This window comes from Plectrocnemia conspersa, unplaced genomic scaffold, assembly GCF_051122295.1.
Source record: "Plectrocnemia conspersa isolate PC_06_02 unplaced genomic scaffold, ASM5112229v1 ptg000009l, whole genome shotgun sequence".
Lineage (NCBI taxonomy): Eukaryota > Metazoa > Arthropoda > Insecta > Trichoptera > Polycentropodidae > Plectrocnemia > Plectrocnemia conspersa.
The window spans coordinates 6,543,234-7,030,820 of NW_028277173.1; the positions used below are offsets into that span (position 1 = coordinate 6,543,234).

Consider the following 487,587-nt stretch of genomic DNA (forward strand, 5'->3'; position numbering starts at 1 on the left):
GTCGTAGAGGGCTTCGTTGTCGATGCAGTAGGTTTCGTCAGTGTTTTCTACTAGCTGGTGGACCGAGAGGGTGGCGTTGTAGGGTTCGACGACGGTGTCGGACACTTTGGGCGAGGGCACGACGGAGTACGTGTTCATGATTCTATCGGGGTATTCCTCTCGGATTTTACTGATGAGGAGGGTGCCCATTCCTGATCCGGTGCCGCCGCCGAGGGAGTGGGTGAGCTGGAATCCCTGCAGACAGTCGCAGGACTCGGCTTCTTTGCGCACTACGTCGAGGACCGAATCCACGAGCTCGGCTCCTTCGGTGTAGTGACCCTTGGCCCAGTTGTTTCCGGCTCCGGACTGTCCGAACACGAAGTTGTCGGGTCTGAAGATCTGTCCGAAGGGTCCCGATCGTACGGAGTCCATGGTGCCGGGCTCCAGATCGACGAGGATTGCGCGGGGTACGTATTTGCCGCCGCTGGCTTCATTATAGTAGACGTTGATGCGCTCCAACTGAAGCTCAGAGTCGCCATGGTAAGCTCCGGTGGGGTCGATGCCGTGCTCGTCGGAGATGATCTCCCAGAACTGCGAACGAAAAATTAATTCGCGTTATTATAAAAAGATTATTATTATCGCCGCTTCTAAAAAACATTCGTATCTACATATTATTCTCAATCGAATTTTTTAAATGAAGACAAAACCTTATTTTAATAAAATTATCAATTAAACTTGTAAATATCGTCACCCGGCTGATACGCCATCTGTTCACAAAATGGCGGCTATTCAAAAAATAAAATAAAAATGTAACTTTCCTAATAAAATTACTCGAGTTCAAACAGGATAATACGCCATTTTGAGACCATTTCTAGAAGTCTAATCATAAGCCTTTAAAGTTAAGGCGCGGCGCCGATCGAAAAACGGCGATGACGTCACGCGGCATGGCGACGGAAGCCGCGGCGGTGCATCTAGATTCTACAATTAACGCTCCTTTTCCTTCGGCGTCGTCTAATTCTAATAATACATCGTCGCGAGCGAGGAACGAAAAAGTGAAACGCATAGGGCGAGTTTTAAATAGGCGTTTCCGGCGATTCGAACAAAAGGCATTTTCTCTATAAAAAATAACGGTTTTTGACAACGTTCGACGTGCGTCGAAATCGGCGTTAAACGCCGGCCGTTCGCCGGTAACGCGGCGACGGACGCGCGTACAACGTTACTGTAACGGTCGCTTTTGAACGGCGGTCGTTAGCTCGCAAAAGCCGGTCGGCTGAAAAATCGATATCGCTCGTATGATTCGAATATTAGTGCAATATTTGCGACGGAGTTATGCGTTCGTCGCGTTAGATCAAAGAGGCGGACGCGAGCGACGCGGCACAATGGCGGCCGACGCAAGATGGCCGATCGCAATCGACTCGGACGCGAAACGCCGGAAGAGAAGCGAAGGCGTACCTTAGCTCCGATCTGGTTGCCGCATTGGCCTGCTTGGATGTGCACGATTTCCCTCATGACTGCCTGGGTTGCTGACTGAACTGGACGAACACGAAACACACGCTTTGCCGACGAGTTGCCCCGGGCGAATGGAGGAAGGAGCGGAGCGGGGGCAATATATAGGCTCGCGCGCCGGCTCTCCCACCCCCGCGTCGGAGCTGCGCGCGCACGCACCGGCAGAGAAATAACGAACGTACAGCGTTTGAGTTTTTTCGCATGCGATCTCCGTCCACGATGCGACCGTAAAACATCTCGGCTCGACGAATCGATCCATGCATATTCATGTCCGTTCGAATTAGTATGAAAATTATTCTCGGCGATCGCGCGATTTTGAGCGTAAAATAATATGCTCCGTTAAAAATTAATTAAGACCGCGCGACCGTATTTAAAAAATAAACAGGTTCAAATCCGCTCGTGCGTGAAATTAGGGTTGTTACGAATTTTATCGGTTCGTGAGTCATCCTCACGTCACCTCCCTTATTTCGAAACGACGGAAACGTCGAAATATAATATCGTCAGGTTCGATCAAATATCGTGCAAAAAAACTGCAAAGATGTGCAAATTGAAATTATTGTTACGCATAATTGCCATTCTTATAAAAAAAACGCAAGCTAGTCTCAAGGTCAGAGTATATTTGGAAATGAACAAAAAATGTAAATTTGAAAAATCAATAAAGAATGAGCGAGGCATAAAAAAACATGTTCTAAATTCGTGTATGCATTCAAATTTGTTACTATCGTAAAATAGTTAAGAATGATTAAAAATATAATAAAGCGTACATAGGGGAAGGTGTTCTAAATTATTGTTTCATTTGTGAAGCTGTCAACAATTTTAGTGTAATGATTAAACATATAGATTTATATACTCGCTAGCGCTGGGGAACGCATATATGCGTCATTTGGCGCTAAGTAATGCGAATCTGAAAAAAGATAAATAAAAAATAGAGACACTTTATGTGTAGGATAAATAAATATATAATATAAAATTTACAATAAATTGATAAAGACACACAGTAATGTTTTTTCAAAATTTCTAATAAATATGACTATTTTCTAAAATCATAGAAAATTTGTACCACCGATGTTTTTATTGTTATTAAATCTATAGATTAATTTTAAAAAAATCTAAAAATATTAAATATGCACATCTTGATATTCTCTATGAGCTGAAATTGCTTATTATTAGAAAAAATATATACTTAATATCTACGACCTAGCTCGATTTGAATTATTGATATTAATTCATCGGATTAAAAATAATCTAGAAAAACCTAATCTATGATAATCGATCTCCTAGAAACTCCAGAATAGATATCCTATAATTATCCTATAATAATCACTAAATCCGATCTTCTCGAAACGATAAAAATTGAAAAAGACAAAGTGTGATATGGGATTTGAAGCCAGGTTTTTCGGGTATAAGTCATTGATTATACCACTGGACTATCGTGCCGGTAATTATAATATTAGGAGCCAAATCCCAACTCGGCAATTCTTTGTGGCGCTCTAGAGCTTTCTTTTTATGATATACGCATCCTCTTTAAAGCGAACAACCTTTCACGACTGTGTAATGATTTTTTGTTCTCAATATAAAACATAAACATATATTAAGTATTTTATGCTATTATATTGCCTCGTTTCTTAAAACTTTCAATGTCCGTTAGCTCCAGTTGTGCTCCTATTGGTAAAGCTCTGTGTGTATTTTTTTACTATTCGGAAAACAATGTATACAAGTTACAGTTTATTTATTTAAGTCAATGCATGCATTGATTGGAAGCTTTAGTTAAAGCTTATATTGTAATAAACCACTTTTACTTTAAATATGACAATGCACGAGTTCACTAGTATATAAACGTATGTATATGACGAGCATAGGTTAGTTAAACAGCAAATAAAGCATTCATCAATAATTTTGGTGTCTGGCAACACCGAACTGTCACTATTATATGCGAAAAGACAGGATCAAAATTGACATCCAAAAAAATAAAAAGTCTATCTAATAAATATCTATCTAAATCTACCTAAAATCCACAATGGAATCAAGTGGGCAAAAAATCTGATGACTAATTACTTTCAAAATCAAGTAATATTAAAAAAATTCTTAAGATTATGACATAATATATATATATTTAACGTTGAAGAGAACCACAACATGTTTAAATAAGAAATGCTTGACATATAAACAATACCAGATATGTATAATAAAAATACTTTAGTAGCACATCGTATAATTACTTAGATTTATAAGTTTGATTGAATTGATTTTATTATGACATAAGTATCTGTTTAGTTAAAATTATTTTAAAGAAATAAAATCCCATTTTCTTTAACAATACTATTAATGCTTGGAAAATTTGATCATCTTAATTTAGAGTTTAGTAAAAAATTGTTTCCAACTTCGACTTCATGATTCTGTTTCTTTAATAAAACAATTAATTCTTCTCAATCATTTTAAAGTAATTACCAAGAATTAATCAGCTTAAATATTAAAAATGCAATAAAAACAATACATACAAAAATGTATAATAATTATATATTATGTATTATATAAAACACCGATCATCTTACTCGAAAAAAAATATTTTCAACACTAATTCTAGTGTAAAGCAAATGAGTTCTTTGAGGATCTAAATTGATATGAATATTATTTATATTATATTATATATAAATGATTTCAAATGATTTGTGGACGATATACTGATACAGTGTGTAAGACTGTAAGTGATGAAATAAGTCATTCGATGATAATTTGAGCAACATTGAAAATAAGTTAAATATTTATAAATATAAGTTAAACGTGCATAAAACGAAAATAATGAAGATGAACCATAAATCTGTATTTTAAGTAGATTGAAAAAATAAGAAGTTACCACAAAACCATCACATATTGTATTGTATGTGAAAGCTGCAGAACAGAAGTTCGAAATAAAAATGAATATACAAATATAAGAAACATGAAAGATAAATTAGGGTAGATGTGTGATATATGCAAGTACAACACTAGAAAGAAAGATGATCTACGAACGGAAATGAAATAAAACATATTAGAAACTGTCTAGGCTAGAGTCTCCAATTACTCGAACCATCAACTACTCGAGTATCGAATATTAAAATTTTAAAATACTCGAGTACTCGAGTACTTTCGAGTATTTACTAAATGTACCAAAATAGCTATTATTCAAATTTGTGCACATATAAATAAATAAATAAAATACTTAGTATGTTAATTTTTACAATTATTTTAACTTCACGAACATACTTTTTAAAAACAATAAAGCAAAAAGTGTCTCGAATTTAATATTACTGCTAACCTTTGGTTTTATTATTCCCGTTATGGAAAAAACCCTTTCCGTTGCTGTTGATGTTGGTCTTATTGTCATTAACGCGTTGGATAAGGCTTCTAATTTATATCTGTTCGCTTTTTATAGATATAAAATTTTTTGAACTCTCTTTTTATGTTCTCTTCTTTCATTCCCTTCTCTGCTTTTCTCTTATTTCCTTCGACTATTAACAAAATAGTATTTTGTAATTCTTCTTGAATAGATTTTTTTTCTTAACAATATACAATATTCTACTCCTTCTGATTATTGCGAAGAATTTAAATCTATATCCTTCGAAGATGTATTTGGGTGAATCCCTTTCACTCTAGAGCTAAACGGTTCGCAAAGAACTAACTTTACTTTAAATGCCTTTAAAACACACAATTGTTTTGATTTATATTTTAAGCTGAGGGATCAGTATAAACAATTGACAACACTTTACGCTACAACTGCATAGTCATAAAACCTAAAATTTTTTTTTGTTGATATTTCATATTGTTCATTGCCATAAATTAGATAAGTCGGGACTGTCGAACAGAAAACACAAAAGAAATTTCTCCGTCGTACCCACTAACATAGCCGACGACCGGAACTATGCAACTATGGAACTATGAAAAAATTATACCTGATAGTAACCGCTCTAACTCGGGACTTCGGGCATAAACGCCAAATAAAAGCAAGACATTAACCTTTACCGGACCGAGTTAAAGTTATTTTTGTTTCTGAAATATTTCAATTTTTTTTAATTTCGAGTATTAATCGAGTAATTTTCAAAATACTCGATTATCAAGTACTTGAAAAATAGACAAGTATACTCGAGTATCGAGTACTCGATTACTAGAATTGGAGACTCTAGTCTAGGCCTAATTTATTTGAGTAACTGTTATTTGTTTCAAATAAGCGGCAAGGTTTAATATTTAAATTTATATTTCCATTAGTGCCGAAACGCATTTAGCATAACAGCGTAAATTTTACTTATAAATTGTGTTAAATTAGCTGCGCAGTGGGAAATTTTGTAGATTTCTCATTAATTAAAATTGAATGTTTTGGTGTACAAACGTTTATTATACCTATCTGATTTTTTTCGATAATAATTATAATTAAAAAACATATTTTCATTTATTGAATATGTTTTGTTTTTGTGTTTTAACAGAGTTACATTTTTTAATAGATAAATAATAATAACCACTACTGTATTGTCGGGACCACCAGTAATCGTTGCGATAAAAGTCGCGAAAGCTTGCTAAAAATATATCATACTAATTGATTTGTGTTCTTTGGATCTTCTGGTAAACGATTTTTTTTTCTAACGGGTATCAAAAGAGGACTAGATTTTGATTCTCGAAGACATTCCGGAACCCAAAATCAATGAAAATTGTTTAATTGTCAACAGAACCCTTCAGCAGTTTGAATAAATCTGGAAGAAATCAGCGAATCGTATCCCAACAATCCTAAATGAAAGGCGCTATGATACAAGAACGGATAATAACCAAATATCCTCTTATTAAGGTATTTTATGAACCTTTTCTTTACTTTTTCGATTAAGACGGAGTATTCGGAGACTCCATTTAAGAATGCTGTGAACTAAAGTGTCATTGAGGACGAATAATCGACGCAATGAATTGCGTTCCTCATAACAAAGTCGAGTCTGCGTATTTATAGTATAAATCTGAAATATTAAAAGAACCCTATCCCCCATCGAGCGATGAAACTACAATCATATACATACACACTCTCATATCTGCCGCGTCTCGAGTTCCTGAGTCCCGGGGGCTTTTTCATACATCCGCGATTCATATATACAGCATGCTCAGACTGGGGTGGGACGTAGCAGCCAGACTGTTGGCTGAGGTCCAGTTCACAAGGCCGAAATTATCGATTTCCCCAACACACTGTATATATACATATATAGTACATGGCACGCACACACCCCGCCACAGCAGGTACCACGCCTTTTCTCTGCGGAAAATCGCTTTTCCATACACAAGCGCACACACACACATGCAAACTAACACACTCGAAATTCCCTCTCGGGTAATTCCGTGTTCCACATCGAATTCAATTTACATGTTATGTCACAAGCCGCATTGGGGTGCGACGACCCCGTCTACGGCAACAGTCTATAAATTAAAAAAGTTCCATTAGGCAACCTGTGCCTGAAAATTAATTTTGCCTGAATTTATGTGCACTTTTTCAGTCTGAGGGTGTGGCGTGTCTGGCTTATTTATGGGAACGCCCTTCCGTCTAATCGATCCTTCAGGAAGTAGACAGCGCAGTCTAGGATATAGTTGTTGCTCAACCGTTTTGATATTTGAGTTTCCATGGGAAATTCATTAGCACTTTTACAACAGTCACGATTTAATGAAATGTTATATAAAGTTTATTATATATTAATCATTATCAAATTGTATAATGGATAATCAAAATATTTTATCAATTGCAGCTTATATTTTATCAATAGCAATATCATCGACTCAGTAATAATATCTTATTATATATATTTATATATTTACTAGCTTTTGAAATATTTTATTGACCAATTGAGCAACCGCCCTTTTGACTTATTTATTGTAATGGAATAGGTAAAGTTATAAAATATAAATCAATGGAATTTTGGTCAGGAGCATTGCAATAGTTATGTGTTCGCAGCCACAGTTTTGATGAATTCAAATTCCTTAATAGCATAATAGAGCTGCAAACTTTGAGCTGTTGCCATATTTAATTCTGTGATAAATGATTTTTATTTATTTTTTACTTATTCATCAAGATTTTTTGCGTTTAATATTACATATTGTAGTATAATTGATGCGCGTTATTTAAAAACATATACGATACAACAGTTTATAGTCCAGTCATAAAATCTTAGTCGTTTTGAGCTCAAGATAATTAATAGCGATTTAAATAGCAGCTTCACTGGAAAAGAGTGCTTCAATGTTTTCGGCCTGAAGTTATAGGCTCGTACTGTGTCGATTTTCTGAGAGCTCCACTGGTGATGAGCTCAGATCATTTATTTTTTTTCTCAAGTTAGTAAGAAGTAACTTTTTCATGACGGTGTTACGACTTTTATTGAGAAGAAAAAAAAACAAAAAATCTCAACAATTTAGAGATTCTATAAAAAAAACTATGACCATTCTCATTTACGCCCATTGCAATATTTCGTTCATTTTTAACTGTTTTTTTTTATTGCACGAATTTTTCTATTCAATAAAAAGCTACATAATTTCATAGTAAATTAAAATATTGATATTTTTCAAATTATGATTTTAGGGGCACCAGAATTCCATTAAATGCTGTTTTAAAATCGTTTTTTTACCTGCTTAATAGAACGGTTTTTACTGGCTTTCTTGTACTTTGGTAAAAAAAGTCACTTATTTTTACACTTGTAATTAGCCAATGATACAATAACACATTTTACCATTGGTTAAAATTCACACGAACACTAGTATTGTTTTTAATTATCGTATCTAGTAGATCGGAATAAATAGTAATTATATTATTTCACAATGTTTTCCTAGATTTTACTGAGGAATACTGTGATGAGTAATTTAAAAAAAGAAGTCATGCATAATGACAATAAATTCATTACATTTTAAAAGCATTAATTGCGACGGAATAAAATTTTTAGCGTCATATCGCGTTGATTGTACTCAAAAATTTAAATATTTTTTATGACTTGTACAGTTTAATTACAGCTTGACTATTATTTGCGACATTTGGATAAAAACGGTTGAAAACCACTACGTTTTTAAACTTATTCTGTAATTTGTACTAAAAAGTTGACTGGACTATTAAGAAGAAAAACGTATCTGTTTCAAATACAAAAATCTAGCATATATGACTATCAATTACAAGATAATATTAACAATTATAAATAGAATTTAGTAATAGAAATATTATTCTATTACATATTTATTTAATTGTTATTTTATTTTAATTTTAATCAATTTTAGTATTAAAGCATTCACAATTCCCACCACTGGTGTACTGATAACAATTACTGCTATATAATGCTGATAATTTTAGTTCAGTTGTGAATGGACCACTGGGCCTGAAACCGTTTTTGATTAATAAAAATTATTGACTACTTACAAGAATATTATTTTATTTATTGTAATAATTATTTTAGCTAATATATGTAGCTATACAATTATACACTAAACAAATATACACTAAACAAAAAACACATATACTACTTTTATAATAATATCTAACATATCTTTATAAATTAAAGTATATTATTTTATTAATTTATTTAGTGTAATAGCTATTTTTTATTATTTAAGTTATCTACAACTTCTTTAACATTATCATCTATGCAATAAATTGTCGTCTGCAAACAGATCTATTTTACATTTTCCTATATTAATAATTGTATCATTAATTTATATTATAAATAACAATGGTCCTAATTTTGGACCCCTGTGGTACTCCGTGAGATATTATTTTATCTTTATAATCTAATAAAATTCTCTGCGACTTACTGGCTGTAAAAAACACGCCCTTTAGGGTTACTAAATCCCGAAATTATAAATTAAAACAAAAAATGCAATTATAGCTACCTAATTTTATGTCTAATTAAAACTTTATAAAGTATCATAGACATATTCATGAAATTAGATGTTTTGCTATTTTTATATTATGTGAACGTATGTCACAAAAGTTAAATATCTATTAATATCTGAAAATACATATTAAATATTTTCCAATGTGAAAGATAGCTTGATGTGATTCAGTCACATCGAACCATATTTGTGCGAAAAGGCAAACGCCCATTTTCATGTCCTTTTGAGACCATTCTCCCAACGCCCCACGTTTTAAAATGGCGATTCTCAATCGCCCACTCATCCAGGTATGCAAATCGTTTTGTCGTTAGTTACCAGATATACTTCGTCGATGTGTCTCTTTGCCTTATTATGATAAACAAGCTCGATATAATGACTATCATAGGCGATACTCGCTGTGGATGACTCACTTTGCACTGTGAACACAAACATAAACATACAATACATAAATCTGATGTCTAGTCATATGTATGCAGATGTGTACCTACATAGCAGAATGTGTCATATATTATTTTCTTTATCACCATAATATAATCGAGATATTAAATGATTGGTTTTCAAAAGATAAGCCTTTACAAAACAACTAATTTTAATTATGTTATTCTTTATAACATTATATTATTTTTTACGGTGTATTAAATACAATAACTTACTAATAATGATTTAATCTTGCTAATTATTATTTTAAATAATATACTGTCCTTCATATTGTACTAAAAAATCAAAATAATTATTCAACTTTACATTCTAAATTTTGATGTATTAACAGAATTCGTAATGTAGTTAATTTATTTACTGGTATTTGTTCAGGCGTTAATGTTTATATTTATAAATATTTTAATCATTTAAGATAAATATGTATATTGAAAAAAAATTTTTTTTAATTATTATTATCATTGAAAAATATTTGAGTCTTCATTATTTTATTTCTTAAGTCTCTATGATCTTTACTAATCATTTGCCAAATTTCTACTATTTCTTATGCTTCGTCTTTTGGTTTACTTAGAAAGTTGGCTTATTATTTACATCTCTACTGTAATATATTTATGCTGAAACAAATCGTCTGCATATAATTGTATGCATTTATATTTGCATTTTTCAATCACGATTCACCTAAAACATGCAATTCGACTGAAAAGTAAAGGCAACCATATCGATTATTACTTGCAGTCTGCAGATAAATTAGCACGATTCTAAAAATTGTTATCAGTTCCATTTTTATCACATTGATAATATATATATAAAATACCAGATAGCATGTAACAGAAAAAAAGTAAATTAACTTCAGTGGTGCGGAAATGAACATATTTAATATTGAAGATTAAAGTAGCGTTTATGAAATATTTGCTTCGTTATAATGGACAAGTGTTATGCTGCTCTCTGATTCAGTACGTGCATCATTTTCCGTTTAGCTTCTCTTGCTGTAGCGGTGGCTTTGACAATTATTATACAATCTAGCTATGAAATTCAAGGGCAATTCTAGATGAAGCAAGGAACGCCCACAATTGACACTTTGGCAATGGTTTTATTGAATGAGTTTAAGGTCATTTTTTAAACTCAAATCTGTTAAATTATTAATTTTTACTAAGCTAGTCTTCTAAAAATACAGAATAATATGAGTAATTCATAATGAACTGTGTAACTAGTGAGCAGTAACTTTTAGCATGTTTCTCTAGTGGGCCAAGTGATGCAGCCGACTCATTTTTAATATAAAAAAGTCTACAAATGCTAGCACAGTTACCTGTACACGATGAAATAAAAATATCTTATTTTTCACAAAGTTTTTACAAGGTATGCTGGGATATAAATCCCTCAATTCGCGTCGACGAGTGTACTTGGGAAAGAACTTGGCAAGGAATGTGTGTGCCACCTAATTATCAACGCTTGCGTCCATGCATGTATTAGACAACTCCCCATTTAACACAGCCATCAGACTTTTCAAACCATTGATTTGTTCTCATCCAGCTACTCGCAGTTGATAGACGCATTGTGATTATTATGTAAATATTGTATACGTTTTTTTTATGTACAGAGTGCATTGGCGTAAAATAATTATGTTCTGCGCATGTATGCAGGCCCGGTGTTAGGGCAAATACTTTTTTTAATTGTATTCTGAAAATAAAACGCGTCAATCGATTTTCTCAATAAAAAAACTCGTAACGCCCATCTAAGCGCACCCCGCCTGAATATAATAGGGTGCCTATTATATTCCCAATCAATTTTTATTTCTTGGGATTTTGTAGAAGCAGTTATTGCTATTGTTTATGTATCGGTTGTCAGTAGCATAGATTTTTATATAGTGTCTATTATTTTTTACGCCAGTTCCTTTGCATATGCCAACTACCTAACTATTATTTTTCTAATTCTAAGTTTTTTTAAAAGGCAAAAAAAACTTGGACACCATAATTTTAGTTTATTTTATTTAGTTAATAAATTTTAATTAACGGGTTAAAATGATTTTTATTCCCTTCGCAGTATTTACTTATGGTAATCGGATGGTGCGGATGGCAATTAGATACATATTGAAGATAAAACAAGCTTTTCACTTCGATCAAACCTAACTTCAAAAACTTACGCGATATACTTTGAACATGGAGGCTGAGAAGAGTCACCGAGTAACTCCTCAAAACTTTAACAAGAGCAGGATTTATCAACGGTACGTAAAATAACAACTACAAATTTATAACATTATACCTTGAACTTCATATGTATTTATAAACATAAATTCATAAGGACTTTGCGTTCATTTACATATATGACTCATTTTTAAATGATTGAATGTTACCGTAATCACATGGGAAATCGTTTAGTAAAAGTAGTGTCGCGTGCTATTCATGCTCTACTACGACAACATCGTAGGGGTCCTGCGTAGTAATGAGTCACCCCTTTTTTGTTTACAACTTTTAACATTCATCATGTTTATGTTGTGAGTTTATACGTATCTCTCGTTGTCATGTCACGGCTAAGGTACAAACTTTTTTTCGTAACCAGCTCTGCCACCCAACGAATCCCAGTTAACCTATGACCCCGCCCCTAAATCCCAAATGAGCACGAACAATTCAAGGTGAGCCCATTTTGGCGAGGCATTAAAATTTATCGCATGCATATTAATTCGACTTGCCGACCACTTTTCAGGATGACATCACCGTTTGGTCTTATGCAGGCGTAGTTAGTACCCGATACCTACATAATCTGCAGGCCGAACCAAGGCTGCGATCGTGATTTTAAAATAATGTGCCCGAAAAGGACCGTAAAATCGTGTCATGACCCGTATCGAAATCAATGACCCAATTTACATGTCATCGGAGCAGGAAGCGTCTTTTGGCCTGGTCATTGGACCAAGAAGGAATTCACCATTCAATGCTAAACTAAAACAGCTTCCTGGGCATGTCTGTTAAAATCAAAAAGATGCGGGCTTTTCTCTTATTTAAAGGTATTAATTAATCCAATAAAAATACCTTCAGATAACACTTTAAATTGAGACGATATTGTATTATATAAATTGTCGTGTTTTATGTTATGCATAAAAACTTCGGTGTTATCTGAGAAGGGTCTGAATTCTTACAAGTAAAAAAGCCATTTGATTTCAAATTCAGGTAAACGTTGTAAAGGTTCAAGGTTTCGCGAGTGTTCGTTGTAAAACCGAGCAGCTGATATGATTATTTTGTATAACAGCTGTTTTTGACGCATAATGTGAACAGCAGGTGTGCACCTTTTATTTCAAATGCAATTACGAAACCCTAAAAATTTGTACCTGAGGTGATGGGTTTTTTAAAAATATAATTTATTTATCATTGTAATCAGTTAATACAATGATATTAGCTATCCTATAGCAAAGGATCTGAACTATTGGGAGCCCCTCAATTCTTAATACAACATAATACAATAACGTTTTATTTACACTGCAATGTATTTCCTGTTATATTTTTTTATCGATGGAGAAACTATATGATAGGGCAGGGCCGGCCCTAGGTTACTTGGCGCCCCAGGCAAAAACTAAATTTGCGCCCCCCCCCCCCTATCAATACTTTAATAACTCATTACATGAGCGCAAAAATATAATTCAAATTAAAGTAATTTAATATTATATTTGACACCATATTATTTTTTGCGATTGTGGGTATTTAAGAATTTGTAGTTTTATTTTCGTCGCGATTTTTACGCATGAAATAATCTAAAGAGTGCACAGTAGTGTATACAAAAAAATAATACCTAGCAAATTATATTCTTTAACAATATTGTTTGATAATTTTAAGTGAATGTTGCGCCTTTATTTGGTATCACAGCGCCCCACAAGATCTAGCGCCCCAGGCGATCGCCTGTACTGCCTGCCCCTCGGGCCGGCCCTGTGATAGGGTATAGAGCTCTGAAATTTGAAATGCAAATACATATTCTATACTTTTATATGAAGTTCAACTCACATTGTTGACACTTATCATATGCAGACTTCACAAATCTTATCACATTATAGCATGCATATGCTGAAGCAGACGCAGATTATGCCCGCATGCATGCTTCCTGATTTATTATTCAACCAGTCTTTAATATCAAGTATGTCTGTTCTTTAGTATCGCAACGCCTTCAGTTGTTCTGAAATTTCTGGATGGATTTAATATGTATTTAGCCTCGCACATCCACAAAACTGGGTATTATATGTTCATGTTACTTTAAATTGTTAATAAATCATAAGTTTAGTATATATTGACAATTATGAGAATCCAGTAATCCAGTAAAATTGCTGAAGTGATAGTTTAGTTTTCGCGCATTCGCTCCATCGCAGCTTCGTGTCTGAAGTCCTGCAAAATTACTTTGCAATATTGGCAAATTGTAAAATTTATATGCTAAAATTTATTCTAATTCATCTGTATCTTCCAAGTCAAAAATTCATATTTCTTGAGATTTTTGATTTGTGCATCAAAAAGATGGGTTCGTGCCAGAAGTTTAAAAATAAGTATTGGAATGCATAAAATTGTATAATATTTTCTTTAGTAATCTAAGAACTACATTACCAATCAAATAATAAAAAAAATCAGCAGATTGTAAAAATGTATGAGGGCTTTCCACGGAGTTACGCCAAAAAATTTGAATGTCAGCGAACATTTTCTTGTTTTATATCTTTATCTTGTTGCAAATTGAAAGCTGTAAAGTAACAACAGACAATTGACAATTTTCTCTACGATTCAGATATTAATATATGAGACCGAAATTACTTCTTAACTCGAAGCTCTGTACAATCAATCGAAGTAAATCAATCCGTTCTGGTCCTTCGATTATTCGCGTCCATTATAACAAATCATCATCCAATTGAAGTTTATACACTTCAACGATCATCCAGTTCTCCATTCGTTAATAATATATAGATATTTACAATATTATACTATATTATTTTATTCACGGAATATATATTCAATTTTTTTATTTATCAAAAATTTTTGAAAAAATCCAGAAGTGAAATTAAGAATTCTTATTTCTCGAGAAATGAAAAACATCGAGAAACTAGAATATACGGGCTTAACGACAACCGACATATTGTTAACGATTAAACGTTAACGCGACATAACCCTCACCGACAAAATGTTAACACAATATAATGTTGATATTTATACATATAAAAATTAATGTTATTTATTAAATAATTAATTAATATCGTATTATATTATAACAAATTAATATGTATTCTATATTATTATAAAATAGTATATGTACTAGGTATTGCTTAGTTCCGAAACGAGTGAAAATTTTTGAAACAAATTTAGAACTTTATTTTCAATAAAAGTTATATTTCACAAAAAGTTTATAATAAACATAAGTAAAAATAAATATTGCAAATTTTTTGACTTCAAATAGGTTTCAATCTTTGTATTTTATTTATTATTGTTTTGTTTTCTACTAACAACGCTTATTTAAAACCAAAAGATTTGAAATTTTGACTTTTAATTATTTTCATTAGAAACTTTTTGTGAAATACAGCACTTATTAAATATAAAATTCGAAGTTACTTACAAAAATTTTGACTTGTTTCGAAGGTAAAAAATACATTTACTTTATAAATATTATATTTTATAATATTATAGAATATATATTCATTTATATTATATATAAATGTTAACATTATGTCGTGTTAACATTTTGTGCGGGAGCGCTATGTCGCGTTAACGTTTAGTTGTTAACATTATGTCGGTTAGCGTTTTGTCGTTACTGAATCTCAGGATATTGCAATCTTAGAAAAGATTTCGATGTGTCTAAAGTATCTTTCCATTATAATACTGTACTAATACTATGTGGTCTTAATTGAAATTTTATTGTTTTGAATTATATATTACCTTAACGACGTTTTGGACACAACAGCTAGACGATATTTTAACTATTGGCTACCAAACTTTGATTTTCTATATATCAAACTAAATCTAAAAGACGAAAAAACAGCACGATAATGCCTCTATAATTTAATACTATTATAGAATAATAAATAAGGCAATCCATAGTCGATTACTTTTTTTTATATTTACACGTAAAATGAACAATTTTTTTCATTGCGAAACCTATTTAACCTCAGTTTTATTTAAACTTAATTACAAAAAAAAACCGCTGCGCAGCTAAATGCATTTTGTTCACTTTAAAATAATAACATTCAATATTATGTAAAATATTAAGCAAAAGAAGCAACGGAGCAAAATTTAACCAAGAAACATAGAGTGCAGCAAATAAGATTTCTCAAAAAGAGGCTCCCACAATAAATGGAAAAATACATATGTATGTACATATGCGCAATAATGATATACATTCAACCTAATTATTAAACACAATTAGAATCTGGAACTACCGCCACAGTCCACCGAAACTGACGTGCTCTGTTACAATATTATTGGAATCCATTACTATTTGCCTCTCAACTATACCACGTGAGAGTCTTACAAGATAAATAATTTGCGAAAAAACATCTTCAGCGGCTGTGTTAGACCTTACATTTATATGATACAATATGTCAATTATAGATTTTATATTTAATTAATATAAATAACGGTTTGTAAATAAAATATCAGAAAAAAATACGCTTACGAAATTTTCTTTCAAACATATGTATGTAAAGTTTACAAACACATACACACATCTAGACGATAATTATTTTGTTAATGATAGCAAAAACGATGGGCTTCCTGATATTCCCCCCCCCCCCTCATTGATTAACACAAAATTGTATATTTTATACAAACATGACGAAATTACTAGGGGTATTCTGAATCTTTTATTCAATATAATAATCGTGGATCTCAGTATATTATAAAAGGAAGTTCATGCAAGTCTCACGCCTACTTTTTTCATCGGCTATAGCTTTTTTCATAAATAATAATTCTGGACACTTTGATGAAGTTTATTACTCGTTAAAAGTATAAATATATTTTTCTTTCATTCATTGAATGAATTCATCAGTGACAATGGATGGCCTTCCACTATTTTTTTCAACATGCACTTTGTACCTTAAATTCACATTTCCAAAAACAAAAGTTGACGATGTATTTTAAAAGCGATGTATTTTTGCCGCACTGATGAAATAGCAAAATATTTATCTTTATAATTATATAATACATTTACTCTCAGAATATCCCTCATTTAGTGATTTTGGCGACGTGGTGGAACGCTACAGAGCTATGCAATAAATTCACTGCAAAAATGATCACATTATATTTAGATTGATAACATCAACTAAGAACGCGATTTTCTCTGAAAAGGGGAGCGCGGTGCGGAAAATGACATTTCTGAATCATTTCCGTAAACATCTAATGAGAAACGTGATTTTCAGACTTTGTCATTAAGCCACGTGCCATTTTTAAACATGCTAAAATAATGATGCACAGGTACGAGCGATCGATCGTATATCTGATAGCTAGCGAAAGGTTTAAAACATATTATATAGATTATATAAAAAGGATATAATGAAAAGCATTTTTTTAATTTTATTCAATAATGTAAAATACTTTTGGCCGCTCCTAAAATCGGTCGCCCGCGTGCCCTGCACGCGCTGCACGCTAGTTAGGTGCGGCCTTTCGTGATTATATTTATATACTTTATATGTATTATATTTTACATAATTTTACACCAGCGGAATTATTTCTCACGCTTTCTGTTTTAAATAGCATTAAAACATAAAAACTTCATTCTAATATTATTGCTTTTTGATGTTTTTATTAGGCTAATATTTTTACAGTAATGTATGTACATAGTATATGGCCGGCTCGCACAGCGGCTTTGACCATCAATTTGATTTGTCATTTCGTGAGATTTATGTATTTAAAATTTAGTGTTGCGAGTAGGAAAATATTGACTAATTTTATTCAGTATTCCTATGCAGTTATGATATCGTGGAACATGCTGTATTTTAATTTTTCACTGCGTGTAATTGCATCCTTCAATTCGAATCATGCTCGAAATGTGGTCGTTTGATTGTGGGCGAGATCAAGATCAGCCCATGATCGTTAGGTTTTTTTCATGAATGTGGGACGTAAATAATATAGTTTGGGCTGACAATGAGACTGCAGCAGATAATAATCGCAAACACACCACGCATGTTTCGACTTTGGCCATAACATAGCGAATTTTCGACTTTGGCCATAACGCGACAAAATGTCGCTATAAATCGCGAGGACACAAAGGTAATAATATTTTACAGCGACAACTAATCAAAAAAATAATAACTTTGAAATCATTAGATTAGCGCACGCGAAATCCCCAATTAGGCCAAAATACCGCACAAAACGTCGCCGTTAATCGACATAACAAAATAAATTAATTTAAAATACATTTATCCCGTCTTAAAATGGCGTATAAATTTAATAGACGTCACAGACCAAACTTTGCCGGTTTTAATCAATAATTGATTAATCGATTTACGACTAAGTCTTCCTACTAGATAAAAAAATTAATTTATTGTATACCACATGTTTGTCTGGTTCATATTTATGTAATTTTGACTTGATTATTATAAAATTAATTTCATAACAGAATGACTTACAAGTACATATTCGATATTGTATGTAAAATAAAAATGGATGTAAAATAAAATTTGATCTTCTTGAAAAATTTCGATTAAGCAATTAACGACAACTCAGCTATTAACATGCTAAGATTTAATGTTTTTGAAAATCATTGAAAGCTGTAAAAACGCACAATTAAAAATTCGTAATAAAGCTTTTAATGCTTATAATCTCCATATAGTAATGCTGTTGATAAAACAACTATTATTGAGGATCGTGTCCTCTTTGATGTCCGTACTAGCTGATTCACCTATGGTTGTCGCCATATAGATTCTTAAAATTCTGCCATTGCCCATTGAGGTATATAGTGTCAGCTATGAGGAGCTGGTCCAGTTTGTATCATTTCATTATAATATTTTATGATTTTTTCTTATTCTTGTATTACTATGTTTGGTGGTTATTGTATGCGCGATAGTCTTAATTTAAATAAATTAATAAAAACAACAGTAAAAACATTAATTTGGAAACCATAATTACATAAAAATATGTTACCTTCACCCATACTCAACGAATCGTTGAAGTACTTTACCGTAACTAAACCATCCGACGATGTTGTACTTAAAACAAATTTTGTTGTAAACGCTGTATACACAAGAAAAAAATATTGTACGCCTAATTATTTTATGCTAGAAATTTGCTCGTTTCTTTGGTCAGATTATTTCATGTAAAACATAATTATACTTGTACATAGTGACACAGTTCTTAAAAAAATAATTTGAATAATTCATAGGCGTATAAAATAAAATCATATGTAAATCATTCACTTGGCATAGGTTCTCCATACCTGGCTTATATAATTATCTTGACATTTTGTAGATATTATCTTCGAGTGCCTAAGTGAATCGATTATCTATAATGAGATTATTCAATCAGAAAATCTATGAATGAAAATAGTACACAAGAATATTTCGGGCAAAGCGAAAACTTATTTATGTACCAAACCAGATTACTTTTAACTTTCGCTCTCACCATTGTTATCAATGGCATGTTGTTTTTGAGACCACATACATATGTGCCCACGCACAAAAGACCTTTGGGTCAGATGATCTCATCGATCCTGCAGTTCTCCAAGATTTTAGACACAAGTCGAATAAAAATCGCGAACATATTCCACTAACCGCGATGTTCATCGCCAGCGAGACGCTGACGTCATTTTATTATGTCATGGTCGACATACAGCGATTCTCTATATTTGCCACCATATTTTCATTAGTTTTAATCAACGCCGAGGAAAAACTTCCTAATGCCTATAATTTCCAATGAACGGTAAATCGATTTGATCGACGCCGACGACCCACCGAGAGTGACTTCACCGAGCTGAATGACATTCTTGGACCATATGGTGTGCATTTTTCATCGCCACATAAGGAATCTTGCTTTGGGCTCGTGAAATTTCCAAACCTCTGACACTACATCCAATCGCTTGCCTTTCTGCAATTTCAATTTTGATCAGCATTTTATGCTCCTAATCCAATTATGAGCGCGGTTTTGGTATTACGTATATATTATATTATATATACGTTTATATAGATCAATTTGGGTGTATAGAGACCTGCCTTCGACACGAGCCATTAAATTCTATCGAATAAACTGCGTTTTAAAAGACAGAGTAGCTTAGCTACCAACGTGCGTGTTCTACGCCCAAGACGTCCCACTTTAGAGACAGTCTGTAGAGAATACGCCCAAGAGGCAATAATTTTCTGACAACCCGTATGAATTAACGAAGCGAGTTTCTACAATAATAAACGCTGCAGTTCTGAGTTCACAAACAGAAATGGTAAATTTTGTTCAGGGTTGGCATGTTGCCATTATTAATTCTACTCGCGATAAACTGGCTAATATAGTAATTGTATAACTGATACAAAAATATGGCATATATTAGATAACACCTTGATAAAACACCTTCCTTTTAATTGCTATCACTATCTATCTTAAATATTTAATGCCTGCTTATATTTTTGGGATTTCTGCGTTATGTGTACAACTGCAGAAATCCACCCGACTAAAAACTACATATGAAGATTCTGATCAATGTTGTCGTCCCATTAGCTATACCTTAATAAAATCTTATTGAATCTCTCAGTAGTTAATTTAATAAAAAAGAGAGTACTAAAAAAAATCATATATGATAATTTTCCTACCTATTATTTTAATATTTATTATAGAACATTTATTATTTTATGGTTTTTAACAGAGTAACAAATTTAGTATTTTTTTATAAAGCTATTAAAAAAAACATATTTTTTAAATTTTAAAATTATTTTAATTTCTAGGTATTTTGTCTTTTTACTTTTATCTATAAATATGCTTTTAGCGTATCTAAAACATATTTATAGATAACATTATGTTTATTTCTTAGAAAAAAAATTATGTCGATATGATTAAAAGTACAGCAGTTATAGAGTTTTCAAATTTTGTTATATTTATTTTTTATATAAATTAAATTAATACAATCGTAACCTAACAGGTTACCCCAATGCGTCACGGTGGTCGAAAATAATACATTTTATTATTACAGTATCCTAAAAATATATATAATTAAAATAATACATAGAATGAAGCAATATTTTTATTTAATTATGCGTTAATTTTTAACATTCAACACATAAACGTAATATAAAACTAATTCCCAGAATTGTCCGCTTAACCTCGCATTCTCCTCCTTATAAGCGTTTTATATATTTTCTCGATTGGCAACCCTGATTCGAGTGCATCGCATCAATGCAGCGGACGAATAATTGTGTAATCTGTTTTTTCTCAAATGCATGACATCACCGTATGAGGTCTTTTTATGAAACGCTAACCGCTATGTCCATGATAATTTGATTTTTGCACGTACAACAACGCGACAAACTGTTATCTTTACAAACGTGTTCACAAGATGAAAAACGAAGCGAAATTGAGGATGTGCACAATGTATCATACGTGTGTGTACATAGCGTTACGTAATAATATTTAATAAAGCTCAGGAGACCAAATATGGTTGGAAAACGAGGCGTAATGACACGACAATTTGAACACCAACGTTGCCGTATCACAAAAGGATATGCTTTTTTAATTGATTCGATTAAATATAACAATTAGTTTGCAAGGACAGATATTTTGTGTTAAACAATTTTGTTATCAATACAAGATATGCGTATGTCGTACTGGTAACAGTATAAATAAATAAATACTAAACTTACATATCTCAAAGACAATCAACATAATCTATAGATATTTGTGAGCGTAATTTATTTAGTTTTGATGCGGAGGAGCAACTTCCGGTTTTCCGGCGTTTGGTAATAAATTCAGGATTCATCACCAGTAACAATTCTTCCTAAGAAGCTATTATATTTTATTTCAGAGCGAGTGTGATTGACCTGTTAAGAAAAGTCTGCTAAACTACCTAAACTTAACTAAATCGCCCCAAACAAACTACCTACTATTCAGCAAAATATTGTAGCTTGTCTCTCGGATATAAGCGCATTATGTATATAAGATTTTCAGAACTTATCATCATACATAAATAATATTGTCAAACCATGTCAAATACTTTTTCAATATCCATCAGCAATAATCCAGTACTCTTATGATATTTTTTATTGATTAGCAAAACCAAAGCATTCGAATACCTCAGCAATTATTGTTTCGATATATTTAATTTCGACAATTTTACTATTAACGTATATTATTCTATTTTTAAATATAATAAACATTCAGGCCAAATTTCGACTTATATTACCGACATTTATGACCAATTATCTGTATTTCAAACAATAAGAAGCGTTTAAGCAATATTCCATACATTCAGGTACTTGTAAAAATACTTTATACGTTGATTTTATACTATTTTGTTGTCTACTAGTACCTATAAAAATCAATAAAATAATCTCAGCAGAAAACCATATAGGATATATCACGTTAAGCACTTGAGGGTGCTTTCCAGTAAAGTACTGATCGAATGCACAATATAGCACCTCATAAAAGGCCAAAAGAGCAGTAATATTTAAATTGTCTTATATAATTCAATAGATTATCAAATTTAAAATTCTAGAATTTAAAAAAAAATACAGTACGCTTAGCATGATGATAAATATGAGCTTGTATCTGCGATTTGAGAATTGTATTGCTATTAAATGGGCATGTAAGATCTGGCTTGTATTCAGCAGCAATAATCCAGTGCTCTTATATGTGTATAAATATAATATTTGTCGTAAAATTATTGTAAGGTAGTGTCTTATTTTTTTTTGTAAAATGCTAATAAGTTATGATGCTGTAATGAATTGGATTTTTAGAAATGAAACTAGATATGTAGTTTTTTTAATTACAATTCTTTAATATATTAAAGGTAAACCATTAATACATAATATATATTAATACACACTTGTAAACAAATTTATAGCTTTAGTGTACATTTATAAGCAAAATAAAACAGTGCTATCTCTAAAATATATTCAGAACCTAAGACCAAGCAAGTTTAATGCATTATTGAGGTAAAATATTATTTATTAAGTACATTTCCACCTTAATGTATACAATTTCTATAATGAATACTATTCAAAAATGAATGCACTTGTTGTTCCCTTAGTAACAAACAAACAAATAAGAAAAATATCAAACCCCAAGATCGAATCAATGACAACGCAACTGAAAAGTATGTGGCGGCTGAAATAAGATCCAAATTACGCCCAAGATGATGACCTCAACATCGGTGGTCGAAACGTCGGTAATACGGTGAGTGTTGTTTGTTGGATTTTTCATTAAAGCATTTTATCGCTGTTTTATTTTTCTTTGTACAATTCTACGGTTTGTCTGACCAATGTAAATTTTGCCACAAGTCATTAATTTTGTCTTTTCTAATCGGTAGAATGTTTCCTATTTTATTTTGAGATTTAAAAACTAATACTCCTAATACCGCCTTTAGAATGTACTTGCCCTATCTTTTCTAAAATCCTTCAAACATGATGTATGTGAAATACTTAGCAAATTTTAATAAATACTGTTTACAATATTTTTAGTCTTAACGCAATGCAGTAGCACTTAACTGGGTTTCAGCACATTGCTGTTCAGTTCAACTTAAAAATTTCAAATTAAAAGTTGAAAATAGCATAGTTGACCCGATAAAAATGGCAGAATACCATGTGCAAATGTCACGTCGTTACTGTTTTTGTTACGATTTTTGCGTTTTATAGTATAGATGTGAAATTTCAGTTATTTAAATTTTATAAACACCAAACTTTAAGGGTTAATTCACAAATAAACGCTTAAGAGATTATCATTTGTGACATGTAGTGTAATAAAAGTAATGTGTGAATTATTCAACATATTGCAATACATCGCAGATGTTGTATCACACGATAACATATTTTTATTAAAATAGCATAGCTTTATGTTCTTTAAGAATATCATTTATGCAATTTTACAATCGTATATATATTTTATACGATAAATGTATATATTTTTTTTAAGTGGAACATAATCTGATATGAATTTTTAAGATCAAAAGTTCCGTATAAATATATTATATTACTATGTGCTAAGAAGTATCAGAAAATCAAACAGATATTTGTTTGCAGTAGTACAATTAGGGCTTTCAATATCGGTATTACTTCTAGATAAATGTTTTGTTCCCAAACCAGCACTTTCATTAAAATTCGTTTCATTACCTTTCGACCAGACACACAAGGCAAACTTGGAAAATCGTCCAAGATCTATGACTGGCCCCAGAAAATAATCGACCCGAAAGTCAGTCGATATTAGGCCCTCTTCCGACCTGACCTGCCGAAACATAATTAACAGTCAACCTTCTTTTTCTTAATGTCGCGATTTATATACCTGTGAGACGAAGCTACCAGCAACAGAGATTCAATAAATATTTATAGCTCATTATGTAAAACTATCATTATCTACAATCAGGATTTTAATAGCGTTTAATTTCCAGTTAAACCAGTAGAAGTTCTCAAAACTATTCACCGCCGATGATTTTTAAAATACTAAATTACCAGCATTGAAAATATAATCTCACCTTTTTAAAAACATATGTAATTTCTAGATGCATGAATTTTAATATTCGATGCGGTGCTGCCATATGTAAATTTGAAAAAGCTAACACATATCGCATGTCAAATACATAAAAAAAATCTTTATCATCTGTGCGTATGCGGAATATTTTCAACAATAAGTGCGTTGCGTCATTTTTGAACGTGACCGCAAGATTAATTAAAAAAAATATAAATCCATGCTTTGGTTGTATCTCTATTTTTACACTTTATGTTTAATGGTTTGATTATTTTATGGTTGAGCATAAAAAGTAGCAACTCTTTTCAGATTTAACGAGGAAGTGTCATAGACCGGTGTTAATTGCGAAATTAAGTCGGCTGAACAACGAGGACAGTTAGGTTTATTGATTAAAACGCTACATATTTTCAAGGTCGTTCACACCGCGCAAATTGGGGTTGCCAGATGAAATTAATGAAAACAAAATACTTATTGTGTGGGTGAATTTCGAATCGATCGATCGATCAAACAAGATAACGCCGCTAATGCACTATGCGAAGAAAATACATATTTTATGTCTCGTTATAAATGTTATGGAAATATTACATGTGATAAAGCGTGACGACCTTCTTTCGTTAAATTGTTATTAATAAATCACATATTAATAAATATTATTTATAAAAAAATTAGTAACGAAAGTAGCTCACAATTATTGTCACATGTACAGTACATTTAATTACTTGTAATTAGATTTGATAATCATGGGTTCAATATAAACACGTGTGAATGTTGAGGAAGGTTTAAATTAAATAACATTAAAATAAACAATGACATCTATTTTGAAAAAAGATATTATGATAAATATTTTTAATTGGTTTAGTTCTGTGCTAAACCGTTTTATTTTTTATTTTGCATCAATAGATGTCCCTATTATAAAAAGTGCGCTTTATTCAAAAAACATCGAATAATCTATTTTAATAAAAAAAATATATATATGTACTACAAATTTATTATATATAATACAAGTCTTGAATAATAGTTTTTCTTTATTATCATTTATAAGTCATTGAAAATCTTCTTGTTAACAATTTGAGCAGTGAGTTAATTTATAAACATTTGTTAATTTGTTCGTATACATTCTCCCTATTTTTCCATAATCATTTTTGTAATTATTTATATATTTTTATTTTATATTGCATTCATAGTAAATTATAGAAAAAAATCACTGATTCTCAACAGTTTATTGTTTTGATTTTATTTTACTACTTTTTTGTATTAGTATGTTTTATTTTTTTTTCTAATATTAAATTTCGCTTATATATTTTACTTATTTTTTATATATTATTCGGCTTTTGCTGAATTATTTATAGCAATTCAGAGGCTCTCATTTTCATTAAATATTCTTTTCTTTAAATTTTTCGAACTTCTTATTATAATTTTTAACATTATTTATTTAATACATTTTGTGGATTGTTAGTGCAGGTAGGGCATTAAATATATCTTAGAAAGTTGAATTTATCACACGTGTTAATGCGTTTTAACGAGCTGAACGAACGTTCAGCATCAGCTGTAGACAAATTCATACCATTACTATTTCTACGAATTTTAAAACTGAGTTTCATAATTGAACATATGATTTTTCAATATTTTTAATTAGTGAAAATAAGTTTTCATTATCATACATAACATACGATAATTTCAGCTTTTTCCAGGGAGGAGGGGGGAGTCCAATTAGTGAGAATCGAGTGAAGCACATCTAAACCGAATTTTGACCAATAGAAGAGCTCAAGAAACAATTACCCCTTCTCAGAAGTCAAAAATCCACGTCAAATACAATAGGCGCCGTCGCAGTGGGAACGCTCGTTACCAAGCGTTGAATACATTTTGACCAATACTCTCATATCAGTAAGTAATATTTTTAAAACCAGTATAATATCGAATTGCAGACAAACTATGGAGCAATATGCGAGATGCGACATCTGCTTATTTTCTCATAAGAGTTGAATTGACATAGTTCTAAAACTATAATTAATTTCAGAACTTTCATTAGGTTAGGTTTGGGTTTGAACAGAAAATGTACGTTTCGCAACTGTAAAATCGACATCTTCGAACAGCATATAATTTCACTAGTGCCAATCATAAATATGTATCTATTGGTGAAAATGTAATTGGTCTTCACTAGGGAAAATATAGTTTCAGCGAAAAATACACATTAACAGCTTAACGACCGGTATTTATTTGCCGAACTTTGCTTGGTGGCCGGGCGATCTCACGGAAAAATGGCAAACAATTATCTTTTTCAGTAAATTCCCTATAACTTGTAAACTAATTAAGATATTGTATTCAAATTTAATATGTAGCTTTCTTATGATTTTTCGCATAAATACCTGTCAAGTACGTCATTTAACCAGTGTTTCTAAACCTGTGGGTCCGATTTGTTTGAAATAATAGTTTCAAAAACAAATTAATATCATTGGCAAACATCTTACAAATACAAAGTAAGTGAGACTCTTCAATAGATTAGTGTTAATTACCTGATTTTTTTCACTTTTTAAATTTAAAAATAAAAATTTTGATTTGTTATTTCTGGGCCACCATGTCTGACCATTTGTATGCCCATACTCACGAAATGAATTTACGGTACACTTCACTAAAAATATTTTGCTTATTGCACTTAAATAAATTAAAAGTAACATGTATGCTTTCAATATATTTTATATTCATCATTTTCATTCTTTCCATAATAATAATTTGGTATTATATAGGTGATATAAACAAAAAACCAAACATAAATTCTCAAAACAGTTTCTTTCTAATTATATTGTATGCTTTTAGAAAAGGCCAACACCCATTTCTAAAAGTTTCATTGTTGACAATTTACTACCTACCTGCACTTGCGATAGATAGATTGGCTCTAATCTTAGGAAAGATATTTTCTACTTAATTTTGTATTGGTTATTTACATGAAACACAAGTTAGATCAGCCCACAATATTCGCATACACTACAAGGTGTTTAGCAATTCACAAAAATATTATGATAATATTTTATTTAGGAAATTATTATTAAAAAAAATAGTTTACGAGTTTATCTAATGTTATTGTTAATTTATTATTCTTAATCTTATAACACATCTAAGCATTATATTTTTTACCAGCTTAACGCCCGGTGTTTTTTGCCGAACTTTCCTTGGCGGCCAGGAGATTTCGCGGAATAATAGCAAAAAATTACCTTTTTTAGTAAATTCCCTATAACTTGTAAACCAAATAATATATTTTATCAAAATTTAATTTGTAGCTTCCTTATGACTTTTTGCATAAATATATTGTAATTACGTCATTTAACCAGTGTTTCTAAATCTGTGGGCCGAATAATTAAGTGATATAACAAAAAAAAACTTGTTTACAAATATAATATTAAATATTTACTATAAATTACAATCAATGTTATTCTAAAAGGGTAAATCGCCACTACCTGTCCCGTCTTATCAGCTTACCTTGTGCATACCTTTTAAGAATTCATCTATAAGGGTATATGACACTTTTTTTATTGTGGAATTCCCAAATTCGGGAATTCCACACAGATAAAAAAATGCATTTTATAATCGAAGTAATGCAGTATATTTAGTCTCCTCTAAACTATCGGTCGAAACGTATCGCGAAAATAGCTCTTCTCTCTGTGATATTTTGTGATTGTGATTTTGATTTAAAATTTTTATTTTCAATCACGGCAAAATGGACGAAAGCCTTAAACCTTTTTGGAAAATTTTGATGACGCGTTGTCCAACGCCCCCAGTGATTGTGAACATTGTTATGTGTGCGAAAGTAATTCTAATTCAAGTGTACGTGAACATAGACCGCGTGTGACAAATTTGCACTCATCCAGTTTATTTTCTTCATAATGACAAATGTTTTTACACGTATCACTCAGTGTAATTATGAAAATAAATGTGTTCGAAACGGTTGTACGCAGAAAATGGACGCCAAAAAATGTAGTGAGTGCAAATTATTATTTATTATAAATGGATATTTATTATAAATCGTTATTAAAAAATTTTAGAAGCATTTAAACATACATGTTATTAATTTAATTATCACATTTTTAAGCTAATGTGGTGTTCAAAAAAAATCGTACACTAATCAACGTTGTCAAATTTTAAAAATTTCTTTAATGATTATTTAACTATTTTTGTAAATACGCAATTCGCTGTTTTTATTATTATTAACTAGCTTTTACTATAAATTATCACTTATTAATAACAACAACAATAAATAAAAATATAATATTCCACAATGCAAAAAATATGGTCACTGTAAGTGGGAGCGGCTTGGAGAACCGTTACCAAACAACACACTAGCCCAAAAATATTAGAATATAACAAACTAAAGTAGGCGACGACTCGTTGCATTGCGACGCAGTGGGATGAAACGACTCTTTTTACGAAAAATTAAAGTAAAATATAATCTATTTTATATTTTATATTAGGTAGATATAGTATACTACCATCTCGCATTATAATATAGGGGTAAACTGTATTGTATCATAGTGTATTTTTAATAAAAGAAGACGCATAACGCAGGACGCATGGGCGAGTCCTCGGCCGCTGCAAAAGGTTCTCTCAGGACTCGTGGGTGAGTCCTCGGTCGTTAAGCTGTTAAGTATAACATTTCTACATAGAGTGTAAATACATATTGATAAGTATGTAAATATATATATATATATATATATATATATATATATTGATTCGTATGGAAAAGTAAAATCATATAATTTTACTGACACAGTCAGTCACCAGTGATTTTTTTTGTACAAAGGAATTGGATTTTTATGAAGGAATTAGAATCAAACAAAGTACTTTTTTTAATTATAATACAATCTTTTATTAAATAAGTCATATATGTATCTTAACCCTTTGGACGCGATAGTCGACTACAGTCGCTCAATTGATTTTTTTATCTCTTTACGCAAAAATCAGTAAAAAAAAATGTTTTTAAGAAAAAACTTTTTTTTGTGAATAAACATAAAATATCATTTTAAATAAATAAAAATTAAAAAATCAGAACATTTAAACACAGAACCAAAGTAAAATTTGAATTTAAAAAAAAAAAAAATTATATTTATTTTTGATTAACGCGTCCAAAGGGTTAAAAGCAATCCATAGATAAATATTATATATTAATACACACTCGTACACAAAACTATATTTCTTGTGTATATTCTCAATATAAAGAAAACCGTGTTATCTCTAAAATATATTCAAAACACTAAGAACAAACAAGTTTAATACATTATGGAGTTAAAATATTATTTATTAAGTACCTTTTCATCTTAATGTATACAATTTCTATAATGAATACTATTATCGATATTAAATAGAAAAATGCCATAATATTATATATTTGAGCAAAAAACGTAATATCTAAATATTTTTTTTCAAGACTTTTTTTAATTTTAGATTTAGCATCGTTGTAATCGACAATCCACTTGTTTAAAATTCCATTTCCCATCAATCTCATGGTGGTTTCTGTTATTTTATTCATAATTAAGTCATCAGATGTGCTGTAAAATTGCACCGGATAAGAAGAGACGTATTCTGGCAAATAATAATAATCATCTATCACCAAATTATTGATCAGCATCCATGAAAGATCGTAATCGACCAAAACAGCTACGGAACTGTTAGATTCTACAGCATTCTGAACGTATTCCAAAAACGATAACTCGTAAAATTTGTCCTCTGCGTGTCCGAAAAATGAACTGTACTTTGGTTTTTGACCGGATTTCTCCACATTTCTGAAAGCGACATCTGCATAATCTTCAGAATATGTGATCAATAAAATATCTGACTGTATCAATTCATTTTGGTTGGTTAATTCTTCGGACCATGGAGAAGTCAGCGCCTTTAAGATAGAACAGTAATAGCACAGTGTTATAGTGGAAGATGCTATGACCCAAGACAATAATAAAATTCTTTTGAAGAAATGTACGGGTTGATTAGGTGCCGATACAGATAATAAAATCGACCATGCCAGCAGATACCCGTTTAAGATTGTATTTGATTTAATTTTGAATATTCTCTTGCCAATCTCTATAGTGATCGCAAATATTACTACAGCAATAATGAGTCTGAATAATGTTAAGACTTTCGAAATTACTTTTACTCGATTGTGGTTAATTACTAACCAAACTATTCTACTACTGGTTACATAGGTAAATAATCCAGTGTGAGCTTCTGAGTCTATAAATTCATCGTTTGCAAGCCAGTGGTGCATTTTGAAATAAAACCTGATGAAAAAATCACCGCTTGATTTTATTTGTTCAAAATACGAAGTATTTCCTTCGATAGTTAATCCCAAGTTCTTATCAGTTGTTATTACTTTTAAATCAAAATCCATTCTGTTTCCCACTTCTTTTATCAAATTGTAGACGTAATGTATCTTTATATAGTCTAATTTTTGAGACAAAGTGGCTTTGAAGTTGTTGTACAAGATAAACATTAAATAAAGAGTACACTTTTCGGTGTCTATCTTAGGATAATTTTTAGTAGTCGTTTGTCCTGATGATTTTAACTTAATATATTCAACTAGAGTAGTGTTGATGCAAAAAGAGTTTATCATGTGTTTATAAATAACGGCATTTGAATAGCTAAACATAATAACAGTGTTGCCACTTTGTTTAAAATTTATCTTAGATACTTTGCATACGATGAAAACAGTTTGGGCTGAGGACAGCAGTATTATATCTATTAGCCGGTCCGATTTGTGTGTATCAACGATTATTATTAAATCATAAAATCTCTTAATGCCAGCATCCATGATTAGATTTTTATATAAATCAACACTTGTCACAATGTAAACAGGTTTCAAGTTTGGTATCGATAGATCTTTCGTAAAAATAAAATTGTCCTTCTCGGTGCTATTGTTCGTAATGTACATTATGATTAAATAATCATTATTAAATTCATTCGCGACGACAGAGTTGATAATATACTGTTCTATGTTATAATTATCGCCATTTGGAATGATCAACGAATAGTTAGAATACACTTTTGTGAAATTATAAACGAAGAAAATCAGCAAAATGTATTTCATGACTGAAAAATATCAGTTGTTGCTCTTGAGGAAGCTAACAAATTATGAATAAAAGCGTGAATACAATTTCTTAAATACGAATCAACCATAAAGTGCGACTTGGGGTGAAAAAACATTTAATTTTATTTGTCTGATTATTATTGTCGAGCTTACTTATAATTATTAATTATATAAATCACGTTAAAGGAGCCATAACATTTAATGGAATTGTGCCTCTCTAATTTACTAAAAATCGGAGCGGCTTTTTGGCCCTGAATGAATGACAATATAAACGATTATGCATCTCTTTGGCAATTGCAATTAACGGGATCTATAGTGCCGACGCAAATAACGAAAGAATGTGCACCTACGCCGTTAAACGCGCACTCAAAATATCGTCCCGAAGCCAGCAGGTAATGAACATCAATGTTGAATTTTATCATTCCTGATACAGATACTGCTCTAAATTATTTGTATAGTAGTAACTCTCACCCTTTCCTCGATGGATATGAACTTTTTAAAAAGAGTTTTTAAAATATTGTGTAGAATCAGAATTTTGTGTTCGTTTTTATTGGAAAATGTAAAATTTATTTAATATTTTCTTAAAACTTTCTTAGTGTTAAGCTTGAAGGGTTAATTTATAAATAAATGCTAAAGAAATTATCATTTGTGGCATATAGTTATAAAAGTAATGTGTTCTTAGTGTCGCAGATGTTGTATCACACGATCATTTTTTTTAGTAAAATAATCTAGTTTTATGAGAATATAATGTATGCAATTTTATAGTAGTAGATACAATGTTATACAATTAATACAAATATAACTAATTATAGTTTTAGAACTTTTATTAGGTCCAAAATACAAACTAAGTCAACCTCTCAGGGAAAATAAGCGGAAGAATAAGTATAGATAGACATCGCATCTCACATATTGCTCCATAGTTTGTCTGCATTTAGATATTAAACTATGTTAAGCATATGTCAGCTATCCTTATATCACTTCTAATATAAAAGGCCTGATCAAAATATATTTAAACCAAATTTTGGTCAATAAGAGAGCGTAAAAAACAATTATCACTTCTCAGAAGTCAAAAATTCACGTCAAAAGCAATAAAATCGTGTCGGCGCCGTCGCAGTGGGAACGCTCGGTAACGAGCGTTCCCACTGCGACGGCGCCGACACGATTTTATTGCTTTTGACGTGAATTTTTGACTTCTGAGAAGTGATAATTGTTTTTTGCGCTCTCTTATAGGCCAAAATTCGGTTTATATGTGCATTATTCGATTCTCTGATAACCAATATTCTTAGAAAAAGTCTTAATATAAACACTTGATATTCGAGCGGTTTCACCGCCATGGCACGTTTTTATTACTTTTGACCTGGACTATAAATTCACTATATGGCAACACTGAGCAGCAAAAAAACACGACTAATTATCAAGTATTTTTTTTAACCTTTTAATTATGATCACCACTATTACACATCTCACAAATATTTGCGATGTTAATAATTACATAATTGTAAATCTTCACATAGTTATCCAGCTATTAAAGTAGTATCTAATTTTTTTACGATCGAAACACAAACGACCACATTGTTTGTATATAGGGGCGTATATGTTTGTTCAGTTTCTTGCTCGATCCGAAGAAAAATAAATATAGAGCAAACGATCTATGTCCCTTCGCAGGAGCCCTTCGCTGGCTTAGAATAGATCTGAGAGAAAATAAATTAAAAGGTCCGCAACTCAGTGGCTACCCATTTTTGTTTAATCATGTTGTCGCAGACGGTCGTTCATCTGTCTATATTTAGCCATTTTCTCACTCTCCTGTTTTGAGAACCCTTCATCTGAAATAGTTCCAGCGTGTGTCATTACACGGGCGGATACTGAATGCGTTGAACTTACTAAAATCTCTTCGGATTTTGCACTTACGCGAGAGAAATGCCCATGTGGCGCTAAGCAAAAATAAAGCATGAGGCGGCAAAGCTGAAAAAAGAATGCATCTCAAATGTATAATAGAATAAAGAAACATTTTTAGAGATCTTTCACTTTTTTCATGGGAAGGCAAATAATTTTGTCATTTATTGCTATTTGAAATTAATTACATTCATTAATCCCTAAGACTTACATATATTAACTTTAATCAATAGATTAACAATAGCAAAATAAATATATTATAAATGTATTTATGATCACTTGTAAATAACGTTTTTAATCCCTATTACGTTTGCACAATATTTAGCAAACTCAAATAAGACTTCTTTAACCATACGCGATTATCACGCGAAAACGCGTGTTCGGACGGTAAAGTGTCAATAACAAAAACTTATCTACATCATAAACTAAAAATATGATAAATTATACTTCTGTATATTATCTTCAATTATAAGTAAATCAAATGATACGGACTTAAATGATCGATGTACTTTGTCCGAATCTAATTAAAATGTACTTGTTTGATAAAAGTATAAATATATATTAAAATAAATCATCTGTAAAATTTTGTGATAAACGATTTTTATCCGGTAATTAATAATGATTCTGATTATTAAAATACCCGCAAATTTTACTGTTAATTTCTCTGTTTTGATTAGCATATTGCATCCATTAACTTTTACTGTAATTCAATATTCAACCATTTAATTGAAGGCAATTAATTTTAATTGAAGAGTTGACTTGTGAGAAGTTTATGATCTTGCAGAAGTGGAAAAGTGTTTTTTTTTTTAATAATGGCTTGATAGTATAAAAAAGTAATAATATCTACCAAGTCACATTATACACGTGGTGCAAAATAAATGTTTGTATTTATTATCTAGAGTTTTTATTTGAGTTCAACGAATTTCTGACTAGGGTTGTCAACAAATTTTTGATATTATATACTTAATCTATTAAAGAAAAGTATAAAATAGACATTAAATATAAATCGTTTTTCAGAAGTAAGTGTAAATTTTTATTATTTAAATGTATATAAGATTCACATTCAATTACAAGTTATACTCTTAAAAGTTCGTACCTTGGAAAGTCATACGTTTTTTTTAGTGTTCGTATTAGTACTAAAAGTTATTTCCTGTATGTTTAGTACCGAATTTTAAATTAGAAGAGAAGTTAAAAATCAGAGTTAGATTAGGTTTGAGCTATAGAGAAATTTTCCTTTATCATTTTTTTTAAATGAAAGTACTGTATGAGTAGGGGCGTTATCGTGGTGTAATACCTTTTTGAAGTCGTTCTAAAACATATTTTTAAAATAATTTATTGACTTTCTGTTAATTTTTTTTAGCACAATTAAAAGTCGTTAAAAAAGTAGCTAGCTTTCTTTGAATGAGAATAAATTTTCGTGTGCTGTTCCTCACATTAGCGTTTAGTCTTGAGATCGTAGTTAATTCCCATGATTCGTCTTATTTTACTAATCTATCAAAATAAATACTCCAACCTTTTCTTTTTTGGTTTACATATATGAAATTGTATACTAGTTTTGCATTGTTTTTACATGTTACAATTACATGAATTACATTTTTATCCAAGTCTATTTTGCAATCATATTAATCGTCACAGATCACGACGTTCGTCTTTATGTTAACTATATAGTTACTAAATAATAATAAATAGTAAGCTTTGATCAAAAACGGGAAAGGCGAAGGACCTCTCCTATTACTAAAGCATCAGGAACTTTCAGTTAAAGCCAACTTGACACTTCTGCCACTTCGCTCCCGACTTGGAATAAACAGGATTTCAGCTGAGTTCACACTAATCAAAGTTACGCCGAGTATCGATTGAGAAATTAGCCGCTTTTCACTTCCATGCCAAACTAAGAAGTCACCAAAATCAAAAAGTTCAACCAGAATTTTTAGTAATACATGATTACAAGAGTAAATTTTAAAACAAATAATTAAAACATATGAACTTTACATGTATACAAATAAACGCGCACACTGTAAGGTATAGAACAGATTGTAAATTTTAACTAAATAAATGTATTTTTCACAAATATACACGTTGACGCGACTCGAGTGAATCATATTCGAGCATACCCTGTAGGAATTTTGTTAGTGATATTTATATTCATTCATGTACAGGTATTTTAAAAACAATTTTTTAGCCTTTTCTGTAAAAAGTAAGTCGGTTGTATTAATATTTTCTATCCAATTATATTTATATCCAATAGTAAACGATAAAATATTTTAAAATTTCATTATATTCGTAAAATTATGCAGAATTAAAAATACAGTTTGAATAATGTGCTATAAAAAAAATCAGTAAAAATAATTAAGATTATTTAAACCAATCAATACGAAGTTTAATTTTAATTATACCTACTTCAAAAAAGACTATAACTTGATATACTCGAATTAATATCACTTTAACAAATCACTTTAGATAGACTTAAACATTTTTGTATTGATCTAAAAGATATAGAAAATTTAATACCGGCTATGCAAAAAGTCCACAGATGCACAATATTAACTTGTAAATATGAGTAATTTATGGAATTTCGACAGCTACAGCTACTGTTTTTTTCTTCATTATTTTGTTTTTCGGTTTATTGAGCTAAAAGATACCACAGAAAAATAATTCAGAATTATGTTATTATTTTTAGTTGTTTTTTTTGTAGAAATACTAAACGAATAATTAAAAAAATATGCGAATATATTATATGTATTTAAAGAGTCGCTATTTTCATTATTCAGTGTTTAGAAATCAAAAGCACTTAAGATACTAAAATAGACATAAAATATGTATTACAAATATAAGCACGACTTTAGGACTATATTATTTTTATGTGATAAATAATTATGCATAGCGTTAGCAGTTTTGCCAACCCTGTTAACCTTTTGTAATTATACATACGAACTGCAACACACGTTCAGTCATCGCCTTATCGTCTCGTGGCTTGGTCGCTGGTTAGGGTCTTAGAATTTCAGTTTTGAAAAAGTCTAACTGAAGGAGCACTTAAGATGAGGGAAATTGTTCATTTACAAGCCGGTCAATGCGGAAACCAAATTGGAGCAAAGGTGCAAAATATTTTTTTTTACAATATTTCACAAAATTTAATTTTAAAGTTTTATTTGTTTATATATTTTTTATGTAGTTGTAGGTATTTTTTTAATAGCTTTTGTGTATCAATAATAAATAGTGATTAGCGATGAACATATATACAACTTATTTAAATTACATACATATTTACATATTTCGTAAAAATATTGTTGTATAAAATTATTTGCATCGCAAACTTAAGATAGCTTATTTTAAACAATTAGTAAAATATTAGAGCAAGTTAAGCTGAATAAGTGATACAAATAAATAATAAAGAGATTTCCATATATTTTCTTTCCAAATAGTTGATAACTAAAATGTACTCTTATTTGCACTTCATTGAAATTTTACACCTGAGCGAATCGCGTGTATTAAATATTAATTAAAAATTAGGAAATGTGTTGAAACTATATAGAAGTAGCATAGGTTGATTCAGTATATCAAATTCCATACGAAACCACATAAAATGATTTGTATTGAATTGCACTTTGGTAACACGATCGCAGAAAAAGAAGGGTTTAGATGTGCAATTATAATTTAGAAACGCGATCGAGACCGAAAGGAAATGCGATATTGTATACTTCCTAGTCGTTGTTAGGTTTCAGAGATGACGACAGGATACTAATGCTAGATATGTATAATTTTTTAGCGTCATTATCATTAGACAGCTTCCTTTCTATTATGATAAGCTTGTTCTCCAAATAAAGTGATAAACGAATGATTATTTGTATCATCGGATAATTTTTCATTATGTCAAAGTACATTTTTGGAAATAGCATGAATATATTTTTATAATAAATTAATTTCAATCTCATAGAAGGTAGATCGTAAGAATATAATCATTATTAGTGATTTTAATCTGTCGTCAACAATAAATGGTACTTGGTACTTAATCGATTATGATTAATCGTTGATTAATTTAAAACAAATTAACGTCAGGGGATCGATATTGGACCGAGTGTACACAAATATGAGAGAAAATATAAACTTTATTATTAAAGAAGCAAACATCGAAATAACGTAGTCCGTATGATCTAGACTGGTAATCCAAAAGTCACCGGTTCGAACCACGGAAGCAGATTCGAATTTTTATTTATATAAATAAATGTAATATTATTAAAAACCATCCCCAGTTGTAAAGTTATGTTTGTTAAATATAAATTAAAATAGACGTAAAAAAAAATTTATTTATACAGATGTCACCGATTTCCAGACTGAAAAGTCTGCAACTATATTTAATTCATTATATATGATTGACTTACCCAGTTGTTACAGATTTACCCCGTTGTAAGGCATTGGGCTTACGCCTGTTAGGTTACAATAAAAGTTAAAAAAAGTACTATTCAGCATTATTTTTATCTGTTAATTTGAAAATGTATGGCAGACAGGTAGTTGGCTATATATGAAAAGGATAAAAACACAGAGACTAGGCATGGTTGTTTTTTTAATCCCCATAAGTTTAATGTGTTGGTTGGGGTGTTTTCAGTTCCTACTATTTATTAATGCTTCGATCAATGTTTTGTGCCTAATCATAAAAATGATCTGAAATGATTTTCTTAAATATTATACTATAAACTTTGGAAGACAACCAATTTGGATTATTACTACTTGGTGTTCGGCTCATTAGGAAAACAACAAAAATAATTATAAACATTGAGCTAAAAATAGAAAACGACTGAAAAGGGAATGATAGTGTATAAGAAAATGATGGGAAGATAGCTACTCAAAAATATATATCTTAAAAAATTATAGATTTGCGTGTTCTCATGAAGTGATTTTTTAATGATAAGTGTTACCGAGCATATCCGCTGCGACGGCGACGACGCGATTTTATTGCTTTTGACGTGAATTTTTGACTTCTGAGAAGTGACTGTTGCGCCCTTCTATTGACCAAAATTCGGTTTAAATATCCTTTGACCGATACTTTTATATCAGAAGTCCATTATATTCAAGTGCAGACAAACCATGGAGCAATATGCGAAATGTCTATACTTCTTCTTCAACTTATTTTCCCATGAGAGTTGAGTTGGCATAGTTTGTATTTTAGACTTGACCTAATGAAAGTTTTAAAACTATAATTCATTTTAGAACTTTCATTAGATTAGGTTTTGGTTTGAACAACAAATGTACGTTTCGCAACTAATTGAGCTTCATAGAACAGCAATATTTTAGTACAGCATATATTTTCACTAGCGCCCATCAGAAATGTATGTCTATTGGTAAAAATATATTTGTACTTCACTAGTGAAAATATAACTGCACTGTAAAAAAACACATTAATTTTAACATTTATACACAGCATGTAAATAAATAATGATAAGTATGTAAATGTACATATATATTAGTACATCTGGAATAGTTGAAATCATATAATCTTAGTAACACCTGCAGATAAATTATATTTTCACTGATAAAAATATATATTTACCGGTGATAATATGCTTTAACTGAAATAGCATATTTTAAAAAATATTTTTGGGATAGATTCGACTGTTTCTTTAGATTTTCTTTGCGGGATACCCGATAACTTCAGGTTTAGAAACAGGAACGCCATTTCAGTTTTTCTAGGGTGGGGGCAAACATTTTTAATATTTAAATTTCAATAAGACACATCGTATTCCATTAATCCTTTCAACGCCAAGCGCATGATATCATGCGCAAGTAAATCTACTGTCTAACGCCAAGCGCATGATATGATGCGCTCGTTGAAACCTTCGTTTTTTAAAGAAACGGAAAGGTAAAAGTTGGCAATATATGTTTTAAAAATCAGTTTGAGTTCCTAGTAAACGATTTCAGTGATTTTATTTATAGAATTTGCGATGAAACAGTGGTATATATAATTATAAAGTCACGCCTTAATTTTAGTCGTTTGTATTTCGCGCGTGGTTTCGATCGTGCTTATTTAGACCACTTTTAGGATTAGCACAAACGCATCGCGGAAATTCGTTTTTTTATACTTTAATTTATGAATCGAAATTAAATTATGTCATCAATATTTCAATGATAATTGTGATTTGTAAATACTTGTGAATATATTTATACGTTATTTCGACTGTTTTAATATTGTCAACTGTTTTTGTGATTGGTTTTTATTGTTTGTAATAATTAAATAATAATAATAATAATTACTATTAAATTCTTATTAATAAATATAAATAAGATATAATTAATAAAATATCAATATTAACTCTTAGTAAATATTAAATAATAATAATAATAATAACAAAAACGATTCCTTGTCGTAGAATCATTTTATTTTACTTGTTCTATTTATTTACATTAAATTAATACCATCGTGACCTAACAGGTTACCCCAATGCGTCACGATGGTCGAAAAGTTTATTATTTATTGTATATATATGTGTGTGTGTGTGTAATATATATTACATATTCCGCCTGGAGTGTAGATATGTTGCACTCTTGCCGGTCCCAAGCCCGGATAAAGGAGGAGGGTTTCTATCATGGAGCAAACCAACCAACGTGGATAAATCCAAATAGTTATGAAAAAATTACAAAGAAATAATAAATCCGCCCCGATTCATAATGACCTAGACGATCGAAATCTAGATAAACGATTGGACTTCAATTTTGGAAGCTGGAATGTGCAATATTACTACCAGGAAAAATACAAACAATATCGGAAGAAATACTAAAACTCAAGATATATCTAGAAGCCCTACAAGAAATTAGGTGGAAATGCCAAAACCGATCACCGGTTGTAGTGCCGTGGAAGAAGAAGAAGAAGAATATGTATATATTATAAATTATACATATAATTATATATAGTTAAATGTAACATCGTATCTTGCTATCAAGTTTTATTATTTATTATTTTTATATATAAAGAAATATGACAACCTTCAACAACAACCAATTGCAAACACCATTGATCAAAAACAAACGGTTAGGTTATTAGGGTTATTTTTGTGTACGATATATGTGATTTTGTATGCATCAAAGAAATCTTGTCGATTTGTAAATTTTTATAACAGGATGTAGTTCAGACGAAGAAAAAATGCGTTGCAGATTTATATATTAAAATTGTCTCAGTGTGAGCATGACCCTGCTTGTCGTTCGCTTGTATAGTGCCGCGCGCGTTCATGTGTGTGTAGGTGTGCGTACGCGAGCCAGCTCGCGGACCGACGAATAGATTTTTTTTTGTTCACTCCATATATCCAACAATACGACTAAAAATGTTTGTTTATTGATATAATTAGAATGTTTAAACCATGTTAATCATACATATATAATTTTAAAATATAAAAATTGAGTATTTTGCCTGTAATGATGTGTTAAACAGAGTAAGTAGCCAAAAAATTATATCGCTAAAAATGCATGGCGTACAGCGAGTAATTAACAATTTACCGGTCGGCGGTCTAAGGGTTATATGACACGCATGTATCCAAGGGGGGCAAATGTCCCCCCCCTTACTTACCCTAAATGATATCCCTGATAAATAGAAAATCATTGTTGAATATAATCAATAACTTTGATAAAAAAATAGAGTCTCTACAATAACTAGAAGAGACCAGAGACCAGAACAATATTTAATATGCTCTAAAATTGAGTTTGATCCTGAAAAAAATATGCTGACAGTATGGTGGTATTTTAAAGAAATTATTTTTCTGTCGTTTCTTAAACCAGATGAGACTATTACAGCAGCATCATATTGTAGTGAAATTAAAACCATGCATAGAAAATTTACAATAAAGCGTAAAAGATGTTAATTAATAGACTTATAATGCAAAAGATAATACTTCACTTGTAACTAATGCAAAATTAAACGAATTAGGATTATAAAGTTTGACTCATCCCCCATATTTCTCTGACCTTTACCATATAGATCAAAACAGTTTTACTTATTTATTCGAAATGCGAAATTTATTAAATTGAATGATATTATAAAAGCCTTTGACGACTGCATCACAAGATTTTTTTAAACAATAGATTTATTGATTGTTAAATAGTTGGATAATAACAACATAAAAATATAATTTTATTTAATATTATTATCATGTGTCTAAATCGATTAGGTGAATCTTACCTATCTCTTGTAAGGATAGTGTACCATAAACTTTAAAAATAGATTATGATCTGCCATAATAAGGTGGTTGTCTGATGATTTAGCTTCATCCAGTGAATTATCGAATTTGACAGTCATTGTCATGGTTCATTTAGCTTTGTCGTTCGCGACTTTATGACTCAATGGACATCACGTACCGACGACTTAAGTGGCTCAGTCGAGACGGGTCGTCATTAACTCGAAAATAATTTATTAATAAATTAATTTCAGTTTTGGGAGATCATCTCCGAAGAGCACGGAATAGGAGCAGATGGAACGTACATCGGCAATTCAGATCTGCAACTGGAGAGGATCGAAGTTTATTACAATGAGGCTATGAGTAATGAAAGCAATGATATATACCGTATTGTACTATTTTAATTATTTATTATTTATTTTTTAGGAGCTAGTTCTACGAACCCTGGAAAATATGTACCCAGAGCAGTTCTGCTGGATTTGGAACCGGGTACTATGGACGCTGTAAAGTCGGGAGTGCACGGAAAATTGTTTCGTCCCGATAATTATGTTTTTGGTCAGTCTGGCGCTGGTAATAATTGGGCCAAAGGTCACTACACAGAAGGCTCGGAATTGGTAGAAGCTGTGCTTGATGTTGTAAGGAAAGAATGCGAGAATTGTGATTGTTTGCAAGGATTTCAACTCACTCATTCTTTGGGTGGAGGCACAGGGTCCGGTTTAGGTACTTTATTGATCGGAAAAATTAGGGAAGAATATCCAGATAGGATCATGAACACATACTCAGTTGTTCCTTCGCCAAAAGTATCAGATACAGTTGTAGAACCTTACAACGCTACCTTATCCATACATCAATTGATTGAGAATACTGATGAGACCTATTGCATAGATAATGAAGCTTTATATGATATATGCTTCAGGACTCTGAAGCTGCCTAATCCCAGTTATGTAGATCTAAATCATTTGGTTTCACTGACCATGTCTGGGGTTACCACTTGCCTTCGTTTCCCTGGACAGTTGAACGCTGATCTGAGAAAATTAGCAGTTAACATGGTGCCGTTCCCTAGGTTGCACTTCTTCATGCCTGGTTTTGCACCTTTGACTGCAAGAAATAATCAGCAGTATAGAGCATTGACTGTCGCTGAGCTGACTCAACAGATGTTCGACAGCAAGAATATGATGGCTGCTTGTGATCCTCGGCATGGAAGATACCTGACCGTGGCGGCTATCTTCAGGGGTAGAATGTCCATGAAGGAGATCGACGAGCAGATGAACAACATGCAAAACAAGAACTCATCGTCATTCGTAGAGTGGATTCCAAATAATGTGAAGACTGCTGTCTGCGATATTCCACCGAGGGGATTGAAGATGGCGGCTACTTTCATAGGCAATACCACAGCCATTCAAGACTTATTCAAAAGGATAGCTGAACAGTTTGCATCCATGTTCAAGCGCAAAGCTTTCTTACATTGGTACACCGGGGAAGGCATGGACGCTTTAGAGTTCACAGAAGCAGAGAGCAATATGAACGATCTGGTTGCTGAATACCAGCAATATCAAGAAGCTGCTATCGAAGATGACTTGGATTTTCCCGAAGAAGAGGAAGTCGAAGCTGAATATGCTCACGATGATGAGTGTTAGTATAATTTGATACGTTTTAAAACTATAATATTTTTATATGTGAAAATATGTGCGTGTTTAGGTACATACATATGTATATCGAAAATGAAATATTTTGATTTTTATTATAAATAATGTAATTTTAACCAGTACTAGATTATATTATACAAAATAAAATAATTTTCATTATCAATGCATTTCAAACAAGCTACGTCTAACATCCGTTAAAATAAATTTGATAAATAACAAAATACATACAAAAATAAAAAAATTGCTCCATAGTTAGGGAATCTCGAAAAAATTGAATATCCATGAATCATGGAAATGATAAACTTTAATCAGATTATATTAAGTCATTAATGCCTAATAAGCACATTAAAGCAATTGCCCACTGCTTTTTTATATTTAAAAAAGGAGATTCTATTCTAATTAAAAATGAAGATTAAAGGTATCTGGATATTGTTATAAGCAGCTTAAAAATGAAAGAAAAAGGCAATGCAATTTTTTCCTGTATTCATACTAATAAATAACATGAATTAAATATGTTAAAGCTGCTGAATCAGTCACAAATTTTACTAATTATTTTGTCACAGACTTTTTTAGAATCTTCTAGCAGTAATTCGTCTACCGTGTTTTGCTTTTTTTACCTTTTTAAGGTAAAAAAAGCAGGATTAAATTTAGCGATGCGATTCCATTCGAGATTAAGAGTTGATTCAAATTTATTGAATGCTTCTATGATAATGATATTAATGCTTTTCTTTGATTGCAATGTGTTGGTACAGTTTCTTCTCGAGGGGAGAAATTAAGCATATGCTATTCGCCTTATCCTTCAATAATACTCATTTTTTAAAAACGTTTATAAATTAAAATTACGTGTACTTGAATTTATGCATTAGTGATCAAATTTCATTAACATTATTTATAGTTGAATTATGTACAGTAGGGGGAGAGGATACGGTATTAACATTTTTAAGCTTAACAAATTATAACACAAATAAATTTTGCTACTCTTCAAATTTGGGACACCCACCCTTCCCATTCCTTCCCCATTCCCATTCCTGTAAAAATTTAATCAACAACAGAAATACTGTATTCTGTTGTATGGGAAAGGTAATTTGGTACTTGTTAATTATATCAACGCACGCTCAAAAAAGCAGGGCTAATGTTCATAACAATATGGTTTTTGAGCATGGCGCCGATATAATTAACTAATATTGTTAATTTTGCGAATGTCCCAAAAGATTATAAGTTGCAAAAATAAAAATATTTTTAATTGCTATGGCCAAATTGCACGAAAAGAAATTTAATATTTTTGATATGTGGCAACATCGATGCGGTGACATCTGACAGCGGCGACATGGCGGATTTCGCTGCTGTTTACGATGACATGAAACTGTAAGTTTTGCAAGATATATTTGCAATCGATTTACGCCGCAAGAAGTGCAAACAATTTTCGCACAGTTACACATCTTATATCTCTCTCTAATCTAAAATTATAAAAATTACATCACTGTCATGTGTCAAAGTTTACACTAGAGCTTTTTATCTACGATTCAGTATAGATTATTTTATAATTTACACATTCTTATATACGTTACATTATTATGCATACTAGTCATGTTTTATTTCAGATACAATACGCCTGGATTTTTTTACATCGAATCAGCTGACGATCCAAAAGATGTACTCGTCATCAAAAAGGAAACGTCTGAACCATATGTTTTGCGTAATTTTTCTGCATTTTTTTAATTATTAGTAATGTATGACAACTCTTAATAATATATACATAATTGTAGATGTGAAAAATTTCGTCGATCCAAAGTACAAATTTGTACCGATATGTGGACTACTCGGCAACATTAAGCTTTTATCGGGAAATTGTTTAATTGTCGCCACTCACCGAATCAGAGTAAGAATATTGAATATAGTGTTTGTGAATTGATTCATATTAATAATAAAATATTTTTAGGTGGGTATGGTGAACGATCAAGATATATATCAATTAGCTGGTTACGATATATTACCATATTCTGAATCCACGTCCGCTTTAACGCCACAACAGGTAGCAATATTTCTGAATGCTTTTTAAAATATTTATATTAATACGATTATAAATTTCAGGTAGAAGATGACAAACAATACCTGAAAATGGTTAAGAGCGTCTTAGAGACGCCGTATTTATATTTTTCCTATGAATATGATCTCACGCATTCAATGCAAAGGCTTTATAATACATCTCCAGATTTTCTTAAGGTGTTATCAACAACATATTTCAAGTTTTAATTAGAGTTTTTAATTTATGTTTATTTTTTGCAGTCATCTATGTCCAAAAGAGCTGATCCACGCTTTCTGTGGAATATTAATCTATTAAAGGGTTTCAGCGATGATCAATTCAAAAAATTCGTGCTGCCTATTATGCATGGCTGTATCCTTTATTGTTTTATGTACATATATATGCGTCTATTTGTTTATTTTTTAATGATATTTTGCTCCTTAACAACAATTCAGTCATATCTATCAATCATTGCAAGATCAACGGTAAAATGTTCACCTGGACGCTTATATCAAGAAGATCCATCAATAGAGCAGGAACTAGATTGTTCATCAGAGGCATAGATGAACAAGTAAGATATTTTTCAATGAAGACATTGTATACTTTTATACATAATTTAATATGTTTATCTACAATTATTTAAGGGTAACGTTGCTAATTATGTGGAAACGGAGCAGATCGTCGAGTATAACGGAAGTAGATCTTCCTTTGTGCAAACTCGTGGCTCCATTCCATTGTTTTGGTCTCAGTTGCCAGACTTGAAGTATAAACCGAAGCCTCGTTTGCATCAGGACGAAGATCACTTGAATGCTTGTCGACTTCATTTTAACGATCAAGTTCGCATATACGGTCAACAAGTATTGATCAATTTGGTCAGTATATTATTAAAATACTACTATTAAATATACACTTTTTTAGGAACAAATGGATTTGAATAGTTGTGTTTCAAAGAACAACTTAATATAACAGATTTTGCAACTCTTATTTCACTACTAAGGTTCTCAATTATTCATAGTTTTCAACTATTAGAATTTTGAATAAAAAATGGATGAAGTACTCGAATATGTTCATAATTTTTTTTCAGTTTATGCCGATATTAATTTATTTAACCAATTAGTGTAAAAAATCAAATAATGGACGCTAAAATATTATTATATTAAGAAATAATTATTTTAATTATTCATTAATTACTTTCATAATCGTTGAACTTTCTGAAGCATTTTATTGGATTATAAATTTTTGAAGCATTTTATAGATCGGATCCGTATCTGTATTTTTTTATGTGGATATGCATATAAATTAAATAACTAGAAATAAATTAACTCAATCGAATTATTGAACTAATTAAAATAAAATATTTGCCTTTTGAAACAACAAATACAAAAACATAACACAAACTTTTCAAAAATTTACGACGCACATATATTCTTAAGATAAGCATTAAACAATAATAAATGGTGGGTCTTTCAACATTTTATTTCAATCAATGAACGAATTCTGCGAATCTCGGTCATAGTTGATACCGCTAATAAACATTCTATTCACAAATGTTTTTCGAAGACCTCAAAGATTTATTTTGTTGTAAAGAAACGTCTCATTGTCTCGTATTTTGAAACAAAATAAAGGACCATGGTATATTGACAGAAAAACGACTAACTGTGTTGCTCAAGCATGCAAATTGTTTCATTCTAAGATTTTTTCAAATTTCATTTAAGATCGTAAAAACAAATATTCATATAGTTTAAAATCGGATGAATAATTCGAATATTCGATTGAGAACCCTATTCACTACTTAATATACATATTTTACAGTGAACGTGTATTAAGAGTGAGCATATATTTTTACTGGAATTTCAGTGAATTCATATCGGAATACATTTTTACCGGTATTAGTAAAAAAATCTGACAGATCCTAGAGAAATTATATGCTGTTTTAAACTGTCATTAGAGAGTTTGATACATTTTTACTGGCCTAGATAGTGAAATTATATTTATACTAGTGAAAATATAACTTCACTATAAATACACATTCGTGCAACTGTTACACAGTTTCAATACGTCCGTTAAAAGTTGCGAAGCATCCATTTGCTGTCCAAACCCAAACCTAATAAAAGTTCTAAAATTAACAATACTTTTTTCTGAAACTAGATTAGGTTAGGTTTGGGTTTGAATAGCAAATAGACATTTCGCTACTGTCATATTGTTTTATATATATTTTAGAGTATCATATATTTTAAATTCCGCTTATCGTTAAATTATATTTGTGGTAGTAAAGATATAATTTCACTATCTAGACCAGTTAACCCTTTCGCGGCTGATATTTTTACGCGTCATTTCAAAATTTGTTAATATGTGAGGGGGCACCTATTCATGCCATATTTTTTTAAATAATTTAGTTTAGTAAATTCAAGTAATATACAGTTTAAAATTATACTAAATTTCGTAAAAGGTTTATGGCACCTTTTAGTGCCCAAGGGTACTAGCGATTTCCTTGAAGACTTCTATAGAAGCCATCTGCGGTGAAAGGGAAAATAAACATTTTGAAATACTGCTCTTAAGAAATGTATTAATTTTGTGTTGCAAAGTATTTTTCTAATCGAACAGTGGCTAATTTTGACTAGAATAATATATATTATTGTCTAAACCTCAAGCGGAAACTATTTAGCACAATAAAATAATACAATAGTTTTTTTAATCAAACCTTATGATTGTCACAACAAATTATGTTATATCCAATGATGGATTCATTATTTAGTTTACTTTTTAAAGATTGATCAAACTGGCAGTGAACAAGCATTGGAAATTGCTTACCGGAACGCAGTAGCCCAACTCAACGATCCGTCCATTCGCTACGAGAGCTTCGATTTTCATTCGGAATGTCGAAATTTGAAGTGGCACAGATTAGACATTCTCATCGATAGATTAGCTCATGAACAGGTAATTAAACGCTTGCTACAAATATAAAAAATAAATAATAACTAACGATGACAATTTTATAAATCAGGACGAGTTCTTGTACTTCTTATTGGGATGGAACGGGATGCTGGTGTCACAGCAATCGGGACTATTCCGTACTAATTGCATCGACTGCTTGGACAGAACGAACGTGGTCCAGTCCATGTTGGCTCGTAGATCATTGGACGCTGTTTTGAAACGATTTGAGATCCTCCGATCAACTAATGATCAAGTGAAAGATCACGATAACCTCGAGACGTTATTTAAAAATGTATTTGAATTTAATTTAATGTTTTACAATTAAATTTATATTATAATCACTTGTTTTTTTCTGTATTTAGGTTTGGGCTGACAACGCTGACTTTGTGTCTGTGCAATACAGCGGAACTGGAGCACTCAAAACTGACTTTACCAGAACTGGCAAAAGAACCAAGTTTGGTTTGTTGAAAGATGGATACAATTCTGCTCGTAGATATTACAAAAATAACTTCGCCGATGGATACAGACAAGTAAATGCGTAAAGATGATTGATATAATAATATTTGTATTCAAATTTTTTTGTGTTTGATAGGACTCAATAGATTTATTTTTGGGTCAGTACGTTGTAAAGGAAAGCGAAGGTCTTTCGACTACATGTCCTCTCAGGAAAAACAAAGATTGGAAATACATCACTGTAAGCATTTTCTTCAATGATAAAATGTTCTTTTAAGAGATATGTCTAGAATTGGATAATTTTCGATTTGGTTAATTTTGATACAAATTATTATATTTTCAGTTCCCATCTGTACTTTTGATCGCCATCGCTATGTTCTTCGCCAGCGTGATCTTCCCTGGCGAATATTCTACAGAAATATTGCTATACATGATGTTTTGGGTAGCTATGATCGTTTCTACGCTCGCAAACATCTTCAAGTTAGTATAGAACCACGCTCATTATTCTCACAACTTATATTTATAATCAATTTAATTTGATTGATTTCAGGTACGGCAAAGAGTTCGTCGATTATCCAAGATTGAGAAACTTGAATGCACCACCGCTTCAATTCGTTTCGCCACAGAATGGGTTTCCCTTTTGATATAATGATAGTGTAAATTAGCTAATTGTCCCTTGTACGTAGGAAAGTTGGATATGAAATGTCCGTAAATTGCCTTAACACGTGCATAACAATACAAGATCGGTTATTGACTTAAGATGTTCATTTCTTCACATATGAAATTTTTAGATAAAACATTAGACACCGTTTCTTTCTCGAGTACATATCAATAACGATTGCAATCATTATATGAATAATATTACACATATGGTGCAATTATTTTATGCCTAACACAGTACATAAAATAGTCACATTTTCACATTTACGACTTTTTTGTAAGATTAGATTAGTAAAAATGTCGTAAATTATGTCTACATTGTATTTGTAGATTATGTTCGACTTGAAGATTTAAATAATTATAATTAAATTTATAGAATTCCTTCGAATATGAAACATAGAGAGCTCATATATATATACGTATATAATATAACAATGTTCTTCCAATGTTATCATGACATTCTATATATTATTATTTATATATTTTTTTTTATTGCTAACATTCCTTGTTAATTATGTCACTACTTTATTGTCGGTGCTTGTTTATAAATATTATTACACTAATAACTGTAACATTTTATTAAATTATATGTTTTATGTTGTTAAATTATTATTGTAAATTGTACTATTTTCATTTTTAGCATTTGGTGTAATTGTTCGGTACAAGACGACACATTCGATTGTCGTTAGAAATGTCATAGTAATAAAATATTGTTGAAAAACGCTGGTTTAATTTAATGACCATCTAAGTTCAGATAGCAACAATGTAATATAAAAATAATACTTTTACGAGGTTTAATTCAAGTAATCATAAGATGATAAAATAATAAGCTTAATATAATATATTGCTTTTTCCAAATTCAATTTAATTACTTTCTTATCTCAGTATTGGATAATGTAAATATACTATTATTTTAAAAATTCATAGCAATTATGCAAGTTTTGAAGCATCCATTGCCTAGTTTATTTACAAATTTTGAGTAAAAATGACACATTTTGGAGTGTTTTATTTTAAATAGCGAATTGTGTGTAATGTGTATAAATACAAATGAGCTTAGCGAACGTGCAAAAAGTGAATCGGTAAATTTCGATCTGGTAATGAATTAGAAGTTTGAGAAAGGCCGAAAACGCTGGATGATTATATGAGATTTGTTGGATGTGAAGATGGCTTGCCTTTAATATAATAACGGAGACTTTGATTTAATTTTTTTCGGGCATATTATTACGAGATATGAGAATATACATTATTTATACGGACACCGTCAACTGAGTGACGGAAAAACGGGTGATATGATAATAATGCAATACAATTAAATATGTAAAGCAAATCTTGTTTTTATCATTTTATTTATTAATATGACTTATTTATTAAATAATCAATTTAAAGATAAAAACTTAAAACGGTCTAAACATTTGTGTATAATTAATCATAAAATATCACTTAAACTGTTTATTATTAAATAACTTCTGGGAGTTACTTGATATAGCATAAATCTTTTCGGTTTTAGCCGGTGATCTTAATATAGATACCTATCACTACATATAATTGTTTATTGTAGGTTTTGCCTTGATGCAAATTTTTTTTGCGCCTTAAAAATTATTGTGAGAACAAACTTTTGGAATTTTCAAAAATCGCATATTTTAAATTACATAGGGTAGTTCCAAAAACCCAGAGCTAGCGCTTAGTATATTTTTGAATATAGTCTGGAAACGTTCACAAAAAGTTTCGTTACATCTTTGAAAAGTATTTTTGTCATAGTTTTAAAAGACTTTGTCAGAGTCATTGTGTTTTTGTTGAAGAAAATTCAGTACGGTAAGAAAACAAATATGTATCTTTCTATGCACAAATGGGTTATGGTTTATGTGTTATTTATAGATCATTGTTGAGAAAGATTAATTTGAGTTACCCTAGTTTCCATTCTTCATAAATAGAAGATTCAAGGATAGTCAAAAATATAAGGGAAAATGTTCTTGGAAGGGATATCTTTATGTTAAAGACAAGATTAATAAAACAGTTTCGATTCAATGCTGGTGATATAAAAACAAAGGATATACAAGTAGGATCTGAACAACTGTTAGTGATGGATCATTCATTTCTGAAAGACATGAACACACATATAGTAGTTCTAGAAGTGCGGACAAAGTTAGTACAATACTAAAAAAATAGCAGATACGATAATGATCAATCCATCACAACAGTCTGCGCAGAAATATTAAAAGAAGATTTAAAAATTTGAGGCCACAATTAACTTTTATTCTAGTTCAAGTATGATTATTCCATTACAATCAAAACTTATTGTTTTAGATGGTTGTGGATCAGAACAAGTCAATCCAATGAGAATTTTAATTTTAGGTTGGGAAAGTCATGGCACATGAACCCAAATCATGAAAGAACTAGGTATTTATGTATGGCACATTTTACTGTTTCCCCTTTATTTTCTATTTTTGCGATTATGGCTAGAAAATATGGATGTTTTATTTTATTTTGTTTATTACATAATAAAACTCTTGAAACATACACAAACATTGCTCATCAAATTCATCAAGCTTTGCGTACGATATTACCGCAAGCTAATATAAATGGTTGTTTTTTCATCTAGTACTAACTCTTTGAAAGCATATTATAGTTTCAACTCCAAAAAATAATTGAGTAGTTTCTTTTACCATCACTAGGAGACTACAAATCCGCTCTTAGTAAAAATGTATATAAATATAATACCCTTATAAATATTTCGGTTAAGTTTATCAGGCAGTTTGACACGTCTAATGTAAGTAGCTATATCAATTATTTTGCATGAATTATTTTTACTCATCCTTATATTTTTTTTAATTTCTAATTTTGTGAGATTTCTTGAAAAATATATTAATTTGTTTAAAATTTAAGCATTGCAATTAATATATAAATAAAATATTCTTAACGTTACCGTTGTTAGGTAATAATTATAATTATATTTTTTAAATAAAAAAGTATGGTCGAAGATTTAAGTGTTATGCTTCCAGTCTATAAAAAAAGCATCTGTCAGCGTTTGCTCTCGAGCTAAGGAGGACGGTCGCTTTTGTTCTCGCTCAAAATCAAAATTTTAATATTTTTCTAAACAATGTGCACCAAATTATACAGAGTTAATTGTTGACTTTTGTGCAAATTGTCCATCTTCACAAAATCGTCAGACGGCAGCAGGTGAGTTAGATTTCAGTCAAAGACAAAATATCAATTTCACTTCCGATTGCACAACAAAACGTGTTTTTAAACACGAAAAAATCATCGAACCTAATACGCTTCACTGGATTTTATTACATAATTGTACCAAATACGTATACACGCTCATAATGCTTATAAAGCAAAATTGTATTTTTCACGAGCGCCATTTTGATATTGAAAAATAATCGATAGTCAGCCGTAATTCTTATCGACTTTGATATGGCCTCTAATTTGATCTTATCGATTATTTCAATGTTAACAGTTTGACAGTAAAATCGAGAAACGATTCCAATTTTCATTGTATCTTTTGCTTAGTGTCAACATTTTTAATATTGTATACTTATACATTTTTGTGTTTACAATGAAAGTGATTAGATTGAAATTTTATAAATATCAATTAATATTTTAATTTGTACAGAAATGTACGTTTATCTACTTTTTGTAAAATTGCATTACTTAGTTTCTATGTAATTGATTATAAATGTAAATTTTTCATGTTGTCATACAGGAAGCGTTTAGTTTAAACAGTCTACATGGCCGCTTCGCAGTTAGGATGTTACATTAGCCAAACAAACAGATAAGGATGAGATAAGCGGCAATAATACAAACACCACGTTACACATTATTCGGCTAACTAATTCGACATGTGCGACCATATTAACTGGGACGAGATACGCCCGGACGGGGGCCGCCCTTCCGGTTTGAGGTGTTCTACAGTCGGCCCCGCTTCGTTAGATCCCGGAGACGCAATGGACGCTCCGTTATTACACGACGTGAGTTTAATATATTGTTTCTGTTAAAACCTATTTTATTTTGCATAGCTCAATCAAATTCCCAATATAAATATTACAAAAATTATAACTTTCTGTGTAAATCCCAATAAAACAATACCATAATAGCTACTATGCATATCGAAACATGTGTTGGGATCTCCCAGATTATTACGACAAAATTAGTCACAAGGACTTGTTAAAAGCTTATAAAACTAATTGCTTTACATCTATGGCACTTTTGAAATCAATTTTTTTGTTCCTCGTTATGATAAAATCGTGCATGTTAATCATATATTTGAGTGAATCAGAAAGAACTTTGCAAATAAACCAGAATAAAGGATACAGTCGGTGCCAGTACAAAATCAAAGGGTTGGTGGATTGCACCCACAAGTATCTGGACCTGCTTTACATCATTGTGAAATCAAATAACACTTTGAGCGGTATCGCCGTACATGTATGATGGTCGATCTTTACTGTTTTCAGGTACTCCAGATAGTTATATATTTACATATATAACTAAAGAAATAATAAATGAAAAACATTATATTTAGGCTCATATTTTTTGGGTCAGAAAAATGTATTTAAAAAAATAAACAATAAAAAAGGATGTGAATATTTTTTTAATCTAGAAATTCCCGAACACTTGTTTGGAAAATAATAATCTCAAGTGTTAAATTAATCTGATCGAGCAAAATTAAGGGTGCCAAAAATTATTTTATAAAAATCTAGTTTAATTGAACTCCTGTTCGTTCCAAGTCGGAAGCGAAGTGGTGGTTCTGAGTGAAGTTCCTGAGAAAGGTTCAGTACAGCATTGTTTAATTAAACATAAATACCATTTGAGAATTGGGAGAAGTCCATCGCTCTAATAATTATCAAAAATTCAAAAATCGTTTAAAATTGGTAATGATGTAATTCTATGAAATACAGGTTTGAGAGGCACTTATTAAAGTTCTTTTAATCTGTATAATGAATGTCCACTCAAATGCGATTGTGTAGTGACAATAAAAAAAACTTCGTCCTTAGAAAGTCACGATTAAATCAATTAGCAACGATCGAGGGTAGTCCCGACACATTATATATTACACAGACATCACAATGGTCAAAAAAAAATGTGATTAAGCAATTTTATCGGTAAAAAAAATAAATATACATATATCTAAGTATTTATAAAATACTATATGTATAATTAATATTTAACAACACGTCTCTAATGAACTAAACTCCAAAGGAAAGGAAAAATAAATCATGAAAGTCAAAGTATTAATTATTATAAAGTAAGGTGACCAGATTTTGAAAATATCAAATGACAGTAAAAATAAAAATTCTATATCGGAAATTTTTATTCGGGAAAGAAAAAGAAGGACGAATTGCTGCAAAAGCTAAAAATAATATTAAATTTTTGTTCAATGGCCATCTCCGAAATATTTTTGAGGAGGAAAAATTGATACGGAAGCTCAATAAAAAGGGTATTTCAATAATTTTTCTTCAAGGAGAACAAAATTTTAATTAGGACAATCTTCAAAAGAAGGCGTCTGGTCACCTTAATTACAGAGACCCTTGTCAGAAAAAAAATCGTCTTTTTCATCATTCTTTCACTCTTTACACTAAATATGTGTTCCTGTTTATTTACAGCTGAAAGTAATTGACTTACAAAACAATGAAGCTACCATAATTTTATAATATAATTACCTTATTTTTTCTGGTCTAAATATATTAAAAAATACCGTAAAAATTAAAAATACTACACTATTGAAAGCCTCCAATCTTTGATAAAAAAAATACAGACACGTTCGATTTTGAAACATCGGAGCTTTTAACAAATTAACCATGATGTATTTTTCTTATTATTAATATGTATATTTTTTATAGGATGTATACACAGAGATTCCAATTCCGGATTCCAATTGCAACAGCGAGCTTTGGACCCATTGTCATTGGAGTCCGAGAGTCATCAGCAAAGCAGCTGGGCCGCAACTCTTGGCAGCTACCATCATGTGTGGTGTTTTTATGGTAATAATAAATTATGAATATCGGCATACAACCAAAACTATCGATGTTTTTGAATAGAGAAAACAATACATTTCAGTCATTTGATTTAATTAAATTAATTACAGAAAATATCGACTCGAGCATATGTGAAACAGAAAACTGTTAATATAGCCGTTACTTGATTTTTTTGAACAACTAGAAATCTCATCATATCCTCTTCTATGTTATTTTTAATTGCGTCTAATTTCTTGACTCAATCAATTTTTGTTTAGCTGAAATGTTTTATCTTTCTTTTTTTAATTCACACTGTCCGTTTGGCAATAGAGAGTTAATATGAGTGCGGTCAATTTAGAGTGATGACGTAATTGATAGATGGAGGCATGCGCTAAACGAGTATATGTTCTTAGATTGACCGGGGTATAATTATCATAAACAATTGTAATAGTCCATGAAATAAAATGGTACCAGTTGCAGCACATTCATTTTACTCAATAGCTAAGATAATAGACAAAGATCATGGCATCCAATTGAATTCTTAAATTCCCAGTAATGAGAAAGATTGGTAGTCCTATTATACTACTAAGGAATTTGGGTAATGAATGTGGTTGATTGAGGCAAAGTTCTTGATTGGCACATTTGTGTTGCACTTTGCCTTCATCGTGGCAAAAATATGTTACTAAGACAGTCTGGATTTTACTTAAGATACAATCATTGTTTCTGTTATCAGTTTGCTGTTAAAAATGCTTCTCTATTTTTTTAGGTTGGTGAATTAGTCGGAGGGTATTTAGCCGGTAGTTTAGCCATTATGTGCGATGCCGCACATCTACTGAGCGATTGCGCCGGATTTATGTTAGCCTTGTGCGCTTTGTTTTTGGCACGTCGTCCTCCGAGTTCAAGGATGTCTTACGGCTATCGCAGAGCTGGTAAGATAAACGACAAAACTCACAAGAAACGTTAAAACGGTTATATAGAATTAAATTTTTATATTTTGCAGAAGTGATTGGTGCTTTGCTTTCCATTCTATTAATATGGCTAGTCACTGGCATATTTGTATATTTGGCCGTTTTACGTTTGTACGATGGAAATTACGACATCCAAGTCGATGCCATGATGATCGTTTCTGGAGTCGGAATGGGTGTTAACGTTTTGTAAGTTTTATTTGTCTACTTAATGAACATCGAATTGATTAAATGTATGTTTAAATGAAATCTTGATTCAATAAATTACACAATATCAACGAGAGTGGCTGAATGGATGTATATTAGAAATAAGACTTCAATATTTTATTAAAATCACACTAAATCCAAATAAATTAATTTATTTTCAGAATGGCTTTGATTCTTCACGGCGCTTGTCCCGGAATAGCGCATGCCCATAGTCACGGCCATAATCATTCCAATGAACATGGCCACGGGCATACAAATGGCCATTTGAAGTACACGGATGTGCCAAAAACAAACGGTTATGTTAAGTCCATATATAAAGAGTCAAGAAACGGCTATAGGAACCTGTCGATGGATCCTCTGATGAACGATAGCAGTTCGATGGCTGAACTTACTCCCACCGCTGTTCCCACGCAAGGGATTATCGGCGGTCCAAGGAACATCAAGCATTCTCCGAGATCGAACCTTTTCAATTCAATCAATGGTGAATATTCGATGAAGGAGATTTCCTGCAACGATTCCAACAACGCTGTACCAGGTGCGTTAATCATAGTCGAAGACAATGTACCTCTTCATCTTTTATTTTTATAATTGCTTAATAATATTTTAGGATGTGAAGACGTCGAAATGCTGCAACCTGATGCGGCCGTCAAGTCTTTCACACACAGCCCAGAGGTTTCATCGGAGCAAAGTATCAATGTAAGAGCAGCTGCTATCCACGTACTTGGAGATTTGATCCAAAGCGCTGGTGTTTTTATTGCATCCGTTGTAATAAAAGTATATGTAAGTTCTTTACATCGATTTTTAACAATATTTAAAAGAACGCCAATGTATTTATTTAAAAATGGTACGACATTTCAGCCTCAAGCTAAGATTGTTGATCCTTTGTGCACGTTCGTTTTTTCCATAATCGTGATGTGCACTACTTTGAAAATCCTGCGTGAAGCGATAACAGTGTTGATGGAAGGAGTACCTTTTCACGTCAGGTATGTCTACTTCATAGAGTATTTAGTTTGTATATATTTTAATTAGATAAAATATAATTCAGAATAATAATATCTGATTGATTCACTTTTATATATTATACAACCAATGTTCTCTCTCTAAAACAAAATGGTCTCCGCGAAGAAAATCAAAAGGCTGAGCAGGCCAAACCACCAAATGCACATAATTTTCGAATTTAAACAAACTTCAATTTGTTATATACAATGGTGTGACAAAATAATTAGACCACTCCAACATTTCACATATTTTGATACTTTGCAAGCAACTAATATAGAAAATATATGTACACCCAAAAGGTTGGAGATATGATACAGTTACATACTGAACAAAGGAGACGGTATTCAGTGTGCAGCAATTTGTGGTTCTGTCAAAACATTCCGATAAAATAATAACGTTCTATTTTCTAATCTCTTTCTAAACTATCGCTTACATCATAAATGTTCGTAAATGGTAATTTGTAGATTAATTCGATAGTGTTTAATAATATTTTTTTGTGTAAAACGGTGATTTTTATAAAATAGTCCAAAGAAAAAAATACTTATGCTGAATTGAAAATTGCTATTTACTTGGTGAAGAAACTCATACTTAATTTTTTTTTGTTTGTTTTTCTGACGAGACAATCATGCGCACGTTCACCGAATAATGCAATTATGTGGATAGGCAACCTTCGGAGAAGTACAAGGAAAATTTTTTTAAGAGTCGTATATTATGGTCTATTACTAACGGCAAGGGTTCCAGTTCCCTTTATTTTGTTTGAGCAACGATGAATCAAGATCAATATAAAAACGTTTTGGCTAGATATTTTTACTTATATTTTATTGACAAAAACATGAAAAACAATAACTATATTTATACAAGATGCAGCTCCCTGCCACACAGTAAAATCAACAACAAGTTTTTTTTTTTATAAATCGAATTTCTATTCGATATAAATCGAATAGAAAATTGTTGAGTACTTCTTAAATCCATTGTATACAAGTGCTCAAATATTAATTTAGATATTTTGAAAAAAACACATTGGTAACGTGTGGCTTAAGGAACCAAAAATAAAAATAAGAATAGAGTATGCCTAGAAGAGTACTCGAAGTAATAAACGAGAATGATAGTGTTGGTAGATATTATTTTTTTAAATTAAAAATGTAAAAATATTGTTTTTACTTTATTAAATTACATAAAAGTGTGTAGAAACTACAAAAATTATATCTGGTCCAAATATTTTGTCACACTACTATATTATTTTTAATATGTATAATCAAATAGTTTTACTAGATGATATTATTTATTTATAAAATATATTTATATTATTAATATTCATATTTTTAGGTATGTATTAAAAATACAAATGATTTAAGATATGTAGTAATTCTCTGAAGTTAAAAATATGTGTCTAGGTTTTTACAATATAAAATTCGAAACATCGATTTAAAATATTTTTTTCAAATCCATAGATCCTGATTGTTGTTGTTTGAATTCTGACTAATTTTAAATTTATGCTCTTGATGAACAGCATCAAATTAAAAAATGTGGGTATTTTTGTCCCATGAGACAGTTTCTTAGTCATCAGCATATACTGCACAATAATTTGTAATGTATTATATCATAATACTAAAAACTAGTTGATAAAAACATCTTGAGAATCATTACTTTAGTTTATATTTAGTTTTAAAATACAAAGACTCAAAGGCAAAAACATGTTAACTAACCATAAACATAGTTTTTTTAATTTATAAATAAATATGACTGCAGTTGCCATTAGCTTAACCATTTAGTTTAACCTATTTTTATAAATTATATATTTGGCTCTCATAGAAAACTACACTTAACATGTTCTTTTCTCAATGATTCTAAATCTTCTAGCTGTTTTTGATCAATGAAAGAACAGACGAAATTTTGCCTAGTAAATATAGTAACTGATATTTGACAAAAAATTCAGTTAACATGTTCTTGCTCTAATATGAAATTCATATATTACATCAGGAAGATGAAAATTTGTATCCAATGGCACTTGCTACAATATCTTGTAAATTGACCTGCATATAGAAACTACATATGTTATAATTGAAGTATTTTTCACATTTTATCATCAAAATTTTACATCTTTAGATATGAAAGCGTTCTGGCTGCACTTCGAGGAATAGCCGGTGTGCGAGCTGTCCACAGTCTTCACATCTGGTCTCTCACTAACCAACACAATATCCTCACTGTTCACTTGGCTATAGGTATTTGAAAATATTTTTAAACTGTGTTCTTACTGCTTTATGATTAAAGTATTGTGGGCTTTAGAGCTAATAGTAGGGCAGTAAACCCAAATTTGCTATCTCATTCTCAATTATGAATAATGATGAAATGGATAGTTCTCGAACTGACTGTGTTAACGCAAATATGGTATGATTATTGATCTTCTTGAAGCAATGTATAAATGTTGCAACAATAATAACTTGACTGTTTTATATTTTATTTCATAAATATATTTGTTTATAATGGCGCAATGTAAGGAGTACAATTCCCACAATCGTTGCACATCCATATTGCTTGTATTACTGTGATTGATAATTTTATTATCTTAATTACGATCTCCTCAGATCAATACACCGACTCGGACAACACCCTGAAACAAGCATTGCTTATCATTCGCACCAAGTTCCGAATAGACTTGGCCACTGTTCAAGTGGAACGGTACAACGAGGAAGCCATGGCCGACTGCGTCCAGTGTTCGGCTAACACAGATACCTGATCTTTGTTTACAATCGGTTAAGGCCGATTAAGGAAAGCATCGAATGATCATCGCAAGTACATATTTACAACAGTACCAAAGAGAAAAATCGTCACAAATATTGCTTATGTAATAAACGAGTCATTTCCATTTATGTGTGTTATGTAATTATTGTATTAGGTAAATTTTTATTTTATCAATCGATATTGAATTTGTATGCTATGGGGCTGTGTGATTTTATATTTTTTTTAATCAAATGTATACGTGTTTAGTAATGGTTACAATTATTGCTATAATATGGGTTTTGATATCATTGAGAAAGTTTTAATAATAGAGATCTCAAATGTAATAATTTATTTTATATAGAAGTATAGTAAATGATACAGTTGTTGGCTTTTTAATTTTTACATTTTTTATTGGAACTTATCCAGAAATGTTAATGATTTTATATGGACACATATCACTTCTCCTAACACAGTTCTTAATGTGTGATACAATGAGCTTCTTGAACCACTAAGCTCGAAAAAATATGAGTTTGTTTACTCACGAGAAAAGATATATTGATTCATAATATAAAATATATACGGCTAATAACTGTATTTAGTAACTTTAGTACTGAATCTCTGTTAACAACGTTCTCAAACTTATAGAACAAATTTTATTGATTGATTTATTGACCAACGCATCATTTGGTGATATTTTTAAGTAAATAAAAAGTTATGCAATGTCTAAAAACATTGATTTTTATATATATAAAGGAATTATTGTCGTTGTGTATTTTTTTAATGTTCTAGGTTTATATTAGTACGAGTAGTTTAAGAAGCGTAACCGCTTCAATGTCCATAAAATTCAGATAGAATATATTATTAGATATAGAAGTTCACTGTGGATTTGATCAAATTGTAATTGACGGTAAACGATCAATGACTGAAATACGTCGCCGAAATATAACCTCAGAAAATTATTAAGGGCTAAGCCTTGATCATTAATTGTATGTATAAATTAAACCGATATTTAGTGAACAAAGATTTATATATACATATTATATGAAATGTAAATATTTTCTAAGTATTATGCGAGATTAATGTTTATATCTAAAAAAATAAAATAATAGTCAATCGTCGTAAGTGTTAGAAATGTTGTATTTGATTATACGAATTTGTATATGTAATCGTAATGTATTCGATGTTTTATAAATATGACTAAAGGAATGTGATATGTTCAGTCATTTTCATATACAAGGTAAAGTAATGAGGTTGTGGCTTCCTATATTTATTTTATTCTTAATTTATTTATTCAATGAGCTGTTGTGATTTTTTTATTTATCATTCATATGTGCTATTATCTAAACTGACAAAAGTAGAACTTGGCAATTAAAATACAGCTTTTTACATCTGGTTGAATTGAATGAAGTCAATTTTTTATATAGAGTACTATACAATTTTGTAGAAAAAATGTATGTAATATTAGACGACGAATAAAATTATATAATAAATATATCCATATATGACAAAATTGTAGTTAGTAATGTGTTTTGGATACATTGAAATTGTTCAGTGTTATATATTACGATATAGATGTTTGATAACATAGCTCTATAGGTCGACGACCGTAAAAACGATTTTATTATGCTTTTGTAATAATTTTGTTAAATAAACGGAATTTATATTAGGTTAATGTCCATATTAGATGGTTGATGATTTTTTAAATAAAAGTGGGAGTTGACTTAAGTCCAGGCGTAGGCAACCTGCCGGACATAACATTTTTTTGAAGACTACACAGATATATTTTTAACACTACTCTAATTGACTGGCATATTATACTTTTCCTAAGAATGGCTATTTATTATAAAAATCGAAAGGTTGCCCATTCCTGCTTTAGTCTGTAGAGCTTCCATTACCTTTTTCCATATTATTTATATTAATGAATCAATTGTATTTGCGTTATTATGTTATTAAAATAAAGGGTCCATGTTTTTGGCATATTATAAGACTTATTATTTTAGAGATTCTATTGATAAGATATTCAAGCCAGCAGTAATGTCAGTAAGTTTTTAATAACATTTAAGCGCTTGTCTTATTTTTTCACAAATGAAAAAATAAGACAAGGGTTGTCAGAACCAATTAGTTACTTCTTCTTTTAACTAGTCATCAGAATGACGTTTGGGTGAAGGGTCCGAAACACTGAAAATCGTCAACTAAGAAAGAGCAAGGTTGATGATATATGAGGGATGCTTGAGGACCATGTGAATTGTGCCAGTGCTTCTTTAGATCTAATCGCCAGAGAATCTGCATGTTGTCATGCTGTATTTGTGGGTTCCGGTTGTTTCTTTGAGTAAGTTTTTAATGATATTTCAATAAGAATTTGATGTTAGTGTCTCTGAGCAGGGCTTAATTTTTTTGAGCTGCTTGATAATGATACACTAATTAAAAGGCACATAAAATGACACTTGATGGTGCTGTCATACAGCAGTAATAACTTCTTAAAATAAATTTGTAGCTTACTAACTTTTCTTCGTATATTTATTTATTTATTTAGATTAAATTAAGACCATCGTAACAGGTTACCCCAGTGCATCACGATGGTCTCAAATAATAATTTTATTATTTCAATAAACAAATATATATACAGGGCTTTTTTCATGTAACATGGTGGAACGGCGTTTGACAATCTGCGTAACATTTTATTTCTTTATTTTTACGCAAAATTATTATTTTTATTTTATTTATATCTATGTGTAAAAAAAGTTTAACCTCAAGTTTAAAAATGTAAGAAAATTTCGGTTACATCTCAATCGCTGGTCCCACCTAAAAAGGACAAAAGCAATAACAGAAAATATGGAAATATCGGTATTATAAGAAGCTACATAAGGTATGGATGCAAAATATGAAAAGACAAGAAGCTACGATTTAATTTACGATTTTTTTACAATATTACGATTTTCAATGAGTGAGAATCAAATAAAAAACATCTAAATCGAATTTTGATCAATAGGAGAGCGCAAAAAAAATTATCCCTTCTCAGAAGTCAAAAATACACGTCAAAAGCAATAAAATCGTCTCGACGCTGTCGCAGTGGGAACGCTTTATTGCTTTTGACGTGAATTTTTAACTTTTGAGAAGTGATAATTGTTTTTGCGCCCTATAATAGACCAAAATTTGGATTGAATACACTTTGACCAATACTCTCATATCAATAAATTTTGAAATAAATAAATCTCTCATATAAATTTTGTTTAATTTTTTATGCGGTAAGTGGCATAGGAAAAGCTGCTTTAAATTTAATTTAAATGATATTTGAATATAATTTTCTTTAATAAAATGCTCGACAAAAAGTGAGTTGTTAAAAAACGCCCTGTATATAGTATTATACATATAAATATATAATTATAATAATACATAAAAATCATAAAATATCAAAATTAAATGATACGGACTGGACCAGCTCCTCGTAACTAACATTAAATAGGCCAATGGGTAATACCGGCGCATGGCCACAGCCATAGACGAGTCGGCAAGTACAGATGTCCTAGCCCCAACGGCCATCAAAAGAGGACGCGATCGTGATTCTCGAAAACGTTCTGAAATTGTTGACAGCACCCTTCAGTAGTTTGAAGAAATGCTTATCGACATACAACTTTCAGCGAATCCTATCCCAACCAGTGGTGTAATGATAAAAAATAAGTGCCGGAGTGCTGAATTTACACACCCCTTCCCCAATTTTATTTTGTCAACCTACTGTTTTGTATGCTCCATTGGTGATTTGAGAAACTGGCCATGAGAGAAGCATTCATCTTTCCAGTCAATTCCTGTGACATTGACTGATTATCATGGCGAATTAAAGCTGCTTAAAATTAAAATGCATATCAATAGGAAACAACACAATCTCACCTTTAAATGATCCTAATTCCTCAGCAACATGATAGGGCTAGAAACTTTAATGGTTGATTTGTACTGTGGAAACTGATTTTTGGTATGAAAATGAACATGTTGCAACTAGCATCACTTTTTGAAGACATAAATAAATTTGTCATATGCATTTATTATTTAAAAGCTCGAAAAATTATCGAAGACAAAATAACGGAAAAAGAGAGTTAGTATCAATTCACTGAAGCAATCAATCTACATTTTTATCATCATCATAGTCTGCAGTTGTATTTGTCACAAAGTAGGTACAAGATGAATTCGAAGATAAAAAATAATAAGGTATTCTTTGCTGTAATCAGTATTCGATCAGAACCTAAAAAATATATGCTCCACCAAAACCATTTATTGAAAAAAAAATAAAACATGATTTTTTTAAAAGCGTTTAATAAAAATAATAATACACTGGCCATCGAAGACCTCCTTCGCTTCGAAAAATCATAGCATGCAAACCGCTAACATAGTAATTGTGCATTATAGATCGATTGTGTGATCGTATATATTGCTTTATGTTTCAGTATAGGCTATTTCAAAATTACCACTCTCAAACACGATCAAACGGATCACAGTTGAATATTCTGTATATCTCGTATAATATATACACGTTATATTTATAGGTGCGAGTGTAATATTTTTCACCTTAACAATTGATATATAATAATAATAATATATTAAATCGATAAACCTAATACAATTCATTAAAATTTATCTAATACTATCAACGTATCACATGGAATAAAATATTCATCGTTACACAATCGAATCATTTTAAAATCAAAGCCTTCGCATTCAAATTTGTGGTTATGTTTTAAAATAAATAGCTGCAAAACAAAACAAAAAACAGCGCTACATATATATTTTAATATTTAGAATAAACTAATTTGTACTTGTTGTGAACGAAATATACATAAACGTGATTTACCATAACACACTGAATCGAAAAGTTTATATGTTGTTCTATAAAAAGATTATGCTATAAAGTCTAATACAATATCGTCCGTGACAGTTCCGTGTATTTTTACTAGCACCATCTCATTATAGTCATTACTTAATTAACACGCCGATTTAGATTTTGGTACCATAACACTTTGTTTGATCCGATAATCGTTCCATATTTTCCGGCAAATAATTTTGTATCTCTAATGATAATATACTACTATATAGATATAGTAAAATTTGATACTATGGAATGTCAATTGTAAATTATTTACAAAAGTACTATACATCGGTAATTAGCTATATGTTAATAGTCGTTTAAACAATCGAGTAAAATATTAAATTATAAAATCACCACAAATCAATTTGTACTACTGTTTTTTCTACGTATGGCAAGATTTTGTAAAATTGTTTGAACTTATAGTTAGATATATAACATTTTGAACTATATAAAAAGCAACATACTTTAGCGCTTCCCGAACTGTACAAACATTTTATTATATATAATTCAACTGTGAAGCGATAAATATACATATTAATTAATTAAATACTGAAAGTTCACTTCTTCTAAAAACGTGATATTTTTTCCAACACAAACAAGAAGTGAAGGCCTACTTTTTATATTATTGCAAAGGCCTCAATTTATTTTTTAAACATTTGGCTATATTTATACGCATAAGACGGCCTATAATAACTATTCGTTAAAAATTAATATTAATAACATATTTCACTTGAAAGTGTTACAAGTATTCAGTTGCAGATATGTTTCGAGTCGTTTCTATATGATAAATGCACAATATTAAAGTAAATAAATTTTAAAATCATAAGAAAAATGTCAAATAAATAAATAACAAATTAACAATAATCATAAGAGCAAATTTTAATCAATTGTTTTAAATTTAAAATATATATTAACCTTTGGATTATTATGAAACATAATTTCACAGGTACAAAAAATACATATCATATAAAGCCTATCAATAAATAGTAACGTAATAAAAAAAATACTTTAAATATGTGACAAGCGATCAAAATAACATAACGTTACTCTGGGATAATTTTACGGTACAATCTCTTCTAATTTTCCATTTCCGGGCATTCCTAATACTTGCTGACATGCAGCTTCGAGTTGTCCGTCTAACATCAACGAATGAATCTGATCATCAGTCAGCATTTCCACACTGAATCATAAAAAAAATATTATACTCAATTCCAAGAACTTTAAGAATAGGCTTTGTGTAATATACCTTGCTAAACTGTCTGTGTCGGAGCCGATATCGTCTGAATTATTAGATGCTGTACTGTTTTCGCTGCAAACGTTTAGATATGATAGAGTTTTGTCCAACGGAGATGGCATTTTCCTGATCGCCTTGCTAACGGTTCCCCTTGTTGACATATCGACTGAATTCTCCGGAACCTTTTGATTCGGCGACAACTTTTCAGTCTGCGGGACCTTCGGCTCCGAATTGCGTCTCTCCGTCAGAGATGATATGTGAAACATCATAAAGCCTAAAACAGACAATCGATCTATAAAATCGTTAATATAATAAACATCCCGTAACTTATGCCATTGAAATAATAAATATTTCCGTTGGTTAATATTTATATACCTTGGCTAAATATCTCTTTCATCTTTTCTCCCGTATCGTTCAAAATGACGTCGAAACTCTGCCGTCGCGTCGGACTGAATTGAAGATCTTCTTCGGCTTTAGCCGATGATCTCGTAATCCAATTGCTCAAATCCGGCTTCAACTTTGATTTTAAAGAGCTGCCTGTGTTTTGGTTGTTAATATCAGATTCATTATCGTTTGGATATGTCAACGAGTTCATCGGTAGAGACTTCTGCCCTATGAACTTATTCCTGATGATCCTCCTTGGCGAATCGGCGCTGACTTTCGAATTGGGTACGAATACATTATCTACAGGAATCTTTTCAAACTCGACCTTCTTAACTTTTTTATCGTCAGTCGGTGAAGTGTTTCTGCTCACGGAATCTTCTTGAGTGATTTCATCGACTGCCATTCTTTCATAGGGTATTTGCTTGTAGCAATCTAAAGAAGAGAAGTTTGAACATTTCTCGAAACTGATCTCCTCCGGACTAGAATATTCGAGATTGATCTCTATCCAATTATCAGATTCCGGGCCGTTTTTGCTTACAGTCGAAGGAGTGCTTTCGCTACCCTTATTGTTTTGTTGATTAGTGATCGATTTACTCGGTTGAAACGGAGTCAGAATATCACTGTATTTCTCGCTGAAGTCTTGCGGTAGGCTCTTCGGTCTAATTACGGGTAACTTTTTCAACTCGCCGTTTGCAGGCGGCGGCGGTGGCGGTACGGGATCTTCGCTAAAATCATTTATTGGACTCGTCGCCCCGTTCCTCTTGATCCATTCTCTGATCGATTCGCTCTTGGACATTTGCCCATTTTTGGCCTTGACGTTATCGCTTTTGTGATCGTTCGTAAGATTTTCTTTCGTAAGATTTGTACTGTCTTGAACACTATCATCTAATTGGGCACTTTTCGATGGTACATCTGAAAAAGATTTGTAATTAACCCTTTGCGATCGGATGCATCGTTTTTCTGTTGCGCTCGGAAGCCATTTCATATGTTCAGTTTTAAATTAATCATAAAAAAATATATTATTTGTATTAATCAATAACAAAAAGTAAATAATTACTATGATAATGGATGTGTTTATCTTTCAACGAATGGTGTTTATTTTATCAATGCCCAATTTACAACTGATATTTTAAGTCGTCATAATTATAATACTCTTGAAACAAGCGATAAAACAGTCTCTCATATCTAATCGACCGGTCGCCTACATGCGGATCTATTAATCAAGCGCGACCAAGAATTGGAGCAGCTTGCGAAACAGAGCAATAAACTTAAACGTCTTCCTGAATTAAATGAAATAAACTATTCTCAAACTGAAGCAAAATGGATAAGGATCATCCAACACAGCAGAAGACGAACCAAGACAGACCTTTTTAGAACGCGAGCCAAACAGCTGATAATTTGGTCTTATGGCACAACCCGTTAACTTCTCTAAAAAACTATGGACAATTTTTGAAATAATAAAACATTGTCACGTAATTATAAATAATATAAAATTTATAAACAAACATTTTATACCACAAGTAGCTAATAAAAACCTACAAGAGTATATTTTGATTCATTGACAAAGTATATTCAGTGGTTCTCAACTTTTTATTCTAAATTTTATATTTATGTCTCACTTTTATCAACTTATGATTATTTTATTAATGTATGTATTAGAGTAAATGTTGCTTTGACAAAAAAATTAGTGACTCTCAACATTTTATTATAATTTTTTTTTTGTGGATAATGACACAAAAGGGGTTTAGATTGTGTAAGTAATATACATCTATTATACGTATTTTTTACTAAAAACGAATGATATTCAAATATCATTAATAAACATATGTTCTGCTGATATAAATAAATATTTGATCGAAATTATAAGCATTAACTAAAAAATATAAATAAAATAGTGCATACGTAATATTCGCAATATTATGATTTTTTCTCCACTAAATACAAATAATATTTTAATGATCATTTCGAAATATTATTGATAATGATACGTATCATCGGGATAAATTATAAATAAATTGAATTTACAGAAATAAAATAAAAAAACGATCCATTGAGTGTTGCCGCATATGTGCGGCCATAACGCCCAAATTATATTCTCGAACTTTATAGATGTTAAGTGAATAATGTTAAATAAAAAAATTGTTTTTAAATCTAGTGGAATTTATACGTACTACTTCTAGTTCTCAAAAAAATACTAAAATAACATAAAAAACACGATTTTTTTTGTAATGATCTAAAATTGCTTCCGACTGGTTTGCACTGTATGGCGAAATTTTCCGATTGCAAAGGGTTAAGATATACATTTAAATATATGAAATTTATTATGTATGAGTTTGAGTCGAATGAAAACCTCAACATATGCATCATTTGCAATAAAGTATCGTTAGGAGCCGCTGACTCACTTATGCGTTATTCGTAATTTAAAATAAATTTTATGCTTATTTTATTTAACAAAACATAATATTTTCATCTGATTCATCCTCATATAACATACCTAGCGTCTGAGTGTTTTGGGAAACACAGCCTTGCACCGAAGTCTCGTTGGAAGAAGCCGAAGACGCATTTTGAGAGTGCTTGTTACGGTGTCTGTGAATCTCGTCGGATATCTTTTCGAGATTCCTGAGAGCCTGAGCGTATGTAAATTTTGCATTGCTCACTTCTTTTTCTAAGGTTTGAACCTTATTCTTTTGGTTATCGAGCAATGCATTATAACGAGCCTTTTCCTCAAAATACGGCCTGTAAAAACCGCAACAGCGTATGAGTAAATCAAAAAATTGCAATGGTTAATTCAATAAATGAAGTTACATACGTTAAGAGTATAATGTGCATTACATAAAGCCACTCATCAAAATAATAAAATCAGTGTGCAGGAAAGCTACAAAGCAAAATCAATCGGATACAATCTACTGAAAGATACATGATGAAGAAATAAATTAGCCATGCCATAAATATTCCATGCAAGTCGAGAGAGGAACAGTTGAAATGACCTAGATTTTCCAACGTGTCTTTTCAGAGAGTGCTGTAGGTTACGAGCGGCCGATAGCGCTACTCGGTGCTGATCGACCGTGATGCGATGTCGTGCACCTGCCGCCGCTCTATCGGCTTCGGCTTGATTTACTCGAGACGTGGCATGATTCAGCATTTCCTGCCAAGCGGGATCGAGTGGAACACCTCCAGCACCACCGACGTTACCTTCTTCGCACAACCTGCACAATCCTTGTTCTGCCAAATAGACCTAAAATGTATCAATCATTATTTATTCATTTGCAACAGTATTCATAACACAACCATGGCGAAAAATGAACCATTTCTCTGGCGGCCGAGTGAGCACTGTTCGCCTTTTCATATAACACTGCAGTAGCTCGCATTTCTTGCAATGCCTATAAATAATCAATCAAATGTAATATGTATTTTCTAGCTTAGTAATTAAATTGCAAGCGCTCACCTTATTAGCTTTAAATCTGGCTTCATAATAAGGTCTCGATTTATCGATGCAATTTCCGAGCTTCTTAGCGAGCGATTGTATTTTGAATGTGCTCTCGAATAAGAGCTGTCTGAAAACAAGCCTGGCTTCATCCAAGTCGACTTCTAACTTGTTGATGTCGTCGGTGGCGTTGTTGAGCCTCTCTAGTTCGATCTGCGTTTGTGTATCAGCATTTGCGTAAGATTTTAAGTGATAATTATTGATGTATTGTGTTGCATGACTTACTTGAACTCGCGGGTCGACGCCCTCCAGGCACTCCGGGGGCGCCGGGCTCGGTCCGGAAACGGGCGCTGAACCAGGACCGGGTCCTGAAGGCGGGCTGGGGCCTGGGCCCGGAACGGGGCCGCCATCCGCCATCGTTTTACGGCGGCCCCAGCTCCATCCCTACCCTACAATCTTCAGCTGTCAAATCAAGTTAATCAGCCATAATAGTGAAATCTTCGACCATTTCCTATAAATGTCAATTAATATTTTCATTGTCTGAAAAATAAAAATATATTTATTTACGTACAAATACAATTTTTGAAACAATTTGATACAGTTTTATATAAATTATCAAAATAAATTAAAACGTCAGCAATTTTAAGTATTGTATTTTCTATTATCGAGGATTGACATTAAAAAAATAGTGATTGGAGTAACAACGGTAGTGCCTAATAATTTATTTTCACACCATAATATAAATATATTTGCGAAGCAACGAAGACTGAAAAAAACATCTAAAATTGGAATATATGAAGAGAAAATGTTCAGTGAAAAGTTGATGCGCATCAATGCAGTAAATCCAGATCGAAGGATCAAATGTTTAACCAGTTTGCGTTCTTCCTGTTCACCTGCAATTACGTACATAACTAAACTTTAGCTATTGCAAATAAAATTAGCCAAGATCATACGAATATAAAGCACGGTCGAACACTTAAATACATACATAGTTTTATATGTAAAAGTTACAAATATTTGGTACGAATTCTATGAACATTTAGATCGAATACCTTTAGTTGCTTGTTTTGTGTGAAATTACGTGTTAGTGCTTGAAAATTCTGATTCTGATATTTTAAAACAGGAAATTGCCAAAAAGGGATTAAGCCTATTACGCCTTGAAGCGAATAGAAATGGGTTTTAACATAAAATATCATAAAACGGCTAGAAGTCGACGATTCACCGGATTCAGGCCATAAAGTGTTTTGAATTTCTGGATATGTATAAACATTAAAAATACATAACAAGCTAGCTCTTCGGGGGATGTATGATGTAAGACTTGACGCAAGACTGTATTTAATTTCTTCATTTTGTATGAATGGGTTGTTTTGAGTTGTTACTATATAGGTACATATTATGCGACCATTTTAGGGGGGGCCCGATCCCAAGGGCCCGCATGCACAGCCTGCCCCTGCGGCATAGAAATTACGCTACTGACGGCAGGAACGCAGCTTCACAATCAGTCGCTATGCATATTGGACGACGACTCTGATGCACGAGTCGCTGCTGGTTTGCCTCGGCTGTTGATATTTTTTTAAAAACATTTAATATTCCTTTGATCATAAAAATTATGTTAGCCGTATTCGAGGTAAACCAGAATAATAATATTGAATTAAGATTTCATTAAAAAAAATGTTTAAAATAGTTTTAAATTTTATTATCTGAATGAAATTTATTCAAACAAATTCCCTTTAGCACATGTGGTTCTTGGGGCTACGTAATTAAACGACCTTTTTTAGAGAGCTGACGAGGACCTGGGGTGTTAGACCGTTGTTATATGATGAGTGTGAAAAAAGAAAGGAATATATATTTTAACAAATAAAAATTAATTTAAAAAACACCCGCTTCACAAGTTGAGCGGTGGTGTGTCAACACTGAGAACCGCCACATTACTATCCATGAATTAAAAAGCTAGGAATTAAAAAAATATATTTTATGTATTTTACTTTTTCTTTTTAAAAACATTAAACGTGACCAAAATATTAAATGCAAATGTCTATCAATGCTGTACAATGAATATAAAATTATACATGTAAAGTGAATCTAAGGCAGCGGTTTCCAACCTTTTTGTTACTACGCCTCCCCAAAAAAAAAAAAATTTTTCGCGCCTCCCTTACCTTTTATTTTTTTAATAGATTAAATAATATAGACACGTTTTAAATAATAAAAACTTTATTACAAAAATAAACTGAAAACCACAATTAACAGAATAATAACAAGGTTTAGTTATAACATACACATACGTGTATATTTATTTTTATATATAAGTTTTTTTAAACAATTAAACCAACTACATCTATCGCATAAAAATTTAATGCGACGGTTGTTGTTGTTTATTAGCACAAAGCTTATCAAATCTTGGGGGCAATGTGGAGAGTGCCACTCGTATCTCTTTTTCGACTACTAACCTGTTGCGATATTTAGTTTTCATTGCAGCCAGTGCCGAAAAGCCCGTTTCGCATAAATACGACGTTACAAACGGTAGAAGCACTTGCATTGCTTTGCAATACAAAGATTCATACTCTCCTTTAAGATTCATCCAAAATTGAATTAAGGTTTCATTTTGAAACTTTTGTTTTAGTAGGCTATCGCATGATAATTCTATAAGTTTTTCCTTTTCAATGGTTGTCAGCTCAAATTTGTGGTTTTCATCGTCGATAAATGGATTCTGTACCCACAAAAACTTTGAGAAATCAAGGTCTTTAAAATAATTTGAAAAATGCAGCACTAGACCATCCAAGTGTTCAATAAAAAGATTCTTGCTTGTTTCAATATTGACTGTGGCCCAGAAATCTTTTGACAGTGAAAACATGTCCAACTCATTCTTTTGTAAATTTGACTTCCATAACTTCAACTTTTTAATGAAAGCTTTTACTTTGTCTTTTTGAACAAGTGGATGCATTTGTGATCCCTGCATTGATTTATTCAAACTGCTCAATTTTTCAAAAATTTCAACTAAATAGGCAAGTTTAACAAGGAAATTATCGTTCGTCCACAAATGTGCCTCTTCGTGGTGATTTTCTTCGAGAAAGGCTGCTATTTCTTCTTTGAGTTCAAATACCCTTTGAATCGCTTTTGCACGAGATAGCCAGCGAACTTCACAATAATACAGAAGTGAGGTATAATTAGCTTCCATATCTACACACAACTTTGCAAACAGCCTAGATCTCAAAGGACTGTTCTTAATGTAGTTTATAATTTTTATAATTTTTGTAAAAATGTTGTTAAGTTCCACGCTCATATTTTTTGACACTAGAGCTGCTCTGTGAAGCATACAGTGCGTCCAGATAGCATGTGGTGCTTTCTTTTTAACTAATGCTTGAAGACCTGCTTTGTGTCCGGACATTGAGTGAGCTCCGTCAGTACACAGTCCAATACAATTACTCCACGTTATGTCGTTTTCTTTAAAAAAACTGTCCATTATATTAAAAATTTCAATGGATGTGGTCTTTCCAGGAATGGGTTTGCAAAATAATATATCTTCTAATATATTATTTTCCACAACATATCGAACATATGCAATTAAATGGGCATCTTTAGCTATATCAGTTGCGTCATCTACTTGTATGGCGAATTTCCAAGTACGCAGCCGAGAAACTAATTGATCGCAAATATCTTCAGATATATCATTGATTCTTCTTCCGACTGTATTATCAGCAAGCGGAATTTGTTGCAACTGTTTTGCATATGATTCGCCGAACATTATTCGAACCATATCAATAGCTGCTGGTAAAATTAGAGTTTCTCCTATTGTATGTGGTTTCTTACATTTTGCGATTCGGTAAGAGACATGGTACGAAGCCAATAATGCATTTGGTGATACAGAAAGAATATTTTTGAACGTTTGCTTTTGATTATTAAGCTCATCCAATTTTCTTTCAAAATATTCTATGGACTTATTAACGTATTCAGAATGTAGAGTTTCATGGTGCCGTTTTAATTTGACTGGTCTCATACTATCTGAAGCCAAAACTTTCGAACACAACAAACACATTGGTTTTTCCAAGCCATCTATAATGACACTAGTGAATCCTAATGATAAATAGGATGAACTGTATTGTCTTTTCTTGGGAGCTTTACTTCCTTGTACTTTTTTGATTTTATTCCCACTAGTATCAGCATCAGTATCTTCATTATTGTTGACTTTTCTCTTGTAACCACTCAAAAATTTATCCATTCGTCTAAAAAATATGTTATTGATATAAATTAAAATCAATGATGATAAAAAAAAATGAAGTTTAAAATATACTAACGATTATTTTCAAGAAGAAATCACGTCAGAAACAATTAAAAAAAACAATATCACGCCCTGCCGACACGCTTCAGTTGACACGAGTAACATTTAAATTTGAGGTTATTGTTTTATGCAACTAGCGGTCGTTTTGTGTATTACCGAAACAGAGCGTTTGCAAACGCGCCATTTTTAAATTTCTCCGCTCCAGATATTTTTTTTAATAGGAATTAAATATATGTAACTGTAAAAAAATGAACATTCATGCACTGAATTTTCACTGTTACGTTAATATATCAAGTTTTATTAATTTGTATATATTATGGAATAAAAAATAATTCATTAAAAAATGTTGGCGCCTCCCCTGGCAATAGTCCGCGCCTCCCCTGGGAGGCGCGCCTCCCAGGTTGGAAACCGCTGATCTAAGGAGAAATGTTTAATCAATATGGAGTTTGTTTGGTTTCTAAGCATTCATAAAATATTACAAAAAATGACTCATAACACAGAATCATCATCGTTACATGTAAATTCAAAGAAAAAACCTTTGATAACACACGTTTATCACAATAATAAATATTTACGGGAAATTGTACAAATATTTTATATAAAATTAATATACAATATACTTGTAATACATAATTTCAGTTCATTTTATTTACAGCCGAAGAAACTAGAACATGAAAACGTCGTTGTGCTATATTTGCACAATAATGCAATAACCAAAATCGATCATTTGAATTCGTTGAAGAATCTGACTCATTTATATTTGCAATGGAACAAAATCAGGCAGATTGAAAATCTAAGCAGCTTGATTAATCTAAAAAAATTGTACTTGGGAAGTAATCAGATTAGTGTTATAGAAAAATTGGAAAGTTTAATTAATCTGAAAGAGTTGCATGTAGAAAAGCAACTGTTGGATTATGGAGAAGTTGTATGCTTTGATCCGAGGTGTATTTCAGCACTGGGGGTAAAATAGTTACATACTTATTAATTTATTATATATATTAATTCATTATATTATTAAATGTAATTTAGGATCGTCTGGAAGTGTTGAACATTTCTAATAACAAATTAATGGAATTGAAGGAAATAGCTCCATTGAAATGTCTGAAAATATTAATTGCAAGAAACAATAACTTTCAAGATCATAACAAAATATCAGAAGCAATGCAAATGTTGTATAATGTTAAAGAATTGGATTTTAAAGGAAATCCTATGTGCAAAAATCATAGATACAAGGAGAAAATCATCGCTTCTTGTGGTAAAATTGGTAAGTGATTAATATATATGCATATAATATAAGCTTTCAAATTATTAATATCTCGAATAACATTTCAGATACAATAGATGGACAGCCGGTATCGAATGAAACAAGAATATTCTTAAAACATTTTGATATCAAACAAAGAATGTTGAAAAATGGTACGACAACAGAAAAAAAGGTCCATGAAGAGGTATATAATATATTACATATATTTACAACATAAATGATATTCTAATTATTACAATTTATAGAAGAGTCAAAATAAGGTTTCAATGGCTGAAATGGCACATTATTCACCTGATAAGCAATTATCAATGTTGGAAGCTCAACGAATTGACGAACAATTGCAATTTCAAGCTAATAAACGTAAGTTATTTATTAATGTTTTTACAATAGATATTTAAATTATAATTGATAAATTTTATTATTTCTATAATAGAGAGATTAAAGGAGGCCTCTGGTAACAGTGTACCAAGATGCTTTTGGAGAAATAAAACTTGTAAAAAAGGTAAAGGGGCCGAAGACAGAATGAAGGCTTCATTTGACGATTTCTTTAAAATGAACTATTCAGATTGGATATAATGATTATTATGTAATGTGTGATGTAATAAATATATTATTCAGTGAGTTTAGTTTCATTTATTTTACCAGAAAATGTATTTACAGTGTATTTTTATCACACTCGATAGAGTTGGTTTGATTTATTTAGATACATAAGGGTTGGAATACTATAAGCAAAAATGTGCCTTATGTCAATGGACTTAAAGATGAAAATTGCATTTCGAGCACAATTGATCTTGTAGGGGTTGTTTTACGAGCGAGCGAAAATAGCCTTTAACTAAATGAACAAAAGATCCAATTTTGCGTGAAAGCATCGTAGAATTTTCCTTTTTCCCTGCAGTTTTCCATTTAAGGCTCTAGTTGACAGTGACCGTTCCCTTGTGGTTGTTTATTTTACCTATTTCAGTAAATAAGAGCTATTTATAATAACCCGTATGTGTAAATAATATATCATATAATCAGAATTGCCTTAAATATTTTCATGATTATGCATAACATGCTTAGTAAATCGATTGTTCAATAATTTGTTAATACACAACATTGAATATATATTTTATATTAATATAAATGTCAATGATAATATTATATTAATAAATAAATACGGCTACAATTTAACATGAATGTAATACTGATATACGTTTGAGGTTATATTAGGTTATACAATTCTCAATACACTATTATTAAAATTGTGTATAATTAGATTATAATCAATACATACATATAACATCATAAAACAATACTTTATTATGTAATGTTTCAAGGTCAAATCAACAATTTCTAAGATGGATATTGTATTCAAAGTATATTTTGTGCAATTGTGATGATTTAACGCTGAAATAATGCCACATAGAATAGGATTTCATGTCATATATGCGACTAGTAAGTAATGTTTAGGATCAGAAGTGGAATATGAGACATTTTTAAATGAACATATGTAATGTTTATGGTTGAAATAATAGGTGAGGTAGCAGATCATCCAGCTAGCGAGCTGGGATGGGCAGGTCCAGCCAGCCGAGGGTGGCGTTCTGCTCCGGGAGCGCGTGCTCCTCACGATTTGGTATTACAGCTGGCGAGCAGAGTTGCTATCACTAGGGTGCAACTCCTTGCTCATCATTATCTTATACGTATGTATCTGAATTATTATAAATGAGAAACGGAGATATACTTTTTATTGATATTTTATTACCAGTATGATAATTATGATATTGTCAATAATTGCTATGGTATATCTATGTTGTTAAATAGACAAGCAGATTAAATATTTATATAAATTCTATTCAGCAAAACGCATTGAGCTTCTGGTCCACGATTCAACCGGTGGTGAAGGAGTAGCTCGTACGCCAAGCAGTCCACAATATGAAGCCGTCGGTTGGGTTGGCTTATCCGAGGGAGAAGGGGGAGCCAGAGAATTGCGAACTGCATCTGTGCCCCCACGTCCGGCTGCGTATCTCCGTCTACGACTATCCGAACCTCATCAAAATGATAAAAACTCTTTTAATCAGGTGAGAATTTCATTTCATATGAATATTAATTACAAGTTTATTGTAATCAATCAATTGTTATATATTATAATAATTATAATAGGTTGCTTTGATGGGAGTCAATGTTTTTGGCGTTGAATTAGAAACTGATAAAAATGGTCTTGATGAATCACATTTAATTAACGACGTCGATGCCTATTCTCCATACGACGATCTATCGTTCATAATGTACGTCGATAACGAGATTGCCGATGTAATGAGACAGATTGAAGTTAAGAAACAGTCTGCTATTATTGGTATCGTATTTTTTAGAATTGTATATGAGAATATACGAAAGATTTGTAAATGATTGTTTGCATTTTAGCTGAACGGTTTGAATACGCTCGAAAGCTGAAAGTGGCTTGTGATATTCTCGGCTCCGGAGGTCGTGTGATCGGGAGTTGGCAATTACAGAAGCGTATTGCTGCAGCAGCCGAGCAATACGAACGTGCCACTAGGCGTAGGGACGCCATAACAATCGCTCGAGCTAGGCTCACCGAAGTTGTCAATCTTGATATTTTATTAGAAATGAATGGGGTATGTATTAATTGCTTATATTAATACTAGAAACATTTGGTCACATTTGGTATGTCTCTAAGTTTAGGAACAAAATGGTGATATTAGTGTTATTAAAAACATGATTTAGTATAAACTTCATGGACGTAGAGAGTAGTAAAATAACTAATTTGCAAAGCTCTTTTAATTGTTTTTATCAATGTTTAATCATTTTTATAAAATTAATTTTAGTTTGATTCGAGAAATGATGAATACAAAGGCGAGGAAAAGCAATTCTCAACAGAAATGTTGATTCTATCAACGGCACATTTGAGCCGCGACTCACCGTCGCCTCCTACAGTAATGCAACCACTATCGTCGAATCAAGACACCTGCCAAAAAATCGATCAAGGCAAACTGAAATCTCCTGCTACTCAACCGATTCATGATAATTTAATAGAGAAACGCCTTCCAAACGGCGAGGTCTTATCAGATAATGTCATATTTTACGAAGAACAGTTCAACAAAAAGAAGTCTTATGAACAAATCAACTGTGCCAATGTTGAAGTTGCATCGGAAGCTTCCCGTACAATCTCACCGTATCTTAACGACAACTCTTATATGGAGATCATGTCGGCTAATCAACAATATTTGATACAAAGTAACATTTCAAAGAGTCGTGAGAGTATAGACGAGCATACGACTACAACTACTCCGACTAACTTTAACACTATTGAAAAGAATAATAAGATATATTTCGAAGATCAACTGTCGCTCTCCACCGATATGTTGAACGAGAATTTCGATCAGATTAATAAGAAGAACATTCATCCGAGTGAAAGCTTTAACGGAAAAATGAAAAACGATCACAATCCCAACAGATTGTCGGGAGCCGAGAACAGTTACTTCAACAGTCCGGTGAACAGCGTCAGTCCTACGAATTTGCAATATAACAATGAAATGGCACGCAATGGTAGTAAATATACATAAATTATAATTAAATATTTAATTATAATGTAAGTAAATAAACAAAAAAACTTTAAGGTCAAAGTTCTCCAGCGGCTTCTTCGCGTTCAAGTGGACAGCAAAAAATGGTAAACGTTGCTAATACTGCAACAGCAGTTGTGAAAAGACGCAATAGAAGTGCGGGACCTCCGCCTCCAGCTCATCATCGTTCAAGTTACGAAGCTTATGAAGAACGTTTAGTCCCTACGTTAAGACAGTAAGCATTAAACAACACTTGCATAAACTTTATATATATTATATCATAGTTGCTGCTATTTTAAAAGCAGAGCCCCGCAATAGACGCCGCTTTTAATGGGCGCCATCATAGAAATTTGTACAAAAAATCTTATTTGTAAAAGGTATATGGTATTTATGTAGAAATGCCTTTAATAAAATTAAGCTATTATAAATATAAAGTTTAAAATTAAAAATTGCACAAAAAATATTTACATAATTTTTCTTGAAATTACAAAAACCTCAAGTTAGTTTTTAATCTTAGATTAAATTTTGTCTGAGTTGTTAAATATCGAAGTGGTAAATTTGGATTGTAGGAAAATATTTGCTGAATATTCAACTCTTTGGTTGCGAAGCATTTTTAGGTTTACTATCTAAATATTACATAAAACTATGGTAATATATACCGCTCCTGTGCAGCCCATTAAAATATATTCAATTAATTTCTTATAATGAGCAGAAGCCATTATATCAAATTTCAGAAACCAAAGGATTAAATATGCCTTAAGTAAATTTATTACAGGCATGTAACTTGGAAATAACACGACTATATTACATTAAAAATTTTGATATTTATAGTTCTCATACTAACGAATATTTGAGAAGTTATCAAATGGATCAAGCCGAACAACAAAGGCGTTCAAAACTAGGTGAAAAGGACAGAAAACAAGCCGCTCTACCTATACTCATATTTGGAGAAGAATTGGTAATTGAATTGATAGCCAATTAATTAAATAATTATTATAATATGTAAAACTTATTTTAGGTGGAAAAATTCTATTCAAAACACTTTGCTGAAAAGGAAGATGGATTGCAATGTCTTAAGGTATGTTTTAAGTAATATGCGTGTGTTTAGATATTTTATTGATTGACCAATTTATGGATATTCTTAAATCACGACTTGTTTCTTTTGCTCATTCAGCGCTTGGCATCTATTTTTCTACACAAATTTGCTGTCAATATATGTGTTTTGGGTGCTATATATTATTTAACATTCATTTTGTTTTTTTATACAGAATCAATTGCGTTCTTTCGATTCTAAACAGATGGGAGGCGTTCCTGGAGCTGCTGCTCTATCTCCGAATAAAGCTGCTCGTGCAGTAGCTCTGTTGCTACACAGAGCTTTGCGAGATCCTGTGTTTTCAGTTTATAGCTTAGCAGCCGAATTGACCAGAATATTCTTCACAGAGTTTATAACTGGAAGGTCTGATTATTATTCAATATAACTGATATACTTATATTACGTATAATTCCAATATGATAGTTAATTTATTTAGGGTAAATACAGCAGAAGTTAGTCGCAGCATCGAAAGGTTAGTTCCGGAACTGTTGGTTCGTGCTGGTGATCCGGCTCCTCGTATACACTCGCTAGCTATGCATACTTTGTTGACGATGGCTGATAGTCCACCCGTTAGGTATGTAAAAAATAGTTTATACGAATCATCAAATATACTAGCTAACTATGCTAATATTTTTTCAGAAGTCTCAATTTAATTCCTGCATACTTGGTGAGGCCTTTGACGGCAGGAACAGCTCCTCGTTTAGCACTTTCAAGATTATTGATGGTAGAACAACTACTGTTGAATCATGGAATTGATAAAAATAGGTAAATTATATTATATTAAATGTATTCCATTAAAAACCGTATATTGGGAAATATTCTTTGAAAATTTAGATGTGTATAGTAGGATAATGGAAGAACTTAATAAAATTATAACTAATGGACAATTATCTGAATAAATATATGTATAGTGCTTATAACACAGATTCTGATCAAATTATTCCTACTTTTGAATCATTGCTTTGATCAGTTTTATTTTTTGATATTTTCCTATTTTTTTTTAATTAAAAAATCTAGATTGTGAAAAATGTAAGTTAATTTTCCTGCCCTTTATTGTTTAAATGATAATCGTTACTTTACTTATGTATTTTCATTGGAAACCTTTTTACCACATAAATGCATCTACTTTTTGGGTCATTTTAAATACATGATATTTCCAAAAAAATATTATTTAATCCAAACTCTGAAACAACAGTTGGATGTTCATCACAAAACATTCTGTTTGTTAGGTTATCAATAACACAGGCCTGTGATGTAAAAAAAATCTTGAATGTAAATAGTGATTTAAATAATGAAAAAAAATCGATCACACAGTTTCTTCACAAATCATACTTCTAATTTTGATATTTCGTAGAATAAAATGTACAGTGGAACGGTTTTTATGTACAATATATAGATATTTATGGTATATTAAATAATTATTTTAGGTGTGTTAACAATTAAAAAGTGAGTACAAATCAGAATCAAAAGCATTTGCCCCCGAACTAGTTGAAACTAGCATAATTAAAACAATAAAACTAGTTAAAGCAAGTTTAAAACAGTTCACTAGCCTGTTAGCGCCTGTCTGTTTCCCCATCCCTCACACATTTTCCTTTCCATCTGAGCGTATTTCTGGTATATTGTACATACATATATTAAGTGTCAATATTTATAACATAAATGTCTTAAAATTGCATTTCGTGTCATTTTTTTATTATCTTTTTATGAAATAACCTTCCACGTTAAATTACATAAAAATACTAAAAATTACATAAAAATCAGTTAACAAAACTAAAACAGTTTTTTGCAGACCTGTGTATCTGTCCCTTTTATTTATCCTTCTTTATTATAAATACCATTTAAAATATCAGTAGCATAATGAATTTTTGTTAGTGTCTTCAGGGTTTTTAAATTCTTGAAAATTCTGAACTGATGCAATCAAAGTAAATCTTCATTTAAGATTGCATTTTTAATATGTCAAGAAACTTTTTTGCTAACAAGCTTTTAAAACATTACAAAATGAAACCTCATCTTAGTACCACTGCCAATTTTAGAGCACAAGTTAATTTTTTCTTGACAAAATTATCTGAACCGATATATTATCTGTCTTTTATGAAGTGATATTAATTTCTCTCAGAGATGATTGACACAATAAACGTAACATGATTCATATTTACAGTGGTTTAAAAACACGTGCTGTGGCTGAATTGGGAGCTGGTGGTCTAACGCACGGACAAGGAGCTGTCCGCCGAGCAGCCGAACGCCTCTTAATGGCAGCATATGAAAAAGCACCTAGATTAGTCCGTGGACAATTACCACCAGATGATCCAGTCACTAGACGTAATCTAATATATCGCCATCTCTTTGAAGGATTTGATAGAATCGATCGTAGAGTAAGTAAAATATTATAATACTAGTTGTAGCCAACGTTTGTCATCTCTTCTAATATTTCAACAGCATTTCTTCTATGGTATCTAAGAGTTATTTTATTCGTTTTAACTATTCAGATTTTTATAATTACCTAAATGATTTGTTTTCATATTTTTTTTATATCTGATTCTAAAAACACATTATTTTTCGAATCATTAACATGTGGAGATTAATTGTAGAATAAGATGGAGAATATATAATTTAGTAAAAGTATTACACTTTTTAATTTTTAACTCATTTAACCCACATCTTATAAAACGCAAAGACTTATGGAACAACCTGATATTTAGTTAAATAAGGCGTAGTTTATTAATCTGTGTTTCATGGTTGGTTTTAGTGAATCACTTTGGCTCAATTTTGTAGAGCTTAAATTCGTTTGTATTATATTATATCAGAAGACATGCTGAAAATATTTTGCTTAGATTATAATAAATAAAATGAAGCATACAACTACTAATATTGTAAAGAAGTGACCCAAACCTTTTAAAATAAGATTTCATATATTGTTTTAATGTTACAGAAACAAGAAAAAGCAATGGGAGTAAGTCAGTCTAATCAACAGCAGTTTGAAAATGAACCTCAAAGTTTAATGCTTGAATCGATGAGCATTTCTCAAATGACTCAATCGATGTCTTCATCCATGGGCAGTTCGATGACTAGTTCTTTATATCAACCCAAAAGTAGCATGAAGCGACAAATGTCTAAAAAATACAACACAAACGTGGGCTTCAATGGAGTAAAAGGTGATACTGAATATCCAGGTTATAATAAACTACGTCTCGATAGCGCCGTGAGTCCAAAACACCAGCCGAAGATAAACAAGATGGTTCAAAACCCTCGAAATTACGTTCTGGAAAAGAACTGGCAAAACAGCATTCAAAGCAACTATTGCGCGCAAATAGACTCAAACAAGAATCACGGAAACGATATACCGGAAGAGTGCGTGAAACAAGACATCATGTCTTACGATAAGAAAGTAGTTAATTCCGCTCATAATTTGACATCGACAAACTTTGGCAACCATAAGAGCAGTATAGTTGCTAGGAACTTACATTCGAGTATCGTTTTTGATAATAAGACGAGTTATAGCGATGGTGAGAATGTGCCAGCTATCGAGAACGGAGTCAAGCAGATGCAGATCGATAAGAAGACATCGTCGGATACAATCAAGACTAATTGTTACAATGGATCTTATGACACTCCAAATGGAACTTTGAAGAAGAATAAAAATGTTAAGAGTACTATATTCAGGAGCAAATCTGGTTCTAATGTCCCAACTTGTTTCAACGATAATAACTTCGATAGCTTTGATGATAGTCAGGTTGATCTATACGAGTATAGCAAAGGAAGCAGAGACGATTTGAAGTATATGGGTGAAAATATTAAAGAGAATTACAATAGCGGTACTAGTACGCCTGAAATTTGTGACAGGTATTATAGTACTTGTATATCACTATACAAAATTATAGTTTTTCATCTAAACTAATTCTCATTTATTTTATAGAAAAGAAAATGGTAATGATGATAGTCAATGTCCGTTCTGCTTGACCAAAGTAGTCGAAAATGCACTTGATGCACATTATTGGAAGATTTGTCCGTTGCTGTGCCGTTGCATGGCCTGCAGAGCACCTTTAGAAATCAGAGTGCTGAATCAACATTTAATAGGTAAGTTTATAAATAACTAGATTTCGTACCCGGCTTCGTTTGTATTATGTTTATAGTTACATCATATCCTTCATCAATTCACGCAAAGACTAATGAGATAACCTAATACAAAAATAAATGCTTTTGGTCAAAACTGTTCAGAAAATAAGCTACAATAAATACGACGCATGACAAGGTTTTGTTGGCATACGAAAAAAACACAAGTGTCCGATCACAATCAGACGCCAAAACATAAGTGTTTTAACAAAACCGTTTGCTTTGTCATCCTAAAGTAGTTATAGTTAGAACAAATGTTAAGAAGTATACTATAAATTAAAATCTTTTGTTGAACTGTTTCAGAGGATTGTCCACATAATAGTGAATATAAACAATGCAGCAAATGCATGGAGGCAATTGAGGTTGAAAACTATCAACGACATCTCGCCGATAATGATTGCATAGGTATCTAATCTGTGTATATAAATATAATAGATTTATGTATATATCAAAACATTCATTAAATTTACATAGAATCAACGGAAAACTTCTGGAAGTGTCCATTGTGCCATAGCAACATTCTCGGAGACGACGATAGCTGGAGGCTGCATTTATCGGGCAACGGAAGCGACTCGTGCATGATGAATCCACGTACATCAAAAAATAAACACTAGTAACATCATTAGTTTGTATACGATAGATTTTGTTCCTGATCGTATTTTGTAACTCGATTATCGTACATGGGTCAGATTTTGATTAACGGGAAGTGAGCAAATTTCGATTAGGTAATAAAAGAGTATGCCAGAAAAGTACAGGGTACCGTTAAACAATGTCTGACCGTAATAGAGATTCTTATAATCTTCGATTGCCAAAAAAAAAATGTTTGGTTTACGTATATTAAAAACTATTCATTCTCTGTGATATATCATATGCACATGTTTATTCAGAATGCATTAGTTTGTGCAATCAACTCCTTCCATTAAACTACAAATTAAAATGTATCATTTATTTATTTTTATCTATACATATTTTAGATCGGTGAAGGATTTTGTAACTGTCCCGTCCACGACGTTGATTATTCTCAACTAAAAACGGAACGAACACGTTAACTTTGGATTAGTCTTGTTTTAGATGGTATATAGAAAGTATCGTTTGACATTTTGTAACAACAATATCTATCGGTACATCTATATATTTAAATTAATTTCAGACAAAATCTCAATTAACATGTTTTTACCGCCGAGTCCTCAGAAAAATGTCCATTGAATTTATGTTCAGAATTTAACTTATTTTATGTATCTGTGATGTATTTGTTTAATGGAATTTATTAATGCTTTATATAATATTAATATTCAATATAATTGATTTAGTTAATTGATAGCGAATCGTGTTTAGGAAAAAAATCATACGTTATTGAAATTCCGAAAATTACGTCCATTTTACATTAGGCGCGTTTACAGAGTTTTCCTCTCAAGTTTGCAATCCTCTCCATCACATACAAATTGCAAAACAAAACGGCTTTATTAGAATACTATCTAACTATAATATCTTCAATTTGTAGCTAAATTATAATCAATCTCGATTTAATAAAAATATTTAAGCAATAAAAAAATATTTTATTTTATATATAAAACTCATTTATTCTATAAATCTTATTATTAACAACGATAAAATTATTTAGATTCATCTATCGACATATTTTCAACGTCTTCGTCCATATTAGAACTTTCGACTGGTTTATCTTCATCTGTCGGACTATTCTCAGATTTTTGCTTGAATTTGTTGACATCTAAATATTTATTATACATATTATTATACATATTTCTTAATAATAAATACGTTTAAAATATAAAATGTGTTACCAAATTTAGATGTGTCTTCCCCGAGCAGACGTAACATGTGTATCGTATCAGGTAAGGCTGTATAAGCGCGAAGGGACCTGACTCCTCTCCATCCGACCAATTGCAGAGACAAACCGTTCTCTTCGAACAATAAAACGCAGCTACCGCAAGCTGAAAGATTAACCGTATTTTTATACGAGGCTCCACCTTAAGATTTTATTCATACGTACGTAAATCTTTGATTTGTTCTTGAGTTTGTTCCGTCAGAGTGCTTATATCTGGAGGAGTATTCGGTGTATCGTTGAGTAATAATAAAACGAGATCTGTCCTAGGCAGGTACACTTTTCTATCCTTAGCTATGAAATACAAAATGCTCGGCAATCCCTCTTGAGATAATCTAAAAATAATATAAATCAATAACATTATTATATTCAATTAAAGGAATATTTAATTTTTTTACCTAAAAGCGCAGGACATATTTTTATTGTCGCATCTAACAAACGTCTTCACACCAGTATTGATGATTTTGATCTTTTCTTCATTCCGTTTTACCAAATCCCTAACGATCGGCGAAACTAGATAAATATTTTTCTTCTTGCCAATATGACAACGCGTCAACAAGCACTTGGGATCGAATTCGTCACTCAAATGATAGAACTCCTTGATAGAAGGAAAAACGCTCTCGTCTTCTCCCGAGAAGAACACAAACGGATCTTCGCGATAGCCGTCCATACGTCTCCGCTTCCGCTGAGGACCCCACGGACCTGACTTTGCTTCTTGACCGTTCCCACCATCAGCTTTACCACTTTCATCTTTTTCCTTATTCTCATCTGTCGTTTGAGTCTCTGCTGGAGCAATCTTTTCTTTCTTTTCGAACGGCAATGGGCTTACTTTCTCAAGCAATGCAACGAAGAATCCACCAGTGTCTTGGTGATGCGGCAATATTCTTATACTATTAAAATTTATATGATTAGTGATAATTTAACTAAATAACAATCTAATAAAAATAAAAATACCATCTATCAAGATGAAATTCTTCAATTTCTTCGGGAGTCGGAGGAAACATTTGGGGACGTACAACTGTCGTCCATTTCTCTGGCACGTCTTCATATTTATCGTAAAACACCAAATCTTTAGACGCCGGTTTCCAATAAGTCATTCCTAATAATTGTGAAAATGTTTTGGTTATATAAAATATATGAAAATCACATATGAAATAGAAAAAAAAAATACCTTTAGAATATTTCAAACCAGGGAGCATATCACTTATATCCACTAATTTGAGAGATCCTTTGGCTTCTCTAAGCAATCTAAGTATCACCGATTCGCACTCTAAAGGATTGAGTGAGCACGTCGAATATGCTAACTTACCGCCAATAGTGAGCATTTCAGAACCTCGATAAGCTATCCTATATTGTATCCTATAATATATAAAAACAATATTAGAATGTCATATAAGCGCTACAATTTACAATTAAATTTACCCATGCATATTATTTCCATTTCCAGGAGACCACTTGAGCCATATATCTGCATTTTTTCTTAGCGTTCCATCGCCTGAGCACGGAACATCGCATAATATTCGATCGAACTTTAAGGGCTTGGCTTTAGACTGTTCTGAATCTGATTTCAAAGGATTACCAGACACAAAGACATCTCCAATCATCAAATTAGGCATAAATGCAGCATCGTGATTTGTAATTACTATACAAGGCGAATTCAAACGCTTTGCTTGATGTACCAACATATAACACCGATTATTGTCAACGTCGTTTGCCATAACGAAGCCTAAAATTAATAACATATTATCAATAAAATGATACTGGTTAATATAATTTAGTAAATTACCTGTTGGCAGCTTTCCGTTCTCCTCGGAATGTAAGAACTCAATAAGCTGAGCAGTTTTGGAACCGGGTGAAGCGCACATATCTAAAACCTACATCATAATTATTAAATATAAGCCATAAAATAACACTTATAAATATTAAACGCAAACCTTATGATGCGATTTCACACCCAATACTATCGGCGGTATCATTGATACTGATTCTTGTCTCGATATATTTCCTGAATTAGTTTCGGCGATTAAAAAATTATGCAAACGATAATACGACTCATTCCGTCTAATATCTGTTCTCGTCAATTTCAACTGCCATGCAAGACCACCGGGGTACCTACAGAAAGATTGATTTAATGTCAAAGCAATAGGCGTGACAAATATAAATTATTATTCACTTACCACGGTAAGCATACCGGTTTCATGTCTTCTTCGTCCGTTGCTAAGTTTTCTGAATCTTCGTCAGTTGTTTTCGGCTCGAGCTTAGTATTCAATAATGTGTCGAAGAACTGACCTTTGACGATATTGAGAAGAGTGTCCGCTTCGCCTTTGGATCCTGTTATCCTGAAGGCAGTTGGTAAATTTTCTTTGATGCACTTCATGAAAGCGTCCCATTCTTCGGGAGGGCATATTTTTTGGGCCTTTATAAACCAATCGAAAGTGAGATAAAAAATAAAATGCTTATTATATTAAATACGAACCTTATAATACGTTTCAAATGCCTCATTTTCTCTGACAATTTCAGCGTAATGCTTCCTTCCATCGTCTTTAGGCGCTTCTTTAGGATTTTTGGCCTAAAATTGGCAAATATAAAGAGTTTTAGCAGAATAACATAAATTTGTTTATAATTAATTACAGTATCGTTTTTATGATTAATTTAATGAAATTTCGCGAAATAACTGACTAAAGGGGTAAATATGTGTACCAATTCCTTTTTGTCGCGTTTCCTTTGTGCGAATTTGTTGTACTTTCTGTTATTTCCCATCTTGAAGTGTCAACGAACTGTCAAGTTTCGAGACACGTGCAAAAGACAGGGATTCGTTTATATACTTAATAATATAACACCAGTTTTATTGGCCATTAAAAAATATTTGTAATATAACTTCTTTATTACATTTAATATTTAATTTAAATTGCTTTCTTTTTTTTATACATTTACAAAAACCTAAAAATAAAATAACACACAAAACTTTTTAAAAACCTAAGACATTTTTAATAAATTGTATTCGATATAAAATTGCTTTTAGTAACCTATTACATTGTATCGGCATATTTATATATGTATTTACTCATTCATTATAGCCAAAACTTGGCAGCATTCTGGTAACACTGGCGTAGCGGCGGCGGAGTTTGATGGACCTCGACAGAAGACAACGACTAGTGTGGTCTCGTTCATCGTTCACTTGCATATATATCAATTAAATAACATATAAACAATAAATACTACTGCTTCGGTTTAATCTGTGAGTAATTGCCACCCGTCACCATCCGTCCACCAAAATATTATAATATACTGATTTTACAAGTTTAAATAAATATAGCTATGGAAGTGAATTTAAATGTTAAATCTATAATTGTTTGGAAAAAAATATTATATATCTTTTTAAATGTTGATATTTTTTGACAATAACACCAGGTAACACTAGTTGCGGTTAAATATACGTTCAATATTTCATGCGTTCGTAAGCATTTTAGGATTTTTTAAAAACTGTAAATATTAGGAACTTGTTTGCTTTCTCAGTGCGAAAGCTTTTAACATATCTCGGCAGATGGATGGTGACGGGTATCAATTACACACAGATTGTGCCGCTGCAGTAGTATTTATTTGAAATGTAGGTGTAATTGACCGACGACTGAAGCACCGCCGGCTGTTATTTTTCCGTTAAGTTCCGCCAAAAGAAAATAAATAGTAAAATTCTCAATGGCATCTTTTTATAATTCCTTCATATTTAAAAAAATTAAAACCTCTATTTGAGTGCTTTTATTCTCAGAAATCAATGAACTTGATGTTTTAATTTCATTATACAAATCATTGTTATTTGTTTTCTTTATGTATATTTTTCAACACACTTTAAGATTATTTATTTCGGAAATATTTTTAAATCAAACAAATGGCTCCTTTTTTTGAAAATGCTCGTGTTGCTGAAAACGATTTTTTATCCCTATTTCTGGAATGATTTCTCAACCAAAAGATACCTAGAAATTCCATTCTATTGTTCTTTTCTTATACAAACTTTCATTACCGCATTGAACAGGGTCAGGTATCAATACACTTACTGGGTATAAGAAAAAAGTAATGGTTCTTTGCCTTGAAAATTACTTGTGTTTTCAATTCATCCTCTAATTTTACTTAAAATGAGGATGAGTAAATGGCGCTGCCTTCAAGGCTAGCGCTCCTCAGATCGGCCCAAATCTCAGGTAAAGTTTTAACTTTCCAATTTTAAACCACTCATTTTTAATGTACATCGTTGCAGTGTTTGGACTTTCCTACTACCATAATGGAAATGCTAGATCAAATGTTTTCAAATATTTGGCATAGTAGTTGCTTTATGGTTAGAATGAAAAAATCTTTCTAAGTGTACATACATTTTATTTACAAATTTTATAACAAAAGTATAAAGCTTCTTTCACAATTTATCACACATTCTATAGTATAAATAATTAATATTACTTAAACCTACTAGATTATATTTGGGAAAATCAACTAGATTATTTAGGTTATATTCATATTCATCTGGCTATGATATATTGCTACAAAATCATTTTTATTATAAATAATTATATTTTTTTAACTGGGACATAATCTGTGTGCATTTCTTGATCCTAGTGGAAAATCTTCCACTGAAGTTTTAATAAACTATAATATATTGTAAGTATGTATATATTAGTTGCGGTCGGTATTTAGCTGAGCATTTGTGAGCAATGTTAAAAATACATGAAAGCAAATGTCGGCATTTGAAAATGGACACAGATTTTCATATTCAGTTTAAACACAACTTAAAATATTGATTATATATTATTTGTTGTATTTAATTTACGATGCACTTATGAGTGAAACTACCGAACAGAGAAATTAGTGATTGAGTCCTTTGGGTAAGCATCGACCAGCTTTTAACTTCAATGAGAATACAATTCGATTTCAGTAAAAGTTGAAGTGACATTGTGTGGCATGACAAGAAAGGAAACCCATATTTAAGATGGTTATACAAAATTATATCCGTTGTTTAGATTTACTTTTGTGCATCTCCGTCATTGGGGTATTTTTTTTCAAATACAGTTTGCAAGTAATATTATATCTGAATGCTTTTCAATGTCATTGTGAGATTTCATGTGCTCTAAGTAGCTTTTTTTATATTTTAATGTTTTTCCACATTTTTCACATTTAAAGACTTGAACATCATTATGAGTTTTCATATGTTTTGAAAGTGATCTCATAGATTTGAAGGCTTTTCCACATCTTTCACATTCACAGTCATGAACATCGCTATGAGTTTGAATATGTTGCGAAAGATACTCTTTACATTTGAATGTTTTTAAACATTTATCACATTCAAATTCACAAACATTGCTATGAGTTTTTATATGTTTTGAAAGTGATTTTTTAGTTTTTAATGTTTTCCTACATTTTTCACATTCAAAATCACGAACATTGCCATGAGTTTTCATATGCCTTGAATAGCTTCTCTTATATTTAAATATTTTCCCGCATTTTTCACATTCAAAGTCTCGAACATCATTGTGAATTTTCATATGTTTTAAAATCGATATTTTATATTTGAATGCTTTTCCACATTTGTCGCATTCAAAGTCACGAACATCGCTATGAGTTTTCATATGCTCTGAAAGACTGGTTTTATATTTTAATGATTTTCCACATATATCACATCCGAAAGAACCACGAAAGTTCATTAGGTGGGAAAGGTTGCTCTCAAGTATATCGCTATGATTTTGCATATGTCGTGAAAGATACTCTTTACATTTGAAAGTTTTTACACACTTTTTACATTTAAATTCACAAACGTCGTTATGAGTTTTCGTATGTTTTGAAAGTGATTTTTTAGTTTTAAATGTTTTTCCACATTTTTCACATTCAAAGTCGCGAACGTTGCTATGACTTTTCATATGCTCTAAAAGGCTACTTTTATATTTTAACGCTTTTCCACATTTTTCGCATTCAAAATCACAAACATTGCAATGAGTTTGCATATGTTGCGACAGATACTCTTGTCGTTTGAATGCTTTTCCACATGTTTCACATTTAAAGTCACGAATATCGCTATGAGTTTTCATGTGATCTGAAAGGCTGCTTTTATATTTGAATGATTTTTCACATTTCTTGCATCCAAAAGCACCATGAGAGTTTAAATGGTATGAAAGTTTGCTTTCGATTTTAAGTGCATCGCTGTGAGTTTGCATATGTTGTTGAAAATATATTTTAGAATTGAATGTTTTTCCACATTTATCACACTCATTTATGTAAGAATTTTCATTTTTAAGTATATCTTTAACATCGTGCATTTCTGAAATCATATAATAATTAATAATTGAAATATATTAAAATGTAGCAGTACAATGTATCATTAACTTTGTCTAACCTATTTCGAACATGTCGTCTACGTCGCCTATATGGGTATCTTCGTTGCTGTCGTATTCGCATTTTACATTTGTGAACTTGAAAAAAAAACACTATATAAAATCACATGCATTAAAAAGTTTTACAAATTGCGTTTCATTACCTCCACTTTACATTTAATCTTTTCAAAAGGTGTAAGTGTTTCTTCATCGTTTTCTATGACAGCTTCTGCAAAGATGAAGTTTAATACAAATTAAAAAGAAGTAAAATGTATGACGTTGATGAAAATACAATAGGTTTAGTTAGTTACAATGAATTTCATGGAGAAGTAATATTTGCTGTCGAGTAAAACGCAATAATCTAATTGTTAATCACTATAAAAAATAATTACCGGTATTGATTAGCGCCATTGTTATCAGCGTCAACTTGACAGTTGACGTCAAAATTGTTCATAATCAAGGTTTGGTCCAAATACGACGAATAGTCAAGCATGGCTATAATAATAAATAAAACAGACTTTAATATTATTTTTATCACAAAATGTAAAATTACAATTCATATAAAGATATTTCATTCTCCTAAAAAACATAATGAAAGCAAAATTGAGCGAATTTTGTGGTTGGTTTTGCCGTTACATTGTGTATCTATGTTAAATTCGTATACCTAGACAGAACCGGCCTAGTGCTCTATCAAAACTCCATCGTCAACGGAGTCATTAAACCCTTCATGCAAAAAAAATAAAGGGCCAGAACAACTTGATTGTGTCGTTTCTATGAACCATTCCTTAATGTTTATCTTCGTCGCAATAAATCAAGAAAATATACAAAAAAATACTATAGCTTATTAGGATGCATATGTTCGATCTTCAATTAGTCCATGTTTCGAAAATAATATAGGTTTAAAATTTCAGCATACGTTGATTGTTAGTAATGACACGAAAACTTTTTTTGTCTACCCATTTTTAAAGTTAGCAACATTTTTAAATAAGAATAAATTTATTAAGATTCAATAATGTAACAATTCCTTAGTCGCTACATAATACTTTAATATTATAAACGATTTTATTGCAGTTTGTATAGTCTATTTACTTTGCATGATGTACGTGCATTTAATTTATAGTGGCAATCCATTTCTCTCCCGTTTTAATTCACTACTGTATTAATGTTTTTTTAACTATGTATTACTGAATTACTTATAAGCATTAAATAAAAATAATAATATTTTTGTTTATGCAATTGAATAATTAGCAATTATTTTTCATAAAATAGTATTAGCTTAACCAGCAATTAACCGAATTTAATTAATTAGTATTTTGCTGTATAAATAAATTTAATAATAACAAATATATTGTAGCTTATTAGGTAGTTATTATATTTTATTATTATAGCTTATTAGTAGTTATTATAAAAACACAAATCCTTGCAATTACATTTTATCATTCTTGCTTTATGTTGCCATGCGATTGTGACCTATACTGTTATATATGTACATATGTATATATAAACATGTTTGTTTTATACACTGAGTTTGACACATGTAGACAATAAAATGGGTCAATTGATAAGTTAAGAGTTTCTAGACTTTGATGGAAAAGGATGTAATTCGTAACACATTTTTTATTAATTTCATGCATTAAATATTTTAAATTAATTTTTAGGACTAATACATGATTTTATTATTAGATCAACCACTATACAATTTTATCTATAGATCTTAATAATAGTTCAAATTTGTTTTTATGTTATACAATCATGTACAAATGATATCTTATCAAAAAGTAAATAATAAGAATGAATTATAACACAAATGATTACTGGGTGTTTCTTTTGTATTTCAGTCACCGAGTAGAACGGACTTGCTCAATAACTCTTCAAAACTTATCTGAATACACAAAATGAGTGGAAAATTCCAATTTGCAATTGATAGAGGAGGTACCTTCACAGACGTCTTTGCGAGATGCCCTGACGGAGAGATAAAAACACTAAAATTGCTATCGGTAGACCCAGCTAATTATAGCGACGCTCCTCGTGAGGGAATCAGACGCATATTACAGCAGGTACTTATATTTCACATGCTTGAAATACATATCATATGAAATAATAATTAAATGTTTATAGGTGACCGGAAATGCTTTGGACGTTAACGGTAAAGTTGACTCTTCACTGATAGAATGGATCAGAATGGGCACTACGGTGGCCACGAACGCTCTTTTGGAGAGGAAGGGCGAAAGGATGGCTTTGGTGATAACGAAAGGATTCAAAGATCTCTTGTTCATAGGAAATCAAGCAAGGCCAAGTATCTTTCAATTAGTAAGTTTATGGTATAAGAGATACTTACAAAGTTCTAGGAATGTTTTAAAATTTTTACAAAATAAATACTATATTTTAAACTTAAAAAAGTGAACATGGAAAAAATTGTTTGTATACACATTCGTTCCAACTGAACATGCCAATTAACCCTTTGAGCGGTATCGCTGTATATGTAGTGGTCGATTTTTCACTGTTTTGAGGTACCCTAGATAATTTTATTGTAAATGATTTTTATAGAAATACTAATAAATTAAACAGTACTAAATAAATGAACATAACAAAAAATATTGAGAGCCTCTGAACTGATATAAAAAATCGACAAAAACTAAATAATATATAAAAAATATGTAAAATAAATTAACGAAATTTAATAATAGAATAGTGTTAAAATAAATTATTAAAACATACTAATACAAAAAAGTAGTAAAATAAATCACAGCAATAAAACGTTGAAAATCACTGATTTTTCCCCCTATAATTTAGTATTAATGCAATATAAAGTAATAATAAATAAATAACTACAGAAATAATTATGGAAAAATATGTAAAATGTATATGTACTAACAAATTAACAAATGTGTATAAATTTGCTCACTACTCAAAGGGTTCAACAGCAGAATAAAAATCCCTAAGCTTTGTTAACATCTCTAGTATATAATTTTGTTTTATTAGAAATCTAATATAGGGTTTTTATATTAGGCTATCAAAAAACCTGATGTTCTATATTCGGAGGTTATTGAAGTAGATTGTAGAGTTGTGCCTGCTTTGGAAGACATCTGCGAAATGCAAGGAGATATTTGCAAAGAAGATGGAGGATGTGGATGGAGATCGGTTATAGGTAAAGAAGAAAATAAATTTATTATAGCAAGTTTTGAAACTCATAATTGCGTTATATTTAAAGGAACTACCGGCGAAAAACTGTACGTTATTAAAGAACTTGACGAACAAGCTATCACACAAGAACTTTCAGAATTAAAACGAAGAACTGGAATAAGCAGCATAGCTGTGTTAATGGCCCACAGTTACACTTTTGCCGATCATGAACTGAAAATCGGCGAGATTGCAAAAGAACTCGGTAAGTTGCAAACTCATACGATAGTTAGAGGTCATTGTTTCAATGCTGCAATATGTTATTTTTAGGATTTACGCAAGTGTCGTTGTCTCACGAGATTATGCCGATGGTGAGAGCTGTCGCCAGAGGCTTTACAGCTTGCGTAGATGCATATCTGACGCCGCATATTCGCCGTTATCTATCAGGGTTTGCAGAAGGTTTTTCCGATAAATTGGAAAATACGAACGTGTTGTTCATGCAGTCTGATGGCGGATTGACTCCCATGAATAGGTATTATTAAACAATGCTTTGAATTTAAGGAACCTTTAATGCATTGTCGATTATTTATGATAGTTTCAATGGATCACGGGCAATTCTATCAGGACCAGCTGGTGGTGTAGTCGGCTATGCCAAGACTACATACAATAAAGAGACACTATTGCCTGTGATTGGATTCGATATGGGTGGCACTTCAACGGACGTGTCTCGTTATGCCGGTACTTTAGAACACGTCCATGAAGCAAGTACTGCCGGTGTTACAATTCAAGCTCCACAACTAGGTACATATAAACTGATTTATTTTATACAACCAAAACCTTATGTAGTACAACACAATAGAACTAGATTCTTTATCGTTATTCAGTAAATGCGATAATCACATTTATTTTTCTGACAACATTCGTGCCTCACCTATTGTTTATGCATTAGATGTGAATACGGTGGCTGCTGGCGGTGGCTCGATTCTATCGTTCCGATCCGGCTTGTTTTGCGCTGGACCTGAATCAGCAGGAGCCCATCCGGGACCAACTTGTTACCGTAAAGGAGGTCCTCTCACAGTCACCGACGCAAATTTGGTCCTTGGAAGATTGTTACCGGAGTATTTTCCGAAAATATTTGGACCGAACGAGAACGAAAGCTTGGACAAGGAGGCAACGTTACAAGAGTTTAAAATATTGACTAATTCAATCAATGTCTTTTTGAATGAAACTGGAGGCAAAGAGGTTTATATGAAATTTAATAAAATATCCTTATATATTTATTTATTTTATAATAACAATTTTTAGATGTCAGTCGAAGAAGTTGCTATGGGTTTTCTTGATGTGGCTAATGAGGCAATGTGCCGACCTATAAGGTAAAACTATGGAAGTTGTATTTATTTATTGTTGTCTTATTTGTTAAATAAAGAAGTTATTAATGTGTAAGCTGTAGTTGATGATTTAAACTTATCTAAATTTATTTATATATATATATTTTTTTTTACTTGCACTTAACTATTATATTAATATTGCTTAATTTCATTACAGGGCTTTGACTACAGCTCGTGGTTATGATACGTCTAGACATGCTCTAGCTAGTTTCGGTGGAGCTGGTTCTCAACATGCATGCGCCATAGCTCGATCATTAGGAATTCATACAGTATTCGTTCACAAATATGCTGGTATTTATTTAAATTCAAATAAATAAAATAAAAAATAAATCAAATCATAATAAAGTACAATTCATCAGGTATTTTATCAGCTTACGGTATGGCTCTGGCTGATGTTGTACACGAAGCTCAAACACCGTGCGCTTTAGAATACACTCAAGAGAATTTCGAGCAACTAGATGCTAGACTTTGTGAACTAGAAAGCAAGTGTTCGAGTAAACTTTTGTCTCAAGGTTTCGTAGAATTTCAGATATTTTTGGAGCCATATCTTCACATGCGTTATGAAGGAACTGATTGTGCACTGATGTGTTCTCCGCTTATAAATAATAATGGAAAGAGTCCCAAACACGGAGATTTTGTAGCAAATTTCTTAGAAAGGTATGCATGTTTGCTACAAATTGCAGTGTATGAATATTACTTTATAATATTTTTAGATATCAAAATGAGTTTGGATTTACCATTCCTGATCGTCGAATTCTTGTTGACGATGTGCGAGTGAGAGGTGTAGCTCGTACCCATTTAAATGATGAAAAAGAGATACCAATAACTGAAAATGAAACACCGCAACACGAAAAAGTATAATGTTATTTATATCATAATGATTACATACAATTTATAATAAATTTCATTGTTTCAGACCATTCAGGTATATTGTGACGGAAAATATTATAGTACTTGTGTGTATCAATTGAAAAATTTGACGCAAGGTCACACATTAAAAGGGCCGTCTATAATAATGGACAATCTATCCACAATTCTGGTCGAGCCTGGTATGATTTATATAATATCGAGATATGTTTAAATGTATGCATATATGAGATAAATATTTTTATCGATCAGATTGCAACGCAGTAATTACGAAGTATGGGGATATTAAAATAACTATCGGATCGGGTGTTCTTAAATTTATTAGTACATCATTAGATTCCATTCAATTAAGTATATTCTCTCATCGTTTCATGTCCATTGCCGAGCAGATGGGACGGTAGAATATTTTCATTTAAAACAATTTAAAATTCTTTGTTAGTTACTAATTATATACTTTTAATGTTGTAGAATTTTGCAAAGGACGTCAATATCGGTGAATATTAAGGAAAGACTAGATTTTTCTTGTGCTCTCTTTGGACCAGACGGTGGATTAGTATCAAACGCTCCTCATATACCAGTACATCTCGGCGCAATGCAAGAAACCGTGCAATATCAGGTATTTTATGTTGAATTATTTTCATCTACCAGATAAGATGCTCCGTTTGTGATAATAATACATAAAAATGTTCATGAGAATAGCATTCCTGTCACATTAAGCAATTATCTTAGCAATTAATTTATTTGAATTTAATAGTTGAGGGTACGTGGAGAATCTTTACAAGAAGGCGATGTTATTTTGAGCAATCATCCCAAAGCCGGAGGCTCCCACTTGCCGGATCTAACTGTCATCACTCCAGTGTTTCATAAGTCAGTATTTGCATTATTCAATTCATACCACTTCAAAATTATCACTTACGGAAATTGATTTTTTAGAGGTATTTCTCACCCCATATTCTTCGTTGCCTCTCGTGGTCACCACGCCGATATTGGAGGCATTACTCCCGGATCTATGCCTCCTCATTCAACGCACTTGAACCAAGAGGGTGCCACGTTTAAATCGTTCCTATTGGTATCACAAGGAATATTTATGGAAAAGGAATTGAAGCACGAGTTAAGAGAATCGAGAAATTTAGCTGATAATCTATCGGATTTGAAAGCTCAGATTGCTGCAAATCAAAGAGTATGAACATACACTCTATTCATTAAATGAGCTGTGAGCTATAATGATTCAATTTTCAGGGTATGTTACTGGTCGGAGAATTGATATCGTCGTATGGATTAGAAGTTGTGCAAGCTTATATGAAGTACATACAAACCAACGCTGAAGTTGCAGTCAGAGATATGCTAAAGGTTAAATTAATTGATTTAGATAAAGACATACATTGAATCTAAATCGATGTTTTTTATAGGATATTGCATTGAAGGCTATCGAGAAAACTGGTAAAAATATATTAGAAGCTGTTGATTATATGGACGACGGATCACCGATTTGTTTAAAAATTATATTGGATAAGAATAACGGAAGTGCAATTTGTGACTTCACGTATGTATTTAATCTTCTAGTATTAAGTGTTAAATTGTGATTAACACACGTGATGTGTTATAGCGGTACTGGACCAGAAGTTTGGGGTAATTGTAACGCCCCACGAGCGATCACACTCTCGGCTCTTATTTACTGCCTTAGATGTATGGTGGGGCATGATGTGCCCCTTAATCAGGTAATAAACTATTACTTATAGATGTGAAGTTTCGAGTATTGACTACATAGTGTAGCCAATAAGCATTACTAATGCATATGAATGTTTAAAAGTGAAATTAAATATTTATCAATGTTATTTTTTAAGGGTTGTTTGGCTCCGATCAAAACCATAATTCCAGCTGGTAGTATTCTAGATCCAAGTGAACAAGCAGCAGTAGTAGGTGGTAACGTTCTTACGTCTCAACGGATTGTCGACGTTGTATTTAAAGCTTTCCAGGTATGCCATACTATGTATACAGGTCATGCCATATTATGTATACTACAAAGATGCGATAAATATATTTTAATATTTCAGGTATGTGCCGCATCTCAAGGATGCATGAATAACATAACGCTGGGTGAAGAAAATTGGGGATATTATGAAACAGTCGCCGGTGGAAGTGGAGCTGTAAGAAATGAACAATGTTCAAAATATTGATTTTTAAATTATGCAGTAATTTAAAATTCAATATTTTAATTTAAGGGCCCTGGATGGAATGGATCTAGCGGCGTTCACACTCACATGACCAATACTCGAATCACCGATATGGAAATCATTGAGAGAAGATATCCTTTGTTGATGAATATGTTTAGTTTGAGACCAAACTCTGGAGGAAGAGGTTCGATTTTGTTTGATTATTTATATAAAAATATATACAATAATAATTTATATAGGAAAATGGTACGGTGGCGATGGAGTTCGACGAGAGATGATCTTCAGGAAAAAAATGAAACTATCAATTCTGACTGAAAGAAGAGCTCTTCAACCATACGGAATGAAAGGTGTGATAATGTAATAATAAAGAAAAATCTGTTAATAATATAATGTTTATTTATTAAGGAGGTGAGCCAGGATCGAGGGGTATAAATCGCCTTCTGCGTAAGGATGGTCGTCTTATAAGTCTTGGTGGTAAAACCTCAATAGACGTTGAACCTGGAGTAAATATTTTTTTTTTAATTTTACTATAATTATTACTTATAAATTTCATGTTTTTGTTGATGTTCATAGGATGTTTATATAATGCTTACGCCAGGTGGAGGTGGTTTTGGAACTTTAGAGGATGCCGATACTGGAGAGATGTTGTTAAATTCACATAATGTCTTTCTTCAAAGAGGAAGTATTTACGAGTACAAAATGGCTCAGGAATCTGTTTGATAATTATTAATAATTAAAGCACAATATTATATAAATATATTTTTATATATTTTATTTTGTTACATTTCATATCAAGTTTAATAATGTTGATATTTTTATATATGTATATTTGTATTATCAATGATTATATTAAATCAATTAATAATGGTTAAAAAAATTTAGTTTATTTAATTTTAACAAAATAAAAATATTGTGGAGTTATTAATATTTTAATTATTATTATTAAAATTATTTATTCCACTAAGGGTAGTATAAAATGCGGGAATATAGGGATTTAGCGTCCTTTATTGGTTTAAGTTGGCATCACTGCATTATTCACATACACGCACATTCGTAGTTTGAAGTTTAAACCGCTCCGGCCCAATTAAAAGTTAATTTTATTTTTAAGAGTGATTTAAATACGAAAGCGAACACAAACAATATCAGAAATATTAATTTATATATGATTACGCAATGTAATAAAACAATTATAACTAAAAAGTACAATAAACATTAATGGTTTATATTTTTCGTCGGCCTATTTCGTGAACTATTATTTTCGAATAATTTCACGAAATAGTGTGTTATAGCTGGCTTAATTTGTTTTATTTTAAATTTTCAAGATAAAATAGCTTTATATAATAATATTAATATTTTTTTTGGAAAAAATGTGGATAAAAGAGAAAGTTGAAGAGCCTATTTGGAACCAGCCGTGGACTTTTCACATCGTACTTGCATGATTTTGTATACAGAAATAATTATCGAAAGGAAGATATATTCAAAACATTTATACATTTTTTTAATACGTCATGGTCAAAAATATTTGTGCTTAGGTCCAAGCATTATACTTGTTGACATTTTTGACAAGTGCGCATTTTTTGCATACAAATCGAAATTGAGAAAGCGCGTATTTTGAAGTAATACTTTTTATTAAAATTTGTTGAAAATAATAGATTAACATAAAAAAATGTCTTGGAATGCAAACGACGTATTAAAGTTGATCGAAGTATTAAAGAAATATGAAATAGTATGGAAATGGAAAAAATACCTAGAGAGAGATTTTTACAAAATTATAGACGTAGTAACCGAGATATCTAGCTTAGTGAACAAAACCAATCAAGAGGTGTTACAGCAAGTTGAAATATTGTGGAAGCGTCTTTTGCAGGAATATATCGCTTACAACAATAAAGACAAGGATACGAATTACGTCCAGTGGAAATACACAAACGATTTTATGTTTATATTCAGAGACATTAACGATGCCTTACAGGTGAATAATCTATTTAAAAATATATGTAATATTAAGAAAAAATATATAACTATGATTTAAATAGGTCTGGAGAAAATTACACGTAGAAATGTTGAATTTTCCATCACTTTTTGATGAAAATTTTAAGGACGTTAAAGCTAGAACTAAAATATTCGCAACGATTGTAAACGAAGAAAAATATAAAACGTGAGAATTTTATTTATTTTTAATTAAAAAATATGACTAATAAGATATTATTACACTTTGCAGAAAATATTCTGGAGTTCTTAAACCAAACCAGCTCATTGCTTTGGTTACTTATTTTAAATACTCAGATTGTAAACAACCGTTTCCTAAACTTGAAAATTTTGATATCAAGAAATTTCCCAGAATATTTCACACTCCAAATGAACCCCGTTTTCAATTGGTAAGAGTTTTATTGTATAGCTTAAAAAATAATATTGATTTCTTCTTAAAAACTTTCAGCCGTTGTTCTATTTAAAACTTTGGGATCTGGTTGAAGAACGCAAAAGGAAAAAACCAATTTCATCTTTAGTAAACTGTGAAGTTGTTGATTACGATCCCGAAATACATCCGGATTTGAGTTCTATTGAAATAAACGGCTTATTAGCAAACATTGCAATAGTCGACAATAAAAGTATTTTATAACTTGTATAAATTTATATTGCTTTTATGTTAAATAATGTGTATAAAATATTTTTAGGAGACAAATACGACAATGAAAATATTTTTCAACTATTATTCCTATTCCTATCTTTTCATGCTGTCAATAACAATATATATAACTTCTTGGACGATAGTATAGAAGTGCAAAATATATGGAAAACAGTGGTTGAATCATTTGAAAATGCTGGATATCCTTTCAAAACTAAAGAATTAATAAATTTTTGGAAATACATAGTTGTCCGTGCAAGAAATAATGCAGAAAAATACAGACAGTAATTTATATTTTAATGTAATAATAATCACATCTAATGTAAATCATATTATTATAACTATTTTATATTTTCAGAGATCCGGATAGATATGCATTATCTAATCTAGATTTAGAAATTAATTATGTATTCCCTGAATCTAAGACTGAACACATAAGGAACATAACGGTATCATATATATATATATATATATATTTGTCCCAATCCATCTTAATAATTGTGGTTTTATATAATTTAAAGTTTTATATATAAATATATTTTTTAGAGAGGCGAATCCATTTGTATCGACAGTATTAATTATAAAGCATCGACGAGCTCTGAAACAAATGTTGCTAAATGTTCGAAAGAAGAGACTATCACTTCCGATGCTAACGAAATGCTAAGTAGGATAAGCAATAAAAGCACAAGAACTGATAAATGCGTCATAGATTTAACCGATATTGATAAACCTGAAGAAGAATCTCTATTGATTGAGGATTCATCAGATGATGATTGTAAAATATCAATTAACTGGAATAATTAAATATATTTTTATTATAATTATTTTATTTTTTTTAGAGATGGATGAGAGAATTGTACTTTCTTTTTTATTCATAAAAAGATTATTTACAATAGTTGTTCGATAACATCTCAGCATCGGCTTCAACAAATGTTAAAACTTGTACTAACATAATTAACTTATAGATCGATATTTATCGATATTTTTTTTAATGTGTACAAATATATGTATATATATATAATATATATATATATATATATATATATATATATATATATATATTTTTAAATAATAAGAAATACCAAAGAAAAACAAGTTTTATTATAAAAAATAAAAAATTCTCAGTAGGCATGTCAATCTGGCGAACCGATACTAATAATTCCATCTCTATGTTCGTACGCTAACAAACAATGAAACTCAATCAGAATACTAATGGCCGTCCCGCCATATCCAGACGATATCAGGTCCTTCAAAGTGATCCTAGTTGGATCTGCTGGTCGTATCATATCGAAGATTTCATCTTTGACGTCTTCAAAATTAATCGGATTAACATCCTGTTTGTGCAGTATCATCTGTTCTTGTATTGCCTATGAAATAAATGAAAAAACTTAACATTGACCAAATGCTTCAATATAATTACATATACGCACTTTAAAGAAGTAGTTTAATGTGAAACCATCCAAAAACCCTTGTCCATTGATGTCCAATATTCTGAATAAGTAGTTGATACTTTGCGGCTCTCTTCTGTTTTCCAAAGCTAGCACTAGCTCCATGTATGTTTTGTAATCGATTTTACCGTCATATGTCAAGCACTGTTGGAACACATGATTTAAAAACACGCGTGTTAATGTGCCAGTACCATAACTGAAAATTGTAATTGTAAATGATTATAATTAATATAAAATATATTATGGAGAAGGATTTTAGAGAAAGAACTTCTGTAGAATTTATACTAGGACTTGTCTAGTGTATCTCAGCTTAGCACAGGATTCATTGCGGTGTGATAATTGTATAAACTAAACGGATGTGTTCATAACATTGTATAATATTGCAATATATTATTATTATACCCATCAGTGATTAACTTAATAAATAGCTGTGTTATAGACCATATAACTATGATCAATAATACTGTTCTTACCCTTGCATTTCATCAATGTTAAGCATTCCATCTTGATCTCGATCGAGATTCAAATATTGTGCATAAACTCTTAGTGCCGATGGTGGAGAGAACCAATTTTTCTCCTGTGAATCCTTCATATCGTCCTCCCGTAGCTAAAACCATAAATAAACTTATTAGAATATAGACAGAACGAATATATAAAATTAAATATACTTCAAGTAGATCTTCCATGAAATTGGAAGCTAATATGTCTGTTATTTTGACGCGCCCCGTACGCAAAGGATCCAGAAAAAATAAAAACTTTCTGACTGCTGTGCAAACGTACAACTTTATAAAAGACATGTTCAACTCGTTTAAAGCAGGAAGCGATGGTACCAGATCAGAGATGTAATTTTCAAGATCCTGAAACAAGCTTTATGTTAACTAATATGCAAATATTGATTAGTTGTCTTATGTATGAGCGATGATTTTTTACAATTTCTCGCAAGTATCCTTGACCGGTTGGATCATGTAAAGAAAGTCGAATCCTCGCTTCGCATAACCACATTTTACGCATTACATAGTTGAAAAATGTAGTGACGTGGACTTTTCCATTTGGTTCGCCTCTTTGTAATTTAGCAAACACGATTGCGGTAAAAAATACCCTGGAACAATCACCATATGCCAGATGTTTATATATTAAATCGACGTTGTATATTAATTATGATTCACGTGACAAATGTATAAGCAACTGATATATTTTTTATGTAATAAAAAATATCGAAATGACTAAAAAAACTGAATGCAATGTTACACAAATTACCATTAAAATTTCATTGTGCTGTAGAGAATCTAATCAAATACATTATATAATAATACTCACTTATATTTTAAACCAGCTTTTTCTCCTACTTTTTTAAATTCAGTATAATTTAAGTATTCATTTTCGGGACTTGGAAATCGTTCGCCTTTGTTTAATGTCGTCATTAAGTGTTTCAATTCGGAGTCACTCAGCAATTGTTTTCCTTTTTTCTCCAAAAACAAACCTCTGGCTTCCTCTCGTAACTTATTAGCGAGCAAGTCATTAACATGTGGCAATTTATGATAGAACTTAGGTATTTCTTTATAGGATGTCTCGGGTCCGGCTAAGTCTGGTTTGTAATATTTTTTGAAATATTCACATTCAATGGCTTCCTGCTTACCGGGTGGCACATAATCTGGAGATGCTTAAAAATATGTAAAATTCTATAAATAAAGCATCACTATGTATAAATTACCAGTCGAATAATCATAACTTTATTCAGATTATCTATGGTAAAGTAAAGATTACTATTAATATAAAAACAAACAAATATATCACATGAAGAAAAAAACGTAAGTTGGCTATAAAAAAAATGAATTATTAATATGGGATTTTATTGTAGATATAACGAAAGTGACAGATTTTGAAAATTTCAAAGAACACTAAAAATAAAAACGCCATCTCAGAAAAAAAATTCAGGGACAGATAAATTGCTATGGGCCCTAAAAAAATCACTTTGATAATTTTTATTCAAGAAGAACGAAGATTTGTAAAATTTTTGAGGAGTACACTCCTCAAAGTAGAACGTCTGGTCATATTAATATAACACAACTTTGAATGTTGTTAAGCACGCATTTAATAAATTTCTAAGTTCACTCCAGTCAAGTGGTAGACTTTATTAAACTTAATATTTTAGTTACCTTCTATGTTTTTGATACAACTTCTTAGTTTTTCCTTTAAATCCATATGTGCATCGTATTCGTAAGTTAGTTCATAAACATTATACGTCAAACGTATAGTGTTGCCATAAAGAAAAATATTTTGACATATTCCTATTTTATAGTTAAGTTGAGATGTTTAATCCTTTCAACGCCAAGCGCATGATATCATGCGCAAGTAAATCTACTGTCTAACGCCAAGCGCATGATATGATGCGCTCGTTAAAACCTTCGTTTTTTAAAGAAACGGAAAGGTAAAAGTTGGCAATATATGTTTTAAAAATCAGTTTGAGTTCCTAGTAAACGATTTCAGTGATTTTATTTATAGAATTTGCGATGAAACAGTGGTATATATAATTATAAAGTCACGCCATAATTTTAGTCGTTTGTATTTCGCGCGCGGTTTCGATCGTGCTTCTTTAGGCCACTTTTAGGGTTAGCACAAACGCATCGCGGAAATTCGTTTTTTTATACTTTAATTTATGAATCGAAATTAAATTATGTCATCAATATTTCAATGATAATTGTGATTTGTAAATACTTGTGAATATATTTATACGTTATTTCGACTGTTTTAATATTGTCAACTGTTTTTGTGATTGGTTTTTATTGTTTGTAATAATTAAATAATAATAATAATAATTACTATTAAGTACTTATTATTAAATATAAATAAGATATAATTAATAAAATATCAATATTAACTCTTAGTAAATATTAAATAATAATAATAATAACAAAAACGATTCCTTGTCGTAGAATCATTTTATTTTACTTGTTCGATTATTTTATAATTTATTTGTAATATGTTTATTTATTTACATTAAATTAATACCATCGTGACCTAACAGGTTACCCCAATGCGTCACGATGGTCGAAAAGTTTATTATTTATTGTATTATATATATATGTATATATATATATATATATGTGTGTGTGTGTGTAATATATATTACATATTCCGCCTGGAGTGTAGATAGAGGAGGGTTTCTACCATGGAGCAAACCAACCAACGTGGATAAATCCAAATAGTTATGAAAAAATCACAAAGAAATAATAAATCTGCCCCGATTCATAATGACCTAGACCAGAGGTCGGCAAAGTGCGGCTCCGGAGCCGCATACGGCTCTTTGGCCCCTTAAGTGCGGCTCTAGCACAAATATCCACGGGCATTCGAACCAGATTTAAAAAACAAGGAAATATAGAGCTCTAAATTCGAACGTCCTTGTATTGATTTGGAAAATTATAATAAAGGTTTGCTAAATTAATAAATAGATTTGGCTCTCAATTTTTTTTTAATCGTTGTAATGTACATATTTGGCTCCTTGGCTAATAAGTTTGCTGACCACTGACCTAGACGATCGAAATCTAGATAAACGACTGGACTTCAATTTTGGAAGCTGGAATGTGCAATATTACAACCAGGAAAAATGCAAACAATAGCGGAAGAAATACTAAAACTCAAGATATATCTAGAAGCCCTACAAGAAATTAGGTGGAAAGGCCAAAACCGATCACCGGTTGTAGCGCCGTGGAAGAAGAAGAAGAATATGTATATATTATAAATGATACATTTAATTATATATAGTTGTAACATCGTATCTTGCTATCAAGTTTTATTATTTATTATTTTATATATAAAGAAATATGACAACCTTCAACAACAACCAATTGCAAACACCATTGATCAAAAACAAACGGTTTGGTTATTAGGGTTATTTTTGTGTACGATATATGTGATTTTGTATGCATCAAAGAAATCTTGTCGATTTGTAAATTTTTATAACAGGATGTAGGTCAGACGAAGAAAAAATGCGTTGCAGATTTATATAATAAAATTGTCTCAAAGTGAGCATGACCCTGTTTGTCGTTCGCTTGTATAGTGCCGCGCGCGTGCATGTGTGTGTAGGTGTGTGCACGTGAGCCAACACGCGGACCGACCAATTGATTTAGTTTTGTTCACTTAATAATTCCAACAATACGACTAAAAATGTTTGTTTATTGATATAATTAGAATGTTTAAATCATGTTAATCATACATATATAATTTTTAAATATAAAAATTGAGTATTTTGGCTGTAATGATGTGTTAAACAGAGTAAGTAGCCAAAAAATTATATCGCTAAAAACGCATGGCGTACAGCGAGTAATTAAGTAACTGATTAATTTACGATATGCAAGTAAATATAATTAGGATTCGATTTTTGGTAAAATTGAAATGTATTGTAATAAATATTTTTTAATATTAAATTTTGGCCATAACGATAAAATAAGTTACGCGTTTGACGTTTAGGTAAACAGATCGTCCCTTTGAAATGGGGGACGGATCTGATGATGATGAATGTTTGCGATACGGAACACCTCTGGATCCTTATGAAGAAGGTAATATCCACACACTAAAAGTATAGGTTATGTATTTTTACGCATTTTCTCATTGCAGATGAAGTACCGAAGAAAAAATCGGCCTTTCAAGATATTACCGAGCAATATGCTCTGGACTCGAACGGCAAGAGGAGATTCCACGGAGCGTTCACTGGTGGCTTCAGCGCCGGTCATTGGAACACGGTCGCTTTGCCCGAAGGATGGCAGCCGCAGACGTTCAAGAGTTCCAAATCGGACAGAATGCAGCTCAAGGTAGTTTGTCTTTAAATATATTGTCAACTTGAAAAGAGGCTCACAACATTAAATGATCTATCTCAAGCAAAAACCAGAAGACTTCATGGACGATGAAGATCGAAGCGAATTCGGCATAGCTCCTCGAGAGGTTCAAACTACAACCGAATTCAGTGGAAATAAGAGGCCCAAGCGTAAGACGTTTCAAGAAGGACCGATACCTGGTATGGTTTGATTTATTTTTGGAAAGTTGTGGTTATCTATATTCAACGCTAATATTTTATTACAGGTGTACCTGTTCTACAGAATATATTAGAACCTGTTCATGAAACGGCAGCTATTCGCATATTGAAAAGTATGGGATGGCGTCCTGGTAAAGGAGTCGGCGAGCAAATAACTCGGCGCGAAAAAAAAGCCAATAAGAAAGTTTATTCTTGTTTTGTACCTGAAGAGTTTAGAGTAAATATTAATTTTTATTCATATTCTACGGAGTAAGATTTCTAATGCATTTTTTTGTTTGTTTATAGAAAAACTTAGATAGTGATCAAAACAAGCTAGCAGATAGTGACGATAGTTCTGAGGATGAGAACGAATATTCTGAATTATTGTTTGAACCGGATGATTTTGAACCGTTTGTCATTAAACCAAAGGATAATGCATTCGGCTTAGGTTACGTTGGTTTGAGTCGTCACTCTGTTCTCGGAGCGTATCACAATGATAAAAGCGACGATTGGAGTGGCAGTCATCTTATGATGAATGATAAAGGTCGAAAAGTATGTTATTTATAGTGCAGAAACAATTCAACACTATCTAAATAAATCTAAATCTTACATGGAAATTAAATTTTAGGTATCTATAAGAGGTCAAGCGTTCGGAGTCGGCGCTCTGGAAGAAGAAGACGAAGATATCTATTCTAGAGAAGACTTATCTGGATATGATTTTGCTCTAGATAATCTACCGTCAACTGAGAAAAATAAAAAAGAAAAACCTGATCCTCAGAAATCATCTTTTAAATCAGTAATATCAGTAGTTGATTTACAATGATTTTTTATATGCTTAATGTGTCGATTAACTTTTTAGATTTTAGAAGGCTTCATATCATCTTCAGTCGAGTATAAACTAGCAAAAACATATCCTCCTCCGGCTTTACCTCAAAATTATGTCCCGAAATATGCTAAAGTAAAAAAATCTAGATTTAGTGACGCAGGAGAACCATCTAGCGTCCCGATTAGAGATCGAGGTATAATTAATAATTAAAATAAATTATTTCAAGATGAATAAATAACGAATTTTATATATATTTCAGGATTGGGTCGACACGAGTTATCTTCTAAAGATCGCGGAAACATTTTAGGTGAAAAAATCAGTCAAACAATTGAGCCAATCATTCAAGATAAACCCATTGTTCAAGATAAGCTGGTCATTCAAGATGAACCGAAGGTCATTAATGTAAATAAAACCTTAGCAGAAAAATTAGCCGCTATAACAAGTAGAAATATAAATTTTGTGAGCAATGATAATAATGAGAATGATTCTGAAAAAGTTGATATAGAATCTAAGAAAGAGGATCAGATTGAATCAATCAAAGACAGTTCAATAGAACCTATTAAGGACAAGAAGTTCAAACCTTTCATGGCGAATACAGCCAAACAGTCTAGATATGAAGAATTTGTGTCTAATAAAGAAAAAAATATTGTTGATTCAAATATACTGGGAAAAACGGACAGACTGTCCGAGTGGGAGAGAAGTAGAGAAATATACGAGTTTGAACAAGCATACAAGCTATATAAACCTTTATCTGGTACTATGGGTGAAAAGTAAGTAAACATTCAATTATAGATTGTATTGAATTATTATCGTTATACTTATAAACATCAATTTTAGGTTTGTTTCGGCAGAACATGACGAGAATACGCCATTGGAAATAACAAAAACTAGTATGCTATATGCTTCTAAACAAAAAATTGAAGCAGCGCGTTTAGGAAAGTTTGGAAGTTTAACTAGAGAGGTTTGTGAATGGGTTCCAGATTCATTGCTATGCAAAAGATTCAATATAGAAGCACCAAATAATGGAGGGTAAGTACTAATTATATATTTTATTTATATTATTATACTTAATAATCAATTATTTTAAAGGTATGTACAACAAAGTATCGAAAAGAAGAGTGCTAAATATTCAATCTTTGAGTATCTAGAATCGCCGATTCACAATAAGGCGAGCTACTTAAAAGAACAAACGTCTATAAAACTTCCGGAGAAAAGGCCTATAGAGACAGATGTTAAAATTAAAAAAGTAGAAGACACAATTAAAACTAAAGAAGTCGAACCAAAATTACCGACGAAGAAGAGATTAACAGTTGCAGAATTATTCTTACAAGAAAAAGAGAAAGAAATGACTAAATCGCCTCCAGATAAACCTGTAAAAGTATCAGAACCTGAAAAATTAGAAGATAAAGAAGACGATGTTCAAGAAACGATAAAGAACTTTAACAAGATTGATCTTTATAAAGCTGTGTTTCTCAGTGACAGTGATTCAGATTCGAGTGAAACTGAACAATCCAAAGTTGAAACTCCAAAAACTTTTGTTGATATACAACCGAAGAATATTCTACGTAATGAGTCTCCGCCTAAAGGAATATTTGCCAATCTGAACTTCGATAAGATGAACTCTTGGAGGATGCACCGTATGACGGACGAGTCTAAAATTGAAACTAAACCACATATATTCGTGAAAGATAAAGTGGAGAAGCCCAGAATTTTATCACCAGTTAGGAATGTCAAGAAGGACGATGCTGAAGAAACATACGGACCTCGCTTACCCGAAAAAATAATAACTGAAGTTGTAGATAAAAATGAAGTTATGGAAATCGATTCTTCTAGTGACAGTAGCGATTGGGTGGAGACGGATAAAGTTAAAAGTAAAAAGTCCAAACATAAGAAAGCGAAGAAGAGTAGTAAGAAGAAGAAACACAAGCACAAACATAAGAGCAAGCATAAGAAATGAAAATTTAATTTAAGATGTAATATTTACACTAAAAATACATTGGCTTAAATATTATAACTCATTTTCTTATTTATATAACCCTAACCACGTCTCTTCCATATATAATGAAGAGAAAGTTAAGCAGCTTCGGTTCTGATCCTAGTTACTTAAGAGGCTGCTGTTTGTATGTGAGCTATGATACTCGTCGCATTAGGGCCCATTGCTTTTTCTGCTCTGTATCAATGATATACATATTTACATCATTAATAATAATAATAATTTCATTCTTAAGAGCATGCGTTAAGTGTTCGATAATTTCCTGTCATCACCATTATTACAAAAGTTGTTAAAAACAAATAATTAATAATCCCAAAGAGTTTTGGAAATTCATTAACACTAAACGCACTACTCAGTTGATGCTGAAGTGATGAACTTTGATGATAAAACATTGGATGCTTCACAAAATATTGCTGATGATTTTCGTTCTGTTTCGAAGGCCTTCGACAGGTTTTGTTATGGGTTATTATTAAGAAAAATTGTCGAACCTTGGTTGCTCAGATGATTTAACTCGATTATTCTCGAGTTATGGCGGTCGATTGTCGAAAGAATATTTCACCCCTTTGGGGGTTCCTCAAGGGTCCAACCAGGGGTTATTTGGCGCCTCAGGCAAACACTAAATTTGCCCTTCCCCTATAGGGGGGGGCAAATTTTGTGTATTTTGTATTTTGTTTATTTATGTACATAGTAACCGTTTTCTAAGATCATGCGTCTCCAAGGAAATTTAAAATAAATAAATTCTTTTTTCTGATTGGTCGAAACCGTTGAGAACTATGGTTATGCAATAATAGGCTTTATGTATATGTAAATAGATACTATTATTCCATAGCAGATATTAACAATTAAATATAATAATAAATAAATTATTAGCTCCACTACCTCCTCATCTATTCTATACTCCTGGTAGATTATGACAAAAAACCCGTACAAAATCGGTAGTTTGAAGCATTTTTTCTTTCTGAATATGCTTTGACGCGACTCTTGAGGTGCATAATTTGAAATCCTAGCATAATTTGCAGAAATTAAAAAAAAATAGTTTTCCTAATAATTAAAATATTAAATTAATTATCAGCTACCTACTCACTCATATGCATTCCTGGTAGATTTTGACAAAAAACCCGTACAAAACCGTTTCGTGTGTCACAAAATCGTAGTTTAAGGAGATCATTTTTTAGCATATGCTTCGACGCTACTTTTGTGATTGCAGGAATTAAGAAAAAACTTTTTTGCAATAATTAAAGACCGACTAATGAGAAATCCGCTAAGGAACGTGTAACCATTCGCCGACGTCACGTCAGTGTTACCAGAGTGTCACCTAATTTTTGGCATAATGAATAAATAGGTCTTCACAATAAAATATTTAATTTATCATAAAATAAATTTAACCTAAATGTAATATTTTAAGTTGAAAGTTAAGTTAAACAACAACGTGCTACTGCAATAGGTGAAGACAAGAGACTAAAAATATTGTAATAACAGGATGAATAAGAGCAATTATAATGAATATATAATGAGTTTGGATCTATCATGAGCAGTGTTTTAGTGGTCTAAAACATTTTTTATGTCTATTACATATATTTAATTTACATTATTGCATAAAAAAAGTAGCGAGTTTAAAAATAATAAAACGTCTTTAATCAAATTATAAATGGTAGCGTTTCTCAGAAAAATCTCATAGTATTTTTATATTATTTTTTACTTTAACTGTATTTTGTATTTATTTCCGGATTTATACATAATTTATTCTCTTTGAGTAGTGTCAGCAAATAAATACTATTTCAGTCTAATAAAAAAATCAAATCGCAGACACTATCTCGTCGTACAAAAATATTGCTCTACAAAACACTGATTAGACCAATTCTGACTTACGATTCAGAGAGCTGGACACTTACCAGGGCCGACGAAAGGCTGCTTGACATATTCGAGAGAAAAGAGCTTCGCAGGATATGTGGCGGTATATACGAGAACAACGAGTGGTGTATACGAAACAATCGGGAGCTCTACAACCTCTTCCAAAAAGAGAGTGTCTCCACCTTCATCAGAATTGGAAGACACCAGGAAGAAAAATATTATTGTAGCCGGTGTATGTTCGGACTATATGCAGTTTAAAAAAAGGAATTGCGAACCTAACTTAACCGGCGAACGGTTGATGATGCTCGATTTATATTAAGTTAGAAAATATGGAACGGTATACCTAGCCAATCAATGACCGGTATATATGAAGTTTAGTCGTTTAATCGCCGTCGGTGTTCTCCTCTCCATATTGTTAATCTTTCAATATCCCGACTTCGCAGCTTCCACCCTCTTAAATTCGCATCAAATAAAAATAATATATGCATGTCTTTATTGCTTTACAGCGAATCGCTTAGGTCAGCGCATCAGCGCGACAAATAATATCAGATTATATTACTTAACAATATTGTTTGATAATTTTAAGTAAATACTATGCCTTTATTTGGTATCACTGCGCCCCACAAATCTAGCGCCCCAAGCGATCGCCTGTACTGCCTGCCCTTGAGCCAGCCCTGGGTCCAACCTAAGCTCTCTGCTCTTTATGTTATTTATTAATGACATAAATACGGCAGTTACAAATTCAACTTTTCTTCTGTATGCAGATGATTTAAAATTGTATAAATGCATTCGATCTGTTGCGGCTTTAGTGTTGGAAAGTGTCATATTGTGTCATTTTCTCGATTCCGTTCGCCACCAGTTTATTCCTACGATCTCAGTGGGAACATTTTGACTAGAGAAACTTCCACTAAAGACCTCAGAAACACTGTTGAGAGGAAGTGGAGGTTCTCTCCACATACACGACGTCTGTGATAAATCTTCCAAGGTGCTCGGCTTTGTTATGAGGAATGCCTTTCACTTTGACGATCCGTCAGTTAGTTCATTCTTGAATCAGGATCTATCGTTTGGAATCCCTGAATAACCAAATAGTCCCTTTTAGTGGAAAAAATTCAAAAAAGGTTTTTAACAAAAGGACGTTTGGTTTTTATCTGTTCTTATATCCCAGCGCCTTTCTTTTAGAAGCGTTGGGATATGATTCACTGAGTTCTCGTAGAAAGTTGTATGTCGCTGAGCATTTTTTTAAATTACTGAAGGGGGTTGTCAACAATCCAGCTTTTCTCGAGGAATTACAGTTTTGGGTTCCAGAACGTAGCTGGAATAAAATTATATTAAATGATGTTACATTTAGGAGTAGTTTTTATGTGTACTAAGGTGAGTAGATGTCCTCCTCGAACGAAAATAGCGACTGAGGTTTTTTAGTGTCCTCCTTTGATATTTTCAAAATCTGGTTACCTTAACATAGTGAACGAAGGGGTTAAATACGCTAATATTTGTTTTGGGTAATTTAAAAAATATATAATAAAACACTATTGGTTCCTGCTTTTTCAGTTATGATTTATTAAGTGTCTTGTTTATGACATTATATGGTGATGTACAAAATAGTTTTTTTTTTCTTAAATCACATGTATACATATATATTTTTTCAATTTGCTCTCTATAAACAGCGATCAATTTTTATATATATTTTATAACAAATCAAATTTGCTGAGATCATTTAACGCTTTGACTGAAACATTTGCAATTTCATACAACATTTTTTTTACTTTCCTACTAACATTAATCACACGTCTAACAGCAAAACATTTTCACTTATACACAAAATCCTGTGTTAAATCGGTACAAAGGCATGTTTTTAACTCGTTCAGTTATATTAAAAAAATAATATGACAGCACAGAGAGAGGCTTCAGATGTAAATTAAATTAAACGAGTTCTAATCGACAAACGGCACATATTTTGACTTAATAAATTTATCACAATAAATTCCTTTTTATGCTCTATATAAAAAACTTGGATACATTCACTGGCCATTGGGCAAACATCGGTCTGATTTGTATGTGATTCGTTATTTTGTACTCTAATCGAAAAATATATAAAATATGTTAATAAGTGTTCAATACACAAAACTTATAACTAACTTTAAAGATGTCTATTGATCTCATTATTGCTACTATAGCAAAGGCAATTAATTATATAATGAATTGTGCTAATCAATTTGGTCTATTTTGTGAAATGTTTTAATGAACCAACGAAAATATACATGAAGAATATTAAGTGTTGACCTTGCGTCAAAAATATTAAATAAATATCTGCAATAGCCCTTAACATAATTAATAAGGCCGATCATGCTCCACGCGAATCTATTGCTAAAATTTAAATCAATTGCAAACGGTAAACATAGATTATCTTTGATTATAATTTTAGTGATATAACTTAATAATAATTCATAAATTAATTAATTTCCAATTGCTACAATAAGATAAATCTTAAATATACTGATGGACCATCGTCAATTGCAAAATTGTCTGTGCGTGAATTATGACGAATCAAACTTTCGTTTTAACATATATTATTAATTTATGTGACCTAATGTTTATTAATAAATATATATATAAAATTGAAATGGTATTTTCATCAGTGTATAGACGCTGAGATCAGTATAAATAAAAAAAATAATATGACCAATATATAATAATAATAATAATAAAATTATCACTTATGTTTACATAAAAAACTTATTTATCACATTTTTTTATATCATTTAATAAATTATATAATTTTTTTTATAATTTCCCATATTATTCCTAAAGCGAAGCCGTAAACACACATATGTTGATTAAACAACTCGCCATATACGTATAAACATCCAAGTTTATACATTACGGACTAAAAAAAATCAAAAATAAAAGATACCGGTAACTTTTTGACGTGTTTCAAAAAAATAACCACGACTTAAATTAAATTAAAAATAAACTGGGTTAAAATTTTAGACTGAAAGAAATTAAACTAATTCCAAATTTTTTTTATATATATATACTAAATTATCAGAGAAACTACAGCTAAGAAAGTAGTACATATTATTATTAGCAATAAATTAAGAAAAGTCATTCCCATGATTTTCATTAAGTGAGATTACCTTTTTTATATAAAATAATATAACGGGGAATGCCAGTTTTAAATTACATATGTAAAGAATTTTTCTGTCGAAAAACATATTTACAATCGAGTATATAATATTTAAGTTATATATAATATGCGTATGAATAATATATTAGAGAAACAAGTATTTATATTTATACACGTAATTATACATTCAATATGCATTGAGTGATTGATACAGTTATCAGCAGTAAATGTTCTTATTTAGTATAAATTCACAAATTTTAAAAAGTAAGATAGATCTGAAATTGTTCGAAAAGGACGGTAGAAAATCAATGTTTAAATAGAATAACCATATCAATCGCCCCATGTAAATATAAATTAAATATTCATATACTCAAAACTTATAAAACTAAATGGAATTTTTTTATATATTTTTTTCTCCACTAATGGCAGCACAATTAATGATTTTATTTACTAAACATAGAGAAAACATATTGCATTAATAAATATAATATATATAATATGAACACACTTAACATTCAATATGTGCATAAAAGTCGAGGGGTATAGTCTTATTTCAACAAAATGGGGTATTTTTATTTTGACGGTGATATACCGACAAATTTAAAAAATTAAACAAACTATTCCTGCAACGGAATAAAAATGGCCTATTTATCATTAACTAATGAATATTAATAATAAAACACATGTGTAGTCGAAATCTGATATAAATTTAGAATTTAAGTTACCACAAAAAATAAAAAGAAATACAAGATATCGAAAAATACTTTTTTTTTTATATTTGTTTAATATACAAGATATACGTAAAACATTAATACTTATGAACACGAGCGAAACCTCGGATCAGTGATCGTGAAAGCTTTCGTTTATGAGGTGATTCGTATAAGTACACGATAAACACTCTTTTACTACGGATTATCACACTTTTGGCTTTAAATATAGATATATATTTAATGTAATAATGACAACGGTATTGTCGGCAACGAAATCAATACACACTATTGTATGTAAATATTAATTAGAACATTTATAATATAATTATAAATCAAGAGCCCATTTCTCAATACGAGCGGCGTAAAATTAAGTATTTTTTTTATTATTTTCAAATTATGTATTTGATTTTTTTTTGGTGTACGTAATATAATATTTATGCATAGATCCCACTAACATACTTTATAATATAGCGTATAATAGACATAATATAAAATACGTTGAGATTATACAAATATCCTTTATGATAGATATGTAAGGATTTTACACAAAAAATATCAATTATGTTGATAACATATATTTAAATATAAAGAACTTATAAGAGTTAGAAAAATTATGTTGGAATTGGCACATAGACTCACTAATTCAAGAGGTAAACACAAATAGATTTGAACTGCTCTGTCTAATGAATACTTTAATATTTAAGCACTAAATAAACATTTTTTTATGGAAAAGAATAATATTTTTTTTATTTTTTAACATTTTTAAATTTGAGTAAAAACTGTTACTTTGTAATAATTAAATGTATTTCACTCTCATATATTAAGAAATTACTATACATAATATTTTTCTTAGGAAAATCATATCATAAGACATATGAGTACATGAGGAAATTGTTTATATATAATACTATTTTGTGTGATAATCTTATCTTCTTAAAAAAAATGTAGAAATGACACTATTTTACTTTAGATAAATAAAATCGTTGATAATATTATAATAGTGGTAAGAACTCAGTATTTTTTTAATACATCCCTCTAGAAATATTCATTCTACGTTATGTCCAACAAACAGTAAAAATCCCAAAAAAAAAGTGCAGCGATTTATTATGAAAGATGTTATAATAACAATTAAACATATTGAGAGTGAAGTGGAAAATCAATTCTTGGCAAGCATTACGAGAAAATTCTCCGACCAATGATTTTCTACAGCTCAAACACGGAATTGCACAGATTGGCAGCTCCGTGCACCTATTGGCTCTTTTCCAAATTCAAAATGCTACTCAAAGCATCGCTGAGAAATCTGTAAACTAAGAAGAGGTTGTTTCTAGACTTTTTTTAGACCTAATGACATAATATTTATTATTCCTTTGAACTAATGACACAACATGAACATTCCAACATAACCATATCTCTTTATTATAAGACATTATCAATACGTAAGATGTTACGCGACAGCGAAAGAAAATATAAATTAATGACAACCGCGCTTTTTTTGAGAAAATTTCACTCCATTTTTTTTTAGATTAACATTTATATGCAATTTTGTGTGCTTGTCGCGTGCTCGTGATCAGACCGGTGACACCGCAAACGTTCCACTATCTAAACGGACGTTCAAAAGTGATCATCGATCGACAGGAGAGTCCGTCATTTGGCGGCGGGAGGTCTAAGACGGGGCGGAGGGGGAGGAGCTAGAGGCGCGGGGGCAGGGCCCGCCGCTCTCTGTCACGCTACGTCGCTCACGAGCCGCCTGCAGCCGACCTGTCCGCCCTGGAGTCCCTGATCTTCGTTCTCCCACTCGGGCGACTCCACGTGGTACAGCGTCACTGACGCAATATAGTTGTTGGGCATCACCTGAAAAATTGATACAATAATGGTATTAGGAAAGTATTATATATATACATAAAAATGGGAAAAAAGTTTGGTTTGCTGATTTCGTTAAATTCACAAAATACAATTGAAAGAACCTAACCTCAAATTTTGTATGAGTGGCTAGTCTATAACCTAGTATTCCTATAACAAAGTCCCATTCTCTATGCTATAGGGCAGGCATGGCGAACCTAGGGCACGCGTGCCCGAGGTGGCACGTTTGAGAATTTGGATTGCACGCGAACGATTTCCAAGTTCAAAAATATTTTTTAATTTGAAATTTAAAAATTAAAATCTTGATTAAATAACCCGTAAATTATTAATTTATTTCATTTTATTAATTATCAAATGTTTTCTAAGATAAACGACAATCGTTTTAAAAAAATAATTATTTATTTTTTCTATCTTGGTCATTTTTTTACTCCTTGGGCACGCCACACAATCGAGGAATAATATTTTTTTTTTTTGGAGGATTTTTGGCACGCGAACCCAAAAAGGTTCGCCATGCCTGCTATAGGGGGTCGACTGCATTATTTTATATTACAAATTTTTACATAATTTAAAAATTAAAATAGTTGAAAATAAAACACAGAAGTAACGAAAAATGCAATAAAAACTTTAAAAAATATAATAAAAAAAAGTACCAAATTTTATTTTATTTTTTTGTTACGAAAGCATGTTTTGTTTGTTTATCAAATGTAATACAGACAAGTCGAAACATGTTAATGTTACTCAAGTCGGTATGAAACAACACATGCGCGAGTTTATCTCGTTCAAAAGCAACTTATAACTGCCTAAATGCGGTTCATAAGCAATACTTCTAAAATTTAAATGTTAAACTTTGATCCATTGATTGAATAATTGATGTTATATTCATACGGAACGCATGTAACGCACGCCCTTATCTCTCACTCACTCTCGCCATTTAAAACGCGTGCGAGCGAAAGGGAATATATCTCACCGTACGCGCCTGGTTATATTGGGAGGAAGAAATAACTTTTCATGTTTTCATTATATTTACATGTTTTGACAGATCTGCATATTAAATTACTACCATATGCATCTTATTCGTCTGATTTAGAAAAAAGAAACAACCATCGTGAGGTAAATATTTTTAGCTTTTTAAGGAAGTGAAAATAAATTAGATTTTGCATAGATATTTTTAAATACTCACCGTTGATTTTTCAAAACAAAAAAAAAAATATTAGAGGACTGCTTTAACCCCTTGGACGGAGAAATCGACTAAAGTCGCCCATTTGATTTTTTTATCTCTATACCCAAAAATCAGTAAAAAAAAATTAACCGACGGGTCTTTTTTTTGCCGCGTGCGCCGTGACGACTGGCTGTTTTGCGAGAATTTCGCGCAACATAGAGTTAAATAAAAAAAGGGAATTAAAAAAACAAAATTTATCAAATGTTTTGAATTGTATCGGTAGATATGTTAAAATTATCTTATCAGTGATTTTCAATCTATGGGTCGCAAAAGATAATAATTATAATAATGCAATTGTTTTATTGTACTTTATGGTGGGTTCTAAAGGAAAAATATGAACACTTAAATTTAATATAATTAAATAATATTTTTATAATAAAAAATCTCACTCACCATAAATATCTTTGTCAAATTTAACAGCATTATGCTCATAAAATTGTTTATGTCCTTTTTTTGTACATATGTATGTATTTTATACAAATATCACTATTTAAATTTAAACAATTGCACGCAGTACTTTAAAAATCAGTATTTACAAATTTTACAATGTATTATTTAAATGAGTTTCTGTGTGGTATATATAAAAGCATTTACCCCTATGTAGGGGTACTTTACAAAATTTGCACATGTGGCAGGTTAAACTCTTAATTTTATTAACGAAACACACGCGACATTGTCTTTGGGGATATTTCTTTTTCCCTGTACGCGGAATAGTTTCTAATTGATGGTTACGTAGATCCATTGATAACCTGCCCTGTGGATCACAATTCGCTGTTGTTATTCTTGGCAGTACAGTGGATGGCCCCGGTTCTGCTGTATCCAAGGGGGTAGGCACGTCAGCTATCCATTTCTTAGCGACGAGTAATAGATATTTCTTATATCCAATTTTATTTGTATTTAATCTTTTATATACCCTAAAGCTATTAAATAGTGCACAATTTAACAGGTACATTGCTGCTCTTTTTGTCCATTTTTTAGTTTTATTAAAAATTGATAAATATTGATCGGCGCGGTCCACCCCTTTCATATATTTATTGTACTGAATTACCATCTCTGGTTTTATTATATTTTGGCGAGTGTGCCAGTCAATATTGTTGCTTACCAGCATTCGTGCAGAATGAATGTTCGAAATTAGTCGAACTTCCTTTTTCGACATCCATGTCTGAATAAGGGTATCCCCTTTTCTTCTGAATGCTGTTTGTCCGGCCTTTAACTTAGTTTTTTTTAGTGATTCAGGCACACCTCTATTTATTCGAATTGTCCCACACGTTCTGATTTTATTTTGTAGCAGAATATCAGTTATTTGAACACTATTGTAATAATTGTCCATATATACATGATGATTTTTATTTAAATATGGCTTTAACACAGTGCTTATTTTTTCTAATATTTTTTTTCCTCTTGCAGAAAATATTTCTAAATTACATATGTATCCAGTAGTTGCTTCGCATACCGTTCTTACGAGAATTCCATATTTAATAATTTTTGAGGAATTGTAAACTTTAAATGATAATCTCCCATGCCAAGGTATTATGCTTTCATCTAAAGAAAGTTCACGCTGGGGCTCGTAAACATTGTTAAATTTTGAAATGACATAATCTAAAATTGGCTGAATTTTGAGCAATCGGTCGGACTGCTGATTCAATTCTTCATTATTTGAAAAATGCCACCATTGCCATATTTGTTTAAATCTGTCCCGGCTCATCACTTTAGAAAAAATAGGTGTTTCAATTGTTGGATCCGTCGACCAGTAATCATACCTATCATCTTTCCGAACTTGACCCATTATTAGAATTAATCCTAACATTTTTTTTAATTCTATTATATTTACATCTTTCCACTTCAAAGATTTCTTTGGTTGTTTAAATCTATGTATATTTTGTGCATGATATCTGTTTGTTTCTTCCACCATCATTTGTAATACATCGTCTCCAATAAATAACGCTGTAACATCACTAACACTTTCACGATTATTTGGCATCACTTTTACGCCGGGATGCCCTAAAAAATCGTCTAAAACAGGTGGCCTATCTACTTCAGACCATTCTTGAATTTCATCTTCATCACTCGTTTCACTCAAGTCACTAACGAGAGGAAGCACTCCAGGTTTTCGTCGTCGAAAAATTTCACTATCACTATCACTGTCACTAGAAGCGTCATTATTTATTGTGTTCAAGTGTTCTAATTCCAAAATTTCCGTATCAGAACAGCGTGATAAATTGTCTACAAATACTTCATCGTCACTTTCCATGTCCGACATTTTGGGTAGGATTATTAAAGAAAGTATTTAAAATAAAATGTTATATTATATGTATTTATAGATATTTAAAAAGCTATTATTATTATTGTACAAATATATTTAAAAAAACTTATTATTATTTTACAAATAAATTTAAAAAAACTGTTATTATGCGCTCAGAAAAAGATGTGTATCGTACCAGAGTCGAATATAAACTAAAGTAAAATTCAACTTCAGTATAATATAAATACAGATTTACGATCGTGTTTTATTACTTTAGCTTGTTGATGCAAAGAGTTCTTTTATTGTCCCTCAATGTGGGGTAGAAACAACTGGACCATCCTTAAACGTCAGAAATCGTAAAAGGTAGTCGTAGGTAGTTATTACCCGTCCCCTCTGTTACAGTCAGTGGACGAAATCGGTAAATACTACCCCACCCGCCATGTTAACGTCGGGCAGTATTTACCGATTTCGTCCACTGATGGTAGCCGGCGGGACTGGTAATAACTACCTTTTATGATTTCTGACGTTTAACGACGGGTCCAGTTGTTTTTACCCACAAAAACTAAAATGTTTTGTGATGACATCTATGAATGAAGGTTTGTACTACAAGAAAAAAAATATTCCAAGGCAAAAATATTTTTATTGTCGCCACAACTTCACATGTGAGGGACAATCAAAGAACTCTTTGCATCAACAAGCTAAAGTAATAAAACACATCGTAAATTATTTTTAAAGCGTGACAAAGCTTGGCATAACAAATTTAACCCATAGAGACCGAAATATAATTTACATATGATAATTCACATAGTTCATTTTATTTACATAATTAATTATTATCTATTTTTTAAACTAGAGATATAATAAAGTAGAATAAAGCAAATTTTACGATATTAATTATTATTTTACGCAACCCACAGATTGAAAACCATTGATAAAATAATTTTAACATATGAACCAATACAATGCAGAACATTTGATAAATTTTTGTTTTTTAATTCCGTTTAATTCAAAAGTTATCATATATTTTTGTTATAAATCTGTGTTGCGCAAAGTTCTCGCGAAACAGCCCATTTTTGCAGATCATGCGGAAAAAAAAACGACCCGCCGGTTAAGTGTTAAGAAATTTTTTTTTTGTGAATTAACATAAAATATCATATCATTTTGAATAAATAAAAATTAAAAAATTAGAACATTTAAACACAGTATCAAGGTAAAATTTGCATTTAAAAATAAAAAAATATATATTTATTTTTGATTAACGCGTCCAAAGGGTTAAAGAGATGTAAAGGAAAGTTAGGGTAAACATTAACAAGTACCTCAAAAATGATGTCCTGGTAACCATAGCAGAAGGTCGATCCGAATGGATTCGTTGTGTTGGTCGATGAAGCCCGATTCAAAACGACAGGTCGCTCTGAAGGACGCAGTGCCCCTGCAATTTGCTCCCAACGACTGTACGCGGAAACAATCACCGGCGACGGACTAACGTCGATCAATTTATCCGAAGCGCTCCTGTAGTTAAAAATACGATATCACCATTAATGTTGCGTCACAAAGATTTACTGCATCGACAATTAGTCATCCGTAATAACAACTGTCACTTAAATCGTCAACGAGCAATTAATCAAGTGATATACGATAGTTATACAATTATAGATAAATTAATTTTACCTCTCCGGCGGAACTGGAAGTTGGAACTCGCATCGGTGGTACATGTTGAAGTTGTAGTGTCCTGGATAATTAGTGTGTAGGACCAACTTCTTGACTTTTTGGGTGCGAGCGTCAAACAGGACGTCCTGAATTAATAGAATAACAATTTAATAGTCCCATAAAGAAAGCACCTTACTCTCAATTCTTACATATTGTGATACTCACCAAACCTAAGGTGAAATAATTGAAGAAGTAATCGCTCTTTGCGGCATAATGTCTACGGCGCGCTTGAGGACTATGAATTCTCATTTTGTCTTCCGCTTTGTAGAAAACCCTAGAAGGAGCTCCGAGCGATCTGGCTACGTCTTGGCAACGTTCCCCGAATATAATACAACGAGTTAGACCTTTCCGAGCAGGCTCCAAGCTACGGGTAGCACCTAAAATAAATAGATAGTATATATGTATTTTTTATCATTATTTATGTTTTTGAGAAACTGTGAAATCTATAATGTGTCAGCCGATGCATTGTTACAGTGAAGCTAGAGACATCATATGATTATAAATCAATTTAAATACTAACCTTCCGTATATAAGTGTAAACGAACACCAGTGGTACGATGTCTATCTCTTAAAACTTCACAACGACTAAGATACAGATGACTATAATAACAACTAAGTGGAAGTTCGGGTGCCGTGACTCCAACGACGGCTCCGTCGCTACTATTGGTCTAAAATAAAAATGACACACATTCGATTAAGGCATTCAAAACGAGAGACACGTGTTATTGTACGTTACCTGTGAATGATGAGCTCCGTGATAAATGGTAGTTCTAGAAACTACCGGCGACGCTCCATTAGGAAATTGAAAAGATCCTAAACCGTGAGCGTAGCCCGGCTCAAATTTACTCTCGATCGGAAAGTAAAAGGATAGTCCTCTAAAATTGAGAGCGAACATCTGCCGCTCGGAATCGTAGAGGCCGGGATGCGTCGCTCCGAACGAGTGCTCGACTTGTTCGATCGACGGCGGCACTTCTGGAGAGTTAAACCAAGCACCGCTGAAATATGTAATGAACAGCATTAAAATCTATAAAAGACATTTTTTTGGAATGAATAAACAATGCAAAAATTGAATTGTTTTTTAATCAATATTTCATTTATTTATTTTAAATCTTCCATTGCAATATGGCAGGCGTTAGCCCAATGCATTACAATAGGGTAAACACAATCAACAACTACAAGTAAGTAGTGAGGCATTACACTGAAATCAAAGTCAGTAAATCAATGACATCTAGTTTCATTAATAATGTACTATTATTACAGTTTATAGATGTTATTATGTATTTTAATTATTTATCACAATATTCATCTGTGAGATCAGGAAAAATAATCTGTGATAATCGATCGGAATTATAATTATATAATAAACAAATAAATGAACATTGATTTGAATTCAGAAGCAGAAATAACTTCAGGCTTGTGTTATTTTTAATAAATTAAGATTATGCTGTACCAATATTTAAGCTTCACCAGCTTCATGTTGTAAACCTCGATAATCTTCAACCGCTGAGACACAGGGTCGAAAATGAGTCGTATGCCGTCTAACGGCATATTGATAACTAAGTCCACTGACAGCGGATTCTGTGAAAATAAAATAAGTTTATAAGAAACAAGCGAAGATCAGTACGGATCTAGATAGCAATCACTTACCACATCGCTGTATAGAACTTGGACTCCGCGTATAACTCCAACTTGTGACTGTATAATCGCAACCGATTGCGAAAAGTGCATTCCTGAAAAAAGTAAACGGTCAAGTTAGATTGCATTAGTAATCAAAAGTATCTATCTATTTTGACACACATATAACATAATAATAAAATGAAAACAAAAACAATCCGACAAATAGATTAAATATAGACAAACACAAATAAGTATTTGACTTACTACATAAATTTTTGTGTTTGTAGCATTTGTCATTAAATGTCATATGTATCATATAAGCTCAATATTAGTAGATAAATGAACAATAGTGCTCTTTGCTTGTTGATTAATGGTTTTTAAACGGTCATGCCACAAACAGACACTCATATAAGATTTTAACGCTACGTTCAATTAGGTACAGACAAAAACAATACCAAATTGTCTAAAACAAGATAACGGTTATTATTTTTAAAGTCATGGTCCGTTAATTGGTTAATTATTTGCTTATCTATTATTCATATGCATAGAGGAGACTGGAGGAAAATGTTGCATCGAGTAGTAAAATGAATATATTTTGTTGTAAGTAGTGGTATGGAGACATTTTAGAATGTGTCTCAGTTAAAGGCCGGTACACTGGTTCATTTAATATTTAAGACATGCTTTCCCTGACAACAGTTCTAGTGTAACAGGAAAAGCACACATTGTGCACTGCTATTTATAGTACTATTTCAAGTTGTTTTAGCTCTGTTTATATAAGAGAAACTTAGGATGGACAAACACAATAATTTATATATTTGTAGATAGCCTATTTAAAAGATAATTACTTCAGCTAAGAATTGTTAAATTGTACTTAAAACACATGTAACTAAAATAACAAGAACATGGAAATATAGCAAATGGTAAACGATTTATCCGAGCTCATCGAATTTTGGCAAGATATTAGGTTGTTCAATGAGTTTATGCATTTTTTCTTTTACATTACATCTTTTTTTTGTGTTCCAATGTGTTACAACAGAGTACAATTTACACTTAAAAAAAAATCGATTTGGTGCGAAAATTAAACTTACAGCTCTGGATTATTAGGCTTCAGTATTTCAGGCTTTTTTGGTACATTTACCTATCACAACAAAGAATTCAACACATTTTCTTTGACTATCACCAAGAGATTTAAAAACCACCCTCAGTCAAAAAGTATAACGGATTAAGTTTAGCCTTTCTTTTCCTGTGATGTACACCTAGTGTACATGAAATCTTATTTTGTGAATATCTCTTTAAATATGTTGAATAAAAACAAAATTATAATTTCAAAGTAAATTATCGAACGTGACAAAAGTAAACACCATGTCAAAAAATCTAGTTTCACTAATACAATTTTGCATGTGAATTTTTTTGCATTTTAAAGAAAATGTTGAAAATTATAAGCAGAGAATTTCTGTGTTTAAGATATTTATAAATAGAAGAAATAGTAGCGGATCAAGATCTGATCCTTGTGGTATTCTAGAGCAGTGTTTCCCAAAGCGTTAAATCAATCAAGCATTGTAAGATTTCTCGTTGAAGTATTGTTATGAATTATTTTCAAAGAAATTAAATTACCTTGTGCTAAAAACATGATATCCACCTGAGTTTTATTACACAAATTATTTTTTAAGCATATTGTATCATAAATTAACTACGAAAACAATTATACTCCTTGAGCTATGTATTTGAATGAATGCAATTTACCTAAATTAATGTAAAAATACAATTTGCCGTTCAGTATTATTGAGTATTTGTATCTATTCGGATCCCTTTCTTTTAACAAAAAATAAACCGTCTTTCTTAGAAACTTGATGGAAAAACAGCATAGTTAAACCCATATTTATGATATGACTCATTAATAATTCTTATATAAAAGTACATATATTGCCAACTCTACAATTCTGATAGTATTTGTGAAATTTCAATAGAAAAACGACTTGAAAGAAGTATATTTTTTTCTAATATACTACCAAAAAATGACACCAGTTCTGAATGATTATATGTGGGCTGGATATTAAATTTTGTATTAGCACATATGTACGGATGGCGCAGCAGCTATGACTGTGTGGCAGCAGAGTGATTACACAAATAAAAACGATAGCACCTGAATGCAAGTCAACACTTTGTTTCATTCATCGCGAAAGCCTTGCCACCAAGAAAATGTCAATATAACTAAACAATGTGCTCAGCGAAGTTATAAAAATTGTGAATTATGTAAAGGCAAATGCTATAAATTCAAGATTCCTAAAACTAATTATAGTTTTAGAACTAGTCCAAAATTCGAACTAAGCCAAATCATTTCTCAAGGGAAAATAAGCAGAAAAAGATGTTGCATCTCACATATTGCTCCATAGTTAGTCTGCACTTGGATATTACACTATGTTTTAAAAAGATGATAGCTATCTCTACCGATATTAATATGGACCTTTGATAGGAAAGTATCGGTCAAAGTTTATTCAAACCGAATTTTGGTCAATAGGAGGGCATAAAAACAATTATCACTTCTCATAAGTCAACAATTCATGTCAAAAGCAATAAAATCATGTCAGCGCTGTCGCAGTGGGAACGCTCGGTAACAAATGTTCCCACTGCGATGATGATGACACGATTTTATTGCTTTTAAAGTGGATTTTTGATTTCTGAGAAGTGATAATTGTTTTTTGCGCTCTCCTATTGGGCAAAACTCGGTTTATATGTTCCTTACTTAATTTGTAATATTATTGTAAGAGTCGTAGTATGAACGCTGGATTACCGAGCCTTCATTGAGATTTTATTGCTTTTGATGTACATTTTTGACTTCTGTAAAGGGATTATTGATTTTGTGCTCTTCTATTGGTCAAAATTAGGCTTAGATATGCTTATGATATAGATATAGTTTTAAACATCATTCTTGGGTGGCAATTTTAAATGTAGGGGTCCCAATATCTGGAACGGGTACAGGATTTACCCTAAATAGATGATAAATAAATAATATATAAGAAGGTTAATTTTTGTGTTTAAATAAATTGGATCACAGTGGATTATACAAGAAAAAGTTTGTGAAAATTAAAACAAAAAATTAAATCAAAAAAAATATTATTTTAATATAATGTTTTTAATTTATTATTTCTTTAGTTATATATGTAAATATATCTGGGGTACCTCAAAACTTGAACGCCGAAATTTACGGCGATACCACTAAAAAACTTGACAAGAAATTACAGAGACAATGAAAGATAAAGGGTATCATGATTTGTATTATGATGCACCACTGCATTGCAAATCATACACAATAAAATGTGGACGATTCTCCGACTATGAGTAGTTATTTTATATATATTTATAAAAATAATAAACATGGACCAACTCTCCCCAGTTTCCCCCCATATAAAAAATTGATTCGGAACAGTTATGTGCATGCATATTTTTTTGTACATTTTCATCAGACCGTGACATTTAACGGTGCAATTGCAATACAATTAAAAAAACAAACAAAATTAGAGCGTGTTTTTTATATTGTTTAAACATCATATTCCCCTCTCCCTCTCCCTCCACTCCTCCCCCGCGACGTGCGAGTGGGCTTTATTTATGCAGAGTTCGTTAGACGGGCGTCGGGGTGGGGCGGGGGGGGGGTTACGCGCGGGTCGAAGCACCCCTCAACTCGTCCTGTCGATGACCTCTGGGGGTCCGTCAATGCGCGGATCGAGAACAGCGGCCGCGCGAGAGACGAAACGCGACCGAGGGGGGGCGCAGGCCCTCGGATTAGTTGCGTAATGCGTATGAGGGGTATAAAGGGGGTCGCTGGCTCTGGTGCTTCAGGGGGCGCGGGGGGGTCCTCACCGAGTACGAACTCCCATTGATCGCATCCGAGCGAGCGCTCTGGCACCAGCTCGAGCTCCAGCATGACGACGCCGTCGAAATCGCGTCGCGCTTTGTTCGTCTCACTCTTGTCACTGCAACTGTCATTAAACAGCTGATCGCGCCAGTGGCGCAGTCGACACTGCGCGCGCACAACCACACCTTCCGCGCAAAACGTATCGTCACGCCGGGCGACGCTAGCGCCACCGGCGAACCGACGGCTGTCGAGCGCAAACGCTTTTCGATTCAAATACAACCATACTTCGCTTCCGTCAAAGGAATATGAAATTTAAACCAAATTACCTTATCATTTTTATAAGCTAGCTCAAGTCGTGGCCACAAACAATCTCTGGCTTCGTCTGAACTATATCTCAAATAGATTTAATATGTAGTATCAAAAAATACGCTTATTGGTGTATTAATTCTTCGTAGTAGTCAATCGTATTCAGCATAGTGTGATAAGTACCGAAAATCTTAATTGTTCGTTGGCCTTCAATCAATGAAAGATGTTCCTTGAGGACGTCTAGATAGGTGTATAGGAAGTTATCAGTGCAGTAGTGTAGTAATCAGGTAAGTTGGTAATTTTTATATCAGTGATCTGAGTGCTACACAAATTCAAGGATATTTCATTACCATTGACCTTCATCGCCGCCTGACCACAATGCACACCAGACACATTTTGGGCATATAATAGTCTCTCGTGATTCACATGAGTATCTTTCTCACCCATATGCGGCAATTTTGCTTATTAATATACCCAGAAAGGTGGTAATATGCCTCATCAGAGAAGATTTTCTTTAAAAAATCAGCATCAACACCCAATCTGGGTCAATTTTTCGCTGTCCATGGTCTCTGGGCTTCAGTTATTGTGTTATCTGAATATTATACGGGTGTAGGTGCAAGTCCAGATGCAAAATTACGAACTACGACCACATTAACTTCCAGTTGCAGTATTCTCAGCTAAACGGGCACTACGATGATGCACGGGCCTTACCATATCTTCAACGCTTCGAGTCTCTTCAATTTTTTTCACTACGTTGCGTATTGTTCGCTCAGTAAGACGATGAAATATCCGTAAATTTTGATACACAATTTTTACAGAATTGTTATTTCTGTAAAACAATTGAAAATCTGTTGTTGCAAACTAACACTTGACACAACATGCGTGATAATCGACAGATTTATACTTAATTTATAGAAAACTCAAATTAGATAACTTTGTTTGTTTAATTTGCTACTAATCAGGGCTGACTTATCTGTCGGGATTTAAGCATTTTTCCCGAGGCTCCGCTACTACCGTAAGGTTTCGTCTCTTCATACATATCATTAGGCCCGATGAGAGAGGGACTAGCTGATGTAAGTAACACTATAAAATGAATTTATTCGAAAGTCAGGCGATTGATCGATACATTTTTAATTTTCGTATGAATAAAATAAATAAGTATGAATTGTTTTGTTGCAGAGTTTGAATTTCCGAGAATCGGATCTCCATTCCTTTACCTATAAGTTTATGACTTTACAATTCTCCATGGGTCGCAGCAAGAAAAATATGAAATGCTTTTCATTTTCGTTTATACGAAAAAATGCGTAATTGTGAGACTTAAAATATTATATTTTAGATGTCACTTAAATGTTTAGGGAGCGAGGGAGCCGCAGAAACAATAAGCACCGGCACCCGATTTTTCTCTTGGCAGTCCTGCATATCATAATTTAACGGGTGCGTTCAGAGAACACAACAGTTGACAGTTAGCAAAAACACACGCATCGCATATTTTGTTTCGGGGGAGGGGGGCACAAAACCTCCAGCTGGCCCTGCTTATAATTAGTGTAATAAATAATGATACCGAACACGCTCTAATTTTATTAATACAAAGTTATTAAATATACTGAAATCATAATTTTGTGACTGTGACAAAGGTAGAAGATTTATTGTAAACAGTTGTCTATAATTCACATTTAAAAATATACTTGTGTAATGCTATGTTTTTAAGGTTTACGTCACATTTCGTAGCATTGTAACCGTCGTTATTTATAATTTATTATCAGTATGTAATTAAAATAATTATAACTTTTTTACGAGCAACATTCATTACGAGTACATATACAATAAAATACGTCATAAATTTACAATAACGTGCCCACTCTAAGATTAATGAAATACATTCCATTTACAATCACTAGATTATCTGAGTTTTTCATGCTAGACGAATGGAAAAAATAAACAACGTTCTTATCGAGTTGCCATATCAAATGTAACGCCTAACAGCAACCGTCGTTATTACTAATAAAATGTACATACCTGAAAAAATTATATTATTTGTAATTTACACTTTTTTATATTTGATTTTATTAATGTATTATATATTAGTTTAAAACCTCTAATAACAAATGAACATGTAAGCAAAGATTAACTATAAACTTTCACGGTCAATTGAGTTCTAATCGTATAACTGACAAGTATATGCGAATCTAAAAGAAAAAAAACCTCTTTGACCCCCTAGTCAACTGCTATGTTTGCTTAAGCAGAAATTCGCCATTGAGAACTTATCTTGTAATAATCTCGTAAAACTTTTGCGCTGCGTAAAATGTTCATTCTTTGTTTGAAATGAGGAATTGCTTTTTAAGTTAACTGTTCGTTGAAAAAGTAATCTGTATTGATCACATTTAATTCTTCTGTATTTTATGTCTTGTGTAATTTCGGAAAGAATCGCATATTTAACAACGAAAAACATTTAACTTATTTATCTTATTACTTGATCCTTTCAATCTTGCATCTCATTTTACTGCACAAAGATCTTCGTACAAATTATTATTAATGTGTGTTTTTTTTATGAATCAGGTATGCAAAGTTCATTTAATAAAATTAGTATGCTGAATACTTCAGACGGATCGGCGCCGACATACGATTTGCATAATTATGTTAAATAACACAATATTCGAGCGCCAACGATTGCAGTACACCACTGGTCCCGACTCGTTTGCGCATGCGCGTTTCGAATTAATCGCGCGATGGTCGCCGCGTTCCGTTCGAAGCCCGCGCGTCCTTTTCTAAAAACAAAGCGTACTTTTCACATCACCCAAGCGTCGAAAGCGCGTCGTCAGCTTCGAACGGACCTCGGTCGCCTTTACGATACACAGCTGCTGATGTTTTGACGCAAATGCGCGAATTGTTATTATTACACATCAACAACGCAATAAATGCGCGTTTCGACGCGGGGAAATGACGCCGCAGGCCAAACGGCCGCTCTTTACTCCGCGAAATGCTACCGCAGAGCGACGCCAGCGCCGAAAAGAGCCACCGGCGAGACAAAGGAACGGCGGGTCGATTCGAACGCACGTCTGAATACTTTTCTCCGCGATCGCGACCCACATTCGTTCAAGGATATTGATAAACATTGACTTACCGATCGCAATATCGATACGCCATCTTTAATCCGAAAAATACCTAAACACTCGACCTTCCGGCCATTGTTTATTAAAATACATTAAAAACAAAACGATTTATTAAATTATTATCTTCATATAAGGTTGGAGGTCTTTAGAAATTGAATCGAACTTATCGATACAATTAGTCATATTCATTATTTATTGTGCTGTATTTACACATCAAATAAAAGCGATATCATTACGTTTGAAGGGCAAATACATAATATAATAAAACGACACATTACAAAAAATATTTTATTGGACAAAATTTATTACATTGCCTAATTATATACATAAATAAAACATAATAACGTCACTTGTGCTGTTTGGGAAACGATATCAAATCGAAAGTCTTTTTGTGTCGATCTTACGACACCGCCCTTCTGGAATATAACCACTACATAATCATAATAATAATAAAACTCGTTAGACTATTCATTATTATTATTAATACCTTGTTTGCTTCATTCTCACTAACCGTAATCAACTAGCGAATCGTTTTAAAGCAACGTTAAAACAATTACATAAGACACGCCTCGTCATTCACCGATACACTATTCGCAGCCCTCGAACGAACCTACACCGATGGCACCACATACTTGGTAATAAAAAAATACGTTACAAAAACTTAAAGGGCAAGTTAATACTTACTAATAAAAGCACTGGGCAAAACGAAATTTAACAAGAGGTATTTGAGTCAATCATACGAAAAACCGTATAATCAGCATCCAGGAAGTTCTTCATTAATAAATAAAAAAAAAATACTATCAAAAATGTACACTAGTGTATATATAATACAGTTCGATCTGACTATTTTTTTATATATATGTATATAAACCCCGTCAACCCTGTTTTTATTTTAAATATTTGTTAATGCTTGAGTTAAACTTAAACTATATGTATTTTAATACTGCTTAAATCAAGTGGAACTTAATCGAGTTTTGTCAATAATAACAGCTGCCAGATATCATAATATACATACATTAAAATAATAATAATAAATGATGCAAAACCGGTATAAACACAACATACACATTAATTATTATATCGACAGCGGTAGACTAGGCACGCGTAAAAAATTAAACCTAATCAGGAAAACTATGGCGTAACGTATAAGTAATTACAAAAATACATATACGGTTTAAAATTACTTTGTACCTAAAATCGAAATCATATACGTATATAATCAATATAAAATTGAGTTGAAAATAACACAACCATAGTATAGTAACAATATAGAGACCATTTTTAATACATATACACATAGTCGATTTAAATTTTTATATATATAATAATAATAATATAAATATGCATGTTGTATTTATTTGCGAGTGTGAAATTCTTCGATGCAGAGCTTGCAAGACCATGACCCTTCGGGAGGAGTAGCCAGCGGTGGATCCAGACAGTACATATGGTAGCCGCGATCGCAATCGTCACAGAACAGCAATTGATCCTACATTATAATCAAATAAATTGAGTTTAGATTGCAAAATTAAAAATAAAATTGCCACTAAATACATAATAAACAGCTTAACTCAAATTTTAATTTAATAAGTCTCATCATTGATTTAAAGGTAAAACTGCCTCAGATCGCAGATTCTTAACTTAGTTGCAGAAGCAGTGGTGTGAGTCGATGATATGATAGTCGAATACATTTTACAGAAACAATTTCTATCCTATCTGGGAGGTCTGAAGCAATGATTATTATAATTAAAATTCCGATCAATTATCACAGGTAAAGTTTTTCTAATCTCACGGATAAATATTGTGATGCAAGGTGGTGCGCATATACAATATCAAAAATTATCGAATAAAGAGCTAATTCTAACCGAGTCAAAGCCTACATATATCTTCGTTCAAACGATATTTTTAATTATTGTTTTATCAGAATTTTACCTTTAAAGCAATGAATATAACTAGCAATAATATATCAAAAAGCATGGAACTGTTTGCATTCCTCTTAAGGCGACAAATCACTCATTTACTACAATGGCATAACTTAAAACATGCAATTTTTGAGTTATTTCAATAACATGTCAAGATATATATTTCATTATAAATATATCATTGCTACTTGTAATATCGAAAATGTGAAAGGCAATTATTTATTTTTAAATAGTTGCATCCGAGGATTCACTTTCTGTAGTAAACGAGCAATACGCATTAAGTGATTTAAAGACATTTTAGTTGAGTTGTACCATACTTATTGAACGGAAATAATAATGAGAAAAACATTTACGTCGTTGTCGCTGGTGCCGCAAACGGAACAACACTTGCACTCGATGCATTGCCAGCGATATTTACGCACGGAAACGATCATGTTGTCGGTGAACTGGAGGCAAGTTGGGTGACCTGACAATATCAAATACATATTATAAAACACGCTATCTAGAACCATAATACACCGACACTATAATCCATAAAACTGAGGCTCGGCGTAAAAATTCACTATTGTTGGCGAAAATATAATCTTTTTCAACATACCTTGGACAGTTCTGCAACAGTGTTAATTCCCGGGTTGAAGCAGCACAAGGAGATAGGTATTCAAATTGTGAAAAGGATTTTTGGGGAGTTTGCGGCTATTATTTATATATTATATATCACATACATAATAATCTTTTGAGACTTTAAAGGTATGCTGTGTGTATACGACAGTATATTTTTGTGACGAGCGTACCTTTAAAGCGATTCTATATGCTTTATTTAGGACATTTGAGTTGCGACCTTCGAAAAATACTGTTGCAATATCAAACATTACTAGATCACATACAATGTTAATTTTTGATAATATAATTTGGCCAATCGATTCCGGTAACAGAAAATCAATAATATAAAAAATTAAATCATAAGATAACTGAAAAATAAGCAATCATATGCAATCCAGTGTTTGATGTTGTTTTTGTATACTGAAATAATTCAATAGGATGAATGCGGAGGATTGGGAAAGATTAACCATCTGTCGAGAACAGCTGGTTTATATAAATATTTGTGCCAAACAATAGTGAATTATCATACCAATTGGGAGTTAATAATACTAAAAAAAATAAATAAAAAAAAATCAAAGCAAATTATTACCACACAAAACACGCGCGCGCACAAACATTTGACAAAGTTATAGTTATCAGAAAATGCTTTCGAGTGGAAGTGCATTCACTATTCTTCAGCACAAATTAGCTCGGAGACGGACAAAGAACAAAAACAATGAAAAGAAAAAAAAACTGCAGAGGCACTTCTTCTCGTTCGTATCAAAACTCACTTTATTAACGTACCACTCATAGATATAAAGTTTTGAACACAAACATAAAATCTTTCGTTTCAAATAAAGGAGAAATAAACTTAACAGTAAAAAATCAATCGGATTTATATTATTCAGAAAAAAACTGAACGATGTGTTATCATTGCAAGTTTATATGTTATACTGATTTAACGAAAGTCGTGATCGTGGATTGCACTTCCATAGTAAAACATTTTGTGATAATTTCAAAACTATTATAATATAAATGGCCAAATATTTCAAAGACTGGCAATAGAACATAGTGAGAAAACGCTAATAACATTTCACCATCTACACTTCGACTGTATATAAAATAGAGATCTTTCGTTACATTTTGAGAATGTAAAACAAATATAATGGCACACAAGTTTAAAACGTATGAAAATTTGGCACCTATTTAACAAACGGTCAAAAGGAAAACACATTTAAACCGCATCATGGTTAACAAATCGTGTCATTAAAACTAAACTACAGGTGAAATTTGTGACTAATAATATAATAAAATATATGGAGTAGACAATTTAAAAAAAATAAAAATAAACATAGAATTTGTCTACATAACACATTCGCTTAACATTTTGCTATCTCTTATGCAACAAATTAAATTTAAAACAACTATTTATTATATTAATAATGAAAAAACAACAAATTTGTAGTTGTTAAAAATAATGCATGATAGAAAATCACACATTATTTTATAATCATATAATATATTTTTATATATATATATAACACATCAGTATAATGTATTTGCAATATAAACGTATAGGAATAAAGTTTAAAACATTCATAAAATAAAACATACATTAAAAAGCTCTGAAAAAGAAATATATCATTTATAAAGTAAAATAAAATCATTACATATATTAAATTATATGTTTTGGAATGAATTTTGACTAGCCATGTGTGTAGTTAAATAAAATAAAACTCTGCATTTAAAATATACACAAACACATTTAAAATCTTTATATAATTATACAATTAAAAATAAAAAACTGTCGTAATTCATATTAATACATACGTGCAGATCTTTTTATTGGTAAACGTATGAGAACCATGTTAACCGTAAAAGTAATGTTATGAAAAAAATACATAAAAGGCACATTTAGATTTAATACAACTGTGTTCAAATTACTATTTTTGGTCCACTAGATTTTTCTCTTCAATATAAGGACACTTGCATATGATAAAATGCGTGTTTGTGTTAAAATTTCAACATTGAAACTAATAAAATAATAATTCATGCACACACATATTCAAAGATCCTTTTATATAATACATATGTAAATATTTATTACACCATCATAGCAACATCGTAATGCGAGAAGGATCACAGACTAAAATATACCTCGCACAATAAAGGAATGTGATAACATCGTTGACAACTTAGAACGCAAGTATAAAATAAAAATTAAAATATAATCAACTCAGCTTAACGTCAACTGCTCAGTAAAAATAAATATTCTTTGGTCATATATATATATATATTAAATTTTTTAAATTTTATATAGACTATGTAACATGCAGGCGTCGAAATTCATTGTTTAAAAAATGTAAACAAATCATGCATATTACAAGTTTTAATTATAAAACCCAACTGAAAGCACCTGCATTTTGATAAAATTCTGGATGCTATATATATATATATAAATATTTTAAACTAAAGGTTAAAATTATGGCAAATCTTTAACAAAATAAAAATATTTGTATAATTGGAACTACGTAACTCTCTCAATTGGTAACAATATTTCGTATATAATATAGTAATAATAAAATATATATAATATATAATGAACACCTTTGGAATTTACTCTTTGTACATAAATTTCTTTGTATGTTTGCAATATAATCAATTGTTCAAATAACAAATTAACCTTTAAGTTACCGACAATTGTATTGTATTACAAAAAAGTTATAAACAAAAATGTAACTAAAAGGTTAAATTAATAATATTGAACTTAATTTCTAGTGTCAATGTCACACGTGAAAAATGTGCAGTATCATTCGGCTCCCCGACGACGTACGCTCAGTACGCGATAGTAAAATCTTCTATTCAAAGCGCCATAAAAATGTGTTTAAAATTAGCTCATGTTTTCGATTCTTATAAAATATCGACCGATTTATGAAAATTAAAAGTATAATAAACTGTCCAGTCTTGTAATAAAACTTATTTTCTAAGCGAACCGACGATTTCAATTATTACATAGTACATAAATTAGTATTAGGATCGATATGAGATTTTTGGGAATAATTATTTTACACAACTTACTTTCTTAGGATATGCGATTCATGTGTAACGAATTGGGTGTAGTGGTTTCCCCATCACCTTCTACACGGAAATTTTTGAAAGGATAATTACAAGAAGGAAATTATTTTTAAAACTATAAGTATGATTTGGAAGAAGGTAGATGGTGACATCAGTAAAATATAAATTTCTATTGTAGTAATTGTAACTCGGTAAGAAAAGAAAAAAACATGAAAGATATATGTTTCGGAATAGGTCACACTTCTTCCACAATAAATTGCCTAAATTGTATCGCAAATATTACATTTTTATTTAGCACCTAAATAATGCCTTTTAGTTATATAATAAGTGTAAATGATTTATAGATGACATAAAATTTAGTTTAAATTCTTCCTATAATTTGAAATTTCTCTTCTAGTAATATCCAAGTTCATGACTATGCATTATCGTTATCAACAGTCCATTTTTTCGAAAAAAGAAAATACACACACTTCAGTCGGACTTTCGTTTGCGACCACGCTTCGCAGGAACTTTGACGATTTTACTATCAGGCACTGGAGCGGCGTCGGTACCGGACGACGGGCTCCGAGGCGGAGAATACACAAACGAGTCCAAGGACGACTGGTCGCCGTCACCATAACAGTATTCAGATCTCGATTTTTGCATTCGATAGTTGGCGACGAACGAATCGAAATCGGCCACCGAATAGCTCACGTTGGGGCGAACCCTATAAAAACCGTTTCTTGGGGAATCGGCTGCAAGTTTGTAGCCGTTTTTTTGTACCAGGGATATGTGCTTTTGTACAGTCTTATATTCGTAACCGAGAATTTGGTTGTTGTTCAACTTACCCGAGCGTCCACAATCCGAACAACTAACGAGCTCTTCGGGCACTCCGGTTTTCTTGTTTTCCCTTTGGTCACCGAGACAAAAATCACAATACGGAGATATGGGCGGTTTCGCAGATCCTGTGAGCGCGTGCGCCGCCGAAGGGCTGGGTAGGGGTTCGCTGGAACGGCTGGCATCGTCGTCCATCCTCAAGGGTGGAGACGCGGCCGGCGATGACGGATGACCGGAAATGGAATTTTCATCGTTACCGACGATCGCACCGGGAAGTCTTGAACGGCGCGGTACTCCTGTAAAAATCGAAACAATCAATAAGCACCGTTTTTATACATTATAAAGGATCAGCAATACGCAACTGTCTTGATATTCATTGAGAATTCCAGAGGCTGTGGCTGGTGGATCCGGAGGTGTTGCACCTGGAGGCACGACAGGACGGGCCGGACTATCGCGAGAATCTCCGTCACTTCCTGCTGAGCCTCCAGCGGCGTCCTTATGTGAATGGCTGTAGTGGTAAGTTAGGCCAGGGCGTGTCTTATATCTTGCTCCACATACTAAAAATATCAGTTCAATTATAATTACCATATATTATAAACGTAATAATTTTAAATATTAGTAATGCATTGAAATTTGATATCCAGCATAAGTAGTATATTTAACTACATACTATGTAATATTTTCAAAGATTATGGTAAAAATTTTAAAAAGTAGATTCCCATAAATCAATTTGGGTGATGTAATCAAAATAGTCTAAATTAAACGATGAGAAAACGACTTTACTTTCTATGGTGATGACTGAAATGCAGTTTATGAGAGCTACCAGCCAAGACTAAATATAATTTTTTTACATGAAAATATACATACTGAGAAAACACTTTAATAATTTATTATGTAATGATTACAACTATTGCCCTGCGTGAGCATTAGCAATTATGATAGAGAAATAAGATCAAAAGTAGAAAGAAAATAGACTCGAGTATTATACATCAAATATTCTAGAATATATTCAGATAAAGGATATTTGGCGACTAAATTACTGGCCACATCTACATCATTCAACAATCGTTGAAGAAAAGACACGAGAACGGCTGATTACACTGTTTATTAAGTCTAAAAAAATATATAGGAGCAAAGTGACAATGTATGACATAATTGAGAATCCCAAATCAGTATAATAGGTCCAAAATTGCAGTTTAAATCTAAGGCATTTTAACAAATCCCTTTGGGATTGATTATTGGGTAAGATAATAACTTTTTTTAGTCAAAGATCTGTCATTCCAATGAATTCCACATGTGCAATATATGTTTGAATATATATAATATATTATATAGTTTGCATTCAGTTTAATTCTGAAGTCGAAGAGTATTTTCACTGTTTACAATTTTAGAATTTATAAAAAAAACAATTACCAGAAGAGGAAGAAAGATAAAGGACCCAACGAAAAGTCGAATATTGATAGGCTAGCATTTTCCAACGAAGTACGAGGACAAAAAGTACCAACGCAATTATCAAGTGTACAGTATCATGCCCTCATCATGCAAGAAAAAGGGGAAAGGAATTTGCAGAAGGAGGCAGACTTTTAATTTTAAAAATAGATATTAATTTTTTTTTAATTTTGAAGGTAAATAAAGATGCATAAAGGAATAACTAGGTATATACAAATAAAAAAATCGTAATTAAAACTTAAACTGCATTTTTTATTGGATAATTGACTCATTTCGCGACTTTTTATGAAATTTAATTCCGCACGTAAAGGGCTAATCAAGAAAACCTTTATTAACACATTACAAGCCGTTCACGCGTGATAGCGAAATTTTTGTAGTCGATATTAAAAACAATGGCTCTCTATACTCTGTGAATATTTACAGAGTCAGAGCCTCAATAAAATGGACAACTTATCTGGGACTTGTGATCAGTTATAAGCATAACAAAACAAACAAATATAGATAACATGCAGTTTTACGATACGCAGTCATAAGAACATGCAGTGAGTTAAATTAAATTGATTATATAATTTTTGACTCACTCCAAAAGTTGACCATATCATTTTACCATCTTTATACATATGTCGAAGGGGGGGGGGGGGGGGTTAAATAGAGTTGTAATATTTATTTTTCATAATAAACATAATCATGGTCAAAAAAGGTAGATACTACCTGTTCCATGAATTACCATCAGTGAACTTAAAAGTAAGAACTACTTGACCATTTGCATAGTGTTACAGACATGTCGATCTTTGATCGCGGGATTCTTAAAACTATATTAGGTTCTATCGAGGAGATTGCTCTATTAATTATGGATTGCATTATAATTTTTTTAGTTGTATTATCCGCTCCGAGAATTCGCTTATGAACTAACATGAAAACATATAAATCACATAAACTTACATTCACAGCCAAACGGTTTATCTGCATCACCAGCTACCTCGTATGGTAAGGCGGCTTGTGGAGCCTTTTTTCGGCCTCTACCCTAAGAAATGATTTTGTTAAATAAATAAATAAATACATAATACCAAAACATATGTTTATTTGGTATCGAAACAATAACAGTGCATCTTTACTATACTCGTCGTATAAATATTTACTAAAATCGTCCATTTTGACATTAAATACGACCACTACTGACAAAAGTGCAACTGAGCGAAACAAAAAAAATTACCCCTCCGCCTCTCCCGCGCTTAGGGGCGGGACTATCGCCAGCGTCGTTGCCGCCTCCCGATCTCGACGTATCGCCGGCTCCGCCGCGCGACGATCGTTTCCCTTTAGCGCCTCCTCCGACACCGCTAGTTCCTCCGCTTCTACCGCCGCCACCTCCTCTCCTTCTTCGACTAGAATAGTTCTCATCGCAGTAATCTTCGTCCGATTCTGGTTCGGGCTCGTCGTACGCGTCCAGTTCCTCCAATGCCATTTCGTCATAAAACCATTCCTTTTAAAAAAACATATGAAATTAATATATATAAATCGATGGAATTGAATCGATTCAAAGTGAAATAATTACTTTTGGATCATCTTTGATCTGACCGTCGCGATGGCTGTCTTTGCTGTCGGTGTCGTGAGCGTCTAAAGACGTGCCATCGCCGGTGACTTCGATACCGGGTCCGTCCAAGCCGTCAGAGTTTCCGATGCCTAAATTAGAATTGCCCCAGATGTTTCCTCCCCACCTGCCTCTATTATAAGACAGGTACTGTCTTCGCGCTTTTCTCCACCTGGCAGCCGGATACGTATACAATTGTCCTTCTCTCACTCCTGGCATGCGTTGGTGTTTACTCATGAATAAACTGCAGTGATTTTGAGCAACTCCCGTTTGGGGATCTAAAAAGGGCATCCTCAGCCGCCTTTCGACGCATAATCTTGTGTTGAAATTGGCCGAATTCTCAATAGCTTCTCTGTATGCTGCATCATTGAAAAAACTGAAAGAATAAAAAACTCAATATTAAATATTTTCGGAACAAGAAAACTGTATTTTTGTTATTTTATATTCAAGTTCACTTGAGCACGGTACAGAAAGCTTGTGGATAGTCACTACGCCCTAACACAGATTTCAAAAAATGCACTGAGCTAAAAGAACCAATTAAAATGACGATAGCACAATGTGATTATGCAGGTAACCGGATTACAAATGGCTAGTGTTGCCAAATCTCCAGCTGTTGGAATAAGTCGTTATGCAAAAGAATGCTTATTAGAAAAGTGATGAACAATAACAGTATTTTTTCTGTCCCATAATTATCGCATCAGTCGATGGTAGGCTAAGAAAGTGAGAAGTATTTTCAAGAGTATATAAGCGCAAGCATAGTGTACTCATAACTTACGGAATATACTTCTGACTCTGGACAAATTCACACTAAGTTTTCGGAAAAAATAATTTACGAAATAATAATCATCAAAAATACTATTAAAAAAAAAAGTAGTGTGCGTAAAATCGATCGTCATTTTTGCACTTACGCCGCAATAAAAGGGTTAACTAGTGATAATAGGGTCTAACGAATAGTGCGCATGCGCACTGAACCGAACGCTCGCGCGATCGACCAGGCCAGCGACCTGAATTATCTATGCGTTCGCTTTTATAATACACGCGAAGTTCAATTTCCACATCAATATAGTACGAATCGGCGATAATCTAAGGTTATCGAGATCAAAATGACTCGACGCCCACGGATCGTTTTCCAGTGCGAAAAACAAGCCGCCATTGCCCTAGTTACATGATGGCGTTTTCTATGTGTAGTTACGATGGAAACAAACTATCGTTACGTAAACACCATAAAATAATAACAATAGAAGCGCAGTTTACGATTTATTGTTCTATATTGTAGTCCTCGTTGGATTAGGGGCGTGAAGCGAAAAATGCACATCGGCCGAATCGATTAGCAAATACAAGATGGCGCACGGCGTCAGGGGGGAAGGCCAGAAACGACGCCATGGGAGTGTCTCTCGAAATTGCGAACAACGGACGCGGCAGAAGAACGGTCGGGCATGCGGCAAAGACTTGACTTACCTCTCAATATTGCGTAGGTTACTCTGATTGACGACTTGGATTTGCAGCTCGGCCGCCGCCATGGCGGACCCGGCGTCTGAACGCGGGGTGCATTTAACACCGACTATTCCGACCATGCACCGTCGCGACGCGGAGCTAATCGATATATTACAAACTGCGGTGTGTTCGATTTATCCAAGAGAAAAGTAACTAAATATATTTTTTTTATTAAAAAAAAATACATCATATAACGAATATTTCCAAAATGTATCTGATACATATTGCTATTTTACTCAAACAATTAATAGTAAAGCGTTAACAAGGTTATAAATAGAATTTTATCTTTCATTTTGATTTGTCATCTTTAAAAATATTATGTTTTAGGTTTTAACTTTATATTATTATATTAGTAAGAAAAGGCATGCCATGTCTTATGTTATTTTCTGTATTTAGAATGAATTAGAAGTTTAAAAAATGTATATTTAGCCCAATTATTAGTTGATTTATACAAAGTTTGTTATCTTTATATTATAATTTTGAAGATGGTATACATTTTTAAGTCACGGTGTAACATTGAGTTGCAGATTAACCATCGAACATTTGCATATAAGATTTTGCTGCACATTAACTAATCTTATAATATATTTAGAAATGTGTAATTCAATTTTACTACATAGGATGATAGGTACATATCATATATATTATTAATTATAGTAATTAAAAAAAATTATATGCGATTTATGTAGAATCTAATCTAAAACCAAGATATTTTGCCAATTTAGAGTTTAGTGTACATTTTTATTATAAAGCATTTTTACGAGTAAATAGCACGGAAGTGTTTTAACAGAATTTGCAATAACTAGTCATTTGTCAAATTATTTTTCAATAATTTAATTCTGATTTTGATAGAAACATCGTCGACGAATAGAGCGGTGATATTGTTTATACGAGTTTTATATAGGATAAGACTCAGAAATGAGTTTATCAATGTAACTATGGTAACTCTAAATTTAAATTTAAATGTTATAAGTAAAGTGTTTATAAAATTGTAACTTGTACGCAGATCGAATGGTCGAATTTTTTTCGCTGGCAACTCCATTCGGTGCGAGCTGTGAGTGGCCCGTTCGGACGAATCAGGCGAGCTGGTTGCGGTGATTGGCGATTCTGCGACCGCATCTGATTGGTGGCCGTTTGAACTGGACGCGGCGACCCCGGCTATTCCAGACATGGCAGTCTGTTTTGTGGCGGCGTGAGTGCGCTTCGGCCGGAGCTTTTATCGCCGTTTGTTACGCGTCGCTTTGAGGCGAGTTTACCTCTCGACGGAGACGTCCGCCATTATGGATCGCTGTGACGGAAAATACTAGTCTGAGCGAAACGAATTGTTCGCCTCAATAGAGAAGGGCGCACTCCCGAAACGGAAATTTCATCCAGAACGTCAATTTTTTATCTGCGGCGCTTACGACATTTTGTTATTGAGCGCTCTTCACTTACGTTTCTTACTTCTTCACGGTTACTTGGAATTGAAAACATTGAAAACTATCCAGGATGTCTAAGTAAGCCATCAAAACATATACTACTACTATATTTAGACTTGTTACATTATTTTATTTTGAAGGAATGAATGTATTGGAAAAAGTTTTTGGCCATCCCAAAGTTATAACAAAAATAACTTTATTATTTGTAAATTAAGATACACTTTTACAGAGTATGTGATTTACTTCAAAAACACGAAAAACATAATAAATCATCGTTAGTTTCCCGGAAAGTACTAGTGGGTAAAATAATGAGCTACTTTCCTGTAGGGATCAAATTTATTTAAAAATAATATTTATTTATTTGTTTTATTTATATACAATATAAATGACATTTTTAAGTAGATTCGTTGCAGAGTCCTGCAACTCTGACCGACGTTCACATGCTGCCGCTCGTTTGCAACTAGTTTTTATGTAGCAAAATAACGCTTTGCGAGTGGCAGCAAGTGATGAGCGTTTGTGAGTACAGTAAACACTCCATGAATAACTGCAAGAAATTTATTAAAATATAATCAAAGAATACGTACAATAAATGTTGCTTTATATTCGGAAGATTAAAGTTTAAAAAAACTTAGCTGAGTGATTACTGTACTCTATATTTTAACGTTGATAAATGGTACAAAATATACAAAGAAATATGTTTGTGGATAATGGATAACTTTTTCGCTTTCAATGTTTCTAGAAAGTTGTGATAATCTTTTTTTAAACTGACCATATGTTACATCTATATAAATATATTGCAGTTATCAATGAAATTTATATATATTTAATTAAATAATTACATTTAGTATTAATATGGTCAACGTTGTAGTGACTCGATCTCTGCTGACGAGGCTGGCGATACACTGCAAATTGAAGACGACGGCCAGGAAAGTTTAGAAGCTAGTTATGCTCTTTCACAGTTTTGGGAAAAGGTCATGGAAGACATACGGAAGATAACAGCTGTTAGTCCCAATATATTTTCTATAACATAATGTTATAAATTTTATATTTAACAATTTTAAATAAATTTCAGGATGACTTTAGGCAGCAAATTTTACCACTGGCTCGTATTAAAAGAATAATGAAACTAGACGAAGAGGTCAAAATGATATCAGCCGAAGCACCGTTATTGTTCGCGAAAGCTGCTGAAATATTCATACACGAGCTCACTCTCAGAGCTTGGATTCACACTGAAGAAAATAAAAGAAGAACGCTTCAGGTAAAATGCATGTTTTTTCTATTAAATTAGTATGCTTATTAATTATTATTTTTATGTATAGAAAAACGATATCGGTTCCGCAGCTGGCAAGACTGATCAATACGACTTTCTTATCGATATTTTGCCTCCCGATGACTTCAAGCATAGCAAACCGAAAGAGGAACAACAGCAAAGAACCGCAGTATCTCCAGATCAAGTGCAATACTATTTTCAACTCGCTCAGCAACACCAGGCGGCTTTGCAACAGCCCCAAGTTACAGCACAACAAATTCAAACACAAACTACTCAACCGACGTCAGGCACTCCTCAGATATTGCAAGTGGCTACTGTGCCTCCTCAACAACAGCAACAACAACAGCAACAACAACAGCAACAACAACAGCAGCAACAACAGCAGCAGCAACAACAACAACAAACACAACAGCAACAACCCACTGTTCAGATTATACAACAAATTGTGACTCCCAACGGTGAAATACAGCACATACCTGTGAGTTTTACAATTTCTTCGATTCACAAATTAAATAGTTGCTTATAATGTGTGTTATTTCAGATTCAATTGAACCAGAATCAACTGAATCTTATTCGTATGCAAATGCAGAACGGCTCTACTCAACCGATTATCATTCAAACAAACCCTATAAATACTGCTCAACCGCAAATCATACAGGTTTATTTTTATAATAATATATTAAAAAGTTTTTTTTCATGTTTTTAACAATTTAATGGTTTTAGCTCAATCCTCAACAACAGCAGCCTCATCCTGTGTTTCTTACTCAAGTGACGGCAGTTCAAGAAGGTGAAATAATTACTTAATATGTTAAAATGAAAGACTGATGTATAAACTCGTTTCATGTGAATTAACATTATCGATATTTAGACTAATAATTACTTAGTGTATAAATTTTGTACGTAAATGTCATAGCTAAATTTAAAGAAATACATTTGTTGTTATATATTAATTGAGTTAATATAATATGGTATTTTATATCAAAATTTATCACTAATATGTTTATAAGTATTTAAGTGTGCAATCTATAGTTATCGTACTTTATTTATAATAACACCTCGTCTTATTTGAAATTGTTTTTAATTAACACTGACATTAAATTACTTGTAAACCATAGTAACGTTTTGTCTGTGAAGAAAGTGTGCTTTATATTAACTTCGTTTTAGGCGATGAGTGATTTGCTTAACACTGGGTGTGGGGTGCAACAGCAATGAAGTGTTATGTGTAAGTTAAGAAGTCGTATCCCTCTTTATCGGGGATCTTTACACACGATTAGGTAATAAAAATGTATTGAATAATGTATTTCACCAAAGATTTATTTTGTAACGGATCGCACATAGTGGATACATTAAATTTGGTTTTTTATTTGTTATAAATAATTATTAAAATAAAATTAAATTGTGAATATATGTGTAAGAGTTTCAATTATGTATTAAGTTCTACAAATTAATCATTCCAATGTGATATGCCATATTACAGCAAATCGCAACTTTCAGAAAAGGTTGTAACAGATTCGACATATTTTATTCGATACTCAGTTTTGTTTTCTTCTCTTTATCTTTCATGGCGAAAAGATTCTATTTTCTTTTTCATATTGTGCATATTACCTTTTAAAAGCTCACATATTTCCCTCAAAGCGTCTAATCTTTTTAATTTGTTGTTATGTTCAGTTTGTAGGGTCTCATAAACATTCCCGTTCATAATAAAAATTTATCAGTAATAATGCAGTCTCATTATTCTACTCCATATTCCAGCATTTTTCAACGTAAGAAGAAATTAATCAACGAACGTTGTTCGTTAGCCGAGATCTGCTTGTGTACGCACCTTAAAAAGCACATGTATTTATATGCTAGATAATATTATTATGGATATAATTGACAGATTTTCTGACCAATTAACAATTTTTTTTATATATAAATATTTTAATTCAGTGCGATTTAATACATGCTGCTGAAAAGATCTTAGACAAAAAATTAATTAAATTTTTACTGATTCTGCTAAAGTCATAAAAAAAGATAATATAAGTTTAAGATATAAGCACTGAAGCAGTCCATCCAATACAAATCTTGCCAACTATTCACAACTTGAAAAGAAATATTTAGCAATCTTGACGAGGATATTTATCCAATTATTTGTACTTTACTATCTATCATTTTTGCATTACCAGTTAGTGTAGCTTCAGCGGAGAGGAGTTTCTAAAGGTTAAAAAGGCTGAAGACTTATTTGAGGAATACAATGGGTCAAGAGAGACTATAGGGTTTAGCATTAATAAATATCTATTGAAATAAGTATATTTGCATATAATAGAAATATAAGATTAGATTTTCTATTAAAGTAAGAATTAATTTAATTTAAACCAAGTATGTTTTATCTTTAGTTGTTATTAGTATGTAACAAATTTGATTATTTATTAGTGTAATGGTTATTTTAAATAAATAAATATAATTGTACGTAGTTTATGTTGTTTTAAAAATGCCTTGTCTCCTTAAAAAAATTTGCATCCGTCACAGAAAGTATGATACTTTCTGATATCTAAATCTATCTAGTGGCCTAGATTTAATATACCAGTAATGAAAAAATATATAATATTCAATAAAAAATTTAAAAAAAATTACGTTTTAGTACTAAATTTTTTGATATAGTATTTTAAAAGTTTAATTATGTCGTTTATATATATTTAAATAAGTTTTTTTGAAATATTTTTTATGTAGTGCGTTTGCGAACGCGTTAGAAAATATGTCGGTTCACGTCGGGTGATGGCCGCGATCGGTTGTTGTTGCGCTCGAAACGTCAAAGGATCGCGCGGGGCGTCGGGGCCGTCTCCTGCATGGCCTGCCACCACGCCGACCTCCGACATCTCAGCAAGCGCACTCAGTCCGACCAGGTGACCGAAACTTGAATCCCGTTCGTCCTACCGCGACCCTTTTGTCCCGGATTGCACACTTGCACCCCCCGAACCTTGCAAAAACTTTCCTTCGCCGATCTGACGTCAGATTCGAAATCGCACGCTCGCATACGTGCCGGTCGTTCGCGTCCGTCGTCTGCTGTTCTTCGTAAATACGAAGCGACCTTTGATTTTTTCGTCAACATCACAAAATCATCTATCGCCTTAACTATTAATTTGACATTTTAAAATATCACATATATAATTATCAATTTACAATAATCTGCAATTACTCGTTTATCAATCTCCAGATGATATCACTGTCTTAGCTGTGATACGGTTTTAAAGTGATAACTTTTATATTATTATTAATATTTTAATAAATAATATATAAATAAAAAAGCTTTTATCATTAGAATTAAGAGTGCTAAACACGACAACATAAATCTGGACATATTGGAAAAAAACGAATAAAATTGTCTTCCTTAATAAAATTAAAGAAAAATAAACTGAGCTGAGATTCTCAGGTAGAAAAGGAAACGAAATTCGATTATTAATAAGGACATTTACACAATTTATTATGCTACTAAAATTTTGCGCTGTTGAAATGTACACCTTCAGCTTAGAGCTAAAATAGTGAGAAACAGATGGCGTATTTAGTTTATATACGTCCAAAGAGCTCCAAAATCACTAATTTTTATACATATGGGTTGTCGATAAATGGTTAACCCTTTGAGCTGTATCGCCGTACATGTACGGTGGTCGATCTTTCACTATTTTGAGGTATCCCAGATAGTCGCATTTACAGAAATAACTAAAAAAGTAAACATATTTATATAATATTTTTTAATTTGATTTAATGTAAACGATTTTTATACAAATTAATACCAATAAATTAAAGAGTACGAAATAAAAGAGCATAACACAAAATATTTTATAAAAAAATATTGAGAGCCTCTGAATTGATATAAAAAAAAGTCCAATTATATATAAAAAAAGATGTAAAATAAATTATAACGAAATTTACTGATATAAAAGTGTTGAAAAAATGTATTAAAACATACTAATACAAAAAAGTAGTAAAATAAATCAAAGCATTAAAACGTTGAGAATCACTGATTTTTTCCTTTAGTTTACTATAGAAGCAATATAAAAATTAATAAATAAATTACAACAAATAATTATGGAAAAATACGTAAAATGTGTACTAACGAATTAGCAAATGCTTATAAATTATTTCACTACTCAAAGGGTTAATCCTCTCGTCAACTTTTCTTTTGCGACAGTAGAAATTTTTCACTATCAGACCATAAATCCAAAACTTTGCACGATTGATATAATATTGTGATAGAATAAAATAAAATAAAATCAAAAAAAGTCGTGCATTTTAAAAGGAGACTGGTGAACACCTGTAAATAAGCATTATAAGCTAATACTGAGTTATTTAAAAAATACATACATATACAATCAAATACCTTTCATTAAATTGTTTTTGCTGCAGCAGTAATATGCGTTTTTTGCTTTATAAGTAAGTAAATGAAGCGTTGTTTGCTAAGAGCTAAACTTTTTAACGATACTTGAATTTTTAAATTTTTGGGTGGGCTATCAGATGTAAAATATGAGCTGATGAGCACTGATTTCAATTATTTTTTCTCACCAATTATTCTCATTTTGTTTCATTAGCAATTTTTCGGTGGTATCTATGTTTTTTTACATGTTTCATCTTTCTTAAAAATTACAATTTTAATATTAATACTTGAAAGTATATTTAAAATACCTCTGAAGCATTCAAAAGGTTATAAAAAACTATTGTTAATATTTTCTCCTATAAAACACAAAAAATAAAAGTAACAAACATTGGTTGCCGAAAAGCAACAGCCTTTTTATTTATTAATACTATTGATAAAGAAAACAACTCTCAGTAAAGTAAATTCATTGTAGTATATATTGCAAATTACACAATGTTATATCATAATTCTATCTTTGTTTGATTTGAAAGTATATATGATATACTATAGATATTTGTATTGCTTTCTTACGACATAACCTTACTTTTATGTCAATAATTAGAGAATAAAATTAAAGTATGATTATCTAAATTTTTGCCGATTCACAATGAAACAATGAAATTATATGCATCCTTTGTTAAGTCACTTATTAAATCAGTGCATTCGAGTCATCGACCCTGAATTAAATGCGTAAATATAGACTGCCAAGTTTCCATACGTATCATAATTTGCTTTTATGGTCTTGATCCTATAAAATATATTCTTTGTGTAAATTGCAAATATATATCACATATCAGGAAATAGATTTTCCTTTGTCCTTGATGCAACTTCAATAAACGCTCAACGCTCTAGGTTTATGACGTTTCTTATTCTCTGGCTTTGTCCTTAATTTTATTCGAAGGGTATTTGGTGTTATGAAACTATAACTCAACATTTTAATATTACAGGTTTTAAGATGCAGCGACTGTTCGGTCCAAGGCGCAGACCTTTGGATTTGCATGCATGAAGATTGCTCATACATAGGATGCACCGCTACCGATAACAACCACGGTTTCATACATTACGATGTGAGTTTTTTAACTTTAAACATGTTGATTGAATTTATGATAAAATGTAATTTCAACAGGATTATCCGACGCATTGTGTCCATGTGTGCGTGTCCAATAAAAACATACGTTGCTATGAGTGCGGTAGTGAATTCATAGGAAATCCTCCGAGTTTATCCGAGTCATCCTACAATCATAATCAAGTAATCTGTCACATTTTACATTTTTCAAAGACGACGTCTATTGATCGTGATCACTCATTTGCTGACATGCTCGTCATTAATATAATTTCAGATGGGAAACTTCGGCGTTTTAGCTGGGGGTTTAAAAGGCGCGGGTGATAAGATGCACACCATGAACGTCCTCGGTTTAGAGCGCGGACCCGGACTTAACGTCTCCGGTGCCGGAGACTCTCAAGATTCTAGCGACGCTGATGATGAGGATTCGTTAGAGAATAACTTCGACGGGAAACCGAGAGGTGTGTTTAAAAATTATTTATATCTGTGAATCTTATTACTAATATGTTATTCTGATCATTAGGCTTAGTCGGATTGCAAAACATCGGTAATACCTGCTATATGAATTCGGCGATTCAAGCTTTGAGCAATACTCCACCGTTGACTCAATACTTTCTGGATTGCTCAGCCGCCGTCGATTTCCTTAGTGATAATAAACAACCGGGTCTTAGTAGGTAAGACTAAGAGTTGTATAGGTTTGGTTTGGATTAATAAAAATTATATTTATATTATTTTTTAGATCATATCAAAAACTAGTCAGAGAAATTTGGAATAAAAAGGCTCGAGGATACGTCGTTCCTAATAATATATTATATGGAATAAGAAACGTTAGTATACATTACAATAGTGACTTATAAATTATTAGATTTTTAATTATCATTAATGTTTAGGTGCATCCGATGTTTAGAGGTTATCATCAGCACGATACGCAAGAGTTTTTGCGTTGTTTTATGGATCAGTTGCACGAAGAATTAAAAGAGCCCGTGAGGGAAGAAAAAAATAGGAAAAATAAACAATTAAAAACTGGATATATCACTAGGCAGCCATTGCAAAATAATTGTTTTATTCAGAGCGCTTCAGATTCAGGACGATCGACTGATACTTCCAATATGCATTGTATAAAAATATTAATAAACATGTAAGAATCGCTTCAAAATGCTTATGTTGCTTATTGTATATGAATATGATTTTAGATTCTAAAGGAAACGAAAGCAATAGCGATAGAGGAAAAGCAACTAATTACATTCAAAGGTCTCCCGCTAGATCTTACGATAACATTCCGTTAATGGCTGGTAATAGATGCAGGTAATATAAAATTGTAATTTTGACTTTGGATTTTTTTGAAGAAAAAAAGTTTTATGAATATGTTGTATTGAAGGGTATATACAGAGTCTGAAAATTTAGGAAATGGTTCAGAATTTTTCCCTAGACACCACCGATCAGCCAGCTATTGTGATCCTAGGGGTTATTCTCAGATACCGCAAGATTTTAAAGGTATGCCAATACATTTCATATATATGCATGTACACTCGAATTGTTCGGAAAGTTCTCAGAATCAAATGAGTTTGATGGGATATTGAAAACGGTGAAAATCGTAAACTTCTTCATCTGACCTTCGAAGTAAATCAAAAAAATTACACTTACTATTAAAAAATGCAATGCAAAATGATATTCTATTACAAAATTATTAAAACATGAATGCGCGTTGTGACTTGCTTAGATATTTTTTTAACCACTTATACGCCAGTTGCGTCATCAATTAATTATTTTTTTTACAAATTATTTTTTTAAAACAAGAATTACTTACAAATTATATTTTTTTAATTATTAAAGATTATTTTACTAGCTTCATTTATCAGTATACCAAGTATTATATATTTATTTTTAGAAAGATGCTGACCCATGAATAGAAGTAACAGGTGACTCACTAAAAAGTTGTTGGCGTTTAACCCTTTATGTGCGGAATTAAATTTCATAAAAAGTCGGGAAATGTTTCAATTATCAACTAAAAAAAAAAGATTTAATTGTGATTTTTTTTATATGTTTATATTCATTCTCTGCTGTGTCTTTATTCACAAGATGAGGGGGAAATTAAAAAAATATATAAATGTTTTTGACAGTCCAGGAAAAATCAGGAAAATAATGCAACAATTTTCCTAGTTTTATCTGGAAAAATACAAATAAAAAAAATAAAAACATAATATTAAAAATATTTTTTTTGTATGTACATGTATTATGATTTTTATAGTGTGGGATAAATCCGCATCCCGCACTCGAGATCCTTGCATGGTGATTCGAATTTATCCGCATCTCGCATCTAAAGGGTTAAAGAGTTAATGATAAGAGATGTCATTATTAGAATTTTAAAAATAGTAATAAAAAATATTAAATTTTCTACTATTTTTCCTTGATTTACTTTTGCAACTTTTTATTACCATTTATTGAGCAGTAAAAAGTGTAATATTATTTTTGGCCCTTGTCGACGAAAGGGATTTAAGAAAGGGTCTTTCTTATAATTTAATTTAATTTTTTTCAACAATATTTTTTTAATCAATTATTTAAATAAACTACGTAGAGTCCGTCCAAGATATGAACGCTCATCGTCACAGTATTAGTGAGAAAATATAATAGGGCGACCATGTAAAATTACAAGTGCAATTAATTTTTACTTTTTTAATTTAATTTGTTGAGGAAAGTGTAAAATATCACTTTCTAACTTATTTTGTTTATTTAAATACATATTTAACTCAAAAACATGATAGCAGTTTTAAAATCACTCTCCAGATTGAATATCTGTTTAATATAATATTTTAAAAAATACCAATAGAATATTACAGGAATTGTTTTAATGATTACAAAATTACACAACATGACAATAAATTGTAATAAAAACATAACACATTATAATTTTTAATTCAATTTCTAATGTATGGTCACCCTACCCTTAAAACAGCCCTGATTTAGTATTGGTAACGTTCTCCTATCGGTGTAAACAAATTCGCGGAAAACTATATGTATGCATGCATACGTACACGCACCCCTATTTCTAACACAATGATGATGAGCGCTAACATCTTGGATGGACTATACCTAACTAGCTGTCGGTCACTCACTGTCGCGAGATATCGTAGCTAGTTATACATCATTTTTTCTTTTTAATTCAAATTCAATTCCTTCGTACATCTTAGTCGACTATTTTGTTGAGGTCATATTCTCACAGACTTGATGCTAGTGATGCCCAACTCGTGGCCTGCAACTGTATTTTTTTATATAAATTATAAACAATATTTATGTATGAAAAGCTAGATTGATTTCCATTTTTGTAATTTGAAGCCAAAATAAGGCTAGTTCAAAAGGCGCCAAATTTTTTATGCAAACTTTTATTTATGTATTTATAATAAAAATGTAATTCACTACATCAGTGATGACGATTATATAAAATATATTAAGCAAATAAAAATACATTTGAGGTTAGGTTCTTCGAATTTTATTTTGTGAATTTATGTAATTTTTTAGGATTTTTGAAAGCATTTGTGTAATTTTTTAGGATTTTTGAAAGCATTTGTGTAATTTTTTAGGATTTTTGCTTCCGTTTGTTATCACATCAAATGAAAATTTATTTATTTTGCCCTTTAACATATTTTTAAACCTGAATGAAGATCCTCCTTAAAACTTTTGTTAGGTCTTTGATAATTAGTCTAAATGACACAACTTTGTGACATTTGTATCGTTCTTGAAGAAGCTTATATAGAAAAATAAAGGTTGTATCTTTAATTACTCAAATCTGCTATCTTTTTGAACAATGCTTGTGTAACAAATTAAGTACTCTTGTAATGAATATACGATAACTTTATTATATATTATTGAAGGTGAATCGTTTAGTTCATCTTCTCGGCCTTGCTCCCCCATGGAAGTCATGGACCAAGAGAGTTCTGATAAGGAATTCGAAGAGGAGGACGAGAATTATGAGACGTGCGACTCCGGCGGAAGTGATTGCGTTTCTTTGAACGGCGAAGACACTTGCACGGCTCAATCGAACGGCGGCTTCAAGAGAAAGTAAGGCAGCCGACCCGACTCTTCAATTATATTATCATCATGTGTGAATTGCCTTTTTATTTTAACAAAATGCTTATGTTAACAACAGAAGTGAATTGGAAAGTGTTGAACGGCAAGAAAGCGAAAACGATAGTTCAACATCTTCGGCGACTAAATTTAGAAGTGTCATATCTGACGTTTTCGATGGTCGGTTGCTTTCTTCTGTACAGTGTTTAACTTGTGATAGGGTTAGTTTTTATATATATATATATATTATAGTCGTATTCGTTTTCACATATTTTTTTTGGTAATTTACTTATTTGAAGTATGGAAGGTTTCGATTTGGTGCGTATTAATTTGAGCACTTTGATTAGGTGTCGACTAGGGTAGAGACGTTTCAAGATTTGTCGTTGCCAATTCCGTCGCGGGATCATGTGGCTGTGCTTCATAATGGGAATACGCCCACGACGAATGGAAACGGCGTAGGGCCTAACGGCTCGCCTAGCAGTGGCGGTCGTAACGCCGCATGTTCAGACGCAGTTTACTCTGCGGCATCTAGTCAGGAAGGATGGGTGATATGTCGTTTATTTAAGCTAATATCTATTCAAGGACACGTTTTCATTGAAATATCATTTTAGGTATGGTGGTTATTGGGTTGGATTAGATCTTGGTTGTACGGACCTGCAGTAACATTGCACGATTGTTTAGCAGCTTTCTTCAGCGCTGATGAACTCAAGGGTGATAACATGTATAGGTAATGAACGATAAAATATGACATAAGATACATATATGATTACTAATGTGCAATATATTCAATTCCAGCTGTGAAAAGTGTAACAAGCTGAGAAACGGTGTGAAATATTCAAAGGTTCTCGGTCTGCCGGAAGTTTTGTGTGTACACTTGAAAAGGTTTCGTCATGAGCTAATGTCCAGTACTAAAATCGGTGCCAAAGTCTCATTTCCATTAACGGGTCTCGACATGCGGCCGTATCTACATAAAGGTAAATTTAACAATCACAGTAGTTTTGCTTGATGATATTTTTTGGATGCTCTGCTCGAGATAATTTGACATTTAATTGATCACGAGAGAAACATTCAATTCCTGTTACTTTGAGCAACTGTTTTTATGACCTATTGTCGTGAAAAATTGAAGCTGTTTGATTCAAAATGGTAAATTTCTGTAGGACTCAATAGAATTCTGGGTATTGCTCGTTTTTGAAGCTTTGTTGTAGGTACTTATAAAGAGAATAAAAAATATTTATTATATTTATGTAATTTATATAATCATTGAAGTACTTACCTACTTGAAAAATACAGATACAAAGAAATAACCGAACTAGTCAATTTTTTCCGCATGCACCCTGACATAGAGCACTTTAACATGCTTAAGGCGCAGAAAGGGTTAACATATATTAGGTGTATATTTTTATTAACCCTTAACGCCAGCGACTTGTTAATGAGTCACCTGTTATTTTTCTTGACGGGTCAGTATCTCTTTATAAAAATTTAATTCTGTACTTATGCGACCCACAGAATAATCTTAACATGTACCAATGCAAGTCAAAACATTTGCTAAATTTTTGCATTTTAATTTAAAAGACCCATCAGTTGATTTAATGTTATGACGACTTTTGCGCATGCACCAAATTGCTTCATCATATATACGTGTTCCCTTTCTTTAGCCCAGATAAAATTGACAGTAACGAAATATCTGTTTAAAATAGGTAAAAGTACAGGTGTAATGAACACGCACAATACGTGATGATTTTTTGTAAATAAGAATTTAAAAAATATACAATGTTATTTCTTCAGATTGTACATCGACTGTGTCCACGTACGATCTGGTGGCTGTGATATGTCACGCTGGAACCGCTGGAGGCGGTCATTACACGTGCGTGGCTCGAAACCGTCACGCTGCGCGTTGGTTTGAATTTGACGATCAATGTGTAACTGGTCTCACGCCTGAACAGGTCGCAGCATGCGAAGCTTATGTATTATTTTACAAGTGAGTATTAATTTTTATTTTATTAAGTTGCTATAATGAAATCAATTTAAAAATATTTATGTATCTAGGAAAACTAATCCTCGCATGGCAGAATTGCGACAGAGAGCCATCGAGTTAATAGAAAGCTCTAACGAATTGAACGATATAAAATTTTATGTATCGAAGCAATGGTTCAACAGGTATTTACAATTAAAATATTACTCTCTTTTACAATTGTTATATAAATATATTTTTTATCGATAGATTTAATACTTATGCCGAACCGGGTCCGATTGACAATCACGATTTCCTCTGTCCGCATGGTGGAGTATCACCTGAGCGAATCTCTATCGTCGAAAGATTGACGGCGGTGGTATCGCAATCCTTGTGGGAATTTTTATATGATAAGTCAGTATTTTTTTTTTATTTGGTTTATATGTTTATGAATATATGTATTTATCTGTATTTATGTTATAGTTTCGGCGGTGGACCTGCTTGTAATCACTTGCATTCGTGTGTCATCTGTCGTTTAGAAATTGAAAAGTTACAGAGACGCCAAAGGTTGGAATTCCAGCACTTTAATATATTGCATCAGAATTTTTTGGTAATTATGCATAGATGTGTATTTTATAAATGATTTTTCGTATGTTGATATATTTTTTATGTCCGATAGGAACAAGAGGCTCTATCTTCCATTTACGCTATAAGTATGAATTGGTTCAGAATGTGGCAAGCGTTTGTTCACAACAAAACGCAACAACCTCCGCCGCCTGTTGATAATTCTGGCATAATTATGAAATCATCGCAGGTATATAGATATATAGATTTATTTTGATCCGCTGTTTTATTTGTCATATTTTTTAAAATACATTATTTTATTTATTTAGGATAATAAAACATCTCCATCCATCGCAATAAAACCGGATTCTGATTATGCCCAATTGAATGAGGAATTGTGGAGATTTTTCTTGGAGATTTATGGCGGTGGACCCGAGGTCAAACTTAAATCTGCGCCTACTATTCAAATACCAGATAGATCGGCAAGTCCTTATGCTCATTCGACAGGAAAATCCTCGAATTACAGCAGCAGTGTTGAGCACAATACCCCTTCTATTGTGTTATCGTCGCAGTATAAGAAACCATCAGATGTATCTAATTCTGAAAAAGCCAAAGAGGTAGTGAATAATGAAAAGCATTATAAGAAATCGTTATCGAACGCCGATCTTTTCAGTGTTGCTAATAAATATGAGAGTGCAATCACTAGTCCTTCGGTTAAAAGTACGCTATCGCTTCAAGACGTTTCTATGAAGAATAATAGATCACTAGAGCCACAGAATAGGATTGTAAATAAAGACGCAAAGAAAGTGATTAAAGTGAACGATAACGGCGGTGATTTCGTTTCCGGTAAAATAAGCAATGGTCCAGAGTTTGAATTTTGCAACGGGCAGGTGTCCGGTAAGGTTAGAGATGTTAGCAGTGATGATTCGGAGTATCAAATTAGTAAGAATAAACTTAAAAAGGCAGGGATACGTAGGACTCGCCGCGTTTCAGAAAAGCTGAGGAATTCTCTGAGCGCCGATAATTCGACTGAAGTGTATCATTCCGATAAGAAAAATCACAGCGGCACTGAAGGCGACGGCGATCAATTTGAAAATAAATCTTGCGAGGTTATGAATAGTGTTCAGATCAATGGCACACTTCACGATTCTCCGTCAGAGTTACACCAAGAGGTGCAGGTTAAGAAGCAGTCGAAGCAAAATTTGACCAAATCTGGAAGCGGAGAATCGAAGCGATCTAATCGCAAATCTAGAAAGTCACAGGCCACGGGTAAGAAGAACAACAGTGTCACGAGTCAGAGCCAGCCGGAGCCGGCGACCGTCAACGGAGGCGAGAAGATAGCCAAATGATTTTTTATCGCCATTAGGTTTATGAATAGACTATCGAAAATGGTGGCCACGAAACGCGGCTGGCAAGCGGAAAAATAATTGAATTGTATCTTTATATAATATGAAAATTGTGATATAGGTATATCCAATTGACTTGAATGGTGTTGCCGTTGATAAGATTGAGTCACTGTTGTTTTTTTTTTTATTGAGTTGTATGGTAAGATTCCTCTAACGATTTTGCTCAGATTTATATAAGTAAAGAGAATCTTTCATTAAATGTACCAGATATTTTTATGGGTTAAAGAATAGCAATCATGTGTTCTTCCGATATTTCATGAGAGTAACTGCAGTCATTTTAGTATTTGTCCTGAGTTAATACAACCCTGAATTAATTTAATATATTTTTTCCTATGAAAAAGTAACACATATAAGTAACCACTAATAAGTAGCAACATGACTAAAAGAAACTTTTCAGAAAATAAGGCCTGAATCGGATATTTTAAAGAAAATATTTGTGTTCTCTTGAGCCATCTTTTTCTACTTGGCTCCCATTCTATTATACTTCTAAATTAGTTAATTTTTATTTAGAGGAATTTCACCATTATCATTTTATTTAATAATTAAAAATATTGCATCATTATCATTTAAATAATAAAATTATAAGAACTATTTTTTTGACAATTTATGTACTTTGGTAACGATTACAGTTTACTTTTGTTGATGGTCGATAATAATTTGAATCAATACATTTACTGATTTTTCATACCATATTTTTATTGTTTGTACTAAGTATTTTATAACGACAGTTTGACGAAAGTGCTTTAAACTAAAGATTAATTATTTAATGATCAATTTTCTTTGTATTTTGCATTTATTTACCAATTTTCGCAAAAATATCCTTGGATTTTTAATTGTTTGTTTAAATATTTTATATATTCTATATATATATATTTGTAAGTAATATAATACTATTAATGAAAATAATTATGTAACAATCAAAAAGATGTTGGTATATATTTTTATTATGTTCGCCATCGTAACGTGTGCGTATATTTCGATCGGATTGAATGATGGAATCTGATGCAATTAAAAGACTGTTCAATTATCATTAAATGAGGGGATGTCAAAGAATTATTTAGACTAAAATAATATGTAAAATGTTGCAGAATGATCAAGTATGTGCTTATAAACGATAGTTTGTACCGTATCTTTTGGAGCTTTGTTACTTTTTTTTTGTATAGATTTTAGATTACAATAAGTATCCCGTCCAGGGAGCCGAGTTACCAAATAATTGTTTTTACCCATCGCTTTTCATTTAAACGTTAATATAATAATATCGGGTGATTGTGAATATAATGGAGGTAGATATTTTTTCCGTATTTTATTGGAAACTATTGTAAATTTAAAACATTGACCATTCGTTTATAAATTGTGACGTTTGTTTCTTGCATTCCATCTCCTTTGAATACGAGTTCACTAGATTGCCAAATTCTGCAAAGACGATAAAATAATTTGTGTATAGATTTAAAATTAATATATTATTGTGTAATTATTATTATTATTATATAAAAAATAATAATTATTGAATGATGAGTACATTATTTTATTTTTTCTTTATAAAATACTGTTTTTTAAGTTGTTATGTTTTTAAAACGTACCCAATCGATTTTTGAGCTTCGAATTTAATTTATTTCACGGTTTGTGTACGTGTTATTTTATTTTACGTTTATGTTAAATATGATATTATTGTTTTAAATAAATCTTTATTTAATTTGTGAAAAATTGTAAAGTTTGTTATTTTTGTTGTTAATAAACATACAAAAAATAGCTAGTTATTCTCTATCATTTATAACCAACCTGGAAATTAAACAACCACCAAATTGTATGGAGAGAAATGGAAACATTTTGGAAGCCTTAATTGGGTTTTAAATTTAGAAAGCATATCTATTTCTATTATTTTCGTTAAATTGATTTTATGATAAATTAAATATTTTATTGTGAAGACCTGCTTATTCATTATGCCAAAAATTAGGTGGCACTCTGGTAACACTAACGTGACGGCGGCGAATGGCAACACGTTCCTTAGCGTTCCGCAGGGATCAATTCTGGGTCCATTATTATTTACAATTTTTACTAGCGACTTTCCCTCCAAGCCATATAAAAAAGTAATTACTGCCCTATTCGCGGATGATACCGCCATTTTATGCTCTTATAAAAACCCCCATCGTGCAATAATTCATCTTCAAAACAAACTCAACACTATTCAAAAGTGGTTCGATAAGTGGCTAATAACAGCAAATCCCAACAAAAGCGTCGCTGTAATGTTTAATCGCCGGAGAAAACACGCTTATGCTAATAATAATCTCTCTAAATTAAAAATGTACGATAAAAGCCTCGAATGGCAAAATTCAGCCAAATACTTAGGATTAACTCTGGACTCCAAATTAACATGGAAATCCCATATAAATAACATAACTTCAAGAGTCAAAACAACTCGTGCTCGTCTATATCCATTATTAAACAGAAAGAGCAAACTAAATGTAAAAAACAAACTGCTCCTGTACAAATCGATCATCCGACCAGTTATTTCATATGCCTCCCCCGTCTGGGGAGGTATACTTAGTCGTAATTATTCGAAATCACTACAAACGCAACAAAATATTGCGCTAAGAATGGCGACAAATGCCCAATGGTTTGTCCGAAACTCAAATATATTTACCGATTTAATATAATTATTCGGAATGCAAATATACCAGGTACGTGTTAACCGTAAACATGTTATACATATTTAGTATTATGTACCAGGATTGAAAGTTAATGTGAATCAAACTACCTAAACGCTAATAAAACGTATTTTTTATCTTGTGATATTCTGGGATTTGTCATGACGATCGCGTAACAATGATTACGAAGCAGGCGGTTATTTAACTAAATACGTTTGGTTCCATTTCGGTGTAAAGTTGTCTTATTAATCGCTCATGGCTTCTGAACAATAATTATGAACAATAAAAACTATGCACAATTATTAGAATCTAAGCACAATATTCCCACAGAGAACTGATAATGATATGACATAATTTTAAAATCAATTTTATAGTCGTCCTAAAATATAAGTCGTGGGCGCTTGTCTTCTTTATTCTTACATTTATTGTGACATATAGTGATAATCAGTGACGGTTGGTGAAAATAGAAACGAACTAAACATAATATGTGTTATACATATAGGGATAAATTATAATAAGTTTTTAATAAAAACATATACTGGAAAAACAAAGACCAATAGAACAAATTATGTATGAATCCAGAAAAATATAAAACACATTTTAAAGACAAAAATAATAATAAAAAATAAATACTTTAACTCTTTAGTCGCAATGAGATTTTTCTGAGAAATGCTACTATTAATAATTTGGTTACAGACAATTTATTATTTTATATTTTTTATTCATAAATAAAGTATTGAGATACTTATGCAATAATGTAAATTAAATATAATGCATTATAAATGCTTTTATTCATCCTGTTTAAAATTTATTTTATTACTTGCTTGTATACAATATTTTTAGTCTCTTGTCTTGGTCGTAATCTGTCGTCAGCACGTCGCTGTTTAGTTTATCTTACAAGTTGAAAATAGCATAGTGTATATAAAAATGACATGTGCAAATGTCACGTCGCTACTGTACACTGCTTGGAAGTTCTTGTGACAGACACATGTATTTTCTGTTTTATAGAATAGATTCTGCTCTTCTATGTTTCATATGACAAAATGTTGGATTTATTGTAAATAATCCTTATGAATAAATAGTACGGCTAGAGAATTCAACCGATCTTGACCAGTCTAATTTCTTAAAAGTGTTTTTATACGTTTTAGAGTGTTACAGCGTTTGACATCAGCTGTAGATACAGGTGTCACTAAAATAATATTAATTAATTTTGCCACTTCGGAATAGGTACCAATTTATTGTTTTGTATAAGTTGGGATAGGCGTTGATGTTGGGTATATAACAAAAAGTTTAATTTTCATACATAACATTTAATTCGGATATCAAATTGTCTTTACTTAGCATTGTATAATTTCTTTTAATATTTTTTATGTGTTCTCTAAGAAAACGTTGTCTATTAAATTTTTTTTTTAGAGTTTACTGTATAAAATTATTTAATTTTACTAATTACTTTATCCCAGACATTTTTAGAATCTCTTCGCTATCATCTCAGGAATAATATCAGCCATGCGATTCTGCATGCTAGAGCCCCTGTCGTAGGCTTTGATAAATCATTTTGTGCTTTCACTTGGCATTTGGCATTTTTAGTCATGAGTTTCACCGAGGAGATCAGTTTTTTGATACATACTACTCTTTAGATTTTTTTCACGTGTAAAAAATCGCGACAAAAATACTACAAATTCTTAAATACACAACAATCGCAAAAAAGAGTATCATGTCAAATATAATATTAGATTACTTTAATTTGAATTATATTTTTGCGCTCATGTAATGAGTTATTAATATATTGATAGGGGGGAGTGGTGGCGCAAATTTAGTGTTTGCCTGGGGCGCCAAATAATCTAGAGCCGGCCCTGCCTAAAACTTATTATATGAAGTGATTTCTCCTGGTAGTTGACATATATAAGTTTATATTTTGCAATTATGATTTAGGAGCAAATTATTGTTATATGTATATGATACAAAGTCCATTTAAATTTTTAAAACTAGTTTAATACAGTAATGGTTTCAGCCGACTCGAGAGCAATATTGCAAATGATTTTCAGTAGAAGAAGGATAAAAATGTAGAAAATGAACATAATCAGTAAAATACAGTTAATATTTTTTCATTATTTATTTTGTCTTAAATTTCTTAATAAATATAATTCATATAGTTCAATACAACTTCAAAATTTTAATTTCTTTACAATTTTCAATTTTTTATAGTTCACCAAATATAAAAATCTTTTTTTTATATTTATAATATATATGTTTATAAATAATTTCGATTATATATATCATCGGATCGTTATAAATATACATAATAAGTACGTCGCAACGTCGATAACTTACACAGCACACACTTTGTATGTACAATAAGATGCGAAAAATTGTGCCAAATTAACACGTACCCCATGGCTTAACTTTAAAATACATATCCACATTTAGATCGTAATAAATTCGAAAAAAACCCAAATAGATCACATGCAAGCTGATCAAAGAATCAAAACGATTTGTATGTACAATTTCAATACATTAATTAAATAGATAGAAAATCTTTGGCTTTCGTATTCTGCAATTCTTGAGGAATGTCATACAATCATTTTTTAAAAACGTGAACATACATTTATGTACTTAAAAAAACATCTACGTCTACACGCTGACTAAAAGGAGTATTTTGTAAAAGTAAAATACTTAAAGGATTAAAAATTCGGCGGTAACAAGGCAATGTGAATAAATTACAAATTATATCTAAAAAAAACCTTATTCTATCCTACTATGAAAACGTCACGAAAATTCTAATTGAAACATCCATTACATTGAAACATACACATTTTGATTATTCGCTCTTTTTAATGCGTCAACGTTCTCGTATCAGGCAAACAAACACCGAGACATTTAAAAGTGAACGAATAATGAAAAAACGTCGACTATGGCCATACTTAACTAGTGCATATTAGTTGATTAACTCTAAGCTATTTACATCATTTACACGCTTCGTTTAAGAATAATTTTACATCATTATTAAAAAACACTATTTAACGATGGTAAAAAATTTCGTGAAAAACTTTCGCCTAAATTTTTTTTGACAAATTATGGTAACTGCATTACGATGACAATCATGCAACACATTAGGACTAAAATACAACTGATGTTTTTTTATATATATATATGTATATTTTAATAAAACTCTTAGTAATCAGTTTTAAAAATATAATAGAATCTATCGTGAAATTTAAATTATATATTTTTTGTACATTTCGGTCATGAGGTCCAATTAAATGTTTACAAAAATATTTATCATGAATTTTTTAGATTAACTTTTAAATGATATTAAAAAATGTGTATAAACATAAATAAAAATTGATGTTGTAAATTAAAAATTATTATGTTTTTTGTGGTGACCTTACTAGTCAAATAATTTTAATGGAACTTCATCGATAACAGATTGACGTCTAGAATCAATATCTATAAGACTAGTCTTTTAAAATCAAAAAAAGTCTAAATCCATACAAATATAAACAACCAATAAGTTTGGTTTTTTCTATATTGTCATTAGATTCTATGTTATTTAGAGCAAAATAAGATTTGTTTCCTTCTCAGATATATACGTATGTTAACATTAACTGAAGACTCGTCCTAAATTAAAATTTAAATAAATTGATTCTAGACGTTACAATTATAATAATAGCAAACACCAGTGATTTTCAGTATTATTGAAATAAATTTGAAGAGAAAAATTACACAGATATACAGAAAAATTATAAATATATCTATTTTAATATATTTTATTATATAAGCACGTTAAATTTTATTTATGAAATAAAATTTAACATGAAAATTTCGACAATAATTTGATCAACAACATTCAACACATCGCAACAATTTTAAATTCATTTCAAAGAGATTTTCACATCTATATATTTATATATTAATTTAAATCATTACTTTTTAATCTTTAGATATATCTATTTTTATATATTTCTTTCTCCCTCACGAGCTACATTTTACCCAACCCTGGGCCAGCACCTCTACGTTCCTTATCTGCTAAATTCAAGTGCAACACTATTCTTTAAACATAAATGCATTCATTAATCAACGTCGTGGAATCATTAACACTCCGTTATAACTTAAGTGTATCACCAAGATTCGAATTATGGTTCAAAACGTTCACAGTTTATATTTTTTTAAATTAGGGTCGCACATGGGCGTTTGAGCGACCCTCAAGGCTGCTGCAAGAGCAAAGTTTCTAGTTCGTCTGCCGATCTTAGCAGAAAGGCAGCCGATTCCCTGTAGCCGGTGATGAGTTGTCTCACAGCTGCCATCTCGGCAGTGTTCAGCTTGTGAGGCAAGAGGAGAGGTTTGGTTGAGCTCTGAGATCCGTGAGAAACTCCTACGGCAGACGAGTTGAGACCCAGTGCCGTTATGGCGTTGTTGTTGGTCAACGAGCTCGGGAAACTCGACGACGATAGATTGTGAGCTTGCGACGAATTCTTCATCGATAGATCGGTTGGACCTGAAACATAATATTGATGATTACTTTATTATTATTATTCAAAATTATTCAAAAAATAAATTATAATTTTTGTTTAGTGCATTGTTTTGATCTGTACCGTGTACCTTTCCACCACGTCAGTGCATCTACACTTATAGCTGATTTAATTATATATGATTGCTATAAAACTATTCTAAGGGATCTGAAACAACTCCAATTGAATGTTCATTAGCGAACAGTCGACTTAATTTATTTATTCATACTCAGACATTCGTTACTATATAACAAGTTTTCAAAACAGTACAAAATGGAACCCCACCTGGACAACCAATAGCCAGTTTTAAAGAACAAGTTATTTTTTAAAGTAATATTTGTGTATTGTTAGCATCTTTCACAATAGCTCTACAAGAAGTAATATGATATATAAATCCTTCAGAACAAATACCACTTTTTTCTTCTAATAACTATGTAAAAAAACCGTAGATAATAATATTCTCTATCTTTCTCGAGTGTTTTAAAGTGATTTAGGTCATCTTAAGATTCTCCAAAATTCTTGATCAAATGAATATTCTTGCTCTCCGAACATATTCCTATACAATTAAGGAAGATACATACTGATAGGAAGTTTATTATCTAATCTCTCATGATCGAATTTTGTACATCAAAACCATTATTAATCAATGATACAATAAAGAAAAGCATAGCTTTATATATGTGTAATAGTTGTAAATGAATACGGTATATACCATTGCCAGCCAAAGCTGCTACTCCAAGTCCTCCAAAGTTCAATCCTTGGGTGTGATGCGCTCCGGCGGCCATTGCAGCAGAAAACAAGGCGCTCTGGTATGCAGCCATGGCGGCCGGAGGCGGCGCTCCCAGCGATGACAGCAAAGCCCCAGCGCCTCCGACTAATCCTGAAGTCGGAGTCACTCCGCCAACCAGCGAGGCCGAAAAATCAGCTAGAGAACCCGGCACCGATGGCGTGGATGTGCGAGAACTGAAAAATACAAGTTATTTTTTAAAACATAATTATTTCATTTACACTATATTTAGTAATAGACTTTTCAAGCACATAATATATCTTTTTTGGAATGTAATGCTGATTATATAAATACCCACAATGAATGGCTACAAAAGCAAGCAATAAATGTAAATGTAGATGACATACATTTCTCGATTCAAGAGATAATGCCAGTTGCAGCACGCTAATTTACCTCAATGAATAAGAAAATGGTCAAAAAAGAATGTAGCAGTAATTCACTTAAGTACTTGAATTCCTCGAATTCAAAACAAGGTTCGTATTCCAGGATTTTAACGCAGTTGGTAGTAAAGACATTGATCACATACATATGTGATTGAGGTCACATTTAAAGCGATGTTATGTTTATTTCCAGAATCCTATCGATTCCTAACGAGTTGGCTTTTGCTTTAAGCTCATTTCACTCTGCTTTCGTTATGACAATTAATAAGTTACAAGACTCAATAATGCAAGGATTTGACTTAAAATTATGTCAATATCATAGTGAAACATTTGAGCATTAAAACATCTTTTAATAATTTTACAATTAAAACAAGCGTTTAAGGATATGATATAACTAGGCAAAAGAATCTATGATTTTAGCGATATATATTTAACTAAATTCATAAGAGCTGTGCCGTAAAAGGAAGATATGCAAATTACCTAGTGTTCTTTCCAGTGGTACTGCTTATGTCATTCTGACCTTTACTTATATTATTGTTATTTAAGCATATCCCATTATCTAACGAGTTTTGAATAGAAGCGCTTAATAGCGAAGGCAGACTAGAAGTGGCCTCTCCTTTTCCCTGAAGTCCCGGACTTCCTCTTTGCAACTGAGCCGCAGCTACCGAACTGTTGTACAGTCCCAACAAAGGATGGGTAACAGCAGCTGACGAGGCAGTAGTGTCTATCGCCTGTAAGGAGCAAAAAGAAGAAATGATTACAAATTCCACTTTGAATAGCAGAAGAAAGCGATATGTACAATATTAACCATTCCCGGAGTCGATGTGGGCATTGATTGACTTACGGGTTCTAGGCCTAATCTCATCCTTTTGGCGTTGTGACTTTCGTTTTCACAAGCCTGGGCCAGGATTTGCTCGGCTTGCACGGACGTCAGGTGCGCTGGAGTCGGTCGGATCTGAGAGTTAAGAATATGCGTAAGAAACTCTAGATTTTTGATTACGGCTCTTGGTTTGGTATGGTGCTTACCGTTGCGTCCCAGGATGGAGTTGTGGAATTACCCGACGGTAGTTCGCCGCGGACTTTCTTGTTCCTGCGACAGCTTTTCAGATAGGTCCTTATCCTTTTGCGAGCCCTTTCGGCAAACTCTGGAAACTGGCGCGTGCATGAGTCAATGATGGCTTGTATCTTCTCTTTGGGTTGTTTAGAAATCGGAACTATGCGGTCCAGGTTCTCATCGACGAAAAGACGCACGAACATCTGCAGAAAAGTTATGATTTTTAATTAATTTGATAAGTAACATATCAATTGACACAAAACAAAGAAAAAAAATTTTCAGTCATGATTGTTGGAAGTTGATCATCCTTTTAAAAGGCCCGTTGACGCTGTCACAACACAAAACGTTAAGGAAGTGGAAAAGTTGATACAAGAAGAATATACGACTACAATGATCATCGTTTCATAAAATTTTAGTTCATTCATAAACGGCGTCGTTACCGCTATGTAAGTCTTTGAGAACAGATCTAAATGACTGGCAAAAAGTTTAAGTTTGCTCCATTAGCTGAAAGGTTACTGCTTATATATTATAAAGAAACAAGTGTAACATAACTGAGAAGTGCAAATCATTAATCAAAGAATAATGCTATTAAAAATTCGGAAAGGTTCTGTTTACAAATGACAAAAATAGAGAGAAATTGCTGTTGTGATGCTATTTGGGTTTCATCTATTTTTTAGTACGCATTGAAGAAATCTGGTTTAGTAGATGGATTTATTTATTGTAAATCTTCCATTGCAACGTGACAGGCGTTAGTCCAATGCGTTACAACGGATACAACACAATCAACAACCTGCTGTGATATAATTCGAGTTTCATCTATTTTATAGTATGCATTAAAGTAAGCTCGTTGAGTAGCTGGATTTATATATTGTTAGTCTTCCATTGCAATATGACAGGCGCTAGCCCAATGCGTTACAACGGAGTCAACACAATCAACAACTACTAAATAGTAGTGAGACATCAGACTGAAATCAAAGTCTGTAAATATAGATGTCATTATGCACAATCTAGCTAGATTTTATTTTAATTATTCATCCGTGATATTAGAAAATCTAATCTGTGAAGCTTGATCGAAATTATAATTATAGAATCATTATTGATTCTGATTTTTCAAACACGATAGAAATTTAAAAACATGTTGGTTTGTATGAAATTTTAAAATTCATAAATTAAAATTGCAGAGCATCGATGGATTGTCGACACCACCCCTCAGCAACATCAAAATGTGCTTCATTGAATACATGCTACGTTGAGAATGCAATGAAGTGTGCCTGAACGGTCTCAGGAAAAAACACTAGGATACAAATCTCTCTTGAGAAATTTCCTCTGGATCATTTCTAACAACAAGAGTATTTCGTTTCGCTAAGGTTTCAGATGATGAAACTACAAGTTAGCGTCTGTATTTCTGCTTAAAACACCTCCGTCTAAACTGCAAAAGGGTGTGGAAAATGTGGCAGCATGACACTCTGTGAGGTCGATCGATCACCTCTCGATAAACTAAACTATTTTTGAAGAATTATTTGGTTATAATAAAAAAGTCGACAATTAAAACGAAAAGATCTAGAAAATTCCGAGGATATTATGATGAGAGGTAGTCAGCCGATTGTCTATCAGCCACCAACGCGATTTAATGTATTTTTGTAGACAGTGAAATCCAGATAATGGAGCTATAATTCGAGGGAGCTACGAAGTAACGTATCGTACAGAGAGGCGCGCTCCGCATAACGAAGTCGAGTATTCTCGACGCCGTATCGCACGTGTGAAGTGTATTATGAGTATTAAAGGAGAATGTATTAAACGATAAAAATAATTTGTTTCAATACACATCCCCCAAAAACTCATACAGTGAGCCTTTACACTGCCGTTCATAATTTTAGCTTCGGGAATAAATGAAAATATATTGCGTCTGTGAAAATTGTCTTATCAACCAGCTGCAGATAGGGAATATATGTATCTTCGAAACCATCAAGCAGTTCGTTGGCGAACCATATGCAATGTAGGGCTTAAAATACACTGAAGGTTGTTGGTTTCTGATTAAAGAAGACAGCTGGATATCCTTGAGAGGAATATATATATACACCAAGCTTTGTCGAACTATCGAGATTGCTGAGGGCAGAGTACCCCCGCCCCCATTAGGATGCAAAAATATCTGATTCTCAGTACGTTTTTTTAAAGTGTAAGTTGTTGTATGATATGGTAAATAGTTTTAGATTTAATATATGACTGCATTATCTTTTGCATTGAATGTTGCTATTATGATGTTGATAGTACATAAAACACTTACATTAAAAGCTTTGAGTCTCTCAGGATCGTGCTGCTGAGGATCCAGTCTATCATCACTCTCATCATCCGATCCAAGAGCATCATCATCATCTTTTCCATTTCCGGCTGAAGACGAAGTCTCGTCGTGGTTTCCTCCAGGCTCCGTATTAGCAGATCCCAGCATCACCGGACTCTAGATAAGCATAAAAACATCAATTACATATAATTTTGTGATACTATAAAAGTATTTTTGAATTATTCTTCAAAGTTTTCCTCTGTCATCTTCCAGATATAACCTTAAAACTCACCGGTTGATCCCTCATGGATCTGGTGGGAGGCCTGCTCCCAGCCAAGCCCAATGCGGAATGGTAAGAAGCCCACAAGTCCGCCATGTTGGTGTCTCCGCCGACCCCGTCCATGGTCTCTCCGTTGCGACCTTCGAAATTGAAGAAAAAACAGAACGATTAGCGTTGACAAATTTTGCGCCGGCTGAAGAAAAAGAATCGTTTCGAATAAATTACACGCCGCATAGGTGGTCATTATAATCGCATCAGTAGCGACTTCTGACATTTCTAAGTTCGTCCACCTGTACTGGCGGCAGAGGTACCCTTCGCATATTAAAAGGGACTACGGGGTATCGTTTGCTTAAAGTTGTGGTAATCGGTGGGAGTTGACCCTTTCGAAGAATGAATCGATGAGGTAGAAAGTGCGGGCTAACTACGTATGAATGTGAAAAGTAGCATATACTTAAGGAGTAAAATAAAAATACTGTTACTTTTAATGTTAAATTTAACACACATTTGCATTTTATTGCTTTAGTGTATGATAACTCATTGCTCTTAATTAAAATAATAAATATATCATAATCTGAATGCTTTAACTAAACAATGAATTTAACGAAGCATTACTTATTCCGAAAGACAGTGTTTATGATTATTTATTCAATTGAATCATTTCTTATGAAAAACTGGATATTAGAGTTTTCTAAACACTACAAAAAGTTCACAAGAAAACCTTCATTTTGAATCTAAAGCTACGATTATATTGTTGATGTGAGAAATATATTTTAAATATAATCTTATGCTGCATAGTATATAAATTTATTTACTGTACTTTTTTAGTGTATTCTATATTTAATATTACGATTAACGAATACTTGAAGAAATATAAGAACATAAACAGAATTGGATTTAATTGTCAATACATTGCCATTGTTTCTAAGACCGTATCTTAAGGATTAGATGACTTCTTAATAGCATAATAACGATTGTGAAAATAAATACATAATATGAATTATATATTACTCATATAAGAATTAGTTATTTCACTAGGGAAATAAGTCAAATTAAATTTCTTAACAGATAATTTATTGACTTTATTATTGATATTATGCATTTTTTGTCATGTATAAGATATATTAAATATGTTTTAACACGTAACGAGTATACAGTACTAAATGTAAACAAGAGTTCTAAGAACCTATTTGACCTTTAGCGACCCTCTTTCGATTCATTTCAACGGACGTATTTACGATTGCAAATTTTTTCGAAAACTGCAAGGGATCTAAAGGCCAAATGCATTAATTTTACATTAGTTTTGGCGAAAAACGAAGCAGATGCACCCAGCTCATTCGAGCGTATAATATTAACTTAAATCATTCCAAAAAAATACACCAACAAAGAATACTAAAAAATCTCGAAAGCCACAAAACAACGAACAAGTTGTAAGTAATGAGAAAATTCACATCAGTTTCACTCGATTCATATATTTTTTTCAATTGCAATGATGATAAATTATTTTTTTGTAATATGTGTGATACAATACCATAAAAATATAATAATTGTTAACCATTTCTGTAGCATGTATTATATAACAAAATTTATATAGCAAACAATACCGAAACCGTCACAAAGCATGCTAACAAAATAAAATAAAAATTTGCAAAATAAAAACGTGATTGATATAAAACGTGTAGGTATACAGATTCTATAACGTTTTGATATGATTGTGATGCTTTTTTGTTGTTTTTGTGTATTGCCATGTATTTTGTTATGTGGATGTCGAGTCCGACACATCGTCGCCTTCATGTGTGTGTGTGTGTGTGTATATATAATTTGATGCAAAAATCGTGTCACTTTATATCAAATTTGATTATGATTCTTAAAATGGTTTTTACACATTTATTATTTAACTTGAGATATCAGTGCAATATATTTATAATAATAAAAAAATATTAATGTTGTATTGTATAAAAGCAGACAGTGTGTTATTGAATATATTATCACAATAAAAACCATTTATATATATGTATAGTACATTTCAAAACAATTTTAAGTTAAAGTGACAAGATTTTAGCTTTGTATTTTTTTTTTGATGATGTGTTTGTGCGTGTTGAAAAAAAACCGACGAGCCAATTGAAACTTTGACATTGCAAGCCAATCAATAGTTATATAAAATTTCAAAAATTTTGTTCGAAATAGTGTGCCAGCATGTGTGTTTACCTCTGTTCTGGGTGTGTATGTTCCAAGCAAGAAGCATCAATTTCAGCTTGTCAGCGTCTTTCATGTGAATACCTGCCGAGGAAACAATACAAATAGCGCCCAATCACTCGTGTGCTCGATTAAAAAAAATAATCGCCAATAACAGAGATCGGTGATAATACAGTTAAATAAATAAATTAAAAATAAAATAAAATATCAATAATAACAATAAAAAACAGCCGAAATAAATAAGAAAAGTGACGGAGCAAAATAATACAGAATAGCAATAAGCAGAATTTTGGTAGCCCTGATTTATTTTTTCTATAGTTGAGTTTTGCTCAAAACTCGCATTTTTTTCTACAGTGAATTCAGTTAAATAACACGAAAAAGTTTTTCGCTATAAAACTCGAAATTTAGATATCATCGATTTTATTATTAAATAAACATTTTTACTTTTAGTATATTTAAAAAAAAATACGACTCGTAATAAAATACTATGTTATATAGTACACGTTTAATTTTGATTACAATTTTTTTCAATTGGAAAGAGTAGAAACATTTATTTCTCTTATTAGTGTATTCTAGCCATATACTCATCCCTCGATTAACGCGGTAGATACGTTCCAGGAAATATCGCGTAAATCGAAACAGCATAAAGACATATATAAAACAAAATTTCTAATAAGACAATTGAATAGTATTCATGTGCACTCTTTACGTTTTTTAACTTATAAATTAAACAAGCAAAATCTTTAGCGATACGCGTGCACTCACTGCATGGGCAGTGGGAGAGGTTCCAGATGTAGGTCAAGTGCAATGAGTACACACGCTATGCTTGTGGAAACAAATATATTTAATTTTGAGTATTCAAAAAAGCGTAAATAAGGTATAATTGTTATTATTTATTTTAGTTATAGGCGATTTTATAATATTAAAAAAAGTATTATTTCATAGGAATTGAACAAATATTCAATGTAAAGTTGTATCACATTTTTTTCTATAACGTGTATTTTTTTTGTAGGTACCAATTTTATTAGGTTGATTGAAAATCAGTAGAATTTTGTGATCAGTTTATATGTTTAAACAAATAAAGTTGAATATTGACAATGAGTAACATATTAAAAGATAAAAATGACTATTAAAAAAAAAATCGTAGATCTTGGAAAATAGATAGGCGAAAAGGTTGAAGATACAATAATTTCACAAGAAATGTCAGTATTTACGGTATTAAGAAAATATACAGAATATACTGAAAAAAAATCTCTAGTTATAATCTCTACAGTACTAAATAAATAAAAATAGGGTATTGTGTTTTTAGCATTTATTTTTCTAATGTAAGATTTTGACCTGGGGTGGAATCCTACATGAACACTAGTGTTTATCAATTTCTATCTTGTTTGGGGGATCGGAATTGCTGCTAATTATGTAATTATAATTCCCATCGATCAATACAGATTAAGTCTTACGGATGAATATCATAATGAATAATTAAAATAAAATGGAGCTGGAACGTGCATAATGTAAGCTGTATAATTAATGAAACTGGATGTCACTGATTTACTGACTTTGATTTCAGTCTGGTGTCTCACTACTTACTAAGTAGTTGTTAATTGTATTTACCACGTTATGACACAACGTGTGTAAAATTGCAACGAAACATTTACAATAATTAAAAATAGGATATTTTCAAACATTTTTGGATCAAATTTTCTGCACAGATATCCTCCCATGCCCATTTTTTATAAATACTATTTCTTTTATAAAATAAAAAGCATTTAATAGGGTGCGCAAATAAATGTATCAATAATATATATTTCCGATACCTACACCCGCCATCTAGCTGCGGTACCTCGCGTCAGTGAAAGACAAATATCTCTTTCTTATTTGCATTTTAAAAATACTAACAGCATCTGAACATAGTCTGAAGATCATTAAGGACTTATTAAGGTACTGTTCATCTATAAAAAATGCTAAATAAAATTGATCATGAGTGAAGCTTAAATCAATTCGTGTTTCATAAGATTTATTTATTGTCATAGCGAAGGCAATGCAAATTGAAAATATAATTCGATTATAGCCAAATAAAAATTCGCTGAAAATCAATATAATTCTGATAGCCATGGTCATGTTGCAATGCAAATTTTACAATAAATAAATATTATATTTGAAAATGGGAAGATTTCATATTTTCACCTTATAATTTTAATCTAATACACAAAATTCAGTATTAAATATTTATACTAATTACTTATAACTATACTTTGTCAAAGACAAATTTTCAAAATAAAATCGATGATATCTAAAAATCAGCGCATGTAGCAAAACTTTTGAAAAGCAAAGGAATATTCCCTAAATATATTTTATGGTTCCTTTTGTGAAACAGAATTTAAAAAATGTATACTAAAGCTATATTTGCATTTTTTTATCCATAAAAATAATAGTACTGAATTCGTTGATACTCTAAAATAAACTAGTACAATATTCTACGATTATTGGTGCTTTACTGTACACTAGAGAATGATATTATTACGCGTTACGGATATACTATATAATATAATATTAGCGTGTACCACATGTTTGACGTATCCGACACATGTAATTTACTCGTGTCGTTGAACAATAGCGAAAGCATATTACATTATTAATTTATATTATGTATTTTATACGAAATAATATAATAAAAATTATTAATTCACAAAGGGTTAATATGTATTATTTTTTTATTAAACAATTCTGCTTATGCGTTTTACGAGAACATTACTATATATATATAGTTATTACACAATAAATACAATTAAAATAATACCTGAGTAATGATCATCGTCTCTGTCGATATCAGAATGGTCTGGATTCAGCGTTTCCTGCAACAAAAAATCGTTTTATTTAATATTGTACTTCATAATTAATGTGTGTGTGTGTGTATATATATATATATATATATATATAGATTGTGTAAGTACTGAAAAGCGTTTTCAGCACGTGAAAAGTCGAGTGAAACCATGCAAGTTGAAGATTTGACTCAGGTTACTGTAATTTTAGTCACTTTAATGTTATGTAATGTAGTATTAGTGTATATATTATAGAGGTATATGAGTATTTTTAATAATTTGTGATATTTAAGTCGGTATATACACCCATACCTCGCTATACGGCCGCTCTTTATACGGCCTTTCGCTATAACGGCCCTCTTCAATTAAGGCACGTTTTCGATTTACGGCCTAAAATTTCGCTTTAACGGCAAAAAAACTTTTTTTCGATGTCGATTTTAAAAAAAATTTAAAAATAGATTTAATTTGCATAATTTTAAAATGAAAGGTGAAGCAGCTAGCGTCGATGAGGCCGCATCTAAGGAATATCCCAACATTTTAAAGGGAATTATTGAAAGAGGTGGTCATAAACCTGAACAAGTGTTTAACGTAGACGAAACAGGGCTTTATTGGAAGAGAATGCCTGATTGCACGTACATTTCAAAAACCGAAAAATCTGCGCCTGATTATAAGGTTTCTAAAGAACGATTAGCTTTGCTACTTGGTGCAAATGCCGCGGGTAATTTTGAGCTAAAACCACTTTTAATATATTTGTCCGAAAATCCAAGGCCTCTTAAAGGACTAAATAAAAATCAATTACCCGTCATATGGAGATCCAACAAGAAAGCTTGAATGACTAAAGCTACTTTAGAGGATTGGTTCAAAAATCACTTTTGCACAGAAGTGAAAAAATATTTGCGAGACAATAACTTAAGCAACAAGGCTTTGCTAATTTTGGGTAATGCACCAGGGCATCCTACTAATTTATCCGAACTATCTGAAGATGTCATAATTGAGTACCTTCTGAAAAATACAACAGCTCTGATCCAACCAATGGATCAGGGTGCAATAGCCACTTTTAAGGCATATTACCTACGCCGAACTTTCCGAAAACTTATAAGGGAAACCGATGGTATATCTTCAATTAAAACATTTTGGAAAAACTATAACATCAAGGATGCTGTTGACAGCATCAGTGAATCATAGAAGGAATTAAAATTAACAACAATGAACCATGTTTGGAAAAAAATATGGCCAGAATGTGTAAAAAGTACTGATGCAGAAGTTAATTGCCTTCCTGAAAGTATACAAAACATTTTGGACCTAGCACATGATCTCGGCTTTGAAGGTTTGAACGAACGTGATGTGCTTGATCTACTTGAAGCTGATAGGGAGCCCCTTTCATATAAGGAACTCATTCCGTTGCAAGCAGAACCAGCATTTGATGAAGAGACAGAGCCTGTTGTATTCAAACAGCTAACATCAAAAAAATTGTCAAAAGCTTTTTCCTATTTCGAACAAGGAATAAACATCTTCCTTGAAAACGATTCTGACGTCGAACGTAGCGCTAAAGTTTCTCGAGGAATTAACTCAGCCATTAGCTGTTATTAATCACTGAAGAACGAAAGAGACAAAAAGGCAAGACAAACAACGTTGGACAATTTTTTTAAGCCAGGCCCATCCTTACCAGCGAAAAATGAGAACGACAGTGATCTGCAGGTTACCATTTCTTCATCGTCTTCAGATTAAAGCAATTTAAAAAAAAAATATATATGTATTCATACACATATTTTATGTAACATGAAGTTGTTTCATTTTTGTTTATGGATTATTGTTGGTTTTAGGAGTCTGTTATTATTTTATGTTCAAATGCATGTACTTGTTATGTATGTATTTTTGATTTAAATGAAATAAAAAGATAAAATGCATTTTAAATGATAAACCATGTTACATATATAACAAATTTGGAACCGATCCCATTGAATTTGTATGAATTTGTATTAGAATAATTGATTCGTTATACGGCTTTTCGCTTTGCAGCCAAGTTTCGTGGAACGTATCTAGGCCGTAAAGCGAGGTATGGGTGTATTTGAAGCGCAAGTTTGTATTATATAAATCAAAAATTGACCGGTGTCTTTAGCCAACTGTTGAAAGTTAACTTCGATGCATATCTATCCATCTTGAAAAGGCCAACGAGCCGTCGCTAAATTGTCTGCAATTAAAAATTGCACCCGGGGCGAAGCAGAGTGCGAAAACGGGCCCGCCCACATCTAGTTCGTCCGGCCAATCGGGCGGTGGGAAAAAAATGAGGAGCATAATGCTAATTAACGAGTACATCATCGTCGACGCCAAATACGGAGTGAAAGAATTCATTATAACTATGCGCCCATTTTATGTGTAAAACACATGAAACTGGGAACCAATTGTGGAAACAAACGCATTGTGCGCATAAGTTTTCAATGGCGGGGGAGGAGGCGCATTGAAAAAATAAAGCTTGCGTGCGATTCTTTTAACGCGTGTGAAAAGTAGTAACACCGAACCGAACGTATCAATAGCGCAGACAAAATGACAATAAAAAATAGAATGTGTTTGTAGTTTAATAGCCTCTGTGGGAGGTCTTGCGATGCAGGACTTACAAGCTCAAAAAATCACCGTTTTATGGAACGTTTGAATGGTTTTATTATTTTCTTTAAGGCAAGAAATTATTTTGTTTTTATGAAATTTACAGAAAACAACAACAAGCTGGTTTTGATAGTTTTCTAGAAAACTGCATATTATTTAAAATGTATTTAGCTGCCCAAGGATTTTACCACTAGATTTCAGAATATAAGAAAAAATCAAGAAATATCTGTTGCTCGTAGAAAATCTTTGGTACTTTGAAACAGAAAATATTGAACACCCAGTCTTAGGATGTGATTATGCAACGATATTTGACGAATTCATTGAGCTTGAAAGTAATACGAATTTAAAAGCAAATTTTAAAGAAAAGAGCCTAAAAAATACAAGACTGCTCACCTACAACATAAGTATATTTGTGAATCATCTTATTTTAAAATGAAATATGCAAAGAACTTATTTATAAATTGACTTACTGATGATGTATAAAGAGCTGCCTGTACCAATCAAACACGAGAATTGTCTAAAATAGTTAAAAGTTTGTCACAACACCAGAAATCAAATTAATTTTGAAATAAATGAATAAATATATAAGTTTGAATATTTTTGATACATTTGTATTTTTTTTATTTATATTTATATATTTATTTCTCTTGTTGTCCATGAGCGACTTGATTTAAAAATGTAGAGCTGCACAGGTGTGTATACGTATGTACTTACATATATACATATACAATACGTACTATATGTGTGTGAAATAAAAATAAGATAAAATAAAGTAATATTTATTTGCGTCTTATTTTTATATCATTATATTATGCTGCGGCTAATCTGTATTTGTCTCGGAGAGAAAAATGGTTTAGTATGACTGCTTTAGAACACTGAAAGTCGCCGAGTATTGCCGGATTGTCGACACCACCCCTTAGAAACTTTAAAAAATGCTTCATTGAATAGACGTTAAGCCAATTTTGCAATGAATTTGCAAAAAAGGCACTAGAATAAAAATACGGATACGACCCTTGTAGAGATACCTCAAAAATTTGCAACTACATAGCAATGCGTTTTCCAAAATCGTCGGTTTGACGATTGCCAATTTCCATTCATTTTTTTGTAAATATCTGCATTTCATATACTTGATTTTTAAATATGATGGGTACACACTACCCAGTAGATATAGGTTATTTTCAATATTTAATTAAAAGTTGGGTAGTATATATGTATAGAATATATAGGCATATAAGCTTGTCCCACATTACACACTATATGTATGTGTGTAGCTAACCAAGCAGTCCATCACGGAAACAGGAACGCAGTTTGTGCCAGGTCCGGTCCGTCGGTGTGCAACGGCTGCATCCAGGACACCTAGCCGAGGGTGCAGCCACCGACCCCTCCGACCAGGGGGTGGCACACACATGTGTGTGTAGTACGTGCACAGGGTGGGTGCGTGCATTGCGTGGTGCTGCTGCCTATCGACCCGTTCGTTGTTGGTCGAGCCCAGTTCGACTGGCCGAATATGCGAGCCTCCGGGTGACCTCTGACCCCTTTGAGCAGCGTGGACCCTAGGCGCTTTAACCCGAATGCGAGATCCGGTGAAATATGACCCTGTGGGAAAATCCCTTCATAAGCCCCTTAATGCACACGCTCGCCTTGCTACGTACATATATGTGTGTATCAGTTCAAATCTTCATCAAAGAGGTAATTACTGTTAGTTTACCCTAAATATCGGTCACTATTTGGTCATACGAATCGAATCAACTAACTTAAAAGGATTCTTCATTGAATGATTTCTTTCATATCTGGTAACATGTGCATTTAAAAGGATTTGGCGATCAATGTCAATCGTGTCTAGAAGGTATTGTACTATATTATATGTAAGTTTAGATTATCATAATTTAAATGTAAAAAACTGAAACATAAGCAGCAAACTGCTTTGCTAAAAGTACTATTTATTAAGGATGATTTTATAAAAGGATAAATTAATTTTATTTACTAACAATCAACAAACAAAACATAGGTAAATAGATATTATGTTAAATTATATTGAATTTATTTGATTGAACAGCTTACAATCAATAGATTTTACTATGCAGCTGAGAGTCGGATTTAATATAATAAATAAAAATTCTAGTCCACTGTTCAAGATTTTTAGTCCACCACCTTACGGATTATTCTAACCTTAATATATTTAGCCAATTTATATAAAATTATTATAAAGGATAAAATATGTTTATATAGGCAATGCAAGTCTACTAAATATATTGTCATATCAGGTATTTTTCAAGGTTATAATTAAGGTTCATTAATATTTAACAAAAGTGGTAATTGATTTAAGTGTCCTATTTTAAACAGACTGCAGATTCCATCAACATATAGACAACATATGCAATAAAACCTCAAAAATGTTAGGTCCAAAAATGTTTTGTTTAAATAAATCTGTATATGAGGGATTATAATTATTTTAATAAATATTAACCACAAAATGTGTATAAAGAATGCTGGAATATGATTCTCTTGAGTCGCGTTGACGGATGAACTTGGGAAAGCACTTATTAACCCTTTGAATAGTGAGTTAATTTATAAACAATTGTTAATTTGTTAGTTTACACCTGGGAGTGAGTTAATTTTACGTATTTTTCCATAATTATTTTTGTTATTTATATATTATTCTTTAATATTGCATCTTTAGTAAATAATAAAAAACAAATTAGTAATTCTTAATGTCTTATTACTTTGATTTATTTTATTACTTTTTTGTATTAGTATGTTTTATTAAATTAGTTTAACACTTTTCTGTTATTAATTTATTTTACATATTTATTATATATTATTCAGATTTTGTGATTTTTTTTATATCACTAGAGGCTTTTAATATTTTTCATAAAATTAACATGTTGTGTTAATTTAATTTATTGGTATTATTTTCTGTAGAAATGATTTACAATTTTTAAAATTTTTTTTTTTTATATAATTATAATGTTTTTTCTTTATTATTTCTTTATTTATATACGTAAATATATAGCAATTATAATTTGTGTAAATATATAAATATCTAGGGTACCTCAAAACAGTGAAAAATCAACCGCCGTACATGTACGGCGATACTCTTCAAAGGGTTAAAGCAACTGGTAGAAACGTAATTTCTACAAAGCAATCAAAGTACTATTCCTCGGCCCAGACACCTCATTTCATTGAACGTTAGACGTCCATTGTAGGTTGAATAAACTTGCTTGTGAATGGCTTGAGCAGCTATTAAATTCACTATTTTTGTTACAACAGTAACATGAGTTTATTACTAATATATTATTACATGCATAAGGCTTTCGGCAATTTATTACAAGGTTAAGGTCTTTTCCTAGCTCTTTAATACATATCGGATGCTATACCATAATTAACAGAAGACCAGCATACAAAAATAATAAAGTCAACCATACTAAATTACTCGACCACAATATAGAGCAATCCATTTTAATCATTTTTCATCTATTAATCACGCCCGCAACCTGTTCCAGCGAATTGTCACTTAATTTGGTTAACCCTTCGCCCTACATTGTAGCAATTGGGGTGTTTCAAACCGCCGCTGGAGTGGGTATGAGTGTAGGTGCGCCCGGCCAAAGCACTAGTCACCTATGTGGGTAAACATGCATGCGTGTGTTGGGATGATGTGCTCGTGGGCCTACTTCCTACTTGTATTACTATAGGGCGCACCGCGGCTGCGACTGTACCTATCTATCTACCAATATACATAGAGGTATATATACTACATATATGCAAAACCGCATTGAGTGCAATCCTGCATTAGCTACTGCGCCGTTAGCCATATCGCCATCCCGCGGGACAAGGACGTAACCGGCTTGACAGTGACATGGACAAATCCCAGCACCCTAAATGGTGTTGGTCTTCAATGACGCAAACATTGGCGGTTAAGTCTATAAATTTAGACCCTTGTTTATATATGATTATTTAACCATTTTACAAAGAGTGTTTTGAAACTGTTTAAAGGATGTCGCTTAGATACGCAATCCTGTTTTTTACGCTGATGAGATATAAATCGTTTTTAGAAAGCATAACAGCTTTACACAAATGCACCCGTACAGAAAAAAATATTTACAATAATATCTTTAATGTCTAGACTACAATGCGCCCATCAACTGCGAGTATCTGGATGAAAATAAATCAATATGCAAATCCGATATTTGTTTTTGCATACGGTACTTCAACCAAAACGTTGGTAATTAAGTGGTCCACAAAAACGGAATTCTTCCAGAATCTCCGGATTGACCAAGTACATCCGTCGACGCGGCTCAAGAGAATCATATTCCAGCAAACATTGTAGAAATTTTGTTGGAAATAATATTTATATTTCCTCATATATGAGAAACATTTTTTTGGATAGATTCATGACAGCGCAATTAAAAAAAGAAGTAAGCGGATAGTCGCTTATAAATTAGGAACTATTAAGATAATAAATAATTTAAGTATAATAGTAATTGAACAAATTTACCCTTTGTGTACGTGTGACTTATTGGCGTTGTTTCCTTCACAACGAAAAGAGAAAATGGCGCTTGGCGGGCAATTTGCTGAGGTGCAACAATCTGCATAAGTGCGATAACGCGATAACAATTAAATTTGAACTTTTTAACTCGCCGCTACTGGGCGGGGATAATCGTGGGAATAACGCGCCATTAATGACTTGTGCATACATCTATATGCACATGGTGGTTCGCGGACTCGTTTGCCCGATAATTAGATCGAAGCCCGGAACGATCAAGATCACAGATGTTTCGTCCTACGGTTATAAATAATGCGATATTTATGCAATCGAGTATCTACTGATATTAGTTAACGCTCCATATTATTTTAACGTAGCAACTCTGGATAAGTCAGTGACTAATACATGTATTTGAATCCCATATGAACATCACAGTTTAGTATTTCATAGATTTTTCTAATCTCGCGGATGAATATTTAAGATGAAATCGCACTAGGTCGCCTAATTGATTGTAAGCTGCAATATTTATAATTAATAACATATATGTCATTGTCTGATTTACATACTTAAATGTGATGCCTCACTAATTAATGGTTGTTGATTGTGTTTACTTGGTTGTAACGCATGTAACAACGAAAGATTTACGATACATAGGATAAAGTGTGGGCAGTTAAATAGAAATAAAACTAAACGTATAATTAAATATTATACATATATGCAAAACAATATTTGTAAATAATTATACCATTCAAGTCGATAATAATTTACCATCCTTATAAATAATTTTCATAAAAAGTTACACAAAATACTAATTATACAGTATATCATATAAATACGCTATGAATAAATAATAAATAAATTTACCACTGAACAAATATAAATAATTAAATTGATGGTTAGTTTTGTATGAAGTGTCAATTTACTGCATTTACAAATGATTTTTGAAGGCGTAAAATTTAACTATTAATCTAAATGAATTAATAAAATAAATGATAAATAACGAGTAAAACCATTTTTTCTATTGAGAAGAAGTGACTTATTTCGAAACAAAATAAATGCGCATAAAGGACTATAGATTTTGGAGCGGTACTAGTCACTCGGGTATATTGAGAGAAACAACGGCTACCTGTGTTGCTCAAGTATACAAATTATTTCAATCTAAGATTTATTAAATTTAATTCGAGGCCGTATAAGTGAATATTTAACGAATATTCAAGCAATTATTGTCTTTTTATAAAGAACATACTACATAAATTTGATGTAACTGAATAGCTTGAATTTGGCTATTCCTAAAGAGGAATGATGACATAAAACAAAAATTGATTAAAAACCATGACGTATACATATTTTGCCACATTGGAATTAAAAATAAGCCACTCTTAGATATTTTGGTTATCGATTATTCCAGGTATGCAATCACATATTTATAATCATAGTAAAATGTCGTATATTAGATACCATCCAAGAAACTACACATGTATATTGCGAGTCGTCATTCGGAACGGAAAGATCTAGGTGATTTTTTTTGCTGCAATAATGGTTTTAATTTATTTTTCTGTAACCAAGCTTCTTCAGCGCAATAACCGACTGCATCACAATCATTGTCACGTGATCGTCGTAAAAGATAGTATCCCCAAATATCAATACAGGCGGCCCTCGACTTTCGAACGTTCGACTTTCGCACAATTCGCTATTTCGCACAATAAAAAAAATAAAAAAAAAAATTATGTTTTTTTAAAAAAAAAGTTCTGATAGCGGTGAATCTTTTGCTTCAATCGGACGTTCGTATGATACAAACAGATCTAGGATATGTTCAATTTTGCAAAAAAAAAAATATAATTAAAGAATACGTTCAAAATTGTGGAAAATAAAGATATATTTCCACAATCTTTAATGATATGTTTCCAAAAAAACACAGCAAAAAAAAACTTGGATGAAATGGAAAATCTTTGTCATCGTAGATCGATGACCAACATCAAAAAGATGTCCCTCTGAGTATTTCAATTAATCAAGCAAAAGCTCTTAGTTTGCACAAAGATTAGAAGAATAGATTAAAAAAATATTTTAACACGGTTTTTCAAGCAGGTAACGGTTGGTTTTACAATTTTAAAATGAGGTATTTTTTTCATAATATTAAATTTACTGGAGAATCGGCTGATGCGGATAAAGATGCTGCAAAAGAATTTATTTCCCAATTATCCAAAATTATTGAAGATGTAGAATATTCATCTAGCCAAATATTTAATGTAGATGAGACAGGTTTATTTTGGAAAACTCTTTAACAATAAAAAATATGAATTAAGCCTTCACGCACCTTGACAAATTTTTAAATCTTATGGAAGATTGTGATCCCAATGGAGAACGCATATCTCAAGTGCGTGGGGCGATCAATAAAAACATAGCATGTTATAAAATACTATATGAAGAAAAGAAAAAGAATAGTGGAAAACAGTTTATTCTTGATAACTTTTCAAAAGAAACACCTGCAAACCCCACTTAAACGCCTCTTAAACATATTATATTTACTTGATAAATAAATATTTTAAAATACACAAAATTTCATTTTTTTTTACTTCCCTCGACTTTCGTACATTCAACATTCGCACACATTTTCAGGAACCAATTATGTGCGAAAGTCGAGGGCCGCCTGTAGATAAAAAAATACGTTTTATTAGCATTTATATGGTTTGATCGACATTAACTTCAATCTTCATAAGTATATATTACATGTTCACGTTTAAAACGTACCTACATAGTTCAGTCAAATCTAATGTATATGTGCATTAAATCGAAAGCAATGATAATGTTTATGTATTAGCCCGTCGCCGGGAATTCAAAATTAGAAGATTTCATTACGAAGATTGTTTTATAATTGCTTATCTAATTTAATTAATGTATTCTTCTAATCCTCAACACATGTATATGTTTAATTTTCATAGTTATAACACACCTAGTTAATTAGCAATCCGATTATTTATATTCAGTCAAATGACGAATTAATGAAAATTATTGTCGCGTAGCAAAATTTTATTATTAAATAATAGTTATTTAAAACTGTTGTCATGGTACTGTCGGCCATCTTGTTTTATATTTGAACGCTTATTTTTCATTGGTCGAAACAACAGAATGCACTACCGGTGCCTCGGAAAGCGATGAAGCAAATTAAATTTTTATTATTATAATTAAATATATTTCTTTTGTTTACGTGTATTATTATACACCGATCATACAAAGCGATACTATTTACAGAGTAGAGAATTGATATAAGATTCATATACATAATTGAAAATCATGCGAATAAGTCAAATAATCGAATATTCGACTAAGATCAGTCTAGACTCTAGACTAGGGATTCCAATCCCGGGATCCCGAATCCCGGGATCCCGGGATCCCGAACGATTTTCAATACCCGATGAGTCCCGGGATTATAAAACATAATCCCGAATTTTTCTGATTGGTTGATTTATCAAGCACAATTGAATTATTATTGACAACATCGTTCAATTTCGTGTACAAACTTGCGCGAGTTGCACGTGTCATCTGTGAATCTTTGAGGCTGTGAGTCTGAACGTGCTTTTTCAGCAGCAGGCTGCTTAGGAACCAAAATCAGATCAAGGCTAAATGATAAAACACTTGATGCTTTGATGTTACTTCGTGAATTTTATTCAAAATAATGTTTTCAATTAATTGTGTCTATGAATGTACATAGGTATGTACATACATTGTCAAAAGTTCATTTTTTTCTTCTCAAATAAATATATAAGACCTTTCCTTTTTTATTTTTATTATATTATTTTCTATTTTAAGTCCAAGACTTAATTATACGTACTTTATACATTGTCCGTTATAAAAAACAGATATAAAAATATATTGTATTATTCATTTTAAATTATTTTTATCGATAAAATAACATGAAAATTATCCCGGGACTGGTCCCGGGATCCCGGGATCGACTAATTGCAATACCGAAATCCCGGGATCAAAATTTTGGCCCGGTATTGGAATCCCTACTCTAGACCTTATATTATATTATTTATTGTGTGGAGAAATTTTAGCAAACAGTAGTTTAAAGCAATAAAAAACGATGGCAAAATATGAAAAAATATGTCAGTTTTGTATCGTCAAAAAAAGCTACGATGATAATCAAAATTTCGATTTACTATTGCTAACTATATTGCTAAGTTATTTAAGTGGCTTTGATAGAAAAATAAAAGCGATTTCCTGCCGAATAATTTAATACATATTAGAACAGTCGATATATTTTATTATTTTGAAACAGGTCATTGACGAATTGCTAACTCCTTGTTGTAATTGTTTGCCATTTATATGCTGATGCAATCAAAAAATAATTATTATTTTGTCGGTCTCTTTCATAAATTACAAAAGCTTTCTGTCGCGTTTTAGAAAGAGTAAAATATTTTTTTAACTAATGGTACTTTTAATTGATAGAAAAATTTTTATTTGCAATAAATCTTATACAACAAATCTCTTGCAATATTTCAAAAATATTTTTTGCTAATAGTTGTAAAAATTATCTTGCTCTAAAACACTTTTCTCAATAATCGTTATAGATGCATCTGAAATAGTACAAGCTTTCTTGCCTATATTACCAATCCGGAAAAAGAGAGATCTGAAGACAGGTATTTTTTGGACAATTTCAAAACACTACCGAACTCATTTTAAATGGATTTATTTTTCTGTTATAAACTGCATCAAGACACTAATGTAAGCAAGGATCAATTGTGTTGTTCCATAAGAGTAGCATATCCTCATCTTGTGAAGCGAGTTATGACAGTTTTAATTCCATTAGCTACCACATATTTATGCGAATCAGGATTTTCAACAATTTGTGAAAACGCAGAATAAATACAGTGCTATACATATATAATATATTTGACAGTTCGAAAAAAAAAAATACAAAAAATAAACATCGGCAGTGTTCGGTCGCGGTAAAGATTCCGATCACGGCGCCGCCGGCGCTCATTTTCAATTCTTTCCGTCAACTTGCGAGTTTTCCGCTCCATTTTCCGCGACCAGACGGAAACTGCGCCAAGGCCACCTGTTGCCCAACTTGCCAAGTTTAAAATCAAAACTTATCCTCGCCGCCTCCCCCTCCCCCGTTCGGCACGGGAGATAAACAATCGCACCTCGCGAGCGGCTTTTCGTGGATTTTCCTGTTTGGTTTCGGGATGGGGCGAGAGTCGGGTATGGGGTTTTCCTCTTTTTTCCGTCGAAAGTGGTGATTTGTGCGCGACGGTATACAGCGATGATCACGCACTGTGCCGCACCTGCCACCCCCTAGGTCGGTCGACTACCCCGTGCCACCCGCAAACAGCCGCCCTGATGAGGGGCCCAACCAATTAGGCACGCCCAAAGCACTCCCCTTACCCAGCGCTACCCACTACCGCAACCTACCACTGTTCATTTCCCATCCCGTCGCTCTGGGGGTCGTTTTAACCCCCGAAACCCACCACCCCAGCGGCACCCGTTGTTCTTGGAATACCCCGAGATACGACCGCTCAAACTATACAATGGTGCAATCTATATACGGTAGATCCTGGTTAATCGAGGATAGGACACTACGGCTGCCCATTTTATTTAACTCTCCTTCCTTTTAATAAAGAATTGAACATAAAGAGAAGGCCAATAAAATATTAAAACATTCCTACGTATGAGAGAGCTTTACGAAGAGCTAGAAATTTGCCTGTATTTTTCACATTTATTCAGAATTATTAATACATTTTTCAACATGATCCCCATTAAAAACTCTGCAATTTTTCAAACAATAAACAATTCCCTCTTTAAAGATATTTATTAAGAGACTTAATATGCGATGTTTTAGTTTAGTAGTAATTCCCATCGCAGGTCCAGCTAATTGACCTGTTTGAAATGCAACAAAATTCCACCAATGATTATCTAAATATAGTTTTAATAGCGCTTAGCTCAATGAGCATAAACTTTATTTACTGCAGAAAAATCTCATTAGAGGCCTATCGAATGGAATTATCTTTGTTGATTGCAATATTTAGTCGACCGCTTCGATCATTTAACCTTTTGTAAATGGGTCGTTTGTAAGCCTTTATAAAATTTTATCCATAATCAAAATTAGTAAAACACATCAAGATCATTTACCTTTAAATAATAAAGAAAAAATTTTAAAACTATAAAAAAATAATAAAAAAGCACTCTCAAATATATACAATTTTTCTCTCAATCAAAAATTCTAAGCAACAAGGCCAAAAAACTATAATGAATTTTTTAATATACGATTAAAACGTAGAAAATATTTCATGTAAAAATTATTTTTTGTGGGGGTCGATTTAGTTGGCTACCCTGGAGCTACGCGGTACATTGACAACACCGCGTGTTAAAAATAGTTACTTGTTGGTCAATAAATCCTCTTAAGCGGCTAACACGTATTTTATTGCCAAAAGTTCTAATGACTACATTACGCTTATTATTGTTTAGATAAATTAGGAATAATAAAAAAAATACGGAAACTATAACATAGGTTAAAATCTCTTATACTACAAGTCTAGTTGGTTTTTGATATTTTTAAACATATAGTCGTAAATTTTAAAACATGGTGCAATTAGAGTCATGTATTAGGAAGAAAATAAGCAGTTGAAATACAATAATATAGCATAAGTAGTGTTCTGAATTTATTCTGATATACTATTAATTATTTTTTTTATTAAATCTTTAGTTGTAACCTGACAGGCGTAAGCCCAATGCGTTACAACGGGGTAAATCTGTACCAACTGAGTAAATCAATCAGATATAATGAATACCTACAATTAAGAATTAACTACCAGACTGAAAGTCTGAGAATTGGTGACATCTATATTAATAATTATTAATTATTATGTGTAATATAATTTATAATCAATAGATGTTTTTTTTTTAATAATAGCGTAATTTCATAAATAAAAATTCGAGTGCCGCAGCCGGGGCTCGAACTTGCAACCTCAAACTTACTTGTCTGTGACGTTACGGACTATTTTATCCTATAAATATAAAAAAGGATGTAGATTAAGAAGTGCCGTTCGTTTGCAATTGAGATGGTAATAAATCAAATACAAAGTATATATTAGTGGTATTAGTAGGGTTTAAGTACCCGATAGACCTGGGTTTAAATTCCATATGGACCATAATGTTTTAAAATTTATTAATGAGATCGGAATTAGTGATTATTATATAATTATAATCCGATCGATATTCACAGATTAGATTTTTGTAGATTTTCCTAAAATCACCCATAAACAATATTAATAAAATACAGCTAGGTCGTGCATAAAAAAATGGATTGCTTATTAGCTGTAAAATAGTTATAATTAATAAGACTTGTGTGTCTCAGTTATTTAACTACTTAAACGCCAGAGACTCACAGGTGAGTCACTTATTAATTATTTTTTTAAAACAAGTTTATGAATTATTTATATATTTTTTAATTATTGAAGGTTGTATTAGTTTTCTTTATAAGTAAATAAAGTATTTTAAATTTATTTGAAATAAGAGGCGACTCACTAAAAAGTCCTGGCGTTTAAAGGGTTAATAGTTTTTGATTGTGTTTACTCCGTTGGAACATGTTAGGCTAATGCCTGTCATGTTGCAACGTAAGATTAACAATATGCAGGGCTTTTTTGTCATATAACGCGGTGGAACGGCGTTCCGGCACATTTTATACACTCTGCGTAACATTTAAATATTACGTAAATATGACGTCAGTATTTTCATTTTATTTATTTTTAAGTGTAAAAGTTAAACCCCAAGATCAAAAAAATGGAAATTTCGGTTATTTCTCAATCGCCAATCCCACTAAAAAAGGACCAAAACAATAACAGAAACGACGACAGAAAATATGGAAATATTGGTATGATAAGAACCTATGTATGGATACAAAGTATGTAAAGATGAGAAGCTACACTTATATTTATGACTTTTTTTACAATATTACAATTATAAGTTAGTAAGAATAGAACGAAGAACATCTAAATCGAATTTTGACTAATAGGAGAGCGCAAAAAACAATTATCCCTTCTCAGAAGTCAAAAATCCACGTCAAAAGCAATAAAATCGTGTCGGCGCCGTCGCAGTGGGAACGCTCGGCAACGAGCGTTCCCACTGCGACGTTGCTTTTGACGTGAATTTTTGACTTCTGAGAAGTGATAATTGTTTTTTGCGCCCTCCTATTGCCCAAAATTCGATTTAAATACACGTTGATCAATACTCTCATATCAATAAATTTTGAAATAAATAAATCTGCCATATACATACATATGCGCATTGCCTTCACCATTATAATAAGTCATAAGGGCTCAATGTCAATTACAAAAAATATGTTTGATGAAAATATTGCAACTGGTTTGAGATAAGCTATCGTTGCAGACAAAAGTTATATTTGCTTTCTTCACCTAGATGTCGAATGGAGTACGACAGCGCGCCCTTCTCGCGTTTAATGGGGTGGGCGAGTTGGATGGTGGATAACGATAAAGCCGTCCCTTGTACAACACCCCCAACTACTCCCAAATGCGCTCGCAGCCGACCTCAAAGTGTGCTGCCGAGAGGCGCCCAAGACGATTTCTCATCGTAGCCAATTTTCTTTCAGTTACCGCAGTGTCTAGTATTATAATACATGTACCAGAGTTATACAATTTATGTGAAGTATATTGAAGTATGACGTTTCTCTATATTACGCAAGTTTGAAGCGAAACGTCCTTAGATTTCTTCATAAATTTGATTAGAAAATATGGTAAACAAAAGGCAGTTTAACTTACGACCATGGTTAGGAAAACAATGGTTATGCTGAGTTATATATTGTTCCATATGTGATATGTTATCAAGTAGGAAAAAATATAGTATTCATTTAAAAGTAATGGAAATACATCAAACTCAGTTTATTCTATCATATATATTAATATAATACTGTCATATGATATCAACAAGGTATTTTTGAAGCGTCCAATTGAACTTCGACACGCATCTATCAACATTTAAGGGTAAAGGGTTCTCGTAATAATTTTCTCCGGGCGCGTTATAACTCGATACATACGCGGACTTAATGTTGTTTTGTAAAGACCCGGGTCCAGGGCCAGGTCGAGCGTTTACAGCGCCCTGGGCGAAATTAAATTCAACCCTAATCTGCTCTCAGAGCAAATATACAGGTTGGCAAAGAAAATAATTTTGAAGTTGATATGTTGCTGTGTCTAAAAAACGCTTTTCTAACATTAAACTCATAAGCATTTAGAAAATAAAATGTATGTAATAAATTTAAAGAGCTCGAGGAAGTTTTGTATTCTGTATAGTCACACAGTATTACAAACTATTTTATGATACAGTTTTTTAAAGAAAAGCTTTAAATGAGCTTTATTTTGGTATTAGCATTAACGGTTCATTAGATATCAGCTTTTAAAAAGATCGTTTGATTTTTTGGGTTGACTTGAAAGCTAAATTTAGAACAGTAGTAAAGGTCATTGTTTATCAATAGTTTCTCTCCTTGCGCTCAGATCTCCTTCCGTTCAGTCGCTTCCTTTTTTTTGTACATGGTCTTCAGTATTAAGCATCAAGAAAGCTGAGCGCTCAGATTTAATATAAATAAATAAAATTGTATGTGTTACTTGTGGTTGATAAGCGTTCGTGCGTACCACCGCTCGTCGTCGTTCAACAACAGTGTTTAATTATATTTACACTTTGAACGTCAATCCAGATCATAGGAGTACTGAATATTATTATTATTATTCGATACAGTCACAGTTTGAGGGCCACCGTTCACCACAAAGGGTGACACACACACGAAGGTACCTACTCCTAGCAAACATTCAACGTCACGTGGGTACACGGCACACGTGCGGTGATTGTGTGTAATCAGCAACGTTGTGCACACAAAATTACGCACAAACTTAAAAACTATGGGCGTGTACGGTTTTGCTAAAATTTTTGAACGTTAAACAAACCGTGGTTTCCAAATATTATAGTAATTAAAATAGTTCGCCTGTAGTGTGTATTTAACCGGCTGGGTGAATTATTAAAATGAGTGTTAAATCGTCCGGTCAATGTATATATATATACATATATGTAATATTGGCTAGGTCTATAGAACTGAATCAGTCTGGTGTATTCTACGGTTTTAGTTATCTGTTCAAATCCTTTGTGTTTCTGCATTCATGCCCAAACAGCGATATTTTGCTCATGCATAATGTTTATGATTTAGAAAAGCTTTTTATGACACTTTTCGGTATTTAATGTACATTACTATTTTTTTTCCATATAAATAGAAAAGCTGTGAATTATTTTAATGATTTAATATCGCACTAAACAATGTTGTATCGTCTACAATGTAGTAAGAACGGAGCGAGTATTTGATGCAAATTTAATTAATTTATTGATTTGTCGCTCTGTATTTATGTGAGCATAAGAAATAACACACGCCACTGGATTCATTATCAACATCGTATCAAGAATTCTGTAAGACTTACTCATCTAATTAAAATCACTTATTTTCAAACGGTTTATTATTTTCTTCGTAAAAAATCGATTTTAAGAACAAAATAGTTGCCATTGTTAATTTTATGGGAAGCAATATTTTATGCAAAATAAGGTATAGATTAAAAAAATTTTTTTTTAAGCAAAATCTAAAAATATATTTTAAAGTACTATTTAGTTTATATGCTACGGTAGTTGTGAGAAATATGGCCATATTGATCAGTAAAAAGGACACAGTAAATTAATATAGAACCTAACATGAAATTATGAAATATTAGAGAGGATTATGGATTAAGTTATGGTTGATTTTATTTTTTAATACACTGTATTTAAGGTTTTAAAAATCTGGTAATTTTTTGGATTCTATGTAAGAAAAAACAATACGGTACATTAAAAAAAACATGTCAAAAGAAAAAAATGCAATGCAACTGGGTAAACACAATCAATAAGTAGTGAAAAATTAGACTGAAATTATTTTTAAATTAATAATAAATCATACAAATTCATTACGATTGTCGACATTCCCTTCAGCTACTTTAAAAAGTCTTTCAGGAAAATAAGATATATGATACAAATACGAATACAATTAGTACTCCCCTCTTGAGAAATTTGATAATATTTAATAATTAATTTACTATACAAATATTGTATTTTTTAAAAGTTTTGCTGCAGAGACATTTAATAATTTATTTTTATTTATAAGCGTTAGCCCTATGGGCTACAACGGGATCAATAATATCAACACATACAAGTTAGTAGTGAGACATTAGTCTGTACTAAGGCTTCCAAACCGAGTAAGAACCGGAACCAGGTCCCCGGATACCCGCGTGTTTTTAAAGTAACCAAGAACAGGCTTATTTTTAACGGGTACCCGGTTCTTTTCATTTCAATATAGTGTTTAATTTCTGTTGTAACACGATTTTAAAGTAGCAAAATTCTCCGTCTTTAATAATCAAATTATATGCATCTCTAAAATGTCTATGAAATTTAATTTGACAGTTGAGAAACGTTTATTCGCTGTTCAAACCCAAACCTAACCCAAACGAATTAACCGGTGAATATATATTCTGATATGCTTTCATTTAGTGAAACTATACTAATACTAGTAAAAATATAACTTTATTAAAAACTCCACATTTACTGTAATATACATGTTGAAGTTAGATATTTTTATAGATTCTCTATTTTTAGAACTGCATATAATTTACTTTATCAAATTAAAACTTATTTATTTTATCACCCCCTAATTTAAAATTAGAGGATGAAAACTGTAATGAGCAGAAAGCGATTTCTGCTCATTACAATTAAAATTAGATCTATAATTTACTGTTACAATTGTAAAATAAAAATCTTGAATTTTAAATATATATTTTGCTGCAAATTCTAAGAAAAATACAGCTCTAAAAGATACATACTAAAATACTGTAAAAATAATTACTATGACTATATAATCGATTATCTAAATACATAAGGCTTCAGTTTTTCATGGAAGGGGTAATATAAAGTAAGAGTTGTAATCTGTCCTTATATAGGAATATCCAAAAATTGATTGATTTAATCGGTAAATAGTTTATTTTTTTAACCTAAATTTAGCTATTTTGAAGCAGAATAATGTTCATTTCAAGGTTGAAGTTATTTTAGAGTAACTGTAGGAGAATCATTTTAAAAATTTAGCGTTACTCCAAAAAGGGTAGTGCTTCAATGTCAACTGTTTTTTTATCATCTTAATACACCGGTTGCATAATTGCCTCTCATCGATGCCCTCTCGAAGTCGAAGTAGAATTCCTTATGCAACCGACACCGGGGACAAGTTGCAGCACTTGCATTCGTGCATTCGATCACAAGGTTAAAACCGCTTACCTACTCGGCCAGTGGTAGTCATCGACGATTACAAAAATGTAGAGAATAGAGCATTTTATGAAGCTAGAGTATATTTTAGAAAAAAATATCCATATGATTATAAAAGTATATTTGTGACAGCTCACTGGAATAAGACTTGTAAAAGTGTATCAGGTAACTTCTACAGAAGCTATTTTTTATGTTATTTATTTATGCGATATTTAAATCTATCTGACTTATTTAGTTATTACATATGACTTACTTTAGTAAAATGCGTTTATGAAAATCACCTATTGTTCTTTGAAACCATGCTTAGCTTTAAAACGTGTTGGTATTTATGCTACGGAAATAATGTACGTCTGTTGGAAGAATAAAACGCGATTAGGTGGATTTCTGAAGAACCATAAAAAAATCTTAGGTTTCAAAATGGCGGATATTAGAAATAACCTCAGTAGAAAAATCTCGTGAAAAGGCGAAAATCATTTAGAAATAAAAATTTAAGTGCTGTAGTTTTAATTAGGCAAAAATATATGTAATAAATATTTTTTTATTAAAATAAAACAGTATATTATTGTAGATATCTTTATATTATTGATGAACGTTGAAGAGAACAAACTTCAATAGGATGATGCTTTGTTATAATGGACGCGAACAATTAAAGGACTAGAACGGATTAATCTACTTTAATTGATTACAGAGCGCTGAGTTACAAAGGAATTTCGGGCTACCATATTTATTCACGAATCGTATAAAAAATGTCAATTATTGCTATTGCTGTTTTACATTTTTTATATTTCAAACAAGATAAATGTAAAAAAACTCTTTCGAATATTGATAAACAAGATTTGAGTTCACCGATAGGCAAATTTTATAGCGTAACTCTGTGAAAGCCCCCATACATTTTTGCAATAAAGTTCTTAGATTGCCATAGCAAAGATAATACCGATTAGGGTAATTGAGATAATCGTAAGCAATTTTATGTCATTTAAATACTTAATACCTCTATTAATAAGAACAGTAAAACATGTATTAAAACATATTAGTAGGTATATATTACTACACATTATTTTTAAAATAACTTTTTAAAAAGCACATACATTTAATGTGAAATCAGCCATCTTGTTCCTTTTTTGTTGTGAAATTTTCAGTAGAAAAAACACCATGAAAAGCCCTCACACATTTTTGGTTTCTTTTAATCTGGTTATTAATGCAAATAGAGCCAGTTTTAGTAGTTGGGAAAAAGCACAAACAATTTTTTATCATTCAAATACTTCCGACCTCTATTAAAAGCTTTCAAGAAAGCATGTATATTTTCGAGCATCTGGTACGGATCCACCTTTTTTTATGCAGCGGCATAAAAAAATGCAGCAAAAAATGCGAATTATTCGAGAATTAAGAGAAATAGCCTTTATAAATATCTCAGCTACATTCGTTAGTCTTGTTTTAAAATTTGAGCTATTAAAAAAATAAAAGAAATCATATTTTAATAAAAATAATTTCAGAATTTTTTTTTATTAAAAATAGTAGATATAAAATTCGTTACTCGATTCAAAAAAATTCTAGAGAAAAACGATAATATTTTTTTGTAATGTTTTAATTACATATTATAAAATGTTGTATTTCTTGACTTTATTTTATATACTCTTTTATAACTTATTTTTTATAAGTTCATGCATTTACGAATTATTAGGAAATGTTTTTAGACTTATTCACTAAATGATAGAGATTCGTAGGTCAGCGAGATTATATGAAAAATATTTTCTTAGCTGTTTAAACTATAGCATGAAAAATGTTGCTTTATCTTTTAAAGCAAAGAGGTCAATCGAAACACTATTTGATACTGTATGAGAGATATAGTGTTGATCTAACTTACAGTATTATTTCGCAGGAATAAAATGCTCTTCTTTGGAAGCAGACAAGGTCAAAGCAATGAAAAAATAATGCCGGAACTATTTTTTTTAAATCCACGTTGGACACGCCTGGTGCGAGTGCAGAAAAAAAGACTGACGTCTCGAATTGACACGGTGGACAGTGGGAGGCAGGTCGGCGCATTCCAATCGGCCGTAGCTGCGCAAAGTTCGCTTGGAATGGTTCCTAGCTGGAGCCAAGGTTTGCGTTAAACGCACCTATTCTGGTGTGACTAGCAAGGCCGTCATCTTACCGCGCGTCTATGGGAAACACGAATAGTGCTAGGCGCCTAGAAAATTCAATTCGACTAAAAGGATCAGACCTTCGCCGGCTGAGTCATCGCACAAGATGACCAAGTGAGCCGAACCCAATTAGAGATTGCGCAACGAGACCGCAAGGTATCTCGTTTCTCGACGCTCGAAAACCAGAATGGACCTGAAGCACGCATGAAAACCAGAAACGAAGCTTCAACCGCCGGGACATTGAGTGTCAGCGAGAGCTCAATGTCAGGAATTGCCATCTTGGGTTGAAACATTTTTTTACTCAAATTTTACTTAAAGAAAATGGGACATGTTAGGTTGTAGATATGTAGATTTGAAGCTGTAAATCTTTCTATGATGATTAAATTTCCTGATTCATTTTGCTCAATAATCATGGGGAAATCCGCGTGAGAATAATGTTGTAGTATTTCATAAAATAAGACAGAAGTTCAATGCATAATATTGCACCTATTACGATATGTATGTATAACTAATTTCAGAACATTTAATGTTTTAACATTATTAATATTCTAAAAATAATATCCCTATTATTATAAAACTATATGAGTAGAATAAATATTATGTATTATATTTATTAAATAAAAGTAAGGCCGCACAGCGAGATTTTTTACAAGAAATAATTGCTGTTTTTAAAACGTATAAAATATAAACGACTGGAAATAAGACATTTTATGGTTTCTTCTGAAAACTGCAAAACAATTATAAGTTTGGAACACCATTAATGTAAGTTATGTACTTTTTACGGTTTGAAGGCCCTGGAAACGTAGGGTTCTTTTATTCATGTAATACAGATCTTTAATTGTAAATCTTAATTTTATTGAAATTAAAAACAAGCATTTTTCAAATACATCATTAAAAATATTACATAAGAAAAAAATACGATACAAATATTTAAAGTCAGAATTTATATATGTTTTTTATTAAGCTAGTGATATTTTGATGCAATTAAATTTTGATATTTTAATAGAGAACGATAAAATGGCAATAAATGTCTCAGAAAAAATAGTATGCATCTATTGTATGTACAAAAGTATATTTGTCATAAATATTTTATGTTGTACCCTTTTTTACTATGATGTGCACTGAGTGTACATGTTATCTAATTATGCGAATATCTCTATAAATATGTCGAAATTAATGTTATTATTTTAGGTATTCCTTCGTAATACACTTACATATTAATTTAGACGGTAACAAAAATATATATTCTGACATAAAAATAGTAGCAGTTAACGTTTGAGTGTTGCCAGTCGAATATACTTTAAAAATATTCGTTATTTTTAACTATTTTAATATCTAATAGCAAAAGATCAACTATTTAAATATGTTGATATAATCATTAAGTTATATATTTTTTTAATATTAAATTCATACATACAGTAGACCCCCTATAACATGGTGAATTGGGGACGTGCTATTTAGATGCCCGTTGAGGGAACCATAGGGAGAATATCTCACCACACGCGCCTGATTCGTACGTATTGCAAAAAAATGTATGAGCATTTCCTAGTCCCCCAACTACACGCACCCAAATAGCACGTTCACAATTTACCGTGTTATTGTGGGGTCAACTGCACTTATTTATTTTTATGTTAACAATAGTTCATATCTAAATTATAATATTTTAATTATTGAACTATTTGTTTTCCATATTATTCTAGCATATTTTAACTGCCGTATAAGAATATTTATGTAATTAAAATTAATATTTTTTCACGAGATTTATTTCTCGAGTAAAATTCTGTGGGGTCTTTTCTTGAAGGCTGCGACCGTGGTCATTCGTAATAATTTGGATTAATTAGACAATAGAATGTAAAGGGTGGAACCACACAAAAGCCCGTTTTACGTCTAGAAAAAAATAGTTTTATGGTGTGATATTGATATGAGCTAAACTGCTTAAATTGAATATATTTTATCTATATCAACAATGTCTTATGAGATATCAGCATTTTAAAAGAACTATTTCGTTTTTAGAACATTGTGTATAACAAAACTACGTTATTATATTATTGGTACCTCTTTTTAGCATACTAGTGATTAACCACAAGTGAAAATACGTAAGAAAACACGATCACAAAAACGTTGAGTTATAAGGCATAAAAATCAACAATCTGACTTTTTTATCAACCGTTGAAGATCTGCTAACACGAACCGCTCTCACGGTTATTCGAAAAACAAGTTTTTCGAACAAAATTCGCAAGGCGTCACTTTTACGTCGCATCGGTGTACAAAATATCAAACGATTGTAGCATATATTATAGTTACAGCAGTAATTATAGTGGATCTCGCAGCAAAAACTCACCGGTCTTTATTTAGAAAATAGCGACCGGTGTTTCTGCAAATCTATGCTGAAATTACGAATTTACCTTAGGCAAGACGTGTTGAAGAAGTGCTCCGGCCTTGCGTTTAGCAGCCATGGTCACCACCAGATCAGCCAGCTGGCTGAAGCGGCTCCTTATGCGTCTCTCCTCGCACCTGTCGCTGTCTCGCTCTTCTTCGACTACTTCACACTGTCTCTATCTTCCTCTATCTCGCGTTAAATCTTCGCATGCCGGCGGCGAGCGGTCATCTCCGCGAAGACTCTATTGACGATGGTTCACTTTACCGAATTTGTTTTGGATGTTTGTATGACGAAGTGACCGCGATTAAGAGTAATGATACATATGAATATTTAGTGTGAAAGTAACCCTAAGTTACCATTTTGGTTTAAAGCAATTAGATTAGGGTAAAACGTTTATTGCGAAAGAGGGGAAAAAGTGACTAAGCACTCGAATGGTGATTGTAATATAAAGAGTGCTTTAGAATCTATTCATACATGATGATTGAAATTATATAGTTTTTTAATGGCTCTTCTAAATAACTTTTAATAAAAAATAAAGTTTTTATTAACTTATTGTTTTTAATGTTAAAAAGATAATCTATTGCAATGCAAGAAATCTATATACAAAAAAAGTTTATAAATTATTAATGTTGAACTGATAAAAAAACAATATGTTTTATATATTTAGTATGAATTATAAATATTGCGGTCACTTCGATTATTAGTTCATTTTACTATATAATCGACTGATTTTTAGTTCTTTATTGCATCCAACCATTTTACCGTTTTATAAATATAATATAAAATAAGAAGTGTTTATTACTAGCATTATTGTTATTATTATAAAGTCAGCATAGTAATAATTACTAACACATTAAACTTGAGTCTAGTGAATATTTAAAAAAAATTTCATGAGTCGCTTAAAAAAGTAATAAAAAAATTGTTGATCTAAGAGTTGAATAGAACTGATAGTTATTATTACAATTTAAGGCTTTTGCTTTTAAATTGCAAATTTGATGTTGATATTTAAGCATAAAATATTCACGAAATACATTATACTAGATAAACCATTTATTATAGTATTTTATATGTATACATATACAAGTTACTTGAATATTACTATTTGCTAAAATCAAAGTTTAACAAACCGACAATGAACCTTGTAGATAAAAATAATATAAAGTCTAAGCTAATTTATTCTATCTGTCAATATATTAAGATAACGTTTAATATTACACATAATTTAACAGATAATGAATATTAAATATTTAGCTGATTATTAATGTTAATTAAATTAATTTATCGATTTAAGTAGCATGCTTATTTATTTTATTTGACAATATGATGTAAAAAGTTGAGTTTCCCTAAATTAAAGCAGATTTCCATAGGGCAAACTAGAGTAACTAGATGGCCTATAAAACTATAGTATATGGAAATATATTTATATTGTTTTTAAATATTGATTATTAGTATAAAATAGTGATGCTAACACTATACACGGGTAAACAACAGGGGACGACAACTTGTCTTAAGAATTAATAAAAAATAACTAATTAAAATAATCGGAATCAAAAATAGTTAATAAAATTTAAAACTTATGCATTCTGCCATAGGCTAGTAATATGTAAAACAAAAACGTGGTACAAGAGTTGAATCACCGGAATTGTACCATTGTTCAGGCCATGGCACACATGTTGTATCATCGGCCTGTATAGTGTTAAAATTTTTTGTTTCTACCATTCTAATATGAAAATCTCACATCTCCAAAATTGCAAGGATGCATAGTGTCTGAGTAAATAAAATATAATTAAATAAACTATTGAAAATATTAATATGTGAAAAAAATTGATAAATTTAGGTTTTATTGTTACTTAAATTCAATCAATAAATGTTCATGCAAATTTACACATACCACTATCGATGTATAAAATACAGCAAAAGTAATAACTGAACACTTATAAATAAAAATTAGAATTTTCCTGCAAATTTTTTTCCGACTAATGCCAAAAAATCTGGATCATATTTTTCCAGCGTTAGTTGTGCCAGCGTACAGTCGTTTCGATTATACGCCAAATAAAACGTAACATAACGACTGGAATGTATGTGTGTTTTCACCGTGATGCACACGCACACAAACGCGTGCAATTTTATGCACAGTGCGAAACTAATTTGGCCGATTTCGCGCAAAATTTGCGGATCGATCGAGCGACGAGATTAGTGTTATCGCTGGAAAGAGTAGGCGCTGGCAATATGACAGTGCGCAGAGCGAATGCGTTGTGCGTGCCACACTATATGTATATACGTATATATATGTGTATGTATGCACACAGATGCGTTTCGGCAGCTATGTTGTTGCTAAAATTTCGGCCGCGCGCATCTGATATAATGTATGGAATTATTCAACGCCCACGTACCATGATAATGCGCGCTGCCGTGTGCAAAAATAGATAGGATTATTTATTTTCGAACGCGTTGCCTCGACTAAATTTAAGGCGAGTGACATTTGTAAGTTTTTCGTTTAATGCTCATAAAAGATATTTTTTATATTTTAGTTTACCGCACTCGCAAACCCAGCTTCATTTCATATTGAAAAATTATATTATAAGATGCAGTTTAGATTCCATATTAAATAACTCTATGTACATACAGTACTGTGCAAAAGTCTTGGGCAAAAGAGTTATATATTTAACGAGTTTCTACCTCTATTCATAATTTTTGTTAATGTTTGAGTAAAAACAATTAACATATCTTTGGCACCTTTTGCTTTTTAAGTGTCGTAAATGTTATGACATTATGCTTAATTACAGAACATGAATTTTTTTACCAATTGTCTTTTTTCACATTAAACTCTAAACATTGTGTTTGACATTTAAACTCTGCGATTTAACAGAGAAAAGATTTTTTAAGGTAATAAATAATCATGTATCACCAAAAAGGCATAAGTAATAAAAATAGCACAAAATTGAAATATATCAAGAACAACAGTAATATAGAAAATGTCGAGAAAAAGACAGACATTTATTTAAAAGTCATAAGGTACAAGAAGCCCTATGTGTTACAGCGGAATAAACACAATCAACACCTACAAGTAAGTAACACATTTTTTTGATAATAAACAATTATTACAGCTCAAAAAATGTCACTATGTAGGTAGTAGTATAGAATGTAAATCGAGCGTTTAATAGCTTGATGTACACCTGAACTCAAAACTTGAATTTAATACACAAAGGACTTGCCGCCAATGCGGTTTCTATGCCAATATTTTTTATTAATTTTAAATGACAGGCCTTAGCACATGTTACAACAAGATAAGCACAATCAAAACCTACACGTATATAGTATTACAACAGAATTAGTATAGCTGTTTAATGTCAGCTATGAGGAGCTGGTCCGGTTCGTATCATATAATTTTAATATGTTATGCTTCTTTATATATATATATATATATATATATATTATTTTAATTTAAATAAATATATATTAATTTAATAAATTTATATTTACATAATAACTACTAATTCCAATCTTAAATATAGAAAGAAAACTATTTTGTATATAGAATTAAAATATACTATGTACAAATAATAAAATCTGATGTTTAAATACAGCAATAAATTATCTGCGAAAAAAATCTTTAGTTTGAATATTTACAAATAATAATGCAAATTTCACGTTTCTTTACAAATACTTTAGCAAATATTTCGTAAATTGAAGCATAGAACAAAATTTGTGATAAAGCGATCAAATGCTTTCACGAGTACGTTTTAACGATTCTTTAAGTAAACGACATCAGTGCACTCCAAAAATCAACTCAGGGCACACTGCATGGGCAGCGGGAGAGGTTCCAAATGTAGGTCAAGTGCAAGAAATGTGAGTAAGCTATTATTTATGGGTGAAACCAATATGTCAAAAAAATATTTTTTCATAACCGCATAAATCGATCATTTAGTTTTATCTTTTCTTTTAGTTCCCTCAGAATTAAACAAATTAATTATCATTTTTAAGAAATCAAAATTACTACTATTCTAGACTTTTAATAATATAGCAATGTATTGTACTTGAAGAATTATTACTCAGATTAAAAATAATGTCTAGTAAGTTTTAAATGGCTTTAGATATATTCATATGTTTTTCATAAAATTGGAATTAAAAGCATTGTTGCTTGGCATAGTTACAAATATTTTTTTTGCTTTTATCATAGGCAAAAATAAATATTAATATAATAAATCTTGATTTATTGTATATGAATTACATAAATGTAGCATATTTTTTGTATGTAATATTTGTTAGAAAAGCTATATTAAAGGTCATTACAGTACAACATAGTGGAGTAGGAAGTGAGTTCTGTGACGGACTCTCCTTGATCAAGCTAGGTATCATCATAATATTAAAGGAAAGCATTTAATAGAGGAATATTTCAATATATTATTATTTAATTGTGGAGAGATTATGTATGTATATAAATATATACTACTTTTTAAAGTTATATTAAAACTTATAGTTTATTATGGAGTAGTAAATTTAAAGATGCAGCGTCGAAGTGCGATTCGGGGGTTAAAACGTGTACTACGTAGGCGTGGGGAAGAAAAGTGACGAGTGCACGAAGGCAAAGTGGTAGGGTGGCGCAGATAGGGAGAAGGGGGTTATATGCATACGACGAGTGTGTTGGTGCGCGACGCACGCACACCATGGTGCGCTCGCCCACGACCACCGCGAGCAATTTATTGCGAAAGGTCAGTGAGGCCGAATTTGCAGCCGAACCGATACGCAAGATCCGCGCGCCAATTTCGAACCGGTTGAGCCGTTTCCGGTCGGACAGTGGCGCCGCGTGAAGTCATAATTAATTGAGCTCGCGCCCGGATAAGGTTAAAAAAGTTGTTTCGGAAAACTGTTTTCGATTAATCAAATATAGTATTATTTGCGCTGGAAAATTATTGAATAATCACATATATTACAGATCAATTAAGCGATTATTGAGATGTTTTAAATTTTTTATGTGTTTCAGAAACAAGAATTCGTAATTAATTATAAATCAAATCGATCTTCTTGTAGAATTAAAAACTTATTATTATCATTGTAGAAGACACAAGGGAAACATTTAGTCATCCCCTTAAGCATCTGAACAGGTGATGTCACCTTTAGAATGAGAATAATCATATGACAACTTATAATGTAAAACAATTTTGCACCATTATATTTTTAATATGTCATTGGTTCTTAAGGTTTTACTTGAACAAAATGTTTTTAATAATAATTTTATTATTATCAAAATTATTTTTATAAAACTAAAGACTTGAATTACCGCATTATTTTATATATAAAATAATTTAACTATAACTTTGTGACAAAACTGTAATTAAGTTTAATCTCAGTGTAACACGGCAGTAAGATAACCTGGAAAACTAAATTTCATTTGCAATTAAAAATTAGCATTAGAATAACAAAAATGATATTTGTGTGTTTTTATTAAAATAATTTTGAGCCCAAAAATATTATTTAAATTGACATTTGATTATTCAGTCTAATTTTTTTTCAAATTTCAAAAAAATATAAATTTTCTGTAAATTTAAAAAAATAAAATCAATGATTTCTTAAAATATCTAATAATATATAATTTTGTTTTTAGTTAAAATTATCTTATTTTTGTGGCAAATCGTTAAAAAATATTTTTATATTATTTCCAATGTAAACTATTGTTTATTGGTAATCAGTACTTTCATTTATAAAAATGTCAGTCTAATCCTATATGTTTACTACATACATATTATATATAAAAATATTTTTTAATTATTATTTTTACACATTTTTAGATAAGCAAAAAAAATATTTTTTTAAAAGTAAATTACTACAAATATCTGCGCGTTTCGTAAATTAATTGCTATTTTTATTTATATGACAGCCTTCGTTTAACTTTGGTTAATAAATTTGATCGATCAAAGTTATAATTACAATTCTAAATAAAAAAATGTGGGGTTATTGCAAATGTTGTTAAAATCCTGCATGACTAAATATCATTATTTTTGACATGGCAATTCTAAAAATTACATAAGTCGATTTACGCCCCTTCAATGTTCAAGGGTTCAATTAAATACGCTTGACAATTATGACGACGCAAGATGTATGCACGTAGATTTTTAACTCTCACAGTGATTACTGGTTTTGATTTAAGTCAGTTACAAGCTCAAATGTATCTAATTTACATATAATTCTATAGTCTACTAATAAGCAACTTAAGGAAAAACCGCATATATTTGCAATAATAAATAAATCTTATCAATAAAAATTTAATATAAAACCTTCAGATTTAGTCATGATCGGATAAAATAATCTTATGCAGATAACATATATATGTATAAGATTCTGATGCAGAGTTTATATAAACAAAGTATTCAGATTGAGCACACATTTTTACTTGATACAGTCGCTATCGATACGCGAGTCTTTATGTGTCTATTATAAACATTTCGTATCTCAAAGCGATTACCGACAGCGTTGAAATTGCACACCACATTATAGTATTTGTTTATGAATACGTGCAAAATATTCATTCGAGTCGGTCAGCGATTTATCAGACAGCTGATAACGTCGCGCTGAAGGATCTCTTCGATATTGCCGCCTAACTGAATGTGATAAAAACAGTGAATATAATAAAAAGTGACTCATTTGGAATGAGCGATTGACTCTTTGTTATGGGACAAAGAAAATTTAGTTCAGGGCTACTTATAAATGCCCAAATTTAAATTGTGTTGTAAAAAAATAATTGGAAATATGAATAAAAATATTGTTCGTTATTTTATCATATTTGAAAGTATATAATATAATTAGTTAAATTATGACTTATATATATATTTGCAGATTTAAGGCGCTTGTAAGTTCCAGTATTTTGCTTATTTTGTTGAAAAACTGTCTTCTAGTATTAATTATGTAATTCTTAGCGGCTTTTAGATATTTTTAATTTTCAACTAAGAAGCGAATTTAAAATGATTTACTTAATTCTCTCGAGTCTTTAAGTGTAAATTTGGCAACTTCACTTAATACTGGCAATTTGTTCTCAAATATGCCACAAAAATTTCACGCATTGAAATTGTAAAGAAATTCACAAAAAAAAAACATATGTGTGATTTCACATATTTTTTCGCCGCTATCAAATAAATAAAAAAATATGATAAAAAACATAGGTTAATGTGTTTAAAATAAAATTAGAATTTCGGTGTTTGGTAATTTATATGACTTTAAAATAAAAGTAAATTATAGTTTCGATCACTTTTTCGATAATTCTAATCAAAACCTTTTTCTTTCTAGTAGCCCGGCCAGAAATATTGCGCTCAGTTATCTCTTAAGCAAAATATAAGTTATTTGTTCACACATTAAAAAACACGATACAAAAAAAATCATCTAAACACGTGTTACTCATTCCGCGAATAATGCCTATAAGTTTGCGCGAACTTTGCAATTTATCTATTTCTGTGCGCCAGTGCAAAACTTTAAAGAACTTCAGCGACGAAACGCCGACCTTGAACTATTTTGAAGGACTCCTTTTGCAAAAATATTTTTCATGATTTTTCCCTTAGACAATAAAAATGGTTGGATGCGATTCGGAACATTATCATTATATAAAATATGTAATATAAATAAAAACATATAATCTTACGTACTATGTAGTAAATCTTATCTTCGATTGTATTGTTATTGTACTTTTTTTAATAATATTTTTGAAGCACTTTTCCTGAAGAATGTTTTTTTACTGATTTTAATCAAAGATTTCGGCGTTGACGAAAAATGAAAATCCGAATCGGAGTTTTTCGCGAAACGTCAGACTCGCAGAGTAAATGTTCGAGTGTTCTCTGTACAGAGCGGAGAACGCGGACGCGCGTGCGACGCCGACGACTGCACGCGGCGCACTGCCCGCACCACAGGCACTGGATGCATCAATGGACAGACACACATTACGCGCGCGTATAGTCTGTCCGTCTGGAAAAAACTCACAATAAAACGGACAATAAAGAAAAGCATCACTAATCGAAATATAAATGCAGAAAACCATAACGAAACTGGTTAACTGAACTTATAAGTAATGTTACTGTGCTAGAAAATTTCGGTTACTTCTCAATCGCCGGTTCCATTAAAAAAGGACCAAAACAATAACAGAAATATTGGTATAATAAGAAGCTATGTAAAGTATGGATACAAAATATGTAAAAATACATATTTACAATACTACGATTTTAATTGAGTAAGAATCAAATGAAGAACATCCAAACCAAATTTTGACCAGTAAAAGAGCGCAAAAAACAATTATCCATTCTCAGAAGTCAAAAATCCACGTCAAAAGCAATAAAATCGTGCCGTCGCCGTCGCAGTGGGAACGCTCGTTGCCGAGCGTTCCCGCTGCGACGGCGCCGACACGATTTTATTGCTTTTGACGTGGATTTTTGACTTCTGAGAAGTGATAATTGTTTTTGCGCTCTCCTATTGACCAAAATTCGGTTTAAATACACTTGATCAATACTCTCATATCAATAAATTTACAACCACCAAAAATGATTTTTTTTAATTTTTCAAAAATTATTGCTTGTATAATAGTTATCACGACGCATTGGAGAAATTTGTCAATTCATGATGGTCAGATTTATAATAAAAATGAATAAATAAGTAAAAAGCTGTGCACTTTCATGACATCATAGCTTACTGCACGAGAGTTTTTCTTAAAAAAAAATTTTGTACTGTTTGCCACAAATATAACTTGATTGAACAATTTATTTCAAGAATTCATTGTTTTTATAGTTAAAAAAATATTAATTTTTAATTATTTTTTTATGATAGAATATGCTAAATATATTAATTTTGATGTAGAAAAACAAACTTAAAAAGGCAACGGTAAATTTTTCATTGTTTGTTTTGTTGTTTCACACATTTTTGTTGTCTAAGGGAAAAATCATGAAAAATCATTGTTTGTTTCACACATTTTTGGTTTCTTTTAATTTGATTATTATTAATGCAACTAGAGCCAATTTTAGTAGTTGAGAAAAAGCACAAACAATTTTTTATCATTTAAATACTTTCGACCTATATTAAAACCTTCCAAGAAAGTATGCATATTTTCAAACATCTAGCACAGACCTACCCATTTTATGCAGCGGTATAAAAAATATACTGCGGTTGAAAAACACATAAAAATATTCGTAAAAATTTTTTTTTTAAAAAAAGGCTAGGAAAATTTTCGAGAAATTATTTGATTTTAATTGTAAATTCTTGAATTGGCATTTTTTCGAAAAATTCTAAAGTAATAAATAATAATAAAGAAACACCAATAACAGTATGAAAAATATCATAAAAATGTTTTCCTATTACCTTGTATTATTTTTAAGTTTCTCAACAGTCATGACGATAATGTCAATAGTTCTCAAAATCAGCGTTCTTTCAACATGAATCTAGCTAGATTATATTACTTTACATTTTTATTTGTATTTACACGAACAATGGAAAATCGCGTTTCGTTCGTGCCGTTCGAACGCACCACCACATAATTTCCAAACTGTGCCAGTGTTAGCACGCGTTCGGGTCCCCCGTACACAAGTGTTTACATGCGTGAGGGCCCCCGGAGCTCTATGTGTGTACGTACACGTTAGCGCGCACACATACACCTATACGTAGTGCACGTGTATGGCGAGGTGCTCGCGTGCGTGTGTGTGTGCGTGTGGGTGAGGCCCGATTATCCCGACCCCGTGTGGGCGGCGGAGGGTGGATGGGTACGTTGATACGGTCCGCACATTACTGACACCCCTTGGCAAAAGTGGAAGCGCTGCGCAACCCTTATATATTTTATTTTAATTTTAATTTACCACAGACAATCACACATGGTGTATTAAAATATCACGTCACAGAAAAAGTACGCGAAAAATAATGCATATGTAATGATCAAATCTACTAAAAAAAATTATTAATTGTATCATATGTCCTGATTCTAAATAGAAGAAAGCTCATTTTAATATAAATTTATTGTAAATCTTCCGTTGTAACATGATGCGTTACAACTGTGTAAACACAATCAATAATCACAAGTAAATAGTGTTTTACCAGAATATTTTTTTTTATTAAATATAAATTATTTTATTTTAATTATTAATTATGATATACATCTGTGAGAAAAATCAAATCTGTAATGATCGATTGAAATTATATTTATATAAAAATCATTAATTATGATCTCCTGGAAACGCTATAAATTAAAAAAAAAACACTAGGGTTCATAAAACAGATAAACTGGTGAAACCAGTGCTTATTTAAAAAAATAAGATACAATGATTCCTATGAATAATATCATTGTATTATACATTAATTCAATTTTGTAACACAATCATTTTTAATTATGATATAATATGTTACAACGTAGTTTATATACTAAAATTAAATCTTATAAAGAGCTTTTATTTATAAATTAAAATAAGCTACGAAAAAAAAAGTTGTAATTAAGATTTAATTATGTAGAGTTATGCATTGATTTAGAATATATTATTAGTTTATTTTAGCACATTTATTTTGTTATAAATATTATGTAAGGCCGGAAAAGCGTAGTCTATAAATTACTAGATAAATTATTTATATTAAAAAATATAAATTAAAGCTATTAGCAGAGCTTTTTGCACTATATTTTTTAAAAGATTCTCGAATTATCTATAATTATACTTTTAAACTTATAAAAATATAGGAAATGGTATAGTGATTTATTTTTGTCAAATATTACATGATGTTCTTACTTTTATGTTGAAATATATAAATTTTGAGCAATTTTCATTGAGTAGAGTGTACTTCCCCGCATGGGGTAGATCCCCGGGTGCCGGGAGGGTTGATGGGTTAGTCAGAGTGTGGGTGGTGCTGTCGGAGGGTCGAGCCCTGAGGAGGTTTCGGTGTCGTGCGAGGGTCAATTTTCTAAATTGCAAAAAAATAACGGAAATTCAGATGGAAGTGAAATGCTCAAATTATGATCACGAATGGCATCAAGGACGAACCAAAAATCTCTCTCAAAACACGAACTTTGATACTATTTTAAAACATTAAATTAAATAAATTATAAATCACTCGCACTGATTCCCATACATAAATTATATAAAAATTACCTCTTTAATTGCTAGAAAATTAGTAAAATAAATAAAATATATAATATTCGGAAATATTTGACGTTTGATAGTCAGTCGGCTCTGATTATCTTACGAAACGGTTTGAATGTGTCGAACTCAAGTTTTGGATACTAAACATATATAAAGACATTTTTGTCAGATATAATTTATTATATTCACTAGATTTTCACGGGAGCAAATAAAGATGTAGAATGAATATTATTGTAGCAATTTATTTATTATTCAGATATTTTCATTAGATTAATATCTATACTGTGAAAATTCAACGATTTTCACTGTTGGTTTAAGAGTGAATCTATATAAACAGTACGATGTACTAATGGTTTAAGTCGGTAGAACTGGGTTCGAATCCTATTTCCATTGTGTTTGGGAGATCAGAAATAGTAATAATTATTATTTATTTGAATTAAATTAAAACACTCGAGACCTAACAGGTTACCCCAGTGGATCACAATTGTAAAAAACTTTAAATATTATTATTACAATATACAAAAATATATAATACAAGTAAGATTAAAAATAATACAGAATAAAAAAATGTCGTGAAATAATAACATTTATTAACTGGATCAGCTCCTCGTAGCTGAAATTAAATATGCGTAAAATCTGAACATCGACTGCCATAGGCATGTCTGCTAAAGCGGACGTCCTGGCTCTAATGAACATCAAAATAGGATGCTAAATATAAAAAAAAATATATAAAACTGGAATTACAAGTTTTTGCGAGAACTCACCGAATCATATTCCAACTAGAGTTCTCAAATCGAATATTCGAATTATTCGCCCGTTTTTCATCTATATAAGTATTCGAATAATTTATCGAATATTCATAAAATATTCGTAAAATCGCTCCAAAAACCATGGTTATTTATACACCTTTATTTTGTCAGGAAATATGTGACAATTTGACGCTCCTTCTCATCAATAAAAAATATTATTGGCAATATATACTATGACCGAAATTCACAGAATTCGTTTGTTAAACGAAGCAAAATATTGGAAAGGCCCACCATTTATTATCGTTTAACGCTTATCGCAAAAACAAGTATATATTTGAATCACTATTGATTTGCACAAATATAAGAAAAAAACAAATATTCAATTACAATTATATATAAAAAAATTAGTAATTTATTATTAGAGCATAATCTAGATTATCAACACGTTAATTTAATATATTATTTTAATATTTAAAAAATGGAATTTGCTTTGTTAAGGTATATCCTTTAGCTGTGTGCCGTTGCAGGTTCCCCGGCTCACGTGTCTCGGCAGGGCTGCGCCCCTTTCCGACCCATTTCGGGGCTTCCCTCGGGGGAGAAGGTCCGGAGCCGCGGAAGGAGGCGAGGGGAGGGGGCGCTGGGGCTCCCGTTAGCCCCCATTACTGTCTATGCCTATCCGCACGCGTGCTTATCTGCCTCCGCTCGTGTGGCCCCACCGTACTACTTGGCCGCACAACTTTGGCCACCCCAACTTATGGCCTGGGAAGCCGTCGAAAACACTATATATTATATTCCGTTGAAACAATAATAAAAAATAAGCTAGTATAGACCATAATGATACTTTTAAAAAGCGATATTTACAGCGCTATAACCTAGCCGTTGTATTTGCTTAGGTAAGGTTAGTTATTTTATATTTTTGGAGTAGGCATATTTATAGATGTTAATTAGTACATTAACATATTTTATTTCATCAAAAAATTTCAGACTAAAACTACTACTAAGTAGTAATAGTCCGTAATTTAAAAGTAGATAAAAAATATTTAAAAACATAGTCGATCGGAGCCTCGCCGATCGGCGACTTTCTCTCTCTTCACTTGGCCATGTAAACTTTAATTTTAACTAACAATGTACGTTAGCAATAGTATAAAAAATACGATTTCGTCAGATATGTTTTGCTAAAGGCATGTATAACTTCACAAAAATATTGTGCGGAAAGCAACGCATGTACCGAAGTAAAAAATGGCGTTGGGCAAGTTTTACGGAAACTTATCTTATAAAATATTAATTTAAAAGTGAATAATACTGGTACTGGTATCTAATTATATTAATTTTCAAAATTGTAATATTTCAATACATTAAATAAAAAATAATGGCTTGAATTTAAAATGATTTTTTATTATAAACTAGTATACTAGAAAGATATGTATGGTTAAATAGCAAAAATAATTGTGGGAAATATATGCTTCGTTCTCGAAAGCAATATATGCTTATTTTTTTATTTGAAGCTGTGTTTATCATAGTCTTCGTACTTTATATTAATATGGTTTCTTGGTGTGAATATAACAATGATTCTAATTGATGGTATACATTGCTTATTACTATAAATTATTTTTATAAATTTATTTTGAATATAATGTTTTTTAATTATCACAATGTTTATTTCATAGTAAGTACAACATACCAGCAGTATAGTGAGTGACTAATATCTGAAAGACCTAGATCCAGATCCCATATGAATCTTGGTGTTTTTGAGAGATGAAAATTAGTGACTATTATATAATTACAGATTGGGATTTACTTATTTCAGTCTAGTGTCTCACTATTTAGTCATAGGTTTTGATTGTGTTTATCTTGTTGTAACGCATAAGTCTATATGTTATAACAAAATACTTTTAGAAAAATATTTAAATAAAGCTGCTGCAAGATAGCTGCAAGCTCATAAATGAAAAGTTAAATTAATTGTGTATTAAATTCAAGTTTGGGGTCCAGGTGTACATACACGTATTAAACGTTCAATTTACATTCTATACTACTACTGTATTTACTTTGTAGAATTAGGTAAAGTTTGTCTACGTTTAGTTAATATAATCACTCATGTTTTATTTTGTTTAATTTTAATTATTCACCTCTCAAAATATTTGTTTAAATGTATTCAGAGTTGGTTTAAGATTTTGATCATTCATTTTTAACTTCTAGTTAAAATTGCAGCTTCGCGAAATTTTTTTTTTAATTTTTTAATGATATGGAATAAAAATTAGTGTAACAATAGGAAAGGATTAAAGCTGGATTTTTTATTGAATTTTTCCTAATGGTTGCCAATAGTAACACGAAAACAGTATTTTTGGCCATTATATCATATATGTAAATATGATCAAATAAATTTGTAGAATAGAGTTACTTTAAACTACAGTATGATAAATATATAGTAGAAATTAAAATAAATATACCATTAGGATAGATTTAAATGAAGTTTCTTTTTGTGGAGACCACACAGAGCACTCGTATGTGGAGATTTTATTATTGAAACTCGCATAATTTACTCTGACCAAAAGTGATTATTTATCAATAAGGATCAGCTAGACAATAATGCGATTACACAAAGGCTCTCGTTGCGAATGTAACTAAAGAGTTCCATCATAAATAACACGCAAGATTTCTCCGGTGTATTAAATTAATATTTCTTTGTCACCGTAAGACAAATAGCACCGTAAGGCCACAAAGTTCCCGTTACACAATTCAACCTTTGATATATCCATCCAAAGGCGTATACTTATTTTGTTGTTCTACGAAGCGAATGCAGGATTGTGATTGGTAAGCAAGGCCTGACTCTGGCAGACACTCAAAGAGACTAGCAGTTTTACCCCACCTGGCAGACGCGCCCCCACTGACACACGCGAATATACGACCTGAGACTCCCAAACACGATCATCGCAGCAAGAGGAACTACATACAAACACTATCACTGCCACCTACAAGATCCACGGACATCATCCCTGCGTTTCTCCACCATTGTTCGGAGAAAACGATACTAGCCCATCATAGTAACCGCAATATATGTGATATAATCTAATAAAATTCTTACTAGTTTCCACCAGCGTTTAACTGGCTGCTAATTCCACCCCTTAGGGTTAGATACCCGAAAGCGCTGGATTGATACGAACACGCAAAGTTCAAAACCCGATTTTTTGACGCCTTCCGTGCCCGTTAAAACAGTTTTTAACACAATAAGATTTTGAAAGCAAAATTTTCTATACCCTATTTGTGTTAACACAGTCAGTTCGAGAGCTATCCATTTCATCATTATTCATAATTGAAAAAGAGATGGCAAGTTTGGGTTTACGCTCCTACTATTAGCTCTAAAGCACATAATACGTTCGATATACTTGTCATTACTCCGATTTATGAGCTTTTAATTTTCGTATATTTATTTGTGGCACCTTCAAGTCTTAAAACGATAATCCAATAATAAATTCCATTCATATAAAACGCCATAAGATATTTCTAATGATCACACCTAAGATTAATTTTATTATTAATAAAATAATATTATATTTTTACGCAATACATATGTATATAATATACGAGTTTTATATTATATGTATGTATATATGTTTATAGATAATATATGTATATGTTACATGCATATTATATAATTATGTAAGTGTGAATGCCAAAAGTTGATCCATTACTTGTTGAATATGTAGGTCACTCGTGTTTTACGGCAAGTTTTAAAGGTCACCACCAATTAACTCGATGTAAATGAGGTGTAATAATTTAAAAGCGTTTACTTTGTGAGGGGTGCCGATGAAGATTTCGATGCTTTTGCACCCTCATCCGTTTCGCATTGATACGTGTGCTGTGTGTATAGGTTTTTAATTATTCGGAATCGTGGCAGGGAGATGGCGAACGCAGGGTTGAATTTACATAATATAATTTTAATTAAATCGTTAAAAATATTATATAGTAAACATCATTTAATTATATACAAATATATATATTAAGAGGGTTGTATTTCTATTATTAAAAAAGAACAATTAATTTAAATAAAATGAACAATCTTATAATAAAAAATATAAACTAATTTTTCGGATAGTTTTATTATACATATATATGTAAATATTATTATCACTAAAATAACAATTATGTAAAATAACTAATAATTTAATCTGTTTGAGATAAAAAATGATTGCTCTCTTCGCGTCTAATATTTTAGAAAAATAAAAGTTAAAAATAATGTCAACATAAAACTTATATATATACAAAAATATCAGTATTGTTATTGTTTTAATATATGTTTTACAGTATTGAAAACCCCGTTAGAACTTAAAGATGTGTTTATAAGATATGTACACTGAATCACTCGTACAAAATGCCCATTACAATTTACTATATATATATTCATTTATTGTTTTATTTTTTATTATTTGATTAGTCACCGACAGCGGGGAGGGGCAGGTAGGCAGGAGAGCCGACATAATGAGGAAATCCGTTTGAAAATGATCAAGTGCGTCCTCCTGACAAAGAACATGGCATGGCAAACCCACGCGCGCCCCCTAAACCTACGTGTCCTTTTGCGTTCGCGGGTGGGGCACTAATGCCGATGGGGACCCCGGGGGCGCGCGCTCACACCCCAGCGCGGCGACTCGCTAGCGGCTTCGGGGGCGCCACTTCTGAAACGAACGAGTCGCGATCGGATCGAAATGAAAGTTTCTTACAAAAAAATATATCACACACATACACTGTGACGTATTTTATCGCACATGAGACAAATAACGCGCCTTTATTTTATGTGAGAGGCTTAAAAACAAAACTATACTTGTGAAAACAAATATATCAATATTAAATATATATGTAATAACATAAGTCAGAGAAGCATCATAAAACGTTTCTATGCACAATATTAAATTTAGAATATACTTTAATCAGTATATAAATTTAACTCTTATTTTTGCAAAATCATTGACAATTGCTCATATGCCATTTCGAAATCAATAGATAAAATTAAAAGCCCTTTTCATATTTTTTTAGTCATTCGTGACCTTAAATACTTTTTAATAAGGCTTAATTTTTAAAAACTTTTTTCAAGACAGGCTACAGATATAAGAATTGTCAGAATTATTCGAATTGCAGTCATTGCGCTGGAATATATTTTTTTTAATTCTAATCGTTAATCGTTGATTTTAGGACATATTGTGGTGAAGAATATGGCTTAACCAATCTTCAGATTAATTTTAATTCTTCACAGAGTTCAAGGGCATCAATATCCAATGACTAATTATCGGTGACCTTGCTCTTTATTTTTTTTACAATTTTCCATCAATGCATCTGGCAAAACATTTATTAAACCATTGATGGTATTCAAAAAAATATTATGTATATGTTCATCACAACCTTCATTTTCTTAAATTTTCGCGTCTGCAAAAGCTTTTTTAAAAAATGATGCAGATATTTTGAGGGCTGCTGATAATTCACGAATTGCAATTTTCATTAATTTAAATACATTTTCTTTGTAACCTCGGAAAAAGTCAAAAGAATGAAAGTTCTTAATCTAATTCTAGTTTTAAAACTTTCATTAGGTCAAGTCCAAAGTATTTCTCTCAGGGGAAAATGAGTGGGAGAAGAAGTAAAGATAGATGTCGCATCTCGCATATTGCAACATAGTTTGTTTGCGCTTTGATGTTACACTATGTTTTAAAAATATGATAGCTATTCGTACAGATATTACTATGGACTTCTGATATAAAATGGCTGATTAAAGTATATTCAAACCAAATTTTGGTCAAAAGGAGGGCGCAAAAACAATTATCGCTTCTCAGAAGCCAAAAATTCACGTCAAAAGCAATAAAACCGTGTCGAACGCTCGGTAGCGAGCGTTTCCACTGCGAGTATATGTCAAGACTAGGATTTAAATTTAGATAATTATTTTGAATTTAATCCTTTTGAAGCCAGATCTGTTTATTTAGATAGTATATATTGAATTTATGTGATTTTATAAGAAAAGTTTTTAAATTGTTATTTTTTAAATATTTCAATATAATATATTTTTTAACTACTGTAAATTGCTACACAAAAAAAAAAACCATTTATACAATTTATAATATTGATAGAGATATGAATAAAATATTTATAAACCATTTTATTTATTTATTTTAGCATTTGAAAAATTGGCAAAGAAATGATTTTTTGCCTATGGTAATTCACAAATTTGGTGCATTTCGCTACCTGCTTTTCTTCACGCGAGTCCTACAAATCTCATTAATTATGGCTATAATATATAATTATTTTTTCTTCTCGTTAGATAACTGGATTGAAGTTACATTGAGCCGATTAAACCAGTCCGTGACAATTTCCGCACATGTATGGAGGATCAATAAATCGGCACCTGGTACTAAAAGAGTAATTATGCCGTGTAGTATAAGGCTTATTAAAGGAGGAAGTGAAGTCATGAGTTTCGTTCTGTGCTGTGGATCGCATATAGAATCTAAGACAATCTTCCCGATGGAAGAACCAAGTTCTACGAATTAGCACAGTTGCTATTTTCGCTCGTAAACTCGGCTCGGCCTTACAATGTACCAACCCTATTTTCGCTATAGTTGGTGGGTGTGAGCTATATTTGAAATTTTAGCGAGTGCTCCAGTCGAGGTCGGTTTGAAGGGTTCCCCCGACGAGGCGCGTCCCATCGTCGGAAAATATATAATTTTGGAAACGTCTGCCGTTACAGTCCACCGACCGCGGGCACGGCACACCCTAATGGGGACACGCTCGCCCCGCAGGGGTCCCTTGGACCCCATCCTTTAGCCGAGCCTCGAGTCCCTCGCTCGGCAACAACGTCACTCGAGTGCCACCCCTGTTCCGTTTTCTGTGCACCCCTTCGCGGCAAGGCGTATTTTTCATCGGCGCCCTAATTCAACGTACGAAAACAACGCCAAACGACGTTCGAATCGGTCGTAAAGGATGTCACACAAACGTTTACGAACGGTGTTATCTGCAGCCAATGATAAAAAAATAAGACAAAAAACACAGACGATAATTGAGGGTATAATGTCATAAATCAGTCAGCAATATATAAAATGTGATTCAGGAACATTAGCAAGGGCAGTGTAATTGTCCCATAAGCTATCTCTGAAAGAATTTCAGAAGAAAATAAATTGCGATGCTCCAACCGGTGAACTTTATGATGCTATTGAAAAGCTTCAATAATCCCAGTTTATCAATAAGATAAGTCAGTAAAAGTTCTGCTCAAAGTTGGTTGAAAAAAAAACATATTGCAAACGAGAGCTTACAAATTAATAATAACGATCTAACGGATAGTTTTTAAAGCAATACTTTATACAACAATAAATAGCAATTGCTATCTTGTGACGGTATATTTTGTTATATGTACTTATGTACATATACAGTACATGCAAAAATATAAAATTTTCAATACCGTTTTGTTTTCCCAATATCATATCCATCTATTTTTTTTTTCATTTTGGCATATATCCTCTCGCCGTTCGCGACATTAACGGCTCGAATTCGTTAATTCGTTATTTATCGAATCACCTGTCCCGTTGCGCGTGTCGATGATATGCGAGCCTTTCCCACCTGACCACCCCCCAACGGCCCATTTTTTTCACCCCGCCTACGCTTGACCACTCCAAACGACGCCATTTTGAACAGCGGACCGGAATGAAAAAAAAAACAGCAGGCGAAAGGACCTGTCAAAACACACATAAATGTCGCTAATTACTGCGTCGTAAATTTCGTTATCATTTCGCGATTTACGCCGACCACGAGGCCCGGCAGTTGGACGCCCCTGGTTTAATCGCGAGTTGTGCTCAGTGCTGCAAACACACCCTACAAGTACGCAGCTTTTTAACAAACAACGGCAAAAATGAAAATTTTGATTAAATGCAAACTAAAAATAATATTATACCTTCGAGGAAAAGTCGCTGACTTTTCGACCTATTATATTAATACGTGGGTCATTTGAGAAGTTTGAGATGAAATAATATTTAATTCAATTCAATATGATTTATCTAAATTTTAAATCGCTGTGTTTAGCGATATTATATTTTTTTAATCTTACCATAAAAAAGAAAACGCTTCAGACCCTAAAAATATCAGTTTTCAGCTGCTTTTATTGCTTATCATCCCCATAAGAATGATTTCTTTAAAGTTTAGGAACAGATGGAAGTTACATCTTATCAGGCAAATCTGACAGCAAACTGTTTTGCAAATTTAATTTAAATATTTTAGAACGTGCCTTAATCTAAAGATTTTTTATTTGAAATACCTAATCCTTTTAAAATCATAATACTTGTCATTTATTGTTGGGTCCTTTATAAGACCCTTAATGACCAATATTGCATTTGAATCTAAGAAAATGGAAGTAAAACTTGGACAATCACTATATTTTTATTGTTTTATTTCAGATGTTTTTTTGTCACAATTTCTAAATCCCACGTGTTTTTGAATAGATATAAAATATTCCTTACGAGGTGAAGCAGCACATTATTACAGAATTTACAGTAACTAAAATTTATGACCTTCATCCGCGAGATCTAGGAAAACATAATATGTGATGATCGATCGGAATTATAATAATATAATAATCACTAATATAAATTAAAAAAACACTAAGGATTACCATTGGATTCGAACCTTTATTTCATGACAATAATCATGCTCGTTAGAAGTTCTTTCGTTATGATGGAAAAATTATTTTTAATAAATAAATTGAAGGAGTGCCTCGAGAACAACAGACAATTTCTCTGTGTACTTACATGTACTGTCAAAACCCTCACGGCGAAAGACTATTCACAGGGAATATTTGTAAAAAAATGATTATCATAGATTGTAGATAAATTGTTTGCTATCTGATAATCTATCTACAATATATACTTGTAATATTTTATTATATTGGGCTAAAGACGAAGCTATGCAAATATCTTGTTATTAAAACAATAATATATTTGATTGGTTTATATCTAGTATTTAAAAACAATCATGTGCATCATATTATAACTATAAATACAATAAAATCAGTTATTAATGTTGATTTATAAATTGTAAATAGTCAGTATGCATTAGATAGTTGTCTTTGTTATTCAAGCGCTATTATAATACATTTAAAAATAGTAAATTTATGTGAACATAAATGATTGATGATTAAAATCTTCAAAATGACACATGAGCATAAAAGACTACCAAGAAAATTTTACAACCTATTGTTATCAAAAGTAATTATGCAAAATGACCTAACCTAACCTAACTTTCTTGCCCTTTTCTTTTCAATTAAAACAATCAAACATTATCAAATAAAAGTGATCTAAGCGTGTTATAATATCGGGATTTTATATATTTTTTTTAAGGCATGGACAGCACTGTTATGATAATCTAGGTAACAGATTGATTGTTACTGTGTTGTGTTTTTAAGATTACATCTTTATGACCTTTTTGGTTTATTTTTTAAGCTGCAAATGTTGTTCAGACTACAATGCTTTTTCTAAATATTAAGCAAGAGTTTGAATTCAGACAGTGTTCCATAAGGCAAATGTGCATACATGCCACGTAAAGTGCCTTATATGCTAAAACCGTCTCGCCAGCTCGTCTGCCTTTCGCAAGAATAACACAATCGAAAGGATTAGCCCTCCTTTGGCAGACGGTGGGTGGCACCTTTGAAAAAAATGGTGCACATTTTAGTATCTTCGGCCCCATAGGACGCAGCATTTTAGTGCCCATTTTGCCGCTGGCAAGCTTCGTTGCCCCCGTTCTTGGGCAATGTGCCCCCTTCTGGTTTTACGGGGAATTTCACCGACAACTAGCTATATTGCATCGAACGACCGACACACATGAGCACTTCGTGTGCTCTCTTAAAAACACTCTTACAAGGCATACTAATTAAATTACTAGATGTTTCACATAGATTTCACCATTCGTGCTCATAGTAATGCGATTATCTATAAAGCTTTGATAGTGTAGTCGCGTTAAATTAACGCATGTCTTATTTATGATTTGGAATAAATGATGGTGTTTGAGATGCGTGTATTAATGGATTTGGTTGATTACGTAATTTCTATGTATGAGGGTGATATTTACATTGCGATGTAAAAAATATGTAATTTATTCCTAACATATACGAGGGTTAAAGTTGCGATAGAAATTTTCCACAAATGTTCTATAATCTAAGAGTATTCAACCTTTTACAATTCATGGATTATCATATTAGCAATTAAGCACTTTATCAAGGATTCTAAGATAAGACTACATGCCTGAAAAATTTACTTCTTTCAAATGTTTATATAAAAGTGTATTATCATTAAAAAAGTATCAAGATCATTTGTAGAAGAGAAAATTAAAGGCAAAGAAATCGTTTAAGTAGCAACATCCTAAAATTTATTAATGACTCTAGTTTATGGATGTAGGTATTTAAAAACGAAGGGGAAGTTATTGAGCTGGAAGAAAGAAGTCACTGGAATGCTCATCATGCGCTTAAAATTGAGTTCTACAATGGATGCATAATCGATTACCATCAACATGAAAGGATGTTCTTTACAGACATAATAAAATAACATCGATTCCGTGTACATGAATTAAAAAAGACAGGCAAAATAAATTGTTAAAAAAGCGGACAAGATTTTTTAAATACTCAAAATTATGATGCATAAGTTAATGGCTTAATTCCACTCCTTGCATTTGACCTACATCTGTAACCTCTTCCACTGCCCATACATTGTGTAATGAGTTACTTTTTGAAGTGTACGTGTGTCGCTGTAAATTTTTCTTGTTTGTTTTATAATGCCTCGATCTACACAATATTTCTTGGAACGTATCTATCGAGGGATGAATGTATTTTGGCATGATTCATAATGTATCCAAACTCTACAGACTGTATTCCTTTCGCACACCTCAGAAACACAACCATCAGATGACACCATAAGACAGCGGTTAAAATATACATAATTCACGGTTCATTTTAGTTTTGGGATGTTGGCGAGAGCGCGCGTGTTACCTTTATTCCGCCTACCCCATATGCACACGCCACTCCACGCCACGCCATTCTGATAATGGATATTAATAAATGAGTGATATTCGCGTCCATGGGAAATGGGGGCGCATGTGAAGACATGGTCCCGGGGAATCGGTCACGGCAGGCCGCGCCTTGGACCCTCACTCGGCTGGATGGACCCTGGTGCGGCCACACCCGAACATCATTTACCCGCCCACCACGAATGGCGTGATGATTAGTTATCTGTCCGCCTGCGAACCCCCCGAAAGCGAAATGGACACGTGTGCGCGTGTTTGTCAAAAAGTAATGTCGCCCATAGATTTTTTTTATTCAAAATTTTTCCTGATTTACATGTCTCTTCGGGGGGCTATAAATACGATACATTTGGGTAGAGACACTTTTTAAAACGGGTCAAACTTAGAGATAATATATGAACAATAGACCTGAAAATCTGGGTTCAAAACTATATGGACCCTAGTGTTTTTCAACTACTATCGTGTTAGTGATTATTAAATAATTAAAATTTAGATATATTTATTTGCAGATTAGGTTTTCATTGATTTTCCTAATCTCACAGCTTAATATAGTGATGTATAATCAAAATTAAATCAAAAGCTAGACATATATTGATTGTAAGCAAAAATAGTAATTAAGTATTCTGGTTTCTCGATATTTAAAAAACAAGATTTAAGTTCGCCGACAAGCAAATTTTATGGTCTAACTACGTGGCAAGCTCAAATACATATGTACATGAAATCTGCCGATTTTCACGCGGAGCAGAATAATCTTATCTGATTAAATTACCAGAGCAAATATAAGGCCGATTAAATTAGTTGAAAAAATCAGGAATATCTTCAAACATCTGGCATAGACCCATACTTTTTTATGCAAAGGTATAAAAAATGCGGTTGTAAAATCATTTAAAAAAAATAATTTAAAAAAATAGCTTTATGACATTTTAAGTTTTTGCTGATGGTGCCTGAAACTATTTAAGTACAATATTTTTAATGGTCAAGGTAAGTCAAAAATAATATTTAATAGTAGTAATACTTTTTTGAGCATAATAACATGTTAATGGATTCTAGATTTAATATCTTTTAACCACGAAAAAAGCTTTTGCTTGAAACTTTAAAGTTTGATGTTTAGAATCGAATTCAGATTCATTTAATATTAAAAAAAAAATATATATTTATTACTCAAGTAAAAATATTTTTTTCTTCGTTATAACCTGACAAGCGTAAGCCAAATGCGTTATAACGAGGTAAATCTGTATCAGCTGAGTAAGTAAATCAGACATAATGAACTACAAGTTTTTTACAATTACATTTATATAATTAAAATTTATATTCAATAGATGCAGCTGAGGTCGATTTTATAATAAAAAAAAAATGCTGCCGTGGCTTAAACCTGCTGTTTCTGAGTTACCAGTCTACACCTTTCGAACTTAGGAGGGATCTTATTATTGAAACTCACGTTAAAATATGTGAGCTATGAATAAGGATAAAGTAGATAATAGTGGGATCATATAAAGGCCCTCGTTACGACTAGAAAGAGTTTCCTATTAATAACACGGAAGGATTCTCCGATGCATGGAATAAATATTTCTTTGTTACGAAACGGTCACGGGAAACAATATATCACCGACAGACAAAAAGCATCGTAAGGTCACAACATTCTTATTACAAAATTCGATTTTAGAGATGTCCATCAAGGCGTTTATATATTTCGTTACTTTTAAGAAGCGAGTACAACGATTGGCTATTTACAAAATGGCAAAATAAATTCATAAATTTCAAATAGGAAGAAGTTACACAACAGTTATTGAAAAATAATCAACATATGGTACTTTGAAAGTTATTATTTTATACTGTATGGATATAATCCTTGTTTTTATTTTTTACGTATACTCTCCAATCGATATACAGTGTTTATAAAGACGTTAGTCACAAAGAAGAACTTAATACGTATACATCGCAAATATCCGCTGCGCTACCGAGGCCCGGAGCCAGCACCGCCTAATCCCTAGATATTTTCCAGAGACTTCGTGAGGCTTTTTATTCTGCGGTGGTTCTATATGGCATGTCTAAATGGAGAGTGGGATAATGTACCTTGTATAATGATACTGATTATTTGACTCAAAATGCCAAAGTCGAGTATTTGAATTAAAATTAACTCTGCGTGACACTCGAATTTATTTTAAGTAAACTAATCTAATTTATGGAAAAGAAAATTAGTAGTAATTTATAAATTACAATGTTATATTAAAATAACCACTAGAAATGAAAATACTACAATTTTTTGGCAACAAAGATAAATTATCTTGATTTGTATGTATTGTAATTACACCACATTTTATTTATCTGCTCTGATTTTAGTAGTGTTAGTTTTTTTTAAAGTCTAGATATCACCGATTTTTTTTACATTTAAATTTGATTAAATTTTAATTATTACAACACCATTGCTTTGACAAAATATATTGATTATATGAATTTATTTAAAACGTTTTTAAAAAGTCTTGAGCTTTATTTTTTAAAATCATATTTCTCTAAATATGTACAAATAGAACCATAATTATAATGTAAAGCCAAATACTTAAATTTACACTAACGAATGTTTCAAAAATATTATTAAAGCTTAAGTACTTCAAAAATCAGAATTTAAATATATAATTAATACCAGACTTTAGAGCTTTGAGTAGTGACACATGTATTTCTGAAAAGCCATTCATTGTATGGGATATGATATTTAGAAACGTCTGAAAATAAATTGAAATAGACATGTATAGAATTTGCAATACATTGTATTATTTACTATATATATATGTTTTTAGTACAATGTTTTTTAGTACATTGCGATTTACAGCTATTAAGTATGTTTTCACTACCCTTATTATACATAGTTAAATAAATAATATTTTCACATATGTATTTGAAGTTGTCTGTCAGGATTGTTCAATATAAATCACAAAGCGTTAAAAAATGACCTGTGCAACAGCCACAGGTACTGCATAACTTTGCTTTTAATATGCACGATGACGGTTTCTGATTACCTAGCAAGAGCAAGTTACGGTTGATGCTAATAAGCGAAATTTTCGTGTCCGCAGGTCCGGCTGGGCTATATTTCACACTGCAGGAACTCCGTGTGCGGGTCCTTTGAAAGTCCGCTACTTGGCCCCCTCGGTGTACAAAGTCTTGGCAAAGTCCACCTCGGGAGGGTAGCGCAGGGTTTCAGGGGTGTTGCACGCCACCCCGAGTCGAAGTACCCCTCTTTGGCCATCTGTAGGAAACGCACCCCCGTAAAGTTTCACCTTCGTACCCGGCACCGAGGGGTCACCAACCGGGGTAGTCGTTTTTTTTTTGCTTTACTTTTGCATTTTGTACGATAATGTATTCCGACTTGGTCGGAGAAGAGTATAACTTTATAATAAAAAAAAAGACTATGCTTTGAGATTTTTTGAAGGTTAACAAGCTTGTGTGTCCCTCTGAATACATAATTCTATAAAATGTTAATCTTTCTAGTTTAATTGTTCTTAGCTGATACAATATTAAGAATATTAAAAAGAAAAGATCAACATGGTCTTTGATCAAATTTCTGTAATACATATTCACTTATCATAACTGCAAAGATAATGTAACTCTATTTATATGTAAAATTATTCGCTGATGCCAAATTAGTATTTTTTTTAACAAGTGGCTTAGATTAGATCATTTATACAGACAATTTTATACTTTTTTTATAAAATGTTGAAGAGAATTAGATAAATGGAATTTGCATAAATGGAAAATTATATAAATAGATTTTTGTGTAACTATGAGCGAAAATTATGATTTTGAAAAACTTTTCATCTCACAAAATAATACAAAAAATCAGCTCATGAAAAAATATTATATGTTATACTTTATATCATTTATATAATATAAGGGGTACAGTTGAAGGATTTTGAAATAATTTATGTTTTATGAGATTGCTTAGAAGTTATCGAAAAATAAAAAAGTCATAATTCTTCAAAATTTGATACATTATGTCAATGTTTAAGTTAATACATGTTTTTTATGATAATGAAGTTAATATTGTTGATCTATATATAGTATAACAGACTAAAATTCTCTAAAAATAATCCAATATCTAATCCATAGAAATTGTCTGAAAATTTCTAGAGATTTGATATTTTATTAGTGTTGTAAAAAAATATATGTATTAAACACTTACGATTTAAAATTCATATTTATATTTTAATATAGCCAATAATGCTTTTCTGTTCTTTAAGCATGTCAGTCTCAAAATATAGGAAATATTTAAGAAAAATTTTAAACTCGATATTTATTGATTTTTAATTCATTTGTAAAATAATATTTGTACTAAACCCTAAGGGCCCATACGCACTATCGGCTAGCCGCCAGCGACTAGCGGTCGCCGGCTCAAAAACGTAGGTAACTAGACTAGGCGGCTAAGCCGAGCGACTCGAGGTCGGGTAGTACATTCGCGAAGAAATTGCAATATTAATTTTAAAGAGAAAAAAATATTATTTTAATTTCAATATAATATTGAATTTCCCCGTATGAAACGCTTTTTGTTTCCCAAATGCAATTATAAATGTATCTGTATTATGTTAATAAAATTAATTCAAATCGAGAAGCAAGAAATAATATAATATAATTATACATATTATTTCACAATATTTTTTTTTCGTTATCAATATTCATATAAAATTATTGTAAACGATTCGGGATTCAATTTCTACGATGAACTTTTCTGTGTCGAAGCCATTTTGTGTGAATGATGTATAAGTCGCCTCGAAAGTCGCTCCTCGTGCGAATGCACTCATCTAAACCCATGCTTTTATAGGTTGCCGCGACAGGCAAGTCGCCTGTGCATCACCCCTGCACAGGATCGCGCCTGACGCTCCGGCGACTCGGCGCCTGCGTGCGTATGCACCCATTTAAAACCATATAAAGTACAGTCGCCGGGCAGCTAGTCGCCGGCGGCTAGCCGACAGTGCGTATGGGCCCTAAGGGCCCATAGGGGTGATGCACAGGCGACTTGCCTGTCGCGGCAACCTATAAAAGCATGGGTTTAGATGAGTGCATTCGCACGAGGAGCGACTTTCGAGGCGACTTATACATCATTCACAAAAAATGGCTTCGACACAGAAACGCTCATCGTAGAAATTGAATCCCGAATCGTTTACAATAATTTTATATGAATATTGATAACGAAAAAAAAATATTGTGAAATAATATGTATAATTATATTATATTATTTCTTGCTTCTCGATTTGAATTAATTTTATTAACATAATACAGATACATTTATAATTGCATTTGGGAAACAAAAAGCGTTTCATACGGAGAAATTCAATATTATATTGAAATTAAAATAATATTTTTTTCTCTTTAAAATTAATATTGCAATTTCTTCGCGAATGTACTACCCGACCTCGAGTTGCTCGGCTTAGCCGCCTAGCCTAGCTACCTGCGTTTTTGAGCCGGCGGTCCCTAGTCGCCGGCGGCTAGCCGACAGTGCGTATGGGCCCTTAAGATTTAAGATTTAATTTAGCATTAAAATTTTTTTTTGCAGTAAATATCGTTGTCTAGAAAATAGTACAATATATTTTATAGAACTATGTATATATTTTTTAAGTAAAGTTCCTTGAAAATAATTAAGTATTTAAAATTCAGTTTAAGATTCAACATAAAATGTTAAATTTTAATTAATTTGTTGAAAAATATGTTTAAGAAACCTTCAAGTAATATTTCATTTAAAATAAGAAATTTATATTTTTTATAGTCTATCTTGCTTATCAAAGAAATAGTTAAAAAGTTCATAATACTTTAAATACTTTTAATATCGAATCATGCAATTAATTAAAAAAAATCCTTAAAACTCGATATTTAGGGTAGTTGATATTAATTTAAAAAAATATAATTAAACAAATCCTGAAGATTAGGATTTTATTTAAATTTAAATTTTTTTTAATAAGCATTTTTTTTTGCAAAATATTTAATTTCAAATTATGGAATTTATTAGAAAATCATTTAAAAATCAATATTTTATGTTAGATTTTAATTAATTTATAAAAAATATAATTAAAAAACTAGCAAGATTTGGAATTTTATTTTAAGTTTACATTTTTTTTATGGTAACAAAATTTATGTTGTTAACGTAGAAAATAGTTTGGAAGCTTTATAAATAGTTTAAAATAGTTTTGAAAATTCAATATTTAATAAAAAAACTTTATTTATTTTGTAGAAAACTTTGAAAGTAAGATTAAAATAGGTGATATAAGATTTTAAAAATTATTCAGAGTTTAAATTTATATTTTATTGTAGTTAATATTGTTTGTCTAGTTTTTTAAAAATAACTTTAGTCTCTAATCATTCCTTTGAAATTGGATATTTTATGACAAATTTTAATTCATCTGTAAAAATATTTATTTTACAAAGACTAAAGATTTTATTTTAATATTTAATAATTATTTTTTATAGGCAATAATGCTTGTATAGAAAATAGTTAAGAAGTTCTTTCAAAATAAATTAAGACTATTTAATTTATCAAAAAATTAGTAAAAAACTATTAAGATTTAAATATATATACATTTTGGGGTACATGCGGTTATTAAATGAATGTAGATAATAACCGGAAAGTTATATAAAAAAGTCTTTAATTGTCACAAAAAATAAAATTTTGATTTTGACCTACAAACTTTGTAAAAAAATATACTCTGTATATTTACAGAGCTTTGCTAATTTTTAATTAAAAATTTTAATATCAGCCGTTAGTATTCTAAAAATAAATATTTATAGGGCTTAAAATAAAAATTGCAAAAATATAAAATTGAACATCAGGATTTCTATACTGATGATTTTATTGTGCAAAAGCTGTTGCTACAACTTTCCCAATTAAATAAAAAAAAAATCAGATTTATACAATAATTAAATCAATAATATTAAGCTAAGATAGTTTTTAGTTTATTCACACAAAAATAAAAAGCATCTACTTCGTACTCAAGTTAGATAAAACAGGACCTACTAATATAAATAGAACTACTTTTTTGTCAAACATATTTTTTTGTTATATTTGTTTGATAGTTATATTAGTTGAGATAACTAATTTTTTAAGACTAGCGTTTGCATAGTACTTAAAAATCATATTTAAATGAAGTAAAGTTATAGATTTTTAAGTAAAAAAGTAAATTTTTTGATACTAAGTATAATATTATAATGATTTTTTAATTTACTTTTCACTGGGTAGAATTGATGATTGCTATTATTAGACAATTGTTTTAGCATAACTAATTAATATACATTTATATCTATATAAGAAAATAATTTAAATAATAATTTATTAGTAATTCTGGTGTGTTCGCGATTCGCAACAATATATGAGAGTTCTGATCGATGTGTTGATATAAATAAATATTTTTATATAATAAATAGATGATAGAAATCCAAAGGTTTAGCGTGGATGTATTGAGGTGTTTACTTTCCTAGGGGGGGACAGCTTGTCTCCCTTTTACGACAGGAAGAGGAAAAAATCCCCCATTTTTTTCTTTTCGGGACGAAATTAAAAGAGAACGGCGAGTAAAAGGACATACTTCTGGGGGAAGGACGTTGATTAATATTTTGCAGATAAGGGATATAACACGATGAGCATTAATTATTAAATAATTCATCGACATAACCTATTATGCTCCGAGAGAGTTGAGACATTTAAATTTGTAACGTATCAACAGTTCAGATAAAAAATAATACTAATATTAGGAATGTACATATAATACATATACTTGAGTATATTATTTTTAAATAAAATATAATTATAATTAACAAGGTTTAAAGTATATTTAATGCTATTTTTTAAAGTGATAGTAAGAATTTTTTAATATTTTAAAAAAGTATTTATGTTACATAAAAAATCTCGTTTGTAAAATATAACGCAAAAGAAGACAGCAATCCTCCCGAGAGGAGTTGTGTACGTACTGTGTAAGTATGGCAGTGTAGTCGACTTGTACCTAAATACCACCTAAAAGAAGGGAACCCGGCTCGGAAAAAAGAAGAACAGAAATACCAGAAAACCGGGGGAGAGTCTCATCTGCACCCGTTTCATGCAGCAAATGATACTTGAACACACACTAACTTTAACACCTACACTCACGTTTACTCTTGCAGGAACACGTTTGTAGGTGAACTCAAAATAATTACCAGTTGACAAAGATCGTCAGATGTTTGAAGGGTGTATAAAAATAATTTACTTTTTAGTTAAATATTATTTCACTTCATTAAAATTGAATTATATACAAATGTATTACTCATCAAGATCTCATTGATTAGAATAACAAATATATTGCATCCTAAGTAACAAGCAGTGGTACAATTCCTAAATACATCATCTTGAAAATATTTGTAGTTAATATAATATTAAATTATATAAAATATCTGATTAAAAACCTTTGTATATATACTAAAGTAGACAAAAGCTTAGACATCCAGAATGATAAGTCAATGACTAATTATAATCAATGCCTAAAAGCTTTTTAGATTTGTTTAATGAATTATATATAATTCAAATATCGATCCATTATTACAGATTAGGTTTTCCTAGATTTTCCTAGTCTCCCTACTTACTAGTTAGTGAATGTATTTATTTCGTTGTAACGCATTGTCACATTGCAACAAAATATTTATAATTATTAAACAAATAAAATGAAATTGCCTGTTGGGAAGCACGTTGTAGCTTTTCAATTAAATTTAATTAAGTGTAGTGATTTTTTTATTATTTCAATAAATAATAAATGTGTGTAAATAATTTCAAGTATTGTGTAATTACCCGATACGATAATAAGTAAATGTTCAATTACCTGAAACAAAAGAAAACGTGTTGTTAATATTTAAGTCATTAATTTGCAATTAGTATCTTATTCCTAAAATAATATGGAAAGTACACAATCATCGTATAAATTAAATAAACGTTTCTAACATATATTCATCTATTTAAATAATGGATTTTAAAATCATGGGATTTTGTCACTGCCATAGAAAAGCACAAGCAGTTAGTGATAGTGGAACGACGCGGAAGAAACCAAGTTGTTGGTCTACTAGCGCTTGACAACAATGATTGTGGATATATCTGTGAAGAATTATAACAAACAACTTGAAAACGGTCTAATGATTAATCACAAATTTTTCGTACAAATCCACAAAACAGTGAATTAAAAAATATTATTGTCTCTATGAGATAAAATATCTCATTATTAGATTTTTATAAAAACAGACTGTTTATTATGACGCGTAAGAATAATATTTTTTTTTTATTTTATCAAATATTATATTACTTTTAATTATGTATCAACAATAATAAATATTAAATAATTAGTAAAAAATAAACCATTATTAAAATAAATAAATTGTAACTATTTTATTTTATAATTATTATAAGAATAGCGAATATCTTTTAAAGCAATAGTAAGAAAATATATTTTACAGATATTTGGTTATTTTATAAATATTTAACATATTCCCAAAAACAATTAGCTAAAACTTTGGGTTAAGAAAAATAGCATTTTTGTTAATTATAACTATTGAAAATCAATCAATATATAAAATATTATAAAAAAATTAGGCTTTGTGTCAAACAAGTTGTTTTTATTAAATAAAAGTTTAGTAAAAAAATATCAATAATTGTAAATTATGTTATAAATGATTTAAAAAAATATTGTAGAGTTTCGGTCAGAATGTTTAACATAAATAAAACATTTTCGTAATCATCAGTAATACCCGTACGAGGTTTTCAGTTCTTCAATAAACAGTCTTCAGAGTCACCACATTATTGCCATACATGATTTTAACATTTCATGAGCTTCTTTGGCACTTTTTTGTAACTTAAAACAAAACTTAATGTTAACGCGTTGTTCGAAATCCATGATGCGCGACAGACACGGTAAACACGACTTCACTTTTCCGGCATTGGAAGTCAGCTATCAAGTCACAACTTGTTCAAACTTGACACTGACTATCTCAATGGATCAGCTTATCGGACTTATTACTTCAAATGAATGTAGCGTCAGAAGTTGCTGCTATAAAAATTCATTTACCGTACTTTTTTATCACATCTCGTAAATGGCACATGTTTTGAAACGTACTTAAACTAAAAAAAATATAAAAAAAAACAATTTTTATTTCGATTACGATTTCAAGCAAATATGAAAAAGCCAGTTTTAGCTTGACAATATGTGATATTAAATTATTTAAAAGACAAAATATGGAGTTTAAGAATGTACATATATATAATAAAAATAGTTTAAATGCTTATTTATTTTATTAGTATTTTTTCATATTACTAATATAAATAAGGAGAGTTCATTCAATAAAATTAATGTATATTATGTAATAAATAAATTGCCATGTTAATAGGCTGGCGTAGTTAGTATAATAATAGTCACATAGTCTGTAAAACATTTTTTATATATTATATTATTGTTAATAACCATAATTGAGATTAATGAGGCGTGCATCAGTGTTAAGTTATACGGAGCGAAAAGCGATCTTTTACTATATAATAATAAATTCGAGATCAACATTTCTCGTGCACGACTACGACGACCTTTTTATGAATATAATGGTCGGCAGTTCTCAAATAACGGTGAAGAGGTCTATCGTCGAGTAATATCGTGGAATATCAAAGGGTTTCGTGTGTGATCCAGCTTGCGGTGGTTAACCAAAGGGGCGGGGGGTCGAGTCTCTCTCTCTCTCTCGCTCCCTCTCCGGCTCTTCGTCAGGGTGGTTAGAGGCCCATGGAGGTGACTCAGGGACCGAGAGTCCCTCTGATGAATACAAGTTTTCCTTCGGTTAATATTTTCCCTTTTGCCTCTCTCTGCGAAAAGTTTCGGGTGTGCGGCGGCCATTTTCAAAAGCATTCCCAAATATCATTTCGGTTTGGCTTTGGCGAGCACAAGAGATGAAATTGTGGGTCTGAAACTGTATATAACCCCTCCTTCCCCGCCTCGCCTCCCGGAGACCGCCGTCCCTCGACCGACTGCTTTTATCTAAGTGAGGACCACTATTTATAATACTTCTGTTTGTGGATAATGTAACAAATTAGATGCTTGTAAACATGTAAAAAATATGAGGCAACCATGTTACTGTGTCCTTGTCATAAGCTTTGTTACGTATGAGAGCATTAGGTGATATCGTATATCTAAAGTATACAGAACATATAATGTTGTGTATACAAATATTACTACTACTAATTTTATGCGCTCTAAATTTCAAATTAAGTTTTGGAACAAATATCATCAGCATCTTAATGACCTTAAATATCAAATAAGACATTAAGGGCTATATTTTCACTGTTTAAATAAGATTCAGAATCACAAAAAGCTTACAATGGAAACTTTGTAAAGCGCATATAAAAAAAAAATCATCACCAGATCTGTGACTTTATTAAGTAATTTTCATCTTGAAGAGAAATTAAAATAAAATATTTTTATGGTCATCGATAATCGATAATCGATAACTACCATCCAATATTTTAAAGTACTTTTTCTGTGTTTAATGTAACAAATCACTATAATAGACTTTTTTTGTTCAACTTTTATTCAGTTATCTCTTGTATGCTTTTGTAATCATCGAAAGAGTGCCACCATAATTTTTAATATGGGTTTTGTTTTAGTTGAACTTTCAACGGTTACTATCAGACTAGTTTTATATAAATAAATAGCTAGCCTTATATATATTTTGCTCACACACACACACACGTATACATTTAAGGCTTCCGCTCCACTCTCATTTCTCCCCAGGCATCAGACCGGACTTTGGAAACTTTTCTGCCAGTAGCCGTCCGCTCCTAATGCCCTCCCGGGCCCCTTAAGCCACCCCCAGACCCTTAGCGGTCCTTTTACCCTCCTCCCCGAGCCCGAGAGTGGCGTTTCAGCCGAAAGCCTCCTTATATATCTTCCGCAGGGTAGTGAGCGGCACACAGCATCCCTCCTCCGCTTTCTCGCAAAAAATCTTCATATAAACCGTAGGGAAACCGAAAGCTGACGCCACGACAACTGGAACCGTAATTATGCTTTTGGGTCTTCTCTCTGTGTGTGAGCGGAGAAGGCTCGATCGCACCCCCGATAACGACGTACATGTATTACATTTATTATTAATGTTATTATTCGTATAAAGGAATTAATTCCGTCGTCAAAAAACGGTCTTATCTTCTTTGGATGCTTGTATATGAATGTATGTATATTTATTTGAACGCGCGTGTTGACCTATTTAGTTTACTTTAAAAACTTTTCTAAAAGATTATGATTGACGAATGAAAGTTATTTTAGTTAAAAAATCATTGAGATTAAATCCAGAATATCGTAAAATGTTATATTGCTATTAAAACAATATACAAAAGATATTCGGGAAGAAAAGATAGATACAAGATTAGTTAAGATTCCTATTCTGTCCGAAAAGAGAAACTACTGCTAAAATAAAGGTAAGCCGCGAATTTAACAATGAGAAAACAAGTCATTTAAAAAATAACTTGTTGAACAGGCAATAAGTTTTTATATCTGTATTCTACAAGCCCAGGGTGCTGAAAAATACTTTTATTTCATTGTAATTAAAATATGGTATAATTTAATAATGTTTATAACAAAGTAAGCACTTGGTAGCAATACAGCTCAGCTTTCTCTGTGTCGTGACGTCAAATGCATCAGGGCAAGCGCCCAAATAGCATTGAAAATCAAAATTATAAAGAGAGAAAGATCGTAAAAATACGACTAACGATTGAAATCATTGTATTTCTGCTCTTATTCTTAAGCTCGAAATAGTGTTTCGAAAAAATCATAATTATAATAAAATTAATATTTACACTCATATGACCATATAAGGACGGAATAGTTTTTTCGAACGGTGGTTGAGAAACTGGCGCAGGGATGATGTCCGTGGGAGGTCCTCAAAGGTCTAGTAGGTGGCGTGGCAGCGAGTGTGCAGTGAAAATGTATCCTCCCGGGATGTGAGCACCATGACAATATATTGTCCGCGGGTCTGGTCTCTTCGAGTGGCTGCCTATGACTACCTTCTCCTCATCGGAGTCCAGGCTTAAGTATCCATGCAAAGCTCGCTGACATTCACAAGCATCCAAGCAATAGATGTACTCGTTTCTTAGAACAGCGAAATAGAAAGCGTCATTCGCTTGATGGGCATTGTTTGAGGTCGTATTCTGCAATGGGAATCTCGTGAATCCGGTGATTTATTATATCCGTGACCGTGTCGCAACAAAGAAATATTTACAGTAAGAACACTTGCATGTTGATTTGATCCATATTAATGAATGGATGAGACTAAACAAATTAACAATTAATGAAAAAAAAACAAATTATATGATATTTAATGATGATTTTAATATTTCTCTTAATGTAAATAACTCTCTAATTACAAAAAGTGATAATATAAGATTCTTAGGTCTGCTGTTAGATAAAAATTTAAATTTTTATAATCATATTGATTATATAATAAAAAAAATTTTACCAATGTCAAAAATTTTATACAGGTTTCAAAATATTTTATCATATAAAACTAGATTAAGCATTTATTTTTCACACATTCATAGTCATCTAACATATATGTCTTGCGTCTGGGGGTTTACAAGTAAGTTTAAAATAAAATCACTTCAGGTGATTCAAAATAGTGCCATAAAAAATTTATTGAATTTACCGTTTGACACTCACACTAAAGACATATATATAAAAACAAAAATTTTACCTATAACTATCCTTCCAAAATATGAATTAATAATTATAACAAAAAAAATGTTAGAGGGAAAATCAATTATAAATACTAAATTTAAAATTAGAAAAGAACAACACAATTATGAAATTAGATCTGCATATGATCTACACATCCCTCAACCATTTTCAGTAAAGTTTGGAACAAATTCTTTAAAATATATAGCTTTTAAAACATATAATGATTTACCAACATCAATCAAAAATAACTTTAAAGAAATTAAAAATTATTTTTTAAAAAAATTCATAGAACTAAAAAAAAAAAAAAAAAAAAAAAAAAAAAAAAAAAAAAAAAAAAAAAATGTGTATATATGTCTTATGTTTGTATATTTATATGTATATATGCATATGTATGGATGTATGTATATGTGTATGTAGACATGATACTGTAATAAAATGTAACCGTAGAATGAGTAATCTTATACTCATGCGGAATTATGTTAATAAATAAAAAAAAAAAAAAAAAATGTTATTTATGCGATTTTTTCTGGTCGTAACGAGGGCTTTTGTTTGTGTTCCCAATCCTTTACGCTATTGTCTCGTTTCCTTGTTGATGGATGATTATTTTCGTCACAGTAAATTAACGTGAGTTTTGAGAATAAGACTCTTTCAAACGTGGGCATGTGTGTGTGGTCGCCACAATACTATACAATTGATTTTTGTGATTTTTTTATTGACGCAGCATGGTAATAACATAACACATTTTAAAAGTTCATTCGCGCAATTTTTTTCCATAAAAAAATCAAGCATATGAATTCTCTATTATAGGTATTTAAATATAATTTAAAATAAAAAACGATAAAAAAATTCTTTTAAAAAAATATTTTTTCTAAAATAAAATTGATTTTATTGGGCAAATATACTATGACTTTTAACCACAAATCAACTATTTTTTTAGACAGTGATTTTAACAAATTCCCATTCCCAAAAATATTAGAATATAAAAAAAATAGTTCAAGCAGACTTGTATTTTCTATGACAGGGATAATTATTACAGAATTTAGGTGCTGGTGATATTATTTGTCACTTTATAGCTATAAATTATATGCAATGATACTGAAAAAATAAAATAATATACATTTATATAGGTGCATAGTAGGGCTTTCTATAGTGAATGCCGAAATTTTTAGTGTTTCGTGAGGTATTACTTAGAATTAGATTTAAGCTTCATACAAATTGTCATAACATAAATTAAGAAGCTTTATACCAAATCACTTTTCTTTAAGAGTTTTGCAAAGCTTCACGACATTGAAGAGTTCATAGAAATAAGAATTAAAGAATTTTTGGTCAGAACCTGAATGTTTTGAAGAAACCAGTGGTTAGTGGAAACCAATGTTAAATGTGAAGACACTATGGCAATAATACATTTTTTTTAACCATAGTGCAGCTGAATCAACTGGTTGGAAAAAGGTAAAAAAAATGTTACCTCAAAGAGTGAGAGAGAAAATAGCATTAAAGGTCTAGTGTCTTACTACTATCAAGAATGATTCTTAAAAACCTGATTAAAAAGAAAGAAAAGCAACCAATACTGCATTAATTAGGCAGAATAGATTGAAAAATCTGAAGCTTTTAAACATTAGAAATTTGTAAGTATTTACCTTCTTATCTTTATACCAAAGAATACTAACATTTTATGAATGATACATATATAAAAAATAGCCTATTTAAAGACACACATTTGTGGTGATTTTGCACCTAATCTTACATTTCCTCCATAATGGAATGTGTAGTAAATATATGACCTTTATTTTCAAGTTTCACATCATAAAGAAAAATGTAAATAGCTTAAATTATTCATACCCCGTTCTCGCGCTTTGCCCCTATATTTCAAGGATTACATTTTTATTTGTCATAATAATTCAATGACGAAAATATTATAAATACCTTACGTTTCTATTTTATTGTCTACAACCCAGCGAGTCATTAAAGCTCTAGAACCGAAACATATAGGTGTACACATTGCCCAGGGTCCATTAGAACTATTTCTCCGGTATGTTTTAGCTATCGCATTAATTTATTTAAGGATAGAAAAATGGAACGGCAAGGGCGGCACGAGTGCCGGGGGGCGGTCGCTAGGGGCTCACGGGGGCCCCGTCGGCGGGGGCGAGTTTGCCCTTGTGGGCGGAGTGGGCGAAGCCCCGGGGAGCCGCCGGGGCTGGGGCACAACTTCCACTCTTATCTTCTTCAGAGGTTTCCATGTCAGGCGGACAATTTCCTCTTTTTTTTGGCGCGCACACACATAAGTGTATAAATATTATTTTTATATACGGCGTTCGCGCAAAGGATAAAAAGAAACGAAGGTCGCTAACTATGATGGAAATAATAATAATAATGATAAAGTAAGGATCAGCCTTCGCGACAAAATTACTTATGATATGCGGCATATGGAAATTGAAATTTTTTACTTATTTTTTTTTGGTATTTTAAATGTGTATGAGATGATTGGTGCAAATGACACCTAATAAGATTTTTTCAATGATGCTACTATTAACTAATTTTTATGTAAAATTAAGCACTAATTCTTTCAACAAAGATATAAATTTATATCCCTGAAAAATATAATTTATTCGGAACACAAAATTATTAATAAAATCTACAATATTTATGACACTAAATTGCTCTAAAATATTATTAGTTTTATTTTAGCAATATTTTTGAGCTCATAATATAAATTTATATGATTTTATGAGCGCAAAAAATGTAATTTAGTTTATAATAATATGTTGTTTTTATTATTTCTACAGTTAATTATAAACCGATTATAATCATTACTTTTTATAGTTAATTTTATATAGTTTAATCTAAAAAGATGCCACAAACTGGTTAATGTTTAAAACTAAGCACTAATTTCGAAACTGCAGTTTTTAAAAAAAATGGGACATTACAATAATTTGTTTTTTATAAAACGTTGTAAAATAAATAAAATTAAAAAATATCATTGGAATCAGGAAATAAAAACTTAATTATTACATATTTTGCGATTATTTATTATCTAAATTCTTTAGCTTAGAAAATACTTATTCAAACATCTCTAATATTTTAAAGCAAGTTTCTATTTTATCTTAAGCTAATTGATTTCTTTCCTTGAATTTTTTGTTACTAATTTTTTTTTTGCATATTTACAGTTTTTTTAACTTTACTTAACTATAAACAATATATTTATATTACTATTTTTATTTTTTATTTTGTAATATGTATTTATTAGGCAAAGTTTTTAAAACAATACTGATTATTTTTATTAAAATTAAATTTATATATAGTAGTACATAAAGCGGTGAACTGATAATTTAGAGTCTACGGGTTCAGGTCCCACAGCAGATTTAAATTTTTATTTATAGAGATGCGATATTAATAAAAATCAAAGAGAAATATTGATTGTAAACTGTAATTATAGTTTATAATTATTAATATAGTAATAATTGTTTACCCCACTGTAACATATTGGTCTTAAGAGTTACAAGGTATAATAAAAAATAAATCATAATGCATAATGTTTAAATAAATAAAATTATACAACTTATTGTGGTAATAGGTTTAATTTAAGTAAGTTTTTTTTTAATATTTCGTTTTAACCTGTCAGGCTTAAGTCCAATGCGTTACAAAAATTTTACGAAGCTATTTTTAAATGCATGATAGAAAATTAACTACAATTCAAATAAAAATAAAACTTAAAAACTAATTACTGATCTTTTAATTAAAGTTATGACTAAATTTAATGGGTCAGTAGAAATTTGATTTTAGTCAGTACTATGTTTTATTCTTCCGGTGTGATTAAACATTATTCCTATCGATTTTAAAGAGATAAAAAGCAATTCCAACTGTAAATAAAACCCACAGCTGCACAGTCGTAATATTTAGAGAACAAATATGAAATAAAAAGCACACAAAATAAGCAGAAACTAATAATAAAAGATGATTTAAGTGACTATAGAATAAATTGTATTTAATTAACATTGCATAAATTTAGTACAAAAATATTTTTTAATTTCTTTTAAATTATTTTGAGTTGATTCTTCCTAAATTATTAACATAAAAATATGAGTTATTTCAGGAATTACGGCAATTTAAATTTTTTTTTTGTATATTATTTTTTTAGGTAATGGCTGTCATAAATAAAATAAATTATGCAAAAATAGAGTAACAATTGTGACGTAGATAATGCGACATTAAACCGGAAAAAATAACTACCTGCGTTGTTGTAAAACATACTAAAGGAATATTTTATAAATACTGCGATAACTAAATACTAAGTTTAATTAATTTGATTAAACTTGATTATATTTATAATTTGTTGTAAAAATTGTAAATATGTTGTAGTTGTAATAGATTTGATCAATATATCTAAGCTAGAGCAAATGTTATAGATTTGTATTAACATTCTATACTAAAATATATAATATATAAACTACGTTTTTAGTTTAAGAACTATAAATCATCAATAATTGATAAGGCATTGTAAAGATTGCAAGCTTAAGTTGAGATATACCATTTTATTGTACTATTTAATACACGTTAATGTATTCCATATAAAATTATATTTCAGTATTAAGGTTATCATTTTATTATTAGTCAAAAACAATGCCGATGGTTAGGTATAATATAACAGCAAGTTTCTTTGTGTTAGCTTTAGTAATATTATGCATCTTGCATTTCTAGGCTGCGCCAGCCCTGCCTTAGTGGTGGAACGAAATTTCACCCCCTTACAAAGTAAATTTGGCGCCACACTCCGGCGGCACGATGATGATGACTGGAAAGTCGGTCGCGGTGGTTCCAGCGCAAGAGAGGTACCCAAAGCCTTGTTATAGTCGCAAGGCGTGGTGTACAAGAGGGACAGGGTTGGGGGTGGTTGGCGGGTATCCGAGCTGCCCTCGTGAGCGTTTGGCCGTCGGTAGGATTGCCACGGGTGGGGGCGGTTCGGTCGACCCGAGGGGTTGGGATGGAGGAGGACAGCTCGTAAGGAGGAAGGGAGGACAAGCTCAAGTTTGGACTTAGAGACAGGCGCGCCTGCCGGGGCGGCGGGCTAAGGGGGAGGGTCGGCGCCAGGGCCGGAGCGGTCTCGACAGGGGCGAACCGCCGCGCTGATAACGTCGGGAAAAACATAAAAATAATACTGCCAGCGAGAGAGCTGGCTGGCTGGGTTCTCTCTCGGTACACAAAAATTTCGGACCGTTTTATTTTTCTCTCGTCGGTCGTCCCCCGAACCCGCGGCACCGTCGGCCGCTCGTTTTTATTAAAGTTCAGTATAAATATGAATTAAAACGTTTCGCGTACTTTAAAAATGTATTTAAAAGAAAACAGTATTTTATAATGTTGGCAAATCCTCACCTTCGGACTTTCATTATTAATTATGGAAACTCATTAGTTTGACCGATGCGCGAAAGACCCAACATGTAGGGCGATAGTTATTTATTCGATAAGCAATCGTTTTCTTATTATGGAAAAAAAATCAAGGCACAAAGCAAGATATATATTTATTTGTTGAAAAATCTTTAAAAAAATTTAATTTGTTAAAATTAGTTCCGACTATTTGTTATCTATTTTATTTACATAAAATTTATAGTTACAAAAAATGTACTGTTTGTACAAAAACCAAAAATATGGTATAAATAATTTAAGGATATTTTTGATATTAATGTATCTATAAACAAATAAAAAAATGAATTATAATACGAGTACTATACATAAAAAACATTACATATTATATAAACATATAATTTGATTTTTATTGTATATAAAAAAAATCTACTTTATAGTTTTAATGACATCATGTAATAAAAACTCAAGTTTTATTATTTTATTCGTTGCTTTAAATATTAAAAGTCGAGTCTACAATGTCTTTGTATTTAATCTTTTTATAAGATTTTTCATGGCTTATTTTCTAAGAGTTTCTACGATATATTATATTAACCAGAATCTGTTTTCATACTATAATTTATTTATCAAGATCTATGGCTGGATTTAAGATGTTCCAAGTAATACAGCACATGTAAATAATGAGACAATAAACAGTCAGCGAATTAGTTACATTTATTTTATGATTAGAGCTTACAATCAATATGTATAACTATGCACGATTTTATTTACATTATTTATCAATGAGATTAGGATAATCTAGGAAAACACAATCTGCGATTATCAATTAAAACTAACTGCTGGTAAATATTATTTTTAGTAAAATTATAGGCATAAACGATTTTTCTCAAATGTATATATCAAATTCAATATTAACGGAAAAGACCAAAGAAGTAAATAAATTTGATTATATTATATTATATATGCGAGATTTTTGGCTGACAATATTGCAATAAAGAAATGTTCTTCAAACATTAAAGAGACCTTCGCTTTGATTTCCGTCAGTCAAATTCAAAAAATACATTTTCGCAGCTAATTAAAATGCCGGTCGTTACCAAAGAACATACTCATTACTGAGTAATTTATATTTAAAATATATAATTGCAATTGTATATAGGAGATATCTCTAGATATAAAGTATTAAAATAATAATATTTAGAGTTTTTCTTTGTACATATTGTATAATATACAGTGAATTTTCGTATAAAAATCCAACCCTGTACAGTTAGCGTGGCATCGCCTCCGAAGATGGCGTCTAAAATGACGGAAAAAATAAATAACAACAAAAAATATAGAAAAAGGCGGCCGATAGGAGCTTATGCTTATATTTTTATACAACTGAGCAACAAGAAAATAAAACATCGAACGAAATTTACGACAAGTAACGAAAAAAATGTAACCATTAACGCTTGCCAATTTAGAAACATAGTATGAATAATAATGTGATTTTTTTGTAAGAATTTCACATCTTGTTAATCTTTTATCAAAAAATTTAAATTCAGGTCTTAACATAAATGTATTTAAGGCAAATTGCAAAGTTTTGTTCAATTTTCTCGATTTCTTTGATTGCTGTTAGTATCTATGGGCGAATATCGTCCTCTGAGTACCACAAATCAACGAACTTTGAAAGATTGAAAAGTCTCAGAGGTGGTCCAAAAAGTTTGATGAAAAAAATTGATGAAATTCTCTTAGTCTTCAATGAAGCTTTTGTTGTGGTGGCAATTAGATTAATCTGCAAAAGCCCACGTTTATATTCACTTAAAGTGCGTGTCAAATGCAACAGTTTTTCTGAAAATTCCGCAGGTATAAAATTTTCTGAAAATACCGCAGGTATAAAATTCGGAATCCGAAGGTATAAAATTTTCACCAGTCTGTCTCATTGTGTGGATATGATCTATGGTAGAACTGTTGTTCGAAATCCACATTGATATTCTCCTAGTATTTCATTGGTATATTTTTCTTTATATGATGTTTGAGAATACTTTCTAGATGGTGCTCAAAAATGAGATCGTTCTATAGTTATTACAATTTAGTTTATCCCCCTTTTTCCATATGGGGACAATGATTGCAGTCTTTCAGTCTTCTGGTAGTATTTCATTTTTCCAGGCGTTACATATTACTTCATGTATTATTGTAACAAGAGCATCACCTAAATAAGCAGCTCTCTACTTATTTTATCTACCCCTGACTTTTTATAGCTGATCGTACATCTTTGTGGGTCATCAATATTAGAAGTAGGTTGCTTCTTAGATACAATTTTGCATCTCTTCGGGCCCAACTAGATTTTCAAAGAACTCGTTTCATCTTCCTATGATTTCATATTTCTCTATCAGGATTTTTCCTTCCTTATTTTTGCAGGCAATGAGCCGGATTTTGAAATTTATAGAAACTTCTGCTTATATTTCATTATTACAGTTCTTTTCTTTGCATACATGTATTGTTTGATATGCTCTGCATTTTTATTCTAGTCGGTGATTAGTAGAATGTCAAACTATAATAGAAAAAAAATGATATGATAGATTTTTTTCAGTCTACATTTACATTCTGCTTTATGTGCATCAGATTCTTTGTGATTTTTCTTTGCTTTCTATCTTTGTCAAATTTGGTCCATTTATTGGAAAGTTTCATTTCCATTTTCGTTTTAACTCTAGTGTTTCAATTTTTCTACATGGCGTAAAATCAAGTTTCAGTTTTTAAATACAAAGCAATTAATTTTTAAATCCAATATTTTTTTTGATCGGTTAGTCGTTTATAGTTTTGGTTTGCTTCTCAAGATCAGATTCAGAAATCAACAGTTCTGTTCTGTCGTTGTGTCTGTTAATATTCTGGGCTTTTAAGCATTAAGTTATTTTTTAAATTTCAAAGCGTTCTCTAACAAAAAATCAGTGATAATAATCAACCCCAATTATTATAAGTTTATGTATTAAAATATTTCTAATTGCTTTTTTATGAATATACATACATTTCGTATAATTTAAGAATTCGCGTGATCTAAACCGAGACGCAACAGGTGACACAAGAGTTTTGTTTGTTTTCTCGTCGAACTTTCAATTTTACTGGGTGCTATTTGAATACTCGCCATGTCGAACTTTCTTCTTAAAACTTTTTATTGCTTTTAAAATCGTATTCTCTTGACCTTCTCAGACTTATAAAATCTTAATCCAAATTAATCAATCCGACTTTTAATTACAATATTAATTATTTTACAGATAGTTGAAATAATGATTTTTAATTTACTTATACTATTGATTTATCTAACTGGATTGTATCAATATATTTTTTTTAAATAAGCTCGCAAAACATATATAATTATGAGCATCTGAGACATGTGGTCGAAATGAGCACTTTGTATGATAATAAAATGGCGGTCCAGGGTTGGGTCCCAGAACGTCAGGACCCATCGGGCTAGCTCCCTGACTCCCTGATTAACTATCAATAGCCCCGGCAGCCGCAACCCTGACCATTTATCTCGGGCCCGTCTCATTTGTACACGCCAGCCTTTCTTCTTGGGCTAGCCGTATCTTCTCTCATACACACCCACCGATGGACTACCACGGCAAACAACTCTCCGCAAGAAACCGCCATTAACCCTAAACGAGTCTAGGGGTGGAGATGTTTGAGATTTAAAATCATATTCTGCTAAGCAGAAAAACAAAGAAAACTTTGATTGAATATTAAGTAATCACTCGATTTTTTTATGTTATAAGTAGTTTGTATGTGATAGTCCTCAATCTTAAATTAAAGTATATATTTCTAAATCAATAAAACTTCCTCGAAATAAAAAAACAATACGGAGTAACAACGCAATATCGTATTATACAAATTGAATTATGTTTTATTGTGGGTACTGCCATACGACATGTCGTGCAGCAGCGTCGCGGTGGGGTCTTATTGACCCTAATTTTCTTGAGTACCTTTCCGAGCAATCTCTTTGTCCCTCGCGCCGCCTGCGCGCCGCCGCCGCTGCAAAACCTTTCAGACCCTTCCAGATCCTGCCGGACCCTCCTCAAGCCGCCATTAAGGTTTTTACAGCCGGGTCCGAGCGGACCTCAAAAGGTGGAAGTATCCGTATGAGCGACGGGTCTACGGTCACATTTGGCCGTATATTAAAGTCGTCGTATAAAATATCAGGTTTATTAGTACGGACTCGGCCGGACCCGGATAAAAACGCGACGTTACCAATTTTGCTTCTCGCCGATACGAGCTCATTTCGTATATGTAATAGATTGGAAAAGGATGTGAAACATCTTTCTTTGTAAATGGAGTATATCGGATGCATTGGCCGAAGAGAGGTCTAGAGCAGAAATTGGCAAAGTGCGACTCGCGGGCCACACGCGATTTTTCGGGGTTTGAATTTTTGAAATATCTATTAATCTATTATAAAAAAAACAGAGGCAAAGACACATAAAGGATCTTTACAGTCTTGATATACTCAATGTAGGTTAGGGATGTTGCTTATTTAGTTTTCTCCAATCGTTTACTAAATATAAGTAATCGATTTATACTTATTAAAGGCAGAAATCAAGACCTTAAAAAACTTTATTTTTACTGTCTGTTCAATCGTAAATTACCATGTATAGATGGATCAACTAAAACAAAGAAAAAATACCATTTAACGTTTGTTTTTTTTTAAAAAGGTAATAAAAATATAGTTCCACAATAGAATAGGAACCGTTTCGACTGCGAATGTTAAGGCAAAAATCTTGGCTTACTTACTCTTTAAATAACGCATGAAAATATTTTTTGTAAATCATGACTGATAAACCTTCAATCCAAAAACAAAACAGCAATATAAGAAACTGCATCGACAAAAAGAATAAGCTGTGATCCCAAAGTGAATTATCCAAAAAATCAGATTAGTTAACTAATATATCATTTTTATCAAAAAGCGAAGAAGAAAAACTGTCCATTTTGTTAGATCTTGCATATTACTACAAAAATCTAAGTTATGCAAAAATTTAGATTATATAATAACACATTGAATTCCGACACTTACATGCTTATAATTATGCCAAAAAAAAATTTTATCAACGTTTTAAAGTCAAATTTTGAATGCAATCCTTAATGATTGATTTTTGTATTCAAAATGATAAAATCAGTAAATGTTGAACTATAAATCGCGTTATATTTAAAACAAATATTGCAACTGATATTCTTAAAGAAATCAAGACCATTTTAGGAAAAACTTCAAAAGAAAGATAAATTAGCGGTTGAAATGTTTATGTCATTCATAAACGTAATATATCGGCGATAGGATGAACAAAAAAGGGTCTTAAAACAAAATGGCAGGCATACAATCAAGGGATTAAATCGGCAAGACTCAAACGTTCATAATGCTTTTTTGGGGTGAGAATTTAAATATTACGTTATTAAGTCATAAACGTCAGCGGGTACGTGGATCAGTAATTAAAAACTAGTGTTGGTATATTTTTAATGGACGAGCGTTATTGTATTATACCACACTTATTCAAAACACTTCATTTAAGAAAATAAACCCAACCTTTTCAAGCCTTTATAATTGCCCGTTGCAGCACTAAGGGATGAAAATGTAATCTTTTTTAGGAAGACCCATATAAATAAATACGGCTACGCAGACAACCATGGATCACTTCCCCGGACGCTTACATTTGGGACTTACACTGAAAGACATCAGAACTTTAACTTGGGTTAAGAACTCCACGTACGTACGGACTTCATACTATTAAAGATCACAGAAGTTGCCGCTTCTCTCTTCGTTAGTTCATCGGCTGGTACAGCTCGACGTCGAGAGCTTAACACGCTTCAGAGACGACTGGATATTTTGGATGCAGACACGGAAAAGACTAATATTTTTTTATGATTGTTCCACAAAGATCAAATAATAACATCTTTGTCTTAAAATAAAAATAAACACCACTGACACAAAGACTAAGACAGATGAATGACCGTAGAAAGGTCGACTGATGGTGACGAGATGTAAGTAATAAAAAAGAAAATCGAAATATGTTTAAAAAAATGAAAAGCGGGATATCGATTTTTTGTACTAGTATAGTTAATATAATTTTATAAGATCAGAATGGCGTAGTCGGAAAGATCTAAGCTGGTAACCCGAATCATGGAAGTGGCCTCGAATTTTTATTTATAAGAATGCGCTATTAATAAAAACCTGCCCTAGCTGCAAAGTGACATTTATTGATTATAAATGAAAAAACATATAGTTAATTATAATATTTAAATGTCACCGATTCTAACTAAAAAAAATCTGGAGGTTAATACTTAGTTGTAGGTATCTATTATGTCTAACTGACTTACAAACTTGGTACAGATTTATCCGGTTAAAACACATTGGGCTTACGCCTGCTAGATTACAACGAAAGATAAAAAATATTAGTAATGCATTAAGCTAAAGGACCTAATAAATACAGTACATTAATTAGTCAGTTGTTGTTTTTTTTGTATTAAGTAGAAATGACAAAATTTAAATATTTGTGTACACAATGATAATAATTTTCGTAACAATAGAAATTATGTAACAAATTTTCTAATTTAAATTTTCATTAAAAATATTGTCAGGACCACCCATGATCGTCGCGACGAAATTTCGGAAAGATTATAAGACTGCTTTATTTAAACATTCTAAAAAAGTAGTTTTTTTTAACAAGATACAAAAATTGCATATTGAAGCAGATATTAAACGGTTTAAAAGCACTACTTGCAAGTTGATTGGTCAGTGCCAAATACAAAGGAATGTCTTTCATATCTTCTGGACAATCGGACATAATTCCATAGAAATTACAGCGTTGCTACTACTAATTAGATATACAGCGTTTCTATTGCTAATTAATTATTTTAGAACCTTGATTATTCAAATGCTAGTTTTACTAGATGATTTTTGAGCAATAATAAATAGTCTGTTTCTACCCCGATTTTTTTTGTATTGGCCACATTATCGATATCTGGAAAAGACGATACACTTCTTTAAATTCTAAAAAACCAGAACATGGCCGTACCAAATCACTTTCACTGATGATATACTGTCTTCAGACACTTCATTCATAACTTAATTAACATATAACTAACACTTCGCTTTCGACTTCGAACAAGCGGAACTAAGCAGAAACGACAAAAACGACCATGAAAAGTCCGAGGAAACAGCCGCTTTTCTTCGACTGTAGACTAAATTCAGCTAAACAATCACTTGAGAGCAACCCGATCATTGAGATGACTTAGAGTCTACTACAAAGACAAACTCATAATCAAACAAAATTCAGCAAATATTAAAATTGTTGTGATTTAAAAATAATTTAGGTACAAAAAACATGTATCTAAACAGATGGTTTTTCAATGACCAAAGTAAACAGATTAAAGTCACTCGTTTGTAATAATAATTAATGTTTAAATTTCTATACTTTAGGTTCACTCATCATTTGCTATGAAATGTATCGAGTACATTCTGAAAAAAATTGCGTTAAGTAACAATTTTATTGTTATAAGAAAATAGTTCTTAAAAAATGGTTAAAAGACGTTTATGAAAATACGACTTAAAATATAAATATGGTCCACACACTGACTTGAAAAATATACATATTTATGGTCCTCAAAATTTGAGTCTTTTGGGTTCAAAAGTTTTCCAATCTCTAAGGGTCCTATTACAGATATTATTCGATCGATCTCTAACAAATTACTTCTATTTCGTGACCAAGGATACTTAAATTGCTAGAACAATATGTCGACAGTCACAAAAAGGAAGCATTTTCGTCCGTGTCGGACTTTTGTTTATATCGGTCATTTGTCCAGATCCCTGATTTAATATATGCAGACGTCCAGCGTGGAAAATTCATGGCGAAAAAGGTTGGACGCAGGCGTGTATACAAGGTATACAATTTAAACATTTTTAAATTTAATTTACAAAAATATTTATCTTGAATAAAAATCCTTTGTGTTGAAAAAAATATTATTATTATTATATCGTGTGTTATAAATGTATACTGGTGTGTGTGTCGTGAATTTCGGCATATCATGGTGAACGTAAATCATCGAGGCACGTAACGTTACAAGCCGTGGAGCTCCCGGCGTCATTGGGGCCCCGTTGGGCCGCGGGGGCGACAAAGGGGGTTGGCAACAGGGGCTCCGGGCCCCCGGGGTGGCCCCCGCCTAAAGCAAACTTCCACCAGAAAAATTATTTCTTCGGAAATTTATAACATTGTTATTGAATTCGCGCAACTTTTCTGTGTGCACAGACAATGACCGAAAATAATTTATATATAATAAATATAATCAGTCTATATAGCAATATTTAAATAATACTATAAGAAACATAAAATATTTTTTATTTATATTAAGATGAGAATAATGAGAAGTTTCAAAAAAATAAAAATTGTAAATTATTTATTAATTATAGGTAAAGCTCTTAATATCAGAATTTTGCCATTTTTTTCAATACTGAAATATAAAATTGATCAATGGAAAACAGGTATTTATGTATTAAAGCAAAGAGTACTACAGATAATATTTAATGCGGATAATCATTTTTTCTCTTTATGAATTTCGTGCAAACATGATATGTTTGCCTAGATGAAATATAACTGTATATAATATTCTAAGAACGAAGGATACATTATCCACTTGCAATTTTAACTTTATCATTTACTGACTCGGCTAACGTGGAAATGTAGTAAAAAGCTATTTTTGTTATTTTCGGAAAGTGCATACATAACAAACGCGTTATTTTTGCAAATTCAGAGTATAAGGTACAATGCTACACATTCATATTATACGTTAGAGTTTAAACTATTTAAAATGTAGAATGGCACTCTAGCAAACTGATTAACATAAAAAATATCCATTGGCATTTGAATATCTTTTGTAAATCTATTGCAATTGTGATATTTTCAACGAATTCCTGTTTCCATGGTATGCCTTAATATAAAATTTTAAGAACGGAGGATGAACAATTTATTTGTAGATTCAACTTTAATTAGTAAATTTACTAATCGAAAATTATAAATATACACTAGTGATTATCATAGACATTTCAGATTTTACATCAGCGCGATAATTAAATTTGATCAGTGGATTTGCTAATCGCGAATATAATTTTTGCTTTTTTGTCTACTTGTTTAGCTTTTATATAATATTCTAAGAATGGCGGATAAATTTTACATTTGAAATGTCAATTTTATTAGCATTTACCGACACGGTTTGTCAAAATCAATTAAAGATTCTGCTTGTACAATTATTTTGTTAATAACAAAAGCGATTTTGATATAATTCATTAAACTAGCTACTTTATTATACTGTGTAGTATAAATATATTTTATTATGCCTATTTAGAATGCTTTCATATAATATTACAAGAACGGAGGATATTTTTTTGTCACGGGATTCGTTTTTATTATCAAGTAAATTTGAATTGCAGTTTTAATTAGTGTTTATCTAATATATCATAATATTATTACAAAGTACACCTAGCTTAGATGCATGATTAGTAATGATTATCTATCTTTTTCGCTTTTTCCTATGAAATAAAAATTGTAGGAATGTACTATTTGTTGTTTTCGGAAAGACAATACTAAAACTAGTCATATGGAAACTATAAAAAATACAGTCATAACTAAGAATATAGATAATAAAAAAAAACATATTTAAAGATTCCAAAACATATAAATACAGTTTATTGCTCTAATTTATAAGCTGAATAAACGTGTATTTTTTTCATGATGAAGTAACGAAAGTCTAGCAAGGTTAAGTTTTAATGATAATAACTAATTATTATAGTAACATTGCTTATGTCTTTAATATTATACAGCGAAATATAAGGTTCTAAAGGTAAAATTGTATATTATTGAAAATTTATTATTTGTATCACAAGCTCCTCAAGGTCACACATGAAAATCAATCATATAAGGGTCGTCCATTAACGCCCTAACGGCCATAATGCTTTTTTCCACATGGCCATCAGGTGAAAATCATATCTCACAATCGACGATGGCGTCGGATGGTTATATAGAAAACGGAACAGTGGGCGGGCGGTGAGGGTAACAACGGTTTCACGTGGGGGCGCCGCGAGGGGTGGCAGACAATCGCTCTAGAAGCCTGCGGATCCCCCTCGGAACCCCTGAGGCCCCCCCGCCGAGCCCGGATACCCTACTCTACCCTAAAGCCATCTTATTTCTTTCGGGGGGTGTAAGGTTCTCGCTCCCCGTCGAGGCGCTGCTGTTATTCTCCTTTACCACGCCGGCTGAGGAAAATGTAGACGAAATTTCTGGCCAAATCCGAACTTCCACATCATATCCGGATATCGGGACGCACGCAAACACATAATGTATTACGGCGTTGTTTAAAAAAATCCCGAGCGAAAAATAAGAGAGCGCGAGGGAAAATGGAGAAAAACAACAATTATACATAAAGAAAAGAGTGTGAGGGGTGGTGAGTTGTTTAGATGGTGAAAGGAATGTTCAAGTGTTGCGTAATTACCCGATATGATACTAGATGGATGCTGAATTACCTGAAACAAAGAAAAGGTATTGTTAATATTTAGGTCAATGAAAAAATCAACAGAGTACAACTTTTATATAAACTAAGTTTTTAATGTAATTTATTTATCATAAAACATATTTAAATTTAAAAAAAATATTAATTGAAACGCGTGAAAATAATATTATTGTATTTTATAAAATACACAATCACTTTTCAAATTTATTTTAAAAAAATCTTACCGTCTTTTCTTGACAAGTGCAATTATGATCTTTATTTATTAATAAATCTTTCTATTTTTTTAATTTATTTATGAATTCTAAATCATAGTTTGCGACATAACAGACGTAAGCCTAATGCATTACATCAACTACTAAGTAAATATTGAGACATTATACTGTAATAAAAGTATGTAGATGAGTGAAATTTTTTAATAATCTAAACTATTATTATAGCTTACAATCAATATAGGTCATCTATGTACGACTCATAATTACATATATATTCATCAATGCAATCAGAAAAATCCAAGAAAATCTGATCTATGATGATCGCTTAAAATTTTAATAATATTATAATTACTAATTTTGATCTCACAGATACAATAAAAATTCAAAAACTTAGATTTTATATAGGATTAAAACCTAAGATTTTTAGGCGTTATGCTAATTATACAAAATAGTTTATATTTTTCATACACATATATATTCTATGTATCAGCTCATATTTAAACTATTACAAATAAAAATCCACAGTGTTTTGTGAAAATAATAAAAATAATAATAGTAGCGCACAGCTAAAATAGATGCATCATCACACAATAATTGTAAGAAATCTGGATGGCTCGTGTGAAAAGAGCATTCTCAAGCGCTGACATCCTGGCAGTGACAGTTTAGAATTAGGGACGAAATCGAGACTCAATATCTTTACGTTCACAGATAAAAATAGCTAAAAATTTTTTTTTATTAAACGTTCGCTATATACATAATATAACGTGTTTATCATAAAACGGTGCTAGGACAAAAATATGGATATAATATTATATTAAAAATTTCATCTATACAATAAGTAATGAAATTTCAGACAATAAAGTCATATTAAAATAAAATACAAACGTACGTATCGTATAGAATGTGAGTCGCCAAAAAATATTAAAGTGACACGCGCTCCGCGCGTCTAAGCCGAGCATCTTTTTATGTGAATTTTATAATAATTGTCAAATGAATTAAGCTAACTTTGTGCTATGTTGTAAAAAGAGCTTTTTTTATGTTAAAATTTAACAGCAGTTTTACAGCATTAACATTTTTTAAGCGGATTATGGTGATACATTTTCTGTTTGACATATTATTATTTTTTAAATCCTGAATGACTACTATGAATATTTTTTCGGGTTACTTAAATCGCCATCGTCGTTATGTTAGCTATGGTAGTCGTATCTCTGATACGTATTTCGTTCATCTGGAGTACCATAAGGATCCAATTTGAGTCCTCTGCTATTTTTGCTCTTTATTAACCTTTTGACCACGGATGACACCTATAGTATTTTTTGTATAATTTAAAGTTAAAAACACTTTAATTTATTGAAATAATATTTAAATAATTTATAGCGTAAATAGGTACTCAGAAAAGCCCTGGATGTGAGAGATCAGAAAACATTGACTGCAGAAATGAAAGTAAATATTACTTGAACTATCCATTAGTTGGCTGAGAAATTAAAAATGTCTAGTTCAACAGTGCGTAGATACATTATAAAGATTAGGAAGGCTGGATTCACTCAAGTACAAGAAAACAACACCACAAGAGCTTCTGGATCTTGAAGCCGATTTCCTTTTCTCGATCATTTGGTAACCGGAGATGAGAAATGGGTACTGTACGACAACAATCGTCGTATAAGAGAGTGTTATACAAAGGTCAAGTTCAAACAAAATCTACCTCGAAGTGCACGCTCATTGTAAATTAAGTTATTATATGTGTATGATATAATTGCAGAAAAAATGTGCGTTACGAAACTTTTGAACTTGGCCAAATAATAATAAACAGGTTATATTTTAAATAATTGTACCATTCCTACGAGGAAGTTAAAAAATAAACGCGGAATAAGATTATATCAAGAAACTTAACTGAAAAGTTTTATTTCATTTACTGTATTCTTTGGACCTTACTTGTTTTGACTATCATTTATTTTGATTGATAAAATACAGACGATGTGAAAAGGAGGCTTTCGAATTTTGAAAAGGAGGAGGAGCAGAATATTTTGTATGAAAATCTCTAACAAATAGTGTTCATTGAATTTTAAAAAAATGACCGAGATGTATGAAAAAGTTTTTGAATTTTTAGTTTCATTAAGAAGAATAGCACTCATTTCAGAATTACCTAATACATCAAAACTGTTATGTTTGCAATAAAAAAAATAATACATTCTAAAATCTTAAGCACAAGATAGCCTAATATATTTTTCTTTATAAAATGTATTTTAAAAATATAATAGATAATTAATTTTAAAATATATAAACGAAAATATACAGAGACACTAAGAATACACAAAAAAAGAATATGTCTCAGCAAAATAATACTAATAAAAATAATAAAAAAAAACAAGTTAATAAAAATTAAATACATGTTTCTAAAGCAAGTTGTGTTTAGGCGTTTTATGTTTATACATTAATTTCATCAAAGCCTCCAACAAATAGTGCTAATGTAATTAAGATGACCGAGATATATGAAAAGGCAATATCTTAAAAATAAAATTATATAATTTTTATTATTACAGTAAAAAGAAATATTAAAAAGTGTATTTTTAGTTTCATTAAAAAAATTTGGATTCATTTCGCGATTACCTAATACAACAAAATAATTATGTTTGCAATAAAAAATAATATATTCTAAAATATCAAGCGAGGAATAGCTTAATATATTTTTCTTTAAGAAATGTATTTAAGCAATAAGATAGATAATTAACTTTAAAATATATAAACGAAAATATACAGAGACACATACGAATACACAGAAAAAATAATATGTCTCGGCAATGTGACATAAGCTTAATGTATGAAGAGTCCACGGAGGTCGCAGGGCGGACCCACCCTATCCCCATCAGAGGGGCACCCTTTCCATTGGAGACGTTTCCTACCCTCTAATAGGGAACCGGGGGGTGGCAGCTCGTCCAATTTGTTATATCCGAGGATATCTGGTGACGCATCATGGCGAAAAAGCCTCGCAAACAACATTTGCTACGTCCCTCCCGGACCGGAGGTCTGCTTAATGCATAGAAAATCCGGACAGAGAAGACACTGAGCGACGAGGGAAGGGGCGAAGAAAAATTTACCAGAAATTGTTAATAATAATACACTTATTGGTTAATGTGATATTTTATTATTATCTTGAGATTCATTCGGTAAAAAAAAAACATTCAAGGTCACTGTAATTATTTTGTAATATTACTAAAATATGTTATGAATATAATAATTGATTATTCGATTAAAAAAGCTTTGAAGTGTTTCGAGTGCAATAAATGCAAATTTAATGCTTTGACATTGTCAATGCGGAGAAATACGTGCGGGTTTTTCGCTTGACCGTTCGTTAATACTCTTTTGGTGCTTATTCGATATGTTCTGCATAATGATTAAAATTCAATTAAAATGCGAGTTTTTATTAATTTAAATGAATTTAAAATCAAATATATTATTAAATATTTTTCTTTTCAGGATAATGTTATAATGTGGTGCATATGAAATGTCGCTTTTTTACAAGAGCATTAATTAAATTTTAATGGATAAAAATACTATAAAAACAATATTATCTTATTTTTGCTTTACAATTATTGAATATATTTTTTATTAACTAGAGAAGCATATTAGGTAATAATAAATAAATAAATAAATGATTCACATCGTCATATTATGTTTTTCACTGTTTACCATATTTTAATAAAACTATTTTTGCTGGCTGTGAAATTAATATATAATCTATACGTTATACTATATTTACGTTTGCTCTATTTAAAATTAAGTAAAAATTTTAAAACCTTTAAAATATCAATTATTTTTTTTAATAAGATTTTTTTATTGATAGCCCAACTTGTTAAATTTCATAATTCTTAACTTTACTTTTTTTTTATTTTCATTGCATATTAAATAATATTTAGAATGATGAGGCAAATTGATATTGAAAAAATATTTTTAGAATAAAAGTAAATTTTGTAGTAATTTTGTATTAATAGTTATGTTTTGTTACTGAAGATCGACTTTAGTTCTTCAACCTCTTTTTTTGAAAAGATTCTGTAGTTTTAGAAAACTTGAATGTAAATCTGATTGAATATTAAAAATATTGATAACACAAATTATGTGTTATTATATTGTTTATAGTGCTTTACGTTTTGCCTTAAACGAATTACACGAATCAAATTTACATCATCGCTATTTTTAAACTTGTCATGTAAGAATTTACACGCTTCTGCCTTTTGATAAATGTAGGCCTGGATTTTCACGGCGGGTTTAAAAAGGCAAACCGACATTATTGGGATTTAGGTTTCCAACACACAGAGAGCGCTCGCCTGCTTCGGCATTAGTGGAACTACTGTTATTAAAATTCTCATTTATAATTCCCGATAATGCCGAGTTACGTGTCGGGGGTTCGCAAGTCGGGCGAGGGGGTGAGATCCAGGGTCTACCAGAAAGGTTTTGAACCTTTCGCAGAGATCAACTTGTATGAAAGTCTGGCGGCCGCTCGTCGGGTGGTTGGGGGCTGGGGTTAGGGTACGAAGTAAACAACCCACACATACACACAGAGAAAACGGTTCACGGTTCACAATGAAAACATCTCTCCCCGAAAACCTCTGGCCGCCACCTGCCGCCCACTACCCCTTGATATCGCTCCGGATCCGTACCCTTTCTGTTTTTCCCTTAAAAATCCTCATTTCGGGCCATCCTTCGAGGAGCCCTGCGGAAAGCGCTTTTTGGAGAAGGGTCGCCGAGAGGGATTTTCGGGATCCAGCACGGTCCAGACCTTTCTTTTCCTATGTAAATATAGGACGAATAAATAAAATGCCACAATTCTGCAGGATCAGGGTATTAAATTATAGATGGTAGTTTAGTCGGCCGGCAACTATGAGGGCCTGTTTATATAATCACTATTATGGCCCGCAAATTCGATAAGAGTTACCTAATAATATATAATCTCGCTTAGTTTTATTTACACGTTTCAAATATGATCGATAAATTAAAATAATTACAACAATGATAACTATTGCTTTCCATTAACATCGATATTAATTCGCAGGTATATCTGTTTTCTACATAATTTTTACTAAATTTATAAATAAAACTTGTTTTTAATATTTCAATCATAATTATAAGAAAGCCATAATAATAAAAATGGCGCATTTAAAAGTAGCTTAAACACGAAATTAATGTATTTTTGACATTTATTTATTTTATATATTTGTTACAGTGAAAATATATTTTCACTGGCATTTAAATGAAATCATATTGGAATACATTTTCACCGGTAAATATATATTTCTATTACCTAAATTATATGCTGCTCTAAACTGTGATTTGACAGGAATGATACGTCAATTTAAGTATTAAAAAAGCCTATATATGTCGATTAAAACATTAAAAAAGTATTATTAAAGTTCATTATTATATAAATAATGTTAATTTTCGATAAAATTTATATTTTTATAAAATATACTTATTATAAAACTAACTATATACCGCAAATACTCTAAAAAAAATGTAGTGTACAAATATTCAAACTTAAACAAACTAAACCAAACTTAATTTTATAAAAGTTATAGAATTTTATTAACTATAGTTAATTCGTTTAGGTTAAGTTTGCGCAGAAAAATACAATTTTACTCTAATATATATTTTTAAACATATGTTTAAGGTCAGTTTAACAAACAAAACTAGCAATAATAACATAATACAAAATAAAATGAAGCAATACGCTCAAAATTAGGGATTACGAAGTAATGGTAATTTTTTGCACAGATTCTATTTTGGAAAATTCATAATTAATCTATTTTCATAGACCTTCAATTTTTTATAGCATCAAATGTATTGTCAGATATCTACTCATATTTTCTATGGTTTATTTATTTTAAAAAAGAGTATATTCAAGCTATCTGCCGGTTTTGTTTTGTGAGATTAACTCAATATTCGAAATTAACTTCAACTTTTCAGGACAAAAAAAAATAATTACCAATTAATTAATTATTTGGTAATTTTTTTTAACTACTCTAACCGGACTTATATTTGCTTTGATTATCTAATAATTACATTAATAATCAGTCCAGAAGAAATCGCTCCGGGTAAGTATCGGCAGATTGCAAAAATGTATGGGGGCTTTCCACAAAGTTACGCCATGAAAATTACCTGTCAGCGAAATTAAATCTCGTTTTTTAAATATTCTATATCTTGTTCATAATATAAAAAATATAAAAAAACAGCTGTTATTGACAATCTTATTTATGATATACGGGAGCCCAAAATTCTTTCGTAACTCGACTCTCTGTTATCAATCGAAGTAGATCGATCCAATCTGGTCCGTACTATATAAATATTATATATATATAATATTTATGAAAATTTCTCGAGAATTCTTGAGAAAATGAGAATTCGCATTTCTCGAAAAACCAGAATATGTATCTACACCATATTCAATTTTTAAAAATTAGATTTGGACTTCGGTATATTTAATTAGGTTAAATGTGTTATAATAAAAATAATTTTATACTTTTTAAAAGTTCATTTAATATTCATTGATGTGACGTAAACGTATTTTTCTGTTTAAACTATTTAATTATTTTAGAGACTTCTTCAGAGCAAGAGATGTCACTAAAGATAAAAAATATGTTAAAAATTAATATAATATAATTTTAACTGAAAATAAACACAAAAAATCTTAGTTAAGTTAACTGGTGATTTATAACATTTTAAAATATTTTTTGTTAATTTTTAACGGCTACGATGCTGGTATATTAATATTAAATAATATAAATTGGTAGTATTTTTTAACGTCTTAAAATATGTATATTCTGACTTTTCTTATAATGTTTTATTAATATTTATATAATGCTAAAATGGTTAGTTATAGTAAATTGTACTATTCAAAATCAAAAGTGTAACACCGACCGCCATGGCGTTGAAATTCTGAATTAATTTGCGATCCTTGCCATTATTATAATAACTGCCATCGGGATAATGGTAAGAAAGTATTATGGCCCCGTCAGATACATTGTAGACGGCTCTTTATGGTTTAATGTCCATTTCAGCCACCCCCGGCTCTCAGGTTCCCTTCGACCCCTAACCGTGGGTAAACGAGTGGCTTGGGGGTGGGATGGGGCGAAGGATACACGAAGAGGCGGCTGTGCTCAACCCGTGCCCACCCGAAAACGCCCACATCTCCAAAGGCCGAAACGAAGAAGATAGTAGCTAGGTACTACTGGCGAGCACTTTGTTGTTTGGCAACAAATAACTGGCGGTTGAAGGCAGTGGTCGCCGTGGAAATCCTCGATGTGGGGACTCACGTAATAATTAAGTCTGTATGTCAGAGGTGACAAATTTTTTTTCTGTCGAAGGGACGACAACGTGTGTCTATATAAATATCGATTTTTTTGGGATAGGAATAATATTTGTATCTAGCGTAATATACGTGATTCTGGCAGATAAATATTTTTTTTCAAATTGTTATTATAGTATATTTAAAAAAATGAGAGATTAAAATGTTTGCAATTAAAACACGATTTTTTCATATTAGTGAAATTAATAAAAAAAAAAATTTTGGTATATGTGAAGGCAATGATATTTTAATTAGAATAAACATAATTTAAAGATCTTTCGTCATCTGCAAATTAATGAGTATTTTAATAATTAAAAACAAAAATACAAAGTTTTATGAAATAAAAAATGATTGAATATACAATAGAACTTCGTTTTACGAGGTTATTTCATTCCCGAAACTTATGTTATTTATTATAAAACACTTATATATCAAAGCAAAGTTTTCAACAAGAAATAATGGAAACTGAAGTATCTAAGATCCAAAAATAATAATATGTAATTACTTTATAATTTTAATAAACTGCCTATCGAAAATGAGATAAATATATTTTTAAAGAAGATTAAACAACATTTTCTTAAGAGATAAAAGTACTTTTTTCTAAAAATAAAAACTAAAAAGAAGTAGTAGTTATGATAACTAATAACTGAAGTTTTGCATTGTCTGTAGTTAAATTTACATTTATTCTTGAACGCATTTTTTTTATCAAACTTATCATAGTTTTTTTTATACAAATATTTTTAAAAAAGTAAATGAAAATTTCCTTGAAATTATTCAATTGTGTGCCAAAAAATATATGATTTTATTTAACTTGCCCTCTTACGGAAATTGTCTCTGCACTCAAATATTTATACGCACTCTCTCACACACACACACACACCGATTATAAGTAAAATGTATTCGAAAGATAAGTCGCAAGGTCCAATTAGAGCCGAACGGCGTGATTGATTGATTTTTTCCCCGGCAAACGGGCGGAAAAATGAAGGGGGCGATAAGACAATTTTAGACCTCTGGGCACAAAGGAGCGCACGTACGAAGCCGGGGCCGGATCGAAGTCGTTCATCCATTAGCGAAATTCAGAAAAATAATAAACGAAGGGACAAAAAGGACAGTCCGTTCCCGCCGGGGATCGTCCCATTTAATTCCTTTTGGTGTCCCTCGCCCGGCCGCCGCCCCCCTTTTTTTACGCCCACACCCCTGACCCTGTCCTCCTTAATATCCAGTACCGAAACCTTGTACCCACACAATTATATTAAAGTTTTTTGGCTTGTATGCCCTCAAACTATACGACGGTAACTATTAAAGAAGCTGAAAAAACCCGCAAAGATAAAACCATTTCTATTCTTTCAACGTACACTGTATTTTTATCAAAATAAATTTGAAAATATTTTTTTATAAATTTTGCGTCTGTCATTCGGCATTGCAAAAGTATTTTATCGAAATGAAAGCAAAATATGTTAAAGTAGCATATATATTTTTTCTGAAACTGTCGAATTTTAACACAAACAGCATCGCGAAAAAAGTTAATGACTATCAAGAATTGATTTAAAACTTCATAACACACGATGAATCGTGATTATGAAATCGAAATGAAGGTATAATCATCTTATTAAAAGCGCCTCTTAGAGTTGAGATAAAATAACACGTCAAGTTCGATCAAATATCAAGGTTATTTTTTTCTTTGACTTGAATTGTTCGCCAAAAATCACACCGTTGTGATACAGTTTTATTTAGATAAAGAGGACATAGAAAAGATAATGATAAATCAGATGAAGTCCAAATCGCTGTGTGAGCTGAAGAGTATATTAAATAGTGGTTACACAAATTGTAAGAAATGCTAATATAAATATATTTTATCTAACGGGGACTACTTTAAAGGACAATATCAATATTAAAGAGAACGTAAATACTTTCTGATACAAATTACAATTGCCATTATTTTTTATGCTATTTCCATGCAAGCTTAAAGTTGCTCAATAATGTATTTTTTTTAATTTTAATATTGCGTTGTAACATGACAGACGTAAGCCCAATGCGTTACAACGAAAAAAATATATCAGTATAAAATGAATTACTACAACTATATATTAAGACACAATACTAAAATATCCTTTTCTAATAATGTGACATGAGACTGATTTAGACAGGTTGATTTAGTTTACATTGATTTTGTATAGGCTTTGGATAAAGTTTATCAAATATAAAGGATGTCATGGATAAAGTTTATAAAGTCATTAATATGTTGAATATGGATTACAAAGGTTCTTTGAATAAATTGTCAGATATAGAATTTCTGTTACTAAATGTTCTACTATTTTTCACCGACGATCTTAAAGTACAGTCCGTCCAAGTTATGAACGCTCATTGCTACAGTATTGGTGAGAGAATATAATAGGGTGACCATGTGAAATTTGACGCTCAATTAATTTTTCCTATTTTAATTTAATTTGTTGAAGAAAATCTAAGATATCACTTTCTTACTTATTTTATTTATATACATATTTACCATGATAGCAGTTTTGAAATCACTCTCTAGGTTGAATATCTGTTAAATATAATATTTTTTGAAAATACCAATAGAATATTACAGGAATTGTTCTGTTAATTACAAAATAACACAACATGACAATAATTTATAATAAAAATATAACATATTAAAAATTTTAATTCAATTTTTAACGTATGGTCACTCTAACTTTAAAACAGCCCTGATTTAGTATTGGTAACGTTTTCCTATCGGTGTAAACAAATTCGAGGAAAACTGTATATGTATGCATGCATGCATACACGCACCCTTGTTTTCAACACAACGATGATGAGCGTTAACAACTTGGACGGACAATATCTATTCCTTGAAATAAATTGCTAAGATTCTCTGAAATTTGTAGAAAATTTCAATTTGACGTTGAAAATATATGTGCGTGGTTATCCGCAAATTAGAATAAAAAAGACATAGCATGACTTATTTTAGAAAAGGAAAATCACTCAATTTTGAATATAAAATGTATAAAAATATGCTTCATCGTATAGAAGTAGTAACCAACTTCAATGTCCTATTTCAAGCGGACTACAGATCCATCAAGATATAAAAAACATATGCAATAAAGCTTCAAAGATATTGAGATTTGTCCTGCGATAAGTGCATAAATTAAAAAAATCGAGGTCATTTTGTGTCTTGTATAATTACTTTGTACGCGATACTCTTGATCATGCTTTTATGGTCTGGTTAGCCAAAAAAAGTATATATTATACCTGTACATAAGGAAAAATTAATATTAACCATTTTTATTTTCCACAAAATTCCTACAAGGTATGCTGAAATATGATTTACTCGAGTCGCGTCGACGAGTGTACTTAAAAAAGTACATATTTAAGCTGCTAAAAGGATTTTGGTTAAAATTTAAATCACTCCGGGTCAAAACCATACATTATAAATTGATTTCACGTCGTCTCTTTTATTTAGTGCTGTTTTTCTTTTAATTTCAATTACAATTGCCTTTCTATAATATTTTAGAATTGTGTTTTTAATTTTGCCTTAAGTTTTTTTCATATCAAAATTGATATGGTGATTTTCATCCAAAGTGTGGTTTGCCAAAGTTGATTTTTCATCAAAGAATTTTAACGCGTTTCTATGTTCTATTTTTCTTTGTGAAATTCTACGTTCTGTCTGCCCATTATAAATTTTGTCACAATTGCCATAATCAATTTGGTATACTCTTTCTGATTCATTATAAATTCTGTATTTTCCATTCGGCAGAATTGTTCCTATTTTAATATAAGATTTACTAATAGTTCTTACACCCTCGTTGGAAAGTACTCGCCCTATCTTTTCCGATATCCCTCGAACGTATGGTAAATATAAAATACAATTAAATTTTTTTATTTTTATCTATAAGCCATTTAATTGTAATGCTTCTTTTACATTTTTGAATTTCTTAAGCTCTATGAAATAGGGAGACTGTTTTAGGGAGCTGTCATGCTATGCATATGAATGTTAATAAATAAATAAATATGCATAAATACAATTAAAAAATATTATGCATACTGTACAGAAGTAGACGATGGATTTGGCCTTAAATTTCTAGAATATATTCACACACACCATGGAACCTAAACTGTAAATTTGAAATACCATAAAAAATCCATTTTTTGGAGAAAGATTTGCTCGGCTACGAACCGCCTCGCAGACCAAAAGGAAAGCTGCCACCTACTGGCAGATCCGCCACCCACCCGACCCCCCAAGGGTATTACCTATAAATAGGGTGTGCCACCACCCAAACTCTGGCACCGTGTACAGGGTGTGTCGGAAGCGAGGAGCATACCCACGTCGACCGTTTTTAGCGTACCTACTCCTCGTCCCTCACACCCACCGTACCCTTATATAGTAGGTAGTGGTACCCTGTTCGGGTCGCTCCCTCTTCATGGCGAGGCGCATTATATAGCTATGATCCCATGGTTGGAAACCGTCGCCTCAACTTTGCTCCGATATCGTGGGAGACATGCGATGGGTTGGCTCCTTTATGGGGTACCTACTGCGTACAATTCCCCCGGAATTTGTACGCGAACCCCCGGAAACGCCGTCAAGACAATCGAAGGCCTAAGTTTAGCGAGACGTCACCGAGGATGAAGAGCCGGAGAGGGTTGTCGGGTGTAAGATGAGATGTGTAAATTAAAAAATAATGTGTATTAAACATACATCAAGATAAAACCGTCTGAATTGTATTATACATAGGATTAGTTGTATCAGTACAGATTATGACCACATCCCGATATGATTTTACACAAGAAAAATAGGAGGGATAGTATTTTATCTCAGAATATTAATTAGGTCATTGCATTATAAAATGGCATCTCGCGGACATTCATTGTTTTTTATATGCATTGATTGTATTGTATCCATTGTAAAGTTAACGGAGGGTGAATAAAAAGGTGGCTTTCAATAAATTATATTAGTCGGAATATATTCATCAAAATAAGTTACACCTTTGTTATTTCATTTACCTAGTATGTCAATCATATGTAATTAGGGATATTGTTAATCAAGTCACATAGTGATATATTTAGAATAAGGAATATTATAATTATTATTCAAACAACTTTTGAATAGCCCTGTAGCCCACTTTTTAAACTGACCTATCTAACGCGCACGTTAATCTCGTCTGCGCCCAAGCATCAACCCCTAACATTCACCCCCGAAGCAATATGAAGAAAAAACTCCATTTTTTCTCTAGTGGCATATAGACCATCATTTTTCGACCTTTACCACCGTAGTAACATCACAATCGGCCATCTTAGGCCGCAAAGAAATATGCTCGGTCGGTTACGCCGCAGCGACGAAAGAAAACCCCGGGGACGGTATGGGAAATGTTGTTGATGATACCCTGCCATATATACGTACCTATATATGTGTGTTTCGGGTTCATTGGGTATCACGCAGGTCCCCGAAAGAGGTTCTTTGGCTACGGCAATGGCGCAGCTGGGAAGGCAACTGAACCCTCCCAGTCCCTCCCACCGGGAACCGTCGGTTGCCTGTCCTTCGTGCTACCCTCGGTACAACAAGAAGTACCCCTGAACCCTCTCCCCCTGGGGTCCACCCCCGGCTCAAGGTCTGATACTTGCTATATTATTATTGGGCTTCTCTGCGGCTCGGCGGCCAGGGCTTTCCAAAGGGACTGGCAGCGGGCCTAACGTGGGTCGAAACGCCGATGACGTCAACTATGTAATTCTCTACTTATTATTATTATTATTCAGACATTACATCATGGTTTGTGAAATAAAATTTGCCGTACTAAAACGCTAACGTTGTTTTTCTGGCCATAATGAAAGTATTACACACTATATAGAAGAATATATAACAATCGGAATTCAGATTAAAACGTTTCACGTGGACTGCATTATAAGTAGTAATATATGATTGGATGAGCGTTTTAAAGAAAGCTTTTGAAACAGCACACAGATGTAAACTGTTAAAGAGATATATGTGACATATTTTTAAAGTGATTTGAATGATTGGGTTCAACCTTTTTTTACAGTATTTTTAATGTTTAAAAAGCATTGACAATTCGCGTAACATTTAATTTATTTATTTTACGTAAATATGACATCATTACTTTCATTTTACTAATTTTTGAAGGGTAAAAGCTTAACCCCAAGTTCAAAATATATTGAAAATTTCGGTTACTTCTCAATCGCCGGTCCAAAAAAAGACCAAAACAATAACTGAGACGATGACTGAATATATGGAACTATTAGAATGATAAGAAGCTATTTATGTAAAGTATGGATGCAAAATATAGAAAGATAAGAAGCTACAATTTAATTTACGATTTTTTTTACATAATTACGATTTTTAATGATCGAGAATTTTGACCAATAGGAGAGCGCAAAAACTTTTATCCCTTCTCAGAAGTCAAAAATCAATGTCACGTGCTCGTTACCGAGCCATGTGCTCGTTCCGAGCGTTCCCACTGCGACGGCGCCGACACGATTTTATTGCTTTTGACGTAAATTTTTGACTTAGTAAACTGTTTGACAATAAGTGAGTTCCGGCACTTTTTTGTTTAAGAAAAAGCCTTGTATATAATTAATATGATACGATAAATGTTTTAGTGCTTTTGTACAATCAAAAAGTGTATTTCAATAAAAAATAAAGATGTGCATACATTTAATACTAGAAATATATATAATTTAGGGAAAATAGATATAAAAAATAAGAATGTCTTTTTATTGAAATATATAAACATCTTCATACATTAACACTTAAATTATTATATTATATACTCTGTGTTTTTTGCTATATAAATTACTTTAATAATATTTTTGCATGTTATATATTTTATTAGAGCGTCCTGTAAATCCATAGTGTACAAAATTACGCACAAAAACCTTTTACGTATTAAGTCATAAACGCCGGCAGGTTAGTAACGTTTTGTCCTACCGGCTGATAAAGATTATAGCACCCGCCATAAAACAAGGAATAAGCACTTGCTGCAGACCGTACGTGACAATAAACGGATTCATCGCAATAGTCATTCGCAATATTCAGTTGTGCAAGTGATATTATATATTATACCACAACATTTTAAAGATTTTTAGAAATACAAATGTTATTGTGAATCATAAATTCCATATATTCATAAGTACACACAAAAATCTTACGCAATACTAAACTTCTTATTTGAAAATGATCGGAGATACAAGTAAGCATTCTGGTTTCTCGATATTTTTCATTTCTCGAGAAATGAGAATATTTATTTTCACTTTTTGATTTTATCGAGAATTCTCGAGAAATTTTGATATATTAACAAAATATATATTTTATATAGAATGTGATTATAATAATGCAAATTATTATTGTAGATATATACTGTTTTTATATTTTCAATAATTTTTGCCAATATTTAAGCATGTAAATTATACTATTCATACATATCACACATTCATTTAAAAATAAAACACATGCACGGGAATAATCGAAAGACCAGAACAGATCGAACTACTTCGATCATTACAAAGTGTTGAGTTATAAAGTAATTTTGGGCTTCTATATTTATACTTGAATTGGTAAGAAAATTGCTACTTTATATTTTTCCAAGAGTAAAAAGAAAAAAACCTTTTTTGATTATTGAAAAAACAAGATTTAAGTTTGCCGACAAGCAAATTTTATGGCGTAACTCTGTCAAAAGTTCCTATACATTTTTGCAATCTGCCGATTCCTACGCAGAGCGATTTTTCTCATCTTATTAATAATGTAGTTATTAGATTACCAAAGCTAAGATAATGTCGAATAGAGTCGTCGAGAAAATCATAAACAATATTTTTTTTATTCAAATACTTTCGACCTATATGCATAAATTAAACATCTGGCACTGATTCACCCTTTCTTATGCAGTGGTATAAAAATTGTAAAACTTTTCAAAATATTTGTAAAAATTTAATTATCAATAAAAAATTGGAATTTTAGCATATTTCTTGAGAGATCAGAATACTCGTTTCGGCATTTTTTTCGAGAAATTCTCGGGAAAAAATATTAAATACTAAAATAACACTCTCAGTTTGTCGTAATTATCCGTTGCAACAATAAATGGACGTGGGGAAAATCTTCTCCGTTTGGCTATGTGCTTATACACATAAAAGCGAATAAACAAGACCTAAATGATAACTTTCGCTCAAGACACTGGACCAAAAACATCATCAAGAACTTTAAGCAAGGCTCTCCAACTTAGACTCCCTGAGTTTATACAAACTGTAAACTTATAGTAGTACTCAACCAACGACAGACAGAGAATATTGAAAAAGCAGCCGCTTCCCTCTTCGCGTCAAGCCCTAGTCCAGCTCAACGTCCGAAACCTAGAGCTTAACCCGCTTTAAAGACGATTGGATTCTTCGGACGTAGACATGGAAAGAGGGCTTCACGTATTTTAAAAATAAACAATCCTGACGCAAAAGCCAGGGCAGTACATATCTTATACAATTAGCATTTAGCTAAGTAATTTAAATGTACATGAAATAAAATTAGTAAAATTAAATGAAATACTGAAAAAATAGTATTTTGCCTTAGACAATTAGTTCAGGTATCTTTAATCCACATGTAAATACGATTTCGTCTAAACTCGCCCACATTTTGTTGTTAAAGAAAATATCTTATAAAAACGCTCAGCGGAATTCAAGCTGGCGAAGCAGAAAGAGGCGCAGGAGTAGGAGAAAGATACGGGGGCCGGGTCCGGGGACGTAAAAAGTTTTCCTCTGCGGATGGTTGGCAACTTCTGGCCGGGTCGGGTTTGGGTCTGACGCCAGAAGAAGGCCGCTCTGGGGTCCGTACTTAGTTGCTACGTTCGGCTCATACTTTCCTAATACCGACGTTGCTTGTTTGTCGGTTTTCTGGTGCGTTGCCAGGGCAGCTATTTATCAAAATGCAAAAACAAACACACACACTTGTGGTATACATAAATGAAAACATTTAGATAATATTTGTATTTAAAAAATGCCATTCAAGTTTTCATAGTTAATTCGCTTTATTGTTAAAAGGCTTCTCATTAAACATATTTATAATAAAGTAGTCAATCCGTACAATGTACGTGTTTTATATTAAAATTTAAATAGGATAAGTTAAAGCGCATGCATTACATATACATTAAAAATGATGTTGAAAGTCATTCAATCAGCTGCTTCACTACGATCATGCATCGTCATACATCGCACCACGTGCGATGGATTTTACAAGACAAAATAAAACAAATCACAACGGATGTATAGGTTGTACTAGTACGATCATATTATTAAAATAATAATCCATCATCTTTGTAGTCACATGTTTACAAGCTAATTTTGAACTTGATGCTATATTAGTGATACATTAGAATCCTTTGTATCTCATTTTGAACGACTGTACATCCGTTGAATTAAGGGATGTATGTAGCAGTCCAAATGCCGCGTAGTGTGTACACAAGAGAAGCTCTGCTTCTTTGCGCATCCAAGGCTGACGGTAACATCCGGAAAAAGTACTTTTTTCTTAGATACATACTATATACTTTTGGCTTAGCAAAAACCCAAGGACTAGGGTCACCGCCTGTCTGCCCAGACCCGCCCCCAGAAGACGCCTACAAATATCGTGTTATGTACGATATACTATTTTTCATGAAACCAATTTTTTTTATCTCTTATTGCAAATAATAATTGTAAAATCAGTATTTTTTAAATAAATATACATTTTTATTTATAATAAAATATAAACATATTTATGTTTATATTTTGTAACACAAGTGGTGAGTTGCTATACCTAGTGATTTATTTGATGATAAGAATAGAGATAAATTCTATAAAATAAGTGCAAATTTTAGTTCATATTTAAAAAGTAGTGAAAATTATAAAAATATTTGAAATTAGTTATGGAACATAGAACTACAGGGAAATTAAAGAAAGAAAAATAAATTAATTTACTTTTTGAACATTTAAAAAATAATATAAATAAATACCAGTGCAATAAGTAGATAAATGTAAAAATGTAGGTTAAAAGAGCTTAATTAAAACGTGTTATTAATAAAAGTTTGCATCAGAGTATTAATTTTTTGCATCACAATAAAATAAAAAAATTCACATAGATAAGAATGCTCGGCTACGTTATGCGGAGCGCGCGCCACTTTAACAATTTGTTGGAGAAATGTGTTCTATACGATACGCTAGTTCGTAGCGTCCTCGAAATGGTTAAATTTTCTCGAATCTAAGTGAAACGAAGTACTCCTTGTTGTTGTGAAGAATTGAAAGATTTTTTTATAAATATCCCTACAAGAGGGAATGTAGGTCGTATCTATATTTTCATCCTAGTGCCTTTATAAGAGCGTTGAAATACAATTCATTCCATTCTCGGCGTAGCGTCTACTAAATGAATCACTTTTTAAATTCGTTAATGGTCGATGATTTTCGGCCGTGAGCTTTAGAGTTCCATAAATTTAATTTCAAGCTTATAAGGTTTAAATATCAAAAAAGCGTTTTTAAAAATTTGTATTTACAGAAAATAAAAATCAGTAAAATATTTTTTCCGAGAAGGTAAAAAAACCATTGTTGCCGGTTTTACGCAAAATGTTTCAAAATGTTTCAAGAAGAGGCCAGACGTATTATATACATATTTTTTTACTTCCCACTAGTCATTTTATAAATCACTGAGCTCACTATTAGTGGAGCTCACGAAAAATCAACATTTGTAATTTAAACTCTATAGAACAAATTTATATGCCATTGATATTTCACAAATTTTAAAATGTATATTATTTAGAGATAATGGTGTATCTATAAAACACTATCTATAATTTCCTCAAACCATAATAAATGATCGGCAACGCTATCAAACGTCACACACAACACACTCCACTTATAAAGGTAGTTTAAAAGTTGAATTTTAGTCTTTGTGTTCAATTTCTGTGATATAACGGTCCACGGCCGTGTTTTGTTTATGTTTTCCTCCGACCAACCACATAATGTGCAACGGGCAAATAAAAATGTTGAAACTCGTTACCTCATTTAAAAGGATTCCCGGTGGTCAGGGGGTAGCGTCCACCTCACCCCACCCACCCAGCCCCCGGGGGAAAGTTCCCGACAGCTTATGCCGGTGTAGCATGAAAGGCGCGGCTTAAAGAAACGTTGGAAGTAACGCCTCGATCAGCGACGGTCATCGCCACAGTCCCTGGTGGATAGGATATGCCAACAGACAGAGCCACTTCCTGTTTCCTGTCGTCCTCCCTGTGTAAGTATGGGTGTGTGATACGTTTTCAGCCAGGGCTTTGGTTAAATAATTCCGAGTGGTTGCTCGTTTCGCGCCGTGAGAATTATTTTTGCTAGGAAATCTTTGAAACGCTGTGTGCGGGATGAGCTAGTGGTAGACCGACACCCTTTTATGCTGGTATGAAATGTCCAGAGTCGGCCCAGAGGCGGTTCAGAGTGTGCAATTGCAACGAGCCCTGCGCTTGCCACTTAAAAATGCTAGTAATTACGAGGGATATTCAGAAAGTGAAGATAAAACTAAATGTGAGTTTTTACCCAGTTTAACATAGCATGGCGAAGTTTTACATATTTTAGTGGCAACGTTGTGCTTGTCAATTCCTAATCTCTGATTGTTAAATTAATAAAATTTTCATATGATAAAGATAATTATCTTTTAATGAACTCATACCAAAAAATAAATAAATGACGCATAATTCTGCTCTAAAATTTCAAAACTGTCTAGATATGTTCATAAGAAAATCTGCGCAAGTTAGACGATGCGAAAAATTAAAGTAAGCCCGAGATTTATATGACAATGAAATCAAAAAACTTGTTTTCATGCACTTTAGTTTCGTATGTAAATATAACCCATACTAATTACTGTATAATAAAAATCATTATAAAGTAATTAGTATTGGTATTATTATTTACGCTTTTTTTATATTAATATATAATACACAACGATGTGTTGCGTATAGATTAATATAAAAAAAAATTTTACGTTTCATAATTTTCTTAGTAAGCCTGCCATCTAACAATACTTTAGGACAAGGGTCAACCTATTTATACTAGCCGCCCACTTTTGTATATTTCTTATGGAAAAATTTCATTGCCGTCCACTAACAGATAATATATTAAAAATAGTTACTTAAATTTATATTAGTTTTAGATTTATAGAGAAAAAACAGAATATGTAACACCAGTCATAAGTACCCATCGCCCACCATAGAACCTTGAATCACCCATCAGTGGAAGGTGCCGAGCAACTTAATAAACACTGATTTAGAAAGACATTCTAATATTTATTATGAAGAAAAGCTAGGTATATAACAGGTGAACCTCATTAAATGACGATAAATCACGAAATTGCAGTGAACTATAAAAATTGTCGTATCATGGTGTATAATACAGCTTACAATATAATCTAAAAGTCATTATTATCTGATTTTCTTATTAATTAGAGTTCACTGTCATAAGATAAATGTCGATTTACCCCGTAACGGTATTATTATATTACATGATATTTTATGTATAATTTTTACTTTATTTGGTTACATTATCCATTAGCTATTTGCTAAATATATTTAAAATTACTAGTATTTACGCATGTTAGTATATACTTTTTTGTCTTTTTATATTATATTTGCCTGAAAATCCACAACATGCAAAATAAACGCATTGAGCGTAAAAAACAAACAGGTCAATAGGAATTTGTTAGGATTAGCGTTGAATGCAGACCGTATGTGACAATAGAGGAATGCATCACAAAAGCCATGCGGAATTTTTAGTATCGACAGTAGGGTTCCTAATTATTCGTGGTTCTCAATTATTCGAATATTTAATGAAAAATGGATGAAGAATTCGAATATTTGAATATTGAATTAGTGCAAAAAGTCAATTAACTGCCTGTGAAATATTATTTAATTAAAAAATAATAATTTTATTGAATCACAATTACTTTCATAAAATATGTGCGAATAAAGTGCGAATTAGCGATTAGTGGGTGCTTTAAAAGAAAAAGGGCTTAATTTATTATTAATCATTTCAGCTTTTTTAAATCACCAGAATTAAGATAAGCTGTGATTAAATTAGTTTAAAACATTTTAAAAACATAATTTATTGTATATACAATAGCTTATAATGTTTGGAACGAATTTGATATACACAAAGATCGGATCCATGCGGATTTGCATATAAATTAAATAACTAGAAATAAATCAATCGCGCCTAATTACACTGGTCGACAAATTTTAACGAATGTTTTATCCTTTCAGTTTAAATGCATTATGCTTATGTACACAATGAAAGATTTTTTTATTTTACAAAATTTCATAAAATATTTATTTTATAGTATGGCAAGTACCCGACGATAAAACTATACAAATTAACTAAATTTATCTATTTTGCTACACCGCAACACCGAAAAAATTAAGTTATACACATTTTGCAAAATTGATATTACACAAAAACTTGACGTGAAATCAGCGCAAACTTTTCTATCGGAATCTGAACTGTCTTGAAAAAAATTTTCAAAACGCAAAATACAAAAACGTAGCACGAAATTCACCAAAATTTGCAACGCACACCTGTTTTTGAGATAAGCGTTATGCGACAATAAATGGTGGGCCTCGTTGGTGGGTTTCGTTGAACGAAACATTTTGTTTCGTTCAACGAAAGAATTTTGCGAATTTCGGTCATAGTAGACACCGCCGGTAAACATTTTTTCGAAGGCGTACAAGCATTTTTTGTTGAGAAGAAGAGTATCATTGTCCCGCATTTCGAAACAAAATAAATGCGCATAAAGGACCATAGATTTTGGAGCGGCATTTTAAAAAAAAAATATTTGAGATAGTATTAACGAATATTTAATCAATTATTCTAATATTCATATCGTTGAAAATCTGTCGATTAATTCGATTATTCGATGTAAAACCCTAATTGACAGCATTTTGAGATTGTTTTAGAAATATAAATGCAATTGTGATTAATAATAAATAAATATGTGCATAGATTTAATACTATAAATAGATAGACATATGTGTAAATTTATATAATAATATTTCTAGGACAATTATGGGTTTTATTAATAGAATAAAAAACACTAACATTACATTATTGTACATTAAGACATTATTTGTGTGTTTCGTATATTGTTTTTATACTATTGTATTTGGGTATTGTAAGTTGTTGGGTCATGATGGTCTTAATTTAATTAAAATAAATAAATTATTATAGGCAAAAAAGTTATACATGTACTTATGCATAACAGTACATATGTTATGTTTGTCATTTACAAATACCAAATTTGGTGTATGAAATCAGATATATTAAATATGGCGTACATTTTGAAAGGTTATACAAGCGAGAGGTAACGCGGCGTATTTTATAATTATATTAGCACCGATTTTTTCACAGGGAATTTTGCTCCACTCTAACAATGCCCGTAAGAAAGGCGAAAACAGCAAACAAAAGGAAATTTGAACGTGAGGCAGCAAGCTCAAGGACGACATAAAGGCATTTGCCTGTTTGCCGTATTCGGCGAAACTTCGCAATAAGCGAAAAGCAACACACCAATGTCTGAACAGAGGACCTATTCATTACCGGCTCTCTCGGCTTATTGATCATTTTTAATTTTGCCGAGATTAGGTCTCGGACTGTGGGGTGGCGCAGGGCGTGGGTTTTATCCCAGGGAGGGTGGCTGGCGTACCCCTCGGGTATCTTGATTGTTTTTCGAAATGCCGAGAGAAGAAAGGAAAATCGCCCTTGATTGATTGATTTCATTTGCAGCGCCTGTGTGGGCCCCTGCAGCGATGTCCTAATGAGCGGGCACAGTTCGCCGTCGTTAATACAAATTAGGTGCGAAATTTATCGCGATCGCTGCTTCTCAAATGTTGCGCAATTAAAAAGGCATAACGCGACCGTATATTATCATTTCGGGGAACGAATTGCGAAAATTCACACCCTTATCAATTTGCGCAAAATTGGCAATAAACTCGTTTTCGGCAATAAGCCGAGACTATGATTTTTGTTTTTTATAATTTAAAAAATATGATTTTTACTTGGAAATTATAAAACTATCACTTCCAAGAAACAAATACGCAAAAGTGCTTCATTATCTACATATTAATATTTTTTTAATTAAATAAAATGCTGTATATAGATTGTAGAATATAATTTCTTTAGTGTTTAGTCTCACTTTCGCATCTATGTATGGGCTCGTTTGAAAAATCTGATATTTGATTAGTCGATCGGGCATTTCGGGTGTTATTTACGAGAGTGGCCGAATGCGCGGTGTTAAATTACTTTCGTTATGACCGGTCGGCGATTTCGCAGCGCAAATGAAATAAATTATTCTGCGAAATTGTAAATTAATAATGATAATGGGCACTTTGCATCATAAGCCCGTTGCGGGAGCGCGGATGCTTCCAGGTACTACCCTCAGGTGCTTCTGACCTCTGGAGCCGCAACAGAAGGGGCTTAAGTCGAACAACGTGCTCTGAACGTATGTTCCTTTTGTCAAAAGGCAAGGACTTGCCCTACAATTAAAATAATTAGCAATATGTAGCGAACATAGTTTAACGGTGGCTCACGATGTTTGATATAATATATGGTATTCAGAATCAAGTGCAAAATAAATTTCTAATTTATTTCATTGTATTTAAAAAAAATATTATAAAGATATTTGTATGGATCATTATTATATACATAGGATGTGTATAATTATAAATGATTAAAAGTAATTTTAAAGCTCTACAACATTATTATGATTTTTTAAAGCAAAAGGATGAAATTTTTAATGTAAAAAACAGCCTATTATTTTTTTTACAAAATTATATTTTTTGTTATGTAGTAAAATTATGAAAAAAACAAGTCTGCGCGTATTCGCATATCACAAAGCCGAGAGACATTGACGAGAAATGTGTGTTACGACAAAAAGTTAGTTTGTGTGTATGGTAAGGATTGCAAAAAAATTGTGAATTACGAAACTCTTAAATCTGGCTAAACAACAACAGCAACCTTCTAATGTGATCAACTCAATCTAGTGACTAATAAAAATGGTCTGCACTTATCAACACAAATCGAACACAAATCGAAGTTCTGCAGCACGACAATGCTAAATTGACACTCGATAAAATCAAGAAACTTGACTGGAAGGTTTTATATTATCTACATTATTCTCCAAAACTAGCTCCTTCCGACTACCATTTATTTCGATCGATGCAACGCTGTTCCTTCCAAAGATACAAAAGATTGTATCTTAGAATTATATAAAATTATATGTTTTTAAATATTAAAGTTTATTGTACTAGCTTAATTTATCAGTAAACCTAGTATTTTATATTTATTTTTAGAAAAAAGATACTAACGCGTGAATAGAAATATCAGGTGACTCACAAAAAAGTCGCTGGCGTTTAAAGGGTTAAGTAAAATTGGGAATATTTTGGTGTAAAATAACTAAAAAATACTCAATTGTATTTTTTTTTATATTGCTGTAAAATATATAGTCTATTAGTAGTAATCGTTTCGTTAACTAAGCTGATTTTTATTTTTGAAATCTTTTAACAAAATTCAATCACTTTTTGATACATTTTCTCCAATAAAATATATACTGAAGACTTTTAACATTTTAAAAGCTTGATTATACAAATCCTATATACCATATAAACATGTTTAATGTTTAATAATTAGGCTTTAAATTATAATTCAATTTAAAAAAAAGTAAAAGGAAAGTTTTGGTGTTTAATTGTAATAAAAAAATATTCTAACTATATTTATTTTATCATTTTTTTTGTTATTGCCGTTTTTATAATTGTTACTGTATAAAAAAAAACAATAAAAGGTATCAAGATTATTTATTTAAATTAAAGTTGGAATAGCGTAATCCGTACGGTCTTGACTGGTAACCAAGAGGCTACAGGTTCGAGCCACGATAGCAGAATCAAATTAAATGCGCTATTATTCAAAACCGGCCACAGCTTCAAATTAACAAACACATATATTGAATAAAAATGAAATTTATAATTAATAATATAGATGGCACCGATACCCATACTGAAAAGTCTAATGGTTTTTTTTTACTTAGTTGAGGGTATTCATTATGTCTGATGAACATATTCAGTTGTATAGATTCACCCCGTTGTAACGCATTGGGCTTATACATGTCAGGTTACAACTGAAAATGAAGTGTTTCAAATTTTACTTCAGTACAAAAACGTTATTTTAGTATTTGAGGTAAGTCCTAATTAATTTTTATTATTTTCTTTGACAAAATAAAAACTGAAATTTTTAGCATTTTTAAAGGCTAAAAAATATGATATTTATTTTATTTATTATATTTAATTGTATTTGCTTATTACACCCTAAATAAAAAAACATAATTTGTAAAATTGTAAAAAAAACTTCTACTACTGTAAATGTATTTTTTGCTAATATTATTTTTTTGTTATTTTGACGTGATCTAATATGCTGTTATTTATTGATTATATATTTTTGCCACAAGTAATAACTAACCTAATTTATATTTACGTCATCTAAGAATAAATATTATATACTATTACAATAAATACTTCAAGGCTATGAATTATATCATTTTTTTGCTTATACTTGTATAAGTAAAAATCTGATGATTTAAGAACCTTAAAATAACGTCGATAATAAATTAATTAAATTGGTTTATCATTTCCACAAATAGTCATAATAAATATACAACATATTGAAGAGCAGTGTTTAATTTTGCTAATTGTTCACAATAACGATTAGTAACGTTCCAGAAGCTCATAATACACAATAACCTTGATGTTCAATCGTTGTAAAAAGGGCTTCTGTTTGTCGTGCACAAAAGAAAACACAATATGAAAAACGACATATTAATTGTGCAATCAACAATGAGGTAAAAAACACATTTTGATTAAAATCAGCATCATTTCAAAAGCCACTATTAAATTTGCCAAACATTGTATGAAATTTTACTGTAAACATCTCAAATGTATTTGCCTTTACAAAATTCATAAAGAAAACATTAAATTCATAAATATTTAAAATAAGCAAGGTCAAGTAAAAATCTAATATAAGTGGATTTAAAAAATTTGATATACAATTTTTAATTGTTATCTGTAACTATTTTATATATTTTTTAATTATTAAGAACACCAGCTTCACAGTTATTGCGTCAATGAAACGCGTTTGCGTAGCTCATTTTCAAGACCAACCCAGACAATTAACCCCGTTCTGAACCGTTGTCGCGAAGCATGAATGAAAATGTTCTTTTGTACATAACAGTATATACAAACGTTGTGCAACCACCACCGTCCGTTGACAATATACGCAAATCTCAATAGCCTTCATTCTGCGAGCGGATTACGTATCCCTTTCAGCGTGAACCTTTCATTCACCAACCCCAAGGCTAGGGCGTGCTTTCGCATCTTAGCAAATAGGACCAAAAGATTTTTATTTTCACTATCAATAGGATGTGGAATTAGAGACACCTGTTGTTGTAAATTAAGCATAAAAGCATACAGCTATTTCACACAAGAAATCGATAGCAATTACATTATGATTTAGTTCTTTCTACATGTGTGAATTAAATATATCAAAAAGTGGCATTATCAGTAATTTTCAGTCAAATCACAACAGATTAGGACAATCATATAAGTTTGCAGCAGTTTTTGTTCAATTAGTTTTGTCTGAATCTAATAGATAATAGCGAATAGACATTTTTTTTAAAATATTTAGGCGATCTAAGATGTCAATAAGGAACAAAGACAGGCAGTCCTGTCCATCGAGGATAGTAAGCACACATTAAGTAGAGTCTAAAATAGGTGCGATAGTATCTGGCGGCGTCGCGGCGCCCCCGACGCCCGGCGCCGCCCCCCACAGACGCCCCCACGAAGCCCCGTGTTGGCCCCCCGGGCGCACCCCCCTCGACAACAAGGCGCGCCAAACTTGCACCTCACAAATGTGAAAAGGGCTCGTTGCAAGGTAACGCCGGGACACGCCACCGAATAAGCTCCAAAGTTGGGTGGAGTGAGCGGCGAACCCTTCGGGGGTGCGGACGGTTAAATCAACCCCTGACATGACACAATTTAAAGTAAAGTCCCGTCGCATAAAATAATTAACCTTTCGAATGAGACCGGATATCAGCCCGGCGCCCAGAGATCCTGGACCGAAGCGAACCATGTAAGCGAACATCCAGGTATCGACGTTCTTAAAGTTCAATATAGGCACGTAAGGCGTCTGAGTTAAGGGTTTCAATATTGGTGTAAATATTTGCTGTGCAGTACAGAAATATAAATATGGAGTTTGATGCAATTGTGCTCTTTTAATATTTATCTGCCTATCTGGAATACCTGTATATAATAATCCAAGAACGGAGGATGAAAACATGCAGAATCGACTTCAAATAGTGTGTTTGATAATCGCAAAATATCAATAATGTATTATTTATTTATTTATTTAAATTAAATTAAGACCATTGTAACCTAACAAGTTACCCCAATGCACCACGATGGCCGAATACAATAATATAATAGTATTATTTTAATACACAAAAAATATATAACAAACAAAAAATCATAAAATATTAAAATTAAATTATACGAATCAAATTAGCTCTTGGTAGCTGACATTAAACAGGGCAATGTGCAATGCTAGCGTATTAAGGAGCCGGATGGCTACAGCCATAGGTGAATGGGCAAGTGCACACGTCATAGTTTAAATTGAATTTTATATAAATATTATATTTCTTTAGTTTAAATTGCATTTTATGATAAATTATGATACAATCTCTAGATAAAATAATATGGTGTATTTCCAGAAAAACATAATATTGCTGAGTCACTGATCGAGCTTTTTGCCACAAAGGCAAATTAACGCAATTTTAATGTGGTATTCTATTTTATTGGATATCATAAGGTTTTATCTACATTTTAAATAGCATTTTTACTGTATACATAGTGTATATTACACGGTGTAAATTACCCTAAAATGGTTAAAAAAAATATTTTTTGAAATAATGAGAGTGAAGAAAGTATATAAATATACAAAAATTTGTACTATTTTTTTATTAGGAGACGCAAGAATTATTTTTTGCAGTAGAGTTAACGAAGTAGATGTGCTAGAAGAGCCTGAAGGATTGACATAAGTACTTCTAAGCTTTGTTTAAACAATGAAGCATTTATTAAAATTGTGAACAAATTAAATTTGTTAGGGTTTTTATTATTAAATATATAAAAAAAATACTGTCTTAGCAGTAAATTATCTAGTATTTTTTGCAATATTTGTGGAGTGGAATTTATAAAGTAGCTTGGAGGATTGGAATAAGTACTTTAAGACTTCGTTTCAATAATGAAGCATGTATCAAATTTGTAAAAAATTTAAGCTTGTCATTTTTTTAATATTACAGCGATAAAAAAATAACCGCTTCCATTAAAATTATCTACTATTATATATGCAGATAAATATGTAAAAAATACTATGGAAGTGATTTTTTTATTAAAGATTAATAAACACATGAGTTTATCTCCTTATCTAAAATATTTAATTAACTTTGTAGTCGGTATTAATGCCTCATATGTATTAATCGTGTTTTAGAAAGTCCTTGCGTATTTAAACTAATTTTGTCCAATGGTTAATTCTATCAAATTTAAACCTACATCTATAATACAAAGTGACGTGAACATCACAATTTGACCCACTAGTCTTTGGGTTAGGCTAGATTACTAATCTTTGCATTTACTTTTAACCAATTTTGTTATTTATCTGTACATATATGTATGTGATCTAGCTATAAAAATAGTTTACTCAAAAAATATATATTATAAATAATATAAACTATTTATTATTTTTTTTGTATAATAAAGAAATAAATTTTATAAAGTTACTATTTAAAAAATCATAATTTTATTCACAAATTCAATACTTAATCCTTAATTTTTTTGTAGGAAAAAATGTAAGTTCTAGCAAAATGATTTACTTAAAGGAATAAATATTACAAATAATATAAACTATGAGTTCATATTTCAAAAATATAATTTTATTCACAAATGCGATACCTAATATAAAATAATATTACATTATTTTTGATATAAAAAAAGTGTAATACATTTGTATTGAAGAGCAAAGTTAAATAATAAAAAGTAAAAAAATATATGTGATATATTTTTTAAAGTTAAAATATATTAATACTTTACTAATTTATTTGTTGTACACTATTAAATAAGTGATTTATTATTGTTATGTAAAGTTTATTTATTTTGGCTATAAAAGCTCATTATGTATTTTACTAATTTTTAATTAATATTTAACAATATATTAAATATATTAAATCATTTTATAAAATAAATGCTAGCGAAGATCACTATTGACATCATCATACTCGAAAAAGTATGACAATAGCATGAACAAGTTTTTGAATGAATTTAATTATAATAATGTATAAGTAGAACCGATGAATACGTGAAAAATAATTTTAAAAATAGCATAGTATGTAAAGGGCTAAGCAAAGTCAATTTTATCAATTTGTAATATTAATTTAAGATGGTTTTTATTGTTCTAATTGTGAATATAGTACTTTTTATATTACTAACTTAAATATGAAAAATAAGATATTATATAATGTGTATTATTTACCTATTTAATTGCACATTTTGCTTGATTTTCACATTTTATATTTATTTAAATACATCTCACATTATTTTACATTTAAATAGTTAGCATTTAGTAAATAAAAAATAGAAAAAGTTGTTTTTAAAAATATTTATATAGTTTTAATTTATTAAAAATGACTACTTCAATGTTTTTGATATATATTTTTAGATTTTTTAAAGGGCTGTTATTAATTAAAAAATAAACTAAATCATTATTTAATCACAAAATAACCATTTCTTAAATATAAAAATAATTTTATTACAATTTTATTTTCTTATTTTACCAAATTTTTCTCCAGAAACTCAAGTATTGCGCTAATCTATATTAAAATAGATTTATAGCAAGAACATGTTTTATTCATAGGAAAACATATTTTACTAGATATATTAGCTGTTTTCGAGCAACGCGATTGTTCAAGTGTTAATCTGAAGAAACACAAGAAAGTTAGTTTGTGGATATTATGATTAATTTTGACCAAAATATCAGTAGAAATATGCTGAAGGTTTGTATACCTTACTATTATTACTTTGTACTGGTATTTACAAATTAAATGAACAAGCACCTAAGGCGCTTTTGTCTCTTTATCCCTAATACATAAATGTATATTATTAAAAGCCTGGCATAACAAAGTAGTACCAAGGTCGCTTTATCTAACCTAGCAGCTCCTTTCAACGAAAAGAAATCGGCACGCCGGGATTTAATTAGTCTCGCGACTATCAGAACGACGCTCACCCCATTTCTTCGTCGGCGGTGGTTTGAGACACGACACACGACACACCCCCGCTCGCATAGTCTAGTGCCTACTCTCTGGTAAGTAGTGCCCCTGCGTACCCCACGTGGGGGCGGAGGGTTGAAACTTGGTCGAAAGGATCGTCTGCTCGGTGGGGTGCAGGGGTGGCTCTGTAGGCTTGACAGGGCGGCGGGAAACCCTACCGCAGGAAACATGGAAAACTAGTGTGACTTACATATACACGTGCATGTATATACACACACATGAAAACCATGGCGTGGCATCGAACAGAAATATTAAATAACATCGACTGAGTTATGCGGTTATGTGCTCCCCGTTTAAGTGGAAGCACACTATATAAAGAGATTCGCTTGCAAGAGATTTTAATTTCAGCTTTATCTTTAGAGTGTTACATGTACGTATTAGGATGTTACATATTTTTACCGCTTTCTTTAGATGACTCTTAGACATATTACAATTAATGATAAATTAGGTTCTCGATTGGATTAACCAGAAAGATAGCTGACTACTGACTTGAAAGACCTGGGTTCAAATTCCATATGGACATTAATATTTTAAAATTTCTGTTGTATCTGTGAGATTAGAACTAATGGTCATTATTTAATCACAGATCTAGATTTTTTATCTTACGGATAAATATCAGGATGATTAATTAGATAAAAATCGAGCTAGGTAGTACATATTAGGTATTGAAAATGATCTAATAATTAATTACTTTAGCTCATATAAAATATCTTATCTGTGTAAAAAAATATTAATTAAATATTATTTTATAATATTTTGTACTAACAATAATTACACTTTTGGCAGTTTTTTTTTATATTAAAGCTACTGCCTGAGCAGCAAATTATCTAGTATTTTTTGCAATGTTTTATTTGTGGAGTGGAGATTATAAAGTAGATGTGTATATAAGTACTTTTAAGTTCGGTAACATCAAATTATTTGGTATTATTTTTTTGCAATACTTTATTTTGTAAAGTTTATGACATAGGTGTGCCAGAGGAACCAGAAGGATATGTAAAACACTTTAAAAACTCTATTTCAACAATAAAGCATGTATTGAAATTGTGATAAAATTAGATTTGTCATTTTTTTATTAAAGTTACTGCTTCAACATTAAATTATTTATTTAATTATGGATTATATCTATTCCCATGAATATAAAAATTAAGAACAGGAATCGACAGTATTTAAATTGTTATAACAGCAAAAACCAAAATTTTTGATGTTCTTATCTCAAATCATTTTTCAAAAGCTTGCATAGAAAAAGTTATTTTTACAGTAAACCATATTCTCCAAATAAATCGAATATTAGAGTGTTTAAGTTTTAAATGATTTTTTTAACTTTAGGTGATAATATTGGTCACAAAAAATATATTATGTTTTATGGATATAATAGTTCCAAAGCCCCTGCTTTGATTATTAATTTTAACTAGATTTTTAATTTTAATAAAAATTTTACTATTAATTTTAAAATAATAAATAAATAAATTATATACAATTAATAAAATAATATAATTAAAATTTTTATAAAAAATTCTGTAATAATAATTTTATTAATAATTAATATATTATTATTAAACCTATTTAGTATTAAATGATCTTATTTTCTCAGTTCTCAGGCACGTCATCTAAGAATTTCTATTTATCAATTCACATAAGAAGTGCGTTTGAGGACCTCCTATCAGAGATTTTCTCTGATATTACTACACTATCGAACTTCAAAAGCACCTCAATTTGAACTTCAACTAAAGCTGACTCAACTTCAAGCCAGCGAAAATCGCAGAAGCCACCGCTTCTCTTTTCGCATCCGGAATCCAGACCGTACTCACTTCGGAGACGCCTGCAGCCTGAGGACGCACCAACGGACAGCACATCTTAATCGTTGCGCAACAGACAATCTTTGTCTTAATAAAATCATCCATAGCCACAAATTCCCAAAAATTTTAATAGTAAATTAAATATTTACAAAGCTAATTCTAATACACTAATCTCTTTATATAATATATAAATTATCATACATATTCGATTGGATCTATTGAGAACAACAATCTGAGATTTTACATTTTTTTTTACAAACAAAATGTGTTCATCAAGAATCGGGGGCAAATAATTCTCTACGCCCACGGGGTATCAAGATAATCTTCGCCGAGGAGGAAAAACCGAAATCGCCAAGTGGGCCGTTGCTGACGGTTGCGGGTGGTTTGGGTCGTTAGGGGGTGGGAAGGGTCCGAGAAGAAGGCCTTATCCCTTAGCCTTTAGGGAGATCTAGTCCCCGAAAAAAAGAAAGTTTCGGCCGCCATGAAAGTATTTTAATTTCTTTTGTTATTAAAATTCAAGAGGAAAAAGGTGCTAGCTGTAGGTGGGTATTTTAGGGGTGGCAGTTCAAGGGTGTGTGATGCTTTTGTCTTTGATATATTAGCGCTTAAGAATCATCGTGAAAGCGTACATGGCAGTAAGCTCTATAAAGTTAGTGGATTAAAACCCCTACATCTTGCGTGGTTCATGGCGCAAGGACCTCAGTATGTGATGAGTTCCAAGTTACCACGCGATGGAATAAACCAATCCGGCGATATCACACCTGGAGGTTAAATACTAAGAAAGAATAATATTTAACAAACAATTTTTTTCTTCTCACAATTTTTAAAGTTGTGAGAAGAAAACTGTATTTTTTACATTTACTCTTAAATTAAATCCAAAACAAAAAAAAAATATACTGCCTAATTTATAAAATACAACAGTATTATTCTCACGATTCATAAGCAATTATGCGGATTTTCAGATACAATAATATTTTCGGGCAGTTCGTAAATATTTGAGACTATAATAATTTATATTTGTAATAATTATTAAAAATAGTATTTTTTGTTAATTTTGCAATTGGTTTTGATACTAGTTAAATATATAATTATTCATTACGTTTATCTACAAAAACAAATTACATGGACTTTTTTCTTATAAATTTAAAACTTTTAACGTCTCTTACAATTGATATTTAGCTATTATATATCGGTATATAATTAAAATATATATATTTTTTAATATTATTATAATAAACATTTGAGAAGCTAGCGTTGTGATTGTGCCGCGACCACATCGCGAAGGATCGTAGCGTTTCGAGGGTGTCGTGTCTTCTAACGCGGGTGGCAGGCAGCAGGAGCCGCTATATTTAGCCGAGTGAGGCTATGGGGGTGGCTGGCGATAGGGTCTAGGGGGTGGTTTTCTGTGCAGGGTGGCGTGTGCGTGCGCCACACCCCACGGGGGCACTGTAGGACTTTCTTTGGGTAATGAAGCTATGATTATTTCACGTGTGCGTGCGTGTGCCGCGCAACCTCACCGCCTCCTCCTCGCGGGTCATGATATCATCTAGCCTACGGTGTTTGTAAAGGGACCCCCGTTAGTGTCCTGGCAAAGGACCGCATTACCCGCCTTTAAAAAGCACAAACTTTCTTCACTCTTGTATCCCTATATACTTAGGCTCAGTTCTAACTCAGCAAGGGTATATTTTTTTTTAATATCGTTTCGCAAAACCCACATTCTGCATAGTTACAGATTTTATTTAAGCCTATAAATTTTATCTTCTTTGTCTTTTCCTATATTTAATGTTTCGAATCAATCTCCTACCTTAAAAATACAAACTTTAGATATACAATACAAAACAAATAACAAGAAGCAAGTCTACCTTTGAATGAAATCAAAGGATGAACGAATATGTGGAATAAAATAAATATTTAAGAAAAAGACTGAAATATCTATATTATATTTTAAAAATATATGTATCGCTTTGTCTGATCACCATTGCTTAGGTTTTTGTAGATTTAAGCCATCAACAGAATAATAGGTTTTCTAGCTTCTTCTGTGATTTAGGAAATTAAGGAGCTCAACTACATAACTAATATCTTGGCGATATAATGAAATGAACGTAGAGCTGTCTGCATGGCAACAAATATTTAAAGAATTTAAAGATATCAATGAGATACTAGAAAATATGCAAGTCAAATTTTATACATCAAGCGCACATCATGAAAATGCCTTCACAGCCATCCGCATTTTTATAGTTATAAGTTATTCAGTATAATATATATAGTTATAAATTATTATGATTTAGAAACTTGAAGTACTGCATAACTAGTATATTTTTAGCAGTTATTTTGATAAAAGAGTAAAATTAACATACTGAAATTATAAATATATGATGATTTTTCCTTACATCTGTATGCCAGCAAATATTTAGAGAACGAATTGAAAAATACAAAATCAATAGAAAAATACTAATTTACGTCTAAAAATATTTAGAAAATGTATTGCTAAAATAAAAATTTATATCTAACAGAAACATTCTGGAAAATGTGCTTGTCAGGATGAATGTATCAAATACACACATGATAAAACCTTCAGAATCAACAGTATTATATAAAAAAAATTCAGCAGCACCATAGAGATACATGCATTAGTTTATGGTGTAAATGCAACTATAATTATAGTCAGGCTGCGCTAAGAGTAGGGGGGGAGAAATGAGACAAATTTCTGGGGCCCGTTCTCATTGAGAGGGCCCAACTGAAAAAATCAAAGCAAGAATATATGTATACAAAAAGTAAAAATCGACCTCAAATAACTGAACTGTGTAGTTGTTTGAGATATTTTTATAATACAAGAAATAAAGGAGCGGAACATTGCCTTCAAAAGCATCCACTTTTTAGGTAATACTTTCACAATAAACATTATTATTCAAAGGGACCGATTGTAGTTTTATGACGCGGCTCCGTTTGTGTTAAAATTTATTTGTTTGTTGTTTGATTTTTGAACGATTAAAAAATATTAGAAACGAGAGGAACTATTTAACGAATGTAAATTAGTAGCAGTAAATTTAGGTATTCGATCTGTATTTTCAGAGAAATAACGAAAAAACTACAACAGCACCAGCTGAATTATATAAATTGAATGTTTTTATAGACTGTATTATTGGTAATTTGACAACTAGATTTAATGCAGCAAAATACAAAAATAATACATTTAGTTTTATGTGTTTATTCCTAAAATAAAATCTAGAAAATAGATTTTCGAATCTATCCGAAAAAAAAATTTTTAAATATGTCACACATTTTCACCGGTAGATATATACTTTTATTAGTGAAAATATAAATTATCTGGCTGCTGCTAGTAAAATTTTATGATTTCAACTTTTCTATATGTAGTAATATATATATATATATATATATATATATATATATATATATATATATATATATATATATATATTTACATACTTATTAATATTTATTTACATCTGATGAATAAATGATACAGCGAATGTGTATTTTTTGATAAAATTATATTTTCACTAGTTAAGTCCAAATACATTTTCACCAATAGATATATATTTTTATTAGCGATAACTGATAGGAGCTAATATACTACTCTAAAATGTCTATGAAACTCAATTTGACAGTTGTGAAACGGTTATTTTCTGTTCAAACCCTAACTTAACCTAATGAAACTTTTGAAAAAAAAATACAAACTGAGCCAACTCATCTCTCAAGGGAAAATAAGCAGAAGAATAAGTACAGACATACATCGCATCTCACATATTGCTCCATAATCGATATTACATTATGTTTTAAAAACATTATAGCTATCCTTACCGATATTACCACGAACTTTTAATATAATAGGGTTGATCAAAATATATTCAAACTGAGTTTTGGTCAATAGAAGGGCGCAAACAACAATTATCTCTTCTCAGAAGTCAAAAATCCACGTCAAAAGCAATAAAATCGCGACGGCCCGTAGTTTGAGTATTATTATGTCTGTGTCTAATTCAATAAAACACACTTAAATTATGATCCCAAACAGTTTTACCAATTATCTTTAAAGCACTCTCCTAAATTTTGACTTATTCAAAGTAGATAGAATAATGTATCAACGGCGCGTTGTTATATTTTGACAAGGCGTTAGAAGAGTACCCTGAATTTTATTTTATATTTTACGATCTACTAAAAAATGGGTAAAAAGACAAAGTAACAGAAAATGAGTTCGCAGGGGGAGGGCAGCAGGGTGTTGCATTGTGCTTTAGGGCGCCGCCATAAAACAGGACCACTCCTTCGCAATTTCGTGCCCTGAGGAACACGATTTCATACATACGTATATACATATTTAAACATACATTTTAAAACGTTAATATGCCGTGCTAACAACAAATAAATAAACTGACACGTTTATATATTATTGTTCCTATTGCATACAATAAATAAGATTTTGCATTTTTGTGTATGAATATTTTTCTGGTACTATGGTAATAAAAATATTTTTGAGATAGAAGCATGCTCTTTTATTTATTTGATCTATAGAAACACACGAGCTTTGAATGAAAGCTCCGGTAGTCTACGACGATCGTAGTGTGGCGCTATGACGTAGTCACGATAGAAAAGAGAAAACACACACATAGAGAGAGGAGCATAAAGAAATGGACGCTTTCGTACAAATCCCAAAAAATGGAATCTCGACAAGCATAAAGGACAGATGTATCGGTACCCGTCGCCTCCAAGGGCCCCTCTGAGAGGGCACCGGGGGGCGAAGGCCCTTTGTTTCTGGGGAACCTAGCATTTATGCCCGGCTTCAAATATCACGCATCCACAATTTAAGCCGCCATCAAAGGAAAGGGTTCGAGTCCCTTTGTTCGCGAAAAAATCCGTGATACACACCCCCACGACCGCCACCACCACCGCTGACGTGAACCCGACCTCTTCAATAATACGAAACAAACACATACACACATGGATGTTTTTATAAAACGTATATTCAATAATTTGAGATACTAGAGAAAGAGAAACTCTTCATTAAAATATTTACAATATAAAAGTAGCAATCCAAATGTATTTAAATCTTAAATTAACATTTTAGGTATTAAATTAGATACGTTATAAAAATATAAACGATCCAAGCAAAGAATTTTTCATGATCAGTAATGATCGGCCGGCATATGAAATTATTTTCCGCCGGCCGACGCTGAGCGCCAATGCTAGTAGCTGTACTCGCACAAAATATGTATATGGATTACTGTATGAACTTTGCATTTAACAGCCATTTAAAACATAGATTGCAAGTGCAACTTTGTGGCCGTGTTCTCTTGTCTTTTATTAACTTTTTATCTATTCCTCAAATATATTTACTTATATTTATTCGTTATAAAGCACGTTGCTTCGTGTAAGCTAACTAAAATAAATATAGCAAAATAAAGTTCTGAGAAAAAGCGCAACATTGCGAGGTTTAAAATTCGCGCAACGAAAACTCGCTTTCCAGCATGAGGTTTAATTTTGATTATATTCATTCAAATGCGGTTGCTACATAATTTTCCCTTCTAGATTTATACATTTTATCTATATTTTATTAAATTCAACAGCATTCCTTCCATGAAAAACAATCTCAAAAATTTGCATTTCATCTAGTCTAAAAAAAATTAAAATCATATCAAAGGTATATTTCTCGATGTGCAATATTTGCAAATTTTAATATATATTTTTACCGGAATCGAAAATACACACGCGTGCTTGTTTTACCGCACACGCATGTTTCTCATACGCACGTGTGTTCGTGTTCCTTTTTGCGGTGAACATGCTAACAAGTTTTGCGAATATTCGTTACATAGCCGCCGATATCTATCATTATAGCAACACAGAATATAATAATTATTCCTAATATTATTTTATTTACTCTTTTTTTTAATCTCGCACAACGGCAATCTTCTCAAAAGCTAACTTCGTTCCTTCAATTCGAAAGACTCAAAGTACCGTTTTAACATCGTTACCTCGTGTGCCACCTGATCTCGTTTCGATGGTGTATTTTTTATACTTTTATCCCTTCTCTCCTGTATAGTATTGCTTATATTTACATTTAAGCCATGTTGATTTTTTAAATCATAAAATATTAATATCAGCGTAGCATCTGCTACGGACCAAACTAGATTTTCAAGAATCGAATTCACAGAAAATAATTTTTAACTACTCAAAAACGTTTTTACTATAAAAAAAATGTACTCAATAAGTAAATTTAACGTTTATGATATATCAAAATATATTTAATTTATAAAGGCTCATTGTGGTAGCAGAATATTTTACATTTATGATGTTAATTTGGTATCAGAAAGTATGCTATATTAGCATCTAACTAAAACGACTAATTATGATTATGGTAGGAAATAAAAATATATTTTATTTAACTTTAAAAATCTTAAGAAAGTTTATATATTTATAAAATATATATTTGCTAATTATTTTAATTGATAAGGTGAGGACAAAAATAATTATTAGTAAGGTAAAAATAAAGAAGTTCTAAAACAATTTTAGTGTACCTTTTGATTGACATGATACTATTTTAACTTTAAAAGTATAAATTATAATTTTACAAAATCTTTTAACGTGAATTTTATTTTTTAATATATAATTTACATTACAAGTGAATCCGAATATATGCCATACCGCGTAAAATTTTAGCTGGAGTTCCTCAGGGAAATTTACTCGGGCCGTTTGTCCTTACCTTGTATACGAATAATATATTAAAATACGCGTTTTTATAGTACAGCTATTTAAAAAGTGCTTACGATCTTAAAAAAATCGAGAATAAATCATAAATAAATGTTTCGAGAAGTGAAGAATTAAAAGAAAAGCATTTATTTTTGACACCACCTCTTCAAAATGAACAAGGCAGTAAAATAAAAATTAATAAACAAACGTTAAATAGCTGGGCTTACACATGGACTCTTAAAGCTTAAATTTAAAATACATATTTTAGACCTTCGCTCTAAAGAGCGTGCTGCCATTGCGGCTCTTAGACTGATATTCATTTAAAAAGCGCGCTAACTAAAAAAAAAATCCTTATTTCTATACGATTTATCAGAGCCATTTTAACACATGCCTGCCCGTGTAATAAATACTATTTTTTCTAAATTGCAAGTCATTCAATATATATATATATATAAAAATAATATATGATACACCGTTTTATATTAATCTTTAAAAAATGCATCTTAGCCTTCAAATAGTTATAATTAAATGTTATTTATATATTAAGAGAGTGTTTTTTTTTAATTTATAGTCCAGAACGATGTCTCAAACTATCAAAAAGGAATTTTAATGTCATGAAGATGATGCTCATTATAATATATGCATATTTTAAATGAAGCTTTAGAAAAATTAGAAATACATTTCTTAGGGCAATTATAAATATGTGAATTATTTATGTTTCGAAAAAAGCATTTTCTTTACTGACCTTTTATTCCAGAATGCATATTTTGATAAAATATTTTATTTAATATTCTGGGTATTTATTTAGAATATATATATATTCAAAAATATTACAATCAGAATTTGAGGACCAGAAGCGTAAAAGTTGTAAAGGAAGATAAAGAACGATGAATTATTGCGAAACTTGTTAAAAGAATTCTAGCTTTCTTTTAAGGGATTGTTTTAAAAAAAATATTACATTTACTTAAAAAAAATAATTTGTCAAATAAATGTTCAATATACACATTAAAGAGTCATCATAATTCAAACCCCTTTTTATATATGTATGTATATCAAAACCTGATTCTCCCCCTTGTATTTTTTCAAACATAATTGACTAAATTCTCTGAAAATGGATTAGAGTATGTTGAAAAACTTTTGAAAAAGCCTTCGGAGTGCAATGGGTTAATATAAATTTAGATTAACAAAGCAAATAAAACACCGATAAGAGTAATTGAGAAAATAATAAACAATTTTTTGCCATTATCGGAAGTTTAATCTAAGTATCTATTTAGAGTTTTATTCGATTATATTAACATATGTTGCGACAATTCATTTTGGACGAGTTCGTTATTATCCGAGCGGTGGTGGATAAGTTGGCGGAGGGATAATGTCCATGAAATATCCTCAGGGGTCTTGTAGGTGCCTGCAGCGACAGTCTTCTTACTGCGATGATCGTGTTCGTAAGTCTTAGGTTGTATTTTTGCGTCTGTCGAATCTGCTAGTCTCTTCGAGTGGCTGCTTGTGATAGCCTCTCTTCATCGAAGTCCAGGTTTGAGTATCCAGGGTTGCAAAGCTTATTGACTATGCAGCGATCATCCAGACAATCGCTTATTAGAATCAATGAAATAAGTATACCCTTTAGAAAACGACATTTGCTTGATGGGCAGTGTCCAAGGTCGTATACTGCAACGGGGTTCTTGTGAATCTGGTGATTTATTGTTTCCGTAACCGTTTCGCAACAAAGAAATATTCGAATCCATGCGTGTTATTTTTGAAGGAACGTTTTTGGTCGTAACGAGGGCTTTTGTGTGGTCTCATTCTATACGCTATTGTCTTATTTCCTTGTTGATGGATGATATTTACTGTGATCATAAGTCACAGTAAATTAACACGAGTTTTAAGAACAAGACCCCATAGAAGTGTAGATACTTCCGATCTCTATTTGAAAAGCTTTCAATAAAGTATGTATATTTTTAAGCACCTGGAAAGGACCAACCCTTTTTTATGGAACTGTATAAAAATGCAGTGTTTTTAAAACCTCATAATAAAAAAAGGCTAAAATATTTGATTTAGCAATTTTTTCGAAGAAAAACACTAACAATGAACAATGAGATCGTGCACAAATTAAAGCATGTCGATATCTCAGCAAAAAAAAAACGATCAACAGAGAGAGGTTTTGAAGGTTAATCAGGACAATGGCAAATCATATGTTTCATTTTTTATCAGCAAAGAAATGTTATTATATGACATTTTCTACATAGTCCTGTCAAAAGAAGAATCCTTCAGTCATTACAAAATTATAATTTAGGTATTTGAATTTAAAAAAAACACAAAATTAATTTTGGACGATACCTGAGATTAATTTGAAACTGTGGAAGACTCATTTTATTACTAAGTAGGGGGCGTCTCAATTTTTTTAAGAAAGGGACACCCTAGTGTGCATTATTCAGTCGGAAAGCACGTGATTACTTTGATATATTAGTATGCGCCTCAGCTAAATGAACCTGTCTGATTTAAGGGATGTGGCTCTATACTAAGACTGCGGCTGTTTGAATAAACTGCATTTTCTTCTAAATTTGGCACATTCACCCCAACTCCGCAGCCGCACTTCATTCAAATTGTATAATGAATAACAAGAGCGCTAATGCCGGTCGGTAATGAGGGTCGGAGCCGGGTGGGTGGGTACTGGGTACATAGGTAATGCGGGACCAAAATTTTGTTATTAATTCAAAACGAAATTAGGCACCGTGGGACACTGCGTATCCGCCATGTGTTCAATGTGGGACGAGGGTCTTGTGAACACGCGGGGGTGAGTATCGGGATCGTATAAAAGTTCAGAGGTAAGACCCAGACCCGTTGCCTTCGTCAAATGTGCCCGCACGCGTGCGGGTAAAGGGAACTTGAAATATTCGTGAGGTGCACCAAACTTACTTAATTATGCATAAAGGTATATAGCGCACCCGTATAGGGTTTTTTGGCCGATTGATAGCAAGTCATTTTCTTCTTCGTCGTCGTTTCCTCATTGATGAGTACACACTCCGTAGATTTGAGCACTTTTGTGGCATTATTTACTTGGTCCATCCATCTTAAAAGAGATCCTCCTTTTGACATTGTTTTTCATTCTCTTCAATATTCGACTTCGTATATATTTGAGTATATTATTAAAGAGGCTGAATATACAAAATCAGGTAGATTGTCAACTTTTAAATGTCTCTTTTACACTTGCAATGTTTCAGTGAACAGGTTAAAAGATAACGCTAGTAAAGGTGATTAGAACAGTGCACATATCGCGAACCAAAGTTTCAGTATCGGCGTACCGACTCATTGAGGATCGAATTACACGCAACCACACGAACACAACACACCATGTAGATCGTCAATCGAAAGCCAATATACGCGTATAGTATGTTCTATGTGCAAATGGCAGTAGTATGTATGAGAGATGCGGTGTAGTGTTTCTATAGTGTCGCCGCCTCGAGGGCAGAGCGTTAAATTATACCGTACGTGAACCTGCGATTCCCAAATGCTTAAACATATGTTAAAGTTCAACGTACGTATGTGCTCTAATGAATTTAGTTGTTGGCTATTCGTGAAAAAAATAAAAATGATTTTCTTTCAGTTTAAACTACTTGAATAATGAAAGAGCGATGACGTTCAAAACGAAGTATTGTGCAATTGAGTGAAGTGAACGTAATCAAGATGGCAATATATACATTTATAATTATTTTGTAGTATAAAAAAAGAATACAAGTATATATAGTAATCAAGGAAATATCATTAATAAAGTAATCATTTAATTACATTTCACTAAAGATCTGAAACCATTGATATGTTGTCTTAAGCTTCTAAAGCAATATATGCTTTGGCATTTTGTGCATGTATTGAAATTTAAGGTTGTGTTTATCGTAGTCATCGATACACGAAAATAGTGGGTTGGTGTGGTTTCGCAAAATATTCTAAGAATATTCCTTGGTTCGAAAATGACAGTGTTCTTTAATTGTTGGTATTAAAAGGCTAATATGCAAAAAAAAATTAGTATAAATAGTTGTATTATATATTATTTTGAATGACTTATAAAGGGTAATGTTAATTGCTTATAGATTAAAATTTTATTTTTTATAGTAATCTTTTTATTATTATACAGGCGGCTCTCGACTTTCGCACAATTCGCTATTTCGCACATTTAAAAAAAAACAATTTTTTTAATTTTTTTTTTTAAAAAAACGTTCTGATAGCGGTTAATCTTTTGCTTCAATCGGACGCTCGTATGATACAAACAGGTCTACGATATGTTAAATTTTGCAAAATAAAAATTTTATTAAAAAATACGTTCAAAATTGTGGAAAATAAAGATATATTTCCACAATCTTTAATGATATGTTTCCAAAAAAACACAGCAAAAAAAAACTTGGATGAAATTGAAAATCTTTGTCATCGTAGATCGATGACCAACGTCAAAAAGATGTCCCTCTGAGTATTTCAATTATTCAAGCAAAAGCTCTTAGTTTGCACAAAGATTGGAAAAATAGATTAAAAAATTTTTTTAACACGGTTTTTCAAGCAAGTAACGGGTGGTTTTACAATTTTAAAATGAGGTATTCTTTTCATAATATTAAATTTACTGGAGAATCGGCTGATGTAGATAAAGATGCTGCAAAAGAATTTATTTCCTAATTATCCAAAATTATTGAAGATGTAGAATATTCCTCTAGCCAAATATTTAATGTAGATGAAACAGGTTTATTTTGGAAAACTCTTTAACAATGAAAAATATAAATGAAGCCTTCACGCACGTTGACAAATTTTTAAATATTATGGAAGATTGTGATCCCAATGGAGAACGCATATCTCAAGTGCGTAGGGCGATCAATAAAAACATAGCATGTTATAAAATACTATATGAAGAAAAGAAAAATAATAGTGGAAAACAATTAACTCTTGATAACTTTTCAAAGGAAACACCCGCAAATCCCACTTAAACGTGTCTCTTAAGCGCCTCTTAAACATCTTATATTTACTTGATAAATAAATATTTTAAAATACACACAATTTCAATTTTTTTACTTTCCTCGACTTTAGTACATTCAACATTCGCACACATTTTCAGGAACCAATTATGTGCGAAAGTCGAGGTCCGCCTGTAAATATTAGTCTAAGAGCCGCAATGACGGCAAGCGCATTAGAGCGAAGTTGCAAAATATATTTAACAAATTTAAGCGTGGATTATTTAATAAGTTCAGGTATTTAACGTTTGTTTTTAATTATACGTTACTGCCTTGTTCATTTTGGACAGGTAATGTCAGAACTATGTTTTGTGGAAATAATTGCTTCTTTTTTATTTCAGTTAATTTTAATCTTCCACCTCTCAAAATATTTATTGAAGCTTTCAATTTTTTTTGGTAATTTAGCACTTCGTCAGCATACATACATATGTAGATAAATGCGTATTTTTTAATTTTTGGGGTATCGTTCATATACAAGATAAAAAAAACGGGCCGAAAAACTCCAGCTAGAATTTTACGCGGTATCGAGTATTCATTATTTAGTGTAACAACAAAGCTTCTATTTCTCTGATATGAGCATATTAGGCGTAATAGGCAATCAGGAGCTTTGTATTTATATAGTAATTTTTGATTAAAATGGAGTATTTGATTATTTGTGGATTTCAAATAATGGATACCGATTTAAGAATGCTACGAACTAAAGTTTCAGAGAACGCGATTTTTCAAATCCTACGGATGAAAATCGTGATGTATAATTAAAATAAAATCCATCTAAGGACTGTAATGATGATAAAAATGATATCAATATCGTGACTCACTACTTGATTGGGTTTACATGGTTGTTATTCATTGAGATAACACATTCCATGTTGCAACGGAAGATTTTCATTAAATAAATATGCATCTCAGTGATGATTATATTTCTTGAATAGTTATACGATCTAATTAAACTGAACTGAGGTTTATAATGCAATACAGTACTAAAAAAAATCGCAAGAAGACTGTACAGTTAAATATGCCGCGTCAACTCATTCAAGTGAAATATTCTAAATTTAACATTAAAAATAATTGCACATTGTTAAGGAGCATGCTTTTTTTAAGCTTGATCAAAGATGAAAGATCCGATCCTTAGTTATACAATAATATCTATCGAATATTATTTAGTTAGTGGTAGGGGGATGTGTTAGACGGTTCAAGACGTTTGAAATGTTGCAACTTTTTGTGTGTAATATCGAAGGGCGCAGAGTAGGGTGTTAGGGGTTAAGCAAGAAAGGCAGGGATGGGGGTGATATAAGACGCAGTTCGGACAGGCGACAGCTCGCCCGCAGGGGGTCTGGGGGACCCCGACAACTTGATGGGCACTACAACCGAACCGTCACATAGTGGAAGGCTACTGCCGCACTATTACGCACACAAACTCGCACCAGTGCTAACAAACACATATACAACGATAGGCATACATTATATAATATTAAATTAAGTATTTAATAACTGGTTGATTTTCATAATAAGCTTTTCAGAATCCGAAACGATTAACTTTTTTGTCAACGCAACGCTTCGATAGCGATAGATCACATCAAAATAAAATTATAATTAAATATTTTTTTCTAAATAAAATCTTCCTAGATTTATTTTGTCAGTGTGCTAGTAGTTTCAATAAATAATTATATAACACAAACTTTATAAAAAGGTAGCCTATACCTTAAAATACTGTTTAGGTTTCCCGCGGGTGTAAGACTCATATAAACTTGAAAACAACTCGAAAATGCATTTAAGATTAAAGAAATATAAGGTTTTAAATAGACATGACCACGGAATATTTTACTAATAATTTGATCAATAATAAATGTGACATATGACCATATAAGACACTTTGATTGCTGTAAAAATAGTTTAAAATAAATAAAATATTTCAGCTAAAATCTGACAAAAATGCATTCGCATATAAAATATTAAGAAAAAAAAAACTATTTTTGATTACAGTAATTATCCAAATTTCTGATTAAATATTATGCAGCTGTGGATTTTTTTAACGGTTAGTATATTTTTAAATTATTATGGATGATACTAAATTTAAAGTCTATCTAATAAAGTGTTGTACAATAGTTACATATCGTGTAATAGTTGCTGCAACATATTTTTGACAATAAAGCCCACATCAACATCAATCAAATGAATATTTTCGGCAACAGAAATAATTAAATTAAACTTTGTTCTTATTTAGATTTTAAACATAAATAGGCTTTTTATAGTAGAAATATGAATGTATAAAGATATATTAAATACTAAATACCAGATCACGATTATAAAAATAGTTTCTCAATCATTTTTAATCACGGTTTGAACATGAAATAAGTAGCAGCCAATTTTACTTAAAACTGTAATATGCTAAGAAAGATGTTGACGAATCAGAATTGCTTTACAACGTCACAACATGTCATAAATAACATCGTAACAACTGTATTAAAATTTTAACGAATGCGCTAATAAAAAGCACGTCAAGTACGACTGAGTGTCGAGGTTCTCATTACTGTTTTCTGTAACAGCATTATGAATTCTCACTACCAGGTTATAAACTCCAATAAAACTCTTCAATAGAAATACCACATAAGTTTGTATAAAACGACAGTAATTATATTTCCCACTATATCCCACATTTTATTACAAATTTGTGATTTTTGGCCAAAAACTACACCGTCGTGATGCTTCAGACATAACTGCTAGTGACTTTTTCCTGTTCCAGCAGATAAAGAGGACATTGAAAGTGATATATACATATTGCAACTACAGAAAAAATAATTTCAAATATGTTTTGCGGATTAGAAAAAACGTATACTATATCTGATAAGAATTGTATTAAAAAGGAAAATATCAATGCTGTGCTTATTATTTTAAAATACAATTATTATTTTAAAATACAAGCATATATTTGATAAATATTTTGTTATCATTACAAAATTAACGTTTTTATACGAATTCACGTATTTTATCTTTAAGTTTATTTTTAGACGATAAGTCTAGGAATTCGATTTTTATTATATCAAAGATTAAACGAATGAAGAACAATGTAAATGAAAAAATATTTTAACCCATTAAGCATATGGCCGTACCGGTAAGGCGACACTAATGATCCAGATAGAGTATGGCCGTACTAGTACGGCCGCACTACTCCGCGCGCTATCTTTATATTTTCAAAAGCTACGTTTGTACTTTTTTAATTTAAGACAGTATATATATATTCAAAAAAAATACAAGTAAATAAAATTCTTTTGTATAGAGAAAAAATACGTAAAATAATATTCTGAAAAAATATTTTTTTATATTTAAATAAAATTACTCCCAAGATATACATATATGCTTGAAAATTAAGTCACTAATCAAGGGGTTACAATGTGTGATGTTTTTTGCCTGAACAGGTGAGCATTATTGAGGTATAAGTAGTTCATGTTAAGATGTATTTATTATTAAACAACGCCTATTATTCAATATTTAAAAATACACTAAATACATAGTCTTCAATAAGTGTATTTAAGTATAAGAATATATTCATTACGAGTAAGATATCATTATTATTAAAATATATTATAATATATGTATTAATAAAATATATCTAAGAAAAACATAGACAGAAAATAAACATCTACGCTCGAACACATTAGGACGTATCTATATATGTATTTATATATATTATATATAAAGGTGGAGCATATTTCTGCTTGGAACCTGTGTCATTTTAGTGGCATGACATGACATGAAAAAGGCCTTTTGGATAGAGCTATAGGTGAGGGCCTCACGACACACACCACCTCGGAGACCCTCCCGAGAGGACTTTGGGAACCATGAGTCTTCCACCGACGTTCCCAAAACTTGGATCATGTTTTAGCGGCGTGGGGGCCCCGGGATAGTTTTCCCAACTCTGAGGGGGCCACCGAGAGAGGGGGCACAGGGTCTCCGCCCGACAACTCTCTGGTTACACCCCAAATCCTCGGTTAAGCTAACTTCTGTAATAACGACTAACTAATCTGCTAATGGTAAGCTGATTTTTACATACCCTCCGTACGTAGATACATATACCAATTACCCTTAGTGGACCATAATCATACTAGAAGGAAGCTGAAAGTCCTTTTTTGGACGAGGTGAGCGTGTGTAATAATATAATTATAATGTATTTATGTATATCAAATTCGCCCACCTAATTGGTAATTTAATTTATATAATTTAGAAATTTGATTTGAAATAACTCTCGATTTGTAAGGCATTTAAATGAACTTTAATTTTAAAAAATTAAAACATTTTTTAACTATTAAAAATAATTTTACTCATCGAGAAGGTATTTGTTTATTTTTTGTTCCACTATAGTTTAAAATTAACTAAAAATATTAAATATTAAAATTAGAAAAGATATATTATTTTATTTATAAAACGTCACTTCACATTCATTAAAATAGCAAGTCTTTAGTTAATTGACATTTTAATATGAATACATGAAATGTATGTATTATTTTACGCACTGCTAACGCCTTTGGAAAACTATTAAGATTTAAAATTTCAAAAGTATGCGATACAATGTCAAGTTAAGGAGTTGCGAGATATGACCGTATGTGGTGCGCCTATTGCTTCTATTTTAGCTGCGACGTTGCGCAATTATATTTCGACAACGTCTTCAGTGTTCCATGTAACGCTTCTTATTTAATTAGCTAAATGTTTGTATTGTCATTGTGAAAGCCACAATATAAAAACTAGTGTATTTCGTGCTTTTAAAGCAGAGTGGAGTGTGAATTATTTTATTATAAATGAGATGAGCAGTGAGCTCGACACGACATTCACAACTTAAAGAAAAGTTTAATAGTTGTAAAACGATTTTTTTGCAAAAATAAAATGTGGAAAATGCATCTGTAACTAAAGTTTACGATTAGCTTATTTATTCGTAATAAAATAAAGCCATTTACCGAGGGTGAATTAATAAAGTCTTGTTTTATTGCAGGCTTATTTTAATCAGTGTTACAATTAATATAGTTGGACGATCTAGCTCAGCTTTTTAAAAATAATTTATAACAATATATTTTTCTGAGAAATTCTAATTATATAATAATCTCCCAGATATGATATAAACGGGAAAAAAAACACTATGGTTCAATAGAATTCATAAACTGGATTTTCAGGTATAAGTCGCCGAATTTAGATTATTTTTATTAAATACATTTTGAAACTCTTTGACTCATCCTTGCATCTATTATATATCTATAATACAAGTAAGCCTTCTTAATATGATTTTCTTCTACTGTTTATATTACTTCTTATATAATAAAACACAATATTTCATCATATATTGGAGCAATCTCATGTTTAGTGTTAACAATGAACCAATGCTCGAGTTTGGAGCTGTTTGATGCTGTAAAAACACACACAATCGCACACGTGTATAGTACAAATACAACTCGTCATCCTCCAGCGAGGCAGATCAAATCCAGCAGCCGTAGGGCGGCAAGAAAACTCATTATCGGCCGGAGAAAAGAGGCGCCGAAAAACTCCTCGGCGCTCCTGCTTCGGCGGTGAATCAAAAAAGAAAAAAGAAAGAAAAAATCTTTGTCCTACCCGACCGACCTTCTTTACCTTTATTTGCGGCTGGGGTGGCGTCGTGGGGTCTCCGAGTACCCCCGGGCGGAGGGCCGACGCCCACCTAGTGGTTTGGGTTAAGGGTCGAAAAGACCGGAACCGCACAGATGTAGCGACCGAACGACAAAGAGGCCGACATTTATACCCGTTGGACGAGAAAAAAATACTCGTCAACATACAATATTTCTTGTGTGAGAGTGAGCGTGTGTGTTGAGGGTATAGTGATATTTCGATTCGTGGTAGTGAGATTTAATGTTTCGGATGGACGTATGAAGTGGTTGTTAATGTTAATAATACGCATACTAACCTATATGTAATACAAACATAAGAGTTATTTATAAAGTAAATACAGAATGCAGAAAATATTTTTAAGGCATTTTAAATTTGCGATTGACTTTACAATAAACTATTTTAAAAGTTCTTAATTCAGTGAAAATGTATATTTAAGAATTAAGTCGCAGGAATGCTACGATAAGTGTTTCTTCTCGAGAATTTTTTGAGAAAAATGCTAAATCGAGAATTCTCATTTATGATAAATCTATAATTTTCATTGAGATTTTTTTGTTAAAAATAAATTTGTATGCAAATATTTAAATGATTTACAGCTACTGCATTTTTTGATACCGCTTATTTAGACAGCAAAAATTTGTTTACGATTTTTATAAGCACCTTAATCGGTCTTTTATTTGCTTTAGCAATCTAAAAACTACATTAGTAATCAGATATGGCTAAACCACTTCGCGTGGAAATCGTCAGATTGCAAAAATGAATGGGGGCTTTCCAGAAAGTTACTCTATGAAATTTGCCTGACGGCGAAATTAAATATCGTTTTTTCAATAATCGAAAGAAATGGTTTATCTGAATCTTACTGGAAATATAAAAAATGTAAAGTAGCAACAGCGGTTTTAAATACGGGAGCCGCTCCGCGCTCTGTAATCAATCGAAGTAGATCGATCCCTTTTGGTCCTTTATACCACATCATCATCACCCAGTTTTCTGGGTATCAATAATATTAGTATGTCCACAATAAAGTATTTTTTTTAATATATATATATAATATATTTTTTTATTGATCAAAATTTCTAGAAAATTCTAGAGAAAATCTAAAAGTAAACATAAAAACACTGATTTATCAAAAAAATAAAAACATCTAGAAATCAGAATAGGAAGTTTGGTATTTATTACGTATAGTTTTAAACATATGGCTTTGAAATTCATGACTGACACTAAGACACTTGTAATTTTAAAAACATTTTGTGAAAAGTAAGTGCTGTCGGTACAATATATAATAGCACTTGACAATTGATCAAGAATGGCTAGTGCAATGCATCTGTCTATTGTCATGTACGGTCTGCATCGTGCGCTAGTCTTACTGAACTGCAGGCATTTATGACTTAATACGTGAGGTTTTGACTCACACTCAGTGCATTAATTTATTAATCTGTGGCTTTTCAGTAAATACAACACACATTGAAAAGTGCATAAATAAAAGTATTTTTTTAATATATTCAGCAAATATACAAGTGTATAGTATAATAAAGAAAAAGTAAAAAAATTTTAGATGAATATAATACAAATAGACAAAGGTATATAATATTACGCATAAATATATTGTGAGTTTTGTAAATCAAGCAACAATTTAAAAAGCTGTACGAATTTTATATGTTAAGTATAGTACTAAAACGTATTAGAATAGAGAAGCTTTTATACTTAAGGCGATTTTTTTTAGCTAAAATATTAATTATATAGTATAATATTAATTAAAGTTAATATTATTATTATCTAGAAAACTGAGAAGAAAAGCGTTTATCTACGGTTTATCCCATGTAACATTTTAATTCATTTCCTTTGAAACTTGAGAGTGCAGCAAAGTAAATGTGAACATGTCTAATTTGTATAAATGTCTTATTCTGAATCGTATGCTTTAATGAAATGAAAAGGTGAAAATCTATAGGTGAATATGGCGGATGTTTTAATACTTCGAATTCTAATTAACCAATTACATAATAATTACATATGTCTTGTATTATGAATTTCACAAATTTATCCAAAAGATCGATTTAAAAAATCGAACAACCCTACTGCCTATTGAATAAAATCAAAATCTAAGAAGTGTAACAGAAAAATGATCAAATAATCTGCTTTCATATATATTTATAATTTTTCTGTAACAAAATTAATTTATAGGTTAAATATATGTCATACAACAGGTTTAAAGAAAAGTGTATTTAAATAACTAAAAAATAAAGTTGTTAAATAAGCAATTATATATGTTTTTCTAAGTGAATATTGTCTGATAGGAATTTAAATAATAAGCTATAGTAGTGGTATTAATAAAAATAAGTACACCTTCAAGCTAGCTAATACGAATTTTACTATGCTAAATTTTCATCTGACTTTCACCGTCCAATTTCGTCTTTTATTGAGAAAGTGGGCTGATATCCCTCTCTCTCTCTCGGAAAAATAAATGATTGGCAATTATTAAATCGGCGCCAAGCGTCGTCCCCCATACGCGCTAACGTTTGACGTCGCAATTATAACAAAGGATTTTGTCTTATGAGATTTATTTCCCGGACATTTTTGCGCATAAGCTGTTTCCCGGCGGGGCGGCCCTTGAATTACGCCCGCAAGCCTAATCTAGGCCCGGCCATCTTTTATTTCCCATTTTTCTCCGGTTTTCGGGTTCGAGAGGCGGCCGGTGAAGAATGGCGTCGGGATCCTTCTGCATTTAGGCGGCCGTGGATCTCTCTCTCATACGGGCCCCGTCTCCCCATAGGGCTCCCGTCGAGATGGGGGCGCCGCCGCCCACCTTGGTCCGAGACCTTTCATCAAAACCTCACTACGACTCCGCCGAAGGGGTGGGGTGGCCTTCCAAGGTTCGCAAGAATCATAGGGAGGAAAGACTCCACCGGAGGACGAACGGGCAAAAAATCTAGGGTAAGCCACCCCAATTATATGATCGGAAACTTAGGACGAAGGATGCCACGCACGCTATTGCTGCGTGTCCAAAGAAATTATGTATAGAGCTTAAGAATTTAAAATGTGCTAGAACAGTGTTTATTGAGTTACAACTCCTCAAAAGTCAACAGAGAAAACTGTGTATTAATAAGGTTTTAAAATAATTGCTAGAGATAGAAATAAAAAAAATATTTTCTTCTATAATTTATCGCAATTACAAAAATATATTTTTAATTTTGCGCAGATTCGAGTGTCCATTATTTAGTGAAACAACATAGCTTCTACTAGCGTATTAAACGTAGTAGATAGTCAAGGGTATTATTTTTGTATGGTTTATAAATCAAACTATCATGCCATACTGTGTCGAAAGCTTTTTCTATATCTAACATTAAAAACCCCTTATTTTTTTCATATTATAATTATCGCATATATGCTTCATTTAACTATTTAGTTGATGTGTTGTCGAGTGATTTTTACGGAAACTAAGCTGTTTATTATTAATTTTAATAGTGGTAGAAAGTATTTAAATAGCAAAACATTTTTACGATTTTCTCAAATGGCCTTATCTTTGCTATAATAACTTAGGAACTACAATAATAATCAGATAAAAAGAATCGGCGTAGAAATCGACAGATTGAAAAAATGTATGGGGGCTTTCCATAGAGTTATATAACATAATTTTAATAATTCAAGAAGGTTTTTATCCTTATTTTTTCGAAATATAAAAAATGTAAACATGAAACAGTTGTTACGTCCATTATAACAAATCACCATCCTATTAAAGTTTGTTCTTGAATCTTTAAAACAAAGCCGTATTGAATCACTTTCACTATTTCACCCAAAACACTTCACTTTAAAAATATAATAAAAGTATAAGAGAAAAACGAAGATCTGAGCACTGAAGTCTGAAAGGAGCGTTGGGCTTTCGACAATTTTCAAGGGTATATAAGCCAAAACAATCATTTCTAAATCTTTGGACCTTACTTGAACAAAAAAATTGGTTGGTGTCAAATATTTCCGCAAAAAAAAGCAACCAAACACATCATTTTTAAATTATGCATTCCACAGAATGACGACTTTGCTATAGAGTCCGATATAATAAGATCTAAATTAGAGCATAGCAAAAAGTAGTATTTCACCTCAAGTCAGAGGATCCTATGCTGAAAGTAATGTTAGACTTTGATCCCATGTATTAAGAACCTTTACATTGCTACCGACTTAGAATAACGAGAGTTTAGCCAAATTTGTACTAAGCAGAGCTACGACGAATCGACCGAGACGATCCTTAGAAGACTAAGGAAAGCAGTTGTTTCCTACGGGCGGTTGACCCAAAAGCTTAATCAATAAAATTCTTTTATTTTAAGACATATTTATTTGATTATAAGAATATATATTACAATGAAAACATAGAAAAGTAATGAAGAAATACTGACGATTCTTTTGGAAGTTAACGCCTCAATTTTTGGTTCATGGTTTTTTTTTCTAAATTTTTATTATAAAAAAAAATACAAAATTTGTAAAAAAAAATACAGACAATATTGACTTTCTTTAAGTTCAAATTCGAAAGCTAAATTCTAGATAAAAGTTTGAGGTTTTTATATGCATTTTTTACCCATTTTTTATTAAAATAAAATAATATTTCTCTGACATGTCAACAATTAACCTTTTGCATAGGGCAATATATTCGGTTCATTGGTTGTATGACCACTGGATTAAGCTATTGAAAAAGTTTGATGCAAATAAGGTTAGGTGCAAAACTTTCACTTCACTTTCACTCGATCCCAGGCTCATCAAATGTTAAAAATTTAGTGGTCTTATAATATCTACTTTCTTTTTTTTAAACATCTAATTAATTTTATTTTATATCATTATTTGTATCATATTTTATCTAATATAAGTTAAGCTAAGAAATAAATTATAAAGTTTACATGTTTTTATTGTAAATCTGTATTTACTTTAACTCTTATTAAAAATCACATTTAAGCAAAACTATACATTTATTTAGCTGTACTTTTCAATTTTTAAACCAAATCTTAAGAAAAAATGTCTACCAAATAAGATGAAAATATATTAAATAACAACGTGTTATATTTTAAATTAAAAATTGTCTTTTCTTGGGGGTTTTATATATTAGTTTATCTTAAATACACTAGCAGTTTTTCAATAAATTAAGAAAAGACAGCAATCAATTTTTTTAAATTAAATGTTTCATCTATATTTAAAGGAATGATAACTACTAAAGAGAATCAAGTAATTGTTACATGATATTTTAACTGTATTGAATAATTTTTATTTACCTGTACGTATGCAGAAGCATATCAATGTACCCATATTTAATTAAATAAATACAAATACCCATTTTATTTGATGTCTTGTTAATTATTTCCGACCATATATCCCTCGAATGTGAAAATGACCGTCCCAGTCCCCCGTTATAAGATCCGGACACACACCCCACGCGCGTAAGAAACCGAAGAAGTAAAAAAAAAGAAAGATACCCCCATGGCACCCCCGAAATGGACAGGAGAAACCCCAATCAATCTTACGTGTGCCTGGTAAGGGGATACCCGCTTTTACCCTTGTCTTTCTTATATATCACACACATACGTACATAGAGGGGTTAGAGAGGACGCCGGGGCGGATAACGCACCCCCCGCCGAATGACCATTGTGCCCCCTGACCGACCCGAAGGGGGTCTCTGAGAAGACGAACGAGGGCTGAACAGCAAATAACGACGAAAATGCTTGTATCGTTATATTTTTTTTCATGCGGTCGTGAAATATACGAGTTCTGGCAGTAGCTTTGCTGCTGGCAGATATCTTGTGTTCATAATTACGAGAGAAACACGGGGTCCTTTGTTGAAAATATAATATGCCTCGAGGTGTTAAGATGTACCATTCGTATACACGCGTGGGCTTAAATTCTTTTTAGGACATTCTACTTTAACTATTAAGTATACGGTCATCATTAAAATTTACCGAAAGAACTTATGATTTAGTTAAAATACAATTTTAAATCTTAAAGAACATATTGGAGTTCGTATTATTATATAAAAAAATCTATGCTACAAAATTTAATTAATTTCGAGATATTCAGTGTTTTTATAAATTTTTCGTCGACCTAAACAAACGACATTGCGTATCCGATTAACTGTTTAATGATAGTTTTAAGGCACTCGAATAAAATCTCTAGATCTTACTTCAACAAAGAAATGGATTGGTGTCAAATATTGGATAGGAATTGTCAGAATTATTCGAATTGCAGTCACTGCGTTGAGATATATCTCTTTTAAATTTTAATCATTAATTTTAGGATTTCTTGTGGTAAAGAATGTGGCTTTAGAGTAATTTTAATTATTCACAGAGTTCAATGGCATAAATATCCGATTATTCATGATGATGAATAAGCTTGTTCTTTATTTTTTACAATTTCCATCAACGAATCTGGCGAAACATTAAATAAACCATTGATGGTATTAAAAAATTTAATAAACTTTCCATGATATTTTAGGTTATCAAATCTAACTTCTTGTCTACTATACAATTTGTTTTCAATGTTATGTATAGGTTCATTACAACCTTCATAATTGAATTGTTTTTTTTAATTTTCGCCATCTGCAATCAACTTCTTTAAGAAATGATGCAGGTATTTCAAGGGCTGGTGATAATTCACGAACAGCAATTTTCATTAATTTGAATCCATTTTTTTGTAACCTTAGACAAAGTCAAAAGAATGAAAGTTCTATTATTGAACTTTTATTAGATCATGTCCAAAATATTTCTCTCAGGGGAAAATATGCAGAAGAACAAGTAAAGACAGATATTGCAACATAGTTTATTTGCATGTTATACTATGTTTTAAAAATATGATAGCTATCCTTACTGATAATATTATGGAGTTTTGATATAAAATGGCTGATTAAAATATATTTAAACCGAATTTTGACCAATAGGAGAGCGCATAAAACAATTATCACTTCTCAGAAGTCAAAAATTCACGTCAAAAGCAATAAAATCGTGTCGGCGCCGTCGCAGTGGGAATGCTCGGCAACGAGCGTTATATTATATAAAAAATATATTATTCAATAATTTTTTGGCTTCTCTGAATTTAAATATCAGTCAATATCAGTATCAATATCAGTCAGATTGTTAACTTTGCAAACATTTATCCAAAACAAACACAACTAACTTTTTTTACAGCACTAGATAGAGAGATTAAGTAAAAATATAAATCTTAAACCTCTTATTTAGATCGCTAGAAAGTCGATTATGTTTGTGAATTATTAAGTTCTAGTAATAATCCAACATTATAAGAGTATTTTGTGCTACTTATTTTATATAGAGCGCTTATACACGCTCATCTGATATGGAAATATACAACGCGTTAACGCGCATAAAGCATTTAAAGGGTTAAAGGCTAAAATATTTGCACAACTATTTAATAGTTATTTGTAATATTTAATTATTGCCGAAAATATAGTATTTAGTATCATAATATTTAAAATTTGAAACTATTTAATACAAAATATGATTACAAGATAGAACTCTAACTCTACAATGTTTGCAGTTACAATGCTTATGAATTTTATTGCAAAACTTAAAAGTTAAGACAGATTTATTTGGTTCACTTAGCAACATTTAGGTAAAAGCAAAAATTTGTATTTTTTTAATTTAATTTCTAGGTAAAAAAACCTCTATTATGTTAAATTAATGAAGATATTTGGCAACGTCACAAATAAGCGCGGACAAATGAGTGTGTGTCAAAAGGGCGCTGCATTATAAGCGCTGCGTCATAAAAGCGCTTACCAAAGTAGCGCTGTAACAAAATAGCGTGCGTCAAATGCGCAGACAGTCATATGAGCGTTTGACATAAGAAAGCACGTCATAAGAGCGCAAAAATACTTGAAGAAAATTAAATAATATATATTTTAGGAATGATGTATACAAAATATAGGTAAATTGTGAAAAATTTACAAAGAATAAAAATTCACGAAACATAGGCGGTAAAATTAATATTTTATGTGCCAGAGCGTATTAACGATTAAAATGATTTGTCAATGAAAACATTATTATTTATTAATTATTACGTACATACGAAAGTATGGCTCCCCATTCCCATACGTACGATATACTTATATATTTTGTACTAAAATGAAACGCTGATTTTAAATTTATCATTACATTTGTTCTGTAATGTTTCATTAAATTGACAAATAATTTTCGACTCGACTTTCAATGAATTATATCGTCATTCGTAATTATATGGATAATATGTATTTATAAATAATTAAAACACAGATTACTAATTGTTAGTAATTTACTAGCTCGAAAAGACTAATATTATTATTTGAGTTGCCGCTAAAAATGTCGATACCCAGGTCGATGGTTGTCGAGCGAGATAGCGAGCTCTGCTTGCATCGCGCTCTTTTTTTCGTCATACTAAAATCGTTTTTATTTGATAACAGACACACAATATTAAGTAAGAATTATGCACAATTAGAGCATATAATCCCGTTTCATCCCATATCATAAAAATATAGATACCCTTTGAAGGAAAAAATCAGTTTAAGACCAATAATTGATAACTGTCAAGTATCACGCGATTCAGTCTTAACACAGCACGATTCGTCCATGTCCGATGAAAAATTTTAAAATAAACTTACACTCGCAAATTGAAGATTATCGAGTTATTTGCGTGAGTTACAAATTCAATATTACTGAAATGTGTTTATTAGAAGTTTTTTTACCATTAATAAATTGAAATTGGCAAAATTAGCTTGAACACAAAGCCAATAAATGCATTTCAAGTTTTGTCGACGTACGAGTGCAACGCTTGGAATACGATGTCGACACATTGTCGACTTACTAGCACAAAGGATTAACTATATGACACACACAATTTGAAATATCCGAAAATTACAAAGACATTACCTTGTAAACCGCATGATTGTTATTAGAATTGTTTATAGCCTCGCGCCTTCGGCGTCACTCTCGCGAGGCCCGCGGAAGAAGGGACGCTTCGGTTATGGACGGCGTGGACACTAGCACGTAACACTAATTTCAATTATACACTGCCTAATTCTAACACATACACTAAATTACACTATCACTTTATAATTAAAAACATCGAAAGGGATATTATTATAAACGAAAACACTTATTCGACAAAAATGTAACGAAACAGTTTACGCGTCCGACGTCACATAGCTACTGATTTTTTTTTAAATATTTGAGATGCATAAACAAGTTCAAACCGAGTTCAAGGTTATGCTTCGTGTTATGTTCATATAAACCATAACGATTAAAATGTCGTGCATCTCAGATTACAAAAAAAAAAAAATTTTATCGAAGGTTGACAATTTTTCTATTTTTAAAATATTCATCTCTAATTCCAATTATTTTATTGCAAGTTGTTTGTTTATTTTTAATATTTTAATGCGAGAGTGACACGAAGGTCACCTTTGTTGTTGACTTATTGACCTTCTAAAAGTATAATGTCGATCATTATACGATTAGGGGGGGCTGAACAAAACTATATTTTGAAATTTATTTTCTTTATTTTATAAACATATTATGTATTTATTTTTATTGAAAATTAATTTTATTCGACTCTCCTTCTTACAAAAGTCAGCAATAACCGCATTATATAATCAGTATATTTTTCGAGTGTCCTCGAAAAGAAAGTTCTTGTTTAGATAAAAAGCAAATCACGTCAATTAGTTTGGAAATAATATATCTGTTTGCAGTAACTTTTTTATTATTTAATTCAACATTTGCCTTAAATTGAGCTGAAGAAATCATCGATACGATTTTCATTACTAATTTTTTTAATTGTATAGTAGCGCATATGTGAGGTTGAGAGCATTCGTGCTTTTTACGAGCTTCACTTAAATTGTAATAAATTTAAAAATATAGTTTTTATTCCCATTCCCCTTATTTTACGAGCTTCACCTAAATTGTAATATATTTAAAAATATAGTTTTTGTTCCTATCCTCCCTAACCGCATGCCCTGTTTCAAAGTTACCGCACGACACTGATATGCATATATTGCATGCATGGGGATGGGGAGCCATACTTTTGTATGTACGTAAAAATTAATAAATAATAATATTTTTATTGTCTAATCATTTTAATCGTCATTGCGCTCTGGCACATAAAATACTAATTTTACCGCCTATATCTCGTGAATTTTAATTCTTAGTAAATTTCTCACAATTACTTATATTTTGTATAAATAATTCCTAAAATATTCATTACTTGATATATACCAAGTTGTTTTTGCGCTCTTATGACGTGCTCTGTTTTTTTAAGCGCTCATATGACTCTGCGCATTTGACGCACGCTATTTTGTGATAGCGCTACTTTGGTAAACGCTCTAATGACGCAGCGCTCATTTGACGCACGCTCTTTTGACCGGCTGCCAAGATATTTATTTAGATCATATACAAAAAACGTAAAAAAATCATGAATTAGGTAAAATTTAACATATCCTATCAATGGTTTTTTTTCACATATGATATATTTTTTTATCAACTTGAAAAAATTAGTTTATTTAATATTGATATCAGTTCATATGAATCATTTGTTATATATAATAAATTTAGAGCCTGTTTCAATAAAATACAACAATATTGCATCGGTTCATAAGTATAAAGAATAAAAGTTTCTGTTGATTTTCAACATATATAATACTAGTAATATACATATTTGAAGGCTTATTTAGAATTACAATATTGATTTAAAGATTAAATATGTCTAGCAGTGGTGCTTATGAATTTTATTGTAAGACTAAAAAGGTAAGACAGATTTATTTGTTTCACCAAATAACAATAAAGTAAAAGCAAAAATTTGCACTTTTTATATGCATAATTTCTAGGTAAAAATCCTTTATTATGTTAAATGAATAAACATATTCATTTACATCCTATACAAAAAACATATTGGTAAAATTAATTATATCTAATCAATGATTTTTTTATGTATGATTAATTTATTTGTCAATTAGAAAAACTAAGTTCATATATTGAATTATATAAATCATTCGTTGCACATACTAATTTTATCCCGCGATTGAAATTTAAAGCCTGTTTTAATAAAATACAACAATATTGCATTGACTTATATGTATTAAGAATAAAAGTTTCTATTGATTTAAAGATTAAATATTATATGATTAGATTGACAGGATTTTGCCTGTCATTTGTCTATTCCTTAATATGTTTAGTTTGCAAAATTAGTATTGTTGTTGATTCAATTTAAACATGGCTTTCATAATAATTATTATAATACCGGTAAGTAATTAAAATGTGTTCCTACCTTTTTCTCGAAATTCATTGAACTGTCGTAGCTGTACCCTAAATTCTTCATGTGCTTCATATACGTAGTCGTGATGGGCACGCTGTAGTCGATCTCCACATCCATCATATGTCCCTTGCCGAAATAATGTCCGCTCCCTGAGCTTTCCGTAGACAATCTGTGCGGCGAAAACATGGACGGAGACCAGGGCTTAGAATACGACTTAGATTCCAGACTGCTTCTATGCTGATCCAATCCGCTGTACATCGGATGTAAATGTCTCCTTTTGGGCGACAGCCTAGATTTAGGCGGATCCTTCGAAGTCAAATTGCATACGTCCAGAGGATTATAAGGTTTCGATCTGGGTTTGCTCACACTGCTGCTTTTGCTACTTTTATGTTCTTTCGTTACTTTCACTTCCTCGTCGCTCTTGACACTTTCGCATTTTTCAACATTAACAGGCTTCTTGATTTCCTCCGTGGATTTGATCGAGCTTACAGATTTACACGATCCATTGGGCGATTGTAAAGGCAGTTCCCTCTTAGATTCGTCTTTAGGATAGCCGAAGTTCAATTCTTTCCTCACAGTTCTAAAGGCGCTGATGGGCGACTCGAATTTATTCGCAGCTGGCATATGGTAGTTGACGATTCCATTATAATTTTTATTCGACCCTTTCGTCAGATCGACGCCGTTCGTTTCGCTCAGTGGATAATTATCTTGTTCTGGGATCAAGTAGCTTCTGGGTCTTGAGATTTCTGGCGACTCGTAAACCGGTAGAATGTCTTTGAACGATTTCGTATGTTGCGAAGCGTCTATTTCGCTCTCCCAGTTTTTGGTCACTATGTCGACTATTCCGTTCTTAGTTATGTGGTGATGGTGGTCTAAGGGTTTCAGCGGTAACGTTGGCGGTAATTGATGGAAACCGTTCGGTATTACGGTGGAGGGCAAGGGCGTGGGGCTGGGACTGGGCGTTGGCAGGACCGACGAAGGAGATAGTGATCTCGGTCTTCTTTGACAATCTGTACAGCCCATCAGAAATCTGGTGACGGCCTCTCTCGGCAGGAAAGCGTACGTTTCCGTTATCTGTAACAAATAAAAAAAATGTTGTATATAATAAAACTCATGTTATGATAAACGAAAGCTTAAAAATATGTTTTTAAAACACTTGTCAAAACTTTGGCTTTGAAATAAAAAAACAAACAAAAGAAACGATACGTGGTCGCGTATATTTAAAAAAATAAATCAAGCTGATAATTTCTTATAGTAATAAACAAAAGCATTTAAAATAAAAAATATAATATTTCACCGTTAAAAATGGTAGATACCATAGCGAAAACATTTACATAAAAATGCTAAAAAATATTACATGAAACCATATAAACCCACAAATCTCTAAAATCGGTAACCATGCCTTAATATAGTTTGCTTTAGAAGCATTAAAGTGTGATGCATAATTTGCTTTAGAAGCGTTAAGTAAATAGTTATATATAGTCGCAAACTTAAACTTAAATAAATTATATTTTCTTATTATTAGTCTTATGTTATATTTTTAATTTATTCAGTAAACTGTATGTATTTTAAATTATGTAATATATGTTTATATATAAAAAAAATAAAAACTGAACCTGTAATTATTAAATATAAATTAATTTGTTAGGATTAATCTAAATTACAACATAACAATCTGATTTATTATAGATAATACAAAGTTATGCACCAATTTCATTCATCATCAATTTTTTTCCTTGCATAAATTATAATTACACGTCACTAGTGACCGTAAAAATACAAAATCGACTACAATAAAACTATATACTAGATAGAAAAAAATCAGCAAACAATTATAAACATCACTGCAATAAAAATAGTATGTGCTTTTATATATATATATTTTTATAAATCCATAATTTTAGTTAATCGCTTTTAAAGATTGTGATTATTTGCAGTTTTATGTCATATTTTTGCGTATTTTGGCAAAGCAAAATTAAATAAAATAATGAAATTCTCTACCTTTTTCTCACTCTTACAAAAAAATGTGATTTTGTAATTGCGAAACTTATACCAAAATAACGACGAAGTGTAAAAAAAAAATAGTGCATAAGTAGAGCAAAATATATATTATAAATTTATTATTTTCCAATAGAGAAAATGTTGCGCTTCGCTTACTCTGAATTGACATTATGCGAACGGCGAGACAATAAGCAAATCACGTGAGGAATCCCCCAGTTCGGCGGTGATTCCCTGCTTTTTATTCGTCTCGCCCACCGGCCACCCACCACCCACTCTCCCTTCGACCCCTTTAAATTTAAACGTCTTCACTGTTGACACACACATACACACACACGTACAACACACGTGGGCGCAACAGGTGCTTTTAAATCTATCTGTTGTGTCAGACCGAAAACAAATAGATCAGGGGTTATAAAACGACTGCATAAAATAAACTACTTTAATTAATTATTATTAAAAATTAAATGTGTTCTAAAATGTTCAATATAATAATCAGGGAGATTTACTAGTATATTATCGATTAGGTTAATTTTAAAGTCAAAAGCAAATATAGTTTATTAGAGTATAAGGTTTGAGACATGGGCTATTTTAGTCATCGTTTTCCAATGTTAATAATAATATTATTAATATTGAAAATATTTATTGTGAACGTAATTTCAAGTCAAAATATTTACTAATAATTTTAAAGCTATAAAGATATATTTTATAATTTTATTAATAAAAAAAACATGAGGAAAAATAATAGTTACACTATATAATTAATCTGTCTAGTATATATTTAAATTAAAGTCGAATATTTTTATATGTTCCTGCAAACCGCTTTGACAAATTTCTAACGTGTTTATTTCGAACAATTAGGCGTTAAGCTGTGCTTCCACTTTAAATGAACGATGAAAATTAGTAAATGATTACATTTTTTTACGCAAATTAATAATATTAACGCATTTAACTTAGCCAAATAATTGCTTAATCGCGAGTTTAAATAAAGACATTACATTGTTCCTTGGTGACATATGATTCAATTTTTTACGACACTGATTAATATTTATGGTTAAATCTTTAAAAGTGTCTCAATAAGTTTAGTGGTGACTTCTAATTCATAGCGCGTTTTGTATAAATAGGTTAATTTATAAATCGATTGCATTCAAATGGCGTTTTCTAATACAATAATATGAAGAACAAGTAATAATTACAAATCGTTACCAAAAATATAATAAAAAACACTATAATTTTTGTGGCTTCTTCTAATACCAAATATTTTTTTGTGAATCAATAATTGTAATTAAAAGGTAAAAAATGCAATTAAAAATATTTTTGAGTATATTATTAATTCGAAAAAGTAATGTGTTGAAAATTATATAACTATTGTTTTGTATAATACAATATATATATTAAGGTATATTATTTCTTGGGTCAGGTTAGTTACCTTTATTGTAATCGATTCTATCGATTCTTTTCCATTGCAATTTATTATTAATACAGTATGTCAACAACTATGATGATGAATAATACACATGATTATTATTAAAAATTCACATCACGTAGCCAAACAAAGCATAATCTTAAGAATGCCATGAAAAAATATTAAAAAGCTCCATAGAGCATTGAATTTAAAAGCCCTGTTTCCGAATTCATTCACGTGCAAATGCAAACGTGTTAGAATACAGACGGATAAATAGACATGCGAGAGAAAAGGAGACGGAACAACCACGAGTTTCGTTTTCTTTCGCTTGCCCATTTTCCCCCGTGACCGTGAAAACTACGTAACGGCATCACTCCCCCCCAGATGTAAATATGCAATTGATAAATTCCTCCGATTAAGAAATTAATTGCATAATATAATATGATTAATATATTCCTAAGATGTTCAAAAATATATTTTACTAACCGTTCTGTACGTCCGCTTCTGTCCGGCATGTTTTCCAGCTCTTCCTTCCAGGTCTACGTGGACTGTGTAGATTATGTCGAAGAAGTTCTCCACTATTGCCACTTTGCGATAGACAGGATCCTGACATGACGAATTCTGCAAAATATAAAAATATATTTGTTAAAAAAATTAAGTAATTTGAGTGGAATTTACAAAAACATCTGTGCGACGTTTGAAGAACTTTTTCGTTCAGATAATTGGTTCGAAAAATGGATAAATTATATAAAAATAAATTTTATTTTTATATTAATAAAAGCATATTAATCGATTGAATAAAATAATATTTTTAAGTTAATTGTATATTTTTATTAATAAAATTTAATACGCCATAATATTGCAATAATATTTTATGTTTTATCTAAGTTTCGAACCAAATAGATATTTATTATTTTACAAATTTTCATGTTAAGTTTCAATTTCCACCAATAGATGTCAATGTTCCATATGTTTAAGATTGCTATTTTTGACTATTTTTTATATAAAAAATACGAAACATATGCTGCTTATTGCACTATTTAAATTTAATAGCAGTAGCAATAAAAAAATCAATTACAGCTTTAGCAATAAAATCGATATTGCAGCGATAGTAGATTAAATATTTACTTCCCAACATAATTTAGATCATATGTATAACATTCATGGAATTTTTAACATAAACATATTTCATTTTTTTTATAGCAATGAAAGACAGTATTTATAAAGTGAAATAATAAAAAGAGCATCGACATACGTGTTTAATGCATGAAGTTAGTTGCGAGAAATTGATTTGAATTTACAAAATACAATGTTGTTTAATGAATTCTATATAAATTATATAAATATTATACATAAATTTTAACGATATATTTTAAACTGGATAAATATGTTTTTTAACAAATTAAGCGATTAGTTGAAAACAGCATACATACTTATGTAATATTTATTATATTATCTTATGAATAACAATGCTATTAAAATAATAAAAAATAAAGTAAAGCTTATTTTTGAATAAATACATACATATAAAATATTTCGCCTTCATTTTAACAATGAAAAAATATAAAAAAAAATTTTTGTTATTTTTCAAGTAATATTAACAAATTTATAAATAAAGTAATTTTTTAGCAAAATCTAAAAATATTTGTTTTCATGTATCAACCACGACGACGAACGGCGGTACGTAAAAGCGTATATAGATCATTAAGAGTTGAGGAACAAATTAGTAAATAATAATAGATCTGTTCTTATTAATAGACTGGTGATACATCTCACTGCTATAAATACTGCACGATCATTGCTAAATTGAAAATACAGGTTTACACACTATTTAAATGCCATAACTTTAATATTTTTTGACAAAAATAAGCGTAAATTATTACTTAAACCTATCCTGGACTAAATATTTAAAATAAAAAAACGCATTTCTTTCTTTAAATTTTTTCACTCTAACAAGAGTATTTGTTTATAAATTTTCATATCTTTGGATGCAATACATTATTTATAATATTAAGAACCTAACAACCTAAGTTATATTAAACATTTTCAGTCTCTTAAAATTATTATTTAAGTCTAGATAATTATTTCTAAAGGAAAAGTTGGCAAAAACCTCTTTGCAGATCTATTATTTTTAATTTAAAGATTTTTAAAAATAACAAATTTCACATTAATTTCGGCGAGTCATCGAAAAAGATTTAAAAAACAATTTTAATTTATAACTAAATAACAGTTTTTACAATAATACTAAAGGATGTACTCGCACGAACATTTAGCGTCCCCACTTTCTCCGGGAACCTGCAGGTGTCACAGTAGTAAGCACATGAATGCAGATCATTATACTTCTCAGACGGTTCGTTTCTTAATATATGTTTAGGTAGCTTATGTTTATACCTAAACGGTAAGTTAATTTGACGTTAGTTCTAGGGTGGGCATTTAAGGCGATTCTTAAACACTTGTTTTGCAAAATACGTATGTGCTGGACCATACATATGTCATCAGCGGCCGTATCATAGATTTATATAATAAAAGTTTATTTTTAAACAATTTCTTCTTTGAAAAATTGGAGTAATAGCTGGGATGGCTAAGATTCCTTTTTGTCTAATGGCTTTAACATGTTTTTTTTTTTAATTTTTTCACTCCAGGTGCAACCTGAGATATTTGTCAGATTTTGTCCGCCGTTTATTTTTATATGTTACAAGAGAATCGCATTGTTCTACGAAAGAACATGATAGCTTCTGTTTTACGGTCATTTATTTTTAGTTGCGCAGTTGCCCCAGTCCACTTTCAAGTCTGGCGATTATTTTCTTGCTTGATGAAGATTGCCAAATCATCCGCATATAGCGCAAATTGACATTATTGTTGGGTTGGAACGTCATGGATATCTAGGGGGAAAAGATGAGGGCCGAGAATGCTGCCCTGTGGCACTCCCATTGCTACTCCTCTCGGGATTGAGATAGTAAATTTTCTGTCGCGAATATAATCATAAATTATGCGGATAAGTGAAAAAACCGATAGCTTTTAATAACTTATATATCAAACAGTGTCGAAGGCTTTTTCTATATCTACCCGTATATTTTTTTTATAAATAAACTCAGCACTTCTAGTGTGCTAGTGTGCCGTCGAAAAAATTTCATTTATTGAAAGTTTTTTAAGATAAGTCGCTTGAAGATTTTACTGAGCATTGACAGAAGACTAATTGGCCAGTTCCTTACTTACTTTTGGGATTGGAAATACCTTAGCGGATTTCCAAGAAACAACATACAATAGAATATACCCCATTACATAAGTTATAGTTATATGACATTACTTTTGTATTAACCATTTATATATTGAATAACATTGTTTAATAGACTGACATTATATTATATCAATAATAAATGGATGCCAACGTCGACGACGATAGGCGGTACACAAGATTTTAATGGTTTAATGTTAAATAATGATGGTTCATTTTTAGAGCTAAAAAATATGAAACAAAAATCATAAATCTCAATCGTTTGATGAAAACACCCAGTCGATGATGCAATCACTTCCGCGGTGGTGTTACGTTACGAATCCATTTTTTTTCATTCCGAAGCCATTATTAAGTCGGCGCGGAAGGTCTCGTCGGATGCTGGCCTGGAAAACAATGGCGGGCCCCTCACAAAGGAAGTGCCCTCGGTGGAACTGGAAGCGGAGTAATTTGAATGCGGGTCGCGCCGCGGCGCCGGCGGACACTTGTTGCTGCCCCGACGCCGACGCTTCTACCCCAACCCCACCGCCGCCCTCGCCGCCTCGACGCCCCCACAACCCACTCTTTCCACCCGCACCTACCGCCCCGCAGCGGCGGCACAGACTCGGCTAATTACGCGCGCGCCTTACAACCGACCGGCAAACTTACAACTTCGCACGACAACGCTTTTTCACTTGCGCACACTTGGCTGAAAACCAAACGGGGTGTTGGAGTGGAGGAGGTATGAATTTGTCAGGCGGTTGTGTGGACTATGAATGTTTTTGTCGGGTGAAATATTCAATGCGGATAGATTGGCGTATCATCTTATGCTTCTTTACTTTATCGATGCACTAAAATGTACCTTTTTTATCTAAGCGCTCATTCTGAAGTACTGATTTATTTCATTTATTCAAAAATAATTTACTTTTTATTGCTTTTGTTCAAAAAATCTAATGAAGACAGAATTTCATATAAAATTAAATAATTAAAAAATAATTAGTGGTACTTAATTTTGTTAAAAAAATCGTTTCGAATATCCTCATGTATTTTCCTAGATCGGTTTATATAAATGTCACACCATAACGAATTCTTATTTAGAATCGATGGCGACCAATTCTAGGATGTGGTGTTCATATTCTTCATGGCTTTTGCAAAACCCGACAAAGATTTTGCGTAAATTGAATATTTACGACCGAAAAGTTTTCACTGATATTGTATTGGTGAGTGCCCACACAAACTTTTATAATTATCAGTAGCGTAGTTTTAATAATATGACAATTTAAAAATTGCGATTATTTGGCACATTTTTCGATCGCGCGCAAATATGCCGGCTGTACGTGACAGAAGCCGCCGTTTGGACAGCATATGAAATTTGCGACAGTGTGGTCGCTTACTCGAAGTCGTAAATCTCGGGCGACTTCAGTTGTAACTTCGGTTCGGACAACTTCCAGAGAGTGTAGTGCAAGCATTAGCATTTGAAGAAGCAGCATTTTAACAAAGCAACTTAAAGCTATGCCCCACAATGTGTTACAACTAGGGATTCTGTGTCGAGACAACCCGGGAATTTATTCCCGAGAATTCAAAGATTTTTTGCTGTCTCGAGTCCCGGGAATTTAAAAATTAATAACCCGGGACTCGAGACTTTCCGAAGTGCAATTTTACAAAAATATGTAAAGAGCGAATTTGATGTCGAGCTTAATTTATGTCTCGATATAAAGACAAGGTGGAATTCCTTATTACCCATGATCTCGAGATTTTGAAAATTACGAAATTGCATTAGAAAATCATTAATTGATCTTGGCATCGGCCAAATTTGTAATGAATCGAACATTCACGTATTGGAAAATATTTGTGAAGTACTCACTCCTATAAAACTGGCAGTTGAAGCTCTAAGTCGTCGAGATGCCACTTTATTAACTTCCGAAATTATTGTTAATTTCCTTTTAAAAAAAATATTTTAAATCAACACAACTCTGTCGCACGAACCACCAAAATATTTCAACGACTAGAAATAAAAAAATCAACTTTAAAAAGGAGTTTCAGATATTAGATTCAACTATCAAGCGAACTCCGAATCTAGAGCTTTTATTCAAATCATTGCTTACAATTAAGCCAACATCTACAGAAAGCGATAGAGTTTTTTCTACATCTAGAATATTTGCCACAAAAACCAGGAACAGGCTATGTGATTCATCATTAAACGCCTTTGTGTTTTTAAAAACATATTTTTCCTTACAAAAGTAAAGGTTTTAACTTATTATTGATATAAATATTTCGATTAAAAAAATTGTAATAAATTAAATTTAAATAAATATCGAATAAAGTGTTCTTAAATTGTTTCAATAAATTTTCACCTATCGTACCTATAACACAAATAATATAAGTTAATAATAATAAATTAATTAAAGTTAATAATAATAAGTTAATTAAAGTTAATAATAATAAGTTAATTTTTTAACATAATTTTTTTTCATGATTATACGAAAAATAATCAGTCTCGAGTCCCGGGAATTCCCGAGACTTTAAAAATTTGGGTCTCGAGTCCCGGGAATCGAAAAAACCCGAGACTTCAGAATCCCTAGTTACAACATACATATGTACCAAATGGGCAAGTCAATCAGACAGTGCTACAAGTAAATAATAACCACCATACTTTTTAGTCTGGAAATCAGTGAAGTCTACATATTTAATTATAAATTAGTATTTTAAAAGCAAAGTGGAAGCGGCTGCTACCTTTGGTTTTTGAATGTGGATACAAACTTCAAGTGAAGTCAAACTCGTATGTATGTATAATATTTTAAGTCGAAATTAAATTTATACACCATTTGATATTAATAATAAAGTAGGTTATTGTTAAGGAAAATGGGAGTTAAATCATATATTATTTTTTTAAATATTCTAGAGTTGCATTAATCCGGCAAGAATAAAATTTGGTAAGTTTCTCTACCTGCTCTGGCTAGCTGGTCGGTGTTTTCAAGACCCGCACATTTTCATTTTAGGAATGTCACTAAAACGCTGTTTTATTTGTACGTACACAAAGCAAAAAAAAAACATTTTTTATGACTAAACAAAAATAAACATTTAATAACATAGATAAAAATAAGAAGACACCTAAAATAACAGTTGTTTTTTATGACTATCATGATGCAACTGATAATTTTATAGAATTAAAATCGACCGCGACATCAGACGCTGCTCATAAAGAAAAATTAAACTCAGGACCATTCAGGGGTATTTTAATTTAAACAATATATTTCCTAAATTATGCCGAATTATGCTGTAGGACATATCACCCAGAAATATGATCCTCATTTTTTTAATTGAAATGAGATTCTAACCCATATTAATTTTGATTGATACATATTAGATTGCCTTTCATAATAATGTTAGCATTCAGCATACAGGAAATTCGTTAGCATAATTTTAAATAAACCCTAGAATAAAAATAGATTTATTTTCAATTCAATGTTTCCTCAATCTGACAATTTTATTGATGATCGATTCTGCGAATATTTTAATGACCAATTCGCGGAATTTAACCGTCGATTTTACTACAATCGTTCTTTTAGCTGGACTGAAGCTTGTTTAATCAGTTCTCTCGGTCCTTGTTTGTGTTTCATGGGAGCTTTGCTCTGCGGCATGGTTTGAGCAATTCATTTCTCGCCGCCAGCTGACATTTATACGGCAGATGCTCCTACATAAATTTACATAGCTAAACAAATCGCATCTACCCCACGATACGACCGCCCACCCTTCGAACTCCAAAAACACCCCCTCACCTGTGCATTGAAAGATAACGAGGATTTTTTTATTATAGATAATAGTCATATTTATATAAAATTAACTTAGAATGTTTTAATTGAACAGATTGGAAAGACTGATTGATTGTTGTAGATGAGATATGTTGTGTTAAATTGAACTCGAAATGGGAATGTGGTATGTGGTATGATTTTTATAATATGTACCCAGAAGCGCTTAGTCATGGTACTAAAAAAATGTGTGGAATCCAAAGAGAGGATCGTTGAAGATTAATATGGCGAGCCGAGAGCGCACGTCTGAGTATACCTTTTCTGACATTTATCACAAGGTGTGAACATCGAGATCCTGGTAGGAACTTGTGGTGGTATTCTATGGTTACTTCTAACATACGTACACGGTTAATTTAATATGAAATAAATACATACATTGCACTTTATTTATTGATCTTAATTTAATTTGTTATGAATATATGATTTTTTAAGACGAAAGAGTTTATTTTTTTATATAAAAAACTTTACAATATATTTAATGTAATGTTCTATATTTTTATTTAATGTTATTAACTTTTATTATAATTTTTGGGCTACACAGTGTAGGCCAAAAAAATATTATAAGAGTGTACTTTTTAGTTTTTATACGTATATAATATATAAAATTAATAGTTATATAATATGTATCAATTCATTACCATAAATATTCAATAATCCAACTAAAATTTCCAATCACTTATTATTTTATTTTTTTAACGCGCATAGTTTCGTTTTTTTCGTCGCATTCTATAAAAAATATTATTTTGGTTAAAAATATATATTTTTTTATTAAAGTGGTTTGTTTTTGATAGCACTAAATGTTTTTACATACTTTTATTAAGCATAATGTAGTGTATATATACATATATTAATTATTTAGCTAATTCTTCAATTTTAAATAATGCTCTGATGTTAGTTTTTTATTAGGTGATTTAAATTTTTAACGACTTTATGTGTAATTATCGGTTCTGTAATTTATTATGTATGTAACGTGCAATGTATAACATAAAAACTGATATTTAATCAGTATACAGGCGGCCCTCGACTTTCGCACAATACGCTATTTCACACATTTAAAAAAAAAAACAATTTTTTTAAATTTAATTTTTTTTTTAAAAAAAACGTTCTGATAGTGGTGAATCTTTTGCTTCAATCAAACGTTCGTTTGATACAAACAGGTCTACGATATGTTCAATTTTGCAAAATAAAAATATAATTAAAGAATACGTTCAAAATTGTGGAAAATTAAGATATATTTCCACAATCTTTAATGGTATGTTTCCAAAAAAACACAGCAAAAAAAAACATGGATGAAATGGAAAATCTTTGTCATCGTAGATCGATGACCAACGTCAAAAAGATGTCCCTCTGAGTATTTTAATTATTCAAGCAAAAGCTCTTAGTTTGCACAAAGATTGGAAGGATAGATTAAAAAAATATTTTAGCACGGTTTTTCAAGCAAGTAACAGTTGGTTTTACAAATTTAAAATGAGGTATTCTTTTCATAATATTAAATTTACTGGAGAATCGGCTGATGCGGATAAAGATGCTGCAAAAGAATTTATTTCCTAATTATCCAAAATTATTGAAGATGTAGAATATTCCTCTAGCCAAATATTTAATGTAGATGAGACAGGTTTATTTTGGAAAACTCTATAACAATGAAAAATACGAATGAAGCCTTCACGCACCTTGACAAATTTTTAAATATTATGGAAGATTGTGATCCCAATGGAGAACGCATATCTCAAGTGCGTGGGGCGATCAATAATAACATAGCATGTTATAAAATACTATATGAAGAAAAGAAAAAGAATAGTGGAAAACAGTTAACTCTTGATAACTTTTCAAAGGAAACACCCGCAAACCCCACTTAAACGTGTCTTTTAAACGCATCTTAAACATCTTATATTTACTTGATAAATAAATATTTTAAAATACATACAATTTCAATTTTTTTTACTTCCCTCGACTTTCGTACGTTCAACATTCGCACACATTTTCAGGAACCAATTATGTGCGAAAGTCGAGGGCCGCCTGTACATTTTTTTAAGTTGTTACAAAATTAAAAAGATCGAAAAGGTTTTATACAACTAGTCGATTTGCGTCAATTGGATTTATAAGAAGGTTTTTTCTCATTGTATTTGAGCTGACGTCCAATAATTGAACGGAAGTACCGCATGCAAAAAAAGAGTATCAGATGAACTTTTCAATACACACAGCTATCTGTCTAATTAATTTGTTTTCACCCAGATACTTACAGTAGGTGAAAGCAGTGTGGCGATTATTTTTTTTTATGTATCAAGTTTTTTTGTTTGTTGATTTCTACAAATAAACAAATATTTTTGTCAGACAGACATCAAACGCAGCATCCCCAGATCATGCATTCCTTACAATGACGACATTGCCAATTTTACTAATTTTGAATCTACAATAGTTTATTAGGATATGTATTAGACCACCAGTTCTAAAACTTATGTAGCCCGTAACAACATTTTTTTTTGCGGACTCCATCCCTATCGTACCCACCCTAACCTACGTCGTTCTTGGGACCTAATTTCTGGCTCAAAAAACTTTGATGTACATACATACAAATATAAATTAATATGTGTTTTGAATGATTATCAACTTTAATCAATTAAAAAATCATTTTTTATTAAAGCGAATATTTTTAAGTTTGTTTCTAAATATTTTTTTTAATGAAATATAGCAAAAAAAATATTGGGGTTTATATGGGTTATGTTACAACAAAAAATACTACACATTTCGACGTAATAAATATATCGCCCTCTCTAATCGTAATTATATTTGAGCACACGAAAACTCCCCCTCTTTTCGAATAAAACATTTAATTTTATCATCAGAGGGGTGAAAATGTTTTCACGCGTCTTTATTGTACATATTTTGTAACACCGTTTGATCTATCGAAACAAAGAAAATCAAATAGATTCGGTAACTTAATATTTAATTATTCAATAAACAATTCATTTAAGTAGAATCAATGGATAAGTACAACTTATTTTTTTTATAATTTCCACATATGAAATATTTTCATGATTAAATAAAAATAAAATATATTGTTAAAAAAATATTTTGAAGTATTTCGTTTCATTAAAATAAACCTATCGGTATAAGATAAGGTCCTATAAAAATTAAAAGCAAGTGATTTAGTATTTTAGACACAATGGACAATGAATAAATTGTTACATATATCTATAAAATCGCTTTAAAAATATTATTATAAGGCAAGTAATTTAGTAATTTGAATACTAGATTACTAAATAATTTTACTTGACCTTTGGATCTATCCAAGTTTGAGAACGAGTTGGCCAATTGAATATGCAGCGGTCGCGGGCCGATCCATTACAAACGAGGCGCGGACGTCTGAAGAAATAATTTGTTGGCTGGCGGCGGCGGCTGCGGGAGGAAAGGGGCGAACGGGGGCCGAGGCCATTAGCGGCGCCCTGCTCGCTCCCCCGCACCCCCCGCCGCCGCGATTAATCAGCCGCGTCGTTAGCCGACGCCCCCGCGCCCCGTTCTGCCCCCATCGTCGCCCTAATCGCCCCCGGCCCCTCGACCCGATTCATTATTTTTTTCGTCCCCGATGCACCCCATAGCGTTTCGTCCCGATAAACGCTGGCGCTAATCGCCGCCGAGTTTTTGACGCTGGCAACTCCGAGACGCTTGTTAGGCTAACCTAAAAGCGCGACGGTTGAATCTGCGTTTGGGGACAGATTGAAAGGGTACTTATATAGCTAGATAAGTAAGTACGCTTACAGTTGGAGATGCCTTTATAATAATAACTTTTGATTGAAAGCAACTATTATATTTACCAATAAAAAATGAGAGTTGGTCTTGAGTTGGGAGTTAAAAAATGATCAACCGAAAAATCTCTAATTAATGTAAACCATGATAGGCACTAGTAACAATCAACACCTACGGGTAGGTATTGTAACACATTTACACATGTGCTACACATTTTATTATTACATATTTGGCCACTGAAAAACAAATCAAAGGCTTTACAAAAAATAAACGTAAAGCTTGTGCAGATCACAAAAGCAATTTAAAAATATCATACCGTGAATCGTGTTTGAAATGCTTATTCCATAGTTTTTGCTTAAAAAAAGACACGTATTTACATGACCAGGACCAAGAAAAAAGGTGGCTTTTTACTGTGTATGTAATGTAATAATTTCCTTTATAAAAATAAACAGAATCAGTTATTTTAAAAAACATTCTATAGTAACCATTTTTATAGTTCCTAACCCAGGCATGATCAACTGATTTTTCGAAAATAAAAAAAAAATTGTGGCACTAGTTTATAATAATCACAATACACCCATACCTCGCTATACGCCCGCTCTTTATACGGCATTTCGCTATAACGGCCCTCTTCAATTAAGGCACGTTTTCGATTTACGGACTAAAATGTTTCGCTATAACGGCAAAAAAACTTTTTTTCGATGTAAATTTTTAAAAAAATTTAAAAATACATTTAATTTGCATAATTTTAAAATGAAAGGTGAAGCAGCTAGCGCCGATGAGGCCGCATCTAAGGAATATCCCATCATTTTAAAGGTAATTATTGAAAGAGGTGGTCATAAACCTGAACAAGTGCTTAACGTAGACGAAACAGGGCTTTATTGGAAGCGAATGCCTGATTGCACGTACATTTCAAAAACCGAAAAATCTGCGCCTGGTTATAAGGTGTCTAAAGAACGATTAACTTTGCTACTAAAACCACTTTTAATATATTTGTCCGAAAATCCAAGGCCTCTTAAAGGACTAAATTAAAATAAATTACCCGTCATATGAAGATCCAACAAGAAAGCTTGGATGACTAAAGCTACTTTAGAGGATTGGTTCAAAAATCACTTTTGCACAGAAGTGAAAAAATATTTGCGAGACAATAACTTAAGCAACAAGGCTTTGTTAATTTTGGATAATGCACCAGGGCATCCTTCTAATTTATCCGAACTATCTGAAGATGTCATGATTGAGTACTTTCCGAAAAATACAACAGCTCTGATCCAACCAATGGATCAGGGTGCAATAGCCACTTTTAAGGCATATTACCTACGCCGAACTTTCCGACAACTTATAAGGGAAACCGATGGTAAATCTTCAATTAAAACATTTTGGAAAAACTAGAACATCAAGGATGCTGTTGACAGCATCAGTGAATCATGGAAGAAATTAAAATTAACAACAATGAACCATGTTTGGAAAAAAATATGGCCAGAATGTGTAAAAAGTACTGATTCAGAAGTTAATTGCCTTCCTGAAATTAGGCAAAACATTTTGGATCTAGCACATGATCTCGGCTTTGAAGGTTTGAACGAATGTGATGTGCTTGATCTACTTGAAGCTGATAGGGAACCCCTTTCATATAAGGAACTCATTCAGTTGCAAGCAGAACCGGCATTTGATGAAGAGACAGAGCCTGTTGTATCCAAACAGCTAACATCAAAAAAATTGTCAAAAGCTTTTTCCTATTTCGAACAAGGAATAAACGTCTTCCTTGAAAATGATCCTTACGTCGAACGTAGCGCTAAAGTTTCGCGAGGAATTAACTCAGCCATTAGCTGTTATTAATCACTGAAGAACGAAAGAGGCAAAAAGACAAGACACAACGTTGGACAATTTTTTTAAGCCAGGCCCATCCTTACCAGCGAAAAATAATGACGACAGTGATCTGCAGTTTACCATTTATTCATCGTCTTCAGATTAAAGCCATTTTAAAAAAAATGATGTATGTATACATACACATATTTTATGTAAAATGAAGTTGTTACATTTTTGTTTATGGATTATTGTTGGTTTTTGGAGTCTGTTATTATTTTATGTACAAATTAATGTACTTGTTATGTATGTATTTTTGATTTAAATGAAATAAAAAGATAAAATGCATTTTAAATGATAAACCATGTTACATATTTAACAAATTTAGAACCGATCCCATTGAATTTGTATGAATTTGTATTAGAATAATTGATTCGTTATACGGCTTTTCGCTTTGCGGCCAAGTTTCGTGGAACGTATCTAAGTCGTAAAGCGAGGTATGGGTGTATATTCTTAATTATTCGGATGCTGATTATCTATGGTTAAATGAAATGAAACTCATAAAATAAAACTTTTGGTTATCGGAAAAGCAAAAAACCTAGATCATTTGAAGGGACTAAAATATAAATTTTGCTGTTGATTATTTTAAGCAAAAAAGAGTTTTGATATACAGATATTTGAGATTAAAGTGAAGAAGATATTGATAATTAAATTACTCACAAGACGGCACTGACTTTTTTTGAAACTTTATTATATATAGGGGATTCTAATATTACGATATAATAGTTTTTAGAAAAATTTTTACAGATATTCGAAAATGAAATGATTCTCAGAAGCAATCGAGAATTACGGATTTTAAATAAATAAAAAAAATCTGTATTTTAAATATATTACACATATTTTAAAACCAAATTATCCGTGTTTTTTAATCATGTGCCCTTTCTCCCCAAAATTAGCCTGGATAATCGTATACTGTATACACATTTTTTTAAACTCCCTCTTGTAGACGTAGTTTAGGAGTGTATAGGATTCATAAATTATGAACCTAGGAACGTATATGGATATTTCTCTCATGTTCACATGACTAGTTTTAACATACTTTCACTGTCGAATGAAAGCTCTTAGTTTAAGAACAGAAAAAGGAAACGATAAGACCAAATGTCGTCATATGGTGAAGCAAACCATGTCTTGATTTATATCTTAGAGTTAATAACTATAAAGATGTATTTATAATTTATTTTTGCGCGTTGTCAGGGACGGTGCGTATCCACGTTAATAAGGCTTCGACGGAGGAGTGTGACGTCACCACAGTCTGTGTATTCATGGTCTGTTGCCTATTCGTAATTGCTCATTTCGTGATAATAACCGCCCGTGAGAAGCCCAGGGGCTTTCTGCGTTGCCGCTTAGATCGAATTTGAGGTAATCCATTCATCCATATGTGGTAGTACAATTTTAACATTTTAATCAATGGCAGAAAATTTTTAACCGTAGTTTAGAGAATGAAATTTTCAATGAATTTATTTTCATCTTTCAATCTATAATATATGAGAGGTAAAAAAATCATAGTTTTTTTTTTTTGATCGTTGTTTCTATTTCATTTGCAGATTAAATCATCCGTCAAGACACAACGTCAGATTGACATTCCTGAAAGAGACGTCGCTTGATCGTCTCCCCCGACCAAAAATTCACCCCCATAAAACATCTCGCACCCCATTGACTGCCGCTCCTTTATTTTTATGCTCGGCGACGCCGCAACTCTTTGTCTTACCGCTTGCTTTTTTTCATATTTCCATATACGAATTGAAGCAACAAAAAAAAACATCGCTAAAGAATTTTCAAATCAAAATTATTTTTTTATGTAACCCTTTTATCGATTTACATTTGATTCTTTCTTATTTGTCAACACCCAGAATTTTTCCATTCGCCAGTTATATTTTATCTTATAATTTTAAAGTGATACAATCAGCCAAATAATATTTAATCTGGCATATTTTCGTAGATTATACATTTTTCTTAAAACTGGTGCAGATTTATCAATAAAATAGCGGTGTAAAAACATCGTCTTAATTCATTCGACAGCATAACAAATTCACTTGTGAAACAATCATAAACACATTTTGGTTTATTGCGCTTTTAACGCGTATTTTCGACAAATTATTTCACATGGTGAATGAATATTTACAGTGGATTTTTCCATAACAGTGCTGTAAACTAAATAAAAAATCACTTCTATCATTTTTAATTACTCTTCTTAGTGTGTTTCTAGAATTGAAGAATCTTAGTTTACATAGCCAACAGCAGTTCTTTCGATTTCATGCAAATACAAGCTTCTCTTCAGCAATACGGTAAGTCTAACAGTGATATATGCGGTATATTCTGAAGGAGTGATTACTTTTGCACCACTTTTTGTGTTTCTATAAACTTTAATTAAGAGCGAAAGAGTTCGCTTTTATTAAAAATTACAACGTCCACCCATTCAATAATCCATCGGTTCACTACCACACGCCATCGGCGCCGGATTAATTTGGTAAAAACACGTAAACTTTTTGAAGTTAAAGTTTTAGAACAATATCTCAAGATGCAACGGCACTTCATCGCCGCTGCACCCAACCCTCGGCGAGTTTTCAAAGTGACAAGTTCGCGTCATCCGCAAGTTTCGTTCGCCCGTGACGCTTTCAAATTATCATTTTCACCGCACAACCACCCCTCCCACCCTCTCCTTTACTTTAGTGTGGCAACAGACGAGGGTTGAACCGGCCGCCCCGGAGAAGAGGGTGGCTATCCCACACCTCGCCTCGGTGACAAGCGCAAGCCTTCGGCCGGAGAAAAACTTGGAAGAGGGCTCCCAACCCTCGTCCCGGTATCCAAAGAGGCATGAAACCGACGAGAGGAAAAAAAGTAATGAGAATACTCGGACGGATTCGGTGACGAATACCGAGTCGTTTGGATGAACGGATTGGGGTGAAAATCGGCCGGGACCGATGAACCGAGCAGCGTTCGATATCTAACATACATACACACATAAAAATGATACCTCTACCATTGTTGAGAAAGTATTATATTTTTATTTTGCATAAATATATAAATAATTAAAATAAAATTTTGTACATCAAGATAATTATGTGTAAGATTGATTAAGTATTTTTTTTTTCTAATAAAGCATTATTTTTTTTTCAGAAAAACCAAATTTTGCATAACTATAAAAATAAACATTTATTCATTATATCACTTGAAAAAATGTTACAGCCATATTGTATTTATTTTTTACTAGCTGTCGGTAACTCACTATTATGAGGTACCATATTTTTTTATTTCGATTATAATTTGTTGCCAGAAATATTGAAAATTCTGAATTATTTTTATATGTGCTAATTTCAAAATTGCCGTTAGTTTTTAATATATAGTATATTTTATTCTTACAGCTTTTTAAGAGTAAAAATTAAATATTCTAGAATAAAACTATAAAAAAAATCGTAAAATTTCTTGCATTTCACAAGTAGGGAAATATTACATTTTTGATACCAATTATATGTGTCACAAAATAGCAGTTTTTTGGCACAATATTTAGATCAAAATCATGAAATATTACTTTTAATCGATACCAAAACGATTCATAATTTTCAAGCTTTACTGAGAAATTAAAAAAAATCAAAACACTGATTTTTTACTAAAATATTTACAGCGCTGAAAGTGCAAATAAATAAGAAAGAATAAATAAGTAGTTTATTGGTTATGTTTTTTATAAATGCCAGACTTCTTTGTTTAAAAAAATATATTTTGGAATAATGCGGAACTAATAAGAAAATATTTTTTATTGGTTTAGATAGTTGACAGTCGAATACAAAATTAAAATACAACTATTAAGCCACTAGAATATTTCTCCGGTAAAATAATAATTGTTTTCGAGGAAATAATTTTAAGATTTTGCAACCATCAGGATACGGACTCAAAATCTAAATATTTTATAAATATAAATCTTTGCTCATGATTAAGCCAACATCAACAGAAAGCGTGCGAGTATTTTCAAAGGCAAAAACGTTAACTACTAAAATTATAAATATACTATTTGATTCGTCCCTTATAGTCTTAGTCTTACTAAAAACTAATTTTACCCAGAAAAAATAAAGTATATATTCTTATTTCTTGAATAAAATTTTAAAACTGCTGATTTTTATATTTTGTAAATGAAATATTTTTTGTAGTATCAGTAATAAATAAAAATATGCCTTTCAATTTTTGAATAATAAATTATTATTATGGTTTCTTACAATCATGTTAATATTTATTTAAAGTCTTGATTACTGAAAATTCTTAGAAACTTGATTTTTTTCTTACTTCCCGGGACTTGAAAAAAGCCATGATTTTAGAATCAATAGTCACAACACTAAAAATAGCATATTTTTGCCACAATAAAAAGGTTGATATGTTTATTTTTTGCATGAGATATTTGATCTAGATAGCAAAAGTTACTTAATCATTTTTTAATACATTTGACTTAAACTTTTCCGAAAATATTGTATCTCTAAAATATTTTTATTTTGTATCTTAAATTCATATTTTGGGCTCTTAGTTATATTTATGAAAGTAAAAAAGTTACAAATATAGCGCAATGTTTTATTTTTAAATATATAATAATAAACATTTCACATTATTTTTAAATTATAGATATTTTAATTTAAAAATAATATTTTAGGGTAGTAATGCTTTTGTAGTTTTGCTAACATAATCAAAAAATGTTTGTTAATTTTTTAAAGGGTTATTATAAAATTATTATGGTAGAATGTTGCCAAAACTATAGTTTTTTTATTTAAATTTACTGTAAAAGACGGTTTCTTTTTCATTCTTTAAAATCGACTATTAAAAAATAGATGTGCTAGAAAAAATATTTCTGACATTTAAATCATTTATTTAAATCTTTGCAATATAATTTTACTATAACAAATATAGTCATATATCCCACGTAAAGACTCTTAGCATATTAATATTATCAATGCTATTAAGTCGACTATAAACATTATTAAAGCACGTATTATGTATTATATATACTTTAAAACAAAAAATATACGGTGAAGTAGCCACGTGACATTTGCACGTGTCATTTTTTGGTCAACTGTGCTATTTTCAACATTCAAATTTAAAATTGAAAGTTGAACTGAACAGCGACATGCTGACGATCGATTATATGTTACTGCAATACGTGAAGACCGAAGTCTAACAATTTTGTTTATAGCCAAGTATTGAAATAAATCGATTATAATGAGTAAAGAATAAGTTTTAATCTATCCTAACTGAAGCCGGTTAATAAGGCTTTAAAAATAATATATTAAACCATAATATAAATTTTATATATTTATTAATATTTTATTAGTATAATAGAACAAATTGTAATCTCAGCGAAATAGTCATTTTATTATATGTTTTTGTACAAGTTTAATAAAGATTCACAACACAAAAAAGAGAGAAAAAAAATAATAAATAATGAAAAAACATAGTCGCCTGACTTATGAAGTATTTTTCGGATGGGAAGTTTTTTTTTAATCTGGGCCGTAAATTTTCGAAATCGCCAAATTCAACAGGTGACCGATAACGATGTTAAATGCGGTACCGTTGCGAAATTTACTGCAACGGGAATATAACCATTATATTAAACCAGCATACCTACATGTCGTTGCCAGAACTGAAAGATATTTTAATCTCAAGTTCGAAAATCAATGTCGGTTTATCTATACGAACGTTATTTTTTCAATTACTGTACGATAGTAAAAATTCACTAATATAAATTTCAATATCTTAATATACCGGGAATATCAAATATGATGTTGATAATCACTTTCTGCTATAGCGAAAGTAATCTTACGCACTTTAACACAGTTACATTTTTAGTTCGAAAGCATCCCCATCTCCTCTCAAAAATTATGTACATATTGAAGCATCGCCTCCAGACGCCGCGTCGTCAAGCGACCCTCAAATGACTTATGCGTGTGTAAAATTCGAAATAAGGGTTCATTTTTCTTGCCAAAGGGTTGTCACAGTGTCGGGTCGCTATAATCCGCTTTTGACTGATATCTTGCCGACACACGGCGACCGCCAAGATGAAGCGTGAAGAATAAAAAAGGACAAAAAGTATATACATACATATGTATGTATAGAGGGGTCCCGTGCGGGTATCTTTGGGTATGAGCGTGGGTGAGGGATCAGACATAAAAAAACAGTATGAGTTTGGTCAATCGAACGATTTCGCTTACACATATAAAGTCTGATCTATAATCGCTCCAAGATACAAAGATCTGTATCCTTTTACAATAATTTGAATATATATTTTTGACACTAAAAGAAATATTAAAAAGCTAAAGAATGACAAAAAATATTTAGCACCTTCTTATCTTCTAACTAAAATCAAATCAAATCAAACTTTTACATTGAAATTTTAAAGTCGTTAGGTTAATAAACATGACTATGTAAGTTTTAATTAATATATCGATTCAAACAATGATGCCAGTTGCAGCACGTTAATTTTACTAAATTGACAAGATTATGGACAAATTATATTTTCTAATATAATTTGGTGAGGGTACTGTTAGTCAGAGAACTGAAAGACACTGGTTCGAGAAATTTCTTACTGGCTATATTAACCTTGAGAAGTTTATATTAATTGCTACTTATTTTTTTAATAAAATTGTGTTCACAGTGCCACTTAAAAGACTTTTAGTATACATCGACAAAACCAGAGCGAAGCATTTTAAAAAGCTTTTATTAAAATTGACGCACTTTAATATGTCGGAATTGTTGTGGACTTTCGACCGTGTGCGTTGGCGCACTTAAGTGAGTAACTTATTGATTATTTTTTTTAAACAAATTAATTTTTAAAATAAGTTGACGAATTATTTACAATTTTTTTGTGTTTCATTTATCAGTAAACCAAGTATTTTATAATTATTTTTAGAAAGAGACGCGTGAAGAGAAATAAGAGGTGACTCACTAAAAGCAACACCACCTAGATAGAAGGCCGGACAGCAGCGCGCGTGACGTCATTGGGTGTAGGGATACTCGGCGCGGCAAACGTACTAGAGAATCTACGCGCTTTTACGATTTCGGTATTTTTAATAGCCGTTTTAGAATGAAAAATAATTCTTAAATTTAATAAAATCAAGGTTTCATTTATGATTTTTATTACTAGTTTTGAAAATTATCAGAACATTTTTTAAAAATAGGTCAATAAAAAAAATATAATTAAAACAAAGTACATTTAAGGAATGTCCGAAAATTCTAGTTTATTTGTATGTTAATGAAAAAACTTTTTCACTGTTTATTTGATAAGAGTTTACATATTCAATTACATAAAACATATAACAAATTTTAGTACATGGTCTTAACATAAATTTCATTCTTATAGTTCAAGATAATTTGTTTATAAATATAACTTTTCTCCATTTCACTTATAAAACTTGAATTTTATTTGACATATAACAGCTTTCTCTCGAATCGCTACTTCAATCTATTGTTGTTTTGATCTGGAAAAGTGAATACATTAAGTCAATCATTGCCATATTTATACATACAAATTAATATTTGAATACATATCTTTTTTGCAGCTCAGCTGATCTCTTTTAAAGTAAGTTGACATATGTCTAATTAAAATTAATTGGTATGATACAAAACAAAACCCAACATATTTACAAAATAAAAAAATCTTAAAACTAACTACCCGAGGTGAGTGTTTCTAATTTTCTCCTTTTCTTTCCATCAGAATTAATCGATATTATGTTATTTTTCTTTTTCATATAATTGTTTAAAAATATATTTGTAGATGTTTTTATTAATAGCCTTAAAATATTAAAATCGGTATGCTTCAATGATGGACAATAAAATTCCGATAGAAAGAAATCATGTTCTTCGACTGTATTTAACGTTAAACATATTACTAATTCCCTCTGAGCTTTACATTTTAAAAACTTATTTTCATGACTAGTGCTAATTAATTTGTTTATTGTAATGTAATTTAGCATAATTACATTTACTAAATCAGAGTGCGGATACAATAAACCGCCTCTATCAACATTTTTAATAAAATTGAAATTTTCTTCTAAATTAGCAAAATTTAAATGTTTGTCTAAAACTAAAAACTTTTTACAAATATCACACTTAACTCTTTTTAGTACTACTCTTGCACAATAGCCTGCTAAATATGTAAATATAGGTAACTGTGGTTGAATCATATTAAAATCCTCTTCAGTATAAATTAAATCGAAGTCTGTTGTTTCTGACATAAAATTAGTAGATTCTGACATAAAATTAGTTGATTCTGCGTTAGGTTCATTATCAATTTCTATACTATTTTCTAAATTAATATTTCCAAATTTTTCAGACGTTAACGTTAATGGCAATAAATTTTGGATTCTAATTTTGGATTCAACTTCAAACACTTGTCTTATTGTAATTAAATATTGAGAACCTGCCATCGTCCTATATTTACCAAAACGGGCTTCAAGATTGTCTGTCTGAATTTTGCCTGGAAGCAAATACTTGAAATTTAATTCTGCCTTGCAATATTCACTTAATTGTAAAAGCCCGTGTGTCGTGTGGGAAATTGCATCGTGCGTTTCTCTGGTTAGTTTATTACATTTTACATTTAATCCTTTCCAAAAATCTAACCATACTAGAAATTTTTCTAAAAATTTTGAATTTTCTTCGGCAGGTACGAGAGGATTTTGAAGAGGATTTCTAAATCTGTCACCTTTGTGCAGTGTTTTTACATTTACTATTTCCCACCAAGTTTTTATTAATCTAATAAATTCAGCAGTAGATCGGTGGTTAGATAAATTATGCTGCTGACCTATTTCTAACAGTCCCTGTATAACATTGTCGTTAAATATATTTAATACTAATTTCACATTTTGTTTTTCAAAGCAACTAGGTGAGAGAGATTTTAAATTTAATGTGTGAGCATATTTGACAAGTTGATTATTTTCCATTTGATACAATTTTTTCACATTTAAAAAGGAAGCTACAGATAAAGTATCATCGTTTACATTTTCAAAAGATGGAAACTTAATCGACTGATCGGTATCTTTCTGATTAATCCAATTATTTCGTATACATTTCAATACGTGAACAGAATCTAAAATATAAAACAAAGGTGCATTATCTTTGCAAGGATGTTTGTAAACTATACTGACTTGAGGAGGTGAAGCAAAATAAGACATCGCTTTACGATTTATAGAATTATTGTCACTTACGACACAGACTACATTAAATCCTATATTCTGTAGACCGACTACAATTCTCTTAATGAAGTTAAATAATTCCATTGCTTTCATCGTTTTTACAGGTAAAATATGCACAACTTCTTTAAACGAAGAAAGCAAACTTTGTAACATAAATACATGAGCAGATTTAGCTGCTTCTTCAGTGTTATAAGCCATACCTACAATATTTCCCCCTTTATAATCAAAATATGGCTTAATATAAATTTCGTCAATCATTAAACTAACAACTTTATCACTATCTTTTAAAAAATGAAACTTTTGTTTAATATAAGTTAAAAAATTTGCCTCATTTTGTTCAATCTGAGGATCGGTATTATATTTTAAACAAATTTTATGAACTGTAGTCGGATGAGGTAAAATCATATAATCAAAGCTTCTGATGTATCTATATGCGTGGGGAGATATTGAGAACAAAATGCTACAAAATATTACAAAATCAGGTGAATATCTATAACGATTTTTTTTACAATTGAAAAGTTTTACTTGCTCACTTAAAAAATCGATATATTTCCTCTTATCTTCATCTATTAATCTACGAGTCGATGCTAACGTATCGAGGATCAATTGAATATTGTCATCGACGGAACTCTCGTTTACATTTTGGTGAGAAGATTTAAAAGTATTTAATGTTTCAATTACATCATTAATATTTTGAAACGCTAATGGGATTTGTTTATTATTTAAGCGAGTTAGTTGGGTTTTGTTTTTATATAATGTTAATTTTAAGTCTTGGCTAAATACGGCAGAGAGCGTAATGACGGGGGCTGGAACGTCTTCTATTAAAATAAATTTTACCAGGCCGTTTTTCTTGACTATGGTCCACTCCTCGTCGACATTATGGCTATCTAGACAAACAATAAATTGATTAAAATTGGAAAATACTCTATTACTATCATATTTAGCTTTGGAACGATAGCTGTTGGCAATTGCAGCTTCTATATTGGAATTGTCGATACGCGTGCGTCTCTCTTCTGCACTCTCTCTGGTCGAAGTAGAAGCCGAAGCAGATAGATAATCTGGACAATTGGGTAGCTTCGTCGGAACTGCTGATTCTTTCAATGCTTTTTTGTCCAAGGGAACGCTCAGATGACGTCCGGTTCTTTCGTCATAATATTCACTATTTCGTCTGAAATCCGTTTCGGTAAAGTGGCGCTCGCATACCTATGTTATGTTATGATCCATTATATTGTAGGTTAGGTGTGTGTATCGATCATCATATTATATGTGTAAAAACAATACGTACCCTAGAATGTCGAGTAGGAGCAAAATGTGCTCGATGAATCGCCCGGATCCATTTGTTTTTAGTCGCTTCATCTCGAGGAAATTTGTAGACGCTGACTTTGGGGCCGTTCTTGTAGTTTCCGTTGCAATTTGGGACACAACACGTATAAACCATGGTTGCAAATACACCAAATAACACTGAATAACACACGACGACACGGATAAATGGTTAACTGCGATATTTAACCGATTTTTGGTAAATAAACACGCGCACGTGAATCTGACGCGTCGCGCGCCAACGGACGGTTTAGTTCTGGCCGCCGCCGACCGTCGCGCTCTATACCGTTGGACCGTGACGTCACGGCTATGGGAAAATCCTACGCGACGGCCTTAATACAGAATGGTGTTGCTAAAAGTCACTGGCGTTTAAAGGGTTAATTCTGTTCCTTTCGCTGGTACCGTCATGTTCTGTTGAAGACAAAGCATTTTTTATTTCACTCTTTTCTTTACGCATTTACGGAATTTTTACTAAGAATATTTTGATTTGTGTTTTTCAAATAACAAAGTGGTATGCGAGGTCCGAAAGGTAGGCTATTGTTGCAGTAAAATACGTTTTTGTTGTTGTTAATAAATGAAGGTTGAGAAACACTGTTGAAGCTAATCCACGAACAACTGTTCAGTTGTTTCACAATATTATGATGGGCAAATGGGTACCGCACGAACTGAACAAAAAATAAGAAAAACAACTCAATGAAGTTTGTTTCTCATTAGTTTTAAAAACTAATAGTAAACCATTATTAAAGAAAATCATTACATGAAATTTTTTTATGAGAACTAGAAGAAATCAAGATAATTTTTAGACAGTTTTCACCCTTAAAATTTATGGTTAGAGTATGGGTGGTATTCTGAGGAAATTATTCAACGATCGTTTTTTAAACTATGTGAAATTATTGCAGCGAAATCATACTGCAGGTAAATTGAAACCATGCATATGAAATTAACCATGAAAAATCTGACGTTGGTTAACAGACTTATAAGAAAAATTTAGAAAAATGATAAAAATCAGTATTCAAAATTTTGCATATTACTGATCTTTCCCGTTCAGAAATAAATTTGGTGTCCTATTTTATTGATTGTGCTTCATTTTTTTCTTGTTTTGTTATCCAAAATACATATAGTATTTTTTTCAAACATCACTTCTCCAAAGCCTAAACTATTTTTAGCTATAAAAACCTACTTTGCCTAAAAATATAAATGTTCCTGCTGCGGCGCTGCTCTGATCTCTATACATATTAAAAGCGTTATCGCTGCATTTTTGGTCATTTTGATTGGCAACTCTATTTTTGACTCACACAAATATAGTTGACCCAAAAAATATATAACTTATTAATAAATTGCTTTTAAATATTATAAGCTTTAGCAGAATCATTGACAGTGAAAAAACACAAGACAGTGTAAAAGTCAGACGCTGCAAAGAAAATAAAACAATACGCTGCCTTGTCGTACACCTCTGATGATCGTACATATTTCGTGGTACATCCGACAATAAAAAGTATAGAAGGTCCCGCACACGCCGCTTCTATATATGTGTATACTATATGTGTGGGGTCGTGATATAAAAAACCCTCGGGATTGTTGTACACGCTTGGTTAGGTCGGTCGAGCGGTCGCACATGTCTGATGGGGGTTCCGTGCCAGGGCTCCGGGGGGTTGACCCGCCGCCCCCGGGTCGGGCCCCCGAGCGCCTCCCACCACCGGCGGGCTTCAGCCGCAGATATTGCCGTTTGATTTCTTGCGGCAGGGATATACCACACCCGGGCCGCGGTGGGATATTCGAGAGAGCAGATTTATCTGGCGCTCCCATCTAGCGGCTGTGTGGATTCTGCACAATTACCGCGGGACGACGATCAAACACGGCTTCGGTCGTAAAGAGGGCCTAAAAATATGTACACGAAGTAGATGTGTGCGGGGCGATAGCGGAGATTTCTAATACAGGGTTTGGTGCAATCGAGAATATGGAGAAATTGTAATAATAAAAAATCAAGCATTATAGACAGGTCTATAATGCTTGATTTTTAAGTCATATCTACCATTATATGTATGTAAACAGATTCTTTCAGAGCTTTATCAACAAAGACTTAATTATGAGCATGACTTTGAAATGAAAAAAAATATTACTATGTAGCGCGAAATTACGAATCCAAAGCGCGATAATATAGGTGTAAAAATGTATAATATCAATTAACTAATATATTTATTTTTGTAATAATTTTTATACAAAAAATAAATATTTAAAAGCCATAGAAAAGTACTGTGTTCCATATTTTTTATTATTAAAATGCCATACCTAATTAAATAATTTTTATATTAATCAGACTTCGAAATATATACCGCTGTAGTGATCAACACAAAGCATTCTAGTATTTTTTTATTGTTTTCATTTTTCGAGAAATGAGAATTCATATTCTTACATGTCGATTTTCTCAAGAATTCTTGAGAACTTTTGATAAACAAAAAATAGAATGTAATATGTGATTATAATAATCCAGAATATTATGTAAATATCATTGTTTTACTGATAATTTGAAAACATAATGATCGTTGAAGAAAACAAACTGCAATAGAACGATGATTTGTTATAATGGACGCAAATAATCAAAGGACTAGAATGATTCGGTCTACTTCGATTGATTTCAGAGCATTGAGCTACGAATAAATTCGCGAATCGTAGAACAACTTGTCAATAACAACTGTTGCTAAAGTACAATTTTCATATTTCGAAAAAAAAGATAAAAAAATCTCTTTGTATTATTGAAAATACGAGATTGTGGAGAACCCCCATACATTTTTACAATCTGCCGATTCCCACGCATTACAGTTTCTTCTTATCTTATTATTAAAGTATTTCTTAGAGTACTAAAGTAAGGATTAAGTCGATTCGAGCACTTTTTTGACATTTAAATTACGACCTCTATTAAAAGCTTCTAAGAAATCATGCACAATTTTAAGTATCTAGCACGACACTGGAAAAAATGCAGTGATTGTAAAACATTTAAAAAATATTTGTTCAAATTTAATTTTTAACAAAAAAATGCTTTATGAAAATTTACAATTCTCGATTTGGAAATTTTCTCGAGAAAAAGAAACACCAGGATTTTAAATACCGGTACTGACATTATTATTATTATTTTAATTAATTGATAAAAATATGGAAAAAATAATACAAATATCGCTCGGATGTTTTACCATGTTTATTGATTAGCAAAACCAAAGTATTTTCCTTGAAGATATTAAATGAAAATCTAGTAACTATTGTCGATTTTAAGTTTTTGTAATTCAAACTACGACCTTTATTAAAAGCTTCAAAGAAATCATGCAAAATTTTAATTATCTGGCACGGACCTACCATTTCTTATGCAGTTATATAAAATATGCAGTGATTGTAAAACATTTAAAAATATTTGTCCAAATTTAATTTTTACCAAAAATTAGGCATTATGAAAATTTAAATTTTTCTTAAGAAAAAAAAAACACTTATCATTGAATTGAAATAATTCCACTATTACCGGTATTATCAGTATGAACAATTCCGTCTGACTATTTATAAATATTTCGTGTTTAAAACCATAAGAAGTGTTTAAACAATATTCCTTACATTCAGGTACTTCTAAAAATACTTTATACGTTAATCCTTTATTGTTTTATCTACAAGTACCAATATGAGTGTATAAAAACATATTTGTCCCATTATTTTTTTCACTCTTATTCATTCATTATATTATCAAATAAAAATATTTTTAAAATGCGGGTGGTAAATCAGAGCACAACTAGCCAATTTATTCCAATAAATAATATTCTTATATTACTAATTTTTTGTATGTTACGATTATCCGAAAGAACTTTATAAAAAAGAAGTGCGTACGTATGTGTAAAATTGCACAATTAACCAGTGGTATAATCAGTGACTAATACCTGAAATATCTCGGTTTAAATCTCATATATTTTCTCTATTGTGCATAAGAATTGAAATTAGTGATTATTATTAAATTAAAATTTCGATCGATTATTATAGATTAAAATTTTATATTATTTTATTTTGATGTCGCTAGTTAAAGGTAGTAGGTGTCTCAGTTAACTATTGTATCATACATCGCAAAATATGTGTGTGTGCAAATCTAGAAAGATCTCGCGACAACGCGTCACAGAGGCAACAATGGAAAATAATTCATAATTGACTCTCGTTCGCGCGATTTCTATCCTGACCCCCGCAGCTTCCTATCCTGACGGGGGTCCTTTCAAGAACCGACATCCGAGCGTGGCACATTTGCGTTATAAAGCAAAATTGCATTAGCGTCGACGGGGGGCGCCTGTAAGATGGATTCATTAGGCTCCCCTTCAAAGGCTGCGACGCAGACGGGACGAAATTGCGCGCGGATATTCGCGAGGACAATAAATTTCAACCTCACGATTTTCCCCTCCATTTTTTCGTGCGTCGAAAAATGTGCGTGCCGACCGGGAAATTGGGCCAACGTGGATGGGCGAATTGTGGTCGAGATATTAAGCTAAAACCTACGGATTCAGATATAGATTGGAAGCTGAATGTTCAAGCGCTTTCCGTGCGACATTTCATACAGCACTTAAATATATACTTTATATTAACATAAATAATGAGCACGAAAAAGCATTATAAAAAAAATTGGAAAAGATGAACAAGAAGGAACAACAGTTGATTTCTAAATTAAGACACTGGAGGTTAGTAGTCGATGAACAAATAGTACGTGGATCATTATTTGAAATAGTAAAAGAAATATCGTCAAACATTAAATATGTGATATAATGACCCATATCCCATACTAGTGACATCGCCACATGATTCGCGAAGACAATAATTTTAACTTAACCATTTTGTTGTGTCGGAAAATGTGCGTGCCTATTGAAAAAATGGGGCGGCGGCGAAAAAAAGGTTCGGTACACATTGTCCCCAATTATGAGGCAGCTAATGTAGCGCATCAGGGCAAGAGGGGTGTATTTTTGTAAGGGTGTGTGTCACCGCCGACGCTTTCCGTAAACGATGCTTTGACGTCCCTATTTAATAACGGCGTCTAATGTCTAAAAATGCGACTATAAAATAATAATTAAAAGCAGGTGTGCACGTGACAAAGGCACAGAGCGAATTTGTGGCGCCCACATATGAGAATTGGGTCATTTCCCCTGTAGCACGCAACGAGTCATCACGAAAGGGCATCCATCCGATTGGGGTGGTTTGATTTTTACTTCGATCGAATTGTGAAATTTTAATTTTCCATAAATCATCTTCTATACGTTGCGAAAGAAATTTATTGGGGCTGTATGGCTGTTTTAATTTCAAGAGAAAAGAGCGCCATATATTTTTTATAATGTTTTGGTTTGACAGTATGGTTAAGCTACGAAATATTAATAACCTAATATTAACACAAAATAATTTGTAAGTATAACTACAATAATTATTTTGAATAGTAATGATTTCCAATGCGAAAAAAAATTAAGCCACCAGGTTGACTGTCTTAAAAGATTATTTATATTTCTTGTGATGCTCTTGTGAAAAACAACTGTAGTGTAACCACAGAAGAAAGAATATAATCATATTTGGCTCGCATGCATTAAGACATGCGAGCCAAATATGAGTTTCACAAAGATTTATATTTTCAGTCATATAGATATCAGTGTAATTAATATAAATATATTATATGTATATCATTTTTTTAAATTACGTTTTTTTTCACTAGCTTATCAACTTATACTAAGTGAGAAATAAATTATGTATTACACATTTTATTTAAATTTACGCATTTAAGACGCTGGAAAACAGCGGAAAAAAACAACTGTATTGTAACCACAGAAGAAAGAATATAATCATATTTGACCCACATGCATTAGGACATGCGAGCCAAATATGAGTTTCACAAAGATTAATATTTTCAAAGTAATTAATATACATATATGTATATATTTTCTTAAATAAGGTTTTTTCTTCCCTAGTTCATCAACTTACACTAAGTGAGAACTAAATTATGTATTACACATTTTTTAATATTTTTAGAGTCAAAAACGATCAGCTCAATGTGTCTTTTTTAGTTTACATAATCAGGCCTATCAAACTTGATCACTGGTATAGGGCAAAAATATAAGATTTAATTTTATGTGGGCATTTTTGTTCGATTAGAGATGCTGGTGGGAGCTAAAAAAAGGATCACCGCAGAAATATTTGTTCGTAAAATGTCTTAGCTGTGATATTTTATTTTTAGCTCCCACCAGTAAACGAAAAATTTCCTAGTTGACCTTTTTCTTGGGCGCTGAATAACTTCAAAATGGGAATGACTTGAGATTGTTTGAGCTGCAAAACAGCTTACTGTGAATTAAGTAATCACGTTTAGAAAATGTATTGTTAACCCGATTTAGCCGGTTTTAAAAAGCCTGTATTTTAAATTCGTATACTTACGCAAATACTCATTGATCGCAAGAAACCACTTATTATTAAAAGCGTGCTAAAAGCGCAATAAACCAAAATGCTATTAGTCTTGTCTCACCGACAAGTGCATTTTTTCTATGCAACCTTAAATGAATTATCAACAATGACCGTTAGGTGACTTTATAAACACTAAGAGTGTAAAGAAATGTGCTACCAGGAGTGGCAAATAGCTTACTGTATAAATTACAACAGTCACGCAAAGAATTTTATAAAACAACAAATCTAATTTCACTTACAAACCGTCACAATTTGTGTACAGTGAAGGAGAATGATTGAACTTTTATTCGGAATTAAATTCTTTCATCGATATTTTTCACAGCTTCCCAACTTTGAACATACAAAAGCACATTTGAATTTTCACCAAGCGGAGCTGCGCCGAAGCATCAACTGAGACTTTAATGACATAGAAAACAGGCGCTTCCCTTTTCACGGCAACTTTGGTCCAGCTACGATCAGGTATTTATAGTAATAACACAAGCTTAACGTGATTTATAAACTAAATAACTTTGCCTTTGATAAAAAATGCATAAAAAAATTATGCAACAATTCCCAGATTTACTTCGGATTATCGTAATTTTATAAAATAATTATTTGAGTAACAAGAGTTAAATGAAATACACTACGAAAGTGAAGAAGAAGAAGCTGATAAAATCATTAAGACTTTGACAATCAAAAATATGAATGAAGCCTTCATGCATCTTGATAAATTTTTGATTATCATGAAAGAATGTGATCTCACTGGAGAGCGAATATCTTTAGTACGTAAGGCGATTGAGAAAGACGCAGCATGTTATAGAGCAAGAAAAGAAAAAAGGGTTGTATTCAATTAACTCTTGACAAGTTTATAAAGAAAACACCTAAAGGCACTTAAACACGCCTCGTTAACTTAATTATGTATATTGATAAATAAATATGTTAAATATATTATTGCTAAATATTTTAAAATACAATTTTTGATGTTTTTTTTACATCCCTCTACTTTCTGAGCATTCAACATTCGCACACATTTTCAGGTACCAATTATATGCTAAAGTCAAGGGCCGCCTGTATTATATACTTTTAGTTTATCAGAATTCATGATATTAGATCCCATTAATTGGCCATCAGATATACCCTCAGATTTTGGCATTTTTTTTATTTAGCACTAAACCACTGCTTATTCTAGTGTCAGTTATATGTCTTATGTTGTGCTTATTTTTTATTAAAAATTTTAATTATGATTTGAAAGGATGAAAATCAGACAGAGCCAAGTCTAAAAAATAAGGTAAATGTTTTAAAACATCCTAATTAAGCTTTTTTATACTTCGTGATCATTGCAAAGATGCAGCGACAAATCATTTGTGAGTACTCATTTTTGCATACATTGCAGTGTCCTTTGTATTTTGATAAGAGTCAGCCTTAACAATTGCTTTATCGTCGGCAATGGTCGACATTCAATCCAACCGCTTTCGAACATCAAAAGATGTCTATGTTGTGATATAGTTGTTATCAAACTCAAAACATAAACAATGTATAAAACGTCTCAAGGATCTTCTCGAGCCAATCTCCGGTTCAAAACTGATGAATATATGAAAATAAATCCCCTCACAGATACATACAATAGAAAAGTTATTTTTAGTTGCTTTCCAGAAGAGGAAAATAATCGTTAGCTATATGATCCTAAATATGCATATTCTGAAACTCATAAGTATCGATAATTAAATATCGATCATGCGTGTGGCATATTATGCATGTATGAACTACATCCATATATTCAGAATTGACAGTCGTCGATAAGGGCCGACCGCCCGAAATCCCCGATTAGCCGGCACTAACCGTGACCGGGTATTTTGGGGGCCCATCGCAGGAAAACCGCGAACGGGCGCTTTTCCGGCGCCGGCAACCGGAAAAGCAAACCGGAGCTCGCGCGAGGAGCTCTCGCGCGCGTTGGGTGGCAAACTAACCCCGCACAATGTATCGTGCATTATATATGAGCGGTGCGATCGCGTGAGCGCTCCTGTGTGCGTGAGCGCCGCGCAGCGGTGTGCGATGGTGTGCGTGAGCGCCGGAACACGCGCGGGCATAAACGCCGGAATGGAGCGCGGAGCCACTCAGCGCTTAACTACTGTGTCAGGGCGGACGCCGCATTACGGGACGGGGCCGCATCGGGCGGAATATTATTATTCTTTTTCCTACTTTTGATTCCGCTCGAACCGAACTTTCATTCCCGGCGGAGCAAGTTTGAAAGTCGGAGGTGGATGTCGGACGCTTTGTGTTCAACTTTGCTTGGCATCGCACAACGAAAAAGGCACGATGTTATCTCCAAACTCTCAGATTATATCCGCGTATTATATATGTTTGGTGTACCGCAAGGCTCAAAATTAAAGCCCTTATTGTTTATTAAATCTAAATAGTTCTCAAAAACGTCAGCTAATTCTTAACCCAATATGGATAATTGAGTTGTAGCAGTCGTGATATATTGTCTTTGCATTATTATGCTTTATCTTCTTCGAAAGCCTATATATTATAGTTTTCGCGGTTGATCATTATCAGTAATGATGCAATTATTCTACATGTAAAAGATGAAAGCGCATTCCAGTATATTGGTAGATTTGTAGCGACTCATACATATTAATACAAGTCGAGATAAACGATATACGGGCATCTGAAATTCCGCAAGTGATGCCCGCGGACCTAGCAGCCGTCGAGACAGCGTTGCCAGATATAAAATAAGGGCAAAAATAAAAAAATTTCTTCGCAATCAACAATTTTAATATATTATTTTTAATATCTAGACTTCATTTTAAAAATGTATCTAATAAAAATCAACAAACAGTGAAACACCAGATCTAATCAGTGTCAACAATTTTATTAATTATAAACTATTATTATAGTTTATATGTCACGACCTAGATCGTGTATTAAAATATATTTCAAGCACCGCCATTTTAAGCTATAAAAAGAAAGAGACAATTTTGCTAAAAATATGATATAACAAAAAAAAATGTTGTCTTTTGTGGAATCAAAGTTAAATTACTATCGCTAAAAATATCATTTGCTATTCAAAATTAAAATATGAATATTATATATATATATGTGTACTTCATAAGCTGTAATTTTTTATTATATTCCTTAGATCTCATAATATTTTTATTTGCAATGGGAGAAAAATCTGTATTGCGATTGTCTGTCTATAAGTAATCTTAAAATTCAAAACTGAGAACTGATTTAGAAATTAAGTTTGAATCACTATGCCGCAGATTTATTTGTAAAATATTTTTTTTTATTAATATAAAATAAAATCGTTCCTAATCCGACCCGTCGTCAGAGGGTGGGAGGGTCTGGTGGGAATTACTGATAGCGCACACCGGCTGCCAGCTTGATGCCACCGGCGGGCTTCCTGCCGCCGAACACAGCCTCCTCTACAAACAGCCCTCCTCACACCCACTCAACGGCAGGGCTACCACAAACCACATTTTTTCAATTGATTTATTATATAATAAAAAATAATATATATTTTTAAAATAAAATTACATTAAAAATAAATCATTAATTACAAATCTTTCAAAATTTTAATTCAGCCTTTTTTATATAAATTATTGTTATACATTTTTATAAAAATAAATAATATCTATTGTATTTTACAAATTTTATTTAAAAAAAATATTATATATTTAAAATTAAATTCGTTCGTGAAAGCCCCTAGCGGAAAATACGGTCTCGCTTGGCGATGGCAAGCGCGACTGGTTGCCAACGCTCTGGGCCCCTATCCTATCTGCTACAGAGGCTTTAAACCTTTTGTCAAAAATAAATAATAAAAAAATTGATTTGTTTACGGTTCGAGAATCACGGCGACATTCCGCGAAATATTTCGCTTACTAAGCGAAAAACTAAATTTTGAAACAACCGATATATATTTATTCTATAGTTGTTTTTGTGTGACATATAGCTATCTATTTGCTATTTTTGGTGGGATAAGGTGAGATTAAGTTTATTTTTGGCATTAATACTACACAAGCTGCGCGGTTACTTGGTACTAATTAGATGAAGGCAACTTGTTTTAAGAATTAATAAAAATTATATTCGAAAAAAAAACTATTTTATTGGTTTTTTTTTGCTTAAAAGGTTGAGGGTATACGCATTCTAATAAAAAAAGGATTAATGGGTTGTGCCATAGACAAATAATTCTTGAGATAAATGTGGCACAAGGGCTGTGTCACCGGACAATAACTGTTAGCGGAAAAAAATTGTGCCATTGGCCGTCAACGACTGTTAGATTACTTATAGATCGTATGGCACAAATTCTTTAAAATACATTGCATTTAAAACATGCAACGATTTACCAAAATCCACTAGGAATAATTGCAAATAAATTTAAAAAAATATTTTTAATGAATATGCAACTTATATCAAATACAATTTTTATATTTGTTTTCATCTAACATGTTTCTTCTTTTCCTTATTTGTTCTTTGAAAATTTAATAATAAATATTTTAAGTGTATTTATTATATTTTTTTAAATGTATACATATTCAATTTACAATTTTAATGTATTAAATTGTAACCGAAGAATGAGTTATTTCTTACTCGTGCGGAATTGCGTAAATAAATATATAAACAAAAAAATGCCGTAAAAGTGAAACTTCCAGATGACAACTTTTGGCGATCGTTAACAAAAGGGTAAAATAACACAAATATTTTTGCGCTTGACAAAACGCATTGTCTATCGCGTATCTATGTCGAACAGAGGGGTAGTTTTTTATCGGTTTTTATGTGTGATTACGAGTTGGTATTTTTTATTATTATTTTTTGAAATGGTAGTTAGAATGACATCTAAATTAATTGTGCAGGTGGTTGAAATCCCCACAGTATGTAAAATCAAAATTAGCTATTCATTTTTTTATATTATAATCAATGACAAAAAATTGTTTGTTCACAAAAAAATATATAATAATAACTTTAGAACACTGAAGTTATTGCGATGACTTATGTTTAAATTACGTGTTTTTAGATAGCCGTGCCTTCGATAACAATGACAGTTCAAAAATCTGGTACACTCATGGCTCTACTGAAGATGCTCATATTTGGCTTTGAAGAGGCCTAAAAATTAATGTACTAAAAAGATAAAAAAATAACTAATGATGATCCGGTTGCTCATGAGTCACCGCACGCCACTCTCGGCACGCATGCCATAATTGGGCGCCGCTGACTCGGGCCGAGCCGGGGCCGTGTATACATGGATAGATAGCGAGGGTAAGCGTGGCACATCGTGTGCCGTACGGGCTGGCGTGATGGAGGCCAGGATACGTCGGGATATGCGGGATACGTTGGGTACATCCCGGCTACGTGCCGAGGGGGTACGCGTCGAACACCTGCCGCACGTCTGGTGGAAAGGGAGGCACTACTACTGCTTGTTGGCCGCTGGCCCTAGGGCCGAATTATGTTTTTCGCCATCGGAGGAAACGACAACGGGGTTACGTATACCTGAGCTGAAAGCCATCCAATTTTCAGGGGATCCAAAGAAAACTTACAAAAAACAGTATCTTAGAATTTCAGATTTGCTATTTTATTTTCAAGATCGTTAGTATTTCCCTAAATGGTTTCATTTTTACGACATAGCAGATATGCCTCCAGACCTAAAAAGGTAAGACACTAAACTCATATAAATTTTTAATTATTTTTACAAGTTAAAAATGTAAATGTCTTTAGAAGAGTATAAATAAATCATATGTAATAAAGTCTCAAACCATAATCGTATTAGTGTTACGTATCGTCTGTTATACCTGTGCTTATTTTTTGTCAGAATTGTCAAGCATGGTTCGTTTTTTTTATTTTTTTATATCTTATTACTGTAATTGCTTTCAGAAATTGTTGTACTATACATAGATTAATGGGATGAAATCCGTTCAAAATTGTTTTCTTTTATTTTTAAGATCAATGAAAATACATTAATAGTATTTTTTGGGGGTTTTAACAACTTGTACCATATAGTTTAGAGGTCACTCTAACGACCATTTAAACATCAATTCAGTATCAATCCGTCCCGAAAATAGGGCAACGCACACGACAGTAAAACGATTCTAAAAATTATGTCAATAAAATATTTCACGGACCATCTCATAGCACATCCGTCCTGATATGTTAATCAACCGTAAGTACCGCCGAAAAAACTACTCTTTGTTCGGAAAGGACACTCACTAGACAATATATTCTACCCTGCGCATAATACTAGCATTCTATACTTTGTGCACATCCAAATCGTTAAAGTGCTATTTTGCAGTAGAATACATTGCTTTAGATCGGCAAATATAAAAAATACAATAAAGAAAAAATTTATATTTTAATTTGCATACATTCTAACAAAATCAACTAAAACTGTGATCTGTCGTGTGTTTAGTTAAAAATTATTCTTATGACTATTTTACACAAACGAAAATAAAAATTAACACCCCTCAAAAGTAAGACGACACACAGTATTTCACAAAGAGATCTTGTGACCATATATTTGCATTGATAATTGGGAGTATTGCATGCACCACCTAATATCATATTCGTTCCTAGATGTTAACCACCCATAGGAATAACCATAGCTGCTTCGAACTAGCATTATAAAATATGTATAGTCACAGCAGCAGAAAGGAGCTAGACAACTTATGCACGATCTAGCTCGAATTTAGTTTAAATATTCATCTGTGATGTAAGGTAAATCTAGAAACACTTAATTTGTAATGTTTGATCAGAATTTTAATTAAATAATACTGACTAATTTAAATATTTTAGACACAAAAAATTCATATGTGATTCGAACTTAGGTCTTGCAGGTATTAGTCACCAACCAATACTGCTGGTTTATCGTGCTGGTTATAATACATATCTACGAAGTTTCAACCAACAATATTATAATAGAAATTAAACTTGAAATTAAAAAACTATAAATAATCTATCTGGAATCAATTATTGGTTGAAGTTGAATTATCAGTTAATATTAAATATAAAAAATAGCTGATTTAAAACCTAATTTTGCTGTTAATAAAAAGTATGATGTCTTTAAATAGTAATAAGTTGCAATGCAATGCAAGTTTTCGTTATTATTAATTGACAATTTAGTAGGCTATTAGTAAATTAAATTTATATATAATAAAACCAAACTTTTATGATATACTAAGACTAATATTAGTACATTTTTTGATTTAATATCAATTAAAATCCATTCAATTATAAAAATTAAATTTCAATAAAAAAAAAAAAAAATGTTGGGATCAATGAGGCGCAAAATTGAATGATATTTTGCTAATCTATTTAAAAATCTATTTTCTTAATTAATTACAAACATATTTTTTTTAAATCCCATAGTATCGTATTAGTTAAAAAAATAGCGAAGAGTAGGTTACATAAACATAGTAAGAATCAAGCGACAGTTTTTTATAATCATTATCTATTAAATGTTTAAAATATGGTTGATCAATTTAACAAGATTGCAAAATATTAATATTAAGACTGTACCAAATAAATATGAAAAATTACCTAAAATTCAAATAGAAAGCTCAATACAAAAAGCGTAATTTTCCATGCAAAAATGTAATAGCATACATTTGTTGAATTCTTCCTTAATATTCTCGGAGCGTGAAACTAATATAATAATATTATCATCTTGGAGGGCTGAAGGTGCAAGATCAGTGAACTACAATATTAAGTTTTAGTGGTTCAGTGACATAAACGCGCATCGCTATAGCTCTTTAACTTTCATTCAGAGAAGTCGTGAATATCATTCGATACGATTGTACAATTTGTGAGACATTTTCTGTCATGTAACGCAGTGGAACGGCGTCCCGGCACCTTTTATTACAGTTTTTTAATATTTAAAAAACATTGACAATCTGCGTAACATTACATTTTTTTATTTTTACGTAAACATCGCGTCATTATATTCATTTTACTTATTTTTAAGCGTAAAAGTTTAGCCCCAAATTTAAAATAAAAGAAAATTTTGGTTATTTATCAATCGCGGGTCCCACAAAAAAAAAGCCGAAACAATAACAGAAACGATGACAAAAAATATGGAATATTGATATGATAAGAAACTATGTAAAGTATGGATATGGAAAGATATGAAGCTACAATTCAATTTATGACTTTTTTACAATATTACGGTTTTAAATGAGTAAGAATCAAATGAAGAACATCTAAACCGAATTTTGACCAATAGGAGAGCGCAAGAAACAATTATCACGTCTCAAAAGTCAAAAATCCACGTCAAAAGCAATAAAATCGTGCCGTCGCCTTCGCAGTGGGAACGCTCGTTGCCGAGCGTTCCCACTACGACGGCGCCGACACGATTTTATTGCTTTTGACGTGAATTTTTGACTTCTGAGAAGTGATAATTGTTTTTTGCACCCTCCTATTGACCAATATTCGGTTTTAATACACATTGATGAATACTCTCATATCAATAAAATTTTGGAAAAAATAAACGTTCGTTTTTTCAATATTAACATTTAATTAAGATTCATAGTATATCATTAAATGACATGCATTTTACTTTTAGAATCCGCGTCAAAAGCAATAAAATCGTGCCGTCGCAGTGAAAACGCTCGATTATCAAGCGTTAATATTAAGAATTTTTATAATATAATAATATTACGACTTAAAATTAGTTAAAATCAAACGAAGCACATCTAAACCGAATCTTGACCAATAAAAGAGCACAAAAAACAATTATCCCTTCTCAGAAGTAAAAAATCAACGCCAAGGGTTCCCACTGCGACGACGCCGACATGATTTTATTGCTTTTGACGTGAATTTTTGACTTCTGAGAAGTGATTTTTGCGCCCTCCTATTGACCAAAATTCGGTTTGAATACATTTTGATCAATACTCTCATATAAATTTTGTTAATTTTTAATGTGCTTCGTGGCATAGGAAATATAAATGATATTTGAATATATTTTATTTTAGTAAAACACTTGAACTTTTTTTGTTTAAAATAAAGCCCTAGTATATTAGTAACGTTTCCACTAAAATCAATAGCGTAAAGCCAAAAGATTCAGTGTAAAAAAAAATATAGATAATGAAAATTGAGCTAGGACTGATACGAAAAAAGGGAAAGTATGAAAAAATCGAATCTCAAATAGTACAGATATTGGCTTTATCGGGGCCATTTTTAATGTTTGCACACATAAGTGAGTATAACTGATATTTATTATCATCGCATATGGTTTTATCGACCCACCGCTGGGTCAAAGCTCCAAAAACGGGCACTCGTGCATATCGCACGACGCCCACACGTTTGCACGCAACTCTCACTATAATACGAAATCAGCCAACCAGACCAGATAAGTCGTGGGTTCCACTCACTATGGCGTTTTAACTATAGAGCAAAAAAAATCTATCTAAATTCGGATAGAAACATTTTTAAGGGCCTCTGGATAGCTTATGAAAAGTTAATAGCAATATTGGAATAAACCATTGTACTCAAATTAACAGAAAAAATAGTGGTTATTATGCTATTCTTTAATTGATTGATTAAAAAAGATAAGTTCATACTCTAATATTGTATATTCATCAAAATAGAAAACAAATATGCAAAGCATCAAACTAGTGTTCTAACATGGTCAGAAAGACATGTTTTATATGACTTAATCTCGACTTGAGTTGTTTCAATGAAGAAGTACAAATTTGGCTCATACTATCAAGTCGATATATGAAGAAATGTCGTGGGTTTCAGTCGTATTACTATATTTAACCATCATCAATGTTATAGTTGAACGTCTTAATCCAGTCTCTGCGAGACAAATCCTTTTAGATCGCTTCTGACTAGATCAAAAAATGCAGTCTAGCCAAAAAATACGTGGCATGCTTCCGGACATGGCATTTTTCATAAATATTCCTCAGTCGTCGGTCGGTCGGTCGGTCGGTCGGCTAGGCAGTGGCTTGGAATAAGCAAGTATGGGCGGCTGAGTCACCTCTGGTCACCTAGCGAGTGGGCAGCCGCCATGCCATACTTGACCACCCGCAACGTTTCCTGACACTCCACTCGCGGAATACTAATTGCGTAAACGCCAGTCCACTTTTTTTCCTTCTCTTCTCTCGTCTTCAAAGAGCCGCGACCGAGCGCGATTTTAACCACGGCTCAGCACGCACGTCCTCGGGGCAAGGGACCTTCGTCCGAGCGATTCTGGCGAAAATCGGTCCCCGAGGTACCTCAGCAAACAAGAGATTTTCGAGAAAGTGGATAAACACGGAGATTTGTGGGAAAGCGCGGGCGAGTGGACAGACAAACAGCGATATTTTTGAAGGAAAGAAGTGTTTGTTTCGTTTTATTAATACCGGTTTTTTTTAGCAATATATCTTACTCGTTTGAACGTGATACTATATAGTAAACGATGTATGACGATATTTTACAAGCAATGTAAAAAAATTGATACTGTTTACAACATTAATTCTTGGCCTTTATTTACAAAAAAAAAACGATCGATTCAGATAGATGGAATGAGTATTAAAATAACTAAAATTGGTTATTGTATTTCTAAACATATAATAAGACTAAAATTTCAAAACTCATTTTTCCTTCTAAATATTAGTTAATGTCTTACTATAAAAGTTTGTGTACTATAATGAATTACACAAAATATGTATACTTGATAATCAGTTTTTTTTATAAGAGTATTTTAAATATTTCTAATATTTAAATTAAATATATTTTTGATTTTATATTTTTTCAGAACTGCTGTTTCTAAAATATACAAAAAAATATTTTTAATTAGGATAGACTATAATATACTTTATTTATTTAAAGCTGAGCTATAAACGTTGATCAAAGATTTGCAAACTACGGCCCACGAGCGAAATCTGGCCCTCTGTCTATATTACATGTTCAAACTCTAAAATTTTAAAAAATACGTCGAGTTGAGGAGTTGCAAGTCAAGTTACAACGGAAGATTTATTAAAAAAATAAAATAAAAATATCTACGCGTTATTAGACTAAGCACCTAACACGATATTTACAACTTACAGAAAAGCAACGGTCATAAAAATTGAAAAGTTTAAAACGATATTTTTATCACAGCGCATGTTTTCGCAAAAATAAAATATGAAAAAAAAGACTAGTTTAAATCAGTTAAGAAGTAGCTCATTTAATAACTAACAAAATAAAGCCATTTGTTATGGTGAATTAATGAAGTTTTCGGTGAGAAACAGTTGCTGGAAGTGTTGAGCACATTGTGAGTAACATCAATAGGCAATTTAATAGCAAAGCAAATATTTTTATATTTTTTTCTTAGACTTCACTCATTGGTTCCAAAACATTTTCGATTCGCAACGCCTTTGCTAAATTCAGGATTTCTTAACGTGCAATACAAATTATAACACGTGTTTTGCTAAATAGCGAATATTATTTATAATTAAAAGGTTATGTGAAAAAATGTAACTATTTCTATAGGCTTATGTAAACAGTTGTTTACTAAGTGAGTTTGCTGGTTTGTACAATATTGAATTGAAACAGGAAATTATAAGATATATAAGGGCATTACAGCTAAAAGTCACTTTACTGTTTAAAAGCTAACTAACTTTTATAAGAATAAATATTATTATATTTTTTTATGGAATATAAAAATAAAGGCTTAAAAATATTTATGACAAAATAGCTCTATTTTTCATAGAGCTAAAAATTAAAAAATACGTACTCTGTAGAAATCATTGCCCTTACAGAAACTGTTTAGTTGCTGTTAAATTCAATAAGTCAATGTTTTGTTTTAATTTACTGAAAATTTTATGAAACAACTACAGACGAAAATATTTTTAATGAAGCTGAGAAAATGTTAACAATGTACAATTTGAAGTGAAATTGCCTAAAATATGGTAAAAATATGTGCAGAACGGGTTAAAGTTTAGATGGAAAAAATATGAGGCTCTGAATATTCATTGTATTATTTACCATCAGGTAATTTGTGGGAAATATTTCAATTTATCGTGTGTTATTGAACCAGAGTCAGCGGTTATATTCAGTTCTCTGACTTTTTTTAATAAAAATACCATACAAGGTTTCAGTTACAGTAATGATTTATTAAGTTTTTTAACTTAGAGGAGCGGTTAATATTTTTCTCAACAAAAAAACTTGCCCTTAGCTATTATTATCATATACTAAATGGCTTTTGAAATTAGCCTTGCTGCAAATATCATAGAATTTTCTATCGAATTAAAAACTAATAAGAAAGAGGTGCACAAATACTAGACTTATACTGCAAAGTTTTGTGATATATTTTCTGATTTCACACTGCAGTTCTAGCAGTTATTTGATGCAAATGCATAATATATTTCGATTTTTAAAAAATCGACTTCACAATTGAGTTATGACTTTCTTAATGGCAAATTCCTTTCAAGTGACGAAAATGCTTAATTAGGACCAAACGTTTGAAGATTTATATTTGTATTTGTCAGCACCTATGTAATAAGAATTTTCAATAACGAAGAACATAAAATCACAAATTTAGTTCAGCATTAATAGATGATTTGCAAAAACTTTTGACGAAATATATGACAGATGCCAAAATTTATAAAAAATAGAAAATGATACTAAAATTTCAAATTTTGAAATTTTAATTGATGTTTGCTGACTTATGATATAGATTAATTTCTTTAACATTAGCAAAATTAACAAAATATAATTTATATTATAGTAAAAAGTTAATCAAAACAGTTTTAATCATGAAGTCTTGATTTAAAACCTAAGCTTTGAATTAATTTAATATATATAACGAGTTAAGCAAGTATTTTATTAAAGAAACAATATTGCAAAACAGTAAATTTGAGTGTACAAAAATATAATGATGTTTAAAAATAGACCAAATCTATAAAAATACAACTGAAATCAGCGTGTAATTTTATATATAAATCGATTTATTTTACCTTTGTGACAAAAAAAATGCTAAATTGTGTTGTATTATTGGGTTTTTGTTTCATGGAAAAATATTTGCGTACACTTGTTGAAAAAAAATAACAACTCGCGTTTGACGTTTATGGTGTAAAATTTTAGACTAAACCATACAATTTTCAGTAAAAATAACCTTTAAATTTATATATTAAACGTTTTAATTTAATGACGTAATCGATAAAATTCATACAAATAGAATAAACATGTTTGTGTTGTAGTTACTTACGTTTATAACGATTGAATGTTGCATACGAGTTAATTCAGTTCTGGTATTACCTGCAAGCAAAAAAATAATTTTAATTATTAAAATGTTAAATTATTGTGTTTAGTATGCTTATTTAAGGTTTATCGTTTTTGTTTTGGTATAATTAAAAAATTAAATTTTATATAAATACAAATGTAATCAGGCAAATAGTTCTTACAAAATCGTATACCTTAACTTTAGATAAAACACAAACAGAAATTAATAATCTTTACATTTTTAAAAACTCTTTATAAACTAATGATAGTTACCTAAATGACAAGATAAGTACTTGCAAAATGGACAAACAAGACTGAATGGTCGGTGCTAAGTACAAATGAATGCATTTCATATTTCCGCCATATGTATTGAACCCTCTACATTTCATAGAAGCATTGCTGATTTTTGAAACGCCGTTACGTAAACACATACTATGTATTTATAAAAAGAAGAAATAATATGTTTCCGCCCCAAGTAATAGCATTGGTCAGATGATTCAGAGCTGGAAGAGCGTTAGATCGAGAACTGGAAACACGTTGAGTGAATAATTGTAGCTTCACGTTTTCTTTACAGAAAATGGCAGTATTTGCACTCATTTAGGTTAATAACTGAATAAAAAATAAATGTGACGAAGTTTGTTCTGCACTTTTTAAACGCAACGTATACTATTTATTAGTTACGTGTGACGAAAAATGGATTTCTTCCAAATATATAATAGAAACTGTACTGTACAATTTTCGGACAAAAATAAAGCCCTAACGCTTTTTCTAAAACGAAAGATATTTAGTGGTCTTTACTCGGTATAATCCACTAGTTTTTAAAATTATTAAATTAAGTATTAGGGTCAAATAATAAGATACAACACATCTACTCAATAAAAAAATATTGGAAATCATTAATTGTTGCAATTAGACTAATGTTTATGCTAGAAAAGTTTTCTCAAAAATTTGCATCTAAAAGTTCGACTTTTCAAAAAATCCTATGCCTGTCTATACTACGTATGCATGAAGTAAAAATCACATCCATCAATCGGCAGTAACGATAGTATGTACGTGATCCCAAAAAAAAACATTTCAAAAACAACAAACGTTCCGTTTCCGTTAATCTACGGAGCGAACTCGTCCCGAGTACATATCTCTCTCGCTGCGAAACGGTTTGTGCCCACCTCAACGCCTATTTCGAAATTCTGTCCCGTCTCGGGGAAAACAGCAAAGAGAGATGATCTCTCAGTCCTGGGCGGCACAGGGGGTGCTTTCGCCCGTCTGGGCGCGTATCTGCGGGCTGCTTCCAGCCAGGCATCCGCACAGACAGGAAATAATACATTCTGCAGAAGGTCCCACCCCACCCACACCCCGAGCTTGACTTACCCCGCAGCTTCCGAGCCGACATACCCACTTGTACTCTCTTCTGGAAACGCTGTATAGATAGATAGATAGATAGACTTTTTTCTGATATCGGCGAACTTATACATTCGGCGTGTCGCTTCCACATCTCCATTGAAAGACATGGAAACGAGTGGATCGTTGGTATGTTGTAGTGAGTGTTTTTTTTATATACATATATGTATGATATATTTATTATATGAAATACTTGAAATTGTTTAAAAATGTTGATGTCGATGAATAGAACCCAAAAATCTAATCCAACAATATTTTATTTACAAAAAAATTTAGCCTCGGACAATTTTTTTCTTACAAGCGAAGATCTACTAATATTTCTATTGAGGTATACATAAATTCAGGGTTTGTGATGAAAATGTAACAAAGTTTCAAATTTTATACGATGCAAATATTCTTAGAATAAGGATCGGTAAAATGGAATCCAAGTATCATAAAAAAATCTAAGATATTAGAATGTATGATAATATGTATCTTAAAAGTACTTGGATATGATGTGTTTATGTAATTCAAAAATTCTACCGAAGTTCTTTGCTCTGAGACACGCTCTTTACACTTCTAAATTCAGCGAAAACAATCCGATTACTTAATAAATATTTACAGAAATATTTTTTTTTGTGCTACATATGTGAATTTCAGAGCATTAAAATTAGGCATCGATTTTATATGTATTGTTTCATTCAACGTCTTTATATAAAATACTATTTAATATGCAGCTTTTACAAATAAATAAATATATTATAAGTATTTAATTATTTTATACGTACGTTTTATATTGAACATATGAGAACAATGGATTTAGTTGCATATAAAGCAAAAATAACGAGATTGGTGCAACTACTTATATAATGAGAAGGATGTAATACCATTTTTTACGGTACAAATCAATACCATTATTGATGAAAATGTTGTTTTATACATGTATATTATAAATGGAAATAAATCATTGTTTTTAACTATCTATGTAATATTAGTATTTACAGAATGATTTTCTATTTATATTGATCCAAGCATGAAAATATAAAAATGTCTTTAATCACAAAAAAGCTTCAATTTTGGCGCTTATAATAGTACATATTGATATTTCACTGCAAAAGATTTAATAAATAAACTAAGATTAAAAAGTCTGTCAGATATAAAATAAAATACATCCATTTTTCAGCACTATGGTAAAACAAAAGTTTTGTTTTACTATGAAGTTCAACTATTATTTTAAAGCGTTCTATGAGAAAGCAATATTTTTTTAGTAAAATACAATAGAAAGATAAAAGTTTTCAAAATTTTCGAAAAACCAAATTTTCTATGTACTTATGATACAAATAAAATGTCGATTTTAAATTTATTTATAAATTGCTTTCAAATATTCTAAAAAAACATTTAGTTAATTTTTGGAAAAACAATTCTTTTTTGCTGCATTATTTATTTAGTCTGATATTCCATACCTCTGTGAATTTTTCTAACCCTTTCTTGACAATCTACGTTCCATATAACTATAAATAATGCAGATACATTTATCGTTCTTTATAAAAACATTATAGTGCTTTGTTTTCCGGCAGCACAAAATATACCTAGCAGGAAGGATATTTAAAATTTTCAGAAAAACAATTATTTGTTATATTAGAATATACCGCATTATTTAATATCCCTTATTATCAGAAAAGTTTAATTTAGGATTTTAAATATAAATAGAGTTCCGGTATAAATGCTTTTTTAATAAATAAAATATCTAAAAGATACTGTTAAATATCACACAATGTATTTCCTTCTTGCTTTTTTTATTAGAACACGCTCATGCATTGTAATCATACTCACAGTTCCTAAGAATCTTTGCATAATCAAATGCACTGCCTAATTTACCTTTATTGAAAGTATTACAATTTCTAAATTATCTAGAGCAATAAATATATTTAACAGTTTCAATAAAGATTTTAAAAACTTATATATTATTTATTATAAAAATTATATTTTTTCTATATTGTTTTTATATACAATTTGCGTTAATATATAAACTTTTGCACACAAATTTAAATTTAAAGAATATATTTGCATATCATACAAATAGTGTATTTTTATATTTTTATTCTTACACAATTTTATTTATTTTTACTAAATGATTTTTTTTATATTACATCATAATAAAAAAAATACTTATTGTTTATGTATAAAAAACTGTAAATTAATAAATAATAATATTAATAATAAAATATATGCATTTTCCTTGAATTGTATTTTTATTATAATAATGACAATTCACTAACACAACATTACACAATTTCGCACTGTGTGTCTAATTTTATTTAAGTAAAATAAAATGAAATATTGAGGATTCCAAAACATAAAATGGTAGGGGCGTTCTCAAGTGTTTATGTTTTGACAGCAACGAGCAATAAGGGACGCGATCGCGACTTTATAAGGCAGCTGAAAGTCGCCGAGCATTTCTGGATTATCAATACAGCCCTGTAGAACTTCTAAAAGTACTTCATTGCCTAGACAATACGACAAGAATGCAATGAATTGTATCCTAATGCTCCTAGTGAAAAGGCACTATCATACGAATAAGTAAATATGTTTCTTTCCGATAATTTATCAAGAAAAATGTCAAATTGAGAATTCTCATTTCTCGAGAAAATTTTTAAAGCATTTTTAATTATACAATATAAAATTATTTTTTTATGAATATTTTTAAAAGGTTAACAACCACTGCCTTTTTATAACGCTGCATAAGTAGAAGCGAGTTCATGCTTAATATGCATATTTTTTGGAAGGTTTTAATAGGGGTCTGGGAATGACAAAAAATTGTTCACAATTTTTTAACACTCGAATGCGCCTTATTTTTGCTTAAGTAACAAAATAAGATACACAGATAATAAACTTTTCCGAAGATGTTCGTATTAGAATGACCAAAATTTTTTTGCGATTTTATATTACTCTAACCGGCCGGCGGTTTTATCTTTGCTTTGGTGATCTAAGAACCCGCTCCTGTTTTAGGGTGATTTTTCTTTTGCGATAATCCAAAAAGGTTTTTTATATTGTTTTTGTATAATAGCAACAGCTGTTAAGAGAATAAATTTAAATTTGTGCGAATATATGTCATAATTCATATTATGCCTGCGAGTAAGTTTTTTATATATTATAAAGATATTTATGGTTATGCTTTATCCAAAAAATATTATTAACATGTTTTAAGGTATTATACTTTAACTGATCTATACAATTTCGTGCGCTTAAACAAAGTAGTAAATGCATGCCTTTGAAAACCTACGAAATGTAAAATTAAAGTATTTTTTATACCTAAATAGAATTGTATTTAATATAAGAAAAGAAAAACCCTTGGGCTAGACCTACATATATAGAAAATATATGTACATATACAATAGTTTTAAAAAAGTTAGCGTGCGTTCTAATGTCAATTTAGTTAATTCTTCACAGATATTTTAATTTGAAATTAGAGATAGTATCACATGATAATTGGCAAAATTGAGTAAAAATGGTGTTGCAAGTTTCACGCATAACTTTTTATACTTTTCGCTCGCATATGTGTATGTACTATATACATATACATAATACACATACATATAACACATTCGTTATTCATGGTCGAACGCCACCGCGTGAAAAGGCATTAAATTATTAACGCGGCAAGTTTGCTTTTTCGACGTATGGAAAAAGGCGTCGCGTCGCGTCGAGTGGACGTAAAAAAAACGACACCCCCTAAAACCTAATGCCCCCGCAACAATCAAGTGACGCGTCGACAGCCATAGAGGCCATGAAGGGGGTGAGTGCAGGGACGGCGCGCGGGTGAGCTATGAAGGGGTTACAAGGGCCGGATAAAAACGAGACGCGGGGACCTGACGGAAAACTTCAGAAACACCGCTTGTCTCGCATATAAAACCGTCTTGCCGTATGTACGTGTGTACACAAAGCAGGATGTGGCATTATCGTGAGCGCGCCCCCTTGTCCTATCCTTGTGACATTTTAACTCGGGGACGCATGCACGAAGGTCGATCTTGAAATAAAAGATAACGCTGTAAAGATAGATTGATTTCTCGACCCCTTTAAACAATTTATTAGCTCAGTTACTAATATACTATTGGCTGGCATAAATACTAAACTAATACTTATTAAGCATATTTTGTAAATATAATAAAAAATATTAAAAAAAAAAACAAGTGTTTATGACCGAACCTAGGTCTACATCCAAATCGATCAAATAGATAAATTGTTACTTTCAATACATTTTTTAGCAAACATAAGTAATTAAAGTACCATTTATTAAGATAAAAATCGTTTTCTATCCTCGCATGTACAATATTTACATTGACAAAATAAATGTATAAAATTGTATTTTACGAACTTACAAATTTTTTATTGCTAAAAATCAACTTTTTAGAGCAAATTATGAAAAATTAAAATAATATTACTCAGTAATTAACAACCGGTTTCAAATCTAAACAAATTTTGTAACCTAAATTGAACAATTCATTAAAAATCACAAAAAAACTATGCTTAATATTTATATTTTTTCAGTTTTATCTTTTATTATTTTTCACCATTTATTACTATTAAAATTAATTTTGGATATGTATTCGGTGTATAAATTTAAAAATGTTTAACAGAAATTCAATAAATATGGATTATCTTTTAACAATAATTTTTGTGTCACTAAGTAATTTTCCCAAATATTTTGAATGCATCATGTTCACTAAATATTGTGCATTAAATTTTGTAAGTGCTTTATTTATTTGTTTACCGTTAACTAGTATGAGTTGTGTTGACGCTGAAAACATATTTTCCAGGATGTGCCTAATCTCAATAGCTATAGCTATAAAAACTAAGTATTTTAAATTATATAACATCATTGCATGACGCTACAAGCATCGGCATACAATACATAAATAATCTACATATTATTATGGAGCCATTATAAATTTAAAAAAAAACACTAGCGATCGGCAGAGCACCCAGAATTGCACAATAACCACGCAGACTTTCAAAAGCCATCAAATACCACAAAAACTATTTAAACTGTTTTTTAATTGTAACTATCTGCAAAAGTCATACCACTCCCGAAATTATTAAATTATATACAGTAGTTGAGAAATTTTCCAATCCTCAATTGAATTTTTAATGACTTTTTATTACTCATTCAGGGGATGTCTATATTTTGTTTTGAATAAAAATCTATCCAATTGACCATAAATATTTATAAAAATATAACGTCAAATCGTCCACAAATATGTATGAGTGAAATGCATATTACTGTGTATTTGTCAATGGAGTAAATATCGACAAGACAAATATAGGTTTTTCGGTTGTAAGCAATCATGAGTTTTAGGACTTTTTGAAAAAAAATCAAAATGACTGAGTTGAGGGTGAAAATACCACCCTTGTTGTATATCGAGTGATACTAAGAATGTGCTTTCGTGGATATTACTAATAAGTTTTGCGAAATATTTGCGAAGTAAATAAACATAGCTTTGGGAAGAGGATGTATACAGTGATATATGTACTACCTTCTTTATTAGATAATTTCTGCATCGTGTCGTTTTTTACTTTGTGGTTGCAAAATTATTTTTGTAGTTATACTATGTATTTTATTACATATTTGTATTCTTTTTAGTAGTAATTATTCTGTGACAATGTGTTAGTTATCAATAACTACCACATTACATTTTTATATATATTAATAAAAAAAATCTGTTGCTTCTTTAATTTTTCTACTTACTTAAAAATAATCTAGTACTAAGATAGTTCGCCATATAGACAAATTTGTGTTATTGTTTACAGTAAACTAAAAACGTAATGTATTATGTGTGAAGTACTAAAAAAAATATTCTGAAAGAGCTGAGATTTTTATAAAAAACCTATTTCATTTCCAATCTTTTATATATAAACTTTATACATATGTTATATATACACACTTTAGTACATCCATTCTTAATACAAATATACATGAAAATGCTGTGTAAAATACAATACATGAATTGTGCTAGTTCCACATAGCATTTGACAAAAACTTGAATTTAGTAGCTCGTCGAAAAGAGGCGTTCTCTAGTACCGACACCATGATTAAAAATACAGGAATAAGGGACGCGATCGCGACTTTCTACTTTCAGTTGCAAGTCACCGTGAATCGAAAAATTATCATTCTTCCCTTAAGAAACTTTTAAGAGAACATGCCGCTTTAAAAGCGCAATAAATTATACCCAACGTTTGTAATAAAACGGATACGATCTATACCTCTTCCTCTTTGATATACATAGGTTAGAATATGCTTTGTACTAGTGTTTCTTGGTTAGATTGGGACCGAGATTTCTCTCTTTTTCGGTACTCAATGCGTGCAACCTTTCTTATACTTTAGACACTCATCTATCTAATATTCTATTACTGACAAAGTTTTAAATTCACAATACCATTTTGACTGTTTATAACAGCATTGCAATAAACATAAATATGTATTGGATTGATTTCAGCAGCAGCTTCTCATTTGTACAACATAAACTGATCTTTGAATAATCCTTGCACTAGTTGTTAGCACGGCTTTTTAAAACATACACTGCAGACTGACGTCTAGTACAATCATTTCAACAGAAACGGCATTTGATAATGGACCGTTCAAAGGAAAATTAAAGCATGTTTATGACATAAACCTCTACAAAGCAGTCTGTGGATAGCTGCCAACGCGCAACAATTTAATAAAATTCTCACAACATAAAAGTATACTACTTATGTAGATAAAAATCGAGTCACCACTATTCAAATTATACAGTGTCGTCCTACTTCGCAACATTTTCCGCGAAGCGAGTTGGAAATTAATTTAGACGGAAGCGGCGTTGAATTTGCGCCCAGGTACGGATACTCTGAAAACTCCCCGGGCGACGGACGCGTGGAATATTTAAAGCGAATCGATTTGAAATTTACGAAAATTTGCCAAAGATAAAAAATGTCGAGGAACTCGAGGAAATAATACAGGACATAAAAGTCATAAAGATACCGCAGATTTGAGACGCATTAACGCGTTAATTGCATCTTAGGTTAAGAAACTATATATGAGAATAAACCTGAAGCGCTGACTCCGTTTCTTAAATAACCACCTTACTCATTTATTTACTATTTTTTCCAAAATATAAATCGATGGTCATAGTCAATGAACAAACACATCAAACAAAACATCCTGTTGATTCGAACACGTTTTACGTAAAAACCTAATCGGAATATAATATTTATCTTTTTATATAGTAGAACTTCAATGGCAAACGTAACGTAAATTACGTGATTATTTTATTATTTTACGGTTACTATGAACGTAGAAAGAAAATGTCCAGTGCGCCAATTTAATCGCTGTGATAAAATTGCTGAATATACACTACGCTATACTACATGGTGTATAGTGGATTTTTTATATAAATTATTTTATACGAGGCTTTTAAGATAAATTTTAGAAAATTTCTGGGTCAAATGCTAAGAGAATGGGCGCTTTTGAAAATTAAAACGAACGCGACTTGCATGCTTAGAACGCCATAGTAATTAGTATCCATTTAGGCGTAGTGCTAGTACCCTTCTAGTTTTCGTAATCAGCGCTGAAGTTTTCGCGGTGTTCACTCCTGTATTTACAATAATGTCTAACAACTCGGTAGTCTGGCATTTAAACACTGGAGCTATCAACAAGTGGCATAAGCGCCGTTTAAAATGCAAGACGCCGACTCAAAACACATCCTTCAAGTGTAGAGAGACGGTCGTTTTGTGGGGTCACTCGTCTCTCGCACATGTCGGATCAGAACTGAAAAAACCTAAATGCAAAAATGGCCTAACGCGAGACTTTCGAGTCGAGATAAGGACATGACGGATCGGACACGTAACGTTTTCCGGGTAAGATTAACAACCGAGATTTACGAGTATGACCATTTAACCTGTGCGCCAGGGAGCACAGGGTGTACAATAAAATACGGCGAGAAATGCCGCAGGCGTGAAGGAGGGCGCCTGCAAGTACCGGGTGCCACACTCAACACCGGGAGCATATACATACACATAAGCGCGCGGCCCGCTCTATAACAAAAGCACAGACTGTTCGTAAAATATTTCTGATATAAAATTTAATAATATACATTCACTACATAATATGTTATAATAATACTCATTGTATATCGAAAGAACGTAAATTGATTTATAATTAAATATTTTAGTCTCTAAATAAAAGATCGAGTTAAACTTTTAAAACTTCACGACGTCTACTTGACTGGGCTAAATCAAATAATCGAAAAGAATGTGACCTTTTCTGGACTTTAAAGTTAATGTCCGTGTAGATTCGGGCTCAACTTTCGTATGAAGTTTGAAAAAATTCCAGATGGAAATGATATTGTACAGCAATGTTTATTTATTATTATTTTGACTTATATGTGTATATGATTTAGAGTGAAATGAGAAACTTTGTTTGTATCTAATAAAAATTTTAGTAGAACTTTGGCCCCATTAGAAAAGAACAACGCAACAATAGTAACTTTGTAGAATTTTTCAATTCGAAATAACTGTGCTTGCTACCTGCTCGGTAACGATATCCAGGGCTGACCATTTTTTATATACAAATATGATCTGAAGTAGCGCATTATTAAATATTTTAATATCTTTTATGTACAACGTATCAATTTGATCGATTAAAGTCGTACATTATAATGATTGATTTATTTTACATAATAATCACTAATTCCGATCTCCCAGATACAATAAAAAATTAAAAACACAAAGTTCGTTTGGGATTCGAACCTATGTTTATTCTGCTTGATATTTTATTTTTATTTTTTATTATTAAATCTTCCGTTGTAACCTGACAGGCGTAAACCCAATGCGTTACAACGGGCAAATCTGTACCAACTGAGTAAGTCAAGCAAACATAATAAATACCTACAAGTAAGTATTAACCACCAGACTGAAAGTCTGGGAAGCAGTGAAATATATATTATTAATTATTTTGTGCTATACAATTTACAATCAATAGATGTCACTGCAGCTGGACCAGTTTTTTTTAATAATAGCGCATTTTTTATAGACAAAATGTTTTTTAATATTGGACAACCGCTGAATAAAAAAGGGAGGGTCTTTGCTAGATGCTTGAAAATATGCATGCTTTGAATGGCAAAAATTGCTGACGATTTTTTCAACTACTCTAATCAGCCTTATCTTTGCGTTAATGATCTAAAAACAACATTAATAATCAGGTAAGAAGAAAGCACTCTGCGTGAGATTCAGCAGCTTTCAAAAAATGTTTGGGAGCTTTTTACAGAGATATGCCATAAAATTTGCCGGTCGGCGAACTCAAATCTCGTTTTTTTAATGATTCAAAGAGATATTTTATCTTTATCTTATTCTAAATATGAAAAAATGAATGTAGCAAGAGCTGTTCAATTTTTCTGTAATCAATCAAAGTGGATCAATCCGTTCTGGTTCATGATTATTTGCGTCCATAATAAGAAATCATCATCCCATTGAAGTTTGTACTCTTCAACGATCATCAAGTTCTCTGTTCATCAATAATATACTATTTTTTCATAATCACATTCTACATACATATATATTTCAAATATTTTTTTATTTCTTAAGAATTCTCGAAAAATAAAAATTCTCATTTTTTGAGAAATGAAAAACACCGAAAAATCATAGTGTCTAATGTCACTAAAAATACTGACAAATTATATAAAAAAAAACATGTTTAATAGTTGAGAATATTAAGGGCGTACTCACAGTTCATTTTTTCTGTATGGAAAATCACACATTTCGTGTTAAATTTTCTATATGAATTTTAAAAATGTTCGTAATAAATAAACATATATACAAACAAGCTCAGAAGAGATACCAATTCAACAGTTTAAATAGTACCTCGCGAATAAGACTTTAGGGCGATGTTGTTATAATTATAATATTTTTTTTCGTAATAGGCGTTAAGCGAGATTGTGTGCGGGCTGTGGGTTTTATTTAGGTCTACGGAGTATGGGATGGCTGGGGAAGGCAAGGCGCGGCCGCAAGCGGCCAGATAGGGGACATAAATAATATAGGACGACGAGGGGGCGAAAGTGGAGTAGGGTAGGCAGGGTAGAGCCGGCGACAGCGCGGCCCTGCCAGCGGCGCCCGGCAATTAACGGGCCGCCCTGCCCGAGGGGACCATAATCCACCCATTTGCTTTCCTGCTACCCTGATTTTTTTCTATATATCGCGAACGGGGTGTGCGAAAAGTTCGTCCCGGTCGCCGATCACGATTATTATGAAATATGAAGATGGTTCTTCTAGATTTTCCTGGCTCCTCGGATTGTGTCATAACTATCACGGATTCAATGACTAAATAATTTATCCTTATACTTATGATTAAGTCATGTGTAGACAGAAGGGTTAAGAATATTTAAAACAATATATACATTCCCTTAAAAAAAATCTTTCAAGTTCTGTAAAGATTAAAAATCTTAATAAAAGTATCATTTTAACTTAAATATATGAGTACTCTGGTAGTGAAATATATAAATCGTTTAATGAAAATACATTTATAACAATTTAACAACATTATATATATCAATAATGGTCATTTCTATAATCAAACTATATATATTGTACAGTCATTGAAAATGTCTTAATGTAGTAAAAATTTGGTATTTTCGATTATATTATATATTATACATGGTAAAATAATATTTTGGCTGCGATTAGTGTTCTTGCTAAATTTTGTTTGCCGGAAGTTAAAAGTTGCGCGTTACCTTTTCAAGCCTAATATTTTATTGTTTATTAATTCATTAAAAAATATTTGTTTATTATAAAGTAAATAGCGAACGTAATATTGCAATAGATAGTGGGATAGTGAATGAATCATAATAAACAAATTAGACCAGATTTTTACAAAACAGCAATCAGGAAAGCATATTCCGTTGTAATTAACAAGCGTATGCCCAATGCGTTACAACGGGATACATCTGTACTAACTTGGCAATTTAATCAAATATATTGAATTTCTTTTTAGTCTGGGAATCGGTGACACATAGTATATAAATAGTTATATGTATTTTAATTTTTATTCAATACATGTGACTTTAAAATATCGCAATTATATAAATATAAATTTGAGTCTGCTGCTGTGCTTCGAACCCGCGGCCTCTGGGTTACCAGTCAAGACCGTATATATTACGCTATTCCGACCTTCAATTTGCTATCAAGGTATGAGCTTTTCAAGTGCGCAAGCAATGAAATATATGCAAAGATCTGCTAAATGCATTAGACTATTTTTTGCCTAGTTAAGTAATAAGAGGTATGGTAAATTTTATTTTTTGTAAAGATAGATAGTTTAATAGCTTATATCAAGTTTTAAGAAAACTGCAAGAAAATTCTAAAATAATTATGTTGCTGAAATTGAAAAATTAAGAGCTTCTTTTCAATATTTTTAAATATCAAAGAGTACTTGCACTACATTTCATGTATTTTTAAAACGTATTATAATGTAAGGATATTGATTTAATTGTTAGGTTAAAACAATGGCCATCTAGACATCTAAAGCATTGTCTTCAAACTATTTTCATCGTGTAATAACCACCGCCGTACATGTACGGCGGTCGATACCCCATATAGTTATATTATATTAAAATATATAGCTTAATAAATAATAAATCAAAAATATTATATTTTTTCAATTTAATTTGATGTAAATGATTTTTATATAAAAAAATACCAATAAATTAACATAAAATATGTTATATTAATTTTATTAAAAATATAGAGAGCCTATGAATTGATATAAAAAAACCCTCAAAAGCCTAAAAATATATCAAATAAAATATAATATATAGTATATATTAATTTAATATAAGTGTTTTAATAAATTAAAGCAATTACACGTTGAGAAATCCTGATTTTTTCTGTAATTTACTATAAATTAAATATAAATAATATTAAATAAATAACAACATTATGAAAAAATACGTAAAATTAACTCACTCCCAGGTGTTTGCTAACAAATTAATAAATGTGTTTAAATAACTTACTACTCAAATTTAGTGTGTATTACTAAATATAAACATACAATGATATCAGTGCTACAATGTTTACAAAAATAAAGGTTTGCTATTTTGGAACACCCAAATATTTTAAACAATAGCCACGCATACTTTTTAATACTATCAATTAACACAACATAAAAATCTTTCAGACACACGCCTAGAAAAAATCGAATAAACATTGTTGTACGACAGTCGCAAACAAATATTTTCACTAAAGGTGTATTGGAATCTGAGCACGCGATTGTCTCTAAATAAGCCTTTTCTCCCATTTTTCCAAACTCACTCTCAACTTAAATTGATTAACTACTCAACGAAAAATTTTAGATTGGTAGACACACGAGAAACCAGAGACCAACTGCGTGGATTTACGAATCTTGTTCATCCGACACATGCATTTTATTTTATACATAATACTAGCTTTATTTACAAACTAATTCTTTATTCATTATAGCTAATTTTAGTCGCCCTGTTATGACAAATTTATTTTATACTTGGCTTTATATAATATAACATCACGTATTGCAGTAGCACGTATGTAAGCACGTCGCTGTTCAGCTCAACTTTCAACTTAAAACTCGAAAATAAGCCAGTTGACCTATAAATGTCAGCCAGAGATATGCAAATGTCACGTCGTTACTCTTCGCAATTTGGTTGGAGTTATTGTGAAAGCAGACAGACTCATAAATTATATATTTGTGTTTAAAGAAACTTTGTACCAAGCAGATTTTTCGGCGTTTAATTGGCAACACTCAAATTTAATATTATTTCTATTTTGAAACGATGAACCTTTTCATTGTTAGATAAATGCGCTTAGTATAATATATTTTATATATTAAAATTATATGCCATATATATTTAATACTTTTTCAGGAAGCCATTTGATTTTGAAACAATCTACAGAATTCTTTTTATCCATCCCTGCTTCTTTTTGGTTACAATATATAACAGTAAGATTTTATATTTTAATCCCCTTAAATGATCTAGGTTTTTTGCTTATCTTGAAATGTTTTTTTAAATTGATTAAAAAGTACATATAATCTACACCTGGATAATGAGGAACATTTTATACAACAAAACGTCTGCATGTTATATTGCTTTTGTAGATGCGGAATTTTAGGGTTTTGTTTAGATTTCGTGGGCATTTCATAAAATTTATATTTTTAATGGTAATATTATATAAATATTACAAAATTAAAAAGAAGAATACTCTTTTATCTAGTTCGCGGCTAACATAGTTTATAAAAAAACTTTAAAAAGTAAAAGTCCGAGAACTTTTCAAGCACTCCTCGTACACATAGTAATGCCCATCTAACTCGACGGTATCAGCGGCGAGCACCGAGCGGTCCTTTCAACGTTTTTTAGCCACCTAACCCCTCGTTCCCTTCCTCCGTTCACCTCTGAATTTTGTTGCCCTTTTTCCCGAAGCTCCCGGCGGATAGTCCCTGTTCAAAGGGGCCACTAGTAGCCGACAAAGGGAAGGCTCCGCATACGGGACCCGCGCGGCCAATTCAGGACGTTCCTCCATCCTGCCAGATTTCGGATCGGAGCCTTACATTTCTAAACAAGATTGATGCGGACGAGGGTGGAATGTCGCGCAAAGAGCGAAATGGTGGGTCGTGTTTTAGATGGGGAAAAATATGGAGAGAAGAGCGAAAGGTGATTGACGGGGGTTGATTTACCGGTCGGAATATTTCACGGGCGATACTCTTAAAGAGGAGAGGATTTGGGTTATAGTTACGAGATGGTTTGAGTTGAGGGTTAAATAAAGAAAAAATGATTCGCTATAAGACCGTGGATACTAAGTAGCAGAAAAATACAGAGCTTTAATAATATTTTATATCTATCAAAGTTAATATTATAGCTATGAGCTGATACATTGAACAAGGGTAAGAATATTTACAATTATATATTATATATACACATCAATAAATAAAAAACAATAAAGTGATGTATACCTTTGTAAAAGGTTTGAAATTAATATTGCTACTTTTTTGTAATATAATATATATTCTTTTTAAATAAAAACAACATTTATTATTTTTTTTTTAAATCACAAAAACAATAATGTTGTGGAAAATAAGATAATCCGACTGAAAATAATTTTACTATGTACTTTCTATCATATTTAATATTTGTTGACTAATACCTCAAATACCTGGGTTACTTTACATTAAAAGCTATCAATAGAACGGGTACAATCGTTATCGGTTTTTTTAGAGTAGATACAATAACACGTTATAGAGATTACGTTTCAACAACGAATCGCGCATCTGCTAGTCTCAAAGTGTTCAGCTTCCAAGTCTCAGAGATCGAACCAAAAAATAAAATAAAAACTTCCTATACTTTTTGAATACGTTAGCGTCCAAAGCGAAGGAAAGGCGGTCGAACTAAAAATTGATTTTTCCCAATGCGGCGGCGGCACTGGCGTCGACCCTAAGTGGATTTCGTGTCTCGCCCGTTTAGGCGATTTCGATTTCCGATTCCGGCTCGTTACCACAATCCGAGACTGTCCGAGACTAGGGTCAATCAGGCCGCAAAAATCACCCGAACAGTTCCACATACATACATATATAAATGCTACATATGTAGGTGGCGAAGTGAACCGAAATAGGCACCGCCTCGGGAAACGTTCCGTCATTATCCGATGTTTCCAGCAAAGAGAGTATGGGTAGTAAAGAGGAGATGTATACCCCCATACACAACGGACAGATGGAGTTATTGGTACAGCGACTAATCCGATATCGGAACAACACGCGGGTCTTTTTGGCGGGCGCGTATTGAAACATCGCTCTCTGTTAAGCAACGCCTTCGCTTTACTGTATACTGTATAAGTATGTTTTGTTCAGATCTAGTTATAGGGCTATTATAAGTTACATATTAAATTTCCAAATATATTGAAAATGAGTAACACAGATAACAGTATGTACTGTTATCCCGTTTTCTAAACACGTTGAAACTCTGGCTTGCACAGACAAACAAAAAAGTATAAAAAACTGTGAAATAAAATCGCTATTAAACAAATGTCATTAGTCTTCACAATACGGCTACAAGTTGGTAGAGCTATGTGAATACTGTACCTAACAAAAAGTGGATAAGCTAAATGCATCACAATGGCCGCTTATGAAAACCAATGATATTCTTAACAATTCATAATTGGATATCACAACAAAAAGTGATCGAACACAAAAAATCCCTCAGGGAGACCAAGCGTATAATAACGCATATATAGGGCCTACACTGTTCCTTCCATTCAGAATTATCTTTCGTCAGTATCTTATCAAAAACTTTCACTTAACTTAGGACACAAAAATTTCATCCCAACTCTCATCACACTACGCCGACCATTGATATAAATGTAAAAGCCGCTTCTCTCTTCAAGTCAATCTTTAGAATCCATAGTTCAACCCGATCTTCAGAGACGAGAGTATTATTCACACACAGACAAGGCTACAATAACTTCAAATATATTATATATACAAATAATTTAGACGCCCGCCCGCGGTCAACATGCGGTTATGCACGCACACATCCTGAGAGGCACTCCACCATACTAGCACCGCAGCAGAGAAAAATCAACCTCCGCTCTACTGTCGCTTCCACACCAATCAGAACTCTACAGAAATCATCCCTGCGCCAGCCTCTCCACCACCGCTCGGAGAAAACATCTTGCCCAGCATAGACTGTCGCAATATGTAATATAATCTAATAAAATTCTCACTAGTTTCCACCTGCGTCTTACCGCCTTGAGTTTAAACAGCCAATAGACATTCCGCAACTATTAAATTAAGTTTCATGGACATTTTAGAGAATTTAATTTCATTAGCGCCTATCAATTAAATTATATTTTTGCATAAAAATAAGCTAAACCTGCATCAAAATGAATTATAAAAAAATAGTTTTTAGCTTTAAAATATCTTATATTAAATTTAGACCCCCATACAAGCTTTTATGAGACTTGCAATTTAATTAACGCTCTTAATTCGTTTGTTTTAAAGATTAAGACTTGAATTTTTGTTATAAAATAGAGCTCTTAATAACCCTGATAATATTCGCTAAAAAAATATGTCATAAAAATAGCTTTTTGCTTCAAAACAAGTTAATAGCATAAGTCAATCGGCCCTCCATACAAACTTTTATTAGACTTGTAATATAGTTGAGGTTGATATTTGCTTTGTTTTAATGACTAAGAATTGAATTTTTGCCATAGAATAGAATTCTTAAGCACCCCTAAAATATTTGCTAAGAAAATATAATGTGACTTTTTTGCAAAATGGTGGCAAATTTAAAAACTTAAACGTTAAAATCCTACATAAAAGTTCGTTTCCTACATAAAATGTTTAGAAGCTAAACCTAAATCGAAATAAAACATAATAAAAAGTATTTTGCTTTAAAACAAGTTTTATATTAGATTGATTGGACCCGCATACAAGCTTTTATGAGACTTTAATTTAGTTAACGCTGTTAATTCCTTTGTTTTAATGACTAAGAATTGAATTTTTGTTATAATATAGTAGAAGCATATTTTTACCATTGAAACAGTTATTGAAATTATGTTTATACTAGTGAAAATACAACTGGCACATTAATTCACCATGGCACATGATTAAAAGAAATATAGAAATTTAGTGCATGAAAATCTTACGCAATTGTGATATTTAAATTTTTTTATTTAACTTTACATAATATTCCAAGAACGGAGGATGTAAAAACATTAAAAAAAACTACTTCAATAAATGGTTTTGAAATAAGACGACAAAAGTAACATAAAAATAGATAAGCAAAACCCACAGCAGATTTTTTATTTAACTTTATAATATTTTTTAAAAAAATATACAAAAATATTTGCAATCATTTTTACTTCAAATAATGGATTTTAAATTAGACCATATATCATCAGCAACATAAAAAATGTCAATTAGTTGAGTGAAACCCTTTACGAAGATGAGTAATGCCTTTTTACATCCCGCCTCTTAATAAAATACAGAGTTTTGACTATTACTTTTATAAAAAAAAATGATATTTCTTATTTTATCTAAAATATTTTATAAGCAATTTTTATAACATTACTATTTAGGATGTAAAAATCAGTTATTCTCTAGGCACTGTTATAAAATAGTATAAGAACGGAGGATGCAAAATCCATTTATAAATTCATCTGCCGATATCGAGTTCTAGGCTATTTGGTATAAATAACTATTTTTAATACATACATAATGATGCGGTTAATATTCCAAATATCGATTCAACTAACCTAGCTTCAATAATATTCGCACGCACAAAATTTGAGAACGATTCTGCACCATACTCTCCACCACAAAGCCCACATTATTTTTCAGTAAAAAAGCCTTTGTTCGAAGCATAATGGAGTATCGACCGACGCAATTAGCGCATATCGGTAATTATTTATCGACTGTGACCACAGCGAAATATAGCACACACATATACGAGCAAGAGGTTAAAAGAATAAAATGAGAGCAATTAGCCGCCGAATCGCGATTGTTTAACCCTTTCGGTACACGAGGCCAAGTCGGCGGAGAGAGCAACAGGTGGAATTTTCACTTAGTTATTTCGGATATGGCTCGTGTACTTATTAAACACGATGCTCAATGTGGGCGGGTAAATTGTCTAAATTATCAACCGGTACACAAGTACGTAAGTAAGGTGAGCGACCAACATTGATTACATACCGGCAGTACAGTTGGAATGCACAAGTGCATTAATTATTCGAGATCTCTCAATTAAGCCAAGTTGCTTGATGGCATTCGACTATGATTTAAATATAATGCTTTCACCAATCAGGGATATTTAATATACTGGAATCTATTGTACCCTTTAATAATATAACTGAGAGACTCTTAATTTACGAACCATACACGTGAATTAATACGTTTGGGTGTAATTTTGTGTCAAAGAGTAGTACATCTAATGTTTCAACTTCAAATAGAGAATCAAAAATAAGCAATGTAAATCTCCAAAATATTTCTTATAAAACTACTAGATCTGAAAAAGTTCAATTATATTATCCGCCTTACTGAATTCTACGACAACTCTTCTAAAATATAACTAAGAAACACTATAAATAACTATTCATCTACCACATAAAATTTATATAGTATGTAGATATAACATATACATAAGGACAAAAAACTTTTCCTCAAACATTTTTTTACTTTCCAACTTTTTGCTACCGGATCTTATAGCTTTCTTACAATAATATCACACAAGACATCTTTCTATATACATGTATTATACATATATATGTACTATATGTCGCGTACAAAAATCTTGGCAAGTTTCATCGACGAGGCTAATGCATGGGAGTGGAACAAGTAGCCCGGCGAGGCATCGGGGCGTTTCGGTCGTTTATACGTACTGCTCTCCTAGCTGGGCTGGGATGGTTGGGATAAAAAGACTGCCACCGTCTCGCAGCTTCCGCCGACAGAATAGCGACCTAGGCCAGGGATCGACAACTCGCGAGTACTGATATTTATTTATCCGTACCATATTTATCTACAAGAGGCAATACAGGTCGTATCGTTGGGATACAAATAATTGCATTTTTACAAAAGGGCGGTGTCGACAATCTGCCAATGCCAATCGGCGACCTTGAGAGTGCCCTAGAGAGTCGCGATTGCGTCCTTTGTTCCTTCGCATAAGCGAGCTTACTAAACACAAGTATTTTAACGATAGCTATAAGGAGCTAAAATAAATTATGTAAGCTAGTGCTCATCTATTTTAGGTATGCATCATAATTGTTTTTTTTATTTTATATAATTTATTGCCATCATTTTGTCAAGTCATAATGGTCAGATTTGTAATAATAAAAAATAATAACAGTAGTTTCAACCGAATCTTTCTCAGTAGACAAATTAAAATTGACTGGTATCTTGAGGTATGTATTATACTACATAGCACGAGTCCTTTATGTTATTATTTTATTTTTAGTGTCCCATCCTCCTACACTCACTACAAGATATCTAATATTTGTCACGTATCTAAAAAGTGTACTAATTCTAGCAGGGTGAGTTTATTTGTTGGTTGTTTTATCCAATTCTAAGAATTCTCATTCTTATCATTATATAATATATAATGTAAATTATATATTATAAATATATGTAAAAGTAGGTTATTTACTAATCTATTTTAGTTGTGTTTGTATACGCATATATGTCAACTTTATCATGGTAAAAAAGTATTTTTATATCAATTGTGTTAAGCTTCATCTTTCTACACTATCGAAAAAAATCAATTTACTGTTTTTTTTAATAAAAACAATATTTAGATGTAAGTGCAGAAGAAAATCATTATTAGTTAGATTAAAATCGGTTCTGGATTTGTAGAGCATCAAATAAATAATATTTGGCTCATTATTGTTGTTATACTCAACAAGTATCAAAAGTAGCTTGAACCAAAGGATAATTAATTAGCAGTATTTTTATGCTATCACTGCTATAAAATATTAACGATCCATAAATTAATCTAGGAATATTTACGGAATTCTCAAAGCACTGCTAATTTATGTATTTGTGTCCAAATTTATGGGTTTATAGCATGTCCTTATCAACGAAAAATGCAATGTTGAATTGAACTAAAGAAACCTATATTAATTATTGGTGAATTACATCAAATTTATTAATTTAGAAAAAATAATATTTCATTCAACTTTAATGCTGAATTAAAAGTATTTTTAACCAAAGTGAAAAATGTTAAAAAAAAAAAACTTAAAATGCCTTAGCACATTCTGTTTTAAAAACATTTTTAGTAGCTCTAGCACTCCAGTTTAGAAATTGTAAATAAAAATATTAATTTAATTAAATATCAAGATTGTTCACTGCTGATTGTTTATTAGATATTTTTGTATCAATTGAAGAAATGTGCTTTACAAATTATATCATATCGAGAATACTAAAGAACGACGTAAGCAATTTCCGCGACTTTTATGAACCATAAATAATTATAATGTTAACCAAAATTTCTTAACCGTTTGTTACTTTTAAGCAACAATTAAAAAATCATTGCTATAAATCATAAACTAAAATATTACAAATATTTCAAGCAAAACCTTATTAACCCATCAATCTTTAGAATTGGTGACTACAAAAAGATCAAATTTATATTTAAGTATAAACATAAAATGTCTGTAAAGATCTTGCTTTAGAGGCATAAATTATTTATTTTAATAATTTACATATATATTTTACCTTAATTTATCTTATATTTTAAATTTACTATTGTTTACTGGAAAATGGTAATAAGCTAACAAATATTTTATTTTATAATTTTAATCTTATAATAAACGTTAAAATACATAAAAAAATATTTTAGAATACTTAGTATATGACCACATAAAGGCAAGAGATGACTCAAGAATGCATTAGGTTTAAAGTTTACTAAATGTATTTATTAATATGCTTAAATGTGTACGTATATGTATTTTAGGGTATTAAAATAATTGTATTGCAGCTACCATCAATATTTATTAATAAATCTGTTCCGGTATTTTTCAATCCAAATTTTCCGGGAAATTTCACCCAAAATCGTAATATTACATTTTTATTCTCTCACTGCCTGGCTGGTTTTATTTCAGGAAAGTATATTGCTCACAAAATTAAAACGAATATGAAAATATGTTAAAACCAATATTAAATAAGTGGCAATTGAGTTTTAAAACATATGTGTATTCTGTTGTAATGGACTGAATTGAATAAGTGTAAAAAAATCATACAATAAATGTCCTGCTTATCATATCAATGTGAAAATGCTATATATTGATAATGATATTCAAACCAAAAATCAGAGAAAAAATAATAAGTTTCTAAAAAGAGCACAATAAAAAATCAATATAAGAATATATACAATTTTTACATAAATTATAGATATACCATCATGATTAAATGGATTATATGAAAAATTATATAATCCATTTAAAAAATAATGTATGAAAATATGTTATGAAAAAATAATTATATCATACATACATATTTTTATAAAATACAACAATATTTTTGAGCAGTTAACAAATATTGATGATTCGATCATTTTGAATAAATTATATTTTTAATGTTATATAATAAGTATGTTAATGTATACTACTTGTTACTTTTTCAACAGTTACAGTATTAGTATTAAATAATAATAATAATAATAAGAATAATACAACGGTTGTCAACCTCTGGTTCAGTAGAGAACGGGCGGGCCGTAAAGTCTACGACGGAGCGTAGAGCTCGTAGCGGCGACGACTGGCGGGTTGTTGGGGGTGGCTTCTGCGGGTGGTTTGGGGGTTCAGGGAGCGATAAATACATCACACGCTGCCGCTGTCAGTGTTGCCACCCCCAGGACGCCCGTTACTGCGTCGTATCATCGCCGTGAATGCGAGGGTCGCGCTACTACACACAGCCTCTTCACAACCGGGACACCTAATGACGTACCAGTACTCCACTCACACATATACATATAACTTTTGTATTATACATGAATATGTATGCATGTGAACCTTAAAAGCAAAAAAACTTCTAGCTCTTGAGAGACCAACGTAAAGTTGTTCGTGATAAGACACACGTTTTGCAAAGTGTAAGCTTATTATTATCAAAAATCTATCCAAGAAACTATAGATGGGTATTGGAAACTCTGCATTGGGTAGTGCAGTGAAAGGCAATTTTTAGAGATTTTTGAAGTAAGAAATATGTTATGATAAATTTATTAATGCGTATATTTTTTTATTTTGTGCTTAAAAAAATATGCAACCGATTTTTTATTTTGTAAATTAATAATACAACTGAAATCAATATTGTACGTGATTATTATTAAAATAATATTTTATAGTACATATTTATTTTTACTATTTAACATAGTAGTTATCAATATCATACGTTATACACATATAATCATCAAGGTATCCTCAATTTCAATCAAGCACATTCTGGGTTAGTAAGTTATGCTTTGATCCACCTTATTAATTCACATATATGTATATGTGAATTATATAGGGACACATGGTGGTGGATATTCACGCGCATAGTTATCCGGGACAAATATCCGAGGGTAAAATAGCCAATAAAATATATACATTAAATTAGTTATAAATCAAAAACTGAAATTTTCTAAACTTATTAATCGTTAAATTTTAAATATTTATAATAGATAATATAAACATATATACCAGGAATATGTTTTAAAAAAAATATTGTATCACAGTACACAAAAAAATTAATTAGCTGCGGTACCTCACAGCAGTGAGGGACCGACATCTAGTTAAAAAAATATTATATGAAACAATTTAGTCACAACCCTATTGATAATTTTTAAAAAAAAATATCGTTCGTTCTATCGCGAAGGCTGGGACTAAGAAGTAAAACAACCGGGAACACCGGCGTCGAAAATCCGTTTTACTTATTAAAACTTTTCGGCAGGATCGCGTATTATCTCGAACTTTTCGAAAGTTTCCGCGCGCCGACGCCAAATTCCTTGCGACGACGTTTCAAACGCAGCTCTCGTTTCTCGGAATACAAATTAAATCATTCTTCGGTTATTATTATGATGAGTGCCGTAAACTTTCAGAGTTCTCCCGCGAAGGTCGCGTATAATTTTACTTCAGAAGTATTTTGCTTCCATCTGCTCTATACTTGATTATATAGTTTTTTTTTATCGTGAATGTAAAGATGCAGATCTTAGACATAAATCAGTTAATTTAAATATTTAAAAAATAAATTCGCGCGCGTGTATCATCCGCAGGCTGCAAATCAACTGCTTGAAATGCCATAATATTTTTTTTTAATATTTTAAATGAACAGGTACTAATAATTAAAAATAAAATAATAATGAAGAATCATCATCACATTTTCTATGATTAAATACAAAGTTTCGGGTCACAAACGACCGTCATTGAATTTATGATTTGTTTGGCTTTCTAATAAAAAGACAGTCTACACATTTTTTCATCAGTTCCATAAAATCATTATTGAAATAAAAGCCGCAAGAAAACGTATCGCGTTGTTGAGTCCTTAATCCGTTTCTTTATACCGAGCACGTCCAGTCTATATGGGACCTCTTGCGGCATTCCTTTCTCGGCCACCTGAGTCCAACGCGACAACTAAATCCGATATAAAAGTTTTTAGACTTTCGAGTCGCCCTGTACCTACGTACCTCTAGTACTTCGGTAATCGGTCATTAATCTGCGCGCTGTGCGGCACTTAGCGCGTTAAGTTACCGCAACTATCGATTGTCACGCAGTTTGACGGCCCAGTCCATATACGTATGTATGTATCTATCTATCTATCTATCTATCGGTTTTCAGTTAATTCAATCACGACCTGCGTGTCGGAGAGGTGGGGAAAGGGGAGGTGTTCCTAATCTGTTCTCAGAAACGATCGAGTATCAGACTCCTCGTTTAATACATTACAATGTGTTTTGCGTCAACCATATATAATACACATACATGTTTGTGTGAACTTCATATTTCATATTTTGCTTCACATTGAAAAAAAATCTAGAATATTTTTAGTATGAATATTTCATTGAATTCATAGACACCATATGATAATAAAAGGAAATAAAAGGAAGGAGGAGCTGGAAATAAAAATAAATAAATTTCGGAATAATTCCATATATTTTTGAACTATTTCAATTGCCACTAATTTTATGTTGTTATTTTTCATGTGGCTGTTATTTGGTCTGAAGTCTTGGATATAATTCAGAGACTCTTCTCGGGTATGAAGATTATTGCGGAAGGTTTCGAGGTGGGTTGGAGGTAATCTAATTTAATTCTCGGTAACACTAGCTTTTAGGTTTATCGATAAACTTATTGCTACGATATAAAATAGTTGTTATTACTATGAGCTTGCGAATCGGTTGAAGATTACTATTATCAGTGTCCTGATGGACCGTGTGGTAATAATGATACTCAAAAATTTAAAACACTACATTTATAACATTATAGTAATTATAATTTCATTATATTAATTATATTTTCAAGTTTTGTTGGACCAACATCATGGGTTTCATCACGCCCGTTCCACTGTCTGTCATTCACCAAAACGGTGACAAAATCTCTCGATGCGGGAATTCAAGTAGACGCCATATATACAGATTTCGACAAGGTTTGTGATGGGTTATTATTAATGAATTTAAATTCTTGTCCATTTTCATGATTATCTTGCCTTTATTGCGTATAATGTCGTAAGGACCACACAGGCTCTTGTTTGATTCTTGAAACTCGCGTAATTACTGTGACCAAAAGTGATTATTTAACAATAGTGCGATTACACAAAGGCTCTCGTTACAATTAGAACTAACGGATTCCTTCATAAATAACACGCAAGGATTCTCCGGTGCATTGAATGAATATATATTTGTTATGAAACTGTATATCACCGAAAGACAAATAGTACCGTAAGGCCACAATATTTCCATAGAGATATTAATCAAGCAAATGTCACTTTCTATAGGCGTATACTTATTTCGTTTTTCTAAGAAACGAGTGCATCGATTGGCTGGATGATCGCTGCAGCTCTGAATGCATAAGAGCAGTCATAGGCCGTCACCTGGCAGACTCCGGCAGACAACATACAGTCATGGACGCTCAGATCCTGAGAGGAACTTTACCATACAAGCACCGTAACAGAGAGGGATCAACTTCCGTAATACTGTCGCTGCCACGCCACCTACAAGACCTCTGAAGATCTTCCATTGACAACATCCCTGCGCCAGTTTTTCTCCCACTGTTCGGAGAAAATATCTCGCCATCATAGTCTGTCGCAATAGGTAATATAATATCATAAAATTCTCACTAGTTTCCACCTGCATCTTACTGACTGCAAAGTCATACCCCAAAGCGCTAATATACTCTGACTTGATATGAACACGCAAAGCTCAAATCCAAAATGATTTAGGTTCGATTTACTTAATTTCTCGAGTGAGAAACCCACAAAAGTCATTCTAAAATCATTCATTTGTTGGTTAAAAGGTTCACCGAAAATAAATGATTTCTTTATGTAACTCACAGTACAATCAATTTTTCCACTAAAAATTATCTAAAATCGTCGATAAATTCATAAATAGTGCCTAAACCGATAATCTGATTGGAAAGTGTTTTAAAAACGGTTAATATAATTACCTTCAATATGATATAAAATAAAATGCAATTGCCCAATTAAAACCGAAGATCATTACAATTAAGAAATTATTCGCAGATTGTTTAATGGCTCGACGACTCTATTAAATCATTAGAATTCATTGAATAAATTAAAAAATTATCATTGGCTCAACGATAAGAATAATAACTTTTTACAGAGGATAGTGTTAAAAAACCCACAACGTACGGATTAATGGAAAAATAAAAAAAAAAATATTTTAATCCACGGGTAAGAGAACAAATAACTTACAGTGTATATTTGAAGCCTTGATATCAATTAACCCAGATATGCCCAAAAAATTTTGTTCTCTTAAAATTTCATTTATAAATAAAAAACAGTGGCACGAGTTTAGTGACCTACTCATGGGACAGTGGGCATATCTGGGTTAAACCAATATCAACACAAAAGTATTTAAAATAAATCAATAAAGAAGATCGAACTTCTGTGCCACACTGCACTTTAATGACGAATACCAGCGTTGACGAATCAGCGACTGTCCTTAAAAGAGAAAGCGAGACAACGAAGTATACGCTACATCGCTTCTCCCTGTCATATACATGTACACGCACACAATAACATATCGGCATCCTTATCCCGAGCGTACTCTATTAGAAAATATAATTCAGGTCGTATTTACATTACACGCCGTTTTATAGCTGCTATTGATTTTGAGATTTCATCGTTTTTTATTTTACTTGTTTTGAAAAAATACTTTAAAAAATAATTTAAATTGCATTTTTATGTTTAATTATGATCTATATATTATTTACCATAGTACAACTTTATATAATATAATTATGAGGATCATCGATTGAGCGACATTGGCAAGTAAAATTCGCAAAAGGATAATTTTAGAAAGAATGGTGAATGTCGGCGTCATGTGAACATCGAAAAGTACGCATTATTATAAAAATGGAGTCCTTGCGGAGACTACAGATGCCTTTGCTTACGTAATCGCTAATCAATAGACCACGATCAATCTAATAAGAGCATACAATTAAATACCTGAAAAATGGTAAATAATTGTATATTTTAAAGAAAAAATATTTTTTATTTTTTTTAATGCATTCTAAACACATATAGGAAATGTAAATTTTGGGCTTAGACGCACCATATCTCTGATCGCGTATGGTTCTGAATTACAATTAAGATAGACATTATTATTGATAATATTTCATCTGGATATGTACTCATAACCATTCGGTTGATAAGCAATGAATGTTACCACTGATTTATCGCTCATGTCTGACAGTCGCAATACGATACGATACGAGAGATAAAACTTGATAGTGAATCGACGAAGCTTGAAATCTTCTCTCTCTATCGATCCTCCTCCGCGCTTTCATCACTTATAATAACTCGTCGTCGCTCACGAGATATCAATTTTTTTCGCGCACGTGTAATAAAGTGTAAAACGCCACCTCATCCCCAACGTGGAGTGTGTTCGGAAAAGCAAGCAAATACAAGCGCCGGATTTTTGCGTACACGTGAAGTATTGTGGGTTTTTCCCGTGTGACACACAGCCGCGTTGCGGGAACGAATATATTGAGCCCCCGCAAATTTCGCCCCGGGCGTGTAGCGAGCGCCCCCCAAGTGGGCGGCGGCCCTGTCGCGCGGCGAATATTTAAATCACTACAAATCCGCAGCGGGCCTCTCGAAACACGGGCGCCCGGGGGCGGTTGTGCATTTATTTTTGGCGAGAACGCTACTACGCAATATTCATACTATCGTTCACATCTAATTTGTCTGTATGTCTCTGATTAATTAGAGATTATTTGAAACTTTAAATTTCTGCTTCATCTCTTCCGCCATGTTATAACGTCTGAGTGATATTGAATTATTTCATAAAGGATTATTTTTCAACAAATTATTAATTCGGCTAATATAGCTAATTTTTTTAAATAATATAAACATAAAAATATTTAATTATTATAATTTATTTCTTAATGCACGAAGGTGTTTCTTTATTTAATTTAGGAAAATCGCAACTGTTTTATTTTTGAAGATTGTCCTAGGAATATTATTATATTAATTCACAGCTCCATACATAATTCCCCTGGCCGTATTCGTTTTCTTAAACCTAACTATCCTTAAATTTTCTCTATTTCTAATATTAAATCTATGTACATATTTATTTCTTATTAAATATTTATTAAAATAAACTGTATATTTTCTAACTTATATATAAATACTAAAACATTCATCTTAAATATTTCTTTAATATTTAATAATTCCGATCTATCAATCATACTTACAACTAGTAATATATTTTTACTTAAGACTACTCTCATTGCCTAATTTTGTAATTTTTGCAACATCATAATGTATTAAATATATCTAATATCGTTGCATAATAATTAAAATTACGCTAAATAATAATATCGTAAATGATGTTTTTGTGTTTATACTTAATACATCTATTTTTTTACTGATTTTTTTAATATGTAATTACAATATTCGTTAAAATTTAATTTTTTATATACACTTACTCCTAAATATTTTATATTTTCAACTATTTCTATAATAGAGTTATCTATAACTATTTTTAAATTAATATCTAAAATATTTTTATCATTAATATACATACATTTAGTTTAAGTATATTATTATTTAACCATATTTCTATTATACTTAATTAATTTTTTAAATTAGCTACAACTTTTCAACATTATCACCTATGCAATTTTCTAAATAATGTTATTAAGTTCCTAGTATTTCCCAAGTTTCTTTAATTATATTTACATATAATTCATTAGTATTGGTTAAATTTTTTTAATATACAGATTATGTTATAAATTAGTATTAAATGCCAAGAATTTTCATCGAACGTACCCTTACTTTGCGAAAAGCAATTGTTGCTGTTTCGTTATCGGAACATATTTTTTATGATCTATCATTAGAGAAATAATATTCTTAATAAAACTGTGGGGTCTTATTCTTGAAACTCGCGTTAATGACTGAATCATTCGTAATAATATGAATGAATTAGACAATAGAATGTAAAGGACCACACAAAAGCCCTCGCTACGTCTAGAAAAAAATAGTTCACATAGATAACACGCAATTATTCTTCGATGCATTGAAAGAATATTTCTTTGTTGCGAAACGGGCATGGGAAACAATATATCACCGGAAGACAAAAAGCACAATATTTCTGTTGCACAATTCGAGCTCGGAAAAATGACAATCAAACTAATGTCACTTTCTAGAGGCGTGAACATATTTCGTTGTTCTAAGAAACGAGTGCAACAATTGGATGAATAGTTGTGAATCGTCAACTAGCTTGAGGAGAGAGCAGACACGGCCCGACCGGAGATATGCTGAGATACGGACCATAAACAAGAACCATACGGTCATGGACGGTCATCACCAGAGAGGGACTCAACCAGATACGAGTGCAGCAGTATCTACTATACCATCGCTGCCTCACCTACTAGGCCTCTGAGGATCTTCAACTGACATCATCCTTCCGCCAGCTTCTCCACCATCGCTCGGAAAAAACAATCTCGCCCATCATAGTAACTCGCCATATGTGAATTTTACTAATAAATTATTATCAGTTTCCAACGGCGCCTTTTGGGCTGCGAAGTTACAAAACCTTATAAACAACCAAGTAAATTACTGTACTTTGTGTGGGTTCTGCGTAGCACAAGTTAGAAACCTCTGTGTTGTAAACACAGTATTAAAATATGATTTGCAAAATGTACGTATTGACCCTAAAATATTTCTCATGAAAACTTCCGCGCGCGCTCGACACGCGCACTAATTTCCATTCAAAACACAATTGCTGCAGCAATTAGCTCTTTGTCCCGATACGAGTATTTTCGGACGCCATTTAAACGAACGCTCACTCGGCGTGTCCGTCTTCATTAACGCGCCTCGAGCAATTAGTGGCGCCCCCGAACCGTTTGAGCACCGCTGGCCGGCGCTTCCGAATCTTTTGAATATTTCACGCGCTTTCCTTCGTATCTTTTTTTTCGGTAAATATTCCGTTCCATTTTGAATTCGTTGAATATTTAACGCCGGTTCGCGTGCTCCCCGCGCGTCTAATTGGCGAGCGAAAGCAGCGAGACATGTCGCGCTCCGGATGATAAAGGAATCGCTTTATCCGGATGATAAATTGGCGAAGATCCCATCGGACTTCATTTTTTGGGACCCTCGTTCTTTTGGAGGCAGTGCAAAATTATTTTATTATCAAGGATGCGGTCGCAAGGGTTCATTTTTGGAGGAGAGTTACATTCGTAAGTAAATAATAAATATAATTTTGTTAGATAGGTTAATTAATTATTCCGTTAAATATTTAAAAGTGATATTTTGCAATATAATACGCTTTAAATTATCAAATATTTGTTTACAATTGAATTTAAATATAACAAAATCATCTAAAACATCGAACTGTAGGGGCTTCAATCACATGCTCAATTAATTTTAATTTAGAGATTATTCTTACGGACATTTTGAACAAACAAAAATATAAATCAACACATCTTGAAAGTATGGCTATAGACAGTATTTCACAATGAAATAGAAGAAAGATCTAGCAACCGAACAATTGTGTTAATAATTGGAAATATTGCACGAACTACTTAATAGCACATCCGTCCCGAAACGTTGATCACCCATAAATACCAATGAAAAAACTACTCTTTATTTGGAAAAGACGCGCGTAATACAATACATACTACCCTACGCATAATTTTATTGTTTTTCTATCTATTGCCAGAGTGGCTATCTAGACCGTTTCTATTTTAAGGCGTAAACACATATCGAGGATTTGCCCAAAAAGAAATGCAATTGGCTAACAAACATCCTCATCTGCGATTCTCTTGAGCTGAATTGAACCAGCATTATAAAATATGTAACACTTGGTCACAGAAGCAAAGAGAGCCTCACGAGAACACATCACGACGCATCTCAGCTGCTCCATAGACATCGCAGCTTAAAATAATACAATTTGACACGCTAGCAAAGATTCTCTGACTTCCAAAATCATTGCAATTGATTTAAATTTTCCACTTTCAAAATCAATGCATATGACAAATCATAGAATATAATAAAATCCCTACATGTATTTATTTAGTACAAATTTATGATGAAATCAATATCAGTTTTTGATGCGATGAAAAATCATAGCATCAAAAACTGAACCTCATCCTTTCTAGCAGCACGTTCTCATGGCAGCTGCATTTTCTCAAAGTCCAATGTCTGAAATGCCCTCAAGGCGGCGAATATTTGTCGAGACGCCGCGCCGGCGAAATTGTTCTAGCCCCCCGAGATATTTAGCGGAGGCGGAAGGTTGTAAGAGGTGGGTTTGCGTCTTGCTTTTGAGCACCCAGGTGGTAGGTATGTAATATGTAGGTATATGTATAAGGCGCACTATACGTAAGCGTTTGCCGGGTGGCGTGGAACGCCCGGTAGATAGCGGGTGCTTTCTCGGGACTCTGGATGGGGTAAGCAGTCCCGGCACGGATTATAGCTTCGGGGGACGCATAGGGCCTTCCGTCGGGAGATATGGGAGAAACTATGGAAAGTATTAAGCCGCACAATTACCAAGCGTAGGAGATCACGTCATTGTTGACGGATGATGCTGGGCGAAGTAACGGAACAATGTGTTTGAATTATGGCTGAACTACAAATTTCTACTATTTTAATTGCAGATTATCTAAATGAAAAGAGAGCTATAGTTATCTTGATAATCTTACTAATACCTCTCACTTGATTAGGTATTTTTTTATATATTATATTTCTAATATAACTAGGTTCGTATGTACGTTATATAAACGTAAAAGGAACAGCTTGTATAGTGATTGACGTTCGGAAAACCCTTGAAACTTCGCCTTACTTAGAAGTGGTGTTTCTTCTTCGTATATAAAACAAACAAAGGACCACAACGCCATATTTTAAAACAAAAATAAAATAATACCTTCCTACCCTTATTTTTCGTCTAGATATTAACATTTATTTTTTTTAAATTTACGCTAATAAAAATAATGGTTATATATAATATATTGTTTATGGAATAGAATAATACGCAATTTAAATTACAGATTTAAACACTAATAATAATATAAGTCAAAGAGGAAAGATGGTAAGTCAACTATTTGCCCCGTATGTGTAATAAAACGATAATACATTATCCTATATCAATTTCCATAAAAACACTGCGAAACTGCAGCACCTCAAATAAATTAAATGTAATACGTTTTTCATTGTTATCACTACATAGAACCGGTTTTTTTAATACCATATTTAATTTATTATAACTTAGTAAAAGTCAAAGATAACTAGGTATTATTAATGTTGTATTTTTTTAATGCAATGCTAGTAAAATATGTGTTTGTGAATCAAAACACTACAATAAAATAAAACTAGAAAATATTCATTAGGCTTGTAAATCAGAAAAAGTATTTTGTAAGAAAACCCTTATTTGTAGCAATGTCTATTTTTTATTTATTTTAAAGCAAGATAATATCTTACAAGTAAGATATTATCTTGCAAACAAGCAAGTTGAAATTATAATAAATATCAAAATACAATAAATATTTTTCTTGCCATACTTTGTTAGTAAAAAAGAATGCTTATAATATTTATTATATAACAGAAAATAGCTTATAAAACATTATCATTCCTCTCCTCCCTCCAGATATTTTTAAGGATCTGAGTGACCAGATAAAGCAAATAATTGCATCATGATCTGAGAGGAGAATAGCTATTTTTGCCTTTTCAGTATTATTTCCAACCGTTCAGTTTCATTTGACATTTTTATTCCCATGGGGTACTAAAATATCTTCACTGTTAATGTCTCGACCACTCCTGATCTATAAAATATACCTGTTAGACTAAATCGCTTCTGTTAACTCACAAGCACATGGCCCGCAAATTCGCCACGAAGGACCAATTATCAAAAATAGGCGAAAATCACGAGCGCGCCCCACAAATTTCCCCCCCTTAAGCTATTCGCGGAAATTGCAAGCCGAGCCGTAAATTTCCATGCGCCTCTCTGGTGGTAAAAATTCGCCGCATAGCATATACATAGGTGTAGCGGGCTGACTAAATTATTAACGTTTCGCGCAAAACCGGTCGCATGCAGGCAGGCAGGGCCGGCGCGGGGTGGAACTGCGTGAGGTGTGAGTCGAGGGGGCGGCGGTCGTTTCAGGCCTGGAAATTTCGCCTTCGTTAATTCCGTCGTCACGTGTTCGGAAAGGCAAAAGCGTAATCCCGGTTGATCACTTTCGCCACCACCGCGGGCGAGCATCTTTTCCGGCCAATTTCCCCGGCCCGGAGCGCGCGCCCTCCAGGGCCGGCGATAACAATAATAACCGCGACGATGATAATAATACAAATCCGACTCGGCCGACCAGCGTATCACCTTAAGGCAGGAATATTTTTTTTTAAGAAATCTAGAGCAAAAACGTAGGATATATGTATATAAAAAATGTATATTGTTCAAAAACGCCGCAAATACACTTCATAGATTCATTAAGAAAGACTGTGACCTTACTAATAATAGGTCGATCGGTGAGTGATTAATTATTTGCCGGCTGACTCAGAGACATAGCTGAGGTCCAATCTGAACTCACGACTACACGTTGCACAGCTTTGTTCCATCGATGTCAACGTAACTTTTCCGATATTAGCCAACCAACCTTAGAGCCAAACCAAAGAGCACAAGAAATATTATTTAATATAAATTTTGTAAGGCATCTTCATTGCTCCAAAGCAGTTTTCAAGTACACATAAAATGTTAAGCCTATCAAAAAGTTCTAAAATTTGCTACACAACACATGGAAAATAAATGCTTCAGCAATTGTTTTAATCAAGCGTTGGATTACTCTCACTAAAAGCACATTTACCCGTTTGTTTTGGGAGTATATGTAACTAACATGATAAATCAGTGATAAAGAACTGGCTTAGAATCTCTTATATCTTATGAATATTTTTTTAATTTCTATGGTACTGGGAGATTGGAATTAGTAATTATTATATAAATATTATATTTCGTTTTTCTAGATTTTCCTAAGCTCACATGGCAGTTGAGAGAAGTGTAGAAGGACAAAACTCGCAGAGAGGAACTCATTGAGAGACTCGCAAAGAGGAACGAACATCGACTACACCACCGTTGCCAAAACTACAAGACATCATCCCTCCGCCAGCTTTTTTACAACCACTCGAAAAATAAAAATATTCGCCTAATAATAAGTTGCAGTATATTATGCAATAAAAATGATTACCCGTTTCCGGCGTCTTATTGGCTGCGAAGTCACACCTCGTAGGGTTAGAAACCTTATAAGTTTAGGTTTTATTTTTTTGAAACTTGCAAAGTATTTAAACATATTCGTACACCTAAAATATGAAATTTATTTTAAATTAGAAATGAACTAGTAGTAAAATAAAATACATCTACCTGAATTAATCTTAGTCTTAAAACAAATTATTGCTAATAATAACTATGATAGTTAATTATCGTCTTTAAAAAATCTTATATTGTTAGAACGATATTTGAGATGCTTTGATTTTATCAAAACATATTATAATATACTCTTATTATTTTAATTTTAATTCCAATTTAGTATAGACAGATTGATATGTGCATTTATTGTTAAATAATATATTTGAACAATTAGTTCAAGTCATGTTTTAACTCCCAAGAATCCGTTGATATTCAACGGCCTCACACGCTAGTCCATAATAACGTGATTTGAGGGAAAATTATTACTTCGTACGTATATGTGTGTGTATGTGCGATAGCGACTTTGGGCACACCGCGTACCGAACAGCCCATTCCGTTCGGCCTGTAGAGTAATTGTGTCGCTTGCAACGTTTCAGCGCCGAGCGTTAAGGCGTTCGCCCCTAATGCACTCAGAGCCCGCGGGTGTCGGTTAATAAACGGCGTAAGCGCCGAGCGAAACGTCCCGCCAGTGTTTCGCCCCCGCGCGTCGTTCGTTTGCACGAGGTTTAGCGGTCGAAACGTATACGCATGAATTCTCGCGAATCCCAGGGGTACGCAACCGTCGAATAGCGAGTTATTTTTATTAATATCAATTGTGGTTTACATACAAGACACATTTAAAGCAATAATATTTATATATCGATACTATGGCAAGGCAAGAATTATAATAAATAAGTCATATAACAATAGTGAAAGGGCCGATTAGATATTAATCTCGAGAAAGACATATAAGAACTATCCTGTGTACTTACACATGCCAGCACATCTCTCAAAGCGAACGAAAAATCATAGGGCACTGATGATCACGCGTTGAACGATGTTATTATGCGCTGACTGTTGAAAATTGATAGACCATGTTTCAATACTCGCTCTCATTCGCTCCGTATTGGCTATTAACATTGGCTATTTTATCCGAAAATTTTTAACAATAACTCATCACCAAAATAATGAAACTGATATTTTTGCTAGGAAATTGTAATAATTTACCTTTTATTAAAAATTATATTTAAATATAGAACCCAAAACAAAAAGTAACAGCAAAATGACAATATTTCACAAAAATATTTTTTTAAAGAAGGTTTCTTAACTGCTATATAGATGACAAAACATGTTTAATAATGTGAAGCGTATGTAAAATAAATATTGTTGTTGTCGAAGGGTATAAAATCCTTAATGTTCATATAATAATGATTCTGTAGCGAATCATGCGTTTTATAAGTATGGAGAGACACATTACACGCGTGTCTGAAATCCCGCGAGCGGTGCCCGTGAACCTATCAGCTATCGAGAAGTACGCCCATAACGTACGGTATTTTTAACACTCAAAGAATGGGTGCATTTTTGACATTTTGGCACCGATAGATGGCACAATTAAGACACTTTCCTAATGGAATAAAGAATTTGGTGTTATGTAGATCAAGTACACATAAATATTTTTTATATACCAGGTTACATGTATTTCACTCAAACCATAAAGAAGAGCTCGTACGATATTTCGCCTGTCTCTATCACCTTTAATAAGCTATATACTATTGTCGTCTAAGGATTTTTTTAAATTAAATTCTAAAAATGGCTGAAAGGAACCACCTATGATGAGTGTTGAAAACAGCTGCCCAGAGCGCCACTCCCCGGCCGGGACCATTCACAAGCGCTTCAATTTCAATATCCAAAACATTAAATAATTAACAGCACATTTTCCTAGCTCGATAATAATAATAATAACGCCGCGAACAAAATATTGTAGACGGATGTGCCGTGTACCCTCGGCACGCTCGGTGAGCCTTTGTGATTAGCGTCGGAGCGGCGGCGCTCAGGACTCGAGCTTGGAAGCGACCCCACCCCGGTGGCGCGACCCCGACACGGACGGGACTGGAGTGTGAGCGAGGGGTGCGACCGAACTCACTCCCAATTTCACCCCCAGAGCCACCCAGCAGACCCGCCGCGATGGATTGGTTTCGCCGGCTCCGCGGGGATAGTGTCAACAAGCCCGGGGGCGAATTTGGCCATTCGCCCCGCGTACTTCATTTGCTTATTTTCGACGGGCCCTTTCTTTGCTCCGCTTCGCCTCTTCGTTCTATAGCCACCCCCGCCCATCTATGCCAACGCCGCCCGTTCAATTTTTAGCGCCCTCCGCGAACGGGCGCCTCGGTTGTTATTATTATTATTATCGTCGCCGTTATCGCCACTGCGCTGAGAAAATCGCGCGGATTTTGACCGGAATAGATTGGGTGGCATCCTTAACGGGATTTATGTATGCATATAATAGTGTGAGTATGGTCAAGATTAGCACTTTCAATTTCAGTATGGATTTAATGGAAAGATATGTTTTGTTTATAAACTGTTCAGTGCGCCAAACTATTTATAATATTCTCGAAAAACATATGTATTTATTATTTTAAGAACGGAGGATGTAAGTCATCCTTAAACTGGCGAAACCCTTTGAGAATTAATTATTATACCGGTTATCGAAAATAAGTTCAAGGAATTAAGAAAAAATACTACTAACTTGCCATCTAGTAATATAACTCAACACGTCAATGGAGAAAAATAAAAAAAAATATTATAATATTATTTAAAAATAGAAGTCAAGAATTTACGGAATGTTTTCTACAAGCTGTTACAAGCAGCAGAATGTTTTTACATGAATGCCTGAAAACTATTATGAACGGGTACTTTTCTTATTAGAGAATTTTTTATTAAAATAATATTTTCTTTAATTAATGATTGTATGTTTTGCCAGGATGATTTTTAAGGTCATATCTTATGTTATTTATTTTCTTTGTATTTGCGTTTTGTTTGTTTTGTATTCTATACTCGTCTCGTGAATTATTATCTCGAGTCCCGGGTTTTATTATGGTTTATTTTGCAGTTAAACCTTGTCGAAATATTGTTGGCAAAAGCAGGTAATAAAACATTTAGCTAGTCAAAGACCAACTGGTCCTTTACTAGATTACCGACAGATATAATTACTTTTGAACATCAGCAACATTGTTCAAAATCTTGTGAGCAATAAATCAATTTTAATTTTTAGTTTATTAGAGTATAATAACGAAAAAGTTAGTAATTATGGATTTACAGCGCTCTCCAATATCTGTAACGTTCTAGCCAGCTTCATTTTTGAAGAAATATAAACCAATGATTCCACCAGCCCATAGAGCACACAGTGATTTTTTTGTGGACGTAAGCGTTGTTCTGGCGTAAATCTATTCATGGTGAAATGGCAAACCAAACTGAGCACAAATCAACGGTCAGTTGGCAAATTCATTGTCGCTGGAAAAAGTGTTGCCTATTCGAAAAACCTCTAAAAAACACCCTATATATTGTTAGATTTGTTAATTTACAACGCAATTATTGTTGTGTTGTGTTTTTTAGTGATATTTTTGGAAAAATCTAAGGATAAGGTGATTTAAAATACCAACAATAAGACCAACCACTACAGAAAATAAGCGAGTGTTTATCATCGTTATAAAATTTTGTTATAAAAGTCCTTAAAAAGCTCTTTTCCAAAATAATAAATCATTGTTTTTATATATATGTTTTATAATATATAATATTAATATGATATGCTTTGGGATCAGATTGAAATAATATCTTTTTTAATTTTGTCATATTATATGTGTTTCTCGTCATTTATAAAATCATCCCTTTATGATTTTTGGCGGACCGATAGTGAAAGATATTAGATGGTATTTAGATACATAGTTACAATGGTTGGCGAACAAGACACGCCCCGCCGTGGTCCGCCAAGAAATGTTGCCCTCGCCGAATGCCACCTAGTTTTGTGACCAAATAAATCGGCCCCGGAAAGTGAGTAAGAGATACTCTCATCACTTAATCCGCGAGCGAGCGAAAAGGAAAGTATCTCACCGTACGCGGCTGATTTAAACTATTCATTCCCGTTGATTTTTTATTAGGTAGGAATGCTGATTGATACTTTCATTCATGCTGTATACGTCAAATAGCACATATTAGCACCACATAGATCTGATCTCACACTTTACCAGCTATGGACTTAGGATTAGATTTTTAACTGCCAAACAACACCCCGAGTTCAGCCGTTATAATAGACAAGCGCCAGGATCGTTATGAGAGAGCGTCGTAAAATCGACGTTTTACGGCGTAGCTGAGTAGCCAAGGGAATTTTTCATAAAATTTCACTCGAAAACGGCGTCGTATATTTTGCAGGAGCGGTGTAGTAGATTATTGGCGACGGTGGAGGAAAATAGATGGTGGCGGATAGGCGGCAGACAGAAACACTTGGGTCGTGGTAGTCCCACGCAAGAAGGTATTGGATTCGCATCCTGACACGCGACTAAATCGGGAACCGGGCTGATTCAATCCATGGCCTACTTACATATAAATCGAGCTTAGGCACCGAAAGCCGAACCTCGATGAATATTGGATATCGTATATTCACGTGCAGATGTGCGAGGATTTTCAGAACTAATGAAGATCGTGATTTAGAAAAAAATATGAACGCTATTACCCTTAAAGTGCGAATCATGAGAAGTTCACATACCTGTAACAATAAAAACATACAAATAAGTATTTAATTTATATTTTTTTGGTACATACTTTATTTATTAATAAATGCATATAAGTAGAAAATAAATCAATCTATATTTTATTTATTAATTTTATGAATATATGTTTGTGCAGTGTCTTACAGTTTATCACCATTGCACACAGACAATTTTTTTTCCTTATTCTCTAAATGAGGCAAATGCAAGTGTTATTGGATAGGCTATTAGCTAAAGTTTCAAAAAATAAAATAAATCATTGAGCTATTAGTGATATAGAAAACAGTGATTCCGATATAAATAATTAATAAATTTAATAATTTTATTAAAAATTTAAATAATAAAAAAATCTGCTTTGTATAAATATTTTTTACAAAAAAGAAATGTGCGTGTGGAACGCATGTAACGCACGCTCTTATCTCTCACTCTCGTCACTTAACACGCGTGTGAGCGAAAGGGAAGTATCTCACCGTAAGCGCCTGATCGTTACTATTTTATTGATGCAAACGTTTTGATATTTTTTATACAACGTACGTTAAACAATTACATAATATTTAATGGTGGTTACTCTTTTCTATTTTTCTAAAAGCTTATTTATGCAATTAAAATATAATCAAAAAATCAATTTGAAGCTTTTTTATCTGCCCTTGTTTAATTTTTTTTATTATCTAAAATTCTTTTTAATGCCCTGAACAAATCATATTAAGAAGGAGCAAGGTCTAGAGTGTATGATGGATGCATAACAACATCCAAATTCAATTATTTTAGCTTGTGTTGAATCATTGTGAGGTCGCTAATTGTCATAGTGAAAAACTATCCCCTTTATGTTTATCAATTGAGGTCTAACCTTATTAAGAGCAATGTTTAATTTTGTTAATTGATTACAATTATGTTTGGCTGTAATTGTTTATAATACACAATACCTTTGCAATATCACCATACACAAAGCATCACCCTTTTGCACAAATTTCTGCTTTTGGGGTGGTTAATAGGGCTTGCTCAGGTGTCTTTTTCTGTTACATTGTTGTAGACAATCCATATTTTATGTCCAGTTAACAATCGACGCAAAAAGACTCGTGCTTTTGTCTTGCACTCAAAGCAACAGATGTTGAAACACAGTCCAATTTATTGGCGGCTGACAATTGGGGAGGAATTAAAACTAAATAATTAAATTATTCTTATGGGATGCAAATGCCTCACAACAGGTAACTGGTTGACTCCCATCTTTAGTGTAATCTTTTTGATATTTTTAAGTAAAGCAATGGCAATTATGACATTCAACTTGCCAACATCAGGCTTCGAAGGTATGTCATTTATTTACCAATAAAAAAAATTGTACCAATTTTTTTTAAACTACCATTGTGTCTCTATACACATCGCAATTTTTTTTGTTTGCCACAGTTGCAGAATTACTTTTAAGAAATTTATAAAATAAATACTGTTGTACATATATTAACTTTTCTGCAGATATTTCAAAAATATATTATAGCTCTCTACTGTTCACTGGCTAAGCTAAAAATGAGAAAAAAGTAGTAAGGAAGTGTCCCTTATACAATAAAATAATTTAAAAACAGATGTTATTTATCAATTCAGAGAAAAAAATATTTTGGTAGCATCATAAAAAAATGTCAAAACTTTTGCATCAATCCAATTGATACTTAAATGGTATCTTAAACCAAAAAGAAAAGTTCTGAGGAACTAAATGATGTCTTAATATCACTATAAAATTGTTTGAAATTTTAAATGAATGCGTTATTATAATAAACATATCAAATAAAGGTTCAGTATGGTGATATATATATATAGGTTTTCATTCTAGCAAGTGTATGAGTGGAATAGAAAATCACATAGCAGTGTGAGTTCAACAACAGACTATTCTTGACTGAATCAGACACATCAATAGTTTAAGATCTATTACCTGGTTGCTGACATTATATCATCTATAGAAAATAGAAGTTGAGACAAAAAGAGTGACTCTCCTCGCGACTCAAATACATTTTTCTGTAAGAATCCATGAACTTTTAAAGCGCTAATACGCTTATAATAATTTATGTTTATACTATTAAAACTCATACGTACATTTTCATGTGTATATTAAGCGATAATTTATACGAATCACTTCGTTCTGCTTCTACCAACTGACGTCTTTGATCTCATCGTAAATAACGGCATTTCGTCTGAGAGTTTCCAAAGTGAAAAAAGAACCGCGATAAAATCGGATTTGTGCATAATTTTGCAAGACTGGCACGGCATTAATCATGCCTAATCGCTTCGGTGTTTACTGAATATGCTAATTCGGCTCAGACAAATTCGGCCGAGTCCGATGAGACCCTTCTCCGGTGGGTGGGTGGATATGTATTATAATACGTACTATGTAGTGGTATTAGGTGGGCAAGATCGGGCACAAGTTAAGTGGATCTATGATCCCACGGGATTATGGCCGTGGCCGAGAAGCTGCCCCATCATTTAATAGGGGGTAATAATAAGACCGGCAACCGGTTTATGGTCCCAAAACGCGAACGCGAAACCATAATGAACGCGAAAACGCTTAAAGGAAGGGAAGGTAGGGTGTAATTTTGATGAGATACGACTGCGGCCCGTATTTCGGTGTGAATATATTCATTAGTGTATTTTTATTAAACATAGACATAGTGTAACTTTAATGAATCTTTGGATCAACTATAGCTTATTCCTGTATTATCACAATTATTATAATGTGCACGACAGAATTTAGAAAAGTATTGTATTAGAAAAATATAAAAAAAATATTTCTTTATTGTAAATCTTCTGCTGCAACATAACAGGCGTTAGCTCAATGTGTTACAATTAAAACACAATCAACAACTACTAAATAAGTAGTGAGACACTAGACTGAAACCAGTGACATCTATATTATAGATTATTAAACTATTAGTATAGCTTGCAATCTATAGATGTCGCTATACAGCATCTAGCCCGACATTATTTTGGATATTCGTCTGTGAGATTAAGATAATCTAAGAAAACCTAATCCGTGATGATCGATCAAAATTATAAATAAATATTAATCACTAATTTCGCCTTTCCAGACACGATCAACCTTTTTTCATTGCATTCTCGGCGTGTTCCTTAGTGTTTTTTCTCGAAAAATCCCTAATTGAACCCTTTGAAAAATTAACAGAGAATATGAAACATCGTAAAAATTAGTAATACCTATTATTAATACATTATATAAATTCAAATAATTCATATTTATGAACTGCTTAAATATTTTGTACATAAAAAAGTGTGATAATAATATTTTTGTATTTTGTGCAGTCAGACTGTATCTAAAAACATTAAGTTGTTTTATATCAGAAACAGATTTTTACTCAATCGGATTGTGATTGGAAAATAACACAACACACGACGTGTGTTGTGTTATTTTTTTTGCTTCAATGCATCATAGTGTCCAAAAAAGAATAACGTATTTTTTTGTATGGGTTCGAACTGAAACATAAGATGACGCCGACCATGAGAAATATAAATTTAGGATTTGGAGAGGGTACTATTAGTCAGAGAATTGTAAGACGTTGGTTCATGAAATTTATTACTGTTGATGAAAAATATTAAGAAACATTGTTGAAATTAATCCACAGATAACTGTTTGAACATTGGGACCATATTTAGAAGTTTTGTTTGTTTCACGGCATCTAGATGCAATGTAAAAATGGGCAAATTATAAAGCAGGAATTGATTAGACAGCAAAGAATCTCTATAATATGCTTTAAACAATTTTATGGCATTCAAATAATTTCTACATCTATTAAAAGCTTGCAAGAAAGCGTGCATGTTTTTAAACATCTGGCACGGAGCCACTTTTTTATGCAGTGGTATGAAAAAATGCAGAAGTTGCAAAACAGTTTGAAATATTCAAACAATTCTAATTTAAAACAAAAAAGGCTTTATAAAAATTCTCGAGAATTCTCAAAAATCAGTGAATGAAATTTTCGATTTTTTTTCAATAAATTCCTAAAAAGAAGTACTATTCGTGATACTGCGAGACTTATGTATATACTTATCTTTAATTACTGTTGCAAAATCGATATAGGATTGAATCTAGCCTCATCCCCCATATTTCCTATAGCTTTTCCCTATAGAGTAATACCTTTTTAAATATTTACACTTGTTTCTTTGCAATACGAAATTCAATAATCACGAGTGATACTATATAAGCCTTTGAAACTTAAACAACAATAACAAAACTTAATTATATATGAATATCTTAATTCAGTTTAATTATAAAAATATGTAGTATGGTAAATTAATAAATTACAAATGAAATTAGTACTAATTCAAAAGAAAACATTTAATCAATTCAGAATAGAGTCGCATCGTTTTACCATGGTTGTATTTGGTCCATTTTAGAAATTTTTATTTACTTGATTGCAAGGAGAGATTGAAAATGTTTGATCTTACATAAAAATTTATGTAAACTGACAATAGTGTTCTTGCAAAGTTAATTTATTCATTAATGACTCCTGTGTAATTTTCTAAATTAAAGTTCTGCATTTTCTACTACATTTAAAAAAAGTGATAAAATACCTGCACAAAAATGGTTTAACACAAAGTCAATTTATGAAGATATGGCAAACATATGGGAGCGAAAACATTGAAGATAATCATCGCAGTGAAAGACATGTACTACTATTGAACATTTTGATTCACCATATAGGGTGAGGAATGGCAATAAATTTCTGCAGATCAGAAACGTGCCAATTTCCAGACGTCGTCCAACTTGCTACTTCGTATTGTAGCTGATATTATTATTTTATAACACCGTTATAAAATAACAATATCACTATGCTCACCGCTATTAGTCAGAATCAAAGTAACAGTCGAAACAATCTCCCAAAAAAGTAATGTTATTGCTGTCTGTTTGCAAAGTTAATAAGGCTTCTGTATTTTGGGACGCTAAGGGAATATTAATAATGGGTTTTCTATTTAAATACAACACAATTATAATTCATTAAGAAATAAAAAAACAACACCCTGGAATAGTAACGATAGGTATGCTATTTTATCATGATATCGTTCCAGAACACATAAGCAAATTCATTGGTGCATCATTGAATTTACGCCAATTCATCCTAATGCACCATATTTGTATTTTACAAATCATGACAAACCATTTTAATAGACAGCATTGATGGATGATTCTAAATTACATAGAAAAATTTACAGTATACTCTTATTAGAGACTCTGATACGAATATTCGAATATTGAACATATTCGCCCGTTTTTTTAACTATATGTTATTTAAATATTTGTCCAATTATTTGTTTGCATTTGTAGTGAAATATTTTTAATTTTTTAGTGAAAATTATTTTGATATTTTAATCTGCATAATAAATATATTTTATAGTGATTTTTTTTGTATCCTAATTGTAAGTGACATTTCATTTTCTAGAATTGGATATTTTCGATCCATATTTTAATTTATCCTATAAATATTCATACTTATTTTCGCTTGATTCTCAACTATGTTCGATAAAATTTTGTTTATCTGTACACCATATGTTTATATGTGTGTATTTCTATACACATACATAGCTATAGATTGAGGTTACTAGAAAAGGGATGCCCCGACCCTATGGTTATCGCGACTATCTCATCCCCATGGAGACCTGCCGTGTCATCCCATTCCAGGGCACATCTTCCGAGACCAACATCGGCAATGTACATTTTCAGCTGTCAAGAACATGCAATAAACCTAATCAATCAGATCGGCAAAAATAAAGTTGTAGATTTTTATCTAAAAACGCATTTAACCCAAATTGATCCGACGTATCCATTACCAAATTAATATTTTAATACAATTAATTATTGCGAGTGTCATTTGTCATTTGTGACTTAACGCCTCTTTACGACACGCAACTATTTTAATTATTTTAGAACTGTTAAATACACCTAATAACTATTATTCGTTTAATATGAATTTATAATATAATTTATAATAAAATTAAAATTAATCGTTGAGTTGCAATAAATAATGTTATTCTTCCTCTTCACATCTTAATTATAAGTTGATATTATTGCACACTTTTTATAATTTAGAAATCATTCTAACGCCCATTTTGAACAAAATAAAATATAAATCAACACTTTTTTCAATTATTTTACAACAAGATGGAAGAAAGATCTCGTAAGCAAATGATTGTGTTCATTATTAAAAACATTTTTAATCACACAAAAGTATCACTGAAAAAACTACTCTTTGTTTGGAAAGAACGCGCGCTAAACAAAACATTCTACCCTACGCATAATACTATTATTTTGCGCAAAATACTGAGTGGTCATCTGAACCGTTTCTCTTTTAATGCGTGAACACATTTCGTAGGTGTGTCCATGAAGCGATGCAATTGGCTCGCAAACAGTTTAATCTGTTTTATACTAACATCGACATGAAAAAAAAACACGAAAATAATGTTTCACGCTTGTCCAATGACAGCTTAAAGCAGCATATAATTTCACTAGCACACGTGAGTGAACTTATATTATCACTAGTAGAAATATATATTTACAGGTGAAATTATATTTTTATATGATTTCACTAAAATGTCAGTAAAAATATATTTTTACCGGTAATACACATTCACTATAAAATATATTTAATAATTAAGCAAATTAGTATTTTTTTAAAATACTGCCATAATTTGTTAAAGGTATTAAAAATATTTTTGTCTCTTTGTTAATTTTATGATATTAAAAAATGAAATGTTCTTGGGTTAATTTCTAGATTTAACTTGCTGTCTTTCACATGCAGGGTTATTCGAGTGTATAAATTCATCATGAGCAATGTGCATATAGACCGAACCACTTTCTTTAAAAGAGTTTCAGTAGTGTGGGTCTAGGGGTCAACTGCAAGTTCCGACTGCGTTTGCCACCCAAGCATGATTCGCGCAAAGTTTCAGAAGCAACTTTCGCGTTAAAGCTCCACATCAAGCAAAACACGCCAGTGGAAGTTGTCGGTCCAGAGTATCCCGCGATGCTGGGGGACGCAAACAAAGCGGCGAGCCAAAGGGGGTCGTTTCACCTCGCCCGAATGACCTACATACCCCAACCCCTACGCGAGTAGGGTAAGATGACCGGTTGCAAACAATGGCGTTCGACGCTAGATTGCAACCGGCTACCTACCACCTATACTATAACGTTAAAGACAGCATCCTGAGAATCGATTAAATTTAACTGGAGTGACATTAAGAACAACCCCGTGATCCATCACTGTTCTCGTAAGAAAGTTTGCCATGGGAAAAAAGCTCGAATTTCTTTCGCGTCTGTGCTCAACTAGTACGTAGCACACGTCAGGCGCAGATTCGTTCATATTAATTGTTATGCAGCTGGCTTACTATCCAAAAAATCTCTGCTAGTTAAGATAAATTTATATACATATATGTATGTATGTATATCCGGCTATATTTAATAAATTAAAAATATTAATTTCTAAATTATTTAATCTTATGAGCAATCGATTATGACACAGTAATTTCCGTACATATGTTTCTAAATGCATCAGATATGTACTTATGTGTGTAAAGTTATCACAGTGTCTGAAGATTTATGTAAATAGATAAATTTTTACCATTAAACCCGGATTTCATTGATTAAAATAAATATGTATTATAGTGTAGTATGTAAAGAAACGACAGATGATTTCTTTGGTTACAGTGCAAATAAAATTGAGTATCAGAGATACTCAATCATTTTATATGTATCCATATCTGTACCTCAATGTCAATTTTAGTGATTGTGGTGTGGTGTGTCGAACAAAAAAATCAATGTTTGAATCCGGTGCGGTATAGTGTCGTCATATATACATCAGCTGCCGTTTTGGGAGCGTAATTACAGCTTCTGGGCATCGTCGGTTGGCAACCCTCGAAACGAGGGGGTATTAAAATTGTCCATCCGTAAAAAGGGGTCGCTTTGGGCTGCAGGGTTAACGGGCACTCTCGGGGTGGGGACTTCGGTCCCGTCCTCTGTCCTCGGTCGCCGATAATTGTGGCGTGGACTTGTTAAACTAAAGTTGGAAAAGAATCGGAAAACGGGTGCCGCTGGTTGGGGTCAATGCATTCGCTTCGACTACATAATGGATGACTTAACGAAAGTTGCGAAAACTCGAATGCACGGCGAGGAACGTGTAAAAGTGAGACTAATATAAAAATGAAAGAAGTCGAAATCATTGCACTGTGATCAAGTATCCTGCCTTTTTCATTTAAAAATGTTTATATATTTGTGCTGATGTCATCCAATATTGTAGAGAGCAAGTATGGTTAAAAAATAAACACAGTCAGGTACAATGTTGTATCTTCGATGATTGAAAAATAAAATATTGAAAGGGTTTTTCTCTGATGCTCACTCAAAATGAGCGCCATGGAAAAAGCTATGATAAAAATCTCTTCTTTACAGAGATCGTGGAAACTAGCATAAGCCACTTAAATAAGGATTTTTGTAAAAATTAACGCATAAGATTGTATGAACTGATCATTGGTTATATTTTTCTTGTAAAGCCTAGTTTTTAGATAATGTTTTTGTATATTTTATTATTTTTACGTAAAAAAAAACATTGAACGCGTTTTCTTAAAAAAATAAAAACCAAAATATTTTGCGTTTAATATATTGCTGTAATTTATTGTCGAATTTTGTTGGGAGTATACTTTTAAAATAAAGATTCGATTATCTTATTTATATGTAAAATTATGGACTGAGCTTAAATCGTTTATGTATCACAAACTTATTAGTGGTAATAGTATCTATAATGTGGCGACTATTGTAACGTCATATCGCTTCCAGGAAAGAATAAAAACAGCTTCACATAAAAAAACCTTTGTGAATCAGAAGTTTTGATTTTGTGAACCCCTTTCCTTTCACGGAATAGTCAGTAAATAGCTGGATCTGCCAGCTGTATAATACAGAAGCCGCAGGATCGAATCCCACAACAGACTTAATTTTTTATTTATAAAAATAAACTATTGTGGCAAAGCAACATACATATATTTTTATGAACTAATAATAGTCCATAATTTAAAAAAAATATATGTCGCCAATTCCCAGACTTTTAATATATTGTTTTGTGGTGACCACACACAGATGCCCACGTTTAAAAGAATCTTTTTCTCAAAACTCACGTTAACTTACTGTGAGAGAATATTTCTTTTCGAGAATTCCATCATTCAGAGAATATTTCTATGTTGTGAAACGATCATGGATATGATCCACAAGATTCTCGTTGAAATGCAATACGACCTTGGACAATGCCCATCAAGCGAATGTCGCTTTCTAAAGGCGTATACCCATTTCGCCATTCTAAGAAGCAACTGCAGCGATTGGCTGGATAATCGCTGCATAATTGTGATTGGTCAGCAAGCTTTGCAGCCCTGGATACTTAAGCCTGGACTCCGATGAAGAGACCAGCAGACGCCCCGTGGACAACATACGATCACGGACGCACACAACCCACCGCCAGCTTCTCCACCACCGCCTAGAGAATATACCACACCAATCGAAATTCTGAGGATCGTTCACTGACATCATCCCTCCGTCAGCTTCTCCACCACCGCTCGGAGTAAACATCTCCCCATTCATCGTCTGTCGCAATTGTAAATATGATGTAACTCTAACTAGATTCCATCAAGCGTCTCACACCCTTAGCGTTCCCAAACCTTAAAGTTTTAATACTTATTGTTGTGTACAATTTTATTTATCCCGCTAAAACGTATCAGGCGTGAGCCCAATGTTACAACAAAAGATTTTTTTGTTGAATACATAGTATATATTTTTTTAATCTTATGTTGGTATCTGGCAGGCGTAAGCTTAATGCGTTATAACGGGGTAAATCTGTACTAACAGGGTATGTTAATCAGACACAATGATTACATATTACTACATATTAAAATGATATTAAAACCACCAGACTGAAAATCTAAGAATTGGTGACATTTCTATACGAATATATCAACAGTAAATTATTAAGTGTATTATAATTTTTAATTTTTAATAAATAGATGCCATTTTGCAGATGGAGCCGGTTTTTATAATTACCGTATCATATTTTTAGTAATAAAGATTCGAGTCGCTGCCGTGGCTCGAACCTGCGACCTCTAGGTTATCATACAAAACCGTACGGACCACGATACTGCGACCTATTAAGATATTCTTAATGAGCTGAAATAGCTCATTATTATATACTTTTCAATTCCTAATATATGTATGACCTAATTTGATTATAATTAATCATCACGATATTTATCCGAGGAATTATAATAATATTTTTTAATCGCTTCCTCACTGCCTAAGATCGTGACCATAAACATATAATTACATAATAATCACTAATTTTCATCTCTCAGACACAATATAATTTTTTAAAAAACACTAAGGTTTTTCAGGTCAATAATAAGCGACTTATACTACTCGTCTATTGTGCTGATTTTAAAAATATTAAGTCGATCATCTAGTGTAAGGATTATGCCTTCGGGACAAACGCCGGGGCTTTGCCCTTGACTTATTGGGCCGTCACAGAAGGCATTTGCAGCCGGGGTTTTAAATTGTATAACGTTAATGGTATCACTAAAAGGTATTTATAGTTCATTATTTCGTCATTAATGTTTTTAATAATTTGATGTTTGTTGACGTACACCATCCTTTTAAGTGGCTTGAAAAAAAACAAGCTAGGGGTTGTCAAATTCAATCAAAGAAGTCTTTCACAAAAAAAAATGAGACGCTATATATTTATTTATTTATTATAAATCGTTTTTTGCAAAATGATTGCAACGTATTGAGACACCAGGCTATAAATCAGCGACATGTATGTTATTAATACAGCTATTAATGCACAACTTGATTCTATTTTAAATATTTATCTACGAGCACCTAATTTGAAAAGATTGATCAGAATTACAATTATATTATCTCCCACGTATTCAATAAGGAAAATAACCCAACGGTTCATTTGAGAACCGAACCCATGTCTTTCACGTTTTAGTAACCAACTTATTCCACTGGTACATCATGTTGGTTCGTTTTAAATATGTAAGACAGAAATGCAGTACCGTTGGCGAATCAAAACAGAAAAAAAAGGAAAACATGCAAGATAAAAACTGAAGGATATTCAATTTTATTATATGTAGCAAAATGAAAATCTAGAATAAATCTAGCTAAGTATTTTGTACATAGTCATAAACACACATTAAAAAATATTTATTAAAAAAAAAAGTAATATCAATTTTTTTATTTAAAAAAATATAATTATATCATTGAGCAGAAAACTTAGTAGTATATAATACTTTAAATGTATCATAGTATATTATCATCAATTCAATATCGAAGCAAAAGTTTTGAAAAATGATGAATTTCGAGCAAAATAAAAAATACGATTTCTATAAATGAGATTTTAAAGAAAAAATCTCATGAAGTAGATAAAAAATAAGCTTATAATTGACAACATAAAATATTTTTATGGCAAAATAGAATACTGTTTAATATTCAGTGACACATTGCCCAACCGGACATTTGTCCCGAGCAATAAATCTCAATTATAAAGCGTATATGCGTATTATAAAATAGCTTCAGTATTTTCGCAGCTTCTTATAGGAATAGATTATAATTTTTGTGTAAGGATATATTTTATTATAATTATAATATAAAGCCATAAAATCATACTTTTGAGAGATTAAAAATAGGAGAAACTCTTGAATAAAACACAGGTATGGCGACAGGACGAGTCATCGCACAAAATTGGCAATCAAAAATTTACCGACGGCAGTAATGGATACACAGTTTTTAATGGTGCCCGTAAAGCGCTGTAAGGACATAAAAAAACGACTAATCCTTTTATTGAATTCGGCAGTCCTATCCGGGAGTAAAGCGCGGAGAAAATTGAAAGTCTAATTAGCTTTACAACTTAACTTGTTCCCCCGCCTTCAATCTCGACCTCGACGGAATATTCTCGCCGAGAATTATCTTCTCTTTGGGGGCCGCTCGAAAACTTTGAAACTTCGATCTGTAATATATTCGCAACCGTCCGCGATTCTCATTTGCGAGAATATTAATGACGACTCCGCATAAATTGATGGAAAAGTAATACTATAAAGAATGGGTATGAAGAAAGGAGCGATGTCAAACCTGGCGAAGGTTTGGAGCTACGAAAATATAAAAAAAAAATGAATTATGAAAGAACGTGGAAGTGAGAAAATAAATCCCCATGCAGATCGGAATAGTAACTACTGCCCCTTTCGGAGTACAATAATCTACAAGATTTATACCCAAAATTCCGTAGTTTAATCAGAGGCTTTATTCTGATTAACGCATTTCTTTGATTTATTTTTATTTAGAGATTCAAGTATATTTAACAAAAATCCTTTGAATTATGAAATGAGATAATATATTATTCATTCAGTTTTTCCACTGCAGCAATATGCAAGTTTAATGTTTTTATCGCCAAATATATTTTAGTCGCTGAATGATTTTATAGGTATATAATAAATTGAATATGGATTATGGCTTCACTTTTACTCAGATGTAAGGACTGTTTTAATACCTCTACAGGTTTACTATTCTAAGAAGAGAAAGAGAGCTGGCGAAAATTGTAAAGAAATCCCAGCGAAGCAGTATTTTTCATATAAGGGTTTAAAATTCGATATCTGAAATTAGCCGCGTGTTATACCCACCAAGCATCCAAGGCGCTATGCCGGTCTGGAGATATTAAAAGTGGTTTTATAATTTAAATGCAGGTGGCGCTCTTTCTGCTTCCAACATTGCGGCAAAACAAGCGCAGCGTTCGGCTCGAATGCAGAAACTAAAACGAACAAAGGGAGGAAGAAAAAAGTAAGAAGAAAACGAGCTTCGCTTTATTAATTAGCCTCGCTCACCGCGTAAGGTCCTGGAAGAACACCAGGGATGCTGCGATGCAACCAACTAGTGGTAGCAAGGCTTGTAATAATATTTCAACCTGAGTGTATCTATTAATTCGTACTAATAATTTAATCCTAAGCGACATCTATATTTCATAAAAATTAATAGCAAGATTCTTGCATTCAAAAATTAGTTGCTCTTTACAAAATAATTAATACAATGAAAATGAATCCAAAATATGTATGGTTAACCTTGATGCTAAAAGTATCACTAGAAGTGGTCGCCAAAGTAATTAGAAATGGGAGCTATTCTGACGATTTCAATTATTTGGCGAAATACGTGAGTCACGTACCTTTTTAGGCTCAAGGTAAAAAATGTGATTCAATTTTAAATAAATAATAAAAAAAAACATTCCGCCGCGCAGCTTAGAATTTTTAAAAAAATATCTGCCGTAAAAATATATTTTGTAGATCAGTGCAAAATATTGTAATATTTAACTCATTGTATTTAAATACCCTTTTAATAATAAAGCGTTTAAATAAATTTTGAAAAAAATAATTAACTCTTAGAATAGTATATATCAAATCAGCGCAAAAGAAAATATAAGACAAAAAACATGTAAAAATTTTTTTGCGCCATATCGCAAAAAATAACTTTGAATATATTTAATCTCTCTATTAATTTAAATTATGACAAATAATCTTGTTTTTGAAGTAAATATACGAATCTAAAAAAAATCTATTTTCTAATTTCATATATATAAATTATATCTTAACAATTTATAGCTGTGAAACAAAATAATGAACTTTGTAATTACAGAAATTTCAGAAATTACTCATATTTCCGAGTAATCATTGTGCCGCTGTGGACTCTTTTAATGGTTAGTATTAATATGTTTTATTTCTCTTAATTAAATAAGGATAATGTCAATGTAATTTATTGTGGTAATAATTTTTAGCAGTAAGTATTCATTATATTTTTTTTTAAAAAGAATATACTTGTTACTAACACATACTTGTAGAATAGCTGCGCAGATTTTCGAAAATCAGCAACTATTATTAATTACCACAAAACACGTCTAGAGAAAAGATTAATAGCCTCGCATCGAATAAGCTTTGGAATTTTTAGACGACCACCTTGATACATACTTGAAACTTAACAAAGGAACTAAACACTACCCCGATTGGCTCTTAATTTTATTTATCTCCTATTGTCTAAGCTTCTTTGCGGGATCATTATGAAATTCAAGGACTTTTATACATGCAGAATTTCAAGGCTAAGCAAAGAGACTCTAAGCCACTTTATACACATTTTAGTAAATTATATATTGTGTACAATAAACTACAATATTAACAAACGGCTCTTCCGGCATCTAACTTGCTAAAAAAAGTCACACCACTCGGTCACCAATCCTGAAATAGGCATTGTTTCACTCGCTAACTAAAGCTTGATGCGTTCCATTAATTTAAAATCAAAATAGTCGTGTATTTGATGGAAAAGCGCAAATTAGATTGACCTTTTTATGATAATGTGGAAGTAACTGCACAGCGCCAATTTTTGTAGAATTATGTTATATTATATACAAAAAAATATGTTTCAACAACAGGTTTCTAGCAACCGGTTGGAATATTATATTATATTATTGAAAACATGTGATCTCTTAAAGAGGTTAATTTTAAATCCTAGAGGTCAGTTTTATATATTGATTCAGAGAGCCGTTATATTGCTATTGTTTAGGCACTCAAAAACGTGGCTTAATCTCATATAGTCGATTGCTTATTGACTAGCAGAACGTTAAACGCAAATTAAAAATTGAACTGGTTATATTTACACATGAATAGGAAGAGAGAAAAAACGCCAATAATTGACAATTGGGGTCCAGTGCCAAATCCCTCGGTGAATCATGCAAATCGGACACCGTAAAACCGACCGTTGCAGATCGCTCATCGGATGTCGATTGATTGCGGCCGCCAACAACAACTACAACAAAGGCCCGATAAACCCCACGCCATTTTTCCCCGAAATCATCGGGTTTTATTTCATTTCCTCGATACAAACAATCCGCCGCGCGGTAAATATCCGGACGGTGCGCACTAATTTTCCGACCCTGTTTCCCGCGCCCGTCCCTTTTCACCACCCGGGGCGATCCCGCCCACCCGGGATTTGGCCGGATGCGAACTGATTGCCGTTGTTTGACAAGCCCGGGACGCCTGCCAGAATATAACCACCGAGCAGAGGCCCTTTCTTTCTTTATTCTCTCTGCGAGAGAGGCAAGGAACGTGTTTTAATAAAAAAAAAATAGATTCGCTACCGTCTTAATTCTTGATTTACTACATCAAAGGAGCCGTATAAAAAAATGGCGCATTTTGAATTCGACGTTAATTACGCACCCAATACGGGCCTGGTTAATGTGTGTAATGTGCGGCCGGATGCTCGTTGAATGGACAACGGCCCGGGGCGCCAGATTAGGCAAGGCGCCAAGTTGCGATTAAGGGAAAAAGGTCAGATTCTCGAGTCTCAAGGCGAACCCGGATGACCTATTTGCTTCAGACACATATTTAAAAAACATATATATACTAATACAGTATGATTAATCAAGAAATTTACAATTAAAAAAAAATATTTTATATTAATGATACACGATGGATGAAACAAATCAGGAAAATATACTGAAACATAACGATTTGAAAGCTGATATATTTCTCTCAATATAGTAAACTATTTCTTGAGATATTTACAAGTAGGTATGTATAGTATAAAGAATATTTAATTAATTAACTATTATTATTATTATTACAAATAATACAAACTAGCAAGCATTACTATTATATAATACATTGTAGACATGTTATCTAATGCGTAAAAGTAATCCGAGTGCGGATTATCCTTGCTTATTTTTTTATTTTCAATTAATGCTTTGCATTGCAAGTGCATCTGAACTTCATAAAATAAAATTTTCGTGATCGTAGCAAAAACAAAAAACCTAAATCATTTAATGAGACCAAGATAAAAAATCTTCCAGTTGATTATAATAATCAAAAAAAGCATGGATGGATAGAGATCTTTGATGATTGGATAAACAATAACTAGGTTGAGAGATAAGAGGTTATTTTGATGCTATATGAGTATGGTAATTAAAAATAAAATAAAAATATATCATCATCTTTACAATCAATATAACGAATTTTTTTATCGATCCTGTGAGCTTCGCTATACTGAGATGATTGCATTGAAACATGCAGGTTAGTAGAAAATTTTAAATGCTTTGAAAATGTCGATCAGGAAAACATCAAGGAGTGGTTTGTTCGCGATCCAAATGAAAATGCTTAAGTGATGTGGATATCGTATCTATTGTCACTTAAACAGAAGATGAAGGAAATGATAGTGAGAAACTCTACTGGACAATGTCAACCGAAGAAGACTCGAATTTTACGATATGATAGCTCTCATAAAAATTCGTAATGATATTTGAAAATTATTAAGCGATTCTCAAAAGCAAGCGAGAATCACAGATATTATTAATAAATTAAAACATCACGATCTGTATTGTAAAGATAATATACATATTTTTTGGATTATCCATGATCTTTCTCTCCAGCATTGACCCGGATCTTGATGCAAGAACACTAAATATGTTGAAATAAAAAATTTAAAAGACCAAAAAATCGATAATTGTTAACATAAAAACCATTGAATATGTTAATCTTTGAATGTCAAATTTGCTTAAGACTAACGTTTAAATAAACGCGTTAAATGTTTATCTAATATAATACTAAATATGTTTTATATATAATACGTTTTATTTTAATATTTACTGACATTTGTTATTTTCATTGTCACTTCATCTCAAACATCGCATTTCCTTAACTCATTCAAAAGATTAGTCTTTGTTTGGACTTGAAAAATAATTTATACAAATAATAATAATATATGTATATCAATAATATTAGTCGGTAACTTAACTTATATTTTTAATAAAAAGCTAACTTCAGCTCAAAAATTATATGACATGCATATTCGATATTCTTAAAAAAAAATATAAAAATACATAGTTAATAATTTGGTTTTGATTCATTTAAAAACAAATTTAGAAGATTTTATACGAAACATCCAAATTTTTAACTAGTCTATTCTAGATGACGGTTACATTTTTTTATACAATAATTTCTAATTACAAACTTTGAATATTACTTTGCAATTTCTATTATATCTGAAAGATCTAAATTAATGATTTTTTGTCAACATACGACCTATTCGATTTTAATTAATTATCACGATATTTAACCGTGATATTAGGAAAATCTAGGAAAACCTAATCTGTGATAATTAATCGGAATTATATTTATATAATAATCACTTAATCCGATCTCCCAGACATGATATAAATTGAAAACACTATGGTTCATATGGGATTCAAACCCGGGTCTTTCTAATATAATATTATTCACTGACTTATATCATTCTATCGTGCTAGTATATTTTTCTTATCACATGGGAAAATATCGATGTTATTAATTTTATCTATCCTGGATGTGGGAGACCAGCAAAGATGGAAGCAAATCTAACTCAAACTATTTATCAGCTGGTCAAGAAACTAAACCATTTCCAGACACATTAAACATATTGGGAAAGCTTGCAGACAATGTGTATGGATTCCACATGAATTGAGCGAAAAAAGTCTGCGAGTATCCACATATCCCAAGAGCTTCTGGATCTTGAAGCTGATCGCCTGTTCTTTGTTGTTAAAAAATTACAAATTAGGGCAATGAGAATAGTTTTAAATATAAATATTTTTACAGTTGTAGATGAATGATTAAAATATTGGAATGGCTGGAGGTTCGAGAAATATTGAAGATTATTGTTTTAGTATTTTTAAATTCATATATAATGTATTACCAGAGTGATATCATAATAAATCAAAAAATGTATATAATTTTAATACCAGAAATAGAGAATTTAACGGTAGTTAGGCTTATTAAAATGAATACGGCCAAGGGAATATTGTATAATAATATTCCTAGGATAAAAATAGAAATAAAAAAGTAGCAGATTTTAATAATGGAATACATATTTAATATGAATGCTTTTTCATATTTTGTATATTATATTATATAATTAGCTGTTAACTAAATAAACTAATTACTTTGTAAACTATTCCATATTAAGCTTAATTTGCAACTACTATTGATGCATATAAAATATATAATAACATTTTACTGCAAGAATCAAAACGTTTATATTCAGAAACATTGTGATTGAAATTTTGATACTTGTTTTTATTGTACTGATATTATATATTAGCTGATTTTAATGAATTTTAAAGGAATAGTTTTATTATGATTCGAAATATATCATTAAAAATTAAATAAAATATATAGCAAACTATTACATTGATAAAATATCTATATTTCACTTTATAATACAGTAATTTATAAAATAATACTTAATATTACAACAACAAAAATCTGCACTTTAAAATACCAAATAAAATATTTCATTAAAAATCGCATCTAATGCCTCCAATACACTCTTTGGTAGTTGTCCGAATCGAAGCTATACTGAAGTCGGCCGAGATCTACGACTTCGAGTAAGCGCCCACACTGCCACACATTTCATATGCCGTCCGGACGGCGGGCGTGAATGACGTCCGCACGGCAGCTGCTGTCATGTACAGCAGGCATATTTGCGCGCGATCAAAGAAAGTGCCAAATAATCGCAATTTTTAAATTGTCATATTATTAAATTTACGCTACTGATAAGTATAAAAGTTTGTGTGAGTACTCACCAATACAATATCAGTGAAAAGTTTTCGGTCGTAAATATTCAATTTACGCAAAATCTTTGTCGGCTTATGCAAAATGCTATAAGGCATGAAAATTATACTTCAGAATACGAACACCACATGTTTGAGTATCCTAGAATTTGTCGCCATCGATTCTAAATAAGAATTCGTTATGGTGTGACTTTTATATAAACCGATCTAGGAAAATACATAAGGATTTTGAAAAAGATTTTTTTAACAAAATCACGTACCGCTAATTATTTTTTAATTATTTAATTTTATTTGAAAAAAAATATAATAACGATATCTGTTAGAAGAATACACTATCAAAAATATAATTAATCCCTTTTGGTGCCCTAAATTATTCAAAGATGTCAGTAAGAGTCTGTTAAAGATCAAGATTCATAAAAGCCTGTTAACATGCGTCCCACTGTAGCATGTGGTATTATAAATTGACCACGTGACTACGATGCAGAGCTCGTCATGCGCGTTAACCATAGGACGCCTACGCACATACTGAAATTGAAACGAATTACTCGTTCAATCCCGTTTTGCGAACCACCATATCATTATCTCTCTCACTCTCGTCACTTAACACGCGAGAGAGCGAAAGGGGAAGTATCTCACCGCTCGCGCTCGAAAAAGCAGCTCCGACTTCGGTCCCTTTGACTCGGAAAAAATGCCGACAATGTTCGGAAGCGCTCGAAGCTTGCCAATTTGACTGAATTACCCCCACATTACCTTCCGTTCTCAGTAACCCACTATATTCTACGTCCTTGGCCAACCTTGACCAACTTCCAGAGAGTGTAGTGCAGGCATAAAGCTACAAAACTTTTGAAAACACAATTTTATTACAAAAAAAAAATACTGAAAACAAGTTGATAACCATTAATTTAAAAATATATGAGTCAGTCTGCAAGATGTTGTAGCGGAGTGTCAGATATAGTTTAAAAAATCATGATTTTTATTATTCATATTTTTATAATAATAGCTTGACTTCTTGAAAAATTATTTACCATAACTAGATACGAACCTAAGTTAAGATATCCTTGAGTCTAGAGACGCTTTGATAAACTAGTTTCTAGTGTGTCACGTTACACCGAGATCCTGCGTATTACGCCACAAACATACAGTGCAGGAAATGTTCTCGTTTTGCCGATATTTTCCTCGGCTTATCGATTTTCGGGCTACTTTAAAGCGCGCCACCCCTCTCTTTGTTTCACCCTTGCGCCGTCAAAGGAACTCATTTTCGAGTCCCTCCGTTTTTGTGGATTCGCCTTCAATTCGCGTGAACTTCGCCGAAATTCGGCGTCGGGTATAAAATATTGCGGACGGGGAACCCTTGCGGATCGGGTCCGGTAATATTCGTACCGAGACTCGGGAGGTACCCTGTGGGGACCGAGACGGACGTGGGCCCAACCGACCGGTGCCAGTTTCCTGAGGCATCGAGAACTGTGCGTCGATTTTGGCACTGGTCATTTTAGTATTATAATTTAATATTAATTATTTTTTTAACTTGATATTAAAATTGCTTAAATACGAAATTTGATGAAAAGATGCATTTCATTGCACATTATTCTTCAACGTGACAAAAGTAAGCATCTATAAATAGAATCATCGTTGTCAAATGTCTCTAGAATCACTAATTAATTTAAAAAGGTAGGTAAGATATATCAAAGACGGGAAAGACTCATTTAAAAAACGAAAAGAGGCACTTGAAACATAATTATTTTTCATTACACCAACTCGTATTGCAATCGTCCCGTCTTTCACAGCCTCGCAAAAATTCTCAAATTCCAGAAGATTAAATAAAAATGGCCGTGTCACTTCCTAATCATGTTTAAGATTCGTAACTGCTGCTTAAATTATTGGTTAGCTCTGTTCTGTGTATAAGCAAGCAATTATCGACATGAATTTATATTATAACACAGGAGAAGCGATCAAATAGACGACCATCCGTTTTGATGTTTAACTAGTTCATACTGTTGATATTTATAAAACAATTATATAACGAAATTCTGCGCTCGTTGGGTGCCAAAAATAAAGCAGGCATGAAACTTTTATGCCGTTGATTTTTTGACATCAAAAAACATGTCCATGTGCTCACAGAATACATTAAACTATATACAAAAATAATTTTCATCCCAAAATAAATCGTTTTAAGCATATATGAATCTTGTATACCTCTCGTATACGCCTATTTAGATTATTCATTTAAGATAAAATGTACAAATACAAATGTTAATGACAAAAGAGATATAGAAAATACTCAAATCCGACAAGTTCGCGCAATTAGTGGCAGATTACAGAATCTCTGTCTGGATCGTTGACCGAGGCCCCGCGACCTTTACCCGGCGGCCGAAACGTTAATCATCGTTTGTGTCCACCAATATTTGATAAGCTCTCCGCTGTCATAAAAATGCAAATGCTGGCCGACCGAACGAGTAGCGCATTCGCCGTTTTAATTTTGTGCAAAATGTGTATACGTATGTATGTGTGTTCGCACGCGCGAGACCGGTAAACTTGATTCTGTGTCATTGTTGAGCGGCCTTGGATAAAATCATTTTTAACCTTGTCGTTGCCAGACGGTCTGAGGTTCGGTGATTATACGGTATTCCACAAAAGTATATAAGTTGTATAGATACCGAAAATGCTTAATTCTGAGCAGAGATATACATAGATAAAAATAGTGAAGAATTACGAGAAAACTATACAAGGAAAAAATACACAGTAAAAATCACCAAAAGAAAAATTACATGCGCAATAAATTTGAGAATTTTGGGAAATTTTAAACTCTCCAGGAATATGTTTATTTAACCCTTTCGTTGTACATATAAAATATCAAAAGTGAAACCAAACCTTTTTATTTTTTTCATAAATATATTTTATTGGTATTGATTTTATTGGTAAAGTGATTTTAAATTAAAAAATAGCTGTATAAAATAAAATAAATAATTTACATTGCTTTGGAATTCCTTTTACCAATGTTTTATATTTAAAGTTAGTTTTCTTTATTTATCCATTGAAAATATTTTATAATATATAATATAATAATTCAAATTGTAAAATATTTTTAAAATTTAATTTAAAATATTTTTATAAATAGTTCAATGCTACCTAATATAAATGACATTGCGAATAAAAAAAAACGATGGTCCAGAAATTTCTGATATAATAATCTGGGCAAATTTCATTACACCAGAGCTCTCTGTACGATAGTTTATGCTGCTTTTAATGGTTATAGTTGCTATTTATTAAATTAATCTAAAGCTAGGCTTTGGATCTAGTAAATTTTTCTATTAAAATCGCTACATTATTGTAGTGATGTACTCGTTTTTGTGATACATAACTAAAATATACATTATTTTAGTGAGGTTTAACCGATCTTTTTGCTTCAAAGAAAATAAAAAAGTATTTTTTGTATACATAGTAAAAATTATGTACTGATGCAATATTAAATATGATAATAATTTAATTTCTGTATTTTTTTTGCTAGTCGATGAGTTTTTCGTTATAGTAAGTAGCCTTTATAAAATATTATTTCGTTAGATTAAATCTTTAATCTAATAGCCTCAAAGATTCTATAATTTATATACTAAATAAGGTGCTGATTTTAAACTAACGTTTAAAAAAAACTATATGTATGGGACTAAAACAAATTTTAAATTAGCGCATAACATTACATAAAATAATTGTAGCGAAACTATAATAATATTAGTAATAAAAAAACTATTTTCGATATAAAATCGTCACAAAAAGATCTTTTTTTAAATTGCATATTTACAACCAAAATCTTACAATTTAAAGGTTAGCTTAATTTATTATTTTATTTATTTATATTTAATTAAAACCATTTTGACCTAAACGCTAGTGTATCACGATGTTCAAAAAAACAATACATAGTATTATTACAACACACAATAAAAAAATCATGAAATATTAAAATTAAATGGTACGAACCAGACCAGCTCCTCGTAGCTGACATTAAACATATCAATGTTTAATGCCAGTGTATTAAGAAGCCGGCTTGCGAAAGCCATAAGTGAGTCTGTTAGTGCGGATTTCTGACTCTAACGGGCATCACAAGAGGACGCGATCGTGATTATCGTAGACGTTCCAGAACCCAAAACTGAATATTAAAATATCCATTTTTTCAAATATATGAATATACAAAATTGGAGAATAGTTTGATTATCGACAGCACCTTTAAGAACTCAGTGAATCGTATCCTAGCACTCCTAAAATAAAGGCGCTGGGATATAAGAACAAATAGTAACCAAATATTCTCTTATTCTGAATTTGTTCGATTAAGATAAATATTTGGTTATTTAGGGATTCCAAATTATTGATCCTGATTCAAGAATGCTATGAAAAAAAATGTCGTAGAAAACGAGAATGATCATCAAGGTAAAATGCGTTTCTCGTAACAAACCAAAGCATCTTAGAATATTTATCGCAGACCTCGGTTACGTGTAGGGAGAATCTAAACTTGCTCTTAAAAGTAATTCCGAGATCTTTAGTGGAAGTTCTCTAGCCAAAATATTTCAACCGAGATCGAAAAAATGACACAGTATGGCAAATAGTCGACGGAAGCCTATCTCCATAGGGAATATAAATTATATTTAGATAGAAAGATTCCGAGAAAGATTAGCAGATCGAATGCATTTAAGCAATTTTAAATCATCTGCATACAGAAGAAAACTTGAATATGTCGTATTTATGTCATTAATAAATAACGTGAAGAGCTGAGGGCCTAAATTGGGTCATTGAAAACCCTCAGAAGGGGAAGGAAAGTATCCATATTTCACAATAAATTATAAAGCAATTTTTATAATATTCCGTTGCACATTGATGGGCGTAAGCCCAATGCGTTACAACGTTGTAAATCAAAGATAATAAAAACTTACAAATAAATATCAAAATCTCAGACTTCTCAATCTACGAATCGATGACATCTTATATATAATTAATTATTAATTAGAATGTGAATTATAATTATTAAATATCACTTTTTTAAATAAAAAATCATGTTTGCTGCTGTGGCTCGAGCCCGTGAACTTTGGGTTATTGGTCTGAGACTACGCTATTCTGACATTATACTAAGAAAAGTTAATAAAAACTTATCTGTGATGATTTACCGAAATTATATTTAAAATAATTACTAATTCTGATCTCGCAAGCACATTTAAAATGGTAAAATAGGATTTTAAACCAAACCTTACTTGCTATAGCTTGATCGTTGATATAATAACTATTAAAATAATATATGAAAAAGTTAGCTAAAATAGCTGCGTTATAAAAAAATGCCTACTGTAAAGACAACAAAGAAAACCATAACTACGCAAGAGACGCACTTGCGCGACAGGTAGAAACCCCCATCACCGTCGCGCGTGGAGATTAAAATTACAAAAGATTCGACCAAATATGACGTCACCTCATTCTAAAATATTATCAATGTAAAATTAACGTAAAATTTTACATATAAATCGATTAATATTACCTTCCAGTTTTAAAAATGATGATACAGTGTAGCTTTCAGCATCACAATAAGCCATACTTCAAGCTCAACTATTTTCCATCGTTTTTTACACTTCAGAAATAGAGATATGTTGGCCAATAAAAAAATGGCCTGTCATAACATTTGGTTTAATATGGAACGCTCCTTTTGCGAGACGCACGAATACACACCACCCTCAATTTCAATCGCACATCACAAAAAAATACACTGCCACTCGTGGGTCGCACTGGGGTTTTGATTATATGATAGGAGTGACGATAATATTATCATCGCTCCGAAAATGTATTAAAATTCATCGGCGCAGTTGTCCCGAGGCAGTCGGTTGGACTGAGAGGGAGGGCGACTGCTATATTTGTTGAGTCACATTATGGTCGGAAGCGAACTTGTGCTTGTAGATTGGGTGTGCGGCCAGCTGGATAGTGGGATATGTATGCCAACCTCGAACCCTGCTGCTCGCCTGCCTCAACCCACCGCCACGGTTGAGGTTATTTACACTCGGTAGCGGGACACCGGAGCACGTAAGAAGCCATTAAAGCAAGATGCCTCCAAAATCCCCGTCCCTTTTCACCACATCACTCGACACTTTTTTGCACAACCCTTTTTTATATAATGCAAGAGACAATTTATCCACGAGGACCACACAGCAAGGGTGGGTTGAACGTCCGAGTGCAATGACATCAGCTAAGCTTGGAATTTAGCAACTGCTTATTAACGATGCGTCGAAAATTTCAAATACTGTAATTGGAGCGCTTTGACCCAGGCATCAAAAAGTGTATATGATCTTTTTCATGATTTTCTCATTAGTTCTTCATGTGAATTTATTTGATGCCTCTCGGTAACAGGATATTTGATACGAGGAATTTTCTTTCAGACCGGCTCGCCGGCCGTCTAATAGTGTATGTTCCCGTAATACATGGGTCTGTATTTACAGGTCATAAGGTAAAGATTCTCTAATTGCATATGAGGCATATCCGAAAAATATATATAACAAAAGCGTTTTTTTTAAGTTTGTCATGAGACACGGAATCATTGTTTTCCCAGGGTCCGGGTTCGCTTTCGGCGGCCCTGAGTGCGAGGATCTACTGCTAAAATTTATCACCAACTTTGGCAGTGATATTATAAAAAGGAACAGTTGTTAAATTTAAATTAGGGAGAAGGACCGAAAGGAGTGGAAGGCAGTCTGCTAGCACTGATAAACTCGCTGAAAATAATATTGGCCTTTAACGATTGATAAACACGTGTCCATCGATTACTAGAAGAAAGCAATTGCAAAACTATTATAACGTTGAAATCAATAAACTTTCCGAATATCCCTGGAATATATACAAATTGAATATATATTTAATTTATATGCTTCAATTTATTAACGGCAATTAATAGCACATATAAAATACATACTTCCACAAAAAATAGTTCAGAGTGTATTTAATCACACAAATATGCGTCGCAACAGTGCATGATATCTAAATGCACGAGCGTGTTCTGAAGCAAAAAGCTCAACAATAATTAATATTTTTTCAGATACTCTAATGTCACCAATTATATTTATATTGTTTTTGAAATTATGCTCGAAAAAATTGAATAAATAAAGCGTTGGAATTGAACCATTAGAATAATTATAAAAGTATGCTTATAAAAGGGTTATCGGAGCTATTAGTAATTTCCGTCGCTTTTATCAAACTAACGCCCGTTTGATCCTCATCCCTGGACTTTTTCATTATCTCAGTCTGCTCCTTTCAACAGATAGTCTCGGTGTCGTCTCTGGAGATATATTTTTTCTTGGCGTAATATGATCTATTAACCTTTTCGAGCCGGGCGGAAATTGCAAAAAAAAAACGTAGAACGTGCTTCGTTTTTGAAAAAAACATTTTCTATAATACTTAAATCAAATGCTCAAGAATAATTATTACAAAAATACATACAAGTGTAAATTTTAAATTCACGAAATTTGTAGATAATTACATATTATTTTTGTCTCTGTTTTTGCCTCCCCCCTGAAAAAATTGAAATTACGTTCCTGAACACAAGACATATATTTTTGTTATAGTTTAAATGTATTATGTACATTATTTTCCTATGTATACTTATTATTAAGTATACATAGGAACATAAAATAAATAAATAATAATAATAATAAAATTAGGAAAAAAATCTTAACAATAGTTATAATAACAGTCGGCAAAAAAATATACATGAAAATAATGTACATAATACATTTAAACTGTAACAAATATATATGTCTTGTGTTCAAGGATGTAATTTCAGTATTTTAGGGGGGAGGAAAAAACAGGGACTACAATAATATGTAATTATTTACATAGGTATTATTTTTTCTGTAATTCGATATTTTTTTCAATAATTTAATAAAGTTTAAAAATGTATATTATTTTTTAATTTAACCTTAAACTTTGCATATTAGAGCTTGGTGACGGGAAAGGTGACGGGTGGCAATTAGACACAGATAGAGTCACTGCAGTAGTAATTTATTAAAGATTTATGAAGATATATGTTTACAAATATATGGGGCGCGAGCGCGCGACGGCGTGCGTCCGAGTGTGCCGAAGATCGCCAGTAGAGAGAAAACACGCCAGTGTTACCAGAGTGCCGCCAAGTTTTGGCCATAATGAAATATAAAAAAATATATAAATATAAATAGGCCCCAACAAGAGCCAGCCGCTTATTTGGGACAAAATGTTTGGGGCCCTTCGATACTACCGGTATTAGAAAACAATATTTTCATGACGTCAGTTTTTTTAAAGACCTTTTATTTTTGTATTCGGCACATATCTTGCATTTTGAAAGAAGTTTATTATAATGGTTGAAAATTAAGTTTTATTTTATTGCAAAAAATACTTTTATTCACTAAAAAAAGTCTTTTTTTCATTAAACGCTATTTTGCAGAACTGAACCGTAAACCAGAAAAACCCGTAATTTTTGTCGGAACAATGTTGAAAAAAACGATTTATTTCGATTTGGTCTATGATCAAAAAACATTAATATTACAAAAAATGAAAACTGTGCAACATTTAAAAATATTTGAAGCAAATCATAATTTTTAAAGAAATCAATTTCAATCAAAAAGTAACAAACAAGTAGAGGATTTTTTAAGAAGTAAAGAATTGGATAAAGAGACATAGATGTGGACATTGAATTTATATTGAATAATTTTAACCATGTACAAAGATTAGACAGAAAAAAACATATTTTAGAATTTTGGTAGGAAATTAAAAACAGATATCCTCATTTACACAAAACGCATATAAATTCAATAATGATATTTTAGTTGCTGGTGTATTTACCTATTTTTTTAGCAAAGAAAAAGAGTTAATTAACCATAATTGTTGGCCCAAAGGACAAAGGACAAAAAGTGAATCGTGACTTTGATGGTATGAAACCGGACCAAACATGACTCACAAGGTTATTTAGGAACCCTGTCCGTAGTTATGGCACATATATATATGTATATGTCCAAATATTCAGGCAGCATAATCAGAGCAGCGTCATTCGCACCATAAATTACGATTCTGGCGTTATGCGTTTATACAGGACAATGCGGCCGACCATTCCCACCACCACCATACCACTATCCGAAACGGCAACGGTGTTCGAGCGGTGGGCACAACGTGGGCTCGACCGCAACGTGCTGCTAATTTGACCCCGCGACAGCTCGCCAGCAAACGTCGGGGTGACATATATAGTGCGGGGGCCCCGGGCACACCCATGCGGGCCCGACGCGGCCCTGACGTTACGGGCTAAATGGGAAAATCCGTCAAGACGTGATAAAGTTTGCTCGTTAATCAGCGGCGAACATTTTTGAGTCAGAGATTTCAACATCTGCGATCCGGAAAGCAGCGATGTGATTTCTTTTTTGTTTCCAGTGTGAAACCACCTTAGTAATTTGCGTAATATATGGCTGCTAGACGACGTTTTGTAAACGATGATGGTGATTTTATAGTAGTGTTCACATCACGTAGATGTGTCACCATTAGCACTATTAACAATATCGGATTTTATTGTTATTTTTCACCGTTGACTGCCACTGTTGCAAAAATATTTCTAATTTAAACTAAAGTTTACCGCATATGTGCCTGAAACGTTTCAGGCTACAACATCCTCCTCTAGATTTCTGGAGGGAAAATATGTCTGCCGACATATGGTGTACAGCGCTGATGTTTTATAACGATCGCTTTTCACGATTACCGCGATGCGGCATTGTTGATATTTTTCAAAGTTCAATACTTTATCAGTCAACCATATTTTTTTATAAATCATTCTATGTTTATAACATACTATTTTCTTTAAACTCGTGGGTCGTGAAATAGATTTGTGAATAGGACTAAATAAATGCAAAGCGGAGAATTGAAAAAAACAAAAAAAAACAAAATAAACAAATACGTTTAAGAATCAGTTGTTAGATAGATTTTGATGTGTACACATAAATAAAACACATAAAAACCGTGGTAATGGCCATGGTATTGGCCAAAATATTCCATAAAGTGGAAGGACAGAGCTTCAATTGAATCGACTCATTTGGATCATCCTCAATTTTACGCTCCACAGCAGAAACAACTTATTCGGTGCGCATTGTACGACGTCTCTGCGGATGCGTATTATCAATTAGACCCTAAACGTAGCGCACGGTAAGTTTCGCGAACTGAACCACGATTTTCGAAATAAATTTGCACAATTTCTAAGCGTTGTTCTGGGGTAAGTCTATTCGTGGTAAAATGGCAAATCAAATTGAGCACAAATCAGCTGTCAACTGTCAACTGTCGCTGGAAAAAGTGTTACTAATTCGAATAGCAAACCACTAAAAAACACACATTAATTATTTCATTTAAATTAATTAAATGAACCATACATTTTTTGAGCAATAGATAACCATATAAAATCTTACTATTACTTAATTTCAAAACTATATATTTATTGTATAAATTCTAAGATTCAAGCTTTTTGAATACATATTAAACCATTGGTTCAATTTTTAAACGAAATTTTGAAATTTAAACTACTGCTTTAATAATTGATTGTACATATAGTATAGAATGACATAGTTTCTCGTTTTAAATAATGCAAAAAACAGTCTTTTTAAATTCACGCGAAAACATAGAACGAAAATAAAGGTAAAAATCTTAGTTAAAATGTATTAAAAATCAACAAATTGTTTAACATAATAAAAAAAATGCAAAAGTAATTCAAACCTGACCATTAAATAAATATATATATTAGATCAGTAATATTATATATTACATATGCAAAGCTTGAGAGACACTAGCGAACGCGCTCACAAAGCAATGAGACAATATGCTTACGTCGGTTTGAGAATGTGAGCAGTATCATATTCTTCTAAATTGATATTTATAAATAAACCTAGGGCCTACATTTTAGGCGCACCTTATTTAAAAAGAAGCGCTGTAAATTTTTTAAGGCAGAATTCCACAACTACTACAAATAATTATGCATTCTTTCTAAATAATTGTGTATAATTCAACAACTTGTAATAAATAATTTAGCATAATTGTACAAAAATATTTGTTATTAGTACAGTATTCAAAAAAAAATTTAAGTACACAAGTCATATGATTTCGCGTACTATAAAACACTTGTATTAAACATATATTTTATAAGAATAACCAAATCGTGAATATATTATGTAAGATCCATTAATATTTGTATCCAAGTTTTTACCATAACATCACTGGACCGCTACATCTAAATCGTTTTACAAAATTTTCACATGCGGCCCAGTACCACCTAATAGTAGTACAAAAAGAGCGCAAAAATTTGATAGACTTCTACAGAAAAAAAGTATATTTTTTTTTTGTTTTATTAAGTTTTATAAAACATTTTTTATTTTTTCCTTTTTTTCTATGATTTTTTAAACAAAGCTACAATTCTTTATACAGCATATTTTTTTAAAGAAAAATATATATTAAGCATGTTTTTAACATGTATTAAAAAAACCTTAATTAGTACAAAAAGGCCGCAAAAATTTGTAGAAAGAAGTGTGAATAGAACTTTTTAATTATAATATCTTTTATTAAACATGTTTGCCCTCTTCACTTTTTTCTCTAAGATATTTTTTTACGAATCTACTAATTTTTTGATAACGTATCAAGCTGGCTAAAAAACTCAGCAAGGTATTTACAAGATCTATTTCAAGAAGAAATTTTATGTCGTATTGATTAAACTACGACTCTTTCGTTATATGCCACATAATGTAGAGAAATGTGAAGAAATAAAAAAAAATTGATTTTAATTTCTATAATAAAAGGTTTTTGATCTCTTTAATTTTTTTCTCTAGGTTCTTTTAATTGATCCAGCATACAGTTATTTTAGACTTTTAAGAAGACGCGATTCCCCTTTTCCTGATGCTGTAACTGATAATTAGCATAATTATATAAATAAGGGAATCTCCTTGTTCGTTAACATTCCGACAAATAACTTTAAACTTTACGGTCAGTCATCTGACCGATAAATACCGATTTTCATCGAGTACCCGCAAATTTATAACAATATGACAAGAAAGTATTTTGCAACTTTTGCAAACAAGCATTTTGGGTGAAAGCTACTGGAAAAATGTTCTGATTTTTTTTAAATGACCGGACATTCAGTTTCTGACAGTCCTCCGCACAATCAAATATACATATATAATATATATAAAAATCGTAAATTCAAATTAAGCAATCCGGACAATTTGTATAATGTCCGGACATGTCCGGATAATCCGGACATCTGGCTACCCTATACATACTCGACTCGTTTATTTAAGGAATCGTTGAAATTTGACTAAAACCTATTTCGAGTAAGGTCAAGTCTCATCTCGTCGTGCAAATAATATTATCGCTATTTTGGGTGCGCGGCCCCTAGTTTCGTGACACGCAGCGTGTCCGCAGCGGGAACGGTCGCCTTTGAGGCGGCCGCGGTACCAGGCGCCCATAACGAGCGGTCGGTCTCGCGTAAAAAATTGTGCCGACGTTATTAGCGAGGCGCGGCACACACACGCGCGCTCTCCCGCCCACGTAGTGTCAAATAGAGATGTGCCGAATCAGCTACCATTTTTTTTTTATCATTAATTATTTCAAATTTGGAATTTTTAGACAGGAGCTGTGATCAGTAGTAGCCAACTTCATATTTATTGTCGCGATCGACCTACGACAAGACAATTTTATAAACTCGTAATTAATTATAAAAAAATATTGTGAAAATAAGTGATCGACCATAAATGGTTCCACGATCGACCTATTTATTATTAATAATGCAAAAGATCCTAGCGACAGCACGATTAAGAAATTAGTCTTCCGATTTAAGGAACAGACCAGCATATTCCAAAAAAATATGTGGACATTTCCAGAACATTGCTACAACAAATTTTGAAGCTGAATCATAAAAATTCAACCCAAGATCTACTACAACATTTATCTATCATCGCAGATAAAGTTTTCCTAAATGGTTCTAATCTTACTGATAAATATTGCGATGTATAATAAAAAAAACTGAAGCTAAGTCGTACATAGTGATATCACAATATTGTAATAATAATTTTTAATTAATAAATTATGTGTCACTTATTTCAGTCTAATGTCTCACTGTTCAATACTGTGTTATTGATTGTGTTAACTTCGTTGCAACGCATTGTGTCAACGCCTGTCATATCATGTTGCAACATACGATTTATAATAAATATATGTATATGTAGCCATTGCGCACTGGCTTCTTAATAAACTTTTTAGCGAAAGACTTCTGTTTAACTAGACTTGACGGACCCTGACTTGTTTTTGTGAGCCAACTTCAAAGGGGTGGTGTTCGTTAACAAACCTCAAATAATCCAACAACTCTAACAGAACATTCATGACGAAATAGGAAACATGTAGCCAGAAACCTTACGTTTAGTAATAGAAATCGAGAGGGCCTATGTATAACAACCAGAAAATGTTATGTATTGAGGATGCACAGCTTTAAAAATATCAATAAATTATATATTCTAAAAATTATAAATATGCTTCACAAACAGTCAATGGAGTGAGGCCAAGCTCTAGGGTAAGTTTATATAGTATGCAAGGATTCTAATAAGAAAGGCTATAAAAAATATTTAATCTAATTAAACCCCCAAATTTTTGTAATTGGCCATCGAGAGTGGACGAGCAAAAGAACCTCCTCTATATCGACCAAGCATATGCAAGCACATACATAATGCATTTCATTCATTCGAATTCGGATTTAAAAAACTTCGACTCGCTACTCCCGACTTTGGACACCTAAGAGTTCATCTGAACTCACACAAAGCAGAGCTATGGCAAACACCGAATGAGACTTATAAGACCCGAGAAAGCAGCCGCTTCCCCTTTCTACGTCAATCCTAGTCCAATTACAATGTTCGAATTCCAGAGTTCGACTCAAAAATTGTTGCACAATAATATTATTTTATAGCTGTATAACTTTGCCTTGTCTTATATGTTATAACTAAATTCTAAACCGTGATATCCAGAGCATTACAAATCAACCAAAATATTTATATATGAAAATCACTGATTTCGAAAATTATAAACAGTAGGTTACAAGAGATTTGAACCCAGGTCTTTCGGGTATTAGTCCTACACTTACACTAATGACCCATAGTGCTGATTATTATATAAGATGAGTATTTAAATCGCCAGGCACTTCCATTATTCAGCCGATCGCTCTGTACTCTGTTGTCTGTATGTACTCTGTAGTTAATTGACGGCGACGCCTCGGCTCGTTTTGGGCGGAAAGTAACGAAAAGCGCACATCACTTAGCCGTCAAAGTGAGCCGCTCCAATTTCAAATATCCCGATAGCGCCGCGGGGTCTCCTGGGGGGCGGAGGCGGCCACCCGGGGGCGGAGGGGTCGAGCGGGGGTCGCGGCCCACCGCCGCGCCGGCACAAACGCCGCACATAAAACGAGGTCGCGCTTAACCTTTGGCATGCGATCATCGTTACGCCACTCTTCCTGAACTTATCTAAATTACTCCTTATCTTCGTTGTCGCGCCTCTTTTTTTCACCATTTCAGATTATACATGTATGTATATTATAATTATAATTAGTACATAAAAACAAGTCTAGACGATAAGATTAGTTATACTAGTTAACATAAATAAAAATATTTAGTGTTAAATCCTTTCACATTTTAGTAGGAGATATTCTAGAGTAGCATCAGTTTAGTATGGGAAAATTGCGGGTAACTACCTTATTTAGTTATAGTTTGTTGTAGGGTTGGGTGTTCATTTATCCATAGATTTTTTGTGTTGGTAAAATAAAGTTACCTATGGACTTATTTATAATTTTTGTGCTATTTTATATATTTAATACATATACTTTTTTAATTTAATTTAATCACTATTTATTCATGGGCGTAAAAAAATAATAATAAATATTTTAAATTTCGAGAGTATTGAATTTTTTATCTGAATCTAACTATTGGTATAAATTTAATTATAAAAATAAAAAAAAAATTTTAAAACATGACATAAATTCAAAAATAATAGATAAAAATTTCATATTATTTATTTAGTTTATATACTAATCATTGTGTCAATTGTTTATTAATGAACGCCGAGTAAGTAATAAGAATGACCTATCTAAGCCTTTGCATAGTTTAGGTGCTCTTAGAGTTCATCTACATAACATTACAATAGAAAAAGTGATTAAAGACGGCAGTGAAGATATACTTATATATACAAGCAATAAAATCGTGTTGTCGCCGTCAGTGGGAACGCTTGTTACCGGACGTTCCCACTGCAACGGCGCCGACACAATTTTATTGCTTTTGACGTGAATTTTTGCCTTCTGAGAAGTGATAATTATTTTTGCGCTCTCCTATTGACCAAAATTTGGTTTGAATACAATTTGACCAATACTCATATTAAGGCCATAGTAATATCAGTAAGAATAGCTACCATTTTTTTAAAACATAGTGTAATATAGTTGTGCAGACAAATTATGGAGCAATATGCGAGACGCGACATCTGTTCGTACTTCTTCCACATATTTTCCCCTGAGAGTAAATTTGGCTTAGTTTATATTTTGGACTTTATAAAACTCCTAAAACTATTATTAATTTTATAACTTTCATCGTGTCAAGTCGGGTTTGATAAATTAGTGTAGGTTCGGTTTGGCATATAATTTCAATAGCGCCCATCAGTCAAATTATAGTTTCGCTAGTAGACACACATATGTATCTACTGGGAAAAATGACTTCACTAGTGAAAATATAACTGCACCGAAAAATATACATTCATTGTAAAATTTATACATCACATATAAATAAATAATGTACATATTTTACGTATGGAAAAGTTGACATCATATAATTTTACTAGCACCGGCCAGATAAATTATAAATTATATATCTACCGATGAAAATGTACGTATTCCGATATATTTTCACTGAAATGACATATTTAAAAAATATTTTCGGAATATATTCAAGATTTTTTTTTAGATTTTCTTTTAGGGATAGCCCGAAAATCCGATTTCTATAAAAAGCATAGTATTTTATTAAGTGACATGCATTTTTTTGGTCAAATTTAATGAAGGTGAAATGTCCTCTCCCCAAATTACACTCCTGCTAAGAATTCAATGCATCGTATTTCACGGCTTTTAGCAAAAAGACACAAGGATACAAATACTAATACGACCCAATTATGATTAACTATTGAAAAAACTAATAACGAAAGTTAACGTTTATATGCTAACGACAACAACTTCATCTGAACTCATCCCTTTATTTTTTTATGTGGCACTTAACGCATGATATGACTTCAAAGTGTATCATGTATTTTTCTATTAAATTAATTACATACCGAGTAAATCTATAATTTAATCTATAATACATAATGAATTTGTCGTATTTTAGTAGTAAATGATTTTTTAATAACGTAGTGAAATGACCTTCTTAACTTTTGGTTTTGTTTTTGAAACCGGTTGTTTTCCAATGTTTTTTTACATATAATTTAACAATAAATCATCATATTCCTCTTCCTAGAATAGTCTCTGTAAAACTGCTTTTGTACCCATATTCAAAGAACGCGTGTTACATCAATCAACTTGTATACAATACTGTACGGCCAGTCACCTGTGTCTATCGCGGCTGCCAGAATCCAAATGGTATTTTAAACATAATGCTATATTCAAGCATCTGATGTAGTATATACCGAATAAAACGATTGTCTAAGTTTCTGGGAGACGGAGTCAACAATCCATCTATGCTCGGTGAAAGTCTGCGGGCCTGCGGAAAAGCGCCTCAGAGCCTTATTTTTTACTTTTCGCGTTGATGTTTTTAGCGATAGCTACGAGAAGCTGGTACAATTTATATTATGGAATAGTGCGCACCTCTTTTATAAATATGCTACTATCATTTTCATGCGGCTCTATACAAACTTGTGAACTAATAAATAAATAAGTTTGTCTTGATCTTTATATTATTTTTTACCTTTCGCATATGTTCTCGCGTTTAGTTTACTCGCAAAATGTCTACCATATATTTTTTTATTTATTTCCACTCATATCAAATACGTAAAAAACAATCTAGAAAATGCTACAAAAAAACACGCGCTCACATGTATACGCGAGATCGAATGATTGCTCGGAAAGGCCGAACAATAAAAAAATAATTGTGGCTCGCGTGCCGCCGGTTTCGCTCTCGGCCCGCGAAGCGGTGGCAGCAGAAGAGCGGTAATTTGGTCGCCTGACGCCGCCGCCGGTAGCTACTTCATGCCGCCGTATTATTATTACCCGCCAGCCGCCGAGCGCAACCACCTGTGATGCGCCGTGTGAGCAAACAATCCTTTCACAGTACCCTACCAATACCATCTACACCACCGCGCACACACTGCCCTTCTATCTATGAAATCTTTCTCTCAGTTTTAAAAAGTTCGACGGTGCGCTGTGAGATTTTTGTGAGCGAAAGGAGTTGGCACGAAATATATATTATCTACGTTCGTATAGATTTAGAGCAATCGGTGTGCCTTTTTTCAATCCTTGTTAATTAAAGCGGCGAGCAGAGCCCATTCGTATTGATTTTTTTGATCAACTATCCATTGTCGCAGCAATTAAAGCACTGAAGCAAAATTCATTTTCATACGTTTCCATATCACGTGATCTACAAATATATGAAAATAATATTTAGAATGATATAATAATTTTCATTTTTCTCACATTTCAATGAAGCTAGTTTATAAAATTTAGTTATTAATTTATAAATATGTATGTTATATTCGAATAAAACACAACATAAAATGCAACCTAAAAGCATATATAACTACTTATATATACTTGGTTATATAAAAAAACAACGTTTAGCATAAATCTTGCTTCATATGATATAAAGAAAGCTTTAAAAAAAACACCCGTATGTGCATTTAAGATTGAAGGCAATATAGACATTCAAATTCTATTGAATTTATGACTGTATTAGAAATAGCTGGACATCATTTTAGAACATATATAAACGAAATTTTGATGATCCTTAAATCTATAACACCTGAATTCCAAATAAACTGCAACCGTATCTGCAAGAACAGAATTAATATTTTTTTATAATTATATTTCCGATCAATTAGCTATACTAATCTTGAATTTAAATTTAGTTGGATCGTACATTATATCAACAAAGAGCTGAATGTAACTCATGGAGAGTATCACATGCATACGTCTGTGAATAGAAGATATTAATTGAGGATATCCATATGGGGTTTGACAGTCACTGTATTACATTTTAATTAATAATTAAAATTAACAAAAAATAGTATCACTGCACTATTTGTTAAATAAAACGTTTTTTTAGTACAACACACAAAAAAATAAAATTTCATTATCATAAAATAAAAAATAGCGGTTTATGAAAAAAACTTTCAGCGGTATCGCCGTACTTGTACGGTGGTCGATCATTCACAGTTTTGAGGTGCAACATATAGTTAAATATTTACATATATAACTAAAGAAATCATAAATAAAAAAATATTATATTTATATAATATTTCTTAAACTTTGATTTAATGTAAATTAGTTCTACAGAGAATAATATAGAAATAAATAAACATCACAAGAAATAATTTCACAAAAACAAATTTAGAACCTTTGTATCGATATAAAATAATCCACAACAGCCAAATATTATATAAAAAATATGTTAAATAAATTAACGAAATTCAATAATAAAAAAAAGTTTAAATAAATTATTCAAACATACTAATACAAAAATATGTAAAGTAAAACAAAGCAATAAAACGTTGAAAATCACTGATTTTTTCTATATAATTTATTATAGATGCAATTTAAAATAATAATAAATAAAAAATTACAGAAATATTAATGGAAAAATACAAATAAAATCAACTTAATTCCTTGTACGCAAATAAACACATTTACTCACTACTAAAGGGAATTAATAATAATATTTTTTTAAAGTATAATTACACAAAAAAACTAGTTAATTTAAAAAATTTATAGTTTAATAAAATATACTAAACTCCTTTAAAGCAAATTAAGTAATTAGTAGTGTCTGATCAGCATGATAGATGAGTTATATGAGTCGCTGACTATTGACATAAAAAACCTGGATTCCATTTCTATCGTTTCTGGAAGGTCAGAATTAGTTTTTATGAAAAAAGATCGTGATGATAAATTAAAATCAAGCTAGGTCGTACATATTAGGTATTAAAAATTCTCTAATATTAATAGCTAATTCTACAAACAAAGAAATACTAAAACATATATACAAATATACCATATATAGAATAAAGAAAAAATATATAATAATATAATTAAGGTGTTAGTGTATGAATGTGTTTCTTTATTCCACTAATTAATTTTGTATCTGCGGTTACATCCACAAAAAGTTACTGTTTGGTGTGCTTTATGGGCTGGTGGAATCATTGGTCCATATTTATTCAAAAATATGGCCGGCCAGAACGTTACAGTCAATAGAGACCGCTATAGATTCATGATTGTGAAAGAGCTTTGGTTTCAACAAGACGGTGCAATATGTCACAGAGCGCGCGACACAATCAATTTATTGAAAGAAACATTCGATGAGCGCATAATTTCACGTAATAGACCTGTGAATTGACCACCAATATCGTGTGATTTACCACCTTTGGATTATTTTATGTAAAGATATGTGAAATCGTTAGTCTACTCCGATGAACCAGAAACGATTATTGCCGATATACGGCTCCAGCTGTTTGAAAAAAGTGATCGAAAATTGGACTTTCAGATTGCGCATTATTAGAGCCAGCCAGGGCACCCATATGTTCGAAATCATATTTAAACAATAATGGCATAAAATTATCTTTCCAATAAAGCCAATAACATGGCCATTACCGCCGTTTTTATGTGTTATATTTCATATTATATTCTGCATTTTAAAATACTGCCTATTTAATAACGAAAAAGGCACATATTTTAAATAGTTTTTAAAAAAGCAAACGATATTACATATTGTAAAAAATTATAAAAAAAAATGGTTTTGAGAAATACTTTACTTCATCAATGATAGCATACATTAAGTGTATCCGATCGTTATTTTGTTTAAGGGGCAACCAAAACACTTTTTAACTTATTAAGAAGTATCATATAAGTTATGTTTTTAGTTGATGGAACTGATTTTAGTTATTTAACATTCAAATTTTGCACAATTTTATCTAAAATTAAATTGATTCTAAGATCTTTATAATTTATATTACTATGAATTCTTCTCGCTTGACAAATGCCAGTTTTGTTTTGTTCTACTGGGTATTTAAAATATTTTTAATATTATTCAACCTTGATTTTTCTTGTTTTCTACCTGTTTTTATTTTACACTCTTAGAGTGAAGAAATTAGCATGAATGTTTTTTAGTCTATTGCAATTTAAAAATATGTAAATATAGTACATTTTTAATTTCTAAAAAAATGTTTTTTTTCTACTTGGCGCACACCGCGGCGAATCGACTCAACCACTGCGTCGTCGCACATTGGCAGCGCGCCGGCTCGTTCGCCTCGCGCTGACAAACACCAAAGCGGCCAGCAGCGTCGGCGGGCCGCTTGACGTGCGAGCGAGATAGCCAAATACGACGATGTACGCGCCAGAGCCAGAGGCGACGAGCCGGCCGGTTGCCGACGGGCCAGCAAAGGGGAGAGCGTGGGGGCCCGCGGTGACGGATAATGGCGCGGCCCGCCCGGCACCCCATTACCCACGACGCAACTGACGACTGACACCTTTTCGGGTCACGCACGGTCATAGCCGAGACGCTAATTAGTTGCCTCTGCCGACGACCGGCCCGGACCGAAATATATTACGTGCGCCTTTTCGCGCGCCCAGTCTATGATAGTAGATAGACTGCGGAAAACTTTTTATTTTTGCGCATTGACCGCCGAGACGCACCTGTTGATGGTAGGAATTCTAATGGTAAATAAAATACTAGATTAGAAAAGTTTTTCCTATGGAATCCGTTTGAATTCTAGTTAGAAAGAAAATTCGAATAAAATTTATCTAAAACGGTGTAATAAATACCAGGCGTTTGATCTCACCACCAAAAATAACTAAAAATAAAGGATAATAAATTAACGACATGACGTTAAGATCTCCGAATCAGCGCAATTAATGATTTTAAAGCAGGGGCGTCATTTCAGATTTTTCCAGGGGGGGGGGGGGAAGTTGGCTAGTCAATGGTAGTTTTTTTTAATATTTCCATTCTATTGAGATGCATTTTATTTTTAGAATCCATCTCAAAAACAATAAAATCGTGCCGTCGCAGTGGAAACGCTCGATTATCTAGCGTTCATATTAAGACTTTTTAATAATATTGCGACTTATAATAAGTGAGAATCGAATGAAGCATATCTAAACCGAATTCTAACCAATAGGAGAGCGCAAAAATACAATTATCCCTTCTCATAAGTAAAAATCCACGTCAAAAGCAATAAAATCGTGCCGTCGCCTGAATATTTATTATATCATAAGTCCGAAGTAAAAAGTAAAACATTTTTGTATAATTAAAAAAATGAGATTTAATTTCTCAGACAGATAAATTTTACGTTGTACTTTACTACGAAAAGCCTACATATAATTTTGCAATTTGCCGATTCCTACGCGGAGCGGTTTCTTCATATCTAATTTGTTTGTAGTTTACCAAATTAGAGATGTGGTCGATTAGAGTACATAAATGAGAAATTCGTAGACATTTTGTTATTTTCGACTTTTAGTAAAAGCTTTCAAAAATGCATGCACATTTTTAAGCATTTGGCACGGATCCACTCAATCTTATGCAGAGGTTATAAAACATTTTATAATACTTATTAAAATTTAATTTTCAACAAAAGAAGATTAAAATATTTTTAAAATCAGAAAATTCAACGGAAAATTAAAATTCTCTATTAGTTATTTTTATTGAGAAAAAACACTAGACGTAGTACACCTGCATGGATTAAAACCAATTTTATAAGATAAAAACGGCGAATTAGAGAATAGGCCCGATGGATTTCTCACTTTCAATATGAAACTAAACAGATGACCCAGAACAAACACCATATCCGGAGAAAGGCAATCAAGCAGCCTTTCCACTTCAATCGCCATATTTGATCCAGCCTACCAGTCGCCTTCAAATCGAACTTCGAGTACATTTTGGATATTCTACGAGGTAAAGCCAACAACAAATATCTTTATCTAAATAGCAATCTATTGCACCAATTTTTACGGTAGGAATATAAACTGTTATGGTGTATATTAAAAAAATGTATTTTTAACTTGAATATATGTGTATGTTAAAAATTGGCATTGCAGCGCAAAAAATGCACTTTATAAATCGTCATTAAGGGAAAAAATATTTAGAGATCGCCAGACTTTTAAAATGTAACCAAAAACATTTTATGCGATCCTTTAGACAGGCGACGCAGCTTCCTTTCGAACAATAAACGTCTTCTGGGGTCTAATTACCTTGCGTAATTACCATGGTCAAGAGGTTTATGCTATTATCAGACTCGAACAATATAATTGTCTTTATTCAACGCGTAGGAAGGATCGTTTAAATCAATTGATAAAATATTTTTGATAACTTCGGAGAATATTGTAACAAGTGTCGTTTATCATGTCCATATGCATGAGCACCTTTTATCTAATTAACCGAAATAAAACCGTTTACCATTCGCCAAAGCTGCTAGGATTAATAATATAAAAAGTTGTATCAAGCGACACCTGATTTATATTATATTTTTATATTGCCATATATGCATTAAGCATATATAATACAAACCGATCAACTACTTTTTAAAACATGATTATATGCATTAAAAGATTCAACCATGTTTTGGATTTAATGCAGCTAATGTGTTTGTGTTGTGGATATTCTAAATAGTTTACATTCCTGTCAAGGGAATCGGTAGTTTATAAGTCAAAGTTTATTAGTAGTGAATCAAGAAATCTGTAGCTTAACCATACCATCTGTATAACACTAAGATCTAAGGATACAAGACACTAATTAGTCTCATACGCACCTAGAGGTCAGACTGCTGACCTTAATCAAGCGATACATGGACATTAAGAAGATATACGAGCCCGCTGTAAGAAGATACGTACGTACACAATTTAAAAATAGAATAATCGAACCTATCGAAAACTTACATTAAAAGGCAAAACGATCAGTGCAGTTCAACGAGTTGGATTTTGCGCGGCGACTTTCGAACTCGAATCGCACACTCCCGGAGAGAACTGGCGGGACGCCAAGGCGCCGGATTAATCTTTAGTCTTTGGTGCAAAATTCCAGGCTACTTTTAACTGCGCCACCTTGCCAGCGCGGGCGTGGTGGAATGATCGTTATCGCACCTAGAGAACTCAGGCGAAATGTGTCAAACATCATCCTTTTCCGAATACCATCTTTGCCTTTTCGGCTCCATCGACTTCCACGTTTTCAATACTTGTTTTAGCATTTGGCAGTAGTTTTTTCGTTGAAAATGTAATGCGGCAAAGCACATTATCAAATCTTTTGCGAACCGCAATGCGATTCAAGAGAGAAAAAAACATCATTTGAACGCGGGCGGATTGAGCCTGCGAATTTCGTAAAAATCGACCACGTGCAAATTGTCTGGTAACTAACATAAAAAAGCCAAAGCCGATAACTACTTAATGTAAAAAGTAGTTTTATAAATCACTGCCTCATTGAACAATGCACATAGAATATTTTAGCTTGGAGTAAAACGCAAACGCATTAAAGAAATCTGCGACTTCTACCGTTGCAATTGTGTCCTGTTCTCACTGCGACAGCGACGACACGGTTTTATTGCTTTTGACGTGAATTTTTGCCTTCTGAGAAGTGATAATTGTTTTTTGCGCTCTCCTATTGACCAAAATTCGGTTTGAATATACTTTGATCAGCCCTCTTATATTATAAGTCCATAGTAATATCGGTATGGATAGCTATTATATTTTTAAAACATTGTGTAATATCGAAATGCAGACAAACTATGGAGCAATATGTGAGATGGATCAATATGTGAAATCACAGAACATCTATTTATTCCAATGTGTAATACCACCCACATCACTAAAAGGTGATTTTCTGCACTAGTGATCGTATCACCGATTATTTCATTTCAATTACTAGCTAGTACCAATTATGCTATCATTAGGAATTGCATTTTAAATAAATAAACACCCCTTTTCTTATCTTTTTATATGATGAAAGCCGATTTCATCCCGGGATAAGTAAAAGTGTCCATATGAGGAACCCTAGTTTCGATTCTAAATTTTGTGCAGCAATATGGATAGCGAATGTCGCACTATCTCATGAGTTCAAACGAAGATCAATTAGAGGGAACGGAACGGCTAATGCGAATCGGACGATCGGAGACGGTTTCAGTTTCGGAATTCCGAGTAGGAATTTCAAACGAGTCGACTTTTTCACATGCAAATGACACCCGGGCTGAAAGAGATCACCGTTACGAAACTGGCTCGTACCTTGCGCCGACGACGGTGACCCCTCGTCGCTTTTCTCAGACATACATACATACATACATACACATACTTATATGATATATAATATAATAAAAACGCATGCACATTATGCTTGCTACGAGACCATGGAGAGGAGATATTTTGTGTGTTGCGAAAGGCCAGTTTTACCAGATGCAAACTCAATCTTGTCCCTGAATCGCAGCGCTCTCTGGACCGGTAACGATAAACTCAATATTACCGGTCCCGGCGCTCGTTTGTGTGTATGAACACTACACATTTTTTCATGTCTCTTATATTACTATCTCGATTCACATCCTCAATTAATTGCGAAATTTGAGAAAAAGGACACCGGCTCCAGTCTCTGAGTGTTTAAATGGCGAACGAGGTGTTTTTGGGACCTCTCAGTTTGGGACTCATTGACCTCGCTATGTGGACTGAAAGGCAGACACCGTGACTAATTTATTTCCTTGGACATACGATTTATATTGAAAGGCCTAAAGCACAGGAATGAGTAATCGAAGATTTGGTTTATTTGATGAAGGGTATGTATTAAAAAAAATATATAAAACATTATGATATAATACTCTCATACAATAAATGTTGATACATATTTTATATAAGTCGCTTAGCCCATGTTTTTATATTTGCAATACATAATATCGTTTATTGTCAAAAAAACGCGAATATGAAATTCAATTTACAGGACACAAAATTTAAGATGCCCATGTCTCTGGATTTGACAATTATTTAAAGCAATAAAAATATAACAAATTCGTCACAAGGATTAAATCTTAGTCCACTATTGGTTATAAATAGCAGTTGATTATGCGGATAGTAAAATCCAATAAAATAATAACTGATTATTCACTAGATGATCTAGATTCGATGTATCTGTATTTTTTCAATTTTCATTAAACAATATGCCAGGAGCATTAGCTGAATTTAATTTTTGAAGAAAATTTCTCTGAAACCATTTGGAAATATTGCAGTGTCTAGCCTTCTAGAAAATAATATAGCATGACAATTTTCAATGTTGAACTGAAACAACATTTAAAATTGACCATGATGTAATAACTGAGATAAATAAATAAGATTATGTAAATTAAACCCTTTTTCATATTATATATTTTAATAAAATATTTATTTAAGTCAGAATCTTTTTTTTTATATATATTTATATTTAAATGTTATTATGTATATATAATATGTTACAGTGAATGTGTATTTTTCGATGAAATTATATTTTCACTAGTAAAGTTTAAACACATTTTCACCGGTAGATATATATTTCTACTAGCGAAAATATAATTTAACTGATGCTAGTGAAATTTTATGCTGCTCTAAAATGTCTATGAAAGCCAATTTGGCAGTTGCGAAACGCTCATTTGCTGTTCAAACCCAAACGAATTAACCAAACCTAACTTGAACTAATAGTAGTATAAAAACTATAATTAGTTTTAAAATTAATCTCTGATAAACGATCGGTAAAATATATTTAATATAATATTCATTGAATTTTGATCTTGCAGGATATTATCCTAAAAGCACTACGATATGATTCACTAAATTTCCGTAGAAATATTTCAAGCAACCTACTTTGTTTTTTAATACCTTGTTTTGACTAATTTTTGTGGAGTCAAACACACGTATTATATATATTTTCTTATCAATTCTGATATATGTTCTATTATTACACCCTAAATTTAAGTTAGTTGTTCATTTCAATGCAACGTTATCCTTTTATTATTAAGGGATCACGTTCTTAAACTTTTAGAAAACATAGCCATTTTAAAAATATTTTTTAGCTTTTTCTCAACCAATAGTATCTTTCACGTCGCTTTACTATTTATTCCACCTAGCCAGAGAGCACTAGATGCTATGACAATTTCTGCTGAAGTAATTGTCTAATTTTTAGTAACTTTTTATTGTTAGTAAAAATGGTTGAATAACTTAAAATATAAATTTAAGGACGAGAGTAAACAGTGCGAATATAATTCTAAACAAAGATTAATTTCATCAGGCGAATAACTTCAAATTGATTCTTAACCCTTTACGTGCGAGGAGCGGATAAATCCGCTTCACATCGAATGTCCCGTAAGTGCGAGAAGCGGATATATCTCACAGTCAAGAAAAAACGCATCTCTTAAGTGCGAGGAGCGTATATATCGGAATATTATAAAGCAGGTCTTTGTCTCAAATTTAACACGTATTTTTTTTACGATGTATAATGATGTTATGTTCCAATGGCTTTCTACCCTCATTTAATTACTTTTATTACCAAGAATCAGAACACATGTTATTTTTTTGTACATCACAAGAGCTCTGGGGGGAGTGACCTAATTTTTTTTAGTCAAAGATCTGTCATTCCATTGAATTCCACATGTGCAATATATGTTGGAATATTTTATTATTTTATTTTTTAGATTAAATTAAGACCATCGTGGCCTAACAGGTTACCCCAATGCGCCACGATGGTCGAAAGCAAATTATAAATTTATAAAACATAAAAAAACGTATATATATAAATAAATATAACAATACTTAAACATAACAATAAAAATTATAAAATATTAAAATTAAAAGATATAAATCGGATCAGATCCTCGTAGCTAACATTAAATAAATCAATTTTCAACGCCAGCGTATTAAGGAGCCGTATGGCTACAGCTATAGGCGAGTCGGCAAGTGCGGATGTCCTAGCCCTAACTGCCATCAAAAGAGGTCTCGATCGTGATTCTCGAAAATGTTCCGGAACCCAAAACTGGAATTCCTCGAGAATAGCTGGATTGTCGACAGCACCTTTTAGTAGTTTGAAAAAATGCTTAGCGACATACAGCTTTCTGCGAGAATTCAGCGAATCATATCCCAACGCTCCTAAAAGAAAGGCACTGGGATATAAGTACGGATAATAACCAAATGTCGTTTTGTAAAGGTATCTTAAATACCTTTTTTTAATTTTTTCTACTAAAAGGGAATATTTGGCTATTCGGGGATTCCAAATTATAGATCCCGATTCAAGAATGCTACGAACTAAGGTGTCATAGAGGATGCGAATAACTGACGGATCGTCAAAGTGAAAGGCATTCCTCATAACAAAGCCGAGCATCTTGGAAGATTTATCACAGACGTCGTGTATGTGTAGAGAGAACCTCCATTTGCTCTCGAAAGTGATTCCGAGATCTTTAATGGAAGTTTCTCTAGTCAAAATGTTACCACCGAGATGGTAGAAATAAGCTGATGGCGAACGGGATCGAGAAAATGACACAGTATGGCACTTTCCGACACTAAAGGACAGACGGTTAACGGAAGCCCATCTACACAGAGAGTCTAAATCACTTTGTAGAGAGAAGGAGTCCGCAACAGATCGAATGCATTTATATAATTTTAAATCATCTGCGTACAGAAGAAAACTTGAATTTTTAATTGCTGTATTTATGTCATTAATAAATAACACAAAAAGCAGAGGTCCCAGATTGGATCCTTGAGGAACCCCCGAAGGGGTAAAATATTCTTTTGACAATCGGCCACCATAGGTTACAAACTGTCTACGATTGCTTAAATAACTCGAAAATAACCGAGTTAAATTATCTGAGCAACCGAGGTTCGACAATTTTTTAATAATAACGTATGACAAACTTTGTCAAAGGCTTTCTCAAAATCTGTATACACGACGTCTACTTGAATTCCGGCATCGAGAGAAGTTGTCACCGTTTTGGTGAACGACAGAAGATTAGTAACAGTGGAACGGGCAGGACGAAACCCGTGCTGTTGGTCTAATAAAACTTGCTGAAAGTGATTGTAGAGATATTTCTGAATAATTATTTCAAATAATTTAGCAGGAGCTGACAACACTGCTACTGGTCTATAATTCTTTATATATAATTTGTCACTCTTTTTATGAATAGGGGTGACTTTTGTGCATTTCCATAGATCAGGAAATGATGATGTTTTGAGAATCAGATCATAAATACATTTTAGAGGAGCAGCGAGACTGACTTCGCAACCCTTCAAAATAAAATCGGGAATTAAATCAGTTAAATAAATTATAAATTATATATATATAATATATTATATAGTTTGCATTCAGTTTAATTCTGAAGTCGAAGAGTACATATTGGTGTGCCTCGAATTTCACTGTTTACAATTTTAGAATTTATAAAAAAAAAAATTACCAGAAGAGGAAGAAATATAAAGGACCCAACGAAAAGTCGAATATTGATAGGCTAGCATTTTCCGACGAAGTATGAGGACAAAAAATACCAACGCAATTATCAAGTGTGCAGTATCATGCCCTCATCATGTAAGAAAAAGGGAAAAGGAATTTGCAGAAGGAGGCAGACTTTTAATTTTTAAGATAGATATTAATTTTTTTTAATTTTGAAGGTAAAAAATATAGATGCATAAAAGAATAACTATATACAAATAAAAAAATCGTAATTAAAACTTCAACTTCATTTTTTATTGGATAATTGACACATTTCGTGACTTTTTATGAAATTTAATTCCGCACGTAAAGGTGATATTCCTAGGAATATGGTAGTTTTTGTAAGAATTTGATTAAATATACGTGGAAAATTAATCGACGTTAAGATAAAAAAATATGTGATGGTTTTTAAAAATTATAATAAAAATATTTACTCCTCTCACACAAGCGAAATCTATATGATTCGTGCGGCCACTGCGGTAAGGACTTTTTTATATATAGAATATTGTTTTGTGGTGGCTTCACTGCCATTCCAACGCAAGATTTCTGGACAGAAAGTGTCAGAATCGAAACTGAGCCGTTGTAACTGGTACTTGCTATCACGATACTCATATCGCGTTGCAAAATTCCACCGCGTCTGCGTAGCCGTCCAATGGCTGCGTTGGTATCATCATCGTCAGCAGCGAGGGCGTTGGTTGCACTCGTATAATTTTGTTTGGACTATCAGCTCATTAGAGCCGGTCCGCTAAACGCACCCGAGCAAACAGCGCACTTCGACGAATGGCATAAAACGGTGATTAGCGAGAGGTCGGACAAGTGCGAATTTCGAAGCGGTCGTCGTACAAATTTGCAAAACTAACAACCGTACACACTCGTACCGCCGGCAATTTTTTTTTCACAGTCGAGTTCGCTCACTTAAGAGCGGCGCCTTTTTTGTAGTGTAGAGTAGCGTCAACTTTTTTTAGCGCGCGCCAGTACGCAGTGGGAATGTATAATAAGGAGCCTTGCGATTGTAGCGTCGAGATATCTTACCCCTGGATTTTTAATAATATAAAATTCTAGAAGATATATCAGGCATGGGCAACATTGAATATTATATACATCAAATGTATTTTACCGGCAGATTTTTTAGTATAATTCTCAGGACTGATTATACCAAGCGCGTACGTGTGATACATTCCCTTTCGCTCGCTCGCGTGTTAAGTGACGAGAGTGAGTAAGAGATAAGGGTGTGCGTTACCTGCGTTCCACACGTCCATTTCTTCTCAATCACTCTCGTCATATAACACGCGAGCGAGCGAAAGAGAATGTATCTCACTGTACGCGCCTGTAGTAATACAGATTTTTGCCACAAAGATAATATTTATATGTATGTATTTAAAAACAAGTACACCGTAATAAATGGTTTTCTGTGTTTATAAATCAAAAACCAGTTAACTAGTTAATAGTTTTAACCACCCCCGCAAAACTAAAATATTTCGAATGTTTTAAATTTTCATTAAAAAAATTAAATATAATATTTATTTAAAATTACACAAAAAAATCTGATTTAATTGCTTATGAATAAAGTATTCATAGTAAATAACCAGAATATATACAGGCGGCCCTCGACATTCGAACGTTCGACTTTCGCATAATTCGCTATTTCGCACATTTAAAAAAAAAACATTTTTTTTAAATTTAATTCTTTTTTTAAAAAAAACGTTCTAATAGCGGTGAATCTTTTGCTTCAATCGGACGTTCGTACGATACAAACAGGTCTAAGATATGTTGAATTTTGCAAAATAAAAATATAATTAAAGAATACGTTCAAAATTGTGGAAAATTAAGATATATTTCCACAATCTTTAATATGTTTCCAAAAAAACGCAGCAAAAAAAAACATGGATGAAATGGAAAATCTTTGTCATCGTAGATCGATGACCAACATCAAAAAGATGTCCCTCTGAGTATTTCAATTATTCAAGCAAAAGCTCTTAGTTTGCACAAAGATTGGAAGGATAGATTAAAAAAATATTTTAGCACGGTTTTTCAAGCAAGTAACGGTTGGTTTTACAATTTTAAAATGAGGTATTCTTTTCATAATATTAAATTTACTGGAGAATCGGCTGATGCGGATAAAGATGCTGCAAAAGCATTTATTTCCTAATTATCCAAAATAATTGAAAATGTAGAATATTCCTCTAGCCAAATATTTAATGTAGATGAGACAGGTTTATTTTGGAAAACTCTTTAACAATGAAAAATATTAATGATGCTTTCACGCACCTTGACAAATTTTTAAATATTATGGAAGATTGTGATCCCAATGGAGAACGCATATCCCCAGTGCGTGGGGCGATCAATAATAACATAGCATGTTATAAAATACTATATGAAGAAAAGAAAAAGAATAGTGGAAAACAGTTAACTCTTGATAACTTTTCAAAGGAAACACCCGCAAACCCCACTTAAACGTGTCTTTTAAACGCATCTTAAACATCTTATATTTACTTGATAAATAAATATTTTAAAATACACACAATTTCAATTTTTTTTACTTCCCTCGACTTTCGTACGTTCAACATTCGCACACATTTTCAGGAACCAATTATGTGCGAAAGTCGAGGGCCGCCTGTAATGAAATGCACGAAAAAAAGTATGTACAGTAGAACCTCGATTATCTGAATTGGACCTGATATTTTTTTAATTATTTTTTTATGATATAATGAAGAGTTTATCTATAATGCTGATGAGACCGCTTTAAACTGGAAAGAAACGCGTGACATAATGGTTAGTACCAATTCAACAGACAGACACAGACACTCACTGTTTCTCACTGGGAAATCGAAGAAATCTAGATATTTTAAAAATATAAGAAGTCTTCCAGTTTCATATGATTATCAGAAGGTATGGATAAGTGGTGAGTTTTTAAACGATGGTATGAAAAATATTTTTTTCTAGAAGTGAAAAATTTCAAAATTCTGTAGATAAAAGGGAAAAAGTATTATTAATACTCGCATCCATCAATAGATGTTTAAATAAGATTAACGAAATTTTTTCGATAAATTTTTTTCACTAAATGTCACGTCTGTAATACAACCAATGGAGCAGGGAGTAACAGAAACATTAAAGCGCTTATATCGAAAACAGAAACAAACTAATTTAAGGTACAGTTGCTATATGACAGCAGAGAGTTGTGATTCTATAGAAATCTTGACGTTAAAAACATCATGGAACAAATTTTGAAAAGACCGTGAGTTCCAGTAATAGTAATGCAGATCTCGCTGATATGGCTAACATAGAAAACATCACAAATTTCAATATGCAGCAAATGCGACAAAGAAGATGTCATGAAGTGTTTAAATTGTAATGCCTAGATCCTGGATTCCAAATTTTAATATATATACAAATGTTTTTTAAGGGAAAAGTCAAAATATGTCGTTAGATAAAAGTTTTAATACAATTAATTTTCAACTATAAAATATATGAAACAACTGTGATAGAAGGCTCAAAAGTTGATGACGTCTAGGTCCGTCATCCGCGTCTGGTGCTTGTTTACCATGACGGCTGGAGCCGTCAAACACGTGCACGAAATGCTTCCAATCATGGAATCAACGTTGGGATAGGTGCATTGCTAGCCAAGGAGAGTATTTTAAAGGAAATTAATTAAAATTGTATATAAGCTTATTACTTTGTTCGTAATAAAATTATTCATCGTATTTTTTGATCACAATACTTCGTCTTTTTTTCCATTGTGACGTATTTGACAATATTTTAGGTCACAATGGTTTAAATTTAATTTAAATAAATAAACAATGGTTAATTCATAATGAACGATATGTTGCGAGATTATGATTATTTATTAAATATGTGTGCATTTACTATTAGGCGCTAATTTCAAGAAGAAACAAACTTAACTCTAAAGTAATAATATAATTATTATATTTCAAGTGTCACTGTAAATCTATGAATGGAAAGAGGTTTAGGTAGGTTTGAATAAAAGCTATATTTTAGCATTTATAGCTCACCTTCATAGTATTGGAACTGGTCTTTTAATTAATGAGTTATCGAGTTCTACGGAAATTATGCTTGTGCGTAAAAACGCGAAACTCGACAATTTCCCCCAAGTTCGCTTGATCGTCCCTAATTGCGCCTCGTGCGCTGATAAGATAACGACGGTCCTAACAGCCCGAACGAATCGATTTTCTGAATTGAAAAGTCGAAAGGAAAATCTTCATATTTCGAGACTTGCCTTAAACCAGCCGGAAAATGTGATTGATGTGTGTCGCGGCGGTGGAGACTCGCCGTCTCCTGCAAGATTTCCAGAATCCGTTTTGATCTCTATTTTTTCTCTTGCTCTTTTGTGTCGTCCCGTGCACAAAGAGCGCCTCGTCGCTTTTGCGACTCCGTTAAGTGTATCGAAGTCTGAGATGCGACGAAAATCGATAATGTTCTAATATAAATCATTACGAGAACTTGACTCGTTTTCACAGTGCAAAACTGTTAGATTGGTTTACTCAAAGAGTCTTTGATTTTTTTTTAAAAAGTACCAGGTTTTTCATTTAAAAGTACTTTGTTTAATTTACGCGTGCTACCGAATCTTTGGTGACTTAATGTCTAAGATTTGAGTTCGGAATTAACTTTTTTGTTATACTTTTCGACATTACCATTTGAATTTTAGTTCTCAACTGGGTGTCTAAAATAGTCATACTTTGGAATCATTTGAAACTGCTATTCTGTTTATAAGTTCATATATATGATTTCCTTGGAACCATATTTTGAATATTTGTTTAGCAGAAATAACATATAAGCTGTATATTTAACCATTCATGTAAAAATATTAATTAAAATTAAAAAGAGCAAAATCTGTTCTTGAAAAAGTTTTCCTATTTGAATATTTGAATGTGTACAACATACAAAATACTCTCGATTATCCACGCTAATGATGTGGAGAATTAATTAAAATTAACACATTCGTGGACACATCTGGACTTTTTTACGCGTATTTCACGCGGGACATGCTGCTCTTGCAGACGAGTTTGTTTACTCATCTGTATGCAAGTTCGAATTTGATGTCCTATAACAATTCACTTTGCCAGTTGCTGTGACCCATTTGAGGTCTAAAAACGTGTTTCTAAAAAACAGTTGCATACTCTGGAAAGTAAAATAAAAGAAGATTTTTCTGTTGTTACAAAGAAAACGTAAGTAGTTTAGTTATTTTTCCTATTATTTATTTCCACGTGATTTTTGGGTTTTCAAATTATTTTTTTCAATTGGAAGGATTATTTTGATGATGAATATAATGTACTTGCTCAATGTTAACGGTGATTTTTGTTCCATTTTTTCTGGACATAACGAGGGCTATTGTGGTGGTTCGTTCAGTTACAGTATTTTTCACGTTCATCCTTATCATTGTTATGGTTACGGTAATTTAGTGCACGAGTTTAAAGAAGAACCTCCACAAATTCAAGCACGAATAATCCGTACCCGTATAATCAATTGATTTTGAAAATTTATGTGCGAGGTCATACGCTAATAAACTACCATTTAGCATAAAAAATGTAATTCCATGACTAATTCTAGGGTAAGAATTGATAACAATGTGATTTATTGCACATTAGTGGTAACTGATTTGGGTGTCTTATTTCAAGAGAACTATAGATATCATCAGCATATAAAAAATGCATATACTACATAGCCTCTAATAATAATTTAATACTACATGAAATAATGCATTCCATAAATGTTTTACTGATTAGAACAAATGCTGATATAAATGTAATATATCTAGGGATTGCAATAATACCAGTATTATTAGCATTATTTTAAACAATTAATGTTAAAAATGTAAATGTTTGCAAAGCAAAGAATACACTGCAATTATTATTTCAATATATTTGATATTTTAATTATATCATTATTCCTTTTAATGTTAACAATGTTTACATTCAGCATGATTTTGATTTTTTTCATTGCATACAATTAAATTGTACCTATACTTGATTGGCATGTTAGTTGGCTTAGCTAAAACAGGTCCGTTCATTCAAAGTCAAACTGAATACTTTATTACTGTTTTGTTGAATGTTAATACATGCTTGCGAATTTTGCGTAAAAATCCAAGGATTCAAGAGTCGGAACATTTTCTTTGAAAATATAAAATGATGATGTAATAACTATTGTCGTCTTCAAGTTTCGTTGTTTTTAAATGAAATAAAGTAAAATAAGATCGAATTTCGACTTAGGTTGCCGACATACATGACTAAATATCCGCCTGACTAATAATTAAAAAAAAAAGCGTTTAAATAACCTTCCTTGCATTCAGGTACTTTTAAAAATACTAAATACGCTGATTCTTCATTGTGTTATCTACGAGTATCAATAAAAAGGAATTAGATGGCTGTGTACAAAAACTTTTTGTTCACAGCCAATATATTTTTAAAAATTCGGGCGGCAAATATTTTGGAACAATTAATCTAGAAAAACATAATCTTTGACAAAATACGCTTCTGGGTGCCTCCTGAGTTTTTATACCAGGGCCAGAGCACCACTAGCCAATTTATTCCTATACTACTCATTATTTTTGTTAGTTATGATAATCCGAAAGAATCTAATGAGAGAAAAGTGCGTATAGAATTGTAAATCTGTTTGTTTAAAATGCAACATATTTTTTTCTAAAAACAGATTTATGTGATTGATGATTGGGATGTTTATATGATTTATTTTAATTATTGCATATTTAATATTTATTTTTAAATTTATCTCTGATTTATTTATTTATTTTTACTCATGCTAAACGTTAATTAAATTTAAGTTATATATTTTTTAAGTGAATATTATAGATTAAAAAATATGTAAATACTGCATAGTATTATTATACCTTTATATTCTACACTAGGGATTCCAATCCCGGGATCCCGGGATCCCGAACGATTTTCAATACCCGATGAGTCCCGGGATTATAAAACATAATCCCGAATTTTTCGGATTGGTTGATTTATCAAGCACAATCGAATTATTATTGACAACATCGTTATATTTCGTGTACAAACTTGCGCAAGTTGCACGTGTCATCTGTGAATCTTTGAGGCTGTGAGTCTGAACGTGCTTTTTCAGCAGCAGGCTGCTTAGGAACCAAAATCAGATCAAGGCTAAATGATAAAACATGCTTTGATGCTTTGATGTTACTTCGTGAGTTTTATTCAAAATAATGTTTTCAATTAATTGTTTCTATGAATGTACATACCTATGTGCATACATTGTCAAAAGTTCATTTTTTTCTTCTCAAATAAATATATATGACCTTCCCTTTTTATTTTTATTATATTATTTTCTATTTTAAGTCCAAGACTAAAATTATACGTACTTTATACATTGTACGTTATAAAAAACAGATGTAAAAATATATTGTATTTTAAATTATTTGTATCGATAAAATAACATGAAAATGATCCCGGGACTGGTCCCGGGATCCCGGGATCGACTAATTGCAATACCGAAATCCCGGGATCAAAATTTTGGCCCGGGATTGGAATCCCTATTCTACACCAATAACACTAATTAAGTTAATCCCCTACAATAAGCAACATTTCATATGCTCAGCTTCTGCTTTTAAACAATATATGCATCGCTGTTTTCGTAAGAGATCAAGGGCGTACGTTACATGCGTTCCGCACTCTCTTATCTCTCACTCACTCTCGTCACTAAACACGCGAGCGAGCGAAAGGGAAAATATTTCACCATACGCGCCTGGTTCTAAGCCATGAAGATATCGTTTTTAACATATAAAATGTACGGATTTGAATAAAAAAAAATTCTGATACTACCGGTTTTTAATTTTGTAATACCGGTAGTATCGAAGGTCTTAATACTGGTATTACCGGTATTGAAAACTGTAATTTAATGAAAATTGGCATTATTTTTTACCACACCTCGTATATGTATTTTTGCTAAGTATATGCAAGGCCATTATAATGGTAGTTTTTCTCGAAAGCATATCATTGCATACTCATAATAATTAATGCAAATCGCTTCTCCATAAATTTCAAAATATGAGCGTGTAATTTTTTGACGCGAAAAAACCGCCTTTGTTTGTCTTCGCCGGCGTTAATTTGAGAGTCACCGCTTTTCAGCAGTCGGCCCGAGGTTAATTTACCCGGTCATTTGCGGCTCCTTTGTGCGGCCCGCCGATATTTCGACGACCAGAGCGTTTAATTCTCCGCGCAGCGCTCGATTCCAATTTATTCCAATAAACAAATTTCGATATGAATCTCGCGCTCTTAATTGATTTCGTTGACAGCGAGCGGGCGCCGGTGGGGGCGAGAGCGGCCCACCGACGGACCTGTTGCTTTTCTAAAACTCGCACGCTACATACATAAGTATGTATACGTACGTGTTTCGGCCTGTGTACGAATCCGGCACCGGACGGACGGGCCGGGCCGGCGACAGCGCGCGCCGAAGATACGGTTTATCTTATCAGACCACACAACGCAGGCTCTTCGAACGCAGTCGTGCGGTTCGCAGACCAGAGCGGAATGTCATTAAACTCTGAAACTATCAAGTTGATGCGTGAACAATATCTTATACTCACAGAACCAACAATTTTTTCTTCAATAACATGTTTTGCGATATCAGTGCCAGAAACTGATTTTTTATTAAGACTTATATGAAATTATTTCATTTAAAGTGGTTCTAACGTTTTTCACTGATCTAAGCAGTCTGCTTAGTTAAATTGGTTTCAATTTTTTAGATATTTCCACAGTTCAGATTGGATTTAACTAAGGAAAGCAGTGTGGTCGCACGATGCTAGGTGAGAGCTGTGGGAAGGTTTTTTAAAGGTCCAAAAACTCACTGTTTGAGCTGGCACGTTATATTGGTGTCACCTGCACACAATCACCTGCTATGTTCCTTTGGATTCACTAGCCATGTTTTTAAAGTCGTCCTAAGACGTCATGACTTTTTCCACAGCTGGACTCAAGGTGTGTGATTCCTTAATTTTCTACTCAGTATCGAGATCACACTTGAACTCCCATGATTCCTCTAATGATATTACTTTACTGAGTCATTCAGAAAATCAAGATACTTGAATATATAATGGCAAACAGAGGTAACGCAGCACAACATTAACTACCAATATCCACCAATGAAATGTTTCATTGCCTAGTCATGCATATTCGTGTTTTTAAGAAAGAGATATGAGTTTGGTAACAGGTAACCTAAGATATTTATTTGTTTTATTGATAATGGTTTTCTAAATTACGATCTGAAAATTGATCAACAGCAGATGAAAACTACTGACAACGATATAAGTTGAAAGAATATTGCATTTAAGATCTGATAAATAGTTGTATATATAGTATATATACGATATTGTAAGATATGAGACAATTCAACTAAAGGATATTTGCTCAAAGCATTATATTATTATTTAGATCCAAAAAAACTATGGAAGGGTTAAAAATGTAACTAAATAAATTATAGATAAAATCCAAACATTTTTTAAATTTTCCTTTGTCTCTTGATTGGCGTTGGCATGAGCCCAATGCGTTACAATGAAATAAACACAATCAACACCTACAAGTAAGAGGTGAAAGACAAATTTTATTAAATATAAACTATTATAAAAGCTTACAATCAATATATGTTGCCTGCAATTTAAACTTTAAAATTTAAATTAAACATTACTCGTATTGATTGAAGAAAGATAAAAAAATAATACCAGCTAGAAATATTAATAATTTCTGATTTGTGTTTTTTAGTCATTATTTTTGTCGGCTATTAGTTTGTTATAAATAACATATGTATGCAAAGATAAGAAGATAAATTTCGCAAAACAAAAAAGAGCACAATCAGGCTGGAGATAATACAGCGGTACATCAAATAAAAATAACCATGCGTTTTAGTAATAAGTGTGTTTTTACGATATTTTTTATATGTCACTACAAATATGAACGAATATCTAAAAATAACGTATTTTAAATATAGTCTTTAGTTGAGAGTAGATATTATATTATAGCTTTCAAAATATATATAATTAATATTTGCATACAATCACGAATATTGAATTTTACTGAAAAAAAGATTACATGAGTCGCGAAAAAACTAATGACAAGATTGAAACAGTGACATAACTAGAAAAAACTAGTAATAACTTTAAGAGCAACAGATTTTGGATGGTTTGGAGTTTTCGAGATAAATATCTCATTTGTATGATATTTTGCCTATTTTTTAAATAAAGTTGTATAATAAAAAAAATTGATTATAAATAATAATAGAGGTTTTCTGGAATAAGAGTAAAGTATGGAGCGAATTTCAAAAAAGTTGATAAACACTTTGTGTTCCTTACAGTTGTCTGGTTCATCAATTGAACCATACTTCTCATGCCATTTAATCATAAAAAGGACTAATTAGGCACTTGATAAAACGTTTAAACCTTTTAAAAAATATGGGTTTCTTCGTTAAAGTGGGATACTACCGTGGGATTTTTTTTAACAGCTTAAGTCACAAGGTACACACTATAAATCCTACTCCACCATCCAATATAGAAGATATTATTTTTCATGAAGAACTATTGCTTCTATCTCGAGGAAACAATCATCATCGATCAATGAAAGTTATGACAATGTGAAAGAAACCACATTTAATTCAACAAAGTGAGCTTAATGATCTGGTGAATGACCTTTATTTATCAAAGCAAGAAGCTGAATTACTCGGCTCACGACTGAAACAATGGTATTTACTTTCAATAGAGACTAGAATTTCTTATTTTAGAAAAAAAAATGAAAACTTAACTGTTTATTTCGATATGATTGATGGCGTTTGTTATTGCAAGGATATACGTTGATTATTCCAAGAAATGAACGAAGATTATGATCCAGCTGATTGGCGTCTGTTCATAGATTCATATAAAAGCAGTTTTTCTCCAAAATGGTAATATAACAGAATTTGTGCCTACAATATTAAATTCAGAGAAAGTTTTTTACCACCTTTACACATAAAGCTTGCTCTCATGAATTTTTTTATGAATGCGTTAGACAAAAATGACACTAGTTTTCAACATCTTATTGCAAAATTTCCAAAAATTCAGAAGCATTTTTGTTGGGCCATAAATACGTGAAATATTACAGGAAAAGGAGTTCAAAAACCACCTCACTAATGTTCAGTTAGTTGCCTGGAAGTCATTCAGAGCTGTAGTGGAAGACTTTTTATGTAATAATAAATATCGTATATTAATTTTCTCTATTTGCATCTTGCCTTTTTTCCAGAAAATCTGGAAGCAGTAAGATTTCATCAAGATGTGGCTTTTTATAGAAAACCGTTTTCAAGGATAATGGAATGCTAGTATTATGGCAGATTACTGCTGGTTATATATTGCTGAAAATATACTAAGAAGCATTTTTAATTCCGTTTTTAACTGATGTTTATCTATATGCATTTGTGATCGTTTTTAATATAAACTAGTAAATATAATACCTACTACTTTTACCCCATATTATCACAAATTTCATTAAACACTAAGACAAAAACATTCCTAGGTAATAATCACCGGTACATGTTTAATGCATGTGGTCCATATAAACAATAATTTGACTGTAACATCAAAACTTGACGTGATACATCATGGTCACCATTGAGACTTAAACTAAAAAGACTGAATATGTTTTATCATCAATATTATAGTTAATGTAATCGTCGTAGTGATTATCTAAAGGTTATCAACAGAAGTCGAATAGTTCTAAAGCACGACAATGCGCGTCCCCATGCGGTGAAATTGACTCTCGATAAAAGGTTTTATATCATCTAACTAATTCTCTAGACTTTGCTCCTTGTGTAAAAAGGATCAAAATACAGACAGGAATATTTTGCATCATAGCCTCCAACATATAATGCCAATAGATTTAAAAAGTGACTGAAAAATGAGAAAAGGTTATATCTTATTTTAAATTATTAAAATAAAAATAAACATTTCAAGGTGATTTTTTTTCACCTTATATTTTTGTTAGACATGTTTTTTTGGCTAAGATATTTTTTTTAGTGATGATTTAAAAAAAAATTTACGCCGAGTGTGTTTTTTTTTATTTTACCAACGCACAGAGTTCGTCGTTATCAGGCGATCAGAAACCAAGCGTTCAACAGCACTCGTCTATCGTAGCCGTGACGAAACGCGCGAGTAATGAATACGTGATAAGAGCGAAAATGTCAAACTTTGAGTACCATTTCTAATATGGCACTAAAATTCGAAACATACAATTTGCAAATCTTAACCACGAGCTCCGGCACATATGCGACATCTGTCTTACGAGTACGATGCAAATGCAAGCTAATTAATTTTTAAAAAATATTTATTTAATTTATAAACAGTTTGACGTTAGCAGACAGCCGTGACGTATACAATGAACGCTTCGCAAATTGTTATTCCACCTCTCACGTCGTATGTGCTCCTAATAGAAGTTCACGATGTTTTGCGTTGCACTAGGTCAGGGTATTTGTTCTTGTATTCGAGTTTCGGTGTTTTGATAACGCGGGACCAAAATTAATGCTGCTGTTATCGATCTAAGCGATCGTTACTCCTGTTTTTAACAAACTAATTTGATTGAAAGATTCGACAGTGACTCGAAACACGAAAGAAAGATCAAAAATATGCAGTATTAACAAAATGCATCCATTTCTGCAAATCTTTCGCAAAGATTGAGTATCGAATGGTTCACTTACACACACGTATATACAAAAATGCATCGACCCATTTATATACAAGTATAAAAAAACTATGCACTTTTATCCGCGTAATGTTGTAAAAAACATCCTGCAAGTGTGAGTGTTGTGTGTTAGTAAAAAAACACGTGAGTGTTTTATGACAAAGCGATTTGCAATCAACACACGACCGCGAAACACTCGATCGAGTGTGTGCCAAATTTCTTACTAACAATATGCTCTCCTAATACACTAGTGGCGCACACTGACGAAATATTAGATAGATTTCTTTATTATTAAATTAATTAATTAAAATCATTTCAATATAATAATAAAATAAATCATGAATTTATTTAATCTAAAAAATATATATTTTTTATTGTACAATATATTTACTAACAGTTGTCAGAAACATCTTCAGTAAAACGTGTACTCCTAATCAATTCGTAAGTAATAGGTACCTTTATATGTTAGGCTAAATTTTACGTACGTTGTAAACAGTTATTCGTTATCGCACGGTTGGCACTTGATAACGAACTAGTGAACGTAAATTTGCGCAACTTTATTTTTATTGACTCTTTAAAGCGAATCTTAACTTTGATATTTTTTCAAGAACATAGTTAATGACATATTTGTCGAAAATTAATTATAATATTAACTAAATTACATTGATTGTAAATTATAATATACATATTAGTATATAATTAAACTATGTACGAGATGCCACCAATTCCCATGTGGTTAATATAAGTATTCTTTATGTCTGATTGGCTTACGCAGTTGCAACACATTGGAAAATGTAAAAAAACTTCAGCATTATTCGTTTTTATACACGGCTAGAAAACACACTAATGGCCTCGCATCGAATAATCATTGCTTGAACTATTCTTTGTAATTATCGGACGGTCGCCCAACGTGGGGCTTGAATTTATACTTTCGATTTAGAGGTAGAGCTAAAATGTGATTGAATCTTAATTTGCTCTGCTCATTCAAACATACTTAAATATTAGGTAGATTGTAATTTTGCAATGCTGCATATTTCTATTATTATTTAAAAGGACATTGTATGCTGTACGAACGTAAAAAAGGAAGTAATGTCGCGACTAAAAATATCTATGAAGTGATATAGAAAATATGTGGATTTATTCTGGGCTGGTCTTTAGGGGAATATTGAAAGTAAAGTTGTAAAATTATATTTTAAAATTACTCTTGCATCAACTTAAATGCATATCTGTTATAAAATGGAGTGCTTTTAAAAACAAGTTATAAATTAGATAGCTTAAGAGATGATGATGTCACTCTGTGTTTACGTTCTATCGATAGGCAATGACCTCATTTAACGTCAATCGTTGCTATGCGTGGATTCAAAATACATAGAATAATTGATAGGTTATCGTTTCGTGCGATACCGCAGTTTGAGAAGCCTTGTAGCGGTGCAGCGAGTGGTGTCGGCGCGGGCGCCCTGTCGCGTCGTGATTAATGCGCGGGTAGGGGCCGCAGCGCGGGCCCGGGGGCCGCAAGCCGCTCATCGGCCGCGGACCACCTTTCGGCTCTCGCGCACAATCAACCCGCCGAAACCGAAGCGGACGGAGATTGCGCGGTCCACAACTATTGGCTCTCGATCACTATTATTTTAATAATATTCAAAAAAGTTAAAACATAGATCTATTAGATCGCTCGGAAGACCGCGACTACTAATATATATACATAAATAGATATTTAATTATTCATACCACAAATATGCAAGGAAGGTGTTTGCGCACACTTATACCTAGAAATCGTATCAGCTCCTCATAGCTATCACTGAAAACATATTTATGTCTGGTAAATAGGGTTCTAAATCGAATATATGAATATTCGAATAATTGATCGAATATTCAATTTGAAAAAATCTTAGAATGAAACAATTAGTATATTTGGGCAACACAGATAGTCAAATTTAATCTTAATACACCCGAGTGACTAGTGCCGCTCTAAAATCCACGATTCTTTATGCGCCTTTATTTTGTTTCGAAACGTGAGACAATGAGACGCTTGAAAAAAATGCTTTTAAATGATTTCGATAAACATTTGTGAATAAAATGTTTGTGGCCGTGTTTACTATGACCGAATTCACAGAATCGTTCATTGAAAGAAACGGAATATTGAAAAAGCCCACCATTAATTATCGTTTAACGCTTATCTCAAAAACAGGTGTGCGTCGCAAATTTTTGTGAAGTTATTTGTATTTGTTGTTTCAAGACGCAAATATTTTATTTCAGTCAGTTCAATAATTCGATCACTGTTCATTTATTTTTAGTTATTGAATTTATATGCAAATCAGCATTAAAGAAACAAATACGGATCTGATTTTTATGTATATCAAATTCGTTTCAAACATCATTAGCTATTGTATATTCAATAAATTCGATAAAATTATGTATTTAAAATGTTTCATCAATTTTGCTCAATTAATTCAATCGCAATTGATATTAATTGTAGTGATTTAATTTACATGCAATTCCGCACAAAACAAACGACTATCTATATGTATAACGAATTTATCCCAAAAACTATATACAACAAATTAGTTTTTAAACATAAATTCGAATAAAATTGTGTATTTAAGCTAAGGTTGTGCTAATAAACTTTATTTAATTAAAAAATGAATGTGTTTATTGACATTGAATTGAAGCGGTCGTTTTGCCGAGATTCAATATCACTTCCTAAAATTAGCCATTAGCAAAAGTGCACTGAAAAAAAAATTCGTCCGTTGTGCATTTTTTTAAATATAGCGACGATTTTGAGCATGATTGGGGTTGTAATTTTATATATTATATAAATTTACAAACAAGCTAAGTTTTGCTTCGCCCTGGAAAAAGCAGAAATGATGTTCCTGATTAAAAAAGTAATTTATAATTAATGCAAATAATTATTATTAATCAATAATTACTTAATTGACTTTTTGCACTAATTGATTAAATGAATTAGTATTAGTATTAACCGAAAATAATATGGAATATATTCAATATTCGAATAGTTGAAAAGTACGTATAACTGAAAACCCTACTGGTAAATTCGTTGACAGTTCGTGATCCGCGCTATTATCTTAGACGCAATTTCATAAATAAAAGATGCGGTGTCGACTCTCTAGAACTACAGCCTGCAGCTGAAAGTCCTAAGCATCAATGGATTGTCGACACCGCCCCTCAGTAACAAAAAGTGCTCCAGTACACGTTACGTCGAGAATTCAGTGAATTATATTCAAACGATCCTAATAATAAACCAAATATGAAAAATCCTAATAAACGGCATTTATTCTAAAAAAATATTTGTGTTGATTTAAAAATTCGAACAAATTTGTAATCCGTGTGAAATCTACGATGAAGGGATAGTGTCATGTCAGATGTTAGTATGAAGATACAGCTCGAGACGGAAGAAGGTCGCAGAACTATACATATATAAAAGGAAGTTGAGTTTCACGTGTGTGCATGTATCCGATTGTCTGATTTTAATGCGGTTCTCAGCATTGTATTGTAAAATATGTAAAAAGGTTTATAGCTACAATTGAATATCATACGTACTATACAGATGCTGAGCAATAACAACAATTGTGGGATCAATTCGCAAATATGACTCAACATAAGAAATATTAAAATCAATTTTTTAGTTACTATACTTTCAATTGATCTCATTTTATAAAGATCGCAACGCATGAGCGTGTTCCGTAGGAAAAAGCTTTTAGCAAGTTATTTTTTGAATATAAATTATATTTTTTTAGAGGTTTGGCAACACTTTTCCTGCGACAGCCAATTTGACAGCTGACAGCTGATTTTTGCTCAGTTTGGTTTGCCATCTCACCATGAATACTTACGCCAGAACAACGCTTGCAAATTTATTTCGAAAATCGTGGTTCAGTTCGCAAAACTTACCGTGCGCTACGCCCATTTTATGATCGACATAAACGTCCATCTGAGCAAGTAATTTCAATAATCATGGATCGTTTTCGGATCACGCATAATACGCATCCGCAGAGACGTCGTACAGTGCGCATCGCATCGAAGAAGTTGTTGCGAGCGTAGTATTGAGGAGGACCCAAATGAGTCAGTAATCGTAGCTGTGTCCGTCGACTTTATGGAAGATTTTGCGGAAAGATCTTAGTTTACGAGCTTACAAGATCCAGCTTGAGCAAGGATTGAAGCCGCTTGACCATCGTGTTCGTCATACGTTTGATGAATGGGCCGAAACAAGATTGCTTTTGATCCTCTTTTTCACCACAAAATTTTGTTTAGCGATGAGGCTCATTTTTCGCATTTGGAGTGAAGAAAATCCACAAGCCATTATTGAGACGCCGTTACATTTACAAAAAAGTCACTGCTTGGTGTGCTTTTATGGGCTGGTGGAATCATTGATCCATATTTCTTCAAAAATTATGGCGGCCAAAACGTTACAGTCAATTAAGAGCATTATAGATCCATGATTACTGACTTTTTCGTTTCTTAATTGAATGGCATTAATGTGGAAGAGCTTTGGTTTCAACAAGACGGCGCAACATGCCACACAGGTCGCGCTACAATCAATTTATTGAAGGAAACATTTGATAAGTGCATAATTTAGCACAATGGACCTTTGAATTGGCCTCCAATGGATATGTGAAGTCGCTAAATAAACCAGAGATGAGGACGACACGGAAGCCAATATTCGCCGCGTTATTTTCGATATACAGCCCCAGCTGCTCGAAAAAGTGGTCGTAAATTGGATTGATAGATAGCGTATCATATTTAAACACTAATGGCATAAAATTATCTTTCCAATAATGGCAATAACATGGGATTGTCATTACCACGATTTTTATGTGTTTTATTTCATTTTTAATTTCTTTACCTCTAAAAAAATATACTTTATAAAATTTTTTAGGGGAAATTAGTGTTATTAAGCGCAAAAGATCAGCGGTCTTAGTCGACGTCTAGCAACGGAAAGACCTGGGGTCGAATTCCACATAATCTTCAATGTTTTATAAATTTCTTCAGTGTTTGGAAGATCGGAATTAGTGATTATTGTATATGTCGTCGCATGATCAATTATTAATTTATAGATTTTTTTGTTGGTTTTATGAAAAACGTTAATAATATATTCTTAAAACAACTAGAGGATATGCTGATGTATAAACTATCATTTGATGTGTCCTACTGAGATCAAACTATGAGTTCAAAGGAGCAATTCCTTTACAGAAAAGTCCAATATAACTGTCGCTTTCGATAATTTCCCCTGCTTGGCGACCCCTTCGTCCCTTGTTTGACTCGCGTGAGTGCCTTTCCAGGCGCTCCCGTCTGCTCCCCCATTGTAGAGTCTCGGTTCGGGTTTCTCGCACATCGCTGCGCGGGCAAATCCATTAGGCGGGCGAAAAAAAAGTAAATAAAGCACCAGCAGCGGCAGTAGCCGAGAGGGACGGGAGAGAGAGAGAAACAGAGAACGAGAGAGAGAGAAGGCGAAGTGAAAAAAAAGCGTCGACCAAATATAGCGCCATTTGCATAAATCCTCCCGGTGCTCCCGTCCCGATACCGCCGCTACCGCTCGCCATGTCAATTATATATCGGGAATTTTGGCCGAGTGCCGGTGAAAATGTAAAAGTTTCGTCCGGTCCAGGAAGTGGCCCGTTTCGTCGGGCGAAACAAAGCCATCCGGGACGTTTCCGGTCGGCGTCGGAAAACGAACCGCTCCAACGAACGACGGACGGCACACACCAATGTATGTTGGCGATAAAAAAATACAAGGACTGCGATTTTTTTTGTTTCGTAATCATATTCCATATTTATCCGGTTCTGCTTCAGTGCCGCATTGATTTGTATGAGGCATAATTTATGAAGTAAGAGGTACATAAGCTCAGAATACTAGAAAGAGAGTTATGATACATGGTGCTCGTCAATAAAAACTACAATATTGGTAGCAATGAAAGCAAAAGTATGGTTCAAAACAAAAACATTACTTTCCACAGGTGTTTGGTAAACAAAATAATATATTTTCCAAGCGTGGTCTTATGTGTTTTGATTGGAAAGAGGTGGATGTTTTCCTTGTGCAAGAATATACACACATTCAGTTAAGAAGCAAAATCTTAAGCTATTTGCTCTTAAAAATATCGTCTTTCAAAAATGATAATCAATAGTGCAAAATTAGTACTAAGAAATTCTACACTGAGTATATTGTCTGAATACCTAAAAATATTTGCTTTAAATATTTTTATGCTTGATCAGCTTAAAAATACACATATTACTTAAAGGTTATTAGATATTTTTATGGATTTTTTCCTAAAAATATTATAATTTTCATCCTAAATATTGTATTATTAATTAACAGAATGACACAGTATGGCACTTTCCGACACTAAAATCCAGACGGTAGACGGAAGCCTATCTCCATGGAGAATCTAAATCACTGAGTAGAGAGAAGAAGTTCACAAAATATCGAATGCATTTAAATAGTTTTAAATTATCTGCATACAGAATAAAACTTGAATTTGAAAATAACATTAATAAGTAACACGAAAAGCAGAGAATTCCCGAAGGGATGAAATACTCTTTTGACAGATTACAATCTGTCTACGATCGCTCAAATAACTCGAGAATAACCGAATTAAATCATCCGAGCAATCGTGGTCTGACAATTTTTTTAATAATAATCTATGACAAACATTGTCGAAGGCCTTCTCAAAATCCAAAATATACGACATCTACTTGAATTTCCGCATCGAGTGATTTTTTAGTAAGCGTTTTCAGTGATTTTATTTATAGAATTTGAGAGGAAATTAAATTATGTCATCAATATTTTAGACCAGTGGTTCTTAACCTTTTCAAAGTCACGGTGCACTTTTGATCATGGGAAAAAGTGGCGGTGCACCAGAATTTAGAGGTCGAAAAAAATATGTGGATATAATTTTTATTACATATTTAAAAAAAATAATAGTTACATACAAAATTACATACAAATTTTTTACATATTTTTTTAAATTAAATTATATAAAAAAGTTTAGTATTGAAAATAAATTTAGTTAGTTAATTTTGCCCTAGAACCAATTTTTAATTACGTGTTTTATTAAAAATATTTGTATTAATATTTAAAGGTGCTCTTTGGGTGGCAAATCTAAGTGGTGCATTTTCCCCCCTTTGTTTACCCAAAATAACGTTCCTGCTTAACATAATGGAATTTATATGATCAATCAAAAATTAATTATTGTGATACCTGAGCTTGTTGGCTTTTGCAGATATCAGAAATATTAGGTCGAATATTTTATATAGTTACCCTGAATTCTTCGTTTACATTTTTTCTGTCTTTCTCGTTTTATAGTTTTCATATTAGTTGTTGTTAAGAAACCAAGCTCACACAAATATGATGTTGAAAACTGTAACAAAATTTTCAGTGCCTTCATGTAAAGAACTGAATATCCCTCTTGGACAGTAATCCAAAAATTCTTCATAGTTATTTCGGAAAATTTAATTTTTAGAGTACGATCAGTCGACAATGAGACTAATTTGATGATTTCGTATTCGGTCATAATTTTCTATATTTAAGAATAGAAAATAATGTGCAATCTTTTCTTCCAATGAAGTTAAATGTTCTAATATTGCGGAAATAACTCCCTTGGGAATGTTTTCGTTAAGTGAAGGAAACATATCTACTTTTTTTTCTATTATTCGATTTTTCGAAAGAGTTATTTTTTTTCGAAATCCTGTCAATTTGTCAATGGATGTCATGAATTTTTCGTTTTTTCCTTGAATGCTTGTGTTAACGTTATTTAAGTAATTTAAAATATCTGTTAAATAAGCCACTTTAGCATACCAATCATTATTCTGAAGACATTTTACAAAATCATTCATACCTTCATTTCGAAAAAAGATTAAAAATTTATTCTTAAGTTCTATCGGGATAAAACTTTACCCTTAGATAAACACCTGACTTCAGTGTGAAAAATCAAACACTCGTACATAGCTTCCATAGAAATGCAAAGTTTTTTAAACATGCGTGTTTTTAAAGGTCTTGATTTTATGAAATTCACTATATTTACAACTTGATATAGTACAGATTTTAGTGCTGCTGGTAATGTTTTCGAAACTAAAGATTCTCTATGTAAAAAACAGTGAGTAGATATAATATTAGGTTTTCTTGTCTTTGCAAGGGCTACAAATCCTTTAAATGAGCCTACCATTGAAGGAGCACCATCCATACAAATTCCAACACATAACTCCCATGATATTTTAAATTGTTCTAAATATGAATAGATAAGATCAAAAACATCTTGTCCTGTCGTATGCTCCTTAAGTTCTTTGCAGCATAGATATTGATTCACTATTTTGTTTTGATTTATGAAACGAACGAATCCTACTATTTGTGCCTTACCGCTAATGTCAGTAGATTCGTCGACTTGTAAAACAAAATATCACTTGGAAAGTTTATCGTTAACTGTTTTCTCAATATCATCCGACATATTTAATTATTTTTTTTATTGCATCGTTTGAAAGAGGAATTTTCATAATTTTCTTCTTGCTTCATCACCAAACATAATTTTTCCTATTTCACAATATGCAAGTAAAATTAGAAACTGCTATAGTATGTGGTTTTAATTGTACAGCAATCAATTCAGCAATCTTGTATGAAGCCAGTTGTGCCTTATCGGAAATTTTAACAGTTTTTTCAAAATATTTCGCTTGCTTATTTTGCGTGCTTAACAATCTTTTAAAGTAATCTTTACTTTTTGATGCAAGATCGGCGTGCTTCGTAGTGAAGTGGCGATTTAACTTGTCAGTATACATCGCGCTATTGGACAGTTTTTCTCCACATACAACACATAGTGGAATGTGATATCCTTCTTCATTGATGCTAGTAAAACTGAAACGTAAATATTCTTCAGAATACTGTCCATTATTTTTTTTGATTTTACTGGATATATTTTCTTTTGTATGAGACGTATGATGTCTAGTAACATCGTCACTACTTCTTCCACTTGTACTCCCAGTGTCATTAATATTTTGGTCTGATTCACAATTTCGTTTGGTAATAAATTTATCCATTGTGGGGTATCACGACTCTAATAAAATATAAATTGATTGAAACATTAAGATTTTACTATTTTGCGGAATTTTTGTTTTTACCAATTTTCTCGCGGTGCACTTGCAATAAGTTCACGGTGCACTGGTGCACCGCGGTGCACCGGTTAAGAACCACTGTTTTAGACTGTTTTAATATTGTCAACTGTTTTTGTGATTGGTTTTTATTGTTTGTAATAATTAAATAATAATAATAATTACTAATAAATACATATAAGATATAATTAAGAAAATATTAATTATAACTCTTAGTAAATATTAAATAATAATAATAATAACAAAAGCTATTCCTTGACGTTGAATCATTTTATTTCACTTGTTCTATTATTTCATAATTTATTTGTAATATATTTATTTATTTAGATTAAATTAAGACCATCGCGACCTAACAGGTTACCCCAATGCGTCACGATGGTCGAAAAGTTTATTATTTATTGTATATATATGTGTAATATATATTACATATTCCGCCTGGAGTGTAGATATGTTGCACTCTTGCCGTTCCCAAGCCCGGATAAAGGAGGAGGGTTTCTATCGTGGACCAAAACCAACCAACATGGAGAAATCCAAATAGTTACGAAAAAGTCACAAATAAATAATAAATCCGTCCCGATTCATAATTACCTAAGCGATCAAAATCAAGATAAACGACTGAACTTAAATTTTGGAACCTGGAATGTGCAATGTTATGATCAGGAAAAATGCAAACAATAGCGGAAGAAATACTAAAACTCAAGATATATCTAGTAGCCCTACAAAAAATTAAGTGGAAAGGCCAAAACCGATCACCGGTTGTAGCACCGTGAAAGAAGAAGAAGAATATGTATTTATTATAAATTATACATAATATATATAGTTAAATGTAGCATCGTATCTTTCTATCAACTTGTATTATTTATTATTTTTATAGATAAAGAAATATGACAACCCTCAACAACAAACAATTGAAAATTATTTTTCTACATAAGAGCGTACTATTATATAATTCGTAAACACCATTGATCAAAAACAAATGGTTTGGTAATTAGGATTATTTTTGTGTACAATATGATTTTCTATACATCTAAGAAATGTTGTCGATTTGTAAATTTTTTCGACAGCATGTGAGTCAGATGACGTAAAAATGCGTTACAGATTTATATATTAAAATTGTATCAGTGTGGAAGCATGATCCTGCGTGTCATTCGCTTGTATAGTGTCGCGCGCCTGCATGTGTGTGTACGTGTGAGCACGCGGGCCAACGCGCGGGCCGACCAATTGATTTAAGTGCATAATAAGTTTCATATTACCAACAATAAGATGAAAAATGATTGTTTATTGATATAATTAGAATGTTTAAATCATGTTAATCATACATATATTATTTTAAAACATAAAAATTAAGTATTTTGGCTGTAATGATGTGTTAAACAGAGTAAGTAGCCAAAAAATTATATCGCTAAAAACATATGGCGTACAGCGAATAATTAAGAATTTACCGGTCGGCTGTGTAAGGGTTAATAGTAGTGAGATTATCTCATTAAAGCATATAGAAATGAAGTCCGACTTAACATCTTTGGACCCCGTTAAAATCAATTCAAATAGTACTTTCTTAATGTAATGAAAGGCACTCATTGAATTAGAGTAAGCAGACATTTGATTTCTACCGATCTATAATGATCAATATGATAAACCTAAAGCCACTAAAGACTGCAATTCTCCCCTCACAATAAAAAAAATATAATCGACTGCTGTTTGTACTATTTTGTTTTGATTATATGCATTAATTATTGCATCAGATCCTATCAATATATTTATATAGCTAGAATATGCACTCGTCCATTTCATGTGCGTACCATATACTCTCGATTATCCAGCCTAATACTGAAGAAGAAAGGCACGGATAATTGATAGTGTATTGAGAACAGTTCTCTATCTGTTGTATACATACATACATTATTTCGCGATATAATGATTGCTACACTTGCGGATTGTACGACCATTCATAAAGTCAACAAGTGGACCAACTTGTAGCGTTTCAAATTAAATGAGACTATATTTCAGCGTATTAATTTTACAAATATAATAGATTCATTACACGTATTTATATGCTGTGAATTATGCGAAGCTCCTCGGTATGAACCTGGACGCGAAATTGCGATGGAGCGAACACTTGAAAGCTATGTTACTGATTATTCAACTTGTACTGGATTCTCGAAAGACACTTCTAAATTTAAATAATAATAAACTCGTGATATATCCGCAAGTTATTAAAAAATATACTCTTGATTATTTGATTGCTAGAAAAGATGTGCACGGATAATCCAAACAATCAATTCATAAAATAAATATTTGAAGCACGGATAATCCAATAGACTAAACAGTAACGGTTTACTCATAAAGCTTCGCCGTGTATAACCAATTATAATGATTTTGACTCCTGAAGTGTGAATTGTTACGTAAAGTTTCGCACTACTCTTAAATATGTATATTATTTTCGGTCCTTTAAATTATACCACTAGATTTACCGCAGAGGTAGCCCCCTAATTGAGCCCTCCAGTAAAGTATTCCATAATGTATTTAGTGAGCAAATTTATATGGAGGGGAAAATAGGCATATTGTCGCATGGTGTTCAAAGGGTTAATGCGGCTTATGAGGCTAGTCCACGAACTTTTATATCATCCTATCCATGTGTACCTACATTACACACCCACCATACCCCAATTAGAGGAGAGAGGTATCGCATCGGCGACCGGACGGGAATAGATAAATAAGCGGCGCATACATCGCCGATAAAGTTCCCGCTCCTGCGTCGACTCACATTGTTGTTATTATTATTATTATTATTAGTATTATTATTCCGTTCGGCGGACAGTGGGCATGTCGACGTCATGCGGGTAGCGAGCCGAAAAATAAATACAAAAAAAAAGAAACGAAACGAACGCCCCTCCGTCATGTCATGTTATAATGTGGATACATTACGGGTCGAACCGGAGCTTTTTACACTGTGAAAGCTTATTATTCCAATTATTTATTCCCGGGCCCACATTGCGCGCGGGAATAATCGAGATATGGAATCTCGATTGTCATGTTTCTTATTATTTTTAATAAGTTTATCTTTCAATTATCTCTTAAAACTAAAAACTAAATTTACGAAAAATAAACATAAAAGCGTTGCACTAAAAACAATTATTATTTTTACTATATATTTATTATTATTATTTAAGCTTTCACTATAGATGTAGTTTTATATACACCAAAGCCTCATATAACACGGTTGATGAATTGTGGCATATTTTTGTATAACACGTTTTATATAACAAGGTTTAAAAAAAAAACAACAATTAAAAATTAATTACCATGTTTGATTTATACGCATGTGGATAGCGCTACAAGATGAGAATTTAACAGTTACACAAGCTTGGAAAAAAATTCTATTCGAAATTGTATCGATATGGTCTCTGCATCCATTAAAGAAATATATCAATCGACTTTAAATTCTTGCTGGAAAAAGCTGTGGCCATAAGTAGTCCCTGGAGAAAATGTTGTACCACATATAGAAGATGAATAACAAAGAATAATTAAAATTTGTCGTGGTATTAGTGGAGAAGGATTTCATAATATGGATATTCAAGATATCGGAGAAATATTGGAAGATCGCACGTTGAACAAAAAAGAATTAGAAGAATAAATGTTAGATGAAACTACCATAGTTAATGACTCAGAAAGCAGTTGCAGCGAAGTAGATAAATGTTTCACATTAAAAACAATAAATGACGACTTGGGATTGGCTGATAAATTAGAACATTTTTTTATAGAAAATGATCTTATGACGGAAATAAGTTTGAAGTTCAATAGGGGATTACAGCAGATCTTGGCCCCTTATAACGAAATACGTAAAGATTTATATGCTAAAACTAGACAATCGCTTATTACAGGTTAAATCCAAAAATACACCAGAGTCCTCTGATGATGAAAACTTACAACCGATCTCGAAAAAGAGTCGGACATATAGAATTTTAAGTGATATCGATGATGAATAAATGATCTATTATATGTTACATATTAAAAAATCGATAAATATGAAAATGTATATTTTTTTGATTGTTTATTTAAGATATAAATGGTGTTAATTAATTTAGATTTTTTTTTGGAACGCAAACCCTAATTTTGTATGAACTGCAACTCGTATAACACGGATTTGTATAACACGGCGTTTTTGTGGAACCATATGAATAATTATATATATATTTTTAATGTTTTATATACTATTGTACGCTTCAAATTCTTTAGATTAATGTTTTGAAATGTTTATGGAAATAAAAAGACAGAAATTAACCCTAATAACCACCTATTGGTACATAGCTTTTATAACCTGCATTTAATGATGACAATTCTTAAAGTAAGAATGTCAAAACAAAGACACAAAATAAAGACAGCGAGGCGCCGCCATTATGTTGTTGTTTTCGCTGCATTCGATTTTCATAATTACGACATTCATTATAATAAATTTTCATGACAGCATAATTTGAACAAAAGTAAAATAAATTACGAACTCACAAGTTATTTTCAAAGCTACATAGTTTGAAATCTGCAGTTTTAGCATTGTTATGTGGTAGTTTTCTTTCACAAATATGTATTCGTTAAGCATCTTAAAAAACATAGAACATTCAATTAAACAATGATTTCATATTTTATACTTCAAATCAAATCAACTTCTAGATTCAAAAGAATTTTGTTGCATCACATTTATCTACAGTCCATTTATTTTCAAGAATCAGTAGACAAAAACAAATACATGCAGTATTTATGAATACATATTTTTTATGTCACTGATTATAAAAGAATTTATTATTTAACTTTAATTTGGTGAATATAGACATACTTGAAGGTAAACGTGTATTCCAAAAATTTTGCCAAAATTCATCAGTGGTTCTCAAACTAATTTTATTTTATTAAATTTTAAGTGATTTAAGGACGCGAATCATTTTATTATCATGCACCTCAGATTACAAAAAAAAAATTATCAAAGTTTGACAATTTGTCTATTTTTAAAATATCTATCTCTAATTCGAATAATTTTAATGCAAGTTGGTTTGTTTATTTTTAGAATATCTATCTCTTATTTGATTTATTTTAATGAGAGAGTGACCCGAAGGTCACCTTTGTAATAATGTTGACCTTCTAAAAGTATAATGTCGATGATTTGAGTTTATTTATATGAAAAATATTATTTAAATCTAATTTATATGTGCCAAAATTACCAAATTTTTAAATGACGTTCTTCCGTCGAAAATAGTGAAAAAAATATATAATTATCATATATCGATAATATGTGAATGTATATTGCCATATCTTGAAGAAACTTGAAAAAAAAGTAACATAATACACATTTTTGATAATAAAATCCCAAACGTCAGAGGACGCCACCGTGGTGTATAACAATTATGTGCTTAAAAAAATAATATTTTTTATACAAATTGTTAAATTAAAACATACTTCACCATAATATTCGATCCCATTTTAATTCAAGCATTAAAAAAACACTTTTTTCATATAAAGGATAAATGACAATTTAACGACAAAGACGGAATAGCGTATTCCGAAAGTTTTCGATTGGTAACCCAGAGGCTACGGGTTCGAGCCACGGTAGCAGATTTTTATGTATAAAAATTCGCTAATATTAAAAAACGGCCTTAGCTACAAAATTACATCTATTGATTATAAATAATAATACACAAAATAATTAATTATATAGAACACTGATTCACAAAATGAAAAGACTAGTGATACATAATTACTTGTAACTATTAATTATGTCTGGTTGACATACCTAGTTGGTACAGATTTACAACGGAAGTTTAAAAAAAAATAGTTAGTGCTTAAATGTGCTTAAAATTCAATATTTTAAATGCTGTCCTAAGCAACACAAAAAACACAACACGACGTGTCAACAACAAAACTGTTGTAAAAACTGAGAGGACTGTAAATAAATGACACTAAAATTCAAGTATCTTTAAAAGTTAATTATTAGCTAATTGCCCCTCAATGAACAAGTTTTTCATAGACATGTAAAAATAAACATATTAGGTTTGAATTTTTTAAAAAATTTAGAATGATATACATACATACATGCTATTATGACAATATATTGTAATGCAGTTTTGAATGATGTTGCTGAGGTTAAAAAGAAAACTTATCTAGCGGTAATCTAGCAGACAAACTTCCAGCGGATTTATAATAGCAAATACATACAATATTTTACCGCTAAGCAATTGCATTTTTTTCAATTTGTTTTATGGATTAGAATATAAAATACCTGAGATTCCTAATAAAAATTTAGAAATTAAAACGAAAACTATGTAAGAACTTTCTCTATTATTCAAATAAAATTACTGAATTTTGAATTAAATCAAATAAATATCACGTTTATAAAAATATTGCATCGATTAAACTCTTTATAAAATTAAGATAAAAACAGAAAACTCAGTCTGAATAATAAACTGCAAATTATTGGGTTTACGCCTGTCAAGTTGCAGCGATATATTTAGAAATCTATTGTGACTGAAAATGTTCATTTGAATAAATTTTAATTTATGAAGCCCTCAAGATAAGAACATGTCAACTGATATTTTCGTCTAAAATGAGTTGTAACATTGTGTTGCAATCTGGAGGGGGGTAAATATTGAGATGCGCATACGCAGGCCTCGCACCTTCGGCATGAATTTCTCACCTTTGGCTGAATAGTCAGCACGAAATCTAGCGCCTCTTCTCTCAGAGATGCGCAGTGTTCGAGCAGACGCCTCGGTCTTGTTTAACTCGACCGCGAAAGTGAATCGGCTGATAAACGCCTCCCGAGTGTCGAATACTGCACGAAGCTTCTTCGTTTCTAGGGAGAGGTGTTCAGTGATGGCGTCCAACTCCGACGCCACGATTCCTCCGCGATTTCTCGACTTCTGACACCAGTGTTACATGGGCCAGAGCCTTGAGAAATGAAAAGCACGCGAATTGTGTTTATACCGCGTATATTACTGAGGAGCGATGGCGCTGCACCCCGAAATGACAACCGATACCCCCCCCCTACTACCGCGGTCCTCGAGCGCGAGAGTCCGAAATCACGTGACCGCGCATGCGCATCTCAATATTTACCCCCAGATTGCAACAATGTATGTCTATGTGTTAATTCAAAACTGATGAAATATTTGAAAATTATTTCAAGAGAGCAAAAATACTTGTAACAACACAAGCTGTTGCGTGTAGGGATACGCGTGCGGGTTAGTTCTTAGGTCTGAATCCAAAAACACGCGTGCTTGTGTATAAGCTTTATCGAGATCGGCGTGGCCGATCGCTTCGTAACGACGAATGCTGTCAAATCGGGGACATTCCCGAACGCTGTAAGACGGCGCGGCGTTCGCGAACGCATACAAAAGGCGAAACGGGCGTCAACACAAGCTATATCACAATGCATTATAAGGTATGTATGAGACATCAGATTGAAATCTACAATATTTTATTAATTATAAACTATTAGTACAGTCAATAGACGACACCGTACACGAACTAGCTCTATTTTATTTTAATTATTCACCACGATCTTCATCCGTAAGATCAGGAAAATCTAGGATAGCCTAATCTGTGATTATCTATCGGATTTAAATTATAAAATAATCACTAATTTTAATATCACAGACACGATTCAATTGAAAAACATTAGTATACATATGAGATTCGTACCCAGATATTTTAGTTATTAGTCCCTGGTATATGTGAGAAATAATTAATCAAATATGATGCAGGCCCGTCATATGTTATACATATTGTGGACTAGTCTGCTTAATTTATAAAGTGTCATATTAAAGTATATTTAAATCTGAGAAATAAATTACAGAAGTCATTAAGTATTTTTTTGTGAAATTATAAAATCATGGGTCTTGTTGAAATAATTCAATCTTAATAAGTATATTTACGTATATTCTTACCTTGACGGGAGCTGTCGGTATGTAGAGGGCAGGATCGTTGGCTGAACCGGAACACCTTTCGATGGCCTCAGGGCCATCGTCCACATCCAGGACGCTGTAACGGCACACGATCCCATCGGCCGGTTTGGCATCGTAGCCCGGAGGCTTGCCCAAATGGAAGCCTTTCGCCTTGACCCAAAAACGAAACTTGGAGCTGTCCGAGCTGTTGCACTCTTCGCCTCTTAGGGTCCTCAGAATCCTCGCGTACTTTCTCAGAGTTATAGTCTTGGTTTTGGCCAAATCTCCATACGTCTGGATGACCCACGGTTGGTAAGCTGCGAGTAGATCTGCCTTGCTATCTCCGGTGGCGACGAACTTTAACTTCTTAGATTGATTGTTGTTTTGTTCTTGTGCGGCTTTGCTCTTGGAGCTCGGAGCTGCAGACTTCCGCTTGGAGGCTTTCTTGGGCGGAGCCTTCTCAATGTCTTTGATCACCTCCTGGGTTATCTTTTTGCGCAAGCCCCTGTCGGAAATCATAGCTGCTGCCATAGCGCACTTCCGGTCGGGTCAAAGGCAAAGCATCGCAGTCAAGAAGTCACGTTTCATACGACAAAAACACTCATTTGTGTAATCAAAGTGCTATAATTATAACGAAAAACATATATTTTAAGTGAGATCACTTTACACGTTGGCTTCGATTGAGATTTCAAAACGCGAAAAGGGTCGTCCGCTTTGAGTTTTTTTTTCGTTAGTGAGTGACAGAGGCATTCGATGTCTGACACGGACGCGCGTCTAACGGCTCTCTTGTTCCTAATTTTCAGAGACGTATTGGGCTATATACATACATATATATACAATAGTATTTATCGTTTCTTTATACAATTAGATTCAAGATCATATGTTAAAAATATTCTACATTAAGTTTATGGCAATGACGTTATGACCAAGTGAAATTTGGCAAAATAGTGTCATGAATTTAAAGCATGAAGAAGTGACGTTTATGATAAAACATAAACGAATGTATTCCATTCAACAATTTAAAACATCATTTTGATATGCGTTTAACGATCGATGAATTTATAAACAATATAAAAAAAACATATCAGAAATGTCGCTAAAATCAAAAAGCTGGTTTCTAAATTTAGGTTCACAGTTTGCGTTCAGATCTATGGTTATGTTAAAAAAATAAAGGGATGTTCTACTCAGAATATTCTAACTAAACTAACTTACAAATACACATTTGTGCTAAAAATAAGGAATGTTACTTTTGCGATGAAATATACATATATCTACTTATGAAGATATGCTATTTATTTATACATTTTCGGTGTCCATACTTAATTACTGTAAATTTGAGCAATTTTGATTATAGAGGGTAAGGCATATTTGGACGTCAAAAATCGCTCCACTTTTAATATTACAACAACGAATACTGCGTTTTTTATATTTACATATAAGAAAATAATGAACAGCCCATTTCAAAGTAGTTCGAACAATAACAGTACCAAGTTATAGAAAGCATGACATTGGATTAAACACAATTCACTTGACAGTTTAAAAAACCTCTATTGTAAAAATAAGAGATATGGAAATTTTGAGAAAGTGATGCACTTTCTTCAAACATATGCAAAAATAGTAAAACTTAAAAATACATGCTTAAGTTTTATAAAAATATGTAATATTTGAACGATTCGCTTTTGTAATATATGTGATTTGATTTGTAAAAAGCGTTATATATATATTTTAGTTTGAATAGTTAAAAACAAGACCAGGTATATACATATATAGTACTAGTATGTAAATAAAGATAAAATAAAGTTATTTTATTAAATATAAATTTAATTGTAACTGATCGTAGGACAAGATTAACAGGTGGGTCTGTAAAAACTTTAATGCTTAGCTTTATTAAAATATATTCTTATAATTATATTATTATAAAAATTATCATATCATTTAGCTTTGTGTATTTTTAATTGGCAGTAATAATTCTAGTATATTATTTTTTTTTTTCTTTTAAGAAATCGTATACCAATGTAAATATAAATATATCTTAAAAGAATAAATATAAATAGTAAATATATCTTATTTTGATACAAAACCAAAGCCAAACATTAAAAATACTAATCCACAAATAATAACTTTTTAAAATATCCAATATTCCTATACATACTCTTAAATATTTAATTATAATGTATCCCTTTGACTTTTTTATAAGAAAGCTTAACTTAATTTTAAATAATCATTAGATAATTAAATAAAGCTATTTGTTGCATTACTACTTAATTCACTAATATTATAAACTATATTAGCTATATAATTACTATAATATACATATTTATTAATAATTAAAAACGTTGCACAAACACCCATGAATATTAAAAGTATGGTTTTAATTTTTTTTAATGATATCTAAGCCATAGTTTTAATTGAACTGTTTTTTACCGGAAAAACAACTATATTGTTTACTTTAATTCATAATAATACAGAAATACTAGGAACTACTATAATAATATGCTATTTTTACATATAAAATCATTATCAATTCATCCACATATAATTTGAATCATTTTAAAAAAACTACAGTGTCGATTTCATTGACAATGCATTTTAGAGATGTGAGTTTTTTTTAGAGAAAAAAGTGGTATTATGCTTATGCATGGATATGTTATAGAACATTTTTTAATGTTTCATTTTAGAATTTTTTTATTAAAAAAGCATAACTTATCTTCGAACAATCATTACTCAAATAAATAAAATCATTTGTAATTTTACTATTATAATCAAAATCAGTTTAATATAAACATAATTATTAACAATTAGCTCACATTATTGTAATAATGAATTTTAAGAAATGCTCTTAAATGATTTTTAAAATATATATTTAAACTATATAGTTTACTTTAATTTATTATAATAAAGTTACACTATGATCTACAATATATTTTTATGTGCTATGATTCTGATATACATATGTATGTATATCAGAATCATAGTTATAGAAAAAAGTATAGTTTACTTCAGACTTGTTTTTAAATAGATATTTAAAATAGAATTGCTAAATAACAAACTTAATTTTTATAAGGTCTATTTTTCAGACAATTCTAATCTAAATCTGTTAGAAATTGATCTTGTCCTTATAAACAATTATGTAAATCTAATGTTTCTTCTCGAATAATTATCGAGAAAAATACCAAATCGAGAATTCTCATTTTTTAGAATTTGTATAAAGCTATTTTTTGTTAAAAATTAAATATGTTCGAATATTTTTAAATTTTTATACCACTGCACAAGAAAAGTCCGCGTCAGATATTATTGTTCAAAATAGAGGTGGTACTTCGATATACGTCCGCTTTGGAATAAGTCCAACTTGGTATACGTCCTGTTTGGACGAGAAACATTTTGCTTGGTATAAGAGCGTTTGGAATACGACCCGCGCGCGTGCTAGAACTCGAATGAGTTACAACACCGCGCTAAAAATACGTTTGGTATACGTCCTATTTGGTAAAAGTCCAAGGATCCGGAACGGATTAAGGACGTATACCGAAGTACCACTGTATATGAATATCAAAAAAAACTTTACTATTTTCTTAAATACTCTAATCGACCTTATCTTTGGTAATCTATGGTAATCGACCTCCCAGACACGACACGAATAAAAAATATTAGTGTTTGTATAGAATTCGAACCAATGTCTTTCAGGTATTAGTCACTAACTTATATATCGTGCTTGTTATGAGCAATTTTCTAAAATATACTAAAAAAGGTAGAAGTACCCGGAGAATAATATTCAAAAATGTCGTTATCCATTATATAGAAATATTCATTTGTTGCGTTCGCTTTTAATATTTTCAACGGCTCATATACTAATAAAATAAACAATGGAATAACCCCATTTAAATATTTATGAAATAAAAGTTCAACTGTTTTTTTCGCGTTCAATTAACTGTGATATCTTTATAGATTAGCTATATATTAAACATATTTAACAAAGGGTTAAAATAACACGAATATTTGGGTTTAAATGTACCCCATTTAGGGATGGGAGGTAAAACACTAGTGCATTAACATTTGTTTAGTACCAAAGCTTGTCACTCAAATACGGAAAAAAGACTCTTTTATATTAATCGATCATATAAACAATGTTTGGTGTTGTTTATATTTAATAACTGTCGCAAACATTTAAATTATTGCATAATTTCACAACACAATAGTAACAATCAACCGTCACAACAATAACAATATTTATAAATACGAGCACTGTTTTTTAACTTCAAATTACGTTTGAATATCACTGGAACGCGCGGACCGCTGCGGTGCGGTGTCAAAATCGCGCCAAACAAAGATTTGAACTGCTTGTCAAAAAGTTGTTTACGTGCGCGCGCAACGACCGTGTGCGAATGGACCGAAGCGTGCGGTTATAGGCGTGCTTACGCGACGGGCTCGCCGACAACACTGACGGGGGCTGCACGCGCGACCGACGCCGACACCTCCGCGACTTTTCCGGACGCGCTTCCACCGAGACGCTGATCGGCGATAGGCGCTTCCGGCCGCCACATCAATTACCGACCCACGGCCCGGGGACGGTGGACTCGATGGACCAAAGCGAAAGTATCCATTGTGAAATGAGGTAAAACCCAAAACATTTTTTTATTTTTAATAATATCAGGATCAGTACAAACGTAAAGAATCACTGTCTTTATATTCCCTTATACTCACAGCTAGTGTTCCTCCTCTAAATTATTTCTCGAAGACTTTCTCAAGAAAAATGGCAAATCGAGAATTTTCATAGAGCCTTTTTTATCTAAAATTAAATTTGGAATATTTTTTTCTTAATTTTTTTTACAATCTGCATAAAAATTGTGGACCCATACCAGATGTACGAAACAATTTTCTCTACGATTCTATGAATACGGGAGCCCGAAATTGCTTCGTAGCTCGACGCTCTATCAATCGAAGTAGATCGGTTTGCGTACAGATTCGTTTCTAGATGGTTTGTTTTTACAGGTACTCCTCATTTAACAATCGTGTTTCGTCCCTACAACTAGGTCGTTAAGCGAATTGGTCGATAAGCGAGGGGCTTATTTTTTGTTTATTCTAAATTTATTATTATGAAACAGAGACGGTATGAGGGTGAGGCGTGAGATGCTTGCCTCAGGTGAACGAATTGGTAGTCAGTGAATAAAAAAATTTCAAAATCGAAAGAATTATAGAAAATAAGAATACATTTATCTTTGGTAAAGCAACTCTGCTGCTGTAACTCCGTGGGATCTCTCCTCTCTGTTATCAAATGTCACCCATAAAATATGTTCACGCCTTAAAAAATAGCGGTCCAGATTAGAAAGAGTAGAATAGCAATATTACTATCATGTATGGTTTAGCGCGCGTCCTTTCCAAAGAAAGAGTAGCTTAAGCGATACTTCACCGATCGGTAGCCAAAGGGTAGAATACCGATATGATTATGCACGGGGTATAATTTATGGTTTAGTGCGCGTCCTTTTCAAACAAAGTAGTTTTTGAGCGGTACTTATAGGTGATTAACATCTCAGGAAAGATGTGAAATAGTTCCAATTATTATCGCAATTGTTTGGTAACGAGATCTCTCGTACATTGTTGTGTAAAATATTGTGTCTTACTTTAGAGACGTCTGATTTTTTTTCATTTGCCCTAAAACAGTGAACGTCAGGGCTTTCAATTTCTACACACATACATTCGCGGCGCTAGAGCCGAGTCACAAGAAGAAAGTCATATACGTCGCACGAAAATACGATTTTGTTTCTACCTGCGCTGCAATAACGGTTATTATCGGTAAACTGCAGCGTATCAGCATACTTCGACGAGTTTATGCAGAAATCGATATCAATTTTACACGTATGATATATTATTTAAAAAATGTAATTAAAAACATTTTTAATTACCATATCAGGAAAGATGTGTAATAGCTCCAATTATTATCGCAATTGTTTGGTAACGAGATCTCTCTTTCGTTGTTGTGTAAAATATTGTGTCTTACTTTAGAGACGTCTGATTTTTTTTCATTTACCTCTAAATCACTGAACGTCAGGGCTTCCTATTTTTACACACATTAATTTAGTCACCAGAGACAATTAACAAAATTCGCTATGCAGATGACACGGAAATATTTTCTGAGACGCCTTGTTAGTGTAAATAAAGAATGTATAAAAAAGGGCCTACAAATAAAACAAGAGTTAATATACTATGGAAAGCTGAAAATTATACAGAGATAGAATTGAGAGGGTGAAGCATTTAAAGTACCTTAGTAGTTAAATCAATGACGAAATGGACCCCGACGAAGAGGTTAAAGTCCGTATATTTATTAACCCAATTTTGATGCTTAATTTTTAATTGATTTTTATAATTTTAAATTTCATTTACGGCATTTCTATATTTTGCAATAACTTGACCCCTTTGCTTTTATACATATTAGTAGTTCCAACGTAAACAAATCGTTTTAAAGCAGAAGTGATTACATAGTCTAAATTAAATATATCAAAAATTACGAAAAATGTTTAGTCAAATTGAATAGAAAATTAGAAAAATAATGGTAAATTTTTTCTAGTATTTTAACTTTTGTATATTTTTTTTACATAAATATTTTCATTAATTACTTCAATAATTTACTTTGAAATTTTAAAATATATCGTTTTGCTTCTTAACTTTGTCGCAGTTATTTTTATAATTAACTTGCCGATTTTTAATTGTTTTTTATTAGAAGCAATGGAATCAGAAAGAATAAACGTGTGTTTTATAAGGTTTATTTAAAAACAAATATTTTACATTTTTAAGTAAAATATATAAAAATAAAGCGTATATATATTCGATACATTTAAATATTACCTGCAAATTTAGATTAGTATCCCTGAGACTTCTAATATTGAATATTTTTAATGTCTCTAATATATAAAAGTGTTTTTTTTTTAAATAAAATTTGTAGCGATTTCTTGGCATCAAAATAATATTTTTATTATTACATTTACAACCATTCTATGCCAAATTTAGGTAAAAATGTCAGATGACAACTTTTGCATTTGAACGACACAAATTATTATTTTAATAATAAAAATCAATATGTACATAATATTATGTACTCGTACAAGTTAGTATATAGTATTATATATTCTTATAATTTTCTCTGAATTAATTAAAATCTATTGCGGTTGATTTATAAATGTATAGGTGCGAATAATTACTGTGAAACCTTAAAAAATATAAACTCAAGCAAAACAGAATTCTAAAAGTGGGAATTTAACATTGCCATAGATACCATGAAAGTTGACCACGTCAGCCATTATTATATCATATTATATAATAAAATGTTTATATATCTATTTCTGGGAAATAATAACACAATATTTTAATTTTAAAATCATATTGGCAATAATTATATTTTGTATAGAGAGAAACGATTTATTTAATATACTAAAGTAGTTAGTAACCTTTTTAATAAGTGTATGAATTTGTGTATCAGTGTAAAGAAAACACAGTAGGAGGTCGTGGGTTAGTCACGAAAGATTTTTAGTTTTAGCGCTATACGAACTTATTATATTTAGATGATTTAGTAACCGATTACACATAAGGAATTTCTTGGCGTTCAAAAATTAATATGAGACACAAGCGATAAAATTTTAAGGAAAATATGTAACTAAGATATTTAAAAAAAACTTCAAAGGAACACATTATATTTGAAATCATACTATTTTTTTGAACGTTTGAGCTAACATATAATATATTTGAAAAAAAGGAATCGGATGCAAGTAATCTAGATGCAATGAGCAACGTATATAAGTTAGCAGCTTTTTTCGTATACAAGCATACATACGTATATATTTTATATCGTCCGTCATTGAATTGACCGACCTATTGTGCTCAGCACTCCCCATTTTGATTCCCATCCCCTAGCCGAACCATTCACAAACGGGACAACTAATCTTTCTATTGAGACTAATCTTCAATGACTAAAGCCGTATGGGGTGTGGGTAACGTTCTGTTTCCAACGCTACTAGATTTCGAATATGATTTATAACATAAATATAAATAAAATATATTTATTTTTAATTTTACTTCAAAAATATATTTTATTACAGAGTTGATAGATAACATGATGACATGAAGAATTTATAAGTGTATATCGGTCAAAATATATTTATAAAGTAGTATGAGTCTTGATTCTGTAACATTAAAAATATTACAATATGATATCAATTTAAAAAATACATATTTATCTTATTTTGAGGTTTTTATTATATTTTAAAAGTATGAAAATAAATGTAAACGGTAGATAATAACAGTCTATTGTATAAAATATACGTGTATTGCACCAAAAAATGTAAAAAATTAGTTTCGGGCGGCAGACTAGTCTTGAGAGTCCGTCGTGGGTTTGAGAGTCTTCCTTGTAGTCGTCGATGATTCAATTGCTGATGTCTGCCGAGTACATACATATGTGGTTTGCGATTCATATTCACAGGGTGATTGCTAGAAATTTGTGATGGGGCGTAATGTCTCATGTTTTCTAATAGTCCTTCGAGAAATTTTGGGAGAATAGCAGATGAGACAAATTTTAAGCTAATTAGTCAATTAGTTTTCAGCTTCATCTACAAATTATAATTTTTATTAAAATTTGGTTTTAATGTAGCTGTACGGTAAATATAAAGAATACTTCTATACAGGTGTGTTGATATAAATCTATTAGTGTTTTTAAAAAATAATATTTTTATAATTTAAATAATCTTTTGAGTCAACTCAAAATAAAAAAAAACTTTTTAATCCACATTGTCCCAATCTTTTTGTCTGAGTTTTGGTATATATTTGGTAATATGGTAATAATTTATTCACATGTTTTATATGGAAATGTTTAACTTAGTTCTTAGAAACTTAACTAAGCTGTCATTACATAAAAATAAGATTACGATTACTTGACAGATAAATAAACAGCAAATAATTATTTTTTAAAACCATATAGATCATATTAACTCAAAGTCAATTATTGTCAGTAATAAATTTTTCATCTCAAATCTCGTGCTACTTTTATCCTAAGCGATCCATTTTAATTTTCTCTGCGTTCGAACGTATCCGGAAGCCGGAAAAGCGATTTTCCAACGAGTCGTGCCGATCAACCCAATCGATATCACCATCGTGCCTCTTTATCTTCGGCGCCTCGAATAAACAATGGCGGCTTACCGACTGCGCCATTATGATCGCCTGACACCACGAGGCCTGTGACATATTCGATAATCACTCGAGGTCCTCGAGGCCCCGCTCTCACCCCTTTGGGTCTGGGCCCCCTCGTTCTGTGCCGTTGGGACCGCACGGTATCTGGGACCGATTCGACCATAGGCGACCCGTAGCGCGACACCGAGGGCCACTCGCAATGTTTTCATCCCTTCTCGACGAACGGAGTGTAAGCCGAGCGAACGCGATGGGTATAACTCTAATGGGAGGGTAGGGTTGTCACAATTTTTAATATATTTTATTAAAATAATACATTTAAATTATTTGCAGATAACGTTATATAGCGAAATTTCATAAAAATGACAGCTGTGCCTCGGAATTTATTTGAGATTGCATTACGTCGAGCGGCGGAATACCTCTGTTAAATAACGGTTTGTTTGACTTAATATGGCACGAACCCGCGTTTAATTATGCATCGTTATAAAAAAGTAGTCATAAACCTTTTAAAAATATTCATACAAAAATTTAATTTTATATAATAAAAAATGTTTTATAAAATTTCTCGAGAAATCAGAATTCTCCATTCGACATTTTTCTTGAATATATGCATGTATATTAAAAGCATTGCGTCACTGCTATAAGTCGTGTGGTAATCTTTAGCTCAAAAATATATTGAGTCAATAAATCATTTGAAACACAGTTATCTAAATTCCAAGGTATTACATAATTCAAAATATATGTATTATAAAATAGTACGTTGCATCTTATGCTTAAAACACATGTCAGAGACAGTACGTTTGACCCTGCTTATATTACCATTTCAGCAACCGAACGCCAAAGTATCCATCTAGGCCGTGTTTTCTCTTAAGGGGTGAATGCATTTTGGAGGTGTGTTCAAGGAATGATGCGATTAATTCGTAAATCTCATCAGAGCTGTGTCAAACGATCAATATTAGAGATTTGACACTTGGAAATGTTGGGGCAGATTCAGATTCAAAACGTTTCAGTTTTAATTTCACACAACATTCAATAAATTTATTTCACGGTCGAGAATGAAAGAGGCAGTTTCGATCGGTCTCTAAATATATAACGCAGATTTATATTATTATAAAAATTAAAATATAAATTTCGATATGGCAGCCCTATCATGTGGCATGGTGTGCGGTGGCAGTGGGAGTAGCGGCTGTCATCGCGCGTGTGACATGGTCGTGGCACGCTCTCGCCCGGTGAAGTATGCGCCGCCAGCATGAATTATTTATGCCTTCAAAAATACACCATTGTCGTACTCATCTTCCTGGACGCGCGAGATTCTTCAACGACTCCTGAGCCGAGACGTCAACTTTTATCGTTCTTTATAATAAAAAAATACACCACACTCCATAAAGTAGCATCGGACGGAAAAGGTCAACCATGAATAATCTATTCCATGTCATAACAAAAGAAAACTTGATTGTAAATAGTTTTAGAAACATCTACACATAACGGCGCAGAGAGCCAACACTAATGAGCTATGGGGTAGGTGGAACCGAGAATCTGAGAGGCCAGCGCTGGTGTGCAGTTGAGGATTACGTGCTCACGTTACACAGGACACTTAAGCATACGCCATGTCTACCATAAAAACTGTTTTTCGC

General features: G+C 31.8%; 18 protein-coding genes and 2 long non-coding RNA genes across 40 annotated transcripts in view; 10 read left to right on the forward strand and 10 right to left on the reverse strand.

The window, feature by feature from the left end:
• The window catches only part of LOC148231738 (tubulin beta-1 chain), a 2,507-nt gene extending 946 nt beyond the window's left edge, over nucleotides 1-1,561 (reverse strand). Inside the window, exons 1-2 of the mRNA XM_088192225.1 lie at nucleotides 1,432-1,561; nucleotides 1-570 (exon numbers count right to left, since the gene is read on the reverse strand). The exon at nucleotides 1-570 is cut by the window's left edge and continues 946 nt beyond it. Coding sequence (XP_088048351.1) covers nucleotides 1-570; nucleotides 1,432-1,488 — 627 coding nt within the window. The 5' untranslated portion in view covers nucleotides 1,489-1,561. The remainder of the gene's footprint in view (nucleotides 571-1,431) is intronic.
• Nucleotides 1,562-36,280: 34,719 nt separating this feature from the next.
• On the forward strand, nucleotides 36,281-43,291 carry LOC148231739 (tubulin beta-1 chain-like). Its single transcript, XM_088192226.1, has 3 exons — nucleotides 36,281-36,437; nucleotides 41,753-41,861; nucleotides 41,925-43,291. Exons 1-3 carry the CDS (start codon nucleotides 36,381-36,383, stop codon nucleotides 43,133-43,135), a joined length of 1,377 nt encoding a protein of 458 aa, XP_088048352.1. The 5' UTR covers nucleotides 36,281-36,380; the 3' UTR covers nucleotides 43,136-43,291.
• Nucleotides 43,292-44,441: 1,150 nt separating this feature from the next.
• Sac1 (phosphatidylinositol-3-phosphatase SAC1) lies at nucleotides 44,442-49,935 on the forward strand. The gene is made up of 14 exons (XM_088193013.1): nucleotides 44,442-44,509; nucleotides 44,746-44,840; nucleotides 44,911-45,023; nucleotides 45,084-45,176; nucleotides 45,236-45,367; nucleotides 45,431-45,539; nucleotides 45,623-45,738; nucleotides 45,812-46,039; nucleotides 47,937-48,104; nucleotides 48,172-48,393; nucleotides 48,464-48,631; nucleotides 48,694-48,795; nucleotides 48,898-49,034; nucleotides 49,105-49,935. The coding sequence occupies exons 1-14, from the start codon at nucleotides 44,472-44,474 to the stop codon at nucleotides 49,196-49,198; spliced, it is 1,815 nt and encodes a 604-aa protein (XP_088049139.1). The 5' UTR covers nucleotides 44,442-44,471; the 3' UTR covers nucleotides 49,199-49,935.
• Nucleotides 49,936-52,211: 2,276 nt separating this feature from the next.
• LOC148231741 (proton-coupled zinc antiporter SLC30A2-like) lies at nucleotides 52,212-62,042 on the forward strand. The gene is made up of 10 exons (XM_088193102.1): nucleotides 52,212-52,391; nucleotides 52,921-53,185; nucleotides 55,055-55,195; nucleotides 55,935-56,097; nucleotides 56,169-56,322; nucleotides 56,502-56,875; nucleotides 56,948-57,120; nucleotides 57,199-57,323; nucleotides 59,446-59,561; nucleotides 59,925-62,042. Exons 2-10 carry the CDS (start codon nucleotides 53,057-53,059, stop codon nucleotides 60,074-60,076), a joined length of 1,527 nt encoding a protein of 508 aa, XP_088049228.1. The 5' UTR covers nucleotides 52,212-52,391; nucleotides 52,921-53,056; the 3' UTR covers nucleotides 60,077-62,042.
• Nucleotides 62,043-65,773: 3,731 nt separating this feature from the next.
• Nucleotides 65,774-70,429, reverse strand: LOC148231742 (uncharacterized). 6 transcript variants are annotated; one of them, XM_088192391.1, is made up of 8 exons: nucleotides 70,243-70,429; nucleotides 69,979-70,170; nucleotides 69,839-69,913; nucleotides 69,521-69,768; nucleotides 69,028-69,269; nucleotides 66,525-67,445; nucleotides 66,162-66,423; nucleotides 65,774-66,095 (listed from the first exon to the last, which is right to left on the reverse strand). In XM_088192391.1, exons 1-8 carry the CDS (start codon nucleotides 70,372-70,374, stop codon nucleotides 65,975-65,977), a joined length of 2,193 nt encoding a protein of 730 aa, XP_088048517.1. In that variant the 5' UTR covers nucleotides 70,375-70,429; the 3' UTR covers nucleotides 65,774-65,974. The 6 variants fall into 6 exon arrangements, with proteins under 6 accessions (XP_088048517.1, XP_088048516.1, XP_088048519.1 ...); XM_088192390.1 differs by having other exon boundaries at nucleotides 66,162-66,441; XM_088192393.1 differs by lacking the exons at nucleotides 69,839-69,913; nucleotides 69,979-70,170; nucleotides 70,243-70,429 and adding an exon at nucleotides 69,343-69,408 and having other exon boundaries at nucleotides 66,162-66,441; nucleotides 69,521-69,662.
• A 1,418-nt stretch (nucleotides 70,430-71,847) lies between these two features.
• Nucleotides 71,848-76,118, forward strand: LOC148231743 (protein phosphatase 1 regulatory subunit 42-like). 2 transcript variants are annotated; one of them, XM_088191876.1, is made up of 7 exons: nucleotides 71,848-72,044; nucleotides 74,655-74,816; nucleotides 74,889-75,194; nucleotides 75,263-75,497; nucleotides 75,566-75,681; nucleotides 75,746-75,857; nucleotides 75,931-76,118. In XM_088191876.1, exons 2-7 carry the CDS (start codon nucleotides 74,673-74,675, stop codon nucleotides 76,071-76,073), a joined length of 1,056 nt encoding a protein of 351 aa, XP_088048002.1. In that variant the 5' UTR covers nucleotides 71,848-72,044; nucleotides 74,655-74,672; the 3' UTR covers nucleotides 76,074-76,118. The 2 variants fall into 2 exon arrangements, with proteins under 2 accessions (XP_088048002.1, XP_088048001.1); XM_088191875.1 differs by having other exon boundaries at nucleotides 71,859-72,044; nucleotides 75,743-75,857.
• Nucleotides 72,151-74,343, reverse strand: LOC148231744 (uncharacterized). The gene is made up of 2 exons (XR_015810620.1): nucleotides 74,250-74,343; nucleotides 72,151-74,177 (listed from the first exon to the last, which is right to left on the reverse strand). It is a non-coding gene; the product is annotated as an uncharacterized LOC148231744 (long non-coding RNA).
• Nucleotides 76,119-76,783: 665 nt separating the features above from the next.
• Nucleotides 76,784-85,809, forward strand: LOC148231745 (uncharacterized). The gene is made up of 17 exons (XM_088191590.1): nucleotides 76,784-76,931; nucleotides 77,012-77,176; nucleotides 77,334-77,554; nucleotides 77,637-77,829; nucleotides 77,898-78,109; nucleotides 78,320-79,040; nucleotides 79,112-79,289; nucleotides 79,886-80,012; nucleotides 80,073-80,132; nucleotides 80,323-80,510; nucleotides 80,584-80,721; nucleotides 80,787-80,912; nucleotides 82,306-82,519; nucleotides 83,077-83,987; nucleotides 84,061-84,221; nucleotides 84,561-84,662; nucleotides 84,732-85,809. The coding sequence occupies exons 1-17, from the start codon at nucleotides 76,892-76,894 to the stop codon at nucleotides 84,869-84,871; spliced, it is 3,897 nt and encodes a 1,298-aa protein (XP_088047716.1). The 5' UTR covers nucleotides 76,784-76,891; the 3' UTR covers nucleotides 84,872-85,809.
• A 2-nt stretch (nucleotides 85,810-85,811) lies between these two features.
• Nsun2 (tRNA (cytosine(34)-C(5))-methyltransferase Nsun2) lies at nucleotides 85,812-88,907 on the reverse strand. The gene is made up of 12 exons (XM_088191591.1): nucleotides 88,801-88,907; nucleotides 88,577-88,669; nucleotides 88,278-88,516; nucleotides 88,035-88,212; nucleotides 87,887-87,974; nucleotides 87,523-87,826; nucleotides 87,272-87,459; nucleotides 87,055-87,199; nucleotides 86,499-86,990; nucleotides 86,269-86,435; nucleotides 86,060-86,209; nucleotides 85,812-85,986 (listed from the first exon to the last, which is right to left on the reverse strand). The coding sequence occupies exons 1-12, from the start codon at nucleotides 88,858-88,860 to the stop codon at nucleotides 85,871-85,873; spliced, it is 2,220 nt and encodes a 739-aa protein (XP_088047717.1). The 5' UTR covers nucleotides 88,861-88,907; the 3' UTR covers nucleotides 85,812-85,870.
• A 1,537-nt stretch (nucleotides 88,908-90,444) lies between these two features.
• Nucleotides 90,445-92,942, reverse strand: LOC148231747 (uncharacterized). Its single transcript, XM_088191772.1, has 4 exons — nucleotides 92,840-92,942; nucleotides 92,612-92,676; nucleotides 92,471-92,546; nucleotides 90,445-92,395 (listed from the first exon to the last, which is right to left on the reverse strand). The coding sequence occupies exons 1-4, from the start codon at nucleotides 92,856-92,858 to the stop codon at nucleotides 91,143-91,145; spliced, it is 1,413 nt and encodes a 470-aa protein (XP_088047898.1). The 5' UTR covers nucleotides 92,859-92,942; the 3' UTR covers nucleotides 90,445-91,142.
• Nucleotides 92,943-93,907: 965 nt separating this feature from the next.
• On the forward strand, nucleotides 93,908-100,875 carry LOC148231748 (5-oxoprolinase). The gene is made up of 26 exons (XM_088193490.1): nucleotides 93,908-94,045; nucleotides 94,286-94,504; nucleotides 94,566-94,757; nucleotides 95,457-95,595; nucleotides 95,659-95,832; nucleotides 95,898-96,099; nucleotides 96,163-96,368; nucleotides 96,517-96,809; nucleotides 96,873-96,940; nucleotides 97,113-97,246; nucleotides 97,315-97,612; nucleotides 97,669-97,810; nucleotides 97,872-98,004; nucleotides 98,075-98,219; nucleotides 98,291-98,438; nucleotides 98,577-98,689; nucleotides 98,756-99,002; nucleotides 99,062-99,172; nucleotides 99,232-99,365; nucleotides 99,429-99,540; nucleotides 99,667-99,798; nucleotides 99,877-99,969; nucleotides 100,045-100,180; nucleotides 100,236-100,343; nucleotides 100,402-100,499; nucleotides 100,570-100,875. Exons 2-26 carry the CDS (start codon nucleotides 94,343-94,345, stop codon nucleotides 100,714-100,716), a joined length of 3,867 nt encoding a protein of 1,288 aa, XP_088049616.1. The 5' UTR covers nucleotides 93,908-94,045; nucleotides 94,286-94,342; the 3' UTR covers nucleotides 100,717-100,875.
• Nucleotides 100,876-101,518: 643 nt separating this feature from the next.
• LOC148231749 (uncharacterized) lies at nucleotides 101,519-103,599 on the forward strand. The gene is made up of 8 exons (XM_088193496.1): nucleotides 101,519-101,965; nucleotides 102,030-102,151; nucleotides 102,215-102,371; nucleotides 102,431-102,602; nucleotides 102,669-102,903; nucleotides 102,978-103,068; nucleotides 103,166-103,394; nucleotides 103,459-103,599. Coding segments are annotated over exons 1-8 (1,311 nt in total). The 5' UTR covers nucleotides 101,519-101,662; the 3' UTR covers nucleotides 103,461-103,599.
• A 103-nt stretch (nucleotides 103,600-103,702) lies between these two features.
• On the reverse strand, nucleotides 103,703-106,347 carry LOC148231750 (serine/threonine-protein phosphatase 2A regulatory subunit B'' subunit gamma-like). Of its 2 annotated transcripts, none has more exons than XM_088193493.1 (7): nucleotides 106,224-106,347; nucleotides 105,385-105,727; nucleotides 104,998-105,166; nucleotides 104,736-104,924; nucleotides 104,541-104,674; nucleotides 104,050-104,263; nucleotides 103,703-103,986 (listed from the first exon to the last, which is right to left on the reverse strand). In XM_088193493.1, exons 1-7 carry the CDS (start codon nucleotides 106,267-106,269, stop codon nucleotides 103,753-103,755), a joined length of 1,329 nt encoding a protein of 442 aa, XP_088049619.1. In that variant the 5' UTR covers nucleotides 106,270-106,347; the 3' UTR covers nucleotides 103,703-103,752. The 2 variants fall into 2 exon arrangements, with proteins under 2 accessions (XP_088049619.1, XP_088049621.1); XM_088193495.1 differs by having other exon boundaries at nucleotides 105,385-105,746; nucleotides 106,224-106,326.
• A 2,165-nt stretch (nucleotides 106,348-108,512) lies between these two features.
• LOC148231751 (G patch domain-containing protein 1 homolog) lies at nucleotides 108,513-111,912 on the forward strand. 2 transcript variants are annotated; one of them, XM_088193491.1, is made up of 10 exons: nucleotides 108,513-108,623; nucleotides 108,682-108,875; nucleotides 108,943-109,078; nucleotides 109,144-109,313; nucleotides 109,382-109,627; nucleotides 109,704-109,871; nucleotides 109,935-110,094; nucleotides 110,161-110,671; nucleotides 110,739-110,930; nucleotides 110,991-111,912. In XM_088193491.1, the coding sequence occupies exons 1-10, from the start codon at nucleotides 108,557-108,559 to the stop codon at nucleotides 111,856-111,858; spliced, it is 2,712 nt and encodes a 903-aa protein (XP_088049617.1). In that variant the 5' UTR covers nucleotides 108,513-108,556; the 3' UTR covers nucleotides 111,859-111,912. The 2 variants fall into 2 exon arrangements, with proteins under 2 accessions (XP_088049617.1, XP_088049618.1); XM_088193492.1 differs by having other exon boundaries at nucleotides 109,382-109,619.
• Nucleotides 111,913-118,909: 6,997 nt separating this feature from the next.
• On the reverse strand, nucleotides 118,910-130,197 carry LOC148231752 (PHAF1 protein CG7083). Its single transcript, XM_088193209.1, has 9 exons — nucleotides 130,083-130,197; nucleotides 126,255-126,337; nucleotides 126,058-126,185; nucleotides 125,344-125,602; nucleotides 125,128-125,275; nucleotides 124,773-124,984; nucleotides 124,569-124,693; nucleotides 124,217-124,409; nucleotides 118,910-119,430 (listed from the first exon to the last, which is right to left on the reverse strand). Exons 1-9 carry the CDS (start codon nucleotides 130,144-130,146, stop codon nucleotides 119,302-119,304), a joined length of 1,341 nt encoding a protein of 446 aa, XP_088049335.1. The 5' UTR covers nucleotides 130,147-130,197; the 3' UTR covers nucleotides 118,910-119,301.
• A 3,573-nt stretch (nucleotides 130,198-133,770) lies between these two features.
• d4 (double PHD fingers d4) lies at nucleotides 133,771-144,484 on the reverse strand. Of its 3 annotated transcripts, XM_088193208.1 has the most exons (8): nucleotides 144,378-144,484; nucleotides 142,884-143,295; nucleotides 142,545-142,811; nucleotides 142,274-142,355; nucleotides 140,245-140,439; nucleotides 139,894-140,178; nucleotides 135,766-135,878; nucleotides 133,771-134,979 (listed from the first exon to the last, which is right to left on the reverse strand). In XM_088193208.1, the coding sequence occupies exons 1-8, from the start codon at nucleotides 144,437-144,439 to the stop codon at nucleotides 134,848-134,850; spliced, it is 1,548 nt and encodes a 515-aa protein (XP_088049334.1). In that variant the 5' UTR covers nucleotides 144,440-144,484; the 3' UTR covers nucleotides 133,771-134,847. The 3 variants fall into 3 exon arrangements, 2 of the variants coding, with proteins under 2 accessions (XP_088049334.1, XP_088049333.1); XM_088193207.1 differs by lacking the exons at nucleotides 133,771-134,979; nucleotides 135,766-135,878 and having other exon boundaries at nucleotides 138,638-140,178; XR_015810802.1 differs by lacking the exons at nucleotides 133,771-134,979; nucleotides 135,766-135,878 and having other exon boundaries at nucleotides 139,039-140,178; nucleotides 142,274-142,350.
• Nucleotides 143,888-148,506, forward strand: LOC148231754 (nuclear transcription factor Y subunit gamma-like). 2 transcript variants are annotated; one of them, XM_088193211.1, is made up of 8 exons: nucleotides 143,888-144,562; nucleotides 145,420-145,909; nucleotides 146,700-146,832; nucleotides 146,904-147,089; nucleotides 147,151-147,579; nucleotides 147,643-147,759; nucleotides 147,825-147,888; nucleotides 148,266-148,506. In XM_088193211.1, exons 2-8 carry the CDS (start codon nucleotides 145,902-145,904, stop codon nucleotides 148,274-148,276), a joined length of 948 nt encoding a protein of 315 aa, XP_088049337.1. In that variant the 5' UTR covers nucleotides 143,888-144,562; nucleotides 145,420-145,901; the 3' UTR covers nucleotides 148,277-148,506. The 2 variants fall into 2 exon arrangements, with proteins under 2 accessions (XP_088049337.1, XP_088049336.1); XM_088193210.1 differs by lacking the exon at nucleotides 148,266-148,506 and having other exon boundaries at nucleotides 144,492-144,562; nucleotides 147,825-148,215.
• A 1,334-nt stretch (nucleotides 148,507-149,840) lies between these two features.
• Nucleotides 149,841-161,116, forward strand: Usp20-33 (Ubiquitin specific protease 20/33). 2 transcript variants are annotated; one of them, XM_088193497.1, is made up of 20 exons: nucleotides 149,841-149,983; nucleotides 152,439-152,558; nucleotides 152,618-152,740; nucleotides 152,832-153,015; nucleotides 153,078-153,228; nucleotides 153,294-153,381; nucleotides 153,445-153,670; nucleotides 153,748-153,859; nucleotides 153,933-154,048; nucleotides 156,424-156,610; nucleotides 156,699-156,837; nucleotides 156,964-157,161; nucleotides 157,228-157,343; nucleotides 157,412-157,590; nucleotides 158,402-158,594; nucleotides 158,663-158,773; nucleotides 158,838-158,981; nucleotides 159,051-159,177; nucleotides 159,247-159,381; nucleotides 159,461-161,116. In XM_088193497.1, the coding sequence occupies exons 1-20, from the start codon at nucleotides 149,927-149,929 to the stop codon at nucleotides 160,478-160,480; spliced, it is 3,726 nt and encodes a 1,241-aa protein (XP_088049623.1). In that variant the 5' UTR covers nucleotides 149,841-149,926; the 3' UTR covers nucleotides 160,481-161,116. The 2 variants fall into 2 exon arrangements, with proteins under 2 accessions (XP_088049623.1, XP_088049624.1); XM_088193498.1 differs by lacking the exons at nucleotides 149,841-149,983; nucleotides 156,699-156,837.
• A 5,196-nt stretch (nucleotides 161,117-166,312) lies between these two features.
• LOC148231756 (nucleolar protein 4) lies at nucleotides 166,313-481,210 on the reverse strand. 9 transcript variants are annotated; one of them, XM_088192001.1, is made up of 13 exons: nucleotides 481,050-481,210; nucleotides 476,792-477,409; nucleotides 318,027-318,161; nucleotides 314,150-315,211; nucleotides 177,460-177,514; nucleotides 174,675-174,746; nucleotides 172,482-172,609; nucleotides 172,196-172,366; nucleotides 169,884-170,114; nucleotides 169,702-169,812; nucleotides 169,338-169,588; nucleotides 168,403-168,653; nucleotides 166,313-167,677 (listed from the first exon to the last, which is right to left on the reverse strand). In XM_088192001.1, exons 2-13 carry the CDS (start codon nucleotides 477,317-477,319, stop codon nucleotides 167,385-167,387), a joined length of 3,288 nt encoding a protein of 1,095 aa, XP_088048127.1. In that variant the 5' UTR covers nucleotides 477,320-477,409; nucleotides 481,050-481,210; the 3' UTR covers nucleotides 166,313-167,384. The 9 variants fall into 9 exon arrangements, with proteins under 9 accessions (XP_088048127.1, XP_088048126.1, XP_088048125.1 ...); XM_088192000.1 differs by having other exon boundaries at nucleotides 169,666-169,812; XM_088191999.1 differs by having other exon boundaries at nucleotides 169,657-169,812.
• Nucleotides 337,350-341,000, reverse strand: LOC148231757 (uncharacterized). Its single transcript, XR_015810624.1, has 2 exons — nucleotides 340,614-341,000; nucleotides 337,350-340,531 (listed from the first exon to the last, which is right to left on the reverse strand). It is a non-coding gene; the product is annotated as an uncharacterized LOC148231757 (long non-coding RNA).
• Nucleotides 481,211-487,587: the final 6,377 nt, after the last annotated feature.

Excerpts from the sequence above, each read along its gene's own strand:
- LOC148231754 (XM_088193210.1), top strand. Across the intron at positions 146,833-146,903 it reads ACATACGGAAGATAACAGCT|GATGACTTTAGGCAGCAAAT; the intron begins GTTAGTCCCAAT and ends AATAAATTTCAG. Across the intron at positions 147,580-147,642 it reads GTGAAATACAGCACATACCT|ATTCAATTGAACCAGAATCA; the intron begins GTGAGTTTTACA and ends GTGTTATTTCAG.
- Usp20-33 (XM_088193497.1), top strand. The coding sequence starts at position 149,927 with ATGGCCTGCCACCACGCCGACCTCCGACATCTCAGCAAGCGCACTCAG. Across the intron at positions 156,838-156,963 it reads AGTGTTTAACTTGTGATAGG|GTGTCGACTAGGGTAGAGAC; the intron begins GTTAGTTTTTAT and ends CACTTTGATTAG. Across the intron at positions 159,382-159,460 it reads TAATTATGAAATCATCGCAG|GATAATAAAACATCTCCATC; the intron begins GTATATAGATAT and ends TTATTTATTTAG.
- LOC148231751 (XM_088193491.1), top strand. The coding sequence starts at position 108,557 with ATGGGGGACGGATCTGATGATGATGAATGTTTGCGATACGGAACACCT. Across the intron at positions 109,314-109,381 it reads TTGTACCTGAAGAGTTTAGA|AAAAACTTAGATAGTGATCA; the intron begins GTAAATATTAAT and ends GTTTGTTTATAG. Across the intron at positions 109,872-109,934 it reads AGAAATCATCTTTTAAATCA|ATTTTAGAAGGCTTCATATC; the intron begins GTAATATCAGTA and ends TTAACTTTTTAG.
- d4 (XM_088193207.1), bottom strand. The coding sequence starts at position 144,439 with ATGGCGGCGGCCGAGCTGCAAATCCAAGTCGTCAATCAGAGTAACCTA. Across the intron at positions 143,296-144,377 it reads AACCTACGCAATATTGAGAG|TTTTTTCAATGATGCAGCAT; the intron begins GTAAGTCAAGTC and ends TTATTCTTTCAG. Across the intron at positions 142,812-142,883 it reads AGATCAAAGATGATCCAAAA|GAATGGTTTTATGACGAAAT; the intron begins GTAATTATTTCA and ends TTTTTTTAAAAG.
- LOC148231742 (XM_088192390.1), bottom strand. The coding sequence starts at position 70,374 with ATGGCGGATGGCGGCCCCGTTCCGGGCCCAGGCCCCAGCCCGCCTTCA. Across the intron at positions 69,769-69,838 it reads ACTCGGCCGCCAGAGAAATG|GTCTATTTGGCAGAACAAGG; the intron begins GTTCATTTTTCG and ends GATACATTTTAG. Across the intron at positions 67,446-69,027 it reads CCAAAACACTCAGACGCTAG|ATGTACCATCGAAAAGTGCC; the intron begins GTATGTTATATG and ends AATCTTTTTCAG.
- Sac1 (XM_088193013.1), top strand. The coding sequence starts at position 44,472 with ATGGCGGATTTCGCTGCTGTTTACGATGACATGAAACT. Across the intron at positions 45,540-45,622 it reads GCTGCCTATTATGCATGGCT|TCATATCTATCAATCATTGC; the intron begins GTATCCTTTATT and ends ACAACAATTCAG. Across the intron at positions 48,796-48,897 it reads AAGATTGGAAATACATCACT|TTCCCATCTGTACTTTTGAT; the intron begins GTAAGCATTTTC and ends TTATATTTTCAG.
- LOC148231748 (XM_088193490.1), top strand. The coding sequence starts at position 94,343 with ATGAGTGGAAAATTCCAATTTGCAATTGATAGAGGAGGTACCTTCACA. Across the intron at positions 96,941-97,112 it reads GCAATGTGCCGACCTATAAG|GGCTTTGACTACAGCTCGTG; the intron begins GTAAAACTATGG and ends ATTTCATTACAG. Across the intron at positions 99,799-99,876 it reads TTGTATTTAAAGCTTTCCAG|GTATGTGCCGCATCTCAAGG; the intron begins GTATGCCATACT and ends TTAATATTTCAG.
- LOC148231749 (XM_088193496.1), top strand. The coding sequence starts at position 101,663 with ATGTCTTGGAATGCAAACGACGTATTAAAGTTGATCGAAGTATTAAAG. Across the intron at positions 102,372-102,430 it reads ATGAACCCCGTTTTCAATTG|CCGTTGTTCTATTTAAAACT; the intron begins GTAAGAGTTTTA and ends AAAAACTTTCAG. Across the intron at positions 102,904-102,977 it reads AATGCAGAAAAATACAGACA|AGATCCGGATAGATATGCAT; the intron begins GTAATTTATATT and ends TTATATTTTCAG.
- LOC148231743 (XM_088191875.1), top strand. The coding sequence starts at position 74,673 with ATGGAGTTTGTTTGGTTTCTAAGCATTCATAAAATATTACAAAAAATG. Across the intron at positions 75,498-75,565 it reads CGCTTCTTGTGGTAAAATTG|ATACAATAGATGGACAGCCG; the intron begins GTAAGTGATTAA and ends ATAACATTTCAG. Across the intron at positions 75,682-75,742 it reads AAAAAAAGGTCCATGAAGAG|AAGAGTCAAAATAAGGTTTC; the intron begins GTATATAATATA and ends TACAATTTATAG.
- Nsun2 (XM_088191591.1), bottom strand. The coding sequence starts at position 88,860 with ATGGGAAATAACAGAAAGTACAACAAATTCGCACAAAGGAAACGCGAC. Across the intron at positions 87,827-87,886 it reads GAACGGAAAGCTGCCAACAG|GCTTCGTTATGGCAAACGAC; the intron begins GTAATTTACTAA and ends TATTAATTTTAG. Across the intron at positions 85,987-86,059 it reads GGAAGACACATCTAAATTTG|ATGTCAACAAATTCAAGCAA; the intron begins GTAACACATTTT and ends ATAAATATTTAG.
- LOC148231756 (XM_088191999.1), bottom strand. The coding sequence starts at position 477,319 with ATGGCAGCAGCTATGATTTCCGACAGGGGCTTGCGCAAAAAGATAACC. Across the intron at positions 174,747-177,459 it reads AGACGATGATCATTACTCAG|GTATTCACATGAAAGACGCT; the intron begins GTATTATTTTAA and ends TTTCCTCGGCAG. Across the intron at positions 169,813-169,883 it reads CTCCATCCTGGGACGCAACG|ATCCGACCGACTCCAGCGCA; the intron begins GTAAGCACCATA and ends CTTAACTCTCAG.
- LOC148231739 (XM_088192226.1), top strand. The coding sequence starts at position 36,381 with ATGAGGGAAATTGTTCATTTACAAGCCGGTCAATGCGGAAACCAAATT. Across the intron at positions 36,438-41,752 it reads GAAACCAAATTGGAGCAAAG|TTTTGGGAGATCATCTCCGA; the intron begins GTGCAAAATATT and ends AATTAATTTCAG. Across the intron at positions 41,862-41,924 it reads TTATTACAATGAGGCTATGA|GAGCTAGTTCTACGAACCCT; the intron begins GTAATGAAAGCA and ends TTTATTTTTTAG.
- LOC148231745 (XM_088191590.1), top strand. The coding sequence starts at position 76,892 with ATGCCACATAGAATAGGATTTCATGTCATATATGCGACTA. Across the intron at positions 80,133-80,322 it reads ATGGATTGCAATGTCTTAAG|AATCAATTGCGTTCTTTCGA; the intron begins GTATGTTTTAAG and ends TTTTTTATACAG. Across the intron at positions 84,222-84,560 it reads GCTGAATCAACATTTAATAG|AGGATTGTCCACATAATAGT; the intron begins GTAAGTTTATAA and ends GAACTGTTTCAG.
- LOC148231750 (XM_088193493.1), bottom strand. The coding sequence starts at position 106,269 with ATGGATTTAAAGGAAAAACTAAGAAGTTGTATCAAAAACATAGAAG. Across the intron at positions 104,675-104,735 it reads TCATGGAAGATCTACTTGAA|CTACGGGAGGACGATATGAA; the intron begins GTATATTTAATT and ends TTATGGTTTTAG. Across the intron at positions 104,264-104,540 it reads AACATTGATGAAATGCAAGG|TTATGGTACTGGCACATTAA; the intron begins GTAAGAACAGTA and ends TACAATTTTCAG.
- LOC148231747 (XM_088191772.1), bottom strand. Across the intron at positions 92,547-92,611 it reads AGATTAAATGTAAAGTGGAG|TTCACAAATGTAAAATGCGA; the intron begins GTAATGAAACGC and ends TTTTTTTTCAAG. Across the intron at positions 92,396-92,470 it reads AGACGACATGTTCGAAATAG|AAATGCACGATGTTAAAGAT; the intron begins GTTAGACAAAGT and ends ATATGATTTCAG.
- LOC148231752 (XM_088193209.1), bottom strand. The coding sequence starts at position 130,146 with ATGCTGGAGCTCGAGCTGGTGCCAGAGCGCTCGCTCGGATGCGATCAA. Across the intron at positions 126,338-130,082 it reads TCAATGGGAGTTCGTACTCG|GAATGCACTTTTCGCAATCG; the intron begins GTGAGGACCCCC and ends TACTTTTTTCAG. Across the intron at positions 125,276-125,343 it reads ACGGAGCTCATCATTCACAG|ACCAATAGTAGCGACGGAGC; the intron begins GTAACGTACAAT and ends TTTTTATTTTAG.
- LOC148231741 (XM_088193102.1), top strand. The coding sequence starts at position 53,057 with ATGTGCGACCATATTAACTGGGACGAGATACGCCCGGACGGGGGCCGC. Across the intron at positions 55,196-55,934 it reads TCATGTGTGGTGTTTTTATG|GTTGGTGAATTAGTCGGAGG; the intron begins GTAATAATAAAT and ends CTATTTTTTTAG. Across the intron at positions 59,562-59,924 it reads CACTGTTCACTTGGCTATAG|ATCAATACACCGACTCGGAC; the intron begins GTATTTGAAAAT and ends CGATCTCCTCAG.